The 454,702-nt window shown below is 45.1% G+C and overlaps 28 protein-coding genes and 1 long non-coding RNA gene across 38 annotated transcripts; 12 read left to right on the plus strand and 17 right to left on the minus strand.

The window, feature by feature from the left end:
* Positions 1–4,001: 4,001 nt before the first annotated feature.
* LOC6598204 (trithorax group protein osa) lies at positions 4,002–7,166 on the minus strand. The gene is made up of 2 exons (XM_002023503.2): positions 5,916–7,166; positions 4,002–5,846 (listed from the first exon to the last, which is right to left on the minus strand). The coding sequence occupies exons 1-2, from the start codon at positions 7,164–7,166 to the stop codon at positions 4,002–4,004; spliced, it is 3,096 nt and encodes a 1,031-aa protein (XP_002023539.2).
* A 20,853-nt stretch (positions 7,167–28,019) lies between these two features.
* Positions 28,020–28,811, plus strand: LOC6598202 (small cysteine and glycine repeat-containing protein 8). Its single transcript, XM_002023501.2, has 3 exons — positions 28,020–28,104; positions 28,303–28,533; positions 28,682–28,811. Exons 1-3 carry the CDS (start codon positions 28,020–28,022, stop codon positions 28,798–28,800), a joined length of 435 nt encoding a protein of 144 aa, XP_002023537.1. The 3' UTR covers positions 28,801–28,811.
* Positions 28,812–106,807: 77,996 nt separating this feature from the next.
* On the minus strand, positions 106,808–107,842 carry LOC6598200. The gene is made up of 4 exons (XM_026990438.1): positions 107,465–107,842; positions 107,320–107,402; positions 107,125–107,263; positions 106,808–107,064 (listed from the first exon to the last, which is right to left on the minus strand). Exons 1-4 carry the CDS (start codon positions 107,823–107,825, stop codon positions 106,808–106,810), a joined length of 840 nt encoding a protein of 279 aa, XP_026846239.1. The 5' UTR covers positions 107,826–107,842.
* Positions 107,843–119,063: 11,221 nt separating this feature from the next.
* On the minus strand, positions 119,064–120,057 carry LOC6598199. Its single transcript, XR_003408961.1, has 3 exons — positions 119,941–120,057; positions 119,723–119,868; positions 119,064–119,635 (listed from the first exon to the last, which is right to left on the minus strand). It is a non-coding gene; the product is annotated as an uncharacterized LOC6598199 (long non-coding RNA).
* Positions 120,058–120,953: 896 nt separating this feature from the next.
* Positions 120,954–122,041, plus strand: LOC6598198 (probable RNA-binding protein 18). 2 transcript variants are annotated; one of them, XM_026990375.1, is made up of 5 exons: positions 120,954–121,008; positions 121,071–121,192; positions 121,264–121,384; positions 121,446–121,538; positions 121,606–122,041. In XM_026990375.1, exons 1-5 carry the CDS (start codon positions 120,997–120,999, stop codon positions 121,888–121,890), a joined length of 633 nt encoding a protein of 210 aa, XP_026846176.1. In that variant the 5' UTR covers positions 120,954–120,996; the 3' UTR covers positions 121,891–122,041. The 2 variants fall into 2 exon arrangements, with proteins under 2 accessions (XP_026846176.1, XP_026846177.1); XM_026990376.1 differs by lacking the exon at positions 120,954–121,008 and having other exon boundaries at positions 121,134–121,192; positions 121,310–121,384.
* Positions 121,982–122,723, minus strand: LOC6598197 (probable 28S ribosomal protein S25, mitochondrial). The gene is made up of 3 exons (XM_002023496.2): positions 122,542–122,723; positions 122,278–122,472; positions 121,982–122,213 (listed from the first exon to the last, which is right to left on the minus strand). Exons 1-3 carry the CDS (start codon positions 122,676–122,678, stop codon positions 122,042–122,044), a joined length of 504 nt encoding a protein of 167 aa, XP_002023532.1. The 5' UTR covers positions 122,679–122,723; the 3' UTR covers positions 121,982–122,041.
* A 300-nt stretch (positions 122,724–123,023) lies between these two features.
* LOC6598196 (nucleoside diphosphate kinase 6) lies at positions 123,024–123,665 on the plus strand. The gene is made up of 2 exons (XM_002023495.2): positions 123,024–123,242; positions 123,325–123,665. Exons 1-2 carry the CDS (start codon positions 123,040–123,042, stop codon positions 123,578–123,580), a joined length of 459 nt encoding a protein of 152 aa, XP_002023531.2. The 5' UTR covers positions 123,024–123,039; the 3' UTR covers positions 123,581–123,665.
* Positions 123,666–125,339: 1,674 nt separating this feature from the next.
* Positions 125,340–143,425, minus strand: LOC6598195 (b(0,+)-type amino acid transporter 1). Of its 5 annotated transcripts, XM_026990540.1 has the most exons (10): positions 130,787–131,354; positions 130,290–130,461; positions 129,788–129,834; positions 128,618–128,719; positions 127,530–127,636; positions 127,394–127,469; positions 126,806–127,304; positions 126,644–126,740; positions 125,691–126,009; positions 125,340–125,629 (listed from the first exon to the last, which is right to left on the minus strand). In XM_026990540.1, exons 1-10 carry the CDS (start codon positions 130,857–130,859, stop codon positions 125,559–125,561), a joined length of 1,563 nt encoding a protein of 520 aa, XP_026846341.1. In that variant the 5' UTR covers positions 130,860–131,354; the 3' UTR covers positions 125,340–125,558. The 5 variants fall into 5 exon arrangements, with proteins under 5 accessions (XP_026846341.1, XP_002023530.1, XP_026846340.1 ...); XM_002023494.2 differs by lacking the exon at positions 130,787–131,354 and adding an exon at positions 143,343–143,425 and having other exon boundaries at positions 127,394–127,636; XM_026990539.1 differs by having other exon boundaries at positions 127,394–127,636; positions 130,787–131,353.
* A 3,984-nt stretch (positions 143,426–147,409) lies between these two features.
* LOC6598194 (netrin-A) lies at positions 147,410–192,642 on the minus strand. Its single transcript, XM_026990440.1, has 8 exons — positions 191,424–192,642; positions 164,146–164,334; positions 153,072–153,221; positions 152,818–152,971; positions 148,677–148,742; positions 148,445–148,578; positions 148,209–148,392; positions 147,410–148,140 (listed from the first exon to the last, which is right to left on the minus strand). The coding sequence occupies exons 1-8, from the start codon at positions 192,640–192,642 to the stop codon at positions 147,999–148,001; spliced, it is 2,238 nt and encodes a 745-aa protein (XP_026846241.1). The 3' UTR covers positions 147,410–147,998.
* Positions 192,643–198,160: 5,518 nt separating this feature from the next.
* LOC6598192 (protein phosphatase 1 regulatory subunit 7) lies at positions 198,161–221,427 on the plus strand. Its single transcript, XM_026990441.1, has 3 exons — positions 198,161–198,228; positions 218,827–218,987; positions 220,988–221,427. The coding sequence occupies exons 1-3, from the start codon at positions 198,161–198,163 to the stop codon at positions 221,425–221,427; spliced, it is 669 nt and encodes a 222-aa protein (XP_026846242.1).
* A 577-nt stretch (positions 221,428–222,004) lies between these two features.
* On the plus strand, positions 222,005–223,374 carry LOC6598191 (gamma-butyrobetaine dioxygenase). The gene is made up of 2 exons (XM_026990543.1): positions 222,005–222,957; positions 223,022–223,374. Exons 1-2 carry the CDS (start codon positions 222,062–222,064, stop codon positions 223,338–223,340), a joined length of 1,215 nt encoding a protein of 404 aa, XP_026846344.1. The 5' UTR covers positions 222,005–222,061; the 3' UTR covers positions 223,341–223,374.
* A 9,973-nt stretch (positions 223,375–233,347) lies between these two features.
* On the minus strand, positions 233,348–298,193 carry LOC6598401 (netrin-B). The gene is made up of 7 exons (XM_002023488.2): positions 296,045–298,193; positions 236,485–236,673; positions 236,092–236,241; positions 235,875–235,991; positions 235,737–235,802; positions 235,424–235,655; positions 233,348–234,770 (listed from the first exon to the last, which is right to left on the minus strand). The coding sequence occupies exons 1-7, from the start codon at positions 297,579–297,581 to the stop codon at positions 234,629–234,631; spliced, it is 2,433 nt and encodes an 810-aa protein (XP_002023524.2). The 5' UTR covers positions 297,582–298,193; the 3' UTR covers positions 233,348–234,628.
* Positions 298,194–309,060: 10,867 nt separating this feature from the next.
* On the minus strand, positions 309,061–312,070 carry LOC6598398 (solute carrier family 46 member 3). Its single transcript, XM_002023485.2, has 5 exons — positions 311,991–312,070; positions 311,178–311,572; positions 310,689–311,090; positions 309,887–310,627; positions 309,061–309,806 (listed from the first exon to the last, which is right to left on the minus strand). Exons 2-5 carry the CDS (start codon positions 311,552–311,554, stop codon positions 309,530–309,532), a joined length of 1,797 nt encoding a protein of 598 aa, XP_002023521.1. The 5' UTR covers positions 311,555–311,572; positions 311,991–312,070; the 3' UTR covers positions 309,061–309,529.
* Positions 312,071–328,070: 16,000 nt separating this feature from the next.
* On the minus strand, positions 328,071–328,983 carry LOC6598397 (venom allergen 5). The gene is made up of 2 exons (XM_002023484.2): positions 328,451–328,983; positions 328,071–328,387 (listed from the first exon to the last, which is right to left on the minus strand). Exons 1-2 carry the CDS (start codon positions 328,966–328,968, stop codon positions 328,141–328,143), a joined length of 765 nt encoding a protein of 254 aa, XP_002023520.1. The 5' UTR covers positions 328,969–328,983; the 3' UTR covers positions 328,071–328,140.
* A 2,590-nt stretch (positions 328,984–331,573) lies between these two features.
* LOC6598396 (venom allergen 5) lies at positions 331,574–332,429 on the minus strand. The gene has a single exon (XM_002023483.2). The coding sequence runs from the start codon at positions 332,412–332,414 to the stop codon at positions 331,641–331,643; it is 774 nt and encodes a 257-aa protein (XP_002023519.1). The 5' UTR covers positions 332,415–332,429; the 3' UTR covers positions 331,574–331,640.
* Positions 332,430–334,780: 2,351 nt separating this feature from the next.
* LOC6598395 (venom allergen 5) lies at positions 334,781–335,685 on the minus strand. The gene is made up of 3 exons (XM_002023482.2): positions 335,554–335,685; positions 335,080–335,489; positions 334,781–335,015 (listed from the first exon to the last, which is right to left on the minus strand). The coding sequence occupies exons 1-3, from the start codon at positions 335,683–335,685 to the stop codon at positions 334,781–334,783; spliced, it is 777 nt and encodes a 258-aa protein (XP_002023518.2).
* Positions 335,686–338,967: 3,282 nt separating this feature from the next.
* Positions 338,968–380,769, minus strand: LOC6598394 (Ca(2+)/calmodulin-responsive adenylate cyclase). 2 transcript variants are annotated; one of them, XM_026990557.1, is made up of 19 exons: positions 380,499–380,769; positions 379,390–379,522; positions 351,893–352,185; positions 351,061–351,795; positions 350,317–350,444; positions 349,937–350,240; positions 349,548–349,865; positions 347,891–348,154; positions 345,925–346,398; positions 345,680–345,861; positions 345,488–345,598; positions 345,157–345,397; positions 344,713–345,079; positions 343,901–344,075; positions 342,768–343,845; positions 340,593–341,785; positions 340,115–340,384; positions 339,657–340,075; positions 338,968–339,597 (listed from the first exon to the last, which is right to left on the minus strand). In XM_026990557.1, the coding sequence occupies exons 3-19, from the start codon at positions 352,091–352,093 to the stop codon at positions 339,164–339,166; spliced, it is 6,894 nt and encodes a 2,297-aa protein (XP_026846358.1). In that variant the 5' UTR covers positions 352,094–352,185; positions 379,390–379,522; positions 380,499–380,769; the 3' UTR covers positions 338,968–339,163. The 2 variants fall into 2 exon arrangements, with proteins under 2 accessions (XP_026846358.1, XP_026846357.1); XM_026990556.1 differs by lacking the exons at positions 338,968–339,597; positions 339,657–340,075; positions 340,115–340,384; ... (1 more) ...; positions 379,390–379,522; positions 380,499–380,769 and adding an exon at positions 349,199–349,204 and having other exon boundaries at positions 342,234–343,845; positions 351,893–352,093.
* Positions 380,770–381,431: 662 nt separating this feature from the next.
* On the plus strand, positions 381,432–386,710 carry LOC6598391 (SH3 domain-binding protein 5-like). Of its 2 annotated transcripts, XM_002023478.2 has the most exons (6): positions 381,432–381,702; positions 381,802–381,864; positions 381,941–382,359; positions 382,955–383,029; positions 383,120–384,382; positions 385,792–386,710. In XM_002023478.2, the coding sequence occupies exons 1-6, from the start codon at positions 381,661–381,663 to the stop codon at positions 386,000–386,002; spliced, it is 2,073 nt and encodes a 690-aa protein (XP_002023514.2). In that variant the 5' UTR covers positions 381,432–381,660; the 3' UTR covers positions 386,003–386,710. The 2 variants fall into 2 exon arrangements, with proteins under 2 accessions (XP_002023514.2, XP_026846246.1); XM_026990445.1 differs by lacking the exon at positions 382,955–383,029 and having other exon boundaries at positions 381,433–381,702.
* Positions 386,711–387,778: 1,068 nt separating this feature from the next.
* LOC6598390 (AH receptor-interacting protein) lies at positions 387,779–389,716 on the plus strand. Its single transcript, XM_002023477.2, has 3 exons — positions 387,779–388,006; positions 388,185–388,361; positions 388,452–389,716. The coding sequence occupies exons 1-3, from the start codon at positions 387,914–387,916 to the stop codon at positions 389,142–389,144; spliced, it is 963 nt and encodes a 320-aa protein (XP_002023513.1). The 5' UTR covers positions 387,779–387,913; the 3' UTR covers positions 389,145–389,716.
* A 1,129-nt stretch (positions 389,717–390,845) lies between these two features.
* On the minus strand, positions 390,846–392,244 carry LOC6598389 (BLOC-1-related complex subunit 5). The gene has a single exon (XM_002023476.2). It carries the CDS (start codon positions 392,035–392,037, stop codon positions 391,015–391,017), a length of 1,023 nt encoding a protein of 340 aa, XP_002023512.2. The 5' UTR covers positions 392,038–392,244; the 3' UTR covers positions 390,846–391,014.
* A 1,758-nt stretch (positions 392,245–394,002) lies between these two features.
* On the plus strand, positions 394,003–395,437 carry LOC6598388 (pyridoxal phosphate phosphatase). The gene is made up of 3 exons (XM_002023475.2): positions 394,003–394,253; positions 394,322–394,705; positions 394,772–395,437. The coding sequence occupies exons 1-3, from the start codon at positions 394,242–394,244 to the stop codon at positions 395,312–395,314; spliced, it is 939 nt and encodes a 312-aa protein (XP_002023511.1). The 5' UTR covers positions 394,003–394,241; the 3' UTR covers positions 395,315–395,437.
* Positions 395,438–395,498: 61 nt separating this feature from the next.
* On the minus strand, positions 395,499–397,041 carry LOC6598387 (4-nitrophenylphosphatase). The gene is made up of 6 exons (XM_002023474.2): positions 396,939–397,041; positions 396,783–396,864; positions 396,556–396,722; positions 396,359–396,493; positions 396,082–396,289; positions 395,499–396,020 (listed from the first exon to the last, which is right to left on the minus strand). The coding sequence occupies exons 1-6, from the start codon at positions 396,945–396,947 to the stop codon at positions 395,713–395,715; spliced, it is 909 nt and encodes a 302-aa protein (XP_002023510.2). The 5' UTR covers positions 396,948–397,041; the 3' UTR covers positions 395,499–395,712.
* Positions 397,042–399,040: 1,999 nt separating this feature from the next.
* On the minus strand, positions 399,041–409,216 carry LOC6598306 (anoctamin-6). 2 transcript variants are annotated; one of them, XM_026990391.1, is made up of 10 exons: positions 409,010–409,210; positions 406,024–406,312; positions 404,524–404,936; positions 402,353–402,925; positions 402,231–402,286; positions 401,140–401,692; positions 400,439–401,060; positions 400,070–400,275; positions 399,722–400,003; positions 399,041–399,658 (listed from the first exon to the last, which is right to left on the minus strand). In XM_026990391.1, exons 2-10 carry the CDS (start codon positions 406,034–406,036, stop codon positions 399,416–399,418), a joined length of 2,961 nt encoding a protein of 986 aa, XP_026846192.1. In that variant the 5' UTR covers positions 406,037–406,312; positions 409,010–409,210; the 3' UTR covers positions 399,041–399,415. The 2 variants fall into 2 exon arrangements, with proteins under 2 accessions (XP_026846192.1, XP_026846191.1); XM_026990390.1 differs by lacking the exons at positions 399,041–399,658; positions 399,722–400,003; positions 406,024–406,312 and having other exon boundaries at positions 400,009–400,275; positions 404,437–404,936; positions 409,010–409,216.
* Positions 409,217–409,507: 291 nt separating this feature from the next.
* Positions 409,508–410,123, plus strand: LOC6598305 (glycine-rich selenoprotein). The gene is made up of 3 exons (XM_002023471.2): positions 409,508–409,612; positions 409,677–409,761; positions 409,817–410,123. The coding sequence occupies exons 1-3, from the start codon at positions 409,594–409,596 to the stop codon at positions 410,031–410,033; spliced, it is 321 nt and encodes a 106-aa protein (XP_002023507.2). The 5' UTR covers positions 409,508–409,593; the 3' UTR covers positions 410,034–410,123.
* A 421-nt stretch (positions 410,124–410,544) lies between these two features.
* LOC6598304 (NADH dehydrogenase (ubiquinone) complex I, assembly factor 6 homolog) lies at positions 410,545–411,877 on the plus strand. The gene is made up of 4 exons (XM_002023470.2): positions 410,545–410,719; positions 410,780–410,894; positions 410,960–411,585; positions 411,643–411,877. Exons 1-4 carry the CDS (start codon positions 410,559–410,561, stop codon positions 411,722–411,724), a joined length of 984 nt encoding a protein of 327 aa, XP_002023506.1. The 5' UTR covers positions 410,545–410,558; the 3' UTR covers positions 411,725–411,877.
* A 1,017-nt stretch (positions 411,878–412,894) lies between these two features.
* On the plus strand, positions 412,895–419,180 carry LOC6598303 (poly(A) RNA polymerase gld-2 homolog B). The gene is made up of 8 exons (XM_026990526.1): positions 412,895–413,910; positions 413,970–415,405; positions 416,377–416,755; positions 416,815–417,085; positions 417,152–417,295; positions 417,351–417,660; positions 417,740–418,156; positions 418,793–419,180. The coding sequence occupies exons 1-8, from the start codon at positions 413,062–413,064 to the stop codon at positions 418,794–418,796; spliced, it is 3,810 nt and encodes a 1,269-aa protein (XP_026846327.1). The 5' UTR covers positions 412,895–413,061; the 3' UTR covers positions 418,797–419,180.
* Positions 419,181–420,919: 1,739 nt separating this feature from the next.
* Positions 420,920–425,628, minus strand: LOC6598302 (regulator of nonsense transcripts 1 homolog). Its single transcript, XM_002023468.2, has 3 exons — positions 425,229–425,628; positions 421,606–425,025; positions 420,920–421,546 (listed from the first exon to the last, which is right to left on the minus strand). The coding sequence occupies exons 1-3, from the start codon at positions 425,394–425,396 to the stop codon at positions 421,505–421,507; spliced, it is 3,630 nt and encodes a 1,209-aa protein (XP_002023504.2). The 5' UTR covers positions 425,397–425,628; the 3' UTR covers positions 420,920–421,504.
* A 2,265-nt stretch (positions 425,629–427,893) lies between these two features.
* Positions 427,894–450,802, plus strand: LOC6598299 (sn1-specific diacylglycerol lipase alpha). Of its 2 annotated transcripts, none has more exons than XM_026990372.1 (15): positions 427,894–428,481; positions 429,777–429,955; positions 440,703–440,797; positions 440,915–441,021; positions 441,100–441,204; positions 441,283–441,384; positions 441,596–441,773; positions 441,841–442,260; positions 442,763–443,287; positions 443,349–443,490; positions 443,556–443,660; positions 443,743–443,870; positions 445,052–445,075; positions 445,829–445,961; positions 448,631–450,802. In XM_026990372.1, exons 3-15 carry the CDS (start codon positions 440,703–440,705, stop codon positions 450,545–450,547), a joined length of 3,981 nt encoding a protein of 1,326 aa, XP_026846173.1. In that variant the 5' UTR covers positions 427,894–428,481; positions 429,777–429,955; the 3' UTR covers positions 450,548–450,802. The 2 variants fall into 2 exon arrangements, with proteins under 2 accessions (XP_026846173.1, XP_026846174.1); XM_026990373.1 differs by having other exon boundaries at positions 429,782–429,955.
* Positions 435,455–436,780, minus strand: LOC6598300 (aldose 1-epimerase). The gene has a single exon (XM_002023466.2). The coding sequence runs from the start codon at positions 436,772–436,774 to the stop codon at positions 435,602–435,604; it is 1,173 nt and encodes a 390-aa protein (XP_002023502.1). The 5' UTR covers positions 436,775–436,780; the 3' UTR covers positions 435,455–435,601.
* Positions 450,803–454,702: the final 3,900 nt, after the last annotated feature.

The following is a 454,702-nucleotide window of genomic DNA, read 5'->3' on the forward strand; positions in this document are numbered from 1 at the left end:
ATGGTGGAGAGTGTAAATAAGGATGGATGGATCCGTCGCAGCCCCCGAGGAAAAAAACTACTCGTCGAATAAATATTAAAAAGTGCAATAAAATACTTCGCAAAAATCAACACAATTTTCCAGTGTTTTTTGTTCGGAAAGAGACCTACGTTTGAACAGGAAATATACCTTATAGATGGGGTGGGCACAAAGAGGGTACGGCAGTCTTGTGGGATAAGATCGAATAGGTGAGAGTCTGCCCTGCCTCCCGAAGCACAGAATTTGAGTTGAATTTGGTTTTATTTGAGCTCGAATTCGGTTTGAGTGTATTCTTATATTTTCTTCAAGAAATCTCCTAAGATACCATTGAATAATCACCAAATCTCTACATGAAAAGACCTGCCCTGAGTTTTCTTTGATGAAAAGCCATTGGTATACCCTTCCTTAAATTCCTTTGTTTTCTCTACAGAGCATACAATAGTCGGCTACCTTTGGGACTCCGTTTTTATGGTTTACTCCTTTTTCGCGCTGCATTTCCGCATTCGCATGCAAATCGACGGTTAATCAAAATACCACTTTCCCTCAATTGTTGCTGCAAATTACATTTTCCAGCGTTTTCCACGCTTTCCACACCGCTGAATGAAATGACAAATTTACTCAATTGGTAGGCGGTGTCCTGGCGCTGGCACTCATGCCTCGCAAAAGTAAATGGAAATCCACGAATACTACTCTTTCAACAAGGGATTATACGGTGCAAGGGGATGCCAGCGGGAAAGGGGTTTTTGATGACAGAAATTGTGCAGAAAAAAGCCTGTAAGCCTGGAATTATAAGTCGCCGCCAATCTGTGATTCGTGGCACATTCTGTAAGGACAGAATCTGTACGTAGGGCTCTTATTAGAATTCCGATCTGAGTGGAATCACCCAACGCTCAAAGACAATCATTGGCTGCGACGCAATTACCCCGACGCTCTTTCTCTTTCTAACCCACACCCAAACATTGAAGCTGAGGAACACGCTCAACGCGCGCTCTCTTCTTCTTGTCTTCTTTCGATCCTCTCTGAGCGAGTCGAGTCGGCACTCTCTCGCTAACAACTACACAGCCATGGGACAAGATCAATCATGCACAGCAATCGGATAGCTAGGGGGGGGGGAGAACAAGCGGTAAATCGAGAAGAAGGCAACGCGCACAATCTCGTGCTGAATTCTTGGACAGCAAACGGACCAAAATACACTGAGAAGAATATTGGGATCTCTGATATCTGTAGCACATCTACATATACATACATCTACATTGCCATGGATATCAACGAGTATCTGTTAAATCTGTATCCATGTACAGTCAAGGAAAAAAGTCAACATACAGCGTGGGAATTTCTTTAAATATTTCAAAAAATGGAGGTAAAAAAGGGAAATACCCGACTAAATTGAAAACTCGAAATATCGCAAAATTGGTGCTATATGTTGACTTTTTTCCTTGACTGTATATTCTTTTAATGAAAGGAGCACACAGATTGCCTTTACTTTCTTCATGGCTAGCCCTCTGCGGATGGTAGTCCTTATATTGCTGCTCATTTTCGACTTTTTAATAACATTAATTAAAAGTGCGAAAGCTGAATGAAAAGCCATCCCCTCCCCGGATCCCCCCCTCCCCCCGCCTGCCACAAACCCCAAGCAAACGGCCTTGTCCATCCATCCAGTCGTCCGTCGGATAGGCCTGCTGTCCGTCCGTTCATTGCTCTCCCACTCTCTCTCCGTGTTGTGCAAACAAAGGTAGTGGCTACGCGAAAAACAAGAAATGAAGAGGGTAAACGGAGAGGGAAAACTGCGGGGAAACGGGGGGAGGGGGCCAACTCAAAAGCAAACGCAAGGAGCAGCAAGACGAAGACCACTCCTCTGTGAAGTCCAGGAACCAAAAATATTAATGAAAGAGCAAATACGCGGCCCAAAAGCAGAGGGAAAGAGAGAGAGCCCCCCCCCCCCCCCTTTGGTGGGTGGCTCAACCCTAGCCACCCCACTTGGGCGGGCTATATAACGGTATAAATTTCTAGTTAATTAATCACCTTTCGCTTTGTTTTATGGCTAATTTAATTAATTTTATGCCTTTTATTGTTTCTTCGGGGTAGTCGTTGGAGGCCAGGCACGGCACCCATTCCGCAGAATACACCAGACACGGGACAATGATACGCGGATACAGGATACGGATACCATGGCACTGGAATCGAAATGATGCATAAGTTGTTTTGGGAAAAACTTGAGCCAAAAGTCGAAAAATTATTCATTAGCTGCTAGGAGACGGTGGCTGGAGGGAAGGGTGTATCCTGGGATATCGCTGTCAGAAAAGTTGGATTCAATCGGTTCATGATTGAATGTGGCATCGTTCCAGAGGGAATTTCAAGGAGAAAAAGGGAACCCAAACGAGGTCTAAAGGTCACTCTTTCTCCAGAAATCGTTCGACTTCGATCTAAGAACCAGTGGGAGAGAGACGGACTCTCATTTACCATGAACTCTGTTCGCTCTTTGCTGACAAAGTTGATATTTTCAATAAGCCATCAATATCCAATGGAAAAATATGAAAAACAAAACTTAAGATCAGGGCCGAACCTTTGAGGGCTCTAATGGCCAGCTATTGTTTGTGGGTGACCCCTGAAAGCCAATTTAAATATACAGGATTTTTTTCAGGTGCCACCAGAGTTGTTGGATGTGAAATCACCTCTCAGTGCGTACAGTTGCGTACAAAATATTGGGTATTTGGCTCCAGCAGGAAGGTGTAGTACCAATGTTGGTACTCAGACTTTCGCGCGTGTGTTTGGTGTTCTACTTTAGTGACCACCACTGTACTGTGTGTCTGCATACGTGACCTGTTGCTGTAGGCGTCGTCTTCACACTCTCTCCTCTGTGCACATTGTTCGGCGTTTACCGTTGCAGTTGTGCTAATACCCTTACTGGGGAGAGTAAGATTGTAGGAAACGAAGGACAGAGCTTCCGGTCTCCCCGAAGCCATCGGCTCTGAGAGGCAGAGCCCGAGGGAAAGCAGAAGTCTCGGCTCAGGCACGTATCAGACGTGCTTAAAACAACCAAGTTCAGGTGAAGGCACTTCCATCAAATTAGTGTATCATTTGGGATCGTCCCGTATACATACATATGTATGTAAATATACCATTGAGAGTACAAGAGTATTCAACGTTCGCTTCCCATCGTAAACGCCAAGCATCTTTTGCTTTAAGCCATTAATTTTTTTATGTCTTTTCTTTAGTTTCGCTTTCGATGGCGAATGACTTTGCACTTTCCCATCATTGCATTTTCCCCGCGAGTGATGAGTTTTCTTTCGTATATTCGTATAATTTATTTAAGTTTTTTTTTCAATGGTTTTTTCTTTTTTTTTTTTAAAGCATAAAATACAATACAATGTAATAATAAATTAATTATTTATATTTTAAATAACATTTTTTATACACGAGCTTGAGCATGAAAATGCAATTTTCATTTCGAAGAGGGGGACCAGACCCTTGGGAAATCCATCCCCCTTCCACCTACGACTCTGTTCTGTTGGTAGCTTCTTTTGATCTCTCTTTCTGTGTGTGTGTGTGTGTGTTTGTGTGTATGTGTTTGTGTCGTTGGCTTCTCTATTCGCCGCTGTCTTTCTCTATTTTTAGCTCTCTCTCTCTCTCTCTCTCTGTAGTTTCCACCAACACTTTCTCTCTCTTTATGGCAACTGGTCCGTGTTTAAGGGGGGATGGGAGTTGCAACGAGTGGGATCAACGAGTGGGGTGTAAAGAACGACTGGATTGCAACGAGTGCTTTCGGAGAGGTTATAAAAGAGTGTGCGAGTGACACTCGCTGCATCGAAGTGTTTGCAACGAGCTAATGCAACGAGTAGGCTTAAAGAGAATTAAGAGAGGAATGGAAGGAATGGGATGAGGCAGCAATAAATAATATTCAAGCGGCGCGGGATGATTAAAGGATTGAATTACGATGATAACTAGTGACTGATTCGTTCCGATCCCATTTAGATCGGACTGTTCTAGTGCTTGGCCTCCTCCTCGGGCAGATCGGCGGCCACAATGGGCTCGATCTCCTTGACCTCAGCGGGCACCTCCTCCTCCTGGGCATCAGCATCGGGCAGGACGCGCACCTCCACTCTGTTGGAGGCAGACGTACCCTGATGCTCGTGCTCCTCCCCATCCACATCCATGGCATCCTCTGCCTCATCCTGCTCCTGATCATGATCCAAATCGGAGCGGCTCTGCGCCTTGTGGTTCTGCGGCAACGATGACTGCTGCTGGTTCTGGTTCTGGTTCTGGGGCTGCTCGATGGCCGTAAGAATGGACTGGAGCAGACCCTGCGAGAGGATCTCCTCGTGATTGGCACTCTGCTCTCCACCGGCATTGCCCTGAGGACCGTTGCCATTACCGTTGCCTCCCTGGCTCAGGGATCCGCCAAACTGCACCTGGAAGTTCTGCTGGGGCTGCTGTCCGTTGCCGAGTTGAATGCTCTGCGATTTCTGGGCGGAGATCACATTGAGGCCATCCAGACCGGGCAGCTGCTGGGGATCCGTGCCATCTGGCAATGCCGCCACCGAGTTCTTCTGCGAGGCATATCCCGCATGATCGTAGTCCAAGTCATTGCCAGATGGCGGTGGTCCGTAGCTGTCGGCGGGACCCGTCAAAAACTGTGTATGCTGCTCGGCCACTGGAATGCTCTGGGCAATGGCGTTGTATGCCCCAGCGGATGCCGCCGAGATGCTGCCAAACTGTTGCTGGATCTGCTGCTGCTGCTGCTGTTGCTGTTGCACCTGGTAACCATTGCTGCTCACAAGATTGGGTCCATGTCCGCAATCATGGACAATGATGGGCTGCTGCTGCTGCTGCTGTTGCTGCTGTTGCTGCTGCTGCTGCTGCTGGGGGATCTGATTGAAACGCGGCGCCTGCTGCGGCAGGGGCAGTCCCTGGTTCTGGACAAACTGTTGCTGGAATTGCGAGGCACTGTAGCTGTTCTCAGAGTGCTGGTGGTGTTGGTGCTGCTGCTGCTGCTGCTGTTGCTGGAAGAACTGTGGTGGCAGGTACTGCTGCGATGGCGGCGGTGGTGGTCCGAGGGGACGGACATTCGCCACTGGCGGTGGGGGTGGCAGATATTGCGGCTCTGGCGGTGGTGGCGGTCCGGGAGGACCATATTGCTGCAGGGCTCCAGGTTTCTGGTGAATGAACGCGGGTCCTGCTTGTGGCTGTGGCAGCTGTTGCTGCACAATCACCTGTGGAGGAGCACCCTGTGGTGGCGGGGGTGGCTGGTACAAGGCCTGTGGTGCGGGCAGTGGTGCACCACCTCCCACGGGAATCTCGTTGGCAGCGGGGGGTATGTACGTCTGTGGCTGCTGGGCTGGCTTCACACCAAATTGGTCCAAGTGCTGGACAGTGGCTCCAATCGACTCCAGGAGCCCCGCGGGCACTGGTGGGCGATAGGCTACCGGTTTGTTGGGCTGCCCGGCTCCGTGCTGGGGGAATGGCTGTGGGTTACCCGAGGGCGGACCGTACTGGATGTTTACATTCGAATGGGACTGGCTGTTCGATTGGGCGTGGCTGCTGCTGCTAGTCAGAGCCGCAAATTGCGGCGGCGGTGGACCGTAGTTTCCGTTGGGCGGTGGTGGCGGCCCGTAGTTTCCATTTGGTGGCGGTGGAGGTCCAAAGTTTCCATTGGGTGGGGGTCCAAAGTTTCCGTTGGGTGGGGGTCCATAGTTTCCACTGGGTGGGGGTGGAGGTCCGTGACCGGGACCGGAGCCAATCGTCTGATATTTCTGGGCGTGCACAGATCCAGGAGCAAAGGAGTCCGACGGTGGCTTCGAGTACGAATCATCCAGGGATCCAATGGACAGCTGAAAAGGCACATGGACATGGTTTAAGTTCGGGGGGGAAACGTTTAAACACTCGAAAAGGACACCCACCTGGAGAGCTTCCGATTCGATGGAGTTCAGGTGTCCAGCCCCAGGTCCTGTGATTAGATTACCACCATCGTTGCCGCCCTGCAAGGCCACGGCCACCAGCTGCTCATCGGACAGGCCGTCTATGATGCTGCCTCCTCCGGTGGCACCCACTCCTGCTCCTGCCCCACCACTGTACTGAGTACCGAAGCCGCCATGCCCCTGGGCCACGTGGCTGTAGCCGCCTTGCGTTTCGATGTGATTCTGCTCCACGTAGGCTCCAATCGGGGCCGGGATGGGCTTCCAGCCGTCGCAGGCCGTGTGGAAGGGCGCCTGGGAGCCGCTGACGCTGTGTGTGTGCCCCGAGGCATCAATTTGGATCTGCACTTGACTCAATGGTCCGCCTGGGCCGCTCGGTCCACTAGGTCCACTGGGTCCACCAGGTCCCTGCTGTCCATGGTGTCCTCCGCCGGATGTGAGGATGATCGTCGTCTCTGGCACACGGTTGAAGCTCGCCGGCTGTGGTCCCGGCAGCGAGATGGGCAGCGGTGGGGGTCCATAGTTGGGCGGCGGGGCGTCGTAGTGGGGCTTGGGCGGCAGATTCAAGGGTCCCGAGGCGGGCGGTCCATAGGAGCTGGCCGGCTGGTGGGCGGGCTTGAACAGGGGCCCCGAGTGCGGTGACGGCAGGTGCTGGGGTGGTGGGGGTGGTCCGTACTGGGGTTTCGGTGGCCCGTACTGCGGCGACGGTCGGTGCTGGATCTTCAGCGGCGGTGGGGGCCCGTACTGAGGCGAGGGGGGTGGGCCGTACTGCGGTGCTGGCTGTGGTGGTGGGCCGTACTGAGGGGCGGGCTGCGGTGGCGGCGGGCCGTACTGCTGCTTGGGTGGTCCGTACTGTGGTGCCGGCTTGTGCTGGATGTGGGGTGGTCCGTAGAACGGCTTGGGCACACCGAAATGCGTCTTGATCTGTTCATGCAGACTGGAGCCGCCGCCGCCGCCGCCGCCGCCCCCACCGCCCAGGAAATTGAGCTTCGGGGGTCCGTACTTCAGGGCCGGCGGTCCATACTCCCGGAAGGGTATCTGCTGCGGCACCCCGTACTCGCGGTGGGGCACATGCTGCTGCTGCTGCTGTGGCGGTGGTCCGTACTGTGGTGCCGGCCGGGGCGGTGGTCCGTATGTGTCAAAGCCTGCCTCACGGCGCTTCAGCTCCTTGCCATTGAGCACTGCCTGGGCGGCGCAGAAGCAGACCGTTGCCAGCAAGGTCAAACGTAGCAGCATCTACGGAAGAGGGCGGGGAGGGGAGGGGAGGAGAATGTGGGTTTAGTAATTTATCATAAAAGAAAAGCCATCCACCTTGCTTGAGATGGGATATTATCTAACAGTTAATAGCCCTTGTCCCTGAGCCGCCAATCACCAGTCCCCAAACCCCCCTCCCCACCCCCCCTTGACCCGCGCCGTACATTTGTCAGCTGTCGAGACCGACAGACCTTTTTGCCTGTCAGGGCCCTGTCACAGGGGTCGCCGAGATCGCCGAGAGAAGTCACCTCTTCCGGGGAAAGGGCAGGGGCAGGGGCAGGGGCAGGGCCAGCGGCATGTTGTCAGGTGTCGTTGGGGGCAGCAACCGAGGACCCACGACCCACGACCCCTTTTGTTGGCCTCATGTGTAACCATAATCTGCGCTAATTTGCAGTCAACCTTCCAACGTAATTGCCATTGCGGTTGCCCGACAAACCGTTGGCGTATTACGCTCTAATTAAAACATAAACCAGCGCCAGGCGACATCATCATCGCCATCGTCAACGTCATCATGATTGTGACGGGGTATCGGGGTATCGGGGTAGCACTGCTGTCGCCGGTTCGGCCCCATCATGATCATCAATAATTCAGCAGGCGGTTCCGAGTCGAAAACCCACCGAAAATACAAAAAAAAAAGAAGGGAACACCGACGGTTGGACTGGACCGAGAGTCAGACATTCAGGCGGTTCGGCTGTTTAATTGGTTTTATGTTTAACAACAAATGCGGCAACGCAACAACAGCAACAACGACGACTCTTCTTTCAAAATTCCACGCACAACACGCGAATTAGCCACAGCCACGGGGTAATGCCAAACAATAACAAAAGATACAAACAGTTGGCCATTCCACAGAGCCCACAAGCAAGCCAAAGAGCGACAGACGAACACGGCATACTCTTTGAACCCATCGGAGATCGGCAGAAGGGCTCTCAAAGATGATGCAAGTCTTGGGAGCCTTCAAGACACAAAAGTGACTGGTTTGATTCCTTGTAAAGATAGTTATTGCATGTTAGATCTTCCAACGGAAAGTGGTCTTCCCTGGAAAGACATTTGCTGGATGGAAACAAGGAATTTTGGTTGAACTTTGCATCCTTAGATCACTCAAAAAACGCTCACCTTTAGTACAACAAATTGAAATACCGGAGAGAATGGCATAAAAAATTACTATAAAATCGTTAAACTCGTTAGAAAATCAAAAGTTTTGTAAATTTGTACTCTCTTTTGTCTTCTGTACACTTCTTCTAAAGAGATTAACACTCAGAGAATTCACTTAAGATCCCCCAAAGAAGGCGCATTCTATTCCATCGCTTGTAACCTTTTGAAAGACAAGACCATTTCCTTCAAATTATAAGGCATCCAATAAACCTACTTTTACCTAAATTTAAGCTATTATATCCATCTTTAGGAACCAATAATTCTTTCAAAAAACTATTATCTTACAACGCACATCTCGAACCATAGATCTTTGTAGAACTTGAACTTGTAGACGAGCCCTTAAAGCTCTTCATAGCTGTCTCTGGCTCTGGGCCAAGGCCCGAGTTCACATAGAACCATCTGCCATGCGGTGGCATTACAAGCCATCATCTTCATTTCGTTTTGGCCATAATGTAGCGTAATAGCTATGATATTATGCCATTTACTCTGCCTCTGCCTCGGCCACTGCCTGTCTCTCTCTCTCTCTATCTGGGTCTGGGGATTGCATAAGAGTGGCAATTCGGGTTTTCGTGGGGGGGGGGATGGGAGGTGGGGGCAATCAGAGTTTTGGAAAAAGTGCACCTCAATGGTCAGCGATGCGCATTGAATATCACAATAAGCCAAAGTAGAGATTTTTGTCTTTTTGGCCAGCGGCCGTGGCGTTAAAATGTCATAAGCGGCCAGCAGCAGCGCATAAGACGTTCGAAGAAGAGACCCCCGAATAAAAAAAAAGTAACTTTCACTTTGCTCAATGTATCTTTGTATCTGTGGAAGAGTGGCTGTTGGCTGTTGGCTGTTGGCTGTTGGCCGTTGGATGTGGATGTATCTTTTGGCCAGGAGGATGAGTAGGTGTCACAAATGCTGGCAGTGAAATTATGTGCCGCATAATGAAAATACATTATAAAAGAAATGGCAAACAATTAAAAGCAAGCTGCCAAAGAGGGGGGGGGGGGGGGGGGGGGGGGGGGGCGGGTGGCATATGTGGCAAGGGGCCACAAAAATGGGGTAGGGGAGAGGCGGGCCCTGTGCCCCATTGTCTCTGAAGCGTGTGAAGTGACCCGCATGTGGCCAGCACTTGCTGTTGCTGTTGCTGTTGCTATTGCTGTGTTGTTGCAACTTCAACTTCACTGAATTCGTTTTTGCTTTTGCCCGAAGTCTTTCACAGGGTATAGCCTTTACAGAGGGTACCAACACTTCGATCTGAGCTTGAGCCATGACCTGGAGTTTTGTGGAATTCGGGAAGTGAGTCCTAATCAGGCTATATCTTAAGGTTTTATGGGCTGAAAGTGCCCAATAGATGGCCATCTTGAGGAAAACTTTCAGAGACTTTTCGTTATAAAAAAAAGATACAAATTTCCAAATTTTTGATAGTTGCATTTGCTAATATATGATCTACTAAAGGCACTAACTTTGTTGCTCTAAAAAGGTATCCCCATGAACTCCGAAATGGTGCAATTTCTGCTGCTTAAATTGCCGAGAATCCATTTGACTTTCCCGCATTTCAAAGAGTATCTAAGCAACGTCTTGCTGCGTATCAATCGTATCTTTTCAGTCTATTTATCTGGTATGGCTATTATTTTGATCAAAGTCACCGAGTCAGTGGGCCAAAGTGTTGCCTCACATTTGCGACTGTCTCGGCACTGAATCATTGGATCACTGGACCACTGGATGACTGTATCAGTGATCAGTGGGGACAGGTAACAGTTTTTCGAGGCACTCCCATGGTAGCTTTCTTCTTCGATTTCTGCTCATTAGCATAGCTCACAAAATATTTGTTATTGATGCTAAACAATTGACAAGAGCAACAAAAGGCAGGCGGGCAGGCCAGCAGCAGACTGAAACAACAAATGGGCAAATAAACAAACAACTAACCAAACAAACGGCCGGCGAAAAACTTTCACTCTCATTTTGAGAAAACCTACAATTTGCTTCCGAAGATGAACGACACGATACACGACTGGAGGGGACCAGGGCCAGGGCCAGGGCCAGAGCCAGGCCCGGAGCAGGGGCCAAAAAGGGTTGCCCAGGCAGACACATCCTCGTCCTCGTACCCATGCTTTTTGGCAGGCCAAAAACTTATTGTTGTTACCACCCTGCACCCCCCCACCACCCTTCCCAAAGGCTTCAAGTTTTTTGGCCACAGCTGTGGGACTCTCCCCGCACTCCAAAAGTCGAGAATCGTAATCTGCGTTAATTAAATTTGCCTCTCTTTCTGGTGAATGCGAAATTATTTATGAATCAATTTCGATAATGAATAAATTATGTCTAGAGACAAGACCAGACCTCTGCTCCGCTCTGCTCTGCTTTGGCAAATGAATAATCTGCTGGGCAAGGATTTGCCTTACACGTTTTTGGTCCTGCGTCAATTTTCATTTGCCAGATAGAACCCTCATCAATTAACAGAGGTCGTTTGTGTAGGTCGAAAGGCCAAGGCGCAGGCGTGGCATCCCCTGGCACTGGGATATATTTTTGGTAATTTTCCAAGCAATTTTTCCATGGCATAAAAATGCTGTAATTTTTGCTGGAATCTATTGGGGCTATATCCCTGAAATTTGTATATTTTTGGGTTGTTTGAATAGGTTCTTAGCCTCAGAGCCAGCCAACCAACTTTTAGATAAATATATTGGGATTATCTTCCGGAATTTCTCCTGGAATTCGTAGGCCATTCGCCGGGCAACGCCTTGAAGCTGCCAAAAACTTTTACTTTCATTGGCATTTCCCATGCATCATCCGCTGAAGATGCCACTGCCAGTGCCAGTACCAGTCCCCCTGCTGGCTGAGTTTTCTTTTTTAAGACCCCCCCGATCCCCCACCCCCACCCCCACCCCTAGCCATTTATAATTGGCCTCGTGTTTCGGCTTTCCCCCACCCCCTGCCCCTCCCCAGCCCGCTTGTCCCCTGGTAATCCTTGGGGCACTTGGGTCCAATTAGGGAAATGATTCTTTACCATGCCAGTGGAGGATAGAGCTGACCAGATGGTGATGTTGCTGTTTGATTATCCTTTGGAAAATCTCACTTGAACAAAAAATTCAAAGATATATTTCGCACTTCACAAAAGGATTGTTTACGGTTGTTTATGCGCGTTCGTTTTTCTTTTCGAGGGGGCGGGGTGACGATGATAGGGGAATCAAAAAAAAAAAAAACAACAAAAACAAATATGATATCCGCGACGAGACGAGACGAGACGTTTGGGAATGGATGGGGTGGACAGATCTCACGGCGGGGATCTGATCTATCGGGCAAACGGAACGGGCGACGGTCGTCCGCTGCTTGTCACAATCGAATGGAAAATGCTGCCGCTCAGATGATAACGCCAGCTCATATAGGTAATACCCAGGGGGGCCGTCAGCGTCGGCGTCGTCGTCGTCGTCGTCGTCGTCGCCATGATGCGGCTGCGCAGCCGCAGAGAAAACCGAAACCGAAACCGAATTCGAAACCGAAAGTGAAGAAATTTCGTAAAGCAAGGTGCCCCACTGTCCGCAAAGGGACAGAGAGAAAGATGGAGAGAGTGACAGAGAGAGAGAGAGAGCACAGGCAGGGCACTCACGGTCTCTGTGCAACCAGTTTTGCAACATTTTTTACATCGATCCACCTACCACCTACCGCCTTGGCAGCGCCTTGGCATCGCCTTGGCATCGCCTTGGGGGCCACATGCAAATCATGGCCAAGTCAAAGTTGAACCCCCATCCTTGGGTGCCCAGAGCCCAGAGCCCAGAGTTCAGGCCTACTGCCACTTGAAAGGTTCAGCATCTGGCAGTCTTGAGAGCTGAGAGTTTTTAATGGATTTCCTCATGACAGGCTCGAGAGTACTTGACCGATGGAGTGGCCTAGGAATTTGTTTAAAACCAAACCAAACCAGCCACAAAACCAATGAATAAATTCGATATAAATCCTAGCATCAATAGCGCGAATATATAGGAATTATTGAAAATGAAATCATATCTGATTTTTGCCTATCAAAATAAAATAACCTCATACCTTTATTCCAGTTTAAATTCGGTTTAAGCTGGAACTAAAACTACTAGTGAAAGGTACTCCTTTCATTTCATTGAAACTTCTACCAAATATAAAGCCACTTTTTGGCGTAGCAAGTGCGCCCCCCCCCCCCCCCCCCCCCCCCACACGATTACAAATCAGTCTGTTGCCATGGTTTCCATGGGAATAGCTCCACATTTATTTATGCCACAATTTGCTGTACTTTCCATTCGACTGGTATTTATTTCAAAGTTAATTTGTTTTCAAAGTTCTCGCTGTGAGCCAGAGTCCCATTTCCGTTTCCATTTCAATTTCATTTTAATTGCCATTTATTGCAACAACAACAACAACAAAAAACCACCTAGAAAAAGTCCTTATTTACGGACCAACAACAGATTTCCATGCACTTCTTTAATTGGGCAACTTTTTGGGTGCTCGAGTAGAACGATGTCATCACACAATGCCCCACCTTTGTGGGGGACTTTCCTGTTTACCCGTCTCTCTATTGCTGCAGCACTTTTCTCTCTCTCTCTCACTCGCTTGATGGTTGAGTCATAAAAGAGCTCTGCCACTGCCTCTGCCACATGTTGCTTTGGGGGAGATCAAGTTTTTACACTTGAAGACGATGGAGGAGACGATGTGCGCGCGGCCTTCGCGTGATTCGATTTCGCTTTCATTTGCATTTCATGGGCCGCTCTTTTCTCCAGCTACAGCTCCAGCCACAGAGCCACATCATCATCATCATCATTGACATCATCATGACGGTCATGCTGATCCCCAAGCAGAAGAAACTTGTTGGCTTTGGCTTTCTCAAAAGAAATGGGTAGGTGCTGTGCTCCTTCTTCTCCCTTTATTGATTGACTCGACTGGGCTCTCGGGTCTGGCTGCTACTCCTCCTCCACCACCACCTCGTCCTCCTCCTCCTCCTCCTCCTCCTGCTGCTGCTGCTGCTGGCCAGGTTACTTCACAGTTGTTGTTGCTGCTGCTGCTGCCACGTTTGGACTTCCTGCTGTTGCATCTTGCGGGTGCCTCATGCCTCGTGGCCGCCAGCCAGCATGTGACCAGTCCCGCGTCCGCATTAGAGTCCGCACCAAGAGGCGGCGGCAAGGCAACATGCAACTTAAGTGGCAATATTTTGTGCCGCATCTGTTGCCCGCTGTTGCTTTTGTCATTACACATTTAAAATATATACGTAGGTATAGGTATAGTATGTTGAATGCATAGCTGCGGGTTTTCGCCAGCCAAAACCGGAGGGTATCACCAACTTTAGATGCAGTTTGTACAGGGCTCTGTAAAGATCCTAACGAAAACTTCCATCCTGCCATCCTCATGGGTTGCAAGTTTCAATAGTCCTACAAAATCTTTCATAATTTTCACTCGGCTTCGGAAGACCCGATATACAAAAATATAAACTTGCCAAAGAGCAAATTGTATGACCTTCAAGGGGTCTTTCGATTCGCTTCGATGGAATGGCCAACCGATGGGCGCTTCTGCATTACTCGGAATATATGGAATTTCATTGATTTCTGTCGGAAGAATATTAGTCTTTATCGCTTGGACTTTCGTATAGAGAAGATACGACTTAATGGAGAGTTTTCGTAAGAAACTTAAGACAATTTTATTTAAATAAATAAAGAATGTGGATTGAAAACTGGTTTGAATTCAAAGAATTGTACGTACCACTCATGGGCTCTGTAGAAAATATTAGTCTTTGGTGAAATATATGTAATATAAATTTAGTTTTAAGGGCTTTAACCTTACAAATTTTTTTCTGAATACAATATAGTACTTACAATATACTTATATACTACGTTGTTAGTGTTTTTTTTTTGTTGCGATAATCTTTAAGGGTATTTTAAGCTTCGGTCCCTGAAGCCTGCTGCCTTTCTTTCTTGTTTTTTGGTGTTTTTTTTTTGTGTATTGCAATTATTTGCGCTTTTACTTCCTCGAGTCTTGCGTTGAAGGCTACTTTCGTTTCGTGTGCTCGAATATGTGTCTGTGTGTGAGCGGGCCCCTGCCCCTCCAGCCCAAAAGATGACGATAAGGGCGCCGACGAACGAATAACAGAAAAAACAAGAGCGGATAATCGGGAATGCACTTTCGAGAGGATCCCAGATGACGAATGAATGTGAAAGCGAAAATAGGCAAAATATTATCTCAAAATATTGACAACTCATGTGGCATGTGCTTGTTCTATATGTTTCTTTGGTATTTAATGAACATCTTCTTGATATTTCCTACCAACAGGCGAAATTTCATAGTTGTATCTTCAGTAAAAGCTGAGTTCCCTCGGACTGTTTCTTTTCTACACAATTAATGAACGTGTTCTCTGTTCGAACGCTATCAGTACTATATTCCCCATCCAATTACCAAGTTTCATTCATTTATCTTCGGTGCCGGCTGAGTTCTCTGGGGCTGTTTCTTTAATCTCTAACGATGGCACAGCGATATGTCGTTCGTGTGTGTCTTATCCGCGGCACAGCCACCAGACACGCACAAAACAATTGAGAAAATATTTAAAGAAGAGAAATTGCATTCCATTGACATGCGGTGTTGCTGCGCCTAGAGGCCTCGCCCACATTTGAGCCTCAGCCTCAGCTTCAGCTTCAGTTTCAGGTCTCCGAGGAGGGGGGAGAGCCCTTAATTTCAGGTGTAGCCACAATTATGCGGGTCCACTGGCTGTCTCTCTTTCGCTGTCTCTGTGTCTGTCTCTGCGTTGAGCTTCGTCTCTTTCTTCAGCTTCGTCTCCATTCTCCGCGCTCATTCATCGGCTCTCTGCCTCCGGCATCGTCATCGTCATCGGCATCGGCATCGGCATCGGGTTTGGTCTCGGTTTCGGCCTCGCTTTATGTCATGACGCTAATATTACGCAATCTCCGCTTTCTTCTTGCTGTCTTTCATTCTCTCTCCAGCGCCCCGATCGCACAGTGCGTCCGATCGGAGATTCAATGGTCAAAATCGGTACACCATTGATCGCGCAGGTGCTTCCAGTGGTGGCTGATGTAAGAAATGGAATCCTTCAGGCAAATTTGTCAAGAACTGAGATTCCTTCAAGCAACAATTGAGACTACCCACCTTTAAGGACAAGAGTTCTTTTCTATGCTATGAATGGGTTCCATAGAGGGTTTTTCCTCACCATCTAAATGATCTGCATATAGCACAAAGTTGAGGAGAAAGAAACTCCTGTGATGCTCCCGAGGATATGTATAAGAAAAAGGGCCTTCGATCTCTTTTTCTTTGTTTTCCTGCAGAATCGTAGAGGCCTACAGCTCATTAAAGCCACTTCAGTGGATGTAGTCTTAATGATATTCCGTATCCGCATTTGATCATGTAAATGGGATCGTATCTCCACTCTTTCTGAGCCCCACTGTGGTCCATGACACTTGACGTTGGTCGCGTATCGGCTTTGACTTTGCCCCCAAGCAGCAGCAGCAGCATCCGCCTTCTTAAGACGTAGACCCAGAGGAGGGACAGAGACACCATCAAGGCGATTTGCAATTTGTCATGCCGCGTGCCGCGTGCCGCATGCTCCAAAAACCCATTGATTGCTGGGCGTACAATTGCCATTTCCATTTCCATTTCCATTGGCATTGCCTCTCCACTTTCACAATTCCCCCTACAAACGTAGGGGGTCCCCTCCGTCCCTCTGTCACTCTGTCTCTGCTGTTTCTGTTTCTGTTTTTGTTAGTTTTGTGCCCGGGAGTCGTCTCGTCTCGTTTCGACTCGCAATTCGCTTTAATTAATGCTAATTAAATGCGCTTATCGCCGCGCCTTGGCTTATCAGCCAGCAAGCAGGCCCTGGCTATGATGGTTCTGGCCCTCTCGATACAGATTCCCCAAAAGCCCCATTTGCCGCATTTGCCGCATTCCTTTCGAACGCTTAATTTTATGTTAATCAGTCCCCCCCCCCCCCTTCCCACCGCCCTTCTTTCAGCATTCACAGAGCTAATGCAAATGAGAATCGTCTTTGGCTTCCTGCCCGTCACATTCCCATTCATATTTCAACTTATGACAATCAAAAAACGCAATGCAGAATAGAAAATTCATAAATATGTTTATGTCATGCTATCCTTGGCTCTAAGGACATCTCCCGAAACGAGATGTGGCTGAAAAGTTAAGGATTACCCAAGAAAGAAGCGCTCCATTACATCAAGAAGATCCCCACAAAGAAGGAATTTCTCTTCCCTCTCTAATGTAGATAAAATATCTGTAAGATGGTCTACAAAACACTCCAATAAAACCATATTCTACGCTGTACAACTCTTCCGTTCTGTGGATATTCGCTTTGCTTTAAGAACCCTTTAAATGTCTTCCATCCCTAACTTCTGTATCCGCCCCACTCCCAGCCACAGACAATGATTGTATTGTAATGCCAGGCGGAAGGAGCGGAATGACTTGTACTCCTGCATCCTATTGATCCCCCCCGTACCACCTGTCAAATGGTGGGGCATAGTTAACGTATCCTCGCAGAACACTTCCTACATAAATATTTCGTTGATTAACTTTGAATTTTGCGTGTGTGGCTGTGCTGCTGCCTCCGTCGCTGTCAACATTTGCCATTTCAATTTGGGCGCACGCATCTCATTTGCATTCCCAATGACGAGACTCGATGTGGAGGAGCTCTCCAGAGTGGATGGTTCTGAATGGGTGGATGTGTGGTGGTGTCTCCCTCATTATGACACTCGAGAAAGACAGACTCCCCCATCAAAAAAAAAAAAAAAGAGTGTGCCAAAGAAATTCCCAATGCTCATGTGGCGTAAAGCATTTTCCCAGGCGTTTGCCGAGCTGCAGATTTATGTTGCGTTGCCGCCATGGCCATAAATTATCAGATTAATCGGCCACCACCACCCCCTCCCCTACCAAAAAAAGGTGTTAAGCTCTGCCATCTCTGAATCAGCAATGCGGAAGCGAATGGCATCCAAAGTTCGTTCGAATTATGCAGCTAACCCCAAGACCCAAGGCCCAAGACCCATCGTAACTATTTGTGACTACTCGTATTGAGTGATGGTTGCTCTTAAAGCAAGTGTTGGATGGTTGGCCCTCGACTTTCTCCCCATTGCGCAAAGCGAAACCCTAGATCTATAAAGAGCCGCATAGGGTTATCGAATCCGAGAAAAAGGCCCCCTTAAGTACACAAATATTCTGTTGCAAGGCCACAGCTCTTGTGTGTCCAGGCACTGCTGTCAGATCATACCTCCTCGTGGTGAAAAACCGCTGATATCGCAATGATATCAATGTATCTTCGCACCACCATCCACCGTGACCAGCAGAGGCGCGTAATGGCGAAGTGGTCGCCACTTTTGGGCACTTGTATCGCTTATGTCACGGGGCTCCATCCCGACCAAACCAAACCACTGCCCATGGCTAAGCGTAATCATTGAAGTGTTCAACAGTAGCTTGCAGACCAATACCCCCGCAGTCGTCCCGCCGGATTTCCATCTTGTACGAGTATCTGTGTGTTCAATTAACTTTCACTGGTCAAGCCAACGCCTCGAGGCGCCCTTCCCAATCGCAAACCCAATCGCAATCGCAATCGCAGTCCCTGAACTGAAAATGAAATTGAACTAAACTGAAAAGCAACAAACAGATTTCATTGCAGCGGCCATCGATGCCCTGGGATGAATGATGTGGATGCGGATGTGGATGTGGATGTGGAGTGGAGGAACAATCAGATTCAAAGCGCCACCGACACCGCCACTGTATAGGTGGATACTCTGGACACTCACTCTCCCCGAGACCATTGTCTAATTGTGTTTAATTGCGCTCGATGCTTATGGGTCTATTGTTTTACCGGCTCGGTTCGATTGCCCTCCAAATGCACACGCCCCGTGGCAATCGATTAACTATGATTGACAGTGGAACACAGAAACAACAACAACAACAATTCAAACAGCCAAACACGACGTCAATGCCGCATGCCGCCTTTATCTCATGAGGCGATGCAAGACAGCTCTGCTGACTGCTGCTGAAATACAATCAAATCGATGATGGATGCATCAAATCAAATCAAAGAGGAGTCTTTAAAGTCAAAGAACAGCTGCTGAAAGAGCCATGATTTCATGGAACTCAAATTAAATTGCAAATCGAAGAGGCAGGAACTTGGCTTAATGCTTTGTCTCAAGGCACATTGAAGACATTTTCCACATATTTGGGTAACAATTGGCAGTGGCCTCATGGCTTCATGGCTTCATGGCTTTTCAATGGTCGAAATTGCACCAAATGATGATGCCGAAAAGCTATCCACTGACAAGGTATTTGTGCCTGAAAAGGCCAGCCCAATTAGCAACAGAGCCTCCCATTCTTGGGCAAATTAGTGCGAGTAGTCCGCACTGTAGCTGGCTCTAATATCGTCCTTCGTTTATACCAGCGAATCCTCTTTTGTTGGCATGTACATACATATGTGGGTATTCTGTGAATGCTGCCGAAAAAATGTGGCATTGGAGTCGACTTGCTTTGAGCTTCGTGGCCTGGGGACTAATTCCTACCAGGTATTCTCTGGGATCCTCTGCAGCTTGCATTTTGCCGATGGTTCAGAATTTTGGTTTGGACGAAAACAATAAACCTACCCGAAAGGCATCACCACCGCTCATAAATGGCTTGTGGCACCACCAGCGCCGAATGTGCAGCATTCTGTTTCTGTTTTGTGTCCTCTCAACTCTGTGGCTCAACCTTCATGATGCCCGATGCCTGGCTGCATGGATGCCCTTCTAGTTGCTGTCATGGCAACTTTCCAGCATATAACAACAAGCACAGAGCCAGAGCCAGACCCAGAGCCAACAGAGCCAACAGAGCATCCACGCATCCCAGGGGCACCATCCACGCATCCGAGCACCCGAACAGCAGCTGATTATGCGCTATATGCTTTGTATTTGATATGTCATAAGCTTGTTTGCTGGCCGGAATATTCGCAGTTGTTTTTGTTTTTGTTTTTGTTGCTGCTGCTGTGTCCCAGCCAGGCGGGCCAAAAATTCCAGAGCTAACCAACAGAAAGCAGAGCGCAGAGCCGAGAGCCCGGAGCCCGGAGCAGGGAGCCCAGAGCCAGCGCAGAGCAGGAGGTCGAGCAGGCTTCAGCCACATGCGAATTTTATTTGCCTTTTATTACTATTTTCCTTCGGTTTTCTTCCCACTTTTTTTATTTTTTTTTATTTTTATTTGGGCGAAAGTGCAAACAGCAGCAGCAATGCTCGCTCTCAAAATGTGCAAATATATCTGGCAGTCCACAGTCCACAGTCCACAGTCCCTGGATCCCGGCCACTCTCCTCCACTATCATTTGGAGCAAGCAACTGTGGTCTTTACGGTCTGGGGTCTGGGGTCTCTCGGGTCTCTCGGGTCTCTCGGGCTTGTGGGGTCTGGGAGGATGGGGTGCCAAAATCAAATAACATTTGCCATAATTACACAAGTACTCAACTATATTTCTGCTTATTTATTTACACACAAACCAGACAGGCAGACAGACGGCAAAGAGCGAGAGATGCCACGAGTATTTTTGGATCAGCTCTGGACAGCTCTGCCACGGCTATTGCCCTCCCCCTCTGCAACACTCCTTCTGTCACCACTTTCTTTGCCACATTTTTGCGTATGCAAATATTTTCACATCTTTCTGCATCTCTCAAGGCACTTCCGCACCTTTCGCCTGACAAAATGCCCTAAATTCACGACCAGGTATGGCGATGCCATAAAGACGAATATGAGTCTGGTGGAAATTATATGGGGACATAAGAACATATCAATTAATGCAAAAGATAGACTCATTACACTGTGAGAACTATGATGAAATAATCCTGTACATCGTATGGTACATGTGCCTCGACGAAAACGTTCGAAAAGCTTTCTAACTGAGAAACCCGTCTCGTTCTACAGCTAAAAAAGACAAAAATGGTTTGCTTTAAGATATTTTGAGGATTATTAAAGATATGTATAGATATGCCATTCTTTCATGAGTAAAAGTGTTCAATATAAAAATTGTATGGCCTGTTATGCTCTACCGGAAATAATGTGTGATTCTTTATCGCTGGAACTAAAAGATAGTCAAGTTTTTTTTTAGGAATATTTCCTTAAACTGTTGCAGATTTATGGGAATTTGCTCCACCGAAAGATGCGTCTTATTAGTGTATACGTTTGTCGTTGTTACTCTCAAAATTCGCTCGCCCTGCCTTGATATTGACGCTGCATCTTCCTCCTGAGCTGAGCCTCCTCCTTATCCAGCACTCCACCACGCTTTCTCGTCTCGTCTCCCTCTGCCTCTGCCTCTGCCTCTGCCTCGCCATCGCCATCTCCATCATCGACGTCTTGTATTATTTGTCTACCTGTTGTCTGTTTAGACTTGGTCTTGGGTCTTGGGTCTTGGTAATGGCAGTGGTCTCTGTCGTAGTCGCATTCGCAGTCGTCTCTGGCTGCCACGTCCATTGCCACAATGCATAATTGAAATGCAAATACTCGTACTGGAAATGGTTGCAGCAACAACCACTGACACTGATGACAAAAGACAGCAAAAATCCACAGGCAAAGGCAAAGCAAATCAAAAGAGCGATGCCAAATGCACAACAAGTGCACAAAATGCTTACATATTTTGTTTTTCTTTTCTGTTTTCTGTTTTTCTTTTTTCTTCTTGAGGGCTTGCCCAAGCGAACCCCAACCTCTGGTGGCTGCCACACAATCATGATGCAATTATCCACAATGGGCCACTTAACACTTGGGCGTGATCGCATCAGCAATAACAACAACAACAACAACAACAACAGCGAAAATGGGAGTTGCATAAACGAAGATCTGATGATGTCCGGGATTGGATTGGATTGGAAAGATAAATGAAGTAGATTCATCTTGTTAGGGTCTTGTTAGAGGCTTTCCTCATTTCCCCATTCCAACTCGCACAAAAAGAAAAAGTGTTGGCAATCAGCGATTACTTTTCGATGGGGAAAGAGCTGTAAAAGCCGTCAGCCGATCCTTAGTACTTGGCGTAGCTCGAACTGTCCTGCACTAAGTGGTCCACCCCAAAGTATCTAGCCTCTGCCCAGTGCTCTGCTCTCCGCTCTCTGTGTGTGATTTATGCAATCGATTGTGGGCCTGGCCCCCTCCTGATTGTTTGCTTCCGCCTATCGATGCGACACAGAGCTTTGCATAATTTTATTAGCGCTACAATAAAGACAAACAATTAAAACAGCAGCAACAGCAGCCCCCAACGGATGACAACATTTTTGGGGATCGTGTAGCCCGTTGGTCAATTTCCATTGTGTGTGTGTTGACTTTGTAATGAACAACAGACATCAGACATGCACAGGCACAAGGCTGCATGGATGTATCTGATGTGCTCGTTGGCTTTGGAATGTGTCCTCCACTCTTGTGCGTAAGTACCTGAGTGTATCTTTGACTCCAGCACGTTTGCAGATGAATGTATCTCACTTTTGTAACTCCGTCGATGAGTGTTGTATCTCTTACTCCACGCTCTGTATGCATGTTTCTGGAGTACATATCTTACTCTTGTGTGGCGCCTGGTTTGGGCTTGGGTTGGGCAAATGGGTGCCAAGAAGTTCTCAAATAAAATACCTGCCATCCAGCTCAAAAGAATGAATGTAATTTTCAACCTTTAAGCAGAAGGTTCTTCAAGTTGCTCCCCCAAAAGTAGAAATAATATAACTCTATACTTTTTGTGGTATATCTACCTCTTAATCAGGCATCAGATACAAGAGACATTGCATATCTTTCAGTGGAAATTGTACTCGAATCCTGTGGAAACAAAGTTCGGTCTTAGGTCAAAAACTGTCCTTTCATTAGCCTCAACAACAACTTGATTCTCGGCCAAGTTTTTCAAGCTGTTGTCGTCAGGCATGCGGCAAGTACGAATAAGAGTACGAGAGTACGCGTACATGTATCTCTGGCTCCCTTTATAGTTTGGCTGGTGGCCCTTAACAGATACGCAGATACTTAGCTGGATAGATACGAGCAGCAACTGGCACCAGGCACCAGGCAGCAGGCAGTCTCCCCAGTCCCCAGTCTCCAGTCACTCCACACTCTAAGTAATTAAGCCGAAAAAGTATTCTCGTATCCATGGAAACTGCCACTCGCACTCGCACTGGCACTGGTAGTAGCTGTATCTTCGTATCTCTATATTTGTATCTGGTGAGTTGCTCTCTTGACGCATTTGCATGCTTATTACTTATTCTTTATGCCATTTGTTTGTTCTCCACTCTCTCTCTCTCTCTCTCTCTCTCTCTATCTCACTAGCTCTGTGGGGCCCTTCAGCTATGGCTATGGCTATGGCTATGGCTCTGGGATCTGTATCTGTATCTCTGTCTCTGAGCTGTGAGCTTCGACTCCTCGTCGCTTGTCATAATTCTGAGCATTTAACATGTTTTTCTTGTCCAAATTGTCAGAGTTGTCAACTTGTTTATTGCATTTCAGTTTTGTCATATAAGCCAGAGCGATGTGGGTGCGCTCTGGAGGCTGCTGGCTGCTGGCTGGAGGTTTGAGGCTTGAGGAATGCGGAATACGGAGCCCGGCTTACGGCTCTCCCTCCCCCTCCTCCCTCCGAAATGTACGGGGAAACTTTTCATTGATGTTGATGAAGTCGTCGTCGTTGTTGTTGGCTGGCATTGTTGCTGCCTTTTGTGGCTTTTGCATTTTATAGAAACTGTCAAATAATAAAGCTTATTTGCATATTTTTCACAACACTGCGTTGGCGTTGGTGTTCCTCTTTTTCATCATCCCCCTCCCCATCACCATCACCATCTCCATCTCCATCCTTCTATGGTTTAAAAACTATATTATATTTGCGTGTGTGTGCGGCCCTGCCCTTCCCAATCTGTCACTGTATCTGTATCTTATTCCTCGCAAACAAACAAGACGCAACTGCATTGGGCATTAGCTTATTGCAGGAGATACGATAGTTCTGGTCAGGTTTTTGTATAGGAAGCCTTTTCTATATATATTCTTGATCTTTGTATTTCTATGAAGACCATTTGTATGGTTCTACAGGTATTTGCTTGAATCTTAGCTCCAAAAAGTATGTTTTTTCCTTCGAATCCCTATATCTTATATTTGCGGACTGGAAGATAATGTTACTTGAAGAAAACCTCATTATTTCTATACATAATTCAAGCAAGCTATAGGTTTTTGCTTAGAAAATGTGATAGCTCATTTCATTAGCCCTTGAGCAGGAAAACTCTCCCAAAAGATACTTTCAACATCAAGCCGACAGACAGGTGAGGCAGGAATCGTATCTGAAAGATGGCAGATGGAAATTAGATACCATCTCCCCCCCCCCTCCCCACCACAAAATGCACTGGCTGCTGTCCGAATTCGATTGGAATTTATGGGTTGCATTTACACATATACGTATGAGAATGTGTTTTTCGAAAATATAATTTCATTCTAGTCGTATGTACATATATGCTGGCTGGATGGCTGGATAGCTGGCTGGCGGGATGGATGGATGGATGGCTGGTGCTTTTGTGATCCTATTATTTTATTTAAATATTTCCATATTTACATGCTGTCTGCAAATAACTTGTGTAAATATTCCACAAACATCAACATCAACATAAAACACAAACGAAACGACAAGGCCAACGAGAAGGAGCAGGACCAACCTCCTCCTGAGAGCCCAAATATTGGTTTTGTGAACCAAACAAAAACGACTACAATACGAGTACCCGCAAAACAATAAAAATGACAGTAATAATAGCAGCACCATCCACAAAACTCACTCGAACAACAACAGCGACCACCACAGTGCACAATGCTCAGTGCACTGGCACTGGCGACTGTGGACTTTGGACTGTGCAGTGCAGTGCAGTTAGCACTTCGCACTTGCTAGGCGGAATTTTTGTTGTAAATAAATTTCAGCAAATTGCCAGAAATAAAAGAAACACACAGTAAAAGGAAGGAAAATGCAAATTAAAAAGCAATATGCAAAATATTCAAAAATACATGCATATGTACATATGTAATATTCAATATTGGCAAAATTTACAGATGAAATGCAGTTTTGCCAAGCGACAAACGAATGCCAGACAGAGACAAAAAGTCCCGTTGGGAGGGCTATAACTTTTGGTATGTTATTGCATCAAATATGAAGAAGTTGATAATTACAGAAATGGATACTTCTTTTCAGGAAATGCCCTCAATGAAGGAGAAGGCATAAACAGATCTTGGAGCAGCATTAGAAATGCTTCCCAAAGGATTAGCCCCCCACGAACCGGAACTAGGTCCAGAATAATATTTTCATAAAGCTCAAACAAAGGTATAAATAGTGCATCCAAAATGTACAGTCGAGCGTTGAAATTCAAATCAATTAGCCATCAAATACAGAGCAAAAGGTAACAAACTTCCTATAAAAATCAACCCTAAATCCCTAAAAATCTCGTGGGCCAAAGAAAATACATATGTTCTGAGACAGAGAGGAAAAGAGATGAGAACTCAAGTGGGTTTCGCAAAAAAAAACAGAAAATATTAGAAGACGAGCGGGATTGCTGTGAGCCGTGGCAAGGATCGCGGCTCTACTTGTGTATACCCGATAATTAGTCAGTATATTTTGAAGTGATCTTTTGACTTCTAGTAACCTATACCTATATATATATATATATGTATATATTTCTGAACCGTAAAGCACTGCAGTCTTGGCCATGTCTATATTCCTTTGGCCCATCAGAAAGGACATACATACATGCACATAGTTGTAGATACAAATAAATCAATATTGAAAACATATACAGACCATTTTAGCATGGCAATGGTTGTGCCTCTTTGTGGCATTGTTTATGGGTTTATTTTTGCATATGCCTTGTCGCATACGCCCCATGTAACCGCCCCTCGTGTATTCCCTTGTGGCGTAGCCCCGTGCCTCCCTTTCACTATCTGTATCTGTACCTGTACCCAAAAAGGTATTTCTGTTGCGGCATCAATTTTTGTGGTCATCCAACAATGCGCGAACAGAATGAAGGTGGCAGGCAGCAGGGGGGACAGGTGTGGTGTGGCTGGGGCGTGGCATGTGTTTAATTGAGGTCACTCGTCGCTGGCTGGAAAGTGGCCGATTACCAGAAACGGAGGCAGCAGCAGCCGTGGCAGCAGCGGCGGCAGCGGCGGGGGGAAGAGTGACCTGTTTACCCAAGACTATGCTCGGAAAAAAATGTTCAGAGGGGCCCCTTGAAGAAAGAGAGAGCTCCGAAGAGGGAGATAAATTCCAGTGAAACGAAAACCAATAAATAAAACACGGAGACACGAAGAGACAGACAGAAAGAGACAGAGAGAGAGAGAGAGAGAGAGAGAGAGAGATGGTGGAGAAGAAGCGTGGTAAAAGTAATGCCGCCTCGGCGGTTACATCACATGTATCTCACAGATACATATGTGCACGTACCGCGCGATCGACACTGTCGCATTGTTCTGTTGCCCATTGAGCTGCACTTACAAATTGAGATACATGGTCACAGATACAGATACAAATGCAAAACGACCTGCCTGGCTTACAGATTAACTTTTCGGAGCTTCTTTCGAAACTGTGACATGGCGTGGAGTACCTCTACCTGTGTATCTTCTACAAGTATCTCTTTTGCCATCTACAAGTGTGTATCTGTATCTGCATCTGAAGCAGGTGATGACATCACTTGGGTATCTCTAATGTGTGTGCGTGTGTGTGTGTCCTTCCACATGACAAGCGGATTTGCATCAAAAACGTGCAACAAATTTACAAGATAGTCAACACACAAGCACACAACGAGATACACGTACTGACAGATACACTCTCTTAGCTGACATTTTTGCCCACACTCTTCCTTCTCTCTCTCTCTCTCTCTCTCTCTGCTCCACTCTGCACTCTACTTTTCGTGCCTTCTCGTATCTTTGATGGAAATAAAAATGAAAATGAACATTTCATATTTGTTTTCCAGAGGCCCTTCTTCTTCTTGAAGCACTTTATGGTCGCTTTCCTCCTTCTCATCCCCATCTCCATGCCCATCATCATCGCAGACATCGTAGACATCGTTGTCATCGTTTCTCGTTGCATTCAAATTCAAGCCAGCCCCAACCCCAGCCTCTTCCCAGAGGCCCGAAACAGCAGCAGCAGCATCAACTGCTCAATCAACTGGCCAGAAGCCACAGTCACAGCCACACTGTCGGGGAAGAGTTAATTAAATGAAATTACATTTGGGAGCCATTTTTCGGTTCGGTTTTCAACGAGCCAGATAAACGACAAAACTGGGAAAAGGGCCACAGAGCGGTCCATCAACTTTCGAGCCAGCAGCAGCAGCAGCACTGCCTTTCAAGATGTGTATTACACTGCACAAAAATGGGAACACTTTGCCCAAGCTGAGAAAGATAGAACCGTGTTTCCTTCGGTTCGAAAAATCCTAGATTATTGCCCAGCCCAAAGGAGTCTTCTAAAAGATAACCTCTGCTTCTGCAACCCTTAATATCTATACCCATAGTTCTTTTGCTAACTGTTTCCCAGTGCATTGTAAACGGAAGATTATGGGAGCCAGTGAAAGCAGATGAAGATCTGATAGAATCGCACAGGCACAGCCCAAGAGCCGAGTGATTTGTGCACTCTATGGCCAACTCCGGGGCACTTTTAGCATCGCTTCAATCTATTAGCATAATGAGAAAAGCTCAACCCAGTTGGGCATTGGATTGGTTTGGACTGGGCTGTGCTGTGCTGTGCTGGGCCCCCCGTTAAAAGATCAATTAGCAACTCGAATGAATTTCAATTTCCAACTGAATATCAAGATCAGATTACATAGCAAAGGTAAAGGTAAAGGTAAAGCCAGCGAAGACAGCGGGAGAGCTATCAAAATGAAACACTTTTACTTTGCGTTTCGCGTTTCGCTTTAAACGATTAACGAGACGAGTCGAGAAAAACACCAAAGAAGACGGTCGAAAATCGGTTTCTGATGATGTTTGTTTTATGCGCATAATTCGAAATTTATTTTATGTCTTATTAATTTTACATAAGCGAAGCGAAGCGCCGCGTCGGCTGCTTCCGCGAGTCTGGGAAAAAAGTATATCTCATGGATAGACAGAGATGGAGAGGGGAAGAGATGAAGCAATTAACAGAAGAAGATGGAGTGGAAAAAGTAAAAGTTGAAAAGGTTGCTGCAGCTGCAGGTGGCAAGAGCCAAGAGCCAAGAGGCAAGAGGCAGGCCAAAGAGCTCTTCAGTCTCCGGCCAAATGCCAATCGAGAAATGTGTCACAAACACACAAAAAAATGCCCAGAGAAAGAAATCTGAAAACATTTTTGAAGGCGTGGGAGTTTTCGGCTGAGTTTTGCCAATCAACTTGTCAAACGAATCGAACCGAATCTGAATCTGAATCTGTATGCCCCAACAATAAACTTGAGCTTCACTTCATTTGGGGGCCCCCGTAACTTTCGTTCGCCAAGATCTTGGGAGAGACAGAAACACCTTTGAGAGCAACTGAGAGATCTGTCAGTCAGTCAGTCAGTCAGTCAGTGAGTCGCTTTGTTGTCGTGCTGCCTCAAGGGCCATCACATCAATTTATTTATGAATTTGTCACAAATTGAAAGCGAAAGCCGAAAGACCAATCGACACACCAATCGATCGTGGCTGTATAAAAGTTTCATCGACTGCAGTCGCGGCACGGCAGCCCCAGCAGCAGCAACACCAACACCACAGCCACACCATTTCGGAGGAGAGCTATTCGAAGGAACCAACAAAATGTTCAGCATACGCAGTGTGGGCCCTCTGCTAATGGCCATGGCCCTGCTGATTGGCCTGGTTGTGGCCAAACAGGAGACCGCAGGTGAGTGTTCCATAGGTCTGAGGTCTTCCATAGGTGGCATTTTCTTTGACTAAGAATCTTTTGCGCCTAGTAGAAGAACAGTTAACAGCATTGTGGTATATCTGCTAGCATATTTCTAGTTTTTATAGAATTAGAATTATAGTCTTTCACTACACTAAAGATCTACAACCTTTCTTGGACACTTTTTCTTCGACTTAGCCCGTCAATTTGGTGGCCAGAATGGCTTTGGGAATGGCTTGGGGCCTGGCCTTGGACCAGGTCTCGGTCCAGGCATTGGATCCGGATCCCTTCCACCCTGGGGACCACCACAGCAGCCCGGCGGTGGCGGCATCGGTGGCGGCGGCGGTGGCTGTCCGCTCTGTGACTCTTCGGTGTACAGCTATTGCTCCCACAAGATGGTGCATGACTCCTGCTGCTGCGATTTTCCAGGTAATTAATCTGGGAACGTTACACGACATTATTTATGTACGGTTTTTGGACCACGCTTGTTGCATATATTAATTTCATTCAATTTGCCACCACACTTAATGCATATTAACCCTGTTGCATTTTTCACTCTTTTTCGCTCTTCGTGCAGCATCTGCCCCGCAGCTGCGGCCACCGCAGTGCTCCTACTACGACTGCTCCCTGCTGTATGCCAAATCCTGCTACGAGCACGCCCTCATCAAGAACTGCTGCTGCAATAATCCCTACTGAGGGGAAGCAGACCCCCTGATGCTGATGAACTGATGCCCAACATTTATTTATTTATTCAACAAACTATTTTACATGTATTTAAACCAGAGGCCATGCCATGGCCTTTAATTCCACTCGACGCTAAATATAATTAAGTAAATTATTTTAAAAAACCAAACGGAATGTTGCTGAATGATTTCCACAATTGGAAACGACATTTCGCTGCATTTATGTAGTGGACTCTCTGCACGGCACATTCCATTAGCACGGGGACTCCTCAATACCGTAATCCGGTTACCGGTGAATACTATTACCCTTCAACGGTCCGAAAAGCTTACCGCAACTTTCTGTGCGATGCAATGTGCATTTCGGCTCTGATTGTTAGTAATGCAGGGCCATCAAAATTGGACATTTATTGGCTTATCGAGGCGGCTGAAAGGGGCGCTGTGCGAAACCACTGGCAGGACTTCCACTCAGATATCCTTGGTGTAAGATATAGGGGCTTTTCTAGAAATATGTCCCATTTGGGGGCCTCATTTATCAATCGCTGTCTCGCGGCTCCCTTTCGCGGAGGCCGGGCTGTCATACGATTAGCATAAACAATGTTTTCTCTGCAGATTAATTGATTTTTAATGCGCAGATACAATCGATGCACGAATGAACACATAACTACATGGCCTGTCGCATTATCTAATCCCAAAATCCCAAAATTATGTGCATTAATAAATTATTTAAATACAAATAAAAAAATATATATATGCACATAAATATATATTTCGACTACGAGCATAAAACTTTCCTTTCACACGCCACATTTAAATGTTAATTAATTAATTTTGGCCAAAATACGGGCATAAATTAAGACCCAAAGAGAAGCACAAGAAATGAATGCCAAATGATAAGCAAATCCCCAAACAAAGGGGGGAAATAAGGAACCTTCTGATACCCTGTCAGACACATCTCAAGTCCCCTTTGCGTTTTCCATTGAGAAACATTACCACACAGAAAAGTAGGTCTACATTTTAGTGCTACTCTGAGAGTCCTACACAAAGGAACAGTTTGTATTTCGTAAAACGGCAGCAGAACTACTTGCTCGCAATAGAAAAATTTTCGAAAATTACCGAAAAACAAAAAACACTAACGAAAAATTTGTCTAAAATGGGTGACAATAAGTTTGAAATACCGCACGAGTGGATTGTCGAATTCGTCGAGGAGCTGGATAAGATCCTCACTTATCTCAACGTGGAGCTGGAGAAGGCCATGAACTCGAAGCCAGTGTTGAAGATGGAATCTCTGGAGGAACTCATTCTGGATCTGGACGACAACATGCATGCCCTGGCCATAAACTTGGGTGAGCCTGGCCTGGCCATCATCAATCGCTGGATAAAGATCAAGACCCGTAAAGATCTGATTGATATATACAATTCAGAAAAATGCACCCATACACTTTAAAAGAACACCGTAACAGACACAAAACAAAATGCCGGCACGTACACTCTACACTGTAACAAAACACACGCAATTCTCTGTAACAAAACACACAAAAGGGTGAGGTAGCACACGAGGACATACGCAATCGAAACATTACACAGACAATCATAAAGCATTGTATGCAACACACTATAAAGCCTTGAAAGACACATCCAAAGACTCGCAAATATATTTTTGAATAAAGTCCGCATTGCAATTGATGATCTGCAAGTCCTTTTCTGTAGGGCAAGCCAATAGCCCCTGCAAAAGAAGGGTATCGGAAACCCTCTTCTTTGTGGCTTTCTTCAGGCTTTTTCCATAAATCTAAAATTGTAAAAAATCTCTCGTAATCCACACAGAAGAGGCAGCAGCAAAAATACCAAATATCCAAAAGGCGCGCCAAGAAAATATTAGCATATTACATAAGAATTTTCACTTTCATTTAGTATGACGAGGAGACGAGACCCACCACACACCACACACCACACACCATACACCACTTTGCACCACTCGCCACACTCGAAGCGATTCCATTCCACTTGAGCATCTCTTTGACTACTCTGAGACGCTCTGCCGAATGACGAAGACCCCTCTCGGCAAATACTTTTTGCTTGATTAGCATAAATCTCTATATTAAGTGGCTTGCTTTTGGCCGCGGAGCGGAAGGGGGATTGGTGGGGGTCCGACTGACAGGCGGCGTGCCCGGCAAGGCCATGGACTGCTGATGCTTTCTCCACACAGCCATGCCGCAGGGTATTACGGCACTCGGATCCAGTTTGTGACGCACTGCAAAACGTAGCTGGTTCCGTTTCCATATAAAACGATGATTTATGCCAGTCTCTTGCCAACTTTATTGTTCGTTCATTGATCTAGTTTCAAAAACGATGTGGTGTGATGTCATTTGTCCGGATTATGGGAAAGTGTTAACTTATTCGTGAAGTTGTTGGGCATTTTAAAGCAGGATTAAGGCAATTTCTTATAAAATTTGATTTTTGGTCTTAATTTTTTGAATGTTTTAATGTATTTTTCGTATGGAAATTGATAACCGTTTATAACCGAGATTAAGTATACGTTTTATCTCATAGCTCATGAATGCCCAATCCCTCTATTATTCTCAGCTTCAGGAAGTATTTCTAGCCCTTCCTTGTCCCAAATACTTGGCCAGGGTATTCTTAAATTCGGTTTCTCGCCTTTTTTCTTGCCGCCCAGTCCAGTCCTTATTCCGCCTTCGCTGCTGCTGTTGGCGCAACAATTGTCCGGGAAATCGAGCGAATGGCCACGCCCAAACGCTTGCCGCATTGACAGTTATTGGGCGAAACAAATTTAACTTTTTTTTTTTTTTCTTTGGCAGAAGAATCGCCGAATAGGCAGGGTCCTGCCGGTTGGCTCCACGGGTCCGGCGAAGGCAACCGAGATAATCACAAAAGTTTTGTAATAATTTCAATTTTTTCTGTTTTTTTTTTCTCTGTGTTCCCTTCTTGTTCTTCATCTGTGGATTCCGTTTAGTTCCTTCCCGTTCTCCATTCGGTTCTGTTCGGTTAGGTTTCTGTTTTGGTTTCGCTTTGAGCTTGGGGGCGGGGCTGGGGCTGGGGTTTTGGGTGTTTTTGGTGGCTTTGCACTTTTTCTAACAATTTCGCCTCGAATGAAACCTTTAATGGATTTCAAAAGAAAAATTTATTTTGACAATGACAATGAATTTTCCTCTGCCTTTCACTCTCTCACCCTCTCTTGCAGATTTTTATTTTATTTATTCGTTTTCGGGCTTGGTGTAGGGGGGCTCCTCCTATGCCCGGTACTCAAAGAGAACAGGGGTGTATTAAAGGAGGGCACATCCTGTTCCGATAAGTCTATAATTATAGTTAGAATGACCAAAAACAAATTAAAGAGCGCCAATCGTATTGGCTCGTTGAACACCTGGACGTTCCAGTATCGATCTGCTATATAGAAACTAAATACTGGGTATCGTAGTGTCGCGGCGCGTGTGCCGCTACTCCAATCGTTTCGACTGGCGTTTTTTTTATTGCCTTTCCAAAAGTTTTTAATGAGAGCGCGTTGAAATTTTATCTGTGCTCAGCTCTGGAGGGTTTTCCTCCTCCCCAAACCTCTCGAACCTCTCAATCCTCTCTCTTTTCCGTTGATTCATTCCTTTTCGCTGCCCTTCCCCTACATTCGTTTCGTTCCGTTTAGTTTCATTTTCATTTTCGCTTCGTTGTGTGTTTTGGAATTTGTTTGGCTGTTTTCTTTATGAAGTAAAAACTCGGGACACGTTTACTTCATCAAATGCGCTTAATTAGAATTAGCATCGGAATGTGGCTCTCCCTCCGTCTCCCACCTCTATTTCTCTGTCCGGGGAAGCGTAGAAAAACGAAAACAACAATGAACTATGGTAGGGATATATTATTCTGATACTCATCCACTCGGCAGTGGGGGGGTAGTGGGGCACGAGAAACAGGTGAGTGACTGAAACGAGTTGATAGCTGGAAGCAAAGAGCAAAAAAATTCCAGAAATGTGTGGAAAATGTCAAAGGGATTGCAGCATAGCTTCCATTGCCCGACACCACCCCCCGGTTGACGGGGGGGTGTGGCATGCGGAGGAGCTATAAAGCCAATATTTGGATACGGTTCTGATGCCGAAAATTTTCTGCTGGCCCAAGTACTAAGTGAAATGGCCCTGAAGGATGAAGCGATAAGCCAAAGGTGTGCACAGGGGCCGGGTCTCATTTTGATTCCGGTTTTTGGATTCTGTATGATTGTATTAAGAGGTTGAGGGAGAATATTGGGTTGAGATTGTGGAGAATGAGGTTGGATGATTGATATTTGTTGGGAAATTGACTTGAATCCCAAAAGAGATAGGGATGGAGAGATGTATCTTTAAAGAGCTCCTCCGACTCATAAAGTATTGTTGATTCTGTAATAGGGTTCCGGCTATCGCCGTACCGTACCCAATTATCGACTTGCCGAATCTTCAGTATCGTTTTTTTTGCTATGCTTTCTCTCCGCTGATTATGGGAGAAGAGACAAACATCAACATCGAAACCGCAAATGGCCTTACGTAACCGCACCCCAAATCGAGCAATTACGAGAGCACGCACTCGCATTTGCCCAGAAGCAGTAAATAAACACAAAATGAACCCACAAATTATTTGAGTTGAAAACAAATTATGATTTCGTGTCTCGCAATTGGACAATGGAAAATGGAATGGACATCTCGGCCGTAATCAGTTTCCATTAACCAAACAGACTACTCGTACGAATAGATCCGAATCGGTACGAGATATTATATATTATAGTATTGTATGTACACAATTAACGTGTCTCTCTTTTGGTGGTAATGACGATCGCGTGAAGGATGCGAACGGCACACCGTCTCCGGCTCCGACTCCGTGCCCATTTCTCACTTTCGGTAAATTAAATTCGCATAAGCAAAATCAGCAAAGAAAAACGATACGAAGATGAAAATGAAACTGAAACTGAAACGAAACGGAACAAAAGGCCAAAAGCAAGACAAAACGCTGCCAATGGCCCATGACAGTAAGTAATGGCGTGGAGGGGAGGAGGGGGGCGAAGGGGAGGCCGAGACAGGCACACGACGACTGTGGCGAAATGAGACGACATTAAAATGACCAAAAAACTGCAAAAGCTATTTGGCTTTTTGGCTTTTTCGGGGTGTCTAATCGCGGACGAGCCATCAAAATGTGGCCAAGCAATGATGACGAGAAGAGAGTGTCTTTGGCTTTGGCTTTGGCTTTGGCTTTTGCTTCGTTGGACTGTTACAATTGAATACAAATCAAATGAAAAGTAATCGGAAGATACAAAACCACTCGTAAATGAACGCACACCCAACGAATACAGAAAAACACACACATTTCAGAGTTAACTAAAACTTTCTTTCATGTTGGGGCAGGTTCCGGATAGAGACCAACAGAGCCACGGCTCTATTTTAATTGGTTTCAAATTCTTTGTAGCTACCTAAAGGAAATGAATGCAAAATTGTGAAGGGTACTCGTAAAAGCTGATGGCATAGTGCCTGCAAACTCCATAATCGAATTCTCTAAGTAATTCTCTCTGAATTCTATAGTTGAGAGTGTGCTGGCGCCATAGGCTGATCTTTGGCCGTAACAAAATCATTCCATTAAGCTCTATGGTCCGCGAAATCTGCTGCCATTCCCCATGCCCTGCTAATTGATATAGCGACGACTAGAGGACCCCACCTCCAGTGGGGGGACACAAAGGGACGAGTGCTGAAGCTGGGGCTGGGGCAGGGGCCGTGCAAATACAATTTGCGAGCCACGAAAGCCAATAGGTTTCGCACAACAAAAGACACACCGCATGCAGGGGCTGGATAAGTGGTCAATGGTCAATGGCTGATGGCTGATGGAAGGCCAATGGAGGCCGGGCAGGCGCAAAGCCTCTCATACCAGGATGCCCGCATCGCATCGCATCGCATCGCAGAGACGCTTTAAACTTTCAATAACAATGAGATGAAAGTTAGATGCTGTCTGGTGCTTGGGGCATGGGGCAGGGGCAGGAGCAGGGATAGCTGGATAGATTGAAGAGGAAGTTGCCCCTAAGTGGGTGCACATGCCGCTGCCTCTCAGTCTTTGTACGCGGAAGTCAGAAGGAAGACTCAAGGCATGGAAATCTGTACCAAAAATGCTCGACTATGTGGTACCCAATTCAGAGGCCAACCAATGTTCCAAAGAAGCTTTCTTTCATTTCCAGTCCCGCAAAGACTTCATATTCTTCTAACATTCCTTTGCCTAATATACCCCTTGGGGTATTCCCTTTCTTTGGGATATACGCGGCTCAACAATGGCTATGACTCGTTCTTTCTCTCTCTCAAATTCTGTTGGCTTTGTTAGCTGCAATTGTTTTGACCCCGCCAGAGCAACGACAACGTCAACGACAACGGCAACGGCAACGAAAACAGCCAGGAATTGTAGCTACTTTTTCGCCATGTTCATTGTATAGTATATCTTTTTTCATGGCGCTCATTTTGTAGGTTTTTTTTCTTGCTCCTCTGTGCATACGCGAGTCCTGCTGGGATTGGGGTTGGGCTTAGAGGGTGCTCCTTCTAACAAGGACAATTTTCCAGGCTGCACTTTTGTTGCTCTGTTGTTGGGGCTGTCTGTCTGTCTGTCTGTCTGTCTGTCGGGTTGTAGTTCTTCAAGAGCTTAGGAAGGCAAACAGAGAGACAACCACCACTTGGTGACGGGGGAGGGACAAGGGAGCGACAGGACAGACAAACTGAATGTAATTTCTCCTAAGGACATCAACTAAGCAAATACACAACGAGTGGGTTTTAGCAGGAGTCCCCCCAAGCCCCCCCAAACCCCAATCCCAAACCCCTATCCTTTTTCCCCTTCCCTTGTTTCTATTTCACTTTCCCTCTCCGCCTCTCTCTCTCTCTCTCTCTGGGCCACCCTGTCGCTCTGTGTTTGTCAGTGTTGTATACCGGCTAAGGCATTATTATTATTTCATTTTTCTATTATTTTTTTCTCGTTTCTTTTTTTTGGTTTTGGTGGGGTGGGGTCTTGTTCTTTGTCATGTTCTGCGAGTCGCCAGCTGTAAACATTTTTCACCGCTAGTTTGGGAGACCCATTCTCTTTCTCTTGGCTTTCTCTTCTCTCGCCTGTCCTGGACAAATCAGTTTATGTTACATTTTTTCCCTTGGCTTTTTGTCTCCCAAAAGTTTTCCTCGCTCGTTCTTTCCTTCTTATTTCACGCGTCTAAAGTTACACAAATAAAATGAAATTTCTTTCGACTCATAAACAATAAGAATGACAGGCCAGTGTCGTCGCGAGGGAGAAAGCCAAGCAAATACAGAGCGACAGTAGAGAATGAGAGAGTGTGGGAGAGAGAGCGTGGAAGAAAGCAGTCCTAAGCCTGGCTTAGGGTCCCTGTCAGCTGTTGTCAACCAGTTGTTGCGGAAGAGCTGCTGCTGCTGCTGCTGGACAAGCTTATAGCGCACTGATGATGCATAGCTACATATAATATTTTACCAAATAAGGGTACACTTTTCGTAAAACTTGCAGCTCTATTGCCATCCAAAATCACAGAAGAAAATTACAAATTATATCACAACTGCACAACAGTATTAGCAACGTGCATCCACGCGATTGGGCACCCATGAAGTACAATATACTTCCAAAAATGTATGAGCTTCTACCCACCATGTGGTACACTTGTCCTTTGATTTGAACTGTGAACTTTTTCTGTTTCTCCGAGCGATGCCATTTGGAAGCGTGATTTGAATGGCCGAGTGGACTTCAGGAACAGCTTGTATTCTTGATCCGTGACCAATCAGCACTTTCGGATGAGCGGAATATTCAATAAGCAACGCGTTCCGTGACCAATCAGCACTTTCGAATGAGCGGAATATTCAATAAGCAACCCGTTTAATGGTCCTGGTGGCATCTGAATTTCGGGTGGTTGCACTTTGCCCGATGCATGACCAATCAGCACTTTCGGATGAGCGGAATATTCAATCTCTGACTCGTATTTGAATGCGAGACTGACAAACGAAGCTTATGGAAATACTCGATGTACTTGTGTGCGTTGTCGACCATTTTCTCTGAGAGTGCATAATTTTAGGACCCATACTCAGATCAAGCTTCAATATGCTGACACCGAGTATCGGGTCTTGTTTCCGCTGATTATCTTTGGGTGACCTCTCCGTCCAATCGCTATACGCCAATCGGTGGCATTGTTTGCGCTATCCATCTCTTTTCGGCTTTCAAATATCAATTTGATTTAGATTTTTCTCAAAGAGTTTACTGGAAGGCAATAAAAACAATACGATTACCTTTATCAGTTTCAGGTTTTCTGATTTTTTCCGCCACATGCCCTTCCCCCCCACCCCATTCCATGTGTGCTCCTTTGGAAATTCCTTTTCTCTTTTCTTTCTGTAAATTTGTTTCGAATGTTTTGAGATTTCCATCTGCACTCACACCACTCCACACACGCACACACACGCACACACACGCACACGAGCACGCACACACTCTCAGGCGCTGGCGTTTTGAATGTTGTTCCATGGCTCTCCGTAGGCGAGGAAAAGTTTTACGTAACTTGGCCTGATTCGATGATATAAAAGAAAGTTTGACATGTGTAGCAGCCCGTCATTGAATGCAGCAGCGAAAAAATTGTATTCCATTTGAGGGACCAAAAAAAAAAAAAAAATAAGCAAAATACATACCAAAACAAAAAGAAAGAAACAATTTTGAACCGAAGGCAAAGTAAACTTTTTTTCGTCATTCGTCCTGTGGGATGGCGATGCAGAGCAGCAGCAGGCAATTGTCTCGTGTTCCGCCTGATAAAACACAACAAGAACATAATTTATTTCCCAAAAAATAAAACTTGAAAATAACACGAACGCAGAAACGCAGAAACGCAGAAAATGTATATAAAATGTAATAAAACCAAAACGAAATTCTAGCATTTTGGGCGCGGAATTTGTTGGATTGGATGATATACCCCCCCCTAAGATGCAATGACTCGTGCCTACTGGCAGATTTGGAATATAATTGGGATATATACTCGTAATAGATATATTTTGGCCCCTTCTTTGCCCCTGCAAAGGCAAAGGGTTCGAGTGGAAGGATGTGCGGAGGGATGTGCCCTCTTTCAAGGCTCTAATGCTGGCCCCATGATTTCGCCGATAGTGAAAGAGACTCACGCAATTTACGCACTGCCAGCAATTAGCAGGAGATGGCCATGAGATGATGAAAAAGAGTGGCTGCTGCAGCATTGAAGCGCCTTCTAGGTTCTGGCTTCTGGGCTGACAACTTTCGACAATTAAGTGCAACAACGTGACCGGAAAACACAAGCTAAAGGACGGATCCCCACCCCCACTCCCACCCCCACCCCCAAGCACCCAGCAGCAGCCCACCCACAAAAGTGGCGGCCGCCCAGAGGACGGCCAACGAGGAAAAAAACCAAAAGAACCGAAAGACCGAAAAGCAAGGCAAAACGGAATCGAGCATCGGCATCAGTAGCCGCACCAGCATCAGCACCAGCATCAGAATACTCGTAGAAGCTGAAAATGCAGTTTTCTGCGGAGTGGAAAGCCAAGGCAACCGCATCATAACTGCCAATGCAAGGCGCGTGCTAGAGACGATCCCAAAAATCCACAAATTTAAGGCTTCCCTCAGTCCGACAGACAGGAGAGATGGGGGCCAGGGGGCCAGGCGGCCAGGCGGCCGAGAAAAGACTTAATAAACTATGGCATCTCGGATGGATTGATGTCCGTACTAGGAGCTAACCAGTACTGAAAATTAACTTTAAATAGAGTTGGGACTGCCTTCCATTCTTCGAGTACTCTATAAGAAATGCGGGGGAACATTCCATTAGAGCCACACACCTATTACAATCTGATTGAGAGTAATTCTTCTCCGCTTCAGGGTTTCCATTTCAGGGCATCTAAAAGCAATCAATGAAGGACGCTCTGTTTCGGCAGCTCCAACTCTTGCCTCAATCACATTGTGGCATGGAATATACAGGATATTTAATAAGAATGGTTTATTTGCTTATAGCCAACTGTTATGTATCTTTCTTCGATTCCTATTCGATGTGATCCGATCCAGTACAACAGCCACTTCGCTTGGCGACTGGCAGTGCGGCAGAGAGCATCGGAGGAAACCACTTCCGTTCCAAAACTCTTTTCGGAAATTGCCCCCAAGGCACAATTCTCTTTCGGGGCGAAAGACGCGTTAATCATGATGTTTAAGACCCAGAAGGGCAGGGCGGGTCCTTGCCATTCATCTGGCGGAGCACAAAAGTGCAAGCCCTGCAATCGGTGCAACCGAATATACAATATATTTGCATGTTGATCGCTGCCAGAGCATTGCAATTTACGAGTAGGGGAGACCCTCGCCTCGGCCTCTCGCTCTCCCTCCTGTCCTTTTCCCGTGTGTGGGCCAGGTGGGCCCTGGCAATGACGTTCGACGGTAATAAAACTGTCAACAGTGTCAATGGCACCACCCACACCTTGCAAGCCGCCAACTATCGTACCTTGCAACCGCCAGCACCGCTGCTGCATACAAAAGTTTCGTGAGGGAAAAGGCAACGATTTATTGTTGGTTTTCGGCTGCCGTCGGGCGATTGCCTTCGGAGAAGGACCTTGGCCACACACAAACACAAAAGAGCCGCAGCAAAAGATTCATGGCAATGCGATTTTAACAGCCATTCGCCCTGTCTGCCTCTCCCTCCCTCTCCCCCTCTTCGAGGCAGCTGAAAATACACTCGCCAATTGGCAACTCTGTGGCCGGGCCCGGGTCCGGGTCGATGCGCTCCGGGCCTCCATTGGCAGTGGTCAGCAATTGGACAATATAGCCTGCCATTACATGGGAACACGGGGCATGCTTGGAGAGATCATAGGAAGCAGGTGGGAGTGGAATGGGAACCCGAAACCCCAAGGAATACCCCTTCTGTACAAAAGTATGATTTCGCACACCGATCTCCCGTCTTTCCCCACAAATCTAGAAGATAGTCCCCATTTCAGGCTACCGATTTCGTTTGTTTTGGCGACCGCCAAAGTCAAGAGCCACCGCTGTTGTAATCGGCTTACTCATGGCCTGGGAAGATTGCGGGAGGCTGCATACCTACCATTCCCCCATTGCAGTGCCCATTAAGCTATGCCACGCGAGGGCAAGGCATATTGAAGTGCCACCAATCCCGAACTGAGTCCCATGCCATGCCGAAGCGTTGCCCCGAAGCGACGTTAAATGCTACAATTTAAGCGGATTTTACAATGCCGCATATAGTAGAGGCATGTATCGAGGAGAGAGTGGCAGAGTGCAGAGTAGTGGACAGTGCAGAGTGGAGAGTGGATAGTGGAGAGGATGAGAAGCTCCATGGGGAGCGAGTGTCCATTAAATACCCCATGCGGGGGCAGCAACAAGATTGCCTGTTTTGTTGAACTTGTGACTGGGAGTCTGGGACTTGTAGTCCCTTCACTTTCCTTCAGAGAGCTTCAGAGATTGCCCAATTGTATTTGGGTCAGTGTTACTTTTGCTCCACGACAAACATTGTACAACGTTTTCATTTTCATTTCTTTCTATGTTGCCGGTTTGCTGGTCTGCTGGCTTGCTGGCTTGCTGGTTTGCTATTTTGTCGTCTTGTTGGTTGGTTGGTCGGTTGGTTCGTTGGTCGGCTGCTTGTTTCGTGTGGCATTGGCAATGGCAAAACATTTGCCTGGCAGTTCAGTTCAGTACGTTCTGGCACTTCATTTCGCCTTCTTTGACCAAAATAAATTTCCCCAACAGATAAATCACATTTTGCAAGACAGCCCGAGATCTAAGGGAAAACAATTGCGTGGCGGGGGCGAGGTGCACGGCACGAGAGGTCAGGACACACAGGCTACCAATTAGATTGCTCTTGGCAGTACATTTCGCTGTGAGTGGAACCAGTATCTCAGTATCTCAGTATCTCGTTGCCAAAAGAGAAGGCTCTTCAGAAAGAGGCAATATCCTTGCCAATTGCAGCAGACACAAAGACCCTACGAACGTATCCATTTTCCATTTGTGCTGTGAACATATCGGCGATAGATCTGCGAATATGCTTGGCAAACATCTGGGCAAAATCAGTATACCCTCCTCCTTGAAGAGCACATCTGCATTAAGCAGGCCTCGGAGTCTGTTTGGCCAGCAGCAGCAAACCGTACCCGTACCCGTACCCACACCCGTACCCGTACCCACACCCACACCCGTACACCGAGGAATTATTAGTTAAGTTTTTGGGGCTACCATCAGGGGTTGGCCATCAAAGAGGATGTGTGTACCCTCTACTGCCGTACTCCCTACTCCTTGCTCCGCCAATCCCAACATTCATATCGTATCCCAGCCATAGCCCGCCATGATGATGCTGAGATTGAAAACTGTGTACAAATTTTTGGGTTTTTGTTTGAGCTTCTGGTTAGAAGCTACAGCTAGGGGCTTCGACTGGGTCTGGCTCTGGCTCTGGCTCTGGGTCGACTATTTGCACAAAAAATATTGATTGTTGCATGTAAATTGACTTAAATATGGCTTGTCCCACACACACACACACACAAACAGGCACGCACTCTACTCTCACAGGCACTAAGTGATAGAATGGCATGGAAGGGGATGGGATGGGATGGGATGGGATGGGATGGGATGGGAGGATGCTATCTGGTGCCTATTTCTCGTAGTTGGCATTGATGATGTTGCCATTTTCGGGGGCAGAGATATTTTCGTTGCACAAGGGCACAGAAGCATAGGCTCAGCCACTGGGGCCAGGCCTTGGCAACCTTTATGACTGCTGTTGCTGTGGCTGTGGCTGTGGCTGTCCTCTCTATGGCTATGGCTGGTCCGCAGTCCCGCCCATCCTGGCCACCGTATTCGGCTTTTCGACCCTCGATTCTCATTGAAATCAATAAGAGTTTGTTAGCTATTGCTATGGGCTTGTTTTTGAAAGAATAAAGACCCCTTGGAAATAAGAAGAAAAATAATTATTTGCTGTCTTACAGCACTGTGAATGATTTGGAGATGTTTTCCACTTTATTTAAGTTCAAAGTCAACTAACATTGTATTTAATATATATTATTTTAGTTAAATATATTAAAAATACCAATTTACATACACAGAAAATAATATTTTTTTTATTTTACTTTACTCTGAATATATCTGGAATTAATTTATATAAAAATATATATAGATAAATATAAGTATATACAGAGAAAAAAGCCCTTAGAATCCATTAGTTACACTAAGATTCAAATATTTATGCCATTTTATTTGCATAAATATATTCATAAATATTTTTTACATTTAAATTAAAATTTTTCATATTTAGATAAATATATTTTCCACAAATTTAATAAATTACTGAGGGTCTTGCCTCGCTCACCGCCAACACCCGAAGATGCCAAAGATTCATGGCTAATATTTGTCCTATAAATTGTATGTTTCTAAATCGAATTTTAAAGAATTTCTAAACATGATCCCGAGGGCTCTCAAATCCTGCCAGTCCATCGGCAGTTCTGTTTTTTGTATTTTTTTTTTTTGTCCTACCATTCACAGGGCATCCACTTGGCGCACATGTCTCGGAAGTCAATGTTGGGTATTGGTTTACCCTGCTCTAGTTGATTGCCATTGCTTTTTGCATTGATTTAACTTTTGCTGATTTCTGCGAGGCGTTTGGCTCCTCCTCCTCCACCGCCTCCGCCGCCTATGCTTCCGCATCCCAATTGGCAAATGTGCTCGCCCCCGATCCGATCCGATCCGATCCGATCCGAAGAGCAAAGTACTGACTGCTCTGCCTTTTTGCACATCCCCAGACGTTCCTTTTGCTCCTACTGCCTGCTGTCCTGTCCTGTCCTGTCCTGGCAGTGGTGTGGTGTTGTTGTTGCTATAATTCGATTAGATTTTGTTTCAGATTACAGATTCAATTTAAATTTCAATCATGAATTGTAGCATTTTGCAATGGCATGACCAGAGGGGATTCCCACCACCATACAGCCATACAGCCATAGACCCATACACCATACACGAATACACCAATCTCCATTCTCCATTCTTGATTCGAAGGCAGGACGACACAGAGGACAGAGGACAAGGGGCTGGGGCTGGGGCTGGGGATATGGCTATGGCTATGGCTATGACTGTGGGCATGGGCTGCGTGTTTGCGGTTTGATTTAGATTTCATGCTTGTTAACACATCGTTTGCAGGACCCTAGCCGGAACTCGTCTCCTTCTGTTTGGGTTTTTTTGGGAGCTTTAAATCCTTCGATTCTCACAATTCATAAGCAAAATGAAAGGGAAACCAGAGCGTTGGGCGGCTCTGGCTCTGGCTCTGGCTCTGGCAAATCCAATCAACTAGCAATTGCAATATAAACGCGTTGACAAGGAGTTTTTGGGAGGACTGACGGGGACCACCTGCCGGGGGACCACCCCACGAGACAGAGAGAGAGAGAGAGAGGGAGAGAGAGAGAGAGTACTTGGCGCAACAAAAAGCGAAACAGCTACAGAAACAGAGAGAGGAAGAGATGTGAAAAGGTTGCCCAGAATGCCCGATGAGAGGACTAGGACAAAAGGCATCGTCGTGGCCGTGTCTCCTGTTCCTCTTCCTGTTCCTCTCTGGCTGTTCCTCCGCCGCCCCACCATCCAGCATAAAAGTTAAATTTTGTGGAAAAATGCATTCATGTGCATCGAGCAGTGAATCCGATGGAGCCTGCAATGCGTTGCCCACTGCCAGGACACATACAGCCCACATTCACCCACACACAGGCGCACTCACTCACACTCACACACTCACACACATTGTGTGCTTACATGTGTCGAAGTCGCTTCCGCCGAAGCTCATCCACACATCCGGCACCCATCGTGGCTGTGATGCCATGCCTTCGCCACTCCATGGCGGCCCTCTGTCTTGTTGCCATTGGCAACATTCCATGAAGGATGCGTTGCAATACGAGTGTGCGAGTGTGCGAGAAGGAGGCGCTTAGAAATATATTAGGCAGCCGCCAGCAGCAGCAGCATACACTGAGCAAAGGACTTACCAGATGCCATCCTGTCATTAGGCAGCTCATGCTGGGAAATTCTTTCAGTGTCTTTGGCCCTGGAAACTGCAGCAGCGGTTATTTAGCTCTTGCCTCTGCCCAACGTTGACGTTTTTCGCGGAAGTATTGAAAACATATTGAATGCTATAAATCTGCTCCACGACATCCACTGAACACGTCCACTGGAACTGCTCTGGATGTGGATGTGTGGATGTGTGGAGCAACAAATGAACGTCAATATGGTGGTCGGTTGTGGTCCCTAAAGAGCTGTGGAAATTAAAAGACATTCTTCAGACGCCAGACGGCAGACGGCAGGGATAGGGATGGTCCGGTCTGCCAATCAATGAATTAGATAAATATTTTCACAGCAAATGGAACGTAATGAAAAGCATGCTTAAGTTTCACAAAAGCTAAATCAAACACCGACCACAGGACAGAGAAGACAGGGGGAGCAAAATCGTCCAAGAAGCCAACTCAAGTGCATAGCCACAGGAATCACAAGTGGTGGAGTGGGAGGAGGAGGTGGCCAAAGGCTGGACTTTGGCCGATAAGGTATCGAATGGAGGTCAGGCCAGAGAGGCGGGCAATTAATCATGAAGAGCAGCGACAGAGAGATGGAGCCGCAGAGCAGAGCCGCCACAGATAGAGCAGGCGAAGGAGTATCCACCGAAAAATTTCAACAAGAAAATGTCAAAATGCCAATTAATTAAATGAGCTTCGAAGAGGTGATTCGAGGAGTGTCCACAGTGCGGATACGTAGCCACACTGACCGAATGGAGTGCCCAGACTTTGGCCAAACTTCTTCTCTGTCCAATGATTCGAGAGGGGAAGCGAACCAAGACAAAAGACAACAGACAACAGACAACAGACCAGAGACAAAAGACAAAAGAAGCCAACATACATCACATATTATTCATTTCGCTTGAAATTGACACAAACACTTAGGGCAACAATAACATGCCCCATTTATTCATGCCACACACACAGCACACACACAAACATAGTACGGAGCACAGCCCACAACCCTGCCCGTGTCTGGCAGACAGCGATAGAGCTGAGAGGCAAAGCGAGCGTAAGATTACTGCCCTCTGAAGCTGTGTTTGCTGGCCATGTGAGAGACAAAAGAGACAAATGTCAAAGGGAATCACCGAGCAGGGGGCTGAAAGAAAAATAAACCAGCGGAAGACTGGAGGGGATGATGCAACAATATGCTTCCCTTCCGTCTGCAGTTACCATTTCCGCTCCTCCGCTCTTCCGCTCTCCGCTTTTCGGCCGCGCAGAGAGAGGGCAAAGCCAGCGACATTTCAAGAATATATCGTCTCGAATATGTCGCTTGAATCAACTAACGAACACCAGGGACTTTTGATGTCTGAAATAATATTTCGATACAGTTTGTGTGTCGAGATCAATCGGAAGCAGAGGAAGCGGGAGGAGGGTCTATTTCGTGGAAGAAAAAGCCAACTAATGGCAGTTTAAACGTCTGTAAGCCAGTGCATCTTTCAGGCCAGCAAATGACAAATTAATCATCTTCATAACCGAATGAAGAGCCCACGCTTTTAACGGGTTCAAGTCGCAGCCCACCCACACCAGACAGACGGCTGTCTGGAATACGCTCGCGCTTCAAAAGAAAACTGCGACTGTGGCTTCCGCTTTTCCACTTTCCCTAACAGCCTCTCAAAAGCCTGTCATATTTGCAGCTGTTGTTCCGTGTGAAGGCTTCTGAGGCGAGGCGAGGCGTTGTCTGGCGAGGGGCCATACCGATGGAGCTCATCCCCAAGCACTCACAGATACACACAGACTGAGCTACAGACACAGCTACAGATACAGCTTCCACTCATGGAAAACAAAGCGGGTGTCACACAGATCCGACTGCTCCGACTTGGTTGCTTGTTATCCTCGAGTCAGAGTCGCAGTCGGGGGCGTGGTAGGTGTCGGGCAAGGGGACGAGGACGAGGACGAGGGCGAGGGCGGCAGGACCCCGGTCTATTGACAAATACGCAATTGACAGTTTGCAGCACGTAGAGAGCGCCATACAATAGCATAACAGGCACGAACCAGGAGAGCAGTGCGGGGTAGGAGAGCGACTGAACAACCAACATGACACGCATGGAGATGGGAAGCACACACACACACACACACACGCACATATGGGGAATATCCTGGTAATAGTTGGCATTACAACGCGTCACGGCATGTCACGGTGCGATGGGGAGGGGTAGGAAATTGATGGCAGGATGGCAGCTGCTTTGGGGTTTTTATTAACTGCCACCTAAAGAGGAGCCAAAAGTGTATGCATGAGTGTGTGTGTGTGTGTGTGTGTGTGTGTGTGTGTGTGTGTGTGGGAGGCCCAACAATTATCAGAGGCACGGGGCATGTGGCATGAGGCATGAGGTGTGACTGAAGGAATCTTCTGACTGGATTCCCGACTTTGGTTATGCATCGAATGAGTAATGCTACGGCAGCTCGTACGTATGTATTGGCTGTCGACAGTGCCCGTGTCCGCTGTCCTGATGGGCAAATACTAGTATTTTGCGCACACATTTTGCCAGCATATTTGGTGCTGTCTCCGTCTCCGTCTCCCTCTGGACGAACCGCCCGAAAGGACACGCCCCAAAGGGCCAACCAAGTTCCAGCCAGGGCTTTAGCAAATTTATGCTCACCCACACATATACACGAACACGAGCACGAACACGAATAGAAAGCCAAATAGAAGCTGCGCGCAAATAAGTATGCTACATAAATTGCGCTCATTTGTGCGGGCCCAGGACCCAGCAGAAGGACGAACTTTCAGCAATTTGCCTTGGCATGACCTGACCCAAGCAATTGCACGCCTGCTGCATGCAACCAAAAAAAAAACCATAAAAAAAGAGAAAAAATCATCCATGTACAGAGTGAAGGCGACGAAAAAAGATCCCGGCAAACGGATAACGAAGGTAGTACGAGGTACCTCAGGTGTCAACTTTTGCCCAAAGTCGCAGAAAATTGTTAATAGAACAGAACTTGGACGAGGGGGGGGGACACGGACCCCCCTCCTTGGCTACGGGACAAGTATGTGGCATGCCGTGGGCAAACTTCTGATTCAGTTTTTCCCAAAACTGTTTCGGCTCCAAGGTAATTTATTCGATACTGTACTTTGGATGAACCTGTTTTCTGTTTTTCTTAAAAATATGAACGATTTCTAGGCAGATATTTTGCTTTGATTGCCAGTTGATTTATGGGAGAGTGGACTCAGTTTTGACTCAGTGTTGAAAAAGTCTTGTCTGTGAAGATTGTACTCCACTTGTTCTAGTGATAATATGCTCCACTTGTCAGCTTTTTTCCCCTTTGAAAGTCGTCCCTTTTGTTCATCATTTACGATCAGTTTCAAGCTGATTAATTTTTCTAGCAGAATCTTAAGAGACTTTTCTGAATGCAACCCTTTTTTTCTCTTCTTCAAAATATATCATTTCTTATCTGTCTGTAATCATGACTGTTCTCATCTCTGGAAACTGTTTGTTTGTTTTTTTTTTTCAAAAGGTGACCCCGACGTTTTGCTTGAACGCGTGGAGCCACTGACGTCCCGTGCCCTGTTTCCTCTGAAGGCTGCTGTTGCTTCTGCCTGGAGATGCCTGGAGGCGTTGAGGCAAAAATATGATTCATGTCAGAATTGTCGTGCGTATAAATGAATATTTGAATTATTGTTGTCATGCTACGTGTTTCGGTGGGCAGAGAGCATATACATATATATCCTCGAACGAGCAAGCATTCCACTTATGTATTTGTATATACGTATATGGAAATGCTTGCGTAAAGGTGTCGGTGCGCGTTGTGCAGGTTCATAAATTATGGCCAACTTCCTGGGACACCAGAAGCCACGAATCAGAGAGAGCCCCCGCCCCTTCCCATTTCCCAAAAGATCCCCAGTGTCCAGATAGATAGATGGTCCGGAGGATGGCTCGACTCCGACTCTGACTCTGGGCATATGTGTGTCTGTGTGTCACCCCACAGGCATGGCTCGGTCCTGGGCCCGGGTCTGGGTCTGTGGGTCACCTGCTCATCATCATGAGACTGGGCTTTACCTTTGCCAGATAGGCATAAGTTTTAATGTCTCAATTGGCTTTATGGCTACCTCTACTTTCTCTCTCTCTCTCTCTCTCTCTCTATCGCCGGCTGTCTCCTTTTGCTGTCTCATTTGGCTTTCTCTCAGTGTATGTGTGTGTCTGGAATCACTTAAGTTTGGTTTTGTTTTTCAGTTGCCAAAACTCTGTTTGAATGCATAATCAGCGTGTTCTTTACGGCATACAGATGGAGGAGGGTCCTTGCCCCTGCCCCACTCCCCACTCTTTATGGCAGTTCCGCTGTTCCGCTGTTGCTGCTGCTGCTCCTGCTGCTTTTGTTATACGTATTATGTTGAGTGCTGGCTATTAACTTACACCGAATGAACGTGCGCACCACGCGGCGTATGAGTGATAAATAAATGATGCGCCAACAGGCAGGCCTAGGAGGAGCCCCCAGTCATGGCCTCTGTGTGTGCTCTGGTCTTAGTCGATATTCGAAATAAATTAAAAACTTTTTCAATTGCATTTCACGGCGACTACGTGTCTGCAAGGTATACCTGTTCGGCGGTGTACATATATCATATGTGGATATATTTACATATGTATATAGTATACATGGGTTAGATAATACATGTGTGTAATTAAATAGCCGTGTATGAAATTTGTACATATATGGTTATACACAGTGTGTTTCAGGGCTTTAAGGTACATTTTTGACTGGCTGTAGTGAAACATTTTCTACTTCTTTCCTTAGAAAATCAGCTTAAGCCTTTTTGAAATTTTTTGCTTAAGATTTTCCTTTAAATGTATCCTTTAAACGAAGTACTGCCTAAAGAACACTTGAATATTCTATTTGATTATTGTATTTAGTCTTGCAAAACGTTTTCAGCCCATTTTGGCCTTCCTTGAATGATTTACACAATTTTTTTACACAATTCTGTTGGGCTGTGGTTTTGCCAGGTTTTCAAGTGATGTTGCGGTTTGCTGCCTACCGCACTGAAACGTACTGTAGTACGACTACACGCTCATTTCTAATTAATTTCCCAACATCCCGCAGCCTCTTGGCCCTCCCTTTCCTTCCCTTCCCTGCCGTTGCGACGCCTTTTCCGCCCCCCAATTCAATTAAGCTTATGAAAACTTGAAGCACCAAATTTAAAGCATCATTAACACTTTCATCTGTGTGTCTGTGTGTGTACCTGTGTGTGTGTGTGTCCCAGAGTGTCTGCCTTGTGTGTGGCATGTTCGTGCTGTATAATAAAATTAACAACTTTATTGCATTGTCGCCTCCGTCGTCTGACGGTAGCAGCCGGCAACAAAATACCATCCTTAAATGCCTATAGGCAACATTCCCCGCCCCCCTACCCGTCTAGGCAGCAGTCATTCAGGCAACAAAGAGGCACAGGAGGCACAATGGAAAGTGAATGGAAAGTGGTGGAAACTGTGGGCAAAAGTTGATCAAATCGAATTGGGAAACTCCACGATCGGAAGGAAGTGCAAATCAGCTTGCACACACACCAACACACACACACACACGGAAGAAGAGTCACAGTCACTTTTCCTCAAGACCCATTTGAGACGCCACCACCTCATGCGGCAGTCGAGGGTTTTCCCGCAACTCTTTTTCCTTGCAGCTGCATCTCCCAACCGGAAAATGCCAGCTCATCGTTTGGCTTTGCCATTATTAAACTTTTGCTTAAATGGGTTTTTCCCGTGGACGACAGCTCTTCGGTAATTTTTCACTTGACCGCCGGCAAAAAGTTGTGGCCCAAAAATTGTTTTCGCTGCACTCGACACCGACACCGACACCGACATCGCACCGAGGAGTTTTTTGGGTACGGGGCCACGACCAGGACACCGCCAGTTGATTTAAATTGAGCCAAGAAATGCATTAGCCAGGATCAACAGAGGAAACAGCCTCTGACACCGGGGAAGGACCTGCCGGCCAGTCGAGGAGATTTAGTGCCAATCATAAGGGCATCGCATCCATTGATTTACGCTAATGCATTTTTAAATGCATCCCACTTTCGCTCCGACCTGACCTCTGGCCTGGTTATCCTTATCCTTATCCTTATCCCTCTTTCGCAGGCACTCCACACAACAAGGTAAGCACAAAAGTTACGAGCTGCTAAGCGCACACCCATATCCTTAGGGGATGGAACTGGCACTGGCACTGGCACTGGCACTAGCACTGGAGGGAGGGGGGGGGTGGCTCCAGGAGCTCTCGCCAGACAGGATACTTTAAGTCACCTAAGTGCGAATAAATCAGCAAATTGCCAGACGAGACGACGACGACGAGGACGAGGACGAGGACGAGGATGTGGACGAGTACGATGCCGTCGGGTGGGTGGGTCGTGGAAAAACACATTATAAGCTAAAATTATTATAATCGTTGCATACTTGCAGGCGCGCACAGTTCATAAATAACCCTCCTTCCCATCCCAGAAATGAAATCACATGAAAATGCAGTAGAAAAGCATAAAGAGGCAGAAGGAAATAAGGGAGCAGACAAAGTAGAGCACTGGAGTACATCGAAGGAGCGGTGTACACTATATACATATATATATATCCACAGCAAAGTATATCCGGCCTGCCCCATGGCCAGAGTTGGGATCACGCTTATTAAATATACACTCTCCAAAAGAAGTTAGTTGCAAGCAAATCTTTCCACCGAAACTGAAAAGTTTTCAAATCTTCTACAGATACGGAACACTGTGATTTATCTGACGTTGCACGAATCTCTGTTGCATATTAATTTTGATATAAATAACTTGTTCGCTTGTACATCTTACTTGTTCTCTAGAAATATAACTTCTTCCTCAGATAATCAAAGGCTTCTTCTATTGATCGCTACACAACCTTTTCCGTCGGAGGCTTCGTGCTCTCAAAAATTCTCCCTCGGTCTTTCTTGATTTGCCTAAGGATAGCAATTTTCTAAACCCAGCACTATGCGGGCTATATATAAATATTTCTTCTTTATATACATGTATTTATGCTGTTCACAATTGAAGACTCTACTTATGTATTTTTCGACCATTAGCTTGTCTTTGATCAGTCGGAGGTTCTAGCTCGGAGAGAGTTCTCCTTTCAGCTCATTAAAAAACAAGATTCGACCGCCTCAGATAGCGAGCTGTAGCAGGGGACGTACATTGATACGAGTAGTGTCGTGGCCTAACTCGGCAAAGGGGCATGCCATTTGCGGTTTTGCGTAAGGTGGCACGACCGCAGAGTCAAGGCTTCTCCGGCGCCGCAGAATGCGAATAGATGAATAGATGGAATGCCTGGAATGATTGCTGCATGTCCTTAAGTGCTGCCTGCATGCAGTTCATTAGTGTGTAGCTATGAGAGTGTGGGAGGGCAGAAGGGAGTGTGCATCGATTTGCATCAATTCAGGAGCGGGCCGAAGACCACAGAAGGCCACAGAAGGGACAGACAGCGACAGTGGACAGGGAGAACGACCTTAACAAATTGACGGAATTTTCAATAAAACCTGGGAGTACATTCCAAGACCACCTATCATTCTGATTGACTTGGATCATTCATTCACTCCTCGAGGATGGAGGATGAGTGCCTGCCACATCATCTGTGCGGCACACAGCAGAGCAGGCCGCAGCTAACAAACAACCGCATAGCAAACAAAAACACAATCAAAATGGGAGAGGCCATGGACATGGACATGGACAAAGACATGGATGCACAAAAAACGTGGGAAAACAATAAATAAGCATACAGAAAAACTACGTAAAGTAAAGCAAAAATCCATGTAATTTTAAACAAATTAATGGCCATTGTGGGAAATGTGCGTCAATGAGCACGCCGCCACATCAACATCGATACGAAACAATAACAATGTCCATCCATGGACCTGCAATAAACTGGAATAGGAGAGCACAAAAAATTATGTGTAAAACCAGAGGCAATCAGGAGCAGGAACAGGTTCTCGAAACGGACGACCGACATCGGCCAGGACCCTGGCGATTTATTTGTGAAATATTTGCGGCAATTTGCTTTATGTAATATTTGCATTATGATTATTGCGATTATCATTACGTCTCTTCGAATCGAATAAATTTTAAACTGGCCCCCAAAGCGGGTCTCGCTGCTCGTTCTCTCCGTCATTCTTCCTATTTTCTTTCCAATTTTTCTTACCCATTTTTTTCTCGACCACAGTCCACAGTCCATCCGCAGCGACTTGAAGCAAAGAAAAACTGACCCACAAGATATGAACTCTCCCCCCATCTCCTGGGGTCTGGGGTCTGGGGTCTGCTGAATTATGGTTGCTGCCTGCATCGACTTGAGCGAGTCTCTGACGGTGGGGGTGGCGGTGGTGTCCCCTGCAGGTCCTCCAGAGCGATGCGAAGACATTTTTAAGGAGCTCCGCAGGGAGCTTCTTCCTTCTTCCATGAACTTTTGCCATTCAACTGCTGAGCTCAACTTGATTATTTATTGGAAGTAGTTTTGCGAAATTAGTTTTCCATAAACTTGTAACCATGTTTGTCCTGAAAAGGTGTCGAAACGATTGAACAAATAGCCATCAAATGAAATACTTACATGACTGGGAACAGTCTACGAAGTTCCGATTGAGAGTTGAGCAGGTATTTCAATTGTGGTACTCACTAATATACTTAATATACTTTGATTTGCAGAACTAAATGCTTAAATTGAGAGCGGGAGACTGTTGGGACTTAATACTAATAGGAATCAGATTTCCTTAACAAATTGTATTAATTGTACATATATTCATATTTCGACATTTATAAGTCGTACATTTTTGGTGACAGTGAAGGTTTTTAACGCCCGTTTCCCACCCCGTTAAGTATATATGTACATATAGTCTTAATCAGTAGACCTCGGATTTTGCATATTTGATTCATCAGCATAGTCGTGGGCTCATTATTAATTTTTGTTCAATTGATTTCCTTTGACTATATTTGAAAAGCACTTGGCTGGGGGATCGGAGGATCGGAGGTGCTGCGAGTACGAGTCATCAGAATTTTTCTATCTTAATCCTTTAAAAATATGCAAATATGCAAAATCCGAGGTCTATTAATCAGTATCAAAAACCGAGTTGATATAGCCATGTCGGTCTTCTGGCCGTCTTGTTTGCCGCTTAGTTCTCAGAGACTATACCAGCTAGTATCCACATTTCTGTTAAATCTCACTGTTACAAGCTTATTTCGAATTTTTCCTCCACCTTTTTCCGCCCCCTGAAAGAACAAAAATCTGTGGCATCCACAAGTTTAAAGATACGAGACAATTAAAAAATCACAGTCATAGAGAACGGGCATATCTACCGGATTGCAGGATCTGAATCAGATCCAATCATTATTACAACCAAAAGAAACAAATCAACCGACGACACGCTCTGACTGATTTTCTGTCTCTCTCGCACGCAGTCTTTGTCGTGTCGTTCGTTGTTACGCGCCGTTTGGCGGAGGAGAGCACTAAAACCACAAAATACGGTTTTTTGGACGCTTCCAGTCTTAGCATAATTTTTATATTATTCATTTTCGGGTTTGGTAATTTTAAGCAATTTTCTTAAGATTCTAGACGCAGAAATTTTAGCAACACTGGGCATAACGATGCTTTCCCCTAGCTCCATCTCTTTTACTCTCCCAGCTGAGAAGCAGGCAAATACATACAGTGTGGCCTTGCATGCCAGCTGCTACTTCTCTTCTACTCTTTCTCTTACACAGAGATTCGCCAGCTGCGTGTTCTACTCTCCCTTTACCATAACGTTCGTATGAGTCATAGGGCTGCGGCAGACTGATATTTGTCTACATACATACATACATATACATACATATATACATATACATATGTATATGTATGCGTACACACGTAATTACTATTACGTAATTATTATTATTAATTATTTAAACACTGCGCTTACCTGATAATAATCAGTTTGCGCACAATTTGACGATTGCAAATAGCAAATGCAAAGCGAAGAAAGAAAAAGAGTTCTGTCGACGCAGGCGCAAAGAAGACGAAAAGATAAAACGAAGTTCTCTGCTACTGCGCACGGTCGGCAGAACCGAATTACGTTCGGCACGCGCGGAAAAGGAAGAAACAAAAGAAAAAACGAAGGGTTCGATTTGGCTGGCGTCAACGCCTAGATGATATTGTAGATGACATTCGTCATCGCTCATTGCTGGTACTGCAGGGTAAATATATTTACGTACACTCATACACACACATATGTATGTATGTATGATAATACAATACATGGAATCTAGGGAGGAGCATAGGAAGATACACATTAACTGCAGTTAATGCATATTGGCAGAAAAATCGGCCACGCTGGGTATAATATCTAATATGGGCATTTCCATGGAAAAGTCGTACGTTCGCGACCGGAAATTAATTCAATTTAAAATAAACCAATGGAGGTAATTTATATCTACATATGTATGTATGTATAATAATACATTTCTCACGCTCACAGCCTAACTTTAGTAAATTACACCCAAGTCGAGTGCAAAACGACGATAGGAAAAGAGCCACCAGTTTTTGTGAAAACCGCCAAGTGCGGCAGCCGTGGAAAAAGCCCGATTCTACTTTACATATATGTATGTACATATGGATGTATGTATGTATTTGTCTCTGCCTAAATCTGGCCTCTGCTGTCGACGCGGCAGTGAACAAAAATAAACGTTCTGCCGACTTCTCATATTTCCCTCTCACTCTCACATGCTACACCAGCCAGCTATTGACAGCGACGGACTTCCCATGTTTGCCTCTCACTCTCACTTGTTACAAGCAGCTCCATCAGAACTACAAACATACGTCTTCACAATGGCTGAAAGAGAGAGAGAGAGAGAGAGAGACATAAATGCTGTTCACGCTGCTGCCGAGTCCGTCGGACTCAGTCCGAACGCTGCGACGACGCACTGGCAGCAAAATACTATAAATACAGCTGCGCCGCTGAATCTGCATTCATTTTTTCTGTTCTGGCCTTCATCAAATTTTCATATATTTTATACTCCCGATAGCTAATGCTATTTTTTAAGCAACCTACATTGGTTTTAGTTGAATAGGGGAACCACCGCAACTTTTTGTGGTGCACCACAATGACGAAGGACGGTTGTTGGCTGGTTCAGTGCTTGTTGCGGTGGTTGCCTCGCAACTGTTTACTTTATCGGGATTTACGATGGCGGCTGTTGCTTTTTGGAGCTGCATTATCGCTTTATTTGCCTCTTTCTTTCTTGCTTCTTCGCTTCATTAGAACTGCTAGTGGAAGACTCGTCCGAAGCTGTGCTAACTTCCGAACTGCCATCACCAACGCTATTCTTTAGAACTCGCGTTTTTTGACCTCCTTCTTGGTCATCGTAAAATTTGGGGGTGTTGAGGCAGACGTGGGTCACGGCTCTCACACCTTCGTTTAGCCTCCAGGTGAGGAGAATTGACCTTTTTGTGTTGGTGAATCGCACATAGATTTTACCGCGCTTCTCGGTGCGGCAGTACTGCAAATTCTCCCGTTTTCGCAAGTTTCAACCGCCTCCCGCATTTCACAAACTTTTTATCGCAGTTTGACTTAAAAAAAGACGGATCTGACTGTGATTCTTCTGTCCCGCCGCTTCCGAGTCCGAACGCTGCGACGATGCACTGGCGGCGAAATACTATAAATACAGCTGCGCCGCTGACTGCATTAATTTTTTTTTCTATCCTTAAAAGTTTCATATATTTTATACTCTCGATGGTAAATGCTATTCTTTAGAACTCGCGTTTTTTACCGGCGCACAATCATAGAGAATAGAGAAATATTGTGGATGCAACAGATTTTCGTCCATTCTGGGGGCGGAAGGGGGTGGGGCGAAGTTTTGAAATATTTTTGTAGCAGTGATATATCACAGAAGTCTGGATCCAAAACATCGTTGCTCTAGCTCTTATAGTCTTTGAGCACTAGGCGCTGAAGGGGACTGACAGACGGACAGACAGACATGGCTCAATCGACTCGGCTATTGATGCTGATCAAGAATATATATACTTTATGGGGTCGGAAACGATTCCTTCTGGACGTTACACACATCCATTTTCACCACAAATCTAATATACCCCAATACTCATTTTGAGTATCGGGTATAAAAATAGTTCAGTTTTTGAAAACGGAAAAATGTTCCTCGCCGAAATGAAAAGTAAACGGCTCTTATAAAACAAACCGAATCGTAGTTGCAAAAGTAATTGTGCATTGAGATATAATTGACTCCATTACCAGGGATATTTATCTCTAGCATATTTTATAAAAAATTCTTTTAGCCCTACTTAAAATTTTCTTTAAATTAATTGGTCAATGTAACAGCGCTTTCGTGCTAACAGTCAGTGCTTAGAATTTCTAGTTTATCTAGTAGGCAAATATTATTGAAAAATAATGATTAACCTGCCACATTTTCACACTTTTTATGTAGCCGGAAAATAAGCTAAAAATAGCGAAACTCAGATGTCCCGCCTTCCGCAATTTACAAATTCACAAAGCCAGATCTGATGAAATCGGCAGCCCTGTTAACAGCTGACGCAGCCCGATTCGGTTATCGATACATCGGATAATTCTTAATTGTGCGCTTAACAGCACCAAATAAGACATGAGAAAATGTGAAAACAATTTGCGAAAACGGGAGCACCTTAAAACCAAAAACAGAACGATTTGACTGGAAACGCAAAAGTAAGTGTGAAGCGCTTAGATTACTTTTTTTGCAGAAGCCTTAGCAATATATTTTGCATAATTTGCACCCAACTAAAACTGCATCAATGTTGTCAAAAGCCTGCCATGGTGTTAGCAGCATCCGCTGAAATGAAATCCAATTGCATTTGCCACACGTCTCTGGCAGTGGCTAATTGATTGTGTGGCATGGAAATAGGATTTAAACGCCACTGATTGTGATATTCCTGTTTGCTGAATTGAAAAGAGCTGTGTGTTGTCGCCTTTGATATTTATTCAGACTTAAAATGAAATATGGAATCGCATTAAAAGTGATTTTGTTTGAAAAATATGTACACCCAGTGTCTGCATATGTACATGTATATGAATGTGTGCGCAGAAAGTGGAGTAGATGTGGTTTTGGGAACCCTTTGTAATGTGTCCATTTTCAGAGGAGCAGATGTGGTTTGACTTTCAGGCGGTGCATGGTGCACGGACACGACCCGTTGCCCGGTGGCGGCTTTTATTCAGTTTCCATTTGCTTTCACAGACTGTGCCCCGGGGGCCGTGTCATTCTTTTTAATATGATTATTATTATTGCTATTTTTTATGATATTGCTCCTGCTCGTGCCACTGCTGCTGCTGCTGCTGCTGCTGCTGTAGCTGTTGCTGCTGTTAATAAAGCCATAACAATCGACATCATAATCATCGATGTCATTGTGTGTAAATAATTGTAATTAACCTCGAAAATGTATTTTCATTTATTTTCTGACGGTCCGCCGCTCACGTATTGAAAATTCAAATTGATAATTAAACGGAAAAAAGTTCAACAAAAGCTTTCGGCGCGTGCCACAAAAATATATATTGCTATTTTTTTTTTTTTTTTGCAAAATGATTTACTTGCAAGGCCTGAAATGAAAGAGAAGTGCTTCGGGCTATTGCCATCATAATGCGAATGGAAAATTTAATTTGGATGGAGTCAAGTCGAGTCGAGGCCGAGACTGAGACCGAGACCGAGACCGAGTTCTGCTGTGTGTGCGCAACAGTTTCCATGATGGCACTTGATTTTTATGCGCTCAACAATATCAGCTTGACCCGTCATAAAAACAAAAGAATGACCGTAATTGTTATGCTACATTGATTTTGGGAAACATTATTGTGTATAAGAAGTGGAATTTTTTTATTAAGTGCGAAAATTGTAGATAGTACCGTGAAAAAACGCCGTAATTTCAATATTTGCACTTAATTTTAAAAATATATACTCTATTGTTTTGCAGCGAGACTGGAAACTCGAATAAAAAATAAAGTTTTTCCCTTTCATTTTGTCTATAATAAGCAAATATTTAATCTAAATATAAGTCATATTTCAAATAAATGTAAAATAAATAATAATTAATATATTATTTATATTTAGATTAAATATGGACCGAATCAAAAACACTTTAATACATTTATGATTAAACTATTTAATTTCTCTAAAAACCGAATATTTAATTCAACTCTGGTTTGTTTCCAATTACGATACCATATTTCGCCGAGTGTATACGAGTATTTCGGAAATGCATAGTCTAAATATATTGCTAAAGTCTTTCCATACTCTTCTCTCTGTGTAGAACTTTTGACCTGTTCTTTAGCCGAAGAGCTAGCTCCATAGCTGATCTTTCCTCTTTCTATGCTACACGCTTGCTAAACTCTCATCCTCTGGATTAAACTCTTACTCCTCCTTGTTCTATATCCATATCCATATCCTTCCATCGCTATCGTTTCTTGAATTTTTCCACACTTATTTTGAATGGCCGCACAACTCGGTGGATACACTCTGGGATGCACGGATGTATGGATAATGTGATTTGCTGAAGTGCATTCCACAAAAATTAATTGCCACTGCTGGAAGCTTGAAGCGGGACGCTGGAATCAGCTTTGATAGCAGCGATCCCCATTAGCCCAGCTCTGGCAAAACCAACTTCCCAAAGACAACCAACCCCTTTGGCAGATTCCCTGACCCATGGTGCCGTCGTTTTAGAGCCATTTTCACACACTGGCAGAGGGATACTATGGCTTTGGCATAGACTTTTGCCAGATAGGGTATAGGAATCACTATCGTGATCACTGCTCCTCCTCTTTCGAATGGGAACAACCAGTCATAGAACGGATATATCCGTGGCTATAAAGTTTCTGCAATTCTTTGCATATCATTGGGAATGATTGGCATCTGGGCGAAGGGTATCTAGAGCTTCGAATCTCCTTTGCTGTCATTCCATTCTTGTCGGCGGAGGGCTTCAGCTTTCGCTGAAGGTTTTGTGTGTTGCAATTTCTTTGCGTATTAAATTTGCATTTAATTAAAATGCAACAAACTCTTAATGAGTCCGTCCTGACACTCACCTCACCTCCGCCCTCACCCTCACAATTGCCCTCGCCCCGCTCTCTCTCTCTGTCTCTCTCGTTCTGGGCACTCTTTGGCTTAGGAACTTTTTACATTAGTTACTGTTACACGGCAACGCTCAAGGCTTCAGGTTACCGTTATGCTACTCTTGATTCCCATTGAGCCAAAAGAGCGCGAAATATGCAGGCTAGCCACAAAAAACGGCAAAGAGTGGCGGTGGCAAAGCAATGTTGGCTATGGGATTGGCGGTATTCTAAGGGGAAGGGATGATAGGGGGGTGGGGTGGCTGGAGAGCAGAAAGAAAATTGTGCAAATGACCAAAAGTTCAAATGCGAATGATTTATACGGAAGCCGCAGTAGCAGCAGCAACAGCAGAAAAAAGGCAGCGAAGCAAAAAAGCATTGCATACTTATGAGGGCAACGAAGCAGATCCCAACGATTTGCATGACGAGCACACACACACACACACACAGAGAGAGAGAGAGAGAGAGAGAGAGAGAGAGAGCTGCAAAACAGTAATTGTTGCCTAAGCTGAATGCCACGGAAAGTTGCATGAATTTATGCGAAGGGAAAGTGAGTTCGGGAGAGTACGATGGGCGATTTTTCCTTCTTCTATTTTCATCATGTTTTTCCGCAAGCCCCCGTGACCGCCCCTTCCATCTAGACCACAGCTGACTTGTGGCCACTCAAACCCATTGGCCTTATGGGAGGGGTGGGGGAAAGCATTGGAAATCTTAATTGATTTGTTCGGACTCTAGTTCTCTTTTGTTCGGGACATCTTTATTCTGAACTCCTTTATCTGATGGTTATTCCTTTTTAAGTCCATCCGATTCTCACAGGTAGTTCTCCTTTTCCTTCTGGTACTCTCTTCTTTCACAAGTACTCTTTTGCTTTTCTTTCCCCTCCGTGATAGGTAGCCTGCTATTATTGTAATTACTTCTTTTATTTCTCTCTTAGCCCGATTATTGGGTAGCACTGCTTCGGACATTCCTTCAGCTTCTGTAAGTCCTTCACCTTTCCCATTACTTCAAGAATGTCTTGACCCACTTTTGATTATGCCAATTAAACTATTGGCTGGGGAAAATCGCTGGCATGGAAAACGCATTGAATATTTTGACACTGCTCTGTGTTCAATGGTTGAGTGCGTTTCGGCACAGAGAGCCAGACAGCTTGATTTATTTGCTATGTCGGATGTCGGATGGGGATTCCAAATGCAAAACTTTGCAGACAACACGCAACGCGCACGAGGGCTGCATGTAAAGTGTAAGTTTTCCGTCGAACGAGTCGCAGGAGCAGCCGTGAAACTTTTCTAATTTTAAAATTGTGCCTAAAATTGGGGGCTATGGCCTTTTCTTGGGCTGAACTTCTCTTGTGATTGGGATAATCCTTTCTGTGAAACTATCTATCAGTTCTATCAGTATCTTCTGTGTGATTTTCCATTTCTATATCCTCTGCCTATACCATTCCACGTGTCAAGTACTGCAAGCAATTAACTTTTTTGCATTAAACTGTTTGCCCACATAAGTAACGCTCTCACACACACACACGCACGCACACTTTTATTGCGCGAAAGAGAAAGTGGAAGTGGGGGGGGGGGGGGGGAGTGGAGGGGCGGGAGAAAGGATGTCCTCGACAGTCAGCGAACTAGAAAAATGGCAAAGCATGCAAAACGAAAACATGGCCAATGGCATCAATTTTCAGCGCCAATTTTCCAGAGCAACAGAAACAACTGAGACAATGTACTGCACTGCACTCCTCTCCTATCCTCTCCTCTCCACTCCACTCCCGACCCGACCGATCCGGCTCCCCTCCAACAACTCGTTCATCATCCTGGCAGCCACCCACGCCCACGCCCATGCCCACGCCCACAGCCATAGCCATAGCCACCCGCCGAACCCTTAACGCTTTATGGGCCTCACTCTAGCGTTTTCCATGTGTATTTTCTGCCTTTGTTTGCTTTATTTAGGCTGTTGTCTGTCTATTTACTCAAGTCTGCATACAAATGCCAAAAAATAAAACCGAATGAGAGTGAAAAGGGGTGTAAGAAAAGGGCGGGGAGGGGTGAGAAAAGTGGCTGGATGTGAAAGTTTTGTGAACCTAGCTGAAAGAGGGATACCCTTACCCTTACCCGAGCAAACGAAACTTGGGAAAAGTGAACGCGAGGCCCAGAAGTTGGCAGACTTTTAATCGAGTTCCGGTATCTGAAGGAACCACCAACTACTACGGGGGCTATGCTACGGTATGGTATGGGTACCCAGGGTGCAGATACTCGCAGAGAGTGTGCTGTGGTATACCCCAGCTAGTGCCGGGCAAAACGGGTTAAGTGTTGGCTTTATTGTCACAGTTAACTCAACGCAATGTTGGTTAGACACGCACACAGTTCATTTATCTGTCGGAAAGTTGGCAAAGAAACAATGGGGAAGGGGCCTGGGGCTGCTGCCAGATACTCGTGTCCCCCCCCCTCCCCACCGGGGTTAGATGTGGAGTGGAGTATCTTTAATGTTATTAAATCAAAGCCAGCGCTTGGCAGGCCACAAGTAATTTGGATTTATAGCAGACGTTTACCCCCATCCTGATTCAACCTTTACCTCACTTTATTTCCAACTGGTGCCACAGCGGCAGCGCCTATGTCCCGGTCCGCAGCCTTGGCTGCACTTTGGCCCACTCCACTCCCTTTTAGGACGTTGGTCAGCTTTTTATTGGCAGTGCACTGGGATATTGGCAGATGGGGGTTCCAAGGGTCCGTGGGTCTAGGGCATTGGCAGATGCTGGCTGAAAATTTATTTGGTTGGCCCTGGTCCTGGGTCCTGCCGCAAACACGCATTCAAAGGCATTCGGTAGGTGGGGTTGGGGGCGGAAACTATTGACCTCTGGAGCGCTTTCGGTCTCTTATTTTCTCTGTGAGCTCCGCTCTGTATGTGTGTTCTTTGTCATTCGCGTTTCAACTTCAAGTTACAACAAAAGCTTCCTTCCAGGGGAACACCCACACTACAGAACGCACACACACACACACACACACATAGATTAACACTTCCGTTTCGCCTGTTTCCGGTTTTCCCTTATTTATTTCATTGTTCTCCCAGTCCCAGTTCTTCCCATTCTGCTGCCGTACCTTTGTCTTTACCTTCGTCTCATCTGAAACGAACTCGAACCGAACTCATCTTAACTCTCGAACTCCTTCGTCCCATTCCTATTGGGTCTGTGGTTGCTGTCCGGCGTCCTAGTAGGAGCCTGTCCTGGCACACGGCTCTTGTCTCGTCTCGCATTTTTATTTCGAGCAACTGATAAGCCTCGATATAAGAGGATTTCAAAGTGTCTTAAATAACGCTTGAGCGCATTTGGTGTGAGTGAGCCGCTGGGACTGGACACTGTCGTGGGACTCGTCCTCTCCTGTGGGTGGCTCTTGCATTTTTAGCTTACAAAAAGCCTAGATCCTTCGTAGCATGTGTGATTGTGTCTATGTGTGAGTGTGTGAGTGTGAGTGGGAGTGGGTGTCGGGACAGCTTTCATTGTGTCATCGTCGCCTGAATCTGAATGACCTGCCTGCCGCTCCGGCTTCCTCTCTGGCTCGGTTCTCTCCGGGTGCTTGGGTGCTCTCTCGACTTCCTTTATTCATTATGGGTGTGAATAATATGCCTCAATACGCATTGTAGATGCCGGCTGGGCAAACGAGAGACGAGGCGGCAGATGGAGCAAAAGCAAGAGACTCTGTAACGAAGGGGCAGATGGAGCCAAAGTGTTGCAAATGCTATACCCAGTGGCATGGGGGAAGTTTCAAGAGTTCTTCCATATGGCTTTACCTTCTTTCTATCTATATATTTGATAAACCACCTCTATCTCTCAGAGACTTTACAGACCACCCACGCTGAGTGACACCCTCCGGCTGTCCGCTCTGTGTCTGACTCCTTGTGGAGGAGAGAAAAAGGTTTTCACCTTTATTTGCTGCATGCTTCATTGAATATTTCCCTTTCGTTAGTGAGGCAATGAAATGTCTGTTATAAATGCACACACATACAGAGAGAGAGAGAGACAGAGCGGGAGAGGAAAAGCTGGGAAACTTTGAGACGGTCCCAAGGAACAGGCACGGCACGGAACGGCACAGACATGCTCGTATAGTTTATAGTCTGGCGCTATCAACACTTTAGGATCTCGTATGTTAAACCGACTTAAACACATAAGATTTATGCCTTTTTCACAAACGTGCGCCTCCTCCTTTTCCTCGGTATACACTCGAGCACACACCTTTGCCTGGGGGGTCTTCATCATTTCCATTTAAGTGCCAGGTCCATTGGAGGAATCGAAATGTAGGAATGGGAGCAGAGACCAGGGTCCAGGGTCCAGGGACTATGGGGCATGACATTACTGGCAATTGGCCTTAATTTAAAGCCAAAAACCCCAAGACACACTCGCTTTAGAAACTGTCCGAGACAGAGCCTCCTTCCCTAGAACGATCGTTAGCATTTCCGCCAATTGCCTGACGACGATTTTTAGACAATTTCACGAAAAAGAAGTCTTCATCGACAACAATTGAAGCTACTTCAAAGTACATACAAATTTCAACGATATTATAAATAGTACAAAAGAGTGGGGAGGGTGGGGAGGGACCCCCAGACTTTCCATTGCAGCTGCAGCCAAGCCACTTTGGTCATTCGCTTAGAACACACCCAAGGCAAACATTTCCCCAAGGAAATTGCAAATGTAACAAAATGTGAGAAAATATTGTATTTTTTTTTTTCTGTTTCGAAAAAATATCGAAGAAGAAGCCCGGGGCAAATCCTTGCATTGTTCAGCAGTCACTCACTCAACCTTTCTCCCCCCCAGGCACACACACACACACACTCACACACAGTCGAAAATTAGGCTTAGGCACAGATTTTTCCCTCTGTACTTTCTGGGGGGCCTTTTGGATGGGAAATGCCCTAGCCCAATGGGGAGGTATGATTTCGTTGAGAGCTTCGATCCAGCATTCGATTTGAACATAATTAAGTCCTTTCATAGGTATTCGTTAAACAATAGAAATAATAATAATATTTTTACAATTTTTTTTCCTTCATATTTTATATATTTCAAATAAATATATTTAATAATTAAATCACACATAGTGTTGTAGTGTTTAATATTAAAATTAAATATGGGCCATATTAAAAATGCTTTTTAAGACATTTATGTTAAAACTAAAGTGAATTTTATTGAAATCTGTGTGTATTTATGTGTACTTTCCATTTTAATCCGAGTGTGGCTTTTCCAGATTCCGAGAAAGGCTTAAATATGATTGTTCGTATCTCGTTTGCATTTAAAAATGTCAGGGTATTCTGCATTCCTGTCGAAATTCTGTCCATTTTGTAGATTTTTCATTTGTCTCCACTTTTTTGTGGGTTGTATGTTTGTTTCTTGTGTTTTTTTTTTTTTTGTCGTTCGGGCAAACAAGATGAATCGCAATTTGGCTCGGCTCACTGGGCTCTACGACTATGCCAAGGGTACTGGCTCTATGATACGGGGGGCTCTATGGCCAGGGGGCTGGGGGGACATGCATGGATCCGTAACTACGACAACAACAAAAAACAACAACAACAGCTAAACAGAGCATAGCAAAACATTTTTGTGGTCAATGGGACAAAAACCTATTTAGATAGTAATCAAAAATGCTATTAACTTTATGCCAAAAAATTTTACAATGTCGTGGAGCCGGATAGCACTAGCCTCTTCAAATAAGGAGGGAGACATGGGATATGCCCCACTGTCGGACAGGACAGGACAGGACAGGACAGGACATTGACTGTCATGGTCAAGGTAGAAAGGTGCGTGCTAAAAGCCAACAAAGAACGAAGGCCAGAAGGTGGACAGTAGGACGGCAGGACCAGTAAAGGACATCCCAGGAATGTGGCTGGGTGGCTGTGATGGTGGAGGGAGGCACAGAATAAAGTAAATAAACTTTTCAATTCAATAGTCAAGAAAATCCGCACCATAAAAGAAAACAAAGGCATACGAGCATACGTATCCCTCCAACCTCCCCCCGACCACACAAAGAAAAGCAGAGGCATTAAAATAAGCAAAACATTTGGGATCCCGGGATGGAAATAGTTTCAGACAAGGGTCCAGGGTCTAGGACTCGCCCTCGCCGTCGCCCTGGGGATGAGTCTTGTTTAACAGCTTACGCAGCTCGCAGCTCGCAGCTCGCAGCTCGAGATTTGAAAAGTCTCTCTCTGCCGGTAAGCGGCAGGAGAGTGGGCCCGGCCCGGCCCGGCCCGGCCCGCCTCCCCTGAAATATTAATGTTATTTTTCTTTTTTAAATGCAATATGGCCCCCCCCCCCCCTCCTCGCCCCTGTACCCACGCATGAGTGGGCAACAGGGTGGAGTGAAGTCGGGGTTCGTTTTCGTTCCAGTGAATAGGCTTTGACCATCCCCCGTAAAGTCATGATTCATTCGAACAAATTCTACAAAGATCTGCTTTCACAGGAAAAAAAAGCTGATTTTCAGTTGAATTTTGCGTTCAGAAATGATTTTCCACTATGTGAGAGGCGAAAACAATTTAATTAAAAGTGCGAGCGTGCGAGCGTGCCCGCCGTCCTGTATGTGCCACAAATTTGCTCCCAAGAGCTGTCTCTGCCACACACGAACATGTATCTATGTTTAGATGTATATGTTTATCCCATATGTGTGTGTATCTGTGTGTATCTGCGAGAGATAAAAGCAAAGCACAATAAAAATCGAACAGAGAACGCTGTAAATATCGCAGTGTGTACGTGTCGAAAGCGAAACCAATGGATGGGACCCCCTTTCCCAGATCCTGGAACCAAATGCAGGAGCGGTAATCGAAGGCAGGTGGTTGGGAGGAGGGGGAGAGCGGTGTCCTCATCTCGACTAAGCTTTCCAATTTGTATTCGTGGCTAGCTTAAGTCCACAACGAATCGATTTCGGATTATGATTATACTTATATAGAATATCCGATATTCCTTGCTGGACAGCAGATAGTGGAACGAAAGATCATGAATTATGGGCGACCTCATATGAAAGAATATTTCATTGACTATTCCACATCAATATCGTAGAACATTCTGAAGCCTGGGCAAACAATTGTGTCATCACTGGCCCTGGGGTTGCTTCAATCACGAATATCTGAACTATAAGCGGCATAAATACGAATCCCAACTCCCATTAGAGATATCGAATTGTTTATTTATTAAAGCCCGAGGCTTTAACCTTTACATTTCCGTGTCCTGCGCTGCTCTGATGATTTTCCCACTTTAACCTTTTGGGTGTCGCCGGATCGGTACTGCATCCACGATCGCGTGCATCGCGTCAAGCGTCAAGCACTTGATCCACGGATAGGACCTTCAGCTGTACCTCTAGGGCCACCTACTTGTGCTCGAAACCCTCATGCTTCCTTTGCTTCAAAGCAGAGTTCACATCAAATCCTTCAATTACGTCCAACGAATAACCAAACAAAGGATTCGAAAGGACCCCACTTTGGTTAGCAAAACGCTTGAAGAGGAGATCAGGTTTCTCGGTAGCTTTTGCCATTATCCCCCGTTCCAGCTTGACTTTTTACATTTGCATTATTTTGTGCTGCTGGTAGCTTATATCTTGGCCAAATCCTCGCCTCATTTTGCATTCTTAAATGCTCTCCTGCTTGGAAATCCTTCCTCACTTAGGCAATGGCTAATGGCATGCCATACCCCAGTACCAGTTACCCCGCGCCCATCCATACCCAGCAGCAGCAGCAGCAGCAGCCCCAAAGCCGAGCCATTTGGCAAGCTCTGCCCACGTTAAATGCGCAAATAATGAGTAGAATAAATAGTTGCATAAAATATTTGTAAATTGCCTGAAAACTTTTCCACGCTGCATGCTCCACGCTCTCTTTTTCTCTCTCTTTCTGGTCCTTTCCCGCGGGCGGAAAACTTTCATAGTTTCATATTCATTGGGCAACATGAAGCAAGAACATGACAGAGGCAGAGAGGCTGTGTGGCAGTGGAGGGAGCTGTGCGGCATGCCATCCTCTCTCTCTCTATCACTCCATCTGTGTGTCTGTGCGCTTCTGAGGCAGTCAACAGCATTAAAGTTAATTGGCAGCCGCCGAGTGGCGGGGACCGACCCCTCCACGAATTGCATCGAGTTTGTCATACTCCCCCATACCCCATACCCCATACCCCATCCCATGATGCCACAACGGGTATGCTGCGTCTCAATACGTGTACACAACGGCTATACTTGGGTAGTTTCGATTGTTGCAAATTGGATTGGATTTTGGGTGCTCAAAGAATAACATTCGACACGTTTACACTGTAATGAAATGTACAAATTTGCCAAAATGATCTACAAATTAATTAAAGGAGATTTGATGATTGAAAACTCTGCCTAAAGTTCACGTCTGAGCTACAAAGTTCAATGTAAGGAGCGGCACAGCAAACAAAGACATTCCCCTTTGGCGTGATACAATAAAAAATTCCATAGTTCTCCTCCGAACTCCTTTGAGCAGGTAATCTACAGTTCGACTATGGTTTCTTACTATCTTTTTCGATTTTTCCTTAAAGGTACCTTTTAATACTTTCTGTTTTTTTGCAAGTTTTCTATTTATGAGCATAAACTTCCATTGCCATATACTATATACTATTCATATATATATATACTACTCTTGCACATAAATTCTGTTCATTTCTGTTATATTGTTTGAGGGACTGTTATTTGTCCCTTAAGTGATGTCAATGGCGTTGCCGTCATCGTCTAGACGCGATTTCATTAAAAAGCAAACACACGCATACGGCGGTGGGTGGGAGAGGGGGTGGCGCTACCACGCCCTAATGCCGCTTTATGTACGTTTTCCGAGGGATATAGAAGTGACATCCGACCGACTTGATGGCTCGTGTTTATGCCGCCAGAGAATTTTTAATTGAAAATAAAGAGTTTAAGCAAACATCAAAAATCACACATACGCCATGTGTGCCCCATCCCGTCACCACACTGTGCGGATGTGTGGGTGCGTGTGTGTGTGCGTGGTGCTGCTGTTTAATGACTTCATTTGTGTGAGCCCCAAAGCGCCAGCCTCTCGCTGTCTCCCTCTGTCATCTTTGGTGTATTTTCGAGGCGGAAGGGCGGTGGTCCTGCCCCTGCGCCTTCTACTGCTGCTGGTGGATCTGCCGCTGACAGCTGGCTGACAGGCAACAACAACCGCAGAATTTCATTTTAATAGACTAAACAAAAGGTTCAAATAAAAAATTAACAGCATTCGCGAGTGGGTGGGATGGGGGTCCAGGCGTGTCATTGATTTTATGACAATACTTTCGAGGACATCAAATTTCCTCAAATAGATCCTTTCTCCTTTTTATGCCATTTTGTTGACCAGCAAGTAAGTATTTCTTTAACTGCAAATTTAATGTTTAGATATAGTTTCAGGGAATTTCAAAGCATTCTGTTTTGTTTACCTCCAGTTTTGCCTTCCGGGTAACTAATTTTAGACTGTTTGCCTTAAGCACTTTGGAACCTTCAAGAAAGTAAATGGCAGACTTATTCACAGGGAAAATCGTAAAATTATAGTCCAGCAACTCCCAGGAAAATCCAACCATATTCCTTCAAAGCTTGATCAAGTTTTATCCAAATCTGGAACAATACATCTTCCAGAGAATCCAAAGCATTGGCATCTTAAAAGCCCCATTTATTTCTGGTAAGACAGCAGTTTTCAATCGGTTTCGCTGCGACATGTTAAGACTTTTCCTATAAAGATGGGTTTTGGGTTAGCCTCGTATTAATTTACGTGAAAGGCCCCTGATCAAAGTGCAATTATGAATGCGAAAAATGTATTTTATCGTTCGCTGGGGGAAAATGGCAATTACCATGAATTATGTATGACTATTTCGTAAGTGTAATGCCCTTAATAGATTGGTCAAGTGGATGTACCTGGTGTGTGCTGGGGTGAACTGTGTGTGAACAGCGAGGACTGGCAACAATTGCCGATGATTATTCTGTGTAATGGAGTTACTGGTGGGCCGGGACCCCAAGGGAAGGGCATGGCCGTGGGTGTGGGTGTGGGTGTGGGTGTGCATGTGGGTGTGGTGTGCCGTGACCTCGAGTACATAAGCCAGAAGGAGCCACTGCCTGCATTGCAATGCCTGGCACTGGCTCGCTTATGGCAAAATTTCAAATTGATTTTCACTTAAGTGTTAAGCTGGCAGGGAGGCAGAGGCCGGCCATCGACTCGAGTTGCTCGTCAAACAACAGCTCGGCTCACGCTCGTATTTGCATTTGACCACATTTGTATTGCATATCACAACAATGGAGTGGCAGTGGCCCCTGAGTCACCAGGGGGCACCACGGGGGCAACAAAGTCAAAGTAATTTCCCTAAGTAAATTCCAAATAGTTGGTTCGCTTCGCTTGAGCTTTGTCTACCCCTTGAGCCACTCGTCCATTTTTATCGTATTTTCCACGTCCAAGAAAACACACACTTGCACACATGCATACATATGTACGAGTATATGTATGTGTGCCATGTTCTGGGCCTTGGCCAAGGCCCCATTTGGCCCATTTCAATTTGCACGTTTGCCATTCTTATCAATAGTCAAAAGCCTTCTACGTACTACCTCTCTCTCCCATGCATCTCCCTGCTGAAGAATGAAACTTCAGCTGTTTATGGACTAACTGACTGACTGATTGACTGACTTCCAGATGGTCCAGAGCTCTCTGGATCTCTGGCTCTGGCTTTGGCTGTGGCTGTGGCTGTGGCTCTCTGGCTCTCTGGTTGTGGGTAAGTCTTTAGTATGCCGGTCGTGTGTGTGCGCCTAGCTGGAATGGCCATGGCCCAGCACAAGTCGGCAGCTCTTCAGCACCGAGAAGTTTGCTCGTTTTTCAAATTTGAATTTACTGCTGTTCCCCCCTGCTGCTTCCCCGCCCACGCCCCACGCCATGCCGATTTAAGCAGTCAGAGTCAGTCAGCCAGGCAGTTAGTGGATGCCCGGATTTGTGTGATTGGCAAAAGGGTGGCTCCTCGGACTCCCCTTCCAGCCAGTAGTCAGCAGCCAGCCGCCAGCCGCCTCCTTTGAGCTCCGTTGGCCGTGCTCACTCGTTCATTCATTTAGCCGCTAATCAAACAAAATTGAGGCATGCATTAGTTGTCTGTCTGTCCGTCCGTCTATCTGTCTGCACGCAGCACAGGCAACACACCAATGCCGAGGCACAGTGGATGAATGGAAGACCAGAAGAACCAATTCATAAGGATAGAGCTTAGAAGAAGGAAACTAGCAAAGATTTCTGGTCAAAAATAGGATATTTACGTTTCGAAAGGCGTATGAAAAGCCAAGGAAACTATTAGGAAGCTCCTGAAACGGGTTTCCAATGGCTAAAAGCGACTCTAAATAGGTTAAAATTGGTCAGAGCTCAAGATATAGGCAAAAAATGGTTAATGAAAGGAACAATTTGGTTGGGAAAACCTTAATGGAGAATCATAGAGTCCCTTGAATGAGAACAGTGCAGTATTGGCCATGATTAAAAGGTAATACAAGCCCAAGATTACCAGAATTTGAATTCAATTCAATGAAATATGAACCAGTAGAAAAAGCAGCCGTTCGATCGCTGACTTTATATTTTTATGTATTAATTTGGTGGATTGTGGGATTAGCGGGAGCATAAAAATAAAATGATATTGCAAACTGAAAAGTGGAGGCAATGCAATTGATTTTTAGCATAAAAATGAATGGAAATAATCCACTGTCGGTGAGACGGAGACGAGAGATTGGATTGCCAGGACGAGGATGGCATCAGAGGATTTTGGGGGGAGGGAAGGGATGGCGGACAATGGCGCACGCGCTGCCCGTTAATGGCCGCTGCCACGCCTGCAACGCCTCCGATGCCGCCCGCCCACTTCCGTTTTAAGGGCCGCACACGTACGCAAATAATGTCGCTTTCAGCAGGATGAGGCTGGGGCTGAGGCTGAAGCTGAGGCAGAGGGGCAGAGGGAACGACTGCTGTCGGTTTGGCTAAACTTTTAGCCAACTGAAACGTGATTTGCCACAAACAAATAATTTTCTATGGGCCAACTAGTTTGTTTTTGGCCCAGAGAGGGAGAGAGCAGCACAACTAATGCCAATATATGCACCATACTTTCGGGCATTTATTTGCAGAGATCGCATTTGCGGCCAAGCGGCAATTAGCAGACGGCTCTGCCCCTCTGCACCCTGCCCCTGCCCCACGCACTCTTTAAGGCAAAGACGAATCGAAAATCAGCCAGCATAACTGGTTCAACAATAATTGGGCCAAAAGAGCTTTAATTAGCCACAAGAGCCATGGTGCCATGGAGCCGTGATTGCTATTTAAATTGGTATTGGTATTTGGCCAGGCCATAATTGGATAAGTTTTGCCTGCACTTTAATTACTCGCAAGTGGCCATCGAGCCAGGCCAACTTTGCTGCACTTCTTCTGTCATCACAAGTTAATTGAATAAATAAATAGAGGTTCTCACTTTGAAGATCCCTTCTTATGCGAAACAGATCCTATTATTGAGAATATATGTAAGTGTTTCCATAGCCTTTTCCTACATTCGATAGCAAAGGCATGTGGGAATCGGTGGGAGCCGCCAGAGAGTAACGGACTCTGTAGAGCTAACAGAGCCAGTAACAGAGTCTGTAGAGTCACAGAGGGTAACAGAGTCTGCAGAATTAACAGAGCTAACAGAGAAAATAGAGAGAGAGAGAGAGAGCGGCCGTTGATTATAGCAAAGAGAGAACAAAGACTTGAAGTGATAATTAAAAAGTTGTCCTGGAGCAAAAGTATAGCTGCGAAATAGCCCGAAATTCCATTCTAGTATTGGAAAAGTATCTTCTATAAATGTACATTTAATTACAGATACTTGTCGTGTGACGCCTGCAATTTGTTGCCCCAACTCTATGCGAAGGGCTTACTAATGATAGATCTTCTCTTAACCCCTCTTTAGTGTCAAGTGCTGGCCAATTCTTATGTGCGGTGCGCTCAAAGTGCTGTCAACACTTGCTGCAGACAGGTGGCAAGTGTTCACATCCGTTGCCCTGCCCCCATTTCCATTCCCCATTTACTCTACCGTGTGCGTTGATAGCAGAGCTTAGCTCCAAGACAGATTACAGCTTAAATGATGCATTAAAACAAACCGACACCCACACACACACGCGCACACGGGGACACGGGGACAAGGACCCACTGGAGGAGGGAAGCCACTCGTAGTTTATTATTGACTGCTAAAGAGACCGGGACTAAGCCCAGGACGTGGCCGGCAAATGCCTTGACATTTAAGAAGACTTTGAGGCAGAAACACACACACACAGAGAGAGAGACAGAGAGGGCGAAAGAGAGAGAGTCAAACGATTTGGTGTCAATGGGCTTTGTGGTTGGGGGTTGGGGGTTGGGGGTTGCGAGGAGGAGTGAAACATAGATGGTCAACACTTGTCCAGAGGTCGTGGAAGGAGGTAGCAAGCCCGACCCGCATCGCGGAGATCACCTCCATTAGGGGGGCACAAAACTCCGACATCATTCTTTATCCTGGCCCCAAAATTAAAACGAATACCACTTCACATCCCACATCCCACATCCACTGCTCCTCTTCCATTTAATTAAATTACCCAAATGACCAAAGCCGACACTCTACAAAAGCTCCAGGCTACAAGCTCCTCGTGTCTCCTTCCTCCTGCCTCTGGCCTCCTGGCTCCTGGCTCCTGGCTCCTGCCACTGATATGTGGCACATTGTCTTAAGTGTTCCTAAGGATGGGGGGATGGGGCCATCCTGGCTTTGTCGTTTGTCCGTGTGTCGTGGTGAATTTTCTAATGTGCCTCAATAAATTTCCAGCGTCGAAAAGTGCGTTTTATGCACTCTAATAACTCAAGAGGGAAAAACAACAGCAACGTCAGAGTCAGGATCAGAGTTTATCCAGCACTTGAATGGGGAAAATCCTGCACCCCACGCCCCATCCCTGCCTCCCATGCAGGGGAAAACATTCGTTATAAAGTGCTAAAAGTTTCAAGTAGCCTTGTACCTTAAGCCAAATGAAAGATGTTCCCGCCTCCTCCTCCTCCCCCTCTCCATCGTATGGAGCACGGGATGGGGGGGGTCCAGGCAAAAAGGAAAATTAATTATTAGCACGGACCTCTAGTTAAGATTAACAAACTGTGAAAATTGCTCAGCTTTAATTGAAATTAAGCAGCACTTGAGCAGACACCCTCCCCCCCCCATTCACCATTCACCAGTCCCCATCCCCCTATTCCAAATCCAGCAGCAGCTGGTGGTATGGGTATCCAGCAGATACTTTGTAGTTTTTGTGCTGGCGGATTAATTTAAATTTATTTGCAGAGCTTTTCAGAGTTGCAGCTACATTTTACTTTTACTTTTCTGCTCTCCGCTCCTCCGCTTCCCGCTTCCCGCTTTTCTGTCCCGTAATTTATGCCACGCCTGGCAAATCATTTGAAAATCAGCTTAGCCCTAGCCTTAGTCTATAACTTGCGACACAGTTGCAAAATCAACAGGAAAAGCAGCAGGAAAAGGCGGAGCGAGGATACTGCAAAAAATCCATCATAAAATAGTAAAAAGAAGGCCAAAGAGAGAGCAAGAATAGATGCGATAGTGGATGCTCTGGATACCCTTGTATTTGGATACACTATTCTTAAGGTGCGTTCTAAATACAAAATATAGTCTATACATTTTTTCGTGTCTCTATCCCCACAAAGCATTATTCTTAAGAGAGAAACCCTGCCTTTTACCACAGAATTTCATGAATTACTTGATCCCCCACTTAGTGCTTTTTCCATCTTTCAGAAGGGGTATATTCTATATGCTTTCAAAGGAAGGCAAATAATGTGCTCTTCCTGCTGAAAAGTATTGAAACCCTCTGTTAGGGTATCCCTAACGAAGAAAGCGAACGAATTCCAATGCAAACACAAAAGGGATGTAATGAGTGGGAACCCAAAGGCGTTTGGGCTGAGAATTGCGATGATGGGAGGCATGAGGCATGAGGCATGAGGCATGAGGCATGAGGCATGCGGCATGCGGCATGTATTGGGAAGGGGGGGGTTGGCTTGGTTTGGTTGTGGGCTTTGGGGCAGCCCACGCGTTAAGCTCCAAGTGTTGACAACCGGCAGATGGAAAACTTTGCCCTGCAAAATGTCTTGGAAAAACAAGCCTACACTCGAATGTGCGCCGCCAGGCGGCTGGGAAAACTTTCTAATAAATAACTTATTAAAATATTAAAGTGAAGCAGCCAGGCAGCACGGCTCCACCGCTCTCCCCTCCTCGAAAGGCCCCCTCCTCCACACACATGCCGACTTTTAAGCCGCCTTAAGCCAAAGTAACTTTTTAAGTTCATTTCTTCTGCTGAGTTTTGTAGATGTCGATGTCGATGAAGCAATAGCTATTGGGAAAGGAATGGGGGGGAGGGGAAGGAGTTCCTGGGAAGGGTTTTGGAAAAGCCAAAGGCAAATCAATTGGAATTACCAGTAATCATCGAAAAATCGAGTAAATCAGTTCACGTTTCGGGGGAATCGAAGTCGAAGCGATTGATATTCTTAGGGGCAGAGGAGCAGAGGATTGTAGTTGCAGAAAGTGTCAGGCATAAGAGCTAGAGAAACACTCAAAAGAAACCAAAAGATACAGAAAAGCGAGATCATTCAGCTTAAACATGTATCTATTATCCATGCTGTTGTATCTGTTAGATAAAGAGATACAGCCTGCCATGCAGCCATTGAACCTATGCGACTGAGATCTTGCAAAAGTCTCCTGTTTCACCTTGGTTTTCCTTTAAATTTTGCCAAACTGTTGCCCAAATATGACACCTTCAACGTGCATGACTGCCACATGGGCCCCAGGGGGCAGGGCAGAGCAGGGCAGGGCAGGGCAGCGTAGCGTCGTCTGAGTTCCATCGATTGGTAATCCCAATGTGCCGCAAGTTTATTTCCATCGATTTTCCCGTACCCAAAGAGCAGCATCTCCACCCCGGCTTAAACTCTACATGAAATGTCCCTTTGTTGCCGTTTTGCAGAGGGGTATTCATGGTTGGTCTTGCACCTTAGACGGAGTGCCATTCTGCCTGGTTCTTAGCATGTTTCTTGGGCGATAAATATGTATTATCTCAGTTAAAAATCTCCATTTATCCATTTAAAAATAGGGTATCCACGGAATACTATCTTCCTCATTTCTATAACTGGCCCTTCAATATTTCTTTCAATTTTTTCCTGTGAGCAACCTGTCAAATACGTTGACAATTCTGTGACGAGCCTAAAAAAAGACAGCCAGTTCAAACGCCATGTTAAAAAAAAGGGAAATGGTCCTCTCTTGTTGAATTTTATTTTTATTTTTTTTTTGTGGCACGCAGACTGTGCCACAGGGATAGTCATTCACATGGCGCGACGGCGGCGTTTTTCTCTCTTCAAATGCCACACAGGAATTATGCAAAAATTGACTTTAGGACTTTGGATTATGAAGCATGTAAAGCGACGCCCAACAACCGCGAATAAATTCACAAAAAAAAAAAAATGGTGAAGAGAGAGGATTCAAGTGCCACAGACACGGAAACACAGACACAGGAAGAGGCAGTGGCAGTGGCAGTGGCAGGGAGACAATTGGGGTTAGGTGGAGAGGTGACAGGGCGGCCAGAGGTGGGTGACTCGAGTGGCTGTGTCTGTGCGGCTGTGTGGTTGGATTTTGTGACTCGTTGGACACGTAAAAGTGGCAATAATAAAAACGATAGCAATGCAAATACGTGATGGGCTTCAAAAAATATCCGTTTCAGTGCGGATCCCATTCCACTCCACTCCATCCCACTTCATCGCCATTCCGTTCCGTGGCAGTCCGTACTCCCCGCTGTGTGTTAGTCTGTCTAATCCATCATTAGGCCAGGTAATTATGACTGAAATTAGGCAAGTGCCATGTGTGTGTGTGTGTGTGTGTGTGTTTGTGTGCGTCATAAAAGTGGGTTTCCTCTGCTCATTCTGTCGGGGAAACTATAGTGTTCTGTTTTCCGTATTCGGTATGGGTTTTAGGCATAGAGTCGGAGTTGGAGTCTGGGGCCAAGTAATAAATTGTGCCGTGTGCCAGCAGCAAACCAAATGGCAGCTGCTTTTTCACTGTCACCACCCCAGCACCGGATCCACCGGCTGCCCCGTTTTGGCTCTCACATGCAAATTGAAAACTTAACAGCATTTTTAGTGCGCCAGTATGTGGACCCCCACCCCCGCCCAACGGGTCGTCTGTGGTGTGGTCTCGGTCTCGTCTGCAATGGCACTGCGCTTAGTCGCAGCCTCAGCAATTAATCGCGCACTCGACTAACTGACGCGCTGCCCGCCTTCCCCCCGACCAGCCCCCTTCAAAAGGGGCCACAGGGCTGCCCCAGTAATTGTAACTGTTTACAGCAACAGCCGAACATGTCGCATGTTTTATGGCCAGGGATGCTCTGCTCTGCTCCGCTCCTTTCGGGGGGCGTCGTTTGTGGCTCAGCTTTGATGCGCTGCGATAAAACGTTGTGCCTTGTGCCATGATCTGATTTAAGCGAAATGAACTGTTCAGCAAAGTGGTTCACAAATTTAGACTGCAAAAAGATATATTGTATTCATTGGGGTTCGTTGAGATGAGATGAGGCTCCAAAGGGTTTGGATTGTCTGCACCTGAAGCTAGACCTTTCAATATTCAAAGAGGTTCTTAAAGAAGAAAAGTAACACAAAAAAAAGCATCAAACATTGAACAAATATTATGTTTCCTTTTGGAATAATAATCCTTATAGAATTGCGATATTTTCCTAAAGTTTTCTGTTCTATTTAGATGGGATGCATACACGAGATGACGAAAAAAAATATTCACCCCACCGTATAAGTAGCGAAAATATTTGAGGAATTGTTAAGGAATTGAACGCCATAGGTATTCTACTAATGAATCCTTTTCCTAAACTTAAATCGCATACAAAATTTACTTAAATTCTGCAAAACAGGCTCGAACTTAGCCAAGACCAAAAGTTACCTTTGCAAAGGTCTCAAAATGTAATTTGATAATTAATTAACTACGAGTTTATGCCACCTGGAATAACTAGGAATAATTGGAAATCTCAAAATGATTCTGTGAACATTGATATCCTTGGAAAATGGCTGCCATGGCCGCCATCCCATGGGACGTGTCTTGAAAATATATTTGATAATGCAACGAAATGCAACAAACTGCAATAAAATGCAGCTCAAATTTGACTTTTATGGAAGTCGAGTTAATTCAGGCAAACAATAATAAAAATAAAAGGAATAATTACAATTTGCAATGCGAATGCGAATGCGATGTGCGTGTATGCAAATGAAAATTCTAGAATGAATTGCCCACAGAAGGGGCATTTATTGAAATTTTCTATTCATTTCAGATATCCATCGCAGCCAAAATGCAATCGCAATTAGTGCATAAATCAGTTGCATATTTTGGGCTCTGACTCTGGCTTTCTGTAATGCGAGACATAATGTGTTGCCTAAACATTACAGATTACCCACAGGCCGAGTCGCAGTCGCAGTCACAGTCGGAGTGGAGTGGAGTGGAGTCCTCGTCACCATCCTTTTCAATGACAATGTGTGGAAATGTGTTGTGCAATTTATTTATGAAATTTGGCGAGTATTTATGCAAATGTAAACTTTATGGGCAATATGTGTAGAAACAATGAGAGAACCTTTGGCCTCAAATAAATGATTACATTTCATTTCGAGAGAGACGAAAAGGAAAGCGAAGACGCTTACCGCATATAAAATTTCGAATCGCAATGTTCGCAAAGGCCTCAAAGGGAGTCCAGGCTCCTTCTGACCAAGGACCACAAATGAACAATTGACGTAAAGAATACGCAAAAATTAATGAAATTCCTTGGAAATGTGGCAATGAAGACGTTTCAGCCATCTCTCTAGCCACAAGTCCGAGTCCGAGTCCGAGTCCGAAGTGTGCACGCAAAAAGGTTCCTTCCCTCACAGAGTGTCCTCGAGTCCTTGGCCGACATCCTTCTGCCATTTACTGGCCTCTAAATTTGCCAAAAAGTTCATTAGAGTAAGACAAAGATGACCCCCTCCACCCTCCCTCGATCCTTTGTGTTCTCGGACTCCATCTTTCCATGCCACCCTCTCTGGTGGTGTTTTGTTGGTTATTTTAATTAAAAGCACATAAACGAGACGGCCAGGGTCCGTTCGAGATGGTGGTAGCCAGGAGCCAGTAGACCTGGGACCTGGACCACAGTCCATTCATTCCACTGCCACTGCCACTGCCACTGCCCTATGCATGCGCTGCCTTCCGCCCTCCCAACTTGCGGCCACAAAATAATTATTGCAAGGAAATATTCTATGAATGGAGGGGCAAAAAGTTTCAGTCAGGACTGGGGCTGCTGCTCACTTTACGCCACACGCCAAACAATGCAACATGGAAAACTTTTATTCCACTTCTACTAGCAGAAGTAGTTCTGCTTCTGCTTCTACTTCTATTTCTGTTTCCATTTCCCTGTTGGAGCCGCCTCCAAGGTGCACGAACGAACGAACCAACGAACGAATGAACGAACCTTTTGAGACAATGCAATCCAAATCCAAAAGTTTCACGACTGCAGGGCCCTTCGTTGTCAAATAACAGTATTCCTCTGTCCAGGCAAATGTACCTTCGAAACCGTTGATCGATCCCCATCAAAGTTGGTTGCCAAAGTTCCCCGACGTGTCTGTCTCTGTGACCGTGGAGCATGACCCACGAAATTGATGGGATCGGTGGAGTTTATCATGAGGCCATTCTCTGGTTTATTGGTTGCTTGTTCAATGCTCAATCAATCAGTACATGAAGTTGAAAGTTTCTGTATGGCATGTAATGTTCTAGATAGTAGATCTCGCTGAAACTACAATGGAACTTTCAGTGGGAAATTTATTGAACGGAATCGTTAGAGTACTAGCAAAAGTCATCTTCTTAATGAATGAAATGCATTTTTCCACGGAAACATGTTCGATGTTATTGTTCGCTGCTATAGCTCGCTGTTATTGCTCGCTGTTATTGCTCGCTGTTATTACTCGCTGTTATTGCTCGCTGTTATTGCTCGCTGTTATCGCTCGCTGTTCTCGCTCGGTGAAGGCGCTCGCTGTTACCGCACATATGACTGGTAAGAGTGGTTAGACTGGTACAACACTCTGAGAGCGTTGAAGATCGGTCTCCACTTCCCCTCGACTCTCCATACGGCTCTCTTAGCGTAAGGGAAGGATGTAAGGGAAAATGTACAATGACTTCCACTTTATCCACACACTTCTACAAACATTGAGTATTACTTTTGAAAACATGATTTTAACGTAATTTCCAATAAACGTTTAATGGAAATAAATCCATCAATGCTCTTAATGGCCTCAAGGTGTTACAGGGAGTTTCCTATCGATTTGCATGAATTTTGTCTGCAAAGCTCTTAAAGGAATCAACACTGATGCTGCTTGCTAATCCCTAGCTAAATCCCTTTGTTCGTTATTTCATACAGAATTTCGGTTAACCAAAAACCTTCATTTAGTGGAGAGTGGATGGAGCGAGCGATTTTAAAGAAATTTAAATAAATGTTCACACCATATTAAGCATAATCCCTGGCAGTCTCAACCCTTCTGGCTGTCCACTGCTCTGTTATCCTGCTCTGCCCTGGACTGCCCTTTGTTCTCCTGGTCTGTCCTGTCCTGTCCTATCCTGTTCTGCGCTGGACTCTTTCCAAAAGCTGGGACTATGCTGAAATGTCGGGTTTTTCGTGGGTATGTGTGGGCTCTGTGCTCCGTGCGTATGAATTTGCAACTTAATTGAGTAAATGTGGTCATCAGTTGCATTTCGGTGAAGTTTTGCCAGCCAGCGAGCGAGCGGCTGCAGGATGCACTGGCAATGCCTTCGGGCAAGTGTGCGCAACTGTACCGGAAATGAGGACGAGCAGATGCCGCTAAGCAGCTTAAGCACACCACACAGAGTGGTACACTCACACACCGACAGAATGGGAGTGCCACGAGTGTGCAGCATGCAGCAAGCAGCAGGTTGTGGCCATCGACATAGAGCCGCTCAACCTTGCTCCAAAGTACGAACTTTGTGGCCTCCATTGGCTTCCTTCCCCCAAAAGCCAGCCGCCCTGCACTGGGCTAAACTTGCATAGCCCTGAAATAGGGCTACTAAAATGCATTTCATAAGGGTTGTAACGAATGAAAGTCATAGGAGGATAGAAGGATATTCAACAGCAACCTCTAAGGTGCGCTTCTTGAACTGCCAATCGCTCTTCTGGTGCCCGTTCCCGTTACGATGTTTGTTCTGCTCTGAACTGAACAAAAACCATCTAAAAGTAGTGCTAATGCAGAACTTGCCACCGATTTATTGCAGTGTATGGCTGCTCCCCAAACTACAAAGCAAATTTGCATGCATGCGGTGACCCTGGGCGGATTGAATGGTCGGATGGTCGGAAGCCTTCTGGGCATCTCCAGAAAACTGATGGAACCATTGTGGAGAAGGGGAGGGAAGGGCCAGGAGAAGACACACATTTTTGGGGCCATTGCCATTTAAATATTAAACGCATTTGAAAGTTGCACACTCCACTCCGTGCAGCAGAACAGACCAGAACAGAACAGAACAGAACCATTAAATGAGTTCCGACAGCTAGGGATGGAAATCAGGATGTGTCACGGGGGCTTAGGATCCGAATGCGAGTGAGAATGCGAAAACAGTTGGCTGTCCAGAACTTCCCCGAACTGTCCTCATCGATTTACCGAGCCATCGCAATGCCGCATCCCTGGTACCTCTCTGGTGCCTCTTTGGTATCTCCCAGATCCTTCAGACACACGGATCCACACGTTCCGTTCGGTGGTCGCATAAGGGCCATCCTGTGCAACGGGGGGATTCTCAGTTTTATTTCGCTTCTAATTTGCGCGCTGCCCCAGCAAATTGAAACATTTTGTGCAACGGAAACGAAGTGCAATGACTTCCCCATTCGCCTCATTCCCCCATTCCACGTCATGACTGTTTTGGGGCATGGCATCCACCTCCTGGGGATGTTCCCACTGTCTCTGCCACACACAGCTCCTCTTTTGCTGGCTGCTTCTGCTGCTGCTGAGGTATCTCTCTCAACATTGTCGTCACTTTGAGTGGCTTCCACTTCGCTGTGCATCAGGATTTTTTTGCCACTTTCCTGTGGACCTTATTGCGGTGTCAAGGGAGTCGCCCCAAAGAGTTGACGACTGGAGACACACATACGTACATGTATATCATGGCATCATGGAATACAACCGGAAGTTTTTTGGCATATGAAATTTTGTTGTATGCCGCAGGAAGACATGTATGTAGATATCTACACATGCAGTGCTCGTGTGTTCCTGTTTAAGTGGTGGCAAGAGGCAAATGTTTCACATTAGATTGTAGTGGGTACCAGGCGTTTTACTACTGATTCTACAGAGTGTCATTGGAGGCAACAATTTGAAGATGAAATATGGTCTGCCATGCTCGTTCACTTGGATTAATCTCTGTCCGATTGAAATTCTGATCACTTCAAAATCTGTTCTACCAAGACATGTTCTATCAACCTCTGATCGCCTCGAACCCTGTTCTTTCAAGTCATGTTCCGCCACACTCTGTTCCATCAATCCATGATCTATTAAGTCATCTATTTTCTGTCAAAGTCAGATCGCTTCATACGATGTCCCATCAAGCTTTGTTCTATCAAATACCTCTCTACTTACGTTCTTTTCAACACTGGTTACCGGTTTTTTAAGTCTGATGGAATTCGTGGTTATATCTAAAGGATATCCCAATCCTTTTTTGCTTTAAGACATAGCATTTGGGGTTGCTTCACTTAACTTTTTACTCCTCCCAATAGTTTTCTTCTCTGGCAGCTTTTGCCATTGAATTTTCTATGGGAATTAATGAAGAAATTGGAATAAAATGGTCAGCCATCAGTGTATAATGCGCATCTATTAGAATTTAAGTGCTTTCCAATCAATAATTTGGGGAAATTGCATTCAAATTGATGATAAGAAAAACGAAAGAGAAAGAGTGAGCGAGTGGGGAATAGGAAGGAAACTTGATATGAAATCATTCTAAGGTACTCGAAAATGAATGCCCACTTTCGGAATTATCATATTTCTCCCCCAAGCAACAGCTTCACTTCCACTCCCACCCCATCTCATTTGATGGTCTTTTAATTTCCTATACTCCTTTGAGAGTTTTAAGAACGGGGAAGTGGGTTCTGCTGTGCTCTGTTCTGCTGGCACCGTAGTTGTTTTTCGAATCTCGGTTCATGGCATTTTATTAGATTTTCTGGGCCACCCAGAGAGAGGCCCCGCCCACTTTGTGGAAAACAAATTAATCCTTTTAAGCATTAAGTTCCCATCATCATACTCTCATACACATGGCAATGTGTGTCTGTGTGTCTGCGTGTGTGTGGGTAAAGTTTATTTAATTATGCAAAGGAAATTTAATTTTTAATGAAAATTGTTTGAAGTTTTACACACGAAGACCCCCAATACCACACATAAGCACACACACACACACAAACACGTATAGGAAGGACATGGCATTTTTCTATAGGGGCATACACGCACATATAAATATGTATGTATCTACAGATTTGCAGGTACATTCAGATATATATTGTCCCGCAGTTGTACATATGATTTATGCCCAGTCGCAATGCCCCCAATTTCTTTTTTGCATTATTTCTTTCTTTGCGCCGCGACTCAAATATATTTATTACCTTTAATTAAAAACGCCATTTGTCACTCCACTTCCACCCTCCAGAAGGGTGGTCCCACTCCTGCCAGATACAAAAATACAGGTGTACGCTTGTACGGCTGTACCGGTGTACAGGCAGCATCGATATTATTAATTGCTTTCAATTAAAGCCGCAACACAAAGCACACAAAATTGAATGCCCGACGTCTGACACGTGGCTCCAGAGACAGAGTTTGAGACCCTATCTCCCGTATGGGATTTACAGGATGCACAGGATGTAGAGAACAGGATGTGTCCTGTCTGCCAGGCTTCATCCAAGTCCCAGCCATCAATCAATGTTATCCTTTCGGACCGCATAAAGATCTGAACTCGATTATATTGTGCAACAACTCGTCTTTCACGTATGGCAGCGATATGGTAGGACAGACATATGGTCTGGTATACCATATCTAGGAATCATCATCTCTTTGAAGGAGAAATCGAGGTATCATCCATTTGAAGGAGAAGTCGTGGTACAATCAACTCCAAAGACAACTCCTGAAAAGAAGTAAGAGTCAATTGCCCGCGCACCAGTCTCTCTGTCCTTGTCGAAAACATTTGCCATTCAATTTTCAATTAATCGCAAATGAAAACGAAAAAGCCTGAACGAATCAAAGGACGCGGGATAGCCAGGATCAGGCGGCTTTTGCGGGTTTTTGGGTCGCCGACAAATGCGAGTCCATTAGGAATGAGCGATTTGTAGTCATTGCTAAATTGCTGGCAATAAAAATGAGATCAGAACAAATAAATAAAACGGCTCCACCTTTGTGGGTGTCTGCACATCGTTTGGCGGTGCCAAAGGTCCTGTGTCCGTGCCCACATCCGTGTCCGTGTCCGTGTCCTTGGGCGAGCAACAATTGCTCACGAAGTGAAGTAATGATGTGGCAACGACATCGATGCACGTCCCGCCCCACACCACGACTTGGCTGCACCTTTGGCCGCAAAAATAAATCTCTAAGCCCCATCCCCCCGTCCGTCGCAAACTGGTGGTGGAGTCATCTCAGGGATGCTGTATCTTGGATGCAGCCTGGCAGTGGCAGGGCAACCAAATGAATTTAGTTAGCTCTTGCCCCAGCTTCCGTCGCTGCCATTACCCACTCAACTGTGGCCAAGTTCTTGAGTTCTCTTCCCTTCTGAGTTTCACGAAACTTAGTTAGACCAGACCATCAGACCCTCAGACCCCAGACCATCACCAGAAGCCGCAACCGAAGAGGAGCACCAGCAGACAGCAAACATACACTGACAGGAGGAGCACCAGGGAGTGCACGGCAGGAGCTACGGGCTTTGCGCGCAAGGAAATGCATTTCTCTCAGTGCCCAATGCCGCTTTGTGGCCCAAGTTCAAGGCCACAGATTGAAGGCACTCGTTACTGGCAAGCAAGCAGCTGGTGAATAGAAGGCGAAACAAGTCCAGCTTATGCCACGGCCAATCAATCAAGCGACTCACATCCTATTCAATGTGCACAACACTTGAAGCTGCAGAGGTCGTCACATGCTTCGGTGGTCTTTTGATGTACGAATCAATGGGCATACGAAATGCCGATCAAAGCTTCGTATTCGTTGCGTAGGTCATGGACGAGAGCACAGGTCACAGGGAACAAATTAAAGTCAAGGCCTCGCATAACGTGGAAGCACAGACACTATGTCTTTGGTGAAAGAGGGGGGCTGGTGCTCCTGCTCTAACTTCATCTCTTCCATCTTCGGTTTTGCCATTCTCACTCACACTCGCGCACGAAAAAAAAAACAGCGAGTGACTTCTCTCGCTACTTGTTTTACCGTTGCTTTGACTCGTTTTACTCACTCTCTGCATCTCTCTGTCACACGCACATTGGCAAGAGACACAGAACCGATAAGAAAAGCGAGCGTTAGCGTTGTGGGATGCTGCAAGGGTCGCGGCTTTACTTTTATAACCGGTACTCAGTGCATATTTATGGTTCCTATAACAGCCTCCAAGGAGTTTTCATCCGGCATCAGACTGCTTCATCGATGGACCACCGGAGCCACGAGTACGGTATAGCCGCACGTGAAGATGAAGAACGGCCTTAACTCGAGTGTAGAATAGAATCTTGTAATGTGAGGTTACAGCTCGAACTAGGATCTACCAGGTGGGCTTGCAACAGGCCCTACTTGTGGCACCAGCTCATTGTCTCGTCGTGGCACTAGCAGACACATCCGTTGCAAAGAGGAACATTGTAGGGGCGATTAAATTTTAGGAGATCTCCCTCGATAGATGCTCCATTTCCAGAGGAACAGGACCATTATAAAGGATAGCCCGAAAGGACAGCAACATTGTAGCTGCCATCCCATCGATGTGGCGCGGCTGTGGAAGTGGCAGTGGCAGCGTCAGTGTGGAAATGTCATCGGAAGTTTGTGGTGCAACAGTGTTGCAGTTGAAAGGGTTTTCCCCGAGCCCGTGCCCGTGCCCGTGCCCGAGCCCGAGCCCGTGACACCATCCGTGCAGCCCGTGCTGCCAAGTTTGTTGTTGAAACTATTGCAACTTGCAGTTGCACCATTTTTGCTGCTTGGTGCTGCTGTCGCGTGTCAGCGGCAGATTTTGGCTGTGAATTATGTGCGTGGCGTGGCACGCACAACGAACCGCAGTGGCACTGGCACACGCCTCTGCCTGCCACAAACAGTTGCCACAGCGCTCTGCCACCTTCTGCCCGCAAATTCAATTAGATGAAGCATTTTTCGAACACCATCGAACACCAGAAGAAGCAGCAGCCACAACAACACCAAAAACATCAAAAGTGCGACAACATTTGAAAGGAAAGACCTCACATGTGGTCCGCCACAAAAGGGGGCACACAGGGCTGCCGAAAACCGGGAGGGGAGGCTGAGTATGCCAAGAAGGTATTGTAGATATCGAGCCGAAAGGCATGTTAAAGTCTCTGCGTCGAACAGCTTAAAGCACAGCTACACCGAGGGATATAGCCGTACTTTAACTCGTCTGAAGGAGAGAATGAACCAGCCTTAAGGCATAGCTATAGCATCCAGCAATCATGATTCCCATATCTTCTTTTCCTGCTTGAAATACATCCTTTATCCTGGATCCATGCATCAGAATAGTCAAAAAGAAACATAATTTCAAGTTTATCAAGAGTCCTTGAATACAGATCTGTTAAAGATCTCCCATAGATTCCTGTAGCTCCTGAGATACAGCAAATCTTTACTTCTTCACTCAATATCGATTTCTGTACTATGAAAATCCTTCTTGAAGCCCCTACGTTGTTTGCCCTCGGTGTGTGTGTGTGTGTGTGTGTGGGTTCCTCTGGTAGATACAAATAAACCGAACAATAAACAAAAGTTTATGCATCTAATTTAGTTGTGAATGTTGGCAAGTAAATTGAGGCAGCAGCAGCAGCAAAATCTTGATGATGCATCAACCAAAATGAGTAAACTGAGGGAGTGGGTCTTCAGAGGGTGCCCCCTCTTCATCAGCTTCCTTATCCGGTACTCCCAGTGCCAGTCCCAGTCCCAGTCCCAGTCCCACTTCTGGCTCCAACTCCAACTACAGCTCCGGCAATGTCTTTGGCTGCTAAACTTAATTAGTTTGGCTGGCAACAGTGGCTGTGGAAGTGGAAGTGGCAGAGGCAACGACGACGACGACGATGACTCCAGCGACTACGCGGGAAGCCAACCGCATGCTGGTTGCCCCAGTATCCCAGAACCCCGTCCCATTCCTGGCCGCAGTTTTCTTTATTGGGAAAAACGTTTGCCTCCAGCCCTACTTGGGCCTGGGGTGCGGGTCCGTCAGCAATTGTTGCCAAACACCAGAAATGCAATAAGCCAGACAGCAACAGACAGCAGACAACAGACAGCAGACAACAGACAACAGGCAGAGGAGCCCCGCACTCGAAAGCGTGATTTCATCAGGAGGCTGATTTCAGCATGGCTGTACTTTTATTGAAATTTCTGATGCCAGACAAATGCACATTAATTGCTCGGCTCGTCTCAGAGGAGGATCTGAGAGTACTATTATAATGCTCGAATTTCCCAGCACGCAGCAGCAGCAGCAGCAGCAGCAGCACTGGAGGTCAAAGTTTAAAGCCAGCCTTAACAATAAATGAAAGTAATTATAGAAAATATTGTTGGCCCGTGTAATTCTCGTACTTTTTCTTCCACTGTTGGGCGAAGCCTGGAACTTTTGCCGCGAATTAATAACAATATGATATGGCATACTACTCGCTGGATGTGCGATGTTTGTGTGTGTGCTTATGTGTGTGTGTGTGTGTGTGTGTGAAGCGCAGCGTGACTGCTTTTCTAATTAGGTGCCAGAGTTTCCCGGGCCGCGTGCAACACTGAAACTTGAGGCAGCATCACCAGCAGCAGCAGCAGAATGCGGAGGGAGTTACACGGGGTACTACTACAATAACATTATCCACACGCACACACACACACACATACACACTTCCTGGGGCGCCACATACTCCTTGCAGACACCTCACGAGTGGCCAGGGCACTCGGCGACTTGGTGGGGGTCACAGTGAAGGCTCCACAAAAGGAAAAGCCACTTGAAGAACCACTTCGAAATTCGGAGAGTCCAAGAGGTCTTGCAACCTTCGATGATGCTTGAATATTCTGCCTCAATCAACCAGAAACTAGAAACGAAACGAAGGTTCAAGGAACTTCAAACAATTTACATTCATGTGGAGCTGATCCACAGATGAGATTTTGCAGATATATCCGCAAATAAGCCTCTTTTAAATGGTTGAAAAGCCTGGAGGACTATCTTTCATTGCCACTCCTCACTGTATACCCAAAAACCTGCTCTTCACATATCTCCACATCAAGGCCTCCTCCTTCCGTGTGTGTCTTCTGTGCATATGTGTGTTTCCCTGCCCCTGTGTGTGTGTGTGTGTGTGTGTGTATGCAGGTTAATTGCGTGTAGCTCACCTGGCATTAGCAGCGCTGATGTGGCTAATAAACTTGCCACCGCCATCGCAGCGCCAACAGCAGCTACAAATAAGCGGAGGCAGCCAGGGAGAAACACAAAGAGATTGCGGAGAGATAGAGACAGAGGAACAGACAGAGAGAGAGAGAGAGAGAGAGCAAGAGGCAGAGTGAAAGGTGAAAGGAAGCTGGCAAAAGTTAGAAAGACAAAAAAATAAGCACAATAGGAAGGAAACAACCAAAAACAGGAAAGACGAATCTTTTGTGTAACGAAGCTACAGATACTCTTCAGATTCGGACCAGTTCTTGGCCTATTATGCCTATATATAGAGTTCCGATTAGGATCTCATGTTTTAGAGCTAACAGAAGAGCAATTTGTCTTGATTTTCGCCCTAATATTTCGATCCAATTTCGATGATAATCATGTAAAAAAGAATGTCTATTCATCCTCTTGCGGATAGGAACCAAAGCTGCAAGTTCTCTTCCTGCTTTCATTGTTTCTGTATGATTTGAAGTCTGGAAAGTAGTCTCCTCTCTGCCTTGGCAAAACATCTTCCAAAAGTCCAAGTAGCTGAAGGATGGACAAATCTGCAACACGAAAAACGTTTTCCATGAGTTTTCACAGCTGCGAACTTTATGTTTTTCTTTTGAGTGCAAGTTTTCCTCTCTTTCTCTCTCTTGGGGTGGACGATCGATCAGTGAGCCGTGACCCTGGCGCTGATCAGTGCAATCCCTGATTGCTTGCTTGCTTGATTGATTGATTGATTGAGCAACGCTCTCAGGCTTTTCCCACATCGACAAGTGGTTCTCGCATTTCCATTTCCCATTTCCCATTATCCGCGTCAAGTTTTTGTTTGCTTGGAGGACGAGACGAGGCCTCCCATCCTCTCATCTCCGCTCATTTGATGGCCATGGCCCAATCCAACGGCGACTGCCTCTTGTCGGCGGCGACGTGAGCTGAAAGCCCAACAAGAAATTAACATGACGAGGACGAGGACAGCGACAAGGACAGCCGACCAGGACACGCTACTGCTGCCTCTGCTGCTGCTGCTGCTGCTGCTGATGATGATGATGATGACGCGACGTTTTGCCGCTGATGCAATTGGCAGGTGGCGGCGGTGACTGGAGGCTTTGGCACTTGGGGCTTGGGGGCTGCGAGTCCTTCGGCTGTCGGTCAATGTGGGCGTTCCCCCACTGCTGCGGTCACTCGGAAATTGGCAAATTTGTCACACTTCAGCCACCGAGTCGATTGTGTCTCAATCTTCGTACTAGCCTCCAACTCCTCCTCCCCCCTCCCCCTCCCCCTCCTCCTCCTTCACTGACTTTGATGGGTGTGGCACACAAGCACTGCTTCGATTTGTAGTTTTGGGATAACTAACACAGAACTTGGAGTAGTTTGTAGTTTGTGTATCAGAGGATGCAGCAATAAAGCAGTAGATTGGCATCACATCTTTATGGGAAATTTATAGTCGCTTGGGAGCAGGAGCAGGAGCAGGAGCAGGAGCAGGAGATAATCAGATAATTTCATTGAAGCTCGAATTATATAGTCTTCGATTCTGAAAGTGATTTCCTTAATAGGATGACATGATGATATATTTATAGCTGCAAAAACAAACCAGAAGCCAAAATGTTATTATAAAACTATCTAGATACCCATAAGGAACAGACCAATAACAGGATATGTGTACATCTCTATGAGAGAATTTATTAACAAATCATCAAAGCATTATCTTAAGACCTGTGTCGGAGTTTTTATAAAGATTTGCAGATGATTTACGGAATTGTAATTACGCTTGTAAGTCCACGAATTATTCGAGTAATCAAGAGCGGTGTAATGATAGATGAATTAATGCCAAAACAGCGGCCATAAAACATGAGCCAAGAAGGGGCGGGGCCTTCCCTAAAAGGAAGAAGGAAAATAGCCTACCCTCGAGGGCCCTCCTTGGGAAAAATAGCCTACAAGCATTTATCGATTTAATTTTGCGACGGGCCCGGGGATTTTAATGTTTACGAGAACAAATTGTGGCGGCGGCTGGTGCTGTTACTGTTGTTCGTTTATTTGCGGCCAAGTGGCAGAGGGACAGGGACCGGGACAGGGACAGGGACCGGGACTGGGAAATACCTCCATTCCCCCCATTGGGAGCCGATCCAATGGCCACTTGACGCGCACCGCATGTTTAAAATTTTCAACGGCTCCAAACACACAAATTGTTGGTAAATTAAACGCAAATATTGCGGCGCTTGGCATTTGATTGAAGTGGCAGTGGCAGTGGCAGTGGCACCCCCAAAAAAACCCCGAAAGAGAGGGTGGGCCCTTTCGGACAGAAGTTGCCCCCGAACGGGGGAGCCTTTCGGTGGCAGCTTGTCGCTTCATTTTGTGATTCCTGATTCCTTACCCCCCCCCCCCCCTACCCAAGTGATTGCTCCTTCTTTCCCATGGCGTCTTTAATTGTATACGCTTCCCTGGCAGCGGGTACATGTAATTATGTTTAACAAATATTTGGGAGGCCAAAAAGAGTCTCCTTAGTTCCTTTCTTGATTTAAATTCTTCGCCTGATCTTTGAGGGCTAGGACCCCCTTCAGGTTCGCCTTGACACTGTCTATAACATTCTGAATCTGTTCGTTCTCGCGACGCAGAGCCTCGATCTCCTGGTCCAGCATTTTCTCCAGCTGTGACTCCATGAAAGCGTCAACATTCTTTGACTCCCTGCGCATTTCGGCCTCCACCAGCTCCTCGATTCGGGTTCGGATCTGGTGGCGCTCACAGGGGTTCCATCGAGTGCACGGTATGATTTTGATCTGGGGATCTTTGTCCTCAGTAGCGCCCGTATTCTGTTCCATTGCGATTTTCTGCCAAAAAATATTATTCAAAAAATATTTGTGATCTCAAAATAATAAACACTGAATTATTTAGGCATACTTTTCCGTGTTCCGTTTGTTTTGTATTCAAAGGGACTGTGACCGACTCTCTCCAGGGTATCCAGACTTCGTCTAGCCTTTTATGTTGGGTCTTTTCGTGGAAGGATACTTCCTGTTTTGATTGCTCTGATTTCTATAGTGGCCATAAATTCCTTAACAATATTCACTCACTGCTCGTTTTGCGCTGTTCTGTTCTGTTCCGTTTTAATGCCCTTTCAATGTTAATTACAAAAATTTGTGTCTGTGTGTGCCTTATGCAGATGAAGTCGTTAATTAATTTAAATTTAATTTCAGGCTTTTGAAAGTTCTGGTGGTGTATGAATATGGTAATATCCTTCAAGTTCGTTCAAGTTTTTCTATCACTCATATACGAGTAGTATCTCTATGTCTTCCCACCCCTCTGTCTGTAGATTTCAGCTCTCATTTTGTGGGCACTAATAATAATGGCAATACACAAAACCAAGAAACAGCTACAATAATCATAATAACTATAATAATACCAAGAGAGGTCCAAGGGCGAAAGGAGGCTGCAAGTAGGTTGCCAGCCTGCGAGGAGGCGGGGGGCATGCAACTTGCACATTTGCGCCATTTGCGCTAATTGCGCGCCACATGCACTTAACAACGCCTTCGCCCTCGCCTCCGCCTTCGCCACCCCCTCCGCCACCGACCAATGCCATCTGATGAAGGCCCCGAACCGAAACCGAAACCAAAACCAAAACAAGTGCGAATGCTACAAGAAGGAGTGCTGTCGTCTTGCCCCACCCAAAGGATACCCTCTAAATGGTGGATAGTTGACACTTCAAAGATACCCACAGAAAGTAGAGCATATTTGTATTCAGATTTCAATGCTTGTATGTTTTCCTTAGCTGAGATCAGATATACCCCTGAACTCTTCGAACCGCATCCCAGGAAGGCAGCCCAGGCCGCTATTCCCCAAGAGGAGAGTGTGGAAAGAGCAGCAAAATTATTTGCAGAACGCAAATCGAGCTTATTTGCCATAATAAATTTCTCATTAACATTTCATGTAACATTAACGAAAGAGGAGGGTGGAGTGAGGAGGGAGGAGGAAGGTGCAAGGGGCATTCAACCACAGGACGAAGGACGGGACTGTACTTCAATCTGTTTGTGTGTGTGTGTGTGTGTGTGTTAGTGTGGTGTGTGCATTTGTGTTTGTGTGTGGCTGAAAAAGCTAGTGTAATGAAAACTCTGTCGAGACACATCCGAGTATATGAACATTACCCGCAGCATCAGGATCCTACACACAAACTTTGAATTTGATGACTTGCAACTGTTTTTGGGGGGGGGGAGGCTTCTGAAGGGGGCAAGACTTTTGGCTTCACCGTGTCAAGTGGTGAGTGGCGAGAGGCAAGTGGCAAGTGCATCGGAAGAAGTGTGTTCTGACAACTCAAGAGCATCATCAATGTCGAGAACTTATTTGGAGAACGTGGAGTAGAGCCATCGATTGGGGTTTCTGTTGAATTATTTGAACCAAAATCGAACCTCGTCCCAAACTTCAAAGAGATGTGGCAGTAATATCAAAATCAAAATGTCTAAACTACACCCAACAGTCCAAATATTTAGAAGGAAACACTCTGCAGCAAGGAAGAGAAAGGATACTTCCGAGAACAAAATATCGAGTTGATTTACTAAAAAATGTTTAAAAAAATGGCAAAAATGGTAAAAACCTTCAACTGTGGGTCGCATTATCCTTAGGTATATCCACTCTATTGACACGAATAAAAAATCCTATCAAAGATCATACGATTCTCGTTTCAATTCATTCATTTTTTGTGAATATATGCACTGTCAATGCCGAGCAAAAATTATGACAATGCGCAAAGTCACCAAAGCACGGTTTTAGAATTTGTAGGAACGATTTTGGGGAGTTTGGCGAAGAGATCTAATGCCAATTGCCAAGAGCATTCAAAAGTTTCCACTCCGTCGCACAGTATTTTTCATGCAGATTTTCTCAGGCAAAAAACAAGCGATGTCCATGTCCTGTCTGTAGGTAAAAAACTATTAAAACTTTTTCACGCCAAAATCCCCTTTTGCAAAAACCATAGACATGAAGAAGTTCCAATCCGCAGGTTGGAAAAACTACTGGGAAAAAAAACTCGATTAATGCCAGAGGAAATCCTTTTGCTAACGTAATGCTACTCTCCCCGCAAATATGCAGCGATTTTAAGTGGCGGAATCTTCGTATAACGATTTAATGATTCCCGGGATTCTCATTTCCATTTGCCACACACGCTCTTGATATGGAAAGGGATTGCGATTCCGATTCCCATACCTGAGGCTGGCGCCGGCGCCACCCTTCTGTGGCTCGACACCTGCCCCGTGGGGGGACGCTTGGGATGGGGCATGAATGCCAAAACCGTTCGAGAAGCAACATCCAAGAGAGTTGCGAAAAACAAAATGCAAATTTTCGCAAGAGACGGCATCGTGATTGACATTTGAACTGCTAATGAAGCTATCACTCCAGGACGGTGGCGGGTGAGTGCTGGCGGCGCAGAGAGGGAGAGCCGTGTCATCGAGTGGCAGCAGAGTCAGAGATGCCGATGCAGATGCAGATGCAGATACTTCTGCCCCATCCCTCTGGATCTCTGTATCTCTGTATCTCTTTAGCTCTCTCTCCTCCCTCTTGAAGGTGACGCGCATACATCTAGTGCGTGTGTGTGTGTGTGTGTATATATCCTGCACTGCGCGAAGAGGAGTAGATGCTTCGTTGCATCTATGAAAGGTCAGTTTAGATCGAGGAGGTACAGAATGATTCCCATTCTGGATAAATATGCCACCTCTGCAAGACGACTGTCGTCTATATATTCACTCAGAAATCACGTATCTACAGTGGACTTTCCTCTCCCTACTACCTTTATCCTCAATCGGGAAGGATACCCAGAAAAAAGCCACTGCATTGCCCCATCTTCAGATAACTTTTCTGTAGTACCAGTTTTTCCATTAAATATTTTCACAGATACTCGTAGAAAGACGAGAATGCTTTAGCGAGACTGCTTTAGCGAGACTACTTTAGCGAGACTGCTTTAGCGAGATCTATTCCATCTGCCGATCCTTGGCCCAATCGATGGATATAGTTCCCTGTTTGCAAGATTTTGTTTCCTTCTTTAAAGACTCTTTTTCTTTTTTTCTATCTGAAATGTTCCTGAAGCATTGAGTAAAAGTACAAGTAGCATTCGGAAAGTTTCCCTGTTTTTTTTTTCGTTTTTGCCAGTGTGTTTTTGTGGCGAATCGCAGCTACGTGACACCCACACATGCGATGCTCTGAAGATGAATGTAGGAGGATGCTGCTGCAGGGCGGAGAGGGATCTGTAGTGTGGGGGGGGGTGTGGCACGTTGCACATTGCACTTTAACATTTTGTTTTGACAACTGCGAATTCATCAAGGCGCCGCCTGATGCTCGCTCCACCACCACCAACCCCACCCCCCGTCCCAGTGCATGCCTCACGGATGCCTGCCCCAAAAGACAATCAAACGAATGCAAATTGAAGTAGAAGCGATTAAGCTGAAAATGGATTTGTGTATTTTATGCCATTGCCAAAAGGTCCTTTAGCTTCCTTCCGCCTTCCTCCTTGCGATTTTCCAGGGCTTTTCAGGGTGCAAAAAAACAGCTTGAATCGGCAAAGTTTTTGTAGGCCGTCGTCGCCACTAAAGTTTGAGTGGAAATCGAGGATGGCAGAGGAGCTGGTGGTAGTGGGGGGCATGTGGTGGCATGGTGGCCTGGTGGCATGGTGGTGCATTATGCAACCTTATTGTGGATTTCTGCTGATGCGGCAACTGCGATTGCAGCCAGGGCCTGAGACTGAGACTGTGGCTGAGACGAAGACAGAGGCGAAGGCAGAGACGCCGCCGACAAATTGCAAATGCCGCACAAAATGCAAACGCAAATTCCTTGGAAAATACTTTGGTTGTTCGTGGGTGGGATGTGGCCTGGGATGGTGTGCGGGTGCAAAAGCGTTTTTCCCCACAAAAGCCAAAGATAACGAGACAATTTCATGCGACGATAGTTGAACAGAGTTTGATGGATACCAAGGAACAGAAGACATTCAAGATAGGCCAAATCTACCACAAGTACTACTACAGCCACCTCTTCGAGATTAGTCGTTCGTATCTTTTTGATTTCTTACGATGGGTCGTCGTCTCCCACGAGGATATCGCCGACAACAAAGCCAGTTCTTGAAGCTTCGAATCGGCAGGGCCCCATGGCTGAACACTTTGATCAGGGATCCTTACCACACCGTCGACGATCGGATAGAAGAACTCACTGGCTTGGATCCAGGCCTTTGTCCAGATCGTTCCCGAGATCCGCCCGCGAAGAAGTAGAAATCTCAGTTCACGAAGAATATAGTCCGTAAAGCTGGGGAAAATCCTGGAAGGCTTTCGTCTTGCAGCTTGGTCGTCGGCGACAGGACGTCCCGGACAGAAGTAGAATAAAGCTTTGTGGAAGTGTATTAAGTTTATTTCGAATATATATTCGAGTGTGTATGCAGGATGCCATCCGAAAAGTCGTGGCAGGAGGGGTGTTACCATCTGCGTTTGAATGAATATGCATTCCAGGTATATTCCATATTTGGTATCTCATACCCATTCCACGAGTGGCCTCGACTGTTGGCTAGGTCCGCCATATAGTCAATGAAGTACATCGAACAGACGGCCATTTATTTCTCCTTAGGAGTTGAAAAGATCCTCGACAGGCAAGGCCACCAATTCCAACTACACAGCTTCGGCGCTCTCCAATTTATGGTCACAGTCCGCAACCGATTTGGTTCCGTTCCGTTGATATACGCAATGCACTTGACCTCGAACAGGTCCGGGAAACATGGGGAAAATGACATGCAAGTGAGGCCATGTGGATTGAAGAGCGGGTGCCCCTTCCTTTGGGCTCCTTGGGCTCGTTAAGTGCCATGATATCCGGGTAATGGAGGGGCGTTATTGGAACGTCAGGAGCCATAAAATTCGCTGGATCGCGCGCCACAGATGCAGCAGCAGGTCCAATGATACCACTGATGGCGGCATCTCGATCTCTCTTTCTGCATTAAATTTTCCCGGTAATTCCCCCCTCTATTCTCCTTTTCTTTTATGTTCTCCTGGGAACGTGCGCGTGCGCCTTTGATAGAGATGGTTATGATCTTTTGAATATCGATAGTCTTTTGATATTTTCAGAGCGTTTAAAACTATGAAAAACTATCAATTCCGCAAGATATTTGTATTTAATAATTCATCTACTATTTTCTTTTCTTTTTCAAAATAAGACAATCCTTTTCACGTGAAAATGCACGAGTCCAGAAATTGAAGCAGTGCCAGATTGTCTGTTGGCGGCCTCCGCCTCCGCCTACCCTCCGCGGATGCCGATGGCCCCAGGAAACCCCTCTCCTCGCCCTCCGTGGCACCTTCTGGCCTCCTCTGGAAGGCAAGTTGTGTGCTTTTTATTGTTTTACGAGGGCTTGCAGCAGCTGCGTGGGCAACTTTCGACATGGCCTGTTTGCTGGTGGGTCCGAGGCCGGGGCCGGGCCTGGGGCCCGCGGGGCATCTTCGTGTTGCAGCTGCAACAATTTCATAAACTGCTGATGATGCCACACAGCGCACACAAAGTTTTCAGCGAGCTGATAAAGAGCGTTTTGCCCCTCAAATGCCCTGCACTCGCCCCCTTTTTTCGTTCCGTGTGCCCTGCTCCTTCCTTTCTGCAATGAGGGTACATATTCCGGTCAGGCTCCTTCTTGCTCCTTCCTGGTTTCCTCTTAACGTTTAAGTAAACGGCACCAAGATGGACATGATGCTGCAAAGAAGGACAACGACAAGGACGACGACGAGCGTGTTAATATTTAATATCCCCACGCTTGATTTCGCATCAATAATCCGTCCATTGCCGGCACTCAAGCGACTCCAGCGATTGCGAGACTATATTATTTGATCACGAACTCTCTGGATATTGCATACGAATGAACTTTGAACTATGGTTCTTTCGAAAGAACTCTGCTGCAGAGTAGTAAAAGTCCTCTGGGGGTTTGTGGATGGCAATGATTGCTCTCCTTACTAAGTCCATGAACATGGGTATCTGCACAGCTATGATTCCCTAACTGGTTCCATATACAAAAATACAAATACAAATAGTAGCCAGCGATGAAAGCGTTTTCCGTTCGTTCTGGTAAATAATTTAAAGGGCATAGGGTCGGGGGAAACATAATCACTGTGCGATCAGAATGGCATTATTTTCCTGGAGGGCCCTCCTCTTACATGATGTATTCTTGAGTTGCATCTGAATTTCGGAGAAGTCTGTTTCTACTGGTTTAATGGTTTAAGTCCCCGGATCTATGTCGCACAAAAAAAATTCCGAAACGCTGCGAATCTGAGCACTAGATCAGCAAAATTTTCCATCGATCGTATCAGGGATGATATTCGTATGGAAACGATTAAAATGCATGCCTGTATATCAATCGATCATTTTTCAGCAGGCTTTTTGCTGACGAGTACTCAGATCAGCAGCGAAAAAGTGCCAGCCGGCTGAAAAAATTCAATAATGAAGACAAATTGAATCTCATTAAGGCAGTCGAATGAAAGCCATTTAACTATATGAGCATTATAATTCATTAATTTTATACCCGGAATTCATTTTCTAAATTTATAAGGAGATAAAAAGAACGAATCCATTAAAAGTGGCGTACATTATTGTCCTCCAGCACCACAGCACCCAAAAATAATACATTCCTGCTTGCTTTCATACAAAATTTGAATTTTTAACTGATTTTATTTGGGTGACCGTAGTGCACTCACTGGTAGCTTGGTCACACTGGCCACCGAGCAAATGGAATGGCGCTTTCCATCGATGGATGGATGGAAAATTGTTCTGATCTGGTTCTGTATGATAAATGCTTTTGCAGTCCTTTGTGAGGTACTTTGCGCAGAAGGTATTGCTTATTGGAATGGACAAAAAAACTTTTGATTGCAACTGTAGTTTTGGCCCCTTCGCCCCGCCCCATCCACCATTATGGCCTTCTTTTTTGCAGACTCTCTGTCTTTCGTTTTTCGCTGGTTTTCGCAGGGGCTTGGTTTTTTCTTTCATTCGCATTTTTTGCATAATTTGATTTTCCTGTTTTCGCATGATTTCAAAATAAACATGAAAAATTCGACGTCTTCTGGATCTCTGGCCCTCTTTCCACCTCCCGCCCTCGAATGGCAGACAAAAAAAATGTTCCTTTTCGTAGAGAAAACTTTTCACTAGTTGAACTTCTTGCAAGAAAAGTTTGCTGCGGGGTTTTTGTTGTTGTTGCTGCTGTTTTTCGCCCAGCTCCCACCCCAACCCTACCCCTCATATATCCCCATCATGGACAACAAAATATCGCCACGGACTTTGAGCTATGGGGCGGGGCAAAGGAGATGGATGCGAGGCGGAGGCGGAGGCGGAGGCGGATGGCACGCCCCTTGTATTGTAGTAAAATAAATATTTGCATGTGTTGTGCATATTGTTTCTTAACATCCTTTTTGGATCGAACTCTCGTCTCGTAGTCGTCCTTTTGCCGCACTCCCATCTCCCAATACCCTTCCCAAAATGATATTACTCATGGATACATGATATTATAGTCCGCAGAACCTTAGTTTTATTTACAAGAAATATATCATATTTTGTCATAACTGAAATCTAAGGGTATCCCATAGCTCCGACTCGCACAACTTAATCTCTCTGCCCCTTGCGTTCCGCATAGTTTTTCCGGGGTCTAGGGACTATGCCATACAATGAATGGATGGTCTGTGGTGTGGATGTGGGTGTGGGTGTGGCCTTCGGGCGGCTTTCGGGGTACCAGGGGTCAAGTGTCCTTCGGAGGTGCATCTCGTGTAAAGTGCAATTGATTGCCGTTTAAGTGCGTTTTCATGTTGCGTGCATTGAATTTGCCCTGTCATATTTGCTGTTGCAAGTTTGCCCATTCTGCCTGCCCCACCCCCAATCCGGCCTACTCCAATCTGGACCCATCCCTTCCTGACAAGCGTTCCAGATGGTTAATCAGTCAAGTGACGTAGGCGAAATTATGTGTAATGCACGGCGTTGAAGCTGCTGCTCGGCAACGCGGTGGCAACGCCCCCTCCGGGCTGTTGCAACATGTCCGTGGCAGCAAATTGTTCAAATGAACTGCCAAACCAAAGTAGGGATTGTCTATTTTTTGGGCGAGTAATTAGAACGATTTTGATATGATCGAGGCCATATTTAGTTGATTTTGGTCCATGGCTATTTTCGTTTTGCTTCAGGTTTCAAGTGCAGAATGGATCCCTTTAAAAGATCACTTATCAAGGAGCTTCGAGAATCGAGGAATTTATATTCTTGAAATAATTTCTACGGATTTTGGTCACATTTTTCAGCAAGGAATCATTATGGATTGCTTCTGTGCGGCAATGAGGGTTAATGTTGTGGAGAGGCTCCACCTTCTGCGTTCTGCGTTCTGGGTGCTGCGTGCTGCCCTTCCCGCCCCCTGCCTCCTGCCTCCTGCCTCCTGCCTTCTGCCACCTGTGCGTGCACTCAATCATCCCGTGGCCTGACATGCGGATGAGCTGCTCTTTAAGTCGGCTTCAGCTGGGGCTTCTGCAAAAATGCCTTACAAATGCTAATTCATAATCTTAATGACAATGAGACCAGGCGGCGGCAGACAGGTGGTGGGGCGCCACACAGGAGGATGCCACACAATTCTCAAATAATTTACATATTCCGCAGGCTGCCACTGAGGCTGGGATTAGGGTCTGGTCTGGGGTTTTTGGGGTTGTCATAACTCTGACGACATTTATCTCAATTTCACGCACGCTAAATGCTCACTAAGAGAAGGATACCCCTCCCGAATGACAGAGAGAGAGAGAGAGAGAGAGAAAGAGAGGCAAGCAGCATGATATATACACTCCAACAAAATAGCAAAATTAATAAATATATAACCCCGAACTATGCAAAACCAAAGACATCACATGTAAATAGTAAAGTAAGTTGGACCCCATTTTCATGGGGGTCCTTTTGATGGGATACTGAATTTCATCAAGTACATTTTGTGATTTATAATCCAGAGCAATTGCTGCTGGTTTGCCATTGGGGGGATTGGGCGGATAATGAGAGTTGGTCTTTGAGGTGTTGAACTTTTGCTGAAACTTTGATTCCTTACTTTTAGTTTTAGCTGAGTTTTTTGAGTGTATCCTTAGACACACACAAGCTCACACACACACACACACACACACACACGGGCACGCAATGGCGCTGGATACTTGGCATAATAATAGCCGGGACAATATTCTTGCCACCAGAACCTGCCTGCCTCATGACGCGGCCTTGCCATCGCCTTACGCCTGCCGTCATCGCTGTCAACGTGGTGGCATCTACCGCGACCGAGCACCGAGCACCGAGCACCGAGCACCGCGCTCCGCTCCACTTTCTGTTTAAATAATAAACTAAGAAAGCTTAGCGCTCAAATGCAAAGTTAAATATGCAAAACACACACGCACGCAATGCTCCATCGCCCCACCGTCCCACCGCCCCACTCCGCTGAAGCGCCCTTGTGCCGTCGAAATGGGTACAGCGTTTTCCCTTAAAAAAAATAAGGAAACGTAGGATCATAAGCCGCTCAGCAGCTCGTTGAATGTATTTAAGCATAAATTTCAATTATGCACCAAATAAAAGAGCGACAGAGACACACACACAGAAAGATAGAGAGACAGAGAGAGAGAGAGAAAGGACCTCTAAGCCGCTGCCATTAAAGCCGGCAAGCTACCGACTATGGCTTAAAAGATATTCCATCTTGTTCTCATCTTTGGGGCACCCTTCCTCCTACAGAGGGTATGACTATTTTCAGCTAACTTTTGATATAATATATATATATTCGTGATCTGCAGACTGGATAATGTTTCCTTTCTTGCGATATTCCCAAGTTCTTAATGATTTTTTTCAGCTGAAAGTCTGCTAAGAGTATCTCATGATTCGGATCCCAAGGAGAGACATCATTATGCCCATTCTGCTGCCGCATGTGAGGAATTTAGTTTAATTTTTTTGTGGTTTTTTGTGGGGTTTGGGAAAAAAACACACGTCCTGTGCGAGATAACGAAAAGCGGGAAATGAAGAATGGAAATTCGCAATCAATTAGCATTAGTGAGGGACGCAGGGTGGCAGTGTGGCAGTGTGGCAGGGTGAATGAATGACCTCGAAAAAATCTGTCCGCCAAGTGCGTGGGTAATAATGCTGTGGCTTGATGTCCGATGCCTGATTGAAAATTCTCAAGGATTATGCTTTGGTTTCATTGGAAATTATCCCTCATGGGCCCCACTGAACATTTTCTCCTCGTCAATTCCTTCAATTCACCTACAAATATATGTAGGCACATCGCACTCACATATTCACATAAAAATATATCCTTCTTTTGGCAGAGATAGCTATGATGTTCTCAGCAAACTATAAGGAATCTTTTGCCCGAACCCCTACCAGCCGTGCCAGCATCGTTTCTTATATGAATCCTTACCAGAAGTTATCCCAAACTGAATATTTAAATGCCTTTGTGCAACGCTCGAGGGCCAATGGCATCCAATGCTGCACATTATTATTTGCTTCAGATACAATTTCAATTAGAGGCAAATGCCGTCGTACATCGTAATCCCAGATTTGCCACATGCGCGGCCAAATGGCACAGTTTCCATGGCGCCCAAAGACCTTTGACATGACTTTTGTTCAAGTCCCCGACATTGTGTTTGCGGCTTCCAACTCTTGAATGAAATGGGGGAGGCTGCAAGCCGATAATAGCCTTGAATACAAACAATATTTTTGGCAGAGAATGCTCCCAGAGCGTACTCAGGGCCAGGGCCGCCTCGATGTATTGTCCCACCTCCGACGCACCGAAGCGACGAGTGCATTATAGTGGAAATTTTACCAAGACCCGAGTTCGAGCTCGAGACTCCTCATTGCATTTTCATTTTAATGAGCAAATCGGATTTACTGTGTGGCCTGGGCTCATACAATCTCCAGGGCAACAATCTATTCGGATACATTATCTACGCAGTGCAACGATGAAGCTTGCCTACTGCCTACTGCCACCTGCCCCAACCCACCTATTGCCCCCGGGGGGGCGGGCCACTTCTTGCTCAAACGCCTCCCTGCGGCAGCGAAACTCAAAATCAAATTACATGTTTAACAAACAAGCAACTTGCATGCCACGAAGCCCTGCCACAGAGCCGCACACAGGACACACATTATGCAGCACACATGCCTGCCCCGCCCTGCCCCTTCTCGTAAGTATGTACAGCTCGTCGTCGCCTATCGCAATCATAAATGCCCCAATGCGTTATGTTTGGACTAATTATTCAACATTAATTCTAATTTGATTTGTTTATTTTGTATAACAAAATGTGTTTGCATTTTGTGTATGTGGGTGTGTGTAGGTGGCAAGAATTCAGCTCCCTATGTACTCGACACTGCAACAAAATACGTCCCCACCATCGAGATTATTCCACAGAAACTGGAACGCCTCCGCCCTCCTCTTTTATTCATTCATTTACTTGATCTTCTATCCTAGTGCTACAAGATCTACACACTGGTATATTTACCCATTCATTCTATTGCCCATGGTTAGACCCAAAGAACTACTCTTTTCTCTCAGTGTGTATGGTGGGGCCAGGGTGAAGGGCAAGTAGTAGGTTAGGGGGAGTGTTAGTGCAGAGCCCCAGCACCAACCCCTGATGGAAATTCAATAGAATTTTGTTAGGATCGTAATTAAATAACACTCGTCATTCGTCCGTCTATATGGGAACGGGGGGGTCTTTTCGTCCTGGACAAAACATTGTTTAATGCTCATTCGTGCGTACATATATCGGGCTATCAGTACGTGTGCATATAGTACCAATAAATGTGGAAGAGCCATGGAGCTATTATTAGATTTCTCGCCATTAAACAAAGGTGTGACGTATGTACATGTACGTGTATGTATTCCCGTGTTGATTATTCCACTATAGTTATTCCGAGGCAAAAAAGCCGGAAGCCCTTCTCTCACCCTTCTGCTCCTCCGAGCCCTTATCGCTGGAGCAATGACATATAGGAGCGCCTCCGAGCCCGAACTGGCGTTCATCATCATTCAAGGCATCGTCGCAGCTGCAAGTGGAATCGCCAAATGCCAAATGCAAACATCAGCAGAGCAGACGACAGCAAACACCAAACAAAAACCCGAGAGAGAGCATCACTTCAACCATAAGATACCCCTCAATCGAATAGAGTTCTTCAAAGAGAACTAATACATAAAACTGATCGGAAAAGAGCAAACATACATGGACATACACATGTCCTTTATGGCACTCTTCGAATGCGGAGTATAAGAAGAGCCAGACCTCAGGGCAAGAAATGGGAGTAGAGTTGAGTTTGGGGACTATTTAGGGTGGAAAAGAGTCCAGGAAACGCGGAGGGGAAGTCGAAATTCCCCCACTCAATGAATTCTGTTTGAAATGAATGCTCTGAATATGGATCTTTTGATCCTTTTGGCTCTTCCAATCGAACTCCACAGATCGATTTTGGTTTAATCATAGACCGCGACTTATCCAGAATTTACGTGCAAAAACTATTTTGCGGTCAGACATGGCTCTTTTTTTTATGGAGTTTCAAAGAGTCATTTACGCCCATGAAAAATGTAAACATACTCCTGCGAATATATGCTTTTTCGAGGTCCATCGAAGGCGAGGAGCATAGGCCCGTATATCGAGCATTCTTACATAGACTCTTACGTATGCATCGCCCTTCAGATTTTGTGGGTTGGATTTTGTATCATATTTTGGAAATCTTTCAGTCAAGTTCGGCATAAGATGCCAAAGAAACAAAGAAAGACCTGGCAAAAACAAGGAAACACCAAGATACACAACAAAGGCAGGAGTAAAGGATTGCTTCTCCCCATATGTAACACATAGATCAAAGAGACATATTAATCTAGCAAATAAAACCGAAAATAGGAGAGAAAGGTACAACACCAGCAGCAATTACTGGTGCAATAAGAATAAAATAAATATACTACAAATATATCATGAATTATTTTATGATATACGCTTCACTTTTGAAACCTAACGAACGCCGGCTTTTTACACTGAAAGACTGAGTAATGGGGCTCTACTGTAGAATGTACGAATACAGATGCAAATGCAATTAAGGGCATTGCCGATATGCCGATCGACAGCGTACACAATACATGTTATCCTTAGGAACCTATTACCATTACCATTTTCTACTTTCTCTGGGAGGGAAAATGCACCTGCCGTTTGGATGAGAGGGAAACTCATATGTTTTTTGGAAGTAGAAGTGCTTGGTTGTGTGGGAAAATGCTTGCTTTTTCGGTTTGGCAAAGAGCAATGCAAATGATTTAGCATTGGAACCCACAATCGAGATAATGAAAGACAAGCTGCATGCTGCCACAATATCCCCGAGAAGGGTTGTTTACCCGCCCCCGCTCTCACTCTCTCTCTCTCTCTCTCTCTCTTTCTCTCTCTCTCTCTCTCTCTCTCTCTCTCTCTCTCTCTGTCTCTGTCTGCCTCTGTTGGGTGGAATACACAGAACTTCTTGGCAGGACTCGAGAGCAGGGCCCTTATAAATAGGCAATAGTTTTTGCCTGCGAAACCACAGGAGCTAGACCATTGGCAAAGGGTGACAAAGGCCAGGGGTGGCACAGTGAACACCCGGTAGCCCAGACCACAGATCCCCTTTCACCTGTTTCGCCCTCCGTGTGCTGCAGCTGTGATGGGGATGAGGTGGGGCTTACGTACGTTAAGGGTATTTATGGCTTTTTGTAATGGAAAACCGCAGGCGTACTCTAATTAGCAAATACAGAGGAGTCACCCACACACACACACACACGCAGAGACTCGCACGTGCAGAGCATCTTTATTTGATACTACGCATACGCCACAGATGACAATGGTTTTTGTGAATTAGAAGGAAGGAAGGAAGAAAGGAAGGAAAGATGGGCGTCCCATCGCATGGACTTAGGTTACCTTGTCAATACCTGCTGCCTGGCCATAAGAACCAGAAAGAACCTTTAATGAGCACACAAAAACGACGAGATGAAGGAATGCAGCAAGAGATGGGCAGGCATGACGATTATAGGAGCGTACTGGAGCGTTCCTGGTGGTTAAAGCAGCTTTACAAAGATGCCCCAAAATCAGCATTCAGTTACGGGAAAAATTTTGGTATCTATTTCCCCACCGCTTAGAGTCTAAGTTGGACTCAATATTGGACTACAGTCGGGCACTGCATAGATATTTTAATTCTGAGATAAATAAGTTTCTTGATTTGGACATGAGAATACGCCATCTGTACCGCCACTTGGAATGTCAGGGAGCGGTAACAGTGCCCTGTAACCGGAAGCGGCCACAGGCTGTTAACAGAGCGCATTAGCCGGAAACGGAAACGATAACAGGCTGTTAACCTGGGGAGCCGTTAACAGCGCTGCTGAACTGCTGCACAGATACGAGTTCTCATGTCTTTTTATCTGTTAAATCGATTCCGATATTGTGGGTGTTCTAAAGGCATTAGTCTAATCGGTTATTCCAGCAGATAATATGGTCCATGTACATCCACGAATCACATCAAACACAAACGGGCAAGGGAAAACGCCAACAAATTAAGCTTTAATGAGCCAAAAACGACTACACATTTTTCCACACTTTGCAGTTGATTTATTTGCACAAATTGAACTGAATATACCCATATACATATGTACATATGGACCATATATGGCACTATATAGTATTGTATATCTTGGCGGATCGTTGGCAGCAGTAGGTGGGGAGGATTGCAGCCAATTAACGCTGCTGCTGCTGCTGCAATTAATTTTAAATGCAACGCATCAAAACTAATTGCTCAAAACTGAATTAATTAAAAAAATACACACAAAATATACAAATACTGTTTTCCAGTGTGAGCGAACACGAGCCGAATGGCAGATACCCTCGAAGGTTATTTTGTGGGGCAGGGGTACTACGTAGTACAGATTGAATGAGTGCTTCGATGCTGTGTGGATGGTATTCCATGGAAATCCTTTGGATGGCGAATCCTCTTAAATCGCGGATACCCCCCATGCTGTGCCCCCAAATGAAGATCAAGGAAAAGGCAAATGGAGGGAGGCAGTGGGAGGTGCGACAAAGTATGGCGATGCGGAGGCGCCATATTGTTAACAATTCTGTGTGCATACTAAAATGGCGGCCTCCCCCCGGAACCACACTTGCCCCACAGCGGGGGGCACAGCAGAAGCAGAAGCAGCAGCAGCAGCAGCAGCTCCCCTGACGCTGTGTTGTGTTTAATTTCTTTTCGCTGCTGCTACTGCTGCAACATCTACTTCTGCCTCTGCTGCTGCCTTTGCGCGTGGCATGCAAATGAAATGTCATAAAAATTGCAACTCTGCTGCGACGCTGCCGTGCTGCAACGCTGGCAGCGGCGTCAATGTTGCAGCTGCCGCACCACCATGGTCCATGCAGCCGCCGCGGCGCCCTCTGCCACCGCTGTCAACCGCAGCCATGAAGCAGCGACGCAGCGCGCATATTTTCCAAGATTTTTCTTTCCCTTTCCCTTTTTTTTTTTTTTTAATTTTAGAAAAACGCAGACTATTTTTTCTGTTGCTTTTGCTGCTGTTTCCTCGCGCTGTGGCAATGTTGCATAAATGAAAACGGGAATAGAAAAATGCACAGAGGCTCGGCACTGAACACACACACACGTACACACATGTCTCCTGGGAGAGACGAAGCAAAGCGAAGGGGAGGGAAGGTGGGGCAAAGCCATGGAAAACCATAGGAAAAGCCAGAGAAAGGTTGTGAGAGAGAGAGAGAGGAGCAGTGGAGCAGTGGAGAAGCCAACGACAGTTTAGAAAATGTGCAAAAGTATTAAATTTCAGTCGCCCAGAGCGGAACCATTGGAACCGAAGGAGAAGAAGAGAGAAGGAAGGAAAAGGCGTTGCGGTCACCATATCCCCATGGGCGGACGTACCACACGTGGCACCTCGCCGCGCCGCGCCGCGCCGCTCCCCGAAGTGGAACTGTAACCGAAGATGCAGATTGGAAATGGGGTTTGTGGCGGGAAAAGCTCAAAGGAAAAGCTCAAAGTCCATCCGCTGGCTTGAGACAACAAAAAAGACAAGGCAGGTGGCTGTAGGAGGGCGGGTGGATAGAATTGTAGATGTAGGAGTGCCTCAGCGATGAGTAAAAGGAATTAAAGTCGGCGTGCGGCTTAGAATATTCGCTATAATTATGGCCGCTCGAGAGCCGTGTGGATCGCGAGTGCTACCGAAGAGCGGTTACAGTGTGCTGTAAACGGCAGCGGCCACAGGCTGTTAACGGAGAGTGGTAACATGCTGTTAGCCTAGGATGTTAATAGAGCCGTTCCTCTGTTAGAGCTGCTGGCCTGCACAGAGGGAAAGGTGGAGAGGAATTGATCTGATTTGGATATAACTTCTATTGAATAATGAAAAACATATTTAAATGCAGTTTTTGACACACAGCTTACAACACTGACTGTTGCTCATTGGAAGGATCCATATCGCTTTGGCTGTGCTGCTGGCTCAGTTGCCGTGCTTGTTCCTGTTCCTGTTCCTGTTCCTGGCTCTCAACGGCCGGCTGCACTCCCTCAATATCCTCCCTTCGGCTCCTCCGTATGCCGTTCCTTGCAATCCTGCCATGCGGCATGTAGAAGCGGGAATGGTGCCACTGGATCTGCAACAGGTAGGAGTAGGCCACCAGCCCAAAATACAGACCGAGTACTGTGAGAAAAGTGCATTAGCAAGACTGAAAAATATGTCAACAGATTGTGTGGACGCTACGTAGAAGAAAAGAAAGGACAACGATTTCGTAATAGCAATAAAAACAGGATTTCAGGCCGTGCTGCAGGATGAACAGGGGGCACAGCAGGAGATGCACGACGTTCGTGAAGAGATAGATCCTAACGAGACACTGCCATTCCTGCGAAAGAGACCAGGACTGCCATCAAGGACCCTTTGTATGGCCAGAAAGCATACCAAAAAGGTGCCAACCATCAGCATGGCCGATCCGATGAGGTAAGCCATATATCCGAGACGGCCTATATACAGCATCCAATTACCTGGAAAGAAGGAAGTGGTATCCATATCGCTATCCACATAGGAGCCCCTTTCATTCAATTACTTTCACCGAGCACCAGGCATATCGCCGAGGAGCACAGCTCAAAGAACCCCATGAAACAGCAGCCCACCCGGAGATCCACACAGCAGCAGCATTTCTTGAGAGTGCGGCGCAGTCTCTTCTTTCGGCGTTCGTAGGAGACATCCCTGAAGTCCGAGGGCACCCCCAGAGACGTCTCCTCGTGGGAGACGTAGAAACCGCTCTGGTCCGAGGGCGCCTGTAGAGACTCATCCCCCTCGGAGTCAAGTTCAAAATCACTGGAGGATTCCTGGGGAGTCGTCTGGGTCTGGACATCCGACACTTGCCGGGTCCAGCGGTGCGGCTTAGGCGGGATTTGGGGTGTGGTCTCCCCGCTTTTGGGCATTATGTTTGAGGTCCACGCACAAAGAAAGGTTTCCTTAGTCTAATCTTTTATTTCGAAATTTTGGTTTGGCTTTGGCTTTGGTTTTCCCAAAAATGTCATATACTTGTGCCTGCTTTCTGTAGATTGTCAAAAGCAAAATCAAAAATTTGGATCTGCACGAAAATCTATCAAAAAAGTAATCTTTCTTCTCCTGGAAACGCTTTTCCTTTTCAACTTCTTTTCATGGAAAATGCTCTCTGCTGCTGCTGTTGTCCTTTTTGGCTGCTTTTTCCCCAAAAATTCTTGTCACATTGGCAACATTTGGGGGCCCTTCCCTCCTCTCCCCCAGTGGAAGATATAGTGCCAGTTTTTTGGTCACAAGCCCGTAACCCGTAACCCGTAACCCGTAACCCTAGCAATGGCCATGCCCCCTGTTCTGTTCCTTCCACAACTTCCGACATGCACTCAATGCTCTGGCTCTTGATGATGATGTTGCTCCAACTTCTGTGGACTGTGGACGGGCCTGGACTGCTGATGACCACAGGACATACCCCCACACACCCGCACACTTGACAGGCACCACATAGCAGCAGCAGCAGCAGTAGCAGCAGCACACTCTGCCTCCGTGCCACTGCAAGAACAGCTGCAGCTTCTGCAGTTTGCTCCCTAACTCTTTTCGGACCGTTCTCCGCCCTTTTTGCATCCATCTTGAAGCCTCCTGCTGCATTCCTCCTCCTACATTCTCCTGCCACCTACCTCCTCCGCCCTTCTGCAGCCCCTCTATCAACTCAAACAATGTGACCAAGTGCGTGGCAAAGTTCTTCCACATTTGGACAACTTTCATCGGACTCCTGCCACTCAGCCCCTCCCCTGTTCTCGATTCGGGCCTCATATGGTATCCTGTCCAGCGTCCTGTGTGTCCAGGAGGAACAGCGGCGGCCCTGCAGGAGAAAGCTGATCAAAATTATTTGAAGCTTTTGCAATTTTTGTAATTAAGCGAACAAAGCCAAACATTTGCTCAGGCATTTTCCCATCCATCCAGCAGGAGGCGGTGGCTGCAGCTGCAGCTGAAAGTGGCAGCTGAAAGTGCCAGTTTTATTGTGTGCCCCACTGTGTTACGCTCTCGTCCCTTCACAGTTGTTGCAAAGTTGCCGGACAACTGCAAAAACTGCAGCATGCAAATCGAAAAATAATTACAATTGCGCAAAGTTTTAAAACGAACAGAGAAGAGACAACTGGAGACCTCATCCCCAGCCACGCCCTGCAAGGGGGAAGTGTCCCTGATTTCTTTCCGTTTCCGAAGGACAGATACACAGACAGAGACAAAGACCGTGCCACACACATAGAGGCATACCGAGGAAGGGCAGACAGAGGCAGAAGGAAGTGTGCCCAGTGGTGGAGTTGTAGATGGAGTCCACATGTGTGAAAGAAGAACGATCTGTGGCAACAGGAGGCATCGAAGGAAATCAGGGGCTACAGCACGGAAATAGGAGGCGCTGAGCGGACAATAGGAGGTAGAAGGGAGTAGAAGCAAAGCAGAAGGCAAGTCGAGAGAGTATCAGGTAAAGGCAGAGCTCCACTGAAAGAAACAGGAGACTTTATTGGCTGTACAATATGTTATCGATCGATCTACATGGGTCTTTATAGCCAAACAGTTTTATCTAAATGACGTGCAGACCTCTGTAATGCCCAGCACTTGTACCACCTTCTACTGGTATTAAGAAACCCCGATGTCGAGCACAATTTTTTGTTGATGCATTAAGGAAACTCTTTAGATAAATGCTCAAATTCATTATCATCATTATCCTTCAATCCAGTTCAGTTCGAAGCTATACTCTACAGATAAAATAGTTGTTTAGTTGATTCTAAAAGCCAGCAAAATCTAGAAGTTCCAGGTCTGAAAACATTTCTCTGTGAGAGCTGTCAGAGAGCGGTAACAGTGCGCTGTAACCAGGGGCGGTAACAGGCTGTTGGCACCACTGTTGCCGCTCTGTTACAGCTGTTGCCCTGAGCAGTGTCACTGTTATGGCCTTTGAATTCCCCTAGAACCATATAGATGGAATACCCATGTTTTCTTAATGTGTAAAGTTCGTTCTACTCGAAGTAGCAGTTTTTTCTCAGTGTAGGGAGGAGAGTTTTTGCCCAGGATGTTTCCTTCAGTGCGTATATGCTTTGAGAGTGCATTTTGGAAGAGGTGTTCGGTTGGGAGGAGGAATAGGTGGAGGAATTCTCCGAATTTCGCATTAGACACACATTCAAACTGTTAATGCGTTCGTCTCTCTTCCACCATTGTCTCTATCTCTCTCTCTCTCTCTCTCTTTACCCTGGCAGAGGAAAACTTTGAAAACTCATTCAGTGTCATGTAGATTTTTCGTATTTTTACTTGTGCCCCCTCCCCCTGCCCCCACCCCCACGACAAAAAATAATTGTTGCCTAACTTTTTGCCCAAGCTCATAAAACTGTGCCCGTGCCTCCAAGCCTCGTGCTCCTGCTCCTTTCTGGACCCATTATTCGGGATCCTCTACTCCCGGGCCCCATTATCCGTGGCACCCCCTCCCCCTGGCACCCTGCTGGCACCTCCAAGCCAGGCAGTGGCATTTTAAAACTATTGTTCATTTCAAGCATCAAGAAACTTCTCAAATTGTTGCTGAAGCGCTGTCGAAACTTTTTAATTTTGACGCCCTGGCAGGTGGTGTGTAGCCCTGACCCACTGTCACTGCCATGCCATGCCAGGCCAGGCCAGGCCAGAGCTGCGCTACCTCCTTAAGAGATGAAATGGGGAATCACTTAGAGGGAATCACTTCTGTAAGAATAGACCGTGGCTAAGGGCCTTAGGATTGCCCAAAAATTCCGTCCCTATTCCCAAATAATAATATGCGATCACTTTTTCTACCATCATTGGACGGAGCGGATATGGAGAGAAGAAAGTAATTGAATTCATTTTGGATTCGGTGGAAAGCCACATGATTAACAGAGTCTGTAGAGTGAACAGAGAGTAGCAGACTCTGTAGAGTTAACAGAGAGTAGCAGAGTCTGTAGAGTTAACAGAGAATAACCGAGCCGAGTCTGTAGAGTGAACAGAGAGTAGCAGAGTCTGTAGAGTGAACAGAGAGTAACCTAGTCTGTAGAGTTAACAGAGAGTAGCAGACTCTGTAGAGTTAACAGAAAGTAACCGAGTCTTTAGACTTAACAGAGTGTGAACAGAGGGCCAAGCCTCACCTCATTCTGTGCCGGATTCTCTCTCAAGCCATAATTACTTATTGTTTTAATTTTTTTAGAGTGCCCTTCAGGTCCCTGGAATATTCGAATAATTTCTGTGGAAAAACAAGTAAGCACATGTCTGCCCATTGCCTTTTAATCAATCGATTCCAAGTTAATGTCGCTTAATGTACGTATCGATGAGACACTGATACAATCTGAGCTCTAATCTCATTTGGCATGGTATTTCGTGCTTCACGCACATTGCTCATACGCACCATTAGCATTAGGCAAAGAGGAAGGCACGAGAGCGAGAGCGAGCCATTACCACTGAGTCCCCCATTGAGACACTGGTGCGACCCAGACCGGGCATCGCCTTTGATTCAATTAACTTTGTTTATCGCGCATAATGCATGGATTATCAATATCAATTGACGTCAATTTCGGTAACGGGGGGGGTGGACCAAGGAATCTTAGCAGAGTCGTCTGCACGGGAAAAATGTTTGGACAGCATTTTGTGCTGAGGCATTGAAAAGTTTTCCCCTGTTAATGCCCTTACAAGAGGGTATGCGGAATCAAAGGTTCTCCCATCTTGCCTGGCATGTTCTTCCTTTCTGATTGAATTTGAAGGGTATCTGGAGCTTCGTTTATCGGCTTATTATCCCACTTTATGCGGCTATTCGGTTGTGGCTGTGGCTGTGGCAGCGGCAATGGCATTTCAATTAAATCCTCCCCCATCTAATTGAATTGAATGGAAATTGAATTGAACACTGAACCATAGTCCATGTGTATCTGTGTATCTGTGTGCCACTTAAAGCTGACCCTGTGACCCATTAAAGGCTCACTCTTCTCCCTCTGCCCCTCTCTCTAGCCAGGATCTTCTGCTGCTGCTGCCACTTGTCCTTAGTTTTGTTGCAAGACGAAAGGGCACAAAACCCAAGTTATTTTAATTTCAGCTTAAGACAAGGATGAAGTTGATTGGTGCTGACGGGGCCAAACAGACAGACAGAGAGGGAGAGAGAGAGAACTTTTTATATGGCTTTAATTGCCACACACTCAGATAATTAAAAAGTTTTCTCACCGCGCTGTAAAGTGAAAAAATCTTTGCCATATTCCCCCATCTTTAATATCAGGAAGTGTTCCACTTAGGTTCATGGCTGGAAAAAAAGGCTGAGGGGGGCGGCACGGATGGGTGGGATCAGGGTGAGGTGTGGGGGGGAAATAAGGGGTATGGAAATCAGGATGAGGCAATGTCTTTACAGGGATTAACGTGGTGAAGTCGTCGTCGTCGTTGTAGTCGTCTCCACCAACTTGCCACAATTTATGCATTATTATTTGCCTCTCGCTTTGGCTGTTGTGGTTCCTGCCGCTGTTGAACATGTCATTCTTTGCACTTGTTTTCCCAGGGTGCCTTCAGGTATGCCAGACATCAGTGGCCCCTGGCAGACATTTATACTATTTGAGTGGCAACACAGCACTCGCCGACACCCAAAAGGCCCCACCATAGATGAGGCATTTCGTCACCAATTAGTATTGCATTATTATTGGACAGCACTGTACTCAACCACAAACCCTGAGCGGAATGCAGCACAGTGCGTGCCTTTCGTATGTGGTGGGGGGCCCATGGGGCCCAATTTATTCACGAATATCAAGTGCAAGGCGCAAACTTTGTCCCAAGACGTGACCATAATTGTGTGGTTGCCAAGCAATTTTCCCACTTTCGTGGCTGGCGGCTGGTGGCTGCTGGCTGCTGCCTGCTTAAGGGACGAAGAATATTGATGTCAGTTTCCACCTGTGGTTGCAGACGCCTCCGGTGTGTGCAGGCACCTTCTACGGGTGAGGTTCTATCTGCGGGTCCCTTAGTCTCTCTTCTGTTTAGATCGTCTTAAGAAGGCCTTAAGAGCGCAGTTAGAGAGCGGTAACAGTGGGAAGCGGTAACAGTGGGAAGCGATAACAGTGGGAAGCGGTAACAGTGGGAAGCGGTAACAGTGGGAAGCGGTAACAGGCTGTTAGGACGGGGCTGTTAACAGCGCTGTTGCTCTGTTAACCTCCCCCGATTCGAATGCATTCAAATGGCTATGAATTTGTACATTTTTCGACTCATCATTATTAATTATAGAAGTCCCCAAAAAACCCTTTGGTTTGTGGCTACTCCAGGGTATCTCCCAGTCGAGGGACGTGCCGAAATGGTCCCATTTCGTTATGGCCGAGCCGCCCACCTCCGCGAAAAAGGCTTCGGAATGAGAGAGAAGCAAAAGTCATTTGGCCAAGGTTCACATAATCAAGGCATCTCTCTCTGTCTCTCTCTCTCTGTCGCTGTCACTTGCCATCTCCCTCCCCCCTTTGTCTCTATTTATGTCTATTCTTATCTCATTCCCAGCTTATTCTCTCGCTCTGATTTCGACACATCAGCGACGACGACGACCGCGTTGGCAGAACGTCGGCAGAATGTAATTTGCTTTATGGCTTTGTAACCGTTACTTTTCATGTACACACACATACATACATATGTACATATGTCTATCTCTTACTCAATCTCATACCAGCTCTATCCCTCTCCCTCTCTCTCTCTCTAGCACTCTGTCAATTGCGTTTTCGTTGCAAAACAAATTTATGCAGCACTTCGTCACGTCAGGGCTTATTATTGTTAAAGATTCTGCATTGCATTTCCTGGCATTTCCACAAAATAAGTTTTAATTAAAATTAAAATCAAAATCTGTCTACAACTCCAGCTGTCTTTCTCTCTCTCTCTCTCTTTCGCTCGCTCTGCAAAATGTTTACTAATTTGCATTGCATCTTAAGACAGTTTGCACCTTTGGCATTCTTAATGGGCATTACAACACCTTTCCAGGATGCCAACGATGCGTTTAAGGACTTGACTCCCCTATCCCTATCCCCTATCTCCTCTCCCACCCCATGCCACTGTGTTGCTCGTTTGGATTGTGAAGTTTTTGGGGGCACGGGGGCTGAAACATTTTATTGCCTTCATATTTTCCATGTCCTGGATGTCCTGGATGTCCCGGACTTCTGTCATAAATTGCACAAACCTTGCACAAATGAACCGTACACTAGAGTTAGGTCAGAGGAAGACACAGCACAGCTACAGGAAGCAGGGGGACAAGAGAGATGGAGATAGAGCCACAAAGAGGAAGAGAGGCAGAGAGGGAGAGAAGGGTAGAGAGATAGGGCAGACTTTGGGGATACACACCGAGGCGCATACATAATTTGAATAACTCACAAAAATGCACATTTATCGCATAATTCTGTCGTACATCAGGACGGGCAAGGACACACACACACACGCACGCAGGACCCTGCCACCCGCATCCCTGTACCATCTTTATCTTAAGAGAGACAGGGATAGAGAGAGTAGGAGAAGAGCCAAACCTCAGCGATCGAGGCCAAACATTCGCTGCCGGATACTCTCTCAAGGCACACTCAATATTTGTCAATCATTTTTAAAGTTCGAGCACTGTGGTGATGTGGAAGCTGTGGTTCCTTCAGACCTTACAGATCCCTGTACGGTAACAGTGCGTGCGCTGTAACTGGTCGCAGTAACAGGCTGTAACAGTAACAGCACTGTTAATCTGTTGCTGTCGAGCTGCTGCTGCCCGACGGTCGTTATCATTTGCTTTGGACACAATCTCAAAAGACCTGTACTACGACATGTAAAAAGATTGAATCGTCAGCATAACCACTTCAAAGGAATATGCTCAACCGCAATTCATTTTAATGGGAAAATAGATATTCTGCAGCGTCCGTTCTCTTCATATCTTACTGCTAATTAGTGCCTGGCACATACGTCATAGCCGGGAATGCATTAAGTAGCCGCACAGTAGGTGCATTTGTTATGTGGTCACCCAGAAGGAGAATTATAATACGTACGCATCCATGAGTGTATTCATGTAATCGTGAATAGCAAGTGGTTGATGCCAGAAGCAGACCTTGGGCTCCAAGACGTGACCATAATTGTGTGGTTGCCAAGAACTTTGCCATTTTCGGACCACGACAGGGTTGTCAGAATCAGAATCAGATTCAGGACTCAGGATTCAGGATTCAGTGGGTACATGGCATGTCCCGTCCATCATTTCGGTGGGTGTGCTCCTTCTGCTCTTGTATTCCTCCTTCAGCTTGAGGTTTCTCTCTGGACTCAATGGTTTGTACATGGCCTACAACACAACTCATGACAAAATCATTACAAGCATTTGGAATAGTTATCGTTCTATATATCCATCCCCACATGCACATACATATACTCGTATCCCGAGACCTCTAGCTGCTCTTTCGTGCTGGTGCTGGTGCTGGTGCTGCTTTTGCCGCTGCCTGCTTTTGCTCTAGGAAACGGCAAAAGCTGTAAAAAATTTGCATTTTTATAACAACTTAAGTCAGCAGACGACGACTTTACTTTTCCGAGCACTTGAACTGGTTTTTCCTTTCCTTTCCCGTCCCCGTCCCCGTCCCCTTCCCCCATACAAAGTTTTGCATGCGTGTTGCTCTCCCACTCGACCTGACCCTACTTCGCCCCGCATTCCTTCCCTGCATATCAGCATATCTAAACTATATAGTATATATACTCGCTCCCCTACATATACCATCATGTGTGTGTGTGTGTGTGTGTGTGTGTGCATTTATAATAGCAGTTATATTTATGAACTAGAAAAAAAAGGAAAAGAAAAAGGAAACGCTGTACCAAAAAGAGCCAGCAAAAATTGTGTCCATTTTGCAATTTGCCGCCGGCGCGGTGCACACCAGGCAAAGTGGTTGCAAGTGGGAGGAGCGGCAGGAGCCGGACAAGGTGGCGCTGGGATAAGTGGAGACATATGGAGCTTGGAGCATGGAGATGCGACTTAAACGAGAGCTGGGAACCCTGCCCTCAATGGAAGTTCCTTTTGCAGGGATATCCCCAAGTACAAATTCTCTGATAAATCTGAGGAGTTCCATAATTGGGAAGTCCTTAAAGATACAAAGATAGTTCCAGGTTGAGGTATCCATGTAGAATCTTGCAAAGAATCCCATAGAATGTAATCACCTGTTGGCACCACTTGCAATTTTTGCCAAGAAATCAGAAATTCTATATGAATTGGTATTAGAATTGAATTGCAATTCCCTAAACAACTGAACATCCAGTGGAATCAATTAAAAACGAGTCTTACGTTGAACAACTGCGAATCCGAAAGGAAAGGGCCAGCAATCGTTCTTTCCTTTTCTACAGAGCGACCAGTACTGCATAAGATTCTAGTATCGAGTACCTTCACTTGGAATATATGAAGTTGTAATACACGTAATGATGAGGATAATGTGGAACACGAGAAACATTTTATTCAGTTTATAGACTTTCCAAAAAGGTTTGAGATGAGAGCTTAAAAAATACCAAATTAGGTTCAATAAACATAATTTACACACAAGACTGGAGGCTGTCATTTGCTAAAAAAGAAGGTACAAAAACTAGTTGTTAAAGTCCGAAAATCGATCGATTCATATATGCCTTTGCAAGTACCGGCGAACAGCTCTAACATGAACTGTTATGTTAACATTGAGGCTGCTCTACCAGCGGCCTGTTAGCACCAACAGTGTGCTGTTAATGCTTACCCCTGCTGTTAACTGTGCAGGTCGCTTTCTGCTTTTTATGTTCGCCTGGTAATAAAATATCGAAAAACATCGTTATGGCATCGTTTGGTGGCGCTATTTGTGCCTTTGATTGTGGCCCTAAAAGTGTGATTTAACAAAAACGAAACGAGGGAATATTTGGAATACATTTTCTCTGTATCGGGCACATTGTCTACGCGAGTCTAGCCGTCTTAAGCAATCTTTCGCAATGTCGCAACCAAACAAAAAAAAAACATAAGCCTCGAATCCGAAAATCAAGGAGTTAGACGGCGCGGCGTCTAAGCCAGCAACGGAAGAGGCGGCAATTGGCGTTTTCGAGAGAAAAGTTCTTCCGAGTATTTATGGACCCTTTCGCTCCCTAAAGAATCACCAACTGTATGAGCTGTACGGGAGCCAAGCGTAGAAAAGTTCAGCGGCTAAAATAGGTGTAACCGGTTAATCGTTGGGCTATAAACATATCGGACCAAAGAACAGAAAGAATACGAATATAAACTAAATTCCTTGTAATTCCCAAGCCACACCAAAGCACTTCAATTCCATTTCCCCTAGGCAGCGGGCAAAATGTTTCCAGAGAGAGAGAGAGAGAGAGAGAGAGGTAGAGAATTTCACACAAAACCCCCTTGAAATATGCAACAGCCGTCGTCCTGTCCGCTGGACAGGATGGAAATAACTTGATGCGGACGCATGTAGACACTGCTAATGCGCATTGTATGCGATAAGTTCCCAGGACCCAGATCCGCCTCCTTCCCCCCTTCCCCCCTTCCCCCCATGCCCTACTGCTCTAACGTCTATCCCGGACTCTTTCTCTGCCTGACCCCATGGACAACTTCCGACGTCTTCATCGTGGGACAGTGGTTGGGTTTCCAAGCCGAAATGTAAATGCTCGGCCAATCCGTAGTTTTGTTGTGGGACGCAAGCCACTGTGCTGCTGTGCCACTGTGCCGTCTGCCAGTGTCGTCAACGATATGTGAAGTTTGCCTTCCGCTTGTCGCTGCACATGTTAGCCCTTGGCCCCGACTACCAGTTGCCAGTCTCCTTCCTGGTCTGCAGTCCGCTTGTCGCACGACCAACACAAATTACCATCGTTGAGCAGAAGCACCACTAACAAGTAGCCAGAGAAGGAGGAGACGGAGACGGAGAAGCAGAAGGAGAATGGAGCTGAAGCCGGTGCTGCTGGTGTATTGTCCGTTTTTGAGTGAGAGAGTGATGATGAAAAACGGGCTCTTGATGTTTGTCCCTGCAACGTTAAAGGGGCTGCTCCTCCTGCTGCTACTTCTCCGTCATTTGTTTAAATAATTCACCGAGACGAGACGAGACGAGACGCCGGGTTCTGGCTCTGCATATCGAGGCTTGTCCGGGGTTTCAGACGCTTTGCGCTCACATGCATACATATGAAGGGAGCTCGCTCTTCATCTCTGTCGCTGGCAGGGATAGGTCGGGGCGTAGCGGGTCGGTAGTCGGTAAAGTGCGTTTTAGTATGCATGCTGCAATTTCTATATGACCATGCCGCTGCAATTGCTTGCTTGCATGCATATTTTATCCCTACCTCTAGCCCTTTTCTTGCCTTGGCCTTTTTTCTTGGCTTATTCCAACTGCAATTTGGATCTGTTGCTGCAGCTGCTCGCATTTTTTATGGCTGTGCTGGCTGGGCGCAACATGTTGGTCATTTGCCGCATACGTAATCGTGCCACAAATCTCTTGATGGCGCTGAAATTATGTCAATTTAGTGTGAGAGAGTATCAAACTCAAAGGGGCTGATTTTCAAATTTAAATTCAAATTTTAAATATCATCAATAGATCCGCAAAGCGCTGCCAGATCGATAGGAAAAGGTGTGTCCTGATTAAATGGCAGCGCTGGTCAATAGCGATCGTCGATATATCCGAAAAGCGTTGCCAGATCGATGGGAAAAGGAATGATCTCTGATTTCCGTTAAACTTCAAACGTTTCTTCAGGAAATAATTAAGGAGTTGGCACTTTTTTTTTTTGGGGATGCCGAATGGTAAAGGCAATTTGGAAAAGTGAACATCTGAAGTTTGAATTTGAACGTTTCTTTCTGTTTGTTCGGAATGGTCGCAGGCAGTGCTGCCAACTTTTCAACAGAAAAAGCTGTTATTAAAGTGTTATTTAATATGTTCTTTACTGTATTTCTCTTGTAGCTCTGCTGGATAAGCCTCAGATTCGAATTCGCACGACATAGTCCTCGCAATCACGCATACATATATGTATAATTATTAGGCACTTCAGACCAGAATTTCCCAAGTCTTCGCAAGCAGTTCCTGTATATCTAAATACTAATTAGTAATATTCTTTCACTGACAATAAATCTTTACCTTTTTCATAGAATGCTATTGGTCCTGCTACTAACCGCACAGTACATGCCGCAAAGGAACTTCCTGGATTAGATCGCAGGGGCTTCAGCTCTGGCGTTCAGATAACGCCGCGTCATCACCAATAGGGAAAGCAAAGGAACAGCAAATGCAGCAAGGAAAACGTACGTGATCTTACTCTGGGCGTAAGTCATTGGCTCTCTCTCTATTTAAAATAGACGTTTTATCAGGGGGAACACCTTCTCTTCTTTACAATTATAACGTAAAAACAAAGCTTTATTGCCAATATATAGTACTGACGCTACTGGAGCATCTAGTCTAGCCAAAACATATTCAATTCGCATCAAGGGGCGCATCAAGGTGCCGCACTGTCTTGCCACCTCGTAGCTGCGCAACTGCAAGCAGCTCTTCGTCCAACTCGACTTTGTCGAGCTCCAAATGGGAAACTTCAATGGTAAGGAATATATAACGAAATGAGCCAATGTCTTACATTCGCTTAATTGGTGCTCGATTAAGGGCAAGCGCCTTGAGCACCTCGTTGAGCTTCTTCATGGGCTCCACCTTCTGCTGCATCTGAGAAGGAAGGAAGTGCGAGGTCCGGAAAGTGTATAGCCTAGTTTAATGGTGGTGCCCAAGGTCTGGAAGAGGCCATCAAACGCATGCCGGCTGTCGTTAGAAGTCAAAGGTCGCACAGGATCCTGTAGGACAGGAAGCAGGTGAAACAACGTTATAAAACTGGAGCATTGTATGTTGCAGAGCTGCACGAGGAACTTGCCGCGCCTTACATCCCAGTTGGCTGGGCCACATGGTCGATCTTCTGGAGCGTCATCTTGGTGCTCAGTGAGCGTCTCCTTTTTGGCGAGCTTCTCTGCCTGGTCCTGGCATTTCGACCGTCACGAGCAGCAGGACGGAGGTCCGCATCGCTTGCACTCTGCAGAAAGTGGGACGAGCTTTAATCGGTTTAATCTTGAAACGCGCGCCGTACGCGGCAAATGCCACATACCCATGAGTTGCTACTGTAAGTCTCTTTAACGAAGCTAGCCGCAGGAGGTGATTGGATCCGCGGGATTGACTGGAAGGATATATTGTATTATGGTTTTTCTCCTCCGTTGCACAGATAATTGTATTTTTTTATTTTTATTGCCGCGAAAAAATTATACTGTTGGCACTGCCATCTATCGATTACCTCTCGATAGTAGCATATCGTTGCTATCGAGCTCTTATATCGGTATATAATGGTTTGATTTTTTGTGGAACTACATATTTTGTTTAATACTTGTTTTAATCAAAATACAATAAAAGCAAGGACTAAGAACTAACCAATTTTGTAGAACATTTATTCATCAATGTCCTTAAATTATGTGGGCAAAACAAAGGGTTTTAGTTAGCCAGAATTTTTCAACAGTATCTCTAAATTGAGCAATGTGCACGACTATCCTATTTCGTTTTTTTTGCTTTGACCTATTTCGCTAAAACATTGTTTTACGCAAAATGCAATGAAATCAATTATTTAAAGTAAGTCAGTCAAGTTGAGAATAGTTTAATTAATCGGATATAATTATGTGGACATGGCTAAATGTTCTATCTCGCCAGTAATATTCAGCGGAATATCAAAATCGAGAATATGGTTTCCAATCCTTGACGGAGAACGATTAACCTATTATAAGCCAAGGGGGTATTTCAATTTTCCACTGAAAATAATGAAAATTTAATCATTTTAGCGCACTTCAGCTGAAAAATATCGTGGTTTTTTTAAGTTCATAGTAGAGATGGCATGAATCCTCAAGAAGAATTTACAATCAGTAATATATTCCGCCATTTACCTCAAGTAGTTGAACTATTTAAATAGAGGGGGCTTTAGTGGGCTAAGACGCTTCCACGGTTATTCTGTGCTTTCCACTATCGCCCACTATCGAAACATTGAACCATCGATAGCTTAGTAGCGCGATAGTGCCCTAACATCGGTAGTGTCGATAGTGCCATCGATAGTTCTCCACCTCTATACACACAAAATCTCACGGATTTAGTTTATTTTTTTTTGTTGATTTTCGCAAGAAAAATGGCAAATGCTGTACGTAAACCTAGAAAAAGTGGCATCCATGTAGTATTTGTCATATAAATATGCATTTACAGGCCTGCACAAGTGGCGGAGGCGGCAGTGCTGGAGCTGGTGAAGGAGCAACAGCAGCAGCGGCGGGGGCTGGCGAGGAACAGCGACGCATCTGGGTGGGAAATTTGGATTCAAGGATCACCGAGTAAGTTGATTGCAGCCAAAACGCTGACCCCCAAACCAAACTAATAGTCACTCTCCCCTTGCCAATTATCGGTTTCAACTTCTCAAACTAATGCAAAAATGCGGTCCCATCGAAAAGTTCGACATGCTGTTCCACAAGGGCGGCCCCATGGTTGGCCAGTCCCGCGGCTATGCCTTTGTTACATTCGCCGAGGTAGGTTCCCCCGCCATACTCTTAGCACGCCTTATCTTACTCACTGAATTTCCTTCCATAGAACGAGGGAGCCACCAATGCCCTGCTGAAGCTGGATGGCACAAGCGTGGGCAGCCGCTCGATAGCCGTTCGCCTTGCCAAGAACATCAAATACGTGAGCATACACCGAAAGGAGATACTTCATCCTGTCTAATACGTATCGTACTCTCCCTTAACTACAGGATGATCTTCAAAAGCCCAAACCACGCATTGAGATTCCCGCTCTGGGGACGGGCAAGCGCGAGGAGAAAATCAGCAAATCCGAGGCCATACGCGCAATCGAGGCGAAACTGAAACATCTGGAACGCCACACAGACGACAATCTCGAGCTCAACCCCAGGGAGGGGTTTAACGCGAACGTTCCCTTCATCCAGCGCTACCAGTTCAACAAGGATCGCGACAATACTCAGCGCTATGGAAAATCCTCGGCCCCCTACCATCGACAACAGCGTCCGAAGCGACGTTGAATTGGGGCCACCGGGAGGAAAACATAGTGGACATCAAATTTTAGTACTTAGGGCGCTACCTCAGCAGCAGACAGCCTGACAACACACACCATTTACTTTACAATTAATTTATTTAAGAGATAAAGACACACCCAGCATCAAACGAAACGAATTACTTTGGAGCAAACTTGAATTTTCCGCGCATCTGTTCGGGCAGTGGCACGGTGCCGGGGCAGGGCATCTGTCCAGGAATCTCGCAGATGCAGTGCCGGTCGCAGCCGTAGCCGAAATTGGCCGGATTGTCCTTACTCTCTTTCAGACGGGCCTCCGCATCCAGTTGTTCCCTGAAAGGAAAAGGAAATCAGACTTGCTGGAATCCGCACCGATGGAATGCAGCCGCACACTTACCGCGTCTTGCCTACCACCTGGACCAGATGGGCGATGATTTCGTCTTTATTGCGACTATCAATGTCGATGAGCATATCGCGGCCATCATCAAAGTAGCAGCGCACAAACGGCGACGGGGTCATGTTCTTCATGGTGAGCACCTGCACCTCGGGATTCTTGAACTGTACCTGTGGAATGTTCCAAAACACAAAGTCCCTGAAGTGCAAAAGAGCAACAATTAGATTCAGTTTCTGGGACCATTCGTATTAGCCGCAGATAACCCACCTGGCGCCCGCATGATGATCGCCGTACGTGTTGTAGTTGACGCTGAAGATCCGCACCTTGTCCTTGAGCACCAATTTCCCTGCATTAAGGTACCTAAGTGTGCGCCGGATCGGCTCGCGTCCCTTCATGAAAGGCATACTGGTGTTTTAATTGAAATAAATGTGCGAAAACAAAACGTTTTTTTTATTCAGCGGCTGCTTGTGTAATGCACCCAGCTGATGTCTTAGTGTGCCCGTATGTATATCGAAAAATATCGAGTGCGATATATCGATATAAGTGTGCCATCAGAATGGACTTAAAAGTAATTGACATTAATTAAAATAACAAAAAGGAAACAAAAATAAACATGACGTGCAATATTTATAACCACAAAACATTTTCTTAAATTAAAAGAAAATAATTAAAACATTATCAATAGAAATATCGATATGAATTCAAACAACAACAAAATTACATCAAAGCCGGCAAATTTTATAAAATATCAAGAAAGTTAACAATATGACCGAAATAACGTTGGCCGTGATCAAGCCGCATGTACTGCGCAACACATACGCCCTGCAGCAGATCAAATCCCTGATCGAACAGAACTTTCGAGTGCTCGACCAGAAGGAGGTCCACATTACGAAAGACCTATCGGATCGTTTCTATGCGGAGCACCAGGGCAAGTTCTTCTACCACCGCCTGACCAGCTTCATGAACAGGTGAGTGGGGCAGTGCAGTCCTCCCGCCTGCCATGTGGCATATACCCTGGACTATATCCTCCACCATCCCTAACTCTGCCAGCGGCCCCTGCTATGCACTCATACTGCAGTCGGAGGGCTCCATTCAGAAGTGGCGTCGCCTGATGGGACCCACCAAAGTGTTCAGGGCCGTCTATACCGAACCGCAGTGCATACGTGCGCTCTATGGCCTCTCCGACACACGCAATGCCTGCCATGGATCGGACAGCGAGGCCTCGGCCCTGCGGGAGATTGGCATCCTGTTTCCGGAGTTCGATGTGCTGGCCACTGCTGACCGCAAGGTCAAAAAGGAGACGTAGTAGGGTCGTTACACTAGTCATTTATTAGCCAAAAGTTTGGCCCAGCCTTTCTGTAATTATAAGACACCATCTGTGAATATTTGGAGAGCCCTTAAGTGCTGGCTTTTGTTGCATTTTCGGTCGGCATTGCTGCACTGCTGTAGAATGGAACTCCCACGTGTCTGGAACTACCTCTGCTCAGTCGAGAGCCGTACACTGGCTGATGAGCTGTAGGACTGCTGACATTCTAATCTCAGAATCGAGCTGTAACTGGTCCAAGTAGAGTACCGGACCGGACCCGATCGAGTATTCGTAACCCAGTGCAGTGCCTCCACCCTTGTATTTTGTGTTTTAAAAACTTTATTTCATTAATTTCTGGTTTTACATAATACAATTCTTTACTCATTTATGTTCTATGTGGTAGGTACATGTATAGATAGAGATTTTCGATTTGTTTCTGGTTACCGATTTATCTCCGTTGTAAATAGTTTTGTAATTGTAATAAAAATTATAAAATTTATAAACTTAACAAATTATACAAATATCTACTCGTATTTGTGTGTGTGTGTCTGTGAGTTTAGCTGTAGTGTCCTTATATAAAGATATAGATATATAGTTGGTATATATATGTTTGTATTGTATATCGGTTCAGACAATTGATAGAGAAGCATCGCCAAGAAATGGAAAACAGAAACCGAGAAAAAAAATCAAACATTTTAAATTCATTTTGTGGGTGCGAGCGAGACATCACACCCGTGGCATCTGTCTGTCTGTCTTTTTCTAACTCGTGCGCGTAGGCGCAAAAAAAAACTATAAAAAAATCACTGAAAGGTATATAAAAAGAAGGAGATTTAATCATCTAAACATTTAGTTTTTAGGTCTAAAGACAACAATTTCTCAAAACTACAGACGATGAATAAAAAAAATAAAAATATACTGGATAGATTCGTAAACAAATATCCATCAATATTAATAATGTAAGTTTTTTGCTATTTTTTTGTTTTTTGTATTTTTCTCATTGCTTCCCTAGCGATCCCTACGTTTTGTTTTTTATCAGTTAGAAATCTTTAATGCCTATTTTGCAGTCCTACAATTCACAATTCGCACACGCGTCTCGTCTCCTTCTTCCAGTATGAAACGTTCCTTTCGTTATTTTGGTTTTTTTTATTTATATTTTTTTTTGCATTTTCTGGTTTTCTTCCTATTTGTTTATCCTTAAGTTCCCCACATACATATACACATATATATTGCTATTCCAAACAGATCTCTAGATCGTTCAACTTGTATATAACTCGAAAAAAAAACAGCGAAACAATACAGTAGTGGCATGCTTTGCGGCGGCGGCGTCTGCGGCGTCTGCGGCGAGAGTGTTGCCAGATGTTGTGGATAGTTTTTAGGTGGGTACTGTACTCGTTTTGGTGGCGTCTCTTGTCTTTCATTCGGGGGACTGTACTTCAACCGTGCACCTAACCCGGAAGGCATCATCTCTGGGCCGCATTGCAAGGACATTTCCGGATTGTTTAAATTTCCACTCAATCTTAAATCTACAATATATGTATATGTTAAGTAGTTCATACATATACACATATATATGTATATTTATTTGTGTTTTATCGACTATGCAACTTTGCCTAGGCGCGCTACCTTTTGATATATAGATATATGTATGGGGAGGGTGTATATTTTATACTTAGTTCTGTATAGTGTATGCATATATAACCTTTGAATGTAACCAGCTCATAGCATAAAAAGACTATTCCAAATAGTTTTTGTTTTTTGTTTTTGTTTGTCAACGACAACGTCAATATATATAGTATATATATCAATATAGGTTGCTATTTGCTTTCCCCTGCTTCGCGAGTGTCTCTCAACCGCATCTGTACTTCAAATAGTATTCTTATTTTCTTATATTCTTCGTATTCTTGCTTGTATAGTTAATAATGTTTGAATGTTTGCGTGCTTGTCTCTCTGACACGTTTTACCCTTTTTGAGCATTTGTTCACTCGAACATGGCCATCGATGAGGTGGGCACCACCTCCAACAGCAGCTGGAAGAACAGCGTCACCTTGTCTGTAAAAGGAGACTCATGGGTTTACACGATTTCTATAATATTTGGGGGTCTAGTACTCACTCATGAAGCGCGGTGTCATGCCCAGCTTGACGAACGGCACATAGAAGATGAGGCCAGCAAATATGAAGAGCAGGGCGTACAGATACTCAATGCGAGGCGTCTCAAAGATGGGGGCCGCCACAAGGTAGATGGATATGACCAAGACCACAACGGGAATGATGATCGGCACTTTGTATGGCCGTGGATAGTTGGGTTTGGTGTAGCGCATCACGATCAGGGCCAGCATTGCGCCGCCGTAGAATATCCAGGCGGTGAAGCTGAAGAAATCAATCAGCGAATCAATCGTGCCATGCAGCACCATTGCCGAGGCAATCAGCGACTGGACGGGGATACGAATACAGAGAAAGAGATACAGAGAGAAAGAGGAGTTTAGAACGAGGATATTGCCACACAATCAGCACCCACACACACACGCACACGCACGAACACATACGAACACACGGAACATATGAGGATCGTGGATATAGAGCCGTTCAGAGGTTCCAAAAATCTATGGATGGATTTCTTCATCGATTGATAGATATACGTAAAGTAGGTGAAAGTGTGTGGATCACAGAAGAAATTGATTTATAAAATTAAGAAGTAGAAGATTTTGTATAAAAATTTCGTAGAAGAGGAAGCTTGGAAGAAGAAATTCCAATTGTGAGAAATATCGGTTTGAAATCGCTTTAAATCGCTTCAAGGAAAATATGGATATGGAAGCTTCTCCTCAAACTTTTAGATTTGCATTCAATTTATTGAATCTATGGGTAGATTATAGTTTATATAAAACTTTTCTATGTCTTCTACGGTTCTACGGGTAACATCTAGACTTGGAAATGCTTTTTGGGGTTTCTACAAAGGGTTAGATAGGGTGGATGGAGTAGAATGGAATGCAAAGGAAGGGGATCCGCACATCAAAATAGACAGAGGAGTGGATAGATGGATAAATGGTTCCTCCGTTGGATACTCACGTGGAATATCAGGCCCGGGGCTGGGGTGAGGCGTCGCACATGGACATACGAGAGAATGTCCAGCAAATGACCCTCTCGACTGGCGGCAAAGCAGAGACTGAAAGCAAACAGAAAGACGTTAGAGGGTTCTGTTCAGAATCCAAAAGGATCCTCAACTCTTACCGTCCAGCGGCAAACAGAGTGCCATTAGCACTGCCAAACGTACTGATGGTGACGCTCAGGGGCATCAGCCAGGCCATGGCGCCCAGTATGCGATTGCCAAAGGTGACGGCCACTGCCTCCGACTCGATCATCTCCTGGGGCGACATGGCCGCCAGATAGGAGATGTTGATCAGCGCATAGCAGAGCGTCACCAGCGGTATGCCGATGATGATTGAGCGCGGCAGATTCTTGCTGGGATTCTGGATCTCCTCGGTGACGTAGTTGAGGTTGTTCCAGCCGTCGTAGGCCCACAAGCCCGTATAGAATGCCGTGGCAATCGCTCCGACGTTAGGCATCGGTCCATTAAATGCATTCGACAGGTGCTGCGTGTTGCCCTGCATCAGCTTCCAGGCCCCGCCACAGATCACGATCACGACGGCCACCAGCTTGGCGGCGGTGAACACATTCTGCACGGCCATGCCCAGGTTAACGCTGTAGCAGTTCACGAACAGTATCATCACTGTGGGTGTGTGGGCGTTCATAGAGATGGGTTTGGATGGGAAATGTCAGTCAGTCAGGAGAATCTGTGGGAGGTCGTAGAGATCTTACCAATAGCCACCAGTGCGACCATCTTCACGACACCCCTGGGCGGATCACATTCTGTCACAAAGGCCTCAACGGCGTACTGTGCAAATGATAAGCATATTATAGCCATTTGAGATGGCTTCAACACCAATGTCGATACCCATGAGAACAGGAACGCCGGCGCCGGTCCATAGGCATCCATAAAGTATGCCCATTCCGCACCAGACGAGGTGTTCATCGTTCCAAGTTCAGCGTATGCCAGAGCGCCTGTAAATCAATCAAATATCAAGAAATAGACGGTTAGGTTTCTTCAGTTTTTGGTTAATATCCTACGGTGTTTACGTGTATTTTGTGTAGACATAAGGTATTTTTTAACTAGCTCTACTTGATTCCGAAACGTTATACTTCTTCTTTGGTATTGATTCTGCCTGATTGTAGTTCTATCGAAAAAGTTTTAGAAAAAGTTGTATCCAAGTCTTGATCCAAATCTTCTTTCATTTTTGCCTAATATTTATGCCTCTTTTGGATTGGCTTAAAGTCTTAATACTCGTAACATAAGAATGCTAGCTCTTAGTTAGTGAAAGGATCTGTTCCAGAGACCGTAGGGTTTCTAATTTGTATACAAAAATTAAAAAAAGGAAATATAAAAGTTATTCCCTTTTTTATTACAAAAATTTAAGGTATTCTTTGTTGTATCCCCATTATCCTCGTGATCTAATATGGGAAGATCGTAAACTTAAAATATGTTTATAAATGTTTCACCTTTTCAATAATATTGGATAATCAGAACTAGACTTGTAGATATTTTACTTCTCTTTCACTAGATACAAAAAAACTATTATATTAAATGGCATTTAACGACTCTTGGGACTTCCAGGACTCGCATTATTTCATTCCCTACATGTTCCCAACACTTTTTCTTTCTTTTTCAACACTTTCTTTTTTCGTTCTGTGGATACCACCACAATGTATTCATGCTCTTAAGCAAAACGAAAAGCCCAAAGAGCGGGAAAATCAGCACATTATAAGCATTGGCCCCATGCCAGGCGTGCAACAAGTTGTGATAAATGGATGGGATGGCTCTCGGATGTTGTGATTTTGGCCATTTGGCAGTCGGTAAGTGGGTCAAATGCACGTGGCTAGACGGCCGATGAGTGTGACGTGTGAGTGCATAGTGTGTGTGTTATAGTGTGTGTCTTATAGTGTGTGTGTGTGTTTGAGTGTGGTGTGTGTTGTGTGACTACTTACCCAGAAGCGAGAGTACACCACAGGCAAGCCAGATTACAAAGCTAACTCCAACGGAACCAGTACGAACCAGTAAACCGGAGGGAGACACAAATATTCCAGACCCTGTACGAAAGAGAAAGACAAAGACAAAGAGAGTTTAATGCAAAAGTTACCGTTGCATACGCTCCCGGCGAACAGCTGTTTTGCACGGGGGCCCCGCTCTCTGTGCTGGCAATGCAGGGGGAGGGGCAGGGGGAGGAACGGGACAGACGTCATCAATGTGGGAGACCTCTGCCACGCGAGGCAGAGAGAGCGAGACTTTTGGAGAGTCGTCAAAAGCTCCATCTCCACCTCCACCGCCATCCAGGCGACGGAGAGCTTTATAACGGCAAATACTGGTATTTTGTGGGGTAGGTACAACGGTAGTGGTGTGGCATGCCCCATTTGGTATTCGATATGCTGGCGGGGGGCTGGCCCGGCTCTCCCTGTGCGTGCAGCAATTTAGTAACACAATTGCGTGACACAATTGGCGCCATTGCCTAAGGTCAAAGTGCACTAACAAAGAAGAATGGAGAATAAAGAAAGAGAACTCCATCCCAATACGAGTATTCGTGTCATAAAAATGTACTGTATTGCCACATTGCGTCACGCCCCCTCCGTACGTTCGTACGTACAGCAGAAATTCTCGTTAATCCGTAAAGCCCATCCCGCCGCCTCTCGCTGGTGTGTTGCCTGTTGCCGCTGCCGCTGCCGCTGCCGCTGACTCTCCCTGGCCCACCTATGCGTCGGATTGCGTAGCCGACACCCACACCAGCACGCACAACGCGTCAGACAACACATAGAGATCTATGTACATATATAGCATACATGCACAGTACATATATATTCTATATGTACATACATATATCTAAATTTATGCGTACGTATTTTTGGCCCATGCGCTTGGAGGCGGCCAAAGCACAAATAAATAAATAACGAATGAACAAAAAATGTGCTTCAATAATTTTCACCGACTCCCCGAGAAAGATAGAGAGGAAAATGTATTTAAAAAAAAAAGAAGGAAAATAGAAGGCAGCACAAAAATCATTTGACACAATCCAAGGAAAATGGCGTGTTGGGGCTTAGCACATTCCTGGCCTCATGTTTAATGCATTTGTTTTCACGATGACTGGTCTTTGAGGAGGGACTTACCTATCATAGTTCCGACAATTAAAGCCACCCCACTGAAGAGGCCCAGCCTGCAAAGGAGAAAATATTGACATTAGAAAGAGAAAATACGGTACCCAAGGGAGTTGCAAGAGTTTCACTGAGTTAGGATCACAGTTTAGGGAACTTTAAGTCTCTCTTTTCATCTGGGTTTTGTTGTGAACTAGTGGGACTTCCATCTAGCAAAAATTGAACCTTGTCCAGGCTTAGGATTATTTATAGAAAACAAATATTGGTTCAAAAAGTTCTTCTTAAAAAAAACTAAAAAGTGGTTTCCACAAAGGTGAGATCTTCAGATTTCTCCATGCGAAACGCAAGTTTTCACTCGAAAGCTGATAAATACGATCAATATTGTTAGATACCTCGTTAGAGCCGAGTGACTAGAGTAAACCATTCAATTGACAGCCAAGTGTTAACACCAAGTGGACTTTGGGCATGGGGTTGTGTGGGGCAAGTAAATAATGATCGATTGATGATGATCGCCTACCTTCTCTCGAGGTGAACAGCGTCGTTCTGCGTTGAGCCATTCCTCTCCAGCGGCTTCCGCATCCTCCCGGTCCCTGATGAGTCGGTCTCTGTCGCTTCGGGCCCTTCTGTCCCAATAGTCCCATTGGCGCACATTGTCCCGTTGTTCGCTGCTTTTGTTGGCACATTATGTCCTGTAAGGCACGTGTAGGGATCACCGATAGATAGGAGAAACAGATCAAACACATGGATTAGCATTGGGTGTTAGCACGAGAACAAAAAGAAGAAGATATGTACATGGGTATATCTATCATTCGCATCGAATCGTTTCGTATCGTGTCGAACACTCCTGTGTCGCAGATAAGCACTAGACATCGCGGCGAACTTGATTATTGCCAATTCGTCGCATCGCAACGTCTCCCCCCACCAAGTGTCCCAATTACTGTATATGTATACATTCTTTTTTGGTAATAATATCATTGATAAAGACTCTCCCTCTCGCACAGAGAGCACACACACCTCTATTATCTGTTGTATTATTTTTGCATGCGTTTTTTTGCAAGCAAAATAGTTGTGATATTTTATCGCGCATGGCATGGACGGATAACAAGTTGCTAAAATTATTTCGCCGCGAATTTCAGCTCTCAGCGAATCGGCAGAATACGATGTGAAGTGTGGTAAAGGCGGCAGATGGATCGAGCGGGGAACGAGTACAAAAAAAAGAAGACCGTGAGGCGATGTGGGCGACTTATCGCAGGCGACTGTTCTTGTCCCAATTGGCGGCTGCGTCAAATAGTCCGGACCGTGAAAGCTTTTGCCAGCCGAGCAGCAGCGCCGATTGCCACCCGAACGGCAGTCGAAGAACAAACGAGTGGGGTGCGGGTGCCTTAGGGATGCCAACGACTGACGACTCTCTTTCGCTTGCGCTCACCGCTCGCTGCTTTCTCTCGTTGGTTTCGTTTCGTTTCGTTTCGCGTAGCTTCGCTTCGTGTCGGCACTTGTTAGCTTTCGCCCGCTGTCTACGTGACACACTGTCCGACGCTACGCTCTGCCGCTGACTCGTCGTAGTATCTATAGAAGTCCTCCCCTCCTGACTGATTTATGCAATTTCTTATAACTTTGATATGGCTCTGATATTTTCGTTTGATTATAGAATTCAATTTGTCAAGGTGAAGGCAGGCAGGCGGGCATTTAACCATAAAGCTTTTGATCCTCTCGTTTCTTATCTCTCTCTCTCTCTCTCGCTATCTCTCTCTTTATATTTTCGTTGATTTTCTGCTAGGCTATTTATAATTTTTCCACATGAAAAACGAAAATAATTGAAACTGAATTTCGCTTGTCAACGTCAGAAGAAGGTTTCTTGTCCGCTGCTCAATTGAAACTACTGGCTGCAGCATCAATGGGTGGTACTCTAACCATAAGGGTTAGGTCACTCTCTCCCTCTCTCTGTCTCTCTGTCTCCAATTCTCACACTCTCTCCCTTTGGATGTCTCTCTGGCCGTTTCATTCATGCGCCTCTCTCAATTAATTGTTTGTTGCGCATTTCATTTGGCTTAATTGGTTGCTTATTAATAGAGAAGAAGATTGGTGGCTCGGCGGCCACCAGTCGAGTGGATTGGACTGGGTCATGTGCCGCCAGAGCGGCCGGTCATGGGCCCCCACATTGCCACGCGAAAGAGACTCCACTCGAAAGGCCCAATGGTCGGTTCAACTACGTCACCAGACGCGTCTCCTCTTACCCCAAGGCAAGCGAATATTTCATCAGCCTATGTTGCACCAAGAAATCAAGAAAGTCTCACCACAAGACTTTCCCAAAATGATGTGCATTCTTCTCTTTCTCTCACTATATCCGTCGGCATCTTCGCCTGGACTTGCCCCCAAAAAACAACCTCTAGAATATACATATGTAGTATCCAGATAGCACACTCTAAAAATATTTCTAGTACGTATTTTCGTGTGTATTTCGGATACCCACGTCCACCCATCCACATCCCACAGATGTATAAATGAATAATCTATGGTGCACACAGATACAGATACAGATGCAGATACAGAGATACTTGTTCACATATCTGATATAGCAGATATTCTGCTTAAAAACACAAATAAACGATTCTTTTTTCCCTTCTAAATCTTCGTCTACTCGTACCGCTCTTCTCAATGTATTTTTTGCTGTTTTTTTTTTTTTTTTCTTTTCTTCTGTCATAAAAGTCACGCGGCCCAAGAACATTTTTTTGTTTTGTTGATCGACTTCTGGGGCAGGGCAGGGCAGGACGGGACGGGGCAGGACGGGGCATGGGTACATGGGCGGTACATTACTTTCAGATCTTTGCTAAGCTGGCAATTTATTGGATACTCGTGTGGCCCGCACTGATGAAAACGATGATGATGGTGATGAAGATGATGAGGATGAGAGGAAACAAGTGTTTCAGCCGCCACTTGCAGACGATCTATTGAGTAGCATCACTCAATGTGAGTCGTTCAAACAATCGATCCATCATGTGGCACATCCGTTCTGTTCATGGATAAGCCACCGCACTGGCAATCACTCTATAAATATGAATCTCCGGGGGCTCGGATTGCATTCTGTCGGATGATTATCTGATTACGACACACGAGCCACTGCCACTGCCACTGCCACTGCCACCGCCTCATATATCACCCCGGCGGCACCAACCGAAGAGGAGCTCTGCTTGACATTAATGCAATTTTATTAAATGTGATTTCGATTCGTCTTGTCAGCCACTCAACGCCCCAGGCATTAGACCGGCGCTAAAGTGTGCCACAGCACATTCATTTTGATGTGGACCAATCCGTTCAAGGGGTACGTATGCCCCGCAAAGCACGTACACCTATATATGTACTTGTTTGTCCAACTAACTGATTGACTCACATACGCAAGACGCAGAAATATCTAGACGTCTGCATTGTCAAACACTGGCCAATGGAAATCGGAGTGTAGGCGCGGACTAGGAAAGGTTTTGGCCGGGATCTGTGGAGTACAAAGGATCTTTGAGCCAAGGAACACAGTGAGAATGGAATCTGAAGGGATTAGGAAACTAAGAAACGATACAGGGTTTGACTTAGAAAGGATTTAGATAGAGATCACAATGAAGGAAATTTCGTATAAGAAGGTGTCCTAGGGTAGTCTTTTGAGGGCGGGCGAGTGCTTGGAAACGATGTAGGAGCTTACTAAAAACGAACTTGGATTATTAGATCCCCATTTAAAGAGGATATTGAATCCAAGAAGGGGTTCCAAGGGAAAGATCACACTGAAAAAGATAAGGAAAGAATTTGCAATGCAGAAAGCAGTGAACATTCGTTTAATAAGAACAGATTCTCAATCTATTAAGGAAGGACTCTGAATAGAGCCACGCTTTAAGGAATGACTCCGAATAAAGCCACGCTTTAAGAAAGGACTCCGAAAAAGGCCACGCACTTGGACAAGATATTTCCATTATATTTTCTCTTATGATATTCTGGCTTTGGGAACACTTCGAACACTGGATCTTGTTTTTGTCGCCTGATCTCTGTCCGTTAATTATTTAGACAAATTAATGCGGAAAAACAAACTGAAAGAACAAATACAAAAACCATAAACAAGATATTACGCGTAGATAAGTGGGGGAGAGTCCGAGTATATACATACGATATAGTAGAGCGCCACTGGACACCGGCACAAGCTAGAGCTAGAGGGTGGAACCGTACGGCCGTGGGGGGCACCGGGTACGGTTACGGTTACGGTTACTGGCACGGGCTCGGGTACAGGTATAGGTGCCGCGAGATACTGGTGCCTTTGAGTGGCAGCCACCGCCCCGGACTCCCCCGGATCCAATCTATCCATGCTCCGGGGCCGCTGTGACGCAAAGAAGTCGTCGTCGTCGTCGTCGTCGTCGTCGTCGTCGCTGTCTGCGTTGGCGTTTGCCCCGACTGCGACGGCGACGGCGGCAGCGGCGCCATTAAATGAGTAATAATCACGCGCTACACATCACAACAATTTCTCACTCTCTCTCTCTCTCTCTCTCTCACTGCCTTGTAGGCCCCCAATCTCCCGCTCTCTCCGCCTCGTACTCTCTTTTTTTGGGGCCCGGCAAAATGAAAATCTGAAATATTCAAAGCTCCCCCGTGTGGCAGCAGGATGGCGGTCCTGCGGCCAGCGGTGGGGCTGGGGGGGCATGTTTTATGCATCTCAATTGGCGGGCAGCCAAATAAAAATGATTTTCTGATCTGCTGCCTTTGCTTCATCCTCCCCCACTGCTGCCACTATTTGTTGTTTTTGGTAAATATTTTCAGTTAATTTTGTAGCGGGCGTCGCGTCAGAAAGATCGTTGGGGGCAAGGCCATCCCACCGACTAAGCAACACCCTTGCCATCGTCAACAGAATCGCCCAAGCAATGTGGTACAAGTACACAGTGGTACACTCATGGGAAGCTGGGAGATCGGCTGAAGGGAATTCTTCGGTATTACTATCGACTATGGATAATTATCGAAAATAATATCCAAAGAAGTGTGTTGGGAAAATTCTCACTTTGACTGACTGACAATTGACAATTGTTGCTGAAACGTCCGATAAAGCTTGACTTCAAGAGATCATATTCGAAGAGGCGAAAGACTTCCACCCTAAAAAGCTTTCACTGTGGCTAAGGATCGTGCTTATTGGGCCGATTGTACACATAGTAATCCTCTATTTCCTCTATCCCATCCTCTATGTCCTCTATGTCTCCTCCCGCTGCTGCTCTGCGCTGCTGTCGCCGCCTCCGCTTGCGTCTCAATTCATTGAAATTTGTATTTTGAATGCCCCAAAAATTTAATTTAAATTATTTGTTTATTTATTTATTTGTGCTAAAACATTTTGCTCCTCTCATTTCTCTTTTTGCCTCTCATTTTGGCTGGCTGTTAATTGAACGGCACATGAAATGTTTCATCTGTTTCTGTCGCAGCTAAGTTTTGTGCTAATTATCTGTACTAAGTATTGTATAGAGATGTATCTGTATGGAACGGATTGATGGATCGATTGATTGTCGGCGGGGCTACCCCTGACACTTGTCCATCCCTTAAGTGTTTGCCTAACCCTCGACCAAACACGCGAGGCCCAAAAAGTGTCCCAAAATAAATCACTCGCCCGCCTCTGAGGGCCTGTGGTGCTCGTGAGGAGTTCGCTTAATTGATTTGTTCTGTATCGATGGACACCAAAGTGGACCCCCCCCACCGCCACCCCTGAAAGTGTCAATGGCCCTGCCCCAGTGCCAGACCATGTCTCATGTCCCGTGATGTCCCGAAACCGCAGAAAGTGAACTCAATTCTGCTCTGTGCCACATGTCATAACCAGCGCCGGGGTTTATGCGCAAGCCGCAGATCGCGTACTTCTCACGTCTGGGACACGACCTGCTCTAATGATTCGCTTGTGGCCAGGCATAGTTATAATGTTGTCAACTGATTTTGCTCGTGGTCCGTGGTCAGGTGAGAACCAGTTGAAAGCCAATTGAAACCTAATCTGTGACTCGTTCATTTAAATCATTAACTTTCGAGGATAGCATTTAACCGAAACCGACTGTGAACCGGTTATGGGTGGATTTTGAACCGGTTTGCAACTGGTTTTTCGCCACACAGTAATACTATGTGCACATTTATCTTTTTTGCTTGTTTTTTGCACACTTCTTTTGGGATGGCTTGTGTTTTTTAGTTTTTTAGTGGCACTTCATTATAGGCTATGGCGTTATAATTTATGTTGGACTTGCAACCCTTTTTATATTCATCTTTGGGGTCTTATAATAGTCCAATAATAGCCCCATTTAAAACTATTACAATTTATAGGAATTTTCTTTGTTTTTCTTGACCTCCTTCGCTCTCTGTATCCCATTTATCTTCCAATCACTATTCGCGTTTTCCCTTTGCGCATAAACATTGGAAATGTTTTTGTTCTCCAATTTGCGTCAGACATATACACCTTCTCTGATTTCCCGCCGCTTTTCTCTTTATTGGATGCTGTCGAAATGCTCTTTGTCCGGCTCTTAATTGAAATGTATCGTTTGTCGTCGAGACCCGCAGATCATTTGAGGCTCTTATTGATTGGAACCCCCAAGCGGTACAATCGACTAGAAGGGGCTTGAGAGTGGGAGTCAATGTCAAGGGCGTGGCCCTCGCGTGCATTTTTGGAATGCAAAATTCATGTGTGAAAGCGTGGAAGGGCCAGGGTGGGGGGTGCACTTTTATTTATGCATTTGCTTAACAGACAAAACCTGTAATTAATTTTTACTGTGTGTTCGCTGTGGCTGTGGCTCCTACGGTTATTATTTTTCATAATATTTGTGACACATACACAAAAAAACCCCCTCCCCTCCCCCCCCAACACCCATTTGGGTGCTAATTTATGGCAGAAACGACCTTGACATTGTCACCAGCCAAGCGCGAAGGTCACCGACAAATGCCTCTGACTAGCAAGAACAATAGCCATAGGGACCCATAAAATAGGGAATCTTTCGGGTGGAACTAGGGGGCTCCGCAGATGGGCATCACATGCGTCAGAGGCCGGGAAAAGGGAAGCTGCCAAGTCCTTGAGTGCCTAGATTCTTGAATGCTTGTAGAGTTCTTCCATATACCTGCTGCCCCCCTAGAAGCTTCTCCATAAGAATATATACACTAGATATATTTCTTCGAGCAGAAGCTTTCGTAGAATAGTGCGGACACAAACCGCCGTCGAAACAATCGGCACAGAAGAACGATGCTGGAGGAGATCTTGGATGGAAGAATACATTCAGAGAAGGAGGTTTCCGTTTCTGGAGAATTCCCCATTCCCCATTGAAGGTTAATCAAGGACAGATCTTCTATATAGAGATTCAGATTCAGTTGAATTTTACCATATCGTCTGCTCACAGCCCTGGTCTGATATTCTGAGTAAATGGTTTATGGGGGCTTATGAGATCTGATCTTATCAATCAAAAAACGTTTACAGAGGGCTTAGATTAGAGAGGGTATAGATTTTCGCATTTGAAATCGTTGCTTATTCGAGGGAATCATGTTTCTTAAAGTTTTAAAGAACTCTATTCCTACGGGACTATATTTATTCTGGAAATCTTCCTTGAATAGTGCCAAAAATGATAAGCCAGAGCCAAGGGGCATTTTCTTTCAGTTCATCTAGCTTTCATCTGTATTTCCATAGAAAACATTGCACAACTATTATTTTTCTACAGCAAGCGGCCTCATGGACGGATAAACGATGACAAGCTATCGGATAAGTGATATAAGATATGACTTGCGGTTTTACTTTTCAGATCGTAGAGAAAAAACGTTTCCCTATGGATTTTCACAAGTCTACAAACCGTTGTGGTTTCCATTGTTCACAGAATATAAATTTCAAGCTTGTAAGGATAGATTCTACCTACCAATACACCAAAAGTCATTCAAATCGGATTACTTCAGAAGCCTTTTATTTCACTTATTGCCAGGAAAGCAAACGGAGAGTCTCTTTGTATCGGATATCTTTCACTGGGATTGTTTGCTATTGTTTCTCGCTGGAAGATGATCTTTCGACGATTGGCTTTTGCTAATTTGAGTCTGTTTGATGTTTCTTTGTGCCTATATTTGTATCTGTATCTGTGGCTGTGTCTTTCGCTGTATCTGTATCTGTATCTGTTGGCATTTCAATTTAACTCAATTGATTTTCATTTGAATCTTGTGACGCGCTAAGCCCTCTGCCAGCGCTGTCCACGACGATGACGCTAAAGATCGACCATAATAATAATAATAATAATAATAATAATAATTACAAAGCGATAAATTCATTGGCGATTCATTCTGTATCCATCTCAAAGTCCTAAAGCAACTTGGGGCCCACAGAGATAATTGGAGGCCCGAGTGGAAAATGGAAAACCGAAATAGAAAATACACAAATACGGAAGGGAAATTGAAATTGAATCATTTGACGACGATTAATTGGATGCGGGGAAGTATCTATTGGACTCGTAGTTCCAAAAATACGAAGCAGCTGCTGCTTCCTCTGCCTCTTCCTCTTCCGCTGCTCATTCTGGGAAGACTTATCTTTTATGCATGATGGCAACCCTGGCACATGGCCGTGTGAGGCATGGAATTGAAAAACATCAGGCCGCCCCGAACAAAAAAGTTCTTGGGCCTCATGCAAACTTAATAAATGTTCTGGGAAAGGACGAAACGAAACACAGAACTGGTACGTGAAATTGGCTTTCCCTGGAAGAGAAAACGAACCCTGTTGCCAGGCAGGAAAAGGTGGGCAAGGGATAAAAGGAAAGGAGCAAAGCGTGGGCGAAAAGCCCAGCCAGACGAATGGAGGAGGCGCAACTTCGAGGCATTGAACTCGTGCTTTCATGCTGCTGCTGCTGCTGCTGGCCCGGGGCCAGGCGCCACTCAATTATTTGTAAGCGAGACAAGGACATGGAACACACACACACACAGACACATAGCGTGTGGGATACACACACACACGCACGGAGCGCGCGAACGAGCGAGGGAAACTTTTTTCCATGTGGATGGGAAATGAATTTTAGAGGCTCGTCGTTTCGCTTCGCTTCTTCTTCTTATCCTGCTGCTTGTCCTTATTCGTCCTACACTAAGCCAAGAATGAGTCGATTGACTACGGGTCCTCAGCCATGGATTCACCTAGAGCCTTGGCATTTCCAAATGATGAAACGATTCCATATCAATATGTAATGGGGCTACGCGGCACAACAGTTTCAAAGTGCCTCAAAGTGAAAATTACGCTCAATTTTCTCACAGAACTTCGGCTCTAAGTTGACCTAGAGAACCAGACGGAGATTGAGGGGTTTTTCTAATCGAAATTTATTTGGAATCATTTGGAAACAGTATTCTTGTGCTTGCAATGGGAATTTCCGTAGTGGGCTGGCTCATTCACAAATTGTATTCACACTCATTCAACGAATCCCTTGTCGTTGGAGTCGGTTCTGAGTAATGGGGAAAAGAAGAACACATATTTCCCCTCTGGAGCTTGAGAACTTTGGATTATTGGCCTGAGGGAATCGTATTTGTTGGAGTTTTTACTTGAAAGATTCTTAATCTTTAGCCAGTTCCAAGGAAGAGCATCCACTGTCTTGTTTTCTCATCGAAATATGTATGAACATATTTTAATGGAGTAGAGCCGCCGCCGTCGACGGCTGCTGCTGGCATCCAAAGCGGTCACACGTGTCGTTTAGTATCGGTGTGTGTATCTGTGGGGCACGCCCCTTGTTGGGCCACCTGTTTTCATGGCATGCGGCCTCCCGAAACCACCCAAAACACTTACGCAATGTGGCAGCCGTCGAAGCCGGCTCCTTGTGACGTTGTCCTGTACGTATATACATATATATATCTATATATAAAGTGTGGCAACCAAAAATAGAAGTAACGAGAGAGTAGCGTTTTTCGGCAGAAAAGCTTTCGTCGGGGGCATGCGCTGTGCGGCATGTCCTTGCCAGGACACATCTCTCGCTGTCTCGCTGATAAGCGAAACACACATCTCGCAGGCTGCGTTATCGCTGCGCACTTTCACTGCCCCACTGCCCCATCCCCTATATTTACCAACCCCCCTTGTGATTTTTCCCCTTGTGCGTTTTCCTGAGCGCCGCTTCCTACGCGCAAAAGTTTCTCGGTAAAATGGAAAACTCTTTGCGGATTGCCAAAAAGTCATAGCACACTTCTGGGCGCTGCAAAAAGGGTCGCCTCAAGGTCCTCGAGGCCATCCGGTTCGCTCGTAAAATGAATGACAAAGCCAAGGACAATGCGTAAGGACAATGGCGAATGTCTTGGGCCTGAGATGTCGCCTTGCTGGAATGAGCCAACCCCAAAACTAACTGCGACATTTGCTTAATTTTGTACACAAGTTTCCGAGGGGAAGACAAGAGACAAGCATCCGGACTGTACTTACATAGATGGGACTCTAAAGGGGGATTGTAAATACGACGCGGTGGCATCCATAGTGGCATCTGATTGCACAAGCAACCGCAAGACCACAGAGCTCTCTGTCTGTTTGAATGTTTGAATAGATGCATCATCAATATGCCGCATTTCCAGGCTAGATAGATCTCTATTAAGATCGCTATTATCTTTTAATCTCTATATAGACATGAAAGTATAACGTTTATACATCAAAATGTGGAGTGTATAGCCATTGAGGGATTAGTTTTCTATAGATCACAGCCACAAGAGTCTCAAGAGTGGTCTAAGAGTGATCTCTGATCAAATGATCTTATGGCGAGAAGTCTGGTAAAAATCAAGTGATTAATTGATTCAACTAGTTGTGATTGAGGAAAACTTGATGAATAGATTTCTTTTAAGGAGCCGTGGAAAAAAAACAACAGTAAGAAAGCGTTGGGTAGTAGAGCAGAAAGAACAGAGGTACAAATCCAATATGAGAGCGAAATTGTGCGTGTGAGCAAGTCGCAATTGCGTTCATCTCAAGTCCATGGTAGGTTTTTTGAATCTGGTATTGTTATCGGTATTGAATCGGTTATTTTTGCGTTTTCCTTCTTTAACTTCCACAACGCATTTTCCTGACAAATTTTCCAGACAAATTATGTCAAGTGCAAATTGCAGCCATCCCCTAAATCGTACATCCACAAACAAAGAGCGGCATTACCGCCCATGTTTTTTGTGTTGCTGCTGCCTTGACTGTGTCCTTGACTCGTCGCTTGGCTGCAACATTTGACTGGTGTTTTTTGCCCCGTTTCCGGTTCCGGCTGGCGCCCATGCTCCTCTCCTCTGGCGATGGTAATGTGAAGCCAAGGCCTAAAAATAGCCCACACCAAGAACTAATCAGAGAAGTTCCCAAGGCCCGCAGCAGCAGCAGAAGCACATAGATATTTCTGTATATCTACGAGTATGCTAGGGTTTGCGATGGGCTAAGGCTGGAGCTGGGGATGCGGCTGGGGCTAGGGGTAGAGAGGCACTGATAAGGCAGCTTTCACGATTGCGTAACAGCCAAAGAGAGTGGGTGGGTGCTGGCAGAGACTAGAAGCAAGGGAGGTTACTATCCATAAAAATTACTTTTTGGGACAATAACGTAAACAACCTCCCAACGAAAGTGAAACGAAACAACAGCGCTAGAAAGATACGGATATATATGTGTGTACATATGTCTAATCGGTAATTTTCTATATCTATGTACGATTAGAAGGTCTCCTCTTGTGGTTTACAGATGTAAATACAGTCGGGATTGGCTAAAGAGCTATAGAGGAAAGCAAGGATTAAGGCGTCTCTGATTGTTAAGAAAAGAGCCGCAGTTCAAGGAGAGAATAACAAATGAAAGTCTCCCAAACTTTTGACCTAACCTTTTGATTAATTGGAAATCTTTTCAAAGAAGTTCTCTAATCAAAAACAGAATCATCAAATCTTTATATGAGATGTCAGAATAACAACAGGAAAACTCTGTAGTAAAAGTATACTTCCCCCATTCTATCATCTTTATCACATCCCGAAAATATACCAACACTTTCACTTTCAACTTTCGATAATCGCACATCGTTTTATCATATGATCTTTATTGATTTGAAACGTGCAAGCTTGTATATCTTATCTGCAGAATATCGACAATACATATACCTACAGATTTATGATATAAGGCCTGCGTTGAGCCCATAAATCAATGAATAGTCGTACCAGTAACCGTTTGTGTTTTTTTGGTTTCAAGAGTTCGATAAAACAACATCTCCCCCACCATAGCAAAATTAAAGTGTGTTTACTGAAAGGTTACAATTTGGCTTTTAAGTCTCTTCAGAGCTCTGTAAATATAAACTTTTTGTGGGGTTTATCAGAACTTTGTCCTAATTTCTTATGAAATTCATGAAATTAAATCTGCAATTGCTAACAACTGTATTTTGTTTGCTAATTGTTTTGAAAATAAGTTATTTAAGGTTTCCAAATTGTTTATTGGGATGAATTTATTATTTTGGAGATGTTTTGTGATTGATTTTGGATCATTTACATGAATTTTGTGTGTTAAAACTGTCCCTTTAGAATACGATGGGTGTCCGTCTATGGTAGATGTCCTTGGAGAGTAGCCTGCAATGAAGTTGTTTTTCTATGATATGATAGCGGACCATCTGTGTTTGCATCTGGAGCGATAAAAGCTGTCCATTGGCATTAAGCTTGCTACTATTCAAGCTGTCGGTCTGCGGTTACTTTTCTTCTATAATTGCTGTCCAGTTATAGTCCTCTTTATTCCTAGTAGCTGTTCTCTTATGACAGATTGTCCTTTCTATGGAAGCGGTCGTTTCAGCAGACCTGAAACCTCCGCCCAAAGAGACATTCCATAGAACACAATGCAGACTCTGGGGCTGAAGCCATTTGGATGATTTATCGGGTATCCACTGTACTACCGACTAACTCTCTCTGTCTCTCAGGGTGGCTGTGTGTCTCTGTTTTGGGTGGATGCTGCTGCTGCGAAACCGGCTGCAATTTTTAATGAACTTGGGGCTTTAGGGTCTGGGCCCTGGCTGATTAGAACAGCTGTTTCTTGCCAATGCAACCGACACACAGACACACACACACACACACTCACACACACACACACACTGGGGAACAGTGTTCGCCGGGGATTAAATTACCGTTATTTGTGGAGGGAGCATGGCGCATGCGCAGTTCCACCCGGAGAAGCACAAATTTCACACCACAGAAAAAAAAAAGAACGGAGAAAACTCGCGTCCAGGCACGCGAGGAAAAGGTGTCTGAAAAACTAGAAAACACTTCTGCGGCACAGCACCGCACGGCACAGGCGGCGGCAGGGCCATTGCCGAAGCCAGTCAAGCGGCGTCACATGCTGCCACTAGCAAATTGCTGCTGGCGCTGGTCTGCTTCTGTTTGCCCCTTCACTTAGCACCCCCGAAACGCAACGCCAAAACGCAACGTAAACGCAAATTTTCGAATAATCACTGCTAATTAGCGCAGAAAAAAAACAGCCACATCAAAAACTAATAGGTTGTACGTGAGGCGGCGCGCGTATTCCCCTTTCGAGAGAGTCTGGGAACCGATGGATGGATGGACGGATGGATTGATGTATGAATGATCCAGTGATGATTCGATGATGGATGGCGGGAGGGGGGTAGGCACTCACCGTTGGCATGAATATGATCTGTGTTGTTTGGTTGGACATGCTGATACATGACTTGTCACAATGCCTCGATGTCGTCACTTTCATGTCACTTTAAACACTGCAGGAGAATGAAGGCGTCCGCGTTGGGGGCTACGTATTTATAAGGCGCCGGGCATCGGCATCTAGCGGCTCTGCCTCGCTTTGTCGTTGTCGCTGTCGGCTGTCGGCTGTCGCTGCTGCTGCCTCTGCTGCTGCTGCTGCCGCTGCAGCCGGCGTTGTCGCCAGCAGCTTTTCCCCAGCTTTTCTCTGCAGAGCGCTCCTTTGCGTGGGACCAAACAGAGCTTTTGCCAGCTTAGCCGGAGAGAGGAGAGCGTCAGAGAGAGCGAGCTTGCGTGGGCATTTGGACCGAGGGCTAGAAAAAGGGCCGGTGAGCTATCAAGAGAGAGAGAGAGAGAGTGCATTGGGAGAGTGGATTTCAGTGAGAGCGGGTTTGGAGGGTGGCGGCGTTGGAGAGTGGGACTCGTGCGTAGCGTTACGTGACGTGACATCGTGACGTATATAGGGGGTGATATACATATATATGTATACATATGTACATAGTATTATGTGTATGTGTATGTGTATGCAAGCAGCACCCGATCGGACAGATGCACTTTTCGAGCGTCTTTTCGGAATGCAATCTCGAAGAAAATCACTATACCATTCAATTAACAAAGAAAACTTAACAATTAAAAAAAAACTATATTAATTTTATGGAAATTTTAATAATTTTCAAAGAAATTTAAAATGTTTTTGCAACAACTTTTGGGGGAAATTTCCAAATTTTTTAAAGAAATTTCCACCATAATAATACTAGTTTTAGCAATTTTAAACAGCTTTCAACATTTCTAAAAACATTTCCACACTTTCAAGAAAGTCCTGTAGTTTTTAAAGAATTTTCAACAATTTATACAGAACATTTCAACAATGTAGAAGTCTTCAAGTGACTTCTACAGTCATAAGGGAAACTCACATAAAAGAAATTGCCGTTATTAATTTAAGAGTCAACATCATATACATATAGAAATTTGTAGAATATTTTAAAATTTCAAAGTTGTTTCAACAACAATTTCCACATTTCAATGAACCTTCAATGCATAGTTTTAAAAGAAATATATACTCCTTCTACTAAACTTGTCCAATGCACCCATGAACGAGTAATTGCATTTGCCAGCCAAGTTGAATCATTTATACATATGTACATATGTATATAGCTAGTATATAGTTTATATAAGCTGGTCGAGCTGGATATTAGGTTTCTTTCCAACTTTGGGTCTTTATTTATTTACTTTGCGGTTCCAGATGTTTGTTCTCAGTGCAAAGAATGGCTGGGCATTTCTTTATTTATTTACAGACTTATCGGAATTTCTATTTAGCTTGCTTTATTGCCATCTCTTGTCACTCAAAACGAATTCACATCCAATCCTTTCTTAGTGCGTGTTTAAGAAACAGAGGTTCTAGATCTGTTCGTTGGATACCACTCACCCAAGCCATGGAACAACCCGATATTTAAATATTTATTCACAGAAAACAAAGTGTTTATGCTTATTTAACGGAATTAGTAACCCAATTCTCTATCTGCCACCGAGACATAAACAAAGTGATACATTTGATAGGACTTTGTGACCGCCGCGGCGGCTTTGCTGTGTCGAAACGTCGAACTTGCCTCGAAATACAATCGTGTTTATGCCACTGCCGAGGCAGAAGAAGAAAAATAACGCAAACAAACAATTAACCAGAAGGAAAAACAACCCTAAGAGTTTTAACTCTTCGATTGCCATCGCTCTTCTTTTTAGGGATCCTGCCCGTTGAGATACCATCTCAAGAACAACAGATTCTCTGAAGGGAAACAGACAACATGAGAACATACATATTCCACACTTTACCAGGGAAGGTCCTACAATCCCATCTCGACTTTCGACTGCTCTAATACCTGAACCGAAAGCCTGAAGAAAAGTCCGATTCTGATCAAGAATGTATACTATATATATTATTATCTGCGCTACAAAGTTCTGTAATAAATAAGAATACTTTCTGTAGGGTGCCGGCAATGCCTCAAGCGTGAGCAAATGATGCTGAATGTACAACATTTCTATTGTTCTCTTTGTTTAGTTTTCGTTGTGTTTTGCTTTTATACCCTACATTCGTAGCTTTCTGGGGTATTTCTGATAGCTTGCCCAATACATTTCACAAAATTTTCGACAGCGTGCAGTTATTTTTATAACGATCTGAGATGTTTTTCTATAAGAGTTCATAGAAATATTAGCTTTCTTACAGCAAGAGTTCTTTTGTTTTTATAAATATTTGTATTTTATGTGAGTACTGGGCATATCATATTCGCAACAGCTTTCTTACAATAAATACAATTAAATCGATGAATTAATTTGTATTTTTTTGGATTGGTATCCCCTTTGGTGCTGTCATCTAATTTGAGATTAGGTCTTGTTACAGTTTTATGCACATTTTAAAAGCAGTTTAGGAATCACTTTTATAGGAAAATTAATTAAATTTATTCTAGACCTACTCTCGATGATCGAAATAGTCATTCAATATTTTCTAAGGAATATTCATATTCTCAGTTATATTTACCAAAAGGTTTAGTTTCTTAAAGCTCAATAAATTAGTCCTAAAAGCAGATTATAAACAATAAAATGAAATATACAATGTGTAGAATTGATTATTGCTGTGAGTTTTGCATATCCTGGAGCATCCCCTACTTTGCATAGGGGAGCTAGCTAGAGTATCCTGTTTCTGAAGTGGCGCATGACATAGTAAGCCAATTAAATATAAAACTTTTCGATCTAGTCTGAGGAATGATTTCTTGTATCAGTATCTCATCATCGCGGTATTCAAATTACTTCTCATGCACCCGAAATTCGTCCCAACGCCTCTGGGGCGGCGGGAATGTAGGAGCCGAATGGTTGTGAATTACGACGAATTATTTGTATTAAAGTTGCATCATATCTATCGTTTTTGATATTCGGTTGAATATTACCAGCTAGCTAAGACCCTCAGCTCTGAACTCATTATTTTATCCAATTATTACATCAATGTCCTACAAGACTGTTTATTTTCAAGTTCTCATCTTTATTGGATTGTTTATAAAATAAGGTTTAAGCAAAACAGGCCAACAAAAATGTCCACTAAATTAATTTCCCTACATGGTAACTACACAATAACTACACATTTCCTACATACTAACTACATTTGCATGTAATTATAAAAAGCGACACCTGAAGGGGAAATGTGTACGTTTCAAAAATTGTTGCCTGTTTTTTTCATATAAGCCCCATGGAAGCGCCAGTGTGAAAAACCTCCGTTATCCACTTTTGACATGCTGGTTTTCAGACATATTTGAAAAAATTGAGATATTGATGGCAAACGATCAGAAATTCGATGCTGATCACGAATTAGTGTTTAATTTGGCCTGGGACATTTCTCAAAGTGGCATTTCTACACGGTTTCTACATTGGTGCATTGGCACGTCCTAAAATACACTGGAAAATACTATGCGAAGATACCATTTATACTTGAATATACCATTTTGAATGGAATTTAAATTGATGAACAAACACAAGCACGAAAACGGCCATGAGAAGACATATATGTCCTGCAGAATAGACCAAACAACTTTTCGTGGAAAATTCTTGACTTGACGTCACTTAAAACTTCAAGGCCAGAGCTGCCACTCTTTTAAATAAAGATTAGTAATCGGAACAATGGCACGATACTTGATAGTGATGCCACATCGTGAAATAAAGATGAATACTCGACAAGGCTGCCATATAGCTGTAGTAATTTCCCGCCCACCGTTAGCATTTTAAAATGAAATTTAAATGAAAATGAAACCAAACGAGTTTTTAGCACTGTACAATATCTATTTATTGTGATTTTCGATTCATATTTAAGTTTAATCTGTTGTTGTGAGTCATGCATGCATCGAAGTAGGTTAGGTTAGGTTAGGTTGAGGCGGCTGCCGGGCTCGCACGGAGCCCGTCACACTTAGGCCGGTCTCGGCCCGTTGTGATACCGCTTAGGCTCTTCCCTTCCTGCGTTGTGAGACTTCCTGTCAGCAATTATCCCATCCAGATGCTCTCACAAATTTCGCGATCTTCCTGGGACATAGCTTGGACATGCATCGAAGTAATTCTTAAATTATAAATTATTGCTTATACGTGTTCCATTCACTTGTCGAAACTTATTTTGCTCCATTAATTGTTCACAAATGCTTAGACTGGGCTGACAGGTATCTTATATCTTACCAAAAAATAATACAAATCGTATAAGGTATATAGATTACATAGATTACATATACATATAGATACTTTCGTGTGTGTGTTGCTCGGATTGTGTTTCATAACAATTAAATAAATTAAATATTGCTAATTTGATCTTAAACTGCTACAAAATCTGGTTTTGATCATCAAAAAAAAAAAACAATAATAGATTTGATATTCGTTCAATTTGATTACCGTTCTGCTGCGGCTGCTGGTGCTGCTCTTTCCTTTCATTTCTTAAACGTAGCTCTAGAATCTACACATGGGGAAAGGACAAGATAGGGACACAAAACAGAGATGGCTTTTAGATGGTTTATAGATGGCTTGGCTTGGCTTGGCTTGGCTTGGAAGGGATTACGGATTACGCACAGGTGCGCGCTCTCCTCTGCAGACGCTTCATGCGCCGATACCAGTCCTCCTTCCATTCGATAACTATCGAGTGCGGCCCAATGCCCAGATACCCTGGTGGCGCCTCCGAATCCCGTCCCAAGATCAAATAGGATCTGCAAATTAGAAACGTTAACAAACCGAAAACTACCTCTCTCTTTGTCTCTCTGTCTCTGTCTCTTACCTGTTTACTCTGATCTTGGGGCAGCGACACTCGAGATTCTTAATCGGTATGATCCAGGTCATAGGACCTCGTTTTAGCATTGTATTCGGCATTCCATATGCGCCGATCCCCCCGCTGCTGCTCCCGGGGCCTGATTTGGTGCGCTTGAATACGGCCTGGATTTGCAGATCGTACCGTACCGTCTCGCTGTCGTTGGGATAGTCCGCCCCCGCCGCCTGAAACTCGTACGCGTCCACCGCCCCCGCCCCCGCCCCCGGATCCTGATCCATTTCGTAGTCCACGTCCGCGGGATCCATTGCGCGTCGATGCGCCTGCTCCCTGCTGGCCGCCTCGCTGCTCGTATCGCGACCAATTACTTTGGCCATTATTGCTGCAGAGGATAAGGAATATATACATTAAAATATATATGTACGTATATCGAAATGTTATCGCTTTGTGGCAGTTATCGAGCTGCTATCGAACTCTTACCGTAGTCTCTTTTGCAGAACTTGTTGAGATTTAACCTTTTGGTGCTTACTTTGCATTTGCCGCATTCTAAAAACATATAGAGCGTATCCAAATTAGCAATGGAATGGAATATATTGATCGAATATACATATACATATACGATCCAACCATGAAATGAAGCTGAATGGGGAAAGCATTGGGGGTATCGGTGCTGTGCTGGTAATTAATGGTGGATAGGATTCTCAATAGAGTACATAAGCATATCCCACAATTTTATTGCTTCCTTTTTGCTCCCTGAATGCACCCCTCGCCCTTGCCCTTGCCCTTGCCCATCGCCTTGCCCCTTGCCCTTCCGTTGGAGGGGCATTGGCATTCCACTCTTGTGTGTTTACAATTTAATTGCGAAATTTATGTCTTTATGGCCAATGCCAATTAGCAGAAAACACCAGAACACATCAGCCCCAAAGACTGCTCGATCAATTTTACATTAAGTCTGCCCTGCCCCGTTCCGCCCCGTGCCCGCCCCGTGCCCGCCCCGTGTCCGCCCTGGGCCCGCCCCATGCCACACCGCTTTCTGTTGTTTTGCTTTCGTGCCTCGGGGCCGACTTTTGTGGCGACTAAAATTAGCCAGAATGTTTTTGGTTTTGTTTTTGCTGCGAATTGCAATTTGCATTGCCATCGATCGATCGCAATGTCAAAGCAAACGTGACACAATTGGAGGCAGGCAACTCGAACCACTTCGTGGCATACAGATGTGCATTAAATGAGGCTGAGGCAGGGTGAATCGATGGAGTCGATCGATAGATTCAATTGAAAATGGGGCTTTTCTTTGGCTATTTATGGCGTTTTGTTGGCCCGACTTTAGGGGGAATTTCCCCGTCTATGCACTTAGTGGCCAAACGATATTTATCGCCGTCATTTAAAGATCATTAGCCACGCCCCACGCCCCACGCCCCAAACGAAAATACATATGTATACGAGAACGAAAAGCCCCAGACAGGAGGCTACTGATAATGCATTTTATGAAAGCCAAATATCAATGAAATATTTATCAGATGGGACTTACAGATTCGGCACTATTCAAATAGACTTCCCCTGTCTGTCAATCAGTTTTTGCCTCTCATTTTGATTGACTTTCCCACCCACACAAACCGAAAATCAGCCATAAATTTGCTCAGCATCCAATTAACATGACATTAAAAGTGACCCACGACCCCCCACGGCCCCCCACGGCCCGGGGCACGGCACCTCCTTCCGACTAACTTTAAATTGACTCAAACTCGAACAGAATCTGAAATTAATTTAATAAGATTATCAAATTATAAATTCATAATTAACATTCATGTTCGCCTGCCGAATGGTGCGAGACGGGGGCAGGCCGAGGGGGAGAGGCTTCGGTTTTGGTTGCCGCAACCCCTGCATCGCTCACAGCACACACACACACACACACACACACACTGTGTGGCACATTCAATGGGAGAAGGACGAACTTTTTGCGCCGTGCCTCTCGTCTCGTCTCGTCTCGCCTCGCCTCGTCTATGCATGTCTATGCGTGTCCTGTGTCTGACTCTGTGTCCATTTGCCTAACTGAGTTCTTGGTTACAAGAAAACGAACCAAACCAAAGCCAAACTTCCCCACCGACAACTTTTCCAACTTGCGCTTTTCTTTGCCGTTTGACAAATAAATTTAACAGGGGGGTCGGCCTCTTTAAACATGAACCCCCACCCGTAGCCCCCGTGTACTGCGACTTGATTTGCATTTTCGGCATGATGGATAGCGATGGATAGTTGGTCCTTCAGCATTCTCGGTGCCACTTGATATGCGGCAATTGCAGCCTGGGGAAGCCACTGGAATCGATCCCTGTTGGGCAAGGACTCGGCACCCAGCAAGTTTCCTGCAAGTTCCACTGCAAGTTCGGCTGGCTGTTGCTTTTGGCTAACTCCAGCTCTAACTATTTTCAGTTGACATTTAATTAAGGCCATTAGATGGTATAGTGTTTGGGTGTTGCACTATGGGATGCACTATATATGGAAAGAAATATGGAGAAACTACTTCGAAGAGCCCAGGGAAGCAAAGTTGTTGATCGCTTAAGCATTGTACATATCTGTTTATCTCAAATGGAATTATTTCCCATAGAATCTCAAGTGAAACTCTGGCAACAGCTCTTCTCAAGCATAACTATTTTGGGTGCCATTTTATGGGATGCCACAATGCCATTTATTTTTACACAGAACCCCTTCAAATCTGCTCTGATCAAAGCTTACTCAACAGCCAATCGCTTAAGCTCTGTAAATCCTTCCTCTCCCTTTGGGTCCTTTGATGACAGTGTGACTCGATTGTGATTATCGTCAATGCTGCATTTTCTGCGGCTGCTTAACCGTTCAGTCAATTTGTCATTGTAGCCAATCCACTCCCTCAATCCAGCAATGCCCCTCCCCACCCTCTATATAAGTATTTAGTGAGGCCAGTCCATCTCCTACTTAAAGCCCCTGCAGTGTTGCAGAGCTCTTCCCACCGATATCCCCGCCCTCTGAGCAAATAGTTGGTGGCAATTAGCGGCGCCGCTTGGCAACACTGGTCGGTCACAGTGGAGCTAAAAAGTATGCTGCCACTGCTCTGGCTGCAGCTTATTCATGGAAAATTAAATAAAAAACTTTTTTAATACATTTGCTTTGCGAAGTTTTCGCCTGCTCTCTGTCATTCTATCTATACTGTTCGCCGCTGCTCTTTCTTTCCTTGTTTCCTTGTAGGTACATATATACCCTTTGCAGGAGGTATAATGATTTGTTGCAAAGCAAAAAACTTAGGTGCTGTAGAGCAAAGACTTTAAAATAGCAAGATATAGCATCGGGGAACACATTCCATTTCGAGTGGGATATCCTTAGCCTCTTTTCGTCAATACCTTGGTCTCCTGCGTCGATCCGAAGATTCTATAAGTCGCTCCCAAGACAGCAAACAAAATACACGTTGCTTGGGCTTGACACAGCAAATTTATGCTATCCGAAGTGGAGACTTTCCAAAGATGGACATTTCATAAGCCCCATAATGGGTCCGAAGTGATCCAATGCCAAAAGCTACAGCTACAGCTACGCTCTTTTTTAATCAAATCGGATATGGAATTGTGTATTCTTGGGATCTGCAAGGGTATCAAAAGCCTCGGTCCCTCGTTGGCAAGCCTTTCACTCTTCTTTGGGGTGCTCTCTTCGCTCTCTCTCCTGATGTTGCTGCTGGTGCTGTTTTTTTGGCGCTTTAGTGAAAAGTTTGTTTAGCTTTTACTTGAGCACGCGCCACCTCGGAGAGTGGGAATGGGTGTGCGAGTACGAGTGCGAGTGGGAGTGGGAGTGAGAGCTCTAGAGAGCGAGAGGCGAACGAAGCTTAGAGTATGATTTATGCTGCGTGGCGCATTTTGTTTGCTTGTTGCATCCCCATCCGCATCAACACTCTCCTGGGTGTTTTTTTTTCTTCTATTTTTTTTTTTTTTTTTTTTTTTTACTGGTAACTGTAACTAAAAGTTGCGTGCAAACATTTGCGTTGTCTGTTAAGTGCCGTTGTCTCTCCATTCAACACAAGCGCTCGCTCTGTCCTACTCCTCCTGGTTGTTGTACTCTTTGTTTTGCGCCGGAAAACCGACAACCGACTGCACTTTAGCGGATTTGTGTTTTCTCACCCATTTGAGAGGATTACAAAAGCGTTGAGGAAAGCGCCAGAGGAAGCTTTCCACGCGGACAGTGGCCATTCGATGAGTGAAAAGAGAGACGAAGGAATACTCGTTGGTGGCGTTTCCCATATATGATCATATCTGAGTCCGTTCGAGAGGCGTGTGGATCGTGAGGGAGAGAGACCGCTAAGCCACAGGCTGTTAACGGAGAGCAGCAACAGGCTGTTAGCCCTGGCTGCCGCTGTTAGAACAACAGCGATATCCAATGTTGTTTAACAGTTGGTGGAAGCAAGCAGGGTATCCACTGTAAAACTACAGTGGAAGCAGGGCATCCCGTGTACATTCAGTAGTTGTAGGAAGGAAGGATCGCACGGATGGATGCTTAGATTGGATCGGTTGGGAACGGCATAGGTGTTTGATGGGTGGGTGGTTTGGTGGGTGGTTTGGCGGGGGTGTTAGCACACAACAACAGATAGATATGGATATGAGAGGAGAGCACTTACTTACCCCTGCCGCCCTCGGTGCGGTAGTATGGGGACTGGGCGGCCGCCGCCGCGGAGGCGCCGCCACGATTATTGGCAACGTCTGGAGAGGCATCATCCGGTTCCGGTGCGGTATTCTGTGTGTCCAACATGTTGATCATGCGCGGAGGTTGCTCTGTGGAATAGAGTGTAGTAGATGTGATGGGAATAGGTTTAAAGATCACAACTTGGCATCGATTAAAGAAAGCATATAGGTGCACATATTCTGTACTCACTTATGCATGGGGCAATGTGGGAGCGACTCTGTTGATAGCCACGCGCACATCGGTTGCAGGTCAGTCCGGTGACTCCGTCCTTGCAGGGACATTGACCGCTGGTGCTGTTGCAGATCTTACCAGACGAACCGATCGGATGGCACTCGCAGGCTGGAGGAGATACAAAGCGAAAGAAAACAATCAATGGCAGCGGCAGCGGCAGTGGCAGATAAAGATGCAAATGCAGATGTCGATGCCGAGGTAGAGGTAGAGGGAAACGGACAACAAGATTCAGATGTTGTTGGCAGATTTTCGGGATCGTGTTGAGAGCTTAATGGACCCGGTCAGCACTTCAAAGCCCCGGCGATTGCTATCTGAACAATACGATTGCCAAATGGTAGCCATGCCTGGGTCTGGGGTCCACTTGAGTTTTACTTAAAGTTCTTTCAAGTTCTCCCATCCCTTCGGCACATTCGTTTATGAGCCGCGGAAATGTGCATTAACAGATACGATTACGGATTGCGGACTGCGGACTGCGGATTACGGATCCCGGATATTTGCATTCCCTTTGTCCAGCAAAAGGCCGTGTCCGTACGGCGGACAGTCCACCGGTTAATTGCGAATCAAAGTGTGAATGTGTGAAATTGCTCGCCAAGCATGACATCTTTCTCATTGGCTCAACTGCCTACAGCCTGTAGCCTGTGGACTGGAACAGACATAAGAGAGAGTCCACAGGGCTCTGTCAAGGGACCGTAGGACCTCTGTCCGTGGTTATCTCCAGGATTCATGCACTCAATAGGAATGCTTCAATAGGAATCTTTTGCAGTTTAAGTTCCAAATAAATTGTATGATTTTACTGGATCTGTCGCTGAATATTTGTCATAGATATAACTATATTGTATCTAAGAGATTAGAGATACATCTTTTTTGTGGTGGATTCCGACCCCGTAAAGTATAGATATTCTTGATTAAAGGCCCAGTCGATATAGCCCATAAAAGTAGTATAACTGTATAGAAAATATAGAAATCCGTTCACATCTTTCCACTTTTCTCTGCCCCAGATCCCAGCCAAATGAAGTTTAGTTCTCTGTTTCTACAAAAATATGTTTCATTCCCCCTCCCTCCACTCCTTCCAGCGGCCACTTTGAGGGCACAAAGGAAAGCAGACTCCTTTCGGCATCGAGGGAAAGCGAAAAGAGTAAACTTCATCTTTTATTTCACATTTTCAGCTCTGTTTCTCGGTAGCTTTTTGGGGGTCTTATGTGTGTCATGTGTCGTTTGGCGAGTACTCGTACTATTATGAAGGACTTTGCAGTTGTTTCTTTGTCATTCCTTCCATTTGAGAGGAGCACAGCACAGCACAGCACGGACCAGCACTCCACAGGCACAAAGGGAGAGACAAATGCTCGTTCTCCCTTTTTACTCGTTTGTTTAGTTAATAAGCCGCTTTTGGCCACATTTAATGGGTCTTTGCGCTTGCCTCGTTTGGCCCAGAAGCTGTTGCATATTTAAAGATTTAACTTGTGTGCAGACACAGCATGGTGCTTGGGGCATGGCGCACGGCGCATGGGGCATGGGGCATGGGGCATGGGCCTATGTTCAGGAGTAGTTATAGGCCATTGCATTGAATCAGCCATGTGTGTGTGTACATTTCTCGTATGTGTGCGTGTAGCTTGTGGCAGCACCCACATATTAACTCACTTCTCTCCACCTCTGTTTCGCTCTGTCCCTCTCTACGGTTTCGTGAGTGCGTGCAACATTTGGTAATTTAATCCGATTTACAATAAATTAAATGCGATTTATATGCACACAGTGACACATCCGGATGATAACTACAACAACAACAACAACAACAACAACAACAACAACAACAACAATGACAACAGCAACAGACAATAATTACTTGCAACAACAGCAACAATATGGTGTGTCCATTGTTGCCCAGGGGGCAGTCCATGGAGTGGCCACAGTGGGACAAACAACATGGAACTTTGGATAAAAACCATACATGAAAGCCCGCTTTAAGGATCTTGCGTTTTATGGTTGAATATCGAGTTCCAATCAAACAGTTGGAATACTCAAGGGAGTGTTCAAAACGGAAGATTTTATTTTAATTACTGGATAAACTTGTTCTGGTAGAACTACTGAGGTATTATCCTGTCTTTACAGCAAAGATCAAATCTATTCCTAGGCAACCAAATGAGTGCTTAAAGTATTCAAAGGTAAACAGCTGTGTCCAGACATTTTTAGACTAGATTTCAGAAGAAATTAGGTTGGTTTAGACTACCAAAAGCAATGTATTGAAGGAAGCTTCAATAGTATTAAACATTTCACATAAACTGTCTGATTTATATTTGTTTTTGAACAGGCATTGGCTTAGGCATTAACGGATATCCATGAGTCTGGAAATAATATCAGAAAAATATCTCTTAAAATCAAACCTATCTTTTGTGTCCGAGGCAGATCATGATTTTCACATTTGATAAACACAAATATACCTGGAGTCTAGCGATTTTTTGTGTGACCTTTGACCACTGTGCCATACGGTGGACTGTCGGGCAACACAATCACAATATGACAATGCGAGTGGTGTGTGCGGCGTGGCGCGCTATCTGTGAACAGTGGACATCGAAGTGTGGGGGGGAAATGGAGGCCGGGGTCTCGCAGCTCTCGGCAAAAGCCTGAAAAAAAGCACCACATAGCCCCAACGGTGGAGAGGGAAGAGCGTTGCGAACGAGTTCATTACGCATCCCCACATCGTGGCATTGGAATCCATTTCTCCACCCATAACCCTGCCATATCCGATATCCCATGGCCATAACCCTTCCGAATTCGTATCCCTGGCGCATTCCATATGCTCCACTCTTCTCCACTCTACAGTTATCTTCTCATTTTCCATTTTCCATTTCCCATTCGCGTGGGGATTCGCCTGTATGTGTGTGTGTGTGTGTGTGAGTGTGTGTTTTTCTTTTCGTGTGGTCCATTGACCGAGCAGAAGATTATGAATTTTCATTATAACGAGCCAACAGAGAATCCATTCGAGTAGCTCCATTTTCGGATAGTTGGCCCCCTCCCCCCCCCAATCCCCCACCGCATTTGCATTTCTATTTAATTATCGGAATGGAGGGATAGGGATCCATCCCTGATGATTCAGCTTTTGCCAGCGTCAGAGTGTTCATTTCAGAGGGGGGGAGAGCTCTTCCCTCCATTCACTCTGCCTCTGATTTTTACTCAAAGCTGAGGTTCGAATGCGACCCCGAATGGCGGGAGGCCTTGAATCATTTTGACTCTCAAGGAAGACAAAGAGTCTGCTGCTTTGCTGCAGCCTCTGCAGACGGGGCTCTCGTGTAACCTGTCATTTGTGGCCGCTTATCCAGATCGATTCAGGTCAGGGTTCCTCGAAATAAATGAGCCTCCGAATGGGAATGCGACACAAATGAATCATTTAGGCCAGAAGAATGGGTTTCCCCCGCTGCGAAAGTCGTTGAATGATCATTCAAGGGAATGCCCTTGCTACGATATAATTCCAACCGGATAGGGATTAACTTTATCCACTTATTCAATGTCCCTGGCATGGTCAATATTCAATCAGAAGCAAAAAGCAAATGCGTCATGAAATTTCCTCTTTTTTTCCACCCACACCCACAAGTACGTTCATTTCCTTGATTACCAAAACAGAAGATTGAATCTTGATTCATGATTCATAAATTCAAGTACAATACTCGCCATGCATTCGCCATCAAAGCGTTAATATAAATTATGAATTCAATTATGATTGATTAATTTTTCCTGCTGCATTATTCACTCTCCACTCCGCTCATTAGATCATCGATTGGAAACGAATTTCCCCTGGAATATTACGCCATTTGAATGGCTCATTAGACTGTTGAGTACTATACACAATATATTCCAGGGATATGAGATATATATATCCGATGTGTACACATGTTTATTCACAGGTAAGTTTTTTATGGCAGCTGCCAGACACACGGTGCATGTATTTTTATATCAATCATTCGCACAATGACTGGCATACATTTTCGAGTGCGAGTATGCCCCGAAAATTTCCCCCCGACTCGAATTTTTCCGCTTCGTTTCGGTGCTTTTGCTTTAGTCATTTGGCATTTTCCAATTTCCATTTTCCATTTCCAGTTAGTCTTAAAAGCATCGTGTGCAACTTTATTTATTTTCCTTGGCTCTGGCTCCAGCACAGAAAATTAATTAAGCAAAAGCTGAACGCTCTCATACTCGAATTCACAGAAAAAGCATTCAAAACTAAACAGAAATTATAACAAAAAGAGAGAGGGTTATTCTAGATAGATTTCGGATATGAGGATACCCAAAGAAACCACCGGGATCGTTGTGAGACGCGGCAAGGGCCGCGGCTCTCCTTATGTACCCGATAGTCAGTCCTATACAATATATTTTGTGCTGCCGCCTAATAGAAGCTAATGTGTCCCTTAGATACCTCCAGATGTTAGGGTATGATCATACTATTGGTGTACTCATATCTACGGATATACTTGATGTATCTATACTTTATGAGGTCAAAGCTTCCAGCTGCCTGGGTCTCATCTGGTGAGAATCATAATACCCCGTGAGAAACAGGGTACAGCAAAGCACTGCGCCAAGTGTAAACATCATAAAACAAATCAAGCGCAATATGTTATTGTTTATTTCAAGTTTGCGCAAGCGAATCCTCCCACACATAACCGGCCCTCCCCCTCCCCCTCCCCATCCCCCCCCATCTTCCTCCCATTCCACCGGCCAGTGGCAAGTGCCTTACACAAATTCACCGCAAAAGTCTCTTCCTCGACCATCAATTGCCATAAAATATGTTACCCAAAATGCCGTTCTAGTCCAGAGGAAAAGAGGGAAAAACTGTTGGCCAGCACACAGCTGCCTTTTGCTGCCTTTTGCTGCTGCTTAGGCCGTTCGGCTGCTGCTCTGCTGTTCTGCTGTTTGTTATTATTAGAGAGGCCAAAATCCCCGAGAATAATGCAATTTTCCAAAGAAAAACCAAACAGAACTGAAGAATTATGAAGAAGATATCCCAGACCAATCGAATGATTTGCAGTGAGAGATTACACCTGACCACGTGCCATGGAGTGCTATGGAGCTGGGGGATCCATCCGAGTAGTTTGTTGGAACATTAACCAGAACCCCATTGGATCGTACGGACAGCGATGATTCATGGGGGGAGAGTGTATCCAGTCCTTGCCCTTTGGTGAACTCTCCTTCCATTCATCCTTAGGTTTATGGCTAATTTCGGCACTCTATTCATTCAGGCGCCTAAGCCGTGATTCAGTTGAACGATCTACCAATTGTTCATGAATTTAAATGAGCAATTCGATTTGGCCCCAGGCCCCAACCCCCAGTAAAGCCGGTTCAAAAGGCGATTCACCTTTTTGCTCATTTCACACTTGAGTCCGGGCGATGGCGATGGCGAAGGCGGAACTTTCCTCGGTCTTATTAATAAATCAAAGGCTTCGCACGACGACGCGACACTCCAAGGAAAAGTTGTGCCCCCATTTTCCACCCTCACCCCTCCCGCTTGCCATTGGGAAAGGAAAAAAGTTTATCGCGGTTGCAACTGGCGCAAAGTTCGCTCAACTTTTGGCCGATGCCAAATGAGCAACGATGAGGAGGGGGGCGGCTCTGTGTGTAGGCGGCAGGCATCTCCATCTTGCTACAATATTCGTGTTGCATGTACAAAGTTTTTCCGTCTGCCGTTTTCCCGTTTTCCCGTTTGCCAGTTTGCCAGGTGAAAGACTGAAGACAGAGGATGTCTGAGGCACGCCAGACGGATGGGGCAAGAAAGTTTTCGCGCTTTTCAAATTGTGCGTTAAAGATTGAGGCGCTTGAAGCGCACTGTCTCAGAAACAGACACAGAAAAAGGCGGAAGGGGGAAAGTGAGAGAAAGGGATGGAGTGAGTGGGGGGGGGGAGAGTGAGAAGTCGTAAGAGATCTGAATGGGCCTATTGAAAATCAAACGATGCGCAGTAAAGTAGGCAATGCCAAAACCAAATTGTTACCAAACTCTCCCTCTCCTCGCTCGGAAGTGCAACGTTTCGGAAAATCATTTTCCAACTGTTCGGCAGCAGGGTGTGTCGAAGGGGGTGGCGGGCAGTAGAGGGGGCAAGTAGAGTAGAGTTTTCCCTCGGGGGGCAAGGGAAAAGTGGTTTTTGGGAAATGGCAGCGCCGCCAATTTGACGCTCGAACAATTTGCACAGCTTTAAATGTCAACTCGCATGCAAAATGTCATAATTCAAATTGGGCAGATTGCCGGCCACGCCCACAAACAAGCCCCATCCTTCAAGGGACAAGCGTAGGGTAGGGGGCTGGACCAAGAGCGGGGTGACGTGACGGGGCTTTGCTGTTTGCTGACCGGAAAGTACTCTATAATAGGAGGATGCAAATATGTAAATGACTCAGAAAATGGCAGATGTCAAATTGAGAATAAAGTATTTCCTTGGCTATATATCAGGAAAATGCGATTCATTATGGATCTAAGAACTACATCATGACTTCTAAAGAATAACTCTGGATCCGGTAAAGGGAAAAATCCCTTTAAACATGAACAAATCTTCCTCTTATCTGAATGGAATCAGGGCTCTTAGTAACACAATAAAATACAATATATAAGGGATACTTTTTGGCATTGTAGTATGGAAAAGTATTTGTAACTTGCCTAAAATCACGAAGATATCAATATAGCCTCGAAGAACTCATCTCTCCTTTCCATCTAAATTTTTAAAGATACTATATCTGCTCCTTTCTAGGGCATTTCCAGTTCGTCGGAGCACCCGAAAGTTCTGTTGATTTTCTATCAATTTTTGTTTTTGGTTTTGGGTTTATTGTTTTGCTGTTTTGCTTTTGTCATAGAAAATGTTTGGATATTTCCGTGGCACAGGGCACATGAGCTTTTATTGCTTTGGCAGCACAAAATTTGTCACGCCGCTTAGACCTCCCTCTCCCCTTTCTTGATGGGGGGGGGAGCCCCACCCATCCCCGCCCCCTGCGTGAACAGCGTTACAGGCAGATGTAATAGATTTTTCCAGCTTAGTTTTTAAAACCACCTTGGCTTAGTGCCTCTCCTGTCCTGTCCTGTCCTGTGCTGTCCTGCCCTGCCCTGTCCTGTCTCTCCCCCTTGTGTGGTGTGGTGTGGTGTGGGAGTATGATAAATGCATTTCGTTTTGGTATTTTCCGTAAATTTCAATTAAGTTGCGGGGAGCAACAACCCTCGTGGGTGGATAGCCTTTAACCTTTAACCGATTTGTTACAGTTGCATAGGCGCTCACTTTTATGAAATTCTAATGAAGTCTGACGGGGGGATTCCATTCCTCCCCCAAATGTTCATGGATGATGTCCATGGATGTTCATAGATGTCCTTTGCCCCGGCTGCGTTTCATGAACTTTTTCGGGCAATAAAGAAACTTTTTTGTTTGTCTTTTAATTGCCGTTGCCTGCTGTGACCCCTATACGTATGTATGTATATGCCATATATTGTATATCCTGCTGCATATCCTGGCGCACATTTGGCCATGTTATTGCTGTAACATTTCGCACGTGACTTTCTGATTTTATGGCTTTTAATTTCACGTATTTAGTTACGGATAATGTTAATTGTATTCGAAGTCACGCCGAACACAACGCCCTGCCCACCCCCATCCCCACATTCGCGTGAGTCCCAGAGTCTTTTGTTGTGCCCGGAATGTCCCTGGCAGTGGGGGAGGCTTTCAATTGTATTCGACTACAATGGCATGGATATATGTGTTATATGATATGATAATGGTGGGATGGCCCGCGGTTAATCTATAAGAATTCGATTGGCAATTAGGGATTTATGATGTGTGAGTGCCCGAAGGCAGCAGATTCTCTGCAAAAAGAAATTTGCCACAATGTATCCTTTAGTTTACTTATTACCCAAGTCCCATGGTTGGAGTTCCTTCTTTGGGGCTTATTCGTTCCAAAGAGCAATATCCTTGCTTGTAGGGCAAACAATATTCGATTGACAGATGCCTTTGTTGCCATTTGTGACATGCAAATTTAATGATGTCAACGATGATGGCAATAAGGCAATAAGGCAGGAGGGTATGCCTTCTCGGGGCCCTAGCCGGGGGGCCAGACTTTAATTATCAAAAGAGCTGCTGCTGCAACAACTGCAACAAATTGAGAGCCAACAGCAACAACCATGACAGGCAGGCAGCAGACGGCAGGCGGCAGGCAAATGAATAATGATTCGTTTACTGGCAGGATTCCCACTCATTGGGCAAATAATAATATGTAATTTTCCGGTCATTGAAACATTTTGCACAAATAAGGAAATTGACTGGGGCCCCTAGACGAAATGACTTTGACAGCACATGTCCACGTGTCCACGTGTCCCAGTGTGTACGTGAGTGTGTCTGTGTCTGTATCTAGGGGCGTGTGTGTGCTCAATGTGTGTGTAATGGTCTGTCCCATCCCCTTCCCATCGCCCCACCCCCATCTCCCCGCGTCTGTCTGTGCGACGATGAGTTATGGCTTTGCCAAAGCTTGACTCGATCCGACTCTTTCCCCCCACCCTCCCACCAAGTAAGTAATTTGAATATTTAAATTAAATCAACTCGAAAATCATCATCAGCACTCAGACAAATATAGTTTTGCGGAAGTGCTGCCACCCCCCTGCCAGAGAGCACCTCTCTGGGGCCTAATCTTTTCCATTTTAGCCCGCAATCGAAATGACTTCAAGGCGTTAATTATAATGCGAGACATGCCGCCAGAATGGGATGGGAATGGTACGATGATGAGTGCGTGTGTATGCAATATAATTTTGATAGGTAAAAGTTACGAGCTCTCAAGGTGATTCGCTTGGCGGAGGCAGTAAACTTCTACTTCGTATGTGACATCAAGAAACAACTCGAGAGAAGCACACACATTAAAAAGAGATTGACTCTGACAGTGTGCTCCCGTATATAAGAATGATTTGTCCAAAGTCCAAAGGACAAACCTTTAAAAAAGGAGCAGATCAAAGTGGGATCAAAGATTCCTTGAACAAAGTTTGCCCACGAAAACATTCTAGAACATAAATCTTTCAAAACAGATGTCCATTGGACGTCAAGATCAGGCACATCGATAAGCTTTAAATATCCAAATATTCCACCCATAGATGACGTGAATGATCTTGAAAATGTACAAAGACAAATTGCATAAGAAAACATTTGCTTGATTTACTTTCTTCTTTTTTTTTTGTGACAAAAAGCCATTAGTGATGTGAATTTATTTTTGCAGATATTTAATGAAATATATGCATACTTGAGATGTGGAATGAAATAAATCATTGAAAGCATTCACGACGTCAAAGTCCTGTCCTCTGACAGATTCTGCATCAGCTGGAAGACATGGCTGTGGCTCCTGCCTTACTTGCCAAAAGACTTTCCACAACAATTTCGGTTGACTAATTGAAAGTTCAGACAGTCAGGGGCGGGGACTGGAGGGGACTGGAGGGGAGATGGGGACTGCAACATTTGGCAAATGGCAAAACATGACGTAAAACATTTTGACAACAAGAGAAAGAGAAGGAGAAGCCGAAACCGAAACCGAAACCAAAGCAACCAAAAACAATGGAACGGAGGCAACTGTATGGCGAGAATGTAAAAATGTTTCTTAACAAATTGCACGCTTCTCAAAATTAAAATGAATAAATTTTTTATTACCCGCTCGCAGAAGGTACCAACAAAAAAAAAAGGGCAGGAGGGAGAGACGACGACGATGAAGGCGATTAAATTTAAAAATTGTCACAGCGGCGCCTTTTGTCTCTGATCTGAATCGGACTCCGAATCCGAATCCGGATCCGGTGTGTGGGCGATTGCTGATGCTGGCGGTGCACTTATTTACGATGTGGTTCGGCTCTGACTTTGGCGGATAATTAATTTAAAATCGATAAGAATTTGATTTGGATTTAACGGCTATGCGGATGAGAATTATGATGCTTAGTCAGCCACCCCCAAAGCGGTTCGACAAAATTTCTGACATCCCCATGACAAACGACGTCCAGAGACTCCCAACTCCCAATTCCCGACACCCTTCCCACTCCCCACGCTTTTCGTACTCTTCAATTTCAGTTTTGCCTCTGAAGCTTTTATGGTTTTTTGTTTTTTGTTTACGATTCCTCGATTTTGCAATTAGCTATATATTTTTCGAATGCGAAGTCCCAGCGGGTTCTAGAAGGAAACCTATAAATAGCGAAGCGGTCTCGGTGCTTTGTGGCCCACCTGATTTGTTTGATTGTTTGCCAATGAAAAATGATTGCAGGCTCATAAATTCGTGTTCTGTGGGTGCCTTCCGCTGGTGAGGGTTCTACGCAAGAGTCTGTAGCCATGGACATCATATGGGGGGTGTTTGAAGCCCCCAAATCTGTTGGATTGCGGAAGGTAGTACGGGTGTTTATTCCTGAAGGAATAGCAATACTTTTGAAAATTCTCAAGATATGGTACTCAAAGTTTAAGGATAGACTTATCTGGCATAACCATTCGAAAGACCAAGTACTCTGTGTATTCCTTACAGCTGGTATGATATATTCAAAACTTTTACAGCACAAATTTGTATAACCTCTATGTACTTATGTATCCATTTTCATAGTAATCGGACTACGTGTTTTCTTTTTGTTAACCTCCGCACGTATACATCGCTTGAGGTATTTTCTATTTTTGTATATTCCTTGTACAGGGTATCCCCATAGCCCTGATAGCCTTAGCAACTTCTGTTCATGTTCTTCTGCCACCCCGTGGCTGTGTTTCATTTTGCGTTGTTTTTCGATTGAAACGCGTGAATTTATCGTGCTCATAAATTACGATACCCACAAAACACACTCCCCACACACACACACACACACACAGACACACACACGCACACTCGAAGGTCGCCTGGGGACGGCAAAGGGTTGGCCCCCCTCTGGCCAGCTTTGACTTTGTTTTCCGGTAGCTAATTATTGTAAATTGTGCATTAATCTCGGGACAGAGGAATGCCAGAGATTTGGCAATCAGTTCTTGGGGGAATTACGAAAAGATTCTGCTGTGTTTCACTACAAGCACAAATATGAGGCAACACTTACCTTTGCACACCTTGCGGTGATGGAGCGGCTTGGTGGGGTCCCTGTAATAGCCCTCTTTGCACAGGTGGCAATTCCGTCCCATGGTCGAGTGCCGACAGTTCTGGCAGACGCCACCGGAGACGCCCTGGGAGGCGCGAAAGATTTCCATATTGAAGCGGCACTGTCGCGCATGGTTGTTGCAGTTGCACACTGGAAAAAAAGGGAAAGGAAAAGGGAAACTTCAGTGAACGATACATCAGGGGGAGATATGCCGAGCCGTTAACTGTCTATTTTCAATGTCTTTATCACTGGCCATCCGTCGGCCAATGCGATAAATGGAAATAAATGGCACGCAAAACGGGGGAGTGAATGATTGGAGATGGGTCTCAGAATGGGACTGGGAACTGGGGACTGGGGCCTGGGGATTTGGGGACTGGTCGATGGTGGCATCATTTGTCTAGCGGGACATTGGCTTAAGTTGGATAATTTATGCGACGATTTGTTTTGAATTACTTACTTAGGAATCAGCGACTGGAACTCAAGGCGGGGCCCTGTACCCTGTTTTGATAAGGGGTATGACCGGCTGCTACGAAAGGGGATGTGTATGGGTTCACTACTTTAAAGTTTACTTCTAAATGGGAATGCCTTTTAGTTCTACTTCAACTTTTTCTCATTCCTTATTCACTTTCCTTGCTTTCTCTGTTGGCCTTCGACGCTTCTTTCTCTTGGTTCTTTCGCAGTCGATGTATCTTCGAGTAGAACCTCTAGGGTATTTCATTCCTTTACTGCTTTAGATACCCTTTCAAGGAATATGGCTTAGAGTAGATTACACTTTGATATGATACAAATCGTAGGCTACAAATCATAGTTTTAGGGCACTACCCAATAGATCTACTGCTACTTGAACTACTGTTCATTCCAGGGCATATCCCTGCCGGTCACTCGTTCGTTGTGGTATTGGGCCTTGCTTGTTCTTTGTTGCCTGCTGCTTGCTATGCTTTTGGCAAACAGTTTTGCTATTGACATTCGATGGCGACTGCTGCGGTTACTGCCGTTCGCTCGTGGCTCCTACACAGAAGATGGTAGACGGTAGATGGTTGTGGGGCTGCTGCCATGGCGTTTTACTGCTGAGTTGGCATCTTTCGATGGGGACAGAGACACAGCAGAGCTGTCAATGGCAAAGGCCACGATGACTGCTTGCTGCAGCTTGCGGCTAGACAAAAACTTGAACCAACGAACGTCTGTCTGTCCGTCTGACTGTCTGTCTGTCTACGTCTCCCTGCATTCGACAGTTGTGTCAACCGAACAGAACTCGGAGCTCAGTAGAATCCAATGCTGAGCACACATGTTATAATTATCTTTCACACATTGCTCCGGGGGCAATCGGCAGACAAAGCGACTCTCCACAGTCCCTTTTTGAAGGCCCTAACTGCTTGTCGCCGTCCTCCCTCTCCCATCACCCAGATGGCGCATGCCAGCCGCAGACAAAGTTATGTCAGCGCAAATATTTGAACAAAGTCAGGGACTGTCGCAGTCTCAGTCGCAGTCGCAGTTGCAATGCCGTTCGTCTCCACATTTTGTACATCGTAGAATCGTCAACAAAAGCTAAGCAAATATTTAGAAAAAGCAGAGCTCCGAAAGCACGGCGTGTGGCTAATTGCCAGCCCATCTTCCATTCAAAATCTTCCGAGTATCCATCCGAAAAGGGTACGGCTCTGGCTGTGGCTCTGACTCCCAGCTCGGTGTTAAAAATGCTAGATAATTAATTTTAATGACACACTTACGACCTGCGAATGCAACTTGATTTATGGGAGATTTTCGGTTGGTTCGGTTCGGTACGGGGTTTTGGGGCCATGTAAATTTCACTTCGACGATTACAAAATGCCCATCGAGAGCTCAATCAAATGCGACTTAAAGCGATGCATAAAACTGTTCATTAGCCGGACGGAACCCAAGCTGCCGCTGCCACTGCCGTTCGTTCCCGTGTGTTATCCGAGAAAGGTGAGTCCAGTAATTAAGTTCAAATTTGATAAAACACTCCCCACACACCACTCACACTCACACTCACACTCTCCACGAATACTCGTTCAACGAATGCCCCGACACTCAAACATCGATTTTTGGTATGGGAAAAGACAATGAAATCGTCTCAGTATCTTTGTCTCATGGCGCTGAATCTTTGGGGCAGGGAGAGGGAGAGTTTCCCATAAAAACGACATTTGTGGGGCCTCTGTTTAAATCTGTTGTGGTTCATTCGAAATCTTAAACAAAGAGTCAGCGGCCAGGGAAAGTTCCCCCCAAGCAGGAAATCGTGGTATCCTTGATAATGGCCAGCAGAGAGATAAAGATTCGATGATGGGAGATCTTCGATGATGGATCATACTTTCGGGGTAAATTAAAGGCAATTTAAAACTATTGAAAGTCTTTGTAGACTTTGTGGAATTCTGCTGAAAGGTTTTAGACCTTAGATAGGTCTTTAAATCAGATGGCAGTAAAAGGATCGAAAACTATCTAAAGAAAGTGACTACTAGAAGGAAAAAACTCCTTCAATCTAGAGTTCCCTTCCCATACATAGGGCTTTCTTTCATTGAGAATTACAACAATCTTCCATCAATTCGGTTTGCCTGAAGCTAAGAAGCCTCTTCTATCAAATACTCAATGATTTCTCCCTTTTCCATGGGTTTTCAGTGCAGATACCTACGAGTAGATCCCTTGGCCTGCTCTATGCGTATCTTACGAATACATATTCGTATGGCAGACGTATATTTCCGTCTGCTGTTGACACAGTGCAACTGTTGCAAGTTATGAATGGAAATGGAAACTCTTTGATATCTTTGCAACACACGAACACGCACACGAACACGCACAACGGAACGGAACGGAACGGATTTTTGTCGGTTTGGCATCTCTAATTAACTGCCACAAAGAGAGAACGAGAGAGAGAGAGTGAACATTTTTTGGGTGTTGATGGGGGGATTTGCCGCTTGGCCAGGAGCAGATTCGGCTAAGCTCCCAGCATCAGCATCAGCATTCGGCTTCGGCTTCAGCTTCAAAGGCAGGAGCTCCAGCAGCAGTCAGAGCCATTGATAAATTGTCGGAAAGCGTTCGTTCGCTTTGACCACGGCCAAAAAAATCCAACAAAAAAACCAAATCATACAGAAAAACACTAACCAAAAAAAAAAAAACCCGCACCAAAAGCCAATCCAACGTTACGCTTTTGACTTTGCTGTACGCCATTGATGTGTTGGGTGGGATATACCCTTCCTTAAAGAGGGTGCAATGAGCAGGCAGGGAAGCAGGGAAGGTCCTTGAATGTACGAGCTCCCTAGCTGCCACATGTCTCTAGAAATGATCTCGACCTATAATCTCTTAGGGTATTTCCGTAGTCGGCCTTCGAGACCCACTTCTCTTCCTTGTGTGTTTTTTTCACTGCTTTGTCGTGGGGTTGGGGGGGGGGGGGGGGGAGCTGTGTTTCGGCTTTTCCTTGTCCATGTCCTGCCAGAACGTTTTCAATTTTCCTCCTCTGCTCGCCGCCGCCGCCTGGTCGGTCGACATTTCATCGTTTTATGATTGATTGCGTTCGCCTCGCAGTGATTTTCAGTTACCCGAAAATTGTGAATTGAATTCGTGCTGTCCGTACGACTAGCTCTATACACGAGTGTATGGGCGAGGGAGGACTGGGGCTGTTGCTGTTGCATTTGTCGGTGGTGCGATTGCGGTTGCGGTGGGGCTGCCTGCTGCCTGCTGGCTGCTGCCTGTTGGCTGTTGGCTGGACTGGGCTCTTGCGTTTTTCCACTGCAATTTGACAATTTCATCGCAAAATTGTTTTGGTGTTTGTGGCAATGTTCTGGGGCTCTGGCATGTGTCGGCATCGTGCATCGTGTGTGTGACTCTGTGGCTCTGTGGCTCTGCGATTTATCAAAAGTGGTTGAAAGAATGTATCGCTGTTTACGCGCATTTCGTGGTAATTAATATTTCTGATTTCGTTCAGACGAGAACAAAGCCCAATCTCTGTTTCTGTTGGGGTAATGCAGCTGATTCACTCGAATCATTATGTCATCAATTTCTCTGTCTGATCTTTTGAGTGTTCCATTTGCTCGGAGCTGAGGAACCTGCCACACTCTTTGAACTATTGCTCTCCCAATCGGCTAGTATTTATAAACATTTTCATCGTAAATGCCCCACAAAAACACACTCGTAAACAGCAGCCAACTTTCATAAATTGTTCGCACTTTCTTCGCTGGAAGCGCTCACGATACCCAGAAATCCTCCTCCTCATCCTCATCCATCCACAGAGCGCACAGCCAAACGTTCAACAATCCCACATCTAACAACTAACATCCAAACAGGCATTAGATCAGCCCCTGGGCAGCACCTCTCCCCCCTCTTTGTCTGTCTCTCTGGCGTGTCTCGGGGTTCCGCCTGTATCTAATAAGCTCTTTCGGCCTGACGGAGCAATTAACTTGTAAAGTTTTGCACCCCGAAGCACATGGTGTCTGTCACCTACTCCGATGATGATGATAATAACATCATTTCGCCTCAACATGAAATCATTTCGAAAGAACGGGGGAACTCCGCTTTTTAATAGAGTGACAATTGTTTCGTTTTCAGAAATACAGCCATGGAGATTGTAAGAATGAATACTCGTACTATATTCTATGTATCATTAATGTTTCTTCTTAATCGCTTCAGTGAGACATTAGTTAAAGATCCCCAACTATATGAACTCGAGATCCAGAGGACATACAGCCATGAAAATTGGAGGAAAAACTTCTCATACCATCTTCTATAGATTTTTAGTGGTTTGTTGTATATATTTCACGAAAATATTGGTTACGGTCGACCAACTACATGATCTTGGGATCTAACAAAAATAGAGCTATGAAAGTTGGACTAACGTCTAGTCACACTATCTTCTATGTATCATTCGTGTTTCAGAGTAATCGCTGCACTGTAACAATTCCTACCCTACGCCCAACTATGTCATCTTCGGATCTAGAGGAAGTAGATCCAGTCAAATTAAAGGTAAGACTTGTCAAACCATCTTCAATGCATAGTCTTTCGACTATGTGATGACCAAAAAAAGAGACTTCTAAACTCTATGAGCAACCGCCGAATGTTTCATTTAAATAGAAACAGTAGAACACAAGTAATGGATTAAAGTATGGTGTGTTTAACAGCCCACGCGCCCCCCGTCTAATCCATTCCGTTCTGTTGCATGCCCCTTGCTTCCCGACGCAGACGGAGACCCACCCTCCGGGAGGTTTTTTTTCTATTTTTTGGGGAAAACTGAAAAACATTTTTCTTTTGGCGCTTCCTTTTGGACTGCAATTAAGGCGACTGCAACGCTGTTATTTTTCTTTTTGCGTGTCTCTGGCCGCGTGCCGCAGCTGCAACATTTTCCTTGTCAACGGGCGGCGGCAACAACAACGATTACAAATTGTTTGCTGCCAGCGCCACAATAAATAAATACAATAAAAAATAAAGCGAAGAAATACCGAAAAAACAGCACATCCGACAACAACAAAATGTCTGCTTAAAAATAAGTTTTTTTAGATCAGGGAGCAGGCGAGGAGGAGCACTCGAGGGGGCGGAGGAGCCAAAGAAGAGTCCAACTTGTTCTCTAATTAACGTAGAACCGAATTAACATATACAGTAGATATAGATGCATACTTGCAGAGATGCATGCATACATACTCGTCTCTATGTAGGATGCTTAGATGTTCTTCCATCGATATCCTGCCGCTAATAAAGAACCCATGTTCATGGCTTCACTTTGGCCCACACATACCGTCAGTCAGTCGATGGAGAAGAATTTATGTTTAGTTTTCTAGGAAAATGTTTCGTCTGTTTGTTATTTTATTTAAATCAAGGCACACAATTATTTCAATTCTCTTTTTCTCCTCCTTTTTAAATATTCGAATACCGAATACTGAATACCGCATACCAATTCCGATTTCAGTTCTTCGCTTTTCGTTTCTTTTTCCCAAATTAGTGCGGAGGACCCCGAAGAAAAACAATAAACAAATTTTCAAAATGTTTGTGTGCTCAGCCTTCGATCTGATGTTGGTTCAGCGGATAGGAGGCCCTGCCCTGAGAGGGTGCGTTGAATAAACGACTCGTTAAGACACATAAATAAAACGCACCAAAAGTTTCCTAATTAAGTCGCTTGGAAAACACACACACACACACACACACAAACCGAGAGAGAAAAGTGGTCCCGAAATGAAAACATACCGAAAAAGAGTCTGATGGGAAAATGCAATAGGGCAACAGATTTATGAACACTCTTAGGATGGTCTTTACAGAACCAATAAGCTTGGATCTTTATGGTGTCATACTTTTGGCTAATGTTTAGTGAGAGTATCTGAAGAATATCTGAGGGAGATATAGGTTCTATATAGGTTTAGCTATTCTTAAAATACCATTAATAAATGACCATTGTGGCTCGTTTCTAGTTCAATCACAGATGTATCTTGTATCTAAGCTCCGTTCTAAGCTGTGTGGTAACTCCTTCTATCTATAGCAATACCCCCTACCCCCTACCTACTGCCTACTGCTTCTCTATCCTTTGCAGAGCCCATCAATTAGTTGATGTTACTTCACCTTGTGGAAAACAAAGAAATCTCAATTGAGTGTGTGGCCGCCTGGTGTTGAAAATATCGCCCGTGTGCATGTGCATGCGCTCGAGTGTATCTTGTGGGTGCTGTGTGTGTGTGTGTGTGTGTGTGTGTGTGGGTGTGGTGTATCTGTAAGATAAACAATCGAGCAGCTAGATCAACAACGCTTGCAGGTGATGTGAAAGGTCGCTGCTGCGGTAGCCGCCCGCCCGCTGATCGACCAACAACAACTCAAGTGTTCGTCCGACCCTCGGGGCAACCTCGGGTCTGTGGATAGGTTTTTGATCTTTGTTATACCCTTTTTGGCAATGGCCATTGTGATTTTGTAGAGAAGTTGGCTATTTATAAGAGAAGGGTGCAGGATATTTCTTAAGTTTCGAGCTAAAAAATGTGCATCTATGGAATATCTGATCAGTATATCATTATAGAGCAGGCATAGGCATGAGTGGATCAACAGATACTTCAAAATCATGTTCAAGTGTATCAAAAGATTCGGCGTACCAAGGCTAGACTTTTCCTCTTGTTTTGATTGGGATTTCGGATGTATTTTCGATGATTATTTTTTTTGTTTTTGGGGGTAAGATCATTCGCTTGCGCTTAGAGCGGAGTCAGAGTCAGAGTCGGACCTGGAGTTGGATGTGGATGTGGATGTGGATGTGTGTGGCAGCTGTGTATGTGGTACCTCTGATACCGCTGCTGGATCGTGGTGTTGAAATGTCAGCCCAGCACTTGCCGCACATGGCCTCCCTCCCGACTGCGGCAATATGTTTTGTTTAACATTTTTCTGTCTTTTTTTTTGCCCCTGTTGCAGTTGTACTTGCATTTGTTGCGTTGTTCTGTTGTCTGTTTTCTGTTTCATTTGCATTTTGTTTGTTTACTCGTATCGTATCTTTCGAGTGGGCTCTGCGCTTGTGTGGTGGACTCTGTGCCCAAGGGGCCACGCCTTAATTACCATCCGCCAAGGGGCTAATTCATATAAATGATTTTTAAATGCGCGAAAATATGCAGCTACTGATTTGTCCATTTGTCCCGCTCCCTCAATAGAGTTGCAGATTGCATTTAATTAAGCAGAAAGACAACTTCTTCTTCTCTTCGTGTTTTCCCTTTGCTCCGACGCGTGTGAATGTCAATTAAAAATCGTATCGCAATCGCAGTGTATCCCAAAGATTGTCTATCTTTTTATGGGTGAACAGATTCCCTAGAATCGAATGCCAGAGCCCGGGACTGGGATCGGGGATCGGGGATCGGGACCGGGACCGGGACCTGAAATGCGATGCGATGCGGCCGAAAGGTCAAAGATGCTGCTGGCTGCCACTGCCACAGCGGCACAAACATAAATCAGACGCGCCTCCGAGGGGCAGACAGAGAGGGGACTTCATTCCGATTCAAACTCTGGCGGCATTTTCAATGTCACATGCAGTTATTTGCAGATCTTCCAGCTATTCTTTTTTTATACGTTTTTTCCTCCTCTCGCTCTTTGCTTCTCTTTCTTTCTTCCCTCTGATTGTTGCAACTTGTTGCAGGTCGCAGGGAGCTCGTGTAACTCAAAAGAGGGTCCCAAGAGACCAGGAGATGCCCTCACCGGGGGCAATGGTTGTTGCGACTAAGGATCGTAGACCATAGATCGTTATGGGATCGCAAATATGCTTAAAGATGGCCTAAGGTTGAGGATAATATAATTATAATTCAATTTCATAGTTGATTAGGTTTTCCATTGAGTATTTGTAGGTACGTTTTCTATCCTAACTCGACTTCTGTTGGAGGTATTACATTTGAAACTTGATAAATAAGGGATCAATGTTATACAAATATATAGCTAAAAATGATAGCAACCATAAAAGAAAGTGTAGTGCCAAATATTCAAATATCCATAAAATATTATAGACCGGAATCTCTCCTTTCGTTCAACTATTTTCCAAGAACTTCTCCCATGACCACATCTTTTCGATTTTTTTTTGGTTGGGCTGACAAAAGACTAATTATGTTTTGTGTAATGCCAAAGATCATCTTCGAAGATCCCAGAGAAAAACCTGCAACCTGTGAAAGTCAACTGTCATTCCCTGCGGCCTTCGGGGGAGTCACTTATTGTGCAACATTTTGTAAGAGTATTTCCGCAGAATACCATTTCACAATTCACTTTTTAAGTAGTTTCTTTTCGTTGCGTTGCGTTGCGTTTCGTTTTTTATTGTAGTTTTTGGCAATTCGTCATGGTCAGGGCCTCCGGGGAATCGGGCGATCGGGGGGATCGGCTCGGATCGGTGTACGTGTAAAATCTCCAGCTGGGAAGTACAGAAATTCAAATCCTTTTGTACTTTTAGAGCCTTCTTCCTCTCCCTCCTGTCCGTTGCCCGTTGCCCGTTTCCCGTTGCCCTTTGCCCGTTTTGTTGCCATTTATGGCACTTAAGCAAATTAATAAGAGATGCCACCAGAGGCCCGACAGCCGGACAATGAAAACTGAATATATGACAATGCTTTACGGGGGTGGGGGGTATGGGAAACGGCACCCGATATTGGTCATGATGAGATAAACTATCCCAGAATGGGCGTGTCTCCTCCTCGTTCCACAGTCAGTTCGCCTCAGTTTCGTTTTCATGGGTTTTAATCTCTCTTTTCTCATTTTCTGTATTTTCTGTGAGTTTTTGCTACATTTCAGCATAAAGATCTGAGAGGGAATCCGGTTCTGGATGGTGAGGGTCCGTGCATTGTGCACTTATTGTCTCTGTTTCGGGGTTTGAGGCTTCGATTTGGTCAATTGTTCAATGAGTTTTCCAAGCGGCAGCTGCTCAGGCCCTGCCCTGCTCTGTCCTGCCTCTGCCTCTGCCTTTGGCTCTGGCTCTGTGGCTCTCTGGCCATGTTTCACATTTTTGCCCATTCAATGGAAAGGAAGGAAAATGCATGCAAAACTATGTATGAGAACGGCCCTGTGCCACATATACACATGCAGTCGTATCCCTCGTGCAGCCTCCTCTGTGCATTTATTAACATTTGTTCCAGGCAAAGAGAGACGGAACAAGGGACCTGGTCCCTGGATGTCCCTCGTAGTCCCTGGACAGACGGTTCTGCCCATGCATTCAAATTCACATTCACATTCGCATTCACATTCATTTTCGTATTCAGATTCCGGCCGACAGAAGTGCAGTTTTCAAGCCTTTTTTCTTTTCGGGGGATTTGCTGGAAGCCAATACCCAAACCCAAAAGAGGCACCTAACAGGTGTGCAAACGGTTGCACGAATGGAAATGTTCTATTATGATCTCCTGTGCAACACAGACCCAGACGAAGGGAGGGGCAGTGTCCGACGGGGCAGGTGTGTGTGTGAGGGGCGGCTAATCAATTAGTGACAACATAAATCGATTTTCATTGAGGATTTGCCTATAAAAGTGGAAAACGACATAAATTGTGTCCTGCCAAAGGGGAACCGGAAGTGGATGCTAAGCGACGGATTGAACAGGGGAGGGAGGATTGGGATTTAAGGAGGAATAATTGTAAAGTCCCTTTTAAATGAGAGTTTATCTGAAAGATAAAGAACATATGTATTTCTATTGAAGGTCTGGAAATCAATATAGCTGCTGTTTTCACCCAAATATTTAGTTGTTTATATACCTTTCTTAAAGACTTAATAATCTTTTTGCACTATTTTGTTTTCTATTGTAAAAAGCTATATTCCTTAGCCGTCTTTGGTGTCCCATCAACCCTTGGTTAACATTTAATTAACCCCGTTTCTGATCTGTATCGCAAATCTGTAGCTCTTTCTAATGAACCTGTTGCCACAACTCACATCAGACAGATCTCCAATCACATCTTTAAGCCCATCTGCAGTCCCATATCTCCTTCTTTCCTATGATTGGTATACTCTTTCATTCTTTAGAAGCAGAAAGATAAAAGATACATGTGACCCTCTACAGATGATAAATGTTTCATTCTGTGAGTGGCTATGGATTATTAGTTTCTCACACGATGCTTGATCGCGCTGCTCTTTGCGATTCCTTTGCCATTTGCCATTGTAATCGGTGTGTGCGCAGATGCGAGATGCGAGATGCGAGATGGAGATGCCTATCCGTGATGCCTGACTTCCTAGCTGTTTTGCTTCAGTTCGGGCCAAGAGTCAAGTCGAGTGGGGAGGACAAGGCACCGCGAGGCAAGTACTTGGACAATTCAGTTACCTGATAGCTTCCATTTGGCATTGCCATTCACTTGAATGTGGCATAAAGTATATTGTCAATGGACAGCAGAGAGAGAGAGGGGGAGGGGGAGGGGGAGGGGGCCTAGAAGATGCAGATACAGATGCAGCGATACCGGGCGAGACGACAAATCGTGAAAGTAACATGAACGAGGCCAACGAGAAGCAAATCACACAATGAGCCCCCAAACAATGATTATAAGTAAAGACTTTTCCCTCGCGCTGATCTCCGATCTGGTCATGATTCCCTCACCCGCCCCCCCAGCCCCCCCCAGCCCCCTGCCACCGCCAATGGAATCTTTATTAATATTTATATATATAGGTTTGTTATACAGTATTTGTGGGGATTTCGCTGTTTTCCAGAAACGCTCGAGGTCAAAGATATAAACGGAAGCTGAACCACAATCGAATCCACAATCTGCTCTCCAATTGAACCTTTGGTCGCGTCTTGGAATGGGGAATGGGAATGGAACTTTGAGACAATGCAATTTGCATATTAAGACAATGGCAGTGGACATACATTTGTGTGTGTGTGTGTCTTAAGCTTTTCTTTGTGGTCCAAAAACGATGGCAAGGGTTGCCCTTACAGCAACAAAAACGGAAAGAAAACTTAATTGCAAAAGGGAAAAATTAACACCACACCACAAGCCCCGTAGTCGTAAAAGAAAAAGACGAATCCGAAGCCGAAGCCGAGAGAAAAGAGCAAACGCTGGGTAACCGAAAAGTTATGGGCCAACAAGTGCAGATAATATTTATGGCCAAGACAAAGCCGCAACACAAGATGGCCATGTACGCTGGCCATACCCGTCCGTATGTATGTGCCACTGGAAGTATCTGTGTCTCTGCGAGTAGTATCTGGTATCTGTCGCCCTTTACGGCTCTTGGCTGTCGTTCTGTGGTCACTCGTTCTCCCCTGCTTGCTCCGCTCCTACTATCTTGTGCCATTTTACTTTATGGGACACATTTGCAATTTCATAAAGCAGAGGCCTAGAGGATTGGACACTGCTGGGTGAAAAGGATAGTCCAGGACGGAGCCCAGTCCTTCTTCTTCTCTGGCATCCTGGGTGTCCTGTCCCTATCTTTCTGTGTGGAGTGTTTATTAAATGCCAACTCCTCACAAAAGCAGTCAGCAGGCGGCCCCTAAAAAAACACCCACAAAAAAACACCAGATGAAAAAAACTCCCTCACTGGTCCTTAACGACTTTTGTTTTGCTTCTGTTTGGTTAATACCCTGCCATTGGGATGGCTATACCCATCTCTCAGTCAAGCCAAAGGGGAATAAATGTCATTAAAGTAGCTGAGAATGGAAAGAGTATGAATGGAATAGCTTTTTGAGCCACCAATTTACTGGCTAACGTCGTTTGGATCGTAAACTGCACTTCGATGGAAGATCGGAAAATATTTAATAAATTTTGGAAAGGCAGCAGAAGGTAGTGGGTATCAGAAAGATTCTCAGGAATGTTAGTTTAGGAAACGAATCGAATTGTTAAGATCTGTGATGGACTTTAATAGAAATTCTAGAGAGAAGAATGAAACCCAGAATCACTTGGTGTCAAAGTCTTTCGTTTGTGGGGATATCATTTTACTATGGAAAGATGTGGGGCAAATGCCCTTGTAAGACGTTTTTATAAAGACTTTGATTCAGAGGAGTCTTGGAGCTATTTTCATTAAACTAAGGTTCTATTACAGATATTTTGTACACCTTTACAACTATTTCTGAGTGATAAAACCATTCAGAAATATTGTAAAAAATCAATAGATTGATGGGAAGATTTTCAATCTGCAAAGACTTCCGATGTAAGGATGAAGAGGTCTCCATCTCTGTTTAGTTATTTAAGGGCATACCGTCTTCGATCTCCTCTCCACTTCATTCTCTGCCTAGTTTTCTCTCTGTCTCTGTTTCTCTGCTGACTATCTTTCACAATTTGTGTTGTTGTCACATTTATCGCACTTTATAATTAAAAGAAAAAGACGCCAAAGATACTAAAATTAAAAAAAATAAAAGGGACGCGCGAATATATGAATAACGCGCTGCTAGGGGAATGGGACCTGCTGCAGTGGCAGTGGCAGTGGCACAGTGGCAGTGGCAGTCCGATTGCCCACTCCATGGACCCCCTACCCCACCATCAATGCGGCTGCTGTGCTGTGCTGCCTGCCGTCTTATCAGTTGGCTAAATAATGATAACAATAAAGAAAAGTCATGGCATTGTTGTAAACGATTTCTTCTCTGTTTCTGTTTCTCTTTTGGGGGCTACCTTCTTTTGTGCTCATCTTCTCCTCTTAATAAATTACATATTTATGTATCTTTTGCCTGACTTGGTTGCTTTTTTTGTCGTTGTCGTTGTCGTTGTCTCCCGCTAGTTGGCATAATTGTTGCCCCATCTGCAGACCCATCCCCATGCCAGAGTTCCATTCCCATCCCGAGGTCTCCGGAAGATTAACAACTTCCGAAATGGCTTTTTTAATGACACCAATTATGAGTTTCTTATCGGGACAGCAGCTGGACACCTTACCTCCATTCATTCTCCATTCCCCCCCCCCCCCCCTCTCTAGCCCCCTATCTGTTCTTTCTCTGTACTTGCAACCTTTTTCGGGGCACACTTCTTCTTCATTTTGAACTTTTAATGAAGTAATTTTTCCTCTTGTTTCGTGGGCGAAGGTGTACAAGTATCATTAGAGGGCAGGTGTCGTTTTGGCGTTTGACTTTTTGGCCGAATGAAGATGGAGATTCTAAGTATCAGCGGGAGAAGGTCAGCCATCGAAAGGTGACTGGAATCCTTTGTCTGATTATGAAAGTGCAACAGCAATAACGAGGGCCTTGGCTGTGAACAGCCGTAGAACCGGATTCATTCATTCATTCATCCACTTGAAAGCTCAACTGAAACTCATTCATCAGTCAGTCAGCCAGCTCGACTCATCGTTTTCCCATCGTGCTGACTGTCATCTTTTCACCTTTCACTTCCTCGCGGAGGATGGCAGGCGGGCAGCATCTGTGGAGCTGTGGAATGCCAATGGCCGAAATCAATTTCGAAATATTTGTCGCCTCGAATCTGTGATGTGGTGTGGCGGAACTTGACCGATTTGTTTATGCATACATTCGAGCCACTTCAATTTGTTTGAGCTGATAATTTGATGTTTGTCTCTGTCTCTCTGTCTCTCTGTCCCTCTGTCTCTATCGCTAATGAAGCCAATGTCAATTGGGTTCCAGTTCCATCATCTGGCATCCAGTAACAGCTCCATCATTGCCACCGCTCCATTCCGGTCGTGCAACGGCGCCTTTCCGATTGTGCAACGTCATCGGAGGTGTCCCCGGACACTGGAGCCTCCAACAATCTTCACATCTCTGTGCTGGAGTGCTGCTGTGCTGGAGCCCCTCCGTCTGGTTTGATTAATTAAATGTAATTGAGTTTTAATAGGCTCTGCAGAGTGTGCCCCAGCCTCCATGAGGCTCCATGATGAGCGCGCGGGTGCGGGTGCTGGTGCGGGTGCGGGTGCGGGTGCTGGTGTCGCGTGAAGGTCGCGTGGGTTGCCGGCAGTGGTCCGACCGGCAAACTCATTAAAGCCCCCTAGTCTTTGGGTATCTGTTGGATTGGGAAAGCCATCGGGGCTCTCCGCTCTCGAATCGCGCTTAACAATCACTTAGCGCATTATTAAAAACGCTTTTTGATTGCGCTTTGGCGTGTTTGATCGACCGATGGAAATCGATAGGCGTGCCAGCTCTTCTGACCAGCGGCTAAGCCCTGCCCTATGGATACCCTACCAAAAGAAGTTGGATCATTTGAACAATAAGATGGAAGTAAATCTATTTCACAGATATCTCTTACCAACAATGTGTTCGGGTCCACAGCCACTCCCAATCAAAACCCAAAAGGTGTATCCATGTGATGGGCAATGGATACCACCTTCTTACATCCCAAGGTATGCTAAATCAATTACCAAAAAGTGTATCTAGGGGATATCCGCTATTCGAGTCACCCAAAACCAACTTCATCTTTGTAATATCTCTCACACACTTCTCTCTCTCTCCCCCTCTCTCTCTCCCTATATCTGGTGTCCATTCCGATACGTTTTAATTGACGATGGCCAAGAAGTCGCACTCGGAAATGTCTCAATCTCAATCTGAACAACAACCCACGGCAAATCTACATAAATTTTGTGGTCAAGAAAAAGGAAAATGGAAAGAAAAAATAAAATCAAATAAAATACAAATAAACAAAACCGAATCGAAACTTTTTCTTTTGTGGATGATGTTGTTTTTTGTTGTGTTGTTGGTGTTGTTGGCGTTGCTGCTGGTGGGACACGGACACGCCCCTTACATCAAAAAGCGTTGCCGTTGTTGTTGTTGATAATTTGCATTTGATTACGGCGAAAATTGTTGGTTCCGGCAAAAGGCTTTGATTTCTAATCAAAGCCGTTGGATCTTGTAGAACCGAAGATTACCGACGGACGGCCGTTTCTTTTGACACGGGTCTTATGATATTTGATCCGTTTTTTATTTGTTTCTCGAGTGAGAGATTTCTCTCCCACCGAAATGAAGCTGTCAATGTTCTCGGAACGGGGATGGGTTTGGTGGAGGGGGAAAAGTGTGTATCGTAACATGCCGCCTAATAAGCCCACAAAAAATAAACGAAATTAATAACCTTCACTTCACTCAACAATGGGGGAAAATCTACGACTTGGAACACACCGTCTGTCGTTTGGAACACGGGGGGGAGTGGGTCGCAGGCAACAAAAGGCCAACTCAATAACAATAAAAATAACAAGATGTCATAAAATGGGAAATGGCCAAAAGGCTGGGCGTGGGCTGGGCTGGGCTGGGGTGGGGTGGGGGAATAACAGGAAGAAAGTAAAGTAAGGCCGAAAGTAAATGAATAAGTAAATAAGCGAATGCAAGAGGCCAGAAAAATTAAGGGGGTTCGTGAGCGAGGGGTAAGCGTTCCGTTTCAAACAACAACAAAAAAAAGGATAATTACGTGCTCGAGCATCACAACATAGAATCCGCAAATAAAAAAGAAAGAAACCAAATTAAAGACAGCCCTGCCTCTGGATGAAGGGAGGAAGGGAGGAAGCAATGCGATGCCCCTGGGCCAATAAACAGCAGAATAAAACACTCCACTTTCCGAAAAGGAATGCCCTATGATGGGTATACCGAATAAAGGATATCCCTTATTCTGACTGCAATGATGGAACACCCTAATTTATTAAAAGTTCATAGTTTTATTTTTCTGCATCGCAAAAGTATGAATGATTCTTCTTTGAAAGCCTCCAAGGATCAGAAATCTTGACACTTATACGAACATGCACTTTGAGGTGAAAATCTTTTGTTTCTTTACATAAAACATACCCCTGGGACCCTCGGAAGTGCCGGGTATCAACCACCAAAACACAAAAAAATAAAAAAAAATAAAATCTCAAAAAATTTGTCAAATGAAAATATTTTGAAAAAGGAAAACGATGAGTGCCACCCCCAGCCCACACCCCAAAACTCACCCCCATCTCCCCCCCACCCAATAAGTGGGATACAATGAAAGGAAGATTATTGTTGTTGACTTTCTCCTTCCAGATTTCCCTTTGGTCGTGTTGCCGCTTCGATGACTTAATCTCGTCGTCTTTTGGCGCCTGTCGAGAAATCCCGACAAGATAGTCCTCTCCGCCCTTTGGGCACCACCACCGCCCTGCCTGCCTCACCCTGGGGCTGACGATGGAAACCCTTTTGGGCAGGAGAGGGGGGGCTTTACCTTTCAAACAGGTGACCATTTGTCAGACATCTCCAGGCCGAACATCCCCCGCGCGTCATTCGGCTGGAAGAGGGTTGGATATTGCCATGGACTGAACGGCATAGAACTTCAATTTGGGAAAATACTTTTGCACAGAAAATATTTGTGTAAAATTTAATTAAAGTAAAAATGCCCAAAATAACATCGATGGGTGGAACGGATGGATGGATGGATGGATGGCTGGGCAAAGCAATAAACAAACTAAATGGAAACTAAGTTGAATGATTGGAGGGGTATGGAGATGGAGATGGCGACAGGTTGGGCCATAACGAAGGGAGCTTCAAAGGTAGAGATGATTTCCCAAAGAACAATCATCTACTAAGCTCCCACAAGAAATCGATCGGTGTATTACTGAGCTCTGCAAAGCTCTGATCTCAGGCCATGCTTTCGCTGAAAGCTCACCCCCGCACGCGTTCTGTATGTGTGAAAGTTCTCCCAACACAACCTTAGCCTAATGAGCTTCACTGTAACTTTTTCACCTCAGCTTCGAGTTAATTATTTGTCTGACCCAGAGGCAGAAGCCGCACACGCACACACACACACACACACACACACAGACCTGCACTTGCACCCCACTCGGCCGGGCACTCCCTCGTGCAACATCATCATCATCTGTAGGAGGGAGTATCATCCGCATCAGTATCACCTCTATCATCATTATCATCAGTGGAGCATCATTCGACAGTTTCAATTTTAATTGCTTTTAACGTTTCTCGCTTGATTTTTGGGGGGGTCTTTTGGTTTTCGAGGCTTTTCCAACTTGAAATTTGCTTTTCATTTATTTTATTTTATCTTATTTCTCCCCCAGCCCCCTGTTTGTTTTTGGCTGGGCATGGGCGTTGAGGGGTTTAATATTTGGATTTGTATTTGTCCCGAGGCTCTGCACCCAAAACAAAACAAAAAAAAAAGAGTCAAGAGAGGGAAACATGTTGCAATTTGGTCAACTCGCCTAATGAGCTTTTTATTTGACTAAAAAACTCTGTGTTTCTGTTTCTCTTTGAGAGAATATGTAAAGTGCTGGAGGCGCTGTAGGGGCTGGAGGGGCTGGAGGTGCTGTGTGAGGTGTGGGGTGTGGGCGGGGCTCTCAGAAGGGAGATGGGGTAGGGCAATAGTGGCCCAACCCAAATGTAGCCTCGATTCCCCTCAATTCCGAACAACACAAATTGTGTGTTAAAGTCTTGTGATTAAACAACTTTGGCACCTGCCCCGAGCCCCAATGCCCCCATAGACCAGGCCCCTCCCCCCCTCGTGGCACCTTCTCGTGCATTTTGATTGCACTTCACACCTATGCCCCAAAGCACTGCCCCGACCGAGAGGCGTCATCGTGCTGTCGTTGCGCAACATCTACTCTTCGCTGGGGCAGGCAGCTCTGCCGCTGCCGCTGCCTCTGCCTCTGTCTCTCTCTGTCGTTCTCTCTCCGTCTATCTACGATAAACTCTCGGACTCGTACTCGTATTTTTCCCCCATTCTGGGAGTTTTGGATAAATTTGCTCGCTGACAGGCCAACAAAAAAAAAGCAGAGAAGAGGAGCCGAGCAGTGCAGAGCAGGCGGAGTGGTGGGCTTTAGCCGATAATTACGTGTATTGGGAGCAAATTTTATGGCAACTTCGTTTATCTCTGATGAAGAGGCAGGTGGCAAATGGGGCGCTGGGGATCCATCCAAAAAAAGCTTGAATGCACGGCCAAACGAATAGAAGGCTTTTCGAGAACATATTATAGCAAGGAAACCTTTTTGATAATTTCCATAGCAGTAAAGATCGTAGATCTAGACAGTTTCGGTAGATGGATATTATTCTCATATAAAATTGAGATTTTAATCTGAAGATTAACGTAGAATTATATAAAAAAGTACAATTTGGAGACATATCTCATGATTAAAATGGAATTTGGAGGACATATCTTATGATACAAGAGGAGCTTAAAGGTACGTATATTTCATGCCAAAAGTGAAAAAGTGGAAGGCATAACTCATGCAAGTGAAATGGTTGGAATGCTTTTCCGAGTCCAAGTGAAAGTAGAACCTATATCTCATACAAACAGTTGAAGGCAGAGCCAATCCAAAGTGGAACTCGAATCCCATATACCATATGCAAATTAAGCGGAATGAGACCCCAAATGGGTTTGTAGGTAGCCCTCCCCCCCTCTGTCCGCTCTTCCCACACCATCGTCTGTCCCCGTCACCGTCAGCGACATGGTTGTTCCTTGTCGCCCTTCCAGTTACTGTCAACCGTATAGCCGACAATTTGTTAAGTGCAGATCCCCGACTTCATCAGGGGCTCAAGACCCCGCTCCCCGCTCCCCGCTCCCCCCACACCACACTCCACACTCCACACTGCACTCGACTTCACTCTGCTTTCTGTCCACCAAGCGCTGGTTGTGTTTCATTTCTGGTCATTTTATGGCGCCCACAATTGCAACTTCGGGCTTCTGTTGCAGCAGATGATGCGGCTGCTGCGCGGCGCGGCAAGGTGCAGCAGCGGTAGCGGCAATAATAAAAAGCGAGATGAAGCCGCCGTGGCCATGGCAGTTGTGGCATGTTGTTGCAGTTTCAGTTGCAGTTTTAGTTTTTGCCGTCACTTGGCGAATCTCGAATCGCATGTCCAAGTGTTTTGAAGCGTGCAGCAAAAGAGAGGCACAGAGACTGGAGGTCTGGGAAGAAGCTGCTGCTGATGCTGATGCTGCTGCTGCTGCTGTTTATGCTGTTGCGGCATAAGTCAACATGTCTGCGGCAACACCATGTTGCTGTTGTTGGTGCTGCTGCCGCTGCTGCTGCTGCATGCATAAATCTGTTGCATGTTGTAAATGTTAAGCGCGGCAGCAACGTTTGGCGGCGTCGACGTATTTCATCTGAGCTGCATCTTTGGCGCATTTGCGCTTCAATGCGATTTATTTGCCCGTTGTTTGTAATGCCATTTATTGCCTTTGGATGTGGTTGTTGCTGTTCCCCTGGATGTACGAGTGGATGTGGCTATTCCTGTATGGATGTCCATGTGGATGTTGCTGTTAAATGCTTATTTACATTACGTTTAGCGGCACTTGGCTGTGGCGGCTCCCCCGAAAACCGAAAGCCAACCACCAGCACCTCACCACTTTGGGGGCAGCCTCTTTAGCGGCAGAGTGGCGGTGGCGGTGGCGGTGGCGGTGGCACGAGATGAGGCACATTCTACCACTGCACACATTTTGATTTATGTCTGCAAGCTGCTGCTGCTGCTGCCGCTAGTTTTTTCTTTGTCCGATATGCCATACATATCATTAACCATAAGCCAGCACTGGCGAGGGTGGGATGCAAGGTTTTCTGTGCCTCCTACTTATAAACTTTTCAGTCTACTCATGGGCAATCATCGACACTCTTGGCCACATATCCAAATGGCTTTTCTGCCGCCCGGCCAGAACTCCTCGAACGACCCAGGCAGCACCCTTCCTGTAACTGCAACTGCAACAGCAACCTACTCTCATGTATGTCTATTGTTGCAGAAAGCATGGGTATGTTTGGGTATCGTATGTTGATGCTGTTGTTGCGCATGAGCAGCAGCTGCCCCATGCCGCAATCCCCATTTCCCATATTGACGGCTCCAAAGGGAATACTACTTATTCGAACATTCAAATTCAAAGGAATTCTCTGTCGTGGGGCAAAGGCGCAAGTGCAGCAGGCAGGCAGGCAGGCAGGCAGGCAAACAGGCATCTGCCACTAGGGGGAGTGGCACATGTGTCCGCTGGCTGTATTTATATACAAATGTATTTGCAACAGAAACTGATTTAATAGATTCCACGAACACACAGGCAGAGCCCACCCCCCCCCCCCGTGCCACTCCCCGTTGAAAGTCCACCTTACAGGCATACCTCTTGTGATTTGGATTTTTTTCTCTTCTTTTGGCTTGACATTTTCGAAGGGGCATGGCATTCACAGCTTATTAAAAATGTATTTCCCAGTGCCATGAAGTATGCAACAATCTCTTATGCCGTTTCTTTGGCACTTGGATGAGGAATGGGGAAGGGCACAGAGCCAGAACCAGAACCAGAACCAGAGCGAGAGGATTGCCAGCAGAACCAGAGAGGATTGAGGCAAGGATTGGACCAGGACCAGGAACAGGACCTAGGGTGGATGGTGAAGCAACCAAGCCCCTGATCCAATTAACTGCTTACACAAAACTCAAATGGCCAGACAAATACGAGATGGAGATGGAGCTGGAGCTGGAGCTGGAGATGGTCCACTCTGGATGGACACAGCATTCATAGACATATGCCCAAACCCCATTCTATCCCCGAGTAATAACAGTAAAAATCAACGCACAGCATTCGTCCTGACATCCTGGACGCTGGCCCTTGGCTATTCTCCAGCAGACACACACACACACACACACACACACTCCAGAGGACTGAAGTGAAGGGAAAGCAAAAGGAAAGGAAGGAGAAAGAGAAAGAGAAAGGACAGCGGCAAAGGCTCATCTCATCTGCTGTTTTTGCCCAGCTTTTTACCTTTTGATGCTGTGGCATAGATGCTGTTTCCGCCAAGGGAAGAACATCAACTTTTTTGTGGTCTTGGACACAGTTTGAAAATGCGGAAAACTCCAAGGATTACATTAATGGAAGATGGAAGCTCAAGTCTATAAAGTCTACAAAATCTACAAACCATTATTTGAGATCTAGGAGAATGCCTTACAATTGAAATCACCGCCAAAGTAGAGATGTCTATAGAACTTCAACCAGTATCAACTGCAATAGGTACTCAAAATATATATGCATTTGATGGACTGTACTTTTGGAACTCTCCTGAAACTATAGATAGTGCTATGGAAGCTATGAAGACTATCCTTTACTATTGTTTATAGAAATATAGAAACAGATAGTTAGTGCCAAAAATTATGGACAATCTAAAGATTTTTCCTTAATTTTTCGAGTTAATTTCCTGCCTTTCGAAGAGCATCTATCATTCGCTATGTGGCTGCCACATGCTGCCGCTGCTGATCTGCCTCAAAGCTGCTGACTTAACGTTTCCGTTTTGTTTTGTTTTTCAGCTTCCTCTCTCCCTCTTCCTCTCTCTCCGCTGTCTCTGTCTCTGTGTGTGTGTGTCCTGGGCTGCTGTTGCCTTTTGCTTTTGACGTGCGTCTGCCTGATGAGCCAGTCCTTGCCTTTTGGGGTTGCATGTGTAACGTTATGTGCATAAAAAATAATCATAATCACTTGAAAGCCAAGCCAAAACCCCGTACCAGAGCCCGGAATACAGAACCCGATCCCAAACCCATACCGAACCGAAAAGGAAAGGAAAGCCAAAATCCGCAGCACCAGGCAAAGGATTGGATTCTCTCCTTTCGGCTGGAAGCGTTTTGAGCACTTTGGCTCTTTGGCGAAATAAATAAAACATAAATTCTGCAACACACACAAAAATCATGGATCGGGCAAGTGATTTTCACTTTGCACTCTGTTTGTGCTTCTGTGCCACGTTTTGCGGGGCTTATTACAAAAATACAAGGTACGAGTATAGCTAAATGAATTTAATAAAAGGGGCCGGCGGGGCAACGAGGTGATGAAATGGCGAGTGTTTAAAATTCATAAATGTTGAAAGGCAAACGGTGAGGCAGGTGGTCGGGCGTGGTGCCCCACGTGGCCCACGTGGCCCACGTGGAAGTGGCAGTGGAAGAGGATGTCAGTGGATGTCCGTGGATGTCAGTGGATGTGTGTGTGTGCTGGCCAGTAAATCAGAGCGTATGGCAATGACAGCCTCGTCACAGACAGCCGGCCATCATAACGAATGGTCTAGGCATCCCCTGCCCATCCAGCCCTATCCCCAGATGCAATCCCAACCGAAATCCCCAAGCCCCTGACTAGCGCTTGACGGGGGGGCTTCCACTTTTTACCGCTGTCGCTTTTCTATCTTTTCTTTCTTGTTTTAGCTGCTGCTGCTTTTTTTTCAAGTGCGCATTTGACAAGCCCAGTAAACAACAATTAAAATGACAACGGAGGAGATGGAAAGGCGAAAGGCGAAAGGATATCTGCACGTTTCGTGCTTTCTTCTCTGCTGCGTCTCTGTCGAAAAAAAGAAACGAAAAAAATGTGTGTTGCCTCGAATGTAACTGATGAAAACTGACGTCAGGCACGGGGTCCAGGGTCCGGGGCCCGGGGCCCGGGGCCCGGGGCACGCGGCACGGGACAGGGTCTGCTGTCCTAAATTATAGCCACAGGACATTCTCACACAAAAGCAGCGAAATCACTGCCATACAATGGCACTCTCATCCTGCTCTCATCCGAGGCAAATAACTTGAGGACATGCCAATGCAATTTCGAATCAATGTCCCAGGTTCCAGGCCTGGTCCAAACAGGCCAAAGAAGAACTGAGGAAAACAAACCCAAAGCCAAAGCTGATCTGAGCTGAGCTGAACTGAACTGATGGAAAAACGCATCCAGGGGGCATGTTCTCGTTAAAGATGGGCATGTGATTTTTTTGGGGACTGGTAAAAGAGAGTTGAAGAATTGGTCAGGGAGTTCAAGGAGAAGGGATCAAAGATCCATAAATAGGATTCAAAATGATCTTAATCAATGAAAGATTTATATAATTTTAAGGGAAATTTGTTGTTTTTCCAATTACTTGAATCAAATATTCGATTTTCAATCATTCAAAGGCTTCAAGACATTTCGAAAGGCCCCCTGCTGAAAGCCAACACTGAGTACTGTATGTTGGGTTGACCTTGTGTTATATAGTCAGTGGTGCTTCTACCCCGATGACACATAATCATCATCATCATGCCCATCATCATCCCCAGAAACAGCGGCATTAGGCAGCCCCTGCTATTCTGCTATTCCATTCGATTCGATTTCGTTTGGACAAATTGTTTGGCTAATTTGCTCGGCATTTGCCTAAGCCCCCGGCACATTTATCATGATGCTTAAGCAGCATTTTCGACCCGTCCATCAGATGCGTCGTCGTGGTCGTCGCCGCCACAGCAGAAGAGAAACTATTTTTGTAGCACACGGGCAATGCGGCGTATGAGTAATGTCTTGATTCGCCAAACGTTTTAACGGATTTAAAATGTATTTATTGCGCTCCGCTCGAAGCCCGACGGCCCCCGACGTTAAATTTAGCCACCTCTCGACTCTAGAATCTGTTGTTTGTTTGTTTGTTTTCGTTCCCATTCATTTCAGATCTTTTATTGCCCGTATATACTCGTATCGTACTGCTTGTAGCTCCAATAAGTAAGTATTTCGATCTGATTGCAGATCTCTGGCATGCGTGAAGGACGGGTGGACGGGGATGGGTGGAATGGAGGGATGTCCATAATTGTGGGGATGATTTGGATGCCTAGGGAAACGGAATGCACACCTGCATGGGGTTCAAAGGTGGACTGGGTGTGGACGAGACTCTGACAGAAATCGAATGGAATTTATGTCTGCATATTTGGAAATGAGTGTGCTTCGGTTTTGGGGAAGAATAATGGTGCGGCCTCTCATCATTTATATAGATTTCTTTGAAGCATTTTGTCATCGTTGTTTGTCATGGATTTATAGATAGATCGAATATTGGGAGATCTATAGTGACTTATCTCTTTTATCTTTTATAAGTTTTCCTCACTCCCCTTCTTGAGAATCCTTATATGGTTTTTCCTCCAAGCTAAATGCCTACTCTACCCTGGGAATACTCGCATCAGTAATAAACTTCACATTCCTCAGAAATATAGAGTGCGCACGAGAGCAAAAAAATCCCTTGCAAATCTCAGTTTTCCGCACATGGGAATCCTCACATGTGTCTGTTATTAACAGATCCTGTCTGAGTTTTCCTGTGCATAGCATATCCCTAATTTTCGTATGCAAATGTTGCCTCTCATTAGTGGCGAAAAATGCGAAATGGGTTTGGGTGATTCGGTAGTGATTCCGCCCATTCGAATGGCATTCGATTTCATTCGATTTTCATTTTCATTTCATTTGATTCCATTGCAATCTGCGAAATTTTGGTGAAGTTTTCCCCCTGCGCTTGCATATGCTCGTTTTTCCCAACATTTTCCTGTGGTTTTGTCTTTCGCGCCGCCTCATCGGAAATATTTTCCGGCCTGGACATTTTCCTGTTTCCCTTCCCCCCTTTCATTGTTGTGTTCTCGTTTTCGTTCTCGTTCTCGGTTGTAATTGCCCGCCCGGTTTTGTTGTTGTTGCTGTTGTTGAGGTCACATTGAACGTCAAAGGCGGCAATGGCAACGTTAATTTCGTTTGCCCATAAACATGCAACATATGTGTTGCAGGGACATAGCGAGCGAGTGCCAGGGCGAGGGCCTCGGCCTGGGCCTGGGCCTGGGCCTGGGCCTGGGCCTGGGCCTGGGCCAGGACCACGACGCGAGGGAGTGAGGGGAGGGGAGGGTTGTTGTGTGCGCGCGGAAAAGGGTCGATCCAGACCCGGACCCGGACCCGGACCCGGGAATGCATTTTGCAACCCTAATAAAGCGCGAGGCGTTTGGTCCGGGGCACACGTGCCTGCCCCTGATAGCAGCCCACTCTTTCCTCCCTCCCTCCCTTCCACTGTCTGCGCCTGTGTGGCGGTGTGGCGGTGTGTCGGTGTGTGCCTCCTTCTGGTGTGACTGTGATTTATGCACTAAACAATACTAAAGGACCGCTTGCCTGCATGTCCTCCCCCAACCAGTGTATTCCGCAGAGCCAACAAAAAATTGCAATGTTATGGCTCATGATGACCACGAAGGACACTTTCATCAAGTGCCTTGATGAAACGGCACCGCACCGCACCACACCACATAGAAACGTTGAATGATTTTTGATCCACAGCTGAATAATAGATGCTCCTCCAAGCAGCGATACATTTTGGAGTCCCCTTCACAATGATGGCCATATGTATCTGTCATTTCTTATCAACTGTGCACACACAGAGAAAAACCATTCATTGAATGGTTCTATTGATAAACATTATAAATACAGAGAATGCACGATTAACAAGCTGAACATTCAGATGCTCTTGCCGGTTGGGAAACCCTTATCTTCAAATTGGTTTAAAGGTTTGACTTTCCTAAGTGGAAAGTGCTTCGATCAGGCCTGAATTCCTTCAAGATCGGACGAAGAATAACCTTCTCTCTCACGGACTACTTTATCCAATATTTATAGAAATTTTTCTGGGTAAATAAACAGAAAGGCAGACATGGCCATCGAAAGACTTTTTTTGCTAAAAAAAAACTAAAATTATTTACTATTTACAGATCTACATCTGTTGGCATTGGCAAATGCGCTGTTTTAGTCTCAAACAAATGTTTTTATTTAATTCGAAAAACCTTTCGTCAAGTCCCCCTCTTCAAGGGTATAGTAAAAGGCGACTCTTCTACGAGTGCTTATCCTTCCTATACCATGTATGTATGTTTTTCTGCCTCATTCCTCTGGAGAACCCTCACATATTTATGGCAATTTCTATTGATAAATAAATACGAGTACATATATTTTTTTCTGTTTTCTAAAACCTTCCCTGCTCTCGTTTCACATTTCGTTTCGATTCTGGATTTATTTTCGCGGCTGTTGAAAATGCTTATCAAATTAATTTCGCTTAAATTCGCGCTTATTGTTCGGGCTCAGCGGGTTTTTAGAGGGTTAATTGCGAGGGTTTATCCTCTCCCCCCAACCCACCTCCACCTCCTGCTCCTCTATTCTCTGGACAGGGTTGCCATTGTTTTGTGATTGAATGTTTGTTTGCTTTTTTTATCCCCCGTCCACGTCACCGTCCCGGCCGAAAGGTGGAGAGGGTTTCGATTTCAGTTTTCATCTCCATCTCGAAAGGTCGGAAGGCGTAAGCGGGCGAGGGTTGGCCCAAGAGTTGCAAATTGATTGTGAAACGGTTGCGTTTACGTTTAGGTTTACCTACTGCTGGCCCTGGTCCTGGCCCAGGCCCTGCCCCTGCCACATGCCACATGCCGCCGCTGATGCTCTACACGTGTCCGTCGAGTTGTTCAATTATGGCTAAGCCCAAATCCGCAGCACAAACAGTTTTTTGCCTTTCGGGAAGAGGAAACGAGAGCAAAAAGAGCAAAGCCAGAAAGTCCGCCCCCGCCTTTGGGCCGTCGATGCAACCCTCCTCGCCAGCGAGTCCTGCGAGTCCTGTGTGTCCTGGCGAGTGGCCCATTTAAGATGAAAACTAAACACACGCGCAAGTCGCCCTGGAAATTGAATCCAGATTGAGTTGTCGCCCGTCCTGGTCCTCTACTCCTGCTCTTTGGGAATTTCTTTATTTTAACTTTGTGCCTGGCGATATGTTTGCACAACGGATTGGGATTGGTATTGCGCTTGGGCTTGAGCTATCGATGGTCCTTGGGGGGGCGGTTATTCTCACTCCCAAATTACCATTTTCCATTACCATTTTGGGGAATATCCCAATCCTGAAACATACCATTTTCGAAACTGCAGAAATTCAGGTAAAATCATCTAGGATCATAAATGCTAAACCCATCTTAATCCCGACAGATGTACGGGGAATCCTAAGCTACTTTACCTATGAGATATATACATTTTATCCTTGTTATTTTTATAAGTTAATATTTCATTGATTTCCTATTGAAATCCTTGGCTTTTCGGGGAATATTTCTTTGGCACTTTGAGCATCTGATAGGGAAACGGAATCATCGGATTCTGTTCAAAGTTTTCCATTCCAAAAATATATTTCTTCGAAATCATCCGAAGTAGTTTTTGGGGAAATGTTCCATATTGTTCCACTTCCTTTCATATATCGTTTATAAGTCTTGGGGTTTACTCACTTTTGCATTCGTTGGCATCGCGGGCCGTGGCCCTGCCCCAGGGACGGTCGTAGTAGAAGGGCTTGCAACGCTCGCAGTCCCTTCCTGCGGTATTGTGGCTGCATTCGCAGCTCAGTTGCCCGTTGGCATCCGGCGAGCATTTGGAGGCGTGGCCGTTGCACTTGCAACGCCCGCCCACGGAGAAGTCGGAGACGGCATAGTGGAGGCCAGTGGCAGCGGCAGCGGCCGCGGCCCCCGACACGGATACCGTGGATACGGCGGGGGAGGAATCAATGTTGTTGCCCGCTGGGCTGTTGAGTTGCACGCTGTACTTGGCGCTTCGCAGGTCCGACGGCGGAGAGTCGATGGAGATGAGGGCCTGCGGATCGGGCTGCTGCAGGCGGTGGAACACGATGCGTATGTCGGTGGCCGTCACCCAGTGCTGCAGCACCGTCGAGGAGTCCAGATCGCGGGCGGAGGGGCGACCCTCCAGCGTGCTGAAGGCGATCCGCGAGGCGAGACCCTCGTTGCGGCCCTGCCCCTGGCGATGGGGATCGCTGCAGCGCACCTCCTGCTCGTTGTGCTTGCTCACGGCCATGCGGCTGGAGCGCCCGAAGAGGCGCCAGCACTGCGAGCTGTAGTACTGGAAGGGCTCCCAGCTGCTGCCATAGTCGGAGCTCTTGTAGATCACCAGGGAGTCGGGACGCGGTGCCCGCGGGCAGAACTGCAGGCTCACGTACGTCAGCTCGTACCGCTTCCCCAGAGAGAGGGTCAAGGTCACGTTGTCACCGCCAGCGCCGCCAGCACCGCCAGCACCGCCAGCACCGCCAGCCCCTCCGGGTAGCACAGGAGCCGATCGCCAGCAGGTCACATTGTTGGAGTTGTTCAGATCCGTGAGGGCGCGCGGCGGGAAGCTGCGCTGCGGATTGGCCGCATCGCACGTGTGGCACTGCATCTCCCTGTCCGCCCCTGCTCCGTGCTCGCAGTACCGCTGCGGCTGCTCGGCCCCACACGTGCTGCTGGCTTCCACGGGTGCATCATAGGCGGCATTCACGAAATCGGGGATGCAGATCCGCGGCTGGCGCGACTTGTCGTAGCAGGGATCCTCCGCCACCGGCGGTTGCATGGGGAACATCTTCAGATAAACATCGTTGGGAATGGCCTCCACTGCCATCACAGACCATACGGTGGCCAGGATGAGCATCTGCCAGCAGCTCCAGCTCCTGCTCCAGTGACACATTTTTGAGAGATGCGAATGTTTTTTTGCGGATGCTGATTCGGATTCGGATACGGATACGGGATATAAGTTTTTTGCACTGCCTTCCTCGATGGTTGCTTCACTTTTGCCAAAAAAAATTCTATCACCAAACAAAATATATAGTTATAGGAGACAGGGTCCGGTGCACGGTTTTCAGATTTGGTTTAAAATTTCCGGATTCAGAGCCGTATGCGCAGGCGTTTTTCACTGTGGCACTCACTCGCGCCTTCGGGGGCGTTTTAAATCGCGTGCGACTCTTCGGCGTCGTCGTCGTCGTCGTCGGGCAGAGCTTCGTCGTTTTGAACGTCGTCGTCGTCGTTGGCGTCTTCGTTTAGTGCCGAGAGCACTAAATGCTGCTGCGACAGCATCTCATCTCAACATGTTGCTAGTCAGCAACTCACCAAAGTCAGCTCGCTCTCTCGCTCGCACTTACTGTTGTACTGCAGCGCACTGTGTTGGATACATTTGTTGCTGAAGCCAATGTTGCCGAACCATTGATGCTGCTTATCAAGATACTGCTGGCAATATGTGGCTGGCAGTATGTTGCATTGGCAATGATTTAATGGCCTTTTTGGATTTTGTTGCATCCACAGATTGTGGTAGTATTTTGAGTCCCAACATAGGAATAAATGCAAGCTGAATATATCGCGATTGCGACTCTTGACTGAGTGTCCCAAAATTTCTAAGGGAAATAGAGCAGCAAAAGATTTTTTAAAAATCAAAATCTATCAGATGGTATATAATATTTTGCTGATTATCTAAGGTAATCCAAATAATAATCATAATTCTCCACACCTCTTTCATGGCACTTCCTCCACTTATTTTCTTTTTTCTCTCTTTCTTCCATTTCGCTTTCGTCTTGAGATTCTCTCTTTCTTTTGGGTCTCTTCTATTGCTGAGACGGAGACCGAGACCGAGACTGAGGCTTTTGTGCTGGTTGTTTGCTCTTCCGATGGCTATCGATAATGAAGACGACGGACGGCTCTCGCCTCTCGGCTCTCGGTTTTGGGCTCGACCTGGTCTGGTCTGCTGCCCAGCCCAGGCCCTGTCTTTGACCAAGTTATTAAGTTGTCGTTAATGAAAATCATCAATTTCCGAAGAGGGGCGCGTAATTACTGCCAGGCCATCGAATGGTGATGTCGATGGCGATGCCTCTCGACGATGGCTTCATTAAAGTCTGTGTCCCCACCTGGCCCCTCCCCCCATCCCACGGTCTGTTCCACATGCAGCGCCTACTCCAATATTTGCTGCATTCTGCCTGCACCTTGCTGATAAGACCGTTTCACTTTCTGTTCTCTCTGCCACACAGACACCCCCTGCTCCTGCTCCTGCCCCACGCTCTCGTATCATAATTGGCTGCCACGCGCTTTTGTTTGCTTTTGTTTTGAAGGCGCATTTAATTAGCTCTGATGGGGGCAGCATGTGGAGGCATGTCTGCGGGTGTGGGGGCGTGGAGGCGTGCAGTGGCCGTGGCCGAAACCAAATCAAAATCGGTGTTAATTATTCGATAGGCAGGGCTTAGGGGCTTCCATTCCAATCGGCAAATGGAAATGCTACGGTTGGGGACTATCTGTGGGGTATTGGTTAATGGAAAGGCCTAACTTCAATGAGGAAACAATAGCAGAAAAGAAAGTCAATATCTTTACACTGATTCTTGAATGAGAGCACTGCCTCCAGAGTTGTATTGGGCAACGTTTACAAGTGAATGGCAAAGTGCCAAAGAAACAGCTGACCGTCATTTTTCCTACTAATGTATAATAATATATTTCATTTTAAAGAGTTTAATATTAGACGTAACGCTGCGCCTTTTTTCTCTCAGTGTAAGTCATTCTCCATCCTTACTCATTCAGAAGTATCCCTATTCTCATCTCATAAAATACATTTCCCAGGGACAAAATCGCTGCTGAAAATATGTTTCTCCCATTAGAAGGTAGTATTTTCCACATTCTACACTGATATTTCTTTCTTTTTAGTTTTCTCTGTTAATTAATGTTCCTTAATTTATTTACCCTATCACTTTACCGATCTGGCACGGCAGCTGTTTGTTTGTCTTTAATCTATACTACGACTATATGCCCCCACACATCTATCGAAGCAATCAACTTTAATTGTAGCCAGAGATTAGATGTCTGTTCACCTTTGAGCCACTCCATCTCCAGGGGAAGAATACTGGTAGGATACACCCACGCACACCCACACACCCCCGCCACACACTCTCAGGGAAAGACAGCTGGTCGGCTCATTTCCGCTTCCTTTGTTGGGAGGCGGATGCCACTTCCTGGGGCAGCCTCGAAGCCTGCCTTGCCGCCTCCTCCACGGCTTATCGAAAGGGGAAGCCCTAGTACCAGGAATACAGGAACACAGAGGGCTTCAGGGCCGGATCAGAACTTTTGCTTTATTACCTTGGCAGTAGGCGTGGCAGCTGCAACAGCCGCAAAGCCCACGACCGCAGCATGGATGCTAGTGTGCTTGTGAGTATCTGTGAGAGCATCCTGCTAGCATCTGTATCTGTATCCGTGTGCGGTACGGTGCGGTGTGGTGCTTGTGTTTGCTTGTGTGCCAGACAGTGCCAAACTTTGGCTTAATATTGGCAAGTGCGTAATGAAAATTGCATTGTCGTTTTCAGTGAGTGGTTCCGGGTGGATCGGGTTTTGCGGGGATTGAGAGTGGGGTGTGGGGTGTGGGGTGTCGGAAGTGGGTCCCTCACATGGTCTGAGGCCTGCTTTTGGGTCCAGCCTTTTGTCCATCCCTCTCTCTCTCTCTCTCGAAGTCCAAACGGGCTTTTCTGGTGGTCTGTTTGTTTGTTTGTTTGCTCGCTTGGGCCCGGCGGCAAGATTTTTAGATTATGACGGCTCTGCAATCCTCCCCCCCACACTCTACTTCGATTGGGGGTTCTACACTGCAGGAAATTCAGTATGTGAACCATTAATTAGGATTAAGGGATTGAGGCTGGGGCATACGAATAAATAAATATAGAAAGCAGGCATTTTGGAAGGCAGTTCTTGACTCTTTTTCGACTGATTTTTTATGTATTTTTTATCCTTGACTTAAAAGCCTCACAGTCTGATTCAAATACCAGAATGACTACAAATCTAGCTATAATTTTGCTCCCCAAGCAGAACCTTCGCCTGGAGACACAGCCCTTGGGACCTAGAGGCTAGAAGGATGCGTCCAAGCACTTCTTGGCTTTACTAGTACCCAGTTGTTCCTTAAGATCTGCGCTCTCTTCGCCGTAAAACGATGCCGTACCTACCAGTGTAGAACCTCTTTGGAATGGTTCACAGCACAGGGAAAACCACACGTTTTAAATCCCTTTTTGTTATCATTAAATTGTTGTCCAACTTTGTTCTAACCCCCCACTTTCTCTCAGTGCTTGCAGTATTTGTGGGCATGTATTTGTTTGGTGGCGAGACGCTCTTTCACTTTATTGGCGACATCAATGAATGCGGGGACGCCGCTGCCCATCGAGGACTTGTAGATTCACACGCCTGCAACACCCATTCAGCTGGTGGAGAATGCCCTCTTTTGGAGCACACTCCTCCCTCACTCCTGCCTTCGTTTTGTGGTCACTTTTTTGGCCAATATTTATCTTAACGGTTTTGTTTGTCTTTTACAAAGCGTTCGACTGTGGCTCTTTGCCGTTGCTGTTGCTGTTTTTGTTGCTGTTGTTGTATCTTGATTTTATTGCTAGAGTTGCAAACATGCAACAGAAATAGCAAGAGCCCCAGAGTAGAGCAATACTCGTAATAAAAAGGAGCATCGGGCATAGAGAGCCTGCCACACGCCACCGCCACCGATCCCTCGAGTGGGACAGGGACTGGAAGTGGGACTGGAAGTGCGAGTGGAGGGTGGAGGGTGGCGGCGCTGCAACAGAAACGCACAGATAGATGACTAGATTCCTATCAGCGTCAATAAATAAAGTTTTTAAATGGAACAAGAAAATAAATATGTGTCTCCCTGTGTCTCCCTGTTGTCACAGAGCAGCGGAGCGGAGACGACAGTAGACCCAGATGAGGAGGCTGCTGATGCAGGAGATCCCGGCGCGGCTGACAGTGGTCCACAAGAGGAGGATAGGTGGGTACAATATGAAGCATGTTTCTGGAAATGGATCTTACACAACTTTTACTTTCAAAGTCAGCCAAATTCAATGAAGGATGGTTGGAAAACACTGTACCTTCCTGATTAAAGCAGATTATCACAGCCATCATTCATTCATTGAGTGATCCAATGCAAAGGTGAGGGCTAATTGAGTGCCTCTATTCATTTATTTCTTTATATATTTATTTATAATGAAAGCTTTAGCCACAACGTTTCACATTGATTTGGTTTTGGTCAAACCATAACTAATAAAATTGTATACATTATATTGAATTATCGTTTATGGGTACACATGATATGTTCGTTCTTTTCGCATAGAAGGCTCGAAGAAATGGCACTCCAAACTTATGGATGTCGGTGGTTGGATGGTAATATTTTTCTGTTTGTTTTCCACCATTCCTTGGCCAATGCTGCTTAGTTACAGGATGAATGAATTTTGAGTCCTAAGAATAGGTGTTATTCCCACTGTATCCGTAGTAGCTTCGGGGAGGCACCTCCCCTGGAGGCATTCCCATCAGCTGCTGCTGCTGCTTTGTCCGGGGTTTTGCTCATATTGAAAAAGTTTTTTCGAGTATCCATTGCCATTGCCTGTGTCTCTCTCACCCAGTCTCTCTGTCTCCCAATGTCTCATTTTCTCTGTCTCGTAGTCTTCCTGTCTCTCTCTTTCGCTCTCTGTCGCTCTCTGTGTGTTTCTCTGCCTGCCTGTGTCTGGCCTGTCTGTTGGCTGTCTGTTTGTTTGCGCGCTTTGTCTCATGTCTTGTGCAATATGCGTCGTGTCTTGGGGTATGCTCCTCCGCGCCCCACGCCATGCCACACCACCCATTGGTGCTCCATCGACGACTCCTCCTCCTCCTGATTGCACTCTGGCAACCACCCACCCACCCACCAGCTCCTACTGCTAGTCCCCGGGTCCTCCCATTCCTGCTGTTGACGGAGCAAATGCAGCAGCATCTCCCAGTGCTCTCGCCTACATACGAATACGAGGAGAACATGCACCAACTTACATTGATTTTATAATTAGCTTTGCCGCGCTCAGTGGGTCGCCGGTGGGTTGAGCACAGGAAGAGCTGGTTGTCCTAGGGCCTTGGGGGTTGGGGGTTGGGGGTTGGGGGTTGGTTGGTGGCAGGATGTGCGCTGCCTGGCAAAAGAATTCAATGTCGAAGTCAACTCGTGGGCCATTAAAACCAGCCAATTACCTTCAAGACTCATTAAGTGCTACAAGCTATGGTATCGCCATCCCCATCTCCCCATCCGCTGCAGCGGGTGGCACTGGTCCATGGGGCTCCTGCCATGGTGGGTTCTTCGGTGGAGAAAGGGCTACCGTACCGCACCGTACCGTTGGCTGACCGTTACAATCGAATTAGGCGCCGCTCGGAACGCTAAATGCAATTAAAACTACAAGATGTTGATTACATTAGAAGTGCAGGACAAACAGGAGCAGGAGCTGGAGCTGGAGCAGGACCAACAGCAGTAGCACGGCGAGCACTAGGATGGTGTGCTTTCGTGGGTCTGAGGTTGGGGAAGGATTGAAGCGTGCTCTCTGGCCAGCCATAGGAGCCGGCAAAATGTCAAGCATTTCCCCCCATGCCATGCCCACACGCTGTTGGCTGCGTGCTCTGTTGTTGTCATGCCCGGAAAAGTTGCGGCCAACTTGGGCGAGACTCCGACTCCGACTCCGACCCCCCTTCCTCCCTCCCATTCTGCCACTCTCCCACTCTGATGTTGTCCTGGCTGCCGGTTCATATTTTATCCTTTTTTTTTTGCTGCTGCTGGACCTCTTTTTTCTGTCACGTTCATGCCCCAAAAATTGTTGCGGTTGACCAAAATTATTTTGCATTCACAAAAAAACAGGATCAAAATTAAAGCCCTGGGCGCCGAATCATTAGACACTCTCGATCATAGATATTGGTATAAAGTGTGTGGAAAGATATTCAAAATAATATTTTTAGGGTTTTCTTTTTGATTATTTTCAGAAAAAATAGAATTTTGGATTTTTGGCAGCTATTATCTTATGGTATTGTTATATGGATATGAAATTTTTGTTTATTTTATATTGGATCCTGTCTTTTCAAGTGATAAACATCTTTCGAGTGGACAAATACTCGTTAGCAATCCAAACAAAAATAGCAAAAATAGACGTCTTTGCAAAGTATTTGCCAGATAAAGAGCTCTATATCGATACTACATTTCAAAATGATGATCCACACTCTATATATATATATAGTATATACATTCCATTCCCTTTTATTGTGCCAAATATCAGATCCAATTCGTTGTAACCTTTTAAGGAGTACCATAAAAAAAGCAGAGAGAGAGAGAGAGAGAGTGAGAGAGAAAAAACCAACGAAAGTAAACAAAAAAGTTTGTCAATGTCGTGGGGGACCCAAAGGGGCGCAAGGGTATGAAGGGTGGCCAGAACTAATGTGTCAGCCATCACTCATCATACACATATGAAGGAGTCGTCCGTATGTGTGCGTGCGGGTGTGTGTGTCAGGGCCAAAGCCTCAACGCTAATTTGTGGATGATAAATTATTGATGTTAAAGCCGAGCCAGAGAAGCACCGAAACAACCGCCAGAAACAACAACAACGGCCCAACCGCAACGACCGCATAATCCGGCTAAGCACAAATTACAATCCGAACTTGGCCAACAACAGGGCAGAGTTGGGAAAGTCGGAAAAGCCAGGACGGGGGCCAGCCCGGCTCGAAATAGCTTGTCAACAGGCTAATCCCCTGAACCGCTCAGCCAACACGAATCACTCATTCATACAAATCATTTTTACTTTTATTCAATCTGAGAAGTTCTGGGATTTCATATTTCCCATCTCTCCAATTCTCCACTCTCCATTCTTTATCGCTCTCTCCACTCGGCTCCTCTTGCTACGTTCGTAAGCCCACAGGAATGCATTGGGGGACATGGGGGGGACGAGAGCTCGCGCTTGGTAATGGAATCAAAGGGAATCAATGGGGAATCACAGTGAATTGGAGTCGTTGCTTGGATAAACAGATTATACAAGCTCAGGCGAGGGACGACAGGGAAAGGTAACGTAGCAGACAGAATGAAAATCGTAACGGTATCATCTTTAAAGAGGAAGGAAAATGGTTCAAGTGGAACCTCTGGGGGTAAAATGATGCCACGATGTAACCAATTAGGGGAATTAATCAACATAGACGGGGGCTCATGTATGTTCTTGGGGTTGAATTCAAAGAAAAATACATCTGTGGGTCATCAAACGAGTATAATCCACGAAACTATAGAAAATATTCCCCCAACACTTGAGTTCGTTCTCGCAAAGTATTGCAAAGTGCTGGCAGCTGATGCTGCCCCAAAGCCACCGCTAAGTAGCATCCTTTCATCACATCATTGGGTAATACTTACTCCTCCTGCACCGCCATCGGATTTGGCTGCCATTAAGGGCCAACCATCAGCTAATTGATTTAAGATTCCCTCTTCCGAAAACCCATTTACCTGCAGCTCTCCTCGGTGACACAGGCAGAGAGAGAATGAGAAAGAGACAATCCTTGAGCATAATCAGTTGCTCCTGCTTCAGATGGTCCTGCTGCTCCTGATGTTCTTCTGCTGATGCACTTAAAGTCATTTCCCTGCATCGACTCCTCTCTCTCTCTCTCTCTCTGTCTCACTCTGTCGCATTATCCTGCCCCACTGCTGGCTCTCCACTCTGCCCCGTCTGCTGGCCATTTCATGGCTTTGGCAAACACTTGCCGCCAGCTGCTGCCGTTACTCCTGCTACTGCTGCTGCCTTCATTTGAATAGACAGTGGACATCGGAGCGGGGGCTTTGGCCAAGTCGGGAGCTCATCAAATGACGACTCCCGGACACCCCCGACTCCCGGCAACCGATGGCCACTTTGCGCCTGCTTTTGTTGGCTTTTGGCTATCTCTCGCTCTGCATTTGCCACTTCTGCTGCCTCTTGCTCTGCCCCCTCTCCCGCTCTCTGGGTTTCTGCTTAGGTGTCCGGCATTGTTTCAATTAGTGATTCCGGTGCTGGGGCCGGGGCCAGTGCCAGTGCCGAGGCTAGGTTGGGTGGATGTGGATCCTGCCACCATGCCACTGTTGGCCACTCATTAGCAGCGCTTGCAGTTTGCGGTCTGCGGCCACTGTCTGACCTTACCCACTTACCCCTCGTTCTCCTGTTCTCCTGCTCTCCTGTTCCTGCAATCATCTCCTACCCGGTGCACGCTTCATCACCTCTTTTCCCCGCCATTTTTTTTTTTTTTGGAGGAGGAACCATTGTACTCCCAGGACAGGAGTGGGATATGAATCACAGGTACAGTGCGGTGCAGCACATTAGTGGTGTTCTGGGTTGGATGAAGTGTTTGAATTCTACTATGGGGATGCACTCAAAAGCCGTGTTATTCTGGCATTCATAGTCTCCGGAAGCCAGGTGTTCAAAGAGCAAAGCTTGTTCTGTTGCTCCAATTCTGTTTCAAGTATATATAATAATTCTTTATGATTCAGCATTCTCCAATAGCCCTGTGGAAATATACTTAGTTTTCCAGCTGATTCTGGTATCGGAATATAGCTTTTTGTCCCTATTTCATTGACTAATCGTAATTCGATTATAGAGAAACAAATTTATGTTATTTTTCAATTGATTTTATTATCGGATCGATTCTCTGACGATCCTTTTGAAGTATCTCTCTGCCGGGAGTTCTGCTTTATGATTTCGAAAGGCATTGTGTTGTATATTATTTTTGTTAAATTTTGGCCTTAAATCTTTTTCTGCCACTCCCTACGTTTCCTTTTCCGCTTCCATCTCCGCCATCGTTGATTGTTTAATTATTTGCCATTTTTCGTAGCACACTTTTGTGGCGTGCGGGGGGGAGGGGGATGGGAAGAGGGTTCTCCACCATTGAAATGAAATGTTTGTCCCGCAGGACAGAAGTCCATGCATTCAATGAGTCCTCCGACTCTGCCATTTCTTGTCTGGGTCGCATGCTTTGTGCATTTATAATCATTTTTCATAAATGTCTGACCATTGGGCATAGACGACGACGGGCCTTTTCCATGGCCATGGCAGCCAGGCAGCCAGGCAGCAGCCAGAAGGCAGAAGGAGAAGCGTTCACATTTACTGTGACAGCTCTCAAAGGATTAGACGTGTTTCACATTTTAAATTGTTCATAGCGACTGTCCAGGTACCCCTTCATCATCGTCATGATGATGATGACTCCGCAGGGAAGGAGAGGGGAGAGGAGACTCCCGACTCCCCACTCCCCACTCCCCACTCTCCACTCCCGACTCCCCACTGATGATGATGATGATGGTGACGTCCAGCAGCTGGCTTTTGTCTAGAAAACTGTCTAGGCGCCGATTGCTCAACTCGTTAGGGACATGCGAGGACCAACAACAACACACATGGATGTACACCTTAAAACACCCCCCCGTCCCCCATATGCTCTCTCCATAGTCCTCTCTCGCCGTGTGTACCCTTTGGTGTCTCTTTATTCAATTGCCATTTGTTGCTCTCCCTTTGCCGTTGTTGCCATTCAGTTTTTGATGTGCATTTATGTACCTTTTAAACGACGCGTCCTGTGGGAAGGGTGTATAAGGTAGAGAGAGGACTTTTCGACTCTAAAGACTAGATATATGAACAGATTAGATGGGAAGGCCAAGGGGTGCTCTTTTTAAGTCAAGATATTTTCTATAAAATCTTCTATTATGACAATTTCCCATCACCTTTACTGCTGCCTTCTTTGGCTCTTGAAACACTGCACAAAGGGTATCTCTCCCTTCGAAATCATCATTTATGCCCATTCCCACTTGTTTTTTGTTGTACTTTTTGACTTTTGCTCTGCGGCAAAACTGATTTAAGCCGCTTACCCATCGCTCCATCCTGCCATGCCATGCCCCCTCAAAAGTGGGTCTGCCCATAAGCCGAATGCTCTCCAATGCCAATTCTGCGTGTTGCTTGGCGGGTAACTCTCCTCTGGGGTTCCCCTTTTCCATGGCTTCCCCGACTACCGCCGGTTCCCTGGTTTGGGTAATTGACGTTGATGGAGATTATGCAGACCTTATGCAGACGTCGACGCTCTGGCGCTCTGTTTGCATTGGCGTCATGGATAGCACCCGGCAAAAACAATATACATATGTACGTATGATATCTGGCATAACTTTAAAGCCCACCCCGCCCTTGATTCGGGGTTTCGGAGTGCATTTACGCTGTAATAGAGAGCCGATTAAGTAGGGCTTTCAGGCGGATGGCGGGGAAGGTACAAAATAAAGTATGCACAAATTCAGAAATTAATTAGCATCTATGTAAATGCTTCGCTTCGGTTATTAATGGAATATCAGGTGAAGAGCTTAAGCGATGAGTGGTTTCTGCTCTCCACAAAAAATTTGATGCATAATTACTTCAGTTCTCGAATATATATAATCCGATTTAGCGATTGCCATTCAATGTCTACAGCCTTGAATAATTGTATAGTGTTTTATTTGAAAGGGATTCATTGTCTGGAAATAGTTTGAGTCCCAATTGAACCATTTAAAGCACTGGTTTGTGATTTACTTGCATGCCGATTGATCTACTTTTGAAGAATTTCCAGCTTGGATTTGGGAAACTGATGTTTCCTCTGCCCTTCTGCCCTTGATTCTTGTCCTTCAGAAGTGTTCCCTAAGTGCCCCTATGTCTAGGATATCCTCTGTTGGAGCCCCCACTCTGCATTTCCCCTAATTTGATTTGCATTTTGGATGATTTATTCGGTTCCGGTTTGAAATTTCCAATCATTTCGATGGCCGCGAGGGTGATGCGAATTTTCAACCGCCAAAGCTTTTACCCAAAGAAATAAAACCATTTTATCATTCCACAATTAAAAGTCATTCGCAATGGGCCGTGAACGCCACTCTGCCACCACTCTCGCGGCTGCTGCTGCTGCTGTGTCTGCTGTGTGGCATCGCGATGGGGCGCGTCTAATGAAGCGGCAACGACGCTGTTTTGGCCGCATCATCATCATGAAATGAGGCGTCATTAAGTAATAAGTCTCTGCTTTTTGGACATAAAGTCCCACTGCAAAGCCGATAAGGAGAAACGGAGGAGAAAGCCACGAGGAATAAAAAGTTGAGCCAAAAGCTATTAAAAGCCCAAAAGGCGACTCGCGCTGAACGCCCCCGCTAAGGGGCACGGGCACGCCTTCTGGCCAGAAGCGACAGAAATGCAGAGAGAGAGAGGAGATGGAGGGAGGAGAAACCGCTTAACGACTTCATTAAGTGATGGCCAAGACAGAGCAGAGACAGTGGGGGCTGAATGGCGAATGGGATAGAGAGAGAGTTTAAGTTTTAAGAGGAACTGCAGTAACTGACTGCCGAGTGCCGGGGCCCAGTCAATCACTCAATCAGTCAGTCAGTCAGTCAGTCAGTCAGTCAGTCTGCCAGGCAGTCCGAGGTCCGAGGTCCGAGGCAGACGCCATCTCAAGACGTGGCACTTCCGTTTCCGCTTCAGCAGCAGCGGCAGCGGCGGAAGGGGACACGGACGCAGACGCGGACGCGGAAAAGAAAAATGAACATTGCTCCAAACGGATTCGCTCTCCTCTCTCTCTCTCTCTCTCTCTCTCTCATTCTCTTTGTTGCTCTTTTTTTAAGTGTTTCGTTTCTCTGATTTCGCTTACGCTTCGTCTTTTGTGTCTTGCCACAATGGCTGCCAGTGCTCCCTATCCCTGCCCTGGCAGACCCTTTTTGTTTGCCGTTTCCGAGCGGGGCGCGAAAAGTGGTTTCTATTTATTTATTTATATTCCCATTGTGCAAGTTGCAAGCAGCGAAAAATGTGGCACACACACACACACAGAGACTGAGTGCCACACAGTTGCACTGCACGGAGACTGTTCGATATTGCAACGTGGGGCGTGGCCACGATGAAGGGCTTTGGGGAAAAGCGATTTCGCGGCTAAGCCCCCCGGAACAAGCCAAGAGATTAGCAAAGTTATGGCCAAAAAGAGAAAACGGAGCGAGAGAGAGGAGTGGACCAAAGAAACCTGCGCTTTAAGGATTAAACAAGGAAACTTTTGTGGTCCTACATTCGATTTTTAAACGGATTTTGATGATTTGTAGTGTTTGGTTGGATAAAAGCCAAGAAAATAGTGGCATCAGATATTGAACAAGTGCCATGTGCATTTTAGTTACAATGCTTCGTGGTACAGGTACCCGAAAGGAATATCTTATAAATATCCGAAAATCTGATCGCCCTCTACATTAAGGCGAACTTGAACCAATATGGTCTTAGGCTCAAAGAGAGCCTCGATATGTCTGCGATCTCTGTTGATGAACAGGACCTTGTCGATCCGTTCCAAAGAAGCTTTGGATTTTTAGCAGCGGATTCGCTGTATCTGGTACTGGCACTGGTTACCTCAATTCTTTCTTGTGCTATCCTTCGTCTCTCGGTAGCTTAGTCCGTCCCAGTCTTTGGTGACGCGCAAAAGTCGGTCCCAATAAAGCAAAAACAAAATAGATTGCTTGGGCATGACGCAGAATCACGAAAAACCCTGTTATAGAACAGCTCTTGGTAATTTGGTCTTTGTTAAACGCTATATGAAGGAGTGTACAAAAACTTGAGAGGAATATCTCAAGGCGTGCGAATGCTTTCTAGTGGTTCTTGCAGATGAACGAATAGAGGAAAAAAGCCTGAGAAAGATCTGAAAATAATTTTGGAAATCAAATTCCCTTATACTTTTGAATGTTTGAGAACCCCCAACGGTAGAGAGAATCCTCTAACTCCAATGAAAATTTTAATATTTTATAAAAGAACGGGAATCCCTTAAAGTCCTATCCACAAAATGATGGCAAAACATTCCTCACACAGGCAGCACTTCAGCAAAAGGCATAGCTCCCATGCTCGTATCTCTCCTTTATTCAAATGAAGTCTTGTGGAGTAATCGATCAATCGAGTAGATGTGTGGCCTCATCGTTCTCTATCAATGAATGACATCATAATTTCCTTTCTCAATTGGGTTCTTCCACCACTCGCTTTCCCCTGTCTCCTCCGCCTGCTGCTCTGCATTTCCATTTCCCTTTTGGAGCCACCCTTTGTCAGGAAAATGCACTTAAAGGGGGAGCCAAAGTTTCGGCTAGGAGGACTTTATGCATTTGTCAATTTGTTAAGCGCATAAGTTTCAGTTTCGTTCCTTGGGTTCTTCTGCTTTTTGTTCTTGCATTTTGATGCTGCACTCTTCCCCTCCAGCTGCCACACTTTGCCATAAAGCACACACACACACACACGCACAAAGATGGAGCCTGGCTAGAGGGATGTAGGGACCGAAAGAGATGGCGAAAGTTTATAATCTTTTACGGAGCTGAGAACTAATTGCAATGTAAATAAATTACAGGCGACACTTGCAGCAGCAGCAGCACCAGTGCCGCCTCCTTCCTTCCTTCCTACCTCCCTCCCAGTCTCTTCTACCCTTAGCGAGAGCTTAGCAATATTTCACTCAATATTCAAAAGCAGCCAGAGAATGCATCTCTCTCACGTTGTGTCTCAGTCTGTCTCTGTCTTTGTCTCTGACGATGGCTCCGCCCCGCTCTCCTGCCTCCTGCCTCTTGTCGAAAAACGCATTCAACTCGACTTAACTAACTATTAAGCACTACTTGAAGTTTTACACAGGATATATGCATGTACTCGCCCTCGTTCCTTCTTGCCCCTGGCTTCTTGCTCCTCCCAGCATCCTGCCAGAGTGACTTTCCTCCTAACAGAAATAGACACAGAGATTCCCCTCACTCTAAGGGGTATTTCAGCTATTAAAAGGTATAGGAATGTTATCAAATCAATGTGATAAAGGAATAAATATATGTGTATGGAGAGATAGAGGAAAGAAGAGACCTTATCATTGCTTATCAATGGACATAGATATGTACATCGAAAGATAAAGGATACTACACCAACGTAAGGATAAAAAACTATAGAATAAATCTTTAAGGCTTACCCCAAAGGGCATTCCTGAGCCTTCTATTCTTTGGTAAGGGTATCCCTGTAATCGTCTGTGAGTCATAAGTATTTGGGGTCCTTGTTCTTAGTTGTCGTTTGGTCGTTTGTCGGCATCGTTTGCAGCCTGTCCTTGCCGTCGCCGTTGTGTCATTACGACTTTGTGTGCGTGTCCCCAATACTTAGGAGAGTGCCACACACTCGTGTGCCTGACACACAGTGTGCCCGTGTGTGTCCCTGAGTGGGTTGTCCTTGTCGATTTACATGAGTTGCAATTAGTGCGCTCTGCAGCCAAAGTCCCTTGTATGGAGCTTTGGCAACACTTTTGGGCTCCGACTGCCACTGCCACTGCCACTGCCCCTGTGACGCCCCCTACCCCCGACTATTGTTTGCGGTGTGCTTTTGTGTGGCCCAAATGTGCCGGAAAGTGTTTCGGCCTTTGGGAGCAGGCTGAAACTCTCTGCCCCACTCGCTCTCTCGCTCTCTCCGTCTCCGGGGGATCCTGTCCAGTATATCCTGTAGTGTCCTGTCGCCTGGCTTTTGGTGTGTGTGTGTGTGTGTGTGTGTGTGTGTGTGTGGTGTAACTCATGCCTATCAACTGCATCCGGCTGGCACATCCGTTTGGCAACAGCTTTCGGCTTTTATGGCTTTTAAATAGTTGCGGGCCAGAAGTTGTACCAACTCTACGTTGGACCCCCTCCCCCTCCCGTCCTCCATCTAACACCCAGAACCGGCCCCCCGTTCTGACAGGCTCTCTTGGCAGGCGCCAAATTTATGACTGTATTAAAGAGTCTCCCCTGCGTTTTATCCCCCTGCTTTTTTTCACATAATTTTTGCATAGTTCTCGTCGCCCAAGCTGTCGACCACTTAAACTTTGCTCGAAGTCCCTCGCTATCTCCGTCTTTCTCTTTGCCTGGAGAACCCTTCTCCCCCGATGATCCCAAGTTTCCCCATCTCTCACGCACAACAATCGTTCAACTTTTGCTGAAAGATCTCTGAAAAATGCTTCAAATTCTCCATAAAAACTAACCTCAAAAATGGGAAAGATAAAGGGGCAGAGGGCGGTGCTAAAAAACAGGGAAGAGGCACAGAAAATGGCGTGGGTAAGAGAGGAGAAGGAGGTGCAAAAGTTTCATATCCCAAAATCATTTAATGCTGTTGTTGCTGCTGCTGTGGCTGTTGCAGCAACACATTACAGAAGCTCAAAGGCCAGAGGGGGGCAAACTGCCTCGTCAGTGGCGGGGCTAAAGGGTGGCGCTGCTGAAGCGGGGGGTGCAGGATGCATGCTGTGTGGGGCAACTATTTAAATGTTGTTTTAAGCTTTATTGTTGTGCAGCAAGGTCCAGGTCCTGCGTTTGTCGTTGGTCTCTCGTTTGCTGTCCTGTGGCGCCATGCCCATGCGTGTGCACCATGTTGCTGATTTCCTGTTGCAGGATGTGTCCAAGGATGTGGCCTGCTGGCACTGGCCACTGCTGTTACTTTCATTGTGGAACAAAGTGTTGCAACATCCATGATTGCCGCAATGATACTTGAAGCCCACTACACCGCTCCACCCGGTTGCATGCTCGCACTCCATTTGCCACTTGAGGAGCGCTGATAATGCACGCATATTATGTTGCTGCCCCCATCCACCTCCGCCTCCTGTAGTGGCAGCAACAGCCGCAACTTTGTTGTGTTGTTAGTGCACAACCAGCATTAAGGACACACGCCATCCGCCTCCGTGTCGGCTACTCTCCACTGGTGCTCTGCTCTCCAGTGGCATTGTTGTGGCAGCTTAGTCAACTCCAGCTCGAGAGTTAGTTTATGGCCAGCAGCTCATCCTTGTCGCCAGTTGGGTTGTTGTTGCATGCCTCAGTACTACTGTTGCTGTTGCTGCTGCTGCTGCTGCTGCGGCTGCCGTTGTCGTCTCAAGTTCTTATGTGAAGTGCACTCTTTATGTTAATAGTTGACACTAATTAGGTATGTTTGTAAAACAAAGCGCTCTTCTCTGGCCCCTGCCACACACACAAACACACACACGACGGCTGTGTGGCACGAACAAGCATTAGCATGGAACATTAGTGTGTGTGTATACGGGGCGTATACGTATTAAAATACAAGTAAAGTCTTCAAAACGGCACAAAAGACTTTGTTAGTGTCCTTTTAATGGGGGGTGGGGGTGGCGGTGGCGGCGGGGGATTCTCGCTTGAGAATGTGTGTGCACACAAAGAGAAGGGGAGAGGCCACCTTACAGGTGGCACTGGCTACCGGGGACTACCAAAATGTTGTTTGAATTCCATGCAACTCCAGGGACACTCATTTGGGGCTCTAAAGCTGCTGTTCTGCCTATAGCCAATCCCCACTGTAGTGTGCGATGATTCACATCATCCCCATTATATGTATTCGCTGCTGTTATGCTGCTGTTTCGTGGCTTTTGTCTTCCACAAAATCCAGAGCAAGTGTTAAGCATGGGGCACAACTATTACTTAATCATAGTAACCTGTTTAAGCGGCTCAATGTGCCACGAGCCATGGGGCATGAATGTGAGTGTGAGCATGAGTGTTTGTGTGAATGTGAATACGACTGTGTGTCTTCACCTTTTTCCTTTTGGCCAAAACTACCGCTGGCTCAACGCCCGACGCTCGAGTGCCGTAGGAGAAGAATCTTGAAAGTCCCTCAAAACTTTGTGGCCCAGCCACAATCACCAGCAGCAGCAGCAGCAGCACCAGCACCAGGAGCAGCACCATTCTGCCACCATGTACCATGGGTTGTTGCACAAAGTGTAAAACTAGCCGTGGCTTTGTGACAGCTGCTGCTCCCCCTGTTGTCGGTCGGTCCTCCATTGTGTCTAGGCGATTATGTTCGGAGCTCCGCCTCGGAGCTCAGACCCGAAAAATGGAGCAGAGTAGACGTAGACCCCTGCCACCCTCCTCTGGATCCCTCGGAGGCGTCAATGCGTCAGATGCGTGGCCTGGAGTCTGCCGCCCACCCAATCATGCATCCGTTTTTGTTGCTCTTAATGAAATTTTAATTTGCTGCGGATATGCGCAGTCAGTGTGTTTGCGAACTTCGACAGACGCCGCTGCGTCAGCATTTGAATGCTGGCGTAGGGGAAGAGGAAGGAGGGGAAGCAACGTGGCAATATGTGGCAAGAGGTACACAAAGGTGTAGAGATTTGTGCATGGCCTGGCGTTGGGCGTTGGGGCATTCAATGGCTGGCCAGCCACTGGCCCTCGCACTCGCTCTGGAACACAATTACTTAGACTTATGTATGATTTATGTCCATGGCTCTCTCTCTTTGGCGCTCGCTCCATAGCCTTTTGTCGAGCACTGAGAGAAAGGTAGGCGCACATGAGGGGAGCTGTTTTTAATGGCTCAATGGTACTCTCAATGGTTAAGTGAATGTTTCTTTCAGTGTGCGAGAGTCTGTGCCTTATGTTCTAACCTACACTCTGCGAAAGGCAAAGAGCAGGGGAAATATACAAATGTTCGCATTCAGGAATGATGAAAATCAATCAATAGTGGAAATATGCTTCAAATTCAATCAGCAAAATTTCTCTCCCATAAGGGAAAGTAGCTCTGTTTCGATGCTACTACAACTTTCACCTCAGTGTAATCCTATTCCATATCCGTGGCTATCTTTAATACCAAACTTTGACTTCTCACTGAAGAAAATTAGAAAGAATTTGAGATGGAAGTTTTCAAATGATATTGTGGGAAAGAATGGCTTAAAACAATGAAAAATGTGTGTCTTGGCATCAAAAGTATTTGAGTATTTTGGGCTTATAACTCAGTACCACACATCCCACATTCAAAGGAAACCAAACGAGTATAAAGCACATATCCCATTTGAATTGAGAGTTTTTGATATGTTTTTTCAATATCCTTGTGCGTAATGCATATTTTCCTAGATTTTCTGTGCCAAAACTACCATGATATTTTTGCCCTAAAGGTTTTTCAACCTTTTTTCCTACAGCACCTCTTTGCTATAGATTTTCTTGCAGTGCACTTTTGGGAATACGTGCGCGCAGTCAGCGTAGACTCGCATTTGGGTTCCGTTCCAGTTTCTATTGCTATTTGCCTCTGGAAATAGCGCAGCATCGCCATCGACATCGCCATCGCCTTCGCGAGGGCCCCAACAATGGATGTATGGATGAATGCATGAAGTGGAGTGCAGAGGAGAGGAGAGGAGAGTATGGAGGGTATCAAGAGAGCTTGTCGGTGTTTAGCCTAATTTGTTGTGCTTCTGCAGAGCGATTCCCTACGGGAGATGGGGTTTGCTTAGAGTGGGATTTCGGGAGGAAGTGGAGTCTGGAGTTCATTCATTTTTTTGACACGCATGCGGCTTTGATGTGTGATTCCGTGTTGATGGATGGGATATGCAAAGTTTGATTGAAAACTGATGTTGTTGATGGGCCCCCGAATGGTAATGGGAATGGGAGAATGTTAGTATTTCTGTAAATCATGAGGAAAATTGAGTTTTCAAACTTTCCCAATGGGTTCTTTTTGTCGGGGGATTAAACGGATCTTGAGCTCAGATCTAAGTCTCTTTTCTTTGATTTAAAAGATTGTTTCCACATTACGACTCACTTAGATGACTTGACAATGATTTTGATTTTATTAGACATTCCCTTTTGTCCTGTCCCCGGAATGTGACACGTTGCCCCCGCTCCTGCCCCTGCCACTGCTCCTGCCTGCTCCTGTTGGACCATGTAATCCAATTCGCAAATTCAGTTTTCTTTTGCTCCTCACGGTATGAATTTTTCATCAGTCGGCATTATACTCGTACCCGGGGGTGCCTGCCTCTGCCTCTGCCTCTGCCTCCGACTCCGACTCCTTTCTGACGAAATTTTCTGCAATGTAATGGCAAATGAAATACATAAACAATTTATAAACATGAATTATCACAAAAACGTAAAAATGATAAGGCAAAAATGCCATCACTCAGGGACTCAGGACTCCACTTTCTCTCTCTCTCTCTCTCTGCCTCACTCCTGTGTCTGACAGGCGAACAGGATTCTGCGGATTCTGTGGCGTCTCCGAGGTAGCGATTTGTATAAAGTGTTCTTTTGCGGGCGGGGGGCAAATGTTTCATTCCCATTCTGATTTCTTCTTTTTTTTGTCTGCTGTGAGGGGCGTGTGCGTTACAAGACAATAATTGTGGCTCGAGGCTCGAGTCCTGGAGCTCCCCGAGTCCTCCAGGAGCGTCTCGAGTGTCGCGAATAAATGTGATTACATTGCCTGCAGAGGATGGCACCCATATCCCCATGCCCAGCCCATCCACAAATCCCAGAGAGAGTCACCGACCAAACTCCTGGCAGCCAGTAATTTGTCATCCTCCCACTCGTCTAGCCCCCATAAATAAGCATCTGCAGTTGAAGATAAAGTAGGCAAAGTCAGTTCCAAAGGTTAGACAGTAGATACGGATACAGATACACTCGGTAGACATCCCACCTTAATGGATGTGGGTTTTTCTGTGCAGGTTTGTTGATCTCCAAAGGAATGCCATCTGCCATCTGCCATCATGGAGCCAACGACGCTTGGATGCCCTTTAAATATCAGCAGTACAAGGCAAAGCCATCATAATGTGGAGATAGCTTCCTATCAGAAGGCTCTACTGGCTACTGTTGACCTCTATAAAGTTCCATTTTTCCACTCAGAGAAAAATGGGAGTCGTTCGACTGGATCTTCCAAGTCCGCTGACATCCAATATAAATAAAAAACAAAACATTTCATGGTTTAAAAAGAGTATTGCCTGACCTTGCTTAGGATTTTTCATTCGTGTCAATACAATGGCTATATCTGAACATATATTGAGCCAAAACTGAAGTCTGCTTCAAGTGTATTAAACTTTGAATGGTGTTATTTTAGATTTAAGTTATTTAGTGGCTCTTATTACCAACCAAATAAGCCACCAATCATTAAAATCCGAATCTTGATACCATATATCCTTGAAACTCAATGAAATATCGTCTCGACTGCTACCAATCCTTCAAATTGATGTCTGTTCTGTGGCCAACGTTCCTCAAGAGTTCATTATGCCCCACTTTGAAGTCGTGAAGTCCCGAAGTCCCGAAGTCCTGACGTCGGGCTCGGCTGATTCCTGGGGCACCCGGGCTGTTCATAATTTGTCGCTACCATAAAAATCTGTAATATAAAAATTGTCTATTATCTGCCATTATTCTTCTTCGTGCCCATCTACTCATCCATTCCATCCTTACAGCTTTTTATTGTTCTGTTTTGTATTTATTTCAGGGGGGGGCTTGGGGGGAGACCTGCTGCTTAATACAACAAATATTGGTACAACTCGGCGGGGGGTTGGCTGTCATCCGGCTGGGGGTTGGTTTTGAGAGGCGCACCATTTCATGGACCATTGACCAGGGGGATGGTGATGGTGATGGTGTTGGTGACGGTGACGGTGACGATGACGGTGACGGTATGGGGACGAACGGTGAGCCAGCAGCTGATTAATTGGTTTTCATTCCACTGAATGGGGCATGGCGATTGCGTACTGCCACTGCCACTGCTACTGGCACTGTGACGGAGTCACGTTCGGCAGTCCGGAGGAGACCACCGGCATGTCCAATGTCCTGGCCACGTCCTGTCCTATCCCGTCCTGTCCGCAGCCCATACGGCTGCTCACTTGCATGCGTTTTTAATACGTTTATTAATTACATTCTGGGTCCCCGGAAATCGCACAACAGCCAGCGCCAGCGCCAGGGCCAGTACCAGAAGTGGCAGTGGCAGTGGCAAAAAATTGTTTTGCAAGAGGTTCAACAATGTGTAAGTAATTGTCAGCCATGGAGCACGGAGGCGAGCCGAACGGCTCTCACCTCAGCGAGTGACATTTCAAGATGTCCATCTCTTTCGCTCGCACTCGTACTGTCGCTCTTTGTCCCTTTCGCTCTCCCGCGCAGGCCAGCCCGTCCCTCCCTTTGCGCCAATTAATTTGTTAAATAAACGCATTTATCCAGCGTCCGGCGGCGTATGCGTGTGCGTGTGCGTGTGCGTCCGTTAATTATCCTTTGGGTGGGCTTTCATGTTAGGAGGAGGCACCCAGCGAATGGACAGCTGGACGTAGCCGTAGCGACGCGTAATTGCATAACGATCCTCGGTTGGGACCTCCACTCCACTACTCCCTTAGTCCTTCAGTGGGCGGCTCATCCCTTTATTGGCCCATATATCAGAGCGAGGAGCCCTTAGTCCACCGACATTTTCTTATTAATTGATTGGCCATTGCGCAATTGGTGGTCCTGCTGCCGCTCCTGTCCATACTCCTACTCCTTTTTTAATTGAATTCCATTCCGAATCTCTATCTCCTTCTCTCTTTTTTTCATAAATCAATTTTAATTGTAGGCAATTATTGGTGAAACTTTTGCTGCAGCTCCTGGCCCCTGCCCCTGCCCCTGCCACCCCTCATTAATTGTGCTGAAAATATTATATAATAATCGCTTTATTTCATTATTTAATATGTATTGCTAGGGGTGGAGTCTTAAAGGCGGGAATACCCATATTTAAAGAGTTTCCCGAGCTGGGATATTAAGTAACTCAATTGGAGGACTCTTCAAACTTGTCCACTATCTCCACAGTGGCAGAACTGCCATAATCCTCCCCCGTCAGACGACTCTCTGGACATTTTATCGTACATGTATTCGAAATATAATATTACAGTGGGGAGGTGGGCGAGGTTTGTGCACTTGAATGTGTGGCGAAAAACACTTTGTTACCTCAATTCACTCAGCATTTGTGGGGGTTCCGGGGGCTTCCCCAGATCACTCGCATCCCATCAGCATCCACGACGTCGGGAGTGACCCCACTTGTAGTTTGTCCACTTAAGTGCTCGTTCAGTCAGTCACACTTTCCCTTTCCCTTTCCCCCACCACGTTACAAACGAGTATGGGTATGTATGGGTAAGGAGCCATATCCTGTTGGTTACTTGCGCGCATTTCATATTTTGCGGCTGTTTTTCTATTCCATTTGTCCATTTCCCGGGGTCTCCTTCATTTCATATTATGTATGCCCCTCCTTTGCCTTCTCATTTTTTATTGTTTTTCTGTTTCTTCTGCTCATAACCGGACCAGAGAGTACAAATGGCCAAGTTTATGGTTTTGACCATTTCAATTTCATGCAGCTTGACCACATTCACAGAATCCCCCCGTCCAGCACCCAGCACCAAGCACCCAGCATCCTCCGACTCTCGAACTGCTACCCGTTCAACCCTTGAGGTTTCCAAGTTCTTACTTCTTTCGCTTCCGGCACTGAGGGAAAATACCGATGAACTATAATTGAGATATCGAGTCCTCGGACTGAAAGAGCATGATGGATAAGGATTCCATTGAATCGAAGCTCTTGAGTACAGTTTACTGTTTGTTGGTGCACTCCCAATCGTTGAACTACTATTTCTTGCAGTGCATAATCATCTTTCTCCTACTTTCTCAATTTCCTCAAGACACTTGAACACTTCGTTTCAGGGTGCTCGCTTTCGTAGCCCTCTTCCGTCCCCGAAGCTGTTCTTCAGCTGTAAGTATCATTGACCTTTTATGGCTAACAGTGGTTGGGGTCCGGGGGCTGGGGGCTGGCCCTAGGAAGGGGTATACGTGCGTGTGTATGCGCCTCGGGTTGGGGGTCGGTTCAATGGGCGCAACAGTTGCAAGTAATGCGGCGGCGGTCCAGAAAATTACCTTAAAACATAAACAGACCGGCGAACGGGTACGGGGACGGGGCGAGGGGCAAGGGGCAGAGACACGAGAGCGTGCCATGCAACGTGTGAAAATAATGAGGCAGGCATGCTGAACACAAAGGCCAAGGGTTGGCTGCTCCAAGGAGGGGGGGCTCGAAATACAAACAAAAATGTTAGAGAAGAACAAAAAAAAAACAACAACAAAAACACAAAAATGGGCTATCTATGTGGTCGAAGCTATGGATACTCTGGAAGATATTTTGGTACCATGAGAGCTGTATGTTAAGGTCTTTCGATTGATAGATAATAAAACTATATATTGTCCATAGAAATAGGGAAGCGTTTTTCCCCAAAAACTAGCTCTTTGAGCGATTTTTCCCATCACTCCTGTATGATATGGTGTTCCGATCTTTGCGGCTATAATTAAAGGGGAGGCCCTGGGCAAAGTATTATGCAGATAGCTACACAACTGAGAATGAACTTGTTTCCATAGAAAGAGATATACAAACCGCCTTCTTACATAATTATTCAGAAGATATATCGTATCCCAACTTCTAATCAAAATCAGCATAGCCTTTGCAGAGAGTATAGCAAGGGTTTTCACTGAGAAAAATGCAATCCGAAATCCCTGGAAAGTTGCTTTCGAAACTCTTTCGGGCGAGTGTATGGGTGATGGGTGTTTCGAAAGAGTATGCATTTGAATATGGGTGTTTAGAGTGAGTGCGTGTGAGTGTGATCCATCATTCAGTGGCTAAACAAACAAAGCAGTGCAGTGCAGTGGCAGCGGCAGAACGTAGCTGAAAAGCAGAAAAGCAGAGCGGCAGAACAGCAAGAAGCCAAAGGCAGAGCGGCAGCGTCGCACGTTAATTTGTAGCCAGGCAGGCAAGAAGGCAGGCAGGCAGGCAGGCGGTTGAAAATAAAAATTAATATATGCCGCAACACGCTTCCCAACAACTTCCCAGAGAGATCGGGATCGGGGTGAAAAAGGAGTGGAGTGGAGCGGAGCGGAGCGGAGCGGCCGTGCCCCCGAGTGTTTGTTGATTTTAAGCCAAAGCCAAGCCAAAGCAAAGTTGGAAATAGTTTCCATTGAAAAATCACACACACATATCATTAGGAGTTTAATTGGAAGTTGGGGCTCTGTGCCTCTTGTGTGCCACCCAATCAGTGGTATATCCACCATATCCGCACTTTGACATCCGCTTCGGGCCCTTCGATTTCGATGAGAAGTGGAGTTCGAGATGGAATTGGAACTGAAATTGGAATTGCATTGTCCCAAAAACTTTGCCAAATGCTGTTCGAGAGCTGCCACGCCTCATTGCCCACTAATTAAGTGTAAATCGGATAGAGAAAGAGTCAGAGAGACAGAGAGACCGAGACAGAGTCAGTGTGGCGTTGAGAGAAGGAGAAACAGAGGGAGAATTAAGAGGTTAATTTGATTTGTATTCCTGCCACTTGCCAGGCCAACTGTAAACAGAAGAGCAGCAGCAGCAGCAGCCCGAGCAGCCCGAGCTGAGCTGAAAGCTGAAGGATATACTGCAGACTGCATTAAGCTCAGGACTTGCAACACCTCCCCTCCTTCAGGCCCCCTGCTCGCCCCCTTTTTAGAGAAGACAAAGCTGTAAACAATGCGCAAACAACTCCTCAAGGAGTGTCGCCCGGAATGAGCTGTAAGAATGGCAGAAAAGAAAAAGGATATTTAGACGCGGCTTACCGAAAGCTCAGCCAAGGAAAACAAGATAACATGCAGCAGACACTACCCCGAAAATGGGCGAGGATGTGGGGTGGAGTGGATATATAGTATGGTTAGTCCTTCTGGGAAGGCACAGAGACAGCGCCTGTCAGGATAGCTGCTGCCGCTGCTGCTGCTGATGCTCCTGGCAGACAATGTGTAAACTATGCAGCAGGCTATACACATAAATATATGCACGACACCATGCCCGGTGGCACACAGACTTCATCTCGAGCTGGAAACGCGAATGGAAGTCAATCAAACAGAATGAACGATAGTGCCAGAGAACCACAGACATTAAAGTGATTCAGAATCTGATTAGTTGTTTGGATATAATGCGGTTTCGGGCTACCCTAGATATCTAGACTCCTTGTGCCCTCGAATATACATACTATCTCCATTCATTCCCAACTATTTGAATAAAACTGTGGAAACTCTATGTTCCCAAGAATTCTGTACTTTTATAGCAAGAGTAACATTTCATCCTATGCCCAAATTATTATTTAAAGACCAGCAAGATGCCAACTCCCAGATCCCAGAGATTTATAATTTTTCTCAATCTCTAAACACTTCCAACAGTCCCAAAAACATATATATGCTCCTGATTTCTCCTCTAATTCCACACCTTCGTAAAGAAACTGCTAATGTAGCCCCTAAAGTGCCAGGACAAGCAAACTCCGCCCCTGACATGAGCTCCTTCCAAGGAATGCCATGTCTCAGCAACACCTGCAACACCTTCTCCCAAAAGAAGTGTCTTGCTGCACATAGTAGTCTCCTCCAACGAGAGAGACAGAGAAAGAGAGAGAATACCAGAATGTCTTGTGCAATGAATTGCATTTCGTTTTTTTTTTTTTTCTTCTGCCGCATTCGTAATGAAGACCGCCCAAAAAAAAAAATACCATACAGATATATATACAGATATACTACATGTCTTAGCTGGGAATATGGCCTAACCCAGTCACTGTTGGTAGTCCTTGGTCGTTGGTCCTTGGTCCCTGCTTGTTTGTTTGTTTGCCAACTGTCTGTCGTTGTCTGGGGCGGGCAAACAGCCAGCGATGGGACCAGGCAATAAAATAAGCAGCGAAATGAAATGGCTGCAGACATTGCCATCTTGGAGATGTCGGGTGTCGCCTTCAAGGATGTTGCAGCAGCGGCGGCACAGCCACCTGCAAAAGGGCTCGAGACCCCCAGGAAAAAAAAAAACACACACACACACACAAAATAAGAGAGACCATTTAGGCAAGACTCTCAACTAAAGGATATCTAGTATTTGGAGATACTTTTTGGGGGGAAAGATATTCCTCTTTTGGAGGATCTCCATGAGATCTCCTATTTCTGCTGATAAAGACAACTCATTACTCTTTCTGTGACTGTAATTTCCACAAAGGTAATATACCCCTAAGGTCTTGGATTACCGGGTACTGAAAGATATATGAAGCTAGTTGCGCTTGGTTGGCTCTCGTTGCTCTCCACTTCCCCCCAAGGAGTCCAGGATTCTTTTGCTTCATCTTTTGGCCTGTCGCAAATAGTAAAAATATTTACCAATAGATGCTGTCCATACCGATGTAGAGATGTAGGATGTGGACTGTGTGCTGACTCGACTTGTGGGGCGGGGGGAGTGGGATGGGTGATGGGTCCTGTCCTCCTACACGGATCGAACCTCTCGGCTCTCAACTCTTGCCCGGCGCCTGTTAACGAGTGGCCTTTGAGCGGCACGTTCGTGTTTAGACTCTTAACACATTTTTTGGGTACCAGAAGGAGAACCAAACCAGAAACGGCAGGACCCAAGAACCGGCTGAAGTGCAATCAGCAGAAGGAAGCGAAGCTCAACGCTCGGACGCTCGACGAGGACGAGGACGAGGACATTTGGGGACAGAGGCGGACATCGGACATCGGACATCATCGGCACGTACAACGTTGTCTCGCCCAGACAGTTTGCAAACACAAGTTCCCATCGCATCCCCTACCCAATCCCTCAATGCCACCCCCTCCTATTGTTTCGGAGAAGCCAAAAAGCTTTCACTGCTCTCTCCAGCCATCCTTTCATCCGGTCCGGTTCGTTTCGTTTCGTTTCGTCTCGTTTCGCTTTCAGAGCGGTCTTAAAGATAAAAACTAGTGGATCAGCAGCACTTAATTACATGAAACGAAAACTGTTAACATTCCGGACGAAGAACGATGGAGGCGGCTTGGGAGTGGGACTGCGACTGGGAGTGGGAGTGAGAGTGGGTCTTAAGTGGTCCACCCATCCCATTGTTTGGATGGCATGTGACATGATAATCATCGACCGAGGGGCTCTCTTTCGCATCTCACGAATCACTCACCATATCAAAGCGGTTCATAAAACTGAAGGACACACTCTCGTCCCCCGTTTTCCGTTCCCTGTTCCCCGTTCCCCATTCTAGCGATAGGCGATATCAACCTCAAGGGTCGGCAGTGTTAATTGACCCAATTGTGAGTCGGGGTAGGGGGACTGGTGGCATGTGGTGGGTGGGTTATGGTTTGGGGTGTGAGGACTTCAGGATGTGCACTAAACTGCGGGGCAGCGGCTGCTGTCTGCAACGGAGGAGGCGTTGACCTACAAACAAAAAAACCAAAACGGCATATGACCAATAATGGTAGCCTCCTTCTCTCGCTCCTGCTCCGTCGCATAACTTCGTATAATCTGATGCGATTTTGAGATTTGTAAAGCGAACCATCGCAAACGGAATCAGAATCGGAATCGGACGGAGGATGCCGCACACACAGGAGGAGGCAGTGAACCTGAGTGGATTTTTGTACACCTCGCACATAGAGAAAGCATGGGGTATGTTGGTTTCAAATAAAATCGATTGATGTATATGATCAGTACAAATAAATAAAATAGAGGCAACATTAGGCTCCAGATTTGAATGCGTGCCACCAACAGCTACCCCACAAATCATTGCCAACACTTGCCACGAATACTAAACGTCTTGCACGCAGGGTATCCCTTGGTCGCTCCATATCTTAGCCGACTTTTAAAAAATGCAACAGAAGGAGGAGTGAGGAGGGTGGGGAAGGAGTAACATCAGGATGAGGAAACGGCAGTGGCAGCAACAACAACAACAACAACAACAACATCAACAGTCGAGTGCCATAAAAGGAGCTAAAGTACAAATCGTTGTCACATGTGAGCCGCATTTTTATGGCCGCCGGCTTGGGAATTTCTGCAACATTTCCAAAGGCCTCCAGCGGCAGCAAACAGCAACAGAAAGGGGCACGGAGCACCGGGGCTGTGGAACAGTGGCAGCCTTGCATGAAGAATTTATTGTCCGCTCTGTAAATGGTCAGAGCAGGCAGACATTTGGGCATTCGACTGGCACTGGCTGCCACTCGATTCAGCTGCAACAGCGTACTCGTACCTGCCTCCCACTGCTGCCGCTGCCGCTGCCGCTGCCCCTGCCCCTGCCCCTACCCTCGTCCCGCTCCACATTCAATTGTGCAACAGGTCAGGTTCACATTGAAGAAGGCGCTGCAATTTTTATTGCTTTCACGAGAATCACTCCGGCGGCGGGAGAAGCCCTTTAAAGGCTCAAAATGCCGCAGCCCAGAGCGGAGCAGACCCGCAAAGCCCGCAGCCTGGACAAAGATGATTCAATTGATTGATTGATTGATTGATTGACCGCTTTGCTAAAGCAAGCAACATACAGCGTACAGCATACAACCGATAAGGTCTCGCCCCGGGCTCTTATCAGCAAAAGTGACGTCAAGCAAATCTCAGGCCACGTGTGAGAGAGCGAATAAATCGAATAAAAGCCTTAAACGTGGCAGAAAAACTATATGATAATGCTTAAGTAGTTCTTGAATTGTATCCCAAAACTTAAAGAAAGGCATTAAGCACTGTCGGCCGAACTGTGGGATCCTGGTCATTCCAACTGAAAAGGGACCCCCCATCTAGGAGACTGGGTTGAGTTGAATCTGAATCATCGCCGCATCGAGAAGCTGGAAGACTTGGAGCCTATCAGACTTTTCAAGTGGCTGTCCCTGCGCTGTAATCTGGTGAAGAAAATCGAGAAGCTATCGCTGCTTAAGACTCTGCAGGAGCTGGAGCTCTACGACAACCAGATCAGGATAATCGAAAACCTCGAAAAGCCAACCAATCCCAAGGTCCTGGACGTGAGTTTCAATCGTCTAGCCCACATCGAGAATGTGGAGAGGCTGGTGCGACTGAAAAATCCCAATGCCATCGAGAGCTGGCATTGCTGTAGGCTCACGCTCTACTTGGAGTCCAATCCGTTGGCCAACGATGTGCGCTATCGTCCAAAGTTACGTGACATGTTGGCGCAGCTGCAGCAAATTGATGCCACATTGTGCACGAGGCCAAAACCAGGTCAGTAGGCTACAACACTCCCCTATACTACAATCTACCATCCTTCGGTCGGTAAAAAATGCTCAAAGAAATCCACAGCTATTCCATAAATCAAAAGAAAGGCCTTATGTTTCCATTTCATCAGATTAATATATGATATCTCAAAGAACTAAACATCTAAAGACCAAGGAATTGCTGCAGTAGAAGTGCTAGAAGTATGTGTCCTCAATATCTCTCCATATCCACAGATGCGTCACTCGTATCTTAATTAGTATCTCAAAGGAGAGTACATTCCAAGATCAGGGGACTGTTGAAACAATCGTATGATTGAGGCCGTAGGTCAAGCACAATCAGAGCAATACGTATGCTTGTACTATCGCCCGATTAAGTGTCACATCTGCTGGGGAGCCATAGGCATTCCATGGGAACTAGTTCCCCCCCTCCCATAAGCTCCACTCGTCGGCGACGTCGTCGTCTCTCGATGCTTGCGATGAGCTGGCAGACAAAGTCCAAAGCCCCAATCCAGCCGCTGATTACACAAAAAGCTGATTTCAGATTTCACTTTCTCACATATCGCATCTGACATCTCGGGCTGCAGCTCACTCTCTCCGATTCTCGCTCAGTCAGAGACTGTCCGCGAGTCGAGCACGACGTAGCACTAAAATGTGGATTCAAAGACTAGGCCGCGCCCTGGGGCAGGGCAGGCGACACCTGCACGCGAAGATTGTCAAGGGAACGAGCATCGAAGTTCAGCCGGAACCAGAGAGTGCCGCCTCCTCCATGACCTTTCCGGGTGTGTGGCTGCGGGACAACTGCCGCTGCTCGGAGTGCTTCCACGACACCTCACAGTCGCGTCGCCTCGACTGGGACACCTTCGACACGGCGGTGCGGCCCCTGAGCATCCGGTCGGACGAGGCCGCCGGTGAGGTGCACGTAAGCTGGAGCGATGCCCACGAGAGCAGCTACACGCTGGACTGGCTCCGGCAGCGCAGCTTCGATGCGGACCGACAGCGGGCGTACCTGGAGGACTTTTACCGCCCCGCCACCCGTCATTGGGCGGGAGCGGAGTTCCAGCAGGTGGCCCAGCACTTCGACTACGAGGAGGTGATGGCCAAGGACGCAGCGTTGCAACAGTGGCTCCAGGCGCTGGCCGTCTATGGGGTGGCCCTGCTGCGCGGTGCACCGCTGGACGAGGGTGTGGTGCGGCGCCTCGCGGAGCGTGTGGGCTTCATACGGCGCACCACCTACGGGGAGGAGTTCGTGGTGCAGGCCAAGCCGGGGGCCCAGAACTTTGCCTACCTCTCGCTGCCCCTGCCCCTGCACACGGACCTGCCCTACTACGAGTACAAGCCCAGCGTGAACATCCTCCACTGCGTCGTCCAGACTGAGTCCCAGGGAGGCAGCAACCTCCTGGTGGACGCCTTCCACATTGCCGACCGCCTGCGCAGCGACCATCCCGAGGACTTTGAGCGACTCTGCCGGACACCCGTGGACTGGAACGATATTGGCAGCGAGGATGGCCGGGAGTTCCACAACATTTGGCGGGCGCCCGCCATCTGGTAAGGCATTCCCAGGCCAGATCAGATCTTGGCTAACTTTTGCTCTAACTCTTTCCAACAACAGTCTAGACTCAGAGGGCAAGTACACGCGGATCAACCACAGTGTGCCCCAGCGGGACAGCCACTTCAGTGTGCCCCTGGCGGAGGTGGAGCCCTGGTACGAGTCCTACTCGCGCTTCGTGCGCCTGGCCCGCGACGATGCCCACGCCTTCAAGACGCGACCCGGCGATGTGCTGACCTTCAACAACATCCGCCTGCTCCATGGACGCACTGGCTACGACGACACCGAACAGAACTCCCGCTACATAGTGGGGGCCTATCTCGACTGGGACATCATCTACTCGCGGCTCCGGGTGCTCAAGAAGCGCCCCGCCATCCAATAAAAGTCAGGCGCAAAAGCCTTCCCCTAAAAAGAAACATATTTTCCAAGCCATTTGACGGCAGAGCTTTGAATTTGAGAATTTGAATAGTGTTCTCTGCGCGGCTCTGCTCTGCTCCTCCTCGCGGCTGCCACATGCCACATATGCTCCTGCCACACCCCTAATCTGGATTAAGCCTAAGGCGCTGAGATTTAGGCAGTTAAAGCCACTCAAGCGCAAAAATGAAAAGTTGTAAAAACTCATGACGCTGGGAGCTGGGAGGCCACTGGGATGGGAATGGGAATGGGAATGGGGATGTCGTTGCTTATTTGCATCGCGGCATTGCCTGACAAATCGTTTGTGAAAATGATTGACAGCCGGCGGGGGAATGGGTCACGGAATGGGGCAGCCCTAGTGGGAGGCTGAGAAAATTGGCCCCTGGCCCCCGGGTTATGGGAGGGGGGAATCGCTTACGAGCGAGCATTCCAGACAAATGCCAACACCTTCCCACTAGAGTTTCCACTGGCAATCGGAGTTTTGGAGTGCATTAACCCTCTAGTGCGGGAAAAACACCGTTAATCGCTTAACACGCGCTCCTTGAGGTGGCATCTCCTTGGGGTCTTTGGGTCCTTGGGTCCTTGGGCCGCACCGAAATCTGCCTTGGGCTGCAAAAAACTTTCTATGCCAATTTCCTTTTGAATATTTTATAGGGCTCCATTATGCCTACTTATGTCTTGTTATAGTAATAAAATAAAATTTAAAAAGTGTGTGCTGAAGTGCCGGGTTGCGGGTGGGGGGCGTCGAGAAAATTGTTAAGAAAAATATGAAAAGTCTGTGGTAACAAAAAAAAGAAAACCCCCAACGACTCCGCCGGCAACTGGAAAACATTTCGAACAACAGTTACGACAGCCAGCATCTCCACATCGACATGGCTACGGCAACGGCGACCTCCATTCGCATCCCCAATCCCTGCTCTGCCACTGGCAACAATAACAACAGTAGTAGCAGCGGCAGCGGCAGCAGCAACAACGAGTGGAAAAAGAGAAAACCTAAAGGAGTGGGAAGGAGGGAAAAAAGCAGGAAAAAAAGCCCCAGAGGCGGCGGAGTATAGGAGTTGTAGAAGAGATTTTGCGGCTGGCATTCGGCTGGAGCGGCTCTTGAAGTCGCTGTAATTGTGGTTCCGCTTTGCCGGACAAAATCTGTGGTACAACGGTAGCTCGAGTACCCATATTTCTCACTCATAGTCCTTCTATGAAGGATAGTTGGGGATGCAAATGTATGAGAAGCTCCATTTTTAAGGCAGATATCTCTGTAAATATCATTAAATTGTGTTGAAACTCTTCCCTTTTGTATAATTCAATTAAATATTACTCATTTGGGTACATATTGCATCAAATTGGTACACTTTGACGCCCAAGAATAACGTTTGCCTGGAAGTAGGCAATGAAAATGATTGCTCCGCATTCTGATCAAAAAGCGCTGCATACTTCCCGGCTGGGAATCCTCGGGAGAGCATCACTCGCAGATAATTCGATTGATCTTACTCGCTGAACGTAGCGCATCCATCCCATCTATGTACACAATTGCTGCTTGTGGCCACAGAAAGGCCTTTCCATGGGAAAGTACGAACGTGGAAAAGCACGGGGATATGTGTAGCCTATGCTATGCCACATGGAGCCATGGCTCCCTGTGCAAATGTTTGAGGGCGAATGGAGTGTATTCCCTTAACACGCATCATGACGCCCAGACGAAAAGCGTACAACTTCTTTTTCGTTCTGCACTCCCACCCTTCCCCCGGCCCCCCTTCCACAGTGCTTGGAAAAGCGACGAGAAAATGAAAAGTCTATAAAAAGTTAACTTTTTTAATACTTTTCGCATTTATATGTAATAAAAATCTTGTAAAATGCGCCTTTTTTGCACTTCACAATGCGCCCCATGTGGATGGGCATCCCCCACCTAGCACTACACCCCCCGAAACACCCTCCCTCGAACCACCCCTCGTTTAGGGTTCAGTGCAAAATTCTGTTATACTCGACTGGCGTCTCCGGCTTTCGGCCTCCGGCAACTTGCAACTATGGAACCACAGTTCTGGATCTTCCTGGTTCCACGGGGATCCAAGGAGGAGAGTCCTGGGCCTGGCTGCTTCTGTAACTTTTGTGTAACATTTGCTGCAACAACAAGTGGCAGCACTTGAAATCCAAGCGGCGTAATTCCAGCAGACGACCAGAACGAGAATGCTTCTTAGCCGGGGCTAAGCATCTCCTAGGGGGCTGCCGCTTCCGCCGCCCCGCCCGAATGAATGAGTCTTTGAGCAAAGAACGTGGAGATGTTGTCAGGAGCGAGGAGCGAGGACGACGACGAGGACAAGGACGGACAAAAACAACATTATTGAGGAAAAAGGTTTAATGCGGCCTAAGCTCTCCGTCTCCGTTTTCTTCCTCTAAAGGATATCTCGCCCTGATGGTGGTGGTGGTGGTGGTGGTGGGTGGGTCGTCAATCGGCATTTGGCATTTGGCATTTCTAGCCATGGCAACCCCTCTGCCCCGCACAACCCCCAAACCACTCCCAACCTAAACCCAAAACCCAAAGCGCTGATGAGGTTGTGCAGCAGGCCACAAAATCCCAGTTGCCTGCCTCCGCTGATTGGCCAACTAATCCCCTCATATCTTTGAACAGGGTAGCAGCGAGTCCGGGATCCCCGTCTGCCCCTCACCTTCCCTCCCCACCCCCACACAGCACGTTTAATAAAGTCCTGGAGAAAAGTGAGAGTGAAAGAGCTTTGCCGGGGCAAGCATTTTTCAATTTTTCACTTTAATCAAATTAAAATTCATTCGTTGCGCTTATGAAGCGTGCTAGGGCGTGGGGGGCACAGCCCAGGCAAAAAGTAGGTTTTGTTGTACCACTGTCTGCCGCTGACAGACGGAGCCGCGACGCGACGCGTCCCTTGCACATTGCCAGGGCAACGGGCCCGGCCCATGAGCCCATCCACCCACCAGCCCGCGAAGTTTGAATGATTTTTTGTGAAGCCTGATATCCTCTGGAATTATTTTGGGAACGAAATTCATGGAGTGGAGATTGCAGATCATCCGAAGCCGCTGAAAATTGCTATCTCGCTATTTTCTACTGATATTTACGCGAGAACCTACACAAGAAAACCTCTAATTGTCAAGAATTTCATTGGAATTCTATTTGCGAGGGTATTTTTTTTGTCTATCATCCAGCAGTGACATGCTCTGGCACTTACTTCTCATCGTTTTTTATTTCTTTGTTAAGTTTGCCAGCCCGAAAACTTGGTCCGCAGCTTTGCATTGCGGTCGACTTCCGTCTCCCGACTCGCAACATCCTCATCCCCATACCCATACCCATACCCATACCCATACCCATACCCATCCGCATTGCCATTTCCATCCTAAGTCCCATCCCCCCAGCCGAAACTCCAACGCTGCAAGGCATTTTTTGGGCAACTACAATGAATGTACATTTTAGGCAGAGACCCGGACCCAGACTCGGACTGGGTCCCGGGCCCAGACCCCGGCACGGATGCAACAGCAGAAGCAGCAGCAGCAGCCACCCCCCAGTTCCAGTACCATGGCCCGGGGCGATGAAATTTGATAAATATGCGTACATATTAGTTTCAGACCCACCCACGGATGAGCGAGAGATGAGAGCCAAAGCTCGAAATAAAACTAAAAAACAGCCCCCGGGCGGAAATTTTACTTAAATTGCGCTTTAAATTAATTTTCCCCGGCCAAGGACGAGCCAGAACACCACCCTTTCCCTGCGATGAGTGGTGTCGAGTGCTGTGCCGAGATTTCCGAACCTCCCAAAAGTGTGATTATGCAGCACTTCTGCAGGACAACTCGTAGGACTAAGACTAGGACCAGAACTTGGACTTGGACTAGGACTAAAACTTGAGCAAGGGACAGACATGATTGGGTTGGGTGTCTGGCACAATAAACTGCTTATGCAAATGCAAAATCAATAAGAAGGGCTGATGCTGATGTTAATGCCCCTCCTATTCGGAATGGAGCCCCGTATCTTTTTGCTCCCAGCACAGGAGTAGTCGAAGGAGTTTTGTTGAACGCTGCGTAATTTTAATTGGGAATTCATTTACAGAATGGTAATACAGCTGATGCATGATCTTCTTTTTATACCCGATACTCAAAATGAGTATTGGGGTATAAGTATTAGATGTGTGGTGAAAATGGATGTGTTAACGTCCAGAAGGAATCGTTTCTGACCCCATAAATTACATAAATATATTCTTGATCAGCATCAATAGCCGAGTTGATTGAGCCCTGTCTGTCTGTCCGTCCGTCTGTCTGTCCGTCTGTCCGTCCGTCCGTCCGTCCGTCTGTAGCCGAATCGTAGAGGATCACTATATCTTCTAGAATGCAAAATCTGAACTAGATTGTAAAATTATTATAGGCAGAATCAAGAAAACAATTTCATTCTCTCGCTCTGTTTCTCTCTAACACACAGGTTTCATGGTCGGCAAAATGTGAGTTCAAGGATCTCAGAGACTATAAGAGCTAGAGCAACCAAATTTGGTATCCACACTCCTGTGATATCGGACCATGACAGTTAGCTTAACAATTTCGACACACCCCCTTCCGCCTTCGCAAAGGACGAGAATCTGGGGCATCCTCAAATCTCGGAGACTATTAAGGCTAGAGTAACCAAATTTGGTATCCACACTCCTGTTAGATCTCATTATTAAACGTATATTGCAAAATTTCATTCCCCCTCTTTTTTTACATTTTTGTAATTTTATTTTAAGCAAAAACAATACAAATCAAAAAGAATAATTATACAATAAAAATCAATAATAATAATTATTCAATAAAAAGCAAGAATAATAATTATACAATAAAAATCAAGAATAATAATTATACAATAAAAATTAAAGACTAAAACTTCTGTAATATGTCACCATTAAACGTATACTTCCGCCCCCGAAAAGGACGAAAATCTGTGGCAGCAATATTGAAGATACGAGAAAATTAAAAACGCACAATCATAGAAAATTACCCTATCTATCAGATAGCCGAATCTGGATCAGATCGGAGCCGACGACACGCTCAGACTGATTTTCTGTCTTTCTCGCACGCACTCTTTGTCGTGTCGTTCAATATTAGCGGCGTCTGCCGGAGGAGAGCCATACTGATTAAGTATCGGGTATAAATGTAGAGTTGCGGCCTGCGCAGCAGACAGTCTTTACAGTCTATTCCTGCTCCACTTTCTGCAGCCAAGGCAAAAGTTCATTTCACTGTGCAGCCGAAAAGTGTGCTACGTATTTTTTAAACAGAAAAATGTACCTATATGCATTTCGGTACATCCTAGCTCAGTACTCGTAGAGTAAAAAGGATCGGTTTTTTAATAAGACCACCACTCCCAGTAGAACCAACTGTATATATTCTTAAAATGCCGGGCCAATCTGTAGATCGCGGCAGGTATGAGGACGCCTTCCGTTGCACAATTTGTAGTAAATGATACCACATTTGGCTTGGACCTGTATAAAAATCCAGCAAATATTGATACTTTTTAGTAAAGCTATCAGTCCCGCCCGTTCAAGTTCCACAAGAAACCTCACAAGCCTGTGGGAGAGACATCTTTTAGTAATAATAGAACTTATTGAAAATATTATAAATATTGTGAGTCCAAGCTGAAAAACTTACCATTTGTAGGAATGCACGGGTATGTACAAATATTCAGCACCCACCAATGAAAAGAATCCTTCGAAATTGACTTTGTTATTATTATTTTTATTATTATTGTATTATTATTAGCAATTTGTCCACTTAATTCGATTAAACTTTCATGCTTGTTTTTGCTTGTTTTTCGGTTTTTTACTTTTTCAAGTACACATAAATGATATACATATATATATATATATATATATATGTGTATATATATATTTTCTTGTGTTTTTTTGTTTTCGTATATATAACTTGGAGTCGGAGGCTCCAACTGCTTGCCTTTGATATATTTAGTTTTTGCCTTCCGTTTGACACACAAAAATTGCATATGTTTTTACTGTATTGTGTTGTGTTTTGTGGTGTGTATAATTATGATTAATCATAGATTTATGTATATATGTATATATTTATATATATATATAGATTTTTTATATAATATATAAGTACCAACTACAATACTTTAATATCAGACAATGTGAATTCTTCTGCCGCATGCTACAGTTTTTTGTTTTTATTTTGTTGCTTTCTTGCAGTAAGTATTTTTTGTTTCTTTTTGTTTCGTGGCTCAACAAAATATTTAGCAATAATGAAAATTGATATCATTTCTGTATTACCGTCATCTCCCTCATCCTGCGTCTTCTGTTTTTGAGTATTTACAAAAAATTTAAGAAAAAAAAGACTTTCTCTTTTCTTTTTCCTTTTTTTGATTTTGATTATATGTATGTATCTGCGTATGTATGTATGCACTCTATAGATATATGTTTTGTATATACGTAGCTTATCATATGAATAATTCTTTCTGCTGGACAAACACACACACTGGCTATTCGCATTAGTTAGACGAAAAACAGCAAAAAAAAAGACACATTCTATTCGAATTAATCGTGTGTGCTAGAGGATATGTGTGATTAGTGAAGGATATGCTTAAGGCATATGCAAATATGGGAAACGATAGGGGGAAATGTTCTCTAAGAATGCACTACCGAAACTTCGATCTCCGATCTCCGATCTTTCCGTAACATATATATATATATAAATACAGTGTGTATCCTTTTTGCATATATCCTTTATCCTTTATGCGTTTACGTTTACGTTTATGTTTTATATATTCATTTATCGTTAAGATTAGGAAAAAAATGTGGTTTAAATAAATAAACTGCTTGACATATCGACTAATGACTAATTTGGTTATGTTTTTGCATCTCCTCCCACTCATCCCACTCCTCCCACGCTCTCACGTGCTCTTCCTTTTTTTTTTTAGTATTTTTTAAGTACTTTCTCTCCATCTTTCGCTCTCTTTTCTCTCAAAGAGTATATTTTTTTCATTTTTTATAATTTTTTTTTCTTCTTTTTTTTGCGGAAACGGAAGTCAATTTGTCAGCTTGGGGATGTTGTTGTTGTTTTTGTTGTTGCTTTTGTTGTTCTTGCAGTCGATTTTTGTGGGTGCTATATACTGTTTCATATTTTTAAGTTTTTGTTTTTTAGGTTCTTTTGGTGGGCATATTGAAAATCTTTTGTTACCAGAATGCTAGTGATACAGTTACGTAACCCCTATGATACCTCACCCCCCCGTCATGCAATGTGGTTAAAAGAAGAGAACAGTGGCTCATTCCACTGCCATCATCGTCGCATCAATTTATATGCTAATGGAGCTCTGGCAACCCTATTTAAAATACATATGCGACAACACGCCTATTTCCATGCCACGCCCACCGCTGCCCCAACTTCCCCACTCCCCCCCTTCCATCACTCGTTTAATGAACAGCGAAATAAAATAATAAAAAAAAAAAAAGTAAAGAAAGAAACCCAATTTATTTAAATATATATAAATGCTTTATACGCGTACATTCTCATATGTATCCGTATATAAATTAATATGCTTTTTCATGGCCATACACCCACACACACACTCGTACTATATCCGACTGGCCACGCCCCCCTTCCACCCTTCAGCACGTTGACAAAATTCAGTTAACGCAAAATCTCATTTAAATATGCATGAGGGCAGGCGGCAGGCGGCAGGAGGGAAGAGGCAGGCGTCAGGCAGCCACAGCCGGCCATGGTCGGCGATGGAACCCGCAATTGAATTTCCACCATTTTCCCATTACCCCATTTCACTGCTGTACTTTTTGTTTTTTTTTTTTTCCCCGCTGAATCGCACTTTTTCCAACATTTATTTAATGCCTTTTTTCTGTCCAGGTAAAGAGTGTTTACGAGTATTTCCCGGCCAGACGTGACAAGATCTATTAATGAAGGGAAACAATGGACGTTTTGTACCATAATAAACCATAAATGTCAGAATGCTATAAGATCTACAGGGAACCGATGGGAGAAAGTTGTAGAATGGATAGCCACTAGGAAAATGACTTTAAAATGGATCGAGTGCACAGTAATATCTTTCGATAGAACTGGCCCACAGAAAAATAAGAAAGACTCAGAAACGTCACTTTCCTTAAATTCTTTGAAGGATCATTACAGAAAAGAAGGAAAAGGCGCGAAGATAGATCTCCTACACTCCTCTTTCCTAGTCCTTCCCCTTTCCCCTTCCACCTTGCACAGCGTTGGGTAACGATAACGCACATAAAAATGTTGTTTAAATTTATACAGTTTACAGTTGACAATTTTGCATTTATCTGGCTCGAGGACACACTCCCTCTCCGCGTTACCCCACCCCAAAAGAGTGCCCATGTCAGGGTCCGTGTCCATGTCCATGTCCATGTCCATGTCCCCATCGGTGTCCACGTCCGTGTCTGTGGTGGACACACGTGTGTTTATGACTCATACGCCATGTTGGTCAGCGGATAGCCAGATCCAGATGCAGATGCAGAACCATAACCAGAGTCCGGACCAGAGCCAGAGCCAGAGCCCGGGCTAATTATGCGTCCCTGGGCGGAGAGTGAATGCAAACACAAATCTCGGCTTAAATGCCGCCGCACTGCTGCTGACTGTCCCACTGTCCGACAGTCCCTGCATATGTTGCCCCCATTTTGATTTATCATACATCATGGTCATGGTCGGACCTGAATAACTTGTGAATGGTAAATGGCTCTAGAGGGGAGCATATGGGAATGAGAATGGGAATGGGAATGGGAATGAGGCGACAGCCATCCGACACATCATACGGCAATGGCAACAAAAGGCCTCAGCCTCAGTCCCAGTCCCAGCTATCGGCTGCTCCAGAGTAGGTGTCTCGTACCTCTGACGATGTGTCCCAAAGATCTCGATTCAGTCACTCTCTTGGCGGACACACAGGGGATGGCGGACAGCAGACATCGGACATTGGACAGGCAGGCCGAACATAAACATGAAAATAAATTCATTAAAACATTTATCAAGTTCGACACTTGGCTGTCATATATCATGTTACATTTTGAGCTCGAAACATGTTTAATCCGCGTGCCAGCCGGGGTAAAAAAATGTAACTGCAATCGTTCGAGGGTAGCAGGGGGAGGGGGGGCCATCAGCCCACGAAGTTCATTCCCCATATCACGCTTCGGTCTCTGTTTGCTTTTGCTTTTGGTTTTTGCTTTTTTTGTTTTTAATTTGTGTAACGTGTGGAACCATGTTGTCTGTTGTTGCTTCGTTGATGCATATCGCGCTGCCACAGTGGAAACCGGCTAAGGGGGAATGCAGCCATCACCTGGCGAATGGGCGTAGTCTGAGTAGTTGATCTACGATACTTCGGTACGCTAAAAAACAGAAAACCCTAGGAAAACTCTTCCTTCCCTGGGAACCATGGGCGATTTGCCGGTTGCACGTTAACGTTGAGGTATCACTGTATGAAGAGGTTCCCCCACAAATGAGTTTTCGGACGCTTCAAGTGCTCCATGGCCTACACACATGCTGGAAAACGAGTTACAAAAACTCTTCCCTCTGCCCCCCACCCCCCTCCCCGGCAAAGCCCTTTACACCGATCAATCTTTCCCTCTCTCAGTCTTTAATTTTAGAAAAAGACAAATTCAGATCGAACGAGAGAGAGAGAGACAGAGAGGGGAGTAGAACAGGGCAATTTGCATGCATAATTCAAATTGAATATTAAATTCAAATAAATGCATTTTAAATGAGTATTTTTTTCTGTTTGATGGCGAAACGGCGCGGGTCTCGAATTGACTTTTTATTGATGCATTCATCAAACAAATTGTTATGCAAAGGCGCGTGAAAAATCAACTAGTATATTGTCAATAAACATGTGCATAATTAACAAAAAATTCTTGAGAGGAGTTTTTCAATCAGCCACCAAACAAAAAGAATGCTAAACCGGAATCGAGAGCGTTGAAGCGTTGAAGATCAAAAAAAACCAAAAGCAAAAAATGTTAAATATTAAAAAGCAATTTGGCAAATATCGAAAAATGAAATCAATGTTTGGCTTAGAGAATGTATGTATGTATGGCATATGCAAAAAGTGTTTGAAAGGCCTGTGAAACGTTCGTTAGGGGTGTTCCGCGTCATGACATTGAAACACATATTTGGATAATCTTAATGGATCAGAGTTTACGATGAGGTATTCAAATTTATGTGGAAAATGTTGTCGATTGAAGTTCAAAATAATTAACATGGAAATTGATTGCTTTGATTTCCCTTCTGCTTTAGTTTTGATGTTCGGAGATGTTGTTGACGCAATCTTTTACACCAATTCCTCTTTGAATTCAATTTTGGGACTTGTTGTTCCACAGATCCACAAATGAGCTTGAGATCATCTTTAAGTGTTGCATCATTAGTCACAGATTAAGATCTCTCTGTGTTAAGTGTTCCATTCCACTATCCCACGCTGGAAACTTTTCCCCTAGTAGCAAATTCGCATAAATGCCCTACATTTTCCTTGACCAACTTTTGCACCACTCGGGCGGGTGCCCCTAATAAACTCTGTGTGATGTGTGCGTGTCCGTGTCCGTGTGCGTGTGTGAAAGCCTGCCGCCATCTGGCACCCCTCTGGTCAAGGCTCATGTTGTTGGTTTATGGCTGCACTTACTACTATATGTGTTGACTGTGGCCTGTTTGTCTATCCCCTCCCCCCAGTCCTGTCCCCCTCAATTGTCCATTGAATGTCCGATGTCCGATGTTTGTTTGTATGTCTGGTCTGGTGGCGGCCTCGCGACACGCGACGTTCAGCGTTTTTCGCACTTGTTTTTGTCTTTGTTTTTTTGTTCAATTTATAACTGTTTTTTATGGCCTGCATACCACTACGCCACTCCACCCCACCCCTCTCCGCTCCACCAGCTTCGATGTCACGTAACTGTAATTAGCATTTTGGTATTTTGTTGTATTAAAAGGGAGTATGTATTATTTTCTGTTTGTAAAATCATTTTATAGACTAGAGAAATGCCCCCAGAAAGAAAGATTATTAATCATTGGGTATCTCCAACGATTCTATTGAGGATGTTTTAGGCGTGTCTAGTGTTTAGGATTTCTCTCTCTCTCTCTCTCTCTGTGTGTGTGTGTATTTTTTTAAGGGGGCAGTTTTGAGTTTAAGTTTGAGTTTTGATTATTAATTTATAGCATGATGCCGAAGAAGGTCAAAAACTTGAGTAAACTGTACAATTTATACAAAAACCGATACCTAGCCAAGTGTATGAAATTGAAATCCGCTCTGACATATTCCGTTTCCGGTTCGATTCAACTGCATTTGCGGGCCCGCCGCTGGAAGCGCTTCATGCGCAGCGACCATTCGTCCTTCCACTCCAAAACGACTGAGCTGGGACCGATGGCCAGGTATCCAGGCGCCGCCTCCGAATCGCGTCCAAGTATAAGATATGATCTGCATCAAATGAAACAAAGCAGATAATAAGAAATGTTAGATTAACTATAAACTGCAATTAATTCACAGGGGCGTATGGATAGGGAGCCAGAGGTTTCCTCTGTCTGTTCGTCTCAACTGTTCAGAAGTTTTCGCCACCACCAAGATCGGGGTCACCGCTAACCTTACCACTTATCACCCCCGTTACATACACCTATCACGTGCATTTATACATATGTGAACACCTTTCACATTTCTTTTAAAGCAGAAAATATAGTGCAACGAAAGGTCAGATCAGGTAGGCCGGCTTCAGGACAGACCAAGAAGGACCATCTTGCCACCTGCAAGAACTCCTCAAAGCTGCTACCCGTTCAGTCCTCGGGTCTGTGGTCCGATCGATTCCAATCCCGACGATGGAGATTTGGAAATCAGAACCAGAAGAGTGGAACAATTCGAGGATAATGGAATCATTGAAAAAAGAAGTCAAGTCCTCAGAGAACCGATTATATTGGAGTCGTTGGAGCAAAGTGGTGGACCCTCGAGAACACCTGGAGAAAGGGTTCGGGATGTATCCTCCGAAGGGACTTAGAAGTTGTGAGGGACGAACCATCTTATACGGAGGCCAGTCTAACGAAAGGTTCCCGCAAATATTTCCCATATTGAGTAGTACTTACTTATTCAGCTTGATTTTGGGACACTGGCACTCGATGCTCTTGCGTGGCACCAGCAGCATCATATTGCCCCGACCGAGCAGGGAGCTGGTCGTGCCCGACATGGGATTCCGCTTGAAGATCGTCTGGATGTTGATTTCGTATTTGTAGATTTCATTCTGTCGTTCGATCGAGAACTTTTCCGTGCTAATGTCCTGGGAGGCGCGATCGTGGCCAATAACCTTGGCCAAAATGGCTGCAATAAAGGCACAAAAATGAATCGAAAATAGGAAGAGATCGTATATAGAGAGAGAGAGAGAGGGAGGGCGTCTCTTACCATAATCTTCCATGCAAAACTTGTTCAGATTGAGCTTCTTGGGACTGGCCTTGCACTTGCCGCAATCTGTGGAGAGATATAGGAGAGGGGAATTATTTTCTGAGGAAAATCGAGCTGGTTTTCTTTGAGTGTACTCACACTTCTTCATTTCCTCGGCCTGCGAGCCGCCGCCTTCCTTGTAGTCACCATTGCCGGCACTGCCACCGCCTCCGCCGGCACTCTCGGCCTGAATCATGTTCGCGTTGGTGGGCACTTCTGCAGATTGAAGGAGGAGAGAACCTGAGTTAGAGGAGGATCCGGTACACAGAAGGGGGAGGATCTGAGTCTGGATCTGGGTGGGGGTGGGGGTACTCACTGATGCAGGGCGCCACATGGGAGCGCGTCTGTTGGTAGCCGCGGGCACAGCGGTTGCAGGTGAGACCGGTGACACCCTCCTTGCAGGGGCACTGTCCACTCAGATGATTGCAGGTCTTGCCCGTGGATCCCACCGGATGGCAGTCGCAACCTAAAACATAAAAACATCCTCATTAGCGGGAAGAGTGGCGAATCTTTATTGGCCCATCTACGAGGGAGATGGGTGTCCCATCTGGCATCTGGCATCTGACAGACCACTGATTGATGACAGCTTATCAATATCAAGGAACACTTCGTATTCCGCCCAGGATCCCCACGTTCATCCTCGATGTCTCGACTGTCTAATTCAATCTATCTATTTATGTGGAATATGATGTGGGGGGAGGGGACTTACGTTTGCAGACTTTGCGATGATTTGGCGGCTTGGTGGCATCCCGATAGTAGCCCTCGCGGCAATAGTGACAATACCGTCCTGTCGTATCATGTTGACAGTTGTAGCACACGCCCCCGGACACCCGACCGGACAGCTTGTAGAGCTCCAGATTGAAGCGACAGCGACGGGCGTGTCCATTGCACTGACACACTGGAGGCACAGAGGCACAGAGGAAGAGAGAGAGTGGGGGAAAAACATTTGGTTAGAATATAAATATACAACTTTTTTTACTTGCTATAAATAAATCGTGAATATGGTACGTGAGGAGTACACATCCATATCTGGGTTTCAAAGTGAGAAAAATGGTATAAATGAAGCTTTAGCTACTTTAAAGCCTTATGTCTGCCTATCCTGAAAGGTTACTCGACGATACAATATGTTGTTGATAGTTATCTCGGTATAGGTTCTTCAATTATTTGATTCCCTTGCCTTTCAGAGCTGACCCATTTCCCAGCACAGCTGTACCTCGATCGTAAACAGTTTTTCGCTCATCAGCTTTCCCTAGTTCGTACCAAATTATAGGGATTGGCTAACGAGCGGCAGCCGCTTGCTCCCACAGAAACTGCCATTAGAGGAGCAGCAGGAGAGATGCCATCCTGGGGGATAAACCCATCGGAAGGGGGAGGGGGCTGGTCAGTGAAGCTGAAGGAAACCTAATCATTTAATGGCAGTCCCCCCGCTCAGCCTGCCCCTTCTGTTGTCATTAATAATTAATAATCATAGGAAATTGTTGCTATACGTGTTCTATTTTCTGGACAGGTGCGGCGGGGGCCCCTGCCCCAGTCCTGCATTTGGCTATGATTGATTATGGTTGCCGTTGTTGCCTTTCTTGATTGATGAAAAATGTTGGCCTGCGCCTAGGGAAGGGGGGGATTTCTTAATGCAGAGGCCCCGGCCCCCCGCCCCGAGGATGATACGATGGATGGTGGCTGATGTTGGCTACCTTTCGCTTGATATTTATTTATGGTTTATTTTGGTATTGATTTTTGCAGAAATTTCCACACTCGAGACACTCGAATGCGCCCCTTAATGTTCATTTAATTAGTTGGACAATATCATAAAATAATTTTAGCAACTAATTGGCAGCACTTGACTGCAATTTATGGTCGTCCCTGGATGTTTCCTTCGCCTTCGCCTTCGCATCCGCATCCGCATCCTCCTCCTCGTTCCAATCGCTGGCAGAAGGCATTAAGCGTGATTTATACACACACACACAGATACACACCCACACACATTGGCGTGGCATTGGGGGATTGTCCATCGATGCCCACGCAGGGAGCACGCATGAGCGCCTGTGTGCTGTGCGGAGCCCTTGGGGAGCGCCCTGGCTTTGGCTTTGGCCCTGGCTGGTGGACTGGTGCGACTATTGTGATTGCTGTTGCCTCATATTTTTCATATCTTATGTCTGCATCATCGACTACGACGACGACGACGACGACGACGACGACGGAGCAGAGCCTGACAACAAAGGAGATGTCCGGGGAAAGGGGCAACAGACAACGCGAACGGTCGTCCATCCGTCCGTTTATTTGGCAAATAATAACAGCAGCAGCAGCAGCAGCAGTAGCACCAACAATGGATACCAAGAGCAGACACTGACAGGAGCTAGAGCCAGGACCAGGACCAGGACCAGGACCCAGACGCAGACACGGACGATCCCTGGAATACTTATCGACGAACCATATCCTTGCAGCAGGCGCAGAACATGTGCTGCTCCTCCCCCGCCCCCACCACACACACACACACACACTCATATTGTCATCATCTCGTTGTCATCCTCATCCCCATCGTCGTTGCTCTGTCGTTGTGGTCGTTGCACAAATTAAAATGAATTTTATTTTTACTTGACACTCGACTTCATCTGGAGTCTCTCCATCCGAGGCGAGGCGGACCAGGAAAGCCAGGAAAACCATCGAGCATAACGACTTTTAGGTCTGGCATTGGCACTGCCATTGGCCAAATGGAATTATGGCCAAAGCAAAGTGGTTTTCATAAACGATCATGTGTGGTCTCGCAGTATTTGATGGAAAATTGACACCAAGAGACCAAGAACTGGCTGAGTCGTGCCTTCGTCGTCATTACTATGGCAAAGATTGAAGACAATATTCATTCCTCTTGTGGCAAGCATTTCAACCTACAACCTTCTCTTTCTTAGGGCATTGCCAGTTCGTTCTTTGAGTGTTTCTGCTTCTGCTTCACTCAAGAATTCCATCTCGTTCTCCTACTCATCTCCATTTCGCATCTCTCAGCTCTCAGCTCTCAGCATCTCTCATCTGCAATCCCATTGTCATTGTCCGTTCGCATCAATATGAATCTTATGAAGAGGACGAGAACCTTTTGTCCGGCAGCGGCAGAGAGCCCGTTGTTGTCCTGTTGTTGTCCTGTCGCTGTTTGCTCATATCACTTTTAATGATAACAATAATGATAATAATAAGATGCTCTCCACTCTCCACTCTCCACTACACTCTCTCTCTTTCGCAAAGTGTGACCCTGGGGCACGCTGTCTCTCTCTATTGTTGCCATTGACACGCATTGTAAATGAGTCGCATGCCCCATCGGAATGAATGGATCGGCCCCTGGACCCGTCCCCGTTCTCGCACTGAAATTCCATTGGCAGACAATTGGAAAAGAACTCGAAAAACCGAACAGACAAAAAAGGCAGCCACAAAATTAGCCTCAAAAGTGGAACATACACATTTGTGTTATTGTATTTTTTCGGTAAATCGATGGAAATCTCCGGTGTGTCTATGTCTGTGGAGCATATAATCCCCCCATATATAGTGGGGGATTTACTGAAGCATGTCCAAGTGTTATAGAACGGAATACGCGGATGGGGCAGGGGCAGGGACAGGGGCATTGGCTGGGGGAGAATGGGGGAGGATGCACTCAATCAACATAATTTCGGGGGAAACAATAAAACGCATTTTTGCGCAAATTTCCTTTACAGTTCATTTGATTTGTGGAAAACACACGCACACATTAGCCTCCCCCTCCCCCCCAACCCTTGCCCCATCCCCCATGTTTCTCTCACTCGAAACCCCAATTTGCACATCGCATGGAAAGAGAATGCTCTTTTGATATACGACCAGAGATTGGAGGCCCAGACCAGACCCAGACCCACAGCTAAAGAAAGAAAATTTGCAGGCGGTCGAGAAAAGAAAAGTTCATAATTTAGCTGCAATTTTAATTAAAAGCCAAACACTCCGAAGGAACACTCTCTTTTTTTTCTCTTTTTTTCTTTTTTTGTGTGTGTGGGGGGGGGGGAGGGGGGCAAATGGAAATGCCATTGGAAGAATGGGAATCGACGGGGGAAAACACATGCAAAAAGCCAACGAAAAGTGCGAAAAAACACCAACACAACACACAGAGAAATAAAGGAAAACATGTGAAAATCATTTTGCACCATGCCACAGGAGGGATGGAATGGGGCATTGGGGCATTTGGCGCCGACAGATAAGCCGGCAACGGGCCACGGGCCACGGACCACGGACCACGGACCGACGCTCCAACGATCCGACGGGACTGGACCCCAGAGAGGAGGTTCTTCGGTCGACGAGTCTCTGGGAGTTATGTGCCCGTTTGTTGTAAAACGGCACAAAAATTATGGGCGAAAACCAAACAGGCCTCGAAATTGTGCAGAGACAGGGGCAGGGGCGACAGTGGGGCCCAGAGGCTGGGGCGGTGGAGCCGCCTGACAGACCCCCCCTTACCCCCTTTCCCATTCGTATACCCCATCTATAAACTGGCTACAAAATGTCTAAATTTCTGCCAGAAAAAAAGAAAGAGAAAAGTGGGAGGAACTGCAACAAAATTTGAAAGAAAAAAAAAAACGAAAGAAAGAAAGACTCTGGCCAGCGTTTTTGTTGTTGTTGTTGTTTTTGTGTTTTTGGGGAGCGTCTGGGACCTCAATCCGATATGATATGATCTTGAGTATGAGTACAAGTATACGTATACGTATTCGCATTCGCATTCGAGGCAAGGAAGAGTCGGAAGAGGCGCCTCACCCAGAGTGAATGAGTGGCACAATGTTAGCAAATGGAAATGAGCCACAAGAGTTCCTATAAATTACAAGTACAAGGCATTTGCTGTGTTCCCAGGAAGTGCAGTATGCACAGAAGAGGTCAGGTCATATATGGGTTAGTACTGAACCCACTGAGTATTCCCCATGGATATGTATTTGTGTGCCGAAAATCGATGATTAGTGGCACATGCCTATCTCTTTTAGGCTCTGTATAGCTAGATCTATAGTTATAGATTATTCTTTGGACACATTTTCCTCAGGAATAGATTCAGTTTTCAGCATTACTCCCAGGCAAGTCAATTTTTCATTCGTATTCTTCGGAAAGCCAAGGATTCAGCGTAAGATACCGTTCATTATATATTTGAAATTTGTTGTTAAAGAATATTTCCTTGGCGGACATTCATAATTCAAGTTCTCTGATGTTTTATGATTGAAACTTGCAAGACTTCTCGACTGAGAAAAGGGAGATGTGCTTTCAGCTTCTAAGCTGCACATTTTATTGCACGGCTACTCTGTAAGAGAAAAAACCAGAACGAGCCAGAACCAGATACTGATTTCCCCCGAATTACCTCTACTCTTACCACAGCTCCACCGCAGGCCTCTGTGGCCTTCTACTGAGTTTTCCTGGACTTTCTTGCATTTTCTTCTTGTTTTATTTCAATAAAATGGCTTTTGGTTAGTGATTTAGGGCCAAGAAATAAAGCGGGCGGGCCTTTCGTTTTCATAATTTTCGGTGTGGCATATAATTTGTGTGTCTGCCACACATGCCCCATGTAAAGAGCTTCCCCCCCTCCCCACCCACACACACACACACACACACATGGAAATACTCGTAAATTTGCCTCATCAAGCCATCCTCGTGCTGAAATTTGCTTTGCCTGCAGAAAATGTTGCTCGAGTCCCGTGTCCTTGTCCGTGGACCCTATTCCAAGGACCTCGACAATTTTTCAGCTGTGCTTTTTTTTCGTCGAAGGGAGTTTTCATGTGTGTGTGTGTGTGTGTGTGTATAATTTTCGCGCCCGTTGACAAGAAAGTTTCCCTCATTTCTCGCCTTTGGTTTATTTTCGCTTTCATTTTTCGCAATTTTCCCACTCTCCCTCTCTATTGCTCTTTCTCTGTGTATTTCTGTCCCTTTTTGGTCCCTTTTTGTGTGTGATTTTATTTTTATTATTATTTTTATGTACTCGCATTTTTTTCCGACGGCTCGACGACGATTTTGGTGGTTTGTGTGTTTTAGAATTTCGGTGTGATTTGAATTCTCAATGAGATGATGCCCATTTTCCCCTTTCCCCATTTCGAATGGCAGCCAAAAATGGGGGAAAATTTGTTCATTGGAAATTGTTGTGGGGGGAAATCAAGTGAAGCATGAAGGCAGCAGACAAAAACAGAAACAGAGACAGAGACAGACAGAGACTCTCTCTTGTGTACGCCTCTCATACATTCCCCATTAACCATCTCTCTGTCTCTCTCTCTCTCTCTCTCTTTCCGTCTCCTTCCATCTGTTGCTATTTCTTTCCAAGAAGAAGCTTCTCCTTTCTGTCGTTCGAGTTTTTTTTTTGCCAATGATTTCAAATGTGCTGCCACGCATAATTTTATTTATTTTTCAATTTTTCAGCCTCTTACTTTTCTGTCTCTCGGTCTTTCTTCTGTTCTTTTGTTCTTGCTGTCTCTTTCTATTGGTCTCGCATTTGTCTCACTCGCTCTTCGGTCTGGGCGGGGGGGGGGCGAGTCCTTAAGCACTTTGCTTGCTTATGGCCCGGGTCTGTTATGATATCCATGAACCTCTCCCCACCTTCGTACTCCTTCTTCGACTCCTCTCAAATCCTGTTGACACTTCTCCCACTCTCTCTCTCTCTCTCCCTCTCTGGCTCTCTCTTTCTGCCTCTTACAGATTTATGCATATTTTTGGTTGAGTTTCAAAAATTTGGGTTGCCCAAATATTTGTCGCTTGAATGACAACCGATTCTTATATTTAGACATTGAGTGCATCTGTCTTCATTCTCATCCTCAGTCGAAAAGATAGAGACGGAGAGAGAATGATAGAGAGAGACAGAGAGGGAGAGAGAGAGTATGAGTACATAGAGGTCTCCTCACTCGAAAAATATCGAAAAAGGGTTCCATTTTAAAGATAATTCCTTGAAAATACCAATATTTCTCATAAAATACATTATAAATATGATATATCAAAGTTTTTCCCCCATTTCTGTGGCATCAACTTTGGGGTAACCTTAGAAACGTTGCGCTCTCTTTAAGGACTGCTAAGCTACTCTGTGAGTCTCGTTTGAATGCACTTTCTTTGGGTACAATCATCGATCTACCATTGAGTCCCATCTGTCTGTTCAGGCCACACTATTTGATGGTAATTTTCTTACATTTATTCATTCGAAACAGATGGATCACTTAACGGCAATCCCCAGCCACATGGATGTTGCATGGATGGAGAAACCGAATTTTCGCCCATTAATTTCGCCTTCAAATGAATGTACTTTCAACGCCTTCTCTCATGGAGAAATGTGATTCTCCCACGAAAATTGCGGGTCGCGAAATTGGCTTTTGGCATCCAAAAAATTATTTATGGCCCTGTGGGTGGGTCGAGCATTGCATTAATGTGGTGCCATCGACACCCCCACACAACCGCTGAAACGGGCAACCGATGGAGTGACAACTACCACAACGATGATGATGATGATGATGATGTTGGCGATGATGATGATGACGCCAACACTCGTATTTGGCAAACAAATTATGCCAAAAAGTGCGCATTGGGACACACACAAAATTGTAGACCCAAATCGGAGCCAAATCGAGGCACTCTCTATTCCCCAACCCCCCCCTCCCATAGCCCCCACTCTTTCGCTGGATCGAAATTGCCTGGGCGTTTGATAATTGAATTGAAAAGTTTGTGTGTGCCTCGCACAATCAGTGGAAAACCCATTGAGACGCCATAATTCGCAAGATTCGGTGCAACTTTAAGGTCTGCCTTTTGGAAGGAAGGACAGGCGCTGCGGCAGAGAAGGCGGGGGAAAACCGGGTAAATGGTTAATGGTTAATGGCAAGATGGTAAATGGAACATGGAAATTGAGCAGATTGCCGCCGCCAAAGACAGAGAGAGAAAATCAGAGGGGAAATGCAACAGCAAATGAATGAAGGATGATTAAACGGGTCCAACAAGAGAGGGGTTGCGCTCTCTTTGAGTACATGCCTTACTACCAAGCCACACTGTGAGAGAGCCACGGAACATTGCTGCGTTCATTCTGGGTCCAGATTTGTTCCTTCTCGTTGCAGAAATCTGTTCCAATGTCTGATATCCCAAGAAATCTTGCCCCCAAATGGTCGCTCCCAGGACAAAGTTTAAGGCCTTTCTTTAGGGTATATACTCGTACCTTATCGTTTTCTTCAGACAAAACTTGTGGTAGTCCCTGGTTTTCCAGAGCTCGTACATTAGCATTGCCTTTGGCTTTGGCCAGGGCTTTGGCCTCCTGCCTCCAGCCATGCCTGCCCATGCTGCCCTGAGTCTTTGGTCTTTGGTCTCTGGGTTTTTGGTTTTGGTTTTGGTTTCAGTTTCGAGACGCGAGCATTTTCATAAGACATAAATTCTGCGATTTAGCTAAATGTGCTCTACGGACCCATGGCTGGGTAATTTGTGGCATACCCAGGGTCTCGTACTCGTACTCGTACTCGTACTCGAAGGACAGACATTGTGCTGCCAGCAGGCTGCTGCTATGCAAAGAGAAAAGATAGAAAGAAAAACTGCAGCAGCATTAAATTACGCTCTCACATGGGGTACAGCCCAGGAGATGGCGAAGGAGATGGCGATGGCGAAGGCGAAGGAGAAGGAGATGGAGCCACAGCCACAGCCACAGTCGGAGCTGGCAGACAAGGAAACTGTCGGACAAACTGGCGGACAGACAGACAGACAGACAGGGCGGGGGGATGCTGGAGGAGACGGGGACCCAGACAAGGCGACTCTGAGACTCTGCGACAAGCTCATATTGCTTTATGTCTCTCTCCCTCTCCAGTGCCTGGTTAAGCGCTTTTAATGGGACATTTTGTAAGTAAATTGCATTAATTTCCCAACTTAGGCGCGCACCCAAAAAAAAAAAGCAGAAAAGAAAATGCATTCGTACAGAGAGAGAAAAAAGCAGAAGAGGGAAAAGTAGAGAGAAGGAGACTGGTTTCCAGCAGATGACATACGACCATTGGCCGTTGTCAATGTGCCATTCGATGATGGAACGATTTATGAGGCTCTTCTCTTCTCCTCTCCTCTCCTCTCCTCTCGACTCGAATCGAATCGAAGCCTCGATTACGATTGGGCCACCAGAAACCGGTTGGCAATTCGATTTCGATATCATCGAGCCGCGCTCCGATCTGGTGGTGTCTCGTGTCCGAATCTCGTGTCTTGGTCTCAAATCAAAATGCAATTAAAAGCAGAGGATCGGCCACTGACACAGCGGGAAAATTGTTATGGCCTGTGCGCTCTGGCGCTCTATCGTGCCACATCTAGCTGCAAGTGTCAAACGGGTTGGCATCATCATCATCATCATCGCCGAAAGCCGGTTAGAATGGAGGGAGACTCACGAATCGGGAATACTCTATGGGGTAGCTCTCTCACGGAGTAGCTAAGCACTTGAATGCGCACTCTCTTCGCCGCCAGCTCTATCCTAGTGAGTGTTTTCCTTCAGGAAAACACAATATCACCCAAAAGAGAACTCCTTGCTAATAATTATTATATATTTCTTGCCCACTTAGAGAACCAATATACCCCTCGAAAGTATGGGAATACCTTCGGCAAAGGCCATTAAATTATGCTTAAGGATTGAGAAAAGCAAGAAAACTAAAACGGATTACATGAAATATGTGTGAAATATATCAGAGGATTTATTGGAGTGCATTTTGAGAGTTGGGGGTCATCGAACGGCTTTGGAAATGGCAAAAATAATAATTAATTTGTCTGTCAGATTCAAAACTTTTGTTGAAGAAATTTTAAAGCCGTAAACAAACAGCATTAATGAGCTCCAGCCTCCTAGTGCCCATTATTTTGGGCATTTTAGAGCCTGGCTTAAGCCAGTTTTAGCCCCAGTGGAGTGTGGCATGTGATGCCTTTTAATCCGTGCACTAGCCAGCCTCTCGCAGGTGGCGAAAATTCCGAGTTTCCCTTTCAACAATTTGCAGCTAATTGAAGGGCTTACAACTTTGATTGCCACTCGATGGAACTTTTGTTGTGGCTTTCGGGGCAAAGCCCTCCCACTCCACTGCACTGCACTCCACTCCACGCCCCATCCACTCTTTGCATAGTTTTCTAATCTTCCCGGGGAAAAGCTTCAATATTTTCCCTCTATATTTACACACACAGATACACACCCATACATTGTACTCTCATGCAGATAGCAAATATGCATGAGAATTTTTTCGTATTTGTATTTTTTGTCGAATGATTTTTGCGTATTGTCCAACGGGGGCGGGGGCGGGGGCGGGGGCGGGGTAGTAGGGGAAAACAGGGGGAAAAATGCAAAGCTAAAATGCTTAAAATGCAAAACTAAAAGCTCTCTCGGTGCTCGCTCTCTTTCTAGTCCCCATTAGCCATCTCTTTTGCTCTCATTGGGGGCGCGTGCGTGTGTGTTTGCTAAGCGGCAAACAAAAGCTGTTGGAAAACATAGAAAATCCTTTTGCGATACAAAGTGCAGCTGCAACAGCAGCCGCGCCAGAGGTTAGACGAGCAGTAGGCACTGAGAGAAATGGACCATACAGCAGTGTACACTGAGGAAAGGGAGGGACAAAACACTCGACAAAAGTCTGGAAAAGTAGCTTATTCGTAATCGATTGAGATACATTTGGGATTCAGTTTCGAATTGCATTGAGATTCATCCTAAGAACGTCCCTTAATATACAATTTGGTTCGTCATGCGGCAGCTCCCCTCGGCCGTTTCAGTCAGTTTGGGATCTCCCGAAATATCCCCTTGAGCCTTGAGAAAAAAAGGCTCAAACTACGATTGAGACCTCTATTTTATTCCCATTTCTTTGGCTCTCCCAGTGTGGCTTAGCAGTTAATTGAACATACTTAGGAAGTCCTCTGAGTTCTGGCCGGGAGTTTTCTCTCTGTGCAGATGGAGATCTGAGGAGCAGCATCTGCGTATTGACAAAGCAGAAAAATTGTGCAAAATAAGCAGCCGGAAAAATACAAAAGAAAGCAGCCACGTACCAGCGAAACCCCCATCCCCCCACACCTACACACACACCGCTACCCCCTGTAGCTGTCCACCATTTTGGTATTTTCGCTTAGAATGCATCATCCTTAAACCCTTTGTTGGTGCCGTGGGGTCTTTAAATTGTCACACTGCAGTTTTTTAACCCAGAAACACATAAATATCGAGAGCTCAAAGGAGCAGAAGAGGCAGGAGGAGGGAAACGGCGGTTGTAAAGTGCATGCGGGGGAATTCCCCACGTCTCCAGGCATCCACGCATCCTGAGCAGCTAAAAGCTTTTCCCAGGGCGAGCGAGAGAGAGAGAGGGAGGGAGGAGCATGCGACATGTGGCAGTGGGACTCCTTATTGAATGCTCATTATATATGACACACAAAGTGGTTCCCCAGAGAGAGGCAGAGTAAGAGAGACTCGGAGACAGACACTTGTTGTGTCGTGGGGTCAGAGTTCAAGGATTTGTATGTGTGTCAGAGTTAATTGAATTGATCCTCCACTACTGTGCCAGAAGGCAGCAGGCGAGAAGGAAATCCATTAGGAAGAAGAACCCAATATGGGAACAAGCATAGGATCCCTTCTCGGGTTCTTGCCGGGTCACGTTACGCATACGCCCCCGTGCAGCGTGTGTGTGGCATGCAGCAAGCAACTTTGTCGTTGGTTCATCTTTATGCAGAACGTGGAATGTGCTTAACTTAATTTAGTTCGAGTTACTTAAAAAACCTTTTAAAAATCGCAGAGCAAACAGTAAAAACAAAGAGAAAGCCCAGAGGAAAGAGAAAAAGGGAAAAACGAAGCGAAACCAAAAACTCAAACAAACAAAAAAAAAGCAGAAACAAAAACAAAAAACTTTTCGTTGCCAAAAAAACAAAAAAAAAAAAATGAACCGAAAGAAAAACAAAGCGGAAATGGAGTTGCCGGAAAAGCATCATCGAAAGGAGGGAGACTGGAAGTGTTGCCTTTGCTGGTGCTGCAACCTGCGGTGGCACGCCCCACATATGGAGATTATCTGATTAACTGATTAAAAGGATAATGCACAACGAAGGGCAAAAGTTGCCCGGGGACTTACATTTCCAAAGACTTTCGCATTTGCCAGAGGGAAAGCCCTCTAATGAGAGGAAGAGCCAAAGGAAAAACCTTTAAGAAGAGCAGCGTCTATTTGCTTGGACCCTCCCCCCACAGCAGCCGCAAAAACCTAAAACTATCAGCTAATGAAAACTCTCGCAAGAGGAAAAAGCCCTCTTTCCTCTTTTCCCCCACTTTCCTCTTGTTATTTGCTTGGCAAAAACGGAAATACATCAAAATAAATGCCAAAAGGGAAAAGCCAGAGCAAGTAGAAGGCAAACACACACACGCACACACACACACAGACACTCACACACACGGACACAGACAAGCGGTGGAACAGCAAAATGCAAATATGAAAATTTTACAATATGAAGGATGCGTGTGCCAGGATGTCCCAGGATGTGTGGAGGCGGCTGCTGCGGAGGACCCAAAGAGCTTCCAGGATATGAGAACACCATTGGCCATTGGCAAATATTGGCCTAAACAAATATTTGGCACACTTCCCCGCCCCACCCCCCTTCCAAAAAAACCATCCAAAGAGCAACCCTCTTCAAGGCAGAACTCTGGAGGGAGGGAGGGTTGGGGACATGCAAAAAAAGGGTTGAAAAAGCGAAAGGCAGCGAAAATTTCTACCTGATGTCAAGAGTAATTAAATAAAATGCCAGCAACAGAAGCACACACACAGGACACACCAGATACGGAGATACATAAGGGTACGCGCACGGGCAGGGGATGATGAGTAGGGGGAGCGGGGTACGGGTCTATATGCAGATAACATGTAAATACACAGCCGGGCACATAGTGTGGATAAGAAACCAACAAGAAGGCCAAGAAAATACACAAAATGAATCAAATTTCCATCAACAAAATTGGGAATTCAGATGGATTTTGATGGGCAGAAAGATGGGCGTAGTTTTTGTGGACAGTTTTGATAATGAGAGCTCTATAAGATCTATAAGATAAGATCTATTGGTATATTGCTTCTAGAATGTGGAACATTCTAAAGCAAAACATTCCCTTGTCGGTGATCGTTGAAAGATCCAGAAGGTCTTTTCGAAAATATAAACGGTCTAGACCAAGTCTAACCTCTTGCCAAAGGTCATATTAGAACACTAGAGCTGCACTAGAGCTATCGCTAAGCCACACTGTTGAAGAGAAAGAAAATCAAATCACGACTAATGATTCCTTCATTGCTGCGACTATTTAATGATAAGATCTACTACTAAAATAAAGCCCCCAATCGACTGTCCTTTTGCTGAAAGTTTGCCTTTGGTTTTGGGGCCAACTTAGAGAGAGAGAGAGTTCTCTTTTGTGTTGTCAAACCCCCCATTGGATGCTCATTATGAAGGAGCACTGCCGCACTACCGCACTACCCGTCAGGACCGACTGCCGCTCATCGAGATGTCCGGGTCGAAGGAGCCGCCAGGAGTCGTCGAGTCATTAAATTACCTTCCAAGAGAAGCCAAAAAGGCCAGGAGGATGATGAGACAGGAGCCGGGGACGGAGACGGAGACGAGAGGGGGATTGAGGATGCAGCAGCTCTCAAGTTGGAGGGCGGGGCAAAATTGAAAGAAAGCCATGGAAAACCCTGCCAGAAAGTAGTGGCAAACTTTTCTTCTCTTCTCATTTTCTTTGGCTGGAGCTGCAGCGAAAAGTCAAAAGAGGCAAAACAAGAAAGAACTGAAGGTAAAAGTGTAATGAGAAAAATTTGTAAGCTCTCAAGGAAAAAGATGAAAAAAAATAAAAAGTACAAAAACAATCATCAGGAGGCAACAAAGGAGGCAGGCGGCAGACGGCAAACGACAGTGTGGCAGTGTGGCAGCAGGGGGCACGATGTCGCGGTGGCAAGGTTAAATAAAACTTCTGGCAATAGTGTGACAATTGGGGCGTTCAAAGGAAGGTAGGAGTGGCACAATTGTGCGCTTAAAATTTGCCTTTCAAATACACTTTTCAAAGGGTCCGAGGGCTGTCCGTCACGGGGAACTTTACTGTTACGGCAAAGCAAACGAATATGTGACAAGGGTATAAAAGGCTTCGGCTATCAGAGCTGTCAGTTCTTCTCTTCCTTTTTTTTGAGGTGATGTCTTTGAGAGCTGTCTCCGACTGACTCTCTGGCTGCCTCTTTCTGCTCTGCCTCTAAGTAGCTGTGTAATAAAATTACTTTTTAAGTGCGCTGCGTACCTGCGGATGGAGGTGGGGTGTGGGCTGCGGGCTGCGGGGGCTCTGCCAAAGGCAGACAGACGATGCGCTTCATTTGCTTTGCCAATGAAGCAAAAAGGCAACCCCCCAACCAGCCACCGGCCCAGAAAATGTCAACGTCTAAGTCGGAAGTCATTTGAATTATTTAGTGGAGAAATGAGATGCCGAAACGAGGTCATGCCACAAGAAGAAATCGAATTTTCCTTCATTCCAAGAGCGAGTGCGAGAACACGCGGCGTATGAGTAATTTTTTGGCACCAAAAGAAATTGTCCAGAAATTGCCACAAAAGAAAAAGAAGGAGAAAGAGGGGCAGATGCTGTAGACTCCTTGTTTTATGACTGTGTGTGTGTGTGTGTGTGGGTGTGTGTGGCAGGAAAAGTGCAATATGCCTCCTACCCATAAAATATGTTGCAAATTATGAAATATTTGAAACTTTTTAGCCAAGGAAAAATGCGGCAGGCGCCAAGGCTGGCGCCATTTGGCCAGAACATAAAACGGGGCCAGCCAGACGGCAGGGAGGGGGCGTCCTTTGCGTGCTGGGTCCTGCATCCTCCTTTGGGGCGCCTCCTTTATGGGCATTTAAGTTTTCATAAGTTGTGCAAATAAATTTTAATCGAAAAATGCGCCAAAGCAATAACCAGAAAAGCGACCCAAAAGGAAGCCCCCGGCAAAGCCCAGGAGGCCCCAAGACCAGCTGCAGCTGCAAACTTCCTTGGGGGTGGCTCTCGGGGAGGCCACCCGCGTAGACAGCCCCCACGTGAAGCGGCAGGAGTTGCAGAAGAGAGAAATAATGTTCGGATTTCCGTGCGAGAGAGCAGGCAGAAGGAAGGATCCTCCATCCCAGAAAACAATCAATTTGGCGGCACTGCATAGGGTTTTAGATTTCATAGAATCACAGCTGCTTCAGCCATCGATTAAATGATACTTTTCTCGATTCTCAGAACTCAAAACATTCCAAAGTTTTTTGGCTTGAATCATTCGGTTTGCTTAAACGTCTTTCTGCATTCATAGATGGTGGAGTTCCGCCGGAAAAGGTTAAAGGAAGCCACATCAAATCGGCTATGAGTGCGGGTTAGAGGCGGGATCGGGGTCTGAAAGGGTAACACATCACGACAGGGTGTAATAAAAAGCTTAGGAAACGTTCAGCTGTATGTAAAACGTTTAAAAAACGCTGAGCCAAATGACTGGAAAACATTATGTGCAATGATACGAGAACGTTTTCATAGGAAAAGGTTTTTGATAAAAGAACAAAAACGGGTAGGGCTCTGAAGACAGATAAGGAGGGAGACAGTGAGGTGGTGCTTCTTGCTAAGCTACTCTGGGAGGTATATACATTCCTCTACATGTCGCCTGATGTTTGAGCTGCCTCTGAGTACCCCTACTAATAGCTCCCTCTACCCTCTAACCAACCCGTAGCTCCCTCTGTATCTGAGCTCCCAGTGGATTTGTATCTGCATTTGTATCGGCATTTGTATCTGTCGTCTGTCGTCTGCCGTTGTCTGTCTGGTCGTCACCTTTTGGTAATGACATTACTCTCTGTGCTGCAGGGCAGGCCAATTTGATTAGCACCCTGGCAAAATCATTAGCAAACACACAAGTAAAACAGGGGCCGAAGTTCGGGACACAATACTCCCTCTCGTAGCAGCTGCCCCCCTCGAGAACAGGGCAAACAGTCGGAAGCAAACAAACAATGAAGCAGAAGGCAGAAGGCAGTAGGCAGTAGGAGGCATGAGGCAGGAGTGCCAGAGTGGCAGAGTGGCAGAGCGGGAGAATCCATGTTAAACATATGCAAACAAGTGAATGGAGCCCGACATTTGTCGACTTCGACTTGGACTTGGCGGCGTCTCCATTCTCCATCCTCCATCTGCTGCTGTTGTTGTTTGTCGAGTGCTGCTGCTGCTGCTGGTTGCTGCTTGTTGCTTGTTGCTCCACGAGCACAAATAAGCAACAAATTAAATAAGTAACAAAAACGGGAGGAGGCATACAGCTGGGACTGGATGGAATGGAGGATGGAGATTGGGACCCAAAGTCGATGGGAGAGGTTGTGGACGGAGGATGTCAGACCCGAAAGTCGAGGCAGCGCTGGCGGATGGGAGTATCCAAAAGTCGGGCCAGAGATGGGTCTCCGAAAATCGTTGGAGCCCCCTCCGCGTCATAGGAGGGGCATGGAAGCTCATGGAAGGAGGAAGCTCCGGAATCGTAGGAGTAATAAGCTGCTCCGGAATCATAGACGGAGCAAGCTCCCAGGAACCAGTAGAGCGATGGACTGATGGAGCTCTGGTGTTGTCCCCTGGAGATGGAGATGGAAGGAAGGAGTCCCAGCACCGACACAAGCCCCAATCCTAAGACGGCTTAGCAGATAACATGAGACAGTCATTTGTGTTGACGAGAAGGACCAAAACCCCAAGCAGATGATGATGCGAAGGGAGACGGCAGGGATGGAGTGATGTGTGCTCCCAAAGGAAGAGAGCAGCTTTCCTTTTGGTCTTTTTTCATAAATTATTCCCCCGGAAAAGACAAGGCAAAGGCTCCGCTCCGTGTGCGTGTCATGTAATTAATGCGAGTCAAATGAATGAGCAAACGAATAGACAAATGATTCACAAGGGGAGGCAGGGAGACAGACAGCAGTGGCATATGTGACTGCCCATCCGTACAGCTTCTTAAAGCTGATCGGAAACGTATATATAAGGTACCTATATGTGTGCGGAATATATATTCCAAGCGGAAGAGCGGAAGCTCAACTGATGCCCCGGGGGGACACTAAGCTCTGCTGCTGGTGCTGCCGCTTCCTGCAACACTCTTGCTGCTGCTTCCTCCCCCTGTTCTTGCAACAAACACCCTGCCACAGTGTTACGCAAATTTCCACGCTTTTTCCGCGCGCGTGCTACACAGAACTGGCGATAAATTTTAATACCTAGAACAGGACTCAGGGACAGGTCGCGGCGACAGGGGACCGAAGGAGCTGGGGAGGCAGACGCATTCTAAAATTTATTGTTATTATGTGAATTTTATAAACGATGCTGCCAGTGCTACTGCTGCCAGTGCTGCTGCGGCTGCTGCCAGGGTGCCACGATGTTGCACTTAATTAAATTTTATGTGCCCCATCCTCCCAAACGGAAAGGAGAGCTGGGAAAAGCCAAGAAAACCCAAACCCAAGGACAGAAGGGGACAGCGAGAGAGTAAAGGATTTCCATTTGTGTTTCCACCCCCCTCCCCTTGCCCTCAGTGGGTCAGTAGCCGGCCACCCAACCCCCCAAAGCACAAGGTCGAAGGTCGAAGAAGAAACTTTTAGCCAAAGCAGCAAAAAAATAATTTGTTTTTCTCCTCGTTTTATTTTTTTATTTTTTTTTGCTGCAATTTATGAGATGTCCTGTGGGGCCCGGATGTGGGGCATGTGAGGGGAAGAGGTGGCCGAGTGGACTTAATAGGCTTGTTTACCCATTGGTTCTCCGTTTGGGGAGGGAATACGAGGGCCGTACTGGCCATAGAGAGAAAAAAAGGAGATAAAAGTCGAATTTGAATTTTGGGGCTACAGAAATGCAGAAGGTCCGGGGAGTATAGCCCCCGGAGAGGGGTGTCCTCGAAGTACCTTAATGAACTGGCGGAATATGTATCGCGAAGTCTTTAAGGAAATAAGGAAGCAGAGGAGACGGATAAATGCGCTCTCTTTCAGGTCTTCCTTCACTGCTAAGCCACACTGGAAATATGAAATATGGAATTGGGAGTGGAAGATATTTCCCCAGAGAACCAAAACTATGAAAAACCATCAAATATATAATCAAATCATCTTCAAATATAAATAAAAACTTATTAAATTGAGAGATGTATTAAAAGACTTCGCGGCTTCCCAAAATGAAGTTCCCTCTGCTGAAAAGGATTCCATTCCCCAAGGAGTTCAACCAATGATTGAATGAATCAACTGCTGGAGTGTAGGATCAAGGACTCCCAAGTGGAGCCTCCTTGCTGACTGGCTGACCCTGAGACTCGTTCTTTTAGCCGTTTACTTAATGCAAATGATTGGGAAAATACTCGTACCTTTTGCAGGCATTCCAGACTGTCGCAGCGAGAGGGAGAGATGAAAATCGCACGAAATTCCAAACGTTTTACGACGACAGCAAAAAAAAAAAAAAAAAAAAAACACAACTGTCGAAAGTCATTGGAAAATGCCAGGAATAGGAGTAGAATGGCTGACATCCAGCGGGAAGGCGGGAAGGCGGGAGGGAATGGCGTCAATGTTGGCGAAAATGTCAAGGAATTCCAGCACATTTTTTTATTGAAGAACTTCGATTGAGCGATGTCCCATCGCCCCCTGCCGCTCCACCGTCATCTCCCACGCCAGTGCTCAATTCTTGTCTTCGATTCCGTGTCCGGGTATTTCGTGTGAAGAAGCTAAATAAACTCCGATACAGAAATCCCTTTTTTAAAATGGGATCTCTCACTGGAAGGACGACGACGGCAATAAAAAGCGCAAACGACAGCGACAGCAACAGCCCTTGTCCCCCCGTATGTCCCCCCGTCATGTCGCCCGTCTTTCGGATGTCGGAAGGAAATGTCGTCATTACTGTGCAACTTATTGGAGAGAGAACGCAACACCCGAATACGAGTGGCAGAAGCAACAGCCAGGGCCATGAAGAGAGGACTGTCTGTAGGGTGTGGATCGAGGCATTGGATACCCTGGATAAGGCTGAGGTTTCCAAAGAAAAGGTTCCATAAACATATGTATCTGCCTCTGACATATTGTCGGGCATTCTGTCAAGATATAGAGGTTACTAGAAACAAGCCACAAATCCTAAGAATCGTTCCCTACGGGGTGCCAAATCCATCGCATTGCTTTGCTTTCATCCAAAGATGATAATACTCTGCTTTCAACGCATAAAAAATACAGAAAAAATAAATAGAATACGGAAGGAATGCTCAGCATTCTCTACCGTTGACACCCAAGCCATGCAATTTCTAGGGGGAGTCGGAATTGGTGTCGGAGTCGTAGTCGGAGCCTGAGGCAAGCGCCAGTGGCAGTGGCACTGGCAGTGGCACTGGCAGGTCTCATTCCGCTTACGCAATATGCAAATGTGTTAAGAATCTTACAAATTTGTTAAGCAAATCGAAGACGAAGCCCGAAAACGAAAACGAAAAAAACGAAGCCAAAAGCCAGCGAAGCGGAGGCACATTTATCATCTGGCAGTTGAACGAGTGGGCTGCCGATTCAGACCCGGTGGATGCCACGCGGAGTGGGATGCCATGGAGTGCCGGTCGCTGGTTGTGAATCACACTTTGATTTATTCATGTGCCAGGTAACACGTTGAGGTTAATGGGCGGCTCAATGGCGGCCTCGGTGCGCCAATTGCCGCATTTTGCCAGTTTTATGAGCTGCCAAAGAGCTTGCCAACAGCAGCAGCCAACCGAAAGGAAAGGGCAACCAGCCAGCCATCCATCCATCACCCAAACATCAATAAAATATGTGCTCGCACAGCGAGAGTATAAGATATACTCGCAATAGGAGCATAAATTCCAACAAAGAGTTGGCAGGCGCTGCCTTAATAGCGGTAATCGTGTAATCGATAGAATTTAAGATTATCGGAGTGCCACCCTCGACGCGGACGACCTGTTAACCCTTAAAGAGGCGTCATAAAGTGCACTGGGAGAAAATATCAACCCTTTTTTGAAGTTACATTTGAAGGATGGATCGAAAGATGTTCATGACGTAGAGACTAATCAAATTACAATATATACGTGTATAGCTTTGAGGGATCAATCGGGAAATAATATTTTTGGAAGAAAGCTTTCAAGGCCTGAAAGATATCATTGGTCTTCTATGGAAATTTAAGTGAAAGGAATACAGAAAACAATCTTTGAAGCAGATCTACATCATAGGAGAGCTCACTTTTCACAGCTAAGCCGCACTGGAAGAGAGCAGGAGAGTACCTACATTTTTTAGGTACAGATCTTTTGTTGCAATAATCTCCGAAAGTTCCAGCCAAATATCAGGGTTTATTCTCTCAAGATTAAATTTCTGGAAATATATTCCCCTCTTCTTCTCTTGATATTTTTTCTTTCTTTTTCTCTCAGTGCATTCTTGAGACCCTTTCAACCTTTTTCTTTAAGCCTTGTATTTCTTTTAAGGAAAAACCTAAGAAGGAGTCTTTTGCATATTAACCGAAAAACGAGAGAGCGCTAATCTCTTTGAACGCACGAATAAATAAAAATAATTTGGCATCGTTTACCTCCAAACACGAAAGACCCCCACACCACCCCAACCCACCCCACCTGACCCCCTCCAAGCCCAGGGAGAACTTCAAACAGTTTATGCCAGCGGCCTGTGCCGCCGGTGCCACCTGTGTGCGGGGCAGGGGCAGGTAGCTCAGAGTGTGGAAAGTGGGAAAAGCCCTCATGCCTTTGGTCAAAAAACTTAACCGATTTTCGGGGCTTAGACGCGGCGACGGCCTAGTTAGTCGCACGCTCGACGACTTTGATAAGCGATCCCTTTGATATATTCTGCGGGGTGGCATGCCACGGTGGGTGTGTGGGTGTGTGTGTGTGTGTGTGTGTGTGGCATAAGGGTTGGGTACTCGAAAGCGGATTCAAATTTGATTTCGCTACCGCAAAAGCAAACAAAAGTTTGCTCTGTTTCCTCTGTGCCTGCATGCAAATTAAATTTGAATGCTCTTCAATGCTCCCCAAAGGAGCAGGGGATAGCAGGGGGTAGCAGGAGGAGCAGTAGCAGATTCTGGGGGATGCTATCAATGGCAGAGTAGGATTGGAAGACAAATGGGTGCAGGAACAACGGATGGGTCGCGTTATATGCGCGACTGCATTAAGCAGCGATTATCCTGCCACACAGTTCCTGCCACCCCACCCCGTCCATTCCTGCCATGTTTCCAGTCGAAAAGTTGCCCCCAAGTTTTGCGGAACACACATAGTCACTCATAAATAACGAACGCACAAGGCAGGGAGGGCAGGGCAGGGAGGGCAGGGCAGGGCAGGCAGGGCCCGGCACGGCACATATTATATATTCATACGCCGATGTTGTGTCGAGCTCTAGCTCTCGAAATTTATGCTAATGCTAATGTTCTCCTGCCCCTGCAACGGGTGCTGGTTGCTGGTTGCTGGTTGCTGGTTGCCGGTTGCCGGTTGCTGGTTCTGTCTGTTGCGGTTCTCTCTATAATCAGCAGAAGGCAGAACCAGAACCAGAAACAGAGCCCTATGGATGATATATGGGCTATGGGGATACCCGCTAATCGGCTGGAAACTCCCAGCCATTAACCGATTCGGCTGAGAATCGGTAGCGGTCCATCAAATATGAGTTCTATAGCATTCGAAGCAAAGGTTTCCTCTATAGATAGTTTCCATGATTTAAGAGGGTATCCTCTGTGTCACCTACGATTATTGGTTGCAAAATGCGTCTGCCACTTGTACAATTGTCGAAAAAACTTTGCTTTTAAGTGCCCCACACACGAATTCGGGTTAAGTGCCAAGGGCAGAGGTAGGTTAATGTGGTAGGAGACCTGCCGCAAACTATGCCGCCGCTCCTCCTTCTCCTCCTCTGCCTCAGCCATGCAGGTGATAAATGTCAGCGCATCCTGTTGCCACATAATTTCGGACTTTTTCTGTGGATGCCGCCGCCGCCGCCGACGCCGCCTTCCCAAACAAAAGCCTCTGGCAATCGGTTGCATCCGAGCTCTTGGGCCGTAAAGTTTTTCCGTCGTCTCGTGTTTCCAAGTTCTGGAATTTCTGCAACTATAAATCGAATTGATATATAGCCGGTGTCTCCAAACTAGTTATGGCTTCCGCTTTTATGCAACTTCCAAACCATACCGGATGTGGCCATAAAAACATAACGGATCGGTTATAAATCGTTGCATAATTAGTTTTTAATCAGCTGAATCGTTTGCAAAGCAATGTAAAGGGAGCATAAATGGTGCTACTGGAATAACTATAAGTAGACATTTAATTATGCCCAAAAAGTATTCGAAAATCATTGGCATATCAGATTGGGATTCTATTCCATTCTAAACTCTAAAGAAGTTACAAACTTCATCTTTCTGAATCGTTTATGAATCGATTACGCCGCGGTCATGATTTGGTTATGAAACGGGTATGAATCGGCAATGAATCGGTTGAGAATCGTTTATGAATCGATTATGATTCGATTCTTAATCGGCTATGAACCGGTTATGCTTCGGCTAAGAGTCGGTTACGATTCGGTTAAGAATCGTTCTTGAATCGTTTATGAATCGATTATGATTCGATTATGAACCGTCTCTGAACCGGCTATTCTTCGGCTAAGAATCCTATATGAATTCGCTATGAATCGGTTATAGATCTGTTGCGAATATGCAAGAAATTTGCTACGAATCAGTTAAGCCCCAAAACGCCTCTCGTTTATCATTCAAAGTTGGCCATAAAGCAATGCCCCCCTGTCTCAGACGATATGCATTATTCATTCACAGTGCCATTTCGTGGCGTAACCTCTTAAGTTGCAACACGCCTACACGCCCTGCGCCCCCCTTCACCGTGCACTCACCCCGTTACTTTTTGGACAGTAACCAAATTTTATGCAGAAAAAAAAGCAGTTGCCAAAATGAAATTCAAAGCCAAAGAGTCATTGGACCATTGGGCAATTATGAATGTTAATGTTATTCATTACGAATAGCTTCCGTTGTCACGCCCCCATCCCGCTGTCTGACGCCCACTCGAGTCTGTGTCTGTGTGTGTGTGTGTGCTTACTCGAGGGAGCGACTAAAAACGCATTGCCAAATCGCGCGCAAATCACAGCGAAATCGCATGGAAAACGCACACAAATCGCGGGGCCATAAATTATGTGTGAAATCAATATACTACGAATGGTGGATGAACGGAGGGGGATAGGGGGATATATGTAGTGCCACTGAACTCCATTGACTTTAATCGGTAAGTGGTACGTGGCAGGGTGGCAGAGGGGCAGAGGGGCACGGTGGACAGAGGGGGGGGTGGCACGAAGTGACTGTAAATGATACTTTAATGTGACAGGCGGCTGCCACCATAGAAACAGATCTCTCTCTGGCTCTGGTGGCAGGAAGGATTCAGTCGGGGAGGGTGTCACTGCTGCTGCCTGACGCTGACAGCATGCTGATGATTTTTGCACCTCTTTTTTGTGCCACATGCCTTCGCTCTTCCCACTCCCCTCTTCCGCCTGTGGTTGCTGTCATAAAAAAAGGAAAAGGGAAAAAACTATCGCATCACATTCTCTCCCTCTCTCTCGTTTTTCTCTCATTTTTTCTACCCTTTTCCCCTCTTCCCTTTGGGTTTTTTACTATTTTTTCCGGTTCCTTTCTTTCCTTCATCCATTTCCATTTTTTTGCGCGTTTTAATTCCCGGGGCGCGCTTTCAACGCTTGTCATCTTACCGCTAATGGCAGCTACATGTCAACCACTCATCTCACTCGGTTGCAGCGAGCCACCTCCAGAAGGGGGCAGTGGCAGTGGCAGAGTCAAAGTCAGAGTCGGCGGCGACGGCGACGGCGACGGACGGGCTCGGGCTCAGTCTCCAGTCCGGAGTTTCATCTGAATCTCCAGCCCGGATTCCACGCTCTCCATCTCCATCGCCGAGTGGCACCTCGAAGCGCGCGCCAAGGCCTTCTCTGGCTGCTGGCTGCTGGCTGTTGGCTGTTGGCTGCTCGTTTTCCAGCCATTCATTCATTCGTGCCGCAACGTCATCGGCGCGGCAGAGAGAGAGGCAACAGAGAAGAGTCTGCCCCACCGGCTGGCTGTACCCCCGATAGCTGGCGCCACTGGGTCCACGGTGCAACATGAAGCGTGAAATCGCTTTGCCAGGGCTGCCAGTCGGCGGGCCATCCGCATGCCACATGCCACATCCCCCACCCCAACCCCTTCCAGTGGCACAAGCACAACCAACCAACCAACCAACCTGTCGTCATAAAAATTTGTGTACACACGCTCACAAACGCGGACAAAACGCGGAAAAAAAAATAAGCAGAACAATGTGTCGCCCCTAAAGCTGTATGGGAGGGGATCGTGGGGCGGGGAAAAAGGCAGGGAGACGACCACGGGAACCAAATGATAGTAGTGCCATACAAACAGCACTGGGGTATACACTTTTTTTTTTTTTTTGCTAAGAATTTAAAAACAATTCAAATTTTAAATGGTTTTTATGGGTATTTTTCTGAATCAGTAGTCAATTGGTTTTTAATAGGTTATCAATCGGCTATCAATTGGTTATCAATAGGTTATCAATCGGCTATCAATCGGCTATGAATCGGTTGTTAATCGGTTAGCAATCGGCTATCAATCGGCTGCTGTAAATCGGTTATCAATCAGCCACGAATCGGTTATCTATCGATCATCTGTAATCCATAATCTGATTGACTACAAAACATATTCGAAATCATTAAAAGACTGCAAATCACAAACGCACCTCATAGATATGCCACTCTTGTGCTTCTGTTCTCTAAATATAACTTCTCAGAAAGCCTATATATATCGAAAGAACAGAAAAAACACAAATCTCTCAGCGTTGAAACCACAGAAATGTGTGTTGAACATTTATCAAAGATGTCAACAAATTGTGGATGGATGGCCCCCATTCGAGCGACAAATTGCAGGCCCTAGCTGATGCTCCCTTTTGTTTGTTCTAGGACATATAGTGTGTGTTTTACTAGGTGGGTCTGGCAGGACCTGTGCGAAAAAGAAATTCCGGCCGCGTTATAACGATGTTGCCAGGTGACTGCCAGGCAGAGGGGAACGGAGTGTGGCCGGGTCTGGGAGGCAGGAACCGGCAGTACGGTTGATAAAGGGTACGGCGGCATCGGCAAGACACAGTTTCGCTAATGAGTTTCCGTCTGTGCAACGCGTTTGCCGCTGCCTCCAATCTCCAGATACCAGATATATACATACACGATACGATGCAATATATATAGCGGCGGTGGCAGCTGCTGCTGCTGCTGATGCTGCTGATGATGTTGCCTAAATATGTAGTCAAAGAGCCAGCCCATCAAATGAGCTGCAACGTGGCGTGGCATCTTCTTTGGAAGTCGTCTCTGCATCATATCCGTCAGCGGGCAATGCCATTAGTGCGGCTTATTAATTGGCCAGACTCCCAGACGTTTTCTGACTTTTATATCCGTTGGCCTGTCAGTGGCACACACACACACACACACACACACGCACACCCAAGTGGAGCACAGCGTTCAACAGGCAAACAAGCAAACAAGCAAACAATCAAACAAGCCACCAGTCTGTCAGTCAGTCAATCCATCAGTCATTCACGCGATGACAACCCAAACAGCAAACAGCAAACACTGGAACAGGAACAGGAACAGTAACAGGGGCAAGGACGTTTCTTCAGCGAAATAAGCTAATCCATCCCCGCCCCTTCGCTGACACTTCTGGGACTGGGACTGGGACTGGGACTGCGGCTGGTACTGGGTCTTCTGGGTCTTCTGGGTATCCAAAAGAACGATGGCAGCAACATTGTTAAGTATCTTGAAATAATATTTACACTTTAAGCAAAAGACGCAACGCAAACAGCCAGCACAGCAACGCATCGGAGGGGCAACAGCCAAAGAAGCAGCCACCAGATACCAGATACCAGATGATGATGATGATGCCAGGCATCGGAAGGAGTCCGGAGAGCTGTCTCCTACTCAAATAAGTTAATCGCTCTGCCAATGTGACAATGGACACTGTGGGTTCAAGAAAGCGAAAGGGTAGACGCTGATGAAGGTGCATGCCCCGAAGGGACTGGCGAAATGGTCAGAAACCGGTTAAGAGTTCGCTTCGGCAGATAAAAGTAGAGAATATATCTGTGCAGTACTTTTGCAGACAGAAGAATCAATTTATGGAAGCCTCAAATTGATGGTCCGCTTCCAAAGAGCGACAGTTTTATGTTACGATCTCTGGGCGAGGACTTACGATATCTGTCTACCAGAGAATTGAAAAAATGGTGGCTCCAAATCAGATATGGGTAGGAGATAAGTAAATTAAATCGAAGCACATGAATGGCGGATCAAAGTCATATAAACACATGTCTTAATCGAGCTTCAGAGCAACCTTTGAGGATGGAAACCCCTCCAAAAACCTCCTTAAACTTTCCCTTTCATATACAACTTTTCTCCCAGTGTGCAAAAGCCAGCCGCTGCTGTCATATTTTTAGCTTAACCTGCTCCCAGCGACCCTCCTGCCGATGCTGAAGCCACACGCAAAACTATTTTTAAATGACGACAGAATCGAGCGGCAGGGGCAGGGGCAGGGCTCTGGTCTCTGGGGCAGGGCTAAAACAGATGCAGTTGCAGTTGCAGATGCAGACAAAACGGCGCAGACACAAGACGCTTCCAACCGCTGGGGGGAATACAGAAGCAACAGATAAGCTGTTGCCGATAGACCTACCTATGGGCCATGGCCATAACCAGAGAGCAGAGAGAGACACACAGCCACAGTCTGGCCAAAAAGCTGCGGTCAAAATGAGGCGCTGAGAGTCGGCTTCCATCTTTGGTGGCGTCTCCAATTGAAATTGCATTTGCATTTCCATTTGAATTTCCATTTGAATTTAATTGAATTGCATTCTGAAGACATTCTCGAATCTCGGCTAAAAGCCATTACACTTTCCACATTTTTGCATTATGGATGAAAAACCCATTGGTAAATATAGATATTCCCCAGGTAGATATTACATTTTGGTTTATTGTAGATGTAGATCAGAACCTCTTTCTTCGTTGAATCAAATAAAAAGTAAGAACCTACAGGACTTCAGAAGTCATAATGAGAGCCTGGGATATACATTTAAAACTGGTTGTAGGAGATTCAGCTACATATCTGATATATAATGCTACTTATTTATGGCACCTATAATATTATAGATTATACAGACCAGACATGGGCATGGTCTAATTAAGGGAATCCGCTAACGCCCTTTACGACCTACAGAATATCTTTTAAATGTTTAAAGAGGGGGGGTATACCTTACTGACTGTCTTACCTGTGGATAACCCGATTGGCTATCTCAAGATTGCAGATAAAAAAGGATTTTCAACTTACCTGGAAAAAGAAGGAGAGAAATATGGTTATTGTAATGGATATTGATTCAAGGCTATACAATAGAACATATATAGGGGTTTATTCTCTCTATTTCAAGACTGAATATCATGAAAACATATAAGATCTTTCCCTATTTAATCAGTTTTCATAAGTGAGTCTCTCTCTGTCTCTTCCAGTGTGGCTTAGCATCTCTTACTTCTCTTTCTTTTAACTGACTCCCAAATGGTTTTCCTTGTATATCAAACGTTCTACAGAACTACTTTTCCCCCCTTCTAATTCTCATGAGACAATGGAAAGCTGGGGATAAGACTTTTCCAAGCCAAACATAGAATTATACAAATTATGGTTTTGGTGGCCAGCGTTTTCACTTTGGTTTTTTTTCCCAAGAGTTTTGATTTGATCAAACACTTCTGTGGCCCTTTAATTGGCCAATTTGCTTGGCCGACTTTTAGAAAATATTTTCCCCTGCTATTTGTTTGCTTTGACACCCATTCTTCCATTCTTCCATTCTCCCATCCTCCCATGCCCCAACTTCGGGTCCCAACTTTTGTCGGGGATTGGAGTCCGATTCTGGGCTTTTTGTGTAATTTCCAAGAGATAATTGAAAATTAATTGCTTTCGACAGCTGAACATGAGCCAGGGAGAGCTTCAACTTCAACTTCAGATTCCAGCTTCCATCTCCGCCATCCGCCTTCCTCCATCCTCTATCTGCGGCCCCCCCTCCATCTGCATCTCCAGCTTCTGCAGCTTCGTTAACATCTGTGGGGGCATCGCACCGCTTGGTCGTAAGGAACGAGTTATTTAATTAGTTTTGACGCGATGATTTTCCCCCCTCGATGTTTCCCATCCCCCTCCCTGCCATTCTTAAAGGCCGACACGCGATCTCCCTACTCTCTCTCTCTCCCTCTCTCTGGTGGGGATTGCATCGCCTCTGGATCAGGCGATCGGGATCGGATCGCTGGTGGATGTGTGTGGCGTGTGTGCGTTGTCTAGCGACACCTTGTGGCACGGAAGCTCCCGAATGGTCGAACGGTCGAACGCTCATTGAATTTCAATTTTTGTGGTCCATGACTCAATTTGCCAATGGAAATGTGTGCTCTGTGCTGTGCCTTCTCCTTCGTCTATAAACTTGTTCCGCTGGAGAGTTCAAAAGAGGATGCCCGCAAGGAGCTTCCACTCGAAAACTGGACAATGGCCAATGTTCGATGATTGAGTGGGTGGCACTGCCAGAAAAAGACAGAGACAGAGACAGAGAGAGGGCACACTGCTAAACCAGTGGCCGTGGGCCAGGGGGCATGCAGCATGGTGGGGGCAACAAACAAACAAGATTTCACAATCAGCGCTAGACCGAAAAGTGTGTTTGAATTTCGAGTTAAACGGCATCAGCCCGAGAGGAGGTGCAGCAGGAGGACGAGGACGCAAGCGAGGAACTGAAGGAGACATGATACCGACGAAAAACGAGGAGCCATCGCATTGAATGCTCAACAGAGATGAGCGATTGGACAGACGGTGACTGCTAGAGTTACTGTTCACGGTGACTTTTCTACGAAATACTGTTCTATCTCTCTTCCAGTGTGGCTTAGCAGGTGGGTTTGTATTATGAAAGAGGCGCTCTGCCTGATCTTTCTCGCTTTCTGCCTGTTCTTTGTACTGTTCTCTCACTTCCAGTGTGGCTTAGCATAGCATCTTCATGGCTATTTCTGTAGGTTCTTATTTCGATGGATTTTTACTGAATTTTATACGTATTTATGGCAGATTTTGCTTACTATTTACCCTGTTTTCTTCAGCATCTACCCAATGTTCCATATCCCATATTTGTATAGCCAAAGCTACTATATTTTCTGAAATTTCTATGCCACAATTCCCGCTGATTCCATACCTATGAGAACTTCAATTACAGCAACCTTTTCTAATGCCGAAAGTGTACCTCCAATCACTGTTCATACTGCTCCCCATAGTGCTCCCGATTACTGCTACTGTCACTAATTCTCTGCCTTAAACACAGCTCCCTCTTCTCCTCCTCCTCCTTTGACCACTCCCTGTGCTGCCACTGCTGCAATCCCAATCCAGTGGTCGTTCTGTCGATGAGCATGAGAAATGGTCGAGTAAATGTAAATGCCTCCTGCCTCGAGGAGCAACCGAGAATTGTTTGACCAAATCGCATGCCAGCACTCTGTCTGGGCTGCCCCAATACCCCAACCCCCTCAGACGTACTCCTTGCAACTGCTGATTTCGCATGACAACCTGCAGGAGGCATGCGGCGTGAGGCATGCGGCATGAGGCATGCAATCGTTGCAAAGATATTGCATGGCTCTAGCCATAGCCATAGGCCATGAAAGTGCACAGTTGTCAACTCTCAACAGGCGGCAGAAACAGAAGGCACAAGTTGAAAGAGCAGCAGCAGCAGCACCAGCAGCAGCAGCAGCAGCAGCAGTAGCGTAGCTGTTGTGCGGCAGTAGTTTGTGGCAGCTGCTCGAGTAGTTGTTGTAGTAGTTGCTGTAGTAGTCGTCGCAGGAGTAACGCCCCAGGAGTAAAATGTAGTACCAAAAGTCCAGACATTCGGTTGCTGCTTTCTGGGTTTTAACGATCGCCGCTGGTCATCTCTCTCTCTCTCTCTCCTCCCCCACACTCCCTCTTCTCTGCATCTCCATCTCATTCTCTGCCCCGTGTCTCTCTTGCTGTGTGTTTGTGTGTGTGTTTGTAATTGAAGCGTCAAGTCTTTTACCATATGCCTCAGGGGCATGGATGTGCTCTGTTCCCTCGCGCTTACCACCCCACCGGAATGTCCATGAAAAACAGCTGGCAAATGCATTTACCAGTGCGAGTGCGAGTGCGAGTGCGAGTACTCGTTTGAGTATATTGTATTACGAGCAATGATTCATCGGTGTTTGGGGGGCATCGCATCGCTTGAGTGTTCTTCGAAGGCGCAAGGCGGAAAGGAGGGGCAGACTGTGGGTTCCAAATGCGATTCACTGGAAATGGGAGATGCACTCGATTCAATCCATTTGTTTTAGAAGCCATGAACTCTTCTGTTTTTCCATGAGTCTTGCTAATGGAAAAAGAATCTAAAAATATATTTGCCAGTTCTCTTATCTGTAAGAAGGATATCTTCATATCCATCAAGGATACCAATGACTATCATTCCACACACACAAGCTTTAATGCTAAGCCACTCTGTGAAAGAGAGAGTTTGCCACTAAAGACCCGAATTCAGAGACAAAACAAAGCATATTTCTGTCACCTTTTTGTCATTGTCAAAGTGCAACACTCGTACTTCTTCAAACCAGAGCTCTTCAGCGAACGTGTCACGCGTGTGTCACGCATTCAAATCATGCTGGGCCTTTGTTTCATCCCAAGTTGGCCTTGCAGCTGCGTGTTACCACGTCGTATCAGCGCCCACGTCAAAGGCAGTGACAACCGCACGACGAGCCCCAAAAGCAGATACAAAAAAACAACAACAAAAACAACAACAACCACAACCGGCAGCCAGCATTCGGCGGTGGAATAAATCATAATTTGTCAGCATGAAATTTGTTTGACGTTGCTTTGTTCTTCCCATCCCATCCCATCCCGTCCCACTCCATTCCGCTTTTCCATTTTCATATCATTTTTATATAATTTTGTAAACCTTTTTAGTTATTTTTTTTTTTCAATTTAGCTTTGCTTGTGTTTTGTTGGGTCTCCACATCTCCACTTCTCCCAGCTTCAGCTCCACCTCATCCGTTGGACGCATATTTCTTCATTTAATTTGCATTCTTCTTCAGTTTCTCCCCATCTTCGTGTTCGTCGCCGTCGTCGTCTTAGTTGTCGTCTCTGCTGCTTTATTCGCCTGTCGCTCTTTTTTAATTAGCCGAAAATACGCTTAACAACAAATGACAACATCAACAAAGAGAAATTATAATTTATATGCCCCCAATGGAGAGGGGCAGGCTGGCAGGGAGGCAGGCAAGAGGTATGCCCCAAGAAACTGGGTCAACGTGTCGTATGCGCAATGCAAATATCTCGAAAATCTGCCACGTGACTCACGGCATAACTCACGACGATAGACTTTCTTTTGGATACAGTTTTTGGGAATAACCGTCGCTTAATCTTTGGACACTTTTAAGTCCAACATTTGGGGGGCATGAAATGTATCCGAGTGGCTCATAATTCTCTGATTCAAAGGTCCCCATGAATCACACTGAAAGGGCTTCTTCCATGCATACCGCTTGCAAAAAAGAGACAAACCCAATCAAAATCAATTAATCTTGTATAAAGGACTTTACTGTAAGCCAAATTTCATTTGCGGGTAGTTCCCATTAATATTTATACTCTTCCAAAAACTTGTAACTTTATAAGAATATATTTCCTTCAAGCTCTCACAAATAGTTTTCCATGGCTGACTCCCCTGCCCTTTCTCTCACACACAATAGCTCCAGGACTAGGAAGTGTTGGCCCAGTAGTTGCTGAAGGATCAACTCAATGGGTTCTATAAGAATTGGTTGGTCACAGCCAGACGCTGGCACAGTCCCAGACACAGTTTCAGGGCACTCAAAGCATGACTGCCTGAGGTCGCATGCCCGTCTTTATAGTGCGTTCAGCATCGGATCCAGGAGCACATCCGCAGCACTAGCCTAACGAGGATAAAAAGGATACCACTGCCGAGGAGATCCATGCCAGCTGTGAGGACAATCATTGAGATCTGGCAGAAGCCGGGCAACCCTCACCTTGGGCTGCCTGAAGTTCGAGTCGAACATGACCTTCCCGTTGAACATGATCATTATGCATGAGTCGGATGTGGAGCTGCGCCGCACGGCTGTCGAGATGATACCCGTCCTATAATGCCCCCGGGAGTGATAGTGGCTAAATGATGGATGGACTAGAGAGTAGCAATCTATTGATTTAACGCTGCCAAACACAGGCACTTATATCCTATAAATATTCGATATTCGATATGTGTATTTCCACACGGTTTCGAGGCAATTTCGATTCCAGTATCGGCTGCATCTCAATTAACAAAATGATCAACCAACTGCGGGAAACACCACAACAAACAACAGCCAAAAATCCATGCGAGTGTTTCCCACTGCCATGTAGTGCAATGCATACACATTTGTACACCCGTAGAACGAGTATGAAAATCAATTTATATGAAAGCCACAGCCATGGAAAACACAAAAGAAACACACACACAAAAATCATATTAAAATGTAGCCGCACCCCCAAACGGAAAACTCTTTTTCGCTTTTTTTTTTTTGGTTTTTGCCAATCAAGTGGCACTGCTCCTCCTCCGCCATCTCCTTCGTCGTTTGGTCAATGAATAAATGGCAACTGTAAATGAAAACAATTCAAATTAAACATGGTCCAAAGGGAGGCCCAATGGATCGGATGGCGATGGATGGATGGATGGATGCTCCTGGGGGCCATGTGCCCCATTGAAAACTGCAACAGAGGCAAAAACTTCAAATGGAGCGACGGCAGAGAAAAAATCAGCAGCAGCACCAGCACCAGGGAAACAACAAAAAATCCGCAGCAACAGGAGCAGGAGCAGCAGCAGCAAAGTGTACGCCAGGCTAATATCACAAACGCAATTATACGGACTCTCTCACTCGGACTACGGGCATTCGAGTACTACGGGTCTCTCTCTGAGGCGGAGGCGGCGATGGCGACGACGGCGACGGCAGGGGATTCTAACGAAACAAAAGCAATTGCCCATCGGGCGAGGCCAGACTGTACCGCCCGCTCCTCCTTCATCCACTGGAGCTTCACTCATCCCCCAAGGGGCTATTGGACATTGTGGAGCATTCAATAGACGACGCATGCACTGAGAGAAGACAGGGCTTCAACAGCGAACAGCAAAAGTTAGTCCTAAATATATTAAGACCAATAAGATATATGTTTACACAAAATAAATTTAATAAATAAATTGGAGTTCCCCTGAGAAAGATACAGTTTTCACTGAGAAGCATCTTGGGACCATCAACATTCCGGGAAGTTTTCCATATATAGTTTCAGTCTTATTCATTCCAAAATAATCCTTTGATTATTCATAGAAATCAATAGAAAATTCCATTATCGCTCGTAATGCAGCAGCGCTCCTCGGCTCTGCCTGGAACAAGCGTTGGCTTGCACTCTATCCGCCAAGTAGTAGTTAACTTCTCTCAGTGCATCCTTCACACAGAAATACACAGAGAGAGAGAGAGAGAGACACACACTTACTCGTATAATAGGCAGGCACTTGGACTGACTCGAGCTTTTGTCTCTGAACCTCAGCCGCTCAACCAGGTATCCAGGTAGCAGAAGAAGTTTGTTTGTTCTTTTTTTGTTTTGCTTTTGTTTTTAATACCCGCAGTTGTGTGTGTGTGGGGGCCCTGCCCTCTGGGCAAGTTAACGGAAGCAAGCAATTTAGCTGCTAAAAAGGCCGAGGCCAAGCAATTGGCAATGGCACCGCTGGGAGCTGGCAAGATGGGGAGCCGGGTATCCCAGTGCTGGGAGTCTATCGAGCAGCGATTGAAAAATCACTTGACTGCAAGGATGGGCAAGGACACACCTCTCGTATGCTTTAAAGCGCTGTGATTCATTCCCCCACTGGCAGCTCCTGTGGATGTAAATATGAATATTGGCCATGATTCTGTTTGAATTTCGATTATTTAATTAAGTATGTGCAATCGATATAAGTATTTTCTGATTGACTGTTTGTTTTTCAAAGGTTTTTTTGTGGATAATCATGTATTAATCGTATTTCTCTGTGAATTTTATATCATTTATAACTGTATCTTTATTTTTCGATCAAATATCGATTTACTATCGATTGCAATCTGTTTTGCATCTTCAACTGCTTTTCCTCATGAAAGAGTTCAAGGAATTATAATCGAGAACCAATCAATTTTACTTATCGATTACCGATAAATCAATTATTTTCTATTTCTGAAGTTTGAAGATTTCTTAAATTTTTTTCTTTGGGAAATAATCTGTAAACCATCTCTAACGATTAGCTTATCGAATGTGCCTTCATTTCATGCCTCTATTCAATCTATTCAATCACATTCACTCAGCCATTCGTGCGGCCACTTCTTTGATTGTAATACGAGCCCTCGTATATTGTATATCAATGAGTTTTCAAGTGACTTTTCCTCTCACTTTTCTCCTCCACTCTCTCTATTTTCTAACTCTCTTCCTCTCTCTCTTCTGCTCTGTGACCCTTCCTCTAAAACTCCATTTTTCTCTCCGTCTCTTTTCCTCTATGACTCCATTTCTCGTTCACTTTTGCAACTGTCGTAATTTGCGCGCTTTGTTTTAATTAAAATTCAAATGCGTTGCAATTTCATTAATTACCAGTCACTCACACACACACGGAGGGCACACACTCCATAGACAGTGGCAGACGTGGCAGACATGGCTCTGATGTTGCCTCTGCTGCCGGCTGCCTGCTGCCACTTGCAGCCATTTTATAGTTGGGAGGCTTTTGAAAATGGCGCTGACGTGACTCCCAGGACGCACCGATCCAGGGTGCCACTGGTGCTGCATGCCACCAGCGAAGCGAACCATGAAAGCAAACGCATTCCCCTGCAACAAGGGGCACACGCCTCTCTGACTCTCCGCCTCTCCACCTCTCCGGCTCTCCGGCTCTCCACCTCTCACTCTTCTACGGCAAAAGCGGTGAACCGCATTCGCACGAAGCCTGTCCGGCAGAGCCACTGCCCCGTGCCTCACCCTCACCCTGACCGTCTATGTGTGTGTCAGTCAACAATTCAATTACCGTGTTGATGATTTTGTGGCATGCAACATGGCGAAACGAGTTGCAAATGCGATGCGAGAGCGCTGTCTCCCGCATCGTGTCTGGACTTCGTATCCGTTGATGTTTTGCCTGCCACAATTTTCAGGATCTACAGCATTTTAATGAGCAATTGATTGCCAAGGACTCCCCGACGTCCTTCTGCCCCTCACCACCCCACCGCCCCACCGCCCCACGCTCCGGGCATTGCCTACTTTCCAGCGACAATTTGTCAATTAGTTTGTCAATTGTGTTGGCAACACTTTCCCCTCCAGTTTTCCACCGCTGCCCCCGCGGGTACCAGCAGGCGAAAAAAGTGAGTGCTGCCGCAATTAAACAAATGCTTTTCGCTCGCGTTGTCTCTGTCTCTGGGTCTGACTCTGACTCTGACTCTGTCGAATGGCCCGAAGGCCGAAGAAATGCTTAACACTTTCAATTAAACGCATTAATTTTATGGGATTATGCCAGTAGTAGATGGAACGGTGGGGCACGTCCTGCTTTGGGTACTGCTCCTGCGGCCCCGGTATGGCGCTCAGGCGCTCGGGCGCTCAGGCGGTCGCATCGCATCGCATATCAAATTTAATTTGCTCATTTGCCCTAAAAGCTTTTAATGTGTCTTGGGTGGCCCAGCGCCCTCCTGTCGGCGTTCGGCGTTCGGCGGAATGCCCTGCCTCCTCCTTACCTCAGCAGAAATGCGCCCCTAATTAAATTCAATATTAAATTGAGCAAAACGCAATTAACTCAAAAGGCGCACAGCACAGCAGAGCAGAGCACAAACACACACACCGAGCAGACGTCGGCGATGGCGACGATGGAAACGATGGCCACATCGGTGGGGGGCAGCAGAGTGGGATGGCGAAGGAGTGTTGGGGAGGAGACTCTGGCACAGAGCCAGGGCATAGGCCAGGCCATCCTCATCTTCATCTTCATCCTCTCATTGTCATAGCCAAAGCCATGGGACATGGGCATGGGGCAGGGGGGGGCAGTGGCAGACACACATTTAACCTAAGCAAAACGTATACGCAACGCAACGCAGCGCAGCGTTCACTCTGCTGACTCTGATTTGCCACAGAGAGATAGAGAGAGAAAGAAAGAGGTGCGTAGAAGTAGATGTAGATAGAGAAGGGGAATGGGAGAGAGACATAAACGGCATGGGTTGGCCATAAAAGGATGGAGGCACAATGGCGACAATTGCGGCTGGTAGTGGAGCCAAACAAACGGGCACATTATAGCTTGAGTTATCGATATGATCGATAGGTTATCGATAAAATACAGAGAAGTGGCAGGGGATTGCTGAGCTATCGATGTAATGATCGGTTAGAGATCGATAAATAAAACGATTATCGTTGAGAAAAGAGAGAGAAACACAAAGAAACCAGCTAAAACCAACTTAATGGCTAATCATCGTAGTTTCTACAATCGATAAATGATCAGTGATCGAAAATTAATCGACACGATTCACAGAAAGATTATTACTCACTGAGGCAGAGAGAATCAGGTATGTAATCTTCTACAATCGTTTATTCATTCGATAGCACTAAAAACTACGAAATTTTGATGCAAGTTTTTGGGCAAGGGTCCGATAGATTTCGATGCGTACTTATATGTATATGGCTGTCATCTATCAGCACAAATGCAACGTTATCTTTGTGCTCTTCCACAATGGAAGGACCATCTGTGCACCACTGTAGCACCTAAACCTCAACCTCACGTCACATTCAACCACTGTGGCACCTCCACCTCATGTCACCTTCCAACCACTGCTCTTATGACTCCACAGAACGTTGGCGGCTGTTCCTCTCCCTCTCTCTATCCGGCTGTTGTTGTCGTGTGGGGGCGTTGAAACAAAAACGAAGGACAACAGAGGTAGTTACATAGATAACAATTAACAACGTTTGCCAGTTGCCCCGTGTCCCGCGTCCCGTGTCCCGAGCCCCAACCCCAGCGACAGAGCCACACGGCCACTGCTACAGCCAGTGTGTGCCCCACATCATCATCATCATCATCAACATCATCATTGCTGAGAGTTGCCTGTGCAACCCGGGGGCTACGTTTTGCCAATCTTAGATGTCGGCAAACATTTTGTGTGCGTGTTGCAGCCTCCGACTGCTCTTCGATGCTACTGTTCTGGGGTCCATAGTCTCTGGCCTATAGTCTCTCTCTCTCTCTCTGGTACCACGTCTGGGTCTCTGGTTCTCTCTGGTCTGTGGCCACCGATCCGATGTGTGCCAGCGATAACAATGCGCCCCAGAAGCGAAAACTGAGCGACGGAATCTCCGCCGACACATGCAAAAGCAAAATTAATGTCTGTTAATGTTTTGTAACCGCCTGCCGCATGCTCCTGCCCCTGCCCCTGCCCCTGCCCCTGCTACCCCTTCCACTCTGCTGAAAACCCAGCGGAGCAGGCAACGAAAACTTTGGATACATCACATCCAAAGTGTTTAATGTTTCATAACACAGAGCTCTGACGGAACTGACGTGATGACGAGAACACGGCAGACCGGAGTTATCTACGGGTATGTACTCCAACTATGCCGGGGGGGAGGCGGTGTTCGTGGAGAGGGGGGCATGTGGAGGTTAAGAGAGTACGAAGTATGGGGGTTAGTGGGGGTCACAGAGCAAATGTCAAATTGCAATCTCACTTTCAGTTGCCAGTCAGTTTTGCTGAGTACTGCCGCAGCTCCCAGATTGAGATGGTGATGGTGATGGCGGGGAATGCACCAGGGGGGGTTGCGGTGTGCGAACACTTTTGCAGCGGGTAGTGGGTGGTGCGGTTTGGCGCAGGTTGTTTTGATTTTAATTAAAAATTCCTATTGTAGTGGTTCTAATGGTCTCCTGATTGGAAGGTCATAGGGCATATTGATAACTGGTCGATAACCTAATGGAGAGTTATTGATTATCGGCATAAATGTAAAATATATCTAGATACAGTCCATATTCATCAGCACATCGATCACCACAGAGTGGTTTCGATTATAAATAAAAACTCATAACTATTGCTTCAAGCAAATAAAATTCATATAATTTTCCGATAGCTGCACGATAATTTACCAAAAATATATCGATTACTTATCGATAAATGGCAGCAAACCTCTCTGAACGGCAAAACTGATGTTCGCTAATGGAAATTCAAGGTATATTCTGCATCGATCACTGCCTGAACCAAACCTCACTTTCTTTGCCATCATCGTCATCATCATCAAAGAGCCATCTCGTAATCAGATTGCTGTTGCATGCATATTCATTGACCGACCACCCACACGCCTTGGCACACGTTGCCCCACGGCACCAAGCACCTGCCTGCCCCAATGCCTGCACCGTGCACCGCCAAGCCATGCCACCCATGACCGCCTTCAATTTCGCAAGGCACGTAACGGTGGGTGTTGCTTCAGCAAAATGCTCAACTCAATTGCAATTACATGAAATTTTAGCTTATAATTTGATTAAACTTTTCAATTACAATATGCAATGAAGTCGCTGTGTGGCAGTGGCAGTGGCACAGCCAGGACGCGGTCTCGGGCAGCCCCGCACGAAGGCGTGCCACCAAACAGGGGAGTGTAGAGTGTCTGTGTGTGTGTGTGTTTGTGTGTCTGTGTGTGTGCGGGAACTGCTAATTCCCACAATTACAATTTGCTGGCAAGGCAATCGGGAGCAGCCGAGACCCAGACCCACATCCCACCAGAGACCTCCCAGGCGACAACGGAGGAGTTGGAGCTGGAATAAAAAAAAAAAAAAAACGAAAACCTGCACCTGTACCGGCTCTTGGCCATGCGCCAGACCCACAGTCGTACCCGTAGCCAAAGCATATGCCAAGGCCTAGACCATGCCTCTAGGCCTCTGCTCGCCTTCTCCTTCTCTTCGTTTATATAATTTCTCCCTATCTTTCTGTCGCTGTCGCAATGTGGCCCGTTGTCTGCGCTGTGGTTCATAATCTTAAATTGCGAGAGGCCCAGACCCCAGTCGCAGGTTCGTCGAGGGTTTCGGCGAGGTTGGGCTAGTTGTTTGGGTTGGTTGGTGGTTGGATGGTTGGTTGGATGCCCACGTACATACGTGCTCATGTGTGCAATGCGATAGAATTTTATTTTTTCCTCCTCATCTTCTGATATACCCTGTAGGCAGAGTGGCATTGGAGGAAGTGTCCTCGATCCTGTGATCTCTTTTGAAGGAACTTCCATATAGACTCTCTACATCATTCTTATAATAGGAGTGTACCATGTGTTTTTGCTGCCAATCGAAGCATTGAATGGTAGTCATGCAGCAGCGCCCTTCGGTCGGTCCTTTGTTTTCTCTTTGGTGTTCTGTAAGTCATGCAGACAGGGTGCAATCTAGGGTATCTCTAGCTTCGTTTCCCATGGGCTCCAGTATTTATTTTCTTGCTGGTTTTTTTCTGCCTTTGCTGCAGGTTAATCTAAATTAGTAAAATATACACGCAGAGGCAGAGGCAGAGACTGAGGCAGGGGTACAGGTGGCATCAACACAAGAGAGGCAGAAGAGGCAACATCGTTGTGGGCATCGGCATCGGGTTTAACTAACTCAAAGGTAAATAGACAACGTCAGCGTCTGATGTTGCAGCATCCAAACAGCCGCAACGACATCGTCAAGCGTCGACAACTCTTCAGATTGTTGTTGTTGCTGTTGTTGCAACTCTCCTCTCTGCTGTCTGGATGCGGTCGTGGATGTGGACGTGGATGCCACATCCTCATCGTCGTCATGCAAAAAATCCAAGTAAACTTTAAACAAAACTTGGCACAAAGCTGCTGCTGCTGCCTGCTGCTGCTGCTGCTGCTGCTCCCCGCCTTGGTTGTTGGTATTATTTGTTGCAAGCTATTTGTTGCACAGAGATGAGCAGCTAGTGGCATGGGGCTACTGGAAATCACAAGCTTAAAAGTGACTCTGGGGCATAATCGTATGTGTATCTTGTAGATGCTGTGATTTCGATGACAACGATGCAAAATACACAAAGATTCAATGAATATTTATGGAAAAGTCCCACTGGGAGAGAGCAGGTCGTAGAGAAGCATGGACAGTGACTGCTGGTGTAAAAGGGTGACAGTTCCTAAGGATTCAGGGAAGAAACCGTTTTCCAAGACACAAAAATTACTATGAATGTTATCTTAAGGTCGTATATCTTAAGGTCGAGGCGCGTGTGCCGTTACATTCAGTTCCCCAGTGACTTTTGCGCAGTGACTACTTCTTTGCACAAACAATGCCCAAGGCAGTGACTCCCCTCTCTCCAGCCGTTTGCTGTGATATGTCATGTCACTCTGTTCACAGAATCACATCTTGGACTTTGCTCCTCGCCGCATTCGTGTAGCCGAAAAAAGTAAAGCGAATTCGCCTATTTTTAAGCCGATTTGCATTCACAAATCACGTTATAATAACAATCACAGTGCCGGCTCGTGACTTCACTGCGAGAATTCGACCTCCCTCAGACGGCAGACGGCAGTCGACGGGAGCATAAGAGGATTTTCATTAAAGCGCATAAAAGTGTGCCCCCCGCTCCACAATGACTGCGAGTACGAGCATTTTCTCTTATTCTTGCGATTGTTGTGGAGTATCTTTCTCACTCTATCTGCATGCCGATACAGCAAAAGATGGTATGGAAAGAAAAAAAGAAAAAAAACGGAGCAGGAGGAGGAGCAGGAGACATTCCCATTCCACCACTCGACACGACTACGACGCCAGCCATAGCCGGAAATGCGCAGACAACAACAACGCGCGTGCCCCAACAAGAGGCACTGCCTTGGCCTTTGCCCCCCCATCACCCAGCCGCAAACAATCCCTCATTCCGCCTGTGAAAACCACCTTTCACTCAGTGTTGTGTTTGCCCCAAAAACGCAGTCAAAGGTAAATACAGAGAGGCGCCTCGGGAAGACTCGTCGAAGAAGTCGATGGAAGAGATACCCTTTAAGGTCATTCGATTTTGGAGTGGATTTTTAGATCGATAAGGAAGGTAAAAGTCTGATGTAGAGCCACACGTGATCGGACATTCAGATACATCGGTACTCAGTTAAGATATACTCATAGATATATCGTATCCATATTCATTTATCTCTATCATACGCTTATCCCAGCTGGCTTCCGAAAGGGTATACAAAAAATGTCTTTCCCTTTCTCCCTCCTGCTCTCCCCCTCTCCCTCTGTGGTATGGCCTTCTCTTTCGCTTTCTCAGGAGCGGAGCAATGTAATAGATGTCACAGATTAGTACAAGGTTATTCCGGCCCTGGAGTTACGGCTCGAAAGGCCGTCGTTGTCGTTGTCGTTGTCGCTGTCGCTCTGTCATTAAAAGTGTAATAAATACAACGCACCGCAGCAACATGCAACATGCAGTGGCAACATTGAAGTCAAAACAACAGCAACAGCAACAAAGTCGGGGCAAAGTCAAGTACATCGTACGCTGTAGTATCATTTGCACGTACTTGTCACTCGAGTCGTGCCCCAAAGCTCCCACCAAACCCCCCCACCACCCAGCCAATCCCTTGGTGCCTTCGGATCCCGCTGTTTCTGCCACGCTGCCACTGTGTTTCTCTGTTGCTGGTTGCTGGTTGCTGGCTACAGCCACGATTGCCCTTTGGGCTTCGTGTCTATGCCAAGGCCTAGACAGCTTGTCAGCAACTCATATTCCATCTTCCTTTTTTCATATGCAGCCGAAACCCATGCCGGACTGCCACAGACAATAGACTAGGGCATACCCCTTTAAATAAATTCCAGGAAAAAAAAAATAATATGTGTTATGATCTGATATGGATATAATTCTGAAAAGGACATCTGCCAATGGGAGGTCAAAAAGGGTGGGAGAGGGCTGCTTCATATTCTTCCTAAAACAATCCGCAGACAAGACGATTTATCAGCTATAGCTAGACAAAAGCTTTGCCTAGAACTCTACCAAAAATCAACATCAATTCTTTAAAACTACAGTCTACAATAGCTTGCCTCTGCCTGTTACATATCTCTTCCCTAAGCCCATATACCCTCATTTCCTACCTCTTCTGAGGTAACAAAACTTCTGCTTGACCGACGTACGGCTCCCTCGCCCTCTCTCCAAGTCTCTCTTTGCACGAGAGAAGGTATCGCATTATGTCCAGTCGACTGATTTGGCAAAGGGGACAGACGAACGACGGACGACGGACGGGGAACAATCATTTGAATGCTCCACACTTTGCATAAAATTAATATCGCGATGGCCTGGTCGACTCCACGCACATCTCCTCATCTTTTTCTTCGACTTATTTTTCTTCTGACTTTCTGGGGATGTGTTTCCGACAGTTCATTTCGAGTGTTTTAACGGTCGGCCACATCCGCCGCTGGGACGCTGGGCTGCTGTGCCCCTGCCGCTGCCGCTGCCGCAGCCGTTTGGGGCAGCATCATCATACTGTCTCTTTCTGTTTCTGTCTCTGTCTCTCTATATTTTCTTATATTTTTTCTTCTCTTTTTTCGGTCTGTTCACTCGCATAATTCGCTTCGCTTCGTTTTTTTTTTTATTTATGTTTTTTTATGTATAACTTTGCCATTTCAAATATTTAATTTTAAAAAATAATTTATTCATTTCCGGCGAAAAGCGAGAACTCTCCCTTGTCCCTTCTTCCGGTTTCGTTTCCCTCCCACGCACCCCCCATACCCCTCTTCGCCCTTTCTCCATCAAGGGCCTTCCTGTTGATGATATTTCTTGGTTCATTTTTTCGTTGTTTGGTGCCGCTGCTTTTCCGCTTTTTTGGAAACCGCAAATTCATTTTCATTTTCTTTGTTTTGCCCGAGGAAAGCCCCCCTACCCCCAGCAGTGCCGGGGCGGAAAATTGAAACTGAACTGTAATCAAAGCCCAGCTATTGATGTCATCTCCTCCTCAGCATCGACATCATCATCCCTATTCCATTCCATCATCATCATCAGCCGTCCATTGAGCGGGAAATGTAAACGAATATTTGCATCAATTGGCAATATGAATTTTGAGTTTAAATAAAGAATATTTTTTTGTTGGTTGAAAATTCAATTCAACGGTGGTGGGGGGGTACACATTTTGTAGGGCTCCAAGATCACGCCTAATCCAAGAATTTATCGCAAAAGGTTAATGGAAAAAAATTAACCATTGCTCCATTTGATTAATCGATTAAATATCGCTTACTGATTCTAGCTAAAGAGTATATAAAATATATCTGGACGATACTCGTATATAAATTATATTTACGGCTTAAAAGGATTCACTAGTGGAACCCATTCACAATCGATATATACCTCAATCTGAAATAAATAAACATCTAAAAATTATTTAAATTAAATTTAATTTAATTGGAACTGGACATGTTTTAGAAAAATAAATTTCATGGCTTTATTTAAATGGCAATTGAATGAAATTCAGTGGCAAAGACAGCTGACAACATAATGGCATCAGAGAATCCATTGAGAACTAATCAAATAATCCAGATAATTAATGACATTTGAGGGATGAAGAACAATAGATTTGATAATTGGCATTGCGTGAGTTCAAATGCTGTTATAAAACACAGCATCGGCCACTCCTCCACTTAGTTTAATGATTTCGTTCACTAAAACCATTTATTCCATCCAAAAGCACAAACAACTCTAAGGGAAAAACTGACTCATGGCAAGACAAATGAAAACTCAATCAAAAGAGCTCTAAAAACCAACTGCTAGTTAGAGTAAATCTCTCTCGTTTTCCATGGCGAATGTTTCACTCAGCATTGATTTAAGGGCAGGTTCGTGGAAATCACTCATACGCCAGGTGTGCCACAAGCACACACTGAAACGTAGCGTTAACTGCTGGTTAAATCAACCGAAAATTGATTGCACTCATTTGTGCGAAGCTTAAAAATGCATTCGATTTAATTATCGCGTATAAATTTCAGGCACGAACTCTACCCCCTCTGCCCCCTGCCCCCTGACCCCTGCCCACTGCCCATGCCCCTGCTCACTGCCACAATCCTTTCCGAAATCCAATCCAATCAGCAGCAGCAGAAGCAGTCGTTGCGATGCGATGCGTTGCTGCAGTTAATTGTGCGGCTTTTTGTGGCAAGCACAGGCAACGAGGGAGGAAATACCTTTGTACATACGAGAATGCACGAATCGGAATACGAATACGAGTACATTCGTACGAGCATTAAGTATTAAGTGATTGTTAAACGACTTTAATGCTTCCAACGAGGATTGTTCCCACACTGGAGGTCGGTCTCTATGTATCGGAGTAGGGGGAAATGTAGAGAAAATGCAGGGATAATTAAGCCAAACACAGGAATTCTCATTTGATTGAAATGAAAATTTTTGGCATCATTTTGCTGGATGTTTTTTATTCCAAAAATTACCACAAAATAAAATTACGGCAATTTGATGCGTAGACACGTTTTTGGCATTGTGGCTTTTCGATTTTTCCACCATTCCATTTCTTCGCCCGCTTTTCGCTTTTATTTTCTTGCTGGGAAAATCGCTGGACAATTAACGCATTTTAAATATAAAGCATACGCCGCATTGGCCAAATGAGAACTAAATGGCATTTTCCACACGAACTTTTTCCATTCGAATGAATGAAAGCTTAAATTCCATGGCGATGGCTCTTCTATTATGCTAATAATAACTTTATGTGAGTGCTGCCACAGCAACAGCAGCAACAACAACAACAAAAACAATAACAACAACAACAACAACAAAAAATGATGCATACAACATTTTAATGAAGTCAAAAATATGTGAGATTTTATTAGTGCATTTTATTGTTTATCAACTATGTGTGTGGGAGGATGAATGTATGGTCTGTCGATGGATTGTTTTTCCTCTCCTTTGTTTCCTCTGCCTTTTGCGGCCCCATAAATAATGCGTAATGAACCCGTGAAAACAGGGAAAACTGTGCAGCAGTGGAGCCCTGGAGTCGAGTGGAAACTAAATCACATTGTTAAGCATCTCCCAGTTTTGCGAAGCAGCCGGCACCCTGGAATTACAGGTGCTCTCTAAAAGAGGGCATGATGGTGCCAAAGAATGGCTTAGCAAATATCCTGGCAGCTCGTTTTTCTTCGAACGCCTGGTGTTCAAAAGTTGTTTAATTGCTTAATTTTTGATCATACTATGGATCACCACTTTTTATACAGATTCTGTATGTATTTTATGTCCAAGGATCATTCGCTTCGAAATAAACTCTCAATAGCTCCGTGTAAGTATCTCATTTCATAGAAAACGTTCGTTCTCCCCTTAAGAGTACAGTACCATACTTTCTAGTATTTTTCTGGTATTTTTTGTATCATATTTTCTAGTATCTTTATTCCTTGGTTTTAGATTTTTTTTTAAATTTTTTGTTTTTGTAAGCATTCTTCTGGTATTTTTCTGGTATTATTTCTAGAATTTTTTTGGTATTATTTTTAGTAATTTTCTGTTGTCATTCCTAGTTATTTTTGAGTCACTTTTTAGTGTATTTGGCATTTTGTGAAGTATTTTTCGAATAACTTGTTAGTATTTTTGTAGCATATAGTCTAGTATATTTCAAAATGTTTTTTGTTTTTTTTTTGTGTTCTATAAGTCTTGTTTATAATTTCTTACAATGTTTTTTCTGGTATTATTTTTATAATATATTTATAATAATATAATAAAATATAATAATAATATATTTATAATATTTATAATTTTTCTTTCGTCAAAAGTACTGCAGGCACACCCACTAATATCCACGTAAGCTGTCTGTTAAATTGTTTGCCGGCTAGCAGGCACTTGGTGCTGGATGGCTTAATGCTCCATCAGCTTTTCCACACGGACGCTGATTATTCAAATTTAATGTAAAATACACTCGACGCACACATTTTCCATTTCCGTTTTTATTTTATATTTTATTTTATATTTTTGGTTTTTAATTAGCCTGCATTTTATTGCCCCCGCCCTGCCCTTTCCCGTGCCTTGACCCGCCTTCCAACTCATTAGCCAGCGGCGGCTGCAGTGGCAGTGGCAGTGGCATGGATCGGTGGCATGCCGCAAACAATACATCATTTAAGGCCTTCATTAGTTTATCGGTCATTCATTCGGCAACTGTTCGGCTGGAAAAAACGTGTTATTAGCGACAGTTTAAAATTAAATTGCCTCTTGAACTTTTTTTATAAATTATTCTCTTTTTTGGTATTTTTGTTGTTGCTGTCAATGTTGTCGCTTTTGTCGCTTGAATTTTTGTTGTTTCCCTCTTGTTAGCATATTCATTTGAAAGTTAATGAACTCGTCAATTAATTTTCCATTGTTTGAGCAGCCGCTGGGCAAAATGACAAATAATTCAATATTAATATGGAGCCCAGGCCCCATCCATGCAGCCAGACATGCAGCAACAGCGGCCAAAGCAGCAGAGCCAATCGATGCTGGGGCATGCTGCACACGAACTTAAATCATATCGCACATCCACAAGAACAGTTTAAGTTGCATGCCACAGCCACCCGAAATTAGCCTCTGAGATTGCTGTTGTTTTTGTTTGGAGAAAATTTATTGGAAATTGATTTTCTGCCTTAAGTGTTTTTTTGGAAAGAATTAATAGAAATTGATAGATACAAATAGTGAGACACACAGATACAGATAAATGCACAAGCATCTTTATTAAGCAATGAAGATATTTATTACTAAAAAACAAAAAAGTAATCTAACGATTAAAAATATTTCCAAGAAAAAAACTAGAATAAATACCAAAAAATAAAGTAGAACAAATATTGGATTTTAACCCGAAGAATAGTAAAAAAAAAATAATAGACAACTTAAAAATACTGCATTTTATAAAATAAAAATACAGCAAAAATACTAATTGGCTTTAGGTAAAAATATATAAAAAATTATAGATTCTGTGCTCAAAAAATACTTAGAAAATATATTCCAATACCAAAAAATATGTTAATAATTCTGCAAAAAAAATGGAAAAATAGTACCAGGAGGTATGGCATTGAATAATCGATGAATACATTCATCTATGAAGCAGAAGAATATTCAAAGCATAACCTGATCCATGAATCTATTCAATATTCAATAGAACACCCCAAAATCAATTTCCAGTACCAATTCCTTTATTTAAATGCTGCTCTGACTCATGTGCCACTAGAAAATGGAAACCTTAGAAAGCTTCTGCATCTCTCTCTCACTCTGATATAAATAGTATAACATATCTGAATAATCTGCAGTGTATCGAGATACGTCTGTACATATGTCCGTAGATACTCATGAAACCTGAATTGATAAAATCCCACCAAAATTAAGCTAAAAGTTTTTAGTAAAAACTCAACCGCAGAAGTGGATCCCGATGCCATTCGCCTGTATGCATCATTATGACACTCTCTTCAGGGGGCATTTACCTGCAGGAGCGGCATGCCACATCTATGTACATCTATCTCTCTCTTATCGTGTGGCAAGGGTTCAAGGGGAATGGAGGGCGGAGGAGGTGGGAGGTGGCATAAAAACCACGCAATTTGCTACACTTTTAACACTTGCACGGCTCAATGAAGTGCAACGAGACGCACTCAACTAACCCAGCAATCCCTCCGCTGCAACCCCTTGCCACTGTTTGAGGCAAGTCAAAGGCAATGTCAGCAGGAGGGTGGGGTGGGAACGTGTGGAGGAGGGGGCTTTTGCATAGAGAAAGAAATGGGAATCTGTGAATGCTTTTTGCAAAAGGAGAGAAAACGATTTCAAACCGAACCGAGGCCGAGGCCGATGCGGCATGATTCTGCGGTTGCACTCTCTTTCTCTTTCACTCTCTCTCCCTCTCTCTCTCTCTTTCAGTCTCTGTCTCTGTTGCACGTGTGGGTCAGTGTGTAATCGAATCCCGCTGCCCCGTATGCCCCACCATGCCGCATCATCATCAGTGGAAAGCCCTTTTGGCCGGCATTTATTTGCCTTTGGACTGGCTTTTCATTTGGCAGTCAACGGCTACGCTTTCGCGCTTTTCAACATGCAACTGCGGCGACTACGTGCCGCAGTTTTTAACTGCCTTTTACCACTCTGCCACACTCTGCCATTCCGGCCACTCTCTCACTCTCTGTGCGCCCCGGCAACATCTCTGCGGGTGACCCTTTGCAGCACAGTCAGTCAGATCCGTAGAGCCAAAAGGAAGAGTCTGCGAATGGAACTTAAAACAGAAGTTGCCATAAAAACGACGCCCACTCTTGCCCCATGGTGCATGCCACGAACCCCTACCACAGCCTTAAGTGTTTTGTGTTAAAAGTCTACATTAATATTTCCCCTCAAAACAACAACAAAACACACAGCACACAGCCCAGAGAAGGGGAACAAAAATTATATACACAAAAACAAATTCGAATTGGAAGTAATTAACACTTGAATGAGGTGGTGCCCCTCAAAAGGGTGGCGGGGGGGGCAAGGGTGTCAGAGAATGGTGGGGGGGGGGGCGATATCCAGAGACAGGCAACAAATCGCTGCAACTTATTAACAACTCCCCCATCGACGAACGACGAACGACGACCGACGACTATCCCCCCCATCCATTGCCACAAATTTTCCCGGCGAGAGGAGAGGAGAAGGCCATCGAAAATGCTGCTTGAAAATTAATTTGTGTGCGTGTCGGGGGACTCCCCGTTGTGTTGCACATACACACACACACACACACACGTCCCTTAACCCCCACACTTTGATCGAATCGTGGCACTAGAGATGGGGCATATGTGGGGGGCACGGTGCCCCATTAGAGTCGTGAGCGATGGACAACTATTTGCAATTGCGGCAGCTTCCAGAAATACTTTTCCAATCCACAAGGGACCGAATAGCCAGAAATTGCACAATAAAAAATAATAGAAAAATTACTAAAAATATGTTGTAATGTATGTAAATACTAAAAATGTATTACAGCAAATAAGAAAGTATATAGTTTTAAATACTAGAAATAATACCAGAAAATTAATACAAGTATTACCAAAAGTACTTGCAAAAATATTGGAAAACTACTGGAAAAAACAAAAGTAATACCAATATATTCAAAACAATAACAAAAATACTGGAAATATTATTCGAAAACTACTAGAAATTATACCAAAAAATAACTATAATTAATACAAGAAAATACAAAAATTAAATTGGAAATTCTATAAAACATACGAACAAAATATAAGAAATAATAGACTAAATACTATAAATAATTCCAGCAAAATAGTAGAATATATTCAACAAAATTATTTTTTTTAAATACTAGAATAAAGACTATAAACAATACAGCAAATATAATTCCATAAATCATAATTCCAGAAACTGTACTTTAAAATAGAAATACTATAAAAATACGAAACCCTTTCAGTATGGAAGTCCAAACTTCAAAAGAGAGTCGTACGAGTAGAACACCATTATCTAAAGGCACAACAGCCCCTAGGGGAAACATAAATTACCGTTTAAATTCTCACGAATAGCACACACCTTTTTGTGTTCCTCTGTTCCATCCCTAGGAGAGAACCATTTAAATGTTGGAGGCACAAATTTGTTTGGCTTGTAATGTGCTGTTGCTGTTCTTCTGACTATTGTAAGCAGGCATTTCCAGCGTGTCGTTTGGCTGTTCCAAACATCTAATTTTCTTCATTAACCCAGAGACAGAAACCACAGAGATACACCCCGAAACATACAGATGCACAGATACACAGATACACAGATACAGATACACCCTCATCAACACACACACATCCACCTCTATGGGCACGACAAAATGCTTTAATAGTTTCTCCGTGCCTTTAATTTATGTGAATTTTCAAGTCAGCTAACGAGGAGTTGAGGTGGAAAATGTAGATGGAAAATGGGAAGTGGAAGTGGGGAAAATGGAGGAGGAGGCCATGGAGACAAAACGCCATTCGATTCCCCCCATCTTCAGCCCCAGCCCCAAAAAGCATTTAGATTGCAATGAAAATTGCTTTTAAATGAAGTTCTGTGTGGCGGCGGCGGCGGTGGCGGTGGCGGCTTCTGGGGAAAATTAAACCCAGGAAAATCCAGCTTTGCCCACTGGCCCCCACACACTATTTTTTTCTTCTTTTTTGTACCGAATGTAATCGCAGTTGTTTGTTGGTTGTTTTCCTCCAGTTGTTTCTGCGGCTTGGAACAAAAGCATTTGGCAATTAAAATACCGCTGGACAGGTGGCCACAGGTTTTTCCGCCAGTGCCGCCAGTGAATGAAAAGCCGCAATAGACAAATGAGGAAGAAGGTCAACGAGCAATGGGATAATTTACCAGCAACAATTGCATTTACATTGGCCATCCAGAGAAGAAAATATACAGGTGCGAAGAGAATACACCCATGAATACATCTAGAAAGCAGGAATCAAACCAGCAATAATCAAAAGATTCGCCGTGCAAGCTGCCTGCCCCATGTGGCAGGTGGCAAAAAATGGTGAAAACACAAAAAGCCAATGAAATTTCTGTTATATTTTAGGTGAATGAAAATCGTGAGTTAATTGAAATATGCTTCCGCAGCAGAGTGTCCCCGAGCCCCCAAAAACTGTGGGGGTACCTACATATAATATGTAAATCTGTGAAATGCTGTCTAGTTAAGTAATTAATTAGCCGCAAAAGAGCCAGCAGAACAGAAGAAGTCATCAACCATTTGGCAGACCAAAAAAAGGAGAGGCAAAAGGAGAGGCAGTGGCAACAACAGCGGCTGTGGCAGAGACGAGTGTTTTGTGTGGCTACATTTTTTGGTCAGTTGTTTCGAAATCATAAATTACAATTTAAATTTTATAACGAAAACTAATTGGAGCAACATCAACAACGAAAAAGACGACGGCAACGGCGATGACGATGACGACAGCAGCAGCTCTTTGAAGTGCTTCTAGCCATAGATCCAACAGCTCCAACAGCTGCTGCTGCTGCTGGATCCGGACCTGGCCAAAAACAGAGAGCCAAGAGCCAAAAAAGTCGTAAAAAACACGAGTTGATGCGACCAGAAGGGGCGGCGGTCAACCACTTCCATATGGGCCGAGGCACACACACACACACACACAAAAACAGAGAGAACCGTCGCCGAAACGAAAGAAACGATACTCGCACTCGTGCAACCAATCCATGCCATTCCATTCCATTCCGCTGGGGCACCGTGTGGGCGGAGAGGCTTGTGTTGGCTTAAGCAGCTTGTGGTCGACCGCCCCCCCCACCACCCACCACACTCCCCCTCTCACTATCCAACATCCGAAAAAATCAACAGCAAAATCACGAAAAAACGCTCCAAATAGAACAGCCAAAAGTGGCTACATACCTACCTACCAAGAGAATACCCCCCACCCCTTCAAACCATGAACAAAAAAATACATATAGCAGTAAAAACGATATGGATAGTCGATATAACGACCGTTCGGATACCTTTCGGTAGCCAGAGTTTTCATGGAGGAGTGCAATAGATCCATTTTAAATGAGAGAACTATAAAAAAACTGTTTTGGATGAAAAGCAGAAAATAGCAGAAAAATACTTTGAATAGCAAAGAACAAGTACTTGGAGAATACTAGAATAAATATACAAGAATAATATACAAATCCTAGAAAGTACCAACAAATAATAATAATAATAATACAAATATGCAGAGAATATACAAGAAAAATACATGAGTACTTAACCTTGAAAACTTTTCAGAAAAAAAATACTCTAAAACAAACTTCGTAACAAGAGAACTATCCAATAAACCCAATCAATAAGAAAGATCTATACCAGAAAACATTTCTTTATAAAAGTTGGCGAAACATAAAAGATATTCGTACTCTCTTGCAGAAAGAAAAGAGGAAGCATGCCCTTTTTTCAGGTTTCTTTGAATTCTTCCTAAATTTTAAATACTTTGGTCCCGACAAACAGAAAGGTAGATCCATAGACGGCCATTGGTTGGTGGCTGTCTTCTTTGAATTCTATCATTAATCTGGAGGTTAAAGCATACCCTATTCAAAATCATTGACATAATAACAGGGTACCCTCGAATCCGCTATAAGTTGAACGTAAGACAAGTAGCCTTGCCTCTTAAGGGGGCGTGAACGATGACTAGCGTCGTGATGCGTTGCCGTTGCCGTTGCCGTTGCTGCTGCTGATGCTGCCACTGCCACTGCCACACGGATGGTGTCGTTGTTGCTGTGGCGCAAAATGCTTGCGCAAATTAAAAAGTAATTGCTTGAGAAAAAGTCAGAAACAGAAAATATGCAACAAACAGCAGCAGGCAGCAGTCAACCGGCAGGAGGCAGGCAGCAGGAGGCAGGAGGCAGCAGGCAACAGCAGAGAGGTCTGCGGAATGTTTCGTAGTTGCAAGTTGAAAGGTTTCAAGTTGCCAGCTAAAAGCCAACAAGTCATCAACTTATCGTTGTTTTTCGTTTCCCGTTCCCGGCTCCAGGTCTCCTCCACCAAACAATAGATGCCGCGCAACGGCAAGGCCATGGACCGACCGTCACTCCATGCGGTTGAGTCGGGGGTCGCCCCCGTCTGCGGATCTGCGGATCTGTGGCTCTGGCAAAAGCAATCTGCCAATGTTTCGCCAAGTGTTGCAGGCGTTCGGCGCACAGGGTGGCGGGGAGAGTGGAGGCCAAAAAACTGATGGCCGAGAATCGCATTTGCTCTGGGGAGCAATTAAATAGAAGCACAAGTAGAAGTAGAAAGTGATGAATCAAAAAGTGACGCACGAGAGCAGAGTGCTGTTGCTGTTGCTGGTGCTGGTGCTGCTGGAGGCGCCATTAGTCGAAACAATTGCATGTTCTCCTGGTCGACGAATATGCTGCCCGGGTATTCCCAGCAGGCAAATGAAGTACAGTTGCAGCATACAGAAAATTAAGTACAGTTGCTGCAGCAGAGCTACAAAGCTCTAATTTGAGTCAAGGAATGCCTTAAGTGTTCTTCTAATTACCTTTTTGATAATCTAAACTCTTTGTTAATTCCAAATCTCGTTAGAAAGTTTTTCATTGCATTTGAAGTACAGTCACCACACATTCATGCTTCATACAGCATGAGCTTATTTTAAGCCATCTTTAATCCACAGAGCCATTTATATAGTTTCCACAACCATTTTTGTTTTTAATGTTCCCTTTTTTTGATCGAAAACTATTTTAATTCACTTTTCTTTGCAAAGTACAGTCACCACATTGGCATAGTCACCACATAACCTAAAAATAAAGTACATTCATCACATTTTACGATCTTGAGGCAATTATTTTGCCATTTCTTCCTATCTTATTCATTCTAGATACATTTTCCTTCGCTTTTCAAAGAAAATAAGTACAGTCCTCGCATGGAATGATACCATTTTATGCAGAATTTTCTTCTACAAAATATATTTCTCTCTCTCTCTCTGAACTTCTGGCATTCAGTTGATTTCCTTCTCAAGATTATCAAACTATTCAATTTCCACATGCCACATGCCACATGCAACCTTTTAATTGTAGTTTTCATTGCACAGAAGAACACTCTGTGGAATGCTTTTGAGGCGAAGGCTCGAATGAATCCTTTTGTGTGCATTCCAATACGAGTACTTGCACACCCACTAAAATTTCGCTTTCTTTTTGCTCTTTCTCTCGCTTTCAGAGCACACATTCCACACAGTGGCACACAGTACAGTTCCGCACGGGATACAGCAAGTGTAATTCCAACCTTATTAAGATTCCCATTGCGCATTTTGTTGTGCGATTCGCTAGCGAATTCCTTGTTCGCAAACTCTGAGATTCTCTGGGACTCTCTCTCTCTCTCTCTCTCTGTGTGGGGCAACAAAATCACATCACATAACCCGTTGGCACGGCTCGATGCCCGGCTGCATGCAAATTAAGTACAGTCTCGAGTCCTGCCACTACACAAAGGACACTCATTATGCACTTCCGCGCTCTGCCTTCACCCTCACCCATACTCCCACTCCCACTTCTACTTGCTCCTCTCTCCCTTTCTCTATTCTGCTTTCTCTCCCTTTCCTTTGCCTTTGCCAGGAGTTTTTTTTTGTCCATGGATTATTTTAAATAACCAACATTTCTTGTGCCAGTCGCACTGCCAGCCAAAAAGGAAAGTAAAAAACTCTGTAGTTTATGCTCCGACCTAAAAGGATAGCCGCTAAAGGATACCCTCTACTTTCTTCCTTTTCCGACTGCAATATTCATGCGACTGTGATGCATTTTTGTGGATCAATCGATATCATTTCCATCTCTCATATTACAAACAATCATTTAAATGTAGCAACCGCAGAATATTCTTTAGGTATCATCTCTCTCATTCCATAGCCTCCATAGATCATTTCGCTGAATCCACCATCCAAAAGAGGAATACCCCGATTCCCCCATTAAGATACCGTGCCACAAAACGAAGCAAAAGCAAAACCCAAAGCAAAGGCAGAAGAAGGCGAAATGCAAACAAAAACGAAACGGAACCAAGTGGAAGCCTCTGCCAGCATTTTATCACATTGACACGCCTCTTGTTCCTGCCTCTCCTGCCACTGGCCCATTTGCCACAGCCTCTTGCCCCTACTGCCAGCTGAACCACAGTGTTGCGGTTATGCAATAAAATGTTGCATTTTGCTTTCGGTTTGCATACATCGCCACAGACTGGCAGTGCCACTGCCCCCCCGAAGAATCCTTCTTGCTTCTTGTTACATGGACCATGTGGCATGTGTGTGTGAGTGTGTGTGTGTTGCAGCAAGCTTGACTGTGCCCCAACCACTAGATAACTCTCACTGCTACGGCTACTACTGCTGTTGCACCTGCAACTGGTACTCCTCTTATTGCCACGCGCCATATGTTGCGATTATTGCTCCGACGAGACGACTATTATTTCTTCTACATACGGTGCCGTTCCTGCAATTGTTTCTTCAACTCTTTCCTTGGTTCATAGCCCAATACTCTTATTGCCAAATTTTGAGGTTTTTTTTACCATTTTGTCAAAAACTCTTTCTTCAACATTCTTTCGACAGCATTGATCTAGCAATTGTTTGCTCCAATTTATATTAAATTCTTGATCAAATTCTCCAACAAACTTTCGGCAACACTCTTTACTCCTCTTTTACTCGTTTGTCAATACTGTTTCCCCAAGTGTTCCCTTATGGTTTCTTTCCACTGCTTGTTTGAGTACTTTTCAGTGGTTGATCCTGTTGCTACCACTACCTTTTACTCTTTTACCAACACTCCAACACTCAAGCATAAAATCTTTCTCCAACACTGTTCCTTCTCTCTATTATTCCTCTTTAAGGTTTCCTCTTCAATAGTTCCAAAAAATAGTTCTACAACACTGGTCCTCTTGGTGTTCTTTCAACTGTTTCTTGGAGTGTATCTCCATTTGTTCCACTTACTAATTTCTTTAAGTTCCCTCCATTCATTCTTCCAAAGATTCCACAAAATCTTTCCTCAACATTCGTTCTCCAGCACTGTTGCTCCCACTCTTCTGCTACTCATTTCTTCAACTCTTTCTGGGAACACTTTTTCTCCATCTCCAACTCTTTCTCCAATATATACTCTTCCACCCACAGACTCTGCCACTATTTTACGCGTGCCACAGCTCATCGTGTCACAGTTTCTTTGCCACAAAAACCGTAACATAAGCTTCTGCAATTTGTTGCAAGTCAGTGTTTGTGGATCTATCTGTATATTTATGGCTCTATAGCACTCCTCTCTGCCCTCCCCCCTCAACCGCTCTCGCAGTGTTAAATGCGCACAGCTGCCGGGATTACCGGGCGGAATTTGCAAATGTAAACGCAGCGAATTAGTCGCGCGAGAGCCCCCCGAGAGCAGGCCCTTGCCCTTGCCCTTGCCCTTGCACCCCTTACCACACGGACGCACAGAACGGAGAGCAGAACAGGACACACCCTCGCATACACCAGTGGAAAACGGCAGAGGGGGGAAACATATGAAAATCACACACAAAAATAAATGTTTTATAGAAATGGCAGGCAGGCAGGCAGGCAGGCAGGCAGGCAGAGGGCAGGCAGGCAGCATCTCAATGAGAGTCCAGTCGAATGGGCAGCAGACTACTCGTATAACAATGCCCTTTGGCTTCTCGGTTTCCATTACCATTTCCCACATTTGGCTCATGCCTCATGCCTCATGCCTCATGCCACAGACCACTCCTGAAAACCCACTCCTCGGCACCGGCACCCGCACCCCCACACCCGTAGCGATTGCAGCCAAAAATTTAACAGATGTCTCGCATTAGATGCGCCTCACTCGACCCCAGAGACCCGCGAGCGAAAGAGCGAGCGGACAAGCGGGCAAGCGAGCGGTGAGGCATGCCACAGCACTGTGGCACTGTGGCACGAACAGGCTAATTATCGAGTGTGAAAAAATAGTACAAGACAAACAAAAATAAAGCAATCAAATCAATGGGAAACGAAAGATCTCTGAATGAAGCAAGGGAACTTTATGGGAGGAAATTCCGAATCTCAACAGAAGATTTATGCTTTTTTATTCGCTATAATTTCATCAAGGCATTATTTATTGAATTAATAACTCAATAAAAGCCATATGTACAGCTGTATCTGTATCTTTATCGGTTTGTTCGTTTGATGTACATACATACATATATCTCAATCTCATATTCATTTGTATATTTATCTCTATCCTTAAGTACATTTGCATCTGTATCTCTATTTTTACATTGTTTAGTATTTGTTTCTCTATATTTGTACTCTGTTGTATTCTTTTCAAGCGATTTTTTCTATTTCTAGATAGCATTCTCCTCTGATGTTATTCATTACTGCTAAGCCACACTGGGTGAGAGAGAAAAAGAGTGGGAAAGAGATGCTGGCACTGCTATTTGCTTCTAGAAATTTCTTTGAAAGTTATTTTCTTTGAAAGAATAGAATGGAATTTGTAATAGAAATTTAATACGAAATAAAATAGATTTCATGCAATCTTTCATGCAGTCTTCAACAACTTTTGTGGCACTGTGCCACGGCGACTGCCGGGACATCCATCGGTCATCGGAGCAATTTACTCGACGAGCAACAAACCAAGCGAAATCGAAACAAATCGTCAACGAATAAAGCAAATCTAAATATTAATGTGCGACTCAATGAGTCGGAAACGAGCTGCCACAAGAGAGGTGGAGTGGAAGGGGACATGCCGCAAGAGGGAGACCGAGCAGAGCGGAGCCTGGAGGTGCCCCCGAGATAAGCCAGGCGATGTGGCGGCAGGTAGCAAAACGCTGTTTCCCGTTCGCGTTCCTTTTTCAATATTTACTCTTTGGACGGGAGGCTGCCTGCCTGATGCCTGCTGCATGCCACAAAGCCAGGCAGAGGCACACAGCACACAGAGAGACGCGGCCAAGGAGAAGATAAAATATGGAAATGGGACACGAAACGGACACCCAGCGGACGGACAATCGGCTGGAGATTTCGCTTTAGACATAAATATTTTTTATCACTCTCGCCATCCCCATACCTCTCTTTCTCTCGCTCCCTGCCTCTATTTTATCCCTGGGCTTTCTTCCTGTTTCGTTGCATTTGTAATGAAGTCCTGTGGACAATCCTGGAGGACTCCGCCGTAGACTAATTCAAATTTAAGCCATAGAAAATTAATATTTTCCCAGAAACACCACCCACACTCCAGCCCACTTCCTGGAGGGAAACGATGGGGCAGGGGGATGATAGAGGACCAAGCACGAGCAATGTTTCTCGGGACTACCTTCCGTTTCAAGGTCAGAACTTAAAGGGAATCCGAAATGTTCCAAGGGAATGAATGAAATTTAATTAAAGATCTCTTCTCTATTTCCCAAAGAGCGTGCTCATCTAAGAGACAGCTTTTTCTTTATTTAGTAGACTCCTAATAGCACCTACTGTCTTTCTTTTCCTTCCTTAAGAGAGTGCCAGTGTAAAAGAGAGAGAGGGGGCTTTTTCCGCAATGTTCTCTGTTTTTCTTCTATCGACATCTTTCTCTTCCTTCTCCACTGCTCCCAAGAGCTTCTCTAGTATTTCTAAAACGGCAATACCTATCCCCTACTCTCCCGCTTCATAGCATTTTTTCTTTTCTTCAACAAGATGATGACATATTCCATATCTCTCTTAAAGGACTTAAAGGATAGCTTTTCCTGTAATTAGTAGAACTAATTCGGTAATCGCACTCTATCGCTCTTTGTGTCCTCTCTGTCTCTTTCTTCTCCCTTCTCTCTCTCTTCCTTTCACTATGCCCTCTGCAATTGTCATGGGGTTTTCGCCTGAGCCATAAATTAGCTCTTCCACTGACGTTTTACCGGTTGAGTCTTTAAGCCGCTGACCTTTCAACCCCCCGTTCTGAATGACACTCCCACACCCACCCACTGATCCACCTTCCCCACACACCCACAGCCCACAGCCAAAGCGCTGAGTCCTTCTCTTTGGCTGGCTTTTTGATTAATATTTGAATGGAGGACAACGACAAAGACGACATCGATGGCCTACAAAAAGTTAATCGTTTGTAATTTATGGCTCTCTGGAGGAGGCAAAGGGCTGTGTAAGGGGGCGTGGCCATCAAAAAGGTAAGACACTGCACTGCACTGAAGGTAAAGTTCAATGACAATTAGAAAATCCTATTGGGAAAAGAATTGGAGTTAGTACCACAGAAATTTCATGAATTTTTAGTTCAAATAACGATCTTTCATTCGGAATTTAAAAGATACATAATTGATAGTTCTTTCATCACTAAAATTCAAACCGAAAACACTCTTAAAAAATTCAGTGCTATGTTTAATGAAAAATACCGATAGAAAACATACATTTTAAGGGTTTAAGCTCCGAAAATATGTTAAAATATGTTGTATATTTTTTAATCTTTTTGGTATATTCTCTGAGAACACCTCGAAATCTCTGGAGTTTGATACCAATGTGCGCTTTAATGTAGTGTAGTGTAATTCTAAAATCTGATTCGTTGAATATTTGTATGGCCTCCCTAAAGATAAGTTCAAGAACAATGATGATATTGATGACGATTTTGTTGACAACAAAATATGCGGCACATGGAAGTGGGAATCTAGAGATAGGTATAGATACAGACAGAGCATGAGCCACTGCCACAGCGAGACCCCCTGCCCCAAGTAGGGGCAAAGGCAAAGCCATTCCAATAAATATGTTCAAATAAAACACAAAAAATCGAAAAAGAATAAAAGAATGTTGATGGCAAATTTGGAATCGAAGCGCATTTGCCAGTGCGGCCCGAGACATGAGACCAGAGGGGCCTTGGGGCCAGTGCAGGATAGTGCCCCCGATGGGGGATTGGTGAGCGGCAGACACAATGCCTGCAATTGAAAACGGCACTCGATGATGCCCCTGCAATGATGCACTCGTTTTGCAGCAGTGAGTGTCCAATGCCACGCGAATGACCGTGAAAAGAACTTTGAACTTGAGGCTGCAAACGAGGGTTGCAAGAGGCAAGACGAATAAGTGGCATGAGGGAGGAAAGAGAAGGGGGAAATCGGCGGCTCAAGTGAGGGACCAATAATGAATGAATGAATGAATGAAGAATCTGTGAATTAATGAATGAATCTCCTTTCAACAGACACTCCACCACACAACAGATAAGATAAGATACGTGTGTTTTTTGAGACATAGATAAGAACACTGCACAGATTACAGATACATTTTTAAGAGAGTACTCTCTCTACCAGATCATCCCTAAATCTCAAGTTTTACGATCCACTGATAAATCTTGCTTTATACTATATTTTTCCAGGTTTCTGGAACCTTAAAATACGATTAGAAGTATGAAATACATTCGAAAATAGTTTTAATGGATATTTCTAATATATCCCTTATTTATTTCCTTTACCATCTATAGAAACTTGTGCTGGAAAGAGTCGCTTAAGTGAAGTACTGCCAGGAGTTCGTATATATTTGTTATTTAATCAAGGGCTTTGATATCTTTTAGGCCTAGAAAACATTTCTTCCATAACTTTTGAAGAGTTTATGGAAACTCCTGTCAGTGTTTATCATTAATATCTAGAGATCCCGAAAGATTTCTTAATTGTCATTTGTTTTTCGGAATCTTCTTCCCTTAAATTCAAAATATCATCTTTTTCTGGGATTTCCTCTGATAATAGTGGCTTTTGAGGGGTTCCTTCAAAAAGTTTTTTAACAGAAACCTTTATAAATTTGTAAAGATTTTATGGGAATTTTTCGTTATTCTAATTAAGGACATCATAAGGTAGAAGAGCTTCATCTTCTGTTGAAAGAAGATCGCCCGTAAAAGAGCCTCTGTTGAAGAAAAAAACTCCTCCAATTCCTCTTGAGGGATCTTTTAGATCTTAGACCTTTGCAAAGACCGCCCCTATGTTTGAGGGGGCTTGCATGGGAAATAAACGTTTTGGGGGTATGCCCCAACGCGCAAAGAAGTTGTGGCAATTCTGTACTCACTTTTACATTCGTTGGCATCATTATCGGTGGCACGCCCCCAGGGCCGATCGAAGTAGAAGGGCTTGCAACGCTCGCACTCATCGCCCGCGGTGTTGTGCTTGCAGGCGCATGTCATCGTCAATTTCGAGGTCATCTGCCCCTGCAACTGCATGCCGGAACCGGTGCGTCCGAAGTGTCCATGGGAGAGGGCGCCTCCTGCCGCTGCTCCTGCCGATGGGGCATCATCATCCTGGCCATCATCCGTATCCGAGGAGGGGGAGACCGAACCAATGGTTGCCACGCACTCGGAGGCATGACCGTTGCACTTGCAACGTCCGCCGACGGCAAAGTCCGAGACGGCATAGTGCTGTGTGATGGGTGGCAGTGGCATTTCCGCCGGCTGAGGCGCTGTGGCAGCAACAGAGGCTGCTGCTGCTGCTGCTGCAGCCTTTACTTGTGGACTGGGGGTTGTGGCAGCCGCAGCCGCAGCCGCAGCCGCGGCAGCTGTGGCAAGTTTCGTCTGGAAATGCTTCTCGTAGGCGCTGCTGCCGCCCTTGTGCTGTTTCGAGTGCCGCTTGCCGCTTGGCCCATCGCCGCCGACACTGTCAGCGGCATAGTCCAAATGGAGATCATCGTCCAGCTCGAGATGCTTCTTGGGCTCCTCGTACTCCTCGTCATAGCCGGCGCTGTCGTTGTCCTGCATATTGTAGTCGTAGTCGTCCTCGTGCTCGTCCAGCTCCAGTTCGGCCTCCTGGCTGGCGCTCATCTCGTCGCTGAAGCTATTCGCATTCCGCTCCTTCTGCAGCAGCAGCTGCGGCGGCAACTCCAGTCGATGGAACACCACCCGAATGTCGGTGGCCGTCACCCAGTCCTGCAGGACCAGCGACGAGTCCAAATCGTTGGCGGACGGCCTGCCCTCCAGCGTATTGAAGGCGAACCTCTGGGCGGCGCCACCAATGTCATGCTGCGAGTTGATGCAACGTGCCTCCTGTTCGTTGAATTTCGAGATTTTGGCCCGATCCGGTCGCCCGTAGAACTTCTGGCACTGGGAGCTGTAGAACTGGAAGGGCTGCCAGGTCTGGCCGAAATCGGAGCTCTTGAAGATCGCCAGGGAGTCGGGTCGTGCCGCACGGGGGCAGAACGACAGGGAGATGTACGTAAGCTCGTATTTCTTGCCCAGCGACAGGGTCAAGGTCACATTATCGGGGGGCGCCGTATCGGGATCGTGGGGCACATTCACGCCCGCCGAACGCCAGCAGGTCACGTTGCTGGGATTGTTCAGGTCCGTCAGAGCGGAGGCGCCACCGCCGCCTGCGATAGTATGTCTCTCGCACACCCGGCACTCCCCCAGAGAGCCATCGCGCTGCAGTTCGCAGTAGCGTTCCGGCCGCTGGCCGCCGCAGATGCTGGAGGCCTGAACGGGATTCCCGTAGGCGGCATTCACGAAGCTGGGAAGGCACTTGCGGGGCTTCCCCTCGAAGTAGCACGGATCGTTGGGTGCGATCCCGCCGAAGATGCAGAGGGGGGCCAAGGCCAGGAAGAGCACCAAAACCTCCATATCGTGTTCGTTTCACTCTCTATCTCTCTCTCTCACTCTCTCTTCCTTCGTTCAGTTTTGTGTTTCCCTTTTGCACTCGCGAGGATCAGCACACACTCACACAAACAGAAAAAAAACAACAGTTATAACGCGGCACTCGCGGATCGGCAGACGGCAGGCGTCACTGAGTCTGGCAGCAGCGGCGGCCGCATGCAACAGCTGCCCGCGCGCTCTTCTTCGAAATGTGTCTCGTCTCCTATTGGGGCACCACTTACGCTTCGGTCTCTCTTTCGTTTAGTTTTTTGGTGCAACAGAAAGCCGGGGCTCTCTTCCAACTCGGTCAACCTTCGGCGCTGCTCTGTTCTCTGCTTTCGATTCCTTGGCGGCAGTATCCTGCTGCTGCTGCTGCTGCTGCGCTGCTTGGAAAAACTCACCACAGGGGGTGGCTGGGGGCCGGACGCATGTTGCGGAGGCTGTTCTGCACACACACAGGCACTAACACGAACGCACTCGCACACGAAAAAAAAGACAAACAACAAATATGCGTGGGACACGACGGAGGTTACTTTTCGGCTTTTACGCTTCGGCTAAATGCTTCGTTTCGTCGCTGTCTGTCTCTCTCGCTTGCGCCGCTTTACGTTGTTCACCTGGCTAACGGTTTTGAATGAATGAATGAATGAATGCATGAATGCAGGGCGAGAGAACATGATGCTGATGCTGGAGTGTTGCCAACCGATGATGCTGCTGGGTGTGTGGTGTTGCTGAGCAACATTTGTTGCTGGTTCGCTTGTATGCGTGTGATGTTTGGCAACAATTGTTGCTAGTAGTTTGTTTTCTTAAGGAACGGTGGGGATGGGATCAAAAGGGGGAATCTGGAGACATTTAAGATGGGAATAATCATTATTAAAACTGGAAATATATTTATTTTGTGTAATATTTACAGAAAAATGTGTGTACCTTAAAACTATTGCACAGGAAATCCAACAAAAGCAAAAAGAGCAAAGGTATGCAACATCCGTTGTCTACGAAGACCATCAGAACAAAGCCAGAGAAACACTGAGAGTGAGAGTGAGCGTGAGAGGGAGCAGCATAGACAGAACGACGCCTGCGCAACGTTCTCAGCAGGCGTTTTTTTCATCTCTTTCATGCCCTTCCTCTGTCCCTCTCTCGCTTAAGCAGAGCTTCCTGCAAATGGATTTTAATGCTCAAAGTTTAACCCACGGCATGCTCTTCCACCGCCCACACCCCCTGCAGTGCTTAGCAATTTGTAAAGAGCGCATTACCTGTGACCCACACCCGCGCCCGCACTCACGCTCTCTCTCCCTCACACTCTGCCAGTGCCACGAAAGGGAACGTGCCGTGGGAGATCTTTGCTGAGCTTCCGTTATACCATTGTTGTTTTCTCCACCTTTTACACTCACACACACTCGCAGTCTCTGCTCTGCCGCTGCTCCAACACTCGGCCCTGCCGATTTTGATACCCTTTGTATTTGGGTATATGCATTTGCCAGATATCGTTGAAACGCAAAAGATTTGCAAGAATATGTCTACACAAAAAATGACGCTACAATTAGTGCATTTCTATTGGAACAATAGGAAGACCATGTCCCTGAACAGCTATTACTCCATCACATTTGATCCTTGGTCTCTGCTGTGAGCTGATCCCAGCAAAAACCTCCTCTAACTCAACACAATCGACATTAAAATACAAATTGCTAAACATTTAATAAGTACAAAGTGTATTCAATGCTTCGATTCCCCCATAACTTTACCTCATTTCTCTTTGATTTATTGCTTGTGACATTTCTTTGGATTTCGAGTCCGATTCGAAGTCGACGTCGGGGCTGCGCTTCAAGTGGTTCCCCCTGCCCACCCTTTCCAATCCCCTTCCACCCGCTCTGAAATCCCCGTCGTTATGTTTTATTTATAACGGATTTGGGCCTTTCGTCGTGCATTGTTTATAAATATTTATGGGCGAGTGGGAAAGGGACAAGGAGAGACAGTGGGAGAAAGAGAGATGGATAGTGGTTCTCCCTTTATGATTCCTTTTTCGCTTATTTTTCGACCTGCTGTGGATTTTGCTTTTCCTTTCGGTTTTTTTTTGTATACTCTTCAAAGATGGTAGGATACTTTCTGAACACGTTTTGGTAATGCACAGAAGGAAATATCTTTGAACATAGAAACTGGAAAGAAAACATTCTAAGAGAGAAGGATACTCCACATTGAACGCCATATTTTTCACATCTATTAGATATCTTTTTGGTAAAATGTTTCTCATTCTAAGTATGGATTGGAAATTAGTATGATTTGATCATTATCTATAACAATGCATCCCAATGCATAACCATTGCAATGGTTCAAATCAAGGCTCTATAACTTAGAGCTAATATTAAAAATTATGGCAAATTTGTTGTTTTTATAGTAAGGAATCGAAACGTAACACACTTTGAATATATTTTGCCAAGATCTCATGAAAAAATAGTTTATAAACTTACGTTTTAATCAGAAAGTTTTTTTTCTATTGCCAGATATCCAATGACAGCATTTATTAATTCTGATAATGTAATTTTGTATGATTCTTTTATCATGTTGAAATGATTGACTGAGAAAAATATTTAATAAGAAAAACTAGTTTTCAGAAGATTTTATTTTGTTTTTTATTGTTCAATAATGAATCATTCCATATCATCCTTTATTTTAAAAGAAGAAATACATATTTAAGAGTACTACATATACATAACTTTACCCCTATCCCTTTTCCAAACTATGGATAGATTTTTGATCGTATGTCTTATCAATCAGATTCTTTAACTAGATTTTAAAAGCAGTCCTCACTGAAAGAGCATCTGCATTTCGCGGAACTCAATTCCTTAGCTTTTCTGCTGTTTTGTTGTTGTTGTTTTCTGGCGGTTTTTATTTTGATTTGGGTCCATTTTGGATACAATATTTCGTGCTTTCCGTAATGGAATTTTAATTTTATTTGCTTACATCCCGCAGCTCCTAGGAAAGTGCCAGGCGATTTCTTTTTCTTTTCGAGTGAAATCTGCCCCGAGAGCACACCACAGACCACCACTCCCGAGCTGGAGCTCCAGTTCCAGATTCAACTATTGTCAGCGATTGTCTCCTCTACGCCTCCGTTGGAGGATGGTATGGCTCCGGGGTTCGTGGCGTTCAGTGGAGCAGAAAGGTGTAATTATGACGCCGGGGCCACTTGGTCGAGTGCCGCTAAATGGCCATGACCACCACCTGATCATTATGATCATTATGATGGGGTCTCTACCAGCAGCAGCAACAGCCGCGTCTCATGAGCTGAGGCATTGAAGGCGTTCCCCGAAACTGCGCGTTGATGGATACAAAAGATGTTTCCAAAAAATAAGAAATGCTCTCACTCTACTATGCTCTTTCCTACACTGAAAACTCTTTGCCTGGAATGATTTACCCTTCATCTTCGAAATGAATGGAAATTCTTTAAAAATGCACTAAATGAATCGTTTCAAAGCCATTTTGGAAACATTTTTCACTTAAATCAAGCTTATCAACGCTTTCTGGATCTGCAATCCAATGCCAAAAATTGCTAAGAATAATTATGGTACGCACACATCCACCGGACATCGGGAAGAAGGAGCTTCAGGATTTTGGACATTGGGCATTGGCATCATAAAATGGCAGACAGGCCAGGCAAATGACCAACAAAACACAAATCAAACTATTTTCACTTCTGCTCTGGTCGGAGGCCACACAAAGCAAGGATACACTGTAGTAGGGTGACGCACTATCCATTGAGGTAAAATGGTTGCAAAAATGGTTGCAATAGAAAAAAGATTTATCAAATGATTAAATAATGTTCGAAAATATAACTCTAAATATATAGCTTTTCTCTACCAAAAAATCAAATAAGAGTGAGCGAGAAACAAAAACCGAAATTTTCGGATCCAATACGGTAAAAATGGCGATTCCTTTCTCTCTCTCTCTCCCTCTCTCTTTCAGTGTGGCTTAGCATCAACCTCTGACGTCACAAGATGAAGCATCTACCCTATGCGTCACCTTCACCATAGCAATCTCAATCAGAGTTTTTCCCCGCACTCCTCTACTCCGTTGAAGCAAAGTTATTTATGCCATGTATCCATGGCATATATACACATATGTAGTTTTTCGGTTATACACAGACATACCACCGATGCAGACCACAGAACCCCCTCTGGTTGCCCCTCTGTTTGCCCCTCTGTTTGCCCCACTGGTTCCACACTGGTTCATGGACCATGGAATACTCGTATTTATTTATTTGCATTTGTATTAAATTTTCAATTCATTTTCCGGAAAAATTTCTCGCTTTACTGCTTTGCAAAATGTTTGCTAGAATATTTGTTATTTTCCCCTTTCCCCCATGTTTTTTGGGGGTTCAGAGTTCAGGGGAAGTGGTTCTTGCGGCTTCTATGTATTTCTAATGAGCCTTATGGGTGACTGGAGTCGACTCCCGGTCCCGGACTGGACCCCTGCCTCTCATGTGTGTGTGTGTGTGTGGGTGTGTGTATCTGTAGTTTGTTTCATTTAAATGATTTATTTATTTTTGCTCATTCGCAAAGCTTTCGGTATGCAATGCAGACGCACGAAAATAATCTCTGACTTTTCGAGGAGTTGGCAGACCCGGGTAGCCATTAGCTTTTGCAGGAGTTGGCATGTCCGTAAACTACTTCTGGGCCCTGCCCTTGCCATGTCCTGTCTTTGGTCAGAACTGGCCCTGTTCTTGTTTTTGTATTGGGGGAAATTGCTTCTGGCATTTGATTTGTACATCATTTTTAACGAAGCATACTGTTGCCCATACACACAAAGAACAGAGCGGTAGAAAGCGGAAGGACATGGGAATGGACAGACACAGAACATATCCGCGTTGTTGTAGCTCTTGACTCTGTGGCTGTTTGCTTCTCACTCACTCGGCGGTGGCTCTCTATCTTTTTCCCACATTCAGTTAATGAATGATCCAAAAACGTGGCATCCAGATGTGGTATACAGTGAAAGTTGTACTGTCGAACACGAGCCCTTGAGCTTCCATTCTTATATATTTTTAAAGAGAAAATATACAACTCTTTGACCTTAATGGATTTTCTCTCAAGGACACTTTCCTCTCGAGACAGTCTTCACTGTACATTTGATATATGAATTTCCCCAAAAAATACACATACGCGCACATATATTTTGGGCATTTGTCTGTCATTCGCTCTGCTCCTGACAGGATATTAAATAGGCATATTCATTTGCAGGAAATATTAAATCAACATATTAGCAAATCAATGCCTAACGGAATTGAATGAAGGAAGGAAGAATACATTGTGTACTTTGTAAGGAATTCATTCAAGGGATTCCGCTTCCACTCCGCTTTCGTTGTTTTGTTTTTGAAGCCAAGGCTGTGTGTTGTAGCCTTATTTGTATCCAATCGAAGATGTCCATCAAATCGAACAATTCTACGAGCATTCACGATAGGTATGGTATATACATATGTACATATGTATATCTTAAGCGCCTTAAATGTGATATTAAATGTTAAATAATGGTCAAGTGGTTTTATTTAAATGGTTGCTGGCTGTTAGTTTTGTGTAGATATTTTGAATGTATTATTAGCACTTAATTTGAATGTCTTTAGTCAGTTCCAGTCTTCAATGGGAATACTTTATGTCTATGGGGATGGGAGGTCTTTCATCCAGCTATACCAATTCCATCTTCAAGAATAAGTTAAGTAACGCAGAGATGTACCTATAAAACTCTCCCCTGATGCTTTCCTATGTGGCTTTCCCATGTACGGGGAGATCTATCTTTCTTCGCAGTGCCCGTTCCCATCGATCCAATCCAAACCAATTGCTGGAGGATTACAAAATCAAATGAACCAAAAAATAGTGGGAAATTTCAACATAGGATTTTGAGTCGAAACTCGCATTTTCAGTTTCCATTTCGGTTCGGCATTGAGGCATATCTTTCTTTCCTTTGCAACTGCAACGTTCCTCTACTTTTTCTCGGGGGCCTGCAACGTTCCTATACTTTTCCTCGGGGCCTGCTCCGCTCTCTACTCTCTACTCAAGTGGCAGGCAGAGAGACCCAGGCGTTGTATGGTCATATCTCAAGTGCATCGGCATCAGCCTCATCATCATCCTCGTCGACTTCGTCGTCGTCGTCGCTGGCGGCATCGTCATCGATGGGAGACGAAGACTATCGGGAAATCACGTAATGGGCACGTAGGCCAAATATTTACTTAAGCCCCAGTCAGAATGGGAGGGAGTCTGCTCAGTGTGGATGCTGGATGGAGGTGGTTTCCCACCTTAATGTTCTGGTGGCAAACCAATTGACTTGACAAGTGAGGAGAGCTGCTGCTGGTGCTGCTGCTGCCGCTGCTGCTGGTGTGGCTGGAAGGGAAGCGTGAAGGAGTCGAGGAGTCGCTGGAGTAGACAATGACTTCCTGCTGCAATTGTTTGACTTAATTGCCAGCGCACTGCAACTGCAAACAAAGAGGGGCTGGAACGGGATGGGCACTGCATACCGTGGACACGCACCGGAGAGCATTCCTTTGAGGACCACCCGCAGGGCCATCGGCGGCGGCAATGATGTACTGATCCCCGGTCAAAGGGCCACAACAATTTCATTGATTATGGCATTCGACATCGATTTGGTAAGGCATGGGGCAATAATCCTCTTGGGGGGAAATTGCCAGCAAAAGCCCAGAGGCATGCCCCGTCGTCGCCGTCGTCTAGTGTGGCAAATATCAAAGTCAAACAAATGTGAAGTATGTGTGGCAGAAGTGGGGCAACAACTCCTCTCCGGTCAGGGGCCACATGGAAGGTGGCAAGTGTTTTGCACTAAAAGCGAAACTACTTAGCATTTGCCGCCATCCAACTTCTGCGGCAAAAGTGGGACTCAAAGACGGATTCAGAGATGGCGATGGCGATGGAGACGGAGTCTGGCCTCCAGAGTTGAAGTTGAAGGAGGCGGAAACGGTAACGGAAACAGAGGAAAGGCAAAAGGAAAAGCAACAAAAACACAAACGGAAGGCAAAAGGAAAATCATGAAGGCAAAAAAGCGAAAGCCCAGACCGGGGAATGAGGTCAAGAGACAAAATAGGCTTACTGACATGTGTGTCTCGCTGTCTCTCTGTCTGTTATGTCTGTCTGTTAGCCCACTTGTCCTCCTCCTATTCCTCCCCCTCCTCGTCCTTCTATGTAGTCCCTTTTGTGGGAATTTAACGGTCAAATCGCTTGACTTTTTCCTGTCCAAAGAGCAAATTCCTTGAGGCTCTTTTTGGGGGGCTTTCTTCAGATCATGGGGCTTTCTTTTTACACGTGGGGATACTTATATGTGACTTTTCTACCCCACAGATAGATTTTTAGTTCAAATCAGCTGCTCTATATTATATCTTTGTTTCTGTTTTCTCCTCAGGTTTCAGAGTATTTTAATGTATGGGTTCTAGGATTGCTGGCACTTATGAAATATTTCATTTTCGCAGACCCTTACCTTAAGAAATTTTAGAGCTTTACAATACTTTTGGGACCCTATTTATACTGCCGTAATGCTGCACTTGTAGGGCCTTTCGCTCTGGCTCTTGTCGATATGTTTTGACCTCTTCTCGATTTTGAGTGGATTTTGTACATCGCTTTCATTGGATTGCGAGGATAAGTCTTTGATTTGGCAGGGTCTTGACTCTGAGTAATGAGGCGGCTCGAAAGCGGCCTCATGTCCACGCTGAAGGGAGGCGATGGTAATACAAAACCCATAGGCATAGTGCTCCATTAATTTTCCCTCGAAAAACTCGCCGTCTGGAACATGGGCCACCGAACGGTTTACTGTGAAATTGTCAAGAAAATGCGTGTTTAAGCCAGATTAAATGCATTTCATTGTTGATTTATTGGCCCACAACCACTAGCCACCATGTCAGCCCGTGCCCCCATGTTTCCCCTCTCCCCACCCATTCTGCCCTAGAGGTCTACTCCACTGATTCCCCCTGATTCGAATTCGAATTCGTTTCGCTCCCATTGTTGACTCCAATTATTTATGGGTCAAAAATGCGACATGAACAAGTCGAGAAGGCAGGCTATCAAATTTCAATGTTGCCCCCGCAGCATGTGGCACCGCAGCATGTTGCTAGGCAGCACAAAAATGGTGAATTTCTCTTGCCACATGTTGTGGCAGATTGATATAATCACTAAGCAAACAATGCATAGACTAAAAACTGCCTGAATAAATTGTCTGGACGATTGGCCGTGGGACGAGGACTTCGTCTGTGAGTTCTCGCGTTTTCGAGGACCATCCATCTGTTAGTATGCACGCAAGCCGCTTGCTATCTCTTTCTATCGTTTGTCTCTCTGCGAGCAGAGAGAGAGAGTGGATGGTCCTCAGCAAAGCGGACGACGTCACGTTATTACTAACCCGCAAGTCCTCAGAACTTTTAAAAACTGAGGAGGACAGCCAGCAACCAGCTTAAGAGGACCAGTCAGATGCCCAGGCAGAGAGACCCAAGCGACGTGGACTCAAACCTTCCGTGGTTGCCGAGCTGGCAGCTCCGGAGGTCCTCGAGAATCCCAGGTGCCAAGGACAAAGAGCAGAGCCAACAGCAGATAGAGAACCAGCCTTAATGAAGCGTCACATCCATGTATGTGACCACAGAGCTCCGTGCCAATCTGCCGGAACCCAACACCTGCGCAGAGGCTTGAGAGACGCGTAAGAACTACACAGAAGCCACCGACGATAATGAGCCGACTGAGCCAGAGGAATCCGAAGGTCAAGGCCCTGGAGCTGATTTTGGACACCACACCCAGAGAGCAAAGACTGGTGCCAGCGACAGCATCGCCGCTGTCAAAGGACGTTGCACAGTCGCAAGGCCGTGGATAAGGCTTCCGCAGAGTCTTTGGCGGCCAGCAAGCATGCAGCACGGGTTGGCAAGGAGGCCCACTATGAGATGGAGGAGTTGGAGCCCAAGCCAGTAGGCAGAAAGAATGCGCGTGGCAACGGCCACGCACGCAAAGCCAAAGTGCAGACTGAGCCAGACCCAGAGGACCACCAGCCGGCCACCAAGAAGGCACGTGGTGGAGCCCGTGCTAAGATACCAGTGGCTGCTGTGCTGGTTTCCACCGAGGAGCCTGCACTGGAGCCCGTGGTGGCTGTGGTTGTGGCCGCCACGCAATCAGCCGCCCGTGGATGCGGACAACTGTCGAACCAGGGGCAGATCAACCCATTCCATAGGCGGATACCGCCGTCTCCTCAGCATCGACGGCACGCAGTGGCAGAGTACGCCGCCAGCAACAACGAGGCGCCCAAGAGAGACACACATTCCCGCCGCAAATAAGGAACTGATAATGTTTGCATTTTGCCTAATAGTTTATACAATATGTCTATAAATATTCTTTGCGGTACAATTGTATTTAATTTGTACAAAATAAAATTACATCTATCGATAACGAGGTATGGTTATTTCCAGCACGAAATCAACTTTGAGGAACGCAGTCCAGCTAGGCCATAACTCGCAATGATGGATGAATTTAGTATTTAGGTGACGTCGTTCGCTTTGCGGAGGACCATCCATCCTCTCTCGGCTTGCAGAGAGACAAGCGCTAGAAAGAGATAGCAAACATTTTGCGTTCTGCACGTTTGCGTGCATACTGACAGGCGGATGGTCCTCGAAAGAACGCAGATGTGGTGACGACGTCCCCTTATTACTACTAATTTACTTATTACTAAATTTATCTTAGAATATACGTTTCGACTGCTGCTCTAATTAAGGACACACAGACAGGCATAACTAACTTGTTTGAGAGCCGTTGCACAAATTCGCAGGCTCATTCGACTCGAAGGAGGCTTTGAGTTCCTATCATCCAGAAATCGTATCCAGGCAGAGTTTATCGATTTGACGTTTTTATGAGATTTATGCTTAGTGCTGAAAGTGAACTCAAATAAATGAATGTAATTATAAATATTTCGGTAACCAACCAAATTGTAAATCATTTTATATTTCATATATTTTAACTTCAAAATTTATTTGTGATCAATTTGGTGTAAAAACTCTGAATATACAAAAGGTATGATGATGTTCTTGAATGAATTCGAAAATCGTCTGGATGTGATCCAGTAGATGCCGGAGAATATTGCCACCTTGGCTTCTTCTGTGAGTTCTATCCAGCAAAAAAAATCCTCAAAATTATTTGTACTTTAATTCCCATCGCTATCTGATAGCATCCCAATGGCAATGCCATGGTATTTTATTTATTATATTTTTAAGCCATTCTCAAGTAAAACCGGTTTTATTCGTATCGCAGCATGTTGCCAGCCAGCAGAATGGTGAGTTTCTCTTGCCTCATGTTGCAAGCAGGTTGCTGGGGTCTGGTTCGGTTGATGGAGCATTGGCATGGGCACGGGGGACGTCTGTCTGTCTGCGAGGGCTGTCAAAGGAATTGCTTTTGGCGATCGAGTGGGAGCCGTTGCAATATAACTTTTTTTTTGCTCCTCGGTTGGGTAGGGCCTGGGGCAGGGCGTGTCCCCCAGGTGGGCGTGCAGTCGATATCGAAAAAAGTAATTAAAGGCAAGCGTGGCACGAATGGAGCCGCTTCCACGTTGATGATGATGATGATGATGCTAAATGCTGATGCCAGTCGCAGTTAAACGTTGCACGTTGCCACGCCCACCGCCCAGCACTTGGCTGTCAAGTGCAATACGTGCCATATGCGGTCACCGAAAGAGGCGAAAATGCAACAAGAAAATGGCAAATGAAGGGCCGGGGACTAATGCAACGATAATGCAACGAGCAGATGGATGCTCTATCCATTTGGCTAGGGAAAACTCTTGACTGTTTGTGGTTTGAAGATATAATCACAATCCCCTCTACATCCTCATCTACGTAGTGTACGCTTTGCCCATAGATGGACCCCCAATTTTAGTCACGGATGTTCCTTGCATTAGCGTGGACCACAAATGATACCACCGACCTTATCAGAGAGTGGATACACTCTCGCTCTCTCTCTCCTTCTCGGTCGGCATCCACTGGCGGCAGGCACCAAAAAGAACAACAATAACGACAACAGAACGGTATCCGTTTTGTGCAACGCATACGACAATTATCAGCGACATGAGCAAACCAATTGTTCAGTGCCCCCTTGTCGAGGGGGTACTCCATTCTCCATTCTCCATTGTCCAGTGTCCATTGTCCATGGCGACATGGTTATCCTCGGCGTGTGTGTGTCCGTGCAGGAGGAGAGCGATAGGCCTGCAGCCAGGACTCCATTGACCGCACATCTACACACTCAACTCAACTCCACTCCACTCCAGAGTCCAGTCCAGAGCGGGTTCATTTGTGTGTGTAATTGTTTGCCAGGCTACACTGATTACGGTGTTCAATAATAGTCGAAATTCACGGCATCATGTCCGGGTCACGCCCTCTGGATATACCCCTATCCATGCACCCATTCAACCCACATCCTTCCTTGCCCCCCTTCGGGGTTCCGGTTGCGGGGTGGCCCTTTAGTGGTGGCTATTTTGCGGGACGTTGTTAAATTTATTCAATACTTCTACACGGTCCTTAGAGCTATCCAAAAAAATAATAATAATAATATATGTATCGATAATAGCAAAGTGGAAAATTATAATTACAATGGAAACAATAATATGCGAATACTTAGGACTAATTTAAAAAAATAAGAAAGTACGGATAGAGCTGGTGGATTCAGGAGCTTACGAGGCATCCTTTCGAGAGGGGTACGAAATGCCATTTCGATCAAAAAGATCTTCATTTTTGTATACGATTCACCTTCGGATTTGGGTCTCAATGGAAAGATCGAACATAGAACCCAAAAGAAAATCTTTCCTCAGTTAGGAACCCCTTTCGAGGCACCTCTTGTAACGTCTCCTTTCGTCTATTCCTTTCCAGCAGAATATGTATATGTACAATAGGAAAAAAGGTTAATACGCATATGTTACAGACAAATACCCATCCATCCCTCTCTCTAGGCCTCCTTGGTCTTGCCTTCCTCTGGGACATAGGCCGGATTCTCAATGCCCAGCACAGGCGGCGGTGGTGGTGGAGTTTCCGCATCCGCATGTGATTCGAGGGACTCGTGTATCACATTGGAAATGATGCCATTCATTTGACCCTTGGCCTCACTGGCCAAGGCCAGAGCCTCGATGGCGTTGATGTTGCCATTGGGATCCTTGATGGAGGCGCGTTCCGCATCGGTACGCGCCAGACGGCGACGTTGCTTCACCTGGAAGCGGTACATCCAACTGGACAGGGGACAGGAGACAAAGGAAAGCATTGATTATGAAAACTCTTAGGAAATTTTTTAGGAAATGGCTGCACTTACAGGAAGATGACAACAGAGAACATGGTTAGGCCACCGCCGAGCAGAAAGAAGGCGCCCGGCAGCACCCTCAGTGTGGCCGCATACAGCGTCGTGTACATGGGGGCAAAGACCATCGGCATAAGGGCCTCTGCCACACCGAACAGAGAGTTCACTTTCCCCAGCTCGTCCTTGGACACGAGCTTCGTGGCTATCGAGCGCATGGCAATGAAGGCGGTGCCATTGAAGATCTCCACCAGGCCGCCCAGATACATGTGCCACGGCACCGTGGCAAAGGCATAGACAAACCCGGACAGGATCTTCGAGGTGCTCGAGAGGACGCCCACCAGGGCATCGTCTATGCCCAGCTTGTGCGACAGGATGCCCACGCAGAAGATCACGCCGATGAGGCCGGTGAACATGGCATAGGTGGAGAAGAAACTGAACTCCACCTCCGACCAGTTGAAGCGGAACCTCGTGAACAGATACGTCACAGCCATTTCGCCGTGCAGCGGACCAATGATCACCATCACGACGATCATCAGGAGAATGACGCGCTTGCGGCGCTGATTCTCGCCCTTCTTGAAGGCCACACGGAATGTCTGCACCACATGCTCCTTGTCGAAGAAATCGGCCAGCAGACTCTTCTGCGTGGGACTCTTCTCGGGCCTGGCCACCGGCTCCTCCAGGAACCAGAAACCATACACAAAGGCCACCACATAGAAGAACGCCGATATGGAGAAGACGCCGTAGAAGCCGATTTGCCTGCGAAATTAAAAAGTGCCAAATTAAAAGTGAATCGACTTGGCGAAATGTTAACACTCACTTGAGTAGGACCCCACTGAAGGCCATACCAATGGGCACACCCACAGAGAAGCATACGTTGAGTATGCCAATCCTTAGAGTGCGCTCCTCTTCGGTGGTGATGTCCGCAATGTAGCTGAAAACGCCCATCAGCATGGTGAACCAGCCCCCACTGAGGGAGGGAAAGATGGCCTCGGTCAGGGCGGCCACCTCCATGGGTGTATTCTCAAAGTAAACGCACAGCATGAGACCCACAACGCCCAGAAATTCCCCCACCACTGGGATGAGCATGCAGGGCTTGCGACGGCGATGGCGATCGCTCCACGAGCCCCAAAAGAGGATCAACAGGCAGGGGAACATCGATTGGATCACTGTCTTCCAGGCGGCCATGCGAGCCACCATCTGCTGTACCGTTTCCTCTTCCCTGGAAAGAGGATCGAAAAGAAGGTATTGAATTGAAGGCCTTCGCCTGGATACACTCCTCCGGACTTGTCCGGATCCCTGTGCTTACATGGTATAATTGGCTGTCTGGCGGCGGGTTAGAGCATCGCACACCACATCCCCGTATGCCATGTTCACGCGACAGGCCTTCTCCAGATTGAGATTCTGTGTGGCCAAATTGGACAGCACGCTGGGCATAATGTACGACGCGAGAATGGGCTCCACCGTGATATTGTTGGATATCAGGCGAAACTTTTCGCGCCATGTTCGCTTAACGGGCGTTGTTGTTGTTGTTGTTGCTTTTGGTGGCATCTTTTCCTGGCCCGCAGCGGATGAAGCCGGTTCCGGTGGTGGTCGTGCTGCAGCCGCTGGCGAGGATGGGGGCGAATGATTGACAGTGTATTTGGCATATGTGGCATCATCCAGGCTACCGTCCTTGGGCGACATTCTGCTGGCTGATGATCTCTAAGGGGTATTTGAAGACGGGAGAGAGGATTTAAGTATTATCTTTAAATAGAAAACAATAGCCTTTCACTGGTCCCTGAACTTTAGAGCTATTCATATGGAAATAACACGAAATTTGCTACCCTCCAAAGTATAATCCAGACCTCATGCATACGCTGTACGTTTCTTTATATTTTTTGAGAGAAATGTCTTCAAGAACATTGCATATTTCCATAGAATTTTGGATTAATTTGTAAGAAAAAAAGAAAGTGTTGTGCCTTCTTTTGCCACCTTTGACCCCACAGCTTTTGCAGGGTATTCGTGGCTACGACACTCAACAAAATTCTCTACAGCTTTTGTGCGACTTTAATTGGATCGTTTTGTCGTGATGAGGCAAATAGTATGACTGCGAGTATATCATCATTTCGTTTTCATTCACCTTTATTTGGTTTCTGTTTTGGTGTACTTTGTTGCCGACTTCCCTTATCGTTCGCCCTCCCCTCGATTCGGAGAGTAATCAAAATGCGACCTCAACCTCGGACATACCTCGTACACGGTATTTCAGTGCGCATGGGTGTCGTTTTTATCATCGTTATCGCATGCTTTTGGGGCTGCCTCGCTCTCACTCGTTATCATTTGTGGCATTCCCACTCCGTTCTGCTCCCAGCATCCGCTTTGACATTCGCTAATGATGCTTGTTACGAAGACCAATATCAAAATAGAATATCAATATAAAATAGTACGATTTGTAGTGGAAAACTACCGATCGGGAAGCCGGGACCAGAGACCCCCCCGTCGATAATCGAATTTCGGTTTGAAATTTAATTAGTGAAACTTCTCTCAGAGATAACTCTCAATCTCCCTCAGCTCTTTCGGGGGGTGGAGGGTGGGGGATCTTTGGGGAATTTGGAAATACCATACAACGCGAGTGCAGCTTTACCATTTTTCCCATTTCCATTCCCATTCCCAGACAACATTCTGTTTGCTTTGTTTTTGTTTCGCTATCGCATTTAATTGTTTTGTCAAGTGCATTTGTTGCTTTACGACGAAAGTGTTTACACAATTGTTGTGGCAGGCAGCTTTGGTAACCTCCTCCCCTTTCCCCAGCAGACCCTCAAAAACCCATTACAAATCAGTCAATCACACGTGCAACAGCGCATTAACCTTATGGCTCATTTTTTTGTTGAGCTTTAAAGATGATTTTGGAAGGGTAATTGTCATAAGAGATATTTCTACAGATATTTATGTATTTTCACAACACGTTGGAAGGGACTTTTCAGACCGGGAAATTCTTTTGCTTTGGATAATCAGTAATCATTGTTGGCCTTAAATTGGCCTTACAAGTGCTCATTGGCTTAGGAATTGGAACCCAGAACCGTTCTTTCTTTCAATCTGTTCCTTGAAACATTCAACAAACATCATCAGCTCGATTCTCTTAGAGAGGATTTACTGCCAGAGCCCTTCACCTTTCTACTGGTTCTGGAACATTATAATATCCCCTCAAGCTTATGCACTTATAATAAAATTTGCAAGCTTTATTGTGCGTATCTTTGGCCCAAAGATAGGTATCTTAGGGGACTTCTTCTTCTGCGTTTATTTACAAAATTTGTATGGCCCTTCCCACATCGACTCTCTGTCTGTGCAACAAAATGTAAATCTCATTGACAATGGCTTAATTTAATCAGCATTCGGGCTCTTGAAATTACTCAAAAATTAGGCAAAAGCTAATTGACCTTGACATATGCCCACACACATACACCCATACACACCTCTCTGTGCCTCTCCATAGAGTGAGGTCTAGCGACCCATAAAGTGCATCACCGACCGTTTTAATCTTCAACTTCCGTCTAGCGATGACGCAGACTTTGTATTTGGTAATTTGATCTATTGTACAGTGGAACCCCCCCAAAGAACGGACAGAGCCGGCTACAATAACCACTTCCAAACGGTCTCTAGAGTGTGTCGTCACTGTACTCCACTCAAACATACCCTCGTACGTACATACATATGTATGTATATGGTTCATTATCTCAGGGCATTGTTCAGGTCATAGCTGGCAAAAATCTCGTTTGCTTTTGCTTTTGGCTTCAATTGCCTTTAATTGCTGTGGCGAAAACATTTAAGATACCGGATTACCAAACCAAACGATATGCTTTTCAGAATCGAGACAATAATAAAAAGGCACTGCCCAAATTGCAAAATAAAAGTGTCATCTCTTGAGCAAATGGATAGTTGTTGCTGTTTCAATTTTCAATAGGTAGTGCCAGGTGCAGTTCCGAGTCAGTCCGAGTTAGTCAATATTTTTGAACTAGGCGAAATGTAGCACATTGTAGGACAATCAATATGGCTGCATCGTAAGAGTTTACTTTGGACATATGTTCTCCTATTCGTACCTTAAGGAATTGTTTTTGCTATTCGTACTGCTCTTAGGCGCACCGGAAAAAGAATATCCACGGAAATGGCACTTCAGGAAGTAATTTCAGTGGTAGAGAAACCCATTCATCTCAAAGAACATACCTGTTCATCTCAACATCGATGGTATCGTCCGCCCAGACAAGGTCTGTCAACCGCGGCACCCCGCAAGATGGTGTCCTTTCTCCAATTCTGCTGAACTATGCGGCCTTGCATATCTTCTCGGGGAAATACCCTTAAACACTATGCGACTTAGAGACCGTAAAGCTCTGTCAGAATAGACAGATTCCAGTGAATTTGGAATTCGTGCTATTCGCAAATAATTACAAGGTAAAGAAGGCTATGACAGCCCTCTACCCATGCCAAAAGGCTATTGGATTAAAATGGGGCGATGGATTTATCTAGCAATAGTTGGACCATTAATACTCTACGGAGTTGCAGTGGAACAAAGCTGGAGCTCTTTGCGCTAAATGCGATTTTATGCCTCCATAGCCCTGAACTTGCAGGAAAGGAGCGGACAAAAATGGCAATGGTCACTCATCCATATCAAATAATAGCAATAACGTCACCACGAAAACGGACTACGGCATTCGAAAGGAGTACACAGATACCCCTTTCAATACCATCATTCTCCACAGAGACACAGGCTCGAGGGTACTCCAGGCCCAGATGGGGCCATAAACGTCCTCGCAGATGGATCGAAGCTGGTCAACAAGGTGGCAGGAGGGATCTACTCCGAGCAGCTAAACACAAGGCACGCCTTCAGGCTCCCAGATTATTGCAGCGTTCTCCAAGCGGAAGTTATTGCAATCAGGGAAGCTCTGAATTGCCTTCAATTAGCCCTCACAAGATGGCCCAGCAATTTCATCCATACGCTCCCTCACAGGACATTGGCAAACAGGTTGTTTGCGGTAGCTGTAGAGACGAGTAAGAGGAGGAGGCGGTGCTCCTGGCCAGCTCCCAGAAGAAGAGGGTTACGGCTCTTGGGCTTGCCCCACATAGCTGACATTTTAGAAATGTCCACAATATGTCCTAGAAAGATAGATGGAGGGGATAGCTGCTGACATGAGGTCTGACGTCGAAGAATACCTAACCTAACCTAACCTCTATAAAGAAACCCAACCAATCGGTTGCATTTATTGAATATCCAAACTATTGGAACCTTCGACTCCATTTCAGGGTAGGTATCGGTGGTAGGCCTCCATTTGGTTTGCCAACAATCTGAAGTGCAACTTGTGGCAGAACAGACCCGTTTTCAACACTGAATCATCCATCACTGAATCATAAGAGTGTGGGGCTCTTGACATTGAGATCGTGTAGATCGCTTAGATCGCGTAGATTGCGTAGACCGCGTAGATCGCGCAGATCTTGAGCTTGTCTCGCGATTCTGCTTGCACTTGCAGCTCAATGCAGAACGACGGCCGTCAATGCCACACGAACATGCGGCAGACGTGCGTTGAACCCACACTCAAAAACGTACCGCTGAACAATGCATAGTACGGGCAAGTATGGGGAAGAAGAGCTATTGAGGTCGTTCAAGCCCCCTCCCAAGTCCCCCGCAAGCCCCCAACAAACGGTCACGTCAAGCGCCTCACCCGATTCGGTGTTCGGTGATCGGTGGCTGGTGGCCGGTGGCCGGTGGTCGGCGGCCTCTTGTGTCTCTGTGGTGTCGTGTGTGTGTGTGGCATATTAACTAACTTTACTGCTATATATGGATATGGTTTTATGGATAGTACGGGTGTATATAGTATGCATATAGGTACACACACAACTCCAGGAAGCATTTGTATAATCAAATTTTTATCGGATTTGGCAGCAGCACCAGAAGGCATGCCAAAACAAAAACGAAAAACAATTGGAAAGCTCTCTCTCGGCTCTCTCCCACGGAATTGCAAACTAAAAGTACGACTAGTAACCACTGTAGTGGCAATTTGCAATATTATTTAATTAACTAATTTCGGTTGATTTTTGTTTTTTTTGTTTTTATAGAAAATTTTGAACCGATTCATTTCCGGCTGCGGGTCCGGGACAAAACTTTTCACACACAAAAACGAATCGAACAAACGATGGCGCTCCAAATTACCCATTTACGTTATTAATTGCATGTCTATGCCAGATACAATTAGAGATATGTATGAGTGTGTGTACAGATACAGAGATACAAAGATACACGTGTATCCGTGATGGCCGGAGTCTGTCGTCTGTATGTGGCAGAGAAAAAGTTCTGCCTTAGTCCCTGACTAAATTGAGAATAATTAAATACAATTAGCCTGGCGTAACTTTTCTCTCTCTCTGATTTTGGGGATTTATTTATGCACAATTCAATGGTAAATTAACTGCTAAAAATAGTTGGATACACACACACACACACACACACACACACACACACACATATGACACAGATCGCTTTGGGGAGGTTCCGCCAGATACTGATTCTGACTGTGGAAGCAGCGGAACAAAACAAAAACGTAGCCAAAACAACACCCAAAAGACAATCAGAAGAGGAGACTGTGTTGAGACTAAATTGACTTAACTAATAATTATAATTAATTCGGCTTGACAAATGGCTTGGAATTTGTGCGAGTAACCCACGAGTATCCAAAATCCAACACATAAACGATAAACGAGTACTCGCGGCGGCACAGCGAAAGAGAGAAAGAGAGAAAGCGAGAGTGTGGGACCGACCGACCGACCGACCGACCATCCATCCATCCGCAGTGATTTGCGCGAATTTCATTTAATTTACATGTCGTTAATAAAATTAGTAGAAAACCACACCACTACAGATACACTGCACTTTTTTGGGGTATTGACGGTGAACGGTTGATGGATGAATGGCTTAGGTTCCTTAGGATCCTCCTTTGATCCTCCTCCTGCAATCCTCAAGTCCTTCTTGAGTGGACTCGGCTTGTGCGCTTCCTGGATACTATACAATATTCCTTCTAGATCGACATGTCTGCTGTGGGGGTACCGTCTACCGACTAGCTATGGGTTGTACTTGTGTGGGGGCAGAGGATTTGCAGCCTCTGGTTCGAGCGGTGAGCTTTGGGAAGTGTCTAAACCAGCGGCGTTGAGCTGAAATCAGCGACTAAAAATGCTCGCACTCGCATTGGATTTGATGAGTGCCACACAGCCCACAGCTGTCGCTGGTGCTACTGCTGCTGCTGCCTCGGCCTCTGCTTCTGCCTCTGTCAGCGTTGTTTCCACAGAGGTGTCGTCGCTGTCGTGTATCTGTGTGCCACGATCGGTGCTCCGCCAGCGATAAGCGGTAGAAACAGCTGGGAATAACAGCAAAAAAAAAACAAAACAAAAAAAAACCAAAGATACTCGTACAGGCTGGAATCAATGGGAGAAAAAGGTACCCAAGGCCACACAGCCTCAAATTTACAAGATACAAATTTATCTATTTGATTTGTATCTTCAATCTCATTAGCAGATTGGCAGAATTGTAACTCCATGTCCGGCCGCCACACGAGCAATCCATATTTCGACTATAATTTCACCGCCAAAGGGCAAAAAAGTTACAATTGTATCTGTATCTATATCTGTATCTACGGTTCTGTGCTAGTGTGTGATGTGTCGCGAAAGCCTCAATTAGCCAGCGAAATTAAAGTTCTCTCCATTATTATTAGCGATTATAATTGAGAAAAATGTGCAAACGAAATGTTAAATAATTGAAGGGAATTGTGTGCCCATCCCACATCATGCCCAAAAGCGATGGATGGTATCGATGGGAGGTATCCTGGAAAAGCTCGAAATCGCAGGTATATGTTCTACCTCCTAAGTGTATTACCCCTAAGGTAGAGCCTTAATCTTTCGTTGGAATTAGGCGTAGCTATCCTATAACTATTATGGCTCGATAAAATCGACGCTTGATCTCCCAAGGGTTCGAGGACATTCGTTGGAAGAGGGAGTTTTTCTATATTTAGGGCCCATCTTTTGTCCCACTGGTGCAACAGGGTATGTGCCAGCAGCGGACATTGAAAAAGTGTTTTTAATTAAACTGAACTTAAAAGAATAAGCACATTTGCTGATGGGGTACGATGATTCGGCAATACGGATGTTGAGTTGGCAAAACAGTCGCCAAATACCGGAAAATTAGTTAGTCGTAGATTGTGTGATTGAAGAGATCGGTTCATGGGCTGCTCCTACAATCGTTCTTGATTCAATTCGAAAGCACAATTACAATCGTGGCACGGCACTCTTAATAATGCTGCCGATGAGGTCGATGCTGGCGGGTGAACGCCACCCAAAGGCCCTGACTTACAAAGCCGCAATGCCGCAGAGACCGCAACCGACTGGGGAAGGTGGATCTCATCTCTGGGCGCACCCCCCACCCCGTTCCGTGCCGCGTCTTTGCTGGAGTGTAACGAGAGACCGATTAACGGAGCAGCATAGCTGTAGTACCCCTGCCAGCCCATCTACGAGTATCTATAATAATGTAATAATATTTAGTTATTTGGTAATTTAATGCACGATAATACATAAGTAAATTTGCACATTGTTCTGCGGAATGGAAAGCAGCACACTGCACACTGCACACTGCACACTGCGCTGCGTACTGGTACGGGTACTGTGCCTCGTACTGCAGCTGCCACTTGCCACTCTTAATAGCTACTGGGCTTATGGCTTCGCTTCTGACAGAGCAACTGATGATAGGCTTCCAATTGTTGACTACACACTGAGAGAAACCATCAGGCCATCAACTTTTCATTTTCATGTATTAAAGAAATGTAAAAAAAAGATTAGAAATTCCAAAGGGTCAAATAAGAGCTATTTCATCGAGAGCGGAAACTAGTTCCATATTTAAATCATATTCGATTAAATAAAAATTGTTTAAAAATTTACTATAATAGGTATATTTATTTTAAAATGTTTTATATTTCGATTAAAATTGAGAAGTATTAAAAAGACTTTTAAATAAATTTATTCTCTAATTGCCTATGCCCTTTTTCTCTCAGTGGAGGAGTGCTTAAAATGGTGGCACATTTCATGTCCACCGCTGATCCCAGAGACTGCGGATAAGGTGGCTCCTTATATTCCAAAAACTAACCATTTGGTGTCATGTCTTTTCCCCCAGTGCACCCTGCCACTGGCTGCTCAACTGCTTTGTGGCTCTTTTTTTGTATGCTAATTGCTTCTTCGCAATCATTGCAGTTTTGTTTCAGCATAATTAATGGAAACCTTAGATCGCCAGACAATGCAACGGCAACGGCAGCGACAACTGTCAGGGATTTAAGCGGCAAGCAGCAGGTGGAGTGGTTTGGGTCTGTTGCAATTACCGCTTCCCTGAGTATCGATAAATCAAACACCGACTTGGCATAACAATCGAATATGGTGATCTTTGAGCTCTGTCTTTGGGTCTGGCTCTGGTCTATCCCAAGTCTCTCTTTCGAGCAGCCCTGAGCAGCGACTCGACTTACCTGAAACATTATCTGTGGCATACTTAACTATTGGAAACCTGTTTGCAACCCAAGAAGATCTTCGACGGAGATTCGCTGGATAGGATCTTTTTTGGTGACATCATCATCCTCGTCGATACGCCTGCAGCAATAATGGTCTTATTTATAAATCATTTTCACCCAATTCCATTGAGCGTTAAGTACACACAAATGCCATTTCGATACTTTCACTCGATCGACGAATCGACGGCTGTTGATTAATTGTGTTGTTTGGTTAATTAACCAATAATCATGACAGTTGGGATTTTGCATAATTTTATTTTATTTTTTTCGCGCTCGTTAGATCGCAAAACAAACAGCAAAACAGCTAAATAGCAAGCAGCAAAGCGAAAGGTAAACGAGACAACAGACGCCACAACTGCCCACAAAACAAGAAGCCACACAGAAGATTAATACTTGGCGAAATAATCTTTCGAATACCCTAACCCATAGCCGATTCATGGACAGCTTTCTTTCTGCACATTCGTTCTATAAAACTTCTGTTTGAAACCTGAGAGGATTGGTTTCCATAGAATGTGTCGAGTATTGCCGCGAAAGAAAACAGACTTCTGTTTAAACAGATTGATCTTTGTCACGCTTATATTGTACTGGGACTCTCTGTTGACTCTGGCGTATGTAAATACTATAAGTGTAGGCTGCTTTTATAATAGATTATACCTGGTATTGTCTTATGACTTTCAAAAAATCAACAGAACAGCAACTATGATATCTTACTTTCAGCGCTCTTAATCCTTTCCTTCATCTATTTACAAACCCTCTGATGATCTCTCAATCTTATAAACAAGCTATAAAAGTAGGTCAGAGAGTTTTTTCTATCAAAAGTGGCATATTATGTGTCATCTTTGCATAATATTAAGTAGAATTGTACTTTCTTTGGATTATCGTTATCTCTAAATGAAATGCAATCTTTTCGTTGCTTACTCGTCTGCTTATGAGGCATTGATCCCGACGATTGTCGCGACGACTGGCTTTCTGGAACTCTTGCAGCAATTAGAGCATCGCATCGCAATCAGAACCGAACCTGTGGAGCCAGTATTCCAATGGGAATGGGATGTTGATAGAAACCACTACACAGACTTGAAACACGTTTCATAATATAATTCAATATATACATATGTAGGTATTTATTTAAAAAGCTTTCATTATTTGGCCCTCACACATCATTTGATTCTTTTTGAGTGTGAAATATTGATTGTTAATAAATAGATACATGTACTAAAAGTACTTTTTCACTCATTGCTTTATCTATTAGAGCCCCAAGATATAGCAGTATCATACAACTCTCTTTCGTTAGAGTAATGGGCGAGCAATCACGTGCCAGCATGAGCTAATGGGCTAAGCAGCTCCGCAGCAGCCCGCGACATCGCCAATTTCCATTATGTATATATTTTATATCTGGTTTATTTTTTCTGCTCTTTTTTTGGGTTAACTTTTGGCCAAACTGGCTGCCACGGGGCAGGTGTCAAAAGTTAGTCCAGCGCAACGGAAGAGGGCCAACAGCAGCGGCAGCAATGACGTCCGTGGTCCGTCGTCCATGGTCCATGGTCCATGGTCCGAGGCATCTATGACAATGGAAATAACAAGATATAACAAGTTGTATCTAATTCTGTCCGAGTTTTGATGGTAGTTTGCCTCGTTTCACCCTCGCTGGACCTGTGGGTATACAAATACAGATAAACATATGATATATAATACTTTACTTTAGCCCAAGTTTAGTCCGCCAGACTATCACAAAAGTCTGTACTTCTCCATATAAGTTATTCATCTTCAAACCGAATATACCCCATGAACTCCATCATTATATGGTAGGGTATGCCACTGCTGGAGAGAGATGAAGTCAAACCAAAAAAAAAAAAAAAAATTAGCAACAACAATGAAGACAGCAAGCAAATAAGTTAAGCAAAATCACAGCCCGAGCGGTTGTTCGGACGCTCACGACACAATCAGAATGGCAGCGCCCATGACAGACGATTGTTGTGGCAGTATACGTTGGATAAACAAATTATAAGTTATGTGTATGCAATTTATATAGTTATAGTTATATTATAGTATACCCATTAATATGGCAGCGGTAGCGGAGTCGGCTCTGCTCTGACACTCTGTCATTGTCTCTTGAACGCCGCACGACAGCCAGCCCTGCGGCTGTTTTATCAGGATGGATCTCAGCTTAGAGCTGTCACAATCATTCCGTCAAATACATGTACCTATACAGGGTTGTATTTATTAAAAAATCTTAACCGAAAGCGAGATGAAGTACCTGATTGATAATGTATGAAATGCGAGCATCCAAAATCTGGCACACCATGCTCATATACGATATATAACATACATTTATATGCATGTCCGTGCCATTTCAATCCAGAGATACTCCCAATATATAGTACAGTAAAAATCACCAAATTCAGCCTTAAGTCTCCAACCTGCAACCTGACATCTTTTACGATTAAATGATAGAATGCTATCGATATTTCTTAAGATGAAAAACTCCCATCTAGAAAAACAGTTTGGTAAAACTTTCACCAAAGCTTCCCAAATTTGTCGCCTTTACATGGGTTTTAGGTGAGTAGACAATAAGGAAATATAACGACTCGATGTAATGCGGTTTTCGGGAGGCAAATTGGATTTTTATTCTGAGTATATCAAACTGTAGAGAAAGTGTTACAACTACAAATAAAATGATGATTGCTTTCAGACACGTCCTCGGGGTTATCTGATTTCTCTTCGTGACGGAAATTCCATCAATTCCAGAAGCCTGCTGTGCAGTTCATTAATCTGCAAGCAAAACCGCACACAATTTGCAACTACATAGTGGCAGGAACAGGATGAGGACGAGAAACAATATGCCAGGGAATAAAGAGAATACATCCACTTGAATACATACGAGTTTGTACATATATACGTGCAATCGTGGGATGTAGACACGAGCCTCGTAATCAAGCATTAAATGGCCGTCAAGCGATGGGCAGATAAATTATAATAAAGGAGCTTCAAAAGTACTGCAGAATCACTGCAGTTCGCCCACCCTCCCACGCTCTCTGCAGCTTCCTCCTGTTCGATTGATGGATTGTTGCGTTGTCAGAGGAAATTGCAGCTCAAAGGCGAGACGGAGAGTCAGAGTCATCGCCTGGCGTGGCATGCAACAGAGAGATTTCCGTGGACCCCCTGACGGGCCGATGGCTTCTGTCCTGGTCCTGTCTCTGCAATCGAAGCCCCCTCACAGAACCACTCTCTGTCTATCGAATGGATAGCCCACTTGGCTGGGGGCCTTTCGAGGGAAGGGGGCCAGAGTCAGGACAGAAGCCGAACCGAGCCGAGCCGAGCCTCACATGAGATTTAAGCTCTCAATGGTAGTCGTATCGATACGACTAAATGCCCCAGGAATATCTGGTAAGGAGTTACTTTTCTATTTGCTAATCGATTTCCCAGTTGACTAGCACAGAATGCGATCTTTCCATTGCTCTATGCGTGCTTCATTCCATGGGTAAAACGATATCTACTGGAACAGTTAATGGCTTACTTTGGTGCTACCTTCGGGCCACTAATCCCGGTGTGAACTGTACCCCTGGGTGCGGCGGTGCAGCTTAGGTCAGCCAGCCAGCAATATGGCACGGGCATTTACATATAAATATTTATTGTCCTATATGGCCCCGAGTTGCATGTGAGCGGTCAATTTAACAAAGCGCAAATGGCCGGACAGCTGGTGGGGCTGGTAGGGCACAGAGCCTTCCCCAAGGGGTTGTACATATCCCCCACCCACACCACATAGTCCTTAGCCCATACTATGGCCCATCTCTGGGTCGGTGATGGCGATAAGAAGCTGCTGTTGTTATGGTGGCTCCCCTTTGTTTGTCTTTGGCCTCCGCAAGATGTTGTCCAGAGTGGTGGCAGGGGGCTTGCCAAGAATGGTGGCAGGGGGTTGTGGCTGGGGATGGGGAAGTGACAGGAGGCTGTACAGGGGATGGGATTGTGGCATTCATTCTTTTGGCATTTTTTTATTATGACTATCAACGTTTATGGCGGCCAGGATGTGGATGGAAAGTGGGTGTGGGTGTCTCCCCTGAGGATTTGTTTAGCTTGTGCTGTGCGGCTTTATTATTTCATCATTATAACATTTCTTTTATATGTATGTATTTATTTTGTATACCCCGTAGTCGGATCCAAGATGGATGTGAGAGGCAGACGGAAGCTATGGAGCTATGTTCTTTTAAACTTCTGTCTCTCGTTGTATATCCATATGACTATATTAAATGTTTTCCCTGTCACCTTTTGCAATTTGAAGGAAAGTTTTGTAAAATATTACCCATTTAGTGGGCATCTCAGGGTCGCATGGGCCCTGTAACATGGTTCTTTCTTCTTATACATATATGTACGTTTGTGGGCTATAGAAGTTCCTTCCACTTCCACCACACCCACTTTCTGGGCAGCACTTTAAAGTGCCCTGAACTTGATTAATGAATGGCAACGCTCTAAAGTATGCTACGGCATGCACTCACACACTCTTGCAAAAAAGAAGCAGCCACCCACACACATTCACTCGACATGTCAACGACACGAGAAAAAGAGGGAAGTCGCGAGTGAGTTCTGAGCCCCAGTGCCAGTACCAGTCCCAGTCCCAGTCCCAGTCCCGACATGGCTTAAAAATTGTTTGCCAAGCGAAGCACAAATTGAAATTGGCTCACAACTTGGCAGCTAATTTAATATTTTCCCTCTGAGAAGAAGAGACCCGACTCCGACCCCGACCCCGGCCCCCATGTGTGTGTTATGCTTATAATTGTCACAGACACGAGCATTCAAGAACACATTTCTGGAAAATGTTTATCCGGAAAGGCATAAACAGGGGTGGTGAGGCAGAACAGAGCACAAAACAATTTCAAGTTCCTTTGCAGTAACAGGATTTCCTTTTTTTTGTTGCCATTCAAAAGCAGCATAATCCTTACAGGAACCCGGAAGTTCTGGCACCAACAAAAAAAAAAAAAAGTGTATAATATAGAAATGAAATTATCAGACATTGAGATGAAAGAACCTCTCAACATACGAGCACATACGACATAAACAGATGTAGAAAAAGCTTAAATATTTTATGCTCTTCAAATTAATTTGAACTATGAAAATTAGTTGGAGAATATAATTGTAGACTAACTAAATTAAATAAAAGTTTCCAAATCTCAAGGAAAACTTTATTTTGTATATGCCGAAAAGTATGCAATGGAAAATTGCCGTTCTTTCAAGGAATTCGCTAGAGCATGATATGTGCTTTTCGTTGCATACTTTTTGCCCGCTTATAAAAAGTTTTGACTAAATGGCGAATATCTAAGGAAGAAGTGGTAAACAAAAAAAAAACAAAAACTGAGGAAAATTCTTAGTCCTAGAAAAATAATAATTAAGTATATAATTTCCAATTGCTCAAGCAAACAAAGTCCACAGTAGGTTGTCTTCCTTTTTGTGGCTTAATGGACACACAAGTACTACTTCCCTAACTCGATCTGTTCTGTTTCATATGTATATAAACATCTTAAATGGTGTCTTTCCGCTCTCCGAAATCCCGCTTTCCAATCAATAACTATCTTCAATCCATTAACCATCTCTTCCAAGTATATTTCCTTTCGTTGCCTCACATTTAAATCGAATTTCCATCCATTTCTTGCCATTTGATTAATAAAATAATACATAATTAAATATTAGAATTTCCATTGCATAACCTCCCTCAATTTGAGTACCTTCGAAGTCATTTCATATCAATTTGTTGACTGCCTTTCACCCCAGCACAGCGCCTCTGCTATTAGGGAAAACTTGTGGGGCAGAAAACTTTTTGCATGTCCGTTTTAATAAATTGGTTTATGATTGCCTTTCGATAAACTTTGCTCAAGTGAAATGCTAATACGAGCACATCGACCAACTTTAAACGGTTTTCCAACCGAGAGGATACCTGGCCTCAACCAACCCCCAAAGTAGCCACCATCCTGCCATCCAATCAGCACATCATCCACACTCTTCGAACACCGAACCCACGAATTTGTATCTTGTGGAAAAGATGGCGCCGCCCGCCGTTTAGCTTCCTGGCAGCAACAATTTTTATGGCTTCCTGGTGTGCAGCGCTTAAATAGATACAAGATATATATCTCACACACACACCACACACATGGCACATTGTAGATACATATGTACGAGCATATCCACACCTTGTTGGTAATTTAAATTGCGCCTGACTCGGATTCGGATTCCGATTCCGATTCACGGCTGGCTGCACCATAATTTGCTGTAATTGAATTTAAATGATTTTTTCCCCAGCAGAATCGTTGTCGTTTTCCCCTTGGCATTTTGCAAATCACTTTTATTTTATTATTTATATACATATGTGTATTTTTATGGTAGGGAATCAATTGAAAGAAGGGCTTTGCTCTAATAAAGAATGATTGAGGTGATGGGAAACGGATAGGAATGATAGAATACGGATTTTCTGATAGATCTAAGCACATTCCTATAGAAAAGAAAACCTTAGAAAACAAATCGCTCATTCCATGCCTTTCAGTGTTCATACATTTGTTTTTATCGGTCGATTCTTTTGTACTGACATGTGCATTCAAGCCACAGTTTCATTATAGCACTCATCATTCCTTAATACAGTGGTCTGATCTCTCTCTCTGACTCCTTTTGAGCCTCTGAAACTCTATGGAAATTACGCATACGCCGCATGGGCATCCTCTGCCATCTCCATCGATGGGGCATACAACCGAAACGAAACGAAACGAACCTGCGCCAGACTGATGGCTTATTTTCGATTTGTGCAACAAATGAAGTGAGAAATTATTATTATTATTATTTATATTTTTATTACGGATGCCTGCCATAACCAAATCGAATGGCAGGCAGTCCACTCTTCCCGCTCCCCATTCACCCCGCCTCCGCCGGTGCGTCGGCGAATCACGTATTCACAAAAGCAAACAAACGCCGAAGCACGCATAAATAAACAGGCAGTGGAGCAGTGGAGCTGGGGCAGGGGAAGGAAGAGAATTATGGGAAAAGTAAGGAAAAGCCAAAGGGAAAAACCACAACAGAAGAAACAGTGAAGCAGCAGCGACACAAAGTACATACAGCATTTTTCGGTGGTCTCTCGTCCATCAGTCACATCATTAAAATCGAGCACTGAGTAGTCCCGGCTGCCGCCTAATTCGAATCCTTGCCGCAAGATGTGCTGAAATGTGACGTACGGGGCATGGGGCAGGAGTGCGATTGGGAGTGGAATTGGGGAGTAGCACCCGGCGGCGGCACACACACACACACGCACAAGGAGAGAGAGACATAGAGAGAAAGGACAACAATTCTCTGGAGGCATTCATCAATATGCCAAACATGTTTTGTTATCATCAAATGGAAAATGCTTCATTTTCACGTACGCCAACGCAGAGGAGCAGCAACAGGACCCACAGGAAGAGACAGGGATCCCAGGGATCTCAGCCTGACAGACAGACAGCACCAGCCCAGCCACTGACAGTGAAATGGACAGAAAGACAGACAGACAGACAGACAGAAAGTTGATGGCCTCAAGGCAGATGGCGGATGCCAGAGATGAGTACAAGGCAGACAGATAGACAGACAGACGACAGAGAGCGTGTTACCGTTGAGAATTCTCGCAGGTAAAACCCAGCGCCTTGCGGCTTGCGGCCTGGCTGTAGCATCTGTCGATTGCTGCCCCATTTCGCGGCGCTTAAACCACCAAAAAACTAAACGAGAAGCTCGACGAAGCGACGAACGGAACATATAAATTGATTACCAAGACATTTCACGACAAATTCGCCATGTAACAACAATGACAGCCCCAGTCCCCCCAATGGAATCTCTACCCAAAATCGAGAGAATGCTTATCGAAGGAACCCATAGACAACAGTTGCCGGAAGCAATATGTGGAGCTGTGGCAGTGGCAGTAGCAATGGCAATAGCACAATAGATGCCGAAATCTCTGTAAGCAAAACAGTTGCTCCATCCAGCCATCCAGAAACCTGGGGCCCAAAATCAAATGCGACAACTGTTGAGCCCAGCCAGGGACTCGATTTCTCCAGCCTGAATGAAAGTGTGCTACACAGATAGCTCTAGAAAGAGCTGTAGTTGAAAGAATAACTAATCTGCAGAAATATTCCGCAAAAAGAGGAGATATTATAGATCTAAATAGCTCGTAAAAAGATTTGTGTTCCTCAAAAACCCAAGAACTATCACTGATTGACTTCAAGAATAATTAAACATTTAAAGTACTCAATCAATCTCCATTCAAATCATTCGAATACTCAACAAAGTTCAGTACTCAATGAAGAAGGAGGTACTCTATCTACAGGCACTATCTGAAAAACTAAATTTAAACTACAGCAATCGAATACAATCGTTCTTTCAAGAATAAGATAACATTCACAGCCACACAAATCGCAGATTGAAGAAAAAGTAGTGCCACGTGGATGCCTTCTAATGAAAGGTAGACTGATACTAGTAGTAATGGTAGTGTTCTGTAGATGGTCTGAATATTTCATCGAAAATTAATCTTGGAAAGATATAGAAATACTTCTTAAGTACTTCCTGCTGCCCTAAGTATTTGTGAATCAGTCTTCCATTCATGCCTACAATTCCATTGAACAATGAAGACAAAAATCGAACATACATATTATGTAATTCTCAAATTTTGCTGAATAGCTCTTTAATTTAAAAGGCTTCATTGGGGCTTGTTTCCTTTTACCAGCTATTCACATCGTACCACTCGGAGGGGGAGCAGAGGTTACCGAACTCTCCATTGGTGCCGGAACCGCAGCCCTGTGCGCCCCAGCCGCAGGTGGAGTAGATCTGTCTGCCGATCATGTTGGTGGTGGCATAGTTGCAGGCGACCAGGACCTGGTTCCAACCATCGCGACGGTAATTGGAGGCGGCACAGCCCACACGGGTATTCCTCTCCGACATCATCACCGTGAAGTGACCAATGGCCCTGCGAAGAAAAAGACGGCTTAGTTGGAGGACTATCCAAAAGGAGTATCCACTGAAGACTTACGGTCCGGAGTAGCCACTGGGGTAGCCACCTTCGATGATGCCGCTGTTGGAGTTGTGCACCTCATCGAACCACATCTGGACGCTGTTGTCGAAAACGGTGCCCAAGTCGGGCAAATCGCCGGAGTAGGCCAGCCAGGCGAGATTCTGGCCAGAGTACTTGAAGGCATCGGTGTTGTGGCAGCCGTCGTGCCTCATCTCGCACTGGCGGACATTCAGGGAGGCCAGGTAGGCCAGCTCGTCGTCCCACTCCATGGTGGCCATGCGGCAGGCGGCGTTATGGTTGGGATCGTATCCACCAGCAATGTAGTTCCTCTTGTCGTTGTGCGAGTGGACAAAGACCCACTTGTAGTCATCGTTGATGTCGATCAGCTGCGCATCCCCGGGACAGGCGCTGTCCCACCAGTTGCTGTGACCGCAGGCGATATGCGATCCCCCATTGCAGATGTCCCACGAGCAGTAGTCCGTGCCCTGGGCCAGACCCACGGCCAATGCGAGGAGAGCGAATAGAGCGAACTTCATGGCGATTTTAAGTACGAAAAAGTACTATGAAGTCGGATGTCTGAGCACAGTGCTTATATATGGAATTACAGAAGGCTTATCGCAAGAGTGCAGTTGCAATCGAACCATAAATCATCTCTCCCATTTAGTGGGGCTCTCTACGCGTAGACTCGTATAATCTAATCAATCGATTTACGATTGCCAATTCTCGATTTTTAGCCAAAAGTGAGAGAACATCACCTCACCAGACACAGAGCGGTCCGGGGATCCCTTATCTTGGCAGATTGATGGTTAGTTTATGGGGTACTTCCCCTATTCAGAGTTCTTTGAGGAAGTGTACTGCGATATCATTAACCTTTTTTAAAATTTACAAGTTATTATTGATTTCTTAATCAAAGAATAGATTAAATTTTAATGGGAATGGCTATACTTTTACTCCAGGACGACGGTTTATTTATTATATTAGGTCTTTATTTATGAACATTATCTAAGATTCGCTCGTTGATTATAATATAATATAATCTCTGTGCTTTTACTTGAACGTCAATATAAATATATATTGAATGTAAGTTAGGCTAGGTTATGGCGGTAGCCGGAGAGGGGGGATAAACCCATTCCCCCCAAGCTCACGGGGACCTGTTAAAGGATCATTGTATTGCCGCAAGGACACGTGCCCCTTCTCATTATCTGAACCTTGGAGAACAAACTATTGCAGATTAAGGGGAGTCCCATCCAGAGGCTTGGATAAATTTGGACAAGGTTTTATTTCGGAAACCGAAGACGCTTTAATTAATCTATTTATTTATTTATTTAATTAAGCAAAAACAATTGCGCTCTTAGAATAGGTGCATGTTGAGAGAGAATTTGGCTCCGAGGGCTTGACTCTCTCTAACTGGCTCGGTTCACCCAAGATAAATTTATTACTAAGTTGACGTCGTCACCACATCTGCCCTCTTTCGAGGACCATCCGTCTGTCAGTATGCAAGCAAACGCGCAGAACACAAAACGTTTGCTGTTTCTTTCTAGCGCTTGTCTCTTTGCGAGCTGAGAGAGAGTAGATGGACCCTCACCACAACGGACGATGTCACTTTATGAGTAAATTCAACTCTGCTGCTCTCTGTGGCTTTCCCAAATCCCACGTGAATACTTCAGTCGAATATTATTCATTTCTTCAATTCCTACCTCAAGCACTACGAAACCCAACAAATCACAGCCCGAGTCTCTCTTTCTCTCTATTTAAAGAAATCAAAGTAAAGTGCTACAACAAAATGTGTTGTTTTTTGCACTCTCTCCGTCCGTTCATCTCTTCGGCTACGGAATGTAGCGAAACAACACTTGGCTGCTACATTTGTGTGTGTGTGGGAGACGGAGTTAATTTCCTAAAAGAAAGAACGAGAGTATTCCCTTTGCCCTTTATCAGTCGAGAGAACCGAAGCCGAATCCAACAATACTTTCGCACCCACATGCATGTATGCCAAAGACGTGATGATGTACATGTTTGGGTATGTGTAACACACAGAAGGAAAGCGTTTCCGACCCCATAAAGTATATATATTGTGAGGCAACACCTACACCGACAACTACCCAGCCCATCCCATAGTACCCTCACCGGTTCCCCGATATCAACCCACAACCAATACTCTTATGCGGTTCTCTAGTGCGATAAGTCTTATGCGATACTCTAGTGCGATATACGATTCATTCGGTGATCGGCAAGAGAAAAGAAAAGACACGTGAAGTCAAAGAAAGACATAATAAAACCCGGGTCTGTGGCCCACTATTTTTGTACTCAGCATCAATAGCCGAGTCGATATAGCCACATCTGTCCATCCCGATAAGCGCCTAGATCTCAGAGGCTCTACGAGCTAGAGCAACCAAGCTTTGTACTGTAATATTACACTGTTACACGTGTATTTCAAAAGTTCGTCCCACTCCCTTCCGCCCCTACAACACGCATATTCGTATGCTTACAACTTTACCGCTGGTTTTGGATTACAGTAGAGTACAGTCGAACTTCTCTATTAAGAACTTCCATACAACGAAGTTTTCTATATAACGAATTTATTTCTAGAACACAGCAGTTTTATATTCTGCAAGAATGAATTTCCCTTAAGATTCACTAGACTTCGACTCTATTTGAAAACATTTTAGTCAAGTTCCGCATACCATTCCCGAATTTTCATTATACTGAATGGGGTGGAAGTGCTACTGGAATGTAATGCAGAAGGTTACATCAGATTGTGCAGCCTAAAAAGGTGTTTGATTCTGATCTTTCTGGAACTCTACTTAGTTTCAACGAAGTGGATCTAATCTGAGAGCAAGATGTATCACAAATCTGTATGCATTCTTTAGTAAATCGTCAATATATTTCAGCCAATTCTCAAAGTTATAATGATCCGATAGCAGTCTGGTACATAATATCATTCTTTAAAGCTCTCTCGTACCTTTTTCTGTGTATCTTTTTTGGGTTCAAATACCCCAATGACTCACCCCGTAATGTTTTTCTGATTAACGAAGTAAATCCAACAAAATACTATACCACAAGTAAATAAAGATAAAGATATTGTGTATTCGGAGAGTGCGGAATCTCCAACAGGCAGATAAGACGAAAGAGAATATCCAAGAATTCAATGACTATTCCAATTTATTTTGCTATTCTTTTGGCATCCCAAATTTGTCTGCGCATTTCGTTTTTAGTAGAAAAGATTATTCACATCGTAGACCTCGTTGGCGCTGCACAGATTCTTGTATTCGGGATTGGTGCCGGTGGTGCATTTGGTGGCCGGTGCATTGGGGCAGGAACTGTACATCTTGATGCCCAGGACATTGGTGGCCGCATAGTTGCAGGCCATGAGGAAGGCCTTGTAGGGCTGGCCCTCCACCGAGTAGGTGGACACGGCGCATCCCACATCCGTATTGCGATCGGCCACCAGGACGGTGAAGTGACCGATGGCCGGACCCTGGTAGTTCGTCGGATAGGCATCGATGTAGGACTGCTTGGTGTTCACGGCCTCGCCGTACCACATGTCCACGCCCCACTCCACATAGTGCTTGATGTCCAGGGGCTCGTACCAGCCCATCCAGGCGAGATTCTGGCCGGACCAGTCGAAGGCATCGGTGTTGTGGCAGCCGTCGTGGGTCATCTGGCAGCTCTTGACGTTCAGGGAGGCCAGGTAGGCCAGTTCGTCGTTCCACTTGATGGTGGCCATGCGACAGGCGGCGCTCAGATTGGCATTCAGGCCTCCAGCGATGTCATTGCGGTACGTGTTGGTCCTGGCCACAATGGCGGCCTTCTGGTCGTCGGTGAGGGTCAGCAGGGTGGCGTCCGCGGGGCAACTAGAGGCAAATTCGCCCTTATTGTCGCAGCCAAGATTCTTTGTGCCGCCGCAGCTTTTTTGGCAGTAGTCCGTGGCCGAGGCAATGCCCAGGGCCAATGCCACACAGACGATGATCAGGATGTTGCGCATTTCTATTCTCACACTTGAGTGCTGAGGATTCCGAGCGGGTGCCGTGCTTTTATGGGGGAACTTTTCTTGCCCAGAAGTTGTTATCAACATTTGACTAAATATTTACCAACAGTACGTATACGTATCATTTGTCAGCGCCGCCGCCAATGGTGATCAAATATGTAACACCAAACCACCCGCCACCTAACCATTGCGTCATCCTACGTCACGGCGATGATAAATACCAGAGAATATGAGTGAGATATGTCTGAGAGATAGAATCCCCATTACCATCCGACCATCCGAATGCCCAGTTGCCCTGATGGCTTTGAAATGGAAATTATGCGGAAACCTTCCAAAATTCCATGGAAGAAAGGCTATAGATAATGCAGAAAATTAATTGCTTAGTGATAATGGGATATACTCTGGCTCTATAAATATATCATTAGATTATCTATAAGTGTCTATATTTCTTGGAAATGATTGCTTCAATCTACTAGACAATAAAATATAGTAACGAAACCATGGATTTCTTAACGTTTAAAGCAGAAAAATATACACTTTATACGACAAACAAACATCAAGTGCTAGCGATACAAAAAACGATGAAGTGCAGAAACTAATACCAGGAATCATGACTCTGAAATGGATCTAAAGATATCAGATAAAGAAATATAATATAGACTTCTGATATGGAAAGAAAGGTAAATGATAGCACAACGCGTGTCTAGCACTACAAAAGAAGAATCAACATGTGCATTGATGACACTCAAATGTTTGTCCAACTTACAAAAGAAAGCTTTGAATTGATACAAGTACAGATAAATGTAACACCTTAAATATTAATCCAAGTATTACGAGATTAGTCTTTCCTTCGAGTCGTGTATTAAAGAACAAAGGCCCAGACAACCGAGTCAATGTTTGTGCAGCTGTCGGCTACTGGCCATAACTACTGAGAGAACTTTTACTAACTATGACTTCTGAGAGAACTTCTAAGATATATGACTTCTCAGAGTATATACGCTCAGTACGCTGAGGACATCTGAAAGAATATTGATCCCAAGACTTTTAAAGTATCAAACATAATACGTATACTTCATATCTCATAGATATTTTTTATTCTTATAGAAGACTTCATTCTTAAAACAAGAAAAAAATCTATATTGCAATAGGAATTTTTCACTTGAATCTAGAAAATGATACTATGTTTTTTGACAAAGAAAATACGTGATTATAGCACAAAAGTTCTCTCTCAGGGGCACCCCTGTTGGCACTCAGAAGGACGTATCTTCAAAACTACTTCATCAGCCCCTTTCGGAGTCAAAAAAAAGTTGAACACAAAATTGGTTTAATGATAACTGCAAACCAAAAGATTCCATTAAATGTGGGGAAATTTCTGCAAGTCTGCAAAGCAGATAAGACGGCTAAAAAACGTGTCGAGTGGGGCCATGTGTGAGGACTGGGATTGTGGTAGTCAAGTACAATACGCATTCGGAGACTGGTTTTCCTCAGTTCTACAAATGCTTCCTACCAACTGCCGAGCCCCTTTTTGAACGATTTTTAAACGAAAACAGCTTTTTTAACACGAGTTGATCATGGTAATTACGGACGTCATACTACTTTCACGGTATGTGACATGACAATTTGCTCAATTATTTCTCTCATTGGGTCTTGATAAGGCTAAAAGCGACCTCAGCCAGAAACTTAAATAGCAGTCGTCGTGAGACTGGAGGGGTTCCAAAATGTCTTAAGCTTAAAGCAAAGATTTGAAGAATACAAAAATCAATCATTTTTGTATCTGCTCTAAAATATCTGCACGGAATTAAACATGAGATACCCAGTACGCAGAAATTACATTTACGGATTTGATTTCAGCTTACAAAGCGGACGAATCCTAGATCCTAGACATTGTGCTAGGACTTTCGATCATTTAAAATACGACTGAATCATGTCTGAATCTGAATGGATCTGAATCTGTCTGAACAGTAATATCATTTAAGTTTTCCTGCATATAATTCTGCAAGCAAAGAATAATCGTCGTATTGCAATAAATTTCAATTGAAGAATGTCAGACCATCAAAAAATACTATGAACGGATAACGAGAGATATATAATGCTCTTATTAGGGTTTTTTTTTAATTAACGGCAACATTTTGGGTTCCAAAAACCCTGGAAAGCCTTTGACTGGAGGGTTATATATTTATGTACTATATTTTGTATATTTATGGATCTGTGACTGTTGAGGAACTACTATATAGATCTATAGATCCATGACTGCCAAAGACCTATAGATCCACAGTTCTCTTTCTGCCTTAGAGCTATAGATCTATAGAACTCTTTCTGCTGAAGGTGCATACATCCAAAGCTCATCTATCCGATGCTCAAGTTTACACATCGTAGACCTCTGTTACCTTGCACAATCCTGAATAGTTGACATTGGTGCCCTTTAAGCAGCCAGAGGCCTTGACACCCCTCTGGTAGACGGGACTGCCCACCCAATTGGTGGTGGCATAGTTGCAGGCTAACAGGAAATAGTTCATGCCACTCGCCGTATAAAAGGCAGCCGCACAGCCGCAATGGGTGTTCTTCTCTTGGGCCATGGCAGTGAAGTGTCCAATTTGCCTAAAAGAAAACCATATCTAAGTGAAATCGCACAGTAAGGGGGCCACATATCTGAGCCGCTTACGGTCCAGTCCAGTCGCTGGGATAACTGTTGATGACCGCCATTGTGGCATCCTTCTTCTCGTTCCACCAATTGTTCACGCAGGCATTGATCAGCTGTGCTATGGTCATGCCTGACTGGAGACCCGAGTAACCATACATGGCAAGATTCTGGCCACTGGCGGAGAACGTCTGCGTGTTGTGGCAGGCATCATGGTTCATTTCGCACTGCTTGACATTCAGGGCCGCCAATTTGGCCAGCTCTGCATTCCATTGCATCGTGGCCATCCGTTTGGCTGGCTTATATTTGGTCAACACTCCGCTGGCTATGTTGTTCCGCCTGACATTGTGCATCTTGAGGATTAGTTTCCTCTGGGACGCATTAAAGGTCACAGCCGATGGGGCGGGACTTGTGGGACAGGCCGAGGACCAGGCCTGCAAATATATTTCGAAAATCTATCAGACCTCAATCAGAGACCCAGCTATATGTTCCACTTACACCACTGTTGTTGCAGGCAATATGCGTGGAGGTGCCACACAGCGCTTTGTCACAGTAGTTCGTTGTCGCCCCCTCGGCCGCGGACAGGACCACACCGATGATCGAAAACAGAGTTACAGCCGGTCGCAACATTTCTCCACAAAGTATCAGGTGTTCATTTACCAGCGTTGGACTTCTTATATACCGATTTTCGATCCCCAAAAAAAAGACACCATTGTTTTGGGCGGAGGAGCGTGTCTTCAATATTTAATTTACCTTATTGTTCAGTTAATTTCAATATTTGTCTGCAAAGGCCCCCCCCCAACTGTATTTGCATGAGCGTATACAGTGTGAGCAGTGTGTACAAGTGTCATAAGCCACAGACCCAATCCCGACCCTCAATCTCAACCCCGAAATTTCTTAAATCCAGATGAAAGTATATCTAAAAATGTGATTGACATCTGGTAGAGTTCTATCCCAAAATGGCGACATATTCCCTCAAAGAAACGAGTGTGGAGTGACATTTTTCTTTTCCACTCTGTTCCGATTCTGTAGCGCCGGCGGTGTGAGTCCCCTTTGCTTTTTATTTGCACAATCCCATTTCTAATTTTGATTCATGCTCAAAGACAAATATTAACATAGTTAAACAATATTTAATTAATAACATTTCCGAAATTGTCCTAAAGTTGTATTTGGCCCACGCGAAATGGTCTGGAAATATATGGTTTGTCAGACTTAAGTCGAAACTTCTGTTCTCTTGCAGTTTGATCATCCCATAACCGACGAAGAAACCAGCAGAAACCTCCTCTAATCCAACTCTAATAATTCTCCAACTCTCTAATAATTTTCAAACAAAAATTATAAAATACCATTTAAAAGCATAAAGTTATTATATCTAATTCCATGATATTGTTTCTATTTTTAATTCAATGATAGATAAATATTATTCTTATCTGTTTACCTTCATATAAAGCCATATCTAGATATATATGAAGCCATCCAAATCAATTCCGCAATTAATCAATTCAAAACAGAGGTTGATAACATCGTGCCAGACGACGGAACTTGTGAGTGCCAGACGAGCCTCCCTCGAAGCTCTCGTCGGATGACGAACAATGAGAAAAATCGAGACAACAATTACAATACAATACAAGCAATAACAATATCAAAACAAAGAGTTACGTTACGTTAAGAGATCTGTTTACTGTACTGCCATGGGCCGGCGCTGAGCCGAATAGTACAGATTATCCATAGATCAAAAACAAAAACAAATTATATGAGTATATCTCAGTGTTTTCCTGTTTCCCTAAGGAAAACACCTCATTAAATAAATTATTTAATATTTTTGGTTAACATTCTTCAGGCTATTCCTTCCGAATGGTATTTAAAACCCTACTGGCAGATAAACTTGTGAGTCACGAATTCCATTACCAGTAGAATTCCGATAAGCGGATACATTACCGGAAAGTTGTGGGCAAAAATATTTAAACGACTGACAAAGTTGTGGGATTATAGAGCTATTTTCCATACCCTTACTCTTGGGATCTTGTGGAAACCTGTTTCCAAGACCCGTTTCCTTCTGGGGATCTTTGTTAGGTGTCCCCCGTAATTCCTTCCTTCTTTGTAGAACTATTCTCCCATTTTCACCTGGAATGTTGGGGATATTTTAGTTGGGATACCTTCTGGAAGTGAAACATATTTTTAAGACTTCAATTCTCTCCCTAAAATCCTTTGAATATTCCAAATAAAACCCTATTTTTTTTATAATATATATATATATATATTTTCTTGTTGACATATTTGATATGCTGCCATTTTTATTTATTTGTTAGTAGGGTTCTTCTGTTTCGGTTTGTTTTCTTTTGTTTCTTCTTAAAACTTAGGTTTTCTGTGTGTCTTCCCCATATACTTAGTTTAACATACGGATACCATTTGCAGATCTCTCTTCTATTTTTGTGTAGATATATGTAGTATTTTTTTATATATGGAATGAATGCCCATGTCATTCATTTTCTTTTTGGTACATAAAAATAAATATAGTACTTGCTTAACCTCCAGCACTTCCTTGTATCTGTATCCCTCTCTCTCTCTCTCTCTCTCTGTTTTTGGGACACATACATACATATGTATATATGTAGATATATAGATATTCATTCGAGTTTTTCCATTTCATTTCAGTGTTTTTATTTGCATAAGAAAATTATTATTCTGTGGGCTGTTTGCAATTGTTCTTCAAAGTTCTGTTTTTTGTTTTGTGTTTTTTTCCTTTTGCTTTTGCTGTTGCTATTGCTTTTTCTTCTGTTTTTGTTTGTTTTACCGGTTCTCTGCTAATAATATTTTTCTTTTTTTGGCGCACCTAAAGCTAGCACTCTTTATAAATTTCACACACAAAATATGGATTTATTTGCTTTAATATTTGTTGTTTTTCTTCGTATTTATCGTTTACACAGTTGTACGAGATTTTTATTCAAGTAGGTATATTTCTCACTTAGAGTTCTAGTAATATTAATTGAATATATAATCATATATAGTACTATATACAGATCAGATCCTAAACGATTAACGTACGAACTTTTGTTTTTTTTTTCTTTTTTTGTTGTAGCAAATGAAATTCTGACAATTGTGCAGGGGGTGGAATGGGGGAAAACCGACTTGAAGTCGCCTCCATTTTCAGCACTTACAAACTAGGGATGGGCTCATCAGGATCGTATGAAAAAGCTAAGCAACATATAGAACATATACACAATAGAGATGATGGCACAGAGGACCCTACGCTTGGCGATGGATTGGTAGGGGAACAAGAAATCAAACAATTTAAATCAAATTAAAGCAAAGCACTTTTTTACGTATGATTTTTTTTGTTATTTTATATAAGTAGGGTTTCAACTTAATTCAATTTTCCGTTCAGTTCAATGTATGTATGTGTGTGTGTGCCGCAGTCTATAGACATTATAGCCTTTAATATCATTTAAAATACTCGTATAATATATAACATTTTTTCTCTTCTTGCGTTTCATTATCTTTTATGTACAACATTTACGCGTGTCATGCATGCCATTTTCTTGGGGGAGGGGGGGTATATATGTATATAGTATATTTATCTGCTTACATAAATAACAAATGGGGGGAGTATGGGGATTGTTTCTAAGCGCACTAAATGAATGCATATCATATCATGGTATATATCAGAGTATATATCTCTCCTTCTTTTTCAACTGAATATCATTTTTTTGTTTGTCACAAGTTCATTTTTTGTTTCGGGTGTAAGTAGTAACTGGAACTCTTTCAACTGGGGCCGAATGACTATATGCATCTTAAATGTCGAATAATAATTATCATATAGATATTTCCTGTATATACTAGGTATATATATAATATCTAGGGGGGGTGTGTGTGTGCCAAAGGGTAGAGCATTGCCTCCTCTCTCTCTCTCTCTCGCTGTCTTCTACCGTACATAAATATATATCTTTATTTTTTCCTTTCTTTCGTTTTGTGTCCTCTATTTCTACAACTAGGTTTATGTATCTCTTTAGTTTAGGGTTTTATGTCGCTTATTGTTTAAATTTTAATAGACACCATTTTGCATTATATAGCAATAACAACGTTTTGAGTGCTGTCCCTTCACATTTTTTTATTCCCTCAGCTCTTCCGCTGATTGCGATTGAGTCTGTGCCTGAGTTGGAACCTGAACCGAAACCAAAGACGAGGCCGTAACCAAAGACTGAGACTGCGACTGGTGCTGCGGCTGGTGCTGCAGCTGCTGCTGATGTTGTGCCGGCGATGGTGGCGGTCCAAATTTGCTGGTTATCTTGTGCGAGGCATTGACAATGGCCAGCTCATGCTTGGAGTCCAGATCACAATCGTACAGACCGCTCAGCGAGTCCAGGCTTAACAGACGAGAGCTGGCGCGACTCGACACTGAGGTGTCATCCACATCGGGGGCATTGTACAGCGAATTGACATCCGAGAGAGCGCCCTCGGCATCGGTGAGACCGGCCTCATTCAGCAGCGAGATATTTTCCAGGCCCGGTTCATCCGTAATATAACCAGTGGACTCGGCACCACCTAAAACAAAGCAAAGAAAAGTTTAGATTACGGGAAACCATAAAGGATAAAAGTTTTACCTGTGGCCTCTTCACGGCAATCATCGTCCGACCATTCCGATTGGCTCTCCAATGGATTGGAGTCCATCGACTGGTGGTTGAGATGTGCTGCCCCATATTTTAGCTCATCGTTTATCACATTCGATTCCAGACCGCCGCTGCGCAGGCCACCGCCACCGCAAACGCCGTTTGTCAGCGGTGTCACATTGTTCTGCTCCTTCTGCTCATGCTCGTGATCCTCCTCCTCATCATCATCATCATCGCTATCCCCAGTCGTTCGCTTATGCTTTTCTCCTGGAGCCTGCTGCAGCAGGCGCTTTTGTCGCACATCCCGACCCACTTCATCGTCTTCGAACTCCTCGTCGGCCAGGTTATCCTCTGTGTCGTCACGCTCCTCCTGCTCCTGGACATGGTTGTATCGCTGCTGCTGTTGCTGCTGTCTCTGCAGCTGCTGCTGTTGTTGCTGTTGTTGCTGCAGCTGCTGGTGATGATGATGATGATGGTGGTGGGAGTGATGGTGATGGTAGCGCGGGTGCCGCTGCTGCTGCTGTTGCTGTTGCTCCTGCAGGCCATCCAGACTCTCGTGGCTGTATTGCAGCTCCTTGGAGCGTGGCCGTTGGCGATGTGCCCGCTGCGACTGTTGCAACTGCGGCTGCTGCTGCTCCATCATCTGATGGGGATGCGACAGGGCATGCAGTTGATTGCGATTCTCGTGCAGAATCTCGCAGGACTCCGTGTCCGATGTTTGCCTGCACAAAATGGCAATAAATATTTAAACGTTTCTCAAAAATAAACAAACAAATAAAATAAATTAAGGGGAAAAAAAACAAACAAATAAACCAGCAACCAAATGAATGAAAAGTTTTCCGCATACCACGTTTTTTATGGACATGGAAATGCTTGTGGGGTGTGCGGTGTGGTGGGGTGGGGTGGGGTGGGGTGGGGTATGGCACTCACATTTGACTCGATTCCGAGGGATTCTTGTTGCGCGTTATCTCCTTGATGGCCTCCAGGCCCACAGGGTGCTTGGCAATCATGAAACTGCTGCTTGCGGGTAGACGGCCCATCAGGTCGTGCTCCTGCTGCTCTCGCTCCCGCTCCCGCTCGCGGCCGTTCTGATGATTGTTGTTGCCGCTGGCATTCGAGTTGCTGCCACCGCTGAGGTTTCCATTGCTGCTGCCACTGCCGCCGCTGCCACCATTGCCGGCTGTGGCTCCTCCTGTTCCCGTTCCCGCTCCTCCCTGCGCTCCCGCCAGCTTGCTGTTGCTGACGGAATAGCTCATCTGCTTGCCATTCTCTGTGGCACTGGCGTTGGCTGCTGCCAGGCAGCGCGCCCTCGAGGATTCATTGAGCAATCGCTGCAGCTCTCTTTCGAAGGGGGATTTGGTGGTGGCAGCAACAGGCTGCTGCTGCCCCCCCTGGGCAGATCCTCCTGCCTTTTGGTAGTCGAAACTGTTGCAACTGTCGCCCTTGTTCTGGGTATTGTTGCTCGTCGCATTGCTGGTCGTGTGCTGGCCCTGGCTCTCGGTGGTGGAGCTAAGCTCAAAGTCCTGCAGCTGGGTCATGTCCACGACTGGCGAGGTGGGATCCACTTGAATGTCGCACGGGTACAGCCACTGCAGGGGATTCACGAGTCCTCCTCCTGCTGCTCCTCCTCCTCCTCCTCCACCTATGCCAGGCAGATGGAAGCCCACGGGATGGCCATTCCGATTGAGCTGGTGATGGTGGTGACTGCCATTGATCCTGGGCGAGTCCTCATCGCCCTCGCCCTCCGTTGTCTTCGAGTAGCTCTCATCGGAGCTGCTCATCGATGGGGAGTGCGGCCGAGAGCTTAGGTCATCCGTTGAGGACATGTCACGGCTCTCGTCCAACTCTGCGGGAAGCTTGGGCAGCGGCTTCATGTACGTCCGCAGCGTGGGCTTCGGTGGCAGTGGCACCGGCACCGGCACCGGCACGACCACGGGCACCTGTTGCGAGTACATGGCATATTGCTGCTGCTGTTGCATCACTTGGTGTCCGTACAGCAGCTGCTGTGGGGCAGGAAGCGACTGCTGCTGCTGCTGCTGCTGTTGCGAATGCTGTGACAACACGGTGTTGGGAGAAGTGTAACGTGGTGGCTCGTACTTTGGCGCATGCTGCATGGGCATGATCTATGGGTGTTAGTCGGTCGGTATATATGTGTGTGTGTGTGTGTGTGTGTGTGGCAAGCGGAGATGAGCGAGCGAGAGAGAGATGTGCGAGTTGTGTGTGTGTGGCATGCAAAGAGTGAACACAAAGAGAGAGAGAGAGTTAGACACACATTTGGAGAGAGATATTTATCAGAGATTTGTATCACATTGAGAGCATTAGATTTCGGTGCAAAGAGGGTGGAGTTTTGTTTGTTTTTTTGAGACAGGGGGAGGTGCGCACATCGGGAGATCAAAGGATCAGCAACCAACAGATACATATATATAGAGAACGGATAACGAAGCTTTTTTCTATTAAAAATCCACAAAAGGGATTATATATCTTATCTTCTCTGGTATTCCCTTAAGATTTCGAAATTTCTTACTGCCTGCAGCAAAAAAAAAAACCAAAAAAGGATCTGTGCAGCAGGATTTCAAGACTTTTGTGCATTAAAACATAATAATGGACATATTATAATAAATTCTATGTACTACACCTTTAAGAATAACAAACTAATATATCCTTAATTTTTGTAAATATTTAGTTCATGATTTCAATCAAATTTAATGAGAAATACACGTGCAGCAGCGCCCCTCGGTTGGTTAGGAACACACTTTGAAGCTTAAAGCTTAAGCCTATGAAGAGCTTTGCATCGCAAAGTTTAAATATGAAGCTTGAATAGCTTTGAAGGTTATAGATATAAACCTTTTCTTACAAAAATATCTCTAAAACATAAACGTATAAGACTATCCACATCTGTTCCGTTCTGTTCTGTAAAAGTTAGTTACAAATGGGGGATGGGGGTGTGGGTATGGGGTATGGGGATGGGCAGGTACTTGGAGGCAACATCTGGAGTTTACTCTGAAGGTTGGCTCTGGCTCTTCATAGCAGAATCTCCTTGCCCCAGAGCCTCTCCATTTCGACAACGTCAATGTCGTCATCGTCATCATCTTCATCTTCACTCACCTTGGCTACCGGTGCGATGCTGCTGGCATGCAATAGCGGCTCGCTCTCACGGCAGTGGCCATACCCCAGGCTGGTGGCTGACGATGGCTGATGCTGATTCTGATTCTGATGCGGATTCGAATGGTTTAGATGATGCATTGGATGATGGCCATGCTGGTTAAAGGGCAACGCCATGCTGGGCGGCGGCGCGTATGTGCGCAGCTGAAGCTGATCACAATCTCGTTCGCGTTCGCGATCGCGATCACGCCGCGGCATCATGAAGCAGTCGCCGCCACCGCTGCCGACACCACCGCCACCGCCACCGAGCACTCCGGCCGCGTCCATGCTAAGGCTGCCATGATGCTGTGGCCGCTGGGCAAGCAGCTGTGGCGGTAGCTGCTCCAGCTGCTGATGCTGCTGGGGATGCGGATGCCTGCCACCGGGATTCGGATTTTCAATGATATTAAATTCGCGCAACATTACCGAAGGAATGGGCTGGTGCTGGAGCTGGAGCTGGTGCTGGTGCTGGAGCTGGTGGTGGAGTAGGATCTGGTGCTGGTTCTGGTCCAGGGGTAGAGGGACAGCAGCAGACGACGGTGTCGTTGTCGTCGTCGTCGTTGATGCCCCCACCATATAGTGATGGTCCCCATTGTGGCCGTTCTCGCGTATATTTGGCAGTCCCCCATTGGCCATGAAATTGGGCTGCTTTTGCAGCTTGCTGTTGAGACGCTGCTGCTGCTGCTGGTGCAGGTGGTGGTGGTGCACGGCCGGTGGCTGTGGTGGAGCGGTCAGGGCCAACTGTGGCATTGCCAACGGCAGGGGATCCAGCTGCTTGTGCTGATGCTGCAACAGCAGCTGCTGCTCCTCGCCGCCGCCCACCGCAGTGTACAGATGTCCGTTCTCCTTCTTGCTGTAGGTGTCCGAATTGACGCGATTCTCCGGGAATTGGGAGGCCTTCATGTAGTAGTCGGGGCCGTGCATGCTCTGCGGCAAGGACATGGCATTCCGTACCTCTCCGTTCAGAGATTTGCTGCTGTTGTCGCACAGGAAATACGTGACCATGTCACCCTTGCCCTTCACTTTGATGGTGCCCCGACATCTGTGTGGAACAAGAGGTGAGTTCAGTTTGAAGGTATCCCTCTAGATATTCTTACCGAAACTCGAAGTGCGATCCCACCAGACTGTCGACCACCTCCTGGGTGACCTGGGAGTAGCCAGGGACGCCTGTGGAGTCCATGCGGCTGGCCACATTCACCGTATTGCCCCAGATGTCGTACTGCGGCTTTCGGGCACCAATAACGCCCGCCACCACGGGTCCAATGTTGATGCCTGCCAAGGGGGAAAGCGTTAATTAATCGATTATTTTCCCTATCCGATATGATTTATGACTAATATGGCTGTATGTGAAATTCTTTCATTTTCAGGGTTTTTATATCGCAACTCAATGGTTTTATCGACATTTGACTCAACAATGGCTCCAAAAAATATACTTAATAACTCATGAATCGATAGTTATCGATATACAAGACAATTTATGACTAAATAAGGGATATAGGGGACTTTCATTCTCTTTCAAATATGTCTATGGCTAGTAATGTCTCCTAGAAGTTTAGTTACTCACTTATTAATCGATAATTGTCGATATTCAAAACGATTTCTGATTAAAATTTGGCTATAAGTAATCTTTTGAATACAGTTTATAATAATTCTTGAATTTCTTATGCATTCTATGCTATTTCTAGACAATCTCCTATAAAGTCCTTCATTTATTGATTTTTATCGCTAACAAAGACAGAAGTGGATTTACTCCCTTATCCATCGATAATTATCGAAATTCAGCACTATTTTACGACTTAAATATAGTTCGTACAGTTTACGTTATTTCTTCTCCTTTCTAGATATTTTCCATTCCCCGATTTTATTGATTTCTATTCATTGCCATGACTCCCACTTATCGATTACTCACCGACTCGAAGCATAAAATTATTGTACGAATGACTGTTGATCTCCTGTAGCGACAGCCGCATGGCCTTCACATACTCCGTCAAAGCGGTCATGTGGCGACGCACCGAATTGGGGTCGTTGGGCTGGATCTTGTACTCGGGTATAAGACCCACCACGGCCATGTAGGTGCTGCCTACGGTCTTGATCTTATCGATGCCCCTGAAGCGATCCTCCTTGAGCAGCTCATCAAAGTCGGCAATGATTTCGTTTAGCAAACGCAGGCACTCCAGACCCTGATCGGAGCCATCCATTTCGGTGTAGAATTCATTAAAGTTCGGTACGCTGGCAAAGATGACGCCCACCTTGGCATAGCTCTGGTGGTAGAGCTCCTGGAAAAGCGGTGACACCACACAAAAGGGCTTAAAGAGTGCTTCAAAGAGTGGGTCAGTGGTGCAGCAGCTCTCACCATATTGTTGCGGAATTGCGCATCGAGAAAATGTGCAGCCACATGAGCGGGCAGCAAATTGTGCAGAATGCGCTTATTCGACTCCTGCAGCACATCCATTTCCTTCTTCTCCTGGGAGGCCTGAAGTTGCCAGAGAAAATCCAGACGGGCGGTGCCCTCCACCAGGCGGCCATGCACCAAAATGGCAATCATAAAGATGACAATGCGCGCCAATGAGATCAAATGAAGCGGAATCGAGGCACTGCAAGTATATAGTGTGTGTGTGTGTGTGTGTGTGTGTGTATGTGTGTTTGGATCAATCTGATTAGTGACCAAAAATAAAGCGACCTACTTCACCCGATGGTCGTAGCACTCGAAGATGTTCTGATGCGACAGTTCAATGAACAAACCATAAATGGTGCCCATACCCAGAACCAGCAGCGACTTGAATATGATGGGCAATCTGTGTGGCAATGGAAAAGAATAGAAAAGTGTGTCATCATTAGGGCTCTCTCCTTGGGGGCCTCCATTCGTGTCTACGTACCTGAGAAACACCGATACTGAGAGGAAGGCAAATGCCGCCGACAATGACACGTACTGTGGCAGCGAGCACTTGCGATGGGCATCGCTTGGGTACGAGAAAAAGTGCGGATCCAATTGTCGGTTCGATGACCAGGCAGTGGCCGTGGCATTTCCCGAGCAGGGATGATCCGTGACGCAAGTGAACTATAAACGAAATGGCAGTCATTGAAGGCAGTGGAAGGCAGTGGAAGTGCTTCAAATACTTACCACATTCACTTGTCCCACAGAATAAATCAAAATGATTGTAAATATGGTGATGGCCATGCGCAGGCTGAAGCTCTCCGAAATATCCCAAATGATCCACTTGAGACGCACTGCCAGCAGGAGCATCAGTATGGCACTCACCCAAATGAAGGCCGTGAGGAAGAGCAGCAGCAGTATGAGAGTCCGTGGCAATGCCGTCACTTGGAGCGCCGCTCCGAGTATGAGCAACAGCAAGGAGCATCCCATGGCGGTGGTAAACCCCAAATCGAAATCCTTGTGATACTCTCGCTCCATGTCGCTCTGTCGGAAGCGCAGCGTCAATCGATCCACATGCTCCGACTTGTCGCAGTCCACGGATCTGGCGTTGATCGCCTGCGAGAGGAAGCGATTCACACGATTCGTGGGCTGATGATGCGCTGCCACCGAATGCCGTTTGCGGAAGGGTCTCTTGAATTTGTCGGCCACCTTGGACTGTGACTTTTAGTTGTGTTTGTTTTGTTTGTTTTTAAAGTGCATTTAACAGGCAGGAGCGGAGCAAATGGGAAGAAGGAAGGAAGAAAATGGTATTTCGGTTAGTTGTAGTTACTGTTCCCGGATGGGTTTTCGTTTTCTGGTCGCTGGCTGGCTGCTGATTGCTGGCTGAATTTCAGAGAGATAGATAGATTTTTGTTCTACTTATGTACTATGCTAAATGCTACGAAATGGGGGGGATGCTAAATGCTAGATGCTAGATGCTATAGATGCCATGGTTTCTAGAAATGCTGAGGCATGCGGTGGTTCCGGGTAGTGGGTTTACTGGATTACTGGGGGGTTACTGGAACCACGAACGACAGAACGATTGCAGTAAGCATGCTCTATGTATGACAGAGAGAGAGACTGTGTGTGTGTGTGTGAGAGGCAGAGAGCTTAACGAAACTGAACGAAATTCATGCACGCCGTATGTCGGATGATAACAAGCTTAAACGCAACGAAACTGAACGAACGATGCTGGACGAAACAAGCGCTGCATGAAGGCCGCCCCAACCCCCCCGCGCAGAAGCGCACAACTGAACGAAAGCATAAGCCATAACTTAACGAATGAACAAACGACACTTGAATACAGTTGTGGTCTGGTATTTGAAATTTTCAAATCAACGAACTCGACGAAGAATATTTTTTAAGACAATACCACAACAAATTTAGTATTTTCTCAATATATTATTAGCATAAAAAAAATATTAATGAGTTGGTTTTTAAATTTAAAAAAAAAATCCACAAGAGTTATTTTTTGATTTTTATTAAATATTTTAAGAAAAACTCATCAAACAGTTCTTGAAATATTTTTGAACGAAAAACACTTCAACGAAGCTTGGTATTTTTTAGTATGTACTTTCGTATGTATATTTTCAATATTTTAGCAATATTAAAAACTCATCAATTTTTTTTAAGGAGTTTTTGAATAAACAAAATTCAATGAAGAATGGTAGTATTTTTCAGTAATTTAGTTTGAAATTTGTTCAAAGCTCGAGCAATTTTAAACACAGCTCCTCAAACATTTCTTTAACGAAAAAAAAATTTTTTATGGTATTTTTTTAGCATTTTAGAAATGTTAAGAAAAAATAAAAGTTTTTTTTAGAAGTCTTATATTTTTATGGCATTATGATAATTTTTTAATCCAACCAAATTTAAAAAAAAAATTGCAGTATTTTTTTAATATGTGTTTTTTTTTAATTTTAGTATTTTTTTACATGCATAGCGAGCATACTATTATTGACCACAACTGTACTGAAATGAATGGTTCCAACACGAAACGGCACACATATTCAAAGGAACGAAGACGTAGACGTAGACGTGGAATGAACGAAACGTTGTACAACACAATTGAACGAAACATGAACCGGAATGCTGAACGAATACGATTGAACGATTGAACGAATGAACGAAAATTATGGACTGTTTTTTGTTTGTTTTTGGTTGCTGCTCTGCTCACTTTATTGTTCTTGTGATTGTGCCTATGAATGCGACTAATCGTACTCGCTGTTGAGTTGGGATCTGTGCCTACGGTCACTTGGACACTGCCACCCCCACCGCAGCCACTGCCAATGCCACAGCCCACACTGCCACCGTCAATACCGACACCACCACCAGCACCACCACCGCCACCACTGCCGACGACGCTACCATAGCCCATGGGTGGCATGCCATGAGCGTGCGGTGGCGGGGTGGCATGCAAGATTTTCTGCAGACGTATTACCTAAATCAGAGATCAGAGAAGTACACAGGAGTATTCAAAATAGATTCGCAATACATCGAAATATTTAAGTATATAATTGATAGAAAAAGAGAGATAATATTGCTTATCATAGGAGTAGTCTTTAAACATAAATAATAGCCAGAAATACAGATTAATAGATTAAAGATTAGGAGGAAGAGAAAGAGAGTGAAAGAGGCGCAAAGTATAGGGTAAACAATATCTTAACGAAACAAAAGGAACGCTGATAGATCACTGATTGATTAATTAGCAATAAGATGTAGAGTGAGCATAGAATATAGTATCAAAGATTGTAGAACACTCGGAGGGGAAAAGTTAACGATCAACAACGTTCAAGGAACGTTCGGATTTGGAAATTTTCTTCGTTTCTATAATCTTTGATAGAATACAGCTTGGATAACTGTTAAAGGGAGCTGAAAAACGAAAAGAAAAAGAAGACCCCCTGAAGATCCCATTGGTTGAGATCTCTTTTAGGCAATTATCTTCCGATATCAACTTCTGAGTAGTGTGTGTAGTGTGTGTAGTGTGTGTGTGTGTGTGTGTGTGTGTGTGTTTGTGTGTGTTTGAGTGTGTTCAATGAAGAATTATCTAACCAATTTTGATGTCCCAGATAAATATACATAGTATTCTACGTTCAAAACTACACACAACATCGACGCAACGAAACGTTTTTTTTTTTTGCTCAAAATATACAATAAAATATACACTCGATCTTTATGCTACACGATTTTGTTAGTAGTAGACACAGCATCCACATTATTATTATTTATCTAATTTTATTATTATAGATATACGATATACGATAGATATACATCAGTTAATGGATAATATAATGCCACTACGGAACCAAAAAGGAAAAAAAGAGCCCACACAAAACGGAACAAACCGAAAAACTACTCGGACCAATAAATGGAGACAAGAGAACTAAGCAACTCAAAGGAGAATTCAACGGGGAGGGGGATCCTTACGGAGAAGGAGAACACTACTTTAGACATTTCTTTTTTTTGGGCGAGAGGCAAAACTTACCGCATCCTGAAAGTAAACGAAAGAAAACAAATCAAAGAACGAAAATCAAAAGGAATCGCAGTTTTACACAGCAAGCGACCTTCGGACAATACCCATCGATCTGAATCGATAATTATCGATAACTCTCTTCGGGGAAGTAGGGACAGCAGGACACTCGGTACAGAAATGATAAAGTGTACATCAAGCCACAGAAAATCATAAAACCCCAACGACCCACCCGTTCGGTGCCCCCCGGACATGCAGGAGCTACGGCAACATAAACAGGAATCAAACCGAAACATAATCGATCTACAGGAACGGAACTCCTCAGCGTTCCAATCAAATCTACCCGAAAGAAAGTGAAACCTACCTTGCGTGAACCCTTCTCCGATACGGCCTGTACACTGCCGACGCCTCCGCCGCCGACGCCGCCGACGCCGCCGCCGCTTGCCTCACAGGTGCTGCCACGTGCCACGCTCAGACCAACGCCCAGACCCACACCGGCACCGCCCACCAATGCATTGGCCGCCGAAGGAAATGAACCGGTGGCAATATTCGAGAACGGCACTGGCTCCGAGAACTTGATCGTGTGCAACAGTTGCATGACCACATTGGAGACATTCCGGAATGACAGCTTCCGCCTGCTACCGATCGCCGAGCGTACGCCCAGAGTGTTGAGCATTAGGGGCTGCGAAAGACAGAAAAAAGAGGAGGGACAACCATTGGTATATTTATGAAAAGGAATGGTACTCCAAATACCTTGCGACGGTGCGGTGGTGGCACTATAAAGAACGTATCCACTCCATGATCGCGCAGATACGAGGATCGCTCGTCGCCGTGTCCTGCCTCCACTTCGTACTCGCCCGACAGCGAATCGAGGGTGGCGCGAGTGACATGCACTCGACCCGGTTCACCGCCCGATTCCATATGATTCGCCAGGGTCACATCGTTGGACCACACATCGAACTGCCACTTCCGGAGGCCCAAGACGCCGCACAGCACGCGGCCAGTGTGGATGCCCACGCGCATATTGAGTATGACATCGGTGGCTTCAACGACAGTGCTGGAAGAGTAGGATCATCTCTCAGTCGTGGAAGGTCTATCTATAAAAAAAAAAACAAAAACTGGGTTCTACTTACGCAATGGCATCGATCATATCGAGTCCCATTTCCACTGCACATTTTGCATGATCCTTGCGGGGCTCTGGCAAACCCGAAACACAATAATAACAATCGCCCAAGATCTTAATGCGCAGGCAATGATTATCCTACGGAGGGGAAATATACATAGGAAAAGATTGTAAATAAATGCGCAGAAGATTAGATATAACTAGTTTCCATTAAAAATCTTTCAAAATATATGCATAATAATCGTTACTTTGATAGGGGGTAAATTTATTGGAAGAGGCTTCTCGTTCCATTTAAACAAGAGATAGATAAACTATACATACATTGGCGCCTGATAAGTAGTCGCCACTTCAGTATTAAAATAAATCGTAACTTTGGAAATAGATGTACTTGTTATTCCATACCTATAGGAACTCGTTACTTTTAAAAGGGTGGCAGTCGTTACTTCAAATTTACTAGCTCATCTTAGTGTTAATCGCTACTTTGATACTTGATACTAAACAAATTCATTTATTTCAATCGATAATTCCACAAGAGATCTGTTATTAAAGGTAATCTTTACTTCTTTACCCAATCGAAAAGGTAATCGCTACTCTGATAGTAGATGAATTGTTGGTTCAATAGAAGAGGAATTCGTTACTTTTATACTTGAGCTATTCGTTGTTTTTTTTTAAATACTAGAGGCAATCGATAATCGATCGTTACTAGTAATTTTATAGATGATAATAACGAGTGAATCATCCAGCCACTACTTACATGTGCCAACTGATCGAATCGCCCAAAGAGCTCGTTGAGCAATCGCACCAACTCCTGAGCACTGCACTGAGACGAGAGGACCGTGAAGCCCACAATGTCCGCAAAGAGAATGCTGACATTCTCATGCTTCTGGATGTAGATGCGATGGAACTGCCCGGCCACCGGCGATAGGATGTCGTTCTTCATCTGCATGGCCACATGCTGAGGCAGGACAGAGAGCAGCAACCGCTCGAGCTTCTCGTTCTCGTCCTGGATCTCCAGACGAGAGGCGATACAGTTGCGCGTGTCGAGGAAGGTCCTTCGCTGGGCCCGCTCCATCATAATGTTGACCACCAGCCCTGCCACATTCACGCCAATGAAGATAACAATATTCGCAATCAGCTGGTTGTACTCCAGGTATCGCAGGGCATCGGTGAAGATCTTGTAGACGGTGAGGCTTATGTGCACTGAGGGCAGGGCGATGCCGAAGGCCACCGCCTCCCAGATCTGCAGCGGCATCATGGCGTATGCCAGAAATACAACGAATACGATCTGCCAGACACCCTCGGCCATCACCTCCTTGGTGTCCACCGGAAAGACGCTGCCCAGCGTCGGCATCGACACCACACAAATGCTGGCCGTAAACAGTAGAATCCCGTAGCACAGTGTCGGCAAATGGTGATCCTTGATCACCGAACATTGCAACAGGATCAGCACCACGGCGAACAGCAAGCAAACGATCGAATTGAAGATGTTCTGTATTTTGCATGGAATTTTATAGATTAGTTTTAAAGATTTTTTGGTTTTTCCTGAAGGTGATTTCTATTTGCAAAGAAGTCTGGAAAATACTCACATGAAAGGTGGCCGCATTGTTGAAGGCCAGCGAGAGGGCCGCCATCACTCCGCATAGCACCACAACGAGTGCAACGACACCGAGCACCGAGAAGCGCTGGAGCTTGAGCGTGTACCGCTGATAGAGGCACTCGAGCTCATCGTTCTCGAAGCGGAGCGTATTGAGCGGGCGGCCGCGCGTTGCCTTCACGGCATGGTCCATGCGGCACCGCTGCCGCCGCCGCTAATGCGGCAGCCTGCACAGCTCCTCCTCCTCCACCACCCTTCGGGCGGGGCAGGCACAAAAAGATTATTCTGCAATAGAGGGAGAGAGAGATGTAGAGAAAGTCCATGAGTGACCTTGAAAATGTATTGTTCATTGGAGAGGAAAATGTGTCGTGTTGTGTCGTGGTCCTCCTCCCCCCCCTCCCCGCCGGCCGTTCCCTTCAACTTTTCACACGCTGAAAATACATGCTAAAAATAATAACCGAAAAGCTGGGGCGTGTGAAATCAATCAATGTTCAGAGACGCCAAAGAACCCCCCGAAAGAAGAGAACAGGAAAGAAACCCAACAGCCCACGCACTTCGGCGTCCGAGAATCTAAGAATCGGTGAATCTCAGAATAGTATTCGCGAGCGTACTTTTCTGTCGGTTTCGATGGTAGATTAATGACGATTTATATGCCGGCAATCCGTTGAAATCATTAAAATATTATGCACAAATTCATTTCGAAATTAGAAATCCGTAATTAGTCGAGCTTTAACGAGTGCTGCTGCTGCAGCAGCAACAGTATGGATCGATGTCTATATTCGGACGCAATGTCCGATGTCCGATGTCCGAGAGCGAGAGACGTTAAATCAATTAGGCATGAAAACATTTATAGACATTCGTCAGCAACGGCAACGGCAACAGCGACGGCGACTCTAGGATTGGGTGTGGATGTGGATGTGGAGTGGGGTTCGGACCGATAGAAGGTGCCATAATGTGTGTTTTTTTTTCATGCAAACCCTTCTTTTTTCGTTTTCTTAATTAATGTCAATCCTCCTTAGCAGTTAGCAGACTTTTACACTGCAATTTGCTTCACTTCATTTCACTCGCGCTTCGGTCCTTCTCGCACTCATTGTCCACACTTGCAATTCCTTTCCATTTCCAGCAGCCAACAACAATGCATGCGCTTGGGAGTGGTTCGCTTTTTTGTGTCGTTTTCTGTTCCTTGGGCGACATGATCGTTCGTGCCGGGCAACGAGACAACACCTCTTCGTTTCATATTACGCGAGCTTCGGTTTGGTCTTCCTCCCACGCAGTGCACACGCTTGCAATTCCACTACTTCGCTCTCTCAGCAGCAGCAGCAAAAATGCGAGCGCAGGGCAGGTAGTCACACTTTGTTGTTGTTGCTGCCATTTATTTTCACGAAATTTGCACAGACACTCCTGCAATTCGTCTCTCTCTCTCTCTCTCTGCGGGCAATTCTTTCCATCATTTATCTATTGCTCTTTATCAGCAGAAACGCATGGGAGTTGTTGTTTGTTGTTCATTGGTGGACACGATCGATCGTGTTGGCAAACGGTTCACCTCTTACCGACTTGTGCTCTCCATACTGCAGCTCCTGCTCATTTGCTCTCTCAGCAACAACAACAATGCGTCCACAGTCGGCTGGATTGCATTTTTGATTCATTGTACAATAGGGCGGGAATTAACGGCATTTGACTTTGCTAAGTAAATTCCCTGTCCCCCTAGCCCCCTCCCACAAACGTGGATTTTGGATTTGGATTTTCTCCTCATGATCTTTGGATGAGCTACTGAATGTCAACAGATGATCTCATAAGTATCATAAGTACATAGATCTGCCCCATCAGCAGATCCCAAGCAGAGAGGGGTACAACGAACTGCCGTGAGAGGATTATTGATCCCCCCGCGTATTCGTTTGTGGCTTGTGTTTGCTCCCCCAAAAACTCACCCAACACTTGAGTACTCATCGACCATACGAATAACACGAACAAGATGAATACAATGAATGTATTCGAATACGAGTAGAAGTACATACATAGAACCCTGCCTGGGTATTTGAACAGTTGCAGCCACCATCCGGACAATTAGATGTCAACAAATATACATATGGTACTATAGCTATGGTTGTATATTTTTGTATTTCAACTTCAGATCTTTCATTCATTCAGTGGGTGTCATGCCGTCACTCAAATGTGAGATGTCTGGATGTCTGATGATTCGTTGGATTATTTTTCGTTGTGTATTTGTTTGAGGGGCTGCTTGTTTGTTTTTGGAGGCGAAACATTTAATATTTTTTCAATGCTGATGTGTGGTGTGCGCATTTGTCGAATTTGCATTTATCGCAGCGACAATTACAAATATAATGAGACGTGAATATTTTCGCAAAATATTGTCGAAAGCCCATGGCTCCAATGTTCCAAAAAAACAAAAAACACAACAAAATTCTATTTTAGGCACGAGGCAAGGCACACAGAGGCTTTTCAGAGAGTTATGCAAGCGCAGGAAAATTCAAATGCGAAATTTTCTTTTTTGCCCAATAAATTGGTTGAATGAATATTTACTGCCTGTTCCCCCCAGCGAGCACTTTGTACGAGTGCGAGTGCGCAATGATGGATGAGAATCGAAAATAAATCGAATGAAAAGATTGCCGTCGTAGAAGGAGCACTTTCCACAGTCTTTTGGCTGTCTCTTGGGGATCATCTCATCTCTAAGTCCACACGCCCACAAAAGATCTCTCTCTCTTTCTCAGGTTTTCTTTTTGGGTGCAAAAACATGACATTTTACTTGTGTGTTTTCCGCTTGTTTTTGTTTCGCCTGATGGACAGTCACCCAAACATTCCCCGCATCCTCCTACGACGACAAAACCACTCGAAAGAGTACAGAGTCCAAAGATGTTCTCTGCCAAAGATACAACGCCCATTCACGCCCTCCCACTAAAGGGGCGGGGCAGCGGTTAAGTTCATTGTCAATCAAATGGGAAGGGCAAAGTTAGGAGCTCTAAAAGCCTTGTCTTTCGACTTTTGGATACCCATTAAACAGTTTTTAGGGGAATCCTTTGGGGCTGCAGCACTCTTTCGTCCAGTCAATATAATTCTTGGCATTCAAGTAGATCTTATCTTTATACACGATTCTGATGAGGCTTTGTCTATCCTTAAAGTGATTACCTTTACCATTATCTATCAGTTCTGGTATATCCACCCTCGACTATATTTTAACTGTACATCTGTACAAATATCCAAATTTTATTTAAATCTATCTCTTACTTATAATTTTGTATTTATCATATTATAATTGTATCTACCATTTATCTCAATGTATTATTTTTCTATCCCTATTTATCATTCTTATAACACGATTTATCTTTTTTCTAACTATTAAACTTTTATCTATCTATAAATTTATCTATCTTTAATAAAATTGTAATTTTTTTTATATTTTTTTTAATGAAAATGTATCTTTATGAACTGTGAATCTATTAACTATCTATCTATCTTGATTTATTTAACTAATTTGTATCTACATACATATGTTATCTCTTATATTTATATATAATTTATTTATTTAAGATTTACATAAATCTTTATGTATCAATTATTCTTTTAGCTCCGTTTCCCCTTAGCCACATCATACCCCTCAAATCCATCACCCCACAAATACAGGGTATACAAAATGCACATCGAATTTTCAGTGCGATTTCTCGTTAGAGAATGTTTGCTCTTTAAATGATTTTTCCATCAATGCTCTCCATCAATTGGCGGCAATTAAGTTTGCAACACTTTTGATGGATTTTGCATTTAATCAACATCATCGTCAACAGTATCATCATCATCATCATGATCATCATTGACAGAGCATCATCATCTTTTGGCTCTCATTCATCATCGTTTTCCCATATAATCAATCAAATTTTCAATTTCCAATTTTCGCTTTCGTCGTTCGTCTGGCGCCCGACAAACAAATTAAGAAAAAGCCATAGAAAAACTAATGCAAAAAGTAAAAGCAACTAAACAGTCGTGAAAAATGACGCAAACACAGAAAATATTTAGCAAAAAGAAAAACACAAGAAAATGGGAAAAAAGTATATATAGAAACGACAACCATATGAAAAGGTTTTTATGGCCCTCCACTAGAGGGATGCGGCAGATTTTCATTTCAAGTTTTTCCAAGGAGCAAAAGCTTCACGTCATTTCTTTGTACAAGATTGGAGCGGAAAACCTTTTGGGTAATTGGTATTTTTATAGAGGTATTTACCCAAAACTAAAGGCACTAAAACCACAGCTAAAACTCTTAATAACAAATAAGCCATAGAAAATGTGTCATAGCATAGGGGTCATCTGTTGTTATAAGGACAGTTTTACACGTTAAAGGCATACAAAGTAATCTTCCCACTATAGGTTTTTCAACAGTGAAGGATTTGATAAAGAAATGTATATCTTTCCATAAAAATACAAAAAAAAGAAGGTCGATCAAAAAAGTTTTGAATGGATAAAAATTGACATGGATGAACGTATGCTCTCCAATGAGGGCTCTCAATGTTTCCATAAGCTAAAGGATACTTTTTAGACATGGAAGTATATTTTTGAGAGGCCAAAGACACCGAAGACTATATAATTAAAAGCTATTCTATGACGTCAGTTTTTATTACTCGCCTGTTGACAGAAGGCCCCCTCTATGATCCTTCTCTGACCGTGGCCCAACACAATACACAGCATCTGGCGAGGCGCAAGATCGGTCCAAAAAATAAAGTATCCCCAGTCTTTGGCTACAAGACGGTCCCCAGGAATCGAAAACAATATACATGGCTTGTGCATGACACAGAAAATTTATGCTAGAGGCGAAGGCTAACCCAACACAGATTTGAAGAACCGGCTACCCACGCGTCCGTGTTTAAAGGCATGGATTTTGTTCGTGATAATATATCTTGGTATTTCAGTGGTCTCCGAATATTATTGGGCATATCGTAGCTAGCTTACGAAATTCCTTAAGAATGGCTTCGAAAAAGAAAGTAAAACCCCCTTCAAAACCTTAGATATCTGTGCAAGCTGCAAAGAACTTTTACAGATTTATTATCCCCAATCCTTAATGGTTTCCACTTTTCAATCCATTGGTCATTCGCCTCCACTCCACCCACAGCTTCGATCAATCATACATAAATATTCACAGCAGCAGACCAGACCCAGAAAACCCAGCGAATATTTGTGTACTGGCAAAATTCTTGTGCACATCCGTAAACACAATTTTCGCTTTAGGAAAATTCTATTAAGAGGAAAATGTAGTTTCCGCAATAACGTTTTCCCTTTAGATTTTTTTTTTTTTTTTTTGTAATCTCTATCCATCGGCAGCCCCAGAAGCCAACAGAATCGTTTGTGAAGCGGTCCAAAAACTAATTATATTTTGTATCTTTGTATCTGTACATGATATACACATGTATCTACAGCCCATCCATCCATCCACATCCCCCAGAGCAGACAGCAATCGCCCACAATGAGCCCCTTTTTGTGGCATCAATGGGGAAGAAGACAAAATCAATTAGCGGATCCGTTGCGGATATTTTTGCCATCCACTTCAAAAAGAGTCTACAAATAATTTGATTACCGAGTATCTCTCTCTCACTGCATCTCTGTTCTTGCTTTTCCCATTGGGGTTTTCCCTGCTTTTCACACCCTTTTCTTTTTTGGTTGTCATTTAACGTAGGACATCAGCTTGTGGGGTTGCGAATGCGGGTGGACACAGAATGTGTCCTGCAACCAAATTGACCCACGAAAATGGGCAAAAATTTGAACATCAGACTGGGAGGAGGGCTTCGGCGACAGGCGCCACACAAAAATGTTGTGTCGCGCCAAAGGAAGTCGCACATGTGCGAGCCCCCGTTCCACATCACATATCCGGCCCTCATCATTTTTTGGGGCGTAGCCTGTATGTGTGTGCTTGGGTATGGGTATGGGTATGGATATGGATATCCAGGCGAATGGCATGGACGTGGCAAATACCCCGTGGAGTCGTCACAGCAGAATGAGAAATTCTTGTAGATTCTAGATTCATGTAGATATTATGTGGTTTGTGTGTAGACTGCAGTCAATTGCGTTTGATAGCATGTGGATTGAGTGTGGATTGCATGTGGATTGCGTGTAGATTGTGCATGTGCATGCACATGTGTATTTATGTGTATTCGGTGTGGATAGTATGTGGATTGTATGCAGACTGTAGTCAATTCCGTTGGAATATCATGTGGTTTGTATGTTTATACCATGTGAACTATTTTTCGACGGTATGTGGATGTTGTGGATTAGTTGTGGATTGTATGTGGATTAAGTGTGGATCGGATTAGTATGTGGATTGTATGGGGACTGTATGTGGATGGTGGATCTTAAGCGGGGGGGATAGGATAAGAGAGCGTTCTAAAGGTAAGGAATAGGGCAGAAGAAATCTACGAATCATACGGGGATTTTGTACCATAGGGATCTCTATATGGAGGGAAATCCATTAAAACTAAACGCCCCGAAATTCTACAGAAAATACGCATAAACTATGGGGATTCCTTTCATCCGCCGTTAAAAATTATTTTTCATTCATTTTTTCTTCATTTTACATTAAAAATTATGATGTTTGGGGATTGTCTTCAGATATGGATAAAGCCTCTGCGTCTGCCTCGAGACTCGCCTTCAACTGCTGTATGATCTTAGTCACACTCGCCATGGCTTTGTTTAGCTTCTTAATTTCGCTCTTCATCATTTTTTTTTTCTCTTTTATTTCCTGGAGTATATCCTCAAGCGACTTGGTTTCCTCGAATATAGCCATTATTGAAGAACCCCACGAATCTCGTATCTGAATCTGACCAAAAAATTCTCTTCCGTCGTCTTGATTTTTATTCTTTTGTTTCTTAACAGTAGGAAATCTTAAATAAAGATTTATGTATCTTATTATCTATAAAAAAAGAAATGAAACTATTAATAAAAATAAGATACAATATATAAAATCAAAATATATAACAAATTTCATAAAAAATAAATACAAAATATAACAGAAAGTTTCATTATATTTTTTTTTAATTTTATTTGATTTTTTTTAGTACAAAAAAATATAGCAACAAATAATTTTGAAAATATATTAAAGAAACCGAATAAAAAAAGGTAACAAAAATATATAATGTATAGTATAAGAACAAAAAAAAAACAAAGCACTGTTTAAAAACGAGGGGGAACGTTGTGAGTTGCTGCGGACACCGCAACTCTACATTTATACCCGATACTTAGTCAGTTTGGCTCTCCTCCGGCAGACGGCGCTAATATTAAGCGACACGACGAAGAGTGCGTGCGAGAGAGACAGAAAATCAGACTGAGCGTGACGTCGGGCGCTGCGTAGCCACTGAAAATTGATTTGTTCCCTTTGGCTATAAAAATGATCTGATCTGATCCAGATTCAGCAATCTTATAGATATGGTCGTTATCTATGATTCTGCGTTTTTAGTTTTCTCGAATGTGCAATATTGTGGATGCAACAGATTTTCGTCCTTTGTGGGGGCGGAAGTGAGCGGGGCGAAGTTTTGAAATATTTTCGTAGCAGTGACATATCACAGAAGTCTGGATCCGAAACATCGTTGCTCTAGCTCTTATAGTCTTTGAGCACTAGGCGCTGAAGGGGACGGACAGACGGACGGACGGACGGACAGACGGACAGACAGACATGGCTCAATCGACTCGGCTATTGATGCTGATCAAGAATATATATACTTTATAGGGTCGGAAACGATTCCTTCTGGACGTTACACACATCAACTTTTACCACAAATCTAATATACCCCAATACTCATTTTGAGTATCGGGTATAAAAATCCCACACAGCCCTATATACCCTCCGTACACAGTGCAAGGTGCAGGGTGCCGAATGCAGGTAGGGACCATGATGTCATTGGCTGCTCTCTTGGGGGAATGGTAGTCCGAGGATAAACCTCCGAACCTAAAGCAACAACAAACAGAAATACACCGAGTAAATAGTCGCAGTCGAATAGATGCATCTGCCGTGTATTTCTTTACTGATTTCCTATGGATGCGGATGCGGCGAGTATCTCCATAATCTCTGCCATTGCTTTATACGCTCCTTCCCTTTCGCCGCCCCCCTCTTCTTATCAGACAATGAACATACTTTAGGAGCTTCTTCTTCCACTTTTTTGGGGTGACTGTCGCGGGGATGGTGTTGCAGGTGTCTGTTATCTGTTCTGGGCCTCTATTTGCACCGTGGCTCTGTGGCTGTCCCGCTACTATTTCTCTGCAGTGCAATGCACCGGCACACCTGATACGATACACACACTGCACTCCACGCCACTCCTCCTCCTCCTCTGACTTTCTATATACCATAAACCTCTTGAACACTCGGAGAAAAATACCACCAAAAGTCAGAAAATGTTTTACAGATGATTTTAGGATAAGCTTCCTTGAATTAATTGGAACCCTATTTCCTTCCTTATTTCAATCTTTAGATTTCTCCCCTTTCACCTTTCTTTTTCCAGTGCCTCTCTCGTAGTTTTCTTTCAGTGTAAAAGTACCCCCATGGCCAGTCAGCGATGATCCAGCCATCGTTCCAGGAGGTCGCTCGATTCTTTTGCGATTCGCTTGGGTATTTTTTATGGCATTTATTTGCGGCTAATTGAACGCACTAAAATACTGCGAAAAATCCGTATCGAAATCCGAAGTACGAATATCAGCAGAACGCATTGGGAATATGTAAAAATCGTAGGACAAGTGGCGCGTATCGCGTCTCGCGTATCGAATTGAACACGAACACGAAACGAACGTGTGGCTTTGCATCCGCAATGAATGAATGATTGAATGAATGGAGGGGCATGCAATGGAGGGGCATGGAATGGAGGAAGACGGTTTTGAGGGTCTTCGGCTGCTGATTGAACGAACGATTGAGGGGGGCGGGGGGGGGGGCAACGAAAGCAGCTGAAGGCAAGGGCCATGGGGCATGCAAATTACCCAGAAAGGCCATCGCACACACACACACACACACACACACTAAATAAAATCAATAAAAAAATGTATTTTTAACACATTCCTTCTGCTCCGTATTACGAGGGTGCGGGGAGGGTCATCAATGGGTTAATCGTGCGTGAATGATTTTCCTTTTCGGTAGGGAATAAAAATAAAGACAACAACTATCGATGCAGGAAATCTCCTGCAGGCCAATTCATATAATAATCGCAGTAGATCCCCCAGCACTTCACGAAAGGTGCGACCCATGAAGAGCAGGGCAGGCCAGGAGGAACACCTTCCTCCTGAATGGTGTGGTCTCCCTGTAGGTGGTGTGGTCCAGCCTCCTTTTGGACATTGAATTCATCAAATTCAATATACTATATCTATACCTTGTCTTTCTATATATATATATACATTGAGAGCATCTCCTATATGGTGGCGTTCCCCCACAAGACACGCATGACAGCCAATGATTCTCAAGGTAAGTGCCACGCCTTGTGAATGACAGTTCCATTGGGTGGGGGACTGTCTGTCTGTCCCGTCCAATGCCTCCACTAAATGTGGGGGAAGCCGCGTGTCAGAGATCTTTAGCAGATCGGTTGAAACACCTCCGTTGTCTTAAGGAATTATCATCCAAAGGCCATGTCATACAAATATTGTATTTACAATATTCATTAGAGAAAATACTAAATACATTTGGGTGTGTGTAAAAATACGACTTAAGGGGCAAATATATGATGCATAATCGATAGAGATCATTGAATTTACAATGTTTTCATTGGGGAACATTAAAGAACACTTTATATTTGTAATATTTCAGATCTAAGCACCATAGAAGATGTGATCTTTAAACACTTTTAAATGAATCCAAAGATCGTTTAATGTAAGAACTTTAGACCCCATTCAAAGATCGTTTAATTTGAATCGTTTTTCCTATCATTATTTCACAATATATATAGTACATATATGTATATATGGACTACAAACGGAAGTTGCATGATCTATCATCGATGCGGTAACATCAAGAAAACCAATTTGAAAACCTAATGGCACTCGGTACTCTCGGTATCGTGTGTACCCTATAATCATGGTAGTGGAGGGGGGAAGGGGAAAGGCTAAACGATAATCGCAACGACAAATTGCAAACAACTGTAATTTGTGGGTCTCTTAAAGACGTGTAGTGTATTTTGCTGCTGACGACAGGCGTACCCTTCTCTCTCCATTCTCCTTCTTCTCCCTCTCTCCCTCTCTCCCTCTCTTTCTCTCTAAATCTCTAAACGATGTCATAACCCCTTGAGCGGGAGGGAACGAGAGTCAATACGACAACGCTATGTGGCATCATCGCATTAAAATGTACGACGCCATCCATGTGGCGTCCCATTAAAAAAGGGGCAGAACAGTTATTATTAGTAAACCATGTAATCCTTGATACTTATTCGACGACTCATAGACGTGCTGATGGATTGCATAAAAGAGCGTAGAGTGGGGGATGAGAAGGAGAAGGTGGAAAAGGGGTTCTTAGGAGTTCTCTCGGTTTCATCTCTGTCTAGTTTTTTAGCTCCGTCTTCTAGGGCCATCTTTTTGGAGCTCCTATGTCTCTCTCCTGCCGTTTTTTTGGAGTTTTCTCAAAATTTTAGCTTGTCAAATGATTTTTTTGTTTGGTATTTATGGTATTTTTGCACTTATTTTGATTATTTTCTGGTATTTTAATAATACTTGTTTGGTATTTGGATGGTATTGTACGGTATTCTGTTAATGTTATATGTTATAATTTTATGATATATTTTGGAATTTTTAAATCATTTCCTAGGGGTATCAGATTTGTGATGAAAGTATATATTTTTCATATATTTTTATGATATATTTTAATGGTTTGTTTCTAGTATTTTTATGGCATATTTATGGTATTTAATGGTAGTATGTTTTTGATATTTTTCATATATTTTTATTGTATTTTAATGGTTTTTTCTAGTATTCTTATAGTATATTTCTGGAATTTAATGGTAGTATGTTTATGATATATTTCTAGTATTTTTATAGTATATTTCTAGTATTTTTATAGTATACTTCTGGTATTTAATAGTAGTATGTTTAAGATATATTTCTAGTATTTTTATAGTATATTTATGGTATTTAATAGTAGTATGTTTATGATATATTTCTAGTACTTTTATAGTATATTTCTGGTATTTAATGGTAGTATGTTTATGATATTTTTTGACTATTTTTGTAGTATATTTCTGGTACTTTTATAGTATATTAGTGGTATTTTTGTGTGTATATTTCTCGTATTTTTGTGTATTTTTATAGTAAACCCAGGCAATGAGGAAGGCGAGTATAAGAGGGAACATTGAGACGCAAACTGCAGCCCTTTCGCTCGTTTTGTGGTAACATCTTTGGCTGTTCCATCTGCGGGCCGCTTTTTAGCTGCCCCTCTGATGTGCGTTGCCCTCTCAAATGCAGGGCACGCAAACAGAAGACTGGAAAACCGATGCCCATCCAGCAGCTACCTGCCTGATGGACAGCGCGGGGCGTGTGAGAAACACTCTCTGTGGGGGTCAACGAGGGGCCCATAATGAATATTAAATATTTGCTATTTCCAATGAAAAACACAAAAACATCATTAAACAAAGCCCACAAAAAACCCGAAGTAAAGGCTAACACAATGGCATTTAATACCCAAAAAATTTCCATGGAATATTAGCTTTAAATTTCGAGATACAATAAGAGAGATTATGGATAATCTATAGACATTTAAAAGTGAACAAAATAATGCATTCACATAGCTTTCTATCCCCATTTCGATGGCTGTACATATTGTGGAAAATCTATTAAGAGATCTATCAAAAGTTCAAAAAACCTTCTTGGAAAATAATTAAACGATTCATCAAGGAATTTGCAAGACAATTCCGCGAAATGATTTATGCCGAGAGTCGATTGATTGGACATCCACTTCCATCATCAACAGATTGAGTGCCCCATCCACCATCGTCCATCGAGCATCTTGCCCCTTCCATGGGGCATCTCTGGACACACGAGCCACCATCTGTGGACACTTCTTTTTCCATCTTCAGTCCACAAACTTGTCAGCGCCTTTCACTCAAATGTACGGAATTTTTAAATGGCAGCAAAAAACAGAAACGAAAGAAAATCAAGGGGATGACAGAAATAAGAAAAAACCAAGAAAGAAAACGAAAGAAAAAGAAACAAAACCCAAAGAAAAATAGAGAAAAAATAGCAACAGAAAATGGTGAAAAAAGTGCCAGAAGCTAAATGCAAGAAAAATATGAATTCCGATTGTCATTTGACTTTGTCCTTAGAATAATTTGAAACAGAAATAACACAACAAAGAAGAAGGACAAGAAAACAAGGAAGTAAGCAGACAACAAACCCAGGAAAGACAGAAAGAAAAAACCACCATTGGATTCGGTGAATATCCTTCTTTTAAAAACTCCGGTTTCTACGGTTTTTCCTATTTGTAGCACTGGAAATTTATGGTATATTTCTTTGGTATTTTTGTGTCGTTCTACGCTCTTTTTATGGAACGGAATTTTCCTTAAACTTTTCGGGTACTTTCTAATAGTTCTAGTATTTTTTACAGTATTTCTGGAATGTTTACGCCATTATTCAATATTTTTATGGTATTTTATTTTATAATATTACCGACATTTTGTGGTGATTTTTTTTCTAGTATTTTTCCTATTGATATGAGCAATATTACATTTTGTTAATATTTTATTATACAGCTATAGCATTCTATTTGCTAGGTATTTTAATGAAATATTCCGATATTTTCATAGTATTTTCTAATATAGAGTATTTCTGAAATTTTTTGTATTTCATTATTTGACATTTTGTGGTGATTTTATTGATTTTTTTTCTAGTATTTTTTTCTATAGGTATGAGAAATATTGAATATTTTTATTTTAATCAGATATGTATGGTATTCTATTTTCCTGTATTTTCGTGGTATTTTTAGGGTATTTTCTTACATTTTGTATGGTGTTTATAAGGTACTTGGTGTATGGTATTTTCTGTAGTATTTTTCTGGAATGTCTGGATGATACTCGTCCTCCCCAAAGAGTGTCAAAATAATGAAAACGTCACAAAAGCGAAAAGAAGCCAGAGGAAATGTTGCTTTCGTTTTAGAAGGAAAGGATGGATGGGTGGATGGCTGGAGGGGGGATGGCAATGAAAAAGGATTCCCCGCTGGTTGACATTTCGACTGTTTTCCATTGTGGTCCTTGAACTTGAGAATGCCAGAGCAGCTCCTGCCGGACGCCGCCAGAGAGAAAAGGGAAGATAAAGCCCGGGGGGCATGCCACGGAATGTCCAGTCGCCAATTCGGAATCCCCCGGAATGGTTTTTATCTCAAAAGGAACACTCGAAAAGCCGCCCCCATGCTCTATGCCACAAGCCGCACACACACACACACTGAGGCAAGTGTTGTGGGTTGTTGAACCAGTTATGCCGAGTGTATGCCACATGCCGCATGAATTGCAGTTGTCTCTGGGAGTGCAGCGACCCAGCAGCAGCAGCAGCAGCAGCAGCAGCAGCAGCAGCAGCAGGAAACAGCCGCCAGTTATGCGGCAAAGTGTCCTTTCCTCTTGGAAACATTCTAAACAGCACGGACACGGACACGAACACGGACACGTGCTCCACCTGCCACACTAGAGAGGAGGGTACACCACTTGAGGCACTTTATAAGCGGTGCTGATGACCCTTTCGTGGCGGCTTTGCAGTCCATCCTTTTGGGTGGCTTACAGAAAGCCCTTTTTATGGGCGCCTGCTGCCGAGCCCCAACCCCCATCCCCCCAAGGATTTGTTGCTCCGCATTTTAAAATGCAATGAAATGTTCATAAAATGGTTCATACCTGGAAATACTGGAAATAGGGAAACTTTATGCCGCAGCAGCATTCGAAACAAATGTATCCTCTCGTTTATGGGAAAATTTGACTTTGGATACACAAAAAAAAAGGAATTAGTCAAATTTAGCTCCTAAAACAACTTGCAACAAATCAGTTTATTTTTTTCTAATTTTTTACATTATTTTTTTTTGGTTCCTTCTGGTATTTTATGGTATTTTTTTGTGCTATAGTGTTACTTTTCGATATCTGGTATTTTTATAGTATGTTCTGCTATTTACTGTATTTTTATAGTATTTTCTGATATTTACTGTATTTTCTGATATTTACGGTATTTTAATAAAGTTTTATGGTATTTTTCTCAGTATTTTAAGGGTATTTTGATAGTCTTGTTTCCTAAGGAATGCTCTACAGTAAACCCTTTAAATTCCTGCAAGCTGCGGACTGTGTGCAACAGAACCCAACTCTCTCCCAGGGAGTACTCGAAAAATTTTGATAGCTATTGATATTATTTCATTAGAATTCCCTTAAAGAATGGTTTTAGTATATTTTAAATACTTAGGAATGGCTGACAATGATGATATTTCGTTATTATTTCAATGAAAACCTGGAATCTATAGGTAACCGTTTAGAAAATTCTGTTCTTGCTTTAATCTTTCTCTTGAAGGAAATATCTCAGTTCTATTTATAGAATTTACGTTTATTATACTGTTTTTAATCATCTCCTTCCACTTTACGCCAATTAGTTGCTCCAGAAATGTTCCCATAACCGAAAGGAGTTTCCTTTTTGGCTACTCAAATATGCAGCTTTTTCAAAATGTATACGGGCGTATCCATAAATAGAAACCCTTCTACTCTAGATACATATTAAAGTGAGATGTTGCCTCTTTCCCTCCCAGGCCCCCTCCCTCCCCGCCCCGCCCCGCCCCGAGAACCAATCGAACCCCTGGCTTTTGACGGGGCTTAACGCGCGAGAACTCTTTGGCTTTGGGCCTTGTTTGCGGGGGGATGGATTTTAGGGGCTTTGCCATTGGCGTTGCATCATGCGGCACGCAATTTCCACTTGACCTTGACGGCACTGCCTTCCCCCATCCAAAGAGAGAGTGGTGCCCCCTAGTGTGGTGTCTTCTAGTGTATTCTCCTCCCACCCCTCGCATGACATCACTCCCCATGAAATCGATAAAAGGTTTCCTCCTCAAACAAAAAACCAGCAGACGACAGATGACAGCCGACAGACGATAGACGAAAATCGGGAGACGACAGAATGACAGTCGACAGGCCGTCGCGGAAAAGAGACATCAATGATAATTATAATAAGTTGAGCCCCCTGTTTCCTCCGCGTTTCCCCCTTCATAATCAGATCCAACAACGACAAGACAACGACCGTCACACACACCTCTCCCCCATCCCCCAGCTGATGCTCGCTTGCTGCAAAAGGGGCGGGGGCTGGACGCCTCTTTCCGCCGTTTCTTATCTCTGTGTACCTTCTCCGTCTCTCGTCTTATCTCTTAGCGACGATTCATCGTAGTAGAGCGAGTAGAGAGTTTCCTGACCCCCCGCAAAAACCAAAAAAAAAAAAAGAAACCACAACAACACCAAAGAAAAAACAAACAAAAAACCAAAGACGAAAGCCGAAAGACTGAAAATAGAACAGAAAATTGTACAACAATAAATATAGGGCACTGCAATCGTGATTTTTCGAATCCGGAGACACCCTAGAATGGAGAGATGTTTGGACGGCATCGATACCCCATAATCGAGAGATGTTTGGACGGCATAGATACCCTATAATAAAGATTTATAGATGCGACGGGGGTGTGCGATGAAACGACACCCTTCGATCGAGACATTTAGACGCGGATACATCCTGAAATCGGGATCTTGGAATGGGATGCGTTCCTAAAGTCAAGAGTTCTTAAAGGGAAGACGATCCATAACCGAAACATTCTTTTGGTATTTTTTCGGGCATATTTCTGATCATTGTAGTACTCCTTCTTATATTAGTATTTAATCGTTTTTATTTTCGTTTATGGTTTTTTTCGGTTTTATAGTTCATTTCTTATTATGTATATAGTATTTTTATAGTATTTTTTGTAGTTTATAGTATTTTTTGTATTTTTCTAGTATTTTAGTTTTTTTTGTATTTTAAATTTTGTAGTGTGTTTTAGTATTTTTATGGTATTTTCAGATATTTTCCTTTATTTTTATGGTATTTTCTTAAACACATTTTTTGGTATATTGTTTTTTTTTTAAGTATTTTTATGGTATTTGTTAAGTTTTCATATTTTTTGTATAGCTCTACTTCTCTACTTCTAATATAACCTTGGAATTTTATAGTATTTTCTGATTTTTCTGGTATTTTTTCTATGGTATATTCTATAGTTTGTTTTTAGTTACTTTGGGCCTTATTATATTATTATTATTATATTTAACTGCACATTCCCCCTACCCCTCTACCCTCTACCCCCTGAGCCCCACAGTATTAGCCTGTGCCCTACTGCCCCTCTCGCTTCTGCCCCACTGCCCAGCAACGGTGGTCGACAACCCTCCTCCCATCAGAACACAGGGGCGGAGTCGCCGGCCGAAGGGGAACGTCTCTTCGAGATTGTAAGTTTCTTGTAGACGGGACCTTGGCCAAAGCCCCTCTACCATTTCTCCCAAAGATTCGACTTTAATCGTGGGTTTTTGACCGGGGGAGACCTCCCACAATCGAATCGAAATCTATAATACCGCGAACCCCCCAAACCGCAATCGCAAATGCCCTCCCTCTCTCTTGAGTACAGAAAATAAATAGCCTAAATAGAAGCCTATATTCATGTATATATATATATATAGAAAGCCTATATTGCCTATTGCCTGTATCTCTATCTCTATACTGCTATAAAACGATTGCATTTGCAGTCTCTGTACTGTACTGTGCTCTGTGCTCTGTGCTCTGTGCTGTTTGAGGCCTCTCCACTTGAGATTTGCAGTATTTTTTGTTTTATCAGCAGCGGCGCCACTCGAAAGCTGATTAAAAAATATACCCCACAAGTGTTGCCCCCAATCGCCCCGCCCTCGTGTGTCCATCCATCCACCACTCGAATTAAAGTCAATAAAAAGTTCAGTGATTTTTTGAAGGGAGCGAAAAATGCGAAGGAATATTCCTATCTTTATTTCGATTAATTCCTGAGAATCCGCTGTCATTCGCCACTGGAGGTGCCTCCTGCGGCACGGCATTTGCATGCCACATCGGAGGGTGGGGAGAGACAATCTAATTTCCGTCGCAGTTCCTGTTCCTGTTTGGCCTTTCCAAAGGGTCAAAAGGGGGTTCCTGTAGGAGTTCGAAGGATGGAAAGGGAGCACCTAATGGGTTCCAGGGGTCAGAAAGGAGCTCCTGTTGGGTCCCAGACTGCAAAAGGGGGGCGGTTCCTGTAGGTTCCAAGGGTCAAATTGTAATTCCTTTAGAGGTTCCAAGGGGTCAAAGAGTTCACTGACTCCAGCCCCCAATCGATCAAGGGAGTCCGAGACACATGCAGACTTCTCCACAGCACTCATTATTTTTCATAGAAGTCTCATCCCCAAGGTGCAATTACGCCTGAGCGAAAGGATATTTTTTATCCAGAAAATTCATTCAAATTTCCTTTAAATACCATAAAAATAGCACATAAAAATCAAACAGAAAAGCCATAAAATACAAAAAGAAAAAATTTCACATACTATACAACAAAAGTCACCATTAAATACCAGAAAATACCAGAAAAATACCACAAAATACCAGAAAAATAAATAAAGCAAATTAACTGATTTTAACTGCTTTTTAGGTAAAATTTTAACTTTTTTTTTAATTTTGAACCAAAGTGAAATTTCCCCTAAGCGAAGGGATACATTCGTTACGGATCCTTTAATTCCAGGATTTCAGAGTTTACTCTGAGAAAACCATCCATAAATTCCACAAGCAAAACAAAAATCTGATTCGATTTATTGAATCAAGAGTAAACAATACTAAATAAATTATCTTTTAGCTTATTTTCAAGTGGAAATCAATTATCATTTCGTGTGGCAGGGGGGCCCCCCAAGAAATTAAGTTCGGAATTAAGTTATCTTTGTTTTTTGTTTACCTTTTTGATGAAATTTATTAAATGAATTATGGCGGAAACATTGAGTACGAGAAGTAAACTACATAAATATGAAACCATGATTCCCTGGGGGTATTACTTCTATTCAATGATTTTCTGTATAGAATCAATATCATAATTAAGCCCATCACCCAAGAAACATCCAATTTCTATGCGATTACAGACCCCAGAATGGCGTGTCTTTCATCTTTCATCTTATTGGACACCCCAACAGCACATGTGTGAAACATCTGAGGGACCCGCGCGGCGTGCCGAACCGGGGCCGTCTTTCGCGCCTGTCTGTCACGCAAATAATGAGAGCAATACGAAAACAATACAAGAAATACAAGAAAGAAAAGGGGCAACAAAAAAAAAAACGACCCCACCAGAGAGACTCTAAACATTTAAAAAAAATATATATAAAAAATAAATGAAAATATACTATAAATAGATCTACGTTCTATGGAAAACTATTGTTTGCTTTTTGTGTGGGACGTTGGAACGTGCACCCTGTGGAAGGGGTGGAGGGGGGTGGGGGCGAATCGAATCTTGGGAATCAAAACTTATTTGTTAATCAATCAATTTGTATGTGTCGTCAAATGTTGTCTTGTCCGTCAACGCGCAATGATTCTTCCACTTAATTGTTTCCCATTTTGGACGGATCGTTAAATGTCTCTATAAAAAGTACGGGGGATTATCATATGATCTCTTCCACCGCCTTCTCCTCCGACTCTTCCTCGACTACTGCCTGCTGCTTCCCTCTTCCCCGCTCCACTTGAATTTTTTTCGGTTTAGAATTTTCGTTATCTTTGCAGAAAATAAGAGATATCAACAAATTTTTAATTCAAATTGGATGGTGGGTTGTGACGAGGTTAGGGGGGAGGAGGGTAGGGGATGGAAGGGGTCGGAGGGAAGATAGCTATAAAGAGACTTTGGAATGGATTAGTCATAGCTTGAAAAATGCCGGTTGTTCATGGCAAACATTGGGGGGTAAAAATATTATCGTGGATGTACCAGAAATATACCAAATTATATAAGATACATACATATATACGAAATATATGGCAAAAGTAAACCAAATATAAAGAAGAAATATACCAGAATATACTAAAAGAATACCAAAATACCAAGATTATACTGAAGATATATCAAAAAATTTCAATTTGAGTGAATAAAAAATATACCAAAGAGCAGACAAAAAGAAAATATCAAAGAGTAAACAAAAAAATATAACAAAGAATAAACCAAAAATATACCAAAGAATGAACCAAAAATATACCAAAGAATGAACCAAAAATATACCAAAGAATGAACAAACAATATACCAAAGAGTGAACCAAAAAAAAATACCAAAGAGTGAACAAAAAAAAATACTAAAGAGGGAACAAAAAATATACCAAAGAGTGAACCAAAAATAATACCAAAGTACATATTATTTTCAGTATTTTTTTTAAGTTTATCTTGAGATATGTATGTATCTTGTGATCCAATTTACATTTTGATGCATGGAAAATCCTTCCATTTCTGTAAGGCATCCCTCTCTCACTCTCCCTCTCTTTCCTTTCCCATGCGTTTCAGCGGCTGTTACATCGAGTGCTGACATTTGGCAAAACTAATCTCATTTATGCCCCCAAAAGTGTTGGCCAAACACAGAGGCAGAGGCAGAACTCAAGGGGAACGAATGCCTGACAGGTTCGAGTGTTGCCCCAGGGGGCAGTAAAGGCCAATGAAGGGCAATGAAGAGGCAAAAGAACTGCTCAAGAGCGTGAACAGTAGGGAGGCACTGGCACCACTCGAGTGGAGGCGCCGCCGCCACTCCATTCATTCATGGGGTAAATACAGAAAGTGTGTGATAATTGTGTTTGGTCAGTCATCAGTCCATCAAATGGGAATGAAGAGGAGGAGCTTGAAGAGACTTTGCCACACTTTGAAGCAACTAATTGCAGGTCTGGTCTTCTCCTCCTTTAACCATTCGACAGAGTGTGTGTGTGTCTATTCCACTGTCAAAAGCCTGTCAGTCACTCCTCCATCTCCCTCTGTCTCTCTCTCTCTCTCTACTCTCCACACATCTCTATCGTTTGTTGCATGCATGATTGATGGCATTGATTGATCGATGCTGCTCGAAGCAAAAGCAATGCCTGATCATTGGCATGTCGATCAAATTAGCAATTAGATAAACATTCGAAACAATAAATAAATACAAAAAAAAACAGAGCGAGAGCGGGAGCGGGCCTACAACGCGCTACCAAACGGCTTATGACTTTGTTATGAAATTAAATTGCAAATTAAAATTATAATTAAATTGTTTAACAACAAGAACGAGCGGCAGAGCACGGGTTAACAATGTTTTTGTGGATACTCTTCTAACCGATGATGGAATACGAATTAATACACAATATAAGCAATAAAAATATATAGCTATGGGGGGCATCCTCCCCCATTCATTGGGGGTTAGAGAGGATTAGTTAGAGGATTTTCGTCAGATCTTGGAGCATTTGTGAGGTAGAAACAACCCAATAGAGATATTCATATAAAATTATGTATAATTAATTGATAATTTGCATGTGTAATCCAAATCCATTATTCTACAATTTCCTTTCTTTAATGCCTTGGAATTTTCTTTCACTCTTTTTTTTCCTTAACTGCTGTATTCTTTGTTTTTTTTTTAGTCAAATCCTTTACTTCCAAAGAGCATCAAAGGTTCGACGTTTTCGCCTTTTTTTGCTCTATAAATTTTCAACATGTCTGAGCACCAAAGCACACCATCGGACAGACAAAACCGACACGAAACGGAGGCGTCGCAACGATTTGGCTTGAATTTCGAACAAATTTGTTACGCGTGCGCCGCGTCGGCTTTGAAATTAGCTGCGGAATCTACGCTGCTGCCGCTGCTGCTGCTGCTTTTTCTCTGCTACACCTCTGCTTTGAGATTTTACGACACCACTTCTCTTCGGCTTTGCTTTTACTCTGCTCCAGCTTTTGCTCTGCTCTCTGTTATCCCCTCTCTCCTTTTATCCTACACATGTGATGAACGGGCTCTAGTCTTCATCTATCGACTCTCCACCAACCGACTCGCAAGAGGGGTCTCGGGTCTCCAGTGCTCTTCGCACTTTGCCGATAGCTCTGGCGCTGCCGCTGCTCTCCCATTTATCGCCTGCTACTCTCCACTCCACACTCTACAAAAGCAAGGAGCATGTGTGCCTGTGTGAAATGAGATTGTATACATGCACAGCCGCTGCATCGTTTACAACCAGCTTTAAGCTGTTTCCTCTCTCTCTCTCTTTGCCTGCAACTCTCCACTGCAATACACTCCTCGCCTCTTCAAGCCTCTCGTCTGCTGACCGCTCCTCTCCCAGCCACGCTTCTCATCTCCTCTCCTCAGCCAAGCCACTCTTCTCCTCACCATCTCCCTCCGCCACCCTAACACTCGCAGAAAATTAAATCAATGCGCGCGCTTTTGGTGTAAGTAGCTTTGTTTTATTTTGTTGCTTTTTTTTGTTTCTTTTTTTCGCTTCGAATACGATCAATGCCTGCGATGTGCTTGTTGTTGTTGTAGCCACGGAGTATCTCACTTTTAGTTTCAACGCCGCGGCGTCAAGCTGCTGTTTGAGCCATTTACACAGTTGTTGCTGTTTGGTCTGTTCGTCCGCCCCTCTGTCCATCTGTCCACTCGCCCCCCGTCTGGCGGGGCGGCCGGCACGTTTTTGTCAGGGTTGCCAGCGTGAGTTCATTTTAATTGCCAGCACCAGCAGCAGCACACATTCCACAGTAGTCCGACGGACGAGACGCGACGCGAAACAGAGACAGGGACAGACGGACACACAGATAGAAGTACGATTACGAGTCACTGCAGTGCCACCACCACAGAGGCTGCAACTTCGTCTAAAAGGAGCTTGGCTGCAATCATTTGGGGTGGGAAGGGAGGGGGGTTTGGGGTCAAATTGGAATTCCTGGCAATAGATTTGATTGACTACCAGTTAAATACTCCTCAAAGTCCCATAAAAGGAGGGGCCCCGTCAAGTCTCATTTGCCTGAAAAGTTCATTCAACTTTTTTTCGTACTTGGAAAACAAATTTAAAAATTAACGAACAATTATGCCTTTAACAATTAGTTTTGAATAGGCATGTGGAGCCATGTGAGGTTAAGGGTTAAACATTAGCAGAAAAAGATGTCCCAAATTAAAAAGAAATGATATTCCAAAGAGAATGCATAAAACTATATAACGGGAACGGGAAGAAGCGGCAAGGCCCGCGGCTCTACCTGGCACTGGCAATCGAGAATACCAGACCATCAGCACCAGCATCAGAGGCAGAGACAGAAGAAGACCTTCTTTCTGCTCTACTTTTGGCCAGAAAATCTCACTGTCTTGGTGACTAGACAGCACGAATGAGCCTCAAAGAAGGGGATCAACCAATACGAGAGAGACATTTGCAGGGAGTTTTCCAGCTAAATAAATATACATGAGGGGATATACCATATCTAGGGATACTTCTGGTCAAAGTTTGGAGGGATACTCGACCGATTCTCCATAGAAATTTCATCGCTCCTAACCCCAGAACTCCCCACAGAATTAAAATCTAGTATTTTCACAAGCTTTTGGCGCTTTTTTCGACATTTTGCATATTTGAGTGTCAAAGAAAACAGGTTCTTTTACTGCAGTTTTAATGCCACAACAGACATACAGAAGTTGCAATGCCACGGTGTGTGAAGGTGGGGGGTTATGGCCACAATCGGTGGCAAATACATCAATGTATTTGGGTCGCAAATGGCAATTCTCTCAGGGAGAAAATTGATTTCTAATTAAAATTAAAAAAAAGCATTTTGCATGTGCAAATTTTCTCACACGTGCCCGTGCCGCACCCTAAAGGCAAGGTCTCCCCGTCTCTCTCTCTCTCTCTCTCTCTCTTCATGTGTCACCTTTGCATGCCTCATGCCTCATGCCCCGTCGTATGTCGTATCTCTCGTTAGCCATTTGTGGGTCAAGAGTGACATTTGTGTTAACGTCTTTGGCTTTGCCTTTTTGGCCTTTTTTCTGCTATTTGTGGTTGGAGGTGGAGGTGGAACCCTCCCCCACATCCTTCTCCTCTGGTGCCCTGATTATCGAGAAAACAGGTGGGGGTGCGACACACACACACACACATACACTGCTGTAATTTTTTGCTTCTTTTGGATTATTAAACGCTTGTCCCACATATCCCGCATCGCCCAATCGAATGGGGGAATCGCACACGCCCCCATCCATATTCCACTTTCAAGCGCCAATTAGTGGCATGTAGGCGCTAAAATTAATTTGTTTGCCGCCAAATGTGGCACAGCAGCCAGCAAAATGTATACAAAATAGCGGAGATCTACAGATCTACACAAACGGAACAGAAATGGAGGATTTTCGGAGGGGGGAAATAGATCGGAAATGTGGCTTAAACTGCCACTTGGGTGTGAAACACCCATTCATCGTTCACCGTTTAAAAGATCGTTGAAATACGTTTAAAAAACTAATTTACAAAGTCTTCAAAGATCGTGATAAAAGAGTTTTAACGAAGAGAGGAAATACCCTCCAGCAAATTGCACTTAATTAAATGGTTAACCATTGATTAGTGGTAGGAGAAATGAAGAGAAACAGAACGAACATAGGGGTGGGGACGGGGAGGGGGAAGGGAGAGAGCAGGATTGTGCAAAGCTCGCGTGAAATTAAATGACAGATAAACATCAACAACAAAGTGCGATTTCTCTTCTTCCCGGCGCCCGCATTGTTGTTGTTGCTGCTGCTGAGAGACCAAACCGAAGCTCACGTAAAATAAAACGAAACGGTGTCGTCCCGTTTGCCGACGCGAACGATCAAGTCTGCCGAGAGGGACTGCTATGCATGCGCTTGCATTGCTGCGAGAGAGCCACCGATGGAATTGGAGAGAGCGATAGCAAGAGGGAGAGATCAATGGGAATGAATTGCAAGTGTGTGCAATGCGTGTGCTTAGGTAAAGCGGAGCCAGTCCTCCCGTTTCGTGGGTGGTTTACAAAAAGAAAAAAAAACAAGAACGAAGTGGGACTGCGCAGCGCTCGCGGCGTATGGAAAAACAGAATCACTCGCTCTCTCTCTCTATCTTTGACAAATGGATGATGGGCACATATGCACACAATGAATATCCTTCTATTCCTTCCAAAGCGCTCTCCTTCTCCTTGTACTTTCTATATCCACAATGAATATTCTTCTATTCTTCAAACTTTTTTACTCTTCCTAAGAGATCAAAGCTGCCTCTCTCTCTCTCTCTCTCTTTTCATAGAGTAGCTGTAGTGTATCCTACTGTTCGTCTTTCCCCTTTACCCCTGTGTGTGTGTGTGTGTTTGTGTTATTTGTATTATTTTCAAACAAATGAACAAATTCTTTTGTTGCGAGCAAAATATGCGTTTTGGTTGACGGAGGTGGGGGTGACATAAAAATACAGGTGACAGGTTGCTGCCGCAGCCGCAGGAACGTACGTGACATGCATGCAAATGCATTATGCACATGCCCCTACATGTCGCACCTTGCGCGCTTCAAAGCTTCTTGCGATAACAAAAACTGTTGAAACTGAATGAAAGAATCACTTAAGGCGTTACAATTTTCGCTTGATTTCCTCCCCTCCCCACCCACACAGTAGTGAAAGAAAATCAGGTTTAATGTGGGAGATACCCTTGTTTTACATTTTCATTTAGAAATGTTTTTTGCCATGGAAAATGGTGTGAAAAAATTAGAAATGGATTTCATGGAATTATTGGAAGATCTAATTTTTCTTGATATTTTTTTTCCTTTTTTTACCACATTTAGTACTTTCTTTCCCTTGGTTTTTGCCTTAAATTTAGCTGCATTTTTCCATAATATTTGAATACTATTTCATATCATGCCCGAAATATAATTTGTAATAGACTACAAGATTCAACGATTTGCAACGCTGTGGCAGTGAAACACTGTGCCTGTGGTTGGGGGCCCTTCTGCTTCTGTTGCGGTGGTGCTGCCTGTTAGTGCCGTTGTTGACACGCTCTAGAGTGTCGTCTCTGAACCCAAGAGCATCCCATCCATCCATACGTATCATCTGCTTCATCTTCATCATCGTGGCGTTGCATCATTGCGTTGCAAACTGCGAGTAGGGGGAGGAGTAAGAGGAGGCAAAGTGCATTCTAATGAAAGTTCAATGAACTGTGAACCACACAATTCTCTCATTCTGTTCGCCCATGTGGATGCTCGGTCCTTCACTGATGCAGCTGCCCCCTCCTCCTCCCCTGGCGCTGCTGCTGCTGCTGCCTCCACATATGTTGCACGCACATTGCAAATTAACACAAAGCTGCGTTGTGCTCCCCCTCCGACGACTCTTTCGCTTGCGTTTCAGCAAAAAATTCATTTCTTATACGTATGCATGTAGATCTTTCAATGCCACAATAGGTGTGGAAAAATATCTTTCAAAATTAATTTAACTAATTAATTTGTTAAAAAAAAACCTCTAAAATATGAAAATATTTGCGGCAGAAAGAAGGTTGTTGATCTAATCGTTACATTTCCCATTCGTTACTCGCTACTCGAACTAGTTGGGTAATGACACTCGCTACGATATACTCGATACATTTCACACTCGTTACTTTCCACATACCACTCGTTATATGCAACTTGTACCCCACTCATTACATAACATGGCTCAAATCTTTACTCGTTACTTTTCGCTATTAGCAACTCTTTAAGTACGACCTCTAAAATGTGCACTCGTTACATACCATTTTTTGTTCATGTTCCCCACTTGTTATGTACACTCTCCAAGCTCCTACATGCCACTTCATGCCACACTCGTTACATGTGCTACACTCGTTATGTATGTCACTCACGTCACGTGATGGCTGGCCCTAATGAATATCCTTGAACTCGGAAAGAGTGAAAACACTTTCGGGGGCGACCTTTTGGTGTAAACAATAAAAATGGAATAAATGAAATATTTATGCACTTAAGAGCCACACAACAAAAACAGCAACAACAACAATAATAATATAATAGCCATAAAACCAAAGCCACACACGAGAGAAATGCAACCGAGAAGAGGCAATGCCACATGCCACTGACAACAAGAGGCAAGAGGCAGCAGCAGCAGTGGCAGAAGGCGGGAGGTGGCTAGCGCATTGTTTCGTGTGAAAAAGAAGGCCAAAGAGTAGGCAGAGGGCCAATGCACCAGCCACTGGTGGAAAGATACTCCTCTCTTCGTAGATTTCAGGGAACCATAGGAAAGCAAAAGAGAAAGAGTGTGAGATCCACAAAAGGTGCCAAAAATAAAGAAGTTCCCCTAAGCGAAAGGACACACTATTCCAATAAGAGAATATACACTGTCTGGTCTGTAGGTCCCAATGCAATGGGATCTCCAATATTTGTCGTACACCAAAATGTGTGACTCTGTCAGACAGACAGACAGAGAGAGAGAGAGAGAGAGAGAGAGAGAGAGAGAGAGAGAGAGAGAGAGAGAGAGAGAGAGAGAGAGAGAGAGAGAGAGAGAGGAAGAGACAACGCGCGACTCATTCCCCCTTTCAAAAAATATTCTATCAATTGCAAAATAAAAAAAATAAACAAAGGGCCCGCATAATTCGAAGTCGGGACGACAAAAAGCTTCCCAAGGACAGGGGACAGAGAGCCGCCCTTGGAGCAGAGAACGAGAGGAGGGGCAGAGGCAGTCAGACAGACAGAAGAAGAAGGGGCACACAACATTCCTGCAAAGGCAACAGAGTTCCACAGAAAGTGTTATTTCTTTCCCATGGGATTGTAACAGATTTAACAGAAAACACCTTAAATATTATTAATATTTCAAGCCCAAAGATTTACCCAAAAAATAAATAAACATTTTTCAATTAGGTTACTGCAAATTTCCTTTGATTAAAGACATTGGAAACGCGGGGATTCACATAGAAACAATAAATTTACCATAATTTAACCTAACTAATATTTAAACACACATTCCCACATCTATAGAGGTTAGTTTTTAATGGTTTTTGTTAGGTCTTAGAAACAAATCGTACAGATTTCATCCAAAAATTCGAATCACAGTTCGGTTCAAAGAATTTCCTTAGAATTCCCTGACAGAATTCCGATTCTTGTAGTTTCTATTATTTATACACCAAAGAACTCAAGTTTTCTCTGTACAGAACTATAGATTAGCCTTGGAATTCTTTTGAGGAATTCAATTTCCATAGATTTCCATAATTTTCGAAAAATTTTCTTTACATTCCCTTTGTTTTATATAAATGTAATACAAAACGCCTGTTCATCCTTAGAATACCATAGATTTCCCTTAAGAAACTCCGATTTCTTTAGAACTTTTTACCAGTTCTTGTTTTTTCATAAGTTTTCCACTCGATTTCCTTCATTTTAAATGCAATTTGCATGGAAAACATCTACAATATTCTGTGCCCAAAAATGTTCTTCTGTTTAAGAGCTTCTTTTTTGTAAATATTATTAAAAAAAAAAAAACAGGAACCGGTGTGTGTCGTGGCCTCCCCTCTGGCATATAAAAATGCAGAAAAAACGGAAGCTGTGGGGGGAAAATATTCCCTCATGAAGTGGAAAAACTTACCCGTGCAACAACAGAAAAAAAGAGCAACAAATGTGCTACAGAAAATGCTGCAATGAAAGTTTCGGTGTTTGGGAATTTCCTTTTCCTTTTTTGGGGTTTTCCTTCCGTCCTTTTTAGCTGTTTCCCGATGCTGCTGAAATAGAAGGGGGTGGGGGTACGGAAAGAAAGAAAGAAAAAAAGATGAGCAAAAGATAAACTGGAATGCAGTGGCGGTAGAGATGTAGTTTTTGGTGTTGTTGCAGGTGGCTTTTCTCTGCATTTTCTTTGGTTTTCGGTTATCTAACGGTTAGCCCTTTTGGGCCGGGCACCGAAAAGGTTGCCGGTTGACATTTTCTTTTTTTTTTTTTTTGCAAGAGGAAGAAAGACGCAAAGAGAGACAGAGAGAGGGAATGCAAGGAAGCGGAAGCATAACGGTGTTGCCACTCAGCTGCTGGCTGCCTGCTTGCCCTGCCAAATAACGTTATTGATTTTTTTTTTTTTTGTTTTTGCTGCTGTTTTTTGCGGCTTCTGTTTTTGTTTTCGCTTTTAGTTTCCGTCTTTTTGCTGGTGTGTGCGTGTGTGTGTGTATTTTCTACTGTTTTTGGTGGTTCTTTCTGTGTCTCACTCTTCCTTCTATTCTGCTTCTTCTCCGTCTCTTCCTGCTGCTGCTTCTTCTCCTTCTCTTCCTGCTATTGCTGCTTCTTCTTCCTTCTCGTCTCTCCTCTTCTGTCTCTCTTCCTCCTTTCGGTGTCTCTGCTTCTTCTCCCCCTCTTCCTGCTGTAAGCCCAAAAAAAAGGCGTGTAGCAAGAGCCAACGCAACGTCTAAGCGCATCCCATAGACAACACACACACACAGACACACAAGCACACAACGCAGACGACATGCGGCAACACGCACACATAAGAGCGACAGAGACAGCGAGAGTGAGAACAAGAAGAACCAAAAAAGACAAAAACTAAAAAAACAAAACCAAAAGCCAAAAGCAAAAAACGAGTTAAGACGCAGACAACCCAAAGACAATGCGTCCAGCAGCACACAGCAGATAAAAGCCGCAGCCAACGTTTTCCTATCGGACTGCATTTTCATGCCCCAACATTTTTTGGATGTCTTTTTTTTTTAGTTTAATTACTTTTTCTTTAGAGCTGCTGTTGTTTCTTATTTTCCTTCCTCAAAGGCGCGCGCGCAATTTATTTTGTTTTTAAGAAACACAAAAAAACCGTTTTTACACACACTTTTCTTGGCAAACTGCAAAGAGGGGAAAACACCGAAAAAAAAGTGTTAATAGTCGAGAGTTTCGAATTAGTCGCGTGCCGACGAATAGATTTTCAAAAAAAAAGGGCTTTTCTTTTATCCACTCTTGGTGCTTTCAGCTATACTCGAGATTTGTTTGTTCTTAACGCAAATGCGTCCGACGATTAGCGACAGCGAGATTTCGCAAACAAAACAAACGCTCACGTTTTAAATGAATACGAAGCGACCAGTGTGACCGCGGATTTATCGTTAAAACATACCGTCCGACTCACAGAAATACACCAAAATATACCGTCTCATTTAAAAAATATACCGTAAATATACTGACGAATTGAAGATCTATTTTACATATTCCTCAATGTTGATATTCCGTTGAATATTACTAGCTAGATAGAACATTTAGCCATGCCCAAATAATTTTATGCAATTAATGAACCTATTTTCTAATTGACTGGCTTATTTTAAACACTTGCTTTTATTGCATTTTACGTGAAAAGAGGGTTTTCTGTTACGTTTTATTTGTTTAACCTTTTTCGCTAAAACCTTTTCTAGACAAAATCCCGTAAAAGCAAGTATTTGAAATAAGCCAGTCAAGTAGAAAATTGATTCATTAATCGGATAAAATTATGTGGGCAGGGCAGAAAGCTCTATCTAGGTAGTAGTTTTCGACGGAATATCAAAAACGGGGAATATGTATAATATAACTTGAATTCGTCAGTATATTTCGGTATATTTCTGACGTCGGACGGTATATTTTATCGATAACTCGCATTTGTTGTTGCAAAAGCTCCGCGTCCGCTCCGCTCAGCCCTGTAATATTTGCTCTTAATTTTTGATTGTTTTTTGTGATGTGGAAATGAAACGAATTTGCGACAGCAATTGACACACAACTAAAGTGGAAACGCAGAAGCAGCAGCTGCTCTGCCTCCGTCATGCCACAGCGCTGCCAGTGCCAGTGAGAGAGTGAGAGAGAGAGCCCCCAAAAGTGAAAACGTTCTGGAAAATCAGGCGAATCGAAGAGCAGAAAAGACAGCAGTGCAATGTCAACAGAAAGCAATACGCCCGTGGATCCGCGTGTCCAGGTATGTGGGTGGGTGGGTGGTTGTTTGTGTGGGTGTTAGGACTGTGCTAGAAGCACTGATGAGACGACATCTCCCCTCCTTCCGAAACTCTTCCCACAGATCGAACTGGAGAAATTGAATTCTGCAACGGACAACATCAATCGATTCGAAGTGGAGCTCGATGTGAGTGTTTTTCTTTTTGTTTGGCATATTGATTTTTCACTCATTCACTCCCTTCTTATTGTGTGTGCCCCAAAAGGAGTCCAAGTGCGAGTTCAAGCGTCTGCTGGCGGAGAGCGTGGTGCGCATCAAAGCGGCCGCCCACAAGCTGGGAAATTCGATTGATGCCGCCAAACCGTACTACGAGTCGCGCATCTATGCCGCACAGCTGGCGAAGGAGACGCAACAGTCTGCGGCCAATCACGAGAAGGCCAAATCCATTCATGCCACCGCCAAGGAGATGGTATACTTGGCCGAGCAGGGACTCGGCGAGAAGTCAACATTGGATACGGCCTGCCAGGAGATGCTCAGCCATGCTGCCAGTAAAGTGAATCAATCGCAGCTGGAGGTCACCGACACACGGAATGCACTGAAAATGTGCCAGCTGAAGCTGGAGGTGGCCAACAATCGGGTGAACAAGCTGCAGGGACAGCTCAAGCAGGCGCTACGTGCATCCAGGTACACTTCTGGCTCTATAGATGGTGCAGGATCTATACATATCTATGGGATAGAACTATACGAATTTTGGGAGCTTTTGTTTCTTGGTTTATATGATTATATTTTATATAGCTTTTTATAGTGAAAACTTTAGTTTCTTTAGTTTTATAATACTTGAATTATGATACACTTAATATGTAGTTATCGAGTCATCGAAAATAATCGATTTCGAATTTTGCTTATGTCTGTGGTCTGTTTTTAATGATTATAAAGCCATATACCGATTGATATGTAGAAATGGAAGTGTAATACGTATTGAGACTGATCTATCGAACTCTTGGTAGTCATCGATAATTATCGATTAAGAGCTGTTGTCTGTTTTTAATGGATATGGATTCTTTTAACGATTAACACATAAATATAGATGTAATTTTGATAGAAAGAGATCTATGGATCATATTGAAAGATCATATTGAGTTTGGTGGATTTTCTTGGTTATCCTTTTGGCTACATTCTTATTTTTTCTTGCTCTTTTCTTTTTATTTCTTTTTCCTTTCTTCTTCTGTTTTTGGATTTCTCCTATGCTTTTCCTATACGTTTTTCCGTTTCCTTTTAGATTGCAGCTCAAGCGCAATTTACTTTTGTTGAGATACTTTAGCATTATGCACGCCCTGCACTGTACCTTGTGTTCGTGAGTATGCCTCACCCGCCCACAAGCACTAATGCGGGGCATGCCCCCTCCCCAAACGCTACTCGTTCTTGTTCCTCCCGCATCCCGCAGGCCCTACTACGAGACGCGTGCGAACTACAACGGACTGCTGAAGGCCCAGAAGCTGCGGGTCAACGAGCTGGAGGCAAAGGTCAGCGCCGCCAAGCTCACCTACAACGAGGCCTTGAAGAATCTCGAACAGATCTCCGAGGACATCCACCGGCAGCGACAGCAGCGCAACAATCTCCTCAACTACGAGGCCATGCTACGGCAGGTGGACGCTGTGGATGCTCTGTCTGGCGGTGGAATGCAGAGTGCCAGGGGCAGAGACAGAGACAGGGACGATGACCATGATGCTGAGGTGGATCTGGAGGAGGAGGAGGACTATCTGCGTATGCCCGATCGTCTGGGCAGTGCGGGCAGTCCGCCGCGTCAGTGTTTGAGCGATCCGCACGATTGTCCCCATTTGCTGACGGACTTTGAGGCGGTGCTGACGTTCCCCCAGAAGCTGGCTGGCGGTATGCACAAATCGGCCAGCACCAGCGCAACGGATGGCGACACCAATCTGTTCTCGGTGCAGGCCCAGGGACTCCATGCTCCCTACGAGGTGAAGCAGCGATCAGAGTCCGGCAGCGGTTCCCTGGGTGGATCGGCCTCGGCATCGGCCTCAGCATCGGTCTCGGGGGCACCGGGCGACAACGACATTGAGCAGTGGACGGAGATCCGGTTGTCCCACTCGGACAGCACCAGTTCCAGCTACTCGAATCAATCGCTGCTGGATCAGCACGGCCTGGAGGGTGCCGGTGGCTGCGGCAGTGGTGGCGGCGGCGGCGGCGGCCTGGGATATGGCCTGAACCGTGGCGGCGGCTACGATCCGGATGTTCTGTCCCAGCACTCGGGATCGTCCTCGGATGAGCCCAAGCGGAAGGTGACCTGCACCACGATATTCCAGGACGACGGCAGCCACTCCGCCAGCGGCGGTGGTCAGCAGATGAGCCGCAAGCAGAGCCTCAGCCAGTGGCTGTCCCGCTCGAACAGCTTCAAGAGCAGCGGCCGGAGGCAGAGCTTGGATCTGTTGATCGATGCGGGGGACAAGGTGAAGGATGCGTTTAGCTACGGTTTTCAGAAGGTGGGCCGCAGTCTGGAGAGGCGCAACAGCGAATCGGAGATGGCCGCCACCGAGGGCGGCGGGGCCGAGGCAGAGGCGCTGCTGGGTACAACGACGACGGTGACGGCAATGTCATCCTCGGGCAGTGCGGGAGGAGGCGGAGGCAGCACTAGTGGCGGCGTCGTCAGCAGCGGCGGCGGACCTGGTGACTTTTTCCTCTTCAGCAGGTCAGTAGATGGTGTAGGGACGTCGGGCGGCAGTGGCAGTGCGAGCGGCAGTGGCGGGAGTGGCGGTGGCGGTGGCGGTGTCGGTGGCGGACGAGGCCTGCTAAACTCCCTGCAGAGCCGCCTGACGAAGCTCATTTGAACAGTAATTCTCAAATAATCAGAATATATCCGATTTACGATCCATCGAATCCATCGATGATCCATGAAATAAGCCATCGATGATTTTTATGCACCCATCTTATCCACCGAAAAACAACAGTTAAAAAAAAACAACCAACCAACAACAAAAAGTACAGCAATTAGAAACAACAAAATTAATTAATGAAACGACAAATTGGCTGCTTTGATTTGATCTCTCTCTCTCTCTCTCACGCTCTCTGCTTTTTGCTACCATTTGAAAAAAAAAAACAAAAAATATAAAAACACATTCTCCCAAGAACAAAATTAACCGCAACTACAACAATAAAGTACAACCTACAACAACAGCACGAACGCACACACGCTTAAAAAATAGAATAACCAAAAAACTTCCTCCCAACAACAATTGCAACAGCAGCAACAACAGCAAAAGTAATAATGTTCTGTATGTACTGCTCAAAAACTTAAAAGAGAGAAAAATTATTTGTATATGTTGTGTTTTTGCCCACCCCTCCCCTTACCCGTTATTTTTTCAGTTTCAACTCTCACCCGCATCCCATTGTACCCCTCCACCCCTCCGACCAAACGCACGTTTGTAATAGCTGTATGGCATTAGACTTTGATAAAAAAAAAGCTGCGAAGAGAGAGATATCATGACAGACAAAACGTAAAATTAGTGATCGTAGATCTTTGCTCCCAGCTCAACTGGAAAGCCAACTGGACGCATACATATGTATATCCATCTCTCTCGCTCTCACTGCATGCTTTTCGCCGGCAAAGTCCAATGCCAAACGGTACTCATAGGAGCAAAAGCTCCGTTGGCTCTCACACACTCACACAATATCTCGCGCTCTCATTGTCTGATCCTTAGTTTGTTTGCTGTAAATGTAATCGCTGTCACCACTATGCCTGCTGTCTTTTGAGCTAAGCGAGCCGCACCATACAATCAGACCGCTGTTTAATGTCTGCTACTCGTTTAGGCTATCTACACCTCTCTTTCTATCTGTCTGTCTCTGATGCTGCTTTAACACCCGCTCTTCATTTATGTGGAAAATCGCTCTCACCCACATTGCTCTTCTCCACCCCCCACTTTTATGCTACAAAAAAAAAAGAAAACCGTTTGCTATCCACTACACTCTACACTCTATCGTTCTCGCTCTCTCTCTCGCCTCAGCTCAGACTCTATTCTTCCTTGGTTGTTGTGTATTTGTTTTTCACGTAATCCGTTTGCCGTACAATACAATGATAACTTAATAAACCTAACTTTACAGATCGTCAGAGCCTAAAGAGTTACTATCCGATGAGCAGGTTGAGAATTTACTATTAAATCATTCGGTGGACGAGCACGGTGCTATAATAGTGGAAGAACTTAAGTCGCCAACAACTACAACAACAACAAGCATGCATCACACACACCAACAACAACAACAGCAGAAACAACATCATCAAGCGCTAAATGTGGTAGGAGCTTTGTTGTTCTAAGAAACGAAATGTTAGTGAGTCTCGCCGACAACGAGATACCTTTACTAGAGCACACAACAAACATACATACACACGCAAACAAGCACACACACACGAACACATATTAAATTATGGCAAAATTTTTACTCTATGAGTATTTTGGTGGGCTGGGCATCGACCCGCAAGAAACGAAAAGAAAACAATTAGTCAAAATGTAGTACATATCATCAATCCCAAAATCCAAACACATTTACATTACACGGACACACAAACTATGTTCTAATCCTAACAAAACAAAATGTGCAATAATTTTTGTGTGTTATTTAGAGGCATACGAAAAATAAGATGGTTACATTTTATGCTGTTTACAATAAGCAAATAACTAAAACGCTAGTCAAAAAACGAAATCAGTTACAAATGTTTTTAGTGTGTATTTAAACATTCAGCAGAAGCATAAACACAGCAAAAAAAAAAAAACCAAATGAAAACAGTAATACTTACAAATAATAATTGTACAAATAATGTTATTTGTGGCGTATGCAGAAAGCGGACTGGTAGCGACTTTCCTTTATCGAAAGATTTTAATTGTGAAATTGAAATTCTACATATAGTATGTATATTCTTGTATCTGTTTCTATATCCACTATTCCATTCATTTTCTGCCCACGCCACTGAATGTTACATACATAAATACAACATTTATTGATACCTGCATTACAATTATATATGAAGAGTATGTATTCTAAAAATCGATGTGCGTTTCATTCAAATGGGAGACGGTTATTTGAATTACCTGTTAAAAAATAACATTGATCGATACCTGCATACAAATTACATATACATACGTATGATAAATCAATGTATTTTTATTTCCTGGGCAGATTAACATGGTATTTACAATTTCATTTTTCTAAATAACTTTCAAACATAACTGTATAGTATAGCTTGACTACCGCTTCCAGTGCCACAGCATATCGATGCATCGCGCCTGACCATCGATATACCACCTGTCGTCCTCCACGGCCTCTGGGGTCAGCTTCAGGATGACAACTTTGGGTATTTTATATACTGTTTGATATAATTCGACGTCGAAATTGTGTTGAAGGTATTTATAAATTGCATCAATCTTTAAAATTAGCATTAGCAGTCGATAGTATCGATGACTGAACTTTTTTCTTCAAACGAGTCTTCTTCACCCTCTTGTCCAATGCTCCAATTTAGAACCCGTGTAGAAATGCCATTTAGAAATTGTTTTCGTAATCAGCATCGAGCTGCTGATCTTTGGTCGCTAAAATCTCCATTTTTTAAAAATGTCTCCAAAAAGTGGATTGCGAAGGTATTTCACACTGGCGCTTCCATGGGGCTTATATGAAAAAACGGCCAACAATTTTTCAAACGTACATATTTCCCCTTCAGGTGCCGCTTTTGGTAATTACATACAAATGTAGTTAATGTGTAGCCAATGTGTAGTTAACGTGTAGTTGTCATGTAAGAAAATAAATTTAGTGGAAATTGTTGTTGACCGTTTTTGTCTTAAACCTTATTTTATAAGCAATGCAATAAAGATTAAAACTTAGATTTAACCAGTCTTGTAGAAAATCAATTTAGTAATAGAACACAATGATGAGTTCAGAGCTGAAGGTCTTAGCTAGCTAGTGATATTCAATCGAATATCAAAAACGAGGAATATGATTGAACTTAAATACAAATAATTTGTCAGCATATTTATCGTTGATCGATAACTTCACTGCTGGTCAGCTGGCAACGCTCTTCTTGTTTTGGTCGTCAGTTCTAGAAAATTTGCATTTATTTTCGAACTGGGAAACAATAAGACGTTGTTTACGGACACACACTCAGTGAAGACGGAGAGAGCAGTGCGGACACTTGTGCTACTTAATCGGAAACCACACATTCACTGAAAACCACATCGCAATGGAGCACAAGAAGAATGTCGAGAACAAGCCCATCCGCAAGGAGATTATTAATCCGGGAAACGCTTACATTGAGCTTACGCCTGGAACACGGGTATGAATTAAATACAATTTGCAAGGAAAAACAAAAAAAAAATCAAACTGCGGGGGCAGCTGTTGCTGCCTGACCCGCCTAGTAACAAGTGAAATTAGGCCAAGGCCCTGGAAAGTGAATGCACTAACACTATCCCCCTCCCATCACACCCCATCCCTTCCTTTGCTCCTGTTTACAGGTGAAATTCCACTTCCAGACGCGCACAGCCCATGATGCACGGATTGTGGATGACAGCAGGAAGATGGACAAGCCGATGGAACTGGTCCTAGGCAAGAAATTCAAACTGGAGGTCTGGGAAGTGATTGTACAGCAGATGTCCCTCAACGAGGTGGCCAAATTTACGGTCCACAAGTCGGTATGTATACACGCAACGAAAGCGAGAGAGAGAATAGGTCAATAACGCGATCTCACTGACCCAATTTCCATAATTTCGCTCCGGTCGCAGCTATGTCCCCAGTATCCTTTCATATCAAAGACATTGAGGGACATTGGAAAGAAGCCCGAGGAACGCCGTCGCTGCTGTGGCATGACACTGCAAAACGAGGGCATTGGCTATCCCGATTTGGATGCCTTGTTGCAGCATCCTGTGGACCTGGAGTTCATCATAGAACTGATCTCGATTGAGCTGCCCGAACAGTACGAAAAGGAGCGCTGGCAAATGTCCGACGACGAGAAAATGCGGGCCACCAACACACTGAGAGAGCGGGGCAATGGTTTCTACAAATCAAATCGGTATACCGATGCAGAGACCTGCTATCGCGAGGCCGTCGGCATTGTCGAGCAGCTCATGCTCAAGGAGAAGCCACACGATGGTGAGTGGAAGGAGCTGGCGGCCGTCAAGACACCATTGCTGCTCAACTATGCCCAGTGTCGTCTCATTGCTGGTGACTTTTATGCCGTCATCGAGCACTGCAACGAGGTGCTGAATCTGGATCCACGCAATGTGAAGGCGCTGTTCAGGCGGGCCAAGGCACATGCTGGTGCCTGGAATCCGATGCAGGCACGTCGAGATTTCATTGATGCACTGGCCCTGGATAGCAGCCTCAAGTCGACGGTGGCCAAGGAGCTGAAATCGATTGAAGAACAGCAGCAGGCACGCAACGTTCAGGATCGGATTCACATGCAGAAGCTCTTCTAGAATATAAGTTGTGCGAACCTCCTGCTAATGCTCCTGGTCTATTGGAGCAACTATGAGACCTGTTGCTAACAGTTAGCCGAACCCTCAATTTTCACCATCCTAGGACGCAGCCGATTTGTACCTTTATTCTCGCTGGCCAACCTGTTGCTCAGCTGCTGGGTCCTCTACAAGTCGATGCGGACGATGAGGCAGAGACGTATACGGGCGATATGGTGAGACAGAGAGAGAGAGTGTTCATTGCATTTCGGAAAAGTTTAGGTTTCTCCGCACAAAGCCATTCATTCATTCACTCTGGACTTTAAATTAAGTAAAAAGATCGCTGAAGCCTAAAGCCTAAGGCCTCCTCCTCTACAAAAAGTAATTAGCAAAGAGTTGGACTATGTTTATGATTATTATATGTGTCTGTGTATATTACAAATAGTTTATAAGTTGTTGCTCTTCGTAGCGTTTACCAAAATGAAAATGAAAAAAAAAAAACAAAAACCCTAACAAATGGTTTTGCCTATCACGTATCGTATCCCCAAATGTTCTACATTTGTTGTCCAATGTCCTCATATATATATTCGATATGTACATCGAGCTAGAAACTATCCTAAGACTAGATATATATGTATGTACTTTATGTGTATATGTGTATGTATATGTATTATATGTGTGTGTGCGAAACTATTATATATCCAACATTCGTATATATATATATATATATATATATATATTTACACACATATATTGGCTGTAATTTGATTGTAAATGTTGTATGGAATTTTGATTGTGAACAAAATATTAAAAACAAACGCCATCGATATGTGTTATAATTCGTAAAACTGTTTTCGGACTATATTTGGGGGAAAAGCCACAATAATTCTTGGACTATATTTTACCTAGGTTTTGGTGGAAATTTTGTTTGAAAACCGCTGCGTTTGTGGTTAAGGACTATATCTGTGGAGCAATCAGAGTTGGAATGAGTATATTCAAACGATTTAGAGATGAATTACAACTCTTTCATAAGATTCTCTGGTTAGTTTTATGCATGGAAAAGCATTACCAATTATTTCAGGGATGGTTTATGTTTACTGAAAGGTTTTAAGACTCTTTGTCGATTATTTCTGTTGGGAAATTACAGTTGGATTAAGAATACTCCAACATGTCTTGAAAACATTCCATACTCGCATAGGGGAACTCTTAGATGTTGCACTTCTTTCTTAGGATTCATAAGGCATATGATGCATGGAACGGGGGTTTGTTTAGAGATGGATTACAGAGAAAAAAAAGTTCAAAAGTGTTCCATATTGCCATCATTTCTCTTAAGATTCTTTTGTTAATCGAATGCATGAAAATTAGTGGATCAAAATGTATATTTAATCCAAAAAAAATACCTACAGCCTTGACTATGATTTTTTTTTAAAGGCATACATATGTATCTTAGCCCTATGAATCCTAGCTATGAACTGCAGAACTGTCCTAGATAGATATTTATAGATCCTTGCCACTCAGTGAATGACGTCGGATAATTGAAATAGACACTGGAATCGAGCTATAGCCTTTGCCGTTTGCATTTGCCCTACTTTCCAGAGAAGAGACGCACCTGAGAAGAGCGAGAGAGGCCTGGCCTGGATGGGAGGGATGACCCAGATTTATAAATAAATTTAAATGTGTTTTTGGGGTGGGGGTGTTGGATGGTGGGCGGAAAAAAGAGGACAATTTGGCATTTGAATAAATCATTTTTTTGATTTTCATTTACTAATTTAAAATCACGATTAAGTGTGGCATTTAGTTAACGATTAATATACACAGTAAATACATGAATATTACGGACTAAGAAAATCTTTGGGGGTCGATTGGTTGCAGGTTCTTGCAGGCCTTGCACCGTCTAGAGCCTCCACAGACGACTGCTGTTGCCACCGGTGGCCCCCTCCGCCTCGCCGCGCAGCTTGTTGTCATCGGTGCGCCATACGAACGGCTCCAGGCGGTCCTCATCGTCCAGGAAGTTATTGATTGCCTCCAGACTGGCAATATTCTCGTGCAGCAGCGAATTGCAGCGACTCAGCTGATGGGAGACGCTCCGGATTTTGGCAAACTGTTCGGCATACGAGGCATACGTCTTCTGCATATCCACGAAGCTGGCAAACAGCGTCGTAATGGAGTTGCTGACGACCTTGGTGCGCTCCACCAGATGGTTCTGCTCGCTGGACACATAGCAGGCGCAGAGATTGAGATGCGTCTGCATGCGCGTACAAATGTTGATCAGATGCTGCGAGTGCAGGCGCTCCAGGATCTCAGCATCCCGCGTGTATGTGGCCGAGCTGATGGACTCCCGCAGAACGGGAAGGAATTGTGGAATGCTGCGCAGCCGGGCCAGATCCGGATCGATGTCGTCGTTGGTGTCCCTTGCCCCGGGCTTCACAATCACAATGCTGTGACTGGAGACCGTCGATTGGGGCCGCTTCGGCTTGGTGGAGGTGGTGAAGCCTCCCGGATGCGACTTCCTGTTTGCCGCCCGACTCGCGCTGCTCTGCTGCAGCAGGTGGGCCGGCTTTGAGCGGATCTTTGGCGAGTCGCCGATAGGGCGGTCCGTGTATGAGACATACGGCAAGTCGGAGCACACGCTCAGCGGCGGCGACGGCGGCCGACTCAGCTCAGAGCTGGCCGGCGACGAGGCATCCGCTATAATCTGCTTGCTGGCTATCACAATGCTGGCCGGTCCAGTGCCCGGCACCGTCTGTTGTCTGTTCAGGCCACCGCCGCGCCGTTTGTTGGCCGCCGCCGTTCCGGCTGCGGCTGCCAGGGCCATGGAGCTGCCATCGTGCAGGCCACCGCCCCCAGGCATATGTCTGCCCTCGAAGATCTCGTGGCCATCTGCCTCGGCTCGCTGCTGGGAGTGCTCGGCCCCCATTTATCGATTGATTGTGTTGTCAGGGTCCTCTTGTGGCACTCCCAGTCTCCTGTTTGAACCGATTTCCCTGGCCCGCAGCTGTTTCACTCGGCTGCAGGCAGTTTTCCGTGCATTGGCTAAGCTTCTGTTACTTGTTGCATCACTTCACGACAATCTACGCTCTTGAAACACTGTAAAAACAGCCAAAAAACAATGGAAACTCGGATTTTACGGATGAGATTCGCCAGCAGTGTAACCACGGATTTGTCGTCAAAATATACCGTCCGACCCTCAGATATATATACCGAAATATACCGTCTCATTTAAAAAATATACCGTAAATATACTGACGAATTCAAGTTATATTTTACATATTCCTCGTTTTTAATCTTCCGTCGAATATTACTAGCAAGATGGAGCTCTCTGCCCTGCCCAATTGACTGGATTATTTTAAACACTTGCTTTTATTGCATTTTGAGAAAAAAGAGGTTTTGTCAACCGGTTACCAATAAATACTCGTTTTTGATCTTCCATCAAATATTACAAGCAAATAGACCATTTAGCCATGCCCACATAGTTTTATACGATTGATGTATCAATTTTCTACTTGACTGGCCTATTCTAAATACTTGCTTTTATTGGATTTTTATATAACGTTGAAATTTAAATTTAATAGATTGATGAAATTGACAAAATATACCATTATATACCGAAAAGTATTAAAAATTCCGTAAACGGTCACCCTGTTCGCCAGCGCAAATAATGCCAAAGCGCTTATATAATGATTATATAATCGATAATATATTCGATTACTGATTTCATTTAAAATGTTTTTATAACGGTTTTTAGCTAAACATTGTATAAATGAATACATTGTATTATTTTGTTTGCTTGGAATTACAGATCATTGCTCTGTTTCGGCGGTAGTACGAGTATATTGTTGAAATAAATTACTAATTTCATTAAATAATTGTTTTGGTTTAATGATTGGACCAACTGTCTTCAGCTTTTTCTTATATACACATACATATATGTACGACCACTAATCTACCTAATATATCTATACACATGTCAGGATCTGCAGACACGGCGACAACCTCTGATGATTGCGATGCGAAATGAGTGACAGGCAGTTGTGGTACTGTTTCTGATACTGAATTTTATTGAACAAATGCATCCATTTATATAGCAGTGGTAATCTTATTGTATGGGAGGGAACGCACTCCTTGTGAGTTTGTATTTTTAAATAGGGTTACTTACCCTATGCGGGGTGTTATATTCCAGTCCATTTAATTAGGTATTTGGCAGCAATAAAGTAAATAGTTTATTACTAAATCCCTTTTGGTGGGCTCGAAGTTACAAGTGCTATTGTTTATTCTTAGTTGCTAATGTATTTCTCGTGTCGTCATAATCATTCACATGAAATGACATGGACAATTTTATTTATGAGTATTTGTGTATGAGAGTGTACTGAGGGAGTACTTGACGCGCCACATCTCACACTTGTTGCGAAGACCACATTCGCTTATGATCTTCAACTCCTGATCCAGACGCGCCTTCTCATAGGGGCGACGGGAAGTGACATACATATGTATGTACATATGTACATATGTAGGTCTTCGAAAAGGCCGATGGTATGCGGCCGATTACCATGATTCAAACAATTCAACCGTGTTTCAGTTGTCGGAAAAAAGGAAAAATCTTTCGAAGATAGGCTTGTAAATGAGTAACAACTGGAGAGAGGGATTAGCATATATGTAGGAAGGCCCTTGCCTTTACAGTTTCTGCTCCGGGAAGAGAGAAAGAGAGAGATCAGCTCGTGCGCTTTTGGGCTCAAAAGCTCCCATCGAAATTCAGTGGCAGGGAGAGCTTTAGAGATAAGTAGCCATGTAGGAAGTGTTTGTTTTCTTCTGTTTCGATTCTAGCTTTCTCTCTCTCTCTGTCTCTCTGCGTGGCATACCCTACGCGCCGATAGTGCTACTATTTTGATGAGATCTTTGGCAGGGCCAAGCATAGGTTAACGGGTAGAGCATTCGTTCTTTTGTCTTTCTTTGCTGGATGGTGGATGGAGAGCTTTCCAGCATTTTTATCGCGTTTGCTGTCACCGGCCGGTCGGGGGAGCTGCTTTTGAGGTGCTAATTCGTTCGGTTTCGCTTTCGGGTGTCGATTTCCGTGAATGCGAGAACCAGAACCGAACCTGCCGGCAACCAGACCACAACCACATCATGGAGACCAGAGTGAGTCCCCATCCCGGTCGCGAATTTTGATCTAAGAAAACAATAATCTCAATATCTTCCATTTGCAGGGAAAGCCACAGCACATCCTGCAGCTGAGCGAGGAGCAGAGAGACCGTTTCGTGGGCTCCTTTGATCGGGTGCTCAGCGACATCGATGGCGTTCTTTGGAGCATGGAGTACACTGTACCGCGGGCCGTTGACGGCTATAAGGCCTTGCAGCGTGCCGGCAAGGAGGTGTCATTTGTGACCAACAACAGTGTCCGCACTATGGAGCAGTGTCTCAGGCATTTCGAGAAACTGGGCCTCCAAGTGGCCCCCGAACAGGTGTGGCATCCCGCCCAGTCGATTGTCCTCTATTTGCGCGACATTCAGTTTGAGGGATTGATCTACATCATTGCCAGTGCCCCGTTCAAGGCGGTGCTCCGGGAGGCGGGCTTCCAGCTGCTGGATGGCGTGAGTAATTCCACCCCCCAAATTGGTCCCGTCGCCAGTAATTCAATGATTATTTCTCCTTGACAGCCCAACGAGTTCATCGAGGAGAGCTATCAGAGCCTGGCCAAGACCATCTTTGACCGCCAGCCCGTGCGTGCCGTCATCATCGATGTGGACTTCAATCTGACATCGCCCAAGCTGTTGCGCGCCCACATGTATCTGATGCGGAATCCTGAGTGCCTGCTGATTGGCGGCGCCACCGATCGCCTGCTGCCAGTGGCCAAAGGTGTAAACATCATCGGTCCGGGGCCCTTTGCCTCCATACTGGTCGAGGCCAGCGGCCGGCAGGCCGTCACACTGGGCAAACCAGGACGCGAGCTGGGCGAACTGTTGATCAAGCACCTGAAGATAGCGGAACCGCAGCGAGTGCTCATGGTGGGCGATATGCTGGCCCAGGACATACAATTTGGTCGTCAGTGCGGCTTCCAGACGCTGCTCGTCCTCAGCGGCGGCTGTTCGCTGGAGCAGCTCCAGGCGGAGACCTCGCCGGACCTGTTGCCCGACTACTATGCGGATAGTGTGGCCGATGTGGCCCAGCTACTCGGCGAGACACCCAAGGCTCATGTGTAGTTCTCTCTCCACCTTTACTCTGTTTTTCATAATTTTACGAACGGGGGGTAATGGGCGTTTGTTAATCAGCGGACAACATCATACTTTAATCGTTATCTGAAATATATTTGGCACTAAACATAATACACTTTGAAGGCTTCGACCATTAGATACCCTTTAAATGTTGGGATCGATACATAATGATTCTATCGCCTAAGAACGGTACAATTTCTGTTATGATTCATGGAAGAGTATTTTGTGGCATTTACTTTTTGGGTTTTTTCAAGATCCCAAGACTTTCTTAATATTTGTATCTGCAAATGTATAATAGTACGAATACACCTTTGTTTTCCACGCCAAAGACCACTTCAATGTATTCTCCTCCTAACTGTCTGGGGGTGGATAAGGTCCAAGCTCCGTTAATCGCTATCGACCAGATCGCCCAGGCAATCGGCAACATAGTCCGGCAGCTGGGGATGATTCGCTGGCAGGCGTGACACATCTGTGGCCTTGGTGCCGCCGGTGAGGACGAGCAGCGTCTGATAGCCACTGGCCCGGGCAAAGCCAATATCACTGGCCAGGCTGTCGCCCACAAAGAGCACACGTTGCGGCGGTATGTCCGGATGGCGTTGAAGCAGCACCTGGCGCAACGCATCGCCCGGCTTGCCCAGAACCACGGGCTGACGGCCCACCGATTCGGTTACCACATTGATAAAGGCCCCAGGACCTAGAGATTAAAGAGGGAGTTTAGGGAGGATAACGAAGAAATTAGGGAGGTGCAGCATTACCTATAATCTCGCCTTGGCCGAACGGTATGAGCACATCAGAGGCACCAGCCAGGAACAGACACTGAGGATTCTGCAGCTGGACATGGGCACGCATCAGCTTGGCCGCCGACATATTGAAGTCCACATCGATGACAACAGCCTGCACTGGTTCCCCGTCGAAGATGGCCTCATGCAGATCCCTCAGGCTCTTGATCACCACCGGTCCGCTCTAAAGGGAGAGGGGGCCCAGAGAAATGTCACCAAGGCACTGTCCGCTATCCTCCCGCTTTCGACTCACCTCTTGGGCCAATTGAAAGCCTGCTGCCTGCAGCAGCTGCTTGAAGGGGGCCGTTGCCAGGCAATAGATGAGTCCCTGGAACTCCACAGACTTTAGATGATCGCAGATGGTCTGGGCCGGATGCACGATCTGGTGCTGCAAGTTTTAGAAAGTCGATTAATGCTCAAAGAATATACTGCTGCTCCTGGATCTTCAACCTCCTCTATCTTCAGGTTTCCCTGGCGGGCAAACTTCTCGATGTGATCTTCCGGGGAACTGATGCTGTTATTGGTCACAAATGTCAGACGCTTGCCCAGACTCTGCAGATGGGCAAGAGCCCGAGCCGAGCCGGGTATAAAGTCGCGTAGGGGATACCAGACCACACCTTGGAACGGTAGAAGGTTGAGGTTGAAATTAAAGGTATCCGCCAGAGGCACATTCTCACCATCACAATCGCAAAAGACCAGATCAAAGGAGTCTAAGAACCGCTGGCGATCTGCCCCATGCAGTTCCTTGAGATTCTTCGACTGTCAGAGAAAGAGATAGAGAGAGAGAGCGATTAGGTTTCCAAAGCGGCTTATTCATCTGCCCTCTGGCATACCAAACTCATTCCGAAAGCCGACACAAATCCAGATCACAGATCACAAGTGGTGGAGGAGCAGAGACAGAGAGAGAGAGAGAGCTCAGAATTCCATTCAAGCGTTACCAGGCGCAACAGATTTGTGACTAAGCCAAGCGGCAGCACAATCCAACGCTGGAAGACACCTTCCAAAGACAAAACCAGCCCCAACCCCAACCCCAGACCCCAGTGCATTATGATACATATATGTACATATATGTATTTGCAAATTGCATTAGTCGCCCGCTACTCTGCTTCCATGGCTCGCTGCATTTGCCCCTGCCACTGGCACTGTGTCACTTGGATGCGCCTCAATTGAGACCTCCTCTCTGTGGGGCTGGGTGTCACTTTCAATTGAATGCTGTCTAAGCCTCTCTGTTCCAATTGATTTGCTTTTATCACCTTTCGATTCGTTTTTATAATGCTATCCGGTTCTATTATGACATAAATGCGTGCATACGCATATACATACCATGTATATCTCTGTATATAGTATCTGTCTTATCTCGAACGTGGAGCATATCATATAACTATTTTAGGTCTTGAATTCAACCGTTTTTATGGCACTAAAGCTTTCCTATGCTCACGTTCGAGAGTTTCAACAAACAGGAAATATATATGCTCTCAGAGACTGCTAGACCACTATACTATACCGAAAAGCTGTTCTATGGCGGGGTTTTTCGTTAAGCCCCTAGAAAGATGGCGCGCAATGCTTTTTTTTACCTATGCTTCGTCTCTGACTGGGGCCGGCTACCTACTTGGCTTCGTCTGGGTTCCATAATCCTAGAAAAAATAAAAAGACGCAGAAACGTCGTACTTTTCGGTCAATGCGTTACCCGTATCATGTCAGGGGCGAGTTTTGGTCTAATCTGAAAATGTATTCTTATGAACCATTGGGCTTAATGGCTTCTCTTAATTTTCCTAATTTCTTTGATTTTAAATGTATAAATCATAATATAAAATTGTTCAATATCATTACTCTTTGAATTTCACCATAAACACCTGCTCTATTTAATGGAAAACTGGAAATTTCTAACATCTATATAACAAACTAATATAAAACCCATTCTATGCCGTTACTCTTTGAGTTTCATATACAAAAATGTTATTTTTAATGGAAATCTAACAAATGAATAATAAATCATATGCCATATCTTTACTCTTTAAATTTCCCATACAAATTGTTCTTTTTAATGGAAATCTCTATATAAATCACTGGAGACCATTGTTCAAAGACCCCATAGTATATATTTCTTATAAAAACACCTAAAACACTGTCATATCTTTGCTCTCTGAATTTCCTATAAAAATGTATTCCTTTAACTGAAAGTCTCTTTCCAAAGAACTAGAGATCAAAAAGTAAAAGATCTCATAGCAAATATGTGTAGCTCTCTTTTATAAATATATATACAGCGTGATTGTTCTCTTTCAATTCGTTGACTGCTGGTTCAATCATTCTTTATTCGGGGATTTTTGCTTCATTTTTTAGTTCAGATGCGTTTCGTAATCGTATTCGTAATTTGTTAACATTATTTTTATTGTAAACGCAATCGTTGCAATCGTATGCATAAATATGTTTATCAAAACAACAATTCACTTTATACTAGATTGGGGGATCATCTGCAGAGATTGTACATACAAAAGACATACATAGGTATTCCTTAAGGGATCAACAATCAAAAAACAATGATGGTTTCTGGGATGGGCAGAGGACTGTGGTACATATGTCATATGTTTGTGTTCGTTTTGTTGTAGGTAGTATATGTATATATATATATATGTATGGTAAGGTACATTGGATTGTTTCTTAGTGTTTTAGTATACATAGCACATGTATGTATGTATTGTACAAATATACAATGGTGTATAATTCGTTTTTTGTTCAATCATGACCTCCTGTCCCTTCGCTTTCAACTTTTTCGTTTCATTTCCATGGCATGCAATGCACAAAACAATAAATAATACAATACAATACAGAATAATCGAATAATGCACATTTGGACATTTGGTGTATATCATACCCTTCCTACAAAATACAAATATAGCTATATATCATATATATATATATATATATATCTTTCTATCTATCTATTATGTATATCTGTATAATTTCTGTGTGCTGCTGGCGCTGGCAAAAGCAAAGATGATTCTCTCGTACAAAATACATAAATTAACTATATCTGAACAAACCATTCAACAATAATGTATATCAAGTGTATGGTATGGTATACCCTATATAAAAATGCAAATTGCTTGACTCTCCGTTTCGTTGAGCACTTTCGATGCAAAAAACACGCATTATAAAAATCATCTTAAGTACAAAGCACAACAACAACTGCTGGACGTGTGTCAGCGTGTATATACAATACATGAAATAAAAGAAACTTATGGAATGAACTTATGGATATACAAAAATATATATGTATAAAGGCAGGCAGGCAAGCAGACGGCCCAGGCTGTTAAACAAAGGAGGTGGCATCCTCATCACCAGCACCATGGCGCTGGCGCATCCCCGATGACTCCTGGCTCTTGGTCTGCTGGATGTGGACTGCTGTCTGGGCCTGCAGCATGGCATGCTGTTTCTCGTACTCAATGATGTGTTCGCGCAGCAGGAAATTCTCGCGCTTGATCCGCTTCAGCAGTCGACCAGAGACATCGGGCACGGCCCAGCGCAGCACGCCCTGCAGCATATTGATGATGTTCTAAGGCAAGCAAAAGATTAAATAGGGCTAAATACAGATCTATTTCGCATTGAATGACCATACCTGATAGATGACTATGAAGGCCAGACGACCCGTGAGTATTTTCCAGTAGATCATGGGCCGCTTGTACGGATGATCGTCCGTGGGCGCATTCCGGAACTCTGTGTAGCGACACTCCGTCTCATTCACAAACTGACTGCCCCCGAGCAGTGGCTGCAGCTGAAAGTCCTTGGTGTTGAAGTACGCCAGCGTAAAGTTTAGATACCCGTTGAGCTCCCGGTCGCCCGTTGAGGCTGCGTACACGATTTTCGGTATGAGGTTCGTGCTAAATGCAATTATCATGGCCTAAAAGGGTTTACAAACGGCAGCTTAGAGATCTACATTGATTTCTATATTCTCGGTTGGACTCACGCTAGAGGCCACGGCTATGCGTGTGACTACAGTCATGATGTTGTGCCACACGCCAATGTCCCTGGCTCGCATGCCCACTGGTCGGCGCAGGAAGCGCAGCATCTTGATGGCATCCAAACGCACTTCGATCACATTGTTGAGCAGCGCCAGCAGCGGTGCCAGCGGAAAGGCCAGGCTGAATAATGTGATAAAGCCGAATTGCACGACTGCAGCACCACCATTTAGAGGGAGATGGAAGAGAGAAAGAGAGAGATAGAGAGAGGTGGTTAGAAAGCACTAAAACAATCCCACTGCTGCTTCCCAGTGGATTCAAGAACGAAAATTGCAATGTTTTTATAAGATTTTGAGTTTTTTTTGCCCGATCCTTACCCATTTCCAGGTACTCCACATAAAGCGAATTATTCTCGGCGGGCAGTAGATTGTAGTCCTCGGTAAACTGATTGTAGGGCACCAGTCGCTGCTCCTTGTGGCTCTTGTACCAGCCATGACGATAAATCATCTCCTTGATGGTGCGCTTCAGATAGGGAATGAGCATCTCGACAATGGCGTTCACTGCCTGCTTGCCGGCCATAATTATCACCAGCTGCATGCAGAGCTCCATGAGACAGCCGCCCGGATTGCACTCCTCCTGGCGGAAGCCCAGCACCCGATTGTATTTGGCCGGATAGCCAACAAACTTGCCCTTGAGGAAGGCTATGTAGAAGAGCGAGGAATAGTAGTTGACGAACTGGAACACATAGTTCTTAATGGTGAGGCTCTCGTCGTACTCCGTTTGGGTGCGGCAGTACTCGTAGTTGGTCAGATGCACGGCTAGCTTGGAGTAGACCAGGTCCAGCAGCGAGATGACAATCAGATCGATGATGCCCGCCGTCATGGGCAGGATCATCACTTTAAAGGTCATCGAGTTCTCGCTGCCCAAGATGCTGTGTGAGGCACGCTGCGCCATTCTATAGATGATGATGCCCGCAATGGCAATCACTGATATGCAAATCTGTGGAGGGTGGCGTGGAGTGGAGTAAACATGATCAAGGATCGTCTTAAGAAAGATAAAAGCATTTACAAACACTTACAAACAACACCATGATGCTGTAGCTGGTAAAGTTGGGCAGGAACTTGATGCTCCAGAAGGGCACATCCGGATCCAGTATGCCAGTGCCCTGGGTATTGCCAGCCAGCCGCTTCGAGCGCGATATCTTTGCCAGATACTGGGAACGCGGATGTTCCACATGATGTGTGAAGCCAGTCAGGCCCCAGCGATGCACCAGTCCCGCCGAATAGCGTTTCCAGAACTCCAAATATGTCACCGACCATATGGCCATGGCTAGGGCAAACACCACCGTCATATTGTTGTCTATCAGATAATTAAACTTGGAAGACGTGCACGTCTCGTTCAGGCGCCAATAGTCGCAGCTGCGATCGCACTGCGGACACATGATCGTTCCGCTATCCTCGCAAATATCACGACTGATCGGATCACTGCTCCACGTAACAAAGCCGTATAGGAAGCAGAGCAAACCGAATATGCTTATGGGTATCAACATTTGAGTGTAGAATCCCAGCCAGGCAAAGTACAATGCCACCTTAGCACCGAAGTAGTCTTTGATTTGGTCGAGTGGCTGGAGGCTATATAGGAAACAAAATATATACAAGATTTGTAGTATTCTAAAGTCAACAAGGGAAGGATTACTACAAGCATTCTAAGGATTTCAATGGATCTACTGGTATTACAGGGGATTGATGGGAGAACCTATGTAAGTATTCAAAAATAAACAAGAACGGAAGGCTATGTCAAAAACACTATAGGTCAGGGATATACCAAGGAAAGAAATTCGGGAAGCTATCTTAAAAGCTCACAACGGAACTATCCATTTGATCTATTCCCTGACCTATAGAGCAGCAAACACTTTACTATTCCTATTAGATATACTGGAAACTATGTGTCTTTGTTCCCTCCGATGTGTAGATCGAGGGGATTTTTTGAAAATACAAGCAATACCCTACATAATGGTTTCCAACATTTAAAAAAGGGGGAAATCCCCTTCTGTGCATAAAAGCTACTAGTCCTACACTTTCTCTCCAATATGATAAAATATAAATAATCCGGATTGTTCTCTAACCATAAACAACAATTAAAATGAATCACAAGGCATTTCCCTCTTACTTCTTCCACTTGCTGATGTTGGCCCACTCCTTGAGCAGACGATCCCTGTCCGCTTTCTGCAATAGAAAAGAACACAATCAATATATATCTCGTGGAATAGAAATATATATCTCAAAACTCACATCGTGGAGGGTGTAGGCGCATGTATAGATGCCATCTTGAACGAGCTTCTCGACGCCCAGATTGTCGACTGTTTCCTCGCCTTCGAGAAAGTGCTGTCGCTGCAGTATAAAGTTGATGATGGAGTACCGAGTGCTGTCATCGAAGAAGTTTGGATGCTCTGTGTCGTACAGCTCCAGATAGTTGCGTGAGAACTCCAGGTGGATGCGCGGCTCTCGTTCGGGAAAGAGTTCCGTGTTCAGCTGCACGGAACTGAAGAGGCTGCGGCACATGCGGGTGAAGCAAGACTTGAAGGCGGGCGCCGCCTCATCGAAGATCTGATCCTGGCCCGGTATTGGCTTCAGTGGCACCTTGATCTTCAGTATCTCCGCATAGCGATAGAGCACCTCGAAGGGGGCATGGATCTTGATAAAGTGCACGCGCTGAACTTTGTTGTGCTCCAGCTGCAAGCCCTCCCTCTGCAGATTCGCCTCGAAGATCTCCCGCTTCCGGCGATGATCCTCCACCTGATCCTCGCCATTGTAGGCCAGCACAAAGTCCACGCTCCGTTTGCCATCATCAAAGCGTCTGTAGGTCTGTAGATCCCAAGAAAGAGAAAAGAGAAGAGCTTTAGACAAATCCGCATATGAATCACATCACACTGAGACGGCGAAACGAAATATCTTAAAAATACGTATGTTTATCTATAAACTAGAAACAACAAAGCGTGTGGGTGCGAGTGCCTGCACTTCCCGGGCCCCACCCCAGCCCATCACCATGCGAGACTCCTCCTGGGACTCCTGGTTGCCCAGCCAGGCCAGAAAGCCACAGCAGGCCGGCATTTTTGGGAGAGACGGAACGGAACGAAAGAACAACCGACCGTCGCGGCCGAACAGCAGAATGGGTTTGATGCCGCCTCCTCCTCTGTCTCTCTCTCTCTCTCTCTGCGAGGCGGGAGGCGGCACAGATTGGAGATGTATGCATTGAATATATATTTATTTAAATATATACCATGCAGACGTTTTTCTCCGTGCAGCAGCAGGCAGAGCATTAGCATACATACTATTTATAATTACAATAAAATACAAAAATATACAAAACAGTTTTTCATTTACCCAAAAAGAAAATTCCCTCAAGCAAGCTTTTTGGAAAGAAAGAAAGCTTTCGGTTCACCGAAGTATTGGATACCCTTTGCAGACCGTTAGCTACACAGCTTCATATTGTATGTATAGTATCTTGACATATTCTGTGATTTATGTAGATTGCTAATCAATAACAATTTAGAGCTTAATTGAAAAGGTTTGTTCCTCAAAGCATAGGTCTTATGACAGATCATTGGACCGAAGAATGTCTAGATAAATAATATACAATGCATCGTTTATCGGTATATTTCCAGAGACTCTTAAAACCTTGTCCTTTAACCGATTGTTCCTAAGGCAGCTATATATATTTACATACAGATTTGGTTATAGTATTTCTACAGACATTATGGATGGCTAACTGGCAAAGATATATAAATACAGACAAACGGATGCACTCCAGTCCTGCTGCTAATAAAGAAATCTATATGCTTTCTGGGTGCGTAACAAAACCTATACAGAATAATAATGCTCTTTCTGCAAAAGGGTATCATCAATCAGAAGCAAATAAAACAAAGAAGAGTGTGAAAGAAGAGGCGTCTAGAATGCGTGTGTTCGTGTGTGTATAGCAAAAGAGAACGTTCGAAGAGTGCGAAAGCTTGCTCTAGAGGTGATGTGGGAGATGTGTACATATACCGTACCGTACTCCGTATCGGTGTATGTATGCAAATGTGGATGAGATGGAAACAACAACAACTGCCGCAACAAAGATGAGAGAGAGCGAGAGATCAAGAGAGAGCGAGCAGGCAGGTTGGTTGGTTGGGTGGGTGGTTGTGATGAGAGCGAGTGAATGAGTGAGTGAGTGCGAAGGATTAAATAAGAGAGGCAGCGAGCAGAGCGGCAGAGCGAGGCGGTTTTTTTGTTTTTGGTTTTTTTTTTTTGTTTTTTGGCGTTTCGTGCGGTAATTCGTTGTGGATCATATCGTAATTTTTTGTTTGTTGGATCGTATTGTTATTGTTGTTGTTTACCCTCAATTTCCACTGGGAGTATGTAATTGGCAATTTCTTATCTTTATTAGAAACTGTGCTACTATTTCTTAACAGACGTCTAGAGACCTCATCGTCACCACCTCCTGCTCCAGCTCCTGTATGGCCGCCAACACCAATCCCCGTGGGCAAATGATTCCGTCCGTTGTGCAGGGCCAGCATTTGTGCGGCAATCGCTGCATCCGTTTGATCGCCTCCACCGTTCAGGTGCTCCAGTGCCGTCGACTGCCGATAGCCGGGCTGCCACGCCAAAGCCGCATGCTCGGCAGCGGCGCCACTACCCAGCCGCAGGCTGTTGCGTGTCTCATCATTGGCCAGATCCACGGCCGAATGGTAGATTGTGTTCCGCGACTGTGACAGCGATTTGCGGTGGGCGGCTGCGGCAGCCGCCGCCTCGGAATCCGCCAGCGAAATGGTGTCAAAGTACAGGCTCTCGCGCTCGTCCATCTCCGATTCGGGATAGTCGTAGTCGTGGGTGCGGACTGGAACGAATGGGCATTTGAGGGATTAATCGGGGATATCTGGACTAGGCAATAGGTTGGTTTTAGTGCGTGCATTACGAGCAAGTGGATGACGAGATGATGGGATGATGACGGCCCTTAACAGAGGGACACCACAGGCGATGCGGATGATCGATCGTTCCCCTTACAAAGTAAGAAATTATTTTATTCTGATTCTGATTGAATTACTACTGATTTACGCTGGCTTTTGGTCTACTATACATTATTTTACATATAAAATTGGCATTGAATAGGCGAAATCCCAGAGAATTTTCTTTCAATAGAAATGCATCCACCTTTACCATAAATCCAATATACCCCTATGCCCTTTTTGAGTACCGGGTATAGCAAATCCGTTTCTACAATCCCACCACTTTTATTACTTAAGCAAATAAATAAATAAATTCTATATTAAAATTAAAGAGCCGGCCGGAATCGTATTGGTATAAATTATCAAGCCCCTTTCCACCATATTAATTACTGATAAGTTTCGCTTAGTGCTTAGTTTCGATAGTGCCAGACATGAAAAGCAGATAATGTGTAGCAAAGAGGATGATGATGGCATGAAATTCCAATTCCGATTCCGATTCCATGCCGCCTGCTAATTCGGTGGCAAAAACTTATCAGAGAGCCCAGCCGCTGTTGCTGCTTCTATTTTTCTGATACCAATACGGTGGACGGGGTCATTTAAATGCGGTCAATTATATAATTGATGCCCCCCTCCCGTTTACGACACACATGAGTGGTGTGGGAGCTTCGATGGATGGATGGATGGATGGATGGATGGTTGAATGCTTGGTGCGGGGGATGTGGGTCTGATGATCCGTTTCCGGCGAACACTTTACGCACTGAATGAGTCCTAAGAAAAACCAAACCAAAATCGAACCCCATACAAATAGGTGTGTTCTCAACCAAAAAAAATGCAGAACAATAACGATCGAAATATGTACAAACATAAATGCATAATAAAAGAGACACAAAAAAGACAAAGATCGTTGGGTTGGGGCGGGGTGGAGCGCAATGATCGAGTGATGATGGAATTTGTTTGATCATTTTTCATTTTATTTACCCGCCGAATACATGGTGAACGGCCGAGGCAGAGGCAGAGGTAGAGAGAGAGAGAGAGAGAGCGGGTAGAGTAGCGCGTGGTGTATGGCAGTTTTTTTTGTTTTATTTTTGCTATATCGATTATAGATAGATCCTTGTGGCCTCGGATTCGGATTCGGCTTTGGCCTCAGCTTCAGCTCTCCTCTCTCTGGTTATCGATTCCTGGCGATCCACTTTGTTTCCACACACGGACGGGGGGCGGCTGCGCAGGTGCGCCTGAGCCCGGGCATAACGGTATTACACGACGACGACTGAAGGAGTAGCGCAGGCGGCAAAAAAAATAGAGACCACACCACAGGTGACGCAGAAGAAATGTGAGCACTCAAACAAACAAAAAAAAAAACAACAAAAAATCGCACGCACACGAACGCCGCAAAAAATAAAAAGAAGGGATGATGTCAGAGGGGGGGGTACAACAAATATTAGGCGGCCCCAATATATGCGTACGCTCGCTCGCGTTGTTTGCCGATTACTGAAAAAACCAAATACGAAACAAAATACGCTTTGCTCCGCCGGGGGTTAACCAAACTCAGTAGCCAGCCTCAGACCCAGCAGCGCCCCAGAACTACATTGAACTAGAAACAGCACCAAAGAAAAAACGAAAAACGAGGGGGAACGTTGCGAGTTGCTGCGGAGACCGCAACTCTACATTTATACCCGACATCTCCTCCGGCAGACGCCGCTAATATTAAGCGACACGACGAAGAGTGCGTGCGAGAGAGACAGAAAATCAGTCTGAGCGTGACGTCGGGCGCTGCGTAGCCAGTGCAAATTGATTTGTTCCCTTTGGCTATAAAAATTATCTGATCTGATCCAGATTCAGAAACCTGATAGATATGATCATTATCTATGATTCTGCGTTTTTAGTTTTCTCGTATCTTCAAAATTGTGGATGCCACAGATTTTCGTTCTTTGGGGGGGGCGGAAGGGGGTATGGCGAAATTTTGAGATATACGTTTTATAGTGAGATCTAACAGGAGTGCGGATACCAAATTTGGTTACTCTAGCGTGAATGGTCTCTGAGATTTGTAAATATCCCCAGCCCCTTTGCGGGGGCGGAAGGGGGTGTGGCGAAATTTTGAAACAAACTCGTCTCGGTCCGATATCTTAGGAGTGTGGATACCAAATTTGGTTGCTCTAGCTTTTATAGTCTCTGAGATCTAGGCGCTAATGTTTTACTCTAAGCAAAGCCGCCTATGCTACCTGTGTGTTAGAGAGAGACAGGGCGAGAAAAAATGAAATTGTTTTCTTGATGCTAGCTATAATAATAATACTATCCAATTCAGATTCTGCAGTCTAAAAGATATGGTCATTCTCTACGATTCTGCGTTTTTGGTTTTCTCATATCTTTAAAATTATGGATGGCACAGATTTTGGTCCTTTGTGGGGGCGGAAGTGGGCGGGGCGAAGTTTTGAAATATTTTTGTAGCAGTGACATATCACAGAAGTCTGGATCCAAAACATCGTTGCTCTAGCTCTTATGGTCTTTGAGCATTAGGCGCTGAAGGCGGACAGACGGACGGACAGACAGACATGGCTCAATCGACTCGGCTATTGATGCTGATCAAGAATATATATACTTTATGGGGTCGGAAACGATTCCTTCTGGACGTTACATACATCCACTTTTACCACAAATCTAATATACCCCAATACTCATTTTGAGTATCGGGTATAAAAACCGAACACACACACAAACACACGCAAAAAACATAAAAAAACAAGAACAATCAACTGATTGCCCAAATACAGGCAGGCGGCGGCATGCAGCCAGATGTGACGTTGCACAGTGTTTGGGAAATGATACGGCAAATGGGTTTCGTACCCCGCACAGTGTCCCGAAATTGTAGAAGAACGGGAGTGTACATATGGGAGGTACATATGTCCCTGTTTCCCAGATTATGCAAAAATCTCCCTTTAAAAGAGCACACTGAATATAAAGAACTAAAGATCTCCTAGGTTTCAGTAATCTTTTAAGGTTCTTTTGTTGAATATTAATGATCCATCATTCAATCTTAATGGAGAATTTCTATAAGTTTCCACTGGAGTTCTTCTGTTCGAATTACAACAAAAGTTGCCTAAATTATGCCTAATAGTTGGATTTCTCTCACTCTTTCTTTAACAGAAAACCCATAAATTATACTTCTGTCTTAACAAAATCCGAATGTGGCTCCGAGAGCACTTTATGTGGGCGTCAAGCTAATATGCTCTTTCGTGATAGGGTAAACGCCACAGATAGACACAGGGGGGGAAATCATTGACCTTGACGGAATATCCAAAATTGGTGGGAATACTGGGCAATACGGACTACAAAATGTGCTTCTATGTAACGCTCCCAGACGAATTTCGGAGGTCGCAAGCAGAACGAGTTGTTTATGAAGGGAAATCGGCATGAAAGAAAGAGCATGTGTACGGGGACTGCAAAGGTCAAGTTGAAGCGTAAACTGTTGACAAAAGCAAAGTGCAAAAAGAATTTTTTTTTATTTATCTTCAGCTTGTCTAACAATTTAAAACCTGTTTCACACTCTCTGCCAGACAGACAGACACACACACACACGCAGACACACAGACACAGGGGGAGAGTCGAGGAGATATAAAGCCGGAAAATAGTCCAAGACACGCAAATTTTTGGTGGAAATGGAGGCGATGGCCGCCGAAAGACATTCAAGAAGAAGGCTCATTCATCATTTGGAAGCCATTAAACACAATGAAGCTACTGCTAGCTAGCGAATGGGTGCGCTCGAGTGATAATGATGCACCATCGCCACCTCTGGCGGCATCTTCTAGGCATGAGCATGTCTCTATATTTAGCAGATTGCATACAGAAATTGTCTCTGGTGTGGGCTTGTGGGGGAGGAGGACTGCAACTTGGTTAGAAACAATGCGTTATTAGTAGTTTAGCAGGCATGCGGATTCTCCTCTCCAGTCTAACCGCCTGGGGGACTCACCTTGGTCAACCGATTTTTGGTTGTGCTGTGATGTGATGCGTCCTAGTATTTACTGGATGCCAGGGCCCATATCAACCTGCTCCTGCTGCTGTGAGTGTTTCCCGCCCCCGCACTTTCACACTCACTAATAAGACAGGTGCAAGTATAGTTTAAATCTCGGAAGCTGCTTTTGTTTTGTGAATTTCCATCAAAAATCTTCCAAAACACTTGGGATGTCCGGCCCAGTGTTGAGTTGGGAGATTGCAAAAGTGCTGGAAAATGCTGACAGTGTATTCGATATCGCAAAGTATCGCAAAGTATTATATACAATTGTCCGCTAATAAACATTGATTTGTTTAATTTTGGCCAATATTATGCTTGTTCTATGTTTTTTAAGCATTAAATGTATTGCATTTTAGGTTATTTTATGAATGAAACTCGATCGCTACAATGCTCGATAGTCAATGGTATATTTCTCTCATCTCTAACCATTTGATACCACGTCGTTTTTTGACTAGTTTTTGTTTTGTGCGTTGGAAAACCAAAATTTGTTAAATAATCGTAGCCATTAGGAGAATCCTGCATGTTCGCAGGACCGCAGCAGCATGGTGTACATCGACCGCAGTGAGTAAAAATAACCGTCCCGATGTTTGGACCCTAGAGTTCTAGACGTTGTTTATGTTTATAGATGGTCGCGTATGCGAGAAGCGTCCCTGGGACTGGCCGCGAATAGTGGAATTATTTTTGAGAATCTGGTACATCATCAAGCAATTGTAAGTGACTCAAGTGGCTCTCCCATGGGCTAGTAATAAGCCAAGTTGCTTGCAGGTTCCTGACGTTCCTGGCCCCCTTCGACGGCAAGAGCAACAATGATAACCGTCGTGGTGGAGGAAGCGGTTGGGGAGGCGGTGGAGGAGGCGGCGGCGGCGGCGGAGGAGGAGGAGGTGGCAGTGGTGGGGGCAACGAAGGATTAAGGCCGAACCGACGAATTGGCCGCATTCAGAACTCTATGTCCTGCAACACCCCTACTGGTGGTGGCGGATGAGGATAGTAGCGACATCCAGTTCCAACTAATGAACGGATGTCGCGCATATCCCAGGATGAGTCAGATTAAGCAGCACCCATAACATGACTCCCACATCAGATTCATATCTTGCCCATCGTGGCACTAATGACGCAGCATTCTAAAACTCAAATTTGAGCGGATTGCTGCGGATGCGATTGAACAACTGATATGGGGGTCGCTGTAAAGTTTGACCATCATATTTGACCCACGAATTAACTTAGCTCTATTTTAGCCATACGGTTTTCGAAACGTTTTTTTTGGTTCTGGCTTTACCAAATTTACTCAAACTAATGTTTAAACTTAAAACAATAAACTGCTTAGTTTATATTATTAAATGCGAATTAAAGATTCTTCTGAATAATAAAAATGGAATTTGAATATAAAAGAAATCTCTAGAAAATGTTTTCTGGCGTTTACGAGCACTTTCTGCTAGCAGCGATCTGGCAACACTGCACCCGGACATCTGTTCCATCGACGAAGAAGAAGGGGCAGCAGCGGTAACAGATGAGGCGCCTGGTACGAAATTGGAATAACCAATTGTTACTTAATGCAAGTACTGGACAATGTCTCGCCGCCAAGTGCGCGAGTGGCCAGCCGGCTAGGACAGAGCCCGTCGAGCCAGATAAGAATGGATTCGGCTCCAAGTACTGCATGGGCCTGGTAGAGTAAGTTGGAATTACGTGGGCACTCGAGGATTGTCTGCTGTAACTATCTCTTGTCCCTAGGAAATATGACTATGAAAACTATTTGAGCACCTTGCTGCTGCCGCGGGAACTGCGTCGAGCTGCCTTTGCCCTGCGTGCCTTTAACGTTGAGGTCTCTCGGTCAGTCAGCGGACACGTAAGTTGTGTTTGCCATTTCTTGGGTAACCATCAGCTCTAAGGGCCTTCTCTACCACTCCATAGCAAATAGAGCCGCAAATTGCAAAGCTGCGTCTCAAGTTCTGGTACGATTCCATAGACAAATGCTTCGAGCTGGACTCCCAGCAGTCTTATGTGAAGGACCAGCCAGTTCTGCGGGAATTAAAGCACGCCGTAGGGACCCGCAAGCTCAACAAAATCTATCTGCGTCGCCTGGTCACGGCCCGCGAGCGTCCTCCCAATCAGGCGTTCGAATCGATGCGGGAACTGGAAGAATACGCTGAGCAGGCTTTTTCTTCCCTGCTGCATCTGCTGGTGGAGGTGAGCGGCGCTAAAGACCTGCAAGTCGATCATGCTGCCTCCCATCTGGGCAAGGCTCAGGGCATAGCCACCCTGTTGAGGGCCATACCACATGCGGGACGTCAGCAGGCGGTCTGTGTGCCCCTCGAAGTGCTTGTACGGCACGGGGTCAGTCAGGAGCGCATATTGCGCAGCAAGAGTGACGACAAGGGCGTAGAGGAATGCATCTTCGAGGTGGCCAGTGCGGCCAATACACATCTGAAGCTGGCCCGGCAGCTGCGCGATCAAGTGCCGCGTCCGGTGCGCAAGATCTTTCTGTCCGCCGTGGCCACCGATGGTTACCTGGAGCGACTGCGACGCGCTGATTTTCTGTAAGTCCTTAAGTCTATCCTATTTGTTCCTCCTCGTCAACTTGCATTTCTTTCCAGGCTTACCCACAAAGGTTGTGTGGGACGTGACACCATGCTGCCGGCCCGCCTCTTCTGGAATAGCCTGTTGAATCGATACTGATTATACCCCTTAGCCTCTGTCAGGAGTTAGTTATAGTTTAAATAAGCCTGAAGCCAAATTGTTAAACTACCTAAATTTGCTATTTTGCAGCAGAAGGAGGTACTAAAAGTTCACAAAAAAGGTTAATAATAAATGAATGATTGTGAAAGGAAATGCAGTCGAATTTCTCTTTTACGAGCTTCCACACAACGAAGTTTTTAGTATAACGAATTTATTTCTGCAAAAATTAATTCTATTGAGATTCGCTATATGGAAGCTCGCATAATTGAGCAATTTGCTTGAATTTTAATGCTGGCGCCAATACGGATAGAATATACAATTATAACAATATCGATAACAGATCGCGGAAACGTTTGTGCGATATCCCCATCATTTACATTCGATGGCTTAGTTGGTTTAAAGCGGGTCGGAGCGAAAATTTTAGATTTTATAAATGTTTGATTTGATGTGGCAATTGTGTATTAGAAAAATCCCATCCCATGAAAAACAAAAACGGAGCAGTGTGAACCAGACGACGACGCACAACAAGAAATAGCACCGTTTTGGCCAGGCCCGCGTAAATGATAAATTATAAAATTCATATATTTTTGGCAAAGTAAGGATCTGCGGCCCAGCCCCCGCGCGCTTGTGTTTGTTTCATTCGCTTACACCGCACCTCCTACTCCAAGCAGAATTACCGCTTAGCGTTTCTTCATTTTGTATGTAACGGCACTTTGTGGTGCCGCGTCTTTGCACACAACGCTACGGAACGAGATAGAACGATAGAAGAAGGAGAGGAGTCAGGAAGAGGATAGACAAAACGAAAACAGTGCGTGTGCATGTGTATGTGTGTGAATGCCATTTGCAGCACACTTGAAATCTAACGGTACCCGTACGTACACTGGCGGGCGTAAAACAAGTGACGGTCAATAAAAATTATATTTTTCCTCCAAAAATCGAACAGATCTGAAATGAAAATTATTATAATAAAAAAGCAATTATAAAATACACAAAAAAAAATATTTAAAAAAAAAAAAACAAATAATATATATGTAAAATAATTATCCACAACATAAAAAAAACACAAAAAAGCAAGGAAAAAAATATTAAAATATATTTATTACAAAAAAAGAAAGAAAAAACTAAAATATTTTACACTTAACTTAAAAAAAAAAAACAAAAAACCAAAAACATAGTCCTTAAGCCAACACACACAAAAAAGCAGTTCGTGCTGGGATCCCAATTTTATTCCACAAAAGAAAAGAAAGGAAAACCACGAAACGATACCACTGCTTCTAGCCCCACCCACGGAACGAACATAAGGGTATCCCCTAATGTATGCCACCCAAAGAGACGACATGAAGATCTTTGTCGCCGCAGAAGTAGCCGCCGCCGACGCTGCCACGAGCACCGCTGCCACCGCTGGGTGCAGCGCACTGCCCGTGCAGCAGCAGCGAGAATTCCGTCCTGGCTCCAATCTGAAGTACAACGGAAAATACAACAACAAGACATCGAATCTGCTGAGGCAGGTGACGAGCTACCACAACAGCATCACTAGCATAAATGGCCTCAACGAGGCCGCCAGCAACACTAAAAATCAACAGCATCAGCAGCAGCAGAAACCACAGATGCTCTATACGAATCACAGTCACTCGTTGGCCAGAAAGAAATATTTTGGTAGTAACAGCAATTTACAGCAGCAGCAGCAGCAGCAATCGTCCTACTACCAACAGCAGCAGCAACAGCAGCAAAATCTTAACAACAATAATTTGTTAATGAAAAATCAAAATATAATACAGCAACAAATGTCCGACTGCAAGCTGAGTGATGGCAATAATAACAATAATAGCCAGAAAACATCAAGCAAATGGCTGAACAACAACAACAAGAAACGCAGCTCTCCCTCCACATCCATAGAGTCGACATCGTCGTATTATCGCAGCAGTCCCGATTCCTCAACGGAGGCCTCCTCAACCACAACCACAGCGGCCACAAGTCTCTGCAGCAATAGCTCTAGCTCTACCAGTCCCAACGAGGATGCAGAGACTGGTGAAACGGGGGAAGGGAAGCAGCTAGCAGGAGCAGCAGCAGCAGCATCAGCAGCAGGAGCTGGAGAGAGCCTGAAGGCAGCGAGACCACCCCGGCAGCAGCCATTGAGCTTCTGGAAGACCAACTATCCACAGCAGCCCACCAATCAAATGAAGAATGTGAGTAAAGCTCCTTAAACGAGAATAAATTTCACTTTCTAATTTCCGTTCTCAAGCAGCAAGTGGGAATGACTGTGGCCAGCCAGAAGGAGGCACTGGCTGTGGAACAGCAACAACAGCAGCAGCAACAGCAACAGCAGGGACTGTCCTACGACCAGAGACGCAACTCTGGGGGTGGATATCAGCAACATCAGCAAAACTATTATCAATATTATTATCCACAGCCCAAGCAGCTGACAATAGCCTCGTTTTTGCAAAAGGAACTCCTGCCGGAAGCCAACAGCAGCAGCAACAACAACAGCAACACCAACAGCACCGACAAAAACAGCGGCAGCAACAACAGCTTTGGCAGGCATCCAGCAACAGGAGGAGGAGGAGCAGGAGCAGGGAGCGGTGGCTACCAACAGCATCGCTATAGGAATGCACAATACCTCTATCAGCATTACCAGCAGCAGGCGCAGGCGCAGCAGCAGCAGCAGCATGCCCAACAGCAGCAGCAGCAGCAGCAGCATGGGACTAGCACCCATTTTCGGCGTAAGCACAGCGACAATCATGGGAACAACAACAAGAAAATGCACTACAGTTCCGAAAGCATCGTTGGCCCTCAAAAGTCCATTGAGATATTGCCCAGTAGCAATTTCAATGCAATGCATCGACGCATTCAGGGCGGGAATGGCGGGAAGAATGGATACTACCAGCATCACTACCATGCGGTGATCGGTGAGAGTGGGGGGGCGGCAACCACGCCGACCAGCTACGAGCATCAGAATCTGTACAATCTCACCTACGTAAATGTGGATAAGGATGCCTGCAGCGAAGGAGCAGCAGCCAAAATAGGAGGAGGAAAAGCCGCAGCAGCAGCAGCTACCACAGCTCCTGGCGGGGCCCCGACAACTGTTATCTCACCGGCCGCTGGGAAACTGTCGCTGCTGTCGAAGCCAAGCATCACCCTAACAACGGCCTCGTCACCGTCTGTACTGGGCACCACCGCACCAGTGGCCATTCCTGTGGCCAGGAATATGTTTGTGCCCCCGCCGCCACTGCCGTTGGCCCTGCTCTCGCCGATGGATAGCAGTGGCCACAGCCATTCGCCGGGCACAACGCCCACCAATATGATAAGCTGCGCCCAGCTGGACGAGGCCATCACAGCGGCGGCTGCCAGCGGAACGGCCACGGGCGAACAGCAGGCGGCGGCTAGCCACAGTCCCAACTTTCCTTCAGGTGTGCCATTCCTCATCCAGCAGCAGCCGCCACCGCCACACAGCCTCAAGGGACAGCCGCCACAGCAGCTGTTCTTTCACTTTGGCGAGGCGTATGCCAATCCGGCACCTCCGCCGCCACCGCCTGCTGGAGTGTGGCCGCATCCAAGCTCCCCCTGCTACCCACCCACTGTGTCGCCCCACAGCGTGCCTGGACACCGCTCCGTTTCGCCTACCCTGTCCTCCAACTCCTCCTCCCTCGGGAGTGAGTCCCATTGGAGTAGCAACAGCAGCCGGTGAGTCGGTCTCAAAAAACAACACGTTCTATTCCTCAAATATAAATGCATAAAAAAGGCTGAAAGCTGCAGAAGGAGGAAGGCCGTAGCTCGTAGGGTCCTTCGAGGACCTGGAGCTGGGGAGACCGCTACTCATTACAAAGGCCTGGCCGCGGGATGGTTTAGAGGATTATTTAGAGGACCATCACATTGGTTAGATCTGTCTCCGAGTTACCTCGACTGCGGTCGAGCCGCCCGATAACCCCCAAGCCTCGCTAATCAAATCGAATTTCAATCGATAGAAATGAAAAGAAAGGGGTCTTTCAATCGCGCTTTATGCAGAATAATTTATGCGAAATAAGAAATAAGAATTAAGAACATTTTCCAAGAAAAACCAAGTATTTGGGATACTATTGCGAATCAATTTGTAGTCGAGTGAACGCTTGGTATACATTTTTAAGGCCAGAATCGATTGGCGGTACCCGATTCAGGTTATGTTAGGTTATAGTGAAAGCTCGGAAGAATTCCCATCCCTGGCTTGAAATGTCCGTGAGGAAAAAGGCCCCAAGAAGCCGCGGTCTACGATTTGCCAAAGCCGGGCAATGCCAGAACCGACTTCTCCCCTTCCTCGTCCCTTCAAGTTCTGCTGAAGTCACTGTGAGGGATTAAGAGTCTGCAGGCGTTTTTGTGTCAATCTACCAGGGTCCCGTGATGCCTCTGCTCTGCCGAGCGGTTTGCTGTCATCGCCTGTTGACATTTCTCCCCGATCCAAGTAGGCCCCAAAAATGCACTAGAAACAGAGAATTTTAGCACAAGCGAAAGTGAATTCTGTCTTAAAGAGTAGGCTTCGACTTGGTTATAGTTGATTCTAACGCAAACCGAGTCAGTAAAATCAGTTTTTCTTTATTCGTTGAACTGTGCGGATCGTGACTAGAAAAAAGTTTTTTTTTGCTGCTTTATAAACATAGATTTAAATTGTGTTTAATGTTTAGATTGATAGGTCCGTCGCTATCCCCGTCGCAGCGCGCTGCTGCCTCAAACGCCGGAACAGCCGTACACCACCGGGCACATATGCACGGCCACAATATGAACGTCGCTGGCGCCGCTTTTAACCCATCGCTGTCGCATCATGTACCGACATCGCCAATATCCAGTAACCTTCCCTGGTACGAGGTCATCTTGCCGCCAGATCGCTTCCTGACACAAGCGCGCAACATGGAGCTGACCGTGCAGCCAGAGGAACTTCTTTGCAACTCCAAATTCGACAAGCTGTCGATGCAGATATGGGAGCGCTTCCTTCGAGCCCAGCAGACCACAAGAAAATTCAAGATTAAGATGCGTCTGTGGCGCTTTCTATTGCTATGGATGGCCGTGAGTACACCAGAGCACACAAACGCATTTGAAAGTACAATGTTCTACCAATTTTTTAGCCAATGTTTGCCAAGTATCGCATTTGGCTGGTGGGCTCGACCATCACTGGCTTTGGCACGGATACATCCGACATTGATATGTGCCTGCTGGGCGGGCCACCGCATTTGCATTCGCATCATCGGCTGCACCATTATCAGCAGCACCAGCACCAGCATCAAGGGCAGAATGCCCATCCACATGCACATCACTATCAAAGCGATATGCAGAATGAGAAGCGTGCGGAGGCATTGATGATTCTGAATCTGTTCCAGTCTGTGCTCAGGAAGACAGGTAAGTAAACACCCGCAACAGCAGCGGTGGCAGCACCAGTCTCTAAGAAAGTGTGTCCTTTTGTAGTTGTCTTTCGTGATTTCAATTTGATTGAGGCGCGTGTTCCAATATTGCGCTTCAAGGATATACTCAATGAGATTGAAGTGGATTTGAATTTTAATAATTGCGTGGGAATCATGAACACCTATCTGTTACAACTGTATGCACAGCGTAAGTCACACCCACAATAGATGATACACCTCTAATGGCTGTTTTGGTCCTTTAGTTGATTGGCGCACACGTCCTTTGGTTGTTGTGGTGAAGCTATGGGCCCAATATCATGACATAAACGATGCCAAACGCATGACCATTTCCAGCTATTCGCTGGTATTGATGGTCCTACACTATCTACAGAATGGCTGCACCCCCCACGTGCTGCCCTGTTTGCAGACACTATATCCGGAAAAGTTTCAGCTCGGGCAGCAGGATTGCTTCGATTTGAACCTGATCGAAACCATCGATCCGTATCCCACACAAAACCATCAGACGCTCGGAGAGCTATTTCAAGGATTCTTCAAGTACTACAGCTGCTTTGAGTGAGTTGTGTGATCGATTTGATCGATGCTTGTTTTGAAAATATCATATGTATTATCTGTGCTTTTTGGTTTCTTTTAGCTTTCGCAACCATGCCATTTCGGTGCGCACCGGCGGCGTTCTGCCAGTGTCTGCCTGTCGCCTGGCCAAGAGCAATAAGAATGATGCCTACCAGTGGAAGGAGCTGAATATTGAGGAGCCATTCGATCTATCGAACACGGCACGTTCTGTCTACGATTTTGCCACATTTGAGCGTGTCAAGGCCACCTTCGTGGCCTCAGCCCGTGCCGTGGAGCAGACGCTGGATATTAACTCAGTGTTTAGTCCCTTTTTCTTGGGAAATCAATTTGCAAATCAGCCACAATATAGCCATGGCCATGCCCAGGGCCAGTCACGCGGTGCTGGAGGAGGAGGAGCTGGAGCTGGAGGATCCACCTCTGCTGCTACTGCAGCTGGCAGAAACAACCACATCAACACCAACATGTCGCCGACCTCTGGGTGGGTATATAATCGTATTGGGATGGCCTTCCGTGGCCGGCCTCTCGGCGGAGGACGATCTGCAGCTGCAGTTCGCAACAGACACAGGAATAAAAACAAAAATATCTCGCCGATAACTGGGGGGGAACGTAACCGTAATGTGATACGTCCCGTTAATGTTGCCAATGTTATTGTGAATGCTATACCTACACGTTATATTTTCATGTAATTTCTTTAAATGTGATGCATGAACAATATTCCTTATAAGATCCTTGTAAAACCAAAGCCATTCAATAGTCAATGATAGGATAGGGGGATGCCACTTGTAGGGTAGTAGATATGATACTTGTATTTATGCTGAAGAGTAGCTGCTATAATAACAATTTAAGGAAACCCCTTTATAAGAACAGAAATTTTATAGCCACACTCCACACTGTTTTTATGTCCATCTGTAGGGTATTATACGGAACCGCAGCTTATTTTCTAACTAAAGATACAAAATATGTGATATTGCAATCGATGGCAGGGTTAAAAAGACTATATTTTTATGTTTGATGTTTGATGTTGTCTCGTCTTGTAATTAGATACCAAAGCACTCGTCCAGCAGCGAACAAACACAACATTTTTTTAACACACATAAATCTCATCTTTTTGCAGATAAAAACACTTAAAAACTCTCCATAATTGGAAAAACAACACCAACAAACAAACAAAATTCATGTATTAAAAAAAAATTTTGTAAATTATTATTCAAAGATTTTCGGGACTCCTCAAGCAACGCAAAGCGATCTGAAAGAATTATTGCCTCTGTGTTTCCCGCATATCCTTTGAATTTTAATCGCTCATATTTCGTTAAATGTTATTCTCACCACCCCTTTCATTATTTATACTGTTATACACAAAAATGTTAATGCAAATAATTCCAATTCAAATTATTGTAAACACACCACCACGTGGAGCCATAGTCCCGCTCCGATGGCATGTCTTACTCTTTTTAAATGTCATCCGAAACTGTTCCAATCCAAATAAACACAAAAACACCGAACGAAGTCTTGATTATTGGAATTACAGAGGGAAGAAAGAGGAGGCCCAGTACGTAGCCTTCAAAGGCATACAGTCCAAAAGGAACACCTGATCGGAAGGGTCCTGTAGAGGCCATGCAGAATGTTCTCTTAATGGCTATGTGGCAATAAATGGGTTTTTTATTTCCAAAATCTACAGAAAAACCTATCATACTGGGCGGTCCACTGCAACCGCTGATCCTTTTTCGTAGTTTTATCTACAGAAAGGTTGAATCCCTAAAAGGTTGTACATCTCGACTGTGAATCTTATACTCATTTTGAACACAAACCTACCACCGATCGCCGAGAGCACGCTTCTTGAAGCGTGGATATGCAACGACTCCACCATCAAGTGGCCCAAGCGACACTCGCAGAAGGCTGTTATGCGCGGATCCACCAGGCAGGAACGCAGACATCCTGCGACCGAGGGGCGAAAGTGCAGGAAAGATGTATGATATTCGAGGAAAATGAAATCCGGCTCCTTTGCTGACTTCAGTTGCAGGTTTCTTGAGGAGGAGTCGCCATGTTGAACTTTCCTCTAAAACCGAACAATGTAGAGCTATTGAAAGTACCTCTCTTTTTTTCAGAGATCAAACCCAACCAAATCCAATAGAAATAGCACACAGTCGTTTTTGGTTTTGTCGCAAATAAAAATTGTAATTATTTATTGAAATGTTTCTTTTTGCCCGCCGAAAACAACAATAAAATGCATTATTGAAATACAACCATTTTATTGTGTGCTTTCTTCTGGGTCCGTTACATATTTGTTTTTCTGTTTTCAATTTTCTTGTTTTTTTTTTTGTTGGGGGGTGGAACGAATCAACTTCACCTGCTCTTTTTTTATGTAGTAGAAAAAATATACCATCATCCATTCATCTATATCGTTTTAAAAACAACAATCGCATCGCACAACAGGGGTTTTGCATATTTCGTTTCGTGCAAAAACTCTGTAGTCTCTGTGTCCTCCACTCCATCCAGATCCGATTTGGTCGCTCGGTCCGGTCCGGTCCACACCTGTCTTTGTTCCGTTCCTGATCCTGCGGCGCTTTGTGTGGGTTGATTCGGTTCGGGTGTTTTGTGGGGTTGGTTGGGGAGGGGGGGCGGGGGGGTGGGGTGTTGTTGGAAGATCACACACGCTTATCCTATAGATAATCATCATCATTTCCGTCTGTACCGTTTGACGTCGGATGTGTTTTCGTTTTTTGTTTTATTTATTTTTTGGCAGCCTATGATTTTGTTTTTGGGGCCGCCAGCGTTCCCATGTGATTGAAAATTTTGCTTAACCATCGACTATCTAGGTATTTCCTGATTTGTTATTGCTTTTTGTTTGTTTGTTTGAAATTGTTTTTAGTTTTTTCTTTCTTTAGTTTCTTCTTTTCTATAAAAAGTATCTTTCTGTGTGGGTGTGGGGGGGTGTGTCTGTGTGTGTGTGTGTCTGGGGCAACGAATGCATACAGAATTCAAAGATCTACAAAGTGTGTACAACAGAAAGGCTTGAATGGTTTTTGTGAGTGTAAGTTTTTTGGGATAGAAGGGGAGCTGAAGAAGAATTGTACTGAAGGTGAGCCGCAACAAAAAACTCGTGTTGCAATTCGTGTCCTTAAGGCGGGTTTTCGGGGGCTCCACGCAAAGAGTCCGCCGTGGAGCAGTTTTGTGTATAAAAACGAAAAACCCTGCCATTCGACAGGGCATCGGCAACATCATCAACATCCATTATCATCCATTTTTGTGTACGCAAGTGTACCGGGGGGGTGTTGGCGGGCGTGTGGGTGGGCAAGGTCCTCTGTATGGCCCACATTTGTGTGTTTGTGGCCTGCCCCCATCTGCTTTTCGGGCGCGTTTTGTCGTTAACGTCGCCGCCAGTGTCTGCTGCAGCAGTTTCTCAGATCCGGTCCGTCTCCGTGGCAATACTCCCCATATTATTGGAGCGCTGCGGCGGCCGCTGTGTCTGCTTTCCTCTCTGTTTGTCTGCTTTCCCCCAAATTCGGTGTCTCACTTCTATGGTGTGTGTGTGTGTGTGTGTGTGGTGTCGTCCGTCTCTTGGCTTTTCCACTCTGAATCATGGTGTGCCCAAAAGATGTTCTAAGTATCCGGTTTGTCGTTTTCTTCTCCTGTTTTTCTCTCCTGCTTTTGCGCTTTCTGCTGCCTGCAGCTGCTGCCTTTTGCTCCTGCTCCTGCATTTGATTGATGTCGTCCAAAAAACTGAGTGTTTTTGTTCTTTCTGTTCTTGTTGTTTCGTGTGTGTTTTTCCCTGGTAATTTCTGGTATTCATTCGTCTGTGGGTCTTGTTGCTCCTCTTGCCGGATTCTCAATAAGGCTGCGAGAACTGATTCAAACTGCGTTCGCCCGACTGCAACAAAACGAAGAAAACTGTACCTCTCTTCCTTAATCAATCAATCAATCACATACCACACTGAAGGACACATCTTGGGAGAGCAATCCATCCATTTGGGAGATCTGCCCATAATCCTGTGACATCTCTGGCTGCTGTGACAGCGTATAGCCACCGGGCTGGGTCATCTGCAGGGACATCGATGCCGGCTGCTGGCTGAAGGGTGTCCCAGTGCTGACGGACTGTGCCAGATCCGCTCCACGGTTCTTTGGGAACTTCTTCTTGCTGCCCCCGCCGCCCAAGTGGTTGCTGCTGCTGGCTGAACCGTTGCCAACGTTGGGCCCAGGATTGGGTCCATTGCCGGGGCCCCCAGTCATGGCGAAATTACCTCCCGTCGACGATGGGGGCGGCGGCAGGCCACGGTTCTGCTTGGCCGCCGATATGGCCTGCTGATGCTGATTGTAGAACCGCGGCGGCAGATTGCTCATGTTCATGAACATGCCCACTGGCACGGGCATGTTGTTGAGGGCGGCCGCTCCATGCTCGTTCGATATATAGCTAATCGAATCGTGTTGCATGAGAGGCTGCTGGGCGTTGGTCCAATTGTTGCCGGTTCCGGCACCTCCGCTACCCGCAGAGATGCTGTTTGAAGCGTTTCCATAGTTGTTGTTGCCATTCCCTCCTCCTCCGTTGCCATTGCCGCCGGCTCCTCCTCCGCCTAGGGCTGGCGCCATGGAACCAGCACTGCCGATGCTGCTGGGAGCCCCATACCCCAGGGGGGAGCTATGATAGGGACTCCCGAAATGGCCACCGTTCTGATGCTGATGCCCCTGATTGGAGGCGGAGGCGATGGGACGGCTCTGATTGTAGGAGCCGCTGCGATCGTAGACAGACCCAGGGACCATCACCTCCTTGGCATCGGCCACCATTGTGGACATAAAATGGGCGCCCATGTTCATGGTATTCACGAGCTTCTTGGGCTTCTGGAAGTGGATGAGGGACTCCTTGAGGTTGTTCAGTGAGCCCTCGACCAGCACCTTGCGATCCTTGTAAAAGTTGAGCAGATGATTCCACAGCTGTTGCTTGGCCAGGACCTTGGGATTACCGACAATGATGATGCCGTACTTGGCACGGGTCAGGGCCACATTCAGGCGTCGCGGATCGTTAAGGAATCCAATGCCCTGACGCTCATTGGATCGCACACACGACATAATGATGATGTCCTTCTCGCGCCCCTGGAACGCATCCACGCTGGCAATCTCAATCTCCTGGTAGAGGCGCGAGTGAAGGCTGCCCTGATACTGCATGTACTGCACCAGATACGCCCGCTGTCCCTCGTAGGGGGTGATGATGCCGATCTGTTCGGGCTTGACGCCCGCCTTCAGGAAGCGCGTCGTAATCTTCTCCACATTGGCCGCCTCGGTGCGATTGAGAAACGATGTGCCCGAGCCGGCAATCTCCTCTTGTCCCTGGGTGACGAGGAAAAACATTGGCCTCTCCGGTTGCGGCCAGGGAAAGTCCAGCTTGAGGCGTCGATCCTCGGCGCACACGCCATTCTGCAGCGATCCCTCGTAGAAGAAGTTCGAGGGAAACTGCGACAGCTCTGGGTGCATGCGATATTGCACTTCGAGGCGAAACGGTCGTATGCCCAGCACCACCAGACGTTCGAACAAACTCTGCGAAAGGCCAGCGCGAGCGGCCTTCTTGCACATGACCACCGGCCCCAGTTGGCAGTGATCGCCGACTAGAATCAGTTGCTTGGCTCCCAGAACCACGGGCACCATGCACTCGGGCTCTGTGGACTGCATGGATTCGTCAATCAAAATGGAAGTAAATTTGATGCGCGACAAGCGGCCATCGCCGGCGCCCACGCAGGTGCAGCAGATGACGTCGGCGGCCTCCAGCAGTTGGTTTTCGGTGCCGCGCTTCAAATTACGGTAGCGCTTCTCATCCGCGGAGCTCAGCTCTCCAGTTTCGTCTTTGAGCTGCTGCAGTTTCTTCAGCTCCGTGTTGGTCTCCATGCTGCGGATCTGATTGTGCAGCGCCAGAAAGCTGACCGGACTGTCGATGGCCTCGCGGCTCTTGGCACAGACGCGTACCACCTTGAGATTGGTGCGATGGATCTTCTCTGTAAGCTGATCGACGGCCGTGTTGCTGGGCGCACACACGAGGACAGTGCCGCCGTGCTGCTTCACCAGCTGGTACACAATGGTGGCAGAGGTGACGGTCTTGCCAGTGCCAGGGGGACCTTGGATAAGGCTCAAGGGTCGCTGCAGGGCATGCTTCACGGCGTACACCTGACTGCGATTTAGGTCCGGCAAGTTGGGGGCGCTGAACAGCTTCGGCTGGGCGCCGCGGAAGAGCACATCATCGTTGGCATCGGGTCGGCCATGGCCCAGCAGGCGCGAGTAAATAAAATTCGACACTGATTGGCGGTCCATCGCAAAGGTGCGGAGGGCGCGCGTCATGCGGTCAAAGGAGGTGCACTTCCAGATAAAGTCCACCGAAAAGTTGCTGGAACACTTGACCGGGGCATTGGTGGATGACTTCAGCTCCAGGCCGATGTCGTCACCAAAATTGTCAGGCACTTTAATCACATGTCCGATCTCGTTCCACGGACTGTACATCTCGCCCACGTACCGGAGACGCAGCTCGTCGCCGTGCATCAGCTTCATGTCCGAGTCCGTTTTGGCCAGGGTGAAGTAGGCGATGGTCTTCTTGTTGAGGCCCACATCCCAGCGCACTTCGATGTTCTCCTGGGTGGCCGACTCCTTCAGCTTCTTGTCGTAGTCGGCCTCAAGGCGCACCAACGGCCCGAATGTCTTCTCGTACTGGTAGCCGTCCTCGTAGCGCAGCAGCACCTGGGAGGGCTCCGAGTCAATGCCAGGCTTCTCCAGATCCTGGAACGTGGCGTCGATGTTGTCCTTCCAGAGCTCCTCCAGCTTGTTGATCTGCGCAGCGGAAATTTGACGTGCGCGCAACTGGCCCTGCTCACTGGGCTGCTTCACCAGCCAGGGCAGAAAGCAGCGATCAGCTATCAGCGGCTTCCACTGGTCCTGATCCCAGTTCATGTCCTTCAGCGAGTTCTGGGCCGCACATGGCTGGCGGCAGAGAAGAACCACCACAGAGTCGGCCTTGGCCGGAATGAAGCCCAGGACAAAGACATTGCGGACGCCGCACGAGTAGCACTCGAGCACGGTCTCGCCCAGGGGCCCGTCGGCATGGAGCGTCACCTCACGATGCTTGGCGCGCACCAGATGATTGATGATGTGGGAGCCGGAGGTGCTGCCACGGCCGTTGCAGAACCACTTCTTGCAGTTGTTGCACATGACCACAGTGGACGGATCATGGATGCCACAGTACTTGCAGGCATGCGGCGGCAGCTCCTTCACAAACGAACCGCCATGCTCGTCGTCCTCCTCCTCGAACTGCAAGTCCCCGAGATCGTTCGTGATGCTGGCCAAACGTGGATGCATCTCTCCAACCGAGCGACGGCGCTGTATAAAGTATATATTGTGCGTGAAAGTGTTAAATATGAAAGATATATGTATAAATTGCAGACATATGTATGTATATATGTATGGAAGTGTATTAAATGTTAGTCAAAGGCCAGAGCCAGCTTTGTGACAGCTGCTGTTGCTGCTAACACACACACACACACACACACACACACATACACATACACATGCGAGACACTCACAGTTATCTCCAACAGCTCGCCCTGGGTCTGGCTCTGTGAGTTCGAGGGCATGGTGAAGTCACGGTAGTCGTACTGGGTCGGCTGCGTGTCGGCACCAGGCAGCAACTCGTTGTCGTCCATATCCAGGAACGACAGCGCCGAGCTGGGCGCATACGTGTCCACGCTCATGACGCGGTCACAGTGGCTGCTGTTCTGTGCAAAATTGTAATTGTGGCGGCGGACACGGTGTTTTCGCCGTGTTTCTGCTTCTGCTTACGCTTCTTCTTCTTGTTCTTCTTACCCTCGCACGCACCGACGACAACGACGACGGGGCCACTCGGTAGGGGCTTGCGCGCTGCTTCCGTGTGGAGTGTGGGTTTTTTGTTTTGTTGGCAGTTTTTTTTTTTTTGCTGCCCACGCGCTGTGGGAAAACCGAAAAACAAAAAAACAAAAAAAAACAAAAAGAGGGAATTGAGCGGAAAGATTTCAAGGTGATGGACCAAAAGGATTTTGCGCGTGAAATAATGCTTGCTCTATTGTCGCGGCGCGTTCAGCGTTCAGCATGCAACACGCCAGAGCCTCTATAAAAGAAGTAAATCAATGCGTTTGTGTTTGCACAATTTCTAAACTTTTTTGTTTCCGAAACGAAAGCGAACAAGTTACGTACGTAATGAAAATAAAATGAAACTATTTCCCAGTTCCCAGCTATAAATTAAAATAAATATGTCAGTTATTTATTTATTTCCGCATGCTGAGTGCAGCCAGCTAGGGATTTTTGGATAAGAATACGGTCTGATTCTCGGAAATATACCGAAATATACCGTCTCATTTTCGAAATATACCGGAAATATACCGATGGAAAATATTAGCTTAGCCCTCTTAACCCCTTTTATTTAAACAGGTGAAAACTGTTCGCAAATGACTAAAAAAACACACCCACGATTTCTTTCACCTAAACTGCGCTAAAATTCATCAAGAAGGATCGTAAATCATATTCCTCGAAAATCGTTATCGTTATGACGAACATTTTGGACGTTTTTTATTGGTCACAAAAAATGAAGACCAATTAAAAAAACGGACTGACCTGAGAAATATACCGAAATATACCGTAAATTTAACGGCGAATTATTCATATTCGTCGATTTTGATATTCGGTTTGCTCTTAACTCGCTACTACAAGACGAGATAATTTTAAGTTCTCATCTTTATTGGATTATTTATAAAATAAAGTTCAAACAAACATTTTCACTATATTTATTTGCTTACATGGCAACTACACGCTAACTACACATTTGCTACATATTAATCGTTAATCGTTCTCTGTCCATGATCAGAAATTATTTTCTTCGATTTTGATATTCAGTTTAAGGTTTAAAGAAATAAAGTCAGAGCATTAAACCTAAGTAGTCATGAAATGAAACGTCATTTGATCCTTTAAATACAAAGGAGCTTCCCAAAATGCGGTAGTAATATGTACAATTCAACGGAATGCATTTTTAATGGCTATTTTGCGAAATTTTGATTAGTTTACATGTATTTCATTACAATCAACTGTACCGACTTTCAAATATTTAACTTTATTTTTCGAATTGATGCCAAAATAACGGCTGTCTGGCCCAATGTAACTGGGGGTAAAAAGAAGAGGTATTGACAATGAGGAAAATTCCCAGCAACATTACATGTTTTTATTAACCTCACCTCACCGCGTTTGATCTGCTGAGAATGGTTAGAAGCCTTGTTAACAGTATGGTTGTTAACAATTGGGGTGCAAAATATGCGCTCTAGATTCTGGGGCCTTTTTCTGTTTTCCTTACCTTTTTTTACCTTGTAAATGGGCATCTTGTATTTTACTTAAAAATCTTCATCGTTTCAAAAATGTATTTTAAAACATGTTGCTGCAGCAACATGGATGTAACCAATTTAGTTTTTACGTTGGCAACATTCAATTTGTATGGCCAGCAACATTCTGCATACCCTAGGGAAAAGAATATTATAGAACTGAGGAAATGTTTGTCATCTAGCTCCAATACATATATGCGGAAACTAGCCAGTCTCTGTTTTAAAGCTATCACAACCAAATTTTGCAGCTTATTTTCTTCTTACAGAGACCAAGAATATGTATTGAGATCGAGATATTTATACAGGACACTAATCAAATGCATGAATAGGTATAAAACATATCAATCTGGAAAAAACTCATTATTAAACACGCTTTAAAACAGCTTTGATATCTTCATATTAAATTAACGAAATAGGGTATACAAATGTCCATACTCAGTTGACAAGCAACGTCTTCAAATACTAGCAATATGTTAGAAGTGACCTTGCAACGGTTTTTCGTGAACCTTTTTTGTTGAAATCTTTTTAGACACAATACAATATATGGGAGTACTTCAAGAGCATATCTTGTGGGAAATTCATTCATCAATGGGATAAAACTATGTGGGAAGAGCTGAAGATTCTATCTAGCTAGTAATATTCGACCGAATATCAAAAACAACGAATAAGTATTATGGAATTTGAATTCGTCAGTATATTTACGGTATATTTTTCAAATGAAACGGTATATTTCTGAGGGTCGAACGGTATATTTTAACGATAAGTCCGCGGCCACACTGCAAGCCAGAGCGGGCTGCTGCGCCGCCCCCAGTGTCCCCCATCGACGCTGCGTGTGCGCGTCTTTTATAAAATACAAGATTTATACGCGGTGCATAAATGAAAACCATATTGTAAATCGAAATTTGTATTGTATTAGGACTTTGGGGTAATAGTGATTAGGGAGTGTGTACAAATCGATTGTCAACCGAAAAAGGACCGTAAACAAACGTTTGTGTAAAACCATAAAGCAAAAAAATTACTCTCAAAGAAAAAGCAAAACAACAAGGTGTATCGGCAGCGCGCGGCATCTTGTCGACAGCGCTAAAGGCAGCGCTGCGTCAGCGAAAGCAATGGAATGGAAACGAAACCAAAGCCATCCACCGTCGTTTCTGTGACCAAGCCAACTGCGACGCCGGCGTCAACGGCGGATTTCTTCGGATGCTGATGGACTAACGATGTTTCGGCGGGGTTGGTGCGGTGATGGTGATGCTGCTGCTGGCGGTGGTATTGGTTTTGGTGCGATGGTGTTGCTTGCTTTCTGTGTAGACGCCCAAAATACCAACTAGTAGATTCGCAAGAGAAACTGTAAAATAACTGCACTCGAATGATGTTTCGAGGTCATCACCTGCTCCTACTCCTACAACTCGTTCTCCGTCCAAGAGCAAACAATTTAATGGTAATGAGCGTATATCCCCCTCTTCCAATGGCCTTGGTTGTCGATGCGTTTCTGTGTGATTCCAATTAGAATATTTGATTGGGAGAGTGTGATGCTAGATAGAGAGAGAGAGAGAACAAGAGCGTGGTGCGGTGAGGTGCTACTGCGGCTGTCATATCGATCCGTATCCGCACTAGAGCACACAGTCTTTGGAGGCAACATAATCCACCGGGGCGGGATTAGGGTTACTCGAACGTGCCGCATCCGACGCCCACGCGCAGCTTTAACTGCGACGCAGGCTCCTGCATTACCGGTCACCGGTAATTAGTCGACAAGGCCGGCAGAGCTGTCGCGTCTCGTTGTGACGGCAACGGCGCTGCCTTCTGATTTTGCCGCAGCTGCAGCGGCGTGAAAGTTCAGACTCATTAAATGCAGCTGCGCCACAGCAGAAGCCCCAGCGCCAATACGCAGTGAAACTTCCATCACAACGGTACATACTGGCAGCAGGCACCGCGGCGGCAGCAGTGCTGTCATGAAATTTCCATAAAAAAGCCAAAAACTAAAGACCAAAAATAAAACGATTATGTAAATCAGATTAAATCCACGATATAATTGACAAATATAACAAAATAATAATACATTTTTCCGTATTCTGCGCGGGAGGAAATTGGTGAAGAAGTCAAGTTATTCAGGAAAACCCTAAGAAGAGAGGAGAAAGTTATTGTGCGAAAAGTTATTTCCAAAGTGACCCCAAAGCAGAGCAGAAAAACAGAAGCTAGATTATAGAATGGACTATTAGTAACTAAGAATTTAACGATACCAAAAAACCATGACATTCTCTGGGACAAGTGAAAGATTTTGGCGTTTAACTTTCAATTTAACCTAAACCGAAACCACAACTGCTTAAAAGCTGCTTTGACAGATGTTTAGAAACTTTTTTCTTTTTTATTATTATTATAATTATTATTTACCATTTTAATAGCTTTTCGGGTCGTGCAAACGTCTTTAAGGGCAAAGCAAATAATTACTTATTTAAATGTATAGGAATATAAAACGGCCAAATTCTGGCGAAAACAAAAGGCTAAATTGGTTACACTGATACCGACAGCAGAGCAATCCATGGCCGCTCTCTCTCCCACTCTCTCGCTCCCCCACTCTCTCTCTCCGTCTTTTGTGCGAGAAAGTGTTTGTAAAATCCACAAAAGATTTAACCATAAACAACAATAATGCTAATGAAACCAAGCGTGAAGCTTTGTAAAGCTCTCTCAATAGTAGTGCGTTTTTGTTTTTACCGTTTCAACATTTATTTTTTAAAGTGCAGCAACAAAAAAAATCAAGCAAAAAAAGGAGCAGCAGCAGATTAAGTGAAAAGTTTTTACTAACAGCCAAACATAAAGTTTGCAACTCTGTCAACCGCAGCGCAACGGCAACGGTAAACTAAGCAGCGGCGTCAGCATCGACGTCTGCCAGCGGTCGCGCTGGCAACAAAATTGAGGTATGTGTCCCTTCCATTCTTATAAGAATCTCATATTCCATATACCCAGCATACATACATATTTACTGTGTGTTCTCTTTCACACACAGGCACACAAACACATGTGTATACTTGTACTGTTTAGTTTGTAATTTTGCCAAATTGTGGACACAGCACGGCCAAAATGTAATGAAAACAGCACAAAATGAAATTTAAAATGTAGTTCAAAGTTTGGACAGCGCGGTTACAGCCAGCCAGGCAGCAGAGTAATGGGCGAGATCAACCATAGAAAATTATTCACAGTGTCAGGGACCAACATAATGGAGAACTTACTCATAAATGGAAAAATATGTTATCTTTGGTGATGAATCTTTTGATACCCTTAAATATCGATTGTTCTTATAAATGTTTCAAATTTTTTTTTGCCTAGAAAAAGACAATATCTTTAAGTTTTCATGTCATCAAGTCATCTGAAATCTTTATATTTAATCAATCCTATTTTCTACTTTAAAAGATCAACCCCTAAATTTAATTCCATTATCCCCGAACTAAAATGCTGTTAAAGTCATCCCTAATATTAAATTTTAAACTCCCCGAAAAACGTGTGGCAACGTGTGAATGATTTTGCAAATTGAAATGAAAATTAACGTTTAGCGAAATGAGAAATGAGAAAAAAGCGAATGGAGACGAAGAAGCAAAGCAAATAACAAGAAGCGACAGCAACGGCAAGAACAGCCATGGCAGCAGGGGAGGGGTAAATTAAAAAAAAAAACACACAAAAAGTGATAAAAATAGACAAATTTCTGCTGATGCGCTCTGGTTGGCGGCGCCAGCGGCAGCGGCAGAGGCAATGGTTGAAAAGTAGGTAAGGTGGGTGGCAAATGGGGGATGGCTGACGCCTGCCTGATGGCTGGGATAGCTGGATAGCAAAACGAGGGTCGCTCCCAGCCATCGGTGGGCAGGGAACGAACGTCAGCACCACGGGAGAGGAAACTGTTGTATGAGCAGACAGTGGCAGTGTCCATGTCCAGGCATTCTTGCTTTCCTTTCAATGCCCATTTCCTATCATGGAGAAAACTTCCGTGGTCCCAAGCCCAGACTCAAGCACTTTCGAGGGTTAGTTATTTTTGGGGCAACACAGCCCCAGCCGTGAAGCGGGGTACCCAAGGGCATGTTGTGTATGCATCCAGAAGGAAGGAAGATTTTTCTTAGGAGTAATCAACCTTAGTGATAATTCAAAGCAAGTAAAGTGAAGTTAATCACAGTTTTTGGGCTGAGAAAAAACACGCTTAAAAGATGACACTCTCAAGGATAGCGTGTATACCCTATAAATTAGCTCCTGGGTGGACACGCTAAGATCTAATCGGAGACGACCCCCCCCCTCTTATATACATATGTCAGAGAGGCGTAAGAGAAAATGTCAAGGGACATCTGTCCAAAAAGGCAGAAACTTTGAAGGATTTTCCATTTGGCCAAAGAGGATGCTGATGTGCTGCCTGTGTGTATTGGCAGATTCCCTCGCACACACAGACACACAAAGTGTTACACGCATAATACACATGCAAATGTCAAAGTTGCCGCCAGGCGACGCGACATGGCTGTCGACGTCCAACCACCATCACCAATCTCACCTACACACAGCCTGCCCCGCCATTCCGCCACTCCGCCAACCTTCGCACCGCCTGTGGCGACGACCATCGGCGAGTTTTAGCGGATTTTGTTTGTGCAGGAATGAAAATCGTTGCTGCTGGCTGCGCTGCTTCTGTATTGGTTTGCTATTGTACCAGGGTATATTTAAGCAGAAGGTAAGGTGCACTGGGAGAGAGAGTGAAAGCCCAAATCTTTTACCATTACAGTCAAGAGAGATATCGACACTTCGAATATAAGTATTACCTCCCAGACTTGGGTTGCAATACAGGGGGCATTAACTGCTACCTTATTATATGTATATACCTTGATATTGTTTGCGTTTTTGTGTGTTGTGTCGTGTTGTCTCTTCTGCCATTACACGCGTGTTCTCTTCTAGTTGGTTGGGGAGGGCTAAGACTGTTGTGGGGTGGGTGGGTGTTGGGGATTGTGGAACTTTGAAAACTCACCACCATCCTTACCTAGCCCCCCCCCCCCCCCCCCCCTCGCTCTCTTCAGCTTTGCTCTCCCTCTGCCACCACTCTTTCACTCTTTCTGCCTCTCTCGCTACACGTGTTTGCGTGTATTTGTAGTCAGTTTTTTGTATTGCATATTTTTTGCAGGCACTTAAAATTTGGAGCATTCTTACTGCCTGCTGCGCGGTCTGTTGTTGGTTGATGAAGAAACTGCAGAGAAGGAAAATGAGACAAAAAATAAAAAGACAAAAATTGCTGCGCTACTTCACACGTCTGTCGCTCTAGCTCTCTGTCAGTGTTCAAACTCTCTTTGCCGTGTCTCTTCATCTCCCCCGTGGCTATAAGCGGCAGGAATTACAACAAGAAGCGAACAGCAGCCGCGATTACCGAAACTTTTGATACCCTCTGCTGATCTACAACTTTGTCTCTTACCTGCAAGTGCAAACTCTTGCTCAAAACCATCAGACTCTCGAAGACAGAGAAGTACCCTCTCGGAATAACAATGGGCCACAGAATAGCGGAACATGGCAAAGGCTTCGTCTCTTTCTCTCTCTTCTCTTTTCCGTGCAGCTTTAAGAAGCTTTGCACTTGTTCTCGGGCGTTTGTGTGTATGGGTGTTGCTGCTTATTTGTGTGTGTTGATTCCTTCTTTGTTTATGCCCAGACACATTCTCAATGCACACGCAACGCACCAACGCACGCACGTACGCACCCAGCACCCAGCTCCCTCCACACTCCACTCAGCCGCTATTCTCTTCTCTCCACGCTCCTTCTCGCTCTCTTTTGTTTTTGCCATTGTGTTTTCATTGCCTAATGCAGCCGGCAAACACTCTCTCGCGTGAGAGTGTGTTCACACTTGCACTTGTATATGTATGTATGTACGTATGATATTTACCGGAAGATATACTGAATGATTGGATTGACAAGGCATTTACATTCGTTCATTTAAATACGCGTAGAGTATACATAGCTCTACAGAATGTTTCACTGTATTCACTGCTTAGTCACTTGCACAAGCAGTAGCCAGTGGAAGCGGCTGTAAAACGCTCAAGAATTTGCTTTTGAAAGGAATTTTCATTAAATTTTTGCATAGAATACAGAAAAACTAATAAATTATAGGATACATTTGCAAAGGAAGGACAAGCAGCAATGAGCTTATAGGAATTTCGAAACCCTGTTACATTTCCTGCCCAGCAAAGCTTAATAAAATATACAGCTTTCGAATGCTTTCTGAACACGGAAGAAGTTTTCAGTTCGATCAATGAATGAATTGGAAGCTGTTGGAAAATCTGTAAACTTCTGGACAAAACTTTTTTTTCGTTTGCTTCTCTACCAGATAAAAGGAAATAAAATAAATATATACATATAACAGTTTCGGGCAGCAGCAGCATTCTTTGCATACATATTTCCTCCGGTTTTCGGGGACTTTTCTGTTGTTTTCTTCCTTTTGCCCAGCCGTTCTCCCCTCCGTTTTGGTGCGGCCAAGAGTTTTCATGCTTTTGCCACATTCCATTAGATGTAATAAATACCAAAATGCAACAAAAAGAAATTAAAAATGCAAAGGAAAATGAAAATGAAAAGTGAAAGAGAAAGGAATGGAATGGAATGGCAAAGAGAGAGTAGGAGCTCTCTCACTCTCAAAAAGACCACTCCGAAATTGGTTAAAAATATCAAATGAGCAAACATTCATCCTTTTGGCCTTTTCTCCCGTGCCGTCTCGTAACCTTCCATCAGAAGAGAAAGCAAACAAGAACAAAGCTTCTACCTCCTCCCTCCTCCAATTGGAATTTTCAGAGTAGCCTTGACATTATTTTATGCGCGAAAACAGGCGCTTGAAGTACAGTCGGTACAAGTGGAATCCCTACGAATCCGAGGAGCACTGCCGCATGATGCGCGAAATATCTTTGGCAAGATCCACAGAAGAAGCCACACGGAAGGTCTACCTAGGCGGAATCCTTGGACTTCAAAGAGGAAGAACCTGTCCATTGGTTCTCTGTGGAAGAAGGACCTCAGAACCTTTTATGAACTGAAACGGAGATCAACTTTGCGTCTAAAAAGCTTCTAAGCGAAATACTCATATTTGTCGGCACTTTTCGATAGATTTTCGAATGAATAAACTGAGAAAAAATCTCCTTAGATAAAAAAAACATTTAAAGTCTTTAAAGTCTATAATAAAATTCTGTAATTCGAATGTCTAGAGTATCTGTAAGTGACAGAAGCTGATCTGTTCCGCTTTTGAGGCTTCATCCGTAATGCTCCTGCTCGTGACGAGCATCATCGTTTTGTGGTATATCGTTCCATTAAAATGGTATGTCATCCGTTGCCATAAAACTTTCTTTTTGTTTTTCCTGCCGCAACTTTTGCCTTGCTTCTCTCCTTCCTTTCTGCTTGTCCTGTTGCCTGGTGGCATGGCATTGGCCTTTTAGTTAGCACGACGGCCGCTGTCTTTCCTCTGCTCTCCTGATGGCATTGTTTTTATGACGCGCAACCCCAACCCCATACAAAACGAAAAAGGACAAAAGGATATGTGCGTGTGTGTGTGGCACAACTTTGTTGGGGGCTTAGCTTTTTTGTTTGATTTGGATTCTGATTTTGATCCTATTCCATATCACATCCTCCATTAAGCACTCGAGAGAGAGAGAGAGAGAAAGAGAGGGAAGGCTTTTCTCCTCTCTCTTCTGTTTTTTGTCTGTCAATCTGCTGTCTGATAATGACAGGCTGTCTGTCGTATGCAGATAGATCTAGGCTGTGATTCATCCGAGGCGCGGGAAAGCAGCTTGAGGTGCGAGGAAATTGATGGGAATTTCCTGTTTGCGAAAAATGATGTCGGTTCTTCCTTTCAACGCGAATGTTTCCGATGTTTACGCTCGTACTACTCACTCTCTCTCTCACTCTCTCTCTCTGTTTTTGCGTGCCACTCGCTACGAATGTGGCCGTTCGTTTATGGTTCCTACGAACACTCTGAATGCACTCTGTTTTTCATAATTATACACAGCCTAAATAGCCCATGTGCCCCATTAGTAGGGGCAAGGGGATGATTACACATTAGCGGCTCGTTGGCCAAATCTTTGCCTACCCCGCCTACCACCGCCCACTCCGTCCACCGAGGGAGTGTGTGTTGTTTACCTTTCTCAAAGCGCAGGCTCCACATTTTTATCATGCCTCCACATGAGGCACATGACCCGCCCCTGTAATAAACCGCCAAAACGTCGTCATTTCTATTATATATATTTTTTTTCCTGCTTTGTGGTTAAAGCAAGTCACGCAAGAACCTAAAAACTACGGCGGGGAGCGAGGAGCGAGGAGCGAGGCGAAAGAACTACGAATGAGGGGCTGCAGACCGAAGGGGGGAGGGGTGGGGGGATGGCAAGTGCAATTAACCCCAAAGGTAAGTAGGAGGAAAAATGCAATTTTCTTGGTTCCTTTTGCTCTGCAGAAATTGAAGCATTTAATGGCTGTAAAACACCATTCCAGCACGTAATTTAAGAAAAGCTCTTGAAAATATCGTAATAATATGGTTCTTGGGGATTGCTCCTTCACCATCTCCTTGGATGTCCTTTATGCGTTTATGAATTCCTCACCAAATCCTTGTCAATGGCCTCGATCTCCTCCTTTGTGGCACAGCACTGCCATGGCTCCTTCACGCAAAAGTGGTAGATGGTCTCGTGGAAATAGTTCTCAGCCGGCATGACGATGATTGTGGGGAACATGGTCTGATTGCAGGCATCGGGAAAGCCCATCAGCTGCAGCACGTAGCCGCTGTGCTGCCAGTATCGTGTGCAGTTCTTGCCCATTATGGGATCCTCGCCATGCGACTCCTTGGGGAACTTGTTGGCCGTGGAGAAATGCAGAGCCGGCTGGTTGCTGTAGATGTCCATGAAGCGTCCGGACGGACAGTGCAGGAAGCGTCCCAGGTATCGTGTGTTCAGATTTGTGGGGCCCTTGGACAAGGCATACGTCACGTGGTAGCCGGGCACGGGCATGTCCTTGAACTGCCGCACACGATCCCCCATAAAGACGGGCAGACGTAGATCGTAGACGGAGTTATCCACGGACTTGTAGCCGCCCGTGGGCAGGAGATTATCGTCGGTGCTCGTTTCGATTATCTCGTTGCCTTCGATGAAGAACCGATGCTCGAAGAGGCCCTCAACGCCGGCCTTGTGACCCGCCAGATTGAAGTACGTGTGATTGCAAATGTCCACCGGAGTGGACTTGTCCGATGTGGCCTCGATCCGGATGAACAGACGACTCTCGTTGTCGATGGTAAAGTGAATCATGACGACCAGGCGGCCGGGAAAGCCCTCGTGTCCATCGTTCGAGACATGTCTCAGTGTGATCCCATCCGGACGCATCATATGCAGGTCCCAGATGACTTTATCGAAGCCAATAAACCCACCCTCGATGTTGTGCTTCTGGTCGAGATTTTTCGAAACGATCACACGGTGCTCCTCCAAGATGAACTCTCCGTTGCTGACCAGCCCGGCCACACGGCCCAGAGTGCAGCCAAACTTCAAGTCCTGGTGCTTCAGATACCCGGCGACATCATCGAAGCCCAGGACCACGTCCGCCATCTGGTGGTAGGCATCGGGCACTCGAAGACTCTGAATGGTGGCCCCCAACGTGATGATACGCACGGACATATGGTTCGTATTCGACATCGTATAGCGGCGTATCACTTGGGCCTTGTTCGTAAACGGATTTGTGGCAATGCCGAAAATGTCTTCAACAATTTTAACCATGATTTTATTGAGACGAGACTTTTTCCATTGAAACTTGTAATTTTTCAAATTCAAATTTAATTTTATTTGAGTAGAATTTTTGCATTTGAATTATAGATCCAAGGTCACACTTCGGTGTATAAAGTTCGCATAAGCGAATGGAAGCACGAACTATAGAACCACAAGAAGATATCGACATTCTCTTGAGGGAGATATGCTCTGGATTCCACTAGGACCATGGCTTTGTACACTTTGTCGAACTCAAACAAGAATCACAGAATAAATTTTCGAGGCATGAATGGACTCGCTTTATCGTTCTTTCCAATGCAAAGTTCGTGCCGTATCACCATTGCAATGAATAAACGAATGATTGATTAAATGAATGATTCATTGTAATTGAGTTATCGTCCAATCTACAGATGTTAATGGCACCCATCAGGGGTTATTTGTTTGCTCCACGGGTTCCCTCGTCGTGTTGTTGAGTGCATGCCACCTCTTTGTACGGCGTGGACTTGCAACGGAGTGGCGTCGAATGGCGTTATCTTATCGCCAGGCCCCACAGGCCGCAAGCCAAATAAGAAGCAAGGAATCTATGTTTGATTTACGCGTAAACGAGTGCCAAACAGAAACAGAAACAGAGAAAGTAATCAAAACAAACAACAAAAAAACTCTTTGGACTTTGGTAGATAATTATACGGGCAATAAGCGGGCCATGATTACATCATTTATAATGGCAATTATATCGTTTATTTATTATTGCTAGAATATTAGAATATTTTGTGGGAATATGAGGTCTGGCTTCTCATTAACCATCATCAGGGTTGTGAAACATCAAAGACCTCTTTCGGAGGTCATCGACAGCCTTTGAACACTTTGCAACACTATTCCTAACAACACTATTCCTAACAACACTATTCCTAACAACACTATTCCTAACAACACTATTCCTAACAACACTATTCCTAACAACACTATTCCTAACAACACTATTCCTAACAACACTATTCCTGCCTTAATCGGATAAATAACATCATTCGCGAATATTTATGGATTTGTAAATATTCCCTGAAGGAATTCCCTGAATACTCCCCAAAACGTTCATAAAGGTTCCACTAATTGTGCGTTCTATTGATCCGAAGCTTCATTCTTTGATGAATTACTGTGGAAGGTGCTTTTCTCATGGGGAATTCCTTTATCCCAGAGTTCATTTCCTTTAAATTCGATTTTAAAGAAGTCTTTGCCGCCTATCTCTGACCAGCGACCAGCAGCTGCATTGCGTTTGGACCTGCGTTTTGCCTGCCTCTGATGGCCGTCTAATGGTTCTCCCTTTTGAATAGAGAAAATTGTTCAGCCTCGCTCGCACCTGCCCCCCCTGATGGGGGCCATGTCATGGCTCATTGGCCACACGGCAAACGGAGTGCAAAATGAATGCAAAATCATGGCCAAAGCCCACCCTCCCGCCCCCATTTATTGTTCGTTGGGCCAAAGTTCATATCGAAGGCCAATGCCAATGGTTTTTATGGCCTTTGGAACTTTTAGTTGATTCACCTTTCATATTTCGCCTAGACATGCTTGGCTTTCGCAAAACCGTTTCCCTATCTGATAAGAAAAGTCAGTTCTAAAAGAAAATGTTTTATAGGCATTGCCTGTCACTTGAGGCAGAGTCGAGCGTTGGTTGAAATCATTTTTTACATTTTAGACGGAGGTTGATCTATGATTTTGTGGTGCCTTTCGTTTAGGGGAATGTATTTTAGTGGTACGCAAAAGAATACTCTAAATATTATCAGAAAAACGGTAGAAAATACCAGGAAATACTATAAAATACCAGAAATTTCAAAATAATCTAAAAAAATGCTTGCTAGAATTCCAAAATACTAAAAACTATACCAGAACATACCAAGAAATAATCCCCAATATCTTTTAAGTTGTGGCACGAATCTTCCCAGATACCAAATACCAGATCATGGAATGGAATTCTGTTGCATCATTCAAGAGTCCATGAAATGCCACGCATAAACATATGTACAACAGATTTTCAAGAGTCCGCTAAAAGGTTTAGCCATCGAAAGATTAAAGAGCTTTAATTTTTTTTTTTGTCTTGCACGAAAGTCATGTGCATATTGTACTATTTTTGGACTTATCGCTTAGTCGTATTACTTTACTTCACTAATAACACAGATTATACGAGTGTATATAGGGGGCTGAGAGAGAGAGCTTTTACCTCTGGATCTATATGTATTAACGGAAACATGTGCAAAATCGAATGCTCTTTTCTTTGCGTGTTTATATTGAGTGTCGTGTGATTCACCGGAAAATTAAACGCTTTCAGATGATTATCCGATGCCCGATGGTGGCCTCAATGGCATCATTAGCTACAGATACACACACACGTATGTACATATGTAAATTATTCTGCTTTATGTGGTGTTTCCCCCTCTCGGCTCTGGCTTTTCCCCTGTCGATTATGCTTTGCTTTGCATTCAATCGAATGGGGGACCTCAACCTCTGCCTTGTTTGCATATTTGTGCCTGGATTCCATGAGATTGAAGCACTGAAACATTCCTAGGGCTGCATTTGTGACTTTGATGAGGCTACACCTTGGAACACTCATAATTAAAAGCAGTAGCACTGATTTAATGCACAGCTCAGTCTGGTGTGGAGTCTTGTCGTATATTTGGAATCGATCTTCGTGTAGAGTGTTTTTATTGTATTAATCATTTACAATTTATAGTCACATCTTAGAGAGGCGGAAAAGGTATACACTCTAGCCCCCAAGAGCTGCTTCTGTTTGTCCATATATCTGTGACTAGTGGCTTAACTGTAAGTAGACTTTTCAGCAATAGGATAGTAGACCCAGGGCCGGATCCGCCCTTAACAGGGTCCTAGGCAACCATCTATTTGGAGCCCTTCTTTTTCTCACGCCCTGTCTTCTGATTCAAGGCAAAGTACGAGTACAACCAACATGTCTAGTCGCAGAAATATAGTTGGGCAGAACAATTTGTAATCATTAATCCGAAGAGCTATTCCTGGTTTTGGAAATACATCGGCTAATTGATCTCTCACTAGAATCTTAGACAAATGACTATAACTTTTCTGTACATCAGTTTATCTAGAGTTCACGTAGATTTGGGACTTGCTCCAATTCTCTAGAATGATTGGAAACTTCCACTTCGGGAGCATTTCCGTCCTCAGGTTATAATTCTTCCTCGATATCATCGAACATTAAACAAAATTCGAGTTTTTGCATTTCATTCGCCATACACGTCGCCTCATAGCGAGTGTATTTTGTGACTCGTCATCGGCAATGCTTTCTAGAGCCGCTAGTATGCGCGTTCGTCGCATTCGAAGCGTGTTTCCAGCGTGTTTTTGATAATCAAAGCAAAGTTTTCTCATTGTTAAACTTTGCAACATGTTCTCCAATCAAATTAGGGGAATGCGCGGAGCCGGGCTCAGAATTCTGGCTGATACTTTCCAGACATGTTCGATGCCTTGTCGTAGGATTGTCCTCTACAATTTTCGATACCCAAAACCACAGTCTTCAGTAATAAACTTTAAAGTTTGATTCGTGTGTATGTCCTTCCAATTGAAGAAAAGCAATAAATCTTTGAACATTGTCGCTGTTTACTGGGCCCCTTTGTCCCCTTAGCAACCCTATAACCGCCCCTACCTTTATCTTTAAACTATAGATTTATTGGTTTTAAAAATTGTTTAAGAGAGAAACGAAAAACCTTTTCCTTTCTTCCTGCCTTTAACGTTTTCCATGAATATCTCTCTTCGACAGATCTAGAGATCTATCTCTGTGTATTCCATTAGTCCTGCTGTGTCCTATATCTGGTGTTAGTTTTCTTTCAATTGATCTAACCATTTTCTTAAACTTAGATTTAATCTTGCAAACTCTTTGATCTTATATTTCATATCCCTTATTCTCTTTTTTTGATTGGATTTGCAGATGCCTGGACTTGTGGTCTTCAGACGTCGCTGGTCTGTCGGCTCCGATGATCTCGTGGTGCCTGGAGCATTTCTCTTGACGATACATTTTATATGGTACGCAGATCATCTCTTCACTTCTATATATTTATATATCACTTATATATCTCTCCATTTTTCTCTTTATATATATTTTTTTTCCGAATCCTCTCATTCTTCGTGTTAATGTGACAGTTTTGTGATTGTTAGCGTCTCGTTGGTTATATTTGATTATAATACACGAATTTTAAGCATAAAACTATTGTTCTATCATCTAATAGGCTACTTGCTAATACTATTTTGTAAGTATTACAAAAATCCCCCTTCACTAGACCCAAAACTGGCCCATTGACTCATTTGTCGACGTTTCTTTGTTGCAGTTTCAATATGCGTAGAAATAGGCATCTGTGTGATCTCGATGCGTGGCAGCATTCTGGATGCCGAGGCGCGTAATTCTATCAATATATGGATATATCTCAAGAGTTGTAAGTATTCAAGGAACACAAACCAAGACAAGAAACCTATGTATCATTTTTGTCTTCCTTCCGACTTCCCTTTTGTAGTGGTGATATTATTTGATATCGCCTGGCTGACGGTCGGCTCGGTTTGGTTGGGCCACTATTATGCCACATCGCCCATTGATGATCCCAAAAAGGTTTATGTCGGTGAGTGCCTGAGGGGTAATTTATTGACAAACAAAATCATTGAAATTAGTCTTGAAAAATGTTCTGGAAGATGAAGATGTATTTGAAATCAAAGCCAAAATGTTTGTACAATCGCAAGGATGGGAAATTTCAACAGCGAGTGAATATCACTCGTTGCTTTGCTAACGAATGTATCTGTTCATTTATGTACTTCTTGAATTTCCATCTGCAGCCATCATCATTTGCAATTGGGCCCTGGTCTTGATCACATTGATCACCATCTGGTGCACCTTTGATGCCGCCGGCCGTTCGTGGGTGAAGATGAAGAAGTACCAGCGTTCGATGCGCGAAACAGAGTCGCGCTTCAACTACAAGCGCAGCAATAGCATGAACCGCAACTGGCGACAGAGGTGAGTACATACCTTCCTTATGGAATCGAAGTCTCATTGAACACCTCTTGTATTCCATCATTGACAGAAAAGTGATGCGCGCCTATCAGGATAGCTGGGATCATCGCTGTCGTTTGCTCTTCTGCTGCATGGGCTCAACGGAGCGTAATCGCAACTCGTTCACGGATATTGCCCGCCTGTTGAGCGACTTTTTTCGGGAACTCGATGTGGTGCCCTCGGATGTGGTGGCCGGCCTGGTGCTGTTGCGAAAGTTCCAGCGTCTGGAGCGCGAGGCGATTGTGAGGCAGCGAAAGAACGGCACCTACGAGTTCCTAAGCGGTGTACCCATCACGGAGCGGACACAGTTCCTAGCACTCAACGATGCCAAAAACTATGACTTCTTTCAGACGGTCATCCACTATATGTACTTTGCCCAGGGCGCCTACGGCTGGCCCATGTACGTGATCATCAATCGCACTAAAATGTGGCATCTATTGCCCGAACTGAAGTGAGTTGTATACTCTTTTGTGAAACACTAGGGGGCAGGCCGGCCTGATCTGCTAATTTCGGGAATGCGGTGGGGCCTCTCGGTCGGTAAAATGAGTTTAATGCCACTGGGATCCAAGCGGAATGTAGCACTAGGGCACTATACTATACCCTTATCTGGAAAGAGTGGCACGCGTCATGTGGCATTTCTCCTCGGTCGGTGGAATCTTTCGCGGAAATGTGGCTTACACAAGGGTTTCCAATGGAATAAAATATGACGAGAATACTCTTAAATGGAAGTACTTTATGGATATAAAATACTAAAAAGTATCCGAAAGACTGTCTCTGGGCGTATACTTCTGAAACATCAGAGAACTGTGGGCTGTGAGCCTCCCCGACTCGCCATTATAGGGGGCTTTTGTCCCGAAATGTCGAAAGTTTTATGTTCCAGGGTTTTCTTGTACATAGCCTTTCTTTTCGTCCTTTTCGATTACTCATTTCTCATCATTATTGTGTGTTTGCAGATGCTTTGGCTGCTGTTGTGGCAGTGGCGATGACACGGATGTCATTCAGGACAACTGCTGCCTGTGCAACTATGCCGCACTGAAGAAAACCCTCCAGCTGGGCGACATCGACATCGTATATGCCACCTATCATGTGGATGTGGGGGAGACGCCGTTCTTTGTGGCCATCGACTATACACAGCGGTCGATTGTGATCAGCATCAGGGGTACGCTGAGCATGAAGGATATACTCACCGATCTGAATGCCGAGGCTGAGGTGCTGCCGCTGCAGCCGCCGCGTGACGATTGGCTGGGGCACAAGGGCATGGTCCAGACGGCCATTTACATACGGAACAAACTGCTCGAGGAGAATCTCATTGAGCGGGCACTGCAGCGCAACACAGAGCGGCAGACGCACACGTTCGATCTGGTGTTGGTGGGGCACTCGCTGGGCGCTGGGACGGCTGCCATTCTGGCGATACTGCTCAAGCCAGAGCATCCGACGTTGCAGTGTTTTAGCTATTCACCGCCTGGGGGTTTGCTCAGGTGGGGACTAGAAATATCTTTTTCATTTGGCTGTGGCCTTAATTGTAATTGCATTTTTCAGTATGCCTGCCGTTGAGTACTCGAAATCGTTCATCACTTCGGTGGTGCTTGGGAAGGATGTGGTGCCGCGCATTGGCCTCAATCAAATGGAAGCCCTGCGTGCGGATCTCATCAATGCCATTCAGCGTAGTGTGGACCCCAAGGTAGGAGCAGTATTATCTCCCTCTTAACGTGATTTAAACCCCTGTTGTGCGCCGTTTTTTCGCAGTGGAAAACCATTTCCTGTTCGGTAATTTGCTGTGGCTGCGGACCAGAGCCCACGTCTGTGGTGAATATGTCCGGCCAGGACACGCACATCAATCAGTACCAGGAGGTAATCCATCCACCCATCGAATGCCCCCCTCCCCTCGCTCAAGAGAATCGAATAATCAATTTGGCGATCAATATTTTTGCAGGAGCGTGGAACGGCCCGTTCGACCAGCGCCCATCCGACGGACAGCTCAATAGCTTTAACACTCCATCAGCCCTTATATCCGCCCGGTCGCATCATACACATAGTGCGGCATCATCCCAAGCCCGATGAGTGAGTAGCTCCCGCTTTGTTGGCCCTGCAGCCTGTCCGTTGATAGCGGCCCTAAATTTAGATGCGGACGCGGACGCTGACGCATCTGTTTCCTTCTCCAACCCCCACTGAGCCCCACTCTGATCCCAGGCGGACTGAACCGAACCGAACCGATCCCCTTGTTATATTTTGATTTGCTTTCGTATCGTTGTTGTTTCATTTGATTTGAGATCCGCTTCTTGAAGGTCGCGACGAGCCCCATTTCGCTAATACGCTAATTGCTGTGTGATAATGGGCCGCGGAAACGGCATCGGCCTTATCACCGCAGTTCAATGCTGGAGAGATCATCGCTCAAGCTGCGATCTGAGTCACCTCTTCCCCATGACGTCAGCTCGCGGGTGTCTCGTAAAACATGTGAAACGAAAGTTTGCTTTGGAGCTTGATAGATAGACTTGTTTTATTTATTTATTAAAATTGCAAACCACGATAAATCCTAGCCAGAGCCACAAGTCGCTCAGGTTGGAAATAGATTGATAATCTTACGGAACAAATATTCGGCAGGCTTCTGGAACCATCCTCTGCACCCTCTGCGACCTATCCTATACGTGACTGTATGTTATAGCATCCCATTCAGTCGTAGATAGTGATATTTCCTAGTCTTGGAGCTGTGTAACTTTTACAATTCTCAGCGGTTGATGAGTATAAATGTCTCTCAGTATATGCTCCTGAGTCCCTTCATTCACTCGAATCAATTCGTGCTTCTTTGCTTTAATGTTGTGCCTACGAGTCTTACGTGGGCGCACACATTCCCTCAACCTCTACCGGCATGGCATTCTAGTTATAGAATGCTCCCAAAAGAGCGTGTAAGTTTGTAGTTTGAGGATCAAACCAGCGCATTTTGTGACCCCTAAGGCAACCCAGCCTCCAATTGAATGCCTATCCATGGCATGGCATCCATGGGCAAAGAGTACGACAGAAACCTGTTAAACGAACAATGGGCCCTGCCGCCCCAACAAAAGCTTCTCATTTGTCCCATTTTTTCTTGTTTTGTGCTCAGTTATTGCATATTTTGGCTGTTGAACTTTGTTTTGTTTCGTTTGTGCCCCACTCCTGTCCCAAAACTTCCAAACAAAAAATACAACAAAAGAAAAGGAAAAGAAAAAACTAGAAAATAATGTACGAAAAATACTCATATCTTTCAGGCAAAAATACGACAGTGGTTGGAGGTAGGCACACAATAACACTACACTACACACACACACACGCACACACGAAACATGCCACATGCCACATGCATCCACAAACTTCATAGATACAAAGTGCATCCTTTGCATCCTGTGCATCCTATGCATCCCTCCATGCAACCAACAGAATGAACAGAAACCGAAAGAGGAGCTTGAGCAGTGCACTACAGTAACTTGTCTCTCTTTCTCTCTCTTCCTCCTTATCTCTTTCTGTATATGTCTATGCCACTCTTGCTCGTGTTCGTTCTATTACACACACACACACACACACACACACGTACACACGTACACACGCACACCCACACATGTACCAACACATACATACAGTTTCTCTCTCTGTCTAGTATTTTCGTTGTTGAATTTAGTGGGAATCCCCCTCCCAACTTCAGAGATCTCCTAGTCATCTTCTGTTTTCCTTAGTGCATGAATGAAACAAAAAGTTAATCGATGCATGCATCATTCCTTACCCTTGCTCCTTATAAAGTGTCTCTATAAGTGTTTCTCTCTCTCTCCCAGCTTGGCTTAGCCTGGAAATACTTTTTCCTTATATATACCCCAATATACCAATACCCCATGTGCATGCCAAGAAACCCCAGCATCAAGTTCTAATTTAAACTCTATACTAGAAAAGTAGACTGAATTTAGCCATAGCCACATATTATCCAAATATACAATATATCCAGATACTATTTAACGAATGTGTTTTATTAATGATGTGCTTGAAATATTTTACAGAAATGTGCTAAAGAGTCGAGAGCCCGTATACCAGGCTATTTGGGCCGATTCCACGGATTTTGATGAGGTCCTCATATCACCGGTAATGCTGCAGGATCATATGCCTGACAAGGTTCTGGCTGCACTCAAGAAGGTAATTTCGGAGTTCGACGATGAGCGCACCTCCTCCGTGCACAGCTATTCAACAGCCAGTTGATCGGATGGATCAATGCCAATGCCCCCTCCCGAGGAATGAATTGAATAGACTTTTGATGATTACTACCAACCACCACCTTCCCGTCGTCGTGTTGTCCTATAGCGTATATAGCCTCTAAAATGTATAGTACATGAAGCACCGATCTAGTTAGTTAGCTCGACTGTTGTTGTATTTTTTTTTTTTTGCCTTAGTCTTGTGGTAAGGTCGAAAAGCGTTCGCTGCCCATTACCGAACACCCAAGAAAAACCTCAAGAAACCACTTGAAAAACAAGCCAAACGAACACTTCGGCCCACATATATCATGACAAACTCACAAACATATCTATTTAATGCCTATCTATATGTACAATATGTTCAATTATTTTATAATGCTGTCTAGTCGTAAGGCCGCTTATCGCTTATAATTTGTATGAATTTTGTTCGGCACTTGATTTTGTTTGTATTAATTTATTGATTTTTGCTTGTCGATAGTTAAGAACTTATTCTTTGTTGTTCCTTTTGATACTACAAGTATGTATATATGTATGTCCAAGAAATAGAAGAGGAGGAGCCAGATTACTTAGCCAAAACTAAACAAAGCACTTGAACCCCTGTCCAATCTATTGTATTTATCGATGGTTGAAAGGGCAGGCATTGCCAATGGAGTTAATCCTAAGTTATAGTACATAATAGTACATGAATATTCGTTTTTGTACAACTCAATTATCTCTTAAGTTTAAAAACCTGTAATTTGCATTTCTTTGCGTTTTTCTTTATCTCAGTCGATGTTGGTTTTTGTCTTTTTCTTTGTTTTTGGTATGACGAATATACACACATTTGTATGAAAAATATTTATTTTATTTGGGTATGGAGTGCACTCGCTACTCGCTGAAACTCAACGAATGAGTACCTGTTTTGAAGTTTTAGGAATTCGAAATTGTTTTTATTTTAAATTATTATTTGTATCTGCTGAAAGAACATGTGGATACGCAAGAGACGAGCACAATAAACAGTAATTTATGCTAGGAATAATTTTCTAATGTTTTTATTTGATTTCATTCTTTCGTATTTGATTTGGTAAGTTAATTGAGTTCTCAATCCTTCATTATGCTTTTACCACACTGAATACCACCAATTGAATCACCCAAAAATCACACACACAACAACCCACACATACCCACAGAAACATCTGCTGCATGGGAATGTTAGTAATTGTCGTAAAGCTTTTGAATGGCCAAAAAACAAAAGAAAAGTATACAAATATACTCATATATGCATCTCCGCTACGGTTGTCTTGGGAAGAGGTCTTAGCCATTAGATGATGTGTGCGCTAGCTAGTTGCTAGGTGAGAGAGTAGTGGATCCAGTCTGTAGGTATGCCCCGAATTCCCTGCCCCGCCATGGCCCCACCCCCCGCCCGCCCCTTAGCTGATCTGATCGGATCGGATCGGATCAGAGTATTTATTATATGTAGGTAAATCTACTTGTATCTGACGAACTGTTGCTGTATTCAACGATGAACTTAATTATGTTTGCTTTTTCGTTTGCTTTTTTTCGACATCGATGTGTCTGTGTGTGTGAAATTGAACCGATAAACGATAACCGATAACAAAATACCATTTGATTTTGTATGTGACCAAACCGAATCGATGATTGATGTGCACAGGTCGTGTCTTGTAGAGATCGTACCGTAAAGGCATGTACAACTCGTAAACGTAATGAAAACACGACAATAACTACAACTACAACTACAACAACAACAATTACAACAACAACTACGACAACACAAAATACAGATACCAGGTACAACCGCCCGTCATCTATGTACTTCTAAAATCTACTAAAAACAAAATTATCATTAAAAAGACAACAAACTTTTCCATTTTGCTCTCGTTAAAAGTAAACAAATCCAAACACAAATTCTTAATATATCCCGAATTACAAGTCTCTATCTCTCTCTCTCTCTCTCTCTATATATATATATATATATAGATGTATACTATATATGTTTCGCTCCCGCTCTCAACCTAACCTTCAAATAAGAAAAACCTATCCATTTTGTAAAACTCTCTAAACATAAATTGAACTCGATGTCTACTATGTACAAGAAAAAGCCAATCTCGATATTGTGTCCTGCACCGATAAGCTCCTAGCACTTCACCCCCCCTCCCCCCAAATTTACGATCCATTTAGCAACTGTACTCTAATCCCCGCCCCCCCCATAACCACCTATACACACCACTTCAGATTCTTACTTATTTTCAACCAACAATGCAAGGCTTGGCTGTCCTATCGAACATTTTGACGTAACTGTACTTACTCGCTATGCCACTGCATCTGCATCTGCACCAGTCTCTCGCTCGATCCAGCTACTACTACACTCTCATCTGTCCAACTGTACATACATATACACGCATCCCCTATCCACATCTACTCGTCTGTTTTCCGCATACATACATACATATATGTTTAACTACAAGCTGTATAAATCAGGATTGATAATCAATTTTTGTAAGAAAACAAACATAGGCTTAAGATTAACATTTACTTAATATCAGTACACTCACCTGGTATCTCTTGCTGCTCCTTTCCTCTCCCCCTCTCACACACACTCTCTTCTCTCGCTAGGTTGTAACAACGAGTGGGCCACGAAAACCATTACGCCAGACCTCGAATGCATTCTCCACCACATCCAATGAAGGCCAAGATACGGATCAGGAGCCGCCCAAGCTGAGTGGTCACGACAATGAGACCGAAGTGAAGCCGGATCAGGGCCAGACCATCTCGCACCAATCGCAGATGCAGACGCAGACGCAGACACTGCACTGCAAGCGTCCATCGCAAAGTTCCTACACGAACCTGAGCAACTGCCTTCTGCTGACGCCGACGGCTCAGCACAAGCTCTGCCTGGAGACGTCCTTTACCAATGGTTCAGCCAAGGAGCAGCTCCAGGCTCAGCAGCAGCGAATCATATCCGCTGTGGGTGGCGGCAGCAAGGCCTCCTCCATAGCGGGCAGCATCTTTGGACGCAGCCAGATGAGCAACAACACAACCACACCGTACGACATATCAAGCGCCCTGGATGACAGCATCACCACGGTGGCCATGCGCCAGAGTCCATCGCTGATGAGTGAGACGGCCACGGTGATTGTGAATGCGGAGAACGAGAGGGCAGTGCCACGGCTGAAAGCGGTGGCCTTCGACATGGCACTGACACCGCCGCCCTCGCTGCCCCTGCTTGGTCGCCAGCATTCGGAAAGGAAGCCTCGAACGCTGCCGTTGGCCCAGGTGCCAGCCCTGCGCAGGGCCTCGGATGCGGGCGTGGATCTGCTCCACGACGATTGGTATGGCCTGGCACCGTTGGCCAGTCCCGAGACCCTCTCGGAGATATCCAGCGTCTCGTCTCGCACCAGTGTGCCCATCAGCCTGGCCAACAGCATCGAGCGGTATCTTCAGCACATGGGTGTCAGCGCCGTCAGCGCTCCAAAGGTACCGCTCGAGGACATATTCGAGTCGCAGATGCACACCCCGAAGGTGATGCGCCGTGCGCCCAAATTCACCGAGAACCTGGCGGGCTGTGCCGAGGATACCCGCAATCTGGACCAGTACAAGCGTATGGGCCGCGTCTTTGTCACATTCCCACGCATCTTTCCCGACCAGCAGCCGCACAGCCTGGACTCCAGCGACGACAGCTTCGAGTCCGCCTCGGCCCACAGCCTGCAACGGCTACAGCTGCCTCCATCCGCGACTGTAAAGTGTGGGGCCAGCTCCAAGTCCGCCGATCAGCTGGACGGCGATCAGGAGTCGGCGCGACAGGCACCGGCAGCCAAGAAGCTCACATTCAGTGACAGCGACATCCTGGCCGAGGAGCACTGTCTGCGCCTGTGTCCGCACTGTCCCTGTGGCCGCGACGCGCAGCGCGGCTGCTGCACCAGATCCGATCACAGCCAGTGCTCCGAAGGAGGGACAAGCGGCACACTCGGACTGGGCTCCACGGACACGAGCTACTACAGCGCCAACTCTTCGCTGGAGCAGTTTGTTACGCCCGGCAGGCACCAGCAGCAGCAGTACCAGCACCAGCAACAACAGCTGAACGGCGTACTGCATCTGGATGAGATTCTCATGCGTCCCGGCGTGCTAGAGTCTCATTTTCCGGTCATCGGCGGCAGTGGTGGCTGCATAGAGACCCCGGCTATTGTGGCACCCGCCTCACCTTCGCCGCTTAGCAATGGCAAGCGGCCGGACGTGGTCGGCGGAAGAGTTCGCAAGCGTCTGTCCTCGGAGGAGTTTGTTTTCACGCGCAGCGAGGATTTACCCACTCTAGTACAAATCGGTGATAGGAGCAATCATAGCTCTCCATCGGGACGCAAACGCAAGGGCTGCGTGTATCCGGCCGGCACCAGCATACGGATCGATGCCCTTGGCGCGGCTGCGTCCTCATCCCCAACGTCCATTAGTAAATTTTCCCGCACTCGCGTGGCCATTGGAGCCGGAGCAGGTGGTGTGGCCAAGAAAGCTGCCACAAATAACGAAAGTAATGTTTAATAGTTGTAAGAATGCAGTACCTTATCCAGCCGATGCAGACAGATAACCGACAAACCAATCAATATTCCATTGCAATTGCTTTACGAACAACAAACCAATGCGATTAAACAAACAAACAAAAAACAACCTAACAATTTTTGCATACCAAATACCTAAGAAGTTTAGCGTTAACACTGGCGTTTAATAGTGAATAAATGCAATATACATATACATATATAAATATATTTTTTTGTGCAGCCAACTGGCTAAATTGAGAAAAACCCTAAGCGATGACAAATTTTAATAAAACGTTTTAAAAAAATTAAAAAACCCGAGTCAAATTGTTCTTAATGGGAATTAAGTCAGAACTAACGATATTTAGCGGCGTAAGAAATGAAGTTGGCTGCAAACACACCGACGTGAAGTTGGTCGCGACACGAGGCCACAGCCAAGGGCTACAACTTAACCTCTAATCTATTTATTTACAAATATTTGTATAGGGTCATTTCGATCGGCTCAGGGCTATATATTATAGGAATTTACTAAATTTTAGTGTTTTGCTGAATATCGACACAATCGCTCCTTCCAGTATTCGTCTCTGGTGGGCTTCACCTCCCTCGTCGTCTTCACGAATCCGTAGCCCTCTTCGCCATACCCTGAGACCCGCGATTCGCTCCGATTCTAGCGACAGGAGATTTACCCTGCTGGGATCGAATAGATGGGATCGGTGGGGCTCGCAGTGTCCGCGTCGTCTTCCTCACCCCTGATCACCTCTCTCGAAGGTCCCGGCTCTGGCGGTGACTCCAGTCTCTGCAGATAACAAATATTCTGTAGGTGACCCTGGACAGACTGAGAGCTATACCCCAGCCAAAGATTACTATCTTACAATAAGTAGAACCATATGAAACGTTGCGTTGACAAAAAAGATACAAGAAGGCGGGTAAAAATTTCTTTGAAGCAGCTGCAATCTCGTATCCTGTAACATAGTACGCCAGCAGGAACTGTGAAAAAGTTGATGAATCTGTGTATGGCCTTCCCTGCTTCAAGGGAACACGCAACGTTTTCATCTCCGTTGGCTTAAAGTTTTGTTTCCCGGAGGGTAGAAGGGGGAGTCCCAAGCTGAGTCGAGGACTCAAACCAGTTAAAGTTGAATATCCGAGCACTCGCGTATAATGTGTTGAATAAGTTGTCTCTCCGCCGTGCCGCACGTGGCGTATACTTCATATTTCCCTACTGAATCACAGTCGCTGTCTGACAGTGTCTATGCGGATGAATGTTGACCTTGCGTTGTCTGGCCCGCGAAGGTTGCTAGAGGTTTTTGGCTCTTGCAACGAAACGAAACAATTGAATTGTGAATGTTGCGGCTCATTTGAATGCAACTGCCAAATGCATTTGGATTCACCCATCTCTACCTCTCCTAACATGAGCAAAACCCCTCGTAGAAGCCCGCTTCTCAGGCATAGGGCATGGGACCTCCTGGAGCTGTCTCTGCAATCTGCACCTGCGGCTTATTCGATCTTCAGCAGGCATTGAATGCTATCTAAAAACCGTAGTTGACCATCTCATTGGGTGGTTCCATGGTGCATCCCTCCACTATAGATAGATCCAGGGGCCAGGGTACAAAATTCCACCATTAAAATTCCAGGGGCATTCCGATTCTCTCATGGGGATGGGGTTTGGTTATGCACTCCGTCATTTTTGGGCATTGATAAGGGATGTCTTTCCTTTCCGGAAGTTGTAAAAACAGAGAGAGAGCCTTGAATGTCACTTAAATATAGCCGTGAAAAATCAACAGTTTATAATGTAATCCATAAATCGTCACAAAAGGACCATATCCATAAGTGATGAAGAATTCTATATGCCAGAGATTCTTTGTTTTCGGGCATTTTTCAGCTTTTTGTGTGTGTGTTTTGTGTTATCATAATGCATATTCGGATGGAAGCCAATTTAATTAAGTTTACCTTTCATTTTGCTGTGTGCCTTCCTACAGTTTCTTACACTTCTTTGAGACAATGTCATTCAACTCTGGTCGTGTTGTGAGGTGGCTTCAGGAGCGTGAACCTGGCGCTGCCTTGCCCTGTCCAATGAGTGCCATGCCATGCCTTGCCTTGCCTTTCTGCCCAAACCCCGACAAGGCTTCGTTCCTTGCGCCCCACCCTCAACTGTTCCCAGTTGCGTAGTAATTTGCGATTCATTCATAAATTGCTGCCTCCTCCCCGTGGGGAACGACTCAACAAACTGGGGAAATTATCCGCGTCGGCGCAGCTCCAGTGACCAGGTGTTCCTAGTTACTAGCTCTTCTCAGTCCTCGCTGTGCACAGTTACCAGATGTTTCCATTCCCCTTTTGTTCCCAGCTATTACCAGTGCCCAGTCCTCGCTGTTCCCAGTTCTGAGTATTCCTATTCCCAGTTTCTGATGTTCCCAGCTATTAGCTATTCCTAGTCCCCACTGTTCCCAGTTAGTTTATGTTCCCAGTCTGTTACAGTCTCTTCCCAGTTATCACCTGTTCCCAGCCTCCGCTGTTCCGGGTCCCAGCTGTTCTCAGTTAGCAGATGCTCCCGGTTTACAGCTAGCCGGTGTTCCCAGTTCATACTGTTTCCAGCTAGCAGGCGTTCCCAGTCCATACTGGTCCCAGCTAGCAGGTGTTCCCTGTCTCTACTGTTTCCATCTAGCAGGTGCTCCCAGTCTCCGCTCTGAGAACGACAAAATACTGTGAATGAGACCCAGATAGGGGAAATACTGGTGGTCGACGAGCAGCCAACGAAAGTTAAGAGAGAGCCAGCTTTCTCTTAAATTCGCCCTGGGAACAATTGCGTTGAGTAGCAAAGGACGAGGTGCTTTTCTTCCTTCAAGAAGGAGACGGAATCCTCCGCATCCTCGGGCATAGATTGTGCGTGTGTGCTCATTAAGCATTTGCATACATTTCAACGTCGAGCGCTAACAATTGTGTAAATAAAACACATGTAGGTACATATTTTTATGATAATTTAACAAAGAAATTTGGCACAATTTGTGCAGAGCGAACGTGTGAAGCATCTTAATCTGATCTGAAGAATATGGAAAACTGTTATTAATCGTCACATACTATTTGAATCTGCAGCGCCCCTAAGTCACGTTCATTCGACAGCCCCGATTATGGGTATTCTTCAATTGACATTAATTCTTCATTACCACAAACCACTCCAAATACCCGAGATTCCAAGCAGCTAAAATTCGGTCTGTTGTACCGCCGTTTTGCCCACTAACTAACCCCCAAATGAAGCCTTAACTAACTTAACAGAGAGTCACCTACTTTACTGGAAGAATTAGAATGTAACTTCAGCCTGAACTAAACCGAACTGAACTTACCAGCGGCTACCAAACATTCCTATCAATCAAAAAACATATTGGCTAAGGCTCTGCGCTGTCCAGTGCATCCCACTCCCAGCTCAGAGCTGGCAGCCACCCACCCACTGCAACCTTGGAGGATAAGTTGTTGACATTCTCCGCACATCCGCACATCCGCAGCTCCAGCTCCAATCTGGGCATCGACTGCAGCTCCTCTGGCGTCGTGACTGGACGATGACTGGACTCTGATTCGTTGCTACTTATCTACTCATTGTATGTGCACGCTTCGCTTGATGTTGAGGCACTAAGCTGTCAATGTCGCGTTTACGGAGGCACGGCCATAGGAAGCGACAGAGGGATAGAAGGCGAGAGCGGGTGTCACACATAGAGTGGGTGTCCTTGCTTTGTGTGGTCTTGGAGTAGCCACATTAGAGGCACGTTTGGAGCCAATTGCCGCATAAAACGAAGAAAATCACTGAAAACAACTGACAGCGAAAGTGAGAGTAAAAGGGAAGACTGAACTGAAAGGCAGGCAACATCAAATAAGGATGATTTAGTCAAGTAATCCGACTATACGATACCCCGAACTCAGCAAACAATCGAATGTTTAACTTAATGTTTAGTTTTGTAGATCGGCGAAGCAGATGTGCACACTATGGATCTAGTTATCATAAAGAGCAGACAGATAGGATAGCTCAAAGGTGGGATAGGTGTTCACGCATACATTCAAATGTGCTAGAACTTCAATAATTCATTCATTTGTTTGCTTTCTACCGACCAAGCGGAACTATTCCTTGTGCAGAAAAGTATATCCTTTAGTTCGCAAATTTCTGATCAGAAAAAGCACT

Source organism: Drosophila persimilis, unplaced genomic scaffold (genome assembly GCF_003286085.1).
Source record: "Drosophila persimilis strain 14011-0111.01,24,50 unplaced genomic scaffold, DperRS2 tig00000579-arrow-pilon, whole genome shotgun sequence".
NCBI classification, from domain to species: Eukaryota; Metazoa; Arthropoda; class Insecta; order Diptera; family Drosophilidae; genus Drosophila; species Drosophila persimilis.

Coding starts and splice junctions, on each gene's coding strand:
- LOC6598204 (XM_002023503.2), bottom strand. CDS start 7,166: ATGCTGCTACGTTTGACCTTGCTGGCAACGGTCTGCTTCTGCGCCGCC. Junction 5,847..5,915: donor TCGAATCGGAAGCTCTCCAG/GTGGGTGTCCTT, acceptor GTGCCTTTTCAG/CTGTCCATTGGATCCCTGGA.
- LOC6598202 (XM_002023501.2), top strand. CDS start 28,020: ATGTTCAGCATACGCAGTGTGGGCCCTCTGCTAATGGCCATGGCCCTG. Junction 28,105..28,302: donor GGCCAAACAGGAGACCGCAG/GTGAGTGTTCCA, acceptor TCTTCGACTTAG/CCCGTCAATTTGGTGGCCAG. Junction 28,534..28,681: donor CTGCTGCTGCGATTTTCCAG/GTAATTAATCTG, acceptor CTCTTCGTGCAG/CATCTGCCCCGCAGCTGCGG.
- LOC6598200 (XM_026990438.1), bottom strand. CDS start 107,825: ATGCCCAAAAGCGGGGAGACCACACCCCAAATCCCGCCTAAGCCGCAC. Junction 107,264..107,319: donor TGATGGTTGGCACCTTTTTG/GTATGCTTTCTG, acceptor TCTCTTTCGCAG/GAATGGCAGTGTCTCGTTAG. Junction 107,065..107,124: donor TGTCCTTTCTTTTCTTCTAC/GTAGCGTCCACA, acceptor CTTTTCTCACAG/TACTCGGTCTGTATTTTGGG.
- LOC6598198 (XM_026990375.1), top strand. Junction 121,193..121,263: donor TTGGATTCAAGGATCACCGA/GTAAGTTGATTG, acceptor TGCCAATTATCG/GTTTCAACTTCTCAAACTAA. Junction 121,385..121,445: donor CCTTTGTTACATTCGCCGAG/GTAGGTTCCCCC, acceptor TTCCTTCCATAG/AACGAGGGAGCCACCAATGC.
- LOC6598197 (XM_002023496.2), bottom strand. CDS start 122,678: ATGCCTTTCATGAAGGGACGCGAGCCGATCCGGCGCACACTTAGGTAC. Junction 122,473..122,541: donor GATCATCATGCGGGCGCCAG/GTGGGTTATCTG, acceptor TTTGCACTTCAG/GGACTTTGTGTTTTGGAACA. Junction 122,214..122,277: donor CAGGTGGTAGGCAAGACGCG/GTAAGTGTGCGG, acceptor TTTTCCTTTCAG/GGAACAACTGGATGCGGAGG.
- LOC6598196 (XM_002023495.2), top strand. CDS start 123,040: ATGACCGAAATAACGTTGGCCGTGATCAAGCCGCATGTACTGCGCAAC. Junction 123,243..123,324: donor CTGACCAGCTTCATGAACAG/GTGAGTGGGGCA, acceptor TAACTCTGCCAG/CGGCCCCTGCTATGCACTCA.
- LOC6598195 (XM_026990539.1), bottom strand. CDS start 130,859: ATGCGCGATAAAATATCACAACTATTTTGCTTGCAAAAAAACGCATGC. Junction 127,305..127,393: donor GGTCGCACTGGTGGCTATTG/GTAAGATCTCTA, acceptor ACACACCCACAG/TGATGATACTGTTCGTGAAC. Junction 126,010..126,643: donor CCCCGGGCCTGATATTCCAC/GTGAGTATCCAA, acceptor ATCCCCGTCCAG/TCGCTGATTGCCTCGGCAAT.
- LOC6598194 (XM_026990440.1), bottom strand. CDS start 192,642: ATGTGTCACTGGAGCAGGAGCTGGAGCTGCTGGCAGATGCTCATCCTG. Junction 153,222..164,145: donor TCACCGCAAGGTGTGCAAAG/GTAAGTGTTGCC, acceptor TATCTCCTCCAG/CCTGCGAGTGCCATCCGATC. Junction 148,393..148,444: donor CGGGGGCGGGGGCGGGGGCG/GTGGACGCGTAC, acceptor CCAACGACAGCG/AGACGGTACGGTACGATCTG.
- LOC6598192 (XM_026990441.1), top strand. CDS start 198,161: ATGTTGATTACATTAGAAGTGCAGGACAAACAGGAGCAGGAGCTGGAG. Junction 198,229..218,826: donor CTGGAGCAGGACCAACAGCA/GTAGCACGGCGA, acceptor TTTGGGTACCAG/AAGGAGAACCAAACCAGAAA. Junction 218,988..220,987: donor ACATCATCGGCACGTACAAC/GTTGTCTCGCCC, acceptor CCCCCCATCTAG/GAGACTGGGTTGAGTTGAAT.
- LOC6598191 (XM_026990543.1), top strand. CDS start 222,062: ATGTGGATTCAAAGACTAGGCCGCGCCCTGGGGCAGGGCAGGCGACAC. Junction 222,958..223,021: donor TGGCGGGCGCCCGCCATCTG/GTAAGGCATTCC, acceptor TTCCAACAACAG/TCTAGACTCAGAGGGCAAGT.
- LOC6598401 (XM_002023488.2), bottom strand. CDS start 297,581: ATGGAGGTTTTGGTGCTCTTCCTGGCCTTGGCCCCCCTCTGCATCTTC. Junction 236,674..296,044: donor TGATGCCAACGAATGTAAAA/GTGAGTACAGAA, acceptor CTGTGCCTCCAG/TGTGTCAGTGCAATGGACAC. Junction 234,771..235,423: donor CCCAAAATCAAGCTGAATAA/GTAAGTACTACT, acceptor CATTTGATGCAG/ATCATATCTTATACTTGGAC.
- LOC6598398 (XM_002023485.2), bottom strand. CDS start 311,554: ATGTCGCCCAAGGACGGTAGCCTGGATGATGCCACATATGCCAAATAC. Junction 310,628..310,688: donor TTCAGTGGGGTCCTACTCAA/GTGAGTGTTAAC, acceptor TTAATTTCGCAG/GCAAATCGGCTTCTACGGCG. Junction 309,807..309,886: donor TTCTCTGTTGTCATCTTCCT/GTAAGTGCAGCC, acceptor TCCCCTGTCCAG/TTGGATGTACCGCTTCCAGG.
- LOC6598397 (XM_002023484.2), bottom strand. CDS start 328,968: ATGAAGTTCGCTCTATTCGCTCTCCTCGCATTGGCCGTGGGTCTGGCC. Junction 328,388..328,450: donor CCCAGTGGCTACTCCGGACC/GTAAGTCTTCAG, acceptor TTTTCTTCGCAG/GGCCATTGGTCACTTCACGG.
- LOC6598396 (XM_002023483.2), bottom strand. CDS start 332,414: ATGCGCAACATCCTGATCATCGTCTGTGTGGCATTGGCCCTGGGCATT.
- LOC6598395 (XM_002023482.2), bottom strand. CDS start 335,685: ATGTTGCGACCGGCTGTAACTCTGTTTTCGATCATCGGTGTGGTCCTG. Junction 335,490..335,553: donor TTGCCTGCAACAACAGTGGT/GTAAGTGGAACA, acceptor ATATATTTGCAG/GCCTGGTCCTCGGCCTGTCC. Junction 335,016..335,079: donor CCCAGCGACTGGACTGGACC/GTAAGCGGCTCA, acceptor GTTTTCTTTTAG/GCAAATTGGACACTTCACTG.
- LOC6598394 (XM_026990557.1), bottom strand. CDS start 352,093: ATGGACCATGCCGTGAAGGCAACGCGCGGCCGCCCGCTCAATACGCTC. Junction 349,866..349,936: donor CACCACCGCACCGTCGCAAG/GTATTTGGAGTA, acceptor TGTCTTTCGCAG/CCCCTAATGCTCAACACTCT. Junction 345,398..345,487: donor TGCTACGACCATCGGGTGAA/GTAGGTCGCTTT, acceptor ATATACTTGCAG/TGCCTCGATTCCGCTTCATT.
- LOC6598391 (XM_002023478.2), top strand. CDS start 381,661: ATGTCAACAGAAAGCAATACGCCCGTGGATCCGCGTGTCCAG. Junction 383,030..383,119: donor CTGCACTGTACCTTGTGTTC/GTGAGTATGCCT, acceptor CGCATCCCGCAG/GCCCTACTACGAGACGCGTG. Junction 384,383..385,791: donor GACTTTTTCCTCTTCAGCAG/GTCAGTAGATGG, acceptor CTAACTTTACAG/ATCGTCAGAGCCTAAAGAGT.
- LOC6598390 (XM_002023477.2), top strand. CDS start 387,914: ATGGAGCACAAGAAGAATGTCGAGAACAAGCCCATCCGCAAGGAGATT. Junction 388,007..388,184: donor AGCTTACGCCTGGAACACGG/GTATGAATTAAA, acceptor TCCTGTTTACAG/GTGAAATTCCACTTCCAGAC. Junction 388,362..388,451: donor AATTTACGGTCCACAAGTCG/GTATGTATACAC, acceptor CTCCGGTCGCAG/CTATGTCCCCAGTATCCTTT.
- LOC6598389 (XM_002023476.2), bottom strand. CDS start 392,037: ATGGGGGCCGAGCACTCCCAGCAGCGAGCCGAGGCAGATGGCCACGAG.
- LOC6598388 (XM_002023475.2), top strand. Junction 394,706..394,771: donor GCTTCCAGCTGCTGGATGGC/GTGAGTAATTCC, acceptor TCTCCTTGACAG/CCCAACGAGTTCATCGAGGA.
- LOC6598387 (XM_002023474.2), bottom strand. Junction 396,723..396,782: donor GGTCTTTTGCGATTGTGATG/GTGAGAATGTGC, acceptor TACCGTTCCAAG/GTGTGGTCTGGTATCCCCTA. Junction 396,021..396,081: donor CGGCCAAGGCGAGATTATAG/GTAATGCTGCAC, acceptor TTTAATCTCTAG/GTCCTGGGGCCTTTATCAAT.
- LOC6598306 (XM_026990391.1), bottom strand. Junction 400,276..400,438: donor TGTGGAGTACCTGGAAATGG/GTAAGGATCGGG, acceptor GTGGTGCTGCAG/TCGTGCAATTCGGCTTTATC. Junction 400,004..400,069: donor GCATAGCCGTGGCCTCTAGC/GTGAGTCCAACC, acceptor AAACCCTTTTAG/GCCATGATAATTGCATTTAG.
- LOC6598305 (XM_002023471.2), top strand. Junction 409,762..409,816: donor TGGTACATCATCAAGCAATT/GTAAGTGACTCA, acceptor AGTTGCTTGCAG/GTTCCTGACGTTCCTGGCCC.
- LOC6598304 (XM_002023470.2), top strand. CDS start 410,559: ATGAGGCGCCTGGTACGAAATTGGAATAACCAATTGTTACTTAATGCA. Junction 410,720..410,779: donor TACTGCATGGGCCTGGTAGA/GTAAGTTGGAAT, acceptor TCTTGTCCCTAG/GAAATATGACTATGAAAACT. Junction 410,895..410,959: donor CTCGGTCAGTCAGCGGACAC/GTAAGTTGTGTT, acceptor ACCACTCCATAG/CAAATAGAGCCGCAAATTGC.
- LOC6598303 (XM_026990526.1), top strand. CDS start 413,062: ATGAAGATCTTTGTCGCCGCAGAAGTAGCCGCCGCCGACGCTGCCACG. Junction 415,406..416,376: donor TGGAGTAGCAACAGCAGCCG/GTGAGTCGGTCT, acceptor TTTAATGTTTAG/ATTGATAGGTCCGTCGCTAT. Junction 416,756..416,814: donor TTCTATTGCTATGGATGGCC/GTGAGTACACCA, acceptor CCAATTTTTTAG/CCAATGTTTGCCAAGTATCG.
- LOC6598302 (XM_002023468.2), bottom strand. CDS start 425,396: ATGAGCGTGGACACGTATGCGCCCAGCTCGGCGCTGTCGTTCCTGGAT. Junction 425,026..425,228: donor GCGAGCTGTTGGAGATAACT/GTGAGTGTCTCG, acceptor TACTTTATACAG/CGCCGTCGCTCGGTTGGAGA. Junction 421,547..421,605: donor AAGATGTGTCCTTCAGTGTG/GTATGTGATTGA, acceptor GTTTTGTTGCAG/TCGGGCGAACGCAGTTTGAA.
- LOC6598300 (XM_002023466.2), bottom strand. CDS start 436,774: ATGGTTAAAATTGTTGAAGACATTTTCGGCATTGCCACAAATCCGTTT.
- LOC6598299 (XM_026990372.1), top strand. CDS start 440,703: ATGCCTGGACTTGTGGTCTTCAGACGTCGCTGGTCTGTCGGCTCCGAT. Junction 441,022..441,099: donor CTACTTGCTAATACTATTTT/GTAAGTATTACA, acceptor TCTTTGTTGCAG/TTTCAATATGCGTAGAAATA. Junction 442,261..442,762: donor CATCTATTGCCCGAACTGAA/GTGAGTTGTATA, acceptor GTGTGTTTGCAG/ATGCTTTGGCTGCTGTTGTG.